The sequence below is a fragment of the Eschrichtius robustus genome, chromosome 2 (genome assembly GCF_028021215.1).
Source record: "Eschrichtius robustus isolate mEscRob2 chromosome 2, mEscRob2.pri, whole genome shotgun sequence".
Classification (NCBI taxonomy): Eukaryota; Metazoa; Chordata; class Mammalia; order Artiodactyla; family Eschrichtiidae; genus Eschrichtius; species Eschrichtius robustus.
Window position 1 is genome coordinate 159324767 of NC_090825.1, and position 576716 is coordinate 159901482.

Here is a 576716-nt window from a genome sequence, read left to right on the forward strand (position 1 = left end):
TGAATTAAATGAAAGAGTTTAAGTAATCAAAAGTAAAAATTTGATGCCAGTCGTCAACGTGGTGCCAGGCGACCTAAGATTGGGGAACACCGTGGTCCCACCGTTTCTCCCGCCACATCCCGGCGGAGCACCACTGGCAACAGTCACTCGACGAACTCCGCCCCCTCCTCGCTTCTCGCCTCCGGGGGAGGCGGCAGAAGGGGCGGGAGCGCGTGGCTTTGACGGCACCAAGGTCAAGGGGGAGGGCGGGATGCGTCCCAATTTCTCCGAGCCAAGCCGAGGGCCTTGGCGGGCACTACGCGCCCAATCTCGGAAGGCCGGGTTCTGCACTTCCAGTTGGGGCGACTTCGGTTTCCGAGGCTTCCTCGAGTCCAGTTTCCTCTTTTGGGAAACGGAGGGGCCAAGGCTGCCAATGCTGGATTAGGGCGCACCGGGGCGAGGGACTACGGCCTCAGAGGGCGAAGGGTCAGTATTGCGCCTCTCCGTCCCTGGGCTCGGGCCACCAGCCGCCAGGGACACTACCGTCGGACCACCGGACCCGGCGACCCTCCGCAAGGCCCCGGCTCGCGCGAATTCTAAGATAAGGACAAAGCCCGCCTGGATCTACCGTGCGCGCGCCGCCGCGGCCAATGGGAAGCCGGCGCGGGGTTGAGTGACGGGCCGGCGAAGCCAATGAGCATGCGCTTTGTTGCGAGGTGGCCTCGGCTCCGGCATTATAAAGAGCGCCACGAGTCGGCATTGTCAGGCGGCAGTACTGCGCGGGCCCAGTAGAGCTTCTGTGTTGGTGGCTTTCGTGCGGCGGCGGCAGCGGCAGCGGCAGCGGCAGCGCAGGCCGAGGGAGGAGGGCGCGAGGTCGCGGCGGCTCCGTCGATAGACGGGGGAGAGGCCCGGCAGCGCAAGCGTGAGCGCGGCTGAGCCCGCGGTGCCTTCCCGGCGGGTGGGGACGAGCGGGCCCCGCGGCGTCATCGGCGGCGAGGTGAGCGGCCGGGCCCGCGGGTGGCGGGCGGGAGCCCGGGCGGGAGCGGCGCCGGCCTGATGCGTCGCGGCCGCTCGTTGCAGGAGCCGCGCGCCACGGCCTAGCATGTCGGAAGCGGGTGAGGAGCAGCCCATGGAGACGACGGGCGCCACCGAGAACGGACACGAGGCCGCCCCCGAAGGCGAGTCGCCGGCCGGGACTGGTGCTGGCACCGGGGTCGCGTCTGGCACCGGAGGCGGGAGCGTGGCGCCCCAGGCCGGCAACCAGAACGGCGCCGAGGGTGACCAGATAAACGCCAGCAAGAACGAGGAGGACGCGGGGTAGGTGCGGCCGCGGGCCGACGGGGGGCGCCGCCTTTGTTCCGGGGCCGCCTTTTGTTGGCGCCACGCGGCGGGGGGAGGGGCGGGCGGCCGGGGCCTGCTCGCGGCCCGCAGACCAGCAACTCCGCGCCGCCGGCTTTCCGTGCGCGCCAGAGTTTGCAGGAGTTTGTTGGGTCGACTTTGGCGCCGCCCCGGGGCCGCTGGCTGGCGGCCCGGAAGGGGAGTGCGCTCGGACCCGGGGCCCGGCGGGTCGCGGACTGCCTGGGCTGCGTGGGCGGAGTTGGCGCGCGCCAGGGCCTTCCTCCTCCGCCTCCTTTCCAGGGCGGAGTCACGGTCTGAACTCCGACTCGGTCCCGGAAGCCTTGAGTTCCTTGAGAGCGAGTGCTCGGAGGTGGCAGGGACCGTAGCGTTTTGATACACGGTTGTTAGACAAATTAGATTCCTTCCAGTTGAGAGTGCTCAGGACCTAGCTGTCCGGCTAGGCTGTGCTTCGTTTCCCCCATCTCCTTGGGGGTACGGATCACCTGAGGCTTTGTTAGGGTCAAGACTGGGTTTGGAAGGTTAGCGGAGATTTGTTAACATCTTCCAGAGGTAGAACCCTTATGGGCCCTAAGGGTAAATCTTTGTTCCGAATGGTGGCTTTATTTACAGTCTTTTCAGTGAAAGCTTTGCTAGGGCCAGTCCTTCCGAAATGACAGCTTTCTAAGGCTTGTTTCCCTGTTCTCACCCCACCTTTTCAGAAAAATGTTCGTTGGTGGCCTGAGCTGGGATACCAGCAAAAAGGACCTAAAGGATTATTTTACCAAATTTGGAGAGGTCGTTGACTGTACAATTAAAATGGATCCCAACACTGGCCGGTCAAGAGGGTTTGGGTTTATCCTCTTCAAAGATGCAGCCAGCGTGGAGAAGGTAAGCTGGGTACTTTATAATCAGAAGTCTCTGTATTCTATGAGGATACTATTCTTTAGACCATGATTGGCTTATGTGTTTTGCACATGGTTGGGTGCTTTGGGAAGAGCAGAGAGGTTGGGAACTTATGCTCTCCTATTTGAAGGGATTAAAAGTAGAGATTAAATGGAGGAGTGAGTGGGCTGGAGTGGTCCAGGAAGATTATAGTTGACCGTTTATTATCTTGTGCGTGTTCTGGACCCTGCTGAAGCAGACATTTCATTGAGAGGACTAGAAGAGAGTCCATGGTTGCTGGGAGATAAGCATTATTTTACTCTCATTTTGTAGAAAACAAACCTAAGGCTCAGAAGGTTAAGTAGAAGAGATCACATAGCTAGTAAGGGGTGGAGTGTGAGGATTGCAGCCCTCACAGCCTAGCTCTAGCCTGTGCTTTTAATTATTCTTTACTTCTGGAGGAGATAGGCCTTAAATTGGGGCTGCCTGGGCAGGAAGAGGGGTGCACGGCATGGGCAAGGACTGGTGGGGGGTTGAGGATAGATTTATAGGTGTTTAGGTAAACCAAGTGAAGTTTGGAGATAGGGTTGGGAAGTCAGATTGGGGGTAGAGTTTGAAGGGGGTGAAGCACATTTTGTGTGCCTGTGTTGGAGTCTTGTGGCTCAAAGAGAAGGTCCTTGTTCAGGGTCATGCTGCTGAGTTAGAACCCAGCTCCCTTCTGTTGGAACAGGTTCTAGACCAGAAGGAGCACAGGCTGGATGGCCGTGTCATTGACCCCAAAAAAGCCATGGCCATGAAGAAAGACCCAGTAAAGAAAATTTTTGTGGGGGGTCTGAATCCTGAAGCCACTGAGGAGAAGATCAGGGAGTACTTCGGCGAGTTTGGGGAGGTGAGTGTGTGGCTCCCGGAGTGGTCTGCCAGCTGCACCGAGGTTGCCTTCTTCCTGGTCCTTGGCACCCTGGCTGGCTGGATCTCTTTTTCACTCTGGTGTTCGTGGACTTTTTCTCCTGTGAGTTCCTTATAGGCCCTGCGATAGGGTCCTGAGCTTTGCTTATGTTTGCAGATTGAAGCCATTGAGCTTCCAATGGATCCAAAGTCGAACAAAAGACGAGGCTTTGTTTTCATCACCTTTAAAGAAGAGGAACCTGTGAAGAAAGTTCTGGAGAAGAAGTTCCACACCATCAGTGGAAGTAAGGTAAGGTGTCCCCAGCTGTGTGTGCTTGGCATTCTGCTGCTGGAGAGCTGGCCTTTGCAGGCGTGGATTAGGCATTGGGTTACCTCCAAGAGTTCTCCAGGGTAGACCTTACTGTTTTCTGCACTGTCTGCTGTCCTGATAGGGGAGGGGCAGGTTATCCTGTCCTTCACGGAGCTCCTAGGCTGGTAGGACAGGATATGAGGGAGGCAGGAGAATGCTGGAGGCTTATACGGGGTAGGGAGTGTGCTGAGTAGCCTCTTCAGTTCCTGACTTAAAGGTAGAGGTCATGGTATTCGGGATCTAGAGTGCAAAGTGTGTAAGTCCTACAGTTACGGTCTCAGAAGATTCTAAAATTGCCATTTACTGATTTCTGTGGCGAAGTCTTACCTGCTTTGGACATTGCTGCAGAGCTTTTCTCTTATCTTTATCTCCTGCCACAACCAAATCTGTTTTAGCTCCATCCCCTTCGGTTAATGGTTAAATTAAGCCCCACCCCAAAGATCCTTTCCAAAGAGCTCCCAGGGTCCTGGCCAGCTTAAATCTAGAGCCAGTTTTGACTTCAAATAAGCAAGAGTCCTGTGCAGTGAGGGGCAACTCTTCCCTCTGAACTCTGGACAGGAGAGAGGGTAGGTAGTTCATGCTTCAAGTGTTCTCCAGTGGCCGAGGCAGTTGGGAGCTGAGGGTGTGGCCCACTGGCAAGGTGTGGCAGGCTCTGCCTGAGCAGGAGTGGCAGCCAGATAAGGTGGGACACAGGGTGGGGCTCCTGGAAGCCTCAATCGTGGCTGGGAATTTGGAAAGATTGGATGTGGGATTGGGCCCCTAAATTTTATGTAAAATGAGATGGGACCTTAGGGGCTGTTGGGTGAGACCTCATCCATTAATGGTTACCCCAGTGGACAGTGACATGGAAAGAGGCCTTTTTCTCTGCCATGATGTAAAATGGGCATGAAGAGCCTATTAGGGCACCATTAGTCAAACTGCTAGTGGTTGGTCTTGAAATAAGTGTATTTTAGCTGGTTGTATTCAGCATTTTTAACTTAGTAGGATAGAAAACATGAGATTGCATCACTTGGTAATTTGTCAATTTTTTGAGTATGCTTGTATGGGGACATCTTGTGTAAAATGGTTTCTTATTTGGTCTTAATGGAGAGGGTTATGTGTCAGTGGATTTTCTTTTAAAAATATACTTAAAGCAGGAGCAGTTGAAGGTCCATGACCCTACTCCCACCCACAGTAGGCAGAGTTTTGAGCAAAAAGGAAATTGACTCTTTGGGCCCTAAGAGGACACAGATATCTGGCCCATCCCAACAGCACACCAGTGGTTGGAGGAGAAAGGGGGAGCAGTATGGCCTTAGGGAAGGCTGCCCTGAGCCTCAGTGGCTTTCTTTATAAGATGGAGGTCAGGGTTGCCACCTCAATAGTGTATTTGAGTGGAATGCTTTATTTATTCTGGGGGGAAAAAAGAACCTTTTTTCTCTAAGATCCCTTACCTGGGAAGCCTTCTCTGACTCCCTTGCCCAAGGTGGCACGAGACTGACACCTGGTGTGGTGTCTTGCTACACTGGACTGGCATTGGTCCAGCTGTCCCTCTTCTCCCACTTGTTAGGGCACCCAAGGGTGACCCATCAGTAGACCTACGGATACATTCATTGTTTCAAGCACTCTGGGGAAAGCCTTGAGCCAAAAAGCCCATTGTGTGAGTTTTGGGCTGTCTAGGTTTTAGTTGTGGTTCTGAGAGCTAGTCCAAATGTGGTTTCCCACCCCAGCATGTGCTCTTGAGCAGATAGAGAAGATCTGCCTCCTGAACGTTTGTCAGCGAAGGCCTTTGTGCACACTCCCTGCCCAGGGCTTGTCCCACTGGCATGACCCACTGTTCTCTTGGCTTTCAGTGTGAAATCAAGGTGGCTCAGCCCAAAGAGGTTTATCAACAGCAGCAGTATGGCTCTGGGGGCCGTGGGAACCGCAACCGAGGGAACCGTGGCAGCGGTGGTGGTGGCGGAAGTGGAGGAGGTGAGTGGAACCCAGATGAGGATGGGTCTTGTTTCCCTGCCTGCATGGAGCTTCTCTGCCTGTTTTGGGGGCTCTCTTGGCCCCTGGTGCTTGGTGCAGCAGGGTGGGCAGGATCAGGAATGGTGTTCCTGGGTTGAGGCTATGCTGCTGCTGCTTGGCGTGGAAGAGCCCATCTTTCTCATGTGCTCTGGGGCCCCAGGGCAGAGGGGGCATCTGCATCAAGACGGGTGTGCTTGGCTCTGTGGCTGTCCTGAGTCTTGGTACACCCGTGGGTGGGCGGGCTGAAGGGTAGGGCAAGGCTGTGCCAGGCGCTTAACCTCCTTCCATCCCAGGCCCCTCTGACTCCAAAGCCTGAACTCCATCCTTTTTAAGGCCAAGCTGCCAGGGAGGGTGGGGGTGATCAGAGGGTGATTTGAATGAGAGTGAGCTGCCTCGGTTGCCCCAGTGAAGTTAGTTTTCCATCCTGGCCTGGCCTTCTTATCCCCAGCTTGGGTCTCAGGTACAGGGCTGGGCCCAGGGCCCTCCCTCTACACCAGGACAGCAGCCCCTTGGCTTTTCTGAGTTGCCATAGTAACCTTGCCACCCAAAGGGCAGGATTTCCTCCATCCTAGCTCCTGCGTGTGCTAAATGGTCCATGGGCCCCTGTGCCCTGCTCCCCCCCACAGGTCAGAGTCAGAGTTGGAATCAGGGCTACGGCAGCTACTGGAACCAGGGCTACGGCTACCAGCAGGGCTACGGGCCCGGCTATGGCGGCTACGACTACTCGCCTTATGGTTATTACGGCTACGGCCCCGGCTACGACTACAGTAAGTAGGAGAGAGGGAGGCCCCCATCCACTCACCCACCCTGGGAGGCAGGACAGACAGTGCAGGGGCCACTGGCAGCAGGGGCTTTGGAGTCGGACAGGCTGGGCTTTGTGGCCTGGCTTGCTCACTGGAGCTACCCGATTTTGAGCTTTTGGGGCTCAGGAAGGTGGGGAAGATGTCCTATCAGAGTTGTCGGCTCTGGTGAGGATGCATATCAAGCGCCTGGCACAGGGGTAAATGCTCAGTAAGTTGTAGCTGCTCTCATTGTTGTTCTTGTCCCTAGGTCAGGGTAGTACAAATTACGGGAAGAGCCAGCGACGTGGTGGCCATCAGAATAACTACAAGCCATACTGAGGCTTTGGCAGGAGCGTCCGACTGACCGCACACGCTTTGTTTGGAGATCGAGCGAACACAATTATGTACCAAATTTAACTTGGCAAACTTTCTATGGGCTGTCCCATGTGCGTCTTATTTAAAATTTCCCCCCTGGAAATCACTCTCCTGTTTAATATATCCAGAGCTCTAGTTGTTTTAGGCAGCGTGTGGTGTCTCAAGAGGCCAGAGCGGCATTATGGGCTCATTTTTATTACCAGGTTACCCAGAGCCAGATTGGAGGGTCTGCTTCCTGCGGCCGCTCTGCAGCCTGGACCTGTGGACCCTGGTTGTAAAGAGTAAATTGTATCTTAGGAAAACAGTGTCACCTTTTTTCACCTTTAATTTTATATTATTTGTGTCATACATTTCCTATAATGGAAGTGTTAATTTTACTGTACTTTTTGGTACCTTTCGGGAATCTAATGTATTGTAAGGTATTTTACACGTGTCCTGATTTTGCCACGACCTGGATATTGAAGCTATCCAAGCTTTTGAAATAAAAATTTAAAAACCCCCAAGCCTGGGTGAGTGTGGGATATACTGTGAAGGGGGGCAGGTGCTCAGAGCTCCAGTATCCTCCAAGACCACCTAACTGCATCCTGTCAGGCATAAGCACACACTCTCCACATCTTTGGTTAGTTTCTTTTAATGACTTGGCCCTGCCTAGGACTTGTGCCCCTTTAAAGAAAAGTGGAGTGGCTCAGATATTGGGCAGCTATTCAAGGGGGTGAAGTACAATGAGGGTTACCACCCTCAGTGGGGTCACTGCCCCAGGGCAGTTCGAATCTGGAGCACCTTGGAACACCTGTCTTGACTTGCCATTGGAAATGGGATTCTCTCTCCCAGCAAAGACAGTGTGAACCTAAAGACAAGAGCAGACACACAAAGGGCCAGCTGGATCTGGGCAAGATGGTGCCCCTTCTGGTTTTAACAGCCCCCTGTGGCAGGGCCTATTTGTTGGCCTGACTGGAGCACCCCAAGTCTAGTGGCTGAGGCCTAAGATAGCTAGTTGTAAGACACAGCACTTGGCTGGGGGCTGCAGGTCGATAAAGCCTGGCAGGAGCTCTCCCATAGAGGAACCGGCTGGAGAAGGGAAGAAATAGCTATACTCTTTTCTCAGCCATCAAATGCAGACTTAAGTACTTCGGAGATTTTTCAGGGGTGGGGGATGGGGAAAGCCCAAGGCAGCCAGAGCCTCCCAGTATTAAAACTAACCTGTGGGAAGGGGACATCACTTGGAGCAAGAATGTTGAAGGAGCTACTAATGGATGATAAGGAACCCAGTTCTGGTTCTCTAGGAGCAAGAAGTAAGGCCACTTACCTAGAGGACACCCCTCAGCAGAGCTGCCTCAGGGCTGGAGCCTCAGTGTCTCACAACTTCTCACTTTCTCTTCCATGTCTGAAAAAGATGGTCAACATTTCTCCTCTGCTAAAGACTTCTGCCTTCAGTGTCCAGGCTTCTTGGATGGCAGTGTGGAGATTGGGCCCACTGGCCTGTCCAAGCCCACATCCCACCCTTTACCCATGTGTACAGGCCACCGCAGGGTTTAGCAACAATCTCCCAAGAGGACAAAACCAGCCCTCAGATTTCCTGAGGCTTCCAGGCTCAACTGAAGTCCCCTCTATACAGTAACTCCAAGCCAGTTCTGTGCCCAGTCAGCTTTTCCTCCGCAGGCTTCCTGAAAATACGTTCCCTTCCCCCGGCAGGTTCCGTACCACCTCCAGTTGTGTCTAGTAGGGACTGGCCTCAGCTCTAGAGACCTGGGGACAGCAGTGAAATAGCCTGGGGGCGGGGTGGGGGTGGTTGTAGCTGGGCTGCTCTGATATCTACCAGGAAGATAGCATTTTGCCTATTTTGGGGTCCCCCACTGAGCTCTGTACATGCAACATGGCCTCAGTGCATAGATGTGTCCAATTTGGTAATTACAGATTTCCTTGTAAGTGGATTTAGGGGAGAGCTTGACTTTCCTAAATGATTAGGAATGTGCAGAGGGATTTCATGTTGTGTTGAATCAGTCCAGGGTGCAAATCTCATTTCAGCCACTTAGCAGCTGAAAAAAGCAAAGCTCCTGCTACCTACATCTCAGGGAGGCTTTAAGGACACAATGGAATCTCCCATTAGTTCTGATAGTTGGGCTTAAAAGCCCAGCCCTGCTTCCCTTGTCCTGCATGCCACACTGGTGCCTGCCCAGGCAGGATGGGTGGTGGCTCAGTTCCCACCTATCCAGGGCTCAGATTTTTTGGGGGAACAGGCAGAAATAGGGGAGGCCTCCACTTCTTCAGCTCCCTACTCCCTGCACTGTTCAGAGGACACCTGGCTCAGCTGTTGCACCCCTGTCCCTGGGCATGCTGGGAGGTCCTAGCTCTAGGCTGGGTTCTAGAGACACAGTTATCAGCTGCCCCTTGGGTCTCCAGGCTCACCTGTAAGGATGGCATCCAGCTTTGCTACCACGTGTTGTGCGTTGTCCAGGCTGAAACACATCGGGGGCTTGAACTTCAGGACATTCCTCCCGGGGCCATCGGTGCTCAACAAAATGTAGTTTTCTTTCAGCCTGCAAGGATAGGACAAGGACACAGCAGGGCCTGCTGCCCACCAGCCAAGGGCACTTCACATGGGCCTTTCAGACCTTCCTCAGCCTGGCTTTGGCCTTGTGGGCGGGACTCCAGCCACACTGCCCTCAGAACCTTCCATAGGCCAGTTCCCACTAGGATACAGCCCTGGCCACCCCCTGCCAAACTCCTGCCCAACATTATGGCCCAGCATCAGAGGCCCCTGTCTGGGGTGCCCTGCATCTGGCCCTGAAACTGCTGCCCCGCCCGCCCCCCCCCCCACCCCCCCCGCAGGGGTCTTGCTTCATCCATCCCTGGAGCCCCAGTTGAAGCCAAGCTGAGATTGGCCACGGGGCTACAATGTGGACAGCAAGAGTTCCTGCATTTTTCATTTTAACATATGGTTTATGTGACGTCATATGGTTTACTTTTTATATGGAAAGTGTCCAATATTCACAGAGTAGTACAGTGAACCCATGGAGCCCTCACCTAGCTTCTAACTTCCCCGCCAACCCTTTCTCTACTCTGCCCACAGGTTATGTTGTAACCCCAGACAGGACTATCCAGTTTTAATTTCCAGTTCTTTTTGGAAGTTATTTAACGTTATCCTTGGTATCTAATAATTGTTTTTAATATTCCACATTTACACTTTTAACCTAGGAAGGTATTTTGGCCTCTGAGAGAAGGGGTCTGATGTGGCTGTATTTACACTCTCTGACCCTGCCCCCCCAGTTCTTTTTTATTTATTCCTCTTATGTAAGTCTTGTCAGGAGCAGGGTGTCCTCAGCCTGCCCCTGGCTCCTTTCTCGCATCCTAGTCTTCCCGGCACTGACAACATCTGTGCTAGAAAGATCAGGTTCTGGACTTTAAATACAGCTCTGCCTTTAGCAGGGTGACTGCCACTGAAACACCGTTCCACCTGGTTCCTGTTTCTTCACTGAACTGGAGAAACCACAGGGGTGGTTGTAAGGTGGAGGAGGTCAGGCTTGGCTGAGGATCTGACTCCCTCCTTCCCACAGACCATCCTGAATTTCTGAGTCTTGAGGCTCCCTGGGGGAAGGGGTGGGTGAGCTGGTGGATGTGCCCAACCAGCAGAGAGAAGGCAGGGGCTGGGCAGCCACGTAGGAGGGGTCAGCTTCAAAAACTGTGTGGAGAGAACGATTTTTACATCAATACTGTTTATGTGAATTCGAAACAGAATGACGCACATTTCACAACTTGAATAAGGACACGCATCAAACACTAGATGGGTTTTCCAAGGTGGGGGAAGGGGGTAGGAGTGAGGAATGGAAATAAAAAGGAAGTAACTAAAGAAGGGAAAGGGTCCTGGGGCTTGGGTCATGCCTGGGGTTCAAGTGAACATGCGAACCAGAACTGGGAGCGAGGGCTTCTGAGTCCTGAGATGCTGAGTCATCCAGACACTCCCCACCCAGACAAGGAACAGGAGTCCTATTTGAAAACCCTCTAGGAATGGGGAGTCTGGTTCTGCCACAATCCCAGGTGTGGCTCTGGAGAAGCTGCTTCCCTCGGGCAGCCTGGGGCTGTGAAATGCAGCGTTGGGGCTGCCGGGGTCTGAGAGCTCCTGCAGCTTTGGCATTCTTGGCAGAAGTGTCTGCTCAGACTGGGAATGGCCCGCACCCACCTGAAGCCTTTGCTGCCAGGCACTGGGTACAGAGCTGATAGGGCTGCTTTCTCTGTCCGCAGAGCCCAGTCAAAGGGGTGCACAGATTGGCAGCCCTCTAACCCAGAGGCTAAAAGCCGCCTCCTTCAGTCAACCCTGTGTGGGCCCAGCGTGCCCGGGAGGGGCAAGAGGGGAGCTCTTTCCCAGTCAGGGCCGTAGAAACAAGTTGTTCCAAGAGAAAATACCTGGACACCACATAGTCAGCCTCTTCAGTTGCTGGCATCCTTGTGGCCTCATCTTTGATCAGATCCACACCAATGAAGAGCCCAACGCCCCTGGAGCAGAAGGTGACATCTCAGGAGGCCAGGCCTGAGGGACCATGGCCCCTTGCTCTCACCCTCTGCCTGGGCCTCAGCCAAGCCCCTGTCAGAAAGCCCACCAGGGCTTGCACCTCTGCCTCCTGGGGAGGCTGAGAGCTGTAGGAACCCTTGGAGGGTGGTAAAACAGTTCCAGGAAGTAACTGTGATGGTGAGGGGCCCTCAACGTGGATAGAGGAAAGTTTGATCCTGGCTTCACCCCGCTCCTCCCTCCTGAGATGCCATCTTGGGCAACAGCACCTGTAGGTGCTTCAGTTCCTCCTCTGTGGAGTGGAGATAAAAGTTCCCACCATCTCAGGTGGTGATGAGGTGAGTGAAGGAACCACACCAGGCCCCTGGCAGGTGGTGACTGCTACCCTGAGCCTCACCTGATGTCCCCAAGGATGGGATGTTTGGCTTTCTGCTGTCCAAGGAGCTCCATTAGGAAGCTGCCCACAGAGGCAGCATGAGCCTGCAGCTGCTCCTTCTCCAAGACATCCAGGACGGCCAGCCCTACAGCACAGGACACTGGGCTGCCCCCAAACTAAGCCAGGGGACAAAGAGCATGTCAGGTGCTCAGCAGAGTGGGCCATGCCCCAGGGACTGTGAAGGGCAGCAGAACTGCCACACACATTGCAAAGGCAGTGAAGAGCACAGGCCTGAACCCCTCAGGGCTCAGCATGCTGGGCAGTAAATGGGGTTCTCAGGCCCCCATGGGTTGTCCCACCTTTCCAGGTGCTAATGTGACTGTAATCCAGGCCAAGTACCCCCAGGGGTGCAATAGGATCCCCAAGAACATGCAAAAATCAGAGGAGAGGATGTACTGGGCATTCCCACCCACACTGCTGTTTTTTGTCAAAAGGCTTCAGGGCCCCATCTCATGGACTGGACTCAGACCCACTGCATTGCACTGCCCATCACCTCTTTCAAGGAGGGTCAAGAGCAGCATGCCAGAGCCACACCCAGGAAAAGCCACTCTGTGTGGTTCCAGCTCACAGCTGCTGGCTAAGCCCAAGGCAGATTTTAGGGCGCAGAGCACAAGCTGCCTGTGAGCCAAATGCGGCCTGAGGATTCATTTTGTTTGGCTTGTGTAGCATAATTAAAAGTTTTGGATTAGGTGCTAATGTCTTAAGAAGAGACAACACAAAAATATGTCTGACTTAAAAACAAACCTAACCTATCTGGCTACATTGGCACTAGCTGTCCCCTTCAGGCACCCTGAGTGCTTTGACTCACTTCCTCCACCTGGCCCTGTAGGCGTCTGAGGACCTGCATTGCAGAGTCAGAAGGAAGGAGGTCTCCTGCAGACCATCTTTTTTTTTTTTTTTTTTTTAAACTATCTTAAAAAAACCACAAAACTTTATTGAGGTATAGTTTACATACAATAAACTGCATATATTTAAAGTGTATATAGTTCAGTGTGACTTGACAAATGTATATACCTGTGGAACCTCCACTACCATGAAAATACAAAACATTTCCATCATTCCCCAAAGTTCCTTGTGCTCCCATCCACTACTGGCCCAGGCAACCACTGACTTGCTTTCTGTCACTATAGTTTTGCCTTTTCTGGAATGTCATATGAATGGAATCACAAAATATGTAACCTTTTGTGCCTGGCTTCTGCTCAACATGTTTTTAAAATTCATCCATAATGTTGTGTGTATTGGTAATTTGTTCATTTTATGGCTGCATAGTATTCCATTGTATGGACACACTACAATTTGTTTATCCAAATTCCTGTTGATAGACCCTTGGGGCTTATTTTGATTTTTGGCTATTTACGAATAAAACTGTTATAAACATTTATAACAAGTCTTTTTGTTAACATACATTCTCATTTCTCTTGGGTAAATACCTAGGAGTGGAACTGCTGGATGGCTTGATAAATGTGTATTTAACTATATAAAAAATGTGAAACTGTTTTCCAAAGTCGTACCATATTACATTCCCACCATTAGTCTATGAAATCCCAGTAGCGCCACATCCTCAAAAACATTTGGAATTGTTGCATTTTTTAATTGCAGCCATTCTAATGGGTATGCCGTGGTATCCTGTAGACCATCTTGAAAATTTGCTTGCAGAACCTCATACTTGTGATCATAAAAAGCTTCCTAGGTGATTTGCTGTGAGGCAGCTTTCTGATATGCCCAAAGCAAATTATGTGTTGAGATGGACACGGGATGGATTGAGGCTACTTATTGCATATCATCAACTGTGAACTCGTTAAAAGGTTGTGTGTTCTACCCACAGCATCTTTGGTTTAGAATTGTGGCCTGGCCAAGATGCTGAACTAGCATAATAACATAGTTATCTGTTCTGAACTAGTTCATAACAGAACTAGTTCAGAAAAGGCAATATACAAACAACAACAAAAAGCATCAACAACAAACCATGAGGAGGGAAAATGATTTCCAATGTTGCCACATTATATTATTTAAAAATGTCTAGTTCTAAACAGAAAATTATGAATCATGAAAAGAAAGAAGAAAGCATGGCCCATATATGGGGTGGTGGTGGTGGTGGGGTGTGGATACAATCAATAGAAACTGTTCTGGAGGAAGCCCAGATGATGGCCTTATTAGACGAAGACTTTTTCTTTTTTTTTTAGACAAAGACTTTAAATCCGATATTATAAATATGCTTAAACACTAAAGGAAACCATATCTAAAGAATTAAAAGCTATGCATGAAAATGGTGTCTTGCCAAATGTGGAATATCAATAAAGAAATAGAAATTATAAAAAAGAACTAAATAGAAAGTCTGGAGTTGAAAAGCCCAGTAGCTGAAATGAAAAATTCACTAAGAGGCTCAACAGCAGATTTAATCAGGCAGATGAAAGAATCAGCAAACTTGAAGATATGTTGATTGAGACTGTCCAGTCTGAAAATCAGAAAGAAAAAAGAACAAAAAAAATGAACAGAGCCTCAGAGACCTGTGGAAAAGAAGCATACCAACATGTGCAAATAAGAAAATAAGAATTCCAGAAGGAGAGGAGAGGAAGGGGCAGAAAGAATCTCTGAAGAAACAATGGTCAAAAATTTACTAAATTTGATTAAACACCAAGATTAAACACCAAGATTAGATTGTTAGTAAACAATCTAAACATCCAAGGAACTCAATGAACTCCAAGTAGAATAAACAAGTTTCATACCTAGACACAACATAACCAAGGTACTGAAAGACAAGAACAAAGAGGGTGGGTAAATGGGTGAAGGTCGTCAAAGGTAAAAAAATTCCAGTTATAAAATAAATAAGTCACAGGGATGTAAGGTACAGCATGGTGACTATAGTTAATAATACTGGGGACTCCCCTGGTGGTCCAGTGGTTAAACTCTGTGCTTCCACTGCAGGGGGCTTGGGTTTGATCCCTGGTCAGGGAACTAAGATCCCACGTGCTGCACAGCACTGCCAGAACAAACAAACAAGCAATACTGTATTGTATATTTGAAAGTTACTAAGAGAGTAGACCTTAAAAGTTCTCATCACAAGAAAAAAAACTGTAACTTTACAGTGATGGATGTCAAGTAAACTTATTGTGGTTATCATTTTGCAATACACACAAATATTGACTCATTATATTATACACCTGCAACTAATATGATATTGTCTGTCAATTATACCTAAAAAAAAAAAAAGGACAAAGAGAGAATATTGAAATTAGCAAGAGAGAAGCAACTCATCATGTACAAGAGATTCTCAACAAGATTAATAGCTGATTCCTCATCAGAAACCCTAAAGGCCAGAAGGCAGTGGGATGACCTATTCAAAGTGATGAAAGAAAAATACTGTCAGTCCAGAATTCTATATAAAGTAAAAGTATCCTTCAAAGATAAAGGAGACAGGAATTCCCTGGTGGTCCAGTGGTTAGGACTCTGTGCTCTCACTGCCAAGGGCCCGGGTTCCATCCCTAGTTGGGGAACTAAAATCCAACATCCCACAAGATGCGTGGTGCAGAATAAAAAAGAAAGGAAAGAAAAGAAAGAAAGAAAGAGAAAGAAAGAAAGAGAGAAAAAGAGGAGAAACTAAGGTAGTTCTAGATAATGAAAAAACTGAAAAAAATTTGTCAGCAGCAGATCTACTTTACATGAAATACTAACAGTATTTCTTCAGGCTGAAATGAAAGGACATCAGACAGTAAATCAAATCCATATGAAGAAATAAAGAGCACTGGTAAAGACACAAGTAGGTTGAAAGCAAGAGAGTGAAGGTATGCCATGCAAACAGTAACCAAGAGAGCTGGGGTGGCTGTAGTAATATCAGACATAAAAGACTTGCAAGATTAAAATTGTTATTAGCAACACAGGAAAACATAATGATAAAAGAGTCAATCTATCAAAATGATATAACCACTACAAATACATATGTACTTAACAACAGAGCCCCCAAATACGTAAAGCAGAAAATGAACTGAAAGGAGAACTACAGAATTCAATAAGAATAGTTGGAGAGTTCAGTCTCTCATTTTCAATAATAAACAACTAGACAGAAGATCAACCAAGAAGTAGAAGGCTTGAACAACACTATACACCAAGATCTATACAGAACACTCCACTTCAAAAAAGCAGTATAAATACTCTTCTTGAGTGCACATGGAACATTCTCCAGGATAGACTATATATTAGGCTATAAAACAAGTGTTAATATATTTTAAAAGTCTGAAATCACAGAAAGTATCTTTCTCACCACAGTGGAATGAAGCTAGAAATAAATAACAGAACACTGAAAAACTAAAACTATATGTGAAAATTAAATAACATGCTTAAACAAACAATGGGTCAAAGAAGTCACAGGGAGATTAAAAAATATTTAGAGATAAATTAAAAAGAAAGCACAACAAACCCAAACTCATGGGATGTGGTAAAAGTAATGCTTACAGAAAACTTCATGTCTGTAAATACTTCTGTTAAAAAAAAATCTCAAATGAATATTTCCACCTTAAGAAAGTATAAAAAAGAAGAGCAAACTAAATCCAAAGCAAAAATAAAGGAAATCATAAAGACTACAGTGGAAATAAATAGAAATATAGAAAAACAATAGAAAAAAATCAACAAAACCAAAAGTTGATTCTTTGAGACAATCAACAAAATTGACAAACATTAGCTAGACTGACCAAGATAAAAAGAAGAGTCAAATTACTAAGATCAGGAATGAAAGCGGACACATCACTGCCAATCTTATACAAGTAAAAAGAAGTATAAGAGAATAATGTGAACAACTGTCTGTCAACAAGCTAGATAACTTAGATGAAATGAACAAATTCCTAGAAAGATAAAAAATATTGACACTGATTCGAGAAGAAATAGAAAATCTGAATAGACCTGTGGCAAGTAAAAAGAATGAGTTAGTAATAAAAAAATCCTCACAAAGCAAAGCCTAGAACCAGATGGCTTGCTTCACTGGTGAATTCTACCAAAACGTTGAAAGAATTACTACCAATCTTTCAGAAAGTCTTCCAGAAAATAGAAGAGGCATGAACACTTCTTGGATCATTCTTTGAGGCCAGTATTACCCTGATACCAAAACCAGACAACGATATCCCAAGAAAACTATAGATCAATATCTCTTAAGAACATAGATGTAAAAATCCTCAAAAATTACAATAGCAAACTTAATCTAGCAACATATAAAAAGGATTATACACCATGATCACGTGGGATTTATCTCAGCAATGTAAAGTTGGTTTGACATGTGAAAATCAAATAATGTAATAAACCATATTAATAGGATTAAGGACAAAAAATCACATGATCATTACAATAAACGAAGAAAAAGCATTTGACAAAACCCAACAGCCTTCATTATAAAAGCTCTCAACAAATTAGGAAAAAAGGGGAACTTCTTCAACCTGATAAAAGGCTTCTAAGCAAAACTCACAGCTGATATTATACTTAACAGTGAAAGACTGAACGTTTTCCCCTAAGATTAGGAACAAGACAAGATGTCTACTCTTGCCATTTGTAGTCAATATTGTACTGGAGGTTCTAGGGCAATTAGACAAGAAAAAGAAATAAAAGGCATTCAGAATGGAAAGGAACAAGTAAACCATTTCTATTCACAGATGATATAATTTGGTGCACAGAAAATTCTACAGAATCTATAAAAAACTATTAGAGCTAATAAATGCATTCAGTAAGGTTGCATGATACAAGATCGATATCCAAAAATCAATTGTATTTCTATATACCAGCAATGAAGCATCTTAAAGTGAAATGAAAAAAACAATTCCATTTATAAAAGGCATGAAAAAGAATACAATACTTAGGAGTAAATTTAACAAAAGTAGTTCAAGACTTTTACAGGGACTTCCCTGGAGGTCCAGTGGTTAAGACTCTGTGCTTCCACTGCAGGGGGTGTGGGTTCAATCCCTGCTCAGGGAACTAAGATCCTGCATGTGGTGCGGCCAAAAAAAAAAAAAAAGACTTTTACAATGAAAATTATGAACATGATTGAAAACAATTAAAGACCTCCATAAATGGACAGATATCTCATGTTTATGGATTATAAGACTTAATACTGTTAAGATGGCAATACCCTCCAAATTAATCTACAGATTCAATGCAATCTCTTATCAAACTCCAAGCTGCTTTTTTGGTAGAAATTGACAAGCTGATTATGAAAATTCATATTGAAATGCAAGGGACCCAGAATAGCCAAAACGATCTTCAAAAAGAAGAACAAAGACTGGAGGATTAACAGTTCCTGATTTCAAAACATACTACAAAGTATAGTAGTCTAGACTGTGTGCAACTGGCAGGAGGATAGATTTTTGATCAGTGGAACAGAACTGGAAGTTTACAAATAAACCATTAAATCCATACATTTGGGACTTCCCTGGTGGTCCAGTGGTTAAGAATCCACCTTCCAATGCAGGGGACGCAGGTTCAATCACTGATCGGGGAACTAAGATCCCACATGCCATGGGGCAACTAAGCCCATGTGCTAGATCTAGACCACGCGCACCACAACTAGAGAGCCTGAGCACCGCAACTACTGAGCCTGTGTGCTGCAATGAAAGATCCTGCATGCCACAACAAAGATCCCGTGTGCTGCAACTAAGACCCAATGCAGCCAAATAAATAAATAAATAAATAAATAAAAAATCCATGCATTTACGGTTGATTGATTTTTTAAAAAATTCATTTATTTAATTTTTGGCTGCATTGGGTCTTTCCTGCTGCACACGGATTTTCTCTAGTTGCTGAGAGCGGGGGCTACTCTTTGTTGCGGTGCGTGGGCTTCTCATTGTAGTGGCTTCTCTTGTTGCAGAGCACAGGCTCTAAGTGCGTGGGCTTCAGTAGCTGTGGCACACGGGCTTCAGTACTTGTGGCTCGTGGGCTCTAGAGTGCAGGCTCAGTAGTTGTGGCGCATGGGCTTAGTTGCTCCGCGGCATGTGGGATCTTCCCGGACCAGGGCTCGAACCCACGTCCCCTGCATTGGCAGGTGGATTCTTAACCACTGCACCACCAGGGAAGCCCTGGTTGATTGATTCTTGACAAGGGTGCCAAGACCATTCAATGGGATAAGATATAATAAAGAATAGTCTTTTCAGCAAAAGGTGTTGGGACAACTGGATATCTATATGCAAAGTTAAGTAACCCCACCTCATACCATATTTAAAAACTAGCTCAAAATGGATCCAATACCTAAATATAAGAACTAAAACTATAAAATTCTAGGAAGAAAACAGAGGTGTAAATCTTCATGACCTTTGATTAGGCAATGGTTTGTTAGCTATGACTCCAAAGTACAAGCAACCAAAGAAAAAATAAACTGGACTTCATCAAAATTAAAAACTTATGTGCTTCAAAGGATACTACCGAGAAAGTGAAAAGACACCTCAAATAATGGGAGAAAATACTTACAAATTATATATTTGGTAAGAATCTAGTATTTAGGATACATAAAGAACGCTTACAACTCAGCAAAAAAAGACAGGTAACCCAATTAAAAAATGTGCAAAGGACATATTCTTTGGAATATATATGTCACATATATTGGGGTACATATATATATATACACATACATATGTGTGTGTGTGTGTATATATATATATATATATATATGTATATATATATGTATATATATATGTATATATATATATAAATGGTGAATAAGCACATGAGAAGATTCTCAACACCTCTAGCCATCAGGCAAATGCAAATCATAATGAGATACCACTTCACACTCACTATGATGGCTATAATAAAAGAGAAAAAATAAATGCTGGAGAGGATATGGAGAAATTGGAACCCTCATACGTTGCATGTAAAGTGGTATAGCTGCTTGGAAAAAGTTTGTCGTTCCTCAAAAAGTTAAACTTAAGAGTTGCCATATGACCCAGCAATTCCACTCATAGGTAAGGTATACGCTCAAAAGAACTGAAAACATTCCATACAAAAACATCTACACTGAATGGTCAACTGCAGCATTATTCATAATAACCAAGGAGAGGAAACAACCAAAACATTAACTGAAGAATGGATAAATGAAACATGGTATACTCATACAATGGAACATTAATCATTCATAAAAAGGAATGAAGGACTGATTCATGCTATAGCATGGATGAACCTTGAAAACATTATGCTACGTGATAGAAGCCAGACACAAAAGGTCACATATTGTGTGACTGCATTTATGTGAAATGTCAAGAACAGGCAAATCCATGGAGACAGAAAGAAGGTTAGCGATTGCCAGTACTTGTAGAGAAAAGGCAATGGGGAGTGATTGCTAATGGGTATGGAGTTGCTTTTTGGGGTGATGAAAATGTACTACAACAATGAAAATTAAGACAGTGATAAAGGCTGAACAACTTGGTGAGTATACTACAAAAGACTGAATTGTACTTGAATTAAAAACCACTGAATTTGTATTTGAAAGAGTAAATTTTATAGTATGTGAATTATATCTCAACTAAAAAAGAATCAGTGATTTCAGCGTTTTTAACAGCAACACTGCATGCAAGGTGACAATGGAATACACTTTTTAAAATGAATCCATCAGCACTGACTTTATTTATTTAGGCCATGCCGCGTGGCATGCAGAATCTTAGTTCCCCGACCAGGGATTGAACCTGTGCCCCCTGGAGTGGAAGCGTGGAGTCTTAACCACTGGACAGCCAGGGAAGTCCCTGGAATATACTTTTACAGTAACTAGGACCTAGATTTTATTTTTAGCTAAAATAGTTAAATATGAGGGCCTGACACAAATACCCTTAGGCACAGAAGACCTCAGAAGGTTTGCAACATAAAGGCTTGCACTGAAAGGAATTTGGGATGAAATACTTGTAATACAGATACTTAAATAAAATAGGAAGGATTAAAAGACACAGAAAAGTATGGTAAACTGAAATTATAAATTAAGATGCTAGCAATAGGCCTAAATATATCAATAGTTACGTTAAATTTAAAGTCATTACTTTGAAGTCAAATATTAACAGATTTGGGCAAAAACCCAAATTCTAGATATATGCTGGTTAAAAGAAATACACCTAAAGCATGAGCACACAAGGCTGAAAATAGAAGGGTGGAAAATAATACATTGGGTAATTGATAGTCAAAAGAAAGCTGACTTAGCTTTATAATATCAGATAAAATAAACTTTAAGACCAAAAACATCATTAGGAATGGAAAAGATTACTCCATATGATAAAAGACTCAATTCTTGAGAAACTGCACAGCCACATGCAAAAGAATGAAACTGGACCACTATTTTATACCATACACCAAAAATTAACTCAAAATGGACTGAAGATTTGAATGTAAGACATGAAATCATAAAACTCCTAAAGAAAACAGAGGCGGTAAGCTCCTTGACATTGGTCTTGGCAATGATTTTTTGGATTTGACACTGAAAGCAAAGGTAACAAAAGCAAAAATAAACAAGTGGGACTACATCAAACTAAAAAGCTCTGCACAGCAAATCATCAACAAAATGAAAAGCAATCAACTGACTGGGAGGAAATATTTGCAAATCATGTATCTGATAAGGAGCTAATATCCAAAATATATAAAGAATTCATGTAACTCGGTAGCAAAAAACAAAGCAATACAATTAAAAATTGGGTAGAGGGGCTTCCCTGGCGGCGCAGTGGTTAAGAATCCACCTGCCAATGCAGGGGACACGGGTTCAAGCTCTGGTCCAGGAAGATCCCACATGCCACGGAGCAACTAAGCCCGTGCGCCACAACTACTGAACCCACGTGCCACAGCTACTGAAGCCTGTGCGCCTAGAGCCTGTGCTCTGCAACAAGAGAAGCCACCACAATGAGAAGCCTGTGTACGTCAACAAAGAGTAGCCCCCACTCGCCGCAACTAGAGAAAGCCCGCACACAGCAACGAAGACCCAACACAGCCAAAAATAAATAAATTAAATAAATAAATTTTTTAAAAAATTGGGTAGGAGATCTGAATATACATTTTTCCAAAGAAGACATACAGATGGCTAACAGGTACACGAAAAGGTGCTCAACACCACTAATCGTCAGGGCAATGCAAATCAAAACCACAATGAGATGTCACCTCACACCTGTTAGAATGGCTATTATCAAAAAGACCAGAAATAACAAGTGTTGGCAAGGTTGTGGAGAAAAAGGAATCCTTGTGCATTGTTGGTGGGAATGTACATTGGTGCAGCCACTATGGAAAACAGTATGGAGGTTACTCAAAAAACTAAAAATAGAACTACCATGTGATCCACCAATTCCACTTTGGATATTTATCTGAAGGAACTGAAAATACTATCTTAAACAGCTATCTGCAACCCTACAGTCATGGCAGAATTATTTACAATAGTCAAGATATGTATCTGTTGATTGATGAATGGAATATATATATATATATATATATATATATATATATATATATATATATATATATATATATATATGTATATATATATATATAAATATATATAAATATATATAAAATTCAGCCCTAAAAAAGAAGGAAATCTTGCCATTTGCAACAAGATGCTTTCATTTCTTAAGGGCATTATGCTAAGTGAAATAAATCTGACAGAGAAGACAAATACCATATTATTCCACTTATATGTGGAATCAAAGAAAACCAAAAACCAAACACCCAAAAAACTCTGAACTTTTAGATACAGAGAACAGATTGGTGATTGCCAGAGGTGGGGGTGGGCAAAATGGGTGAAGGGGGTCAAAAGGTACAAACTTTCAGGTATAAAATAATTAAGTCCCAGGGACGTAATGTACAGCATAGTGACTGTAGTTAATAATACTGTATTGTAAGTTGAAAGCTGCTAAGAGAATAGATCTTAAAGGTTCTCATCATAAGAAAAAAAAAAACTGTAACCATGTATGGTGATGGATGTTAACTAGACTTATCGTGGTGATCACACTATATATACATATATACACATATATATATATACACACATATATACATACACACAAAGTATTGTATCATTACGTTGTACACCTGCAATCAATATAATGTTATATGTCAATTATACCTCAATCAAGAAAAAGATTCAATTCCCAATGAACATACAGAAATAAAAATATATATATACTGGGAATTCCCTGGCAGTCCAGCGGTTAGGACTCCATGCTTCCACTGCCGAGGGCACAGGTTCAATCCCTGGTCGGGGAAGTGAGATCCCACAAGCCAAGCAGCGCGGCCAAAAAAAACCAAAAGTATATATATATACTACTTAATATTATTAAGTAGTATATATATTACTTAATAGCCTCACAATATATGAAGCAAAAATTAACAGTATTACAAGAAAAAAACTGATTTTTCATCATAGTGTGAGATTTAAACACACAGTTCTAAATTATTAACAGGTTAAGTAGGAAAAAAAAAAATCCAGTAAGAATACAGAAGATTCAAACAACACAATTAACAAGTGTGACCTAAGAGACATTCAGAGAGTCTGGCAAACAACATTTAGAGAACCCACAATTTCCCAAGAACATGTAGAACAATCACGTACCAGATCACCTCAACACATTTTACAGAATAAGTATCAAAAGAGTAAGTGGCAGTAAGTCAGAAGTTAACAAAAAGATTTGAAAAAACTAGAATCGAATGATAATGCAGTGGTTCTCAAACTTTTGGTCTTAGAATTCCCTTACACTCTCAAAAACTTGTGAGGAAGCCAAAGAGCTTTTGTTTATATGGGTTATATCTATTTATATTTACTGTAATATTTATGATAAAACAACTATATTTACAAAAAAATTAGTGAGTAGTAGTGGCCTTGTTTGTACAGAAGCCACCATGGTGCTTCCTGGCCCTGGAGCCTTCACTCACCGTGTTGAAGTACTCGACGCCGGTGGCTTCAAATGCCCTCGCCACAGCTTGTGTTGTGGCCACACAGGCTACAGGGTGGCCATTGCCAATGGACTTGCCCATGGTGACAATGTCGGGGACAAAGTCCTCCCCCTGCAGCTGGAAGGCCCAGAAGTGCTTGCCTACTCGGCCAAAGCCCACTTGAATCTCGTCTGCAACAAAGACCCCTCCGGCCCTGCGGATGTGCCTGTGGCAGAGGACACACGGCTGATGGGGGATTCTGGTGAGAGGGAGCAGACCAGGAGCTGGGAGGTCTTGGGACTCTGAATCCTGGCTTTGCCATCAGTAAGGTGGGGACCTTATGCAGATAGCTGGCCTTCTTGGAGCCACTATTTCTTCAGGGGCTTTGTCTGACAATTCTGGCAAACAGGCCAGGCTGAGGTTCGAATTTGGAACAAAGGCTGGCAAACCCCACCCTGGGGCAGCCTCTCCCACCTACTCACCCTGCCACTTCTGGGAAGTAGCCAGCAGGGGGAATGATCTGCCCTCCCACACTGGGCAGAGACTCAGCAAAGAACGCTGCAATCTGTGGAGGAGAAGGGAACGGCACTGCGGAGGGGCTGAGCTGCAAGCTGAGCACGTCCGCTGATGCTGGCTCAGTGCTGGCTCCAAACATGATGAGTTACTGTCCGCACTGTGCCCCCACTTTAGGCTCCACATCACACCTGAGGGTCTGTGACATAGTTTTTTCAGGCCTTGAACCAATTCTTACCACCTGGATGCCTCCAGACCCCCTGTACTTAGCATGCTCCAGATGAAATCCACTGACTTCTCCCCCATAAGCCTGTTCCTTCCCTTCTCCCATATGGTGAGTCCCATCCCTCCCAACTAGGACAGAAATCTGGCCCCATCCTTGATCCAGCCTCCTTCTTCATCTGTCAGTCAGCACAGCCTCTGACTCTATCCCTGTAACGTCTTTGCACCCACTCCTTCCCCTCCCCGCTGGATACTCCTGCCTCCTGGCAGATCTGCCAGTTTCTGCCTTGGCCTCCTGCCTTCTAACTGGACACCTCTTCCAATCCACCCTCCACTGGCCACCAGGGTGATGCCTCAATGTAGACACTGAGCTCATCACTGTCCTGTTTAAAACCCTTCACTGACCCTTTTGCTTACAGCAATGACTTCCAAACTGTGTTCTGCCTTGGAGCTGCTTCAGAGGCTACTGCTGGGATGAAGGAAGGACTGACGGGGTGGGAAACCGGTCACCCACCCATGCTGCCACCACAGCAATCTCTTTTTTGGTTTTACATAAGTAGGTGCAGAGCATCTGAAATACATGGGCCAGGCTTCCTGGATCTGGCTCTGCCAACCTTTCTGGCCTGTCTTTGCTATATATCCTGTGTTCAGTTGTCACTCCTTCAGCAAAGCCTTCTAGAGAGCCCTCATACCAATCACCAGCTGCCTCCCCTCTACTGTTGCCATGGCTGCTGCTCTTCCAGGGTATGACACATCTCTCCTGTCTCTGCCCCAGAATCCATCTCTATTACGCTGCCCTGGGTGGGTCTCCCCATTGCTCACTCGGGCCAACAGGGCCTCCTCATGTCACCTGCCCTCAGACTGGCCCCATTCAAGTGCATCCCCTGGTCCTATTACCTTCTCTCTTAAAACTCTATAAAGGTCCCCCATGGCCTCTAGCCCCTCAGCTAAAGGGGCACTTGCAGTCCGCGGGCCTATGGTCCTGCCTGCTTCTCTAGGTTCATCTCCTGCCGGCTCAGCCTGGCCCCATACTCACATGGTTCCTGCACAGGCCGCCACTCTGTTGAGGATGCGTTTCCTTGTCTACCCCCGACCCCGCCTTGAGTGGCTAACTCCTACTCACCTTATATTACTAAAATCAGGCAGCACCCCCTCCACGGGCCCACCATCACACACACACCAGTCCAGCTTGGGCCCCTGGAGTCCAGTAACGCCCAGGACATATCTCTACCTAAACTCTCTGCTGAGCACTTAATCCCCCTACTAGACTCCCAAAGGGCAGGCCCTGGTTCCAATTTCTCTCAGGGTTCCCAAGATCCAGTCCAGGGCTGGCAACATTTGCTGTTTGCTGGACCAGACCTGCGTGGATGTGGTTACCTTCCTGCCCTTCTCCTGTGCACTGCCGACCACACGTTTCACCTCGCTGGCATAGGCCACAGCTGGATTGGGGTGGTCCTCCCGGTAGGGGCCCCGGTAGGTGTCTGGGAGAGGTGCCTGTGGGGAGTGACAGCGCCATGTCATCCAGGCTGAGGCGCAAGCACCGACCTGTTGCCAACTTGAGCAGTGCATACCACGTGGACCCACTCCTTCTGGCCGTCCAGGTCCCGGAACTTGTAGGGGCTGATGTCGATCAGGGAGCTCAGGTGACCATGATAAGCACTGGGGAGGAGAGGGGAGAGTGGGCTCAGGCCCAGGTGTCATGTACTCCCTGGCCTGGCCCTGACAACTGTCTATCCACCTAAGGAAACACTCAGGGAAGACCAACCTTTCAGACACAGCCTGAGTCCTAGGGCCAGGGACGAGCACAGGCCTTGGAGTCAGCGAGCCTTCCTCCAAGGCCACTTACTAGCTATGTAACGGTGGCTAATCGTTAAAATCTTTGGGCTCAGTTCCCTCCTCTGTAAAGTTGGGGGGGGGGTGGTGTTTCTCCTTCATGGTTGTAATGAACCTTAAATGTGATAATGCTCTAACCCTGGGCCTGGGTCTTGTGCACAGCAGATACTCAGTACAATGGGAGCTACTGTTGGAACATTTTTTATTTTTTTATCTTTTGGCCGTGCCACACGGCATGTGGGATCTTAGTTCCCCGACCAGGGATTGAACCCGCGCCCCCTGCATTGGCAGTGCAGAGTCCTAACCACTGGCCCACCAGGGAAGTCCCTGCACCAGTTTTAATACCTAATATGTGGGACCAACTCTCACCACCTTATAAAGCATTTTCTGCTCCCCAGAAGCTGCCACCACGGAAGAGACGCCAGGGGGAAAGAGACGCCTGGTGTGTGCGTGGGGGGTGTCTCTGTGGCCAGGTCCTCATGATCCTCTCCAGGCCCAGGCTCCTCATCTTTCCTGCCCAAGGCACCCAAAATCAGAGCCTCACTGATCCCCAATAAGCAGCAGGCCCACGCTTCTGGAAATGGCACTTACTGATCTAATACCACCACGTCCCAGTGTCCTGTGTATTGGCGCGCCAGCCTCAGGGCCAGGTCGTTGGCTTCTGACCTATGACAGAAAAAGTGGATACTGCTTGGACAGCTGTCCAAGGGCTTTCCCTCCAGGATAACTGCTTTCTACAGAGAAACCTGGAGGGAAGGAGGAGCCCTTCCAGCAGCAAGAAGATTCTTAGGACACCATTCATTAGTCATTCACTTATTCATTCAGTAAATATTTATCAAATGCCTTCAATGTGCTAGGAGCTGGGGGCGAAAACAGTAAGTAAAACAGGCAGGCTCTGGCCCTCCTGGAACTTACATTCTACTATGTGTCATGAAAGCCAAAAAACAAAGACAGAATGATCATTTGGTAAGTGCTACAATGGACACAGGGTGCCGAGAGAACCAGGTGGGGCCCTACCTTAGATAAGGGGTGTTATGGGCTGAATCGTGTTTCCCCAAATTTATGTGTTGAAGCCCTAACTCCCAGTATCTCAGAATGTGATTGTATTTAGAGACAGGGCCTTTAAAGAGGTGATTAAGTTAAAATGAGGCCATCTGGGTGGCCCTAATCCAATACAACTGGTCACTTTGTAAGAAGACATTTGGACACACAGGGAGACACCCGGGGGTGTGCATGCTCGGAAGAAAGGCCATGTGAAGACAGTGAGAAAGTGGCCACCTGCAACCAAGGAGAGAGGCCTCAACGAAACCAAATCTGCCAGCACCTTGATCTTGGATTCTGACTTCCAGAACTGTGGGACAATAAATTTGTGTTTAAGCCACCTTGTCTATAGTATTTTGTTATGGCGGCCAGAACAGACTAAGGCCACACCTGTAGAGTCCTGAGGGTGAAGTTTCTAGGCAGAGTGAGCAGCACACACAAACACCTTGCGAAGGAAAGTTGCTCAGGGAACCACAAGAAGACAAGGGAGGCCAGGGGCAGCATGAGAGAGGAAGTGGGGAGACAGGCAGGACTGCAGAAGGAGCCTGGATTTTCTTCTCAGTGTCATGTGAAGCTACTGAAAAGTTTTAATCAGAGAAGGGGCATGATTCAGCTCCCATATGAGAAGGAAGCCTCTCTGTGTATATAATGGAGTAGAAGGGAATTCAAGTGCAAGTGAGGAGACCTAGAAGGAGGACACGAAGGTGAGAGCAGGTAGTGACCACGCAGACAGAGAGGTGGATGGGGTTAGGAGACAACCTGGAGACAGACAAGGCAAGCCTGATGCAGGACTGGGAGGAGGCTGCGTTTCTACCTTGAGCAGAGGCGCAGACGGTGCTGCCATTTGCCAGGACAGATAGGGTGAGGGAGGGCCAGTCTTCTTGGGAAAGTCTGGGGTAGGTGCCTGAGAATGTCAGGGAGAGCCAGTGCCATGGTCCCACACCAGGTGTTAGCGAAGACAACTCTTTCTTTTCTTTTTTTAAAAAATAAATTTATTTATTTTATTTATTTATTTTTAGCTGCATTGGGTCTTTGTTGCTGCGCACGGGCTTTCTCTAGTTGCAGCAAGCGGGGGCTACTCTTTGTTGTGGTGCGCGGGCTTCTCATTGCGGTGGCTTCTCTTGCTGCGGAGCATGGGCTCTAGGCGTGCGGGCTTCAGCAGTTGCAGCACGTGGGCTCAGTATTTGTGGCTCGTGGGCTCTAGAGCACAGGCTCAGTAGTTGTGGCTCATGGGGTTAGTTGCTCCGCGGCATGTGGGATCTTCCCGGACCAGGGATAGAAGCCGTGTCCCCTGCACTGGCAGGCGGATTCTTAACCACTGCGCCACCAGGGAAGCCCGACGATCAACTCCTGATGTCTTTTGGACAGGTGACGTTAGACCTGTTCCAAAGTCAAGTGGGCAGTTAGAACCTTGAGGCTGGAACACATGGGAAACATCTGGGTTTAAGATACAAATTTGGGGGACTTCCCTGGTGGTCCAGTCGTTAAGACTCCACACTCCCAATGCAGGGGGCCCAGGTTTGATCCCTGGTCAGGGAACTAGATCTCACATGTCGCAACTAAAGATCCCGCACGCCGCAACGAAGATCCCGCGTGCTGCAACTAATACCTGGCACAGCCAAATAAATAAATAAATAATTAAAAAAAAAAAGATACAAAGTTGGGAGTCACCAGCACGGGGATGATATGTAATACACGGGAATGGATGAGGTCAGCAAGGCAGAGGGCTCAGAGAGGAGCAGCCCTGAGGAATAGAGTAGGAAGAATCGGCATAGGAGATGGGGGAGTGGCCAGGAGCTGGCAGAAAACCAGAAGCATGAAATGTTCTGGAAGCAAGATCAGAAAGCATTTCCAGAGAGAGTGGTAACTTAGTCAATATTACTGAGAGACAGGAAGACAAAGGCAGCAAAGAGACCAGGTCCCCGCACTGCTTCAATGCCTCATAATTCTCTGTACTTTTCTCTCCCAGGCACACTGGGCTGGTTCTGTGTACACGCCATCATCTGCCATTTCTGCCTCCACTGCTACTCCCAGTGTAGCATAACCTATCACCGGCCACTAAACTGGTGCCTAATGGTGTTCATTCTTGCTTTCCTCCAGTCCTGATGACATCACTTACCTGCTTAAAACCCTCTCATGGCTTCCCAATGCTCTTAGGATACACAGATTCCTCACTTGACCAATAAAGCCCTGGGTGACGGGCCCTGCCTCCCTCCTCAGTGTCCCCAGGCTCCCACCCTTTGCCCTCCATCACTGGCTGCCTTTCAGCTCATGTGTGCTGGGGTGCAAATATTCTTCCTGCCACAGGACCTCTGCACAGGCTGTTCCGTGTGGTGACTCTGACAAGAACACTTTCAATGGAGCGGGCAGCACCCTACCTTCCTCCTCATCTAGCTATCCCCTAGTCAGCTCTTAGCCTAACATCACTTCTTCAGGGGCACCTTCCCCGATCCTCTCAGAGCAGGCCAGGTCACCCCACTGCTTCTATGCCTCATTATTCTCTGTAGTTTTCCTCCAGACAATGACTCCTCTTTGTAATTCTGTATTTCTTTGAAGCATCTTTGACGTTTCTGTTCCTTACAGAGCAGGGATTTTGGCTGTAGCTCCCAGCACTGTGCCTGTGTATGCATAAAGCAGAAATAAAGGAACATATTACCTTGGTAAGCCCCAACAATGATCTTAGAAGAGAGGTAATGGCACCCCTTACAAAGAGAACAGGAAAGTGGATCTGACAGAGAAGCAGCGGGGCCTGCAGCTAGGAAGCGTGGGTGCCTGGCCCACTGAGGGCTGCCTCTCCCCACACCCCGTCGGCTACACGATGCTATGCCCATGTGAGCAAATCTCTCCATCGTTGTCTCATCCTTTTGCTGGGGGCTGGCCACAGTGCACTTACCCAGAATTCAGGAAATAAAACACACAGAGCTTCTCCGGTAGGGTCTCGGACAGCCTCTGTGCGTAATCCACGATGTTGTCGTGCAGGTACCGGCTGTTGGTGTTGAGCACCTGGTTCTGTTCGTGTGCTGCTTGGACCACGAGAGGGTGGCAGTGCCCAACTGCAAGAGGGCCACCTCCATCACACAGCCGGCCCCACTCAGCCAATCCCTCCGGGCCTCTCCCAGCCCCAATCTGTGAACCCAACTAGAGGAGATGCAGTTATAGAGGCAGAGGTACAGAGGAAAGACGGGAGTCTGAAGACAGAGGGGGCGAGACAGAGGTGCCAGTCTGGAAAGGGAGACCTAGAAAGGAGTCCCTGAGCTTCTGGCAGAAGGCAAAGTTCTCTGGCAGAAACCTGATCTCGAAAACCCTTGTTCTTTAGGAAGCTTCTTGAGGCCTTCTGCTCGACAAAGACAGGGGTGTGGGATTTGGGGGCTGGACAGTGGGTAGGGGTGTCGTCAGTGGCTTGACTTCACCAGTCAGGGGGCCTGGAAGTAATGATGGCCAATGGCCAAGGATTATGATAAGAGAATGAAGATGACTGGGTGCTCACCAAGTGCCAGGCACACTCAAAGCAAGTTACATGAATTAACTCACTTAGTCCCCCAAAACAACTGGAGGTGCATACCAAGTATTATCATGTTCATTTTGCAGATGAGCAAACTGAGGCACAGAGACTTAAACTTGCCACAAAGTTAGCAAGTGGAGGACAGGGATATGAACCCAGGCAGTCTGGAACTAGAGCCCCTGCTTTCAACTCTACTAACCTCCAATTTCCCTGCTGAGTCACTGGACTCCCTTTCCTTCCACCAGCTTTGGTGGCCTCATCTGGATAACTGAATTCCTACCTCAGTTTCCTTGTCCAGGACCTGAGATGATCACCTGGGCTGAAGCCTTGCCATGACTGCCAAGGCTCGGCCAGGGTCCTGTTGGGTTGCTGGCCATGGCTGGGCCGACTGCTGTTCTCTGAGCTCACCATCAGTCCCAAATGGAAGTGGACCCTTAGACTTAGGTCTCTGACTCCTGCTGATTTAGCAGAGCTACTGCTTGGAAACTTCTACAGCTACCCCAGAAAGACTGGGTCTCCTCTGCACATGGATGCTGGCTAAGCAGAACCTGAGTTCTCTGTACCTCTCTGAACCTCAGGATCACCCTTGGACCAGGTTCACAGTGTTGGCATCCTTTCCTGCCCCATCTTGAGGTATGATACTGACCGTGAGCCACATTGTTGATGCAATCGATGTATTCTGCCCCCTGTTCATCGTACATGTACTGCCCTTGGCCCCGGACAATCTTAATAGGATCTTCAGGAAAAAAGAGTCTGCAGGAATTGCTGTGGGGACAGACAACGAATGGACAGCCATGTCTGAAGACCGGAAGGGAGAAATCCACCCATCACAGGCCTCCCCCTACCCTTTCCCAGTTTCTGGAAAGGACAAAAGCTTGAAAGGCAAGTTGTTGTGTCCCTGCCTCCACTCCCCCCACTCCACAGGTGGCTGGAAAGGAGAAAAAGGATGGGGTAAGAAGTTGCTGAAACAAATTGTTTCTTAAGTCATTTGAAGGCTATGTGGCTTCATTCATTTCCACATGTGCCCACTGAGTCGCTTGGGTCCCGGGAAAAGGTGACTGCTCCAGACCCACACGGGCTCCCGAAGGCAGCGTCTCTTTGCTGGGATGAGTGAGGAGGGCACCACCATTTGGTGGCTGGCTCTCGGCCCTAAACGGGTCCTTGCCTGCCAAGCCTGCTGCCCTGCTGGGGGCCAGCCCCAGGCTCTAGTCCAAGGCTGCCTCATGCCCCACGTCCCACCGAGAGCCCCTCAGACACAGGTCAAGGGCAGACTTTCTCTAAGGTTGCCTGTGAGCCGACACCCCACCCCACCCTTCGTCTGGACTTTCAGTCCCTTCCTGGGTCACTCCCGAGCCGGGCCCAGGTCCGGAGGGCGGGCCACCACTGGGCGAGGCCTTCCCAGGAGCCCGGCTGCGGCTGCGGCTGCGGGGGTGGATAAGACGCTGCGGGGGAGGCGCGGGATGCGACCTCCGAGACAGGCTGAGCGCGGCTGGGTCTCAGGGGCCAGAGGCGCCGGAACCGGGATAGGCCGCGCGAGGCCGCGGGGGCTGGGGCCTGTAGGCTCGCGCCGGACGTGCCTGCCTTGTGCGCGCCCCCCCGCCCCGCGTCGCCGTCTCGGTACCTGAGTAGCCGCCTCCTCAGGGCCAGAGTCGCGGCCTTCCCGCGAGGATCAGTGGCCATGGCGCCCGCCAGCACTCACTCTGAGACACTGCTCGGAGGGCGGGGGGTGGGGGTGGGGTGGTCCCGGCTCCGCCCAAGCCCCGCCCCCGCCGCGGGCCCCGCCCATGGCAGAGCGCGACTCGGAGCTACTGTTTGCCCCGCGGCCCCGCCCCCAAGGTGGGCCTTTTCGAGTTTGTTCCTTAATTAAGTGGGCTAACGAGTCTGGCGGGCTCTCCACCTCTGCGAAGTTCCTTAGACAACGCCGCGCGGGAGCCGGGTTTGTGCTCGCCTCGCCTAGTGCTGCCCCGGCCCTGGTCTCGGGACGCACCACGGGCCTCGCCCTCCCGGCCGCTGCTGTTTCCCTCCCGGGGAAGTGCCCCCCCCGGTGACGCCGCCGCTGCTCCCGCACTCGAGGGGGGTCTCTGAGCCTCGGCAGGCCTCGCCGGGGGCCTCGAGCTCAGTCCCTAAGTCGCCTTCCCCGTGCATAAAATGGGATGAGCCGTAAGCGTTCAGTGGGAACGTGTGACAGGCACCCAGCCTGGTGCACAGCTGGGGCCTCAAGTAGGCAAAGCCCAGGGGCAGGATCTTGGACTTCCCAGCCCCGTGAAGGAGCAGCAGGAAGGGCAGAAGGAGGGCACAAGGCCACTGCTGGAGCTGAGGAGGCCCTGGGCATGACCTCCAGGACTCCTGCTGGGATCCAGGCAGGGTGAACACAAGCTATAGCAACACTAAGAGAATCTTACAGTGTTTAGGTGGGAGGAGAGTTAGGAGGCTTCCTGAGCCTCATACATGGCAAGGAAACGGAGGCTCAGAAAGGGAAAGGGCTTGTTCTTAGACACACAGCAAGTGTGCAGCAGAGGCTGGACTCCCAACTCCAGGGAGTGAGAGGAAAATGCTCCTAAGGGACTGGGAACCCGGGATAGCAGAGCGATATCCCCTCCTGGGACTTTCTGCCTCGGTGAACCCTAGAACAAGGGTGTAAGGCTGCAGCCTGAGCTGGGTGGCCTGGGCAGGCTGGGGAAAGGGAGGCTCCTGCTGTCGCTCCTGTCACTTCTTCATGAGTCTCAGCCCTCTGCTTCACCCCCTCATTGCTGATTTCTTCATCTCTTCCGCCATACAACTGTAAAATGCTTAAGGAATTTTTTTTTTTTGGTTCTGCTGCGAAGCTTTTGGGATCTTAGTTCCCCGACCAGGGATCGAACCTGGCGAAAGCACTGAGTCCTAACCACTGGACCGCCAGGGAATTCCCGCTTAAGGCATTTATTAAAGAACATTTGGAGTTTCTTTATTGTGGTAACATATATATAACATAAAATTTACCATTTTAACATTTTTAAGTGTACAAGTTCAGTGGCATTAAGTACACTCACGTGCACCCATCACCACCATCCACCTCCAGAACTTTTTCTTTATTGCACACTGAATGGAGTTTCTTTTAATTGTAAAGCTGAATTGAACCTTGATTCATGAAAAAAATTCCTCCCAAATTAACCGAGAGAGGTTGCTCGTGGCCTGCACATTTTTTCTGAGGGTCAAGCCCCCCTCCCTGCATGTGAAATGTGAGTGGGAGGTCACTGGTTTTCTCAGTGGATCTGCTCCTCCTCTTTGGTAGAGAGACTAATGGGTGTCTGTACATCCTGCAGTTCCAGCTTTTAATGTAATGTGCATGCTTTTGTGTGTGTGTGTGTGTGTGTGTGTGTGTGTGTGGCAGAGGGAGTCTGAGAGCTCTCTGTGGGGCCCATCTTTGTGTTGAGCCCAAACACAAGCCTGTCTTGTGGCCCAGGGCAGCTCAGAAAAGTCAGGTTGGCTCAAGGACTTTTCCTGCTTTGGGGTAGAGGGTAAGAAGGCCGCAGTCAGGCCCAGCTCATATCTCACCCACTCCCGGGATGTCCAGAGTCAGGAGGTTGGAGGTCAGACCAGACTGGGCCATTTACTGGGCCAAGAGTATCTACAGTAGGGGCAGGACAACACCAGGAAGCTTCCCCTTCTTCCTGCTCAGAGAAACCCAGTCTTTCCTTCCTCTGGCTCCATGCTAAGCACTCCTCTGTCCATTTTCTCATGCCCGACCTTTGAGGTACCATCGGAGGCCAAGAGGGCAGGGGAAGAGAGGAAGTGGCTGAGTCAAGATTTGAAGCCAGGACACGTCGTTTCTCAATGCAGGCAGCATTGGCGTTCTCAGTGAGATGGTTCGTCATTGGGCAGGACCGTCCCATGCATTTAAGATGTTTGATGTCCCTGACCCTGCTCACTAATGCCAGGAGTGTCCCCCAATCATTGTGGCAATCAAAAGCATTCCATGCGTTTCTAGTAGCATCCTAGGGATTGGGAGGAAGGAGACCTGGGTAAGCCCACTCCTCTCTGGCCTCAGCTTCATCTGCAAAAGGGGAACAGTCATCCTTGTGATTAGTTTAGATGCCATGGCACACAGTGGGGCTCCATAAATGTGCTTCCTTTGCTTTTTTTTTTTTTTTTTAAATTATGGTCAATTGATTTTTAAAAAATTTTTTATTTATTTGTTTATTTATTTATGGCTGTGTTGGGTCTTCGTTCCTGTGCGAGGGCTTTCTCTACTTGCAGCAAGTGGGGGCCACTCTTCATCGCGGTGCGTGGGGCTTCCTTTGCTTTTGAAAGGGGTAGTTTGAGGCATAGCTGCCCTTCTTGGCAGGGGGACGTGAGGCCCTCAGTCCTTAAGGCTCAGCTGTGAGGCAGGGTGCTCCCCTGTGTCTCAGCTGGGACCTTAGCAAGTCACTCATCTAAAGTCTCTTGCCCCGACCCCAAGCTCTTGGGGGACTCTGCAGACTAAATTTTGGTTTGCAGATCTGAGAATACACAGCATGAGGCCACAAGAGGGCAGCAATGGGCCACGAATGGCCCTGTCCTGCCCAAAGGAGCAGGAAAGGGACCCCCTTGGGTATCTGGGGAAGGGGGAACATGTGGCTTCTACCCTCATGAGGTTCTGCCCGCCAGTCACCCAGCATCATGGTGCTACTCACAGACTCCATGCTTTGCCAAGCAATTTGGGAAAGATAAATTGGAGGACATCCAAGAGCCTGGGTTCTGTCCCAAGCCTGCTACCATGCATTCTTGAGCAGGGGACCCCTTGGAGCCTCACTTTCCCCATATGTAAGATGGAAATAGTGACACCAACCGCATAGGCCCTTTACAGGGCTGGTGAGGGGATCCAGTGACTTACCTGGGTGGAGGAAGGAGCGAATTACAAATTTCAGAGTGCAGTAGATTTGTGCGGTGATGCTGGAACTCCAAAGGACACCTGGATGTCCAGTGGTCTCCATCAGTCATCACAGCCCCTCTGTGTTCCTCTTCCTTTTCATACTACTGACTTCTCTGGTGACCCACGTGACTGGCTGAGCAGCATGGCCTGCCATTTATTGCCAGCAACTGAGGGAAACAGAGGTGGAGACTTGACCTATTCTTTCTCCTTAGCTGGTGTGTGGCTGGGCCTGTTTTGTCAGTGAGGAGGCCACGTAGTGGTGTCGGGGGGGACTACCCATACTGTGGCCTCCTTAGGCCTCAGTTCTTGGCGGGAGAAGGCTGAGACACCATCACTGCAGGACCCTTCTTGTCTACACCCCTGTGGCCCTTGCTTGGGCTTGGAGTCGGGAGGAGAGAGGGAACTTACAACCATGGTCATTTCCGAGGGCTTGACCTGTCCTAGGTTCTTCGTGTGTTCTCACTAAACCACAGTCAGCATGGTAAGCACTGCTGTCCCATTGTACAGATGACGTGGCAGGTTGAATTTTCTAAGACGTCTGTCCATCTCCTATTCCATTTTCTCCTTAAAATATGATGTCGACAGTTTTCCCTTGAATTAGGGTGAACCTCTGACTCTGGCAGGAAGTAACACCATATGACTTCTGAGGCTTGGCTCTAAAAGGTGACACAGCTTCCACCTGGTCCACCTGGGACATTCACCCTGTGAATCCATCCAGTAGCTTCCCTGTGAGGAAGCCCAGACCACACAGAGAGGTGTTCTGGCCATCTGAGGTCCCAGAGGACAGCCAACATCAACTGCCAGGTGTGGGAAAGCTTGAGTGACAACCGCCCAACTGAGCCCATTACCCCCAGAACTGTAAGACAGAAACAGAAAGGATCATTCTTTTGTTTGCTTGGCCATGCCGCGTGGCTTACGGGATCTTAATTCCCCGACCAGGGATTGAACCTGGGCCCCGGCAGTGAAAGTGCCGAGTCCTAATGACTGGACCGCCAGGGAATTCCCAAGGATCATTGTATTTTTGTTTGTTTTTTTGTTTAAAAAATTTTTTAATTTATTTTTTTATAGAGCAGGTTCTTATTAGTTATCCATTTTATACATATTAGTGTATATATGTCAATCCCAATCTCCCAGTTCATCACCCCCCACCGCCCCCCGCCACTTTCCCCCCTTGGTGTCCATACGTTTGTTCTCTACAGCTGTGTCTCTATTTCTGCCCTGCACACTGGTTCATCTGTACCATTTTTCTAGGTTCCAAGGATCACTTTTTTAAGGCAACAAATTTTAGGGTGATTTGTTATGCAGCAGTCACGGGTCATGAGATCAGAGGAAACACAGGGGCTCATTGACATGGGTGACTGGACAGAAGGCTCAGCTGGTATGTAGCAGGGCTAGGCCTTGAGTCTGTGTCTTCCTAACTCCACACCCCATCTTTGCTGTGAGCCTGAACTACTTCCTCTGGTTTCTGGGGTGGCTCTGGCCCAGGGAGAGTTCCCTTATCCCTCCCCACCCAGCAATAGCCAGGCTGAAACCTCACCTAGGGATGGTGCTAGGGGCAGTCTTCAAGGACAGGCATACCCAAGACACACATTTGTTGTTTATTTCACGCAACAATTTCCATCTACACAGAGAGGGGAGGCAAGTGGTTGGGTTGGAGCTGGTGGCCGGGAACCCTTGTCGGAGGTGGGGAAGCCTCTTCTCAGAGCATCATTGGCTCAGGGCATAGGTGCCCTACTTAGGCAGGCCTGGAAGCAGCCCTGAGGCTCTCTTCATTTGCATAGCTCACCCGGAGGACTCATTTTTGGCAGGCTGACCAGAGTTCCCCTGGGTGGGAGCCTTGGGGTCGGTGAGACCCAAACTCTGAGCTTGAGGTCCATCTCCTCAGGCTGGCAAAGTCCCATCAGGTCCCTGCTGTGGGTGGTGGAGAGACAGGAACAACAGACATTCTAGCCTGGGACCTCCACATTTGGGGATCATAGGGCTCCCTGCTGCTGGGTCCATGTGGTAGTTATCACAGCGCTTGGCTTCCACTCCTGGCCAGAGGACACTTGTTCTCACGGAAGGCAGGCTGGTTCCTGAGGCCTACGGAACTTGGCGGGAGCTCAACCCCTTAGGGTGCTTCCCACAGCTCCCCGTGTCCAGCTACAAGTGGTGGGTGGGAGTCCTGTCAGCTGGCTGTGGCTGAGTGCAGAGGCCAGAGAGGCCAGGAGCAGCTGCATTTGCCATTCATGCCCTGAGCCTTTTTGGATGGCCTGGACCCTGGGCTCCAGAGCTTCAGAGGGCAGGCTCTTGCAGGGCAGTGGGACAGCCAGAGTCTCTGCTAATCAGGTGACTGAAGGCCCAAGCTGGCATCTTTGCAGCCTCTCCTGAGCCAGGCACTTTCACCTTCATCTCCTTCCCGGGAAAGCCAAGTCCTGAGGGTGCCCCTCAAGTACACATTGCCCCCAGTGGGCCTGTCCACTTTCCTGGCAGCTTCACATGCTGATCGTTCTGGGGCTGGGCTGGGCACACTCTCAGATGTCAAAAGGCCACAGGTATGGTGGTGCATCCCGTGAAAAAAGATCAATATATTACTGTTTTGTTTTTACAAAAATTAAAAATGTCCACACGGATCTGTACAGGCTGTGAGATGCGTGCTTGGGATCACTGGAAAAGGAGGGAAAGACTGAAGGTGAGGGGGGGACCGGGAAGCCCCAGAGGCCCTGTCCCTGGTCTGGGCATCCCCGTCCTGCTCACTTCCTCAGGAACAGCTGCGCCCCCAATCCTCTCATCCCAATCTCCTGGATTCCACCCCCTCTCAGCGGGGCGGTATGGACAAAGTCCCAGAGGGTGCTGATGGCTTTGCACTGGGAGGGCCAGGCGTTGAGTGAGCCCTGTATGACCAAGAGGGTGGTCTGTGCACAACCACCTAGGATCACAGCCCCGGGCCTGGGGCCACGTGATGGGAGGGTCAAATCTAGGGTCATCTCGGGGAGACCTGGCTGCTCAGTCACTGTGTGGGGAGCAGCAGGCACCCAGCCCTGAGGCCCCCTGGGCCCCCCACTCCTCCCAGCCTGCCCTGCAGACTCTTCCCTGCAAGGTACCTTATGCCAGCAGCCAGGCACGGGCAGCCCATCAGGGCCCTGGAAAGGAAGAAGGTTTCAGTGACAAGGATGGGGGGCTGGTCAGCTCTCTGTGCCCTACACACTCCTGCCCCTGGTGTAGGGAGCTGCAGCCCAGGCAGCTGCCACCGGAGGCCACCGGACCCCACTGAGGCAGGGCCCGAATGCCTGCCCTGTCCACCTGGGTAGTCAGGCCATGGGACATGAGAGCCCCTCTCTGTGCTTATTCCAAGTGTGCCCCCATGGGCTTTGCTGGGACATGTGTGCCGTGGGCAGAACCAGGACACCATGGAGTACAGGGCATCATGCCAGACATCCACAGGCCAGGAGTAGGGCCTGGCCCTGGTTCTTGTGAGGGGCTGCATGGCTTTCTGTCGGGCAGCTGTGACAGTGGCTCTGACAGCTCACACTGGGGGCCTGAGAGCTCTCAGGCATGTGTCCAAGAGTATTTGAAGGACAGTCTAGGAAACGGGATTCCCTTTTGGCCTGTCCTGGTCCCTGTGTCTGGATCTGAGTGGCAGACAAGGGAGGTTGAGGTCAGGGTGGACACTGGGCCGGGGTGGGGAGGTGTGTGTGTGGGGTTGGGGTGGGGATCGTCTGGAGGCCCCAGACACAAGCAGGGGGGCGGGTTTCCTCAGGTGGTCCAGAGGTGGGGAGCTGGAGACGGACAAACGCTGACCCGTCAGTCAGCCTAGCGTCCCTGGTGGACGCCCTAGTGGACAACACTTCACTCCGTTCCAAAGCACACAGGCAGACCTCAGACACGTGGGAGCACACCCCCGGCACTGCCATGCATCCACCAGGGGCGGAGGCTGGGACTCAAAGGGAAGTGGGGAGGAGGGGGGAGAATGGAAAGGCAGGCAGAATGGAGGAAGGCAGGGCGGAGCAGCGGGCACAGGCAGCTCAGAATGCCCAGCACAGCACGGCACACAGCACACAGCACACAGCAGGCCAGGCCGCGTACCGCAGGGGGGCAGGGTCTGCTGCCCCTCGCCAGGCCCCTGGAGCCTGGCGCCCCTCGCCTGCCTCCGCATTTAAGATTCTCCTGTTTCAAAGACAAAGGCTTGATGACTTGAAGGGAAGTCTCGGCCCAGGGCCCAGGGCTGGCCCTGGCCCTTTCAGTGTGTGCTTGCCTCCTGCTCTGCTCTTTCTGTTTTTTCCCATTGCCTCCTCAAAGCCATCTGGACCTAGGGATTAGCACCCCCACTGCATGGATGAGGAGACTGAGGGACAGAGGGCCAAATGACCCACTTGAGGTCAGAGGACTGGGCTTCAGGGGTCCCTGCTCCTGAACCCCCTTTGGAAGGGGTACACGACGTGGCTCCATGTCCCCGGCGGGGAAGGCCAGATGTGAGTATCCGGTGAGTTTTAGTATGAAAACTCAGCTGTTTTGTTTTTCCTGTCTTTTCTGAGCTCCATTGGAAGAGTTTGACAGGTAAACCCTCCCTGCCTTCTAGAAAAAGAGAACCAAACTTTGGTTATTTCAGGTACTGAGTCTGGTGGGCTGTGAGAGGCTGTTGTAAAGAAGCAGGAAAGGAGAAAGGCTGTGAAGGGAAGGGGCTTTGGGGCATGTGGAGGGGATGCAGGGGATGAGTGTGGGGCTACTCAGACCAGCAAAATCCTCCTCTGGGATGGGATAGACCCCCAGAGAGGTGAGGGTGGTCCCATCCCCCTTTAGGTCCAAGGAAGCTCTGTCCCTGACCAGGCCTCCCTCTCTATAGACAGGGTGGGTCCTCAGCCTCGCCCATGGAGGGGTCAGGACCAGAGCAAGAGGAGCCTCCATGACAGCAGAGACAGCAGGGGTGGCCCCGCAGTGTGGGCCCCCCAGGGCGGGACCCATGGGGCCCCTGGGACTTGCAGCTGAGCTCTGAGTACAGGGAAGACATGGCCCCACCCTGGCAGGAGTCAGCAAAGACCTTGGTTGGGACTCCCACGTCTTGCCAACACGTACCACTGGACATGGCTGGTCCAGGCCTGGGGGTCCCGGCTCGCCCTTCTGGCCTTTCATTCCTTTCCGACCGGGGACACCGCGCTCCCCCTGTGCAAGAAGGGAGATGGGGTGTGGCGGTGGCTGCCAGGCCCAGGGCGCCCCCAATGCCTCTCAGAGAGATGGGCCTGGGGCCCGCAGCCACCCTTACCCTCCTGCCCGAATCCCAGCCTCTCGGCCCTTCCTCCTCCCGCCCACCCCGCCTTCTCTCTGCTTGCTTCCTGTCTCCTGCGTCCTTTCTTTTCTGCCTGCTCCCTCCTTCTCTTCACTTGCCTCCCCCCTTCTTTCCTCCTGCCCCCACCTTCTCTCCAGCTGCCCCTCACTTTCTCTCCACCTCACTCACCTTCTCTCCACGCTCGCTCCGGTCGCCTTTCTCTCCTCGAGGTCCAGGGAAACCCTGACAAAAGGATTAAAGGTTAAACCTGACGATGAAATTTGAGGTCTGTTCGGCTTATCTGTTTATCTCTGCTCCTCTCCGACCCACCTCTGCCCCTTCCCTGCACGCATATTCGTGGTACAAGCTGGACCAGCCCCAGCTCCTAGGTGACACAGATGCTGGGTACCAGGATGACTTAGAGAAAAGCATGCATTCAGGACACCAGCACTGCTTCCTCCAAAGTAGAACACTGTTGCTGTTTCTGGATGGAAGCCCTCAGGCGGAACTGCTAGCAAGGGGCTTTCTCTTATGTCAAGTCAGATGCAGCATGCATTGGCCCAGGCTTGGCTGGGGACAGAGACACAGGAAACCCATGGAAGTTTATATCACCATCTTCAGCAGACCAAGTAACGGTGCCCTCTGTTCTCTGCTTTTGGCTCAAACTCTTATACGCCCACCCACACATCCATCCATTTGTCCATCTGTTCATCTACCCAACCAACATTTCTAAGCATCCACTAGGAACTGGGCTTTGGGCTGAATGCTGAAGGCAGAAAACCAGATTTGATATGTTCCCTCTTGTATCTATTATGTTGTTTTTAGAAATATGATACATTGATATCCTCAAAATCTTGCTGGCTAGGGAGGGGCTGCCTCTCCCAGGGGTAGCCAACTCTTACATATAGCAAAGGGCTAGGCTGGGAGCATGCCTTTCAGATGCAAACCAACCAATCCCCCAACTACCCACTCTATCTAACTCACACACCAAGTCAATATTTCCCCTGGCCCAAATCATGCCAGGACCAGGTAGCAGGCAACAAGAGACCACCCCTATAGCCCAAAGCCTGCCAGGATTATTTAAACTAGCCAGTCCTAAACTGTTTACTCTGCTCTGCCTTGCTTTTCCCATAGAAACACCAATAAAAGCCCTGGCCTAGGCTTTTTCCTCACTCCTTACTGCCTGCCAACCAAAACTGCTGCGTCTCCATGTGGCCCCATGTGGGACATGCCATTTCCTTGGGAAATGTAAGTTATAAGTTCTTCTGTCAAAGGCATTTGGCCTCTCTGTGTCATCACTAAGTCACCTCCATAAATTAAAACCCTGCAGGTACAAAGGTACACAGTCTAACATGGCAGGCAGTGGGGTGCAGAAGATGATGATCAATGGTCAGTGACAGCGGTCTGAACCAGGTACCATGGGGTCCCAGGGAGAGGGGCTCTTCTGTCCAGGTGTGAGGTCAGGTAAGGTTTCCGAGCAGACTCCCTATTTCAGCAGGGCCTGGTGGAGTGGGTGCCAGGAGTTTGCCAGGTAGAGCAGGTAGGTGTGGCTTTGAGATGCCACTCTGAGCTCCAGGCCACCCAGAGAGCAGCTGTGGCCACAGTGAGCAGCTGGTGGCATGGAGTCCCTTTTGCTCCACCCCCACTACCTCCCTGGGTCCACAGCCTGAGCTGGATTCATCAGTGTCTTCTTCTCCTGACCCTCCTCATTGACGTAATGTGACCCTCCCAGTCAGAAACTCAGTCTAGAGTTCTTCCTCTTCCTTGTCTGCAGGTGCTTTCCATGGTGACATTTTCTCCTTAAAGTCTAGGGTGGAGGCCAGAGCCCTTGCAGCCCTGCCTGCATCTGGTCACCATTTCCCTTGCAATAGCTACCTGATTTTCCTGGGAACCACCCTCCCTTCTCACAATTCACCAACTCCACCACCAGCTTCAGGATGGAGCATGTGAGCAGGCTGGGCAGTCAGGGCACTGCATTCTTATGGCAAGTGACATTTCAGCATTAACCCAGCTGGGGCCAAGGAGAGTTGATAAGACTTTTTCTCAAAGAGTAGAGAGTGAGGCAAATGCCTTTCTCCAGGATTTGGACCTAGGGGGTTGCAGGTCTGGAGCTCTTGGCTCCATCTCATCACCATGTGGAACCTGGAATGATGACTACACAGAGGAAGCAGAGACAAGACAGAGTGAGAGGTTGGGTCGTGTTGACACACTTGAGCCCTGGATCTATGTGTCATACGTCTGGATTTTTCAGTCATGAGTCAGTTTAAACCAGTTTAAATTGTGCTTTCTGTCTCTTGATCCAATCAACACTGGGCGAATACTTCTCCTTCTCTCCTTCCCACGGTACTGCCCTAGCCGAGCCTCGTCATCTTCCACCAGGATATGGCAGCAGGCTCCTCACTGCTCTTCCCACCTCCCTACTCCAGTGGATCATCCATCCATTCTCTATCCTCCATCCATCCTCCACCATCCTCCGTCCATCATCTATTCACCTATCATTCATACATCCATGATCCATGATCCATGATCCATCATTCATTTACGTCCATCATCCATCACTTATTTACATCCATCATCCATCATTTATTTATATCCATCACTCATTTACCCACCATCCATCCTTCATCCACCCATCCACCCTCCATACTCTATCATCCACCATCCACCCAACCACCCCTCCATCCATCCATCCATCCATCCATCCATCCATCCATCCTTCCATCCATCCATCCATCCATCCATCCTTCCATCAATAAAGCACCTACTCTGGGCTGTGTGTTGGACTTAGCAATGGGGACATGGGCGGAATGAGTCGGTTGTAGTCCCAGCCATGGGGAAGGGGGATACATCCAAGCCAACCAGATCAAGTTACTGTATGGGCAGCATGAGGGCAAAACTTCTACACGGGAGGGACCTGGTCACAGTGAACGGTGAGATACTTACATCTAGTCCTGGCTCCCCGGGTCTGCCCTGAGAAGAGACAAAGAGGAGATGTGAGGGGGCTGAGAAGGAGGTGCTGGGAACACAGCTGCTGGGAAGTTCAGCCCTGTGAATTGTCCACAGAACCTGAACTCTGGCCCCAGGGACCAGTGAAGTGCAGGGGTTGAGCCCCCAGGACTGAGTGACACCATAGTTGCGGGGCATTAAAGGGAGGTTGTTACCTTCTCTCCTTTGGTTCCTGGCAGCCCAATAAGGCCTGGCGGGCCAGCTGGCCCCTGGGTGGAAAAGGAATGGGTCAAGAGGCATGACAGTTATAGAAATTAGCACCTCTAAGGACAAACAAGGCTCATGACACTCACAGGCAGGCCACTGGGTCCTCTCTCACCCGACATGCCCTTCTCTCCCTTTGCTCCATCCAAGCCCTGGAAGCAAAGGGGAGACATCAGTTATGGGGGCCAGACAGATGGCAGGACAGGAAAGCTTGGGGCCTGAGCGGGAACCAAGGTGTACAGGGCAGAGGGACAGACTCCAAGCTCTGACAGGCCTGGCCCTGGCTCCCTTCTTGTGCAAATAATCAGAATGTGGGTGTGCACACTTTACCTTTTCTCACATGTGGGCTTTTTCAGTAGTCATGGAAGGTGGTTATGGTCACACCCATTTCACAGATGAGGAAACAGAGGGACAGAGAGGGGCAGGGACAGGCCCTGTTGTACAGCCAGGAAGTGGCAGGGCTGAGTGGCAACTGCGTTTCTGAGTCCCAGTCTTGGACCCCATCCCTGACAGCAGCTGCTTCTTCTAAACATGATCCGGGGAGGGCTCGGGACAAAACAGAACCAGAAGCAGCACATCTGGTCAGGCCACATGCTCGGCCCTACTCATCTCTGGGATTCCATGACTCTGAGGTCCCATTCGGCCTCTGAGCTCGGGAAGCAGAGATGTGCTCTCTCCCAGGGTAAACTAGGGAGATGCAGGGAGGCCAGCTGGCCTCTCTGGGGCAGGGCACACGGTCAGGCCACACTCACGGTTTTAATTTAAGAGCAGAGGACACGACTTTATGTAATATACACCAAACCCAAGACCTCATATCCAGGTGTGAGCAGTTGAGAGACAGATGTGCACTAGGGGAGGGGGCAAGGAATGGAGAGGCCAAGTGTTGGGTGGGGGGCATCAGCGGGGTTATTCTACAGGGGATTGGGAATGGCCAGGCCCTGGGAAGATGCAGGGCTGGCCCAGGGCTGAGCATGGGGCCCTCGCTTTGCCTACTAGCAAGACTTTTTGGAACTGTCCAGGCTGTGAGCCTGCAGCAAGTGGGAGGGGTTCCTACCCGTGCTTTAGGACTCACCTTGGGACCCTGGATTCCCTGAAGGCCCTGGAGGAGGAGGAGAAAGCAGGTCAGAAAGGCCATCAGGCTGGGTCTAGACCTCCAGGTCAGGCCCTGTTGCAGTGGCCACATAGGCTTGCAGGCCACTCACTGGCCCCTGTGACCCTGACCTCTGTGGCCTCCCAAGCCCAGACCTGGGCTCTGCCCTCCTTGTCTGATGTGCCCCCTCCCCTCTGGGGTATCCTCTCCTCCCCTGGGCCTGAGCCCGCCACCCTCTTCGTATCCCAGCTGCTTCAAGCCAAACATTCTTACCACGGGGCCTGGGGGACCAGGGGGCCCTGGGGGCCCTGGTTCCACTATGATCTGGGCCTAGGAAGGGTCAGAGGTGGATTAGTCACCCATCGCCCCGTCATCCCTCACTCACCAACACTTGAGTTCATCGGACATTGGAGGAGCACTCCCTGGGTGTGGGCGCCGAGCTCCCTGCTGCCCCCAGGAGGGCACTGCCTGGTGGGAGGCCCAGTGCTGGCCTTTGGGTTCAAAGACAGGCCTGAGGCTCCCCCTCCCCCTCCCTCACTGCCCTGGGCTTGGTCAGGCCAGGTGGCCCTTGTGTCCCAAGGCTCAGGGCCCCAGCCAGCCCTCCGCAGAGATCCTCAGCAGCCCCCTTACCAGGCTCTCCTGTAGGTTGTCAGATGCCGGCTCTCCCTTCTCCCCCTTGGGGCCGTCGGCACCCTGCAGGATAGGATGGCCTTGAGCCCTTTCTGTCCATCACCAAAATCACCATCCATGGGGCTCAGCACCTCCCCTTCCTTCCCCCATAAGGCTTCCGGGCAGCAGCAATAAGTTGGCCTTTGCAGCTTAAAATAGTTTTCCTTAAATCAGTGGGTTTGTTTCCTGTGGGACGGGGGCAGCCAGGGGCTCTGGAAGCAAAGACCCGGAGTTCAAATCCTGGCACCAGCTCTCTAGCTGAGTAAGCCTCATGGATGGACAATGGATATGAAGTGGTGGCAGCTCTTTGCATCCAGCCACGCATGACAAGAGCAGTGATAAAAATGACGGTGACAGTGGGTATTTATCACATGTTAGCCAATCATTCTCAGCCCTGCCCATGTGTTCCCTCATAGGAGTGGGAGATTATCACCCCCACTTAATTTAATTTAATTAATTAATTTATTTTTAACATCTTTATTGGAGTATAATTGCTTTACAGTGGTGTGTTAGTTTCTGTTTATAACAAAGTGAATCAGCTATACATATACATATATCCCTATATCTCCTCCCTCTTGCGTCTCCCTCCCACCCTCCCTATCCCACTCCTCTAGGTGGTCAAAAAGCACTGAGCTGATCTCCCTGTTCTATGCAGCTGCTTCCCACTAGCTATCTATTTTACATTTGGTAGTGTATATATGTCCATGCCACTCTCTCACTTCGTCCCACCTTCCCCTTCCCCTCCCCATGTCCTCAAGTCCATTCTCTACGTCTGCATCTTTATTTCTGTCCTGCCCCTACGTTCTTCATAACCACTTTTTTTTTTTTTTAGATTCCATATATATGTGTTAGTATACAGTGTTTGTTTTTCTCTTTCTGACTTACTTCACTCTGTATGACAGACTCTAGGTCCATCCACCTCACTACAAATAACTCAATTTCGTTTCTTTTTATTCACCCCCACTTTAGAGCTGAGGAAACTGAGGCCCAGGGAGGTTAGGTCACTTGTGCAGGGTTCCAGAGTCAGTAAGAGATGGAGCCGGATGCAAACTTGGGCTGTCAGAGCTCCCAGTCTAACCACTGGACACTAGGCGGGGCCTCCTTATTTCACCTGAAGGAGGCCTTGGGGGGTAAGTGGTAGGTCCTTCTACAGAGGAGGAAGTGGGGGCTCAGAGTCAGGGCAGCCCAGAGCTTCCTTTCAAAGGCCCGGTGGGCCAGGGCTGGGCTGAGACTAGGACCGTAGGGCCCCAGCCCCTGGCAGCCACCGTGGGGGGCACGCATTCACCTTGGGACCCCTACATGGGGCAAGTAGGGTGAGGCCCACCCAGCCACGTACCGGGAGGCCTGACAGGCCCATCTCTCCTGCTTCCCCTTTGGGTCCTATCAGCCCGGCTTCTCCTGGGTCTCCTTTCTGTCCTTTGGGACCCTGAAAACCACAGAACAAGGTACAGTAGGCACTTTCCCTCCCCCCCATGCTGGCAGGTCCCCAGAGCTTAGTCCAGGCCAAGCCAGACCCCCACCTCCTCCTTGTGGGTCCTCCCCTCCAAACCAGGTGATGAATGAGCAGAGGGGCCTGGTCGGAGACAGTGAAGGGGCAGCCCCTGGCCTGCCGCACTGCAAGCAGGGGTGCAGGGTGGGGCAGGGGGCAGAGGGGGTGGAGCAAGTGGGACTGGGACTGGGCAGCTACCAAGGGGCGCATATGGGGTTTGGGGACAACCTTGTGCTCACATCTCAGGAGCCAATGGTGGGAGCCCCACATACAACCAACCATCCCTCAGTCACCCTTCCAGCCACTGCGTTCCCTCACTCAACCAATTTTGTAACATCCACTGTGTGCCACACATGAGGGACCCAGTGCTAAAGCACACCCACGAATGTTAAGTGGTTCTCATGGACACTGTCGTGTCTATGTAGGATCACACACGCACATGTATACTTGGAATAATATTAATAACGACAGTGATACTTTTAGCTAACATTTGAAGACTCTTTGCTATTACATGCGGGCACTGCTCTCAAGTGTGTTCCGTACACAGTTATTTAACCCTCATGGCAGCCCTGTTATACCATCTTCACCTGTGGGTGAGGACCTAAGGCTGCCAGAAAGTGAGTAGCTTGCCTGAGGTCTACGGGCAGAACCAGGATTTGCACACAGGCTCCAGAGCCCACTCTGTTCTGTTGCCTCTCTCCAACTCTACACACACACACACACACACACACACACACACACACACACACACACACACACACACAGTCCGACGCCAGGCACCAGCATCACCAAGGAAATGAAAGGCCCAGAGACCTTCTCTCCGTCGATTCCTGGAGCACCAGGCAATCCGAGTTCGCCCTGGAAGGGAATAGACAGCAAGGGGGGTTATGGTGTTCCACAGGCCCTGGCAGGAGTTTGTGGCCAGGCTGCTTCCCCTGACCAGCACACCAGCCCTGGGTTGGGTCCCTGCAGTTGGAGCTTCAAGAAGATGCCCACTGGGTGTCCAGCACAGTGCCAGGCACCGACCACCCTCTCCTCCATTTCCTCAGCCCCTATGGGCAGGTGCAGCCCGTGGCTATAGTAAGTTGGTAGGTTACAGATTTGGAAGCTGAGGCTCCAGGCCACCCAGCCCAGGGATGATGGCAGAGACCAGACCCTGCCTGATTTCAAAGTCTTGGGCTCCTTCTCCTGAGCCAAGTGGGCAGGTGTAAATGATGCACACAGGCCATAGGAACGGCTATGTGATCTGCAGGACTTTGTGATGTCATGAGGGGTCCATTTATGGCTTACATGTGTGAATGATCCCAGGGAGAACCCAGGGCCAGGAAGAAGGCACCCAGCTTGGTTAGGAAGGAGCAGGGCCACTTTCTCTGAGCCCCAGAAGCCAGGCCAGGGTGCTGGGAGAGAAGCAGAGGCAGAGGGGAGAGGGGAGGTGGGCCCTGGAGACAGGGGCCTGGGGGGACCACATAGCTACATCTGCACTGACCTTGGCTCCGGGGATCCCTGCTGGCCCGGGGGGCCCCTGTGGCCCAGGAGGACCCTGTGTGTGAAAGTCAAGGGGTCAGTGTTTAGGTAGGGCCTCCCCATCACTCCCCACCCACCCCTACATCTGGAGGCAGCAGTGACCCTTATAGCCCCCTTCCCACCTAGTCAGGTCAGGCCTTGTGTCTTGGGGGAGGCCAGGCAGACGGCACCAGGTACCGGGTAGGACGTCACAGTGTCTACTTGCCACAAAGGTCCCAGAACCCCTCTGCCCTCAGTATAGGTTTTGTCACAACACACTCCTGCTCAAGATCCTGTGATGGCTCCCCATTGCCTCTAGAAGCAAGCGTAAAACCCTTGCTGGCATTCAAGGCCAGCCAAAGATCACATTCCCACCAGTGGCCTAGCACGGTGCTCTCTGCCTCTCCTGTGAACTCTGGTGCCGTCCGCTGGTCCTGGGCGTCCCTCGGTTTCACTGGGAGGAGATGGTGTCTTCACTCCCAAATTCCTGTCCCCACCTAGGACTCCCACAGGCCCGCTGCCCACCATCACCCCCCACACTCATGCCCCTTCACAAAGGCTACAGCTGCCCAGCCCCCAGCCCAGCAAGTTCCAGGTCTCTTCCCTCCACCTCCTCTTACCAACCTGCCCCCACTTTTTAACAACTGAGGTATAGTTAATGTACAATATTATATAAGTTACAGGTGTACAAAATAGTGATTCAAATTTTTAAAGGTTACACTCTAGTTATAGTTATCATAAAATATTGGTTCTGTTCCCTGTGTTGTACAATATATCCTTGTAGCTTATTTTAAACATAATAGTTTGTATGTCTTAATCCCTTACCCCTATATTACCCCTCCCCACTGGTAACCACTAGTTTGTTCTGTATATGTGTGAGTCTTATTTTTTGTTATATTCACTAGTTTGTTGTATTTTTTAGATTCTACATATAAGTGATATCATGTAGTATTTGTCTTTCTCTGTCTGACTTATTTCACTTAGCATAATACCCTCCAAGTCCATCCATGTTGCTGCAAATGGCAAAATTTCATTTTTTTTAATACCTGAGTAGAATTCCATGGTATGTGTGTATATACATATATACACACATCTTCTTTATCCATTCACCTGTTGATGGACACTAAGGTTGCTTCCAATATCTTGCAACCTGCCCCTTCTTGTTGGCTCCTCCGTTGAGATGCCCCTGGTCTTACAACCTTCCTCCATTCCACCCACCCTTCTCCAGGTTCAGGCCCAGCACATGCCTCCCCGGCGGCCTCCCTGCCTCTAGCTATCCCCACCTTCCACGCCGTTCCCTTCACCCCTCTATGTCTGCCCACTGCCCATCGAATCCAGTCATTGTCCCTGTCTGGCATCCAAAATCCACTTCCCGCCTCTCTGAGCTCATAGGGCTTCTCCATGCGGCTCTTGGACAACCAAGCACATGCACACCCTTGGGCCACGTCACACCACACCACGCCATGCAGGCCTGGGGTGGGCACCGTTACCATCAGCCTGTGCTTCCCTGAGGCCTGTAGGAGATAACTGAAATTGAAGCTCAGGTGGGATTAGGTGTTGACACCCAGTCTTGTCTCTGAGGACCACCTCTCCCCATCCCAGCTCCCCTCCCTGGTACCTGTGAACAGCTGACACCCAACCCCTCACTCCACTGGTGATGGGTCCCAAGTTTGCCCAGCACTGGGGCAGGGCTCAGAGGCCACACATCTCCTGAGCCTCCCGGTGCAGGCCTTGCCACACTCTTCTCCCCCAGAGGTCATTAAAAGACCCAGCCCCCTCCAGCCTGTGTTCCCTAGGAAGGCCCCAGGAGGCCCTGCCTCCTGCTTCTGAAGGGCGAGCTTCCCTTTTTGCCTTGGCCTCTGAGGAGCTCAGGGCCACATGGGCCCCTTTTACAGCAGCTCTCTCAGCATCGTGTGGGTCTCCACACAGTGCTGACTTCCATATCAGGCACCTGGTGAATGTGGAGGCTTTGTGTTAAGCTGCCACTGGTCCCTTGTGTAAAGAGGTGCAGGACTTATACACAAAGTAAATGGATATTCCCTCAGGAAATGAACAGCAAGGGTGTATCAGGGTTTACCAGGAACACTACCATAAGGGCATCCAAGATCCTGCCATCGTAGTCAATTACCACCGTGTCTCCTTGCTCACCCTTGAGGCCTGGGGGACCCTGAGGCAGAAAGAAGAGGAAGAATTTCAGGGAAAAGCATGGTGGTCATTTCTGTCTCACCCAGAGAACCTAGTAACCAGGGCTGCACACAGGCCCGTGAGCTGTGGGTCAGCTCTCAGCTGTACCCTGAGCGGCCCCAGAATGGTGTCGTCTTGCATTCTCTCAGGCGCTGGCACCCTGACTGAGCACTCCAGGGGCCAGGCAGGGGGTGACACAAGGGAAGGGGGATGCCTGGGGCCAACTGAGGAACATACCTCCGCCTAGCCTGGGGGTGGCTGTGATTTGCCTTCACGTGGGAACCGAAGCCCACTGAGGCCCATCCCTGCGTTCTTGAGAGAAAATGGAGAGTCTGATTTTGATGTGAAGTGCTTCAGATTTTTAAATGTTGGCAAACAAACAAAAACACCCACACCCTCCAAAACACTGCGCAGGCCAACTAAAGACGTGCCGGCTGGATGCTGCCCTTGTACCTCAGTTTCTTAACCTCAGGTGGAGACTGCACACACCAGGCACTGACACTCCCATTCGCTCCTGGTTCTGAGCACACACCCCCCTACACACATGTCCACATGTATGTGTCTGCACATGCATGTGTCCACACAGGCACGCGTCCTCACAGGCATGTGCACTGCTGCTGGAACCTCACCTTTCCTTCTGAACCTCATCTCCCCACTGCACTCTTCTCTGCTAGGAGAGCAGCGGGGGCTGTGAGCACTTTGGTCAGGCCTGAGGCCATCTGCGCAGGATGGAGAGACCCAGGCCAGGGCATCATTTGCCAGCTGCCTCCACGGTCATGGCCTTCACGGAACTGTAAGGTGTACACTGAATTCCCACACTCAATGCTTAATCCAATTCCCTGGCCACCTGCACGACCAGGCTGCGGGCTTAGACCTGTGTTTTGGAGGAGGAAGGCAGCCCCTGGGAGCATAAGGGGGATGTGATTGCTCGAAATCACAGGGCCAATAACAGGGGCTGGGATGTAGTTCTAAAAGTGTGTTGATAGGGGCTCATCACAAAAGATCTGGGACCAGCTGCGGCGGCTGTGTTCCAGAGACAGGGGTGAATGGTGATGTGGGGCTGGGGGAAAGGCAAGGCCCCACAGGGGGAGGGTAACGCCGTATGTCACAAATCGAGGTTTATGTTTGAATATGCCAAGAAAAGAGTCTGGGAGGGCAGACACTTTCCTGGGGAGGAGGAGAAGAGGGGAGAGGATGGGACTCTTATTTTCACATCCATAGTTGAACATTTTACCAAAAGCATGTATTATGAAACTAAAAGCAAAAAAAAAAAAAAAAAAAATCACTAATGAATTATTATTACTAAAAAAAGACTCCCAGTTCCTGCCAGCTCTTCTGGGGTCTCTGGGGGACAGGGGCTTCGGAAGGAATCAGGCCCCTGGATCCCACTGGTGTGGCTGGGGGAAGACTGCTTACCCGCGGCCCTGTGGCTCCATCGGCGCCTGGCTGGCCGGGCTCCCCCTGTGAAGACGCATGGTTGCAGCCAGGTGTGCAGGGCTGAAGCCAAAAGTTCCCCTGCCCCCTCCAGTGCCCTCTTCCCCAAAGGACACAGGGCCGAGTGGACGTGACTGGCATCCCAGGAATGGGGCTCCCTGAGGGAGGGCCTGAGAGACCTTCCTCTGACCCTCGTTGTGTAGAGATGGGCCACTGAGGCCCAGAAGCCCAAGGCTACACAGTGAGGCCTCATCACTCACCCAGACCCACTGCCACCCGCCCCCAGGTGGGCTTCTGATTGCCAATCAAACAAGACCCCTGGGCCTGGGACCTCCCGGACTCCCAACTTAAAAGGGCAAATTGGAGGTGAAACCATCTCCCCCCGTGATGGGCCTTTGGGAAGCAGAGCAGTGGACTGTGATGTCACCTTGGGCCCCGGGGCTCTGTCCACGCCATTCTCTCCCTGAGGCCCCGTGCTCCCCGGCTTGCCCTGCAACAGAGGCGTGTGCTGTGAGAGAGCACTGGGGCAGGCTGGGGGCCGCCTGGGTCTGAGGGCTTCCGGAGTAGTTCCTGAGAACGTGCCTGAGCCCACCCGGGGGTTGGGGGCCGTGGGCTCAGTGCAGCCCAGAGGACTCAGGACCAAGGCCCCTTCTGGTTTGGTCTTGGCGCACGGTTGGAGCAGCTCAGGGGCTCAGCCAGTTTGGAGGCAGGCTGGCCAGGATTTGGTGGTTGTCTTAAGGGTTTGGGGAAGCAAGGAAGACACCCAGTTCCTGGCTTGGGGACTGGGCAGAGTGGGGCCACCTAAGATGGGAACCAGAAGACTTGAGGGTGTGAGGGGAGGCAAATGGCTTGGGTGATTTGCCAGGCCCGTTGGTGAGTGGGACCCTGGCCTTACTGCTTGCCTCCCTCTGGCCTGTCCTGGTCATCAACCCATGTGCCATGATGTGAAAGGGCTGCGTAGGGCTTCACCAGGCAGGTGGGAACTGGGGAGGTGGGAGGCAGGGGGACCACTGAGGGAGGGACATGTACCTACCTTGGGCCCTGAGGGTCCTGGGAGCCCTGGCTGGCCTGGTGTCCCATCATCCCCCTGAGGAGAGAACAGTGGAGGCTGCAGCCCTCAACCTGCACACACTGGCTGGGTCCTCTGGCAGTCAGTTGGCCATCCCCCCTCTGCACTCCCCAGCACACCAGGCCACTCCTGGCAGCAGCACTTGGTCATACTGGGTCGGGGCAGCGCCCCTCTCCCCTCCTCGTCCCTCTAGGGCAGGGGTGGGGTCAGACCCACCTCTGTCCCTTGTCCCCACTAGCCCAGAGCACACCTTAGCAGGTGTGTGCAGAAGGAATGGATGGGTGGGTGAAGGAGAGGGAATTCATTCCCTCCGTCAGCAAACATCTCTGAGCACCCTCTGCAGGCCAGGCAGATGGGGTCCCTGCTCAATGAGTCAGAGGAGACCGAGGGCAAGGAAATATCCAGATAAATTCATAGCCCCATGCCAGGAAGTAGACAAGAGAATATAAGAGAATGGTGGGATAGAGAGGGACTCAGGGAGAGCGTGTGTTTCAGTAGGTGGCTGGGGACGGTCCCCTGGAGGAGGGGGCAGCTTTGCTGAGCCCAGTAGGAGGAAGAGGAGGAGGAGGCCCGACCACGGGAAGCAATGGGGGAAGATGAATCTGGGTCAGTGGTTCCCAAACTTGAGCGCATGTCAGCACCACTCAGGGGGCTGCCTGACCAGAGCACGCCCACCCCCAGTGTCTCTGACTCGGGGCCTCTGGGATGGGCCCCGAACACACATGTCTAATGCACCCCCAGTGACGCTGATACCGCTGATCCAGGGATCACACCTTGAGAACCAATTTGACGTGGGAACAAATCTGAAACGTTTGAGTAATTGTATGTGTTTGATGTATTTCTCTAAGAGTGAGTGAATGAGTGAATGAATGAATGAATGAGATCCTGGCTTCAGAGACAGAGGTCAGAGCCGCCACCCACAGTCAGGACTTAGGTTGGGTTCTGCCGTGCCCAGCCCCTGCCCTTCTCTCCAGCCACTTCCCATATCCCTGCCAAGAGGCCGTCCACAGCCACCCCCACCTTCTTTCCAGGAACACTGGGCTCACCTTGCGGGGGAGACAAGAGTGGGGATGCAAGAGAGAGGTCAGAGCCACCTGGACACCAGGCACCTGCTCCTCTGGTAGAAGTGGCCCTGATGATCCCCATCCAGTGCAGCCCAGAGACCCCGAGCCCCTCAGAGAGATGCATGTGTGTGCTGGGGCTGACGGTCTTGGACTCCACTCCGACCCTGACCTGGTCCCTCCCAAGCTGAGTGACCCTGGGCAAGTCACTGCTCCTGAAAGAGGGGCTCTGACTCCTCCAGCCTCAGAGAGTGGTTGTGAGATTAGAGGGAATGCATTGAAGGCCCTTGACTCCCAGCAGGCACTCACTAAAGGGGGCTCCTCTCCCACCTTTCCCTCCTGCTCAGTCCAGGGGCTCTGGTTCCTTCAGGGAGGACCATAGCCTGCCTTCCCACCCTGGCAGGTGCTGCTCAAGGAGGGAAGAAAAGAGAGCTGACAAGCTAATGGATTTTATTATTCGATCCTCACGACCTGCTGTGAAGGAAAGGCAGGAAAAGTTTATCATGACCCCATTTGGCAGATGAGTAAACTGAGGCACAGAGAGATGAAGTCACTTGCCTAAGGTTACAGAACTTGGTCTTCTAACCCTGCCACTTTGGCTTCAATGGGGGCGGGGGAGGGGAAGGTGGTGGGGTGAGGGAGCCCCACACCCCCAGGCCTGAGACAGGAGTGAGAGGAACTTACCTTGGGCCCTGGGGGTCCACCCGGGCCCTGGAATGAGAGAAGAAGGGGTGTTAAACATGATCCCAGACAGGGCTCCCGGGCTGTCTTCCTTAGCATCCTTCTTTTATAAAGGGTGACACCAAGTCCCAGAGGGCAGGCAGGGCTGTCTCTGGAACCCGGCTGTGCCACCCGTTCGTATCTTGGACAGAAATCCGCTTTAGATCTCAAGCAGTGACAAGTGGACTGCAGGCTCCCTCCCAGGGGTCTGGGTCTGTGAGAATTTTGCTGGGGCTGGAGTCCTGGCCCATCTGCTCCCCACTGGTGGTGGGGGGCAAGAGCGCAGGTGTGCACACACGTACAGCCGCACACCCAACCCTGGTGTGGGTGTGTGTGGGAGAGGGGCTTCTGGGTTTGGAACCACGGTCCTGCCAGCCCAGGCCTCTGAAATGCCCTGGATACTGACCGTCTCGCCATCTTGTCCAGCTTCTCCTTTGGCACCCTGAGGAGGCATAAGAGGAGAGCAATGAGGGGAGGCAGGGGCTCACAGTTGACTGAGCCCACATCTCCCGCCAGACCCTGGGCTGGGGCTGCAAGTACATTTTGTCCTCACCAAACCTCTGAGAAGTGGGCATCACTGTCCCCACCCCACAGACAAGAAAGTTGAGGCTCAGGGAATTATATGCCCAACATGACAAGGAATTGGTGAGCCAACTGAGCAGTGGCCCTGACAGGGGACCCTGGCGGCAGTTTGGTGGAGGTGCCAGCTCTGCACTGGAGGGAGAGTGCAGGTTGGAGCCCCTGGGTGAAGGAAAGGGGCAGTACAATGAGGTTTGGCCTCCGGTATTGGGGTTAGGACTATGTGAGGACAACCGAGGCTTAGTTAGTACTGGGGAGAAAGAGAGAGAGAAGTAAAGAAAAAATAGAGAGAGAAAAAGAAAGAGAGAGAGAGACTGAGAGGGAGAGAGAGAGAGAGAGGGAGAAGAGGTTGGCAGATATCTGCAGAGACAGCAGCCTCACATGGGTCTCAGCGTGTGCATTGGGAGTGAGACTATAACCAAGGTTAGGGTCTCTGAATCTATCTGGGGTTCGAGTGTGGGGATAAGAGTTGGGTCAGAGTCTGTAGGGGTGAGAGTTAGGGTCTGGATAACAATCTGAATTGGGGGTGTGGATCTGGATTTGGGAGTGAATTCGGGGTCAAGGTCTAAATTGGGGTTAAAGACCTGGTTAGTGTCAGATTTAAGGTGTGACTGGAGTAAGAGTCTGGGTCGGCGTTTGGGATAGGGCTAGGGTTGGCATTGATTCTGGGATCAGGGTTTGGAATTTTGGTAAGTACAGAACCACGTCCTGGGTGGTCCAGCTCCATGCTCTCTCTTACCACTGGGCCTGGTGCTCCCCTGGGGCCATCTTTCCCAGTGTCGCCAGGAGGGCCCCGGGCCCCAGGGGGTCCTGGGGGCCCTGGAGGCCCAGCAGCGCCATCTTGCCCTTGATCTCCCTGAAAGAGATGGGGCCCAGCATGACTCTGAGGCGTAGGGGAAGGGGTTCTGGCCTCCAGAGAGAGGCCTCCTCAGATGGGCGGCCAGATGCCTTCGCCCTCCCAGCCCTCGGCAGGCTCAGAGGAAAGGGGTTTGTTATTGGGCTTCTTGCCACTTCTTGGTGGCCACACAAAGGGACAGGTCCCTATACCTCTGCATAAGAGGCCAATAGGATCTTGTACACTCCATGGCATGCTCCATGTCTCCAGCTCTCAGTGCCTGAAGCCCAGCTACGGTGTTTAGGTGAGAGATGAGACACACTAGGTGTGGGACAAAGCACAAGTGCCCAACCAGCCCCCTTCCTTCTGGAATGGGGACTGCAAGCCTCCTGAAAGACCTTCCTGGTTGGTCGGCTCCTGCTTTATTAAGTGATAGAGGCACACTCTTGGGCATTTGTCCCAGATAAATAGAAACATGTTCACACAAAAGCCCATACATGAATGTTCACAACAGCTTTATTTGTAATAGCTCCAAACAGGAAACAATCCAAATGTCCTTCAATGGTGAATGATTAAACAACTGGGGTACATCCATGTCATGGAATACTGCTCAGCAATAAATAGAAAGGAACAAAGTACTGACACATGCAGCAACTTGGATGCATGTCAAGAGATTTATGCTGAGTGAAAAAAGCCAATCTCAAAAGGTGGCTACTAGATGACTGCGTCTACAGTCATACAGAGATTCTTGGTATGCAAATTTATAGAGATGGAGCACAGATTAGTGGTTGCCAGGGGTTAGGGATGGGGGCAGGGAGGGAGGTAACTGCAGCTATAAAAGGATAGCAGGAGGGATCTTTGGGTGGTGGTTGCACGAATCTCAAGGGTGATAAAATTGCATGGAAATAAGTAGATGCACAAATAAGTAAAATGGGTGAAACTGGAATAAGGTTGGCAGATTATATCAGTGTCAATTTCCTGGTTGTGAGATTGTACTACAGCGATGCAAGATGTCACCATTGAGGGAAACTGGATGATGGGTGCATGGGGTATTATTTATTACAACTGCATATGAATTTTTAATCATCTCAAAAAAAAAAAAAAAAAAAAGAGCGACAAAGGACCACACCGTCTCTCTCATGCAGCACCAAATCCCTCACTCTTGGCCGTGTTAGTAATGGGTCAGACCTCAGGCAGCCAGAGCCCTCACCTTGTGGCCCCACCTGCAAGGAGGAGAGGAGGAGAGACCACAGTGCCCCCAGCAATTCCTGCTGCCTCAGTGGTGCCCGCCCAGCACTGGCTCAGGGCACAGTAATGTGGCACATCTGGCTCACAGTGCCAGCAGTTCCCAACCTTCCTGTCACCAAGAAAGGAAGAAGCCTTTTGTGGATTGGGCCCCTGCTGTGTGCCAAGCGCTGAGGAGTGAGGCCTACCTGGAGGTTATCTCACCCAATGCTGCAACCACCTGGCCAGGGCACTGCTATTGTCCCATTTTACAGATGGAGTAGCCAGGGGTCAGAGAATGTAATCATTTACCCAGGGTTACAGAGCTAGGAAAGGCACTGTCTCCTCTGGCCACTGAGGCAAGAGTCTCTTTTAGACAGTATTTTTCATCTGTGACCCCACGATATGAGAGAACTTGGTTCTCTAGGCCACTGCACTTAAGACATAGCTCACTTATTTTCCTAATTAAAAAATTAACTGAAGCTCTCAATGTTCACCACACAGATCTTCTGGTCAGTCTGACTCAGCCAGGGTCCTGACCAAGAAGATAGAATTCCAGCCAAAAGACAACTGAGTATGGTAAGGTCACCCAACCAGAGTGGCAATAGTGGTGGGTCATTCCTGTCCCATTTTACACTGTGTTAGGAATCAGTTGAAGATACCCCGCCCCCTGCTGCTCCTTTAATGGCTCAGGGTGGGAACCACTGGCCTGGAAGCTCCTTATCAAGGCAGAAAATGGGTGTAGATACTTGAGCAGGTTCTAGAGGGGGTTTAGGGTCTTCTCCTGAGTTACTTGGAATGAGGCTGGTCAGCCTCCTCCTCCTCCTCCTCCCGCCAGGATCGGATGGCTGAGGTCTCCCCCTGGGAATGTGGGGTGAGTCGAGGGGAGTGCGCACACCAGCAGCCCAGACTCCGCCAGTCTACCTTGAGGATTCGGCGATTGTACACGTGATGGTCTCTACTTATAAATCCCGGACTGAGCCTCGGGAAAACCATCTAGTTGGCAAACAGGTGTGTGATGAGAAAGGCAGGAGGAGGGTGATTTAGAAACGACCAGGCTATTTCTGGAGGCAAAGCCACTTAACCCCGCCTGGAGAGAGGAAGCCTGGTCATTGGAAGTGGCGGACCACGTTCTCCAAACATGGGTGCTATCCTTGCTGCCATCCCACGGGCTCCTCTTCAATGGGACCTCGCACTCCCCCAAGAGCTGGAGTCCATTTCTCCACCCTCTTGACTTGGGCGGGCCCTGTGACTGCTGTGACCAATAGAATGCAGTGGACGTGCTACTGTGTCCGTTCTGGAGGTAGCTCTTAACTGGCCTCCTGCCGCTTAGAATGCTGCTCTTGGGAAGGCCCTTTAGAAATGCCCCCACCAGCCTGGGGGAAGCCTGAGCTGCACAGAGATCCACGAGTGGGCATCCCCAGCTAAGCTCCCCACCAAATTGCCAAGACCTGCTTTGTGGGGCCCAACCAGCAGAGGTCTCCACTCTGCTTCAGCCTCCGTTGAGGAGAACCCTGGTTTGGAACAAGGCACTTCTGGGTCCCTGGACCCAGGGGGCATGAAGGGCTAGAGGTGGGCTGGACAGAGACTCTGATCTACTGTTCCCACTTGGGGTGCTGGGTGCCCACTTTCCTGATTGCCATGAATCTTCACCTCAGTGGCTTGGGGTAAAGGATGTCATCCCCATTCACAGTTGGAGAAACTGAGTCTCAGAGGGGAAGGTGACTCACTCCAGGTCACTCATCTGGTAAGTGGCGGAGCTGAACTCTGGGCTCAGGGCTGCTGGCTCCATCCACAGCCTTCCCTCTTCCTGGGTGCCAGCTGCCCTCAGGAAGATCAGTCTCCAGTCTGGGCCCAGTGCCAGCTCCACTGTCTGCCCATCTATGGTGATAAGGGTGACCGGATGTCTGCCAGAGATTCCCTGTCTGTGCAGGGGATGGCAGCCTCGGCCAAATCAAGGTGCTTGGGGCTTCCACCCAGCGGATGTTGAAGTGAAAACAGGCAGCGAGATAGACCACGGGCGGGGAGGGGCTGCTTGCTCACTTTTTTCTGTATAAGCATAGGGATCCAGAAGAAACGCAAGGTATACCTTATTATGATACGAAACAAACCATGTGGGATCAGGGGAGGATCTTGCTCAGTTCTTACCCGGGGGCCAAAGTCTCCTGGTGCACCCTAGGAACAAAAAACAGGGTGATACATCACCACTACTTTTATTACTACTTCACATGTGTGGAGCATTTACTCTGTGCTCAGTGCTTCATATACACAGTCTCACTTCATTCTAACAAAAAAAAACATACAGGCTCTATGTTATCTCCATTTCCAATGAGGAAACTGAGGCACAGAGAGGCTAAGTAACTTGCCCAAGGTCACACAGCTAGTAGATCCAGGGCTTGGAACCAGGTGGTCTGTTATCTATTGGCAGCCCCCAGACACAGCAGAGTGGAACCCCGGAACCTGGGAATAATGAGGGATGATAATTGATTTACTGTTTTAAGTCACGAAGTTTTGGGGCAGTATGCTATGTAGCAGTAGATGCCAAGACTTCAATTTCTCTCTGTTTTCAAAGCCCCTACCTTAATCATTTCTATGACTCGGTGGCATCAGCCAGAATTGGCAGGAAGGCAATCACTGCACCTGCCAACTGCACGAGTGTCTCATCATCTACAAAGAACATTCAGACGGTTACCTTGCGCAGTCTTCCCCATGAGAGGTTGGTTTTAATTTACAGATGGAGAAACTGAGGCCCAGAGAGCTGGGTAACTTGCCAAAGGCCACACAGTTGGTGGTGGAGCTGTAATGCAAACCTGAGGCTCTGAACACCAGATCCTGTGCCTTGCTCAGCCCTGAGGGTGGACCGGAGCCCTGGCTGCCCTGACCTATGCTGGCCACATCGCAGTGGCGCAGCCCAGCCCAGCCCTGCCCTGCCCTGCCTTAGAAGTGCCCGTCGGTTCTACCACACCCAGGTCTGTTACGGCCCCTCCCTCCCCTGACTCCACTGTGGGACACACAGGTCTCCCCTCTCTCCTGCTCCCCTCCAAGTCACTTGGAGTTCCCAGCCCTCCAGGAGTCTGACTGTTGTGACATTTAGTGCCAAATGTCAGGGAAGACCTTCTCACAAAGGGCTGCAAATATCTCAGGGTTAGCTCTCTGCCATTTGTTTTCCTGGGGGGGGGGTGTCCTCCCCACAAAGAATGCCATCAACAGTCAGTGTTCAATTCCACAGGCTCTTCTAGCACCTTCCCCTTTTCAGGATTGATTATTTTGGAAACTCATCATTCTGGGTAGACTGTGCTTTCAGTTTTGTTACACTCTGGTGCCAGGAGAACTCGGATTCAGCCCTCCAGGTACTTTAAATCGTCAAATGTAAGCCTTGTAACCATTTTAGGAGGTAGGCACCACTAGCCCCACTACACAGATGAGGAAAGTAAGGCTCCAGGAGGGGATGTAACTTGCCCAAGGTCACACTCTGGAGCTGGGGTTTGAAGGCAGGTTTCTGGCCTCCTTTATCAGCCTACTGCATCTGGACAGCCTCCAGCATCACTTACCTTTTCTCCTTTGGGGCCTGGAAGTCCCTGGAGAAGGAAGATAGAGAAAGAAGAGGAGTGAGTGAGGAGCACTAGGCTAGCCCCCTTCTATCTTCCCTGAGGCTTTGAGGGCAGAAGGGCCTGTGAGGCTGAGCAGAGCTGTGGGCAGCTGAGTGAAAAAACATACGAGCCTATCAGCCTTTATGAGGGCTGCCTGTGCTGGCCCCAAGGAAGCTCTGAGCCTCAGTGCTCACCACGAGGAAGACAGGAGACTGGGGCGGTCGCTGGCATCCTCTCTGGACAGGGGCACATGTGCTAGTCATTCCCCCCAGAGGACAGAGCCCTCCCTGCTCAGCACCCGTTGTGCCCAGGTACCAGTGAGGAGGTCACTGTCTTCAGGGTCTGGGTGAACGTGTGGCTGTGGAGGTGGCTCCCTGCAGGCCATCACTCTCTGGCTGCAGGGAAATGTGTCTCTTTCAGTCTCGCCAAGTTACCAGGACTTCTAGGGAAGCGGGTCAGGCCACACACAAGGCACCGACTGTGGAGCTCAGAGACCCCGGGGTGGGGGCCAGGCTGCGGTGGGCCAGCTTGGGGTTCACACTCTCGGTCAGGGACCTCAATCACTGGCCTCCATCCCAAAACATCCATGTTCCCTTCAGGTAGTGATGGATTCGCTCATTCACTCATTCAACAACTCATCCATCTAGGTAGTGGGTTCTTTCTTCCCCTCCTTTAATAATGCACCCATCATCAGTCAGCTCTTCAATCATTTGTTAATTCATTCATTTTTTTTTCACTCATTTGTCTGCTCAACCATCATGCATTTATCCATCCACTAACTCATCTGCTCTTCCATGCATCCAACTGTGTGTACAATTATTGATTCATTACCTCATTTGACTCTTCTTCCATCCACCCATCCATCCATCCATTCATCCATCCATCTGTCCATCTGTTCATCAATCTATTCATCCATCTGTCCTTCCTTCCTTCCATCCATATCCAATTATTCATTTTATTATGCTGCCTCTGTGTGCATCTTATTCATTCTGCTAAGGATGCCAGTGGACCATATGCTTCTGGTCCAGGTGTTGAGAACTCTTCAGCCTGATGTCTACCATCTAAGTCTTGAGACTGTATGAGGGGATGCTTTGTGCCTGGGGTCCGCTGGGAGGGCCTTCTATGTTTTGAGGGCTGAATGGACACCAGGGACAGTGCTGTTCACAGCTCTTTGCATCCCCAGCATCCCTGTGGGGAGAGTTAATATGCCTATTTGACAAACAGAAGCCTCAGGCTGGGGAGGTGAAGAGGCCTCCTCAAGGTTGCACAGTCAGCAGGTGGTGGAGCTGGATTTAAACTCAAGTCTGACGGTCAAATAGCTTCTCTCCGTGCTAAACCAGGTTCTTAGTGGCCCTTCCCTCTGGCATCCACGGTAACTCCCAACCCCAGGGGCAGCCCCACCCCAGGACCACCTACAACTGCCCTGTTATCACTTACGGGCTTGCCATCCAGACCCAGTGGCCCCTGGAAAACGAGAGAGAGAGAGAGAGAAAGTGAGAGAGACAGTGAGAGAGCACAGAGGTTACACACAGGAAAGGCATTTCTTCTGTGTTTTACGACCCAGAGGCACGACTGAGTGACAAGAGACCAAAGCCTGCCCCGAGCCCATGGTCTTGGGTACATTTCACGTGGACTCAGGGTGGGGGCATCTCTGTGCTGTTTGTTGTCCAGAATCCCCTCCTCTGATAACAGAACCCGTTTCTTCTCCAAAGCCACCCCCATCCACCCCATAGGGTTTGGACATGTGACCATATTCCCTCGGCCAGGGTGAGTAGTTCAGGGATGAGTGTCATGCCTGGGACTTTGAATGGTGGAGTTTTAGAAGAAAGAGGATTCTGTTCTCCTGATGGGGCTAATCCTGGAGCTCCTGGGGGCACCGCATGGCTTGAGAAAGAGCCAACAGAGAGGAAGGCAGAGCTGAGAGACAGAGAGAAAGGCAGGCAAAGGGCCTGAAGCTGAAACTACCTCTGCATACTTCTTTCTGTTTGTCAGTGAATACATTTCTTTCCTTAAGCCAGTTTGAATTTGAGTTTCTGTCACTTGTAACTTGTTAGGGACTGAATGTGTCCCCCCAAATTCATATGTTGAAACCTAACCCCCAATGTGATGGAATGTGGAAGTGGGGTTTTTGGGAAGTGATTAGGTCATGAGGGTGGAGCCTTCATGAATGAGATTAGTGCCCTTATAAAAAGGACCCCAGAGAGCTCTCTAGCTCTCTCTCCACCATGTGAGAACACAGTGAGAAGTTGAAAGTCTGCAACCCAGAAGAGGGCCCTCACCAGAACCCGACTGTGCTGGCACCCTGATCTCAGACTTTCCAGCCTCCAGAACTGAAGAGACAGATTTCTGTGGTTTATAAGCCATGCAGTCCATGGTACTTTCTTAGAGTAGCCTGAACTAAGACATAACAGGAAGAGTCTTGAAAGCTCTTTCAGTTCCCTGCACTGCTGTGGTCTTTGCAGGCAAAGGTCAAATAATACAAGGGTGGGTCTAGAGAGCTGGGGCCTCTCAGCAGTCTGGGGGCTTTGTGGTGTCTGCAGACGGCTGGTGACCACTGCCCAACAGCTCCCACTGTCCACCCACCTGACAAAGCCTCACTGGATTCGTCTACACTCTTGTGGAGGTGTAGAGGAATCCAACGAGGGTGCCATGGACTGGGTCCACCTGCCTGCTTGGTCCAGTGGTAAACAGCCAGTTTCCCTGGTTGGGTCTCCAGACTGCCCTGGCAGACAGCCATCTGCAGATTCCCCAGATGCTGTGAGAGTGACTGCTCCTTGGTGCCCTCACTCAAGGGCCTCACTCCAGGCAAGAAACCAGGGCAATTCTGAAAATTGGTCTCCTAAGTGCTTCTGCCACTCGCTTCACATTCAATTGAGGGTCTGGATGTCAGGGTGATGGCCTGGGGTCAGCTGGGGTCCCAGGAGAGGGGGAGTGGGGCCATTCCAAGGCCTTGGGGGCCCAGGCTCTGGGGGCTCCTGGTCAGGTGCAGTTTCGGTCCCCGCCATCTGTAGCTCATCAGAAGCTGTCCTAGCTGGCCTGTCTCCTTGGGCCAGCTCCTGGCTGTCCTGACCTGGATCCATATGAAAAGCCTTTTCACTTTAGCAGTCCGCTAAAAGTAGGTCCTGCCCCTCATCTACCCTGCTAGGCCTCCTCAGGGCCATGTCCCTCTGGGCATCTCTACGCGGGACCCCTCACCCTGGCGTAGCCCTCTCAGCTGCCATAACACAGAGGGCCCAGTCCCATCCTGGGTCTCTTCTGGGGGCTATTGGTGGCCTCCACACTCTGCCTGAATCACAACAGAAGCCCTGTGTAAGGCAGGTGTTATCATACCCATCTTACAGAGGAGGAAACTGAGGCCCAGTGAGGGGAAGGCCTTGCCCCAGGCCATGCAGCCAGAAGAAGGGGGGGGGGGCTGGAGCCGATATGGCAGGCACTTCAGTTCTATGTCCACACTGCACTCAAGCCACGGCAGTGGTCTTGCCTGGCCTCTGGCCACTCTCCCTTCTGGTCTGCCCTTGCATTCCTCTGTTCAAACCTTCCCTGCTCTGTCCCATTGCCCACTGGATCTCGCCTGCCCACGGGCCCCCAGTCACCTTGTCCAGTGTGGTTGCCACTGCAGACTCTGTGCCCAGGCCCTGCATGCGTCTGTCCATCCTGCTGACCTGAGCCCAAACACAGTGAAAACTTTGCCCCTCTCTATTCTGCATGGATTAAAAGAAGCCATAATGCAGACAGAAATTAAAAATAGACCAAGATGCAGTTTAGAACTAAGTAAAGCTCCTTCCTTTTCAAGAAGTAACAAGTGTTGGTGAGGATGTGGAGAAAAAGGAAGCCCTGTGTGCTACTGATGGGAATGTAAATTGTGCAGCCACTATGGAAAACAGTATGGGGGTTCATCAAATAATAAAAAATAAAGCCACCTTATGATCCAGCACTTCCACTTCAGGGTATTTATTCAAAGAAAATGAAAACAATAATTCGAAAAGATATCTGTACCCCCACTGTAGCATTATTTACAATAGCCAAGACATAGAAACAACCTAAGTGCCCACCGATGGATGAATGGATAAAGATGATGTGGTACACACACACACACACACACACACACTGGAATACTATTCAGCCATAAAAAAAGAATGAAACCTTGCCTTTTGTAACATGGATGGAACTTGAGGTGCAGTATGCTAAGTAAAAAAGTCAGGCAGAGAAAGACAAATACCACATGATCTCACTAATATGTGGAATCTAAAACAAAACAACAGCAAAAAAACCCGCGCTCATAGATACAGAGAACAGATTGGAGGTTGCCAGAAGTAGGGGGGTGGGTGTGGGTGTGGGTGAAATGGATGAAGGGGTCAAAAGGTACAACATTCTAGTTACAAGATAAATAAGTTCTAGGGAAGTAATGTACAGCAGTGAGGACTCTAGTTAACACTACTGTATTGTATACTTGAAAGTTGCTAAGAGAGTAGATCTTAAAAGTCCTCATCGCAAGAAACAAAACAAAACAAACAAAAAAGGAGACTAAGGTGCAGCTTAGAACTAAATAAAGCTCTTTTCTTCATATGTCAGGAGGGAGAACACAGCGAGCCTCACTGCTAAGTCACCACCAGCAGCTGCGACATGAGCTGGCCTTGGAACTGGACAGTGTGATGAGTCCAAGGTGTCCCTGATAAAGGCCAGGACACAGAGCAGGGTTTGCTTTGGACTTGACTCCGTATCCTTCACAGGGTTTGCCCTTGCCACGGCCCTGGGAGACAGGTGCCATGCCCCCTCCTGCAGATGAAGAAGCTGAGTCAGTGGGACTGTCCAAGGGCTTGAAATAGGCCCCACTCTCTATGGAGTGCTCCCTCTCCTGCAGCACAGGGTAGTAGGGGTGACAGATGGCTGTCCAGGGAACCTAGGGAGAAGGTTCATAGGCTTTGCCTTCTTTCCAGGATTCCTGGTACATCTGTCTCCCTCACTGAGCAGACCTTCCCTGGGCAAGGGCTCCCTGGACCCTCTTTCACTTTGACCTTCTGCCAGGGCCAGTTCCAGTTGACGTGAAGCACGCAGCGCCATGGTGCCCTGCTTTTCTAGAAGTGTCCACTGAAGAAGGGAGCCCGGGGATGTTCCCTTGGCTTCGACCCCAGAGGGGAAAAAATCAGTGCCACCAGCTGTCTCTGAGAGCGTTCTGACGACCAGACCTCAGCTGCCCCTTCCTGAGAGTGAATCCTGCCTTCCAGGCAGGATGCTCCCCTCTGTCAACTCCAAGGTTGTCCTCGATGGCTCATTGATGGTGCAGCCTTGGTCCCCAGCTTTCTCGTTTGTGAGAAGCTCCGTAAGTGGCAGAAAACCAAGTTTCCCACCCAGGGCCCTGCCTGTATTTGGGATCACAGAGTCCTTGGCCCCCAGGTCTTGGAGTTTTAAAAACAAGAATAAAGTTTGCAGTTTCTGAATAATGGCAAGAGGGGGCATTAAGAGCAGCAATCTTGGAAACGCCCATCGCAGGGCTGAAGGAAAGTCATCTCAAATTCCCTGGGAACCCAAGATTGGAGCTGTATGTGGTTAGATATGATGCCAAGAAGATTCCCTTGGCAAACACAGAATGCCCACATGCAAATATTTAGAGACCAGAGGGTGCTGGCCCAGCCTTGTGGGTGGAGCTGACCCACAGCCATGGCCTTGGTCTGAGGAGGTGGCTCTGGGCTTACCTCTGGTGACACCTAGGTAAGAAGGCTGTGCCCAGGCCCTTGAATTCTCTCTCTGGGGAAATAGCTGACCCTTGGAGAGGCTGATAGGTGACCAGTGGTCACTAGGAGTCACTGAGGAGGGGACTCACAAAAGGGTGGGGTGGAGGAGGAAACAGCCTGGCGTTGGAGTCAGACGGACCTGCCTAGCTCTGGGGCATGATTCTGACCCCTCTTATCCTGGGGGAGGCTGGGCCCTGGGCTGTGAACCTTAGAGGATGGACCCTGCCTCTACATACTGCCTTTCCCAAACTGGTGTCCAAGGAACAGTGTCTTGCAGGGTGTTAACAGGCTTGCCTGGGGAAGGGAATACTATGGTCAAATAAGGGGTTACACCCTATGAAATAGGTTTCTTTCCTGCAAGATTTGCCTGAGCCATCATTCTGCTTGTGGGTCTCCTGGAGGACAATGTTCCCAGCCTCACTGAACTCTCTCATCTCAGGGCCTGGCTGAGTCTTAGCAAAGCAACCCTGATGGCAGGCTGTGTGGACCATCTATGAACCAGGTGTTTCCATGTGCTGGAGGGAGGCCCAAGCCTGGCTCTGCGTGCTCTGAGAGGAGGAGAAACATTCTGGGGAAGGGTCAGGGGCTGGTTAGATGGGAGCCAAGGACAAACACGGGGTGGGTCCAGCAGTCAGGCTGGATCAAGGCAGGGCAAGGTCCAGGCTGAGTGCCCCAGCAGCTGACAAGCTGGTTTTGAGCAGGATGGGGCTGCTGTGGGAAGCCAGGCCACCTGGAAGAGCAGAGCCCCAGACTGGGTGGAAGCATGGCCTTGGTGGCATGGGGTCTTATTGCATCAAGGCAGCCCTCCCCTTCCCCGACCATCAGCTGCTCCAGCTGCTTCTCCCCCTGGGTCTCCCACCAGAGGAGCGGAAGGAACGACACTGGGCAGCCCACGGAGTGAAGGCAGGGCTTAGGCCTTCCCTGGGTTCAGATCCCCTCTCTGAGCCTCAGCTTCCACAGAATGGGTGATCCTGAGAGTCAGATGCCACAGCGCTGTGCCTGGAGGCGCTCGGTTCCTGCCGGCTCCCTCCCCTGCCTGATCAAAGCTGTGGAATTCACCAGAGGTTTTCATCGCCTTCTGCCCTCCACGAAGCCCCACAGCTGTTTACAAGCCTGGGTTCTGCTTTAAATCACTCCTCCCTGGTGCAGATCAGCTGAGCTCCAGGATGCTTCCGGATGTGTGGAAGCAAACAAAACCCTGTGGTGCGCTGAATCGCATGCCAGGAGGACAGAGCCCCCGTGCTGGCCCGTGCCCCTTGCCTTGCTCAGGGGCCCGAGCAGCCCTGAGCCTCAGTTTCCTCAACCGTAAAATGGAGGTCTTGCCCTTCTCTCAAATGACAAGTTCAACATGGGTCCCAGGTTAGTCTCCTTTGTCTCCTCTTTCAGACCAACCCAAGTCATGAGACCCTACAGAGAAGTGGACACAGAGGTGGAGTCTGCACTGGCTCTCGGGTGGGCAGTGCCGGGAGGGACCTTTGTGGGGCCTTCCTAGTGGCTGGCAATGGGACGCCAGGCTGTGCCACTGCTCTCATCTCTTACCTTCATGGGTTTGCTCCCTCCCTCCCTCACCCTATTGGGTATTTCCTAAGCAGGGTTTCATGAAGCCATCTTCTGAGAAATATTAACGAGTATGGCAAAAGAGGGGAGGTTTCTTGGGGAAGTAAGTTTGGGCCATGGAGTATGCCGACTCCATCCATCACTGGAGCTTCTCAATGTTCATCAAGGAACAAAGCCTCGGAGGATCCCTGAGGCAAAGAAGTTGTGTCAACCATTTCCTCTGCACAGGGCTGGCTGCTTCTGTTCCTCCCTGTTAGCTGTGGCTCAGCCCTCCCAATTGGCAAGGGTATCTGTTGAACTGAACTAAATCAGTACACTGGTTGTGTTTAGACGGAGACAGGAGTAAATGCTCAGACTGGCCGGAGCTGGGTGACTATCTTGCTTTCTGGTTGTAATGAATGCTGACAGCTCCCCTTGGGGAATGGAGCCCTCCAAATGCACCAGAACAGGGCCCCTGGATGAGGGGGCTTACCAGGATTATCAGTCCAGGGCCCAGTAATTATGGCCCAGATGTTGACAATTCATCAAATTACAAGGCTGTTGGGGCCTGGGGTCCCAGCCTGGGACGTGCACATTCCTGTGCAAAGGCTCTCTCATCAGGGCTGTCCAGTGGGCAAGGGGGTGGGTGGGCAGCCCCCTTGGGCAGGTCAGCACCATGTGGTTCTGATTTCTCAGGCCAGGCTGTTTGCACACACATGGGCCACAGCAAGACTGTCTGGGCTTAGCAATTTCCCAGACTTGAATTCCACCGTAGGGTAAGGGAAGAAAGGACCCCCACTTCTTACGTCCAGCCTGGCTGCAGCTCATGCCTGGGTGGTGGCACATGGTTCCTCCTGGGGATCCCCTTCCTGGGATCTGGGGCCCTCTGTAGAGTGGGCTCTGCAGTCACCTACTGCACCTAATTCATAGCAAGCTGTGAGGGCTTTAGCTGGGTGGGGACCTAGGAGCCTGCCGAGGTCAGAGCCCTGCCCTTCACTTGCTCCTTGGCCTGCCCACGCTGCCCCCTCCCACTCCTCGTCCGGACAGGGGAGGGCAGGGCTGGCCTGGAGCCAGGTTTGGTTTGGTCCATGCAGTTAAAAAAAAAAAAAAAAAGGAAAACTAACCAAATGAGTTGCAACATTTAAAAATTGTGACGTTTCACATAAACATCTGGAGTATGGACTTTTCTTGAAAAGCTGAAGATCTTGCACCCTGGGTCCACATGCATGGCAATACCTGCTGGGTCAAGTGCTCCTTTAGCTGGGCACTGCCCCAGGGCCACAGGCTCCACCCAACCCTTGTGCCTCACACCTGGCCTGCTCTCCTGCTGAGGTGACCTGCCAGCTCTGTGGGGGCATCTGGGTTTGTAACCCTTGGCCTAGAAAATCTCTAGGTCCCTTTAGCTCTATGATTCTGTGAGGCCAGAAAGCCAGCTGGCTTCTATTTTGCAGAGAGGGCATGCTCAGTGAATATCTTGCATGCACTGGAAGCAATTACACGTATGTCCGTTATACATCGTGGCTAGAAGAGATGGTGCTATGCCTTTGAACTGATCCCTACCTGCTTAAATTACACATTTGCCTGTTACATGATTACCCTGTAGGTATCATGAAAAATTGTTCCAGGGTGGGGTGAAGGGTAGTGATGGACCTGACTCCAACTGGGTGTGGGAGGATGGAAGCTGGATCAGTGAATCGAGCTTGTCTGCTGAGAGCTGCCTCTAGCCTGGCATCTCCAGCTCAGGCACATGGGGCTGGTCTGATGGAAGGCACTGGAAATAGCAGACAGGCTGAGGAACCCATTTTGGTGGCAGCCTCTGCTAGGGTGAAGATCTAGCAGGATGGATCAGAAGGGTGACGGTCCCATTGTGGCTGGAACTACATGATGGAGGCAGTCTAAAGGGGAGTGGCCTGCCTGGGACAGCCCAGCTCAGACGGTGGGACTGAGACACAGCGTTACCAAGACACCAGGGGACAGAGTGACTGACAGAGCTCACAGCAGACAGAGGCGACAGCGGGTGCTCTGCAGGGACCCCTGATGCCCCAGGCCACACTCCTGATCTGCCCTCTTGCCCTGAGCCTTAGTCTGTGGGTCCACTTCCCTGCTTCCTCCCATCCTCACTCATGTTTGAATTTCCAGCCTCTCTGAAACCATGGGCTTTGGGGTAGGCCCTCTTTGGTTTCCATGGATGACACAGTTGTCACCCACTGTTAATGGATTGGTTGGAATCCTTAAGAATCCAAAGATTTCGTATAAAACTTGTATTTCTAGCTTCTCTCTCTTTTTAAAAATAAACTTATTTCTTCCTTCCTTCCTTCCTCCCTCCCTCTCTTCCTCCCTCCCTCCCTCCTTCCTTCCTTCCTTCCTTCCAGGCTGCGTTGGGTCTTCGTTGCTGTGCGCGAGCTTTCTATAGTTGCGGCGAGCAGGGGCTACTCTTCGTTGCAGTGCGCAGGCTTCTCATTGCAGTGGCTTCTCTTGTGGAGCACGGGCTCTAGGTGCACGGGTTTCAGTAGTTGTGGCACGTGGACTCAGTAGTTGTGGCTCGCGGGCTCTAGAGCGCAGGCTCAGTAGTTGTGGCGCATGGGCTTAGTAGCTCCGCGGCATGTGGGATCTTCCCAGACCAGGGATAGAACCTGTGTCCCCTGCCTTGGCAGGCGGATTCTTAACCACTGCACCACCGGGGAAGTCCCTCCAGCTTCTCTTGATATCTTAGGAGATGTGGTAATGATCAACCTGCTTGGGCTGAGCTGCAGCGCCCCCTTTAGATGGGGCATGTATCCCCCCAGTTCAGCCCAAGCCCAACTGTTCCTTACACTCTCCTGCACCCAGCCAGTTTCCCCGATTTCCTCACCTGGCTGGCCCCTGGAGTGTATCAATGAGCTCGTGAGCCTGCAGTTCTGGCTCTGAACCATCTCTCCAAACCACGTCCACATCCAGTCCCCCACTCACCCCTGCCTAGGACTTGGCCTGTCTTCTGGACCAGTCTCCACCAGCCTCCCTGCCTCCTACCCCCACATGCCCATCCTTCCTACACAGCGAAGGAGCGGGGGTCATACTGATTGTTTTGTTTTTACCCAGCAGACCTTGGAGTGAACTGCTTAACTTCCCTGGAGCCTGTTTCCTCCTCTGGAAAGTGGGTGTGGTGTGGATGGAATGGTTTCCTACAGATGACAGTGCCCAGCCTGGAGCTTGGCACCCAAAAGGGTTGGATGAGTGTGACTGTAATATGCTGGGCCAGTTTTGCGGTAAGAATCCAGGAAACGGGGTGGAACTAAAAGACATACACATTTGCCTTCTCATCTGGATGTCACTGACCCTGAGCACAGCCCTGTTAGGCAGGTGCCATTATTACCTCCATTCCACAGATGAAGAAACTGAAGCTTGGGGAGGCCAGGCATGGCCAGCTTGGACTTGGACATAAGCCTAAATCTCCTGCCTAAACCCCGCACGCTTCCCACCTCACCATCCCTCTCTGGCTTCGTCAGCACCTAATACAGCCTCACCCCCACCCTCAGGGCAGAGCCGCAGTGCCCCTTGGCCTGACATTCAAGGACCCCTCCTCTGCCCCCATGGTCCTCCTTCCAGACTCACGTGTCACCTCTGAGAAGTCTTCCTCAACTCCCCCTCATCCCACATAGTTCCTCAGTTACTGACCCTCTGCTCTGTCTTCCCAATGCCTCCTCTCTCCACTGTGACTGTCCCCAAGGCTCCAGTGCCCACTAGAGGCCTGGCTCTGAAGGATGTCTGTGAATCTTTGAAGTGCCCCCTTCCCCGGCTGGGCTCGTGCCATCCTGTCCCACTGAGTTTGGGTCTGAATAGCCCAAAAGGGAGGACCCATTAGTGGAAGGACCCGCCCTTGTATGGAAGATGACCCACTGGGGCCAATCTCTCCCTAGACGTCCCTCCTGAAAGGTGGGTACGCAGCCCTGGTTTGTATACTTCCAGTGACGGGGAACTCACTGCTTCCTGGGCAGCCTGATAGGTTTGCAAAGTTTTTGTTTAAGCCTGGACCTTCCCAGGTTGGATGCTACTGCAAGTTCCCTCCACCTTGTGGCCCCTTAGTGAGGCAACCACTTGCTCAATGAAGCTGGGTACCCCATGGCTGCTGGCCCCTGACCCCCCTCTCCTGTTCCCTCCCAGCCTGGCCTGTCTTGGGTGTACCCTCTCTCTGGACATTCCCCTGAAGCTCCCATTTGTCAGCCCCTACTTGGCCTTCCGACCTCGGCTCACACCTCCCTTCCTTTGGGGGGTGCCCCGACTCCCACCAGGCCAGGCCCAGGTCAAAGATACTCGCAGCAACCTGTTGTTCCTTCCCGGCCCTGAATTTTTATTCTCTCTCCCACTCAATCACAGCCTCCACGGGGGGAGGGACTCCACGGATGTATTTCTCACTAATTGTATCCCAAATGCCAAACAAAGTGCCTCATACATAGTGAGAACACAGTAAATATTTGTTGAGTGAACCAGCTGTCAAGGGAACTCTTCTATGAATGAATGTCCAGTTTCCTACTGATGCCAGTGCCTGGCCTGGGAGCACCAGAGGGCACTCTTGACCTGTTGGAGGCTGTCATGGGCACCCGCTGACTCCTGCCCCCTGGGCCACATCCTGGGAGCTGGGCACTGGGGACACTACCCTGGGAGGGGCTCCTTCAGCCTCAAGGGCTCCCCCTGCTGGGGTCAGTGATCATCACGGCGGCAAGAACTGTCACTGAGCCCAGCCTGTATGTCCAGTGTTAGGGCTCTCATGGGGTCAATTACCTGGCTCCCCCGGTGGCTGAAGAGGGGTTAGGGACATGCCTGAGATCACACGGTCTGCGGAGCCCCAAAGCGCACTTTCTCTCCACTGCATGGGCAGGACAGGGGGCCAATCCCTGATTTCAGGAGGAGCTGGGTGGACCAGTTTCATACCCCAAATAACTGCTTTCTCTCAAATCTATTTACTTGGAAGACCTGAGTTTGTCCCAGTGGCCTAGTGCAGGTCTGTGAACATGTTCTTCCTGGGGGGATGAGGGTGCTTTGCTGCCTGGGGGAAGTGGGAAGAGGGGCCAGCAAAGATGTTGTCACAGTCACACCTGCAAAGGGCAGGACCAACTTCTGCTGGCCCCCCATGGGCTGTCCCTGCTGATAGAAATCCCAGAGCTGGATGTGGGAAGACGGCACCTCCCTTGGAGGTTTGTGTCTGGGGCTGGGGGCTCCCGGGCCACTGCCAGGACGATGCAAAAGGCTGCTGAGGGTAAGCAGGGCATCTGGGAACCAGGGGCAGGAGCAGCTGCTCAGCCCTCTGGTCCTTTGGTTGCCCCACATGTGACACTTGAGGGACATGGGATATAGCATGGGCCTGGGTGAAGGAGCACCTGTCCTGGGCTTTCGAGGGACCCTGGGGAGGAGGGAGGAAAGGCTGGCACGGTGGCCCTTTCCCTGGGGCCCGGCTGTGGCCCCCCAAGTTTCCAATCTGGGGGCCATTAGTGGGGCTCGGAAAATCTGCTTTCATCCCGTCCCGGCTCCACCCTGAATCTGGGGAGCTGGGGAGCGGCACTGCGAGCGTCAGATGAAAATGCGATGTAGGATGTTGAAATCTAAAAACAGATGAATTTGGGATATTACAGATGAATCATTTAACTAATTACATTATTACAATCGAAGCTGTTTTTGAACAATGAGAGTGCAAAAAAGCATATGAATGTGTGGTGCCCTGTGGTCCTTTTTTGTTCACTTGATTAATTCCAAACAGTCTGAGTTATTCATTTCAAAATTGGTCCCAGGCAGAGGCCCTGTCTCATATCCCACATTTCTGCTCAGAGCTTATGCTGTCCCCCGGGGCCTAGGCTGTCGATGCCCCCATGACTGATTCTGGAGACGACGTGCAGCTCTGCCTGCCCCCCGTCCCCGCCCCAGATAGGTGGTGCTTGGGGAACTGGGTGCTGCGAAGCGTGAGTTCTGGCTCTGGTCCCTCACCTGTCAGAGCCAGCCTGCAACTCCCGCCAGCCCTCATTTCTCCAGTCTGCCCCTTTTACTCCATCCTTACTGGGACATTCTTATTTCAGTGCCTGATATTATTGTAGCCGCCTTCTACCCGGACCCCCTTCCTCCAGTCTCTGCCCTGTAGACAGGGAGGCCTTTCCAATATACACTTCTGCCCACACCCCTCTGGGTGGGTGGGGGCCCCTCACTCAGCATCATCTTCCCGCCTTTCCCTGCCCTCCCTCAGAATCACTGACCACCGGCACATGGGACCACATCTCGCCCCCTGCCGTTTTCATTGTGCCTGTGCTGGTGCTGCATGGAATGCCTCCTACCTTGTCTTCGTGCCAAACTCCTACTCATCCCTCAAGACATGCCCCAACTGTCCCTCTTCTATGAGGCCTCCCCTTGTCCCAGGCAGAGTTAGCTCCTCCTTCCTCTGTGGGGTCCGAGGCCCTGTCTGGATGCATTACAGCCTTACCCACTGTGCCATAAAGGTCTCTGTGTGGGAAGGTCTAGGGAGTCTTCAGGGGGAAGCCAGGCCCCATGTGCTTGCCACTGTGAGATCTGGAAAAGTGGCATGGCCACTCTAAGCTTCAGTTTTTCAGTCCACAAGATGGGCACAAATCATCATGTCCAGGGATAGGATGTACTTTGAAACTGAAGTGCTGCACAGATCCGATCCCTAATGTTTTCATCCAGGCCAAGCCTCACACTGCAAATGTGGACAGAAGGGCTAAGTGACTGCCTATCGGCAGGGGTGGAAAAGGACTTGATCATGGCTGTGGTCTCTCTGCTTCACTCAGCTGCTCCTGGACAGGGAAACGGAATTGGACATTTCACCACGAGGGGGACCGTAATTTCTAATAATCGCTATGATACAGACACATGGATGAGGAATAGGAAAGAAGGTGGAATGAAGAAATTTTCTTCTTCATTTAAGTCAGAACTGGTTTTCTGTTTTTGTTTGTTTTTTTAATGGACAGCAGGAAAGGGTCTTAACAATTTGATAATGGGGGTGGAATAGGGAGAGAGCTCCAGGGCCAGATAAAAACAGGGATGAGGAAGAGAAACAGAACATTCACCCCAAATAATCTGTTTCTCTGGGTGGTGAGAGGAGGAAGACCATTCTGTCAATGCAGAGACAGTCTGAGCCCTGGTCTGCTGCCACAGCCTGCTTACTGATAGGGTGGCTGGTGTGACGGAGAGTCTTCAGGCTGGGTGCTAATCCGGGCTTTGCCATGCGGGTGGGCCTTGTGTCTTGGCCAAGTCCTATCAGTGTCTGAGCCCAGCTTCCTCCTCTGTCCAGCAGGGCCGAGACCATCAATCTCCCAGGGTGGGAACGCGGGCAATCATGCCCCCAGCAAGCACTTGGTCTGTGCACTTGTTCCCAGGCACGTTGGAAAGGCTTCCGGGGGATGAGAGTGGACAGTCCTTTCTTCTAGTTCCCTGGGGAGCAGAGAGACTCCCCGCCCTTGTCAAGGCAGCTGTCTCTGTGGACAGGTAGTTTCTGTAAACATAGAGCCAAGTTCCCTTGGCCTCCTGCCTGGGTCAGCCTCTCAGCGTGGCCTATAAGATTCTATCCCACACAGCCTTGGAGACCTCTCTGACTTCCCCTTCTACCATTTCCTGGCACTTGCTCGCTCACTCCAGCCACATTGGCCTCACATGTACCCTGGACACATGACACTTGTTCCTACCTCATGACCTGTGCACTTGCTTCTTCCTCTGCCAGGAGCATTTCTCACCCACCCCCGCCAAAGATTGCTACATCTGTTCATCATTTAAGTCTCACCTCAAATGTCATCTTCCCCAAGAGCCTTCTGATGATTTAATCCAAATTATACCCACCCATCCACCCAGTCAGCCCTCTCATCACATCCCCTGCTTTATTCTCTAGCACATTTTACTGTTTGAAGCTATCTTGTTGGTTTATTACTTGTTTGTTTCTCTCTTCCTCACTTCACGGAGGGGCCTTGTCACAAAGACCCAGAAAAGCACCTGGCACAGAGACAATGACTGATGGTGTTTCTGAAGTGGGCATGCTCCCCCATTCCAGGGCCTCTGTACCACTGGCCCTCACTGGGTTTCATCATTTCTATGTACCTGACAACCTAACACTCTCCTCATACATTCAAATACACAAATCTTAAGCCCTGGAAGATTTACCAAATACATATTTTTCAAAAATGTTTGAATTGTATTCTGAAGGTGTAAAATAAACGCGAAAGTCACTAAAGCTCAATGCTGAGTCAAAAAAGTCCAAATACCAAAAAAGAGGAAATGTGAGGATTTTGATGTTGTAAATAGGAAATGATGAGACTTTTTCTGTGCCAAAGTCAAGATGTAGGCAATACTGAGCCTTGCATGAGAGACAGGTCTTTTCATCCCAGACAGAAGCCACAGTTTGGAGTGGAAAAAAAGTGTTTGTGTGAAGAAACCTCTAGGAAGGTCACAGTGACCCCTAGTTGTCCCTCCCTCTCTATCCCATGGCAAATTGGCTGTTGGTCCCCCTCCCCCATAGCTCCCCAAAGACTGCAACTGGGTCTGATTCTCTTTGTGCTACCCTAGTACAAAACACACCTTCTGGATTTGTTGAACAGAGCCAAGCCTGCTATTTATGAGATGGCAAAATCACTTTATCAACATAAATGCTGATTACTACCCCTTAATGTAGGAATGCTGGGCCCAGGGGTCCTCTGCAGGTCCCACCTTGGACTGACAATGTTCTGAGTTCAAAATTCTCCCGTGTGTGGCTGATTCCATGATATCTGCTGTCCCTGGATCAATTGGAATCTGAAAGCTCTCAAATGCTGGTGATCTCTTTAAATTCTATACCTGCAATTTCAAGTTCTACCACCAGATGGCAGTTAGAATTACACAAACTTTATCAACACTAGTTTAATCTCTGAGACCGTACTTCTAATGAAAATACACCCTAAATTAAAACAAGATACATACGTACATCCATAAATTTTTAACTTATATTGGCATAGATTTAAAAGTATAATACCCATGATTGGCCAGGGCTTGGGGCAACATGTAGCATTCATGTGCTGTTGGTGTGAATGTAAATTAACACAGCCTCCGGGAGGGCAATTTGGCAGTACACATCAAAAGCCTTAAACATGTGCAAACCCTTTGGGCCAGCAATTCAACTTCTAGACATTTATTCAAAGGAGATAATCATGGAAATAAGCCTAGATTAATTCCCACGACGTTGACTACAAGGGTGAAAGACGGTCAGTATAAATAATATAACTTGGAGACTGGTTAAATCAATTATATATGTGATAAAATGCTATGCAGCTATTACTTTCTATAAGAATTCTTAATGATGTGGAAAAATCTTATGCTATATTAAGTGAAAAAAATAGGCCACAAAAACGTATGTCCACTGTAATCCCATTTTTAGAATAATAACTATAAAAACAAACTTGTACACAAAAAGTATGGGAAGAACAAATGCCAAAATATTGAGAGGACTTATCTGTGGGTGGTAGGATTATGGACGATTGTTTTTTCCTTTTTTGTGCTTTTCTCTATTTTGGGAAGGTTTTATAAAAACCATGCTTCTTTTGTCATCAGCAGAGAGCTATTCATGAACGCTTGGCAGCAGAAAAGGACAGGCTGGCCTCTGTACAGGGAGGCTGTGGACAAGGTGACTGAGGCCCTTTTCAGTCTACAGCCTGCCCCACAGACACGCTTAGCTCCTATGGCCCTGTCCCCCTACAGCCCCTATCGGGTCCATATATGGACCTGGTTTCAGCTGGTCTCCTTACGGGGTGGGGGGCCACACTGGATTAATCCAGAACATTCAGCCGGCACAGTCTCTACCACAGGCATCCTGCTTGACTCTTTTCTTGCTCTTACTTCCCTTTAGGAAGTGGCATGATTTTAGCACAAAGGAAAAACAAAACAAAACAACACAAAAAACTCCCTGAAACTGGTCTTGAAGCTTAGTTCAAGAAAAAGAAAGGAGCACCCAAAAGTTTTTTTAAACTGACTGTTCAAAGCCATTTTCCTTTCCAAGTGCTGCCAATGTGTGTTGATGGATCAGAATGATTTCCTAAGCCTGTCTTTCCTTCCCTCGAGGTTTTGTGGGGTGAGGAAAGATAGAGATATTATCGAGGGGCTGCCACCTGCCGTGCTGCACTTGGGCCCTGCGTGTATTCCCCCCTTTAAGTCTCCAACTCTGTAGGTATGATCTCCCCAGGTTCCAAGAGGCCAAGTACCCAAGACCGCACAGCTGAGCCAGGACGGGACTGGGGTCAGAGAGACTCAAAGTCCGTGAATACTCAGTACACGAGGTGCCTCTCAGGTGGCCAGGCCCCTCGTGCTGCAGGGGTTGCCCTAACCCTGGGATGACCACATGGAGCCGTCTGTCAGCAGAGCTCGGGCTGGGAGCCAGGCCCTCCACAGGCTGAGAGATCTGAATTTCAGCTTAAAACACATGGGCCCCCCGAGCCTACAGAATTCCCTCCCAACCTCTGCCTGCCCACATGGGCCTGCTTCCCTCCTTTGGGGAAAGCCAGGCGGAGTGTCACCTCCACCCTGTATCCCTCCACTGAAGGGACAGCCTGTGCGGCCTGATGGAACAAGGGTGCTTGGAGGCACACAGCTGGGCGAGTTGGCTGGCTCCTGGCACTGGAGGCACAAACACCTTGAACCCAGCTGCAGGCAAGGCCAGCCCACTCAGGGAAGATGCCCAGATCTGTGTGGAAGTGGAGTTGCATGCAAACTGGGGTGGGCGACCTCAGGAAAAGGGGCAACCCAGCCCTGGGGTAATCATGGGTATGACACCAGCTTCTCCTCACCCCTCACCGGGCCCAGCCTTCTCAGGGCTGCCCAGTGATGAGAAGCTTAAGGGGCCAAGGGCATGGGCTGCCAGCACCGTCTGCAAACAGGCAGTGGGGAAGGCTTGCTGGGCCCTAACCTGCTCCCTTCCCAGAAAGCTCCCAACTTCATACCAGGTGGACACACTGCATGCACATCCCTCCCTTGGCCTCCCCACCCCAAATTCACAGAGCCCTGTCTCTGACCCAGGCTCAGTGCCGAAAACCTCACACACTAAACACCAAGCTTAATTCCCTGACAGCCCTGTAATGGACCTAGTCACCTGACCACCGTTTGCTGTGACCTCACTTCACCTAAATCCCAGCTCTCTTCTTCACATGGAAGGAAACAGATTCTTAGGGCTGCTGAGGGGCTTGCCCCCAGCTTCACAGCTTGTGAGGGAATTCAATTCCCAGCTGCCTAACTCTGAAGGAGGACTCCTACTCATCACCCACAGAGCCTGCTGGCCACCCCCCAGCCTGCTCCGTCCTGGGAAGAAGGGCAGGGATGGTGGCAGAGGGGAAGAGGCTCTGTGGGAGGTAGACTGGACCCCTGGCAGCTGGTCTGGAGTCCCCTGACCCTCGCCCGAGGAAAATGATTCCCACAATCAGCCAGCAGCCTCTCTGATGCTCACAGCCTGGGTCATGTGTGCTCAGAGGAGACAACAATGGGCAAGAGGGAAGAAATCCACTCACCCAGACACCACCCACTCCCCTTTGGACACGGGCACCTACAATCAAGAGTAACCCTGGAGTATAAAAGGTAACTAGGTAATCCCAGGAGTGGTTCTGCAGGAAGTTTCCAGTGCTCCTGAGCTAGTGAAGCGAGCAGGCCCAGGACACGAGGCTGAAATGTTCCAGCAAAAGCCTGTGGTTCCCCAAGACTCTAGCTGCCATGTCTAGGAATGTGGACCAATCAGGAAAAGCTGCTGGGAGGTGGCGGTGCCCTGATCCCCTGTGTGCTCCTGTGGGGTGAAGGTGGATCATGGCTGGCTTCGCATTTCGTTCTTACCCCACACAGAGCAGGATGTTTCTGGTCTGAGGGGTCGGACTGCTTGCTGCTGGGGGAGCTGCCCTGGCTGCCTGGGTGGGTGGAGCACGGACCACTCGAGACATGAGGTAAATGCCCCCCAAAGTTTCCACCAAGAATTGTAGGCTGGGTTTGTGACCCATTTTGTGTAGCCATCACCTCCTCAGTCTTAATTAATCCCAACTCCAGTGCTGTTAGGGAGGCCTTGCATGACCCCATTTCACAGAACAGGAAACTGAAGCTCAGAGAATGCCAGAGCCTTCCCCAAGGTCACCCAGCTAGGAGGCAGCAGGGTTGGAATCCATGCCCAGGTCTCCCTTATGCTCAGGGCCGGACGGCCCTCCACAGCCTTCTGGGAAGGTGGCTCCTGCAAGACTGGGGACACCCACTCCCTGACCCCGCCCTCCACTGCCAGCCAATCCTGACTCTGGACAGAGCTGGCCACTAGAGAGGCCTCTGAATCCATCAACATTTCCCTCCCTGAATCTTCCTGGCCTGAGGCACAGAACAAATCTCCCAACAGGATGGTCCTGCCATGCTCTCCTTCACCAGGCCTACCCCCTGCTCTTTCTTTATCAGGACTTCTGCATGCTGCTACCATGGGCCTTGACCTCCGTGCAGGACTAGACAGTGGCACAGCCATATTTCACCTTGCTTCTGACGTGGTGCTCTCTCAGCCCAGGCTGGGACATTCATTCCAAGTATAAGCTAACTTTTAGGTTTAATTGTAAAAGATCTGAGAAGTAACGACACTAAGAAGGCCAAACTGGAACCAACCAGTTGGTTGGTTCCAGTTCTCGAGTGGTGACAGGACATGGTGGGCTGGGACAGGGAGTCTTCTGTCCACTGGAAAGAGTCTGGCAGCCAAGCCCACGGGAGGGCACTCACTCCACAGCCAAGGGCTGGACCCTGGGCTCAGGGCTGACACACTGGCCAGGAAGAGCAGTGTTGGGTGGACTCAGCACGCCAATAAGACTCTTTCTTGAAGGCTATTTGATTTGTCTGCAAGGCAGCTAGAGCTGCAGACGGTTCCCTCCAGGCCAGGGCCCTGCAGATCTGCACATCCTGCATCTTTGCAGAGCTAACGCTACTCCCTCCACAGAGAGACCGCGGCCACTGAGGAGCAGAGGAGGAGGAGGAGGAGAGGAGTGCAGACAGTTAAATAAAGGCACAGAGGAAGAATACTGGCTTGAGAGTAAAGGGCAAAGAGAGCAAAAAAATATATGGCAAATTACCGGGTAGCCATCTCGTCCTGATTGCCCCTGTGGTAATTAATACGTCATTAATAATTAGACTTTCGGCAGAAAACCATATGGCAACACTTAGAACTCAGTCAGGGCCCCAGATCCCCCCAACGTCTGCAGGGTTTGCAGCAGAGGCTGCTGGCTGGTAACTGACTCCTTCAAGGTTGGGGGGGGGGATGCAGGGCTCCAATGGGTCTGGGGGATGGAGCACCCATTCCCCACCTCATAGGGCCAGGTTGGAGGGGCCACCGGGGCACACACCACACATGTCCTCCCCACATCAGCCAAGGCACACGGCAAGGACCTTGTGGGATTGTGGGCTTCTGGAGGGCGGCATCACAGTTACCACGGAAAATGCTCCTTAAATGGGGCCTGATCTGGGGCCTAGTGAGCAGGATATGGGTTTCCTGTCTGTTGCCACTGGGATGGGGTGACCTGAGGAAGACAGCCTTGAAAACCAGAGATATGGGGGCGCCTTTACTGCTACTGGATGCTTCTCTGACCCCATGTGCTCCGAGCAGTGGCTGCCCCGCCAGTGTCCCATACATTGGCATCCATCTCAGGTTGCAGCTTGAGAATTCTGCGTTTGTTTAATCCACTTAGTCGTTTAACAGCCAAGTTAAAAAAAAAAACACAAAAAACCAAATTTTCTCCATAGCCCTCTGCATTACGCACTTCGGCAAGTTCACGCAGGTTAGCCTCCACGTGACAGTCAGGAATGACTCAACTGTGAAAAACTGCTCGTAGCCCATAAATCTACACATTCTCACTTTCTGGCTCAATGTGGTGTGGCTACATGCATCAAGAAGTCCAGATTCTGAAGGGTGCTGATCGGGAAATGAATCATGGTGAGTGGAAGTAAAACAAAGCTGCTCATCTGAAAGGAATTCCTTTAGAAGGTTAATTTTGGCTCAAGAGGACTGTCAATGTGCTTCTTGAATTCATTCATCAGGATTTATCAGGCTCTGAAAAACTGCCAAGATGAATCAAAGGCAGACTTGTCATGTGTCTTGGAGAAGGAACGGGATTTCCGGGGCTGCTGTGGATTGGGCAGCCAGCCCCTCCCTCACACCCTTCTCAAACTCAGCACCCTCACTGGCCAGCTGGGCTCTCAAGGTCTCTGTTGCCCAACCCGGAGAGTCAAATATCTTGGCAAAGAAGGAAAACGGACCCCAGGATCTAGTGGTCAAGCCCAACATAATCCTGGCATAACTGCCTGACTCCAGAGCCCTTTCTGCCAAAGCATGTGAGACGAAAATGTTTACACAGATCAACTGCTGCTGAACATTTAGGAAATATGGGTATGGTGCTTGCATTTCTGTGCATCAAGCTGAGCCAGAGATTTGGTGAGGACCAACCAGGCTCATGTCAGCTCTCTTGGAGGGAAAACAGTCACAGGATGCTTCACTGGGCAAGTCAAGCCCATGGAATCCTGTGCTTGCATTCATCTACAAGTCACAAAAAAATATGGCCCCTGTCTGGGACTGAATTTAATTTTAAGGACACATCGCTCTAATCAAATATTATTTTCATGAAAGTGCTACACAGAGAGAAAACAAAATGTCTTATCTTTCAGGAGCAGAGAGCATAATCCAGGACACTTACGGGAGGACCTGCAAAACACAAGCAGAGAAGCCACAGTCAGCATCAAAGGGAGAGAGGGTCCCCTCGCCCAGGCCGGCCCCTCTCTCACACAGCTCCTGGCCACCCCTCCTCGCAAGGCTTTGATGCTGTCATTGGCCCCAAAGCCAAGTGGCAGGGCAGAGGGAGTGCCTCTGTCCTTGGAGGGGCTGGGTGGGCATTTGCCTGGTAAAGACAATCCAGCAAGTTTTGGTTCCTGCATGCATTACATGAGGCTGCTGCTGCTTCTTGCTTGGGGCCCACCCGTGTTGGGTTTTGGCAGGCAGGGTAGGAATCAGACCTGTTCCTGCCTGAAGAACACATTTTGGAACTCACTAGGGGTTGGTTCATTTCTATGGAAAGGGAGAGACTTGAGAAAGAAAACATTCTGGGCGGAGGTGAGAATACTCCTAGGTGCACTGGATGTGTGAGTGTGAGGCTAAGCTGACATGTAGGGGGGTGGGGGCCCCATAGCCCAGCTCCCACTATGTAGGGGTTAGCGGTGCCGAGCCTGGCTGCGCGTGGGGGCTTTGAAGGGGGCGAGTCTGGAAGCACAGGGGGCTGCTGCAGGGAAGGCTGGTGCAGCAAGCTGAGACTTGCCCCATGGAGAACAGTCAGGTGTTCCTCACCTTACAGTCTGCAAACCATATTGCACATCTATGACAGCATTTGACCTTCTCAACAATCTTTGAGGTATGATGAACATACCCATGTGACAGATGACCACACAGAGGCTCAGAGAGAAAGAAATGACTTGTCCAAGGCCACATAGTTGGTTAGGGGTGGAATTTATCCCCGAAGGAAGTCTCCCGACTCTCAAATCCTACACATTTTCCACTAGAGCCATGTTGCTGCCAGACAAGTGACTCCTCTGCTCTCTCCTGGCGGACCCCAGACCTCAGTCTGGAGAGTGAGGCCGGCACAGGGAGGCGGCCCTCGGCAGTCAGCCAGCCCACACATAGGCAGTCAGCCAGCCCACACATATTTACGGATGGGCCGCTGGGTGCAGGTTAATGGGACCAGTGGTGAAAGAGGCAAGATCTCTGACTCACAGAATTTTCCTTGGATGGATCAATACTTAAGAAAACAACGACACAAGGAGGAAGCACAGGAAGCTCCCAGCACGTAATGAGGGGCTGGAGCCAGACTGGGCTGATTCGGGTCGGGAGGCTAGGCTGAGTCCAGAGGGTGAGGAATAGTTATCGGGGAGAGGAACAGGGAGGGAAGAGCGTGGCTAGGAGGGAAAAGCTCCAAACATGCCAAGGTCACTGGGCATCTAGGGTCCAGGTGAAACTGAGCGGGCTGCAGCAGGGGAGGGCCTGGGGAGAAGGCAAGCCAACCAGACCCCAGCATCTTGTTTCCACGTCATTGTCCAGTGGAGCGTGATTTGAAGGACAGTGGCGGCCACTGAAGAGTTCTGCACAGAGGAGTGATTTGAGGGGGAAAGAGTGGGCATGAGGATGGGCTGCAGTTGTCCCCCTGTAGGTGACAGTGGCCTGGACTTGGGGGTTGGCTGTGGAGATGAAGAGAAGTGAGTCGGATGGTACTTATCAGTGAGGACAGACAGGACTTGCTCATGGATTTAATGGTGGAGGATGAGTGGAGAGGTGTATCGGGCATAGAGGAAGGAGAGAGATGAGACAATGATTTTTCGCTTGAGCAACTAATGCATGATGGTGCTAATGCCTGAGAACGTAACGTGGCAGGGGAGTGGACTGTGTGTTCCCTAAGCCTAGACTAGGGGCCGGGCAGGTTGTTGGCCACGTGGACATCCGTACAGCTGGCATCTCTCTTTCAGCCTGCTCTCTGTTTTACAAAAAAGAGAAAAGCCACCAGACGGACTTGCCATTGCCTTTCTGATGCCACACGCCCACACCTGCCTGTACCTGCACCTGTGCCTGGCCTCTGCTCCGTGCCCCTCAGGTTAACTCTGATAGAAGAAATGTTCACATATTGAGGTATGGGGAAGTCATTCTGGCTTATACATGAGTTAACTTGGGTTTTCTGCGAACTAAAACATCCTGTTTGTGGCCTATCAAACATACACTGTACACCTGCTTTAATTATTAAAGAAAAGGGCACATTGACCAGAAGTAAAGAATGTCCACGTTAAAAATAAAGATTAAATGCCTCCCTTCCTGGGACGCCAATGCTGGTACTCCTTTGATGATAAGATTCCCTTCCCAGGTGCCAAAGCCATACTGACTCACTGTGTACTTGCTGATCTGTTTTTTTGAAACCTTGAAGGAATGTATCCCTGACTTGTTTGTGGTTCTTTGTTCTGACAAGACATAAAGCTGTGCTGAAAACCATGCTTCTCTGGAGCAGTTGCTCAGAGTTATCTGTGAGGCTGGCTTCTGGGCTATAGTCCTCAGTTGGGCTCAAGTAAAACTCTTTTCTATTCCTTTTATAGATTGTTTATTGATTATTTTCATTGACAACTCAGAGGAGCTGACCCGCCTCCTCCTTTTTGGGACCCTGCGGCCCCCAAGCTCCCCTGGTCAAGCCTGCCTTTCAAGCAGATCCTTCCCCACAGCTCTGAACATGAGAAAAGCATCCTTTGTTCCACGCCCTCCTCTGTTCCTGCCCCAGCTCTTCTCTCTCTCACAGCTGCACTGCTGGAAAGAGGGGGTCTCCCCTCAGTTACCTTCCACTGACCTCATGACCCTCCGGTTTGGATTCCATTCCTATCCCTCCACCAAGATGGCACTCACCATGTCTCCAACGACCTCCTCCAATCAATAAGCCCAACAGGATTTCTTCTCCTCCTTGGACTCATCTTCTACCTCCTTCTAGAAGTGCTCTCCTCCTTCGGCTTCCAAGATGACGTGTCCTCCCACCTCCCTAGCTATTCAGCTGACTCAGTCTCCTCTCCCAGCCTCACATACCAAGGCTCCTCAGGGATCAAGTCTAAGCTTTCTTCTTTTCAGTTCCCTGCTCATCAGTCTCCTCTCTCCATCTTCTCCAAGGAGCTCTTCCATGCTCATGGCTACACTAGGTGGAAGTGTCCCAAATCTCCAGTCCTGACCATGCCTTGAGGCCCAGGCTCCCTTTTTGAGCTGCCTGCTTGATCTCCCCTTGAATAATCCCATGATTCCTCAAACAAGGATGCACAGTCACACTCACAATCCTCTGCCCACAAATGTGCTCCTCTCCAGCTCCTGGTCTCTGTGGATGGCATCCCCTCCTGACCAGCTAGTGAACGGGAAAATGAGGAGTCCCTCTCCACACGCTCTATTGGCACGTCCACTGTTTGTTGCTCTGGAGCCCATCCCCCCCTTGGGTCTCTCCCCCATACCACAACCTCATCTATGTTACCCCAGCATCTCCTGACTGTTGCAATAGCTTCTTCACTCATCACCCTCTTCACTCATCCCACAGACATTCACTGAGTGCCTACTGTTCTAAATGCTGTTCTGGGAAAGTGGGATACAGCAGTGAAAGTGACAAGCACCCCTGTCCCCTTCTAGTGAGAGGACAGCTGAGATACAATAAGCATAATAAACAGTACATCACCTGGAAGGCAATAGTGTCGTGGAAAGAGACAGGCAGCAGAGCAGGGTAAGGGGCACTATTAGTGCTGGGAGGCAGATTGTGGGGGGCCTTGTAGGTGATTTGTAGGACTTTATCTTCTTTCTGAGGTGGGAGCCCTTGCAGGGTTTTGAGCAGAGATAATATGACCTGGTTTATGTTTTAAAAGGGTCATACCATGCGGGGCAGCTTATTGCAGTGATGTAGGGGAGAGGTGATGGTGGCTCGCAGCCAATGGAAGCGGTGTAGGGGGTGGAAGTGGCTGAGTTCTGGATTGATTCTGCAGGTAGAGCCGAGAGGATTTCTCTAGACTGTGGAGTCTAAGAGACACGAGTCAAGGAAGATTTTGGCTTGAGCGACTGAAAGGATGTTGTTGCTATCAACAGAGGTGGGGAGACTGTAGGTTGGCAGGTTCGGCTGGAAGGATCAGGTGCTCAGCTGTGCACCCATGGTCCTCGGGGGCACTCCAACAGTTAGAAGGGGGTGGGAAAGAGAAGGAAGTCCTGGAAGCTGAGTGGAGGGCGTGCATCAAGGGGGATGGCATAATCCCCATGCCGATCAGTGCTGATGGTCACGTGAGGTGAGGACTGAGACCTGATGGCTGGACCTAGCAATGCAGAGGCCACAGACAGGAAGGGTGATAGGAGTGGACATCTGATGGGAAGGGGAGGGGAGGAATGTGGACAGTGAGAGCTTTCTAGGAGTTCTGCTGCAAAGGGGAGCAAAGATGGAGTAGTTGCTTTGGTGGCGTGAAGTCCAGAGAAGGGATTTCTTCAGGATGAGAGGCACAGCAGCATGTTTGCACAATGGGAGTCATCAGCAGGAAGCGGAAGACCCGATATGTTGGAGAAAGGGGGATTCCTGGAGCGATGTCCTTGAGGAGGCGAGAAGGACTGGCCCTGGCATAAGAGGTGGCATTGGCTGTGCTCAGGAGCCTGGATAGTCCGTCTGTGGCAATAAGCAGGGAGGCGGCGCATGCAGGTGTGTGGCCGTGCAGGTGGAGTTTGTGGAAGTTTTCTTCCAACTGCTCCAACTGTGCCAGTCAAGTAGGAACTGAGGCCGTCAGTCACGAGTGAGGTGTGAGAGGCCGAGGGTGTGAGGGGCTTCTATGCGGATATCAAGATCCCTAGGAGTTCACCCAGAAGTGGTGTTGGAGAGAGGGCTGGAGACCCAGGAGCTGAAACCCACTAGCAGTGAAAGGGATGTGCCTGGGATCAGAGATGGCTTCAAATATGCTGACCCAATGCTCTCCAGTCTCCATTCGGAGGCTAGATGCAAATCTGATCATGGCACTCCCGTCCCGCCACTCCTCACTTTCCCATTGTTCTTAAGACAGAGGCTCAAATCCAAAGCCCCGTGTATGCTGTGATCTGCCCTTGCCCTTATACCTGAGCCCCTCGAACTGCTGGGATGAGAGCTGTTATTAATAGAGGGTGGTGGGCAGGCCGGTGGTTATCAGGACAAAGTCAAGTTAGATTCATACCTCCTCATGAACCAGGATAAATTCCAAGAGGATCAAAGATTTACATGCTTCAAAAAAATCATAAAAATCCTAGAGGAAAATGTGGGAAAATTCCTTTCTAACCATGGAGAGGGGCACACTTTCCCAAGTACAGTTCATAATCTAGAAGCTATGACATAAAGTCTGATCCAACCATACAAAAACAAAAATGTCTGCAAGGCAGAAAGCACTGTCAACAAAGTCAAAAGCCAGAGTGGAAACATATTTCTAACTCATGTCACAAAGGCTAGATACCTTGATATAAAAGTGCTCCTACAAATCAACTCTAAAAACATCAACAATCAAATAGAAAAATGGTCAAAAGATATGAATAGAGAGTACACAGAAAATACAGCCCTTTAGGATGCAAAACAAAAGGAAATCTTCATTCACAATAAAAGAAATGAAAATTAAAACTATAATCATATCAGATTAGAAAGAGTGAATAAAATCTGATGATTTATGTCAAGGGAAATGAGGACAGTCACCTCACACATTGGTTGAAAGGAAAAATTGGTACATTCTCTACAGAGAGTGATTTGGCAATACTAATTAAGATTTAAAATTTTTGTGCCAATTACTACAATGATCCTCCTAGAAATGTATTCCATAGATATATTAACAAATATATAAGATGACAGGTGTATAAGAATACTCATTGCAGAACTAATTGAGATGATAAAGACATTAGAAACAGTACAAGTGGAATTGCTTAAAAGAAAGGATGGGAGGCTTATCTAAATGGGATACTATGCAGCTGTGAAAAAGATTAAAGTAGTTCTGTATTTCTGACATGGAATAATCTCCCAGGCATATTGTTACATTTTTAAAAAGGCATGTCTTTTAATTGGCAGCCATTTGTGCTAAAAAAAAATCGGTAGGCTTTTGTTTGTATAAACATGGAACATCTCTGGGTGTGGGGAGAAGAATGTGGTCATCAAGTTACTTCCGAGTAGGGGAACGGGATGGTGGGAGGACAGGAGTGGCAGGGGAGACTGACTTTTCACCATGGACTCTTTGATGCCATTGGATACACGTGTATAGCTACCAAGTCAGACAAGGCAATAAACTTTAACTTGAAAACAGCTGGAGTAAGCTCTGTGTTTTTGTCTGGTCCTTCAGCTTTTGCTGCCTTTCCTCACACTCACTTCCAAGCTCTCTCCAAGAAAGCTCAGACTGCGATTATCATTCTGAGGACCTGGGATCCTGAGAGTGGAGCCCGAGGCCTGGTGTGAGGTGCAGCTCAGGAGATGAAGGAGGAGCTGCAAGAGTAACCATCACTCACTTAGGGCTCATCATGCACTGGGAACTCCACCATCAGCTTTCCCTAACCATCTCATTTAACCCCTGCTGCAACCTCACCAGCGCATTTTACAGATGAGGAAACTGAGGCTCAGAAAGGTTACCATGCCCAGGGTCACGTCCTGCTGAACCCAGGCACGACCCAGGCAGCTTGACTTTAAGCCTAACAAAGTGCAAACTATTTTGGCAGAAAGAGCTCTGACATTCACCGAGTGTCCCCTGAGGTCCCCGGGAGGGTGCGTGGCATGTCTGAGGTCACCTAGCTAGTGGGGAGCAGTTCAGGATGGAAGCAGCGCTGTGGGACCCCAAACCTTCCACCTTCCTCTGGTCCCCAGAGGGGTGGCCAGAGTGGGAATGGCAGCATTCCAGAGATTGATCCCATCACTGGTGGGACAGGACACATCTAGCCCATCTAAGAGATTCTAAAACACACCATGCCACCACCTCTCTTGAGCCCTGCTGGCACCATATCACCAGTCACCATCACTTAGCATTGGCACCATCATTACAGCCTCCTTCTTCTTGGCACCTCAACCCCACCAACCAGAGGGGCCTTTTAAAGATGCCCACCCCTTCCCAGGGCTTCCCATTTAAATGGAATAACATCCAGACTCTCAGGAGGCACAGTGCTCCCATGTGGCCCTGCTCCTTGCTCCATCAGCCTTGGCTAAGCACTGGGTCCCACTTGTCTCTCTCAGTTCCCCAAGGGGCCAGCCCTCTTCTGCCCCAGGACATTCACACCCCCCTTTGTGACTGCCTTCGTGACCGTGAAACTGAAGACATCTCCTCACCCTTCTCCCGCACTTGTTTCCATCACAGCTGGCTGCTATTTCCTTCCAAGCACATATCAGTCTTTACTCCTGAAATCCACTTATTTGTGTTTTGTTTATTGTCTGTCAGCCCCACCAGCAAGGCAGTTCCCTGAGAGCTGGGGCCCTTTGTGCCTGGCTTCCTGCTGTTTCCCCGAGGCCTAGAACAGGGCCCGGAAGGCACAAGCACTTCTTAAATTCGCACTGAATGGACGAGAGGGGAGAAGGGCAGGAGTACTGAGCCCTTGGTTTCTGGGAAATCGGTTCCATGACTCCCCAGGATACCCAAATCCAAGGATGCTCAAATCCCTTGTATAAAATGGTTATATTTGCATATAACCTATACAATACCCTGTATATTTAAAATCATTTCTAGATTACTTATAATACCTCACACAATGTAAATACTATGTAAATAGTTGCTGGTGCGCAGCAAATTCAAGTTTTGCTTTTTGCAACCTTCTGGAAATTAAAACAAAATTCTTATACGTGGTTGTTTGAATCCATGGATGTGGGACCTGCAAGTACAGAGGGCCGACTGTACAGGGTTTGTGCTGTGGCTGCCGGAAGCCTCTGGAAGTGGACTCGTTGGCCAGCCAAGAGTGATACATGGGATGGAGGGCTTGGCTCAGGTTGTCCAGGGGTTCCCTGCTTAGAAAGTAAGGCTGGCTTCAGGGCCTCCAGGAGGCCACGTGGTGGTCTGGCCATGGCCCACCCCATCCTGCACATAGCTTTCAAGCATGTGTTCCAGGCACTGGCTGGATCTGCTGCCTCTGCTCTCAGGAATGTGCGAGCAATTAAATAAGAGCCAGATGACTTGGAAAATAAATAAAATGGGTCTGAGGGAGTAGGGGGTTCGATGATTCTGGATCCTCTTTAACTGAACTGATGTGGCCCGACAGGGACAGCGTTTCCCAAACTGGGAGCCAATCCTCTCACACCTCAAGGTTCGGAGGGTGCATGAGCTGCTAGTTGACAGGTAAGCAGAAGTGGGTGGAGGGTCTGGGGCCTACAATGCCTACCTAGAGCTCTTAGTCCTTCTGGGGATGATCATTTCCTGAGTGTTTCCCAAAGGCTATATTCCTGGCAAAGCAAACTGGGAAGAATTCCCACAGCCTGGCTAGTGTGCGGCCCGCACTCTTGGAGCTGGGGGCTGGCCTTAGTGCCTGAGGCTGCTGGGGTCATTATCCCTGCTCACAGCCCACACCTGCCCCTCTGGGCTCTGCCTGGACTCCTGACTCCACTCTGCCTGCTCCCTGCTCTTCCCAACAGGCCCTGGCTCAGATCCAGCCCTCTGCCTCTTCCCACTCAGCCAGCTTGGGTTACTGGCTCTTGACCCTTGGAAACCCACTCACCCATGAGGAAATGACCTTCAGCCATGCTTCTCTGGGGTCTCCCCAGTGGAGCAGAGTAGGCCAAGGCTTTTCAACTGAGTTTGCAGGTAGATGAAATGAGGCTTGGAGGTTGGCAAATCCAGAGCCAATACTGAGTCAGCGAGCCAGGCACTTAGGTCAGGCCTCAGGCCCTGGATTTAATCAGGCCGATACTGCCAGGGAGTGTTGAGGCCTTAGAACCTGGCTCTCCAGCTGATGAGCTCTAGACCTTGAGCAAGTGCCTGTTCTCTCTGACGCAAAGTCTGCTTCTGGGAAACGTGGGGAGTAACAATCCCTGCCTCTCTGGACTGCTACGAAGATTGAGTAAGATATTGTGTATACGTAAAGTGCCTGGGACAACGGTGGCACACAGGAGGCACCAAAACCCAATGCTGGCTGCAATTACAGCATAGCATTCTTTCTATTTCTCTGTTTCTAATGCACACACGCATTCTGTGCAGACACACACACACACATGCAGAAAGAAGAGAAACACAGATGGTGGCTTTCCATTGTTTGGTTTCATGTTGCCGAACAAACCCTGACTACACAACAGGTTTGAAGAGTCTCCTTTTGAAACGGCACCTCAGATGGGCCTCCAGCATTTTGGCTGTGATGACTCTCAGGTACAAGGCTGTATCCCTGGAATTCAGGGTCAAGTTGGCCAGCCTAGGCATGGAGGTTTGCTCTCGCAATCACCCGACTCAAGACACTGCAGGGTAGACAGTGGTGCTGATTAGAAGCCTAAGTGAAAAGTAAACTCATTGGATTAAAAAAAAACCCAAAAAACTAGTTCTATTGAGATGTAATTCACATACCATGAAATTCACTCTTTTAAAAGTATAAACTTCAATGATTTTTGGTATATCCACAGAATTGTGCAACCATCACCATTATGTAATTTTGTTTATCCTTCATTTTTGAAAGAGAGTTTTACTGGACATAAGATTCTAGGTTCTTTTAGTCCTTTGACTAGGTCAGGTCACCCCACTGCCTTCTGGCCTCCATTATTTCCAGTGGGAAGTCAGCTGTTACTCTTATTGGGGTTCCCTTGTATGGATGAGTGATTTCTCTCTTGCTGCTTTCAAGATTTCCTCTTTGTCTTTGACTTTCAGCATTTTACTGTAATGTGTCTGGGTCTGTATCTCTTCATTTATCTTACTTATAGATCACTGAGCTTCTTGGATATGTAGATTAATGTTTTCAGCAAATTTGGAAAGCTTTCATCCATTATTTCTTCAAAACTTTTTAATGCTCCCTTCTCTTTTCCTGTCCTTCTAGGACTCCCATTGTACGTATGTTAGTGTGCTTGAAGGTGTCCTACATTTCTCTGTGGCTCGGTTTGTTTTTCTTCATTCCATTTTTTCTGTGTTCTTTAGATTGCATACTCTCTATCCATCTATCTTCAAGTTCACTGCTTGTTCAACTCTACTGCTGAAACTCTCTAAGGAATTTTTATTTTGGTAAAGTCCAATTTATTTTTTTGTCACTGTGATTTAGGTGTCACATCTGAAAAACCATTGCTTAACCCAAGGTCATGAAGATGTGATGTTTTCTTATAAGGACTTACAATTTTACCTCTTATATTTAAGTCTATGATACATTTTGAGCTATTCTTTGTGTATCGTAGGAGGAAGGAGTCCAACTTCATTCTTTTGCACTTAGTAGCCCTACCACTATTGAATTGTCTTGGCATTCTTGTAAAAGAAATTTGATGGTAAAAGTAAGGATTTATTTCTGGAATCTCAATTTTATTCTGTTGATCTATTTGTCTATCTTCATTCCAGTACCATACTATCTTGATTACTGAAGCTTTGTATAAGTTTTAATATTGGGAAGCGTGAGGCCTTTACCTTTGTTCTACTTTTTCAAGGTGTTTAGGCTATTCTGGATTCTTTGCATTTCCATATAAATTTGAGAACCAATTTGCAATTTCTAAAAAAAAAGAAATCCAAGTGGGATTTTAATACAGATTGCATTGCAACTATAAATTAATTTGTGGAATATTGCCATATTAACATTGTATTGTCTTCCAATCCATAAATATGGATGTCTTACCATTCATTTAGGTCTTCTTTAATTTCTTTCAACAATATTTTATACTTTTCACTATACAAGTCTTACACTTATTTTGTTAAATTTATTCCTATTTTATTATTTTCCAAGCTTTTATAAGTGAAACTGCTTTCTTAATTTCATTAAAAATTCTTCATTGCTAGTGTATAGAAATATGATTGATTTTTGTATATTGATCTTGTATCATGCAATCTTGCTAAACATCTTCATGAGCTCCAATAAATTTTTTGTGGATTCTTTATGTAAGTAAATAAATAAATAGCATAATCCAAAAGACATTCAACATCATTAATTATTAGGGAAATGCAAATCAAAACCACAATGAGATATCACCTCACATCTATCAGAATGACTACTATTAAAAAACAGAAAAAAAAAAAAAAGACAAGTGTTACTAAGGAAGTAAAGAAATTGGAAACTTTGTGCACTGTTTGTGGGTTTATTTCTGGGCTCTTGATTCTGTTCCATTGGTCTATGTGTCTGTTTATTACTATAGCCTTATAGTACAGCTAGAAATTAGGAAGTATGATGCCTTCTGCTTTGTTCTTCTTTCTCAGGATTGCTTTGGCTATTTGGGGTTTTAAAAATCCATTTACATTTAATGTAATTGCTCAGAAGATAGGATTTATGTGTGCCAATTTGGAATTTAATTTCTATATGTCATATCTTTTTTATTCCTCTATTACTCCATTACTCCTTCTTTTCTGTTAACTAGATCTTTTCTAGTGTAACATTAAAAATTTTTTTTATTGGAGTATAGTTGATTTACACTGTTGTGTTAGTTTTAGGTGTACAGCAAAGTGAATCTGTTATACAAATACATATATCCACTCTTTTTTAGATTGTTTTCCTGTATAGGCCATTACAGGGTACTGAGTAGAGTTCCCAGTGCTATACAGTAGGTCTTTATTAGTTATCTATTTTATGTATAGTAGTGTGTATATGTCAATCCCAATCTTCCAATTTATCCCTCCCCCTGTAGTGTACCATTTTAATTCCTTATTTCTCTTATATATTTTGGAGTTATTTTCTTAGTGGTTGCCCTGGGGTTTATAATTAGCATCTTAATTTAAAATAACCTGGTTTTGATTAATAGCAATTTACTTTCAGTTGTATACAAATACTTTGTTCCAATATAGCTCTGTTGTTATCTCTTCTTAGTACTATTATTGTCATAAATTACTGTTTTATACATTATAAGCCCACCAACACAGTTTTATCAATATTGCTCTATGCAATTGACTTTTAACTCAGAAGAGAGAAGAGTTACAAATAAATATACATTTTGGCCCTGAACCAAGATGGTGGAGAAGGACGTGCTCTCACTCCCTCTTGCGAGAACACCAGAATAACAACTAGCTGCTGGACAATCATTGACAGGAAGACACTGGAACTCACCAAAAAAGATGCCCCACATCCAAAGACAAAGGAGAAGCCAAAATGAGATGGTAGGAGGGGCGCAATCACAGTAAAATCAAATCCCATAACTGCTGGGTGGGTGACTCACAGACTGGAGAACACTGATACCACAGAAGTCCACCCACTGGAGTGAAGGTTCTGAGCCCCATGTCAGGCTTCTGAACCTGGGGGTCCAGCAACGGGAGGAGAAATGCCTAGAGAATCAGACTTTGAAGGCTAGCGGGATTTGATTGCAGGACTTTGACAGGACTGGGGGAAACAGAGACTCCACTCGTGGAGGGCACACACAAAGTAGTGTGTGCATCGGTACCCAGGGGAAGGAGCAGTGACCCCAGGGGAGACTGAACCAGACCTACCTGCTATTGTTGGAGGGTCTCCTGCAGAGGCAGGGGGTGGCTGTGGCTCACCGTGAGGACAAGGACACTGGCAGCAGAGGTTCTGGGAAGTGCTCCTAGGCGTGAGCCCTCCCAGAGTCTGCCATTAGCCCCACCAAAGAGCCCAGGTAGGCTCCAGTGTTGGGTTGCCTCAGGCCAAACAACCAACAGGGAGGGAACACAGCCTCACCCATCAGCAGTCAAGTGGATTAAAGTTTTACTGAGCTCTGTCCACCAGAGCAACAGCCAGCTCTATCCACCACCAGTCCCTCCCATCAGGAAACTTGCACAAGCCTCTTAGATAGCCTGATCCACCAGAGGGCAGACAGCAGAAGCAAGAACTACAATCCTGCAGCCTGTGGAACAAAAACCACATTCACAGAAAGATAGACAAGATGAAAGGCAGAGGGCTATGTACCAGATGAAGGAACAAGATAAAACCCCAGAAAAAAAATTAATGAAGTGGAGATAGGGAACCTTCCAGAAAAAGAATTCAGCATAATGAAGTGAAGATGATCTAGGAGCTCAGAAAAAGAATGGAGGCAAAGATCGGAAAGATGCAAGAAATGTTTAACAAAGGCCTAGAAGAATTAAAGAACAAACAAACAGAGATGAACAATACAATAACTGAAATGAAAACTACACTAGGAGGAACCAATAGCAGAATAACTGAGGCAGAAGAACGGATAAGTGACCTGGAAGACAGAATGGTGTAATTCACTCCTGTGGAACAGAATAAAGAAAAAAGAATGAAAAGAAATGAAGATAGCCTAAGAGACCTCTGGGACAACATTAAACGCAACAACATTCTCATTATAGGGGTCCCAGATGGAGAAGAGAGAGAGAAAGGACCAGAGAAAATATTTGAAGAGATTATAGTTGAAACCTTCCCTAACATGGGAAGGGAAATAGCCACCCAAGTCCAGGAAGCGCAGAGAGTCCCATACAGGATAAACCCAAGGAGAAACACGCTGAGACACATAGTAATCAAATTGGCAAAAATTAAAGACAAAGAAAAATTATTGAAGGCAGCAAGGGAAAAATGACAAATAACATACAAGGGAACTCCCATAAGGTTAACAGGTGATTTTTCAGCAGAAACTCTAGAAGCCAGAAGGGAGTGGCATGATATACTTAAAGTGATGAAAGGGAAGAACCTACAAACAAGATTACTCTACCAGGCAAGGATCTCATTCAGATTCGACGGAGAAATCAAAAGCTTTACAGAGAAGCAAAAGCTAAGAGAATTCAGCACCACCAAACCAGCTCTACAACAAATGCTAAAGGAACTTCTCTAGGTGGGAAACAGAAGAGAAGAAAAGGACCTACAAAAACAAACCCAAAACAATTAAGAAAATGGTCATAGGAACATACATATCGATAATTACCTTAAACGTGAATGGATTAAATGCTCCAACCAAAAGACTCAGGCTTGCTGAATGGATACAAAAACAAGACCCACCTACAAGAGACCCACTTCAGACCTAGGGACACATACAGACTGAAAGTGAGGGGATGGAAAAAGGTATTCCACACAAATAGAAATCAAAAGAAAGCTCGAGTAGCAATACTCATATCAGATAAAATAGACTTTAAAATGAAGAATGTCACAAGAGACAAGAAAGGACACTACATAATGATCAAAGGATCAATCCAAGAAGAAGATATAACAATTATAAACATATATGCACCCAACATAGGAGCACCTCAATACATAAGGCAACTGCTAACAGCTATAAAAGAGGAAATCAACAGTAACACAGTAATAGTGGGGGATTTTAACACCTCACTTACACCAATGGACAGATCATCCAGAGTGAAAATAAATAAGGAAACAGAAGCTTTAAATGACACAATAGACCAGATAGATTTAATTGATATTTATAGGACATGCCATCCAAAAACAGCAGATTACACTTTCTTCTCTAGTGCGCATGGAGGACTCTCCAGGATAGATCACATCTTGGGTCACAAATCAAGCCTCAGTAAATTTAAGAAAATTGAAATCATATCAAACATCTTTTCTGACCACAAAGTTATGAGATTAGAAATCAATTACAGGGAAAAAACGTAAAAAACACAAACACGTGGAGGCTAAACAATACGTTACTAAATAACCAAGAGATCACTGAAGAAATCAAAGAGCAAATCAAAAAATACCTAGAGACAAATGACAATGAAAACACGACGATCCAAAAGCTATGGGATGCAGCAAAAACAGCTCTAAGAGGGAAGTTTATAGCTATACAAGCCTACCTCAAGAAACAAGAAAAATCTCAAATAAACAATCTAACCTTACACCTAAAGGAACTAGAGAAAGAAGAACAAACAAAACCCAAAGTTAGCAGAAGGAAAGAAATCATAAAGATCAGAGCAGAAATAAATGAAATAGAAACAAAGAAAATAGCAAAGATCAATAAAACTAAAATCTGATTCTTTGCGAAGATAAACAAAATTGATAAACCATTAGCCAGACTCATCAAGAAAAAGAAGGAGAGGACTCAAATCAATAAAATTAGAAATGAAAAAGGAGAAGTTACAACAGACACCACAGAAATACAAAGCATCCTAAGAGACTACTACAAGCAACTCTATGCCAATAAAATGGACAACCTGGAAGAAATGGACACATTCTAAGAAAGGTATATCCTTGCAAGACTGAACCAGGAAGAAATTGAAAATATGAACAGACCAATCACAAATAATGAAATTGAAACTGTGATTAGAAATCTTCCAACAAACAGAAGTCCAGGACCAGATGGCTTCACAGGTGAATTCTAGCAAACATTTAGAGAAGAGCTAACACCCATCCTTCTTAAACTCTTCCAAAAAATTGCAGAGGAAGAAACACTCTGAAACTCATTCTATGAGGCCACTATCACCCTGATACCAAAACCACACAAAGATACTACAAAAAACGAAAATTACAGACCAATATCACTGATGAACATAGATGCAAAAATCCTCAACAAAATACTAGCAAACAGAATCCAACAACACATTAAAAGGATCATACACCACGATCAAGTGGGATTTATCCCAGGGATGCAAGGATTCTTCAGTATACGCAAATCAATCAATGTGACACAACATATTAAGAAACTGAAGAAGAAAAACCATATGATCATCTCAATAGATGCAGAAAAAGCTTTTGACAAAATTCAACACCCATTTATGATAAAAACTCTCCAGAAAACGGGCATAGAGGGAACCTACCTCAACATAATAAAGGCCATATATGACAAACCCACAGTAAACATCATTCTCAATGGTGAAAAACTGAAAGCACTTCCTCTAAGGTCAGGAACGAGACAAGGATGTCCACTCTCACCACTATTATTCAACACAGGTTTGGAAGTCCTAGCCACAGCAATCAGAAAAGAAAAAGAAATAAAAGGAATCCAAATTGGAAAAGAAGAAGTAAAACTGTCACTGTTTGCAGATGACATGATACTATACATAGAGAATCCTAAAGATGCTACCAGAAAACTACTAGAGCTAATCAATAAATTTGGTAAAGTTGCAGGATACAAAATTAATGCATAGAAATCTCTTGCATTCCTATACACTAATGATGAAAATTCTGAAAGAGAAATTAAGGAAACACTCCCATTTACCATTGCAAGAAAAAGCATAAAATGCCTAGGAGTAAACCTACCTAGGGAGACAAAAGACCTGTATGCAGAAAACTATAAGACACTGATGAAAGAAATTAAAGATGATACCAACAGGTGGAGAGATATACCACGTTCTTGGATTGGAAGAATCAACATTGTGAAAATGAGTATACTACCCAAAGCAATCTACAGATTCAATGCAATCCCTATCAAATTACCAATGGCATTTTATACAGAACTAGAACAAAAAATCTTAAAATTTGTATGGAGACACAAAAGACCCCGAATAGCCAAAGCAGTCTTGAGGGAAAAAAACAGAGCTGGAGGAATCAGACTTCCTGACTTCAGACTATACTACAAAGCTACAGTAATCAAGACAGTATGGTACTGGCACAAAAACAGAAACGTAGATCAATGCAACAAGATAGAAAGCCCAGAGATAAACCCATGAACCTATGGTCAACTAATCTATGACAAAGGAGGCAAGGATATACAATGGAGAAAAGACAGTCTCTTCAATAAGTGGTGCTGGGAAAACTGGACAGCTACATGTAAAAGAATGAAATTAGAACACTCCCTAACACCATACACAAAAATAAACTCAAAATGGATTAGAGACCTAGATGTAAGACTGGACACTATAAAAGTCTTAGAGGAAAACATAGGAAGAACACTCTTTCACATAAATCACAGCAAGATCTTTTTTGATCCACCTCCTAGAGTAATGGAAATAAAAACAAAAATAAACAACTGGGACCTAATGAAACTTCAAAGCTTTTGCACAGCAAAGGAAACCATAAACAAGACGAAAAGACAACCCTCAGAATGGGAGAAAATATTTGCAAATGAATCAACAGACAAAGGATTAATCTCCAAAATATATAAACGGCTCATGCAGCTCAATATTAAAACAAACAACCCAATCATAAAATGGGCAGAAGACGTAAATAGTCATTTCTCCAAAGAAGACACATATATGGCCAAGAAGCAAATGGAAAGCTGCTCAACATCACTAATTATTAGAGAAATGCAAATCAAAACTACAATGAGGTATCACCTCACACCAGTTAGAATGGGCATCATCAGAAAATCTACAAACAACAAATGCTGGAGAGATTGTGGAGAAAAGGGAACCCTCTTGCACTGTTGGTGGGAATGTAAATTGATACAGCCACTATGGAGAACAGTATGGAGGTTCCTTAAAAAACTAAAAATAGAATTACCATATGATCCAGCAATCCCACTACTGGGCATATACCCAGAGAAAACCATAATTCAAAAAGACACATGCACCCCAATGTTCATTGCAGCACTATTTACAATAGCCAGGTCATGGAAGCAACCTAAATGCCCATCGACAGATGAATGGATAAAGAAGATGTGGTACCTAGATACAATGGAATATTACTCAGCCATAAAAAGGAACAAAATTGGGTCATTTGTTGAGACGTGGATGGATCTAGAGATTGTCATACAGAGTGAAGTAAGTCAGAAAGGGAAAAACAAATATCGTATATTAACGCATATATGTGGAACCTAGAAAAATGGTACAGGTGAACCAGTTTGCAGGGCAGAAATTGAGACACAGATCTGTCTCAGAGAACAAACGTATGGACACCAACGGGGGGAAGCCGCGGGGTGTTGGGGATGGTGGTGTGATGAATTGGGCGATTGAGATTGACATGTATACACTGATGTGTGTAAAATTGATGACTAATAAGAACCTGCTGTATAAAAAATAAATTAAATTAAATTAAAAAAAATATATATATACATTTTGGGACTTCCCTGGCTGTCCAGTGGTTAAGACTCCGTGCTTCCACTGCAGGGGGTGTGGGTTCGATCTCAGGTTGGGGACCTAAGCAAGGGTGCAGCCAAAAATTAAAAAAAGACATTTATACTGTCTTTCATATTTACCTGTGTAGTTACCTCACTGAAGCTCTTTATTTCTGTGTGTGGATTTAAATTACAGTGTAGTGTCCTTTAATTTCAGGCTGAAGGAGTCCCTTCAGTATTTCTTGTAGAGCAGGATGCCAGCGATGAATTCTCTTCATTTTTGTTTACTTGGGCATGTCTTAATTTCTTCTTCACTTTTCAAGTATAGTTCTTCTGGCTATAGATTTCTTTATTGACAGTTTTTCTTTTTTTCATCACTTTGAATATGTCATACCAACTGCCTTTTGGCTTTCATGGTTTCTGATGAGAAATCAGCTATTAATCTTATTGAGGATTCTTTTTCTGTGATGAGTCACTGTTCTTTTGCTGCTTTTAAGACTCTTTTTTCCGTGCGTGTCGAGAAGTGGGAGGATCCAGCTCTCGGCCATGGAAGGTGCCAAGGTCGGTGGTGAAGTGACCACCATGGTGTTTTTAAAAAAAAGATTCTTTCTTCATTTTTTTCCTTTTGGTAATGTGGCTATGATGTACTTAGATTTGGATCTCTTTGAGTTTGTTCTACTTGGAGTTTGTTGAGCTTCTTGGATGTGCAGATTAATGTTTTCTTCATATTTGGGAAGATTTTGGCCATTAATTCTTCATATATTCCTTCTGCCTCTTTCTCTCTCATCCCCTACTGAGGCCCCCATTATATAAATGTTGGCACACTTGAGAGTGTCCCACAGATCTCTGTGATTCTGTTCATTTTTCTTCATTCTTTTTTTCTTTCTCTTCCTTAGACAGGATCATCTCAATCGGCCTGTCTTCAAGTTTGCTGATTCTTTCTTCTGCCAGTCCAAATCTACTGTTGAGTCCCTTTAGTGAATTTTTCATTTCAGTTATTGTACTTTACAGCTCCAGAATTTCTATTTGGTTTCTTTAAAAAATACTTTCAATCGTTTTATTGATAATCTCCATTTGGTGGCACATAATTCTTATGGTTTCCTTTAATTCTTTTTTTTTTTTTTAAATATTTTGGCTTGTTAGATTTTTTTAAAATTTTATTTATTTACTTATTTATTTAGTTATGGCTGTGTTGGGTCTCCGTTTCTGTGCGAGGGCTTTCTCCAGTTGCGGCAAGCGGGGGCCACTCTTCATCGCGGTGCGTGGGCCTCTCACTATCGCGGCCTCTCTTGTTGTGGAGCACAGGCTCCAGCTGTGCAGGCTCAGTAGTTGTGGCTCACGGGCCCAGTTGCTCCGCGGCATGTGGGATCTTCCCAGACCAGGGCTCGAACCCATGTCCCCTGCATTGGCAGGTGGATTCTCAACCACTGCGCCACCAGGGAAGCCCCCCTTTAATTCTTTAGACATGGTTTCCTTTAGTTCTTTGAACATATGTATAATAGCCAATATAAAAATCTTTGTCTAGTAAGTTCATCTGGGCTTCCTCACTGACAGTTTTTATTGACTGCTTTTTTTCCTCTTTTTTTTTCACTGCCATACTTTCTTGTATCTTTGTTAAAAATTGGGCATCAAATAATCTAATATGGCTACTCTGGAAACTAGATATCCCTCCCCCTTTCCAGGGTTTGTTTTTGTTGTTGTTTGTTCAGGGGCTTTTTTGAGCTAATTCTCTGAAATGTGTACTCTCTGTCATGTGCAGCTACTGAATTCTCTGCTTGCTTTGCTTAATTGTCAGCTTAAGACAGAGGTTTTCTTTAATGCCTTGATCTGGTAAGTCCCCCATTCTGTTCTGAGGGGCTCTTTGTGTGTGTTGAGCATAACTTCAACACTCTATCAGGTTACAACTCTGCTTTTGCTTTACTTCTTGCTTGAGTGGAGACTCAAGGTCAGCCAGAGGTGAGAGATTGGGGCTCTCTTAGGTCTTTCCCTGCACAGGCACGTGTCTTCTAGATCCCCAGGTATGTGGGAGCATTTCAAAGCCCTTTTGGACAGCTCATCCCCTAGAGTTTCATTTAAGTTTTTGTGTCAGCTTCTTGTTTGCTCCAACTTGTGTTGCCACCTCAGGCAGCTGCAAAGTTAAACAACTACTGCTGAGTGTTTTGGCAAGCATTCTGGGGATAGGGCTTTTCCCAGTGAGTGAGCTCTGCATCAGGTCAAAAAAGATGAGTTTTGTGTATGGGCTTTTCCAGGGAGCTAACAGACAGTGACATGTTCAGAGAATGAGCATTTGGGGAGCTTCAAAGTTGTTCTGCCACCTCCAATGGCTGCTAGTTTTCACAGGTACTGTGATTGTGAGGCTGTGATGGTTTTTAAGGCTACCATGGGGCTGGGGAGATGGGCAAATTAAAATGCTACAAACCTCTCTGTTCTCAGCAAGTTTCAGACCTTTTTCTTAAATTAACATTTCTTAGGTTGTTACCAGACGTTAATTTCCAGGATTCTGAAAAGGTCAATTTCTCCTAGTGTTCTTGCTGCTTTTATGGAGGAGCAGATTTTCAGAAGTCCTATCTCTACCATCCCAGTAGTGCTTCTTCCACTGTATTTTTAGAAAGGGTTTCTTGGGGCCAGGGTGGATAAAAAACCCTGACACGAAAACTGTTGACCTAAGGCTGGTGGCTGCAGAGATTTGGTGAGTACCTCCTTTTGTCTCTGTAGGTTTAGCACAAGCATCAGCCAAGCAGGATTTGATTGTTTTCATCCTTGTCTCTTCCTGCCTCCTAAAAAGTCCCTCTTTCTCTCTCCCTCCTCCCTTCCCTCCCTCTTTCCCGTCAACAAGCATTTATTGACCATATCTTTAGTGCCTGGGGGTCAATCTCCTGCTCTGAGGAGCCTGTGCTTTGGTGGAGAAGGACATGTTTGCAGAGCAGACCACCAGCACTGCAGGGAGTGCTGCGACTGAGGGAGGGATCTCGGGGGCTAGGGGGAGCCAGGGTAGAGTGATGGATGCTCTTGGGGAAAGGGAAGTCTGGAAGGAGAAAAAATACTGTCTAAGTTCCCTAGAAAGAGAATACCAAGGGTAGTGCGCGGTTTCCCCAGCTGGGAAATAGGCCAGTGGGGAGATGAAAAATCCACTCCATTACAGTAGAGACACAAAAACAGTGTAGGATCTGTGAGGCATATTCCAGACAAAGGCTCCCGCTGGGAGCTGGAGAGAACCCATCCCACAGGCGGGCAGGGTCTGCTCTGTCTGCAGGTCTGCAGCAGCAGCAAGAAGCCATCTCAGCCAGATATTGTCCCACCAGGCAAAAAGAGCCTATCTCCCTGGGGCGAAGAAAAAGTCTGGTTTGTACAAGGGAAGGGCCCAAAGCCAAGAAGTGCATGTGTGTGAAACTATCTAGAAATAAACATGAGGCCCAGCCAAAGCTAATCAGAGAGGGACATCTGCTCTGTGCTACTCACACCATTCTGTGACAGGCAGAGAATCAGGACATTGCGTGGGAAAGGGCAGTGAAGGGGAGGAGGTGCTGCCCACCCCTTGCCCAGCAGCTGACCTTAGATGAGACACTTCTCCCCTTGGAGCCTCAGTTTCCTTATCTGCAAAATGGGGATAATAACATATTTTTATCTTTTGCAGAGCTCTGTGAGGATCACATGAGATGAAGGACTTGAAAGGACGCAGGGCAGTGTCAGGGGCCCAGTTAAGTCCTTGTCTTTCTTTGACTTTTAGATCAGTGGTAAATTGGAGTCATAATTCTAATGGGTTTTTGAGTAAGTTGAGTAATATTATACTTTGTCCTAAAAAAAGTCACTATGTATTCCTCATCTTCTTCCAAAAAGGACTTCAGGAGCTTACAATAAAAGGCAATAAAACCTTTTACGAGGGCAGAAATAAGAACTGAGTGATGAAGTGTGTATTTGGCCGATGGTGCAGGGAGGTGATTACACACAAAATCCATTGCAATCAAACACAAAACAGTCCTCAGCTTCTGGAAGTCAAAGCAAACAGCGTTCCAGGAAAGGTGTTTCCTTCCAGTGAACTCTGGGGAGTTTATCTGGAGGGCTTCTATGTAGGGCCCTAAATAGCGCAAGCATGCAGCAAAACGAGAGGACAAGAGGCCCGTGCCCAGTGTCAGGAAGAAGAGTCTGAGGTTCAGAGAGAACCTGCCCCGTTTCTCCCAGGCTCAATCTGCCTTTACCACCATGCTCTCCTTATGAATTTGCTTAGGGGCTGAGCACGTGTGCATTCATTCATTCATTCATTCATTCACTGTTCCGTGTATTTCCATTCCCTGGAGCCTCCTCTGCACCAGGCTCTTGGCTGGGTTGGTGACAGCCCCAGCCAGAGGGATTAGATAAGCCTTTTTGGAGGAGATGCTTGAGCTAGACGGAAAGGACAAAGAATAGTGAACTTGGGGTAAGAGTCCAGGTAGAGGAGGAGACATTCTGGGGGTGGGGAGGACATAAGAGTACAGGCTCAGAGTGGGAGGGCCCTGGACATGCACAATGAGGCTGGAGGTAGGGGACATGGGAGGAACAGTGGTGAGAACTGCAGGAGGCTGTGCTGATGAGGACAGTGCTGAGACTTACTGAGGAGGAGACTGATGGGGATTTGGTGTGGGAGTGGGGAGGGAGGGATCAAGGATGATGCCCTGGTGTCTGCATAGGGAAGCAGGTGGCTGGAGGTCCCCTCCCTGCAATGGGGAGCTGGAGGAGAGCAGCTGGGGAAGTGCTGGGTTCAGTGGGGCCAGGTCCAACCTCTGGGTCCAGAGGAGATGACTTGGCTGGAGGCAGGAAGGGGGGGGTGTCATCAGCATTATGGGGGCGCCAGAGCCACAGGGGTGAGAGAGAGAGAAGAGGGCCAAGGGCAGATCCATTTAAGAGGCAAGTGGGGCCCTACAGGAAAGGCATATGAGAAGGGGTCAGAGATGTGGGAGGAAACGCAGGCAAGAGTCAGAGGGGCACTCAGGGGAATGGCCAATGTGAGGCCCAGGAAGAGAGACAGCAACGCATCTGTGTCTGCTGGTATGGCCATCAGGTGGTCAGTGGTAACTCTGGCCAAAAGGATGTGAGTGGCTTGACAGTGAGAAGAGACTGGAGGGGCTGGGAGGAGTGGAAGGCAAGGCAGAGGAGATGGGAGTGGGGTAGGGGTGTGTAGCCTCTGAGAGAAGCTTCACTGTGAGTTGTGGGAAGGGTACACGCAGAGAGAGTGCATTTTGGGTGAAATGAAGGTGGCAGGAGGGAGGCTGGCGGCGAGTACAGGTGAGTCTGCAGGTTGCATGGAAGGTATGGAAAGGATCTTCTCCTAGTGCCTCTGCCAAGGGAAGGACAGGCCATGTCAGGGGAGGGATGGGGACACACAGGAGAACCATCTTGTGTTGAGGGACCCACAGTAGCGAGTCCGGCAAAGACAAGAGGCCGTTTCAGAGTGGGAGACCAGGGATTAAAGTTTCTGAGGCTGTTAATGAGATTTGGGGGGTGGCCAAGGGCATAGAGGGGACTGTCACTGGAATTGTAACACTGGAATGGTGTCAAGAAGCCAAGAAAGGCAGCACTGGGCACTGCAGCTCTGGGGACAGTGGCTGGAATTGGAGGGGAGACAAAGACCTGGCCTAGGACCAAAAGTCCTGAGTTATGGGGTGGTGCGGGGATTGGCACCTCCAGCCAGGTCCCAGGTCAAGGGCAGACTTCCAGGCCTAGGTTTAGTAACTAAGAAAACCTGGGACTCACCGGGATCGCCTCTTCTTCCAGGCTTGCCACGCCGTCCAGGGGGGCCTAGACAGGAAAACAAGGACGGACTCGTTAAGAAGGGAAGCCAGTGAGCTTGGGCACAGCCTGCCTGCTGCCAGCACCACTGCGTCACCACCCCCCAACCCACAACCATAACAGCAGCCTGGGAGCAGCGTGCTCATCACCTTGCTGGCTGGGGGAGGGGAGAGGAGTGGGGAGAAAGCTCCAGCTCCTGCCCCTCCCTCCCCCCTGCTCCTCTGGATCCTCCCCTGTTGGCTGCATTCTCATCCCTCACTCATTCATTTAGTTATTCAATTATCTGTTCATTATTTCATTCCCAAGTCCTTTCCCATTCAAAAAGGTTTACTACCTAGAAACTCTTGAGGCAGAAGAGCTTGCCACTGAGAGACTTCAGACTTTCAAGAAAAATAAGGCTGAGGGTAGGAGTTATCTTACAAAAGCCCAGACAAATGCTTTTTTTTTTTTTTTTTTTTTTAAGAGTGAAGAGAAGGAGAGAATCCCAGCAGGAAACACGTGGCTCCTCCAGCTGCGCGGTTTTAAGAGACATCTTCTTTTTTTAAAAATTTTTATTTATTTATTTATGGCTGTGTTGGGTCTTCGTTTCTGTGCGAGGGCTTTCTCTAGTTGTGGCAAGCGGGGGCCACTCTTCATCGCGGTGCGCGGGCCTCTCACTATCGCGGCCCCTCCCGCTGCAGAGCACAGGCTCCAGACGCGTAGGCTCAGTAATTGTGGCTCACGGGCCCAGCCGCTCCGCGGCATGTGGGATCCTCCCAGACCAGGGCTCGAACCCGTGTCCCCTGCATTAGCAGGCAGATTCTCAACCACTGCGCCACCAGGGAAGCCCCACATGCTTTTTAATATTCACTAAAATAAAACAACAGAGACAACGCACCAATAAGGACACTATCATGGCATCTCAAATGTTTAAACTCGGTGGTAACAGGCTCTATCCTATCCATCTACTTCCTTCCTTTGCTCACTAGACCCTTTGGCACCTCCCTCCCCTTCCCCACAGCTCCAGGGAGCCGCTTATAAATTTCTTGTGATTTATTGCACATAATGTGCACTCCAATGCACATTCTTTCTGGTATCCAGTCTCATCCATACGTTTTTGCACTTTCTGAATCTGATGCAGATCATCCTGCCTCTGCCTTCTGCCCCTCGGCCCATGTCAGCCCCTGAGACCTGAGTGACTGTGGTGCTGAAGAGGAAGAGGGCTCTGGGTCATGGAACCCAGAACCTGGCGGCAGCAGGGCCCAGAGCACAGCTCACCCGGCCTGGGAGTGGAGGTCTGCGGCCTCAGCCAGCGCGCCCTCATCCCAGCACCGCTCCTGGAGCCCTGCTGCAAACCTCCCTGACGCTCCCTTGCCTTCCCCTCTCTGCCTCCGTTTTCACTCCCCATTAGTCTAACTACCCCTGATTCTTCCTCCTGTTTTCCTTCTCTGTGCAGAAGTTTTAAAGTTTGATGTAGTCCAATTTGTCTATTTTTGCTTTTGTTACCTTTTTGACCTTTGAGTTAATTTTAACCTTTTGAGCTAATTTTTGTATATGGTATAAGGTAAGGGCCCAACTTCATTCTTTTGCATGTGGGTATCCAGTTTTCTCAACAGCATTTGTTGAAGAGACTATCTTTTCCCCATTGTGTAGCCTTGGAGCCTCTGTCTAAAATCATCTGACCATATAAGCGATGTACCCCTGAGTTCTGGGAGTAGAAATTCATGCCAGTTACATAGCCCTTGACTTTTCCCGAGACCAGACAGAGACCTTGAGTTTTATGCTGGAATGGCTCAGGGCTGTGTTGATTAGCGAGGCTAAGATTCTGGCACCCCCATAACAGACAATAGCTCCTCACACCAGTGTAACAGCTTATGAAGAGCCTCTAGGTCAGTGATCTCAGCCAAGGCCTGCAACACCTGCAGTGCATGGACAACTGCCTTCAACACCTCCATGTGCGTGTCTCACCAACATCTCAGACCCCTCACGGCTAAACATGCGTCCTGCTCTCCTCCCAGCTCCTTCATGGGGCTGACAGCGCCTGGAAACCTCGTGAGGCTGGCCGGTGTTTGGCCTGTTTTATCCAGGCACATCTGTTTTCAGGTTGAGCGAGGGTGTGGGAAGAGGGACCCCAATGGCACACCCAGCATCATGCTCCTTTGGTTGTAGGAGAGAAGAGGCCCAGCTTTCACTCACAAGGTCCAGCAAACTGGTCCCTGGATTCTGTGCTCTCACCAGGCTATAAAAGGCCTGTGCTTGGCTCAGCAAGGTTGCTCACTCACCCTGGGCCTCAGGCTGACGTATGGGACGTGGCAGGAAAGGGGCCCAAGAGTGGGAGAGTAAGCCAGGCTCTTCCTGGATCTGAAAGCTAAAGCAGCGCCATGGTTTTCTAATGGTCGTTACTGGGTACGACTGTAAAATTCTCCATCTGGGAAACTCAAGCCAGATGAAGACATTTACTGTCGCTGAGGTGGCTGAACTAATGGATCTTTCTGGGTGGATCTCCTGGGTGGCATGGTTAGGCAGAAGGCCCAATGAGGAAGGTGCTAGCAAGTGGGCAGCTGCCCAGGCAGGGTGGGGTGCCCCGCCTCCCAGGGCCTTTGGGGGAAGCTCCCAGCAGGCGTGGAGTGGGTGGGGGGGGGCCTGGGGGCTGCTGAGTGCACAGGGCCTGTGGGGCTGTAGTCCTGGCAGGCTGGACAGGACTCCCAACTGAAAGGGCCTAAGTAAAGAAGGAGACTGAGGCTTGTGAACTCTCTGCAGGCCAATTCAAACCAGATCCTAGAGGCCTCTGTGTGAACAGCTCACAAACTGACAACTGGTCAACCCACTCTTCTAGGATTCATACTCATTCAACTGTCTCCAAGATAATTCTATTGAGAGGCAACATGTCCAAACCCAAAATCATCTCCCAATTCTTCGTGTGCTCCCGACAGCGCTCTCTTCTCTCCTAGGTGTAGGTATGATCAGTGCCCACAGAGCCAAGCCAGAAACCACCTGGGAGCTGTTGGAGGCATCCTCCTGCCTCACATGTAACTGAGACCCCTTCCTCCTTGGCATCAGGCAAAGGCTGCCCCCACGCTCAGCCTCTTCCACCCACCCTTCCTGCTGTGACTCGTTTGTCCTCCTCCTAACAGAAGGTAGTCCACTGCAGTGTGCAGTCCGCATCTTGTGCAGCCTAAGGTCCCTCCTTACCATTTCTTGGCAATCTCTTTAAAAGACTGTCAAATCTAACAAGATCCATGGCTTCGAAGAGATGCAAGACTATCTAATTTGATGGGGAAAGCTGTTGAGATGAGGAATACTTTCTCTCCTTTCTCCCTACGGCAGGAGATGGAGGTGGTGAGGCCTGCCAGGCTTGATCAAATAGAGGTCCTGGGAGCGGGGGGTGCCAGAGCTGAGTCCCATGCTGACCACTAGGCTCCCTGTCTGCTACTTTTGCAAACAGAGAGGCCTTGCACACACGAGGCCTGGATTGTGGAACCTGTAGTGGGGAAGGCAGGAAGGACGGCCTTTCATGAGTTTCTAGATTGTCAGGTGCTGAGGGCCGGCCATGGGCAGCAGCCCTGGTTCAGCATCTACTAGGTGCCAGGCCAGCTACTCATCCAGCAAATATGAACTTGGAACCCTTTGTGCTCCAGGTCTCCTGTGGCTCATCCAAGGAGCTTATCTATTCCCTGCTCAGCCCTCTGAAGAAGATGCTGGTATGCCCTGTATAGAGGGGAACTCTGACGCTAAGTGAGGTGAAAAGATTTGCCTAAGGCCACGCAGCTGGCGCCTTGGGCAGCCCTTCGTCATCAGTCTGTGATTCTTAAGGTGCAAGGGCAGTTGTGCCAGATGTGTCGAACCCCCAGGCAGGCAGCCTTGACAATGGAAGGGGTGGCCACCCTGGGGCGAGCAGCAGGGCAGATGGGTTGTGGTTCTCTGGCATCTGGGCCAGGTTGTGGTTCTCTGGCATCTGGGCCAGGCCTGATCTGGGCTCCCAGGGATAGCCGGGCCAGCTGGCTGCAGCTCAGATGTTCTCCGAACAAGCAAAACCAGGCTCCTGGCCCAGCAGTTTGCCTCAGAGCTTTCTGTTTCTTGGTTTTCTTCTGTTCCTTCCTTTCTACAGTGGCAGAATGTTTCCCACTGCTGGCACAGACTCAGACACTCAGGCTGCCCTGGAAGGCACCTGGGAGTCTGTCTTGATCGACCTGCTGATGTATAGATGGAGAAACTAAGGTCTTGCCCAAGGATGCTGCTGGAAAAACAGTCCTGGCTGGAGAGTCTCCAGGTGACGAAGACCAGCTCAGGCTGTTCTCATCTCTGTGTGACCCACACGGCTCTGGGTCAGGGGCTGGCAGCCATGGGGACGCTGGTATTTCACAGTGGGTGCTGCCATGGTGGCACCTGCAAAGTTTCCTTCCAGAGGCTTTGAGCTACAGACACCAACAGGTGATGCTGGTGCAGAAGGGGAAAAGACATGACTGAAAGGAAGCTGTTTAACCTGGAGCAAGTTAGTCAACCTCTCTGAGCTTTGGGTTCCCAACCCATGAGGATAAAATTTTAGGGGTGATGGCAACTACACCTGCCTTGCAGAACTGTTAAACAGATGAGCTGGCAGCAGACACACCAGCTTGGGGGCACAAAAGAGGGGCCTATTTGGGACCCCAAGAAATAACTGGCTGCAGGGGCCTCTGGGCCATTAGAATCTGGGGACTTGATGTACATTGGTTGCGTGCTTCCCAAGGTGGGTGAAGCCTGAGACAGGGCAGCTATATTTCAGTATAGCTCAAGTACGGTATAGTGGACAGAGTTTGAGTCCAGAGGCTGGCTAAGCCCTCAATTACACCCTGGCCTTGAGCCCACAGGGGCAGGGACAGTCTGGAGCTTTTCCAGGTCCCTAATCATGGTCTGTCTGTGGACCTAGGGATCAGGATGCACGGGCTGAGTGGTCTGGGAATGAGATTTCTCAAAGAAATCCTGAGGTTTCAGGCATAGCGTGGGCTGGCGAGGGCTCCAGCTCGCTGCTAAATGACTCTGCTTGTGACAACCATCTGCACATCAGGTAACTCCAGGGAGGATGATGCTTTTCTCAAGCACTGTTCAAGGCCAGACAAACTGGAACCGTTTCTAACTGATAAAAATCTCATCTCTTGTTGGGCTGGAGCACTCATGTCACTGACCAACTCCAAAGGGGGCCTGAACGCCGACAGGCTCCAGGGAGGCCTGAGCAATGAGGACCTGGTTCTCGCAGTGGCGGTCTCCCTCAATCCTTCCCGGCACCTCCCTCCCCTGAGGATACCTCCTTCAGCAACGCTTGCTTTATTGCTGCCCTCTCACAACCCTGGGGCCAACCGGGGGACAGCCTGCCCAGGCCCCTCCCTCTCCCTCTTCCCCTGGCTCCAACAGTCACTCACAACACACCCCGCCAACCAAACCCCAGCCCCTGCTCCTCCCTCCTGCCAGCCCCTAAGGGCAGGCGCTTTTGTGCAATTTATCTAATTGAATCTATACTCAGTTCTGAAAAATGCTTTAAATCCTCTCCGCTCTTTTTTCTCTAAAGATTGGGGAAACTGAGGCTCAGAGAAGTCAAGAAAGGCTCCCAGATGCAACAGCAAAAGGTGGAAGCAACCCAAATGTCCATCAATGGTGAATGGATAAACAAAATGTGTTACAATATATATGTGCAATGGAATATTATTCAGTCTTAAAAAGGAAGGAAATTCTGACACATGCTACAACATGGATGAACTTTGATGACATTATGCTGAGTGAAATAAGCCGGTCACAAAAGGAAAAATACTGTATGATTCCACTTATATGAGGTACCTGGAGTAGTCAAATTCGTAGAGACAGAAAGAAGAATGGTGGTTGCCAGGGGCTGGGGGTGAGGAGAATGGGGAATTAGTGTTTAATGGGGACAGAATTTTAGTTTTGCAAGATGAAAAATGTTCTGTAGATGGATGCCGGTGATGGTTACATAATGATGTGAAGGTACTTTATACCACTGAATTATATACTTAAAAATGGTTAAAATGGTAAATTTTGTTATGTGTATTTTACCACAATTTAAAAAAAAAAAAAAGAAATGCTCCCAGTGTTCTCAGCTACCAAGGTCGGCCTGGTGGAGGCCATGGTGATGCCGTTGGCCGTGTGGCTATAACGACACCACTGAATATCCACTGAAAGCCTGGAACAGTGGTGTCCCCCAAGGTACACAGCAAGGAGATGGCAGAACAGGGATTTGCACTTAGGTCTGTGTGACTCCAGGGCTCGTCCTCTAAACTCCTCAGCTACTGTGATTAAGACCATCCCCGAATGTGTCCACAGCCTCTGAGTCTTTCAGACCTGGCCCTTCTGGAGGGTCCTTATCTGACCCTCTTCCCAGGACTCCAGGAAGGGAGTTTGGGGTCAGGTGGTTCCGAATCCCCCAGACCTTCAGCCTGGTGCTCCCTAAGGAGGCTGCGGCCCCAGCGCCATCGTAGGGGTGTGCCTTGAGCAGAGAAGGCAGAGGAAGTCCCTGAATTTGAGCTTCCATGACCAGATCGTTAAAACATCTCCCCAGATCATTTTGTTTTACAAGTTTCAGACGGACCTCGGAGTCGGAAACTCCCACCTGGGAGTTTCACCATGCTTATTTCCAGCCTGGCCTAACAAAGCCTTCTGTCCCTCGGAGGGGGGAGGCAGTGCAGCCTGTGGACGCCTCTGGGAGGGCCTGGGGGACATGGCACCCCTGGAGGCGACACTGACAGCGGAAGAGGCTGGCCAGCTGGCAGGCTGCTTGGGCTCCAGGGGGGGTCACGTTGTCGTCCAGGAATTAAAATCACAGCCTCTTGCACAGCAAATACAGCTCATTCTGAAGGCGTTTAGGTCCCGCAGGCTTGTCCTCCACCACCCGCCATGCTGATGGGAGCCCAGTGGCATGGAGCCCTGCCGCCAGTTGCAAGGTCCTGAAGCAGTCTGGAGAGGCAATGCTACAGGCTGCTGGGGTCGTAAGGCAAGTGTCTGTTGGGAGCTAGGATGGTTGTCCAGGCCCGTGCAGACTCCTACTGCCCAATGGCCAGACCTGGAGAGCCTGCTTGAACACTGTGCCATTCAGTGACCACATGAACAGAGCCCATCTCGGGGGCCAGGGCCGGTGGATTGCCCCACCCTCACATCCACAAAGGGCCTCAGATATGGACGCTGATGTTCCCTCCAAAGCAGCGGACGGTTCTGGATAGCCACAGGAGCCCCACAACAGTGTTCAAGAAAAACAAGAGGTAGGTAGTACCATTTATTGAATGTTTATACTTGGCACTGATCTCGATTCCACGGTATTAACTCATATATTCTTCACATCAAACCTTGGAGGAAGGCTACTATTATGATCTCCATCTCATAGATGGAGAAACTGAGGCACAAAGAGATTAATTGACACTCTGAGGTCATACAGCTGGTGTGGGTGGGACCATGCAGTGAGACCCTGAGCCCTGGCATCCCAGCCCTGCCATCGGCCTCCTGCACAAGAAGATGCTTGTGAAGATGGGCGGGTAGAATAGTCCACAATTTTTATAACCATTTCTTGGCATTTGTTATTATTATTTTTTAAAATATACTGCAAACCACACAAAATGGAAGGGGCCCAGAGGTGGCTTTTAGAACTCTGTGAATTAAATATTGAAATAAAAGGCCACATGCTGCCAGCACTGGAGCAGACTCTGGCCAGCTTTTGGCATGCCCTCCTTACACCACCTGAAATGCCTGTTGTTTGTGGGCTGGTTCGTCTCCTGAGTCAGGAACAGCTTTAAAAAGGCTTTTTAAATGGGATCACAGAGTCCAGACCCATTACTCATACTGGTGGCACACCAGACCCAAGAGCCACCTCCTAAGGGTCCCAAGGGTCCCGGTGGGAGGGGCTCAGAAGTGGGGGGGCGCAGCGGGCCCGGGGAGAGGTGGGGCGGCTGACACGTGCTGAGCCTGTTCAGGCCATGTGCTGGGTGTTTTTATTGTCTCTTTAATCCTGCTGGTAACTCTGAGGTGTGGATATAATTGGTCCACTCACAGAAAAGAAACTGAGGCCCAAGGTGAGGTGAACTCTTCAAGCCAGAGCTAGTCAGGAGCCAGGAGTTGGGCCTGGGTCTGCCAGAGCTCTTGCTGGCACCAGCACTACCCTCCTAAGTGTCTCCTTTTTGGGGAAACAGACCATGGTGTAGGCATCAGAGCTAAACAAAAAATGGAATGTCTCATCCAGAGGACCTGGAGAGAAGCAGAACACAGGTGGAGGGGACTAGGGTTGGTACATGGTTTCTGGGTCAGAGCGATAGGGCTCATGGAAGGGCTTTCAGTAAAGGGCTTCAGTGTCTTACAGTGGAGATTTCAAGAGACTACTTGAAGGGGCCCTTTTGAGTGACAGGTGGGTAAGTCATGCGGACCCATGCTGGGGCAGCCCAGTAACAGGCCCCTTTTTGGACTTGGCAGAGCTGCCTCCCACATCCCTCGGCTCAGGCTGCTGAAGGGAGGGCTGAGCAAACCTGCATGAAGAGTGAAAAGCCCCTCAGAGGGATGGAGAGAGATCATGGCCCTTCTCTTCCATGGGGCTCAAGGCCATGAGTACATCTCTGAGGGCTGAAGAGGCCGTGCCTGACTGGCCAGCTGGCCTGGATTGGAAGGGGCGAGTGGGAAGGTCCAGAAAGGGCAGAAGGACTTTCTTGGGCTCTCAAAGGGTGAAGGCAGAGTCATGTTAACCTGACTGTGGAAAGAGCTGGTGCCCTGGCTAAGACAGGTGTTGCACACAAAGAAACTGTCTCCTGACTGCTGGTTCCTGTGCAGGTGGCGACTGTATCCAGGGCACAGGCTGTGAGGAGTTGGTGTTGGGTGGTCAGTGGTGGGTGGGAGAGCTTGGGGCAGATCTGTGGGGCTTAGTCAGACCCAGATCTGTGCTAGTGCGAATTGACTTCTCACCAGAGCCTATCATCTCCTGGGATCCTGTTTCCTGTTGGAAAACAGGCTCCAGAGAAGTGCACAGAAACCAGCACACCCCAAAGACACCAAATTCCTCAGCTCTCCATTCACCCCAAAGCCTTAATCACTGACACATGGGCCAATGTATCCCCTTGAACTTAATGAAGGCCAGGATTTATTGCTTTCGGAGAATGAAAAGCTTTTATGGTTTGGCCAAAAAGTTCCTTCGGTTTTTAAGTAAAAATAAAAGACACATTTTTCATTTTCACCAAGAACTTTATTGAACAACGTATTCACCGTTTTGTTCCACTACCTTCTGCCATTTTTCAGGCAACTTCATAATTCCATCTTCCCAAAACTTTTTTATCTTTTTGAGCAAAGAACTATTCCAGGTGCCTTTTACACTCTTCCAGGGAATTGAAAATTTTTCCATTAGGAGAATGTTTTTTTTTTTTTGGCTGCATTGGGTCTTCGTTGCTGTGCATGGGCTTTTCTCTAGTTGCGGCGAGCAGGGGCTACTCTTTGTTGCGGTCCACAGGCTTCTCATTGCGGTGGCTTCTCTTGTTGCGGAGCATGGGTTCTAGGCACGCAGGCTTCAGTAGTTGTGGCTCGCGGGCTTAGTTGCTCCGCAGCACGTGGGATCTTCCTGGACCAGGGATTGAACCCACGTCCCCTGCATTGGCAGGCGGATTCTCAACCACTGCACCACCAGGGAAGTCCAAGAGAATTTTGTAAAGACCAAAATGAATGGAAATCCGAAGGTGCAACGTCTGGTGAATACGGCGATGAATCAGAACTGCCCAGCCAAGCTGTAACAGTTTTTGCCTGGTCATCAAAGAAACATGTGGTCTTACCTAGAGGGGTGGGATAGGGAGGGTGGGAAGGAGGCGCAAGAGGAAGGAGATATGGGGATATATGTATATGTATAGCTGATTCACTTTGTTATAAAGCAGAAACTAACACACCATTGTAAAGCAATTATACTCCAATAAAGATGTTAAAAAAAAAAAAAAAGAAACATGCGGTCTTGCGTTATCCTGATGGAGGATTATGCGTTTTCTATTGACACTTTTCATCGAGTGTTGCTTTCAGTTGGTCTAGTTGGGAGCAGTACCTGTTGGAATTAATCGTTTGGAAGGAGCTCATAATAGAGGACTCCCTTCCAATCCCACCATATACACAACACCACCTTCTTTGGATGGAGACCTTTATTTGGTGTGGTTGGTGGTGGTTCATTTCACTTGCCCCACGATCTCTTCCGTTCCACATTTATTGTACAGTATCCACTTTTCATCGCCCGTCACAATTTGTTTTAAAAATGGAATGTTTTCATTACGTTTAAGTAGAGAATCGCATGTGGAAACATGCTCAAGAAGGCTTTTTTCCGCTTATGTGGAACCCAAACATCAAAGCGATTGACATAACCAAGCTGGTGCAAATGATTTTCAGCACTTGATTTGGTTATTTTGAGTATGTTGGCTCTCTCCCACGTGGTGTAACGTTGATTGTTCTCAATTAACGTCTCGATTTGATCTCCATCAACTTCAACTTCAAACAGAGCTCTCCTGAGAGAAGGGCATGCCAGCCCCCAGCAGGGCCTAGGGTGCTTTCACTTCCGCATCCAGGAAATAAGGGAAGCAAGTGGGCACTAGGGTGACCAACTATCCCAGTGTGCTCAGGACCGAGGGGTTTCCTGGGCCTTTTGGTGCTAAAACTGGGACAGTCCCAGGCAAACCAGATGGTTGGTCACTTCAGTGGGCAGCCTGTGAGGAAGGAGGCTCTCCACACTGCCCCATCTCCCACTGCTCCCCCTCACTCCCCACCTACACCCCCTGCCACACGGCCTTCCTTCTGCTTCTCAAGCCAGCCAGGCCGGTCCTAGCTCAGGGCCTTTGCACCTGCTGTTCCCTCTGTCCTGGGGCTCTCCTCGCATGGCTGGGGCTATTCTGCATGGCGGACTCTTTGTTGAGCTTCCTGGACACCTTCACTGATCACCCTCTCTGGCATGTTTTCTTGTTTTATTTTCTTCCAGTCACTTATCTCTACCAAAATTACCTGGTTTATTTATTTTATTTGCTTTTCAGTGTTTATGGTTTCTCTCTCCTCACTAGAACGTCAGCTCCCTGAAGATAGGGCTCCTGTGTGCTGGTTCATGGTTATCGCCTGATAGGAGATAGTGACACATGGGTTGGTGCTAAACAAATGGTCAGAGCATGAATGAACTCTGTTCTGGTGGTGGGAGGGCACCAAGGTGTCACTGATGAGACACCTGCTGCCATCACCTGCTGGCACCTCACATAATTCTCACAGCAGACTCATGAGGCAGGGACACCAGCGTCCCTGTTACAGAGTGGGAGAGGGGCTGCCCAAGGTCAAGTGGCCCCACAGCTCAGGCCCCTCTGCTGCCCGCTGACAGGACTTTGAGTTCTGAGGGAGCTGCTCCAGCTTCACTGACCACACACCCCACAGCAGCCAAGAGGCTGAGTGGAAAAGTTCTGCGGAGGTCCCTGCTGGGCTGCTCCCAGCATCCTGGCCCGTGAGGCCCCACACAGTTCCCTGCACTATTGACTCACACTCCCAAGGGGCCTGAGTGAGTCACCATTTGTTTTTCTTGACCTCCAGGGCCAGGGCAAGGACCACGGCTCCCGCTGGAGAATGTCAGCAGTCAAGAGCTGGGTCTGAGTTTCCTGGCCCTTGTCCACTGAAGGCAGGCTGCTAGGGGGCGACTCTGCCGTCTTCCTGCTCCTCCTTCCTTAGTAAAGCAGTGGCTCCCTGTCCTTCAGCCACTGGCCCCTTATGGGGGCCTGGGGGTCCCGTGGCCCTCCCCGCACACTCAAACGCTGGGGTGTGGGCAGGCCCATGTGCTCCAACATCTGCAGTTCTTTACCCTGGCCCTGGAAGGGTCGGCACACTGTGTCCAGCTGTGTTATGAGCAGCATAATTTTTTTAAACAGCTTTACTGGGATATAATTCACATACCATATGAACCACCCAATAGTTTTTGGTATATTACATTATATTTTTAAAAATGTTAATATTTTTAGAAAATTGTGGTAAAATATACATAAAACTCAGCATCTTAACCATTTTGAAGAGTACAGTTCAGGGCACTTCCCTGGTGGCGCAGTGATTAAGAATGATCCGCCTACCAATGCAGGGACACAGTTTCAATCCCTGGTCTGGGAAGATCCCACTTGCTGTGGAGCAACTAAGCCCGTGCACCACAACTACTGAGCCCGCGTGCCACAACTACTGAAGCCCATGCGCCTAGAGCCCGTGCTCCGCAACAAGAGAAGCCACCACAATGAGAAGCCCTTGCACCGCAATGAAGAGGAGCCCCCACTCGCTACAACTAGAGAAAGCCCACGCACAAAAACGAAGACCCTACGGAGCCAAAAAAAAAAAAAAATCTTAAAAAAAAAAAAGAGTACAATTCAGTGGTATTAAGTACTTTCACACTGTTGTACAACCATCCCTACCATCCCTACCTCCATAGCTCTTTTCATCTTGTAAAACTGAAACTCCATACCCATGAAACAATAACCCTCTAGTCCCCCTCCCCCAGTCCCTGGAAACCACTAGTCTCCTTTCTGTCTCTATGAATTTGCCTACACTAGGTACCTCATATGAGTGGAATCATACAGTATTTGACCTTTTGTGTCTGGTTTATTTCACTTAGAATAATGCCTCCAAGTTTCACCCATGTTGCAGCTTGGTTACAGACTGAATGTTTGTGTCCTCCCAGAATTCATATATCAAAATCCTAAGTCCCAATGTGGCAATGGTATTAGGAGATGGGGCCTTTGGAAGGTGATTAGGTCATGAGGGTGGAGCCATCATGAATGGGATTAGTGCCCTTATAAAAGAGACCCTAGAGAGCTTCCTCATCCCTTCTGCCATGTGAAGATACAAGAAGATGGTCATCTGTGAACAGAAGTGGGCTCTCACCAGATACCACATTTGTCAGTGCCTTGATCTTGGACTTCCCAGCTTCCAGCACTGTGAGAAATAAATATTTGCTGTTTAAGGCACTCAGTCCATGGTATTTTTGTCATAGCAGCCTGAACAGACTAAAGCAAGCATGGAGCAGGACTTCATTCCTTTTTACGGCTGAATATTCTTCCATTGTTCACCCATTTTGTTTATCCATTCATCTGGTGATGGACACTTGGGCTGTTTCCACCTACCCTGATGCTTCAGTGAACACTGATGCACAAGTACCTCTTTGAGTCCCTCCTTGCAATTCTTTTGGGTATATATCTAGGAGTACAATTGCTGGGTCACATGGTAACTCTGTTTAGCTGGGCAGCATTTTTCATTTCTAGCAGAAAAGAGGCTTGTCCTGTGCTTGGTGTTCCTGTTCATTCCTGGTCCCCTTGGGAGAAGATAGCCCTCCTCTCCCTCTCTGTCTTTCTGGGATCATAGGCCATGCCCTACCAGGCTGTCTTCCCGAGCAGCTTTGGAAGGGTATAAAACTCGAAAGACTGATTTCATCCCCTGTACCTTTGTAAACAAGACAGACAGGGTTCCTACCATCACAACGCCTGTTTTCTAAAGAAGAAGGATCGTATTTGTGTCCTAGAAATTCTGCTTTCACTAGTATGGCCTGGAGCAAGCCAATTCCTGCCTCAGAGCGTCCGTCTCCTTACCTTTGGACTGGAGATAGTGACCCCAGCTCCTAAGGTCCTTTGAGATAACACATGACATTTAACCTCTCAGATCCTCAGTTTCCTAGGCCCCAAATGGGGATTTGAATACCCAATCCTCAGTCTGTCACTCAGGTAGTCATTCCCGAAACATCCACTGGAGGCCCTGCAGGCACTGGGAATCCCGTGATGGACCCGGCATGGGTCCTGTTTCTGGGTTCTGTGGCCCAGAGATACCGGCCCGCTGAGGCGCTAGCCATGACACAGTGTGACAGGGTGGGGACTGGCTATGTCGCCAGTGGGACGACCCCATGACACGCTGTCCCTGCAAGCTCAGGTGTGCTCATGCCCTCATTGTGCCACTCTCCATCTGTAAGGACCTTCCCTGTGCCTGGAAACTGACCTCTCCAGGACCTGTTTGACTGTCCCCTCCTCCCCACAGCTGTCTAGAGTGGAAGGAGCCTGGACAGGTCTGCTCCCTGGCTGGCTGGAGGACGTTGGGGTGGAGGACGTTGGGGGTGGAGGACGTTGGACTTATGTGGCACTACCTGAGTGGGAGGCACTGGTGGGCAGGGGCCTGTGGGCTGGGGCAGCTGAAAGCGGGGTGTGGGCAGGCCAGCTGTGCACAGCCATCAGGATTCCTAGGCTCACCTGGTCCCCAGGGCCCCTGACTGTGGGGACACTGGTGACTCCCTGGGACCATCTCCCATCTATTCAGATGCCACAGTCTGGCCAGAGAGGCCTGGTGTCCTCAGACACAAGTGGCCCCTTTCTTTCCCTCCCTAGGTTTTGTGCTGCTCTGGCTGGGGCTGGCCTTATCTGGAGGGTGGCCCCTGGGTAGGGCATGCAGGAGCCCTGCCTGGGAAGCTGGGAGTCCCCTGCTGAGAGCGGCAGCTCCCATACACAGGCCCCAGCTCCTGCCTACAGCTCCAGGTCAGGCTTCTGCCATGGGAAGATGTCACCACCACTTTGGCTGTTCCCAGAACTCTGGAGCAGGGTATTGGAAAGCCGTGGGAAGCAAGGAAAGTGGCTCCTGCTTGTGGACCTGCAACATGCCAGGCATTGTGCTCAGGGCTGTACAAGTGTTCACTCATCTGTTCTGCTCAGCACCCCTGCCAGGGAGGTGGCATCTACCCTACCCTACAAATGGAGTACAAGAGAAGGGACTTGTCCCAAGTCATACACCTGGTGTGTGGCAGAGCTGGGATTCAAACCCTGCTGTGTCCAATTCCAAAGCACTTGCCTTTTTTCTTTCTTTCTTTTTTTTTTAAAGGAAAAGAACTGGGGACTGCCTGGGGCTTCTCCCCTCTATCCAGATGCCATCGTCTGGCCAGAGACCCAGACACAAGCAGCTCCTTTCCCATCCTAGGTCCAGTACTGCTCTGTAGGTGCAGGAGGGCCGGGTCACCCTCCAAAGTGCTCAGGGGTCCTCGGCCCCACCTCTAGCTTCATATTCAGTGGTGCTAGAGTGACCGAGAATTTGCATTTTTAGTAAGTTCCCAGGGGATGCTCTTGCTGCTGGTCCAGGAAACACACTCAAAACCCAACTGATTTCTTTCTCTCTCTCTTTAAATATTATTTTCTTTCTTACAAAAGATTTCAAGCCTTGTACTTTTCACATTACCTTCTGTGTGCTCAGGGGATGGGGGCTTGGAGCCAAGCTGTGAGTTTACAAAACCCAAGGAACACCAGTTCTGGGTTCATAAACCACCAGCAATGATTTCCACTGCAACCACCACCGCCACTACTACTAGGACTACTGCAGTGCACACTCACTTAGAATTTACTGTGTACCAGGTGCTGTTCTGAGCTCTGTCATGTCAATCCTCCTGTAATTTTCACAGCCACCCTTCATCTCATTCTACTGAGGAGAAAACTGGACCCAGAGAGGGCAAGTCACTGGCTTGAGGTCACACAGTATCAGTGGCAAGGTCAGGACTTGACCAGGTGGTCTGGTGCCAGAGATCATACTCTGAGCCACAGGCTATTCTGCCTCAGGATTAGATGAGGTGGGACAGAAGCTCCTCACCAATCCTAGTAGAAATTGGCTGAATGGCCTAAACCAAAGTCCTTGTCCCCTGCCCCACCAATTCTCCATCTGAATTCCCAGTCTCCGTGAACAGCATCACCATCCACCCAGTAACCCCCAGGAAGGTGGGTGGATCCATCCCATTCACACTTCCTGAGCACCCCCTCCAAATACAAAAGACGACAAGCCTTCTGGCTGACCATGTCTCGGCCCTGTCCTTGCATTTTACGTGGATTACTGTGCACCACACAACAACTCCATGCGGTGGGTGATATTATGCCCATTTTACAGTACCAAGAGGTTAAGGAACACGCCCCAGATGACAGAGTCAGAAGAGAAAGAACCAGAGTCTACCCCTCTCTGTCCCCACCAGGTCTGGTACCAGCATATCTCCCTGGGTCAATGGTCACAGCCTCCTCCCTGGCTCCCTTGTTTGATTTCATTCTCTGCCCCACAGTCAGTGCAGTCCTTCTAAACCACAGATCTGATCATGCCACTTCCTTTAAAGCCTTTCACAGGCTCTCCACTGACCTTGGGCCACAGTCTGAGCTCTTTGGTCAAGGCCCTTCCAGGTTGAGCCAGACATCCCTCTTTGGCCTGCTCTGCCCATCCCCTACTTGTCCTCCATACATCACTCCTGGCCCGGAACACACCACGGCCCCAGAGTTGTGTTGCTCATGTCTCCAATGTCATTTCTCCCATTACTTGCCAGAATAACTCCTACTCATCCTTCAAGACCCAACTAAGACATGGACCCTCCCCTGGAAAGCCTTCCTGGCTGCCCACCCTTGGGCCAGGGACATTTACTTGCTTCAGCACTTAGTGCACTGGGACGGAGCTGTCTGCCCAGCTCTCTCTCTCTCTCTGCTAGACTGTGAGCCCACAAAGTGGAGACCATATTCAATTTGCCTTGGTCCTCCTGGCCCTGGCTCAGGCCAAATCCAGTTAAACTGGACTAAGGTGGATGGTCGCCAGCGGCCATGCAAAGAGGCTCTGGACTCTAAGGTGTCCATCAGCAGCTTGTCTCCGGGTCTGATCTTTGCTGGGCATTGGGAAAGGAAAAGATGTGATCTTGTCTCCTTTATTATTTAGCACATGTGCCTCACCCCCTCTGCCCACTGGGGTAGGAAAATACCCATTGATGAAACAAGGGCAAGCTGCCACAGTCTTTCTAGCTGGGGCTGTTGGAAACCACTTGGGGCAGATTTAGCCCTAGTAAACTGCTCTTAACCACTCTCTGAGGAGATCCATGAGCCCCCAGATAATGAGCCGCATGTGTGTGGGAGACGGGTCTATTTTTTCCCAAGGATTTATGAGAAGGGGGAGTATTCTCATTGACCTCCATTTCAGGAAAGGCCTCTTTCTGGAACTCTTGCCGAGTATTCCATCAACAGTACAGCACATATGCTTGCAGTAAGCCTGCTTGACATCATCATACCTGGCATATGTTTCTTGTCTCATACGCATTTTAGCACTTGCTTTGGGGACTGTATGTATTTCTGAGGGTCCCTAAACACAGCTCCGAATGAAGCACTTGTAATTCATCCTTCATGAACGCCACCACTGCTCTTTCTAAACATATTTGGAAGTGGATTCAAAGTTTATTTAGAGAAAGAATTTTTTTTTCGTAGACAGAGAGTGTTTGTGAATTCTTCTCCGGACCCGTCCCCCTTGGGACCTTGGGAACAACTCCTTCAGCTCACAGACACTGACATCCTCAGAGGAGACCGTGAACGTGTGAACATGGGCCGTCTGTCTGCCCAGGCGTTTCTCCAGTTCCTCCTCGGTTTATTCACCTGTTATGCTGTTTCTCCCTCCATCCCAATTTCTCTTTCTTTCCTTCTACTCATGCTCATCCGTATATCCCGCTGTAGAAAAACTACTCACTACATAGTTCTGAGTGAATGAAAGACTTTATTCATCCGGACAATCAAATATCCACCTAAATATTCGTTCATCTATTCACCCATCTGTTAAGTTATCCATCTCTGTTTCATTCATCCTTTTGATCACCCATCCTTCCATCCATCCATCCATCCATCTATCTGTCTATCCGTCCATCCAACATTAACCCACTCTGTGCCAGGCACTGGGGATACTCAAATAAATACATCTGGTTCTTGTTCTTGAGCAGCTCACAAGGAGCTGGGGGATAATATGCAAACAGCCACTTATAGCCCAGCATGGGAAATGATCTTAGAGAGATGTGCAGGAGCTGTGGGGGCCTGGGGAAGGAGCATGGATGTCTGGGAGAAGGGCTGGTACAGGAGCAGAGATAAAGCCATCCACAAATGGAAAACCTGCCCGCCCTGCCTATTGCCCATAACTAATGAGGTGGCAGCTTGGGGTGAGTGGAGTCAATAGCCCCTCTAAGGCCTGAAATTCCACCTCTGCCTTGCAGACATTTTCTGTCAGAAACAGACTTCTTGATGGGGCCCACTCAGACGTATCACTCTCCAGTGATCTTGCATCCCCATTCTGCAGAGGACAACCCGGGGCTCAGGAGAGGGGACAGGCAGAGAAGAAGCAGCAGAACCTTCATATCAGAGTCTGAGGACTGGCGGACAGTCCCTGTAGGTTGCTGCAGCCGTTGGCCATTGGGTAGCCCTCAGGACAGCACCAGCCACCGGCCTATCTGCTCCCACTTTGAAAGCTTCCATGGTGCTTGGGACCTGGGCCTGATCGTTTGGGATCAGGGCTCTCCCTGTACACCATGTGTCCCAGAGCTAAACAGAAACCCCTGGCAGGTAAGTTGTGATCCCCCTCTGGGAAGCAGAGAGCTCAAAGGACCCCTCAAACCCTGATATTTTAGCACCTCCCTTCTCCTTGTCCCATGCCAAGGGCTGAGAACAAGGACCTTGCTTGCAGAGCAGGGACCATGCTTATCAAATTCTAGGCTCTGGCCAGGCCTTAGGCTCTGGAACCTGCAGAGTGGCCATGGTTCAACAACCATCATTGGAGCTGGACTGATCGACACTGCCTCACCTGGGTGAGGATGGCAGGGCCCTCCACAGGGTAGGGCAGTCCCTCTGCCCTCTCTGGCTGAGGGTTTCCCCTTGATCACAGGTTCATCTTCCATGCCTCCCTCTTCCACACACACCCATTCAATTATAAGTCCTGACCATGGTCTCTGTAATCCCTGTCAAATGGGCCCTCTCAGCCTCACTGCCTTCAACCATCTGCAGCAGCCTCCTCATATGGCCTCCCTTCCCCCAGGCTGGCTTCTCCCATCTGACCTCTTCCCTGATCCCCTCATCCAAGGCACCTTTCTAAATCTGGCCATGCCACTCTTCCTTAAGAGAACAAAATCAAAGCCCATGGCAACTTCCTTAGCACAGAAGCAGGATGGTAAAAAGAGATCTGGGTTCAAATTTTGCTCTCTCACATACCATCCAGTGAGCTTGGGTAACTCTGGGCCTCAGTTTCCCCATCTGTAAAATGGACATATTGATACCTTTCTCACAAAGCAGTTTTTGTTAGCATTATGGCTGTAATATAAAGTAAAGCTTTTTCCCAAAACAATGCCTCAGAAAGGACGGAGTCATTTTATATTCAAGTCTTTACAGAAGTCTTTCATTTTATATGGTGTGGGTTCAATTAATTTGTTAAAAAAAATAACAACAAAGTACCATTTGATGAAAACACACAACCTAAACCAATCCTAATCAACATTAGTGCTAGATGCTTATAGAGGTAACCCAAGGGATCTTTAAAAAAAAGAATCCAGGTATTTAAGGATGGGAGATGGAATGTATACATTTATCTCTACTACTTCCAGAAACCTGAGCTCCAAGGGCAAACAGGTCAGGAGAGGAAATACTAGCAACAATATTTAGGAACCTGGGAAGTAGACAAATGAGGGATTACTGCCTGTGCAGAAATGGGAGAGCCAATATATATATATTTTAAACATCTTTATTGGAGTATAATTGCTTTACATTGTTGTGTTAGTTTCTGCTGTATAACAAAGTGAATCAGCTGTATGTATACATATATCCTCATATCCCCTCCCTCTTGCGTCTCCCTCCCACCCCTCTAGCTGGTCATAAAGCACCGAGCTGATCTCCCTGTGCTATGCGGCTGCTTCCCGCCAGCTATCTATTTTACATTTGGTAGTGTATATATGTCAATGCCACTCTCTCACTTCGTCAGCCGATATTTTAAGCCAGGACTGGGGACACCTCAAGAGCAACCCAATCTACAACACAGAACAAATACCCAAAGCCCAGGAACTGGCAGCACCAGGTACCTGATGAGCTGGAACCTAGACCAGGGGTCTCAAGCCATGGCCCACGGGCCAAATTTTGCCCACCCTCCATTTTTGTAAATAAAACTTTATTAAGACACCGCCATGTTCATTTGTTTATGAACCGTCTATGACTGCTTTTATGCCACAAAGGCAGAGTTGAGTAGTTGCGACGGAGATGGTATTGGCAACTACAGAGCCCATGTGTTCTGGAGCCCGCGTGCCACAACTAGAGAGAAGCCTGCGGGCCGCAATGAAAGATCCCGTGTGCCACAACTAAGACCAGATGCAGCCAAAAATAAATAAATAAATATTAAAAAACCCATGATAGCAAAGATTAAAATTCCATTAGAAAGAGTTGTGAGAGAAAGGTTGGGGGAAGTCTCCAAGAAAGGAGAACAAGACAAATAGATGCAGATGACTGGAAAGAAGAGATAAGAAAATCAGTCCAGGAAATCATGATTACACAAGGGACTGTCCCCCCTCTCCTTGCCCCTCAATAAAAAACAAGCAAACAAAACAAAACCAAAAACACCCACCCACCCAACCAACCAAACAAACAAAAAAACTTCAGAAAGAGGGAACAAAGAAATTTGCAGGAGAAATTGTTAAAAAAATAATTCAAGAAATTTGGTTTTCTGAGAGTCCAGCTCAGCGAAAGAAAACAGACCCTGGGAAGGCACTTCATCTTGAAATTTCAGAACTCTGGGGTTAAACAGATGATTCCAAAAACATCTAGAGAGAAAATGGCAGGTTTCACACAAAGGACTGAAAAAAAGGGAAGGCTTTGGACTTCTAATAGATAATGCCTAAAATTGAAATATCAAGTTGCAGGATATTCATGTTATTTAGAGGAAGGTGATAATTACCAACAGACCCCCTCTGTTTGTCAGGTGCTATGCCAGGAACTGGGGATAAAATGGGAGTAAGATAGCATAGCCTCCACCATCATTACAGACTAGTGGGGGAGACAGGCACTGGTCCAATAATGTACCAAATTACAAACTGGTAAGTGCTATGAAGGAAACGTATGGGGACCTCTTACAGTATGTGATAGGTGAACACAACCTGATCTGGAGGGTCTGGGCTTCCTTGAGAAACCTATGCTTAAGGTGAGGTCAGAGAGATGCCTGGAGCTGACTGGGCAGAGAGGAAGGGCATTGCAGGCAGGAGGAACAGCAGGTACAAAGGCTCTGCAGTGAGAGGAAGTAGCAGGGCTTCAACTTTGCACCCCCGTCGGAATCACCTGAAATGATCTTGTAACAGATGGCTGGGTCTCACCCCCCAGAGTCTCTGATTTAGTAAGTTTGGGAATTTGAAATTCCAAAAATTCCCAGATGATGTTGATGCTGTTAATCCAAAACCACAGTTTGAGAAGCACTGACCTAAATGTCTGCAGAGCCCAATCGTAAGGAATTTGTATTTTATCATTCAGGCTAGCGGTTCTCAAATGGGAGAATCATCTGGGCACTGGCTGAGCTTACAAATTTCCAGGTGCCCCCCCCCGCCCCTTAGGCTGGGCAGGGTTTGACAATGGGTATTGACTTGGATGCCCATGGTCCCAGAGGCCACTTGAGGGCTGGGAGCAGGGGCTGGGGGCGGTGGGACAGGCAGGCACCTCTTGCAGCAAAGCAGTGAGGAGAGGATGGGACCTCACTAAGCCCAGCAAGGGACTCAGGTGGAAAGGGCAGGATGGTTTCGTGAGACAGACAGGGCAGGCCTGAACATATAGCTTGAGGACAACAAAAGCTGAAGAGTATGTAGGAACCCAGCCAGCCTGGAGGCTCTGGCCTTGGGGGTCTCAGATCAGATTTCAGGCTCCCCAGCCAAGAAGCACTGTTAGCTTTTTTTGTCAGTCACAAAGCCCTCCTCTAGGTGGCCAATTTCAGGTTTCAAATGTCAGCTGGATTTCTGCTCCTAGTCCCCTCAAACCCCCCTGAAAGTTCACTGCCAAATTGATTTCCAGATTTTGTGAAACAAATTTATTCCCAGGTGAAAACTACTCTATCTGATTTCTTCTGTGGATGACTCAGCCAAGATGGAAATCTGCTGTGTCTGACTTCAGAATCCACCAGAGTCAGCTTCCATTTCTAAGACAACTGGACGAAGCCTCAATTCCAGCTGTGTCTTATCAGATGGAGTGGGCCAGCCTTGGCCTCTCCAAGACCCAAGCCCCAGGATCCTCCTGCCAGCAAGGAGGGAGTCAACTGCAGAGCCTGCAAAGCACTCAAGCCTCCTTAACTTCCCACTGGGAGAGGCTTGCTATTTCTTGGCCAGAATAAGAGCCAACAAAGGTCCAAAAAGGCCCCACACCCTTGAGGCCTTTATCGACCCTGAGTCATGCCTGCCACTTGGACCCTCCCTGAGCAGTCTCAGTCCACCCACATTTGGACACAGGATGAGGCTCGAATGAAAGGCTGCCCACATAGCTGCCCATGTGACATGGTGCCATCAGGAGAAAGTTCCAGGAATTGGGGGCCTGTGCAATTCCTCCTGGCTGGCTGGTCCCAGGAGGGCATGTGTTTGATGTGAGATGTGGTTCCTGCAGGCATCTCAGGGACTCTGGGACCCGCATACTGCTGTCCTCCCTCGGCAGGGTCTGCGGGAGAAGGGCCTAGGGACTCCTGCCATTTTCAAAGGCCCGCCCCCACTTTATGAAGCACCAACCTCCCTCCACCCCCAACATAGTGTACTTCTGTGAGCTTTGAACTCCTTCTGTTTCTTCAATCCTCAGAGCAACCCTGTGCAGCATTACTTATGCCTTCTGTGTCACTTAGGGTAGGTCCTTCTCCTGCTCAAGTGCTCCAAGTCTTCCTCTGCAACCAGGTCAAGACCCGCCACCTTGCCCTGGCCTAACCACACTGTTGAATCTGTCCCATGGCTACATCTTTGACCTCATTTCAAATCCCCCCACCCCAGTAAACCACACAGGCTTTCTTCCTGCTAGAATGTAAGCTCCTCAACAGGCCAGAGCTTGTCTATCTTATTTCCTAGTGCTTGGCATAGAGTAGAGCTCAGAAATATTTGTTGTGCAAATGAAATGAGAAAATGAAGGCCCACAGAGAAGTGACTTGCCCCACATCACAAGCTGACAGAGGCCTGTCAGGCCTGGGCATTGGCCCGGTACTGGTTTGGCCAGCTTAGGGTGGCTCTGTGTGGCCAAGAACTCTGATGAGTGTTTCCTGGTCAGAAGAACCTTGTGGAAGGCAGAAATGCTGCTTCTGGGCTTATCTCGCAGAGACAGCGGTTGCAGAGCCTGCAAACCAGGTAGCAGAGTGCAGTGGTCATGCGCAGAGACTCTGAAGCCAGACAGACCTGGGCTGACCCCTAGCTCTGCCACTCCCTGGCCGAGTGGCCCTGGGAAGGTCACCTAATCTCCCTGAGGCTCAGTTTCCCAGTCTGTAAACCCGGGATCACACGGCATCTACCTTCTCGACTTGTGAGGCTTATGTAAGACCTGGAGTATCAAGCACTGAGTACAGTCCTGGCCCTTAATAACACTGCAGTGAAAGTGAAAACGCTGCTCTGCCTGCCAGGGGCTGAGACGTGGAGCTCACAATCCAGGCCATGTGCCGCCAGGGCTCTATAAGTGGTCCGCAGAGAATCAGCAGCCCCCAGAGCAGGTGATGGTGGCACATTGGGAAGGGTCCTTAGGGGAGGGCTCCGAGGACAGAGACAGCCACCAGCAGGAGGGTGGGGCAGGCACAAATGCCACAGGAGTGTGGACACATACACTTGGTTTCTCCGTTTCGGGCACAGCTGGGACATCTGCATGGTTTTTCATCTTTTAATCCCATCTGTTATCGGCTGCTGGGAAATAGCCAAGCCCAGTCTCCAAACTGGCAGAACCTTCCTCTGAATTCCAAGAAGAGAACAAAGAGTTCTGAAAGAGTGACACAGCTGTCCAGACTGGCAGGGGCAGGGCCAGGCTGGAGGAAGGCACATGAAAGCCAAGCAAACGCACTTGGCCAGGAGGGTGGGCACAACTGCCAGGAGGCTGACCAGCTGGCCTGCCAGGGACCACCCTGGGCTCTGGGACTTCAGGAGGCTGGGAGGGGTCTTCTCTTTGAGGACTACCTTTTGCGTTTGGGAACTCAGGAGGCACCTGGTGGTGTGAAGTTCCTGGTCCAAGACCACCCCAGAATGCAAGGGGGGTGGCTTGGCTAGGTCCCTGCTGGGTGACCTCCCAGACACCAAAGCTACCCCCTTTCCCAGAGCTTGGAGTGGTCAATGGTCATTGGTGGCTGCTCTAAGCCTTCTGATCACCTCCTCACATTTGGATGCTTTCCCACAGCATAAACCCAACTTTCCAACACTGGTTACAAACTTCCCTCCTTTCTTGGGGTTAGGGGTAGGTGAGATTTACATTCCACGGCTCAGACCCATCTGACTCAGAGCTGAGTTAGGTGAGGGCAGAAGCAGGGCTCAGGGCTTCCAATCTGCGGGTAGAGGTAGTGTGATTCTAAGCCAGCAGCCTTGAGGAAGCTTCCTGATCTGGTGGGAGTGCTCCTGGCAGGCTGGTTCAGAGGTGTGGTGCAGGGACCCATTCCCAGAAGCTCCTCCTCCTAGGGCTTCGTATCCCTTAATAAATCCTTTTCCTTTCTTCTTAAATTAGCTAGAGTGGATTCATGTCTGCAACCATGAATCCTAACAAACTCTTCCGACGACTCCCTGTCAGAGTTTCAAACTCTCCTGCCTACAGGCATAAGCAGGTTACAGAGATAAACAGACTCATTTAGCAAAAATCACAAGGCTGCCATTTTGGTCTATATTTGATTTTTTGACAGAGATGTGGTTCAAAGAAGGCTTTCTTTACTAGGAGAAAAGAGAGTGCAAGCTGCAGAGTAAATGGTGACTGACAGTCAATTTCAGGGCCAGAGAGACAATAAGGAGTGGTGGGGACTGTGGCACACTGGAGATGGTATACTCTAAGGGGGCAGCTAATACGCAGTCACAATGGACTGTTTCCAGATCCTTCCGTTTTCTAAAAGAAGGAGGAAATCAGGATTTTTATGTAAGATGTCCCATATCTTTAATTATTTTGCAAATACAAGGAGGGTCAAAACCAAAAAAACCCCAGAAGCAACACATTTAAATCTGGGTTTGGCCTGTGGTTGCCCCTTTGTGACCATAGGATCAAGTTCCAGCTTTTTATTATGGCATTTAAAGTTCTTTACATAAAGCCAGCCTCATTTCCTCCCACCAGTTCCCTTCCTCCCCTCCCCCGCCTCTGCATGCACAGACCCCTTACCCTGTGCCCCATCCTTTCCTTATTCCCCTGCCTGGCAAAACATCTATGCATCCTCTAAGATTATCCGAGTAATCAATCCTTTGTGAAATGCATCCACATCTCTTGAATCCCAGATATCCAGTCTTGGGGCTCCCACAGTCCCCTATATGTCCTTTCATCCTGATGCTTCTCATCCTGTGAGAATCACCAGGGCCTCTGTGTCCCCAGCCCAGTGCCAGGAGCGTGTCCATCTTTAGAGAAAGCCCAGGTGGTGGGCTGGCCCTCTGAGGAGGTGGGCTGCTCCCCGTGTCTCAGAGCGTGTCCATCCTAGTGGAATGGGGTGTGTGGGGTTCAGTTTAGAGAACCCAGCATGGGGAAGGCAGACCTGCCCTGCTTCTTCCTGCCTCAATGACATGGGGATCCCCACACCTGGGTGGGGACCTTGAGGGTAGCCACAGGGCAGCTGGCCTCACCGTCTGATGAGTGAGCCCCTGGCCAGCCCTCCTTCCAGAGCTTGGAAAAATCTGTGCACCTTCAAGGAGAGAGTTTCCCTTTCTCCTCTGGGGAGAAGCTGGGCCAGCACATGGCCTTGTGCCTGTCCTCCACCGCCTGCCCTCAGGTTGCAGCCTCGGCAGCTGTGTCCCTTCTCTGTCTCCCTCTCTAACTGCAGATTCGCTCTCCTCCTGTTCTCCTGAGTGGGGTGGTGATGCATTTCAGTTTACCCAGCTCGAACCAGGCTCACCTCACATTCATTAAGCTCCGACTCTGTGCCTGGCAGAGTGCTGGGTGTGCTCGTATCTCAGGGAAGCCTCACAATGATGCCTGACGTTGGTTTCGTGCCCGTTTTACAGACAAGAAACCCAGGCTCAGAGCAGTGAAGTGACCTACCCAAGGAGTGCACCTGACCATGGTCCTGATGCCCATTCTGCCCTCTTTCCAAAAGAAATGATTCCCAGCTGTGGGGCAGGAAGGGAGCCACCAGGAGGACTGGCCCACCTCTCCGCGTCTCCTGCTCCCGCACTGAATGGAAACGAGCTCATGGGAACATGTCCAGGTCAGCATTTCATGGGGTGTGGCTCCATGATTGCCACCTGCACATGTGAGAGCCCACAGCTGGGGAGCACTACCTACGTGGCATCCCCGGAGTGCTTTTCCTAAGTTGAGCTTTCTCTTGAACGTGGGAAATCTGAAGGGAGGAACGCTACCCTAGAAAAGCACTACTGGCCCTTGACCTTAACCTTCCTCTGCATTCAGACAACAATGAACCTCACAGATGACAGGAACCAGGCGTCTAGTGTAGTGCCAGTATTTTCAAATGTTGTTTCCTCAAACTCTTAGGAGGTGCGGATATTATTACTAATTTTACAGAAAAGGTGATGGAGCCCAAAGAGGAGGCCTTCTTGAGGCCTTACACATGTCGTAAGAGATGGCGATGGGACTCCCAACCAGGGCAGTGGACCTCCAAGCCCATGCCTTCCCCACAGATCCCCAGATCCCCTGGATCAGCCTGGGCACGGTCCCAGTTTTCTTCAAGGCAAGAATTGCACCCCCTAAGAATTGCACCCCCTAAGAATTGCCCCTTCAGGGCAAGATGGCACCCCCTAAGGCAGGGAGGCTTGGCTGGTGGGAAGGACCTATGCCAGACCCAGAGCTGGTCACGGCTAAGGACAGATGGAGCAAGATGGGAAGGTGAGCTTTCCGATTCCTGAGGGCCAGCCACTGTGCACCAACCAAGAGGGGCTTTCAGAAGCAAAAAGTTTTCTAATTAAATGAAAGGTGGGATTTCACAGGAATGTCACATTTTAAACCTTCTACTCACTCAGACTTTTGAATAAAAATTATGTGCTCATAATTATTTTGGAGTAGATAACATAATTTCCAAATCAAAACTGTGCTTTTTGACTTAAAGTGTTAGAAGAACTTTCTGTTACCTCTTGGTGACTAGGAATTTCGTGGGGCATAACGAAGTTTTCATAAGGACCAAGGAAGACAAAAATTAAGGCGGAAAAAAAAAAAAAAAGGCAGCAGCTGCTGAGATCACATGACTCCTGCTTACTGAATGAACTGGATATACTTGGGCACACACTGGTTATTCCCTCCTGAACTTCTGAGCCAGGGCAAGTGGTCTGGTCTACATTTAATATATGGAGGTCCTCATGCTAGAATTTGCCAATGCTTCCAGACATATATGAGATGGCAGCTTCAGCATATCTCTAGAGAAGAGAAGAGAGCTCAAAAAGGAGTTTCTGCCCAGCTATTGTCAGTACAGACTGACAAATCAGGGGGGAGGGTGTGCAAGAAGACTGGAGGAGTCAGAATTACTGTTTGGACACTGTGATAATTTGCAAAGTTATTGCAAAATGCTAGTTTGCTCATCTTATGTGAGCTATAATTAATCTACCATGTCTTTGCAAAGAATTCCAAATGATCCAGAGTGTGCAACTAACTCTGATCTATCACCAGCTTTTTAGGTGGCCATGTCTGGTGTCTGGTTCTGAGCTTTGTGTTGCCCTATACGAGCTGGTAGGCTAATCAGGAAAAAAGCCCTCTGTGACATGAGCAGGATAAGCTGAGAGGGGCACAGAGTTTTGGTGCTCTGGGGAGGGGAAGGTGAAGTCAGGACTTGGTACAGGCTGTGTCTTAGCCTGTTTGAGCTGTTATAACAAAGATACCATAGACTAGGTGGCTCCTAAACAACAGAAATTTATTTCTCATGGTCTGGAGGCTGGGAAGTCCAAGATCATGAGCCAGCAGATTGAGTATTGGTGACAGCCTGCTTCCTTGTTCATAGAGAGCCATCTTCTGCTATGTCTTCACACGGCAGAGAGAAAGGGTGAGGGAGCTCTCTGGGGTCTCTTACAAGGGCACTAATCCCAGTTTTGAGGGCTCCACCCTCACCACCTAATTGCCTCCCAAAGGCCCCACGTTCTAATACCATTACATTGGGGGTTAGGATTTCAACATATGAATTTTGAGGCGACATAATACCTTCAGCCTATAGTAGGCTAGCACACACACTAGGTGTTAAGTAACATCTAAAAGAATCCAGCTGTTCCTAAAAACGTTAAACATAGGGTTACCGTAAAACCCAGCAATTTCCCTCCTAGGCATATAGCCCGAATAATTGAAAACTAGCATTCAAACAACTGCTTCTACACGAATGTTCATAGCAGTATTATTCACAATAGCCAAAAGGTGGAAACAACCCAAATGTCCGTCAATGGATGAATGGATAAAGTGTGGCATATCCATACAATGGGATATTCGGCTATAGGAATGAAGTACTGATACACAGTACAACGTGGATGAACCTTGAAGAGAGCTTGCTAAAATAAAGCCAGACACAAAAGGTGACATATTGTATGATTTCACTTACATGAAAAACCCAGAATAGGCAAATCTAGAGACAGAAAGTAGATTAGTGGTTGCCAGGGAGTGGGGATGGGGTGGGTAGGGAGTGACTGTTAACAGGTATGGGGTTCCCTTTTGGAGTGCTGAAAATGTTTTTGTACTAGATAGGAGTGATGGTTACACAACACTGAATTGTTGTGTAAATCCCACTGAATTGCTCACTTAAACTGGCTAATTCTGTGTTATGTGAATTTCACCTCAATAATTAAAAAGAGAGAATCCAGCTAATAGTTCATCTTGCTTCTGGCAGTGCAGCCTCTATTTCATCTCTGGCCTAATGATGCTTTTAAAAATAAACAAAAATTAAACTGGGAGGGGGGGAACTGGCTAGGATAAGAGGGTAGAAGGAAGAAAAGAGCAAAGCCAAAACAAGTGCAGCTTCGGTGCAGCTGGTTTTCCAATCCCTCTGTCTTCCTGAGGGATGGTTTTCACTTGTAAAGAATAAAAATACTTCTCTGGAAAGCCAACGGCTCAGATCAGCAGATACAGGAATCATGCAGATCTCTCCCCTCTGTCGCTGCCCACAGTGGAACTCGATTTTCCAGCGGGGGGGAGGCCCAGAGGACATCAGGAAATCAGCAGCCTGCAGGGTGCAGCCTCTGGGGGCTGTGCTTCTCAGAGGGGTCTGAGTGTGGAGACATGGGTGTGTGGGGAGAAGGGCTCCTTGGCTGCCTGTCTCGCTGCCAGCTCGCAGGAGGTATGCTTCGTACATAACGGGTTTCTCCCACTTTTTTGCACTGGAGGCAGGCTCTAATGGCAAAGTCCAGACATCATCTCTCCCCAGTTTTAAAATTAGTTCCATAAAATGGAGTGAATTCAAACACCTGAGACCCTTCCACAAGCTGGGCTGGCTGCCAGGCTCTCCAGAGCTCCAGAGTGGGAGGGAGTGGGGGTGCATCCTTCCAGATCCACGAGCCCCTGCTCTGGGGTATGTGGGTTCTGCAGGGTGGGGGTGGCACTGCGGGGTAGGGAGCACTGAGGGGGCTGGGGGCACTGCAGGGTTGCGGAGGTGCACCGCGGTGTGGGGGGCATTATGGGGTGGGGGGCACTGCAGGGGCTCTCCATGGCACCCGAGGATTGGAGGCGTCTTCCCTGACCAGAGACTGGGGCTGCTTCCCCGACTCTCTTCCTCTGGGCACAAAAGCATCATTCACTGTCGACCATTAGTTTTCGGTGATGAAAAGAGGTTCATGGGGTCATGGAGGAGTCGAAATAATAATAATGAGAATTAGGGTACCTGATATTTTTTAAGCAGTTACCATGCATGCGGTGGGCACCGTGCTAAGTGCTTTGTGTGGATCATTGCATGCAGGCTTCCAGAGAACTCCATGAAGTAGGAACCATTATCCCCCTGTTATCATTGAGGAAATTGAGGATTGGGGAGGTTAAGTGAGGTACTCGGGGTCCTGTATCTTGGGCTCAAACTCCCGAGGTGTGTGGCCCAGGTGTGTGTCTGGCTGATTCCAGGTGGAGGTGAGGGGGAGGGGGTGGGGTTCCACCCAGGCAGTCTCTCTCCAGGGGCCATGCTCTTAACTACGACTTTCTACACCCAGAACCCTTGGTGCTCCCAAAGCTTTGCACGCCACCCTGGAGGAACCCAAACAGTACAGAGAGCACAGGCGAGAAAGCCATACAGACCCGCCTTAGGGGGACAATGACACCTCAACTGGTCACTCTGAGCCGAATTTCTGTGACACTGGGAGGTGCAGGGAGATAAGAAAGGCCAGTCAAGCATCCAGACGTGCCCCAGGCACAGACATGTGTCCCCCCTCTTCAGCCTGTGCCACTCACACCAAGGGCAGGCTTCCCCAAACAGTGTGGTGCAGTGGTTTAGGTCCAAAGGCAGCAAGTCAGGCAAAACCAGCCATGGCTGAAATCCTCTTGGGAAAGCCTAAGGAAGATGTCCTGCTTGAAGCAGCATCCAACCCCTTAAGGAGACAGAACAGCAGGCTTTTCCTCCCTGAGCTGGTTGCTCCTGGGTGTGCACTGACACCAGATGAAACAGTCACTTCTGTCTGGTGGAAACCATGTATTTAAACCCTAGATGATCCCTTGGGACCATACAGAACAAACCCAACCATCCCTCACAATGGCTCCGAATTGACAGGCAAAGCCACAACCCTCGTTCTGCATCTCTATGAGATGTGTGTTCCTCAACCCTCTGCCACCCTGGAAGCCTTCTTCTAGCCCTGTCCCCTCTAATAGCGTCCTTCCCTCTTCACCGTGGTTCCCAGAATTGAGTCCTCAGGGCGAGCTTCAGAGAGGAGCAGGATAACCTCCCTTGTTGAAGATATTATGCTCCTGTTATTACAGCCTCAGATCCGGCCCTAACATGCAGGCAGTCAAAGCCATGATGAGTTTCTCACCCAAGCCTTTATGCTGCCCCTCTCCGGGCCTCAGCTCATCCATATGTAAAGTGTGCACAGGTCTGCCCTGTTTCTGTCCAGCTGATCTGGCATGGGGGTATGAGTGGGAAGGTGCAGGCTGTGGGAGTGAGCCCCTCGGCATCCCTGGCTGTGCAGTGGAGATGCATTCTCGCTAACTTACAGCCAACTAGACATGGTTGGGAGGGTAGACAAGAGATATATGACTTAAATACCAAAGATTCACTAATGTGCTGGAGTAAACATGAGCTGGGGCCGTGAGTCTGCCTGCTCCTTAGTGGGCCTCGATTCCCACGGGCCTGGTGTGGTATGAGAGCCTCCAGTTGGGCTCCTGAGTTTGGTGGCTAAGGACTTTCTAGTACTCAAGGGCTCCTGAATGCAAGCTCAGGCTGTTTTTTTAAAAAAAATTTTAATTTTTTCCCCCCAGCACTGGAGCGAACACTTGGCTCTGTGGAGTTTCAGAGAGATGGTGCATTCCGGCATCTTATGGGTATACCCTGAGGGACTTTCAGGAGAATTTGGACCATGCAAGATTTTTGCCTTATGTAATTACTTTAGAACAAAAATCCCACCTAAAACTGAGTGAACTGATGAGGATGATTATAATTTTTGTGACTTTCTGTTTGAATTTAAAAAAAAAAAAATCCCCCCCCTCCCCAAAAAAATCCCACCTAAAATGTGACTTTGTAACAATGACTTATTTTGTATTTGCCCCCTGGCAAGGCAGGGATCTGGGTATTTTGGTTACTCATATCTGTAGGGAACAGTTTAGTCACTGGGATGTCTCAGGAGAAGGGCTGGCTGGCTGGGTGCATGGATGCGTGATGGATGGATGGGTGGGGGATGATGGAATTGGAGCTTGAGGCAAGGATGGGCCTGGCTGAGAGCGAGGACACCTCTCTGACCAGCATCACCAAAAATGCACCCACATAAGAATAACAGACAGTCTTCCAAAAGGCGTGCGTCAGAACAGCTTTATTGGTGTCTCCGGAGCGGGAGTCATACAAAAGGTAATGAAAGCTGGTCGTCTGGGCAGTTAACTTTCACTCCCGCTTTTGCCTCGGGAGCAGGAAGAGCCCCACTCAATACACCCACTCCAGCAACAAGCCGGCTTTTGGCTGCAGTCAGGGTTGCTTCTCCTCCCCCTTCCCAACCTCTAGCTCAGGGCTTCTCAAACCCATCTGCGGATCTTGTTAAAATACAGGGTCTGGGGGCAGAGGTCTGAGGCAAGGCCCCAAATTCTCCCAAGAGGAGCTGACTGACGCATGGCTAAGGGCACAGGGGGACTATCTACCAAGGTTCCAGGAGTGGCAAACAGTACGGTGCAACTGTGAGTCTCACCCAGGTGAATTGAGTGAGTCTGGTCTCCGGGATAGAGGTGGACATGCCCAGCTTTTCCTAAAAGATGCTCCCAACTTCCATCTAAAAAGTCACACCATCATTGTTCTTTTTGTGAAAAAGGACCGTGAGATAAAGCACCCATAGCTGATGTGTACTGGTCAGGGGAGCTGAGATGAAAGTCTGGATTCAAGTCAGACTAGATGTCTCGCCAACCACGCCCACTAGCTCTGCTTCTCCATTCTGATGACAAGGAAGCTAAGTCCCTTGTGCTGAGACACTTGGGCTGACCTCCCCCAGGCCACACAGATGGTGAGCAGGGCCTGGCCCCATCTCCCTACTCCCTGTCCCATGCTCTCTCTGCTGGTCTTTACAGAGAGAATGGAAACCTTGACTGGGGAACAGAAGACAGTTCCTGCTTCTCCCTGAAAACAGCCCTTACCCACCCTGAGCCGAGACCCCCTGGCAGGCCCTGCAGTTGCCCAAGGACCACTGGCCCCTCTCCCAGACTCCAGCCCGAATCGGCGCCTCAGAGCATTTATAAGCCTCTGCCCCACTGTGCCACAGAGCCCACGTTTTGTTTTCAAAATCTACATGAAAACATAGACAGCTGACAAAGACAGGGAGGCAAATGTTTTTCCATGTAAGGCTGTGCTTTGGGCTTTGCTCCAGGTTCTGGGCGGGGGAGGCTGGGGGAGGTCAGGAGTGTGGACGCTGGGTCCCATGTGTGGCCTGCCTGTGTGACCACAGGCTGGTCCCTCTCCATCTGAGCCTGAGTGATCTGGGCCTCTGTTATCCCCTGACCCCAGTGGCCACCACTTGCCTCCCCTCTCCCTCACCTCCAGCACATTAGTCTCTGTGCTGTTCCTCTAATACAAGGCACCCTCTCCTACCTCAGGACTTTTGCACTCGCTGTTCCTGCTGCCTGAAACACTCTTCCTCCAGGTGGCCACCTGGTGAATTCTGTCACTTCCTTCACTTCTTTTCTCAAATGTCACCTTCTCGTTGAAAACTGTCACGTCCTCCCCCCCCCCCCCGAGCCCCCCACCCCAGCACTCTGGGCTGTCTTCACTTTATTTATTTATTTATTTTTTATAATGCACTAACCTTCCAGCATACTGAAACCTTCTTTACTGCCTATCTTTCCCAACCAGAATACAGCAGGGATTGCTGTCCGTTTTGTTACTATCTCTCCAGGGCCCAGACCTGTGCTGAGCACACAGTAGGCACGCAATCAGTATTTGTTAACAATACCTGCCTGTGATGCCCGCATGGTCACCTCTGGGAGCTGACGTTTGTGAACCAGATATAAGAGCCAGAAGGTGTGAGCATGTAAGGTGCCCCGCACGACACAGTGTAGTGTCAGGTATGTCCAGCACGAGTGAGTAGCTGATCTGGCACAGAAAAGGTCTCGGGAGGAGGTGGTAGTTCCCACGTTAAAAATGTTCAACGTGCAGTCTCATTGCATTGTGCCTGCACTTGGTGGAGTGAAGCTGCCAAGCCCAGCAGGTAGCCTCAGATGCTCCAGCCAGCGGGACATGGGAACTGCAGCATCACTCAACCTGGAGCAACGAGCTGTGCTTCTGCCTAGGGCACCCGCAGACATGGAGGGAGCCCTCGCACCCCTGCTCGGGCTGACCCTGCCTGGCTGGCTGGACCTGGGCAGGCATGAGCAGGAACACGGCAGAGACCCGCAGCATCCTGGGAGGCCACCTGCACACCAGTGGGGACCAGGATGGTGAGACCAGGAGAAACAAGCTCAGGGGGACAAATACAGGAGAGGTGGTATGGCCCAAGGAGAAGGATGCTTGCTGCTAGAGATTCCACAAAGTGGAATTTCTAGAGGCTGTAACCTGGCCAGAGGGTACCCCTCATACCAGACCTGCCACAGAGCTCCAGGTGACAGACACTGTTCTCAGTGCAAATGTCCCTTTGTCTCAGGTCATGGGGGAACCAGAGTGATACCCAGCAGCCCTCAGCAGAAGCAGCTCGGCAAAGGAGTCAGAGAACTTCCACTCTGACAGTCCCCTGCCAAGCAAAGAGCTCTCCTGATGGAGTCAGGAGGACAGAGGTGCATACCCACCGCTGCCCATGTCCAGTTGTGTGACCTTGGACAGGCCCTTCACCTCCCCGTGCTGTACTCTCTTCGTCTGTGAAGCAGGACCTAGTGTGAGAGGCTGATGTGAGTAGTAACAAGAAAACCCCCACGTAGAACCAGCAGAGGACGAGGGTGGAGCACGCTCTTGGGAACACTTATTTATTTAAAAAAAAGAAGATGGCTGTGATAGGCCTATAATTCTCAACCCTTTCTTTTTGCAAGTCCCCCCTTCTATTTATATGTACTCTTATTAAATAAGAAATCAGGCTTTCTTAACATATAATATGTAGAACGCCAATAGTACCTGTAGGAGGAAATGATTAAAACACAGGGGAAATAATAGAGACAGATTTCCAGAATTAAACAAGGTGAACGCTCTCAGATTGCAAAGGCCCAGAGAACACCAAATAGAGTTAAGAAAGAACTCATACTTCAACCTGTTATAGTGAAACTGAAGACTATCAGAGACAGAGAGAGGCCTAAAAGTCTCCAAAGAGGGCAGAGCATGTGATGATAAAGGAACAAAACACGCTTTCCAACAGCAGCATTGCCTGCAAGATGATAAGGGAGCAATGGTTTTGGGAATCAATGTGAGTATTGAAGCACTAAGTACTGAACTTTGAACCTTGAATTTTATATCCAGTCAAACTGGCATCCAAGCGTGAGGAGATGACCAGGACATTCTCAAACACAGAAGGCCCTAGATGGTCTGCCACACAAAGACCCATGTGCGAAACCATCCTGGAGGAAGATCTCAGACAAGAGAACAGACAAACCCAAGAGATGCCCCAAGAGTCGTGATCAAGGGGTGGTCAGATTCCCAAGAAAAGACTGTTGGCCGGCCACCCCTCCCCCACACCACCACCGAATTAGCTAAGACCAAGAAAGAAAATAGAGGAAGCATGTCCATAATAACATGATGGGAACTGGGTGGAGGGGACATCAGGGACGTGAGGGCACAGTACAGTTCTTGTCTTGACAGAGGCACATATGGATTACAATTTTATTTACAAGAAGAAAGGATTAACAAAGAAGCATAGAAAAAGCAGAGACAAGCTGAAACCATAAACTTCTCAGTAAAAAAGGCAGACAGTTGATTGGCTAAAACACAAAATCCAGCTAAGGCTTTTTACAAGACAGACGACTAAGCCATAAATCAAAGTAATGAAGAGGAGAAGGGGATATGGATGGGGTAGATTTGATAGTCGTTGGAGCTGGATGTGGGTCCACGGGAGTTCATTATGCTATTCCTGTCTATTTTGCAAATGTTTGAATTCTTCCATTACAAAATGTTTTTGTTTTTTTTTTAAAGCACGTTTTTGACCAAGATTTCTCTCTTCTCCAAAAGTTCAAGGCAGCTGTAAATTGCTTATTTTTGCACCGTGCCATCACTTGAGCTTTCAGAAATGGTTAAATAGAAATGAGCTCAGGGCTTCCCTGGTGGCGCAGTGGTTAAGAATCCACCTGCCAATGCAGGGGACACGGGTTCGAGCCCTGGTCTGGGAAGATCCCACATGCCGCGGAGCAACTAAGCCCGTGCACCACAACTACTGAGCCTGTGCTCTAGAGCCCATGAGCCACCACTACTGAGCTCATGTGTCACAACTACTGAAGCCCGCGTGCCTGGAGCCCGTGCTCCACAACAAAGAGAAGCCACTGCAACGAGAAGCCTGCGCACCGCAATGAAGAGTAGCTCCCGCTCGCCACAACTAGAGAAAGCCCGCGCGCAGCAACGAAGACCCAACGCAGTCAAAAAATAAAATAAATTAAAAAGAAAAGAAAAGAAAAGAAATGAGCTTAGAGGAACTGGTTTTATTGGGTTATGGTATAGTATACCCATTGCCTTTGGAAAAGCCCCAAATTTCTATTTAGAAAGATCATTGTAAATTGTCAGGGATGTTTTGTGTGTTTAAATTGTGTGTATAAATCGATCTTTTAAAATTAAACACAAATATATACATACTTTTAAATACCATACATTTATGCGTATTTCTATGTGTGTACCCTCACGCACTCCCCAAAATCTGAATCTTGAGGCGATCAACGAGAATGTTAATAATGGTTGCCTCTAGATGGTAAAATCACACAAGCGTCCTTTTTATTATTCTCCTTCCCCCTGAAAGGATCATGTGTCCCAAGCCGTGTTTATGTACTAACAGTTAACTTATTTTCCCATCATTATTAATCAGAGTTATTTGCAGCTGCCAGTCAGAGCCTCTGAGGGCTGCAGATAGGCAGACTCCCACATCGCTGAGAGAACTCTGGCTAAAAGCCAAGAAACCTAGCGTTGGGTTGGCCTGAGAGGCTGATTCCTTGCGAGGCATGATTTTCATCAGTTTTTGAAATAGCAAAAATCATCGGTGGATCCCATTATGACCTCCGGGGACCTGAGAAGGGGATCTGGTTCACGTCTCCTCTTGCTCCTCACCTATCCTCACTGTCCACTGAGCGCACTCTGGAGCAGAACTGCCCCAGAGAACTTTCTGTGATGATGGACATGTTTGCCAAGCTGTACCATGTGGAAGCTGAAAGCCACATGTTGGCTACTGAGCACTTGAAACGTGACCAGCTCAGCTGGAGAGCTGAATTTTTAATTTCATTGAACTTTAATTTAAATTTCAGTAGCCATGGATGACACTTGAAAACATTATGCTAAGTGAAGAAAGCCAGGCATAAAAGGCCACACACTGTATGATTCCATCTATATGAAATGTCCAGAATAGGACTCTGGATTCACAAAGACAAAAAGTAGATTAGTGGTTGCTGGGAGTCGGGAGAAGGGGGGATTGGAAGTGACTGCAAGGGTTTCTTTTTGTGGTGATGGAAATGATCAGGAATCAGGTAGTGGAGATGGTTGCGAGCACTGTGAATACGCTAAAAACCACTCAGTTGTACGCCTTAAAAAGGTGAATTTTATGTTGTGTGAATTACATCTCAATTTTAAAAATATGAAAAAAATCCAATAGCCACATGGGCTAGTAGCTACCGTATTGAACAGCACAGTTCTAGAAGCTGTTAAAAGAGGGGTCCAGGCCTTTGATCATCCTCTCCTGCCCCAAAGTCATGCCTCCTAGCCCTAGTGGGGCCATTTGGGGGTCTTCCCTGCCCTCCATGGGTTCCCCACTGCCTCTGTTCCCCTCACACCCCCTTGCTTCCACTCCAGCTCCAGTTGCATTTGACCCCTGATCATGCCCCTGGGCTCCTCACCTGCTGCCCTTGGCTTGGAAAGGCTCCTCCCACCAGTTCTGCCTCACCTTCAAGTCTCCTGCAAAGACTTCTGCTCCTGCCGCACTTGGTACAGATGACCTCAGGTACCATCACCTGCCACGCTCTTCTCATTATTTTGCTCAAAACACCCCCTCCCAGTGCTATTTTCCCCTTTGTGCTTACTGAGGAGAGGAGACTGAAGCCAGGAAGTCACCCTAAACTGGCCTTGGCTAGGTCAAGGCCCTCTCTGACTCCCTCACCCCATGCCCCCTCCTCATTGGAGCCCTGGTCACATTGCTTCCTGATCCAGATCCTCCACTGGTCAGGAGGGGCCTGCTGGGTGTGTGGCCTCAGCGCTCTGCACAGGCTGGGACAGGAGGGCGTTGGCTGAGATTTGCTATCGGACAATGGACAGCAGTGATGACATTGTCATGGCTGGTTAATGGTACACAAGGCGCCTTTACCTCCATTCATTACTTGACTTCTGGGCTGAGCTCTCTGCCCTGGGAGGGGAGGGCTCTCCTTCCAGGACCAGCCCTCACGGATGCCTGATGGCTCCTGCATTCCTAAGCTTAATTTGGGGAAGGGCTTCCTAGAGGTCCCAGGTCCTGCTTGCCACATGCTCCAAATCCAGCATTTCCTATCTCAGACCCCTAGGCGTGCACTGCACGGGGCTCAGCGGGGGGACCATGGGGCCGCTGACTATTGGCAGGAGGGAGGCCCAACTCCACGCTGCAGCTCTCCTCACTGCAGAGGGTCAGTCCCTCTGTTGGCACCAGCAGGACAGGCTGACTCCCAAATCCTACCTGAATCCAAGAGGGAGTGGGGGTGAGTGCGTGCAAAAAGGTGCTTCACTAAACACACAGAAGGCGGCATTGTTTCCCTGCGTCTCATCAGGCAAAGTCTGGAAGGGATTCTTGGTAGGAGCTCTGATGAGGGCTTACCAAATTCTCAGCACAGCAAGGATCCGGGTGATTGATGTGGAGAAAAACATTTTCACCAGCCCCCTCATCTGGTTTGTATTAAGAGGTTTCCATGCCTGGGTTTTTTTTTTCCCAAGGTAAAAACCCACGATGAGTTGGGAGCAGAGAAAGAGCAGAGGAGACAGGCAGCTGGGTGGTGGTGGGGCGGGGGGAGCTGCGGGGAGCCAGACTGAAAGATGTGACTGAGGTGGAGGGAAGCCCCTCACTCTTCAGGGCTAGTGGGAAACAGAGGCCCAGCGGGCGTGATGATGGAGACCCTGGGACTGGCTTCCTTTCTTACTTTATTAAGGTCCCAATGGAATTGGCAGCAAAAAAAGTGGTCCCTAGCAGCACTTACCCCATGGCAGTGCCACCCCCGTTCCTCACCCCACACCTGGCCTGCCATTTCCTCTCGCTTTCCTACCTTATCTTTCTCCCCAGCACCATGGGCATCAGATGTAACTAGAGGCTGTTTTTTGATTTCTGTCTCCCTGCTGTAGCAGGCAAGCCCCACAGGGATGCGGGATTGTTGACTGCATGAATGAATGAATGACCAAGTCCTGCTGTTGCCTTTCCAGCCCCCACCTGGGCACCAGGGTCCTCCTCCTCGGGTGGGGTGTCTCACTAGTGGGTGTGGCTTGAAGGAGGCAGCCCCCTGCAGTGGCCCTGATGGGGGTGAGCCTCCGGCTTCCTCCTGGGGTTTTCTCCCTCTTAGGGCTGGAGACGGTGGGTGAAGTTGGGAAAAGCCCCCACAACCCAGTGAAGCCAGGGCACGCCCACACAGGGACCCGGCTCTAATGGTGTCTCTCGGCCTTCTAGGTCCTCAGGCTCTCTGACTCTCCTCTCCAGGTACCCTAGGATCAGGTTACTAAGCAGAGTTGGCTGAACCCCCAGAGACTAGGTCTGGGACCCACTATTCCCCTGCCTAGAATGACCTTGGGAACTTTCCCACTTAGCTAGACTCAGTGCTTACGTCACCTCCTCCAGAAAGCCTTCCTGGTCCTGCCCCTCTGTTCCTCCTTGTGCCTGGACCCACCTTGCTCTGAAGCATGGCCTATTTCTTCATCACAGTCCTTGGTGCTTGGATATCATTGGCTCACCCAGTGACAGCTCCCTGGGATCCCAGCACCCATCACAGCATCTGGCACATAGCAAGTGCTCACAGAGGGTCTGCTGGGCTGATGCATGAAAAAGGAGAGTGGCCAGCACAGTGCCCCAGCACCCGGCATGGGGTCAGGGCAGAGCATGGGGCAGAAAACATGACTGGATGAACAGAGGGAGAACTGGGTGGGCTTCCGGCCACCCCTCCCTCCCCTGGCCTGTTAGGCCTGTGCATGGCCTGCCCTCTCTGCCTCCCTGGCCTCGACTGAGGATGGCTTACTTCTTGTCCAAGGGCACCTGCCCATGGCTCAGGCCTTTCCCTCCAGTGCTCAAGCGGCTCTCCCTGACCATGGGCTCAGCTGAGTCCAACCCCCATTTTTAAAAAAGCTGAGTGGCACAGCAGCTGCTTGCATGATCACACTGCAGGGCCAGAAGCCTCCTGTCCAGATAGGGACAAAGCCAGCTGTGGCCGTCTCCAGGGGTGCCAAGAGGACCAAAGCTGCTTCGAAGCTCCATGACCTGTCCAGACAGTTTGGTGCAGGAGTGACCTCTGGCCACACAGAGCCTCGGTAACCAGCTGCCTGCACAGTGTGGGATCGCTCAGTGATAAACCAAGAGAGAGACACACAGTCAGCTGCAAAGGTGGGGCAAGGAGGATTCTGACTCTAGGTAAAGAAGGAGGGGAGAAGAAACAAAGCATGATAAGGACTGAGGAAGGACAGCTCTCAGCTCTGGTGCCAGCAGTTAACCAGCAGTTTGAGACGAAGAGGGAAGAACTACATTCTCTGCCACCAGAGAAGCGAGCCTTCAAGTGAGCAATAGCGTGTGTGCACACCGTGAGTGGTCTGAGAGCAAGCACCGCCCGAACATCCACTTTGTGCCAGCCCCTGTGGGACGCTGGGGACACATCTCAGCGGGCTTCTGCCCAGGGAACTTAGCTCAGTGGAAAGACATCCCAGATGGTACAAGTGGTGCCCAGAAGGATGTGCATGGGGCTGTCAGGGTGGGTAACCTGGGCCTGACCTGGTCTCGGGGGTCAGGAAGACCATGTAGGGTTTGGATGAGGCGAGGGTATTCTGGGTGAGGGATACATGTGGGGGCCCGAAGCAGGAGAGGGTATGGTCTGAGGGTGGATCTGAGAGAAAGCGGTATGTCTGCAGTGTAGGGGAGGCACAAGGCTGGCAGCACAGTCAGGAGCCCAGTCTGGGATCACAACGGGGACCATGGATTTTATCCCACTGGGGGAAATGCCGATTTCATGATGCTCGGCCTGTGGGCTGCATTTTGTGTCCTAGGCTGTTAGGGACAAAATTGTGTCCCCCCCACCCCCCCAATTCATATGTTGAAGCCCTACCCCAGTGGGCCTTCAGGGAGGTACTTAAGGTTAAAGGAGGTCATAAGGGTGGGGCCCTAATCTGATAGAATTGGTGTCCATATAAAAAGAGACAGAGATACCAGAGATCTCTCTCCCTTTCTCTCCATTACGTGAGGACCCAGCAAGAAGGTGGCCGTCTACGAGCCAGGAGGAGAGCTCTCACCAGGACCCGACTCTGATGACACCTTGGTCTTGGATTTCCAGCCTTTAGAACGTAAGAAAATAAATTTCTGTGTTAAAGCCCTCAGTGTGTGGTATTTTGGGATGGCAGCCAGAGCAGACTGATAATACAGGCCCTAAGTTAGATACTTTCACCCATGCTTTTCCTCTCACTTTCCAGGCAGCCCATCATCTTCACTGTCCTTGCTCTGAGCAAAGAAGCCAGCACACTTTGAGGGGTCGACAACTTGATCAAGTTTGCAGAGCTGGTAGCGCAGTTGTAAAAACACCTTTGTGCTTTGGCTCTTTTCTCTCTTAAATGATGAGAGAGACGATGGCTACCTTTAAAATTAGCAAGATGGAAATGCTATTAAACAAATTTAACAAATAAAAATAGACATCAGCTAATGATGCGAGACGTTCTGCTAAAGAGAGTGAAGATGAAGGGGGAGGGGATGAGACAAAACCTCAATGGTCTCAAGTATTTAGAATGATTACTCTTAAAATGTGTAAAAAGAGCAATAATTCAGTATAAAGAAGGGTTTTAATTAAAGGTAAAATATGGAAGCACAGTTCTTTCAAACTTCTGTCTCCTTCCAATACAACATGAAGACAAACCTCTTTACTTTCTCCTCCAGAAAGAAAGGAAGGCAGCATCCAGCTAAGAGATAAGGGGCATGGAGTTTCTTGTGGCCCAATAGACAATTTATGCTAAAATCTTTTAAAGTCATGTTATATATTTGAGATTGTCTTTTTGAGGGCAGCCACAGGCTGCCCAGCAGGTGTCAGGATAAGGCAAACACACTCACTAGGCCAGCCTGCTGAGGAAGGTCTCTATCCCAAACATTCCAGCATGTCTGCTTGTCCATCGTCCACACACTGAATATTTTGAGAAGAAAATAAACAAAGATGTTTCTCATTAAAAAAAAAAAGAGCTGGCAAGGCCCTCTCATATACAACTGGAAGGAGGAATACAGGACAACCTCTTTGGAAAGTAATCTGGGAATATGTTTCAAAATCTAAAATGCACATACTCTTTGATCCAGCAACTCCACTTTTAGGAATGCCTCCTCAGATGTGCTTCCACATGTGCACCAAAGTACGATGTATGAGGGGATTCACAGCAGCATCACGTTTAATAGGAAAAGACCGGAAACAAGCCATGTGCCCAATAGCGGAAGAATGGTGAAGTAAATTATGCCATACTCATACAATGAAACTCTATGCAGCCTCTAAAAAGAATGAAGCAAATGAAGCCAAAAAAGTACTAAAAGGAGCCATAAATTTCTTTTATAATCTCTGATTTGAGGAGACCCTTCTATATATGACACAAACTTCAGAAGCCACTCAATAGAAGGCTGATAAATGTGACTTACATTAAAAATTTTTTTGCATGCGGGACTTCCTTGGTGGCTCAGTGGTTAAGAATCCGCCTGCCAATGCAGGGGACACGGGTTCGAGCCCTGTTCCGGGAAGATCCCATATGCTGCGGAGCAACTAAGCCCATGCGCCACAACTACTGAGCCTGCTCTCTAGAGCCCGTGAGCCACAACTACTGAGCCTGCGTGCCACAACTACTGAAGCCCGCGCACCTAGAGCCTGTGCTCCACAACAAGAGAAGCCACCGCAATGAGAAGCCCACTCACCGCAATGAAGAGTAGCCCCCGCTCGCTGCAACTAGAGAAAGCCCGCACGCAGCAACAAAGACCCAACACAGCTAAAAATAAATTAATTAAAAAACAATTTTTTTTGCATGACCCAAAAGAAAAATAAAAGAAAAACCAAAAGCAGTCAAAGAGATAGTATAAAACTGTGAAAAAATATTTCCAACTCATATGACAATTTCCTTAAAGCAAATCAATAAGAAAAAGAAGAACAACCCAACAGAAGAATGGACCCAGGATAGGATCAGGCCATTCACTGAGAAGGAAATAGAAGTTTCTCTGAAATATATGAAAAAAACGCTCAATCTTAGTCAAAGAGAATAGCAAAGTAAAACTCTTCTGGGATATTGTTTCTCATCTCTTAGAAGGACGTACAGTGGAATAGTACCATGCTGCTTGGGCAGGGCCTGGAGAAGCATTGAGAAAGGAGGGGGGTGGGTGTGGCAGGGGATCAGCACTCTCTCCACAAACGCTTTAACCCAGCAATCCCACTTTTAGGAATTCATTGCTCAAATGTAGTCACCAGCATGCATGCCATTGAATGCAGGCATTCAAAAGAATGAGGCAGCTCCGTCTGAGAGACAAAAACATCTCAGATATTCTATCAAGTAGAAACAAGGGAAAAAACAGTGTGTGTTTTGTTATTACCACTGAGTTAAAAAAGAGCTGGAAAACACTGTATTTATACATGTTGTTTGTTTGCATGGGCCAAAAACACCCTTCAAAGGATGCAGGAGAAATGACTAGGGAGGGGCTGCTACAGGACAGAGGTGCAAGGACTTTCCTCCCTGAATACCTTTTTATACCGTTGGAATCTTGAATTATAATATCTTGCCTACTAAAATTACTAGAGTAAAATAAAAAGAATGAGGCAATATATAGGTAGGTGGTTTATATGTTCTGATATGGGAAGATTTCCAACTTATCTTGAAGTACGAACAGCAAGGTGCCCGAACATGCTACTACGTGAATAAACTTTGAAAACATGCTGGGTGAAATAAGCAGGCACAAAACCCCACATATTGTGTGATTCCGTTTATATGAAGTGTCCAGAACAAGCAAACCTATAGAGACAGAAAGTGGATTAGTGGTTCCCTAAAGCTGGGGGTGGGTAGTGATTACTAATGGGTCCAGGCCTTCTTTTGGGGATGATAAAATGTTCTAAAATTGATTGTGGTGATGGTTGCATAATTCTGTGAAGAGCCTAAAAAACCACCACTTGTACACTTTAAATGAGTGATTTGTATGGTATGTTGGATGGTATGTGAATTATGTCTTAATAAAGCCATTACTTAAAAAAAAGGCCAGGTGCAGAACAGTGTGTAAAGCACACACAGCTTGTCTAAAAGAGGGGAATTTGTTTGTGTAGTTTGGTTTGGTCACAGGAAATATATAGGCAGGTGATCCCATAGCAGAGAAGGAGAAGGCAGTCACTTTCCACAGGCTGTGAGAGCCCCACTGAGCCCAGAGCCTGGCTGCAGTGATGGGAGCCGCAGAGGGAAATTGTGCCCGTTTAAGATTCAAAATGAAGATGACCTTTTCCAGCAGGATTAAAAAACGGGGCTCTGCTTGCTGTCCCAGGCATGGCACAGTGTGTAGTCTACAGCTGCAGGCCTTCCCCCGGGCCCCTGCCATAAGAGTGATAAGGACGGGGTACAGACAACGGAAGCTCAGGGAGGTTAGATGACTTGCCCAAGTCACACCAAAAAATCAGCGCTGACCCAGCACGCGACACAAGTCTACAGACTCAGAGCCCAAGTGTCCATTCCACTGAAGCCGCCCTCCAGTTTGCAGACATTAACAGGGTGCAGAGGAGCAATTCAACAACAGGTGTGCGCCCCGCTGCTTCAGGAGCAGGCCCTGACATGGAGGGCACCAGAAAGAGGACCGGGCTACCTGCCTCCCATCAGAGCGTGCGTGAGCCACTGTCCCCGCTGTCCTCCTCTTCCTCCCTCCCCACCTTCACCTTCATCTCCCCTTCCCTCCGCCTCCTGCAACACAAGCAGCAGCAGCAGCTAGCACTCCTCAGCATTCACTACATGCCTGACACTCGGTACCCACTGCCTTGCTCACCTCCAAGCCTTCATGACAGGCCTTGGGAACATCTCACACGGAGCCCAACATTTGCAGTCAGGGCCTCCACTTCAAGGTATTAGGGAGAAGCTGTGTGAGTCAGGACTTCTGGGAGAGTGGCAAGGAAGTCAGTGATCTCAGGCAGGGAGTACCTTCATGGCTGTCTAGGTCAGCCTCCCACCAAGCAGGAAGTGTGTCCATCCATCTATCCATCCACCCAACATTTATTTATTATCTATCATGTTGTTAAGCAGCAGACTTTGTGTCAGAGATAAAGCTCAGAATTGGTCCCACTCATGAGGCCAGTTTAATGGGGTCCAATTCAGCATCCTTTCTATAATGGCTGTTCAGCCTATTTTTGCTTACTTCTCATGCTGGGGGAACTCACCACCTGGCAAGGAATCACATTCCATCTAATGGAACATTTGGACTATTCACCCCCTTCATTTTCTAGTTGAGGAAACTGAGGCCTAGGAAGAGGAATGACATGGCTGAGCTCATACCGCATTCCAGCGCAGAGCTGGACACTTGACTCAAGGCTGCTTCATCCAGCTTAAAGCTCCCCGAGAGAGAGTGGCGTGTTGCCTGCAGGGACTGTTTGAGATGCTAAAGAAGTTTACATTGCTGACCCAAACTTCTATTTAGCATTTCACACAGTGCACTGATGGCTGACTGTTTTAAGTCCAAAGTCAGACAAAACCAATTTCTCTTTTTGTTAAAAAAAAATTTATTTTTAAAGATTGTTTCTTTTCGTCTTATGGAGAAGGAACCGTAATGGACCAGGAGCTCACCTCCTTCACCTTGTGATCTTGGCCTCCAGCACCGGGCCTGGCCCGTGGACTTGCTACAGAGCAGGAGAAAGAGTTTGGGCTTCCAGCCTCAGGTTCTGGTCCTGGCGAAGGCCCCAGCCATCTGTCCACCTAGCCTCTATTTCCAAACCAGGATACTTGTGCTCGATTCTCCAACTAATCTGAGATACTGTGTATGTAAAAAGCAATCTAGCATTGAACCTGACACTAGTAAATGCTCTATAAAACTGAGGTTGGGGTCTTTTTTTTTTTTTAAATGCTCTGAATCAAATTATTGTCTAAATGAAGGTAAAGATTTAATTTCCTTTACAGGGTGCTGCCCATTCTCTTCTGCTCTTCCTAATTGCATTAAGCTCGAGTTCCCTCCCTGGTGACCCTGGGCTGCCCAACAGGAAGTGACTCTGAGGCCTGCCTGCCTAGAAATCTGCTCTCTGAAGTCCCGGGTGATGTGTCCCCTCAGATGTGACCTTTCCTTCTCACAGGCTTCCTTGTCTGGCCCGGCCTGGCCCTTGGGGGAATGCCTTTTCTGTGCTTTTATAGAAGACTGACCACTTCTGAGCTTGGAGTGGGGAGAAGCAGGCCTGTGCCCCCAGGAGCTGATCAGTGTGGCTGCAGGACTAGGGTTGCAGCCTCATCTCTGACAGCATTTACAATGAAATGAAGGTAGGCAGGGTCAGGCCAGGGAGAGATGGGGGTCTTGCTGGGAACAACACACACTGAGGTGCCCATCTGAGGTTTTAACTGTCTGCTGGGGAAACTCTTTAGTGAGTTCTTTAAAGGAAAACATATTTTGGAATTTTCTCTGAATGATAGCACAAGGGCAGGCAGTCTTCAGAGGCCAGCCCTTGACTCCAGGCTAGAGTTATGCTAATGATGAATATTCCCCTCAATTTCAAAACGTTAGCCCCAAAAGTAAAAGAAATTGCCCATCAGCTGAAATTCTTAGTTTCTATTTTGCTAAATGTCATGTCAAATTTAAAATATGTGAATGTGTGTGTATGTTGAAACATGACACACCCATGTCAAATTTAGTATATGTGTAAAAACCCACACACATATAAAATATCTACATATATGACAGATTTTTAAAATGTCTGTTTCTTTATGGAAGTTAAAGTAAAAAAATATTTTAAATAAAGGGAGAAAATGATTTATGATTCCATTATCTTTACATGACTATGGTTAAAATTCAGTGTGTTTTGTTCCAGGACAGATGTCACATGTATCTAGTAAAGACTTCTCATTTGGTCTGGAAGAGTGAAGGGTGATCTATAGGGAGAGACAGCACAGACGGTGCAGCTGTGTGCAGGGTGGAAAAGCGTGGGTTTTCTAGGAGGTCGGACCTGGCTTTGATGCCAGCACTGCACTAATTATTAGTGTGACCTTGGGTAAGTCATTTAACCTCTGTAAGCCTCAGTTTCCACCAATGACCCAGATGATTTCTGGGGAGAAGATGGAGCAGGGCTGGAATGCTTCCCAGAAATGAACCTTCTTCCTCAAGGGGTGGAGGGAGGAGAGAGCAGAGGGGCTGGATGGGGGAAGAGGGGAGCTGTGGAGAGCGGTCTCGGGGAGCAAGGGTGGGGTTAAGGGTGAAGTTATGGAAGCAGAAAAGCTTTTCCTGAGGCTGGGGCCTCATGTGAGACATGCAGCCATGCCCTCAAACTCACAGGGCTACGGCGACAGCTCCAAATTCACAGTTCTCTTCCATGGTCCCCATAAACTGCCCAAATGTCCTGGGATGCCAGCCCTCTGACATGCAAACCATGTCTCCCAGAGAGCCCATCCTGCCCAGAAATGACCTCAGATTCTTTGTTAGACCAAGGGTAGGTATTTCTGCTTAGGAAAATGTAGTCACTGTGAAGGTGGAACAAGAATAGGAACTGCTAAATTATTTTCAAGGAAATGTACGTTTCTTTATCAGATTACAAAATCTTTCCCCAGTGGGAACAGGTCAATTTGAAGTGGCTGCAGTTATGAAGGGATGACGTACACACCCAGGTTCTCCCGCCTTTGTAAACCATGCAACTCCTGGGGAGCCTGGCTGGGCCTCATGTGGGAGGGCTGGGGTCCCGCATGGGAGCTGAGCCTCTGCTCAGGCAGAGGCCACGCACTGCCAGGCAAAGAGCATGAGAACGGGCGGCCTGCCACATCTGAATCCCTCACACAGTGTGCTAGCTGTGTGACTCCAGGCAAGCACCTCTCTGAGCTTCAGTTTTCCCACCCTAAAAATAGGCATAATGATAATATGTACCTAGCTGGGCTACAGAGAGGATCAAATGAGAAACATATTAGAAACTGGCACACGATGCCCGGTCCGTGGAAGTGTTCAGGAAGTGGTGTCCTTGTCATACTCAGGGCAGGTGTTTCCATTGACTGCTTCTGTTTCTGCAGTGAAATCCTTTGGAGAACCAGTAACCTCAAAGAGCTACAGATGTTCTAGGCCCCTGAGCTGGAAATTGGCCACCAGAGCAATGGTCTGTGGTCTTTACTAGGTCAACAGGCTAGTCAAGGACAATGGAAGGAGTTTTTGACACTCAGCTTCAGAGTCAGTAAACAGGACTGGACTGAACTTCTCCAGGACAAAATTTGTTCCCATTTTGCCATATCCAACCAAGCAAAGGCTGCCAGGAGCTGCTGTGAGAGTCTCTTTCTGGATATTTAATCATTCTTGTGCCACCTGCACCATCTTTCTAATCTTATTTTTTTCTTTAAACTAGCTTTTCTTACTTAAGTAAATATGTTTGGAAATGAAATTCTATCTCTACCACAAAAGGAAAACCAGCCTTCCATGCCATAAAATGGTTACTGCTAAAAAAAAAAAAAAAATACAATGAAAGCTACACAGTACAACAAAGTTCTAGCCAAAACCCTTGCCTGAAAGTGCTTAGCCTAAAGTCTGTTCTCTTTGCAAAAAGGGAGATTAACAAGTATTAAAGGGATGTTAAAGATACAGTAGGACCAAACTGAGATGATCTCTTAGGCCAACTGCAGGGATTGAAAGAGATTTGAAGAAGGGCTTTCTGATATGGAGTCAATGTCTTTGATACTGAATTAATGCTCTTGTGTCCCTGCTCAGAGAAGCTGCCCTGAAACTGTCCTGGTGTAAATGTGGGCACACACGGCCCGAGGGATGTATAAACAAATGCTCTTGGATTCTCATTCATCCTACATCCCCTCGCCACTCCTCCACCGGCTCTATCTCCCTCGTATTAGGCTCTTCTCCCCACCTCTACCCCTCAGCCCAAATCTTGGTCCCTCATCCTTGCCTCCCTCACACACCTGCCTGCAGAACACATTTCCTCCTGCAGCCTCCACTGGAACCTCAGCGCTGAGCATTCCTGTTTCTCCTACCTCTCCAACCTGCCCCTCTCTCCATTCCTGGGGTCACCCACTCTGCTGGATCCTTGTCCTCTTCAGGTACCACAGTCACCCCAAAGACAGATGCTTTCACATATGTGTGTTCACGCCTGTGCATGAGCTCTTACTGTTCCCTTCGACAGATGAGAAAAGTGAGGTCCAGTGAGACTAGCTGACTGGTGTGGGTCCCACAGTTGGTTGGCAGCCAGGTGGTGCCACATCCTGACTCCTGTCCTCCCTCTGGGGTCTTCCCACCATGTCACTCTGGACCTCTCTCTGCAAACCACAAGCTGAAATAATACAGGGAGCCACAGGCATTGTGTAGAAAATACTGAGTGGGCGATAAAGGAGTTTTGATATCTACACAAAGGTTTCCCTCTTCCTCCCAGAGGATATGAGCCCATTATTACTGGCATCGAGGAAGCTTCCTAGGTCCAGCTTCTTCTGGTTGACACACTGTAGGTTTGCAGGGACATGCAGTGGGAAGTATGCTTGGGTGCCCCTTCTGCAGTTGACAGCCAGCTGGCTCAGGACAAGCCTTCAGAGCCAATCCTCCTGTCCCTGACTGGGGTCAGTAGGTGGAGACACCTGTCCCATTTCTACCCAGAGCCCGAGGGAATGAGGGAACCTGAGTTTGGAGCCAGATGGATAAGGGCTTGAATCTCAGCTTCACTGTCGACCCAGGGCCAGGAAGAGAAGGATAGGAAGACTCTGTAATGGGATCCCAGCCTGGAGGTAAGCCCGAGCGGGGAGGGTGTGTCCCACTGAACCCTGTGCCCACAGAATCCAGGCTAAGCCATGGCTAACCTCACACTGGGGGTGTCTGGTCTGCCCAGCAGCCATTCTCTCTTCTTTCACCTTTAGCACCTCAATTTTCCTTGGAGAAATCCCTACTCTCATCCCTCCCTACTCTCAGTTCAATGGATTTGGTACGTCTTGACACCCCACATGCACCCTGGCTTCTGGTATGTAACTCTGGCCTGGCCTATCAGCACACTCTTGTTTTTCTGGCCACAGTGATTGGCTCAGAGATGGACATGCCATCAAGGAGACTCAGTCATGGGACTTCTGCTGGAACTGTTAGGAAAGAGAGGTTCTCTTTGGTTGAGCTACAAGAAAGGAGTGAGCTTTGAGGGCCCCACTTTCTGAAGATAAAGGCAGCATGGAGCCAAGCAGACCCAAGCACTGGGGACAGGGGATTCTAATGCCACCAGGGGAGCACCCAGACCCATCCTACTGAAGTCAAATCAATGATCCACCTTTTTTTTCTCTGTTGGCTTAAACCAGTTTGAGTTGGATTTCTTTGACAGGCAACAAAACATATCCTAATAGGTATAAGTGGAGTTTTGGGGGGGACCCACATGGCACAACTATCTCACATTAATCATCAGTCCATTACCTACAGTTACAGTTTATCAAGGTTTTAGTAAATTTTAATTCTGTCTTCTGCTATAGTTACTATCATTGTCTTGTCATCTGCAAATGTGATCATCGGATACATTTTACATCTCCAAGTTGTTAAAAACCATGAACAGGGTAGGCCTAAGTATGAACCTATAGTCGAAAAGAAGAAAATTACCTCCTGGCTGACAGTGGCCCATTCATTCATTCATTCACTGTTTACTGAGTCCTCCTATGGGCCAGTCATGCTGTGATTAGACTGCTGTGACTATTAACCAACTAGTTACACTCCCAGCTTGACTGTAGTCCAAATGACTCCTCCGACAAAAAGACTGGGCATTTTGTCAACCCATCTGAAGTACAAACGTGCTGAGATTAAACACTCCCTTGACCCGCGGTCATGCAGAAGACCAGCTTGGTGAATGGTTTGTACCTGGTGGGCCATGATGCTCACTGTCAGCTGGTCACAGGGCTCATGGACCCTTTGCTTCCTCATCTGCTTGAGACAGCAGCTCCAGGTCCCTGGTCTGTCTCAGCCACCTGGAGTTTCTAGAAACCATCCTTCTGAAAATGGGACAGTTCTGACGTTACACCCCATCCTCTATTCATCCTTAAAGACAAGGTCATATTTCTACGATCACACTAGCAAGTTCTTCCTGTGCTCCAGGCACAATTCACCTGGATCTAGAGACTCAAATTCATGCAATGGGATCCATCAAATGCTTTTGCACCTGCTTTGTGACAGAGCCTCTTACAGCCGTCCCTGCACGACGCCCTCACTGCCCTCCATCAGCTGCTCTCTACCTGGAGCAGAAACAGGAACACAGGACCCGAGCCATCATCTGTTCTCACTGCTGCCTGTTAATTCCGTGTCTTGGCTCCCTGGCCACATGTCTGGCTCTCCTTTCTTCTCCTGGTGCCAAATAGACTTTTAAAAGCTGAGTGTGCTCTTCTGCACATTTTTGCCATCACTGGGCCTGTTCTTTTCTGGGCCACTTCCCTGGCCCTGCTCCTGTTCCTCCTGTCTACACACACACCCTTTCTAAGTCTGAGAAGTGAGTTCTGCACATCCCCCACCCCTTGGGAGACGCTCTTCTTTTTCCTTCAAACATCTTGACATCTGCTTTCCCAGTTTCCAGGATATGAATCTTTTGGTTTGTGGGACGGCAGCTCCAGGTCCCCAGGATGGTGCGCTAAGGGTGGAGGGGGCCCACGAGGGGGCCCCGCTGTGTGGAGAGGTCACAGCCTTGCCCCTGAAATGCAGGGGCTCCTTCAGGAAAGTGCTGAGGGTGATGCTGGTTCCTCACAGGCTATGTCTCTTTGATCCTGCCCCTCCCATCTCCAACGCCGAGAGACACTGGATTATGGCTCTAGAAGTGGGGAGGAGGCCCTTGGAAATCACCTGGTCCAGAAGTTGCACCTTAATTAGCAGAATCACCTGGAGGGCTTTTCCTGTCTCAATCCCAGAGACTGAGCCATGGGGTTTGGGGTGGGTCTCAGGCACCTGGATCTATAAAAAGCACCCCCAGCTGCTATGATTCTGCTGATGAGCGTCACTGGGAGCCCCCTCACCTGCGGGGTGGTAGGCACCTGGCGCAGGGCACCAACCGCTAGGGTTCCAGGGTAAGTTCCCAGAGCCTGCCCAGGACCCAGGTTCCCATGAGTCCAGCCTAGTATTCCCATTACCTTGCGCTGACTGCAGTCTTGGAAACCGGGGCTGGGGGCTGCTTACTTCCACAACCCTCATAAATACAGCCTGGGTTTATTAAGCAACAGGCACCATACAGTCAGGCCAATAAACATATGTACAAACAGATAAATCCATGAAGCCATAAACAGTAGGGGCCACAATGTTCTTTTTACAATTTCTCTTTGGGGGTGGGCTTTGCCGTGTTACTTTGTTGTTGTTGCTTTAATAAGCAAAATTGTTTTCTTGGGACTCCGTCCAAGAACATTAGCTAAATAACTGTGACCCAGCCCCAGCTGCTCACAGGAAACCCTGTTCAGGCAGACAGTGTGGGAGAGGGAGGCTGGGCTTTGATGTGCAGTGTGGGGGCGTCCTGGGGGCACCAAGGCCTTTGTGAGAGGCTCAGGCTCCACCACCTCTGGCTTAGCTTCCCAGTGGTCTCCTTCTTCCCCTCACATGGGTTGGATCTGACTAAGTGCCTCCCCCTTCACCCAAACCCTCCTGTGTCCTCTTGATGCCTGAGGACCATGTACAAGCCTCTTGGCGGGTATAAAGGTCTGGCCTGCGCCTGCCTAACTGCTTCCCAGATTGTACTGCATGGTCCGAGTTCGGCACACTGATCACTCAGCATCCACTGGGGTGGTCGGTGCCCTTTTTCCTCCTCGACGGCTACAGACCCTTGTGTTTCCTGTTCTCCTCCTGGATAGCCAGGCCCCTCATTCTCCAAGCCCAGCTCTCATGTCACCTTCCTCCCACCCTGCCTGGTGATGGTTTCCCTGCCACACTGGGAGCTCGTTGAGGGCGGAGCCTGGGTCCTCTCAGGCTGAGTCAGGGACCGAGGCAGGAAGGGTAGTGGTCAGGGCAGCAAGGGCTTTGGAGGCAGACACACTGGGTTTAAACCCTACTCACACTCTCACCAGCTGAGTCACTCTTTATTTACTTATTTATTTAGTTATGGCTGTGTTGGGTCTCCGTTTCTGTGCGAGGGCTTTCTCCAGTTGCGGCAAGCGGGGGCCACTCTTCATCGCGGTGCGCGGGCCTCTCATTATCGCGGGCTCTCTTGTTGCGGAGCACAGGCTCCAGACGCGCAGGCTCAGTAATTGTGGCTCACGGGCCTAGTTGCTCCACGGCATGCGGGACCCTCCCAGACCGGGGCTCGAACCCGTGTCCCCTGCATTGGCAGGCAGACTCTCAACCACTGTGCCACCAGGGAAGCCCGCTGCGTCACTCTTTAAAGCCTGCAACATGATCCTCGCAGTGACAGGCATCATCTGGCGCCATGTTTCCTCCACGCCTGGTCCCTCCTTCCATCAGAGCGGGTATCCTATCTGCTAAAGACCCATCTTTCCGACCATCGTCCCTGTGAGTCCCCACAACAGGGCTGGGTCCGATTCATCTCTTCCCTCCCAGCTGGACCCAGTGGGCCACTCAGGAGCTCTGCTGGCTGCAGGGAGGGGCTACTCTCAGCCCAGCCCAGCTGCCTGGAGAGGAGGTAAGTCTGTGCCTGTGCCCAGAGCTCCCTCTGCACTTCATAATGGGCATCGTCTCCTCCGTCCTCTAAGGCACTATTCACCTTTACTCTGAGCCCCTGCTCATTCAGCCCCACCCAGCTTCCGTACCTCTGCTGCCCCTCCTCATCATCTCCTGAGCTGGCCCCCATTTGGTCCCATCTTCTGTCACATACACTTCCATCCACAGCCTCCTCTGTACCCGTACCCTATCTGACCCCTCCAGCCATTTTCCACCCTGCCCCCGGGAGAGTGCTTTCAGAGCACCCCTCCTCAAAAACCCATCACCACGACTAGAACAAGTCCCGACATCTCTCTATCTGACCCCCAACTACTTCAGCTTCACCTAGAACTGAACAGTGCCCTGCCCCCGCCCCATGGTGCAGCCACTCTGAGCTACTCCCGCCTTCCTGGAAGCACTTCCCTCCTCCTTGCCTGTCCCCGTGCTTGTCAACATCATATCTATTGTTTAGGCCCAGAGCAGATGTCACCCCTCGCATAAAGACTTTTCTGGCTCTCTCCTTCACCCAGGGAGCAGGTCTTGCCCTCCTCCATGGCCCAGGAGACCCATTTTGTGTCAATTCTTGGTGTGCCAGGCTTCCTGTCCATACAGCTGGGCCATGCTTTCTGCGCCACAAGGCGTCTCATCCAGGTCTGGAATGGGGTGGGCACTTTGCGAGTGTTTGTTGAAACTGAATTTTACACGGTGTGCGTTTAAGACCCTTCTCTGAATGGGTTTTGGTCTGACTATTGAGCAGGCCATTTGCTATCAGACAAAATTCAGTTTGTGGTCAGGTCAAATTTTTTCCTATGGCCAAATTGTTATGCAAGGGTACCGCTGGAATATAAATCAGCACTATCTTGATCTGCCTGGAAACAACCAATGGCACTGGCTCCAAGTTGTTTGATGATGTCCAGATGTGGGCTGCTGAAGTGCATTTTCTGTAACTGAGCTGACAGGAGCTCCGAGTCTGACAGGGGTGCTTGGCCTTGAGCAGGTCACCCCTCTGTGTGCCCCTGTTTCTCCTCTGTAGCAGGGAGGGAGCACAGCAGGCTTATCGGCAAGTTCACAGAAAACATGAAACGACCTCCATTTTCCTGAAACAATCTATACTTTGAAATCAAGTATTCTGTACATTCATATGGAGCTCCGAGCCCACTGCAGACTGGGTGTGCCCCTTTGTGGGCTTCAGCAACTGGTGTCACCACCATGTTGAACGGAGGGGACCCAGAGGTGGACATTAGATCCTGCTGTATAATACAAGCCAGGAGCCCCCAGACGTTAGGGAGGCTGGGGGGCCAAATCTGAGGCCAAGCAGTCTGCAGAGGACTCGTCCTCTTCCGGTTCAGAACAAATGCAGGCTGCCATCCCACAACCATGTCTTTTCTTTCTTTCCCACTATCCAAATGCACCCTCTTCCTGCTTTGGGGGACTTCTTGCTCCCCAATTCAGAAACCATACTGGGGCACCAGCAGGTAGATGCACATCTGTGTGCTAGTCCAGGCTTACCAGGGGTACACCCACAACTCTCAGGGAGAGTGGAGATGGATGAGACCCAGGAGCTCCAAGCCCTGAGGAGTTCAGGGCCAGGCCAGGTGGCAGGCTGTGCATGCAGGAGAACCACTCTAAGGGAAATGCCACAATGTGCTAAGGAAATTCATGGGGTCAGCGGGCTTCGTTTTCGCACAGAGGGGTTCAGGGAAGGCTTTAGCAAGAAGGCAGTATTGGAGCAGGGCCTTGAGGGTGAGAAGGTCTTAGATTTGCTGAGAGGGCAGGCAAGGAACAGCCGTGGGGACAGTATGAGACAAGGTATGGACGCAGGTAGGCCTGGATCAACTCGTTTTTGTCTAAAACTTGCGGTGTGAGAAAGGTGGATTGGGAAATCAAATCTACCTGGCCAGGACAGCAGGCTAAGGAGGGGGAACCTCACGGGCTGAGCAGAGAGGATCTAGTGTTTTGTGCTGGGAGCAGCAGGGCCGAGCTGGGCCGTCAGAAGCCATACTCCTCTAAAGTAGCTCAACCAGCAAGCTTCGCAGAGGTGAAGTTCCTCTTCAGGGAGACCTGGTGCATTTGGCATCACTCCAAGCCAAGTATGGCTGTTTATTTGGACACCAGGTACTTTTTATTGCTCCTGGGCTATAAGGTCATGAACATGCTTTTCCCCTGACGTGGCGTTGCCTGCTAACAGATTCCCGCTGGCAGACACATGCACACTTGGCACACAAGGGGCTGCTCCTCACTGCAGCGAACACTGACCAGTACAACCTGAGAGATGGAGTGGTAACACAGACGGGCTGGTGTGGGGAGAAGAAAGAGAAATGAAGAACTGCTCACATGTTGTGACCCTTCAAGGTTTACCCTTTTGAGACATGGGCCCCCAATTCACAGAGTGAAGTGGATATGGAAAGCCAGCCATTGAAACCTTTTACAACATATACAGCATGAAAACGAACCAGCAGCCCAGGAAAAGCACAGCTAGTCCTAGCACTGAGACCAGAACCCAACTGATGCCAAGCGTCCCCACAGTAGGATCCTACATCAACGTCCCTGTGATGAACACAACATCTCTTGGGCACAGCCCTCACCAGCCAGGCGGTGCTGAGCTAAAGGAATCATGAAGGCCACATGGGAACATCTGCTAAAAAGACACCCCCCCTGCAGCAGTGTGTGGAGCCAGGCTATAGACCTTGAGCATGATTTTTTTCTCCTTATGTTTAAAGTGTCAAAGGAAATGCTCTGTGCAGACTTGATGAGGAGTCAGAACCTGAAACTCACATCCAAGTATCTGTACTTCCTTATCCTAAGTGGCTTCAAGCAGCGTCACCAGGCAGCAGCCCCCAAACCAAGACAGGTGCCGGCATCTCCTGCTTACAGGCCGAGAGGGGCAAAATGACGTGCCCAACCAAGTTTACATAACTGGTCCATTTACTCTAAGACCTTTACATTAAGGGATGCTGAGCAGGGAGGACAGCTGAAAGAGGGATGAGCTGTGGGCCTTGTTTTTCTAACTGCAGGTGATGGGTCTGATGGGTGTCCAGGGATTCAGCTCCAGCTCCAAGTCCCCGATGCCCCTTGGCTGAGCTAGGTGATGTCAGGCTGGCCAGGGTGACACTGGGAGGCCAGGACCCGAGCAGCCCAAGCCTCCTTCTGAGGTACCCTGGCTTCCTGGGCTGACTGACCCCACCACCCACCTTGCCCTGACTCACAGCTCTCCCACCCACCTGCCTCTCAAGGGAGAGCCCCGATTCCATGGTCCCCTTTGGGTGGTTGGTCTCCTACCAAGGTGGAAACGTCTTCCTCTCCTTGGATCTCTGAGCCTACCATCTCCCGGCCCCCAGCTGAGCCTCTACTGTCCTCTCCACACAAAGCCAGCTCCCACTCCACCCCACCACACCAGGGGGTTCCATTAAGTCCAACTTTGAATCTGAGGCTGAAAATGTTTCTAAGCGTTAATTTTATAGCTATTACTAACCAGAGTTAACTCCTTCTGATTTAGCTTAAACTCTGGAACTGTAGTTCTGAAGATCTAATAAGTTAGTTAAGAAGGATTTTAGGAAAAAAAAAAAAGACTAACTTTAAACTAGGAAATCCAGTAAAATTTTTAGATTACACGTTGCACAATGATAGCCCACAGACATATTTTGTCTGGTCTGCAGAGAGTTTTAAAAACATGTGAATTAATTGCCCAGAGTTAAAAGACAATTTTGCATACAGCTCAGGATTTCTGGTTCCTCTTTAAGAAATAAGTTGGGCAGCAGAGGCTAAACCTCTGAGGATGGGGACTGACTCAGGAGGGTGAAGGTGGGTGCTGAGGGGTGGGGCAGCCCCACCAGGCTCAGAAAGCACTGAGGGAGAGTGTTGTTCATGAGAGAAGCGGCACTGAACATTCCAAGTTCCCAGCACAGACCTGGCTTGGCTGTGAGCCTTGGTGTAATTTACAGACTTGGCAGGAGAGCCATTTCCTCCAGTTCTCTGTTTCTAATTAAAGCTTTTAGGCAAAGGGCTTAGTTGCTGATTTTGGTGCCAGAGTTAGCCCTGGCCTTATTAAATAGAAATATACAGCCAAGAGGAAATGAAGGAGGAAGGACAAATGATGCCAAAGGGGAAAAAATGGGAATAAGAAACCAGAGCAGCATCTATAGGAATAAAATATCAGGGGGTGTGTTTGGGGCGGGGGGCTGATGGAAAGAATGGGATGGGAAGCAGGAGCTACAATGACTGCAAGGGGCAAGGAGTATCACAGCTTCAGATTTCTTAGAACTGAAGAGTACTGTAGCAGCAAGAAGTCAACCTCCTTGGAAAGAAACGAAGGCTTAAAAGACACCCAAAACTTCTGACCCAGTTCGAGCACCAGGGCTACCACTCACCAGCTGGCTTTGTACTCTCAGGGCCCGGGTGGGTTGGGCACCTCTCTTAGTCTTGGTCTTCTCAGCTATCAAATGAGCACAGCAACAACTAGACAGGGGTTGCTATGGGGATGAGATGAGTGCATGATGTGAAAGCCCGCCATCACCTGAGCGGTGGGATTCGGGCCACTTCTCAGGGGCGGGACCCTCGCTCTGCACCTGGGTGTGGCAGAACTGAGTCTGCTGTTCCCATCACAGCTGCCTCCAGCTGGAGGAAGCCCTCCAGGCACCAAGCTCCACAGTTTGGTCATATGAGATCAATCTGCACAAAACCCATTTGAAGGCACAATCCCACAAATACTTCTCACCTGTTCTGCTGGGGGCCCCCTCCCATGGGAGGGTGAGTACCAAAGTCACCACCTGGGGTAAAAGCAGAGCAGCCGGAGGTACCTTTAAACACAGCTGAGCAGGATGCTCACCGGGGGAGAGGCGTGGCCAGCTCAGGGGCTCATCTGCTGCTTAGGCAGGAGCAAATCCTCTCCTCCTCACCCTCACTCACTCTAGGGACTCCAGGGAGCACTTTGGGGGCAGGAGGGCGCGTGGAACGCCAGCGCTAGATAACGTCTGTCTTGATTTTCTGTTGGTCGCACATGGACGCGTTCCCTTAGGCTGGGTTCGCACATATGAGTCCTCCATATGCTAGGGGGTCTTCAGAGAACTCGTTCACTTATTTTATAATCAGGTGGACTCTGGAGGGTATAATTCTCAGAACACACTGGCTTCTACTGGAACTGAAATATCTGATCTAAAAATATTCTGCTGAAGTGGATAACAGAGTAGTAGGACTGTAATGAGGAGGGGGCAAGGGTCTGGCCACCTGATCCCCTGAACCAGACCTCTGCTCCTCCCAGCCTCCGCACACCCCTCTGCTCCTGCAGTGTCCTTCCAGTCACCTCTCTCCACTTGACACACTCCTACTTGCCCTTCCAGGCCCACTTTCACTATCATCCCCCCTCTTCCTTGATACCTCATCGTCCCCACAGGCTTTCCCGCGCCCCTACGCCCGAGCACCTATGGAGTTATCCTGTGGACAGAAGTTCACAGCGTGCCTCCCACTCCTCTGTAAGGTTTTTGAGCACAGTCAGGAACCACACTGCCTGGGTTTGCATCCCAGCTCTGCCCCCTGGGACCTCTCTGTGCCTCAGTTTCCTCACCTGGAAGGTGAGGCTGGGAGCAGCACCTCCTCGCAGGGCTGGATGAGTGAATGCACTGAAGGTGTTGACAGCATCCAGCTTTAGCAAGCAGTGAAAACCTGTTAGCTAAACCCACAGTGGGTACCACCTCCTGCCCCTAGGATGGCTAGAATCAAGAAGTCGGATTAATAACAAGCGTTGGTGGTTTGGGGAGAAACGGGCAATGTCATACCCCGCTGGTGGGAATGCACGTTACATGTCCCACTTGCTTTCCTCTCTCTGCTCTTTTCCGTAACACACGTCATCTTCTAAAATACTATTCGATGTACTCGTTCTAGTCCTTATTTATTGTCTGTCTCCTGCTAAATGGGAGCTCCACCGGGTCAGGGTAAATCCTGTCAGATCCAAGTGGTAAAAACAGTGCCAAAGAGAGGGTTAGAGCTGGAGGTAATTAATGCCAGTCCGAGAGGGAAAAGGCAGCTGTGGAGTTGGGAGAAGTCCCCGTGTGACGATGAGAGTCAGCAAATCTGTCAGGCTTGGGGGGGGGCGGGCGGAAGACAGCCTGCAGGATGTGTAGGGACAGGCTGCCCTCCCCAGTCCCCACACCACACTCCCCTCACTGCCAGCTCCCAAAGGCCGGGAGAACAGAGACAGTGAGACCAAGGACCTGGAGGTGAGGGGACACTGCCTCAGCTGCGTTTGCCCAACAGGGCTGGATGCGCGAGGACTCCATGCAGAGGCCTGCAGCCCTTGTCTTATTCCGAGTCCCAGAAGCTCTAAGCAGAGACGCTGTCTTCGATTGCTGCAGGTTCATCTGGAGACAAGTCGGACTTTATGTGAAGCTATTTAGAGACTCAAGTTATCCCACTTTGGGGGCGTACTTATGCATTTCATTGCAGAAATGTTAGCGTGTCTGATTACGGGGGATGCCTCGTATATGTCCGACCTTACCTTTCATTATAGAACAGTTTTGAATTCTGACACGTCAGGTCCCAATGGGTGAGATAACAGACTGTGAACGCCTACTAGGGAAGGTTTGATTAAATTACTGTACATCTGTCTGGAAGTCAAAAACAAAACACAGAAAGATCTCTAAGACATGGAGGTAAGTTAAAAAAAATAATTCAACCATGCAACAAAAATTTGCCAAGTACCTAATGAGTTAGGCACTTTTCTAGGCACTGATATTTGAAAAGTGAAAAAATGTAAAAATACTAAATAAAACTCTCTACAAGCACTGTGCACACGTGTCTATGTAAATGTGTAGAAAAAGGCCTGCATGCACCCACACGAATCTGGTAATAGTGGGACCTGAGGGGACAGAGATCATGCAGGGATGAAGGTGGACTTTGACATTTTATTTGATACACTTTGGTATTGTGTGTGTGTATATATAAATAAAATCTATTTGTATATATATATATATATATATATATATATATATATTGTATATTATTTGGTATTGTATATATTCGATATATATATTAAAGTGCTACAGACCGAATCTGTGTCCCTCCCAGATTTATATGCTGAACCTAATCCTAGTGTGATGGTATTTTAGAACATGTGGTCTTTGGGAAGTGATTAGGTCATTAGTGTGGAGCCCTCAGGAACAGGATTAGTGTCCTTATAAGAGACCTCAGAGAGCTCCCTCACCCCTTCGGACTGCCCTGTGAGGACACAGCAAGAAGACGGTCATCTATGCACCAGGAAGCAGGTCTTCGCCAGACACCAAATCTGCTGGCTCCTTGATCTTGGACTTCCAGTCTCTAGAACTGTGAGAAATAACTGTTTGTTGTTCACAAGCCACCCAGTCTATAGTATTCTTTACAGCAGCTCAAACAGACTAAGACAATAAGCAAGAGATCATGTATTACTCCTGTAATTAACAGAGGAAAAAAACCTAGTACTATAAAAACAAAAGTAAAACAAGGGGAAAAGAAACCATGCATTGAGTCCAACCTATTTGTTTTACAAATGGAGAAGCTGAAGCCCAGGGAGGCCCCATGGGCTCAGGTCCAAATTGGAACCAAGATCCACAGAGTCCCCAGGGTTAGCTCCTGAACCCATGCTGCCCCCAACACAATCCCCCAAATATTACAAGGGATGTAAAGGTGCTTTGTGAACTGGGATGAGCTCTACGAGCGTGCCACCTTTTGAGGGGATAGAAAATTCTTTTTTTTTTTTTTTTTCCCCAAAGTCCTTTTTACCACCAAGGAACCACTCTATTTGTCATCTGTAGTAGCCACAGGAAAGAGGCTTTGAGAGCAGGGGAAGGTCTATAGGTCAAATGCTGCCCAGAGTCGGAGCAAGATAAATTCTATAACTGGATGGTGGGACCATGACCCTGGGTCATAGGTGACCTTGGGGAGGGAGCCCAGTGTGGGCTAGTGTAGCTGTGTAAAAATTAACATTCTTGGACTTTCAGCGCATACACTATTTTTTGCGGGTTTCTTTTCTCTGTTTGCTTTTGTATTTCTCTCCTATTTTCTTTCTTTTTTCTGAAAGGGGAAAATATGTTGCCACCCACCACATCTAATTTTAAGCTCCAAGCTTTGACTTTGCAATTGCAGTTGGTTTCATTCATTATTCATTATTTTTAATGTAATGTATTAATTTTTTACATCGAAACATTTTTTTCCAACATTTTGAAAACCAGAAGGAGTGAATGAAAGGCAACATTTGAGCTGGGCCCCAAAGGAATGGCTGGCGGAGGAGGTCAGCCCTGGCGGAGGGGACAGCCTGGACAGCATGGAGGCCCAGGTCTGTGCCAAGTTTGGGGACCAGCCCCGGCAGGAGGGAGGACATAGGATGCAGAGGTGTGGGCTCCATCTGTCCCTGAACGACTTTCACATGGACGTAACATAAGTGCTCAAGACAGGGGAGACCCTCCTAGGGCAGTGGACGTGGAGACTGAGATCAGGGAGAGGATGGGACGGCCATCAGGGGAGAGGCAAGGCAGAGACTGCATCCTGGGGTCTGGCTAGGCCCACTGCAATCTGTGCCCAATGCCGTGAAATAGGGTGATTTCACGTTAAAGTCCTGATTTCCCGCTTGAAAAATCAGAAGCTCTGGCCTCCCTGGGCCTGCAGTCGGTGTGGCCACATTCCCTGAAGTGGACCCAGGCTCTGACTCCTTCTGGTCCCTCACTCACCAGCAACACCCATCTGAGCTGGTGATGTCTGCCTTTAAGAAATACTTAGGAAGTGGCTTTTATAGGCTCCTTTCAACTCCAGAGGGAGGACAGTAAGGTCGGCAGCCAGCTCTTGCCAGGACTTAGGGAAGTATGGAGGCTGCATGAGGTGGGAGCTGCCAGCTCACCCCATCCCCACCTCTACTGGGTAGGCAGGGAGGGCACACAGCAGGCTCCCCTGGCTACCCCCAGACAGACATGGTGAAAGCCCTGTTGCTGGGGGATTAGCACCTAAAGGGGCATGTGAGGGGGTGGCTGGGTTAATAATTACCTGGAAAGTTCCTTATACTGCCCAGAAAGTGCAGTGGCCATGGATATTACATCTCTCCAGCACTAACCAAACGAAGGGTGCCCTGGCCTGGGTTTCTTTGATCAAATTGGCACATTGTCTCCTATGGAGAAACCAGGGACTTCCCGGGAGCAGCACAGTCTTGACCCTGAGTTGCCACATGACATGGTCTGACCAACATAGAGATGCCTATTTTGGGGCTTCACACTACACTGGGGTCTTTCTGGAGGAGAATGTGTCCTGGCGCAGTCCCTGTGGGGCTGGGGTTTCTAAACTAAGAGGCTGAAGCCCAGAGAGATTGGGTTGTCTGCCCAAAGTCACACAGCTGGCAGGGACAGAGCCACGGCATCAGCTGTTTGGGGCCAGAGAGCACCTCGGCCCTTGATCAGAGGCACCTACGTTGCCTGGAGGGAAAGTCAGGTTATTAGGGTGGGAATGAAAAGCTCAGGAAAAAAAAAAGGTCAACTTCCACGTTTTTTGTTTGTTTCCAGATTGGTTCTTTTGGGAATCCAATGCAGGCCTTGAGTTTGTGTCATAACAGTGGAATGAAGGTAAAGTTGGGAACCCGTCTACTCCATCTTCCTCGTGTGATAGGGACTAATGGGGGCAGGGGGTGGGGGAGGATGTGGCCCTGACGAGGTGGAGGCCTCGGGGGGGGCATGGATCTCCACTGGTGGCCACAGTCAAGGCCTGTGGAGGCCCAGCCGAGCTCAAAAAGTTGGGGTGAGGGGCTTTGCCAGTGTGCCCTGGGCTTTACTGAGTCTCATGGAAACTATCCCCACCCAAGGTACCAGTATGTTCTTAAGCCACAGGGGTGTGGAATGGAAACCAGAGCCCAGACCCAAGGACTCAGGTGGGACTGCAGATGGAGAAGCCCAGCCTGGCTTCTACCACTGGGACCACACTCCTCCCACCCACCTCCTCCTAAGAGCTCCCCCGCCCCCCTGCACCCACTCCCCGGCTCCTGGGGGCCGGGGAAGTTGTAAAGCTGAACGTCAGTTGTGATTTAGGGCAGCCTTACTCCTCGGCTGGCTGGGAAGTAAGTGGATCCAGCTGGCAACCAGGGCCTGCCAGGGGGAGTGGGGAGGGAAGCGGGAGACCAGGAGATGGAGGTGCACCTGAGTGCAGACCTGGGAAGTGATGAGACCAGGCGGCTGGCCTCAGCCTCTGGCCTGGCCCCTAAAAAACTGGCAGGAGCAGGGAGGGTCTCTGTGATCAGGACTGTTGGCCTCCAGTGCAGGGTTCTCAGACTCAAGATGCGTCAGCAGGATCACCTGGCAGACTTGTTCACACACACAATGCTGCCCCCCTCAACCCGACCCCCCACCTCCTAGCTAGGTCTGGATGGAGCCTGATAATTTCCAATTCTAATTTTTGGAGACCTCCCAGGTGCTGCTGCTGCTGCCGCTGGTCTGGGGACCACACTTTGAGAACCACTGCTCTAGGCCTAATGCTCCGCTCAGGCTGGAACCAGCTCGTCCCACAGGGACTGGTCGTGCCTCACCCCTGTCCCACCTGATCAGAATTTTCCTACCAAGAGCCCAGCCCTAACCCCACCTGTGTCTGTGTCAGGAAACCCAGGACAAAGTCACTCAGAGGGCTTGAGCCTGGCTTGTTCCCCAGTTTCAGCTGCTCCCTTGCCCTGTCTCTGCAGGCCTAGGACTCTGCATGTGCTGGTGGCTACCTTGTCCTCCAGGGACTCTGTCAGCCCCAGAAGACTGTCCTGTTCTTTCTTGGTAGGTCGGCTGGGGATTTCAGAAGTCCCTGCTCAGCTGTGACCTTGGGCCCTAGGACTTTCTGTGGAAACCTGGGTCCTCAGCCTGGAGGCAGGTGAGGGTGGGGGGTGGGGGGAACACATGAACCCACCCCTGACTTCTCGAGGAAGGATCCTGTAGCATCTTCCACACTCCCCGGTTGCTCTTCTGGGTTAGGGCAGAGGTGAGTTTGGACCACTTTCAGGCTGAGGTGTGCTGTACGTGTGACTTGGGGGCAACCCTAAAGCTATTGGCATATTGGAGCCATGAATAAAAGGCCTTGACGGTAGGAGGCATCAGGACCAACCTCATTTCAGTATCGATGTTCCACCCATCAGCCATGTGATCTTGGACAACTTAATTTAATTTCTTTGTACTTCAGTTTTCTCATCTCACAGTGGAGATCATTACAGGACCTACCTGATAGGGTTCCCTGAGGTTAAATGAGGTCATCTGTGTAAATCCATTTACTGCTTTATAAAATGTTATTATTTAGAAAATAAATGAAGAACAAAAACTTGTAGATGAGCGGTCACTGTGGCATTACTCACAATAGCCAAGAGGTAGAAATAACCCAAATGTCTCTCAACTGATGAATGGATAGTGGTCTATCCATCCAGCAGAATATTATTCAGCCATAAAAAGGAATGAGGTGCTGATACAGGCTACACCATGGATGAACCTCCAAAATATTATGCTAAGTGAAAGAAGACAGACACAAAGGGTCACGTATTATATGGATCCACTTATATTAAATGTCCAGAATAGGTAAATCCACAGAGACAGAGGCAGATTAGTGGCTGCCAGGGGCTGGGGGGAGGGGGTGATGGGAAGTGAGAGCTGGATTTCCCTTTAGGGAGATGAAAAGTTCTGGAACTACATAGGGTGATGGTTGTACAACTCTGTGAATGTCCTAAATGCCACTCAATTATACACTCTAAGATGTCCCTGGGGAAGATCTCACCTCTCTGCAGATGCTCCTTGTTTCTAAAAGGGAGTGATTTGTAAAATGAGGCTGATCGGTGAGAAGACCCAGAGGCAGGGTCGGGGGGGAAGGTGTTTTTTTAGAAATAACAGTTGTTCTTAGCGATGAGAGGGGTGTCAACCTGGACACATCAAACACACTGAGCTCGTGATTGCAAACCTACAGCGTTAACCAACTCAGGTAGCTTCAAATCCAGCCCCCTCACCGCCTCCGCCTGGACTGGCTGTTTTCTCATAAAACAGTTTTCACGAGGTGTTGGCTCCTCTGTCTTGACGTGAGACGAAGTCTCAGGAAATCCCGGAGATGTTCGTCTGGGTCATAAACAAGGCCACAGCTTCTGAAAGACCGATTTCTCCTCCCTTGCTCCCCTGAGCCCTTGGTCTTATGGAGACCACATGGACGGCTCTGGACGCCAGACCAAGGGCCACAGAAACGACCCCTCATCCAGGCACCCTGGCGGGCCCGGCGCGCCTCCTCCCTCCTGAGCTGACTCCACACCTTCCCTCGAGGCCAGGGTTTGCAGAGGGGGACCCAAGTCTCTGATGGAGTGCCAGCCAGCTGGTGGGAGGCAGAGCCGTGTGCAGATTTCAGAGCTGGGAGCTTCCGGGGGCTGTGGCCACCAAGACACAGAGTAGGTGCCCATGGTGGGGAGTGTGGCCAGGCCACCTTGTGCCCATGTGAAAGCGGCCCAGACCCATGCACCACTGTGGGAATGTCCTAGCACAGTCTGGGGCTTGGAGTCCCCAAGGATGGAATTCTCTGTGCCTTGTCCCACAGCAGCAGAAAACCCCTAACAGAAAACCTGGTAAAATCTGTTAGGAGGAAGAGACTGGCTACAGAGACTTGCGTCCTGAGGTGTGTCCAACCTTCCCCGCCAGCCCCAACTGAAGCCAGGCTGACTGAGGCGTCCACCCCATCCCCTGCCGGGGGTTCCAGCCCTAGAGCCTGAGCAGGTTCTGACAGGGGTGGGACCTCTGGGACAGTCTGCTGGTGGCTGGACTTGTGCCCACAGCCTGGCAACAACTGGCTGAGGTGGGGGGCTGTCCCTGGAGACCTTCACAGCAGCAGCTCCTGTTTCACCCACGGCCTTATGGAGTGTGGGTCTCACTCTCCCGGGGGTCCCCCTACCCAGGAATTGAGCCACAGCCCCTCCTGCTCCTGCAGCCCCGTTTTCCAGAGTCTTCTCCTGTTCAGGCAGGGGTGGGAGGTGGTAGGGGACCCCATTGCCCTGCTGATGCTTCCCTCCCCTGGGGCATGGGCACCCCAGATCTTGGTGACCTGTGGGGGCAGGAAGTTCAGGGAGGGAAGCAGGCCCCCACTTTATCAAACATCATCCCTCCACCCATGCCCACACATCTTCGTGTCAATAGGCTGGAAGCAAATGTCCAAAAATGGAAATATTTGTACTATTTCTGCCACAGTTACTCCTCCCAGGAGTGTGAGCCTAACCTGCCCCAGACTCCTGGGGCTCCAGAAGCCTTGCCTGCCTCCGCCCTGAGGGTGGTCACGGAGCCTGGATGGCCACACTCTTCCTGCCCTTCTGAGAGCAGTGCGGGCCCACCCACAGGGTTCCTACTGGGAAGGCTCACCACACCCCCCTCAAAGGTATGGATGACAAAACCAGGAACGCGGGATCAGAGTGCCTGCATCGGTTGCCGGGATTTTTAAGAGACATACTCAATCCGTTTCAGCCTGGATTGCATATAATATCTTACCAATTTTCCCTACATTCATAATAAACCTGACATTTCTTGGGAAATGAAACTCCGTGTGCCCTGACCACCTAGTATCAAAGCAAGGCCCGCAGAATTTACAAGTTAGTAGCTACGTTAATGGCACCTGGAAAAATGAAAGCTCGTGTGGCTGGCTACATAATACTGCATTTGTATCTAAGGCAATATATTATTCCAGGAAATTTTAGGAATAAGACCCACCCACAATCCCACCAACCTGGCATAAATATTTCCATTTTTGGACATCTGTTTCCCGCCTGTTGACATGAAGACCTGTGGGCATGGGCGGAGGGATGATGTTTGATAAAGCGGGGGTCTGCTTCCTGCCCTGATATTCCTGCCCCTACAGGTCACTGAGGCCTGGGGCACCCGTGCCACAGGGGAAGGAAGCATCAGCGGCACAGAGGGGCCCCCCCTACCTCTCATTCCTGTGCCATCAGAAGACTCTGGGAGGAAACCATGGGCTCCGGGAGCAGCAGGGACTGTGGCTCACTTCCTGGGTAGGGAGAGCCCAGGAGACAGTGAGACCCACATTCCATATGGCTGTGAGTGAGATGGCCTTGTTCTTGTTTGTTTTTTTTTTAAATTTCTACTTCTGTATGCACTACGGTGTGCTCACCACCAAAAATTTATTTTTAATTGTTTTTGAGACAGCCTTCTTTTGCCATAACATTTAGTGGCTCCATACTCCACCCTGTAATTTACTTGGCCATTCCCCCTTAACAGACATTTAAGTGGCTTCCATGATTATACTATCAAAATGGGTGCAATAAATGTCCACATGTGACCTCGGTTTTGCCCTTAGACTTCAGCTCTGGTGCCCATCTCTGCTCAGGGCCTCCTGCTGCCGAGGCCTCCACATCATCCTGGTTCCTTCGCTTACTGTGGAGGCTTCCCCTCTCCCCCTCTGGAGCTGACGTTACCCTAGTCCCTCTTTTCTCTTTCGTTTTATCCAGCTTGGTGTTGACAGTCATAACCACCCCGTCCAAGAACCTTCAATGGCTCCCCACAGACAGCCTCCTGGACAAAAGCCACACTCCTTGGTCTGGTGATCAAGCCCCCAGCTCCCTGGGCCCAGACTCCCCAACTCTCATCATCTCCTTCCACATACCCTTCAAATTTCAAGCTCTGGTCAAACCAAACCACTCACAGCTCTATAGACACTGTGCTCATCCAAGCCTCCATGCATTTGCACACACAGATTCCTCTACCTCGAATACCCCGACAAGACCTGCCCATCCACCTTCCTACTTCTCTCCTCAAATCTCAGCTCCAGCGTCAGCCCTGCTCTGCCTCGTGCCCACGACCTCCCTGGGTGGGATCAGGAATCGTCCGCAGTGTCTCAGTGCCCTATGCACACAGTCCTTTCATGCAGCTCGTCATAGGGACTGTATTTTGGGGTTTACTCATCAGCCTCCCCTCCTGGACCAAGAACTCCCAGAAGCCCATCCCTGTTCTTTTATCCCCAACACAAATACAAAGATCAGACCAAATACCACACTCAGTAAACACATGGTGAATGGCTGAACGGAGGAGTGAGTCTGAGTTCTCCCCACTGACTATGTGGGACCGTCCCATCTCCGTGGCATTCCAGCCGAGTGTCCCGCGCCTCTCTCTCCCTGCTTTCACACCCAGAGAAGGAAGCAGGTCTGTGGAGGCCATCAGAGGCCTTGAAGAAACAGAAAAATAGAAAACAATGAGACGTAAGCAATCTGCCTTTGAGGCCTTCTCCCAGGATTTCAGAGCTAGAGCAGCATTGACAAAAATTGCCATGATTAAGAACAGAAAACATTAAATGGAAGCAGAATAATGCAGAAAGCCTCCCTGTGGCCTCACCTCACCCACACCCTTATTCTGCGCACCCCCACCAAACCCACTCTCTGTGTGGTACAACACTTCTGTGAGGCTGCTTGTGAGGATACAGCTGGATATTCAGTTCCCTGTCTTGGAGTGTCACACGCTCCCTGGCTTGAAACATACCTTACAGACAATTATTCAGAGATTCCTGAAATGTGAGCCTCCTGCCAACAAGTAGGTCCAATTAAAATGCAAGAAGTGTTTTTAGTGCTGTTCTGATAATCCCATGGGAGGTTCAGTTCTCCACCCCACTTAAGAATTTAGAGGCTGGGGTGGCAATGGGACGTATTGCTTTTAATCCTATGTTTTCCCTTTTCTCGAAAGGTGAAGAAAGGCAAGATGTGCCCTGTTGGAAGCAGGTGTCCCCTGGAGCCTTCAGGGGAACAGCTCATGATACATGACCTGCACTTACGGAACATAAACACACACATTGGCAGTAAGAAGCCTTCAACTGCTCTTTCCAAGTCCTCAGAAGATCCCAGGGGACTGTGGCCACTGACAGCTGCATGAGGAGGGAGGCTCTGGGATTTAGCATCAGCAGGGTCTGGAGACGGCTTCTGCCTTCTTGCTTGCCTTTCCCACCCTCCGTGGTTGACTCTGTCTGGGTCCTTCTCAGACACTGAGGTAGCTACTGAGATAGACCCTCTGGCTTAGCCAGTGACCAGCACCCAGTGGTGTCCCTGCCTCCAGCATGGACCAGCCATCCATCCCCATCACTGGCATCTGAGCTTGTCACTCCCTTGCACTGAAATCTGCACTGGCTCCCTACTGCCTGAGCTGTACTTCCTTTGAGGCACAAAGGCTACCAGATGGTTTAAGGGAAGCCCTGAGTAATCACCCAGAAAGGGTGTTTACTGCAAGACTTCTCAGGGCCTTTAGTATGCTAACATTCCTTGCAACTCTCCAAGGTGGGGATTTGGAGGCAGGGGAGGGGGGGCGTTGTATGTGAGATTTCCCAAACTTGTGTGACAGTGGAACTCTTTGTCCCAGCAGCATACCATGAGTCAGGTGTTCCAGAGACACTGATTTGGGAATCACTAACTAAAGGCTAAAATTCACATTCTTTACCAAGGCAATTGAAGCCTGCATAACCTGGCCTCACCTTGTTTTCCCCACAATCCCACTGCCTCAGTACCTGCTTTACGGTTCTGCTGCCTGGAAGCTCCACGAGGCTCCCTCCCTCCTCCCTCCTACTCCTCCTCCCAACATAGCTCCCTGGTCACCTCCTCCAGGAAGCCCTTCCCCACTCCCCTTCTGCACCAGGATTTTGCTGCATTCTCTCCAGTGTGACAGTTACACAGAGTCAGAGCTTGCTGCGACATTTCCTTTTAGGCACATCGACTCTTTGGTTTGCATTTAAAGAACAAGCTGTATGAAAACTTTAGCCCTCACTCAGGTGGTCAGAGGTCCACATGGGCTCCCAGGAGCTGATGCCCACTGTGGGGACTGCAGATTCTCATCCCTCCCCACGGAGGAGACCTGCTGGCAGTGCTTAAATTACTTGTCTCTATTTTTTGCTACCCCATCTGGACTTTTTTTGGGCCTAGTTATATCTAAGTTTGCATAAGTGTGTATATAACAATATTCTGCGGTGTGGGGAGTGGGCAAAATGGGTAAAAGGGCTCAAAAGGTACAAACTTCTAGTTATAAGATAAATAAATCCTAGGGATGTAATATACATGTAATATGCATGGTGACTATAGTTAACAATACTGTATTGGATATTTGAAAGTTGCTAACAGAATAGATCTTAAAAGTCCTCATCAATACACACAAAAGATTTTTTGTACCTATGTGTGGTGCTGAATATTAACTAAACTTATTGTAGTAATCATTTCACAATATATAACATATCAAATCATTATGCTGTACATCTAAAACTAATACAATGTTATATGTCATTTATATCTCAATCAGAAAATTCATTAAGAAAACTAAATAAAATAAAGTAAAATAAAAGAGCTGACCAAGTGAAAAAGCAAACAAACAAAATCCATATTCTTCCTGTGTGCAAGTGCCTTTCCCCTCTTATCTGAGGGGTCCTCCCAAGGTGTCTTATTCATCATTTAGGGGCAGGTGAGTAACATGGAGCTGCACAACATGTGGCTTCCACGTGAGGCCATGGGGAGCCCAAGGTGGGTGTGAATAAACAAGGCTGACCACACCCTCGAGGATGGGGACGGGCACACACAGGTAGCGTGGGAAGGGACAGCCACATCTGGCCCTCCTGACGCTTTCTGAAGCAGAGCTGGCAGCCTGGGCCAGGACACTGGTAAGCTCTCTATTGGGGTTAATCACAAAGGCTCCCAGACATTCTGACCCCAAGCCCTTGCTCTAACTAGGGTGACTGTATAGTTTATCATCCAAACCAAGATATTTTAAGAGAGAAAGAGGCTGATTAATAATTATTTGGGGGACTTCCCTGGTGGCGCAGTGGTTAAGAACCCGCCTGCCAATGCAGGGGATATGGGTTCGAGCCCTGGTCCGGGAAGATCCCACATGCCGCAGAGCAACTAAGCCCATGCGCCACAACTACTGAGCCTGTGCTCTAGAGCCCGTGAGCCACAACTACTGAGCCCGTGAGCCACAACTACTGAGGCCGCGTGCCACAACTACTGAAGCCCGTGTGCCTAGATCCCATGCTCCGCAACAAGAGAAGCCACCACAATGAGAAGCCCGTGCACCACAATGAAGAGTAGCCCCCACTCGCCACAACTAGAGAAAGCCCGCACACAGCAACGAAGATCCAACGCAGCCAAAAATAAAATAATAAATAACTTTTTAAAAAATTAAAAAAAGTAATTATTTGGGAAGAATAGGCATACATTGGGACTGTCCCAATATAGTGGGACACATGGTCATTTTAGCTATGACCAGCTTGAGGAGGGTGGCGAGGAGCAGTGAGGCACCTGCTCTGCAGCAGGCCACCTGTTTGTGCTCTCCAGGCATAGGGCAGCATCTCCCGGCCACAGGTGTGTCCTTCCTAGGCACAAAGGTGTAGCCATGTCAGGGAAGAGATGACAGCATCCATTCTAACCAACTCCCCTCCCAAGGGTCTTCCAGCCCAGACCCCACTCTGCCCCACACCCCAAAGTGCACAAAGCCCCACAAAGGTCTTTGTGGGGCAAAGACAGCTCAACAGAGGGTCCTATAAGGACTCCCAATGCTGTGTGCACCCCAGGCTACCCGTGGGCCATGTCATTGTGGCTGTTGTCCTATACTCAGTAAGGCTCTTAAAACCTGTTTTTTCCGACAAGAGTGCCAAGACAGTTGAATGGGGAAAAATCGTTTTTTCAACAAATGAGTCCGGGACAACCAGATATCCAAGTGCAAAAGAGACACCCATCTCACACCATAGGCAAAAGAGTAACTCAAAATGGATCAAAGACCTAAATGTAAGAGCTAAAACTATAAAAATCTTATTAGGAAACATAGGTGTAACTTTTTGTGACCTTGGATTAGGCAATGTCTCTTAGATACGACCCTAAAGCATAAGAAACCAAAAAAAAAAAAAAAGGATAAATTGGATTTCATCAAAACTGAAGAAAACTTTTGTGCCTTAAGTACCATCAATGGGAACATATGTATATGTATAACTGATCCACTTTGTTATAAAGCAGAAACTAACACACCACTGTAAAGCAATTATACTCCAATAAAGACGTTAAAAAAAAAAAAAGATACCATCAAGAGAGTGAAAAGGCAACCCACCAACTTATATCCAGAATATATAAAGAACTCTTACAACTCAATAAATACAAATAGCTTACAACACAAATAGCTCAATTAAAAAATCGGCAAAGGACTTGAATAGTCATTTCTCAAAGAAGATAAACAAATGGCTGATAAGCACAATACAAGATGTTCAACATCATCAGCCATCAGGGAAATGCAAATCAAAGGACACAATGAGGTACCACTTCAAAACCACGAGGAGGGCTAGAATCAAAGAGACAGATTACAAAAGTTGGCAAGATGTGGAGAAATTGGAGCCCTCAGATACTGCTTGTGGGAATGTAAAACGGTGCAGCAGCTTCTCAGAACAGTCTGGCAGTTCCTCAAATGGTTAAACATAGACTGCTACATGATCCAGCAATTCCACTCCTAGGTATTTACCCAAGAGAAATGAAACATATGTCCACACAAAAACTTGTACACAAAAAGCAACATTGCTCATATTAGCCAAAAAGTAGGAATAACCCAAATGTCCATCAACTGATGAATGGATAAATAAAAGGTGGTCTGTCCATGCCATGGAGTATTATTTGGAAGTAAAAAGGAATGAAGTACTGATACATGCTACAACATGGATGAACCTTGAAAATACACTAAGTGAAAGAAGCCAGTCACAAAGACCACAAATTATATGATTCCATTCACATGAAAGTCTAGAGCAGGGAGATCTATAGAGATCAGTGGTTGCCTAGGGCTAAGGGGTTTCTGGGAAAATGGGTGTGGGCTCTCTTTTCAGATTGACGAGCTGTTCTAAAATTTATTGTGGTGATGGATGCACAACTCTGTGACTATACTAAAGACAACTGAAGTGTACACTTTCAATGGGTGAATTGTATAGTAAGTAAATGAAATCTCTATAAGACTGTCACACAGGGGCTTCCCTGGTGGCGCAGTGGTTGAGAATCTGCCTGCCAATGCAGGGGACACGGGTTCGAGCCCTGGTCTGGGAAGATCCCACATGCCGCGGAGCAACTAGGCCCGTGAGCCACAACTACTGAGCCGGCGTGTCTGGAGCCTGTGCTCCACAACAAGAGAGGCCGCGATAGTGAGAGGCCTGCGCACCGCGATGAAGAGCGGCCCCCGCCCGCCTCAACTGGAGAAAGCCCTCGCACAGAAACGAAGACCCAACACAGCCAAAAATAAATAAATAAAATAAAGAATTATAAAAAAAAGAAAAAAAAAGTAAAGGCTGTCACACAACAAAACCTGTCTGAAAGGCTGGGCCAGCATGGAGGTGGCATCATGCTCTGCCCCTCAGGAGTCTCAACGCACATTCATCTCCTACCTTTCCAACAACACACCTATTGCATTTCCATCCTTCTTCTAAAACATTAAAGAAACTGTATCTATGGGACACATCTTACAACAAACAAACAAACCCCAAACAGGATTGCTCATGGGCACAGGCCACCAATGATTGTCAGAACATGAGCAATTTTTAACACAGGCAGAAGCACAAAGGAACGGAAACTACAAGTTCTCTGCCTTCTTACCGTGCTACATGAGCGTAGGATGACGGAGCATGGGTTAGACAGCATAGTTGATGCTTGTATAGTCAACAGCAGTCCCAGCTGGTCTTCCCGAAATAAGTAGGGAGAAGCCAAATCATCCCACTCAGGACTTCAGTCCCTGATCCCGGTGCATTTAACAAGCAGATCACCTGCCTCTCCCACCCATCCCGGAAACCAGATCACTCAGCCCATAAGAGGACAACTGCCAAGATGTGGCCCTGGTCAGAACTAAGGAACCACTCTCCCAATGAGAGGCGGGTGATCCATGGGGAGATCACCCTGTCTGCATTTGGATTTAGGACTGAGGCCCTCAGACTGATCATTTGGCTTTTCATTTATTTCAGGAAGGCTATCCTGGACTTGGATAATTTTTTAGAATGTTTCCTGCTGCAAATGAGCAAGGTTTGGAAAAAAAGTTGTATCTGGAGAGCTTCAGTCTCAAAGAACTAAAGTAATATCGATTTGGCAAACAGAAGGCTGGCCCAGTTCAAGGCAGTGTGGCTTTGGCACACTCCAGATCAGAAGTCAAGACAGCTCCTAACAGGGAAGAAACAAGGCTGACAAGCAGCTGCGTGGAGGAGCTGTCAATAAGCATGGCAGCCCAGGGTGAGCTGGCGCAAAGGGAACTGGACCACAGGGGGGCAAACGCTGTGCACACTCAGGACAGCAGCATGCTGGGGCCCTCTCACCTGCTGCCACCTCAGCCCAACAGCAGCTCTCAGGACAGGTCACCCACCCATGGCTTTTTACACCTGCACCTATGTTATCGAGCCGCCTCCCACACACAGCTGCATGGACGGTTCAGTAGAAGATGCCGCCTCAGAAAAAGAGGCCCCCGGGGGAGCAAGACTCAACCATGTGTCCATGCAAGAAAGGAAATGCAAATGTGGGTGAAGTGAGTGCCAGCAGTGTCTGGGCACAAGAAAAACACTTCCAGGGAGTCCGGGCACAACGTTGCAAGTATGACAGCCCCCCCGGAGGGCCATACAGAAGGTTTTCCAGTGCCTTGCCCTCCATCCTCTCACAGGATGGGATGCTCGAAATCACCTGCTGAGGCATGTGCGTTTTGCAGAGGAAACAAAGGCTCAGAGAGGACAGAAGCCCGAGGACCCACAGTGGGTACATGATGGAAAACAGCTCAAACTCATGGTCTTCTAACTCAAACTGTATTGCTAAATGACTCATTGAATATGCATAAAACATTTGGCTCAAAAGAAGCCCTGGCACCAATCAGATGACATAGGGTGACTACAATGTGTGGGGAGGTGAACTGATAACAACTATCAATCAAGACTCTCTTCCTTCTTTTCAACCACTGTCCCAGGGTGCTGAGGAGTGGGGAGGACCCACCGCCCTGCCCACCATGGTCGGTGAGGAAGGAGGGACAGCAGATAACCCCTTTGTTCCAAGGCAGCAGGCGCATGGTGTGGCCACAGATCATTTACACTTGGAGTGAAAGACCTTGGAGGGCAGGAGTGGGGGCTCCAAGGGAGGAACAGAGAGGGGACAGGACCTGTCTGAAGGACAAGGATATCCCCAGGGCTGGGACAGGCAGGGAGGTATCTTAAGGTTCTGACACCCGCAGAGCCCGTGACCATTACCTGCTCATGTCCATCTGACCTGCAAGGCTTGGAGATTCCTGGGGTCAGGCCCTGTGCAGGGTTCACCCCATGCCCTGTGCTTAGCCCAGAGCTGGCACAGAATGGGCTCCTGGCACATGCTTCTGAGTCAATTACTCATAGCAAATCTGCACTCTGCTGCATGTTGCTCCCCCGGGAAGGCCAAGGCAGGCCTCTACCCACCCTCTCCCAGCTCACTTTCCAAAGATCTCCAGCTAATATAACTGTATTTACAGGACTGTTTATTATTATGCTCCTAGAAATTAATCCATTTCCAAAGCCTTGGTGTCCTGTCCTAAATGTGGTGTCCCAGTTGTTCAAAGGACCATGTGGCCTGAAGTTTCACATCTTTGGAAAAACAGGAACTGAGCCTGAACTAGCAATTCTCGCTCACAGGTCAGCTCCCGCTTCCTGTGCCCATCTTGACAAGGAGAGGGGAGTGTCGGCAGCCTTACCCTCTCAGGCTACAACCTGGAGAGATGAAGTGACTCCCTGAATTACAAGCCGCCCAGCAGCAGGGCTGGAATTTCAAGCCCCTGGCTGTCAGGCAAGGGCTGAGGGAGTCAGCAGGGCTGAAGCCCGCTAGGCTGTGCTGGGCTCTCAGCTCCACCCACCCAGGCTGTGGTGCCCCCGTGAGGCTCTCTCCCCACAGGCACTCTGAGCTCCCACCCAGCGTGGTTTGGCATGGACTTCAAAGGAGCAGGACAGCTGAGCATCTGGGGCTTCCCTGGGGTCCACTGAGTGAATGTCAAAGATGCAGGCTGTGGGGCCACCTGTCGCATGGGTGGAGGCTTTCTGGGACCAGCCCACCCTGCCCTGCGGCAGCTGTGCCCATAGGCTCCATGAAGGGGTGAGCTTCTGCAGCACATGGCCAGGCTGGCAGGACCATCGAGGGGCCCAGGACCGAGTTCAAGACCCAGTCTGGCAATTCACAGAACATGACTCTGGGCAGGTCAATGATTATCTCTGAACCTCAGTTTCCATGTGAAGATGGAGGCAGAAACCAGAGGGATTTCATTACAAGCCAAGGAATGTCAAGGATTGCTAGCAACTACTAGAAGCTAGGAAGAGGCCAAGAAGGATTCTTCCCAGGAGCCTTCGGAGGTAGCATGGCCCTGCTGACAGCTTGATTTCAGACTTCCAATCTCAAGAACGGAGAAAACACATTTTTGTTATTTTAAGCCACTAAGTTTGTGGTACTTTGTTGTGGAAGTCCCGAGAAACTAATACCTACAGCAACAGAGACTTTGCAGATGCAATTAAATTAAATATCTTGACATGGGGATTATATGCTGGATTACCCAGGTGGACCCAATGTAATCACAAGGGTCCTTATGAGAGGGAAGTAGGAGGTCAGAGAGGGGAACGCGATGTGAGGACAGAACAGAGACTGGAGTGATGCAGGCACAGGCCAAGGAATGCAGGCAGCTTCTAGAATGAATTCTCCTCTAGAGCCTCCAGACCAGCCCTGCCGACACCTTGATTTTAACCCCTCAAGACCTATTTTGGACCTCTGACCCTCTAGAACTGTAAGAGAATAAATTTGTGTTGTTTTAAGCCACCAAGTTTATGGCAATTTATTTCAGCAGCCCCAGGAAACGAGCATAATTAAATTAAGTCACTTGACAGTGCTGGTGTACACTGGAGGCAACCAACTCCACCCTGATGGGTCTATACCAGGCTAGGTTGCTTCAACTCCTGGGGTGGTTTGTTAAGAAGTGCAGACTCCTAAACTGTATTATAAAGCTACAGTCATCAAAACAGCATGGTACTGGCACAAAAACAGACACATAGACCAACGGAACAGAATAGAGAGCCCAGGAATAAACCCACTCACTTATGGTTAATTAATCATGACAAAAGAGGCAAGAATATACAATCTTCAATACGTGGTGCTGGGTAAACTGGACAGCTATATGTAAAAGAGTGAAATTAGAACATTTTCTCATAACGTATACAAAAATAAACTCAAAATGGATTAAAGGCATAAATGTAAGAATAGAAACTATAAAACTCCTAGAAGAGAACACAGGCAGAACATTCTTTGACATAAACTGCAGCAATATTTTTTTTGGATCTGTCTCCAAAGGCAAAGGAAACAAAAGCAAAATAAACAAATGGGATCTAATTAAACTTAAAAGCTTTTGCAAGGCGAAGGAAACCATCGACCAAGTGAAAAGACAACCTGCTAAATGGGAGAAAATATTTGCAAATGATATGACCGATCAAGGGGTTAATATCCAAAATATATAAATAGCTCATACAACTCAATATAAAAAAACTGATTAAAAAATGGGTAGAAGACCTGAACAAACATTTTTCCAAAGAAGACATACAGATCACCAACAGGTACATGAAAAGATGCTGAACATTGCTAATCATCAAAGAAATGCAAATAAAAACCACAATGAGATATCACCTCACAGCTGTTGGAATGGCTATCATCCAAAAGATTGCAAATAATAAATGTTGGAGAGAATGTAGGGAAAAGGGAACCCTTGTGAACTGTTGGTGGGAATGTAAATTGGCACAGCCACTGTGGAAAAGCGTGGAGGTTCCTTAAAAACTAAAAGTAGAACTACCGTATGATCCAGCAATTACACTTCTGGGTATATGTCAGAAAAAAATAAAAACACTAACTAATTCAAAAAGACACATGCACCCCAACGTTCATAGCAGCATTATTTACAATAGTCAAGATATGGAAGCGACGTAAGTATACAACAGATGAATGGATAAAGAAGATGTGGTATATGAAATACTACTCAGCTATAAAAAAGAATGAAATTTTGCCATCTGCCATTTGCAACAACATGGATGAACCTGCTATTTATTATGCTAGTGAAATAAGTCAGACAGAGAAAGACAAATACTGTATGTTATCACTTATATGTAGAACCTAAAAAATAAAACAATTAGTGAATATAACAAAAAAGAAATGGATTCACAGATACAGAAAGTAAACCAGTGGTTACCAGTAGGGAGAGGGAAGGGGGGAGGTGCAAGATAGGGGTGGATGATTAAAAGGTACAAACTACTATGTACAAAATAAATAAGCTACAGCACAAGGCATATAGCCCATATTTTATAACAGCTATAAATGGAGTGTAATCTTTAAAAATTGTGAATCACTATGTTGTACACCTGAAATTTATTTAATATTGTAAATCAACTATACCTCAATTAAAAAAAGAGAAAAAGACAAGCAAGAAGAACTACAATCCTGCAGCCTGTGGAACAAAAACCACATTCACAGAAAGATAGACAAGATGAAAAGGCAGAGGGTTATGTACCAGATGAAAGAACAAGATAAAACCCCAGAAAAACAACTAAGTGAAGTGGAGATAGACAACCTTCCAGAAAAAGAATTCAGAATAATGATAGTGAAGATGATCCAGGACCTCGGAAAAAGAATGGAGGCAAAGATTGAGAAGATGCAAGAAATGTTTAACAAAGACTTAGAAGAATTAAAGAACAAACAAACAGAGATGAACAATAAAATAACTGAAATGAAAAATACACTAGAAGGAATCAATAGCAGAATAACTGAGGCAGGAGAATGGATAAGTGACCCGGAAGACAGAGTGGTGGAATTCACTGCTGTGGAACAGAATAAAGAAAAAAGAATGAAAAGAAATGAAGATAGCCTAAGAGACCTCTGGGACAACATTAAACCCAACAACGTTCTCATTATACGGGTCCCAGAAGGAGAAGAGAGAGAGAGGACCAGAGAAAATATTTGAAGAGATTATAGTCGAAACCTTCCCTAACATGGGAAAGGAAATAGCCACCCAAGTCCAGGAAGTGCATAGAGTCCCATACAGGATAAATCCAAGGAGAAACACACTGAGACACATAGTAATCAAATTGGCAAAAATTAAAGACAAAGAAAAATTATTGAAAGCAGCAAGGGAAAAATGACAAATAACATACAAGGGAACTCCCATAAGGTTAACAGGTGATTTTTCAGCAGAAACTCTACAAGCCACAAGGGAGTGGCAGGACATATTTAAAGTGATGAAAAGGAAGAACCTACAACCAAGATTACTCTACCTGGAAAGGATCTCATTCAGATTCGATGGAGAAATCAAAAGCTTTACAGACAAGCAAAAGCTAAGAGAATTCAGAACCACCAAACCAGCTCTACAACAAATGCTAAAGGAACTTCTCTAGGTGGGAAACACAAGAGAAGAAAAGGACCTACAAAAACACACCCAAAACAATTAAGGAAATGGTCATAGGAACATACATATCGATAATTACCTTAAACGTGAATGAATTAAAGGCTCCAACCAAAAGACACAGGCTTGCTGAATGGATACAAAAACAAGACCCATATATATGCTGTCTACAAGAGACCCACTTCAGACCTAGGGACACATACAGACTGAAAGTGAAGGGATGGAAAAAGGTATTCCATGCAAATGGAAATCGAAAGAAAGCTCAAGTAGCAATACTTATAGCAGATAAAATAGACTTTAAAATGAAGAATGTTACAATAGACAAGAAAGGACACTACACAATGATCAAAGGATCAATCCAAGAAGAAGATATAATAATTATAAGTATATATGCACCCAACATAGGAGCACCTCAATACATAAGGCAACTGCTAACAGCTATAAAAGAGGAAATCGACACTAACACAATAATAGTGGGGGACTTTAACACCTCACTTACACCAATGGACAGATCATCCAAACAGAAAATTAATAAGGAAACACAAGCTTAAATGACACAATAGACCAGATAGATTTAATTGATATTTATAGGACATTCCATCCAAAACCAGCAGATTACACTTTCTTCCCAAGTGCGCACGGAACATTCTCCAGAAAAGATCACATCCTGGGTCACAAGTCAAGCCTCAGTAAATATAAGAAAACTGAAATCATATCAAGCATCTTTTCTGACCACAATGCTATGAGATTAGAAATGAATTACAGGGAAAAAAAAAACACGTAAAAAACACAAACACATGGAGGCTAAACAATACGTTACTAAATAACCAAGAGATCACTGAAGAAATCAAAGAGGAAATCAAAAAATACCTAGAGACAAATGACAATGAAAACATGACAATCCAAAACCTATGGGATGCAGCAAAAGCAGTTCTAGAGGAAAGTTTATAGCAATACAATCCTACCTCAAGAAACAACAAACATCTCAAATAAACCATCTAACTTTACACCTAAAAGAACTAGAGAAAAAAGAACAAACAAAGCCCAAAGTTAGTAGAAGGAAAGAAATCATAAAGATCAAACCAGAAATAAATGAAATAGAAACAAAGAAAACAATAGCAAAGATCAATAAAACTAAAAGCTGGTTTTTTGAGAAGATGAACAAAATTGATAAACCATTAGCCAGACTCATCAAGAAAAAGAGGGAGAGGACTCAAATCATTAAAATTAGAAATGAAAAAGGAGAAGTTACAACAGACACCACAGAAAAACAAAGCATCCTAAGAGGCTACTAAAAGCAACACTATGCCAATAAAATGGACAACCTGGAAGAAATGAACAAATTTTTAGAAAGGTATAACCTTCCAAGAATGAACCAGGAAGAAATTGAAAATATGAACAGACCAATCACAAGTAATGAAATTGAAACGGTGATTAAAAATCTTCCAACAAATAAAAGTCCAGGACCAGATGGCTTCACAGGTGAATCGTATCAAACATTTAGAGAAGAGCTAACATCCATCCTTCTCAAACTCTTCCAAAAAATTGTAGAGGAAGGAACACTCCCAAACTCATTCTCTGAGGCCACCATCACCCTGATACCAAAATCAGGCAAAGATACTACAAAAAAAGAAAATTACAGACCAATATCACTGAGGAATATAGATGCAAAAATCGTCAACAAAATACTAGCAAACAGAATCCAACAACACATTAAAAGGATCATACACCACGATCAAGTGGGATTTATCCCAGGGATGCAAGGATTCTTCACTACACGCAAATCAATCAATGTGATACACCATATTAACAAATTGTAGAAGAAAAACCATATGATCATCTCAATCGATGCAGAAAAAGCTTTTGCCAAAATTCAACACCCGTTTATGATAAAAACTCTCCAGAAAGTGGGCATAGAGGGAACCTACCTCAACATAATAAAGGCCATATACAACAAACCTGCAGCAAACATCATTCTCAATGGTGAAAAACTGAAACCATTTCCTCTAAGATCAGGAACAAGACAAGGATGTCCACTCTCACCACTATTATTCAACATAGTTTTGTCCTAGCCACGGCAATCAGAGAAGAAAAAGAAATAAAAGGAATCCAAATTAGAAAAGAGGAAGTAAAACTGTCACTGTTTGCAGATGACATGATACTATACAAAGAGAATCCTAAAGATGCCACCAGAAAACTACTAGAGCTAATCAATGAATTTGGTAAAGTTGCTGGATACAAAATTAATGCACAGAAATCTCTTGCATTCCTATACATTAATGATGAAAAATCTGAAAGAGAAATTAAGGAAACACTCCCATTTACCACTGCAACAAAAAGAATAAAATACCTAGGAATAAACTTACCTAGGGAGACAAAAGACCTGTATGCAGAAAACTATAAGACACTGATGAAAGAAATTAAAGATGACACCAACAGATGGAGAGATATACCATGTTCTTGGATTGGAAGAATCAACATTGTGAAAATGACTATACTACCCAAAGCAATCTATAGATTCAATGCAATCCCTATCAAATTACCAATGGCCTTTTTTTACAGAACTAGAACAAAAAATCTTAAAATTTGTTTGGAGACACAAAAGACCCTGAATAGCCAAATCAGTCTTGAGAGAAAAAAACGGAGCCGGAGGAATCAGGCTCCCTGACTTCAGACTATACTACAAAGCTACAGTAATCAAGACAGTATGGTACTGGCACAAAAACAGAAATATAGATCAATGGAACAGGATAGAAAGCCCAGAGATAAACCCACACACCTATGGTCAACTAATCTATGACAAAGGAGGCAAGGATATACAATGGAGAAAAGACAGTCTCTTCAATAAGTGGTGCTGGGAAAACTGGGCAGCTACATGTAAAAGAATGAAATTAGAACACTCCCTAACACCATACACAAAAATAAACTCAGAATGGATTCGAGACCTAAATGTAAGACTGGACACTATAAAACTCTTAGAGGAAAACATAGGAAGAACACTCTTTGACATAAATCACAGCAAGATCTTTTTAGATCCACCTCCTAGAGAAATGGAAATAAAAACAAAAATAAACAAATGGGACCTAATGAAACTTAAAAGTTTTTGCACAGCAAAGGAAACTACAAACAATACGAAAAGACAACTCTCAGAATGGGAGAAAATATTTGAAAACAAATCAACGGACAAAGGATTAATCTCCAAAATAGATAAACAGCTCATGCAGCTCAATATTAAAAAAACAAACAACCCAATCCAAAAATGGGCAGAAGACGTAAATAGACATTTCTCCAAAGAAGACATACAGATGGCCAAGAAGCACATGAAATGCTGCTCAACATCACTAATTATTGGAGAAATGCAAATCAAAACTACAGTGAGGTATCACCTCACACCAGTTAGAATGGGCATCATCAGAAAATCTACAAACAACAAATGCTGCAGAGGGTGTGGAGAAAAGGGAACCCTCTTGCATTGTTTGTGGGAATGTCAACTGATACAGCCACTATGGAGAACAGTATGGAGGTTCCTTAAAAAACTAAAAAGAGAATTACCATATGTCCCCGCAATCCCACTACTGGGCACATACCCGGAGAAAACCATAATTCAAAAAGAAACATGCACCCGAATGTTCATTGCAGCACTATTTACAATAGCCAGGTCATGGAAGCAACCTAAATACCCATTGACAGAAGAATGGATAAAGAAGATGTGGTACATATATACAATGGAATATTACTCAGCCATAGAAAGGAATGATATTGGGTCATTTGTAGAGACGTGGATGGATCTAGAGACTGTCATACAGAGTGAAGTAAGTCAGAAAGAGAAAAACAAATATCGTATATTAACGCATATATGTGGAACCTAGAAAAATGGTACAGATGAACTGGTTTGCAGGGCAGAAATTGAGACACAGATGCAGAGAACAAACGCATGGACACCAAGGGGGGAAAGTGGCGGGGCGAGGTGGTGTGATGAATTGGGAGGTTGGGATTGACATATATATACTCTTATGTATAAAGTGGATAAATAAATAAATAAATGAAAAACAAAAAAGGAAATGCAGACCCCTGATCCTCACCCTAGTCCGGCTGGAGGACAATTTCCTGGAGTGGTGTCCAGGAACCTGTATTTTACCAGCTCCTGGTGACTCTGATGTTCACATAGGTGTGGGCACCCTGGGCTGGAGACCACAACACCCCATGGGGGCAGAGGGGACCCACTGACCCTCATTGCTCTGGCCGTTGGGAGCTTGGGAAAAAGTTTTAGGCTCAAGTGCTAAAGCTTTCCCTGGACTAAAATGTGAATATTTTTACTTCTCCCTGTTTTCATTTTAATTGAATAAATATTCCGCATTTGGCCTTGGGGATAAACGAGGAGTCCGGTGAAGGAGGAAGATATCCCTCAAGGGCAGTGGTGGCATGGTGGCAACCAGGCCTGTGGGGCCTCAGGAAGGAGGAATCAGCCCTGCCAGGGTGGACAGGGAGGACTTCATGGGGGAAGAGACCCTTGGTGAGGGGATCTGGAAGGAGGAGAAATCAAGGAGGAGGGCGTTCCAGGAGAGGGGTAGTTGTGAACTAAGCTACTGAGATGCGAACCAGCATAGGCCAAGTGGGGAAACAGTCAGAAATAGGACTGGCTAGGTTGGGCAGCTCGTGGAGGCGCTGTGGACTGTGCAAAGAGCTCAGACTCTGTCTTGGGGCCTTACTGAAGGGGTCCTGAAGGACTGAGATTGGACAGGGGTGTAAGGAGCTAAGGCTGCAATGGATCAGATTTATGTTTCAGGAGAAAGAAACATTCTCAGGCACTGTGCAGCGGGTCCTCACATGACAATCCAATATGTGAGGCTTCACGGAGAGAAACGAAAGTATCACAACACAGAAAGAGTGAGAACTATGCAGATCCTTTATAAACCCAGCCCCTGTCAGGCTCACCTGCCTGGTAGCACCAGCACCTCGGCCCACTTAACCTGTCCTGGTCTTTGTTAGGCTGTGTCTGCATGACACCTGTTTGTTGTAAATGCACCTGCTGTTTGAAGTAGTTATTTGTGACTATAAATAATATGATGCAAATCCACTGCAAGAGGAATTACAAACCTTGTCAAAAGATGCAGACTTTGTGAAGAGGAGAGGCATTTATCTTCCTTGAGTATTTACAAGAGCCATTTAGTAAGAGATGCTATAAAGCAACAGAAATTGAAATTAGTAAAGGCAAATATTTCATAGAAAAATCATACAATGTTTAAGAAGAAAAGAGAAGTACTATTTGTTTATCATTTACTGTGTACTGATTTCTAATAAATAAAATCTCATTTATTTCTATATGTTAGTTATCATCACCTCATTTTATAGAAGAGACTTGGAGAAATCCAAGCTATTATGCTAATAAATGTTGGACCTGAGATAAGAATCCAAAAAAAAAAAAAACGATGCAGACTTTCATGAAGTGATGACAGTGATGTTGGAGGACTGCTGGGATTATATGTCCGCAGATGGGGCTGGCTCTGGCCAAGTCAGCCCGGTAATGACTGAAGCAGAGAAACAAACCAAGGATAAGGACAAGATGGCCGCTTCAAAAGAGGGGGATTCGGGTAAAAAGAAGATCAAGAAAGACTTATGGGAAAACTGATTATGGCAGCCCTTGAAGACTGGTGCACGAATGATTCTCTTTATTAACATGCTGTGACATTCAAATGTGAAAAAAACTTACAGTGCTTTCACATAACTTTATGGGTAAAATCCAACCAAAAAAGAAAAAGAAAAAAGAAAAATTCTTTTTTCATTAAAAAATTCTCTCAGAGTTGAAATTATAACTTCAACATAGTTAAATATGAGATAATATTTTAAAAATGAGTTTATTTTTGGTTTCTGTTTTCAAGATTTAGTTCCAATGAAACCTTTTTTTCACTCTACTATGGAAATTAAAAGGCCTTTTTCTGGGCCCCAGTGTCCTTACATAATAGGACCTCCTGAGTGTGCCTTTTTCTGCAGATCTGTCTCTCTTTAGACCATGCTCTCTGAGCAGGTAGTAACTTTTTCATCTTTATTCCTGGGCCCCAGGCAGCCTGGCATACAGTGGACACTCCTGCAGGGTCTGTTAAGCAGATGAATGAAAAAGAAATGGAGAAACAACTGCATTTTTGTGTCACTCTCTCTGGGATGTTTGCTCAGTCATGATCTAAAGAAGTGGGCTTGGACGGTCCCCACGGGGTGGCATGGGGGCTCCGGGGCTTGCGGACTTTATTAAGCACCGTTGCTGGGTTGAGAGAGAGAACTTGAGGAGGGAGGGAGGCCTTTGCGCAAGTGAGGGGTACAGACAGGCAAGGGCAGGCAGAAGGGGCCTGTTCCCCTGTCGTGCATGTGGATGCCGGCATCCAAATAGGCCCTAACAAATTGCTTCTCATGAGGAAAATCATGAAAGGAAAAGGACCACAGGGAGTGTGGTCAGCTTCCCTAGTGCCTGGCTGACGAGCTGTGGCTGTGAGCGGTCAGCACAGAGGAGAGAGGCTGGGAGTCAAAGGAAGCACCAGGACCCCGGGAAAGAGAAGGAGGAAAAGACAGAGACGGAGAATCCTAAAGATGCTAATTAGATACTGGATCCAGCCATGCCTGAAGCTAGACCAGCCTGGGCCTTTAAGTTCCATGAGCCAGCACCTTCTCTATTCTGTTGAAGCCAGCCTCTCTCACTTGTAATTGAACTGTCTCTTTTATCTGATCTCTGTGAACCTGGGAGGGAGAAGCTGACAGCAGGCTGAACACAGTGGCCTGGAGGACAAGACCCCATACCTTGCCTTGGGGAAGGCCCAGGAGGCTTATGGAAAGCACTCAAAACATGGGCTGTTTTCCTAGTTTTAAAACAACAAATGCAAACAAAAACCAGAGACGGGTTTTTAAAACCAGAGCATCAAAAGGAGGCGGATGTGAAGGGCGGCTATATAAACACACTTATCTAAAAAATGATAGTAAAACATCCAGAGCCACGAGATTTCAGAGCTGGTCTCCAAGGGAAAACTTACTGGCATGATTTTTATCAAAATTATACTAAGACACATTGTTCTCATCTCCTCCTGGTCAGCTGTCTCAGGATCCACCCCATGTCCATTCCTGGGGTTCCGGGGACACAGGTTCTTAACGCTGTGCCAGTGCACAGGTGGAGTTAATAAATATGCGTTTGCTAAATGAAACAGCATGAAGAGTCCGAGCCCAGCTGGAAGGCCTCTATCTTTTTTTAAATTTAATTTTAAATTTACATGGAGTAAAATTCATTCTTTTGGTGTACAGTTCTCTTGACTAATGAATAGTCATGTGACCACAATGACAATCAAAGGCACAGAATAGCTCCATGATCCCCCAACTTTCCTTATCCTACCCTACCTCTCACCCTTAATCCCTGGCAATCACCAATGTGTTCTCAGTCCCTATAGTTTTTTAAAAACTGTGGTGAAATATTCATAACATAAAATTTACCATTTTAACTGTTTTTAGGTGTATAATTCAATAGCATTAAGTATATCCACAATGCTGTTTAACCATCACTACAGTCCAGAACTTTTTCATCATCCCAAACAGAAATTCTGTCCCCATTAAACAATAACTCTTCACCCCAGCCCCACTCCAGCCCATGGCACCCACCCTTCCACTGTCTGTCTCTATGAATTTGACTCCTCTAGGGACCTCATATAAGCAGAATCATATAGTATTTGTCTTTTCGTGTTTGGCTTGTTACACATAATGTCCTCAAGGTTCATCCATGTTGTGGCAAGTGTCAGAATTTCCTTCCTTTTAAAGGCTGAATAATATTCTATTGTAAGTATAGACCATATTTTGTTAATCAATTCATGTATTGGTGGACATCTGGATTGTTTCCACCTTTTCAGTATTATGAATCATGCTGCTATAAACATGGGTGTACAAGCATCTGTCTGAGTCCTTGCTTTCAATGACTGTCCCTACCCTTATGTCTTTTATAGAACGTCACATATATGGAAGCATGCAGGATGCAGTCCGATTTGTTTTTTTTTAAATTTTATTATTTTTAATTTAATTTTATTTTAACATCTTTATTGGAGTATAATTGCTTTCCAATGGTGTGTTAGTTTCTGCTTTATAACAAAGTGAATCAGTTATACATATACATATGTCCCCATATCTCTTCCCTCTTGCATCTCCCTCCCTCCCACGCTCCCTATCCCACCCCTCTAGGTGGTCACAAAGCACTGAGCTGATCTCCCTGTGCTATGTGGCTGCTTCCCACTAGCTATCTATTTTACGTTTAGTAGTGTATATATGTCCATGCCACTCTCTCACTTTGTCCCAGCTTACCCTTCCCCCTCCCCGTATCCTCAAGTCCATTCTCTAGTAGGTCTGCATCTTTATTCCCGTCTGATTTGAGTCCAGCTTCTTCATCTTAGCATAGTGTATTTGAGATTCACCCATATTGTTGCATGTAACAATAGTTTGTTCCTTTTTTATTGTTGGATGAGATTCCATTGTATGGATATACCACAGTTTGTTTTTCCATTTTTCATTTGAAGGGCAATTGGATCATTTCTAATTTTTGGTGATTATGAATAACTCTGCTACAAATGTTTGTATACAGGTTTTTGTGTAAACATAAGCTTTCATTCTTCTTGGGTAAATACTTAAGTGTGGGATTGTGGAGTCATATGAGAAGTGGATGTTTATCTTTGTAAGACACTGGTTTCCAAAACTGTTTTCCAAAGTAGCTGTACCATTTTGCATCCCCCACTGGCAGTGTATGAGAGTTCTAGGTGCTCCACATCCTTGCCAACACTTGGTATTGTCAGTCACCTCTGCCTTTTTTCAACCCATAAAGTATCCGTTAATTGCCAGATCTAAGTACTAGTAGTAAGAAGTAAGTGAATGAATGAAAACTGCAACTTACTGAGATATTCTATAAGTCAGACACACATCAAACTATTACTGTGTGCCAGACATGGTCCTCAGAGTTTTTTAAGTATTATCTCACTTAATCCTGATGTTACCCCCAATTTACTGAAGAGGAGACTTAGACCCAGAGAGGAGAAATAATCTGCTCAAGGTCCCTTGGCTAGGAATGCTGAGCCACACTTGAATCCAGGCTCCAACCCACCACGTCATGTACCTGCCTCACATATAGATGGGTGCTAAAAAATGCTACTTCTCCCTCCTCCCCTTGGAGAGTTTAAATGCATTGTCCCTATTGTTGCAACACCCCCTTGAGAGCAGGATTATTCTTCCCATTTATAGGTGATGTTCACTTGCCAGTGAGAGGCACAGGCCCTGGAGCCTGGGTCACCTGCCTCCCAAGGCCCAGTGCCTTTCCATGGTATGCCACGTTCACAGCGTGCAAACCACTGCTTTCAGACACAAGGCCTGAACATCAGGTCTGCCCACCAGCAGCAAAAGCCGAGACAGTGAAGCCTTAGAGCCCCGAGTGGTCCCTGTGATTTGTGGCCGGATGCCTCTCAAATGTACAGTCATTGTGTGAAGACGCTTCCTTGCACCAACTTTACCCAACATCTGCAACACTTTCCAAGAAAATGTGAGCCCAAGGGAAAGAAAAGAACAAACACTTCTGTGAAAAAATGCACAGATCTGAAGGCGCCTTCTAGCCTTCTGAAGCAACCCAGAAAGCGACAGATGTGGGAGGCTGCCACTGAGGCCTTGAAATCACAGTCTCATCCTACTTCTAAGTCTCAAAGAACAAGAGATTTTTCTAAAGGCAAGTTTAAAGGTCTTTTCTTGCCTTTGGTGGGATTCCTAGAGACAGAAAGGCAAAGAAGACAGAGGCTCAGATTGGGGTGTCGTGACTCCTGTGTCCCATGGCCCTCCACTCACCCTGCCTCCATTCACGTGGCAAGCAGTCAGAACCGGAAGCTGTGGCAGTCATTCACTGAGAGCCTACTGTGTGCCAGGCAGGGTCTGCCTCCAATTCTGGGGTTCTCTCCCAGATGCCCCCGGGGATACCGTGCCCATCAGAAGGAGTGTACTGCTGGGTGTTGGCCCCCTAGTAATGCGCTAGGTCATAATGATCATCATTCATTCATTCACTTACTTCATTTAACAACGAAGGGTCATGGTCCAGTAAGGGACGTGGAGGTGAGTGCAGTGTAGGCAGGGAGTAGAGGCGGGCACCTGATTTGTGGTGGCACCAGGAGCGAGGAATCAGCTTTTCGGGACATTGCACACTTCATGGAAGAAGAGACTCTTGAGCTGTGTCTGTGAGAAGGAGGAGTTTGCCAGGAGGAAAAGGGCATTCCAGGTAGAGAGAACAACATATACAAAGGCACTGAGGTATGGAACAGCAAGAAATGTGTGGGGAAATACAGGTCATTACTTACGGTGGGAGTATGGGATAAGGGAGGGGGCAAGAGGTGAGCCCAGACCAGCCCCTCCATTGGCTCCTGTGACCCCTGATCCCTACTGCACACAGTAGGCACTTAGTAAATTTATGCTACAAGGGGCACAAAGACCACTGAGAACAAGACCCCTTGCTTCCTCCATCCCCCAGAGCAGATGCTCACATGATATTGAGGGTGGGGAGGCTTTTGCGGTTCACAGGCAGACCTGGGCCCACACCCTCCGCATTCCCCTGGGGGCACCAGCTGTAACTCTCTCTCTCCTCCCTCTACTACTCAGGAAAACATACAAGGACACGGTGGGTGTGAGAATGAGGTCACTATGCTGCTAACTTTGATTTTGCTTTAATTTAGAAAAGAAAAAGGAAATCATTCACAAACCCTGGTCCTTTCGCTATTATTGATGCCACATTACCAACAGTGCCCCACTCTAGGTGCCTCTGTCTCGGTGGTCCCTCCCTGAGCGCGACACCCTGAGCATCCCTTACAGCCTGTCTTTACCTCCCTCACAGGCACCACAGGCCACAAGCACTGTCCACAAGCAGCCGTAGGGCCAGAAGCAGAGTGTCCGGTGTTCTGTGTTTGCTCTGGGAAATCATGATGGATGAATCATGGCCGTCCTCCGAGGCCACCTGCACCCTGATGTTTCTGCTGCTTGGTTTTGTGAGTCAATAAATCCCCCCTTTTACTCAAGCTAGTTTAAGTTGTTACATGTTCCAACTTAATACTTCTGATTAATACAGCTCTGTTCTTATTTAGATTATTCTCTAAACACACTGTGATTCAATTTTTATATTTTCTTTCTGACCCAACAGTTATGTAAGAGAGTGTTTTAAAATCTCCAGACGGCAAAGTTTGTATATGTTTAAACTCTTTTGTTTTTATATGTTTAAACACTTATGTTATTCTTATCACAATGAATAACACTGTGATAAGAATACAAATAGATGAGTCCTTTCCCCTGCGTTATTGAAAAAAGAAAGTATCACAAACCACAGTCCAACATGCTACCACACCTAATGCTGAAACACTGAAAGCACCCTCATTAAAGTCAGGAACCAGATGAGGATGTACCACTACCACTTTTATTGAACAGTTTTCTGGAAGGCCACAAGAAAGGAAGGAATGCTAATGCTGAAGTGGAGCATGAAAAATATAATTATTTATACACGGTATGATTTGATACCTCAGATGCATGAGAACAAACGAAAAACCACTAGAAATAATGAGAGAATATACTGAAGTGGGTGGATGTATGTTTAATATATAAAAATGAATGGCAGAGAAAGACAAATATCATATCACTTATATGTGGAATCTAAAAAGAAAAGATACAAATGAACTTATCTACAAAACAGAAATAGACTCACAGACGTAGAAAACAAGCTTATGTTTACCAAAGGGGAAGGCGGGGGTAGGGATAAATTAGGAGGCTGGGATTAACATATACACACTACTGTCTATAAAATAGATAACCAACGAGGACCTACTGTATAGCACAGAGAACTATACTCAATACCTTGTTATAACCTATATGGGAAAAGAATCTGAAAAAGAATATATCTATAAAACTGAATCACTGTGCTGTACACCAGAAACTAACATGACATTGTAAATCAACTATACTTCCATAAAAATAAATAAAATAAAATATATTGAAAAAAATGAATGGCATTACCATATACAAATCATAACCAGTTAGAAGGCATAATGGAAAAGTGTTCCATTTATAATAGATACAAGAAAAGGATAAAACACTGAAGAATAAACTCAACAAGAAATCAAAGGATCTATAGGAAGAAAACCTAAAATAACTCTACTGAGGGATATTGAGAATGCAAGCATGCTGGAAAGTATTCTAGTTCTTGGAGAGCTAAACAGATATTCAACATTGAAAAGATTCTTATGCTCCTTAAATTAATCTATAAAATTGATGAGATACCTGCAACCATATCTACACTCTTATTTTGGAACTTAAAATAATATTAGGGTTCACCTGGAGAAAACACATAAAATAGCTTTGATAATTCTGAAAAAGAAGAGTAATGAGTGAAGAGTAACCCAACGAGAAATTTAAAGCATGTTATAAATCTATAATAGTTAAAAGTTTGGCAGAAAGATGGAATACTCCTCCCGCTAAGGACAGCTGAAAACCCTGGGCGCACATATGTGTGTATTTATATATATATCTCATTTTATTGCACTTTGCTTTATTGCGCTTCACTGATGTTGAGTTTTTTACAAGTTGAAGGTTTGTGACAACCCTGTGTTGAGCAAGTCTCTTGACACCATTTTTCCAAAAGCATTTGCTCACTTCATGTCTCTGTGTCACATTTTGCTAATTCTCACAATACTTCAAACTTTTTCATTATTATTATATTTGTTATGGTGATCTGTGATTGATGCTCTTTGATGTTATTATTGCAAAAAAAATTACAACTCACTGAAGGCTCAGATGATGTCATATTTTAGAAATAAAGTATTTTATTTTTTAATTAAGTACATACATTGTGGGGTTTTTTGGCCATAATGCTATTGCACACTTAATAGACTATGGTATAGTGTAAACATAATTTTCATATGTTATGAAAGTTACATATGAAAAAAGTTCGTGTGACTTGCTTTATTGCAATATTCACTTTATTGCATTGGTCTGGAAGTGAACCCACACTACCTCTGAGGTCTGCCTATACACATGAGGAAGACTCTGGAAGGTGGAGAGAAGAAGCAGGATAGCTAGGGACCTTGGGGCCTGAGAAATGACAGACAGGTGAGCCCACCTGTGTGTGGGTTTTTGTTTTACTTTTTTTTGTTTTAGTTTCATACATCCTAAACTGGGTGCCTGGGTGCTGGAGAAACTCAGAAACCCCAATGGATGCAAACAAAAAAGTCCTCAAGAAAAGCCTGCCAGAAAAAGGAAGTAGAACAACTGCTCTACACCAGGCATATAGCACAGAACAAACTGAGGCCCCACTCCTACCTGCCTCTGCAAAGGCAGAGTGGGGAGCAGACTTCCCCCTTTGTCAGATCCCCACTAGGGTGGTATCAGAGGAGGCTGAGTGGGGAGCTGGGACTTTCATCCTCCTGCCATGTGATAATGAGGCCAGACCCAAAGGGGTCAGTAGAAGCCACATGGGGCACAGTAAAGAGGTACTCCTGCTCCTCCCAGCCAGGGTGGTATAGAGGATGCTGAGTGGGAAGCCAGAACTCCCACCCCCTCCCAGGGGTAACTCAGAGCCCCTCCCCACCTTGGGTGTCATGGAGGCTGAGTAGAAAATGTGGACTTCCACTCCCACCTGGAAGTAACAAGGTGGTAACCCCTGCCCTCTACCTGACAGCATGGGACATGAGGAGGTCAGCTAAAACACAAGATTTAAATAAGATCCCAAGTCTCATAACGCAATACCCAAAATGTCCAGGATCCAACTGACAATCACTCATCATATCAAGAACCAGGAAAACCTCAACTTGCGTGAGAAAAGGCAATCAACAAATGTGAACACTGGTATGATAGGGATGTTAGAATTATCTGACAAAGATTTTTAAACAGACGTTGTAAAAATGCTTTGATGAGTAATTATGAACACACTTGAAACAAATGAAAAAATAGGAAGTCTCAGCATGGAAACAGAAGATATAAAGAAGAACCAAATGGAAAGTTCACAACTGAGAAATACAGTAAAGGAAATAAATAACTAAGTGGATAGTTTCAACAGGAGAATGGAAAGAAAAGAGGCAAGAATCAGTGAATTTGAAGGGAGAACCAAGAGAAACTACTCAGTCTAAATAACAGAGAGAAAAGAGACCAGAAAAGAAAAATGACTAGAGCTTCAGGGACCTGTGGGATGGTAACAAAAGATCTAACATTTATGTCATCAGAGTCCCAGAAGGAGAGGAGAAATAGCATGAGGCTGAAAAAATATTCAAAGAAATAATGGCTGAAAAATTTCCAAATGTGGCAAAAGACCAAAACGTACCCATTCAACATGTTGGGTAAATCTCAAACAGGATAAATCCAAAGAAACTCACACCAAGAAATGTTATAGTCAAACTGTTGAAAACTAAAAACAAAAACAAAAATCTTGAAAGCTGCCAACGAGGAATGACACCTTACCTATAGGAGAAAAATAATTCAAATGACAGCAGATTGCTCAGCAGAAACCATGGAGGCCAGAAGGAAGTGGCACACACTTTTTCAAGTGTTGAAAGAAAACCCAGAATTCTATACCCAGTGAAATTATCCTTTAGGAATGAAGGGGAAACCAAGATATTTTCAGCTGAAGGAAAATTAAGAGGATTCGTTGCTGACAGACCTACCCTGAAAGAATGCCTAAAGCAAGTTCTCTAAATGGAAAGGAAATGACAAAAGAAGGAATCTTGGAACATGAGGGAGGAAGAAAACACGGTCAGCAGAAGTCTGGGTAAATACAAGAGGTCTTCCTTCGATTGGGTTTTCTAAATCGTGTTTCATGATTGAAGGAAAAACTAGCATCATTTGATGTGGTTCTCAATGTATGTAGAGGAAATAGTTAATGCAATTGTATTATAAATGGAGGAGGGTAAGGAATATAAAAGGAGGTAAGATTTCTACACTTCACTCACACTGGTACAGTTGCTCTGAAAATAGTTTGGCAGTTTCTTAAAAAAAAAAAAACAATCAAATTGAGAGTCAGATAAACCCATACATCCATGGCCTAATTCTTAATTCTTCACAAGGAGTCATGGGGAAAGAATAGACTCTTCAACAAATACTGTGGGAGAACTGGATATCCACATGCAAAAGAATGAAACTGGACCCCTACTCACAACGTATACAGAAATTAACTCAAAACAGATCCATGGCCTAAATATAAGAGCTAAGACTATAAAACTCTTAGAAGAAAACATAGGGATAAACCTTCATGATACTGGATTTGGCAGTGTACTCTTAGATCTGACACCAAAAGCACAAACAACAAAAGAATAAATGGATAAATTGGACTTCATCAAAATTAAAAACATTTGTGCATTAAAAACATTATCAAGAAAGTAAAATGACAACCTACAGAATAGGAGAAAATATTTTCAAATCATATATCTGACAAGGGTCTAGTGTCTAGACTACATATCCAATATAAAAAGAACTCCTGCAACTCAACAAGAAAATGACGAACAACCCAATACTAAATGAGAAAAGGACTTGAGTAGACATTTCTTGAAACAAGATATACGATGGCCAACAAGCACATGAAAAGACACTCAACATCATTAGTCATGAGGGACATGCAAATCAAAATCACAATGAGATACCACTTCATGACCACTAGGATGACTATAATAATAAACCAGAAAATAACAAGTGTTGACAAGGATGTAGACAAATTGGAACCTTTATACACTTGGTGGGAACGCAAAATGGTTCAGTCACTGTGGAAAACAGTTTGGCGGTTTCTCAAAAACCTAAACATAGAATTACCACATGACCCAGCAATTTTGCTCCTAGGTGTGTACCTAAAAAGAATTGAAAATAGGTACTCAAACTAATACCTATATATGCATGTACATAGCAGCACAAATAGCCAAAAGGTGGAAACAACCCAGATGTCCATCAGTGGATGAATGGATAAACAAATTGTGGTGTATACATACAATGGAATATTATTCAATCATAAAAAAGAGTGAAGTATTGATACATGCTACAATGTGGATGAACCTCAAAAAAAATTATGGTAAGTGGGGCTTCCCTGGTGGTGCAGTGGTTGAGAGTCTGCCTGCCGATGCAGGGGACACGGGTTCGAGCCCTGGGCTGGGAGGATCCCACATGCCACGGAGCAACCTAGGCCCGTGAGCCACAACTACTGAGCTTGCGTGTCTGGAGCCTGGGCTCCGCAACAAGAGAGGCCGCGATAGTGAGAGGCCCGCGCACCGCGATGAAGAGTAGCCCCCGCTCGCTGCAACTAGAGAAAGCCCTCGCACAGAAACGAAGACCCAACACAGCCAAAAATAAATATAAACAAATTAAAAAAAATTATGGTAAGTGAAAGAAGCCAGACACAAAAGGTTACATATTGTATGGGTCTATTTACATGAAATATACAAAATAAGTAAATCCATAGAAATAGAAAATGGGCTAGATTGATGGTTGCCAGAAGCTGAGAGTAGGGGGGAGTGGGGGAGTGCTGCTTTATGGGTATGGGGTTTCTTTCTGGGGTGATGAAAATGTTCTGATATTGGATAAGGTGGTGGATGTACAACATTTTGAGTGTATTAAATGCTACTAAATTGTGTATTTAAAAATGGTTAGTTTTATGTTAATGCAAATTTCACTTTAATAATAGAAAAAAAAGTTCAATCTCACATATAATAAAGTTATTAAAATCCAATGAAAATACTATTTTTGCCTATAACATTGGTAGAAAATTAAAAATTTAATAACACCCTGTGCTTATGAAGATATGTAGAAGCAGGAACTTGCACATAATGTTGTTTTAGGGTAATTTGGCAATAGCTATCAAAAATTTAAAGTGATGTATACCCTTTGACCTGGCAAGTCCACTGGTAGAATTTTTCCTTATAAAAACATTAACAAATGTACACATATTAAATTATAACATTGTTTATAGAGGTAAAAATGGAAACAACTTAACAATACATGATTTAGGGATTGGCTAGATAAGTTATGGTACATTCATTCAATGGAATACAATATAGCCATCAAAAGGAGAAAGCTCTGTATGTGACAACTGGATCTCTAAGACATATTATTCTGTGAAAATAATAAGGTATAAATGGTGTGATCTCATTTGTATAAATGGTGTGATCTCATTTGTGTAAATGTGTTTAAATGTAGCTAGACATTTTTTTCCTGGAAGAATACACAATAATCTGTCACCTGTGGTTACTTTTGGGAAAAAGGACTAGAGATAGAAGAAGGGAGAAGAAATCTGTATTTCATTTTATATTTTTCTGTACTGTTTTCTTTTTACCATTACATACAAATAAATCTATACTTCTCTAATTCTCAAAGTCAAGAACAAAATAATTTCCAATGTTCACTCCATACAATAATGATTTTAGGATTCTGCATACGTTTATTTTCCATGCCCCTTCCTTAATTTCTCAGTCTTTATTAATTTAATATGTATTACAGAAACCATATTATTATTATACAGTTCTTATTTATTTGTTTATTTTTAATAGACTTTATTTTTAGAGTGACTTTAAGTTCACAGCCACACTGAGCAGAAGGCTGAGTACAGAGATTTTCTATATACACTCTGTACCCCCTCACGCACAGCCCTCTTCATTATCAACATCCCCCAGCAGAGTGGGACATTTATTACAATGAGGAGCTTACACTGACACACCATAATCACCCAGTCCATCGTTAACTTTAGGGTTCACTCTTGGTGTTTTACATTCTATGGGTTTGGACAAATGTATAATGACATGTACCTATCATTGTCTTATCACACAGTATTTTCACCATCTTAAAAATCCTCTGTGTTCTGCCAATTCATCCCTCCCCCGCCCCCACACCCCCTGGTGTTGTAGTTCTTTTTTGATTTTTAGTAAAGTATAATATACATAAAAGTGTACGTATCACAAGTAGTATTATACAGCTTTTAGCATTCTACCCTTCTTTTGAAAAACTGTTTTGGGATTTTGTATTCAGTTTTGTGATTATAATTTTAAATTATTTTCAATGTCTCACATAGCTTTTAATTTACTTGATTTTAAATCAATCAGACAGCTTTTCCTGTCCAGATCCTGATTTTGATCCCTTTCTTCTTTCATTGGCATGTATGCTGGTGTAGCTTTCTTAGAAATAATAATACAGTACCTGAGACATTGCATATCTGGAAATGTTCCTTTTCAGTCTTCACCCAAGAATGACAACACAGCTATATATGGAATTCTTGAGTGTAAACTTTTCTACTCAAATTCTGTAGCCACAGTCCCACTGTCTTCTGATCCTTAGAACTGTGGAGAGGTTTGAGGCAATTCTGCTTTTTGATACTTTTCAGATATTGGTCATGTGATCCTGTTTATGGTAGCTTTTTCTTCCTCCTTTGGACGTGTGTGTGTGTGTATAACCCTTTTAATTAAAATACTTTGCCACATGAAGTTTTTCAATTTACCTTGAATTCAGTGAGTCCTTTGACACACAGATTCAGAACTTTAAGTACAGAAAACTTCTTACTTATTCAATTATTGCTTATGTTCCTACTGCTCATGGTTCTTTCCCATTTATTCATCATCAAACAATGTCAGAGGCTCTACTTAAGTGTCAGGCACTGAGAAAGCAGGAGTAAGTCAGACAGACATAGCCTCTGATCTCACTGGGCTTTACTTTGGTGGGAAAGGCAGATACGTAATCAAATAATTATAACAGAGTGATGTCAGGACAGGCGGGAAGTCCCAGAGGTGACGGATCACAGGCAGGGGGTTTCTCTCAGCCTGGGGTAAGGGGGAAGGTCTCATGAGCCTACCTGGGGATGGAGAAGGTGTTCATGTGTAGAGACAACCCTCCTGTGCCAGGCCGGCATCAGGCGACTTTGGTTACTCCCACAGCAGTAGCAATGCTATTAAGTGAGCATCTACCATGTGCTTTATCTACTGGAGTGTGAGCTCTCTGAGGGCAGGAACCGTACTCTGCATCATTGCCACCCGATGCATCGCCAGCATGGGGCCTGGGAGAGTGCTCACACTCTGGCATTAACTAACTAGTCTTAAAAAAAAGAAAAGAACTAAACAATTTCCCTCCCCACTTCCTGCTTCCTCGAACGGCAGGTAAATGTCTATGTGGAAACGGGGAATCAGGAAAGCAGAACTCCCTGCTTGGGGTCTACTTCTCAGAGACCCCCAACGCAGCTAAGACAGCCATGATCCGCAACCCATGACCCTGCCTGAAGACAAAGCAAGATCACTGAACCCACCCAGGTGGTACGGTGTGTGAGGGGAGGGCCAGGCTTCTGGAATCCAAAATTCAGCTGTTGCTAATCTGCTTCTCTGCTCCCAAGAAAAGGTGAGGGCTGGTTGTTGAAGAACCTGCCCAGTTTCGCTGCTCTCCCGCGGCAAGCAGAGCTACTTGGATTCAGCCTCTGACCCTCTCAGGAAGGAGTTAAAATCCAGTCAGTGATGCTGACATGTGCTTGGTACAGTTACACACTCTTTTGCCTGACTGGGGTGCTCATTTAGTTGGTTACGTGGGACGTGGTTATGACCCTGCCTTGCAGGGCGAGTGACATGGTTTGTGCCGGCAGCGGGAGGGCCGCAGACCCTGAGTCCACCGTGCTGAGCTAGCTCAGGGTTCCAAATGAGTCGCATGTCTAAAAGCAACCACGTGTCCCCGCACGCTCAGGGCTCAGGCTGCAGGCTTTGTCAGCTTCGTTCCCCCAGGGCGAACCCCTCCTGGAGCACCACCTGCCTCCTTCTTCCACAGCGCACCTGCTCTGCTTAGATCTCACCTGCACGAACATCTGAGCTGAACTCTCCATAGCCAGGAGGATGCACAGACATTCCTCAGAGACACACCGCAAACGGATTCACTGCTTGCATGAGATGTGTTTACTGCTGCTGGGAGGGTCTTGGGGATGAAAACTCGAGGATAGTTCTGTTCCAGACTCCTCTCTGTCCCCACAAAGAGTGAGGGTTCCTTGAGGGCAGTCAGTGAGGTGGCCAGTCAGCAGACGCTGCGATGCCACATTTGTGCGAGAACTCCTGTGGGTCAATTAGACTGTGAGCTCCTGGAGATCAGGGCCTCAAGAGGGGGCCCCGCTGCTGCAAGAGAGGAGGGTGCTGGGCGGGGCCAGAGTGAACTTCCCGGAGGGGGAGATGTCGCAGCCGACAGGTGGGTGGAGAGGGGGCAAGGGATCAGGGCACACCAGGGTCCCTCAGCGGTGGACTGGGGACAGAGGTTCAGAGGCAATTTGCCAGGTCATGAAATTCTCAATTCTAGGATATGGGGCAAGAAGGCAGATCCACTCCTCCGTGATGGACAGCTCTTCTGGACATGCACACACACACACGTGCACAAGACATGCATGCACACAAACACCCAAACACAGTCATACACATGCACCTGTACACCATAAGAGAACGCAGACAGACACATATATATGCATGCACACAACACACTCAAAGACACTCACACACACACATGCACATCTGACTTTGGGGGCTGGATCCTATTGACTGTTGCCTTCAGATTAATGCTGGGAAACTCTGCCTCCTTGCTGTGTGTACCTTTTAGTTACTGCCAATATTTTTACAGGTAAAGAATCTGACCTCTTTCCAATAGCAGACCTGTGCTTCCAATCACTGCCCAAGGAGGGAAATCAGGCATGCAACATTCTGGAGTCTCCATCTGGGAGAAAACCACAGCACTGCCCCCTCATTCCATCCCACATTCCCCCAGTGAGATATCATTATACAGCAGAAAACCATGGGGTCTGTATCAGAGGGAAATCCAACCCTTGATGATAAAGAGACATTTGAAAGAATGCCCAGGGACACCAGCATCTGATTAGACGGTTTTTATAGGTAGTTATGCCCCTGCCCCTTTGCTGCCCCTCTTCATCCAGGCCAAGGAGACTGGATTCATTAGCAGAACAGATGTGGCCTGTCTCTACGATGAGGATAAAGATCACAAACTACCTGCAGAAACAAGGACATTCTGAACCTGGGCTGCAGCAACAACATCTGACTTGGGCCCAAAGAAAATTGCAATTTTCCCTTCAAGTTCAATTAACAAACATTTATTCAGGGCCTGTTATTTATTCAGCTTCATGTTTCAGTCCTGGGCTTCTCTGTCAAGGCTGCTTCCTAATCCTCGAAATCAGCCCTGAGGAAGCAGCCTTAGGCTGCCAGCAGGTAGGACTGCAGGAAGTCAGTCCTGTGTGGAGGACCCAGTGTCTGGAGGGCCTGGCACCCATGTGCTCACTGGGTTAAAATCTTACCTCTACCATTTAGTAATCTGTGTGACCTTGGATGTTACTTAAACTCTCTGTGTCTTGATTTCATAATTTGTACACTGTTAACAATGATAGCACCTACCTCAGGGTTGTGACGATTGGATGAGATAGAACACATAAAGTACGAGACTTTTATGCCCTCAGTAAGGGTTCGCTATTATTATTACTAACGTCGTGATAACTATCATCAAGTTAGCTCAGCTCACTTGTCTGAGCTCCAGGCCTCAGCTTTCTTTCCCTGTTATACTTAGACTTAAACTTCCTCCATGGACTGGAGCCCTTACCTAAATTTCTGCGCTCCTGGTCAGACTCTGACCCTGTTGCCCCCTTTAATGAGAAACTGGAATCAGCCGCTGTGCCCATCTCAGCCATGCACCTCAGCCTTGTCTGCGTGCCTGACTCCAGCTTGAGTGCTGCTTGCCCCTGGCTGCCTGGTCTGGCCTGCTGCCCTAGGCAGAGCCTCCTACTTCAACCCTCACTTAAACCCACTGCAGCTTGGGTACCAGTCAGCTGGCTAACTCTTCAGCCAGTCCTGCAGCCCCACATGACCCAATCTAATGCTGAATCTAACCTCATGTCCCACCCAAGCCCTTTGGTGGTAGCAGGATGGAGATGAAAAAATCAGAAAGAGAATCTGAAAACAAGCCTCAGGCACATTTATCAGTCTTTGCTTGTCTGGGCCTGAAGGAAGCCAAGCCCTAAATCCTTGGTCAGAGATAGTAAACCACATGGCTTCAGTTTTAGCAGGACTGCAGAGATCTAGGTATTATGCAAAGACTAGATCATGAAATTGCAGATTTAAACCCTCCCTTCTTCTCTCTAGGATGTAAGCCCAGGAGAACAAGGACCCTGCCTGCCTTATTCACTGCTTAGTGCTCAGAATGATGTCTGACCTGTAGTAGATGCTCAAGAAAATGTAAAATGACAGAAAAGAATACAGTTGCCCTTATACTGCCTGCCCTTTGCCCCCTTCTATCCAGCCCTCAGCACTAGTTTTTAAGGTGAGTGGCAATGCCCACTGTGTCCAACTTGGCCATGACCACACCATGGGTCACTGCCCCAGGACAAGCGGAGACCAGCAAAGCTGAATGAGGCAAGCTTCCAATCCTTCAATGCCAGGGCATTGAAGGTATTTTGATACAGTGCCATTGATACTGACACTAAATAGGTACTGAAAATCTGTTCTGTGCCAGGCACTGTGCTAGGAACCGTTAACCTGAATTACCTCCTTCAATCTGTACAACCCTAAGAGGTAGGTATTATTATTACTATCATGCCATTTTGTAGACTAAGAAGAAAAGCACCAGGAGATAAGCAACAGCCCAAGCACAGGGCTGTAAGTGGCAGAGCCAGACTTGAACCCAGGCAGCGGGATCCAGACTGGGCACCATCTCTGATGCTCTGCTGCCTCTCCCAGTGCACCGGCCCAATCCCCAGGGTTGGGGGGTCTCGGCCTTTTCTCCCTGCCTTGCTTGCAGTCTCAGGGAAGGGCTCAACAAAGAGCCCTGCTGTCAGTGAGGCTGAGTGTATACCCCAGTCCATCCCTTACAGTCCTGCTACCAGAGGGAAATCATGTCACATTCCTCAGTTTCCTTCTCGGTGAAACAGGGATAATAAAGCACTTCTGTGCAGTTGTGGTGCAGATTAAACAAGCAGCACAGGGCCTCATACAAAATAGGTCCTAATTCCTTCTTCCCTTAGTAGTTGTGAGATGCTACTTCCCTTTTGGCTACAGCACAAGGGGAATGTGGACTTTGGGCCTCAAAAGGGCAAAGAATGTCCCAAACAACGGGAAACACTGGGCTCTTTGGGGGTCATCGTGCCCCCCGGGGGGAGGGCTGAACTCAGAGGGGCCTTCGTTGTTTTCATTTTATTTGTAGGACATGAAACAGAATTCCATTCTCAAGGAAAACCCCCATGGAAGCAGAAATAAAAACAGAACACCCCTCCCCCAGAGGGGGGTCACAGAAACCCAACCCCAGGGAGCCACAGAATCCCAACCCAGGAGAGGATAAGTGTGTTGTTTACTGGGAAACTTAAAACACTATCTGCTCCTTTGTTATCATTTTCTCTTGATAAATAGTTTAGGCTGGGAAAAGTGTTCTGCAAGTGTTAAAAATTTCCACAGTGTTAACGGAAACCATTTTCGAAGCAATTATCAATAACAACAGTCACGATCTTACAGATCCAGCTTGACTAATGAATACATTCCACAAGGAAAATGTTTTTCTGTAGAAGAACAAACATGTTAGAGAGTCAGCTGAACAGACACCGGACTCTCCTGGAAGGGCCTGGATTTCCAAGCCTTTACCAGCTGTGTGGTCTTGCTTAGGTCACTCAGGCTCTCTGAGCTTTGTTTTCCTCCTCTGTAAAATGGAGATAGTTACATCTGCTCTGGGAGCTGAAATTTGATGATGGGTTAAAGTCTCAGCACAAGGTGACCCTCCTCTGGCGTCACACAATTTTGCAGAGGCTCCACCAGCTGCCTTTTGTTAGCAGGATGCGAGACTCACTGCATTAGCGGGACAGACTGGGGGCAAGTCTGAGGCCGAGTGCTGTGGGGAGACAGCACACAAATGGGGCAGGGGCTGCCAGGGGCTCATCCTGCACTGACAGTTCCTTGTGGATAACCGTGGACTCACCCCTTCTCTCCAGGTCTCAGTGTCTCCTGTACAACGACGACCTGGGCTCGCTCTCAGGGCCTTCCATGCTCCCCAGTCCTAAGGCTGTATAAAAAGCTAGCAAATCCCATGCCCATGTCTCCATCACGATTTAGAAGCACACAGCATTTAAATAACATGGGAGCCCCTTGTGCTCCAAGGGGGGACAGCACCCAGCTCTGTGAAGGACTATGCTGTCTGAAGGGAGTTGCCGAACACTTACTAGGCACCTTCCAGGTACAAAGATGGAATCCTGACACTTCCCAGCTGCATTTGCTCCAAAGCCATATCAACTTTTGCTGAAAACAAGACAAAAAAACCAGGCTTGAGAGGAATAGAGTTCCCAAGCAACTAGAAGCAAAAACCAAGTGGGAGAAGACATTCAGCTCTGGGAACTGAGGGACAGAAGTGCCAGCAGGCAGTGGCCACGTGGATGACTCAGAGGCAGGCTATGCACGAGTGTGGCCCACTCGGGAGGTGCACCAAGTCACAGCTCCTGGGAAGTGGTTGCGCAGGGCCTGTTAACCCCCCAGCCCCCGCCAACTTGTCCCTGACAAGCTTGTCCATCCTATCATCACCCCAGTGGTTACCAAGGATACTGGGAACACGGACATTCTGCATTTCTGTGTCGTGCTTGCCACTTGTCCTTCAGCACTTACCTGAATATGTCATCATGACATGAAATAGCACTTGTAGTATTTATAATTGAATGGTGATTATATATAAAAATGCAACCACAAACACACTTGCAAAGCCCTAGCACAGTGGTCCTGTAGGGACATTTACCATCCTTGTTGTACCAGAAGGAGACTGAGGCAGTGAAGGCTGCCACAGGGCGGGCACCTGGCATTGTGTCTCACAATCGTGCTCATCGTTAAGGTCAGGATGTTCATTCCCTCCAAGCAGAGATGTCCGTGGACTGCAGAGACTGAGGTGTGGGGAGGTGTGTAGCTGGGGCTCCCACCCTCCTGATCTAGCAGATAATCCAGGAGCGCTGAGGACCAAGATGTGGGAAAAGCCCATTTTACATGAGGACACTGAGGCTTGGCAGAGTTAAGTGACTTCCTTAACGTCACACAATTAAATATCAGAACCCACAGCCTTCTCCTGTCTAGAACAGTGATGACATCGTAGTTGGAGGAATTTCCTGCTCACTCCCTGGCCCGAGGTGGTGGTATGGAACTAAATCATGCAGCCTCACTGGCAGGCAAACAAATGTTCACTCTAGCATCATGCATTCATTCACTCACTCACAGTGACTTCCCCTGTGTTAGGTGCGAAACAATCCTCTCCAGGACAATGGCTATGAAACTGCTTGTTAAAGCAGCTTCGCTGTACTGGGCATGAAATGTCGGGTGAATCTAAAATCTGGCCCGCTTGCCCAGGGTCCTAGGGTGAGCGCTCGTTCCACTGGATGCAGACAGAATAGCGAGGCTTCAGGGAAAACCCTTTGATCCAGGTCCCAGTCATGTCCTCTGCTTTGCTGCTGCCCTAGAAGAGGCAGTAAAATGCACACATCAATTGGAGAGAGAACATTTAATGTTCTTCTCTGGAGGCAATGCTAGGGCCAGGACAAGACATCCCAACAGCTCTCGGAACTGAACTATCTTGGCGGTTGTAGTCACTTGGTGTTCCACAGGTCAGGACTACGGGTCCTCCACTTTCTTCCTTAAAATAACAATTCCTCAGTTAAACCTGAATGGTCACAGTTATGGCTCTGGTTCTGATACTGCCAGCTAGGCCACCCTGGCAGGTTATGTATCCTCTTGAGTTTCAGACACAGCATCCATAAAATGCAGATTATAATCTCTTCCCCCGCCCACTCTCCCAGACCATCTTGAGGATTCAATGAGATCACGGGTGTAAAAATGGTGCACAGTGCAGCTTCAGCAAATGAAGCTAAGGTACCCCTCTCATTCCAGGAAACCAAAGAGGAGTCCTTGCCCTCACCTCCTTCTCACAATGTAGTGTCAGGGTAGCAAGAAGCAGAACTGGAATCCAGCTGGGAAGATTTGAGTCCATCTTCACTTACTACTTATTGGCCTTGGGGCCCCTTCTTCTTTCTGACCCTCAATTTCCTCCTTTGTAGAGATTCTAATGAATTCCTGGCAGGACCACTGAGAAAACCAGAAGAGAAAAATGCGAAGCTATCTGTAAGGTTTAAAGCACTGTGCAAAGGGGTACTGTTTCCCAGTCTCACTGCTTGCCTCAGTTTCCTCTCTGCAAAATGGGGATATTCATGTTGACACCTCAGGCTGTTTTGAGATGGGTGAAAATTAAATGAGATGACAGCTGTGGAAACAGCTAGCACATGTCTGGCATGCAATGGGAGCTCAATTAATGTAGAGTTTGGGTCTGTAGGCAGCCTGGGAGGAGCAGAGATGAAATACGCTGAATTATGGGGCGGGGGTGGGGTCCATCTGCAATTTTAAAGAACACAGGAGCCTACCATCAGTGCCTGCCTCCAATTACCGGTTTGTCATCCAGTCTCAGCTTTTACTAGGAAAGATGCTTTGATATCGGCCAATTGGGAAAGCATGACAGATTTGTGTCCTGAAAGCACAGTGGCACACTGGCCACAGGTGACAGAGGGCAAGAAGCCAGCCCCTCACGTACTTCCCGCTCCCCTGAATACACTCCCAGAGAGGCCCCAGAGCTCAGGAGCAGGAACTCCCTCCTCTGTTCTCTCCACAGCATGGGGTTGCAAGCAGGGGGTCTCCCATTACTGGCTCTTTCCTCAATGCCACTGTAGAACTCATGGTTTAGCATGGTCAGGAATGGCAGCAGAAGCTTTAGGAATCTGTTGTTTTAAGATAAATAGTGGTCATTATAAACAATGATCTATAAGACCATTATCCTTCCTTTGGAAAATGGAAAGGAGAAAAATCCACTTTCAAGTCCATCGACCCAGCAGAACTCTTGGTGCTTTCCTTTCTAGTCTGTGACCTCATGCACGTGAACTCCCAGAGTTTGCATTGGAGCTCGCGCCTTTCTGTGGCCTGCGTTCTCTACTTCATCATCTGGTGACTCACATTTTCCCACATTGCGTCCTCATCTTCATAAATACCATTTCTAACGGAATGGTAATTTCATGAGGAATGCCTGGGGCCACGGTGTTCTCACGTGCCTACCCCATGAACACCCTGAGTGCTGAACACAGGCCCTGCTTGCTTGCATCTGCTATCACACTCAGTGCTGAAATCAGGGCGTAGATCTTGGTCTTGCTTGGACGCATCCCTTAGGGACTGTCAAAATTGGTCGAAGCCACATACTACCCCCTGCAGCATGTGACCCTGACAGCTTCCCTACTGGGCAGGATCTAGAACTGCGATTTAGAAATGGGCTGTCAGACAAGCCACAGACTGGGAGAAAATATTTTCAAGACACATTGGATAGGTGGAGTCGGAGAAGATGGCGGAAGAGTAAGACGCGGAGATCACCTTCCTCCCCACAGATACATCAGAAATACATCTACACGTGGAACTGCTCCTATAGAACACCCACTGAATGCTGGCAGAAGACCTCAGACCTCCCAAAAGGCAAGAAACTCCCCACGTACTTGGGTAGGGCAAAAGAAAAAAGAAAAAACAGAGACAAAAGAATAGGGACGGGACCTGCACCAGTGGGAGGGAGCTGTGAAGGAGGAAAGGTTTCCACACACTAGGAAGCCCCTTCGCGGGCGAAGACTGCGGGTGGCGGAGGGGGGAAGCTTCGGAGCCGTGGAGGAGAGCGCAGAAACAGAGGCGCGGAGGGCAAAGTGGAGAGATTCCCGCACAGAGGATCGGTGCTGACCAGCACTCACCAGCTGGAGAGGCTTGTCTGCTCACCCGCCGGGGCGGGCGGGGCCTGGGAGCTGAGGCTCGGGCTTTGGGTCGGACCGCAGGGAGAGGACTGGGGTTGGCGGTGTGAACACAGCCTGAAGGGGCTAGTGCGCCACGGCTACCTGGGAGGGAGTCCGGGGAAAAGTCTGGACTTGCCGAAGAGGCAAGAGACTTTTTCTTGCCTCTTTGTTTCCTGGTGCGCGAGGAGAGGGGATTAAGAGCGCCGCTTAAAGGAGCTCCAGAGACGGGCGCGAGCTGCGGTTATCAGCGTGGACCCCAGAGACGGGCAGGAGATGCTAAGGCTGCTGCTGCCGCCACCAAGAAGCCTGTGTGCGAGCACAGGTCACTCTCCACACCTCCCCTCCCGGGAACCTGTGCAGCCCACCACTGCCAGGGTCCCGTGATCCAGGGACAACTTCTCCGGGAGAACGCACGGCGCGGCTCAGGCTGCTGCAACGTCATGCCGGCCTCTGCCGCCACAGGCTCATCCCGCATCTGTACCCCTCCCTCCCCCACGCCTGAGGGAGCCAGAGCCCCTGAATCAGCTGCTCCTTTAACCCCGTCCTGTCTGGGGGGGAACAGACGCCCTCAGGCGACCTACACGCAGAGGCGGGGCCGAATCCAAAGCTGAACCCCGGGAGCTGTGCAAACAAAAAAGAGAAAGGGAAATCCCTCCCAGCAGCCTCAGGAGCAGTGGATTAAATCTCCACAATCAACTTGATGTACCCTGCATCTGTGGAACACCTGAATAGACAACGAATCATCCCAAATTGAGGAGGTGGACTTTGGGAGCAAGATATATTATTTTTTCCCCTTTTCCTCTTTTTGTGAGTGTGTATGTGTATGCTTCTGTGTGTGATTTTGTCTGTATAGCTTTGCTTTCACCATTTCACCACTAGGGTTCTGTCTGTCCGTTTTTGTTTTTTTTTTTACTTCTTAAAAAGTTTTTTTCTTAATAATTATTTTTTATTTTAATAAATTTATTTTATTTTATCTTACTTTATTTTATCCTCTTTCTTTCTTTTTTTTTTCTCCCTTTTATTCTGAACCGTGTGGATGAAAGGCTCTTGGTGCTCCAGCCAGGAGTCAGTGCTGTGCCTCTGAGGTGGGAGAGCCAACTTCAGGACACTGGTCCACAAGAGACCTCCCAGCTCCATGTAATATCAAACAGTGAAAATCTCCCAGAGATTTCCATCTCAACACCAAAACCCAGCTTCACTCAACGACCAGTAAGCTACAGTGCTGGACACCCTATGCCAAACAACTAGCAAGACAGGAACACAACCCCACCCATTAGCAGAGAGGCTGCCTAAAATCATAATAAGGCCACAGACACCCCAAAACACACCACCAGACGTGGACCTCCCACCAGAAAGACAAGATCCAGCCTCATCCACCAGAACACAGGCACTAGTCCCCTCCACCAGGAAGCCTACACAACCCACTGAACCAACCTTAGCCACTGGGGACAGACACCAAAAACAATGGGAACTACGAACTTGCAGCCTGCAGAAAGGAGACCCCAAACACAGTAAGATAAGCAAAATGAGAAGACAGAAAAACACACAGCAGGTAAAGGAGCAAGGTAAAAACCCACCAGACCTAACAAATGAAGAGGAAATAGGCAGTCTACCTGAAAAAGAATTCAGAATAATGATAGTAAAGATGATCCAAAATCTTGGAAATAGAATAGAGAAAATGCAAGAAACATTTAACAAGGACCTAGAAGAACTAAAGAGGAAACAAGCAATGATGAACAACACAATAAACGAAATTAAAAATACTCTAGAAGGGATCAATAGCAGAATAACTGAGGCAGAAGAATGGATACGTGACCTGGAAGATAAAATAGTGGAAATAACTACTGCAGAGCAGAATAAAGAAAAAAGAATGAAAAGAACTGAGGACAGTCTCAGGGACCTCTGGGACAACATTAAACGCACCAACACTCGAATTATAGGGGTCTCAGAAGAAGAAGAGAAAAAGAAAGGGACGGAAAAAATATTTGAAGAGATTATAGTTGAAAACTTCCCTAATATGGGAAAGGAAATAGTTAATCAAGTCCAGGAAGCACAGAGAGTCCCATACAGGATAAATCCAAGGAGAAACACGCCAAGACACATATTAATCAAACTATCAAAAATTAAATACAAAGAAAACATACTAAAAGCAGCAAGGGAAAAACAACAAATAACACACAAGGGAATCCCCATAAGGTTAACAGCTGATCTTTCAGCAGAAACTCTGCAAGCCAGAAGGGAGTGGCAGGACATATTTAAAGTGACGAAGGAAAAAACCTACAACCAAGATTACTCTACCCAGCAAGGATGTCATTCAGATTTGATGGAGAAATTAAAACCTTTACAGACAAGCAAAAGCTGAGAGAGTTCAGCACCACCAAACCAGCTTTACAACAAATGCTAAAGGAACTTCTCTAGGCAAGAAACAGAAGAGAAGGAAAAGACCTACAATAAAAAACCCAAAACAATTAAGAAAATGGTCATAGGAACATACATATCAATAATTACCTTAAATGTAAATGGATTAAATGCTCCTACCAAAAGACACAGACTGGCTGAATGGATTCAAAAACAAGACCCATATATATGCTGTCTACAAGAGACCCACTTCAGACCTAGGGACATATACAGACTGAAAGTGAGGGGATGGAAAAAGATATTCCATGCAAATGGAAATCAAAAGAAAGCTGGAGTAGCAATTCTCATATCAGATAAAATAGACTTTAAAATAAAGACTATTACAAGAGACAAAGAAGGACACTACATAATAATCAAGGGATCAATCCAAGAAGAAGATATAACAATTGTAAATATTTATGCACCCAACATAGGAGCACCTCAATACATAAGGCAAATACTAACAGCCAGAAAAGGGGAAATCGACAGTAACACAATCATAGTAGGGGACTTTAACACCCCACTTTCACCAATGGACAGATCATCCAAAATGAAAATAAATAAGGAAACACAAGCTTTAAATGATACATTAAACAAGATGGACTTAGTTGATATTTATAGGACATTCCATCCAAAAACAACAGAATACACATTTTTCTCAAGTGCTCATGGAACATTCTCCAGGATAGATCATATCTTGGGTCTCAAATCAAGCCTTGGTAAATTTAAGAAAATTGAAATCGTATCAAGTATCTTTTCCGACCACAACGGTATGAGACTAGATATCAATTACAGGAAAAGATCTGTAAAAAATACAAACACATGGAGGCTACACAATACACTACTTAATAACGAAGTGATCACTGAAGAAATCAAAAAATGCCTAGAAACAAATGACAATGGAGACACGACAACCCAAAACCTATGAGATGCAGCAAAAGCAGTTCTAAGAGGGAAGTTTATAGCAATACAACCCTACCTCAAGAAACAGGAAACACCTCGAATAAACAACCTAATCTTGCACCTAAAGCAATTAGAGAAAGAAGAACTAAAAAACCCTAAAGCTAGCAGAGGAAAGAAATCATAAAGATCAGATCAGAAATAAATGAAAAAGAAATGAAGGAAACGATAGCAAAGATCAATAAAAGTAAAAGCTGGTTTTTTGAGAAGATAAACAAAATTGATAAACCATTAGCCAGACTCATCAAGAAAAAAAGGGAGAAGACTCAAATCAATAGAATTAGAAATGAAAAAGGAGAAGTAACCACTGACACTGCAGAAATACAAAAGATCATGAGAGATTACTACAGGCAACTCTATGCCAATAAAATGGACAACCTGGAAGAAATGGACAAATTCTTAGAAATGCACAACCTGCCGAGACTGAACCAGGAAGAAACAGAAAATATGAACAGACCAATCACAAGCACTGAAATTGAAACTGTGATTAAAAATCTTCCAACAAACAAAAGTCCAGGACCAGATGGCTTCACAGGCGAATTCTATCAAACATTTAGAGAAGAGCTAACACCTATCCTTCTCAAACTCTTCCAAAATATAGCAGAGGGAGGAACACTCCCAAACTCATTCTACGAGGCCACCATCACCCTGATACCAAAACCAGACAAAGATGTCACCAAGAAAGAAAACTACAGGCCAATATCACTGATGAACATAGATGCAAAAATCCTCAACAAAATACTAGCAAACAGAATCCAAAGGCACATTAAAAGGATCATACACCATGATCAAGTGGTGTTTATTCCAGGAATGCAAGGATTCTTCAATATACTCAAATCAATCAACGTGATACATCATATTAACAAATTGAAGGAGAAAAACCATATGATCATCTCAATAGATGCAGAGAAAGCTTTCGACAAAATTCAACACCCATTTATGATAAAAACCCTGCAGAAAGTAGGCATAGAGGGAACTTACCTCAACATAATAAGGCCTTATGTGACAAACCCACAGCCAACATTGTCTTCAATGGTGAAAAACTGAAACCATTTCCACTAAGATCAGGAACAAGACAAGGTTGCCCACTCTCACCACTATGATTCAACATAGTTTTGGAAGTTTTAGCCATAGCAATAAGAGAAGAAAAAGAAATAAAAGGAATCCAAATCGGAAAGAAGAAGTAAAGCTGTCACTGTTTGCAGATGACATGATACTCTACATAGATAATCCTAAAGATGCTACCAGAAAACTACTAGAGCTAATCAATGAATTTGGTAAAGTAGCAGGATACAAAATTAATGCACAGAAATCTCTGGCATTCCTATACACTAATGATGAAAAATCTGAAAGTGAAATTAAGAAAACACTCCCATTTACCATTGCGACAAAAAGAATAAAGTATCTAGGAATAAACCTACCTAAGGAGACAAAAGACCTGTATGCAGAAAATTATAAGACACTGATGAAAGAAATTAAAGATGATACAAATAGATGGAGAGATATACCATGTTCTTGGATTGGAAGAATCAACATTGTGAAAATGACTCTACTACCCAAAGCAATCTACAGATTCAATGCAATCCCTATCAAACTACCACTGGCATTTTTCACAGAACAAGAACAAAAAATTTCACAATTTTATGGAAACACAAAAGACCCCAAATAGCCAAAGCAATCTTGAGAATGAAAAATGGAGCTAGAGGAATCAGGCTCCCTGGCTTCAGACTATACTACAAAGCTACAGTAATCAAGACAGTATGGTACTGGCACAAAAACAGAAATATAGATCAATGGAACAGGACAGAAAGCCCAGAGATAAACCCACGCACATATGGTCACCTTATTTTTGATAAAGGAGGCAAGAATATACAGTGGAGAAAAGACAGCCTCTTCAACAAGTGGTGCTGGGCAGACACTATCAAACTCTTAGAGGAAAACATAGGCAGAACACTCTATGACATAAATCACAGCAAGATCCTTTTTGACCCACCTCCTAAAGAAATGGAAATAAAAAAAAAAAATAAACAAATGGGACCTAATGAAACTTAAAAGCTTTTGCACAGCAATGGAAACATAAACAAGACCAGAACACAACCCTCAGAATGGGAGAAAATATTTGCAAATGAAGCAACTGACAAAGGATTAATCTCCAACATTTACAAGCAGCTCATGCAGCTCAATAACAAAAAAACAAACAACCCAATCCAGAAATGGGCAGAAGACCTAAATAGACATTTCTCCAAAGAAAATATACAGATTGCCAACAAACACATGAAAGAATGCTCAACATCATTAACCATTAGAGAAATGCAAAACTACAATGAGATATTATCTCACACCGGTCAGAATGGCCATCATAAAAAAATCTAGAAACAATAAATGCTGGAGAGGGTGTGGAGAAAAGGGAACCCTCTTGCACTGTTGGTGGGAATGTAAATTGATACAACCACTATGGAGGACAGTAGGGAGGTTCCTTAAGAAACTATAAATAGAACTACCATACAACCCAGCAATCCCACTACTGGGCATATACCCTGAGAAAACCATAGGTCAAAAAGAGTCATGTACCAAAATGTTCATTGCAGCTCTATTTACAATAGCCAGGACATGGAAGCAACCTAAATGTCCATCGACAGATGAATGGATAGAGAAGATGTGGCACATATATACAATGGAATATTACTCAGCCATAAAAAGAAATGAAATGGAGGTATTTGTAATGAGGTGGATGGAGTTAGAGTCTGTCATACGGAGTGAAGTAAGTCAGAAAGAGAAAAACAAATACCGTATGCTAACACATATATATGGAATCTAAGAAAAAAAAAAAAAGGTCATGAAGAACCTAGGGGTAAGACGGGAATAAAGACATAGACCTACTAGAGAATGGACTTGAGGATATGGGGAGGGGGAAGAGTAAGCTGTGACAAAGTGAGAGAGTGGCATGGACATATATACACTACCAAACGTAAAATAGATAACTAGTGGGAAGCAGCCGCATAGCACAGGGAGATCAGCTCGGTGCTTTGTGACCACCTAGAGGGGTGGGATAGGGAGGGTGGGAGGGAGGGAGACGCAAGAGGGAAGAGATATGGGAACATATGTATATGTATAACTGATTCACTTTGTTATAAAGCAGAAACTAACACACCATTGTAAAGCAATCATACTCCAATAAAGATGTTAAAAAAAAAAAAGACACATCGGATAAAGCACTGTTACCTGAAATATACAAAGACTTCTTAAAACTCAACGGTAAGAAAACAAACAATCCAATTAAAAGGTGGCCTAATGACCTTAATAGATACTTTGAGGAAGATACACAAATGGCAAATAAGCGCATGAAAAGACGCTCCACATGATACGTCAGCAGGGAAATGCAAATTAAAACAACAATGAGATACCACTGCACACCTATTAGAATGGCTGAAATCCAGATCACTGACAACACCAAATGCTGGTGAGGATGTGGAGTAACAGGGACTCTCATTCATTGCTGGTAGGAATACAAAATGGTACAGCCACTCTGGAAGACTGATCGGCAGTTTCTTAGAGAAAAGTATTTTTACATACTTTTACCATACAATCCAGTAACCATGCTCCTTGGTATTTACACAAACGGGTTGTTTTGTTCACACAAAAACCTGGACACAGATCTTTATAGTGGCTTTATTCATAATTGCCAAAACCTGGAAGCAGCCAAGATGTCCTTCAGTTGGTGGCTAGATAAATAAACAGTATTATATCCAGACAATGGAGTATTATTCAGTGCTCAAAAGAAATGAGCTATCAAGTCGTGAAAAGACATGGAGGAAACTTAAATGAATACCAATAAGTGAAAGAAACCAACATGAAAAGGCTATGACATTCTGAAAAAGGAAAAACTATGGAGATGGTAAAAAGATCAATGCTTGCCAGGAGCCTGGTGGGGACGGAGGGATGAATAGGCAGAACACGGATTATCTTTATAACGCAGTGAAACTACTCTGTATGATACTATCACGGTGGGTACATGTCATACATACATTTGTCCAAACTCATAGAATGTACAATATCAAGAGTGACCCCTACGGTAAATTATAGACTCCGGGTGATAACTATGTGTCAATATATGTCATCCATTGTAACAAATGTACCACTCTGGTGGGGGATGTTGATAATGGAGGACGCTGTTCCCGTGTTGGGGTGGAGGGTCTATGGGAAATCTCTGTACCTTCCACTCAATTTTGTTATGAAACTGCTCTAAAAAAACAAAATCTATTAAAAAACAGAACAACAGCTCAAGGAGGATTCATTTTCCTTCCTGGGTCATAAACTGATTTGGTGGTGCCCGCACTGGTCACGGGGGTTTCCCACAGTAAAAGCCATCTCCGGGGTGGACAGCTGAGAGCAGTACCACAGCTACCAGCCAGCCCAATGCCTTAGGGCTAGAGGCCCCTGGACAAGCTCTGCTTCCACCCACAGCTCTGCAGCCAAGCCCTCTGGTGTCCACATGAGCTGTCTCACCCCAGTGCCAGGTCACTTCTGCATGGGGTGGGAAGTGAACCACAGCCCTGAGATGCTCAGAGGGAGGCCACCAACCTGTGCCAGCTGGTGATGACTGGGCTCCCATGTCATGGAGGGGCAGCACCAAGAACCCTGACTCCATCGCCTACCTCCCAGCTCTGTGACATAAGTCAGGAGACCCATTCCTCTGGTCTCCTGTCCTACTTTGGAACCAGGGAGGAAATTTTGCTCATCCCCAAATCTGGGGACCTGCACTAACATCCTCCCATGATGGATGGGTTCATCTTTGATGCCTCTGCAGGAGTTGGTGATGGGTGGGTCAAAGTGATCCCAATATGACTCCCATGAGGGAAGGGAGGCCAGACTCCACAGACAACACTGTGCTCACATTTACACAGTCACCCTTGCTGTACGCTGGGGGCTGAACATCCCAAAGCTCCACTGTACAGCAGCCACACAGGTGAGTCTGTCCCAAGACCTTCCTGCAGCCTCCTCATGCTCTGTTTCCTCTGGAGTTTGCCCTGGAACTGGGACCAAAGACAGGAAGTGGTACCCCCAGAGTGGAACCGAGTTCCATCGTGCCAGGTGGATGAGGTATCACCTGGCAGAGGGACCAGCACGGAGGGAGGTTCCCACCTGCATTTTCACTAAATCATTTGCATCCTCCAGCTGCCCCATGGAGTCACACCATTGAGCCCATTTTTCAGGTAAAGAGACTAAAGGCTGGGGTAGTTTACTGATTTGCATCATGTCAGACAACTGATTAATAAGAGAACTGAACTCAGACATTGTGAGTCCAATCCAGGGCCCTTTCCTCTTGACTCCAGCACGGGAGAGAGGGAGGCACTGCCCCTGTCAGAACCAGCCATCAGGGCATCCAAGGCTGAAGGCCCTGCAGCATCAGGGCCCAGGAGGAATGACATTGGTGAGGAGGGGAAGGGTCACTGCAAACCTTTTGGGAAGGCACAACAAGCTCCTCAGATGAGCAAGGCTGACCTAGCACAGTGACTGAGTCTTCCACTGCTGGCTCCTTGAGGCATTGCTGCGGGTGGGGGAGGCCTCTGGCTTCCAAGCCAACTTCTGTCCTGGCAAGAAGGTGCCCGGGCAGCTGCCAAGGCTGGCCACCTCTGCCAGAAGCTGAGGGAAACCGGGCCAGCTCTTTTGCTTTTTAAATTGAAGGGAGAAGAATGTTAAGGAGCCATCCTCAACCAAAAAACATTCAAGATACTTTTCTTGTTAAAAACCTCAACCAGCCGGACACTGTGGGACCAGGACGAGATGTGTCTCACAAGCCTGCAGGTTTCTCATTATTTTTCCAAAACATAAAGCAATTAAACCTAATTACATGGAGTCATAATGTAAAAGCTGAACACAATCTTCAGTAGTTTCTGGACAGAAACCGTGAATACAAAGTCCCTCTCTGGAGGGACAAGAGGCTTCGGGTTTACACGCTGAGGCCTCAGCACATTGGCCTGGAAGGCTGGCTGGGTGCACACAAGCCAAGCTCGGTGTGGGGTCTGTACCCTCCAGGGAACCGGGGCAGCCTCGGGGGCCCCTGCCTCATTCTGTTCCTCGCAACTCCTTGTGAAGTGGACTGAATGAATGTTCTGGACATACTACCCAGCCTGGCCTGGGCTCTGTACCCAGGAGCCGCTGTAGGGCGCTACAGCCTGGCCTACTGGATGGCTTCTCAAGGCTGGCAGCCCGGGCCTTTTCAGCCCTTGAACCAGGACAGCAGCCATTTCTCCTGACCTCCTTACGTCAGCACCAAGATGGTGAGTTAGGGCTGGGCTGGGGAGGGGATGTGTCCTGTTCCTCCAGGACACTGTCACTCTCGGTGCCTATGGCAATTTACTTCAGCGCCTCATTTTGTTCCTGCACCAGGGCCAGCATCCGGATTTTAACCTCTCAGCTGCCAAGACGCGGGCTGTGGAAGCAGAGGCCGTGCTCCGGTGAGGGTGAGGGGCTGCTGATGCACCTACATCGCTGCCCAGCCGACTCCTTTCCCACACCCAGGGGTCCCGAGGGCCAGCATGCACATGCAGCAGCCCCTTGGTGAGCTTCCTGAGACCCCGCTGCACCCCAGTCCCACACAGGCCTGCATCCTTCTCCCTGGTATTCGTCAGAGGTGCACAACCTTGCTCCCTGGCCCTGGTGCTGGAGTGAGAGGGGCAGGCAAATATGTAGGAACGTTGGCCTGTACTGGACACCTGGCGACTTCAGTGGCTGTAACCCTCACCCAGCCTTGGGAGGTGGGTGTCATCCCCATTCTACAGATGATGGGGTGGGGGTCTGAGTCCCCCAGGAGGTACAGTGATGCGCCCCAGAAAACAAAGGGCAGCCGGGGTGACCAGGCCTGCCTGCCTCAAGCCCATACTCCTGCCACCACACCACAGCTCCCCCCTTCAACACCCCAAGAGTACAGTGCCTTTCCTCTCCTTTCCTCTGCTCTCTTGATCTGAGCCTCATGGTAGTCCAGGCCCATGGGGCATCCATGCTGGCGGTGACCCAGAGTTCCTATCTAAGCCCACATCTTCTTGGTGAGGCCATATGGTCTCTTGTCTGGACACTGCAAAGACCCCCTGTTTCCAGACTGATGACAGAGGGACCTTCTGAGCTTGTGGCCCTGACCGTGTCCCTCCCTCCCTACTCTATCCTCCATGGCTCCTACTGGGTGCTGTCTGAGTGTCTCAGCCTCCCATGAGAGGCTCTCACTGGGCGGGGTGGTTCTACTTCCTTCTTCTGGCCTGGGGCCTGGCTCTAACCCCACCACCCTCTTTGCCTCTCCAAGGTACAGCTAGAGCTCATGTTCAGTCTGTCCCCACTGACTGTGCCCTTCCCTCTTCCGGTGTTGCCCTTCCACACTCCTTGTCCAGGTGGGCTCTGGAGTCAGCTTATACCTCGTGCCCTCCCATAGGTGTTGTTCAGTCAGGGAGGTCAGCCAGAGGTCAGGCCTCCCCGCAGAAAGGTCAGACCTCCACCCACAAAGACATGTGTGCAATGGTTTGCCACCATGCTGAATTTTAAGAGCATTAAACACTTGTGGGTGGAACTGTCACTTTGAGTCCTTAAGACTGAACGTAGGGTGCTTAATCCAGAATGCACTGCATTATCTCGACTGTACATTCATTTCCTATCTCCTGAGAGCTGGTGTCTTAATTCTCCTCCTGCTGGGAATAAGTGATCACACCCCATGAGGAATTTCTGCTATGCAAGCAATTAACAAAGACACATAGGTGACATCACCAGGGGCCCAAGTTCCAGGGCCTCCGCCCACTGGAATTCTGCCACCTGTGGCCAAGAATTCCAGAAGTGGGTTCTGATTTCCCAAGTATGTGAATGGCACTGGTTGTTCCCTGGAAAGGACAAAACGGGCCCTGGGAAGACAAGGGAAAGATGGCTAGTTCTGTTTTCTTAAAAGGTGAACTTGGGAGTTCCCTGGTGGTCCAGTGGTTAGGACTCCACGCTTCCAATGCCGGGCTTGGGTTCAATCCCTGATCCAGGAACTTAGATCCCGCAAGCCACGTGGTACGGTCAAAAAAAAAAAAAAAAAAAAAAGTGAACTTTATCTATTCCTGGGGGCTGTCAACCCCCTGGCTTGTCCACCTGTGGGAAAGGTCCACGTGTGTGCACATATAATAAACACACATGCATGTGAATGTGCAGGGAATACTGGGGCTCATTCCTGACCTCCAGGCAGGTTACTGAGAAAGGAAACTAACAGAATTGCATGGTTCCTTTAAATGGCAACTTGAGAACTAGCGTATTCTGATGAAATGAGAGCAAGATCATCTGTTTGGCTGAATCAACACAACTTGCGTTCCATGAGTGTCTGCTCTGCGCCAGGCCCCAAGATCCAGGATGTGGCCTACGCACACGTGAGCCTTGGGGCTGCCAGGTCTGGTGGGCGCAGAAGTGAGTGAGCATGTCCCTACCTGGAGAGTCAGGCAGCAGCAACTCTGCTGTGATGCCCCGGGTGCATCACTGCAGACAGGGACATGAGCAGTGTGCTGCAGGAGCACAGACCAGGGGGTGTCAGAGAAGGTGGTGCCCCGCGGGGATGGGCCTGGAAGGATGAGCAGAGCTCTCCGGGCAGAGGAGGGAGGCAGGAATCCCAGGCAGCAGGCGCAGCACCAGCAAAGACACAGAAGGTGAACGGTCAGTTTATGGAATGACAAGTAGTGATCCAAGGACGGTGAACGACAGCGGTGGAATTGTGAGAAGACCAGTGGGCCGTCACTGCTGGGGAGCTGCACTTGGGCCTGCAAAGCTCAGGAACCACCCTCCTGTTACATACACGGGGTCTCCTGGTTGGAGGTGATTTTGGGAAGCTTGTTCTGGGGGTAGAAATCTATTCATGCAGAGAAAGTTCTGGAATACAGCTGCCATGATGAAGTCCTGAAAGACACTGTGGTTGGCTGAATAGTGGCCCCCAGAGATATCTATGTCCTAATCCCCAGAACCTGTGAATGCTACCTAATATGGAAAACGAACTTTGCAGGTATGATTATGTTAAGGATGTTAAGATGGGGAGATTATCCTGGATTATCCCAGTGGGCCCTAAATGCCATCACAAGTGTCCTTATAAGAGGGGGGCAAAGAGAGATTAGACACGGAAGAGGAGAAGGCGATGTGACCACAGAGTAGAGACTGAAGTAATGCAGCCACAAGCCAGGGAATGCCGGTGGCTACCAGAACCTAGGAGAGACAAGGAACAGATTCTCCCCTTCAGGAGGAACCAGCCCTTCTGACCCTTGACTTTAGCCTCGTAAGACTCATTTTGGACTTCTGGCCTCCAGAACTTTAAGAGAGTAAATGCATGTTGTTTAAAGCCACCAAGTTGGTGATAATTCATTATAGCAGCCATGGGAAACTAATACAGACCCCTCTTGAATTGCCACAAGTTGCCAGCCACGAAAACATCTCACTTTGAGAAGGATTATATCGAAGTTGTCTGTGGTAACTTCAGCTAAGTAAAACATGGGATTGGGAGAAAAATCTTTTACCTAAACTTTCTATAGGTAGAGAATAGAAATCAATCAGAAATCCATGAAAAATGAGAAGTAATTTACAAATTCTGATTAGAAACATAAGTTAAAAGTCCTGCCGAAAAAGAAAGGGGTTTTTACAATGTGCTTTTAAGGTCTTGGAATAAAGAACGGGCATTTCCTTGAGTGTTTGAGGACTCTGGCTGCCATTAATCACTGTTGAGACTTTCAAAGCAACTCCTAGAACACTTTCTTTTTATTTTGAAGGCTTTAGAACAAAGTCTTGACACTTATTCATGTAGACAGGATGTAACTAAGAAAACAGAAACCACTACAAGTATTTACAACAGAGGGAATACAATGCAGGGAGCTAGTTACACAGGTGTTGGAGGAGTTGAGAAGCCAAAGAGATGACATTTAAAATAACCCAAAGTTTAGCAACAGCAGGAAGCTACCCCTAGGTGAAAGTGGCAAACGAGAGGGGGGCTGTGTTACCGGAGCCCAGGGACTGAGGTCACCAACAAAACTAGACCTGTGTCAGGCAGTGTAGCCCATGGCAGGGAGGGAGGCGGAGAAATACCCTGGTTTCTCTCTTCTCCCCACCCTCTAATCTTCCTCCTGCGCTCTCATTGGCCAAACCCAGCAGGAAGTCAGGAGAACCCAGAGCCAGGGGAACACAGTCTGTGGGGCTCAGTCATCCTGTGATCAGAGCAGAGAAAGAACAGGCTAATTGTAAACAGGCACAGTCATTTACTCACACTCTCAAATATCCAGAGCCGGGTCTATGGATTTGTACCCAGTGATATCGGTGTCACCCTCCCACTAAAGAGATTCATGCCAGGAAGGAGGGACAGAATGCTGGGCAGAAGTGGAAGGAAGAAGACTGCAGGCAAGTCCCGTGGGCGGGGGGCAGCAAGGGCCCCCACTCCACTGGCACAACCAAGGCCTGAGCAACTCTCTTGGCTGTGTGCTCCTGGCTTCTCTCCGGCTCTGCCAACTCTGTCCTAGGCACAGACTCCCATTTCCGCTATTCTGCCGCTCTGTTTAGGGCCCTTACCCTCCTCGCACTTGTTGCTAGTACCCCCCAGAGCTCCCCTCACCCACCAGCCAACTCAAATCTTAAGGACCATCACCCTCCAACCCCCACGGGGGCCCTGAACTGCTGAGACCATCAAAACTCAAGCTTACTGGTTTTCTTACTGAGAGGTTTTTGCCCTCCTGACACCAAAAACGTGGTGTCTTTTCCAATTCCGCTTCTCCTACTTTCCAACAACAACTGGCTGTACAACAATTCAATTCAATTCAGTTCAATTCAGACACTAACGGCAGGAGTTAGCACACAGACCCCACAGGTTTAAAGGCTCAGTTCCACAAGACTGTGCCCACTTCAGACACCAGTCACAAGTATTGGACCATCTGTACTTCCAACCGACTGGCTATAAACTGGGGGTCCCCATGACCCACCCACAAGGTTCGATGATTTGCTAGAATGGCTCACAGAACTTAGGAAGCCACTTTATTTATGCTCACTGGTTTACTGTAAAGGGTACAGATGAACAGCTGGATGAAGAGGCTATACATAGGGCGAGGTCTGGAAGGGTCCTGAGTGCAGGAGCTTCTGTCTCATGGAGTTGGGGTGCACCACCCTCCTGGCACATGGATATGTTCCCCAACCCAGAGGCTCTCTGAACCTGGAACCTCATGATTTAGGGTTTAGGAGGTTTCATTACAGAGGCAGGATTGATCAAGTCATGGGCCAGAATTGATTGCACTCAACCTCCGGCCCCTCTCCCTTCCCCAGAGGTGAAGGGAGGGGTAAGCTGAAAGTTCCAACCCTGTAACCCTGGCTGGGTCTTTCTAGCAACCAGCCTCCATCCCAAAGCTACGCAGGGGCCTCCCAGCCACCAGTCATCTCATTAGCATACAAAAGACTCTTACCACTCTGGATATTCCAAGGGTTTTAGGAGCTGTGTACCAGGAACCAGGGACAAAGACCAAATATTTATTTTTTATATACCATACTCTCCCTCTTTTAACCCTTTGTTATGGGCTGTACTATGTTGCCCAAAATTCATATAGTGAAGTCCCCACCCCCTAGTACTCCAGAATTTGACTGTATTTGGAGATAGGGCCGGTCAAGAGGTAATCAATTAAAATGAAGTTATTAAGGTATTCCCTCATCCAATGACTTCTGTCCTTACAAGAAGTGGAGACCAGGACACAGACAAGCACAGAGGGAACACCATGTGCTATCACAGGGGGAAGCTGGCCATCTGCAGGCAAAGAGAGAGGCCTCAGAAGAAACCAAACTTGCTGACACCTTGATCTTGGATGTCTAGCCTCTAGAACTATGAGGAAATAAATTTATGTTGTTTAAGCCACCCAGTCTGTGGTACTTTGTAATGGCAGCCCGAGTATATAAATAACACCCTCCCAACACCCCCAGCAGGCAGGTAATATTACTATCTCTGCTTTAAAGATGGGGAAATCAAGGTTTACAGAGGCTAAGTAGCGTGCCCAAGGCCAAGCACTCATGCCCAAGGCTATGCTGCAGGAAAGCAGTGGGGCATGACCTTGCCCACTCTGCAGCTTTGCCAGCACCTCGTCATCACACTCTCAGTGGCCCCAAGTGGCCCCTCTCTAGGCAGATGCTGTGGCCACATGTGGTTCCGCCAGGACAGCACCCCACAGCACAGTGGAGTCAGGAGAAATGCCTGCATCTCGACTAGGATGCTGGGTTCTGCCACGTGGCGGCTGCGTGACTAGTGGTAACTGAACTTCACGCCTCATCTATAAAATGGTGAGGCTGGGTGAGGGCAGCAGAGGCTGCTGAGCCCAGAGACCAGCCTGGGCTGAGCCTCAGCCCAGAGTAAGTGTTCCTTCTGGGTGCAACGCCCCGGGACCCCAGCCTGGTGACCTCACCTTGTCCCTCACGTGGGCAGTTCTGGGCAGGGGACTCTGGTGATGGCACTGTTGAAGAGGAGAACTGTGCTCCTGGAGAGGCCAGGCATCTCACCCACAAATCCATTTCACAGCCCAGGAAACTGAGGCCTGGGCTGATGGCGGGGAGAGGATATAATTTTCTCAGGACCACGGAGTCGGAACTTAACAGAGGTGGGATCAAACCCAGTCTGATTTCAAAGCTTCTGGCCCTTCCTGAAAGGCAACGATTCCCTTCTGAACTGCAGAGCGCTCTGCCTGGCCTGTCACGTCTGTCCCCGTGCCCACAGTGTGGCTCATACAGGGCACCCCACACTGACCCTGCAGCCGGCACCATGGACCCCAAGTTTCCCAGGAGCTCTGGCCGTTGAGGGAGGGGGTAGGCACAGATCCAGAGCAGCTCGCTCGGCTCTGAACGGCACCGGATACAGGCACTGCTTGCCCAGCAGGGTAAGCGATAATCTTTTCGTCTATTCCTGGCTCCTGGAGATTTGCCTCTCTCTGGGGAAATTACTCTGGGGTCACAGAGAAATTTCTTTGACAGCTAATAAACTTTCTGTTTCTGGAACCAGATCCCACAGCCCTCGACCCCTGGGGGAGATGTGTATTGTATTTTTTCTCCTCCCTTTTAATCACCAGATGAAGTGGAAAGGGGTAAGGGCAAGAGCTCGGAGCTGAATTACCTCCTCAGCCAAAGTTCACTCTGAATTCGTCATTTGCATACATGGAGCCCAGGGAACAGGCTGTCTCCACTGGGGCCTGCAGTGACCTTCAGCTCTATGTGAGGTGGTTCAGGAGTTCCAAGTTCAAACTTCAACTCAGCAAAGCTGAGCCTGGTGCCGAGTCCTGAGCTGGGCACACAGAAGGGCAGTTGAGGCCCCTGAATTCAGACCACAGGCTTATGGGGGCTGACACGTGGGATTCCAGTCCCGACTCTGCCTTGTGACCCGGGGGTGGGAATTTCAGCTCTCTAAGACTCAGTTTCCTCATCTCTAAGATTGGACAATAATAGGACCCATCTCCTAAGCCCTGGCGCTCCAGAATTTCTCATTAGGAAAAGCATAGGGGAGGGAGGCGATCTGGTTTCAGGGCGGTGAGGTGAGAGCTGCTTTTGAAGTCTTAGTTGCAAAGGAGGGCACTGTTTTTCCTTAGATGGTATGTTTGGGGGTGGCCCTGGAAAAGGCTCCCCTTACCCCCCGCAACTTCCTGGCCCTGCTGCAGAGGAATGAATCAGATCTTGTAAGAGAATTGCCTAGCACAATGCTTGCCACCTAGTTAGCACGGAATATACTGACTACCATTCTTTTATTGTTGTTTTTGTTAATAACAGGATATGACACTTGCCCCGGATGAGTTCACAGAACAGCAGGAGAGGCAGCCATACTACTGGCCATTATGACAGCATCACAGTGTGCCAGGCATTATGGGAGGGCAGAGAGAGCCTGTTTTATTCTTTCTGGGCATCCAGGGTCGACTTCACAGAGCCGGTGACATTTTTTTTTAACATATTTATTGGAGTATAATTGCTTTACATTGTTGTGTTAGTTTCTGCTGTATAACAAAGTGAATCAGCTATATGTATGCATATATCCCCATATCCCCTCCTTTTTGCGTCTCCCTCCCACCCTCCCTATCCCACCCCTCTAGCTGGTCACAAAGCACCAAGCTGATCTCCCTGTGCTATGTGGCTGCTTCCCACTAGCTATCTGTTTTACATTTGGTAGTGTATATATGTCCATGCCACTCTCTCACTTTGTCCCAGATTACCCTCTCCCCCCCAACCCCGTGTCCTCAAGTCCATTCCCTACATCTGAGTCTTTATTCCTGTCCTGCCCTTAGGTTCTTCAGAATCTTTTTTTTTTTTAATTTTTAGATTCCATATATATGTGTTAGCATACGGTATTTGTTTTTCTCTTTCTGACTTACTTCACTCCTATGACAGTCTCTAGGTCCATCCACCTCACTACAAATAACTCAATTTCATTTCTTTTTATGGCTGAGTAATATTCCATTGTATATATGTGCCACATCTTCTTTATCTATTCATCTGTCGATGAACACTTACGTTGCTTCCATGTCCTGGCTATTGTAAATAGAGCTGCAGTAAACACTGTGGTACATGACTCTTGGAATTATGGTTTTCTTAGGGTATACGCCCAGTAGTGGGATTGCTGGGTCATATGGTAGTTCTATTTTTAGTTTTTTAAGGAACCTCCATACTGTTCTCCATAGTGGCTGTATCAATTTACATTCCCACCAACAGTGCAAGAGGGTTCCCTTCTCTGCACACCCTCTCCAGCATTTATTGTTTGTAGATTTTTGGATGATGGCCATTCTGATTGGTGTGAGGTGATACCTCATTGTAGCTTTGATTTGCATTTCTCTAATGATTAGTGATGTTGAGCATCCATTCATGTGTTTGTTGGCAATTTGTATATCTTCTTTGGAGAAATGTCCATTTAGGTCTTCTGTCCATTTTTGGATTGGGTTTTTTGGTTTTTTGAGCTGCATGGAGCTGCTTGTATATTTTGGTGATTAATCCTTTGTCAGTTGCTTTGTTTGCAGATATTTTCTCCCATTCTGAGGGTTGTCTTTTCATTTTGTTTATGGTTTCTTTTGCTATGCAAAAGCTTTTAAGTTTCATTAGGTCCCATTTGTTTATTTTTGTTTTTATTTCCATTTCTCTAGGAGGTGGGTCAAAAAGGATCTTGCTGTGATTTATGACATAGAGTGTTCTGCCTATGTTTTCCTCTAAGAGTTTTATAGTGTCTGACCTTAAATTTAGGTATTTAATCCATTTTGAGTTTATTTTTCTGTATGGTATTAGGGAGTGTTCTAATTTCATTCTTTTACATGTAGCTGTCCAGTTTTCCCAGCACCACTTATTGAAGAGGCTGTCCTTTCTCCATTGTATATTCTTGCCTCCTTTATCAAAGATAAGGTGACCGTATGTGCATGGGTTTATCTCTGGAATTTCTATCTTGTTCCATTGATCTATATTTCTGTTTTTGTGCCAGTACCATACTGTCTTGATTACTGTTGCCTTGTAGTATAGTCTGAAGCCAGGGAGCCTGATTCCTCCAGCTGTTTTTCTTTCTCAAGATTGCTTTGGCTATTCAGGGTCTTTGTGTTTCCATACAAATTGGGAAATTTTTTGTTCTAGTTCTGTGAAAAATGCCATTGGTAGTTTGATAGCAATTGCATTGAATCTGTAGATTGCTTTGGGTAGTATAGTCATTTTCACAATGTTGATTCTTCCAATCCAAGAACATGGTATATCTCTCCATCTGTTTGTATCATCTTTAATTTCTTTCATCAGTGTCTTATAGTTTTCTGCATACAGGTCTTTTGTCTCCTTAGGTAGGTTTATTCCTAGGTATTTTATTCTTTTTGTTGCAATGGTAAATGGGAGTGTTTCCTTAATTTCTCTTTCAGATCTTTCATCGTTAGTGTATAGGAATGCAAGAGATTTCTGTGCATTAATTTTGTATCCTGTTACTTTACCAAATTCATTGATTAGCTCTAGTTGTTTTCTGGTAGCATCTTTAGGATTCTCTACATATAGTATCATATCATCTGCAAACAGTGACAGTTTTACTTCTTCTTTTCTGATTTGGATTCCTTTTATTTCTTTTTCATCTCTGATTGCTGTGGCTAAAACTTCCAAAACTATGTTGAATAAGAGTGGTGAGAGTGGGCAACCTTGTCTTGTTCCTGATCTTAGTGGAAATGGTTTCACCATTGAGAACGATGCTGGCTGTGGGTTTGTCATATATGGCCTTTATTATGTTGAGATAAGTCCCTCTGTGCCTACTTTCTGGAGAGTTTTTATCATAAAATGCTGTTGAATTTTGTCAAAAGCTTTTTCTGCATCTATTGAGATTATCATATGGTTTTTATCCTTCAATTTGTTAATATGGTGTATCACATCGATTGATTTGCATATATTGAAGAATCCTTGCATTCCTGGGATAAACCCCACTTGATCATGTTGTATGACCCTTTTAATGTGCTGCTGGATTCTGTTTGCTAGTATTTTGTTGAGGTTTTTGCATCTATGTTCATCAGTGAAATTGGCCTGTAGTTTTCTTTTTTTGTAACATCTTTGTCTGGTTTTGTAATCAGGGTGATGGTGGCCTCGTTGAATGAGTTTGGGAGTGTTCCTTCCTCTGCTATATTTTGGAAGACTTTGAGAAGGACCGTTGTTAGCTCTTCTCTAAATGTTTGATAGAATTTGCCTGTGAAACCATCTGATCCTGGGCTTTTGTTTATTGGAAGATTTTTAGTCACAGTTTCAATTTCAGTGCTTGTGACTGGTCTGTCCATATTTTCTATTTCTTCCTGGTTCAGTCTCGGAAGGTTGTGCTTTTCTAAGAATTTGTCCATTTCTTCGTGGTTGTCCATTTTATTGGCATAGTTGCTTGTAGTAATCTCTCATGATCCTTTGTATTTCTGCAATGTCAGTTGTTACTTCTCCTTTTTCATTTCTAATTCGGTTGATTTGAGTCTTCTCCCTTTTTTCCTTATGAGTCTGGCTAATGGTTTATCAATCTTGTTTATCTTCTCAACGAACCAGCTTTTATTTTTATTGATGTTTGCTATCGTTTCCATCATTTCTTTTTCATTTATTTCTGATCTGATCTTTATGATTTCTTTCCTTCTGCTAACTTTGGGGTTTTTTTGTTCTTTCTCTGATTGCTTTAGGTGTAAGGTTAGGTTGTTTATTTGAGATTTTTCTTGTTTCTTGAGGTAGGATTTTATTGCTATAAACTTCCCTCTTAGAACTGCTTTTGCTAGAGCCGGTGACATTTTAACTGGGCCTCAAAGGACGCACCTGGGCTCAGGGCAGGGCAGGGTGTTCAGATAGAGGTTGGCGTGAGTGGAAGGGAGGGGGCATGAGGAGCGTACAGCAAAGAAGCCACGTGAGGCAGCCAATGGCCCAGAATGCCATCCTAGGAGGGGGATTCTGAGTCCCAAACTCAGATGCCTGGTGTTCAGCTGTGTTGACAGTGTGGAGAGACAGAGATGGAGACAGGGAGACCAGTTAGGAGTCTGCCAGTGACATCTAGGGCCCAGGTTGAGGCAGGGAGGTTGAGAGGACGGAGGGCCTGGCAGATCAGTGTGGCTGCAAGGGCAGTAAGAGCAGGGGTAGAGGGGCAGACTGGGTGGTGACACTGTGTTTCAGAGAGAGAATGCACACAACACCATCTCTGCTGAAAACCACCTAGAAACGCCACGTTTGCTTTTCCCAAAATGTACCATAATCAAGGATTCACCAGGGATGCCTCAGAACAAAGGCACCAGAATGGTGGACAAGCTGCTGATTTTCTTATGGTATCATTGTATGGCCTCTGGTGACATAGCTAAGCCGTCCTTACTGAGCAAAGAGGGTGGGAACCCAGAGATGAGCCCTGCTCATCTGAGCACCTGTACAGGGCACAGAACTAACAGCTAACATTGACCAGCTACTTGCCTGTGTAGCAACTGTGCCAAACTCCTGGTGGGCTCAACTCATTCAATGCTTGAGAAGTAATACCCTCATTTTGCAAAGGAAGAGGCTGAGAGTCAGAGAGAAATACACCCATCCGTCAAAGTTGCACAGTGGATGGTGGTAGAACCAGGGTCGGTCTGGCCTGCGCACTTGACAAAGCACTCTCAGAGCCTCATCTTCTGGAGACTCCTTCTTTCCCAGCTGTCTCCCTCCTGAGGATCACCATGCTCTCAAGTGTCAGAAAGGGTACTTGAACCTGGGACGTCTGTCTCCAGGTACAATGTTTCTTGAGACAGTACAATGGCCTCCACCTCAGTGGACAACATTCTTGCTCTTTCATCTCATTGCTAGTGGGTGGTGGGCTGGTGGTGGTGCCTGATCATAATCCCTTCTGGCTTTTTATGCTCTACCTTGGATGAAACAGGTCCCGGCAGAGGGGACAGGTGAGGAAGCGAGCACGATGACCCGAAGCGGGAGGGCACCAGCAGCTGGCCCATGTCTATGGCATCCTGGACCTAGCATGAGCCTCACTCTCGAGAGTTCCTAGTGGAGGAGTGAATGTGTGGTGTGGTGGGAGTGGGGGCAGTCCCTGGTGGGGGAATCCAGCCTCTGAACCTATAGCCCTGGTGCTGCTCTGAGTTCCAAGGAACCAGGCCCTGAGGATACCACTGTCCCACCTGGGTCCCCCTAGCCGAGGCCCTGTGCTCTCCATCCCTCACCTGCCCCCTCTGGGGCCAGCCTCAGTATCATTTCCATCACTCAAGATGCAGAAGTCAAGAAGCTGACCTAGACCTGGGGGCACTGGGAGACTGGACCTGGGGGGAGGGAGGATGGTGGGGTAGGCCTCAGCCCAGTTCCTGGGCTGCTCATGCCTGGGGGGCCTGGTCTACATGCCCACTATGGGCTTAGTGGTCCCTGATGGCCATAGTGAATAAACCTGAAGTTGACCCAAGGCTGCTGGTCATGTTTCAAAAAATCTCAGCCAGTATGTCATAATCCCAGAGCCGAAAACAAGCAGAGGCAAGGCCCCTCTGTGGCACCTGCCTCCACCCTGAGACTCTGCTCTGGTTCACACCAAGGGATTAAGTTCAAAGAATGAAAACAGTACCTAGAGAAATTAATATGCCAGGGCACTTAGTAAAACAGTCCAACTTAAAAAAATAAAACCGTCTCTGGCCTCCTCCTTAAGTTACTGCTGTAAGAGTTAAAAGATACTTGAGTTTCATGGGCAGGAATACACAAGTGTCAAACACCTGGAGGAACTAAAAGGTATAAGCCATCATTCTTGTTTATTTAATTTATTGTCTGAAAATATTTAGGCAAGAAAAGTATGCATAAATGAGCTTTCCAGTATGATCTGGGATCCCGGCTAAATAAGCTGTTTTACCTATAGTTACTCAGTTCATCATATATGTCTGATGTGTATTTATATATACATGCACTGTGTATACCACAGAGTAGGCAACATACAGCTAATATGCTGGTTCCTTACCCACAAGTATCTTTAAATTCCTTCTGTATCTGTATTTATAAATATGTTATGTAAACCAGATGGATTTATAGAACATGTGCACTGGAATCTGGTTTTATTTTTTAACAACATGTACTATAAAATGCTTTGGAAAAATGATCTGTGCATTTGAAAGGGAAAAAAAAAGATATCTTGCTCTACTTCTGAAATGGCAAGAGAATCAAGAACACGCATAGGAAATGCTGGCATTGGAAGCATCTGCTCAGAATTGACTCTTGGGTCCAAACAAACTGCCTAGAGCAGCGGTTCTCAAACTTGGCCTCACAATATGATCACCTGGAGAGATTTTAAAAGTTCTGGCGGTCACCCTTTGCCAATTACACCAAAAGCTCTGGGTAAGACCCAGGCATCTGCAGTTTGTCAGTCTCCCCAGGGGTTTCCAGTGTGTGTACCAGAGTCTGTGAACTTGCCTTGGAGGGTGGTTCTTGCCCAGGTGCACACTGCACTCACCTGGGAGCTTTAAACCTTTCCATGTCCAGGTTGTGCCCACGATCAATTACACCAGGACCAGCCAGCAGATCTTAGAGTTTCCCAGGTGACTCAAATGGCAGCCAGGGCTGGAAACCACTTCCCTCAGAGGATTTGGGAACAGTCGTAAGGGATGTGACAGCTGAGCCCAACTTACTTAATGGAACTTGAGACGGGCCAGGGGCTTCAGTGCCATCGTCTTAGTCCGGATGCAAGTCTTGCTTTCAGGTCACCTCCGTCTCTCTCTCTTATTAATTGTGTGACCTGGAGCCAGTTCAAGAAGTGCTCTGTGGCTCCTGTCCCCTTGACTCCTGGCCTCGTCAGACGCATCTCTCCTCTCCGACCGTCCACAGCCTCAGCTTGAGTGCAAGTCCTTGATTTCTCCCTCTTGCCTCTGCCTTGCCCCCCTCCCTCTCTCTCCCAGTTAACCCCCACCCTGCAGCTGGAGCAGTCTGTTCAAATGCAAACCTCATCCCATCTCTCCTCTGCTCACATCCTCCAGCAGACGTGGAGACCCTGGAACCCTTGTAGGCTGCTGGTGGGAATGTGAAATGGTGCAGCCACTGCAGAAGTCAGTGTGGCAACAGTTCCACTCCTAGGATCGCCCTGGAGAAATGAAAATAGACATCCACACAAAGACCTGGATGCAAAGGCTCACAGTGCCCCAAACTGGAAGCAATCCAAATGCCCATCAACTGGCCAATGGATAAAATGTGGTATATCCAATCAATGGAATACTACTAATACATGCAACAACATGGATGAATCTCAGAAGCATGATGCCATGCGAAAGAAGCCAGACACAAAACACCATGTAGTGTATGATTTCATTTGTATGAAATTTCCAGAAAAGGCAGATCTACAGAGACAGAAAGCAGATCAGTGGGTGCCTGGGGTTGGGGATAGGATTGGGGATTGACTGGAAACGGGAACAAGGGAAATTTCTGGACTGATGGAAAGGTCTTAAAACCAGATCATGGTGGTGGTTGCACAACTGTATAAATTTACTAAAAATCATGGACCTGTACACTTAGAATGGGTGAATTTTATGGTGTGTAAATGGTACTTCAAATTAGACTGTTTAAAAAAAACTTCTGGTGGCTTACACAGGATAGTGAAGGAGCTCCTTGCCTGACATGCAGAGCCCTCCACCATACATTCATCTACCTTTCCAGGACAATTCCCCAGATGCCCAGGCCCCACGGAACGCTCACCTTTCCCCAATCACAGACATGGCACCTGTGTCTGGAATTCCTCATTTCCACGGCCAGCTTCTCACCCTGGCAGACTCCTCATCCTTCAGGACTCAGAGCAAATTAACACTCATCTGAGAAGTCCACACCACCCCTACCTATTAACAAAATATTATTTGCTTACACGTCAGTCTCTCCCATTATAGCAGTGCTTTTAACACTTAGGCTATTGGGTTGTGAAATCAACTTCATGTGGTACAACCAGCATTTTTTTAAAAAATGAAACAAAATAGAAAATAGAATGCACTGTGTGTAGTAAGCACATTGTCCTATTAAACTATTGTTTCACCTTTTCTGTATGGGTATTTGTATATGTACTAATTTGCTTTTTCCATACTCTGAAAAACACTTAATTAGACAGGGAGTTCCTTGAGGGCAGGGGTTGTGTGTGTTTCTCTGTATTCCTGTGGTCAGCACAGGCCTTGGAACCCAGAAGTCACCCAAGTTTGCTCAATGAAAGAGTGGTTTTATGTGAATGTGAAACTTCCCCCCAAAACTCGATTATACATCCACTTGTGTCTTATATTTCTTCCACTCCCACAACCCGTACATAGTTTTAAAAAGGTTGTATGCTGGCTCACAGTCCATGTTCTCCTACAGTTAGACTGGCAGCAAACCCCAGCAAGAAGTTCAAAGAATTGCTGTAAGTCTGAGTTACAAACCTGACTATAATTGTCAAGTACATTTTTGACAGTTAAGATACACAACATAAAAATAAAAATGTAACAGCAATAATTCAAATCTAAAACTCCAGACAACACTTGCTACATAATTTGCAGAGTCTGGTGCAGAATGAAAACTTGGGTCTCCTTGTTCAAAAACTACTAAGAATTTAATGACGGCAGAGCATTCAACCAAAGGGAGGCCCTCTAAGTGCAGGGCCACAGGGTCTCACCGATGAAGACTGGCCCTGAACCCAGATCACAAAGACCTAGACCTGGGGTAAGGGGGAGTTTAAAAGTGCTTCCTCCTGGTCTTAATTGGGGGGGGGGGCACAGAAGATCGCATTTAACTCCTGATGTTTAGAGAAACTGGGGTTCAAAAATGCTTTTGAAACAAGCCAAAAAGTAGCCCAGGAACCTCTAACTGAGGACACAGGGCTGGCAGATTCAGCATTCAGCTTTACCACAAACTCTGCTTCCTTGTCTTCACGGTTTGGTTTTTAAAAAAATATTTATTTATTTATTTAGGTTGCACTGGGTCTTAGTTGCGGCAGGCGGGCTCCTTAGTTGTGGCACATGGGCTCCTTAGTTGTGGCATGCAAACTCTTAGTTGTGGCATGCATGTGGGATCTAGTTCTCTGACCAGGGATTGAACCTGGGCCCCCTGCATTGGGAGAGCAGAGTCTTAACCACTGTGCCACCAGGGAAGTCCCTGTCTTCAGGTTTAACACTCAGCACCTTTTGCCCAGATTGCGGGAGCCAACCCACCCCAATGTGTGGCAATGACAAAGGAAACTCATCGAATGTCTGACAGGGGCCCCAAATCACCCATATAAGAAGGATCTGAGCTTCACAGAAGAAACCGTACTTTGTAGCCTGAGCACGACTGGGCAGAGGGACCATCAATAAGCCCATGCCTCAGTTTCTCTGCCCCGAATCCCCATCTGTTCGGCCAGGGCTTTGACTGTCAACCTGAACCCCCACTGGCCTGGCCTTCTGGGACATCCAACTGATGCCAAGTCCTGCAGCCTCATCCCTCCACCCAGCTTGGCCCTTGCTTTCTCCTCTTCTCCTTGGCCAGAATCTCCAAAATTATGGGAAAAGAGTCTGAACTTGGTCTGTCTTTGTCTTATGAGAGCCCAGGGTGGGGGCTGCGTGTGGTCAAGAAAGAGGAAGAAGCTTATCTCAAGCACAAAAGTACTATGTGCTGGTAATTCCACAAAGAAAATTGCCTTCGACTTGTATGTACAAACAGGTAGGCAAATTTAGACGGGAACATTTTTTAAAGATCACCCTCCCCTCCACACAACTCAAAATGTCATCACATTTAAATTATTTGGAGCTTCATTTGAGATACTTTCTACCCCCAGGCACGTCAAAAGCAATTTCCCAGAGTGAAGCCTTCGTGAATCCAGAATTAACAGGCCTGTATGTCTCCCTCACTGAGCGCTGGGGTCAGCGTCCACAGCTGGGGCAGCAATAGCTCGCTTCTTCCTGACTCAGGGAATCACAGGGCACCTAAGGAATCTTACAGATCGTCTGGTCTTGTAGTGATTAAACCTTGTTTAAAGCAGCAGAAGCCACTGTTTAAATAGAAGGCATCTTGCAGAGGCCCAGTCTATAAAAGAATCAGAGTAGAACAACTCTGGCTGTTGCTTGGCACAAGGAACCTAGGCCTCACTTCCTGCATCCCTTTCGCCACCCCTCCCTGTCCCCTCTCACCCCCAGAACTCGACAGAGCCCAGTTTGAGAACCCCTGGTCTTTTCTGCTCCCCCAGCCCCATTCCTATTTTACAAGCAAAGGAGACCTCCCACCGTCTCACCAAATCTTCCCTTGTCTCCAGGCCAGTGATGTTTCCAGCACCCCAGGCTGCTTCTCTGTTTCCTTTTAGTTGCTGGGAATTTCTGGGCCTTGAAAGATTCAAAGCAGCTTGTGCATTTGTGTGGTCCCAGCGGAGTCTCGTCTGAGCCACTGCATTCACTCAGGCCTGCAGTCCTCAGCTGGAGGAAGCTCGTCCGCATGTCCACACCCTAACCCACCTACGGCATTTCCCTGAAACCCATTAGAGGCACAGATGTGGTGCCCATGTGAAAACACTTACCATGTGCCATTTTGGTTTGAGGCAGCAAACGAACCCCACATTTAAAGGGAGCTGAAATTTGAGAGGCTTGAGCATGCTACCAAACCAGGGCTGAACCCCCTGCTTTGGAAGGTGTTTCAACACCAGACACGGAGGAGCCAATGCCCTGTGGCCACTTGCCTTCTCTTTGCTCAGATTCTGGCCAGAGTTTTAAAAATTTAAATACGATAAAAAAAAGTTTTCTGAATGTACAGTTCCATGAGTTTTAAGACATGCATAGATTCTTATAATTGCCACCCCTAACAGGATAAAGGACAATCCTCCCTGTCGAAACCCCAAAATTCCCTCATGCAATCCCTTTGCAGTCAGACCATCCCTTGCCCCTAACTCCCGGTGACAACTGATCTGTTCCCTATCACTATAGTTTTGCCTTTTCCAGAATGTGACATATTAATAAACGAAATCATACAGTACATAGCCTTTTGAAACTGGTTTCCTTCACTTAGTATGTAGTATATTTAAGATTCATCCAAGTTATTGTATGCATTAATAGCTTGTTCCTTTTTCATTGCTGAGTAATATCCCATTATATGGATGTACAACAGTTTGTTTGTTTGTTTTTTAAATTTATTTATTTATTTTTGGCTGTGTCGGGTCTCCGTTTCTGCGCGAGGGCCTTCTCCAGCTGCGGCGAGCGGGGGCCACTCTTCATCGCGATGCGCGGGCCTCTCACTATCGCGGCCTCTCCTGTCGCGGGGCGCAGGCTCCACAGTAATTGTGGCGCACGGGCTTAGTCGCTCCGCGGCACGTGGGATCCTCCCAGACCAGGGCTCGAACCCGTGCCCCCTGCATGGGCAGGCGGATTCTCAACCGCTGCGCCACCAGGGAAGCCCAGTTTGTTTGTTTTTTATCCATTCACCCGTTGAGGGACATCTGGGTTTCTTCCAGGTTTTGGTGATTCTAAGTAACGTTATTATGGATATTCACGTGCAAGGTTTTTGTGTGAGCGTACGTTTTCATTCCTTTGGGATAAATGTCCAGGAATAGGATCACTAAGTCATTTGCCAAGAACGTTTACCTTCCTAAGAAACTGCCAAACTGCTTCCAGAGTGGCTCAACCATTTTGCATTCTGACCAGCAAACCAGATGCTCCACATCCTCATCCACTTGGCATACTGGTATTTTTCTAGCTACTCTAATAGGTGTAGAGTGGTATCTAATGTGGTTTTAACTTGCATTTTCCTAATGACTTATGATGTTAAGCATCTTTTCATGTGTTTGTTTGTCTTCCATATAACTTCTTTGATGAAGTGACTTTTGCCTATTTATTTATGTATTTATTGGCCACGAGGTATGGCTCTTGGGATTTTAGTTCCCCGACCAGGGATCGAACCCAGGCCCTCGACAGTGAGAGCGCAGAGTCCTAACCACTGGACCGCCAGGGAATTCCCGCCTTTTGCCTGTTTTTAATTGGGCTCTTTGTTCTCTTATTGTTGAATTCTGAGAGTTCTTTGTATAGCCTGGATATAAGTCCTTTGTTCGGTATGTGATTTGCAGGTATTTTCTCCCAGGGTGCAGGCCATCTTCTCATTCCATTTAGGAAGTCCCTTGCAGAACAGAAGTTTTACATTTTGGCTTATGTCCAACTTATCAGTTTTTTAAAAATGGATCGTGCTTTTGTTTGTCATCTCTAAGAGCTCTTTGCCCAATCCAAGATCATGAAGATTTTCTCCTATGGTTTTTTCTAAGAGTTTTAAAGTTTTATGCTTTGCATTTATACCTCTGATCTATTTTGATTTAATATTTGGATATGGTTTGAGGTTTAGGATGAGGTGCACTTTTTTTTGCATGTGGATGTCCAACTGTTCCAGCACCATTGTTGAAACCACTGTCCTTTCTTCAGTGAATTGCCTTTGCCCTTTTATCAAAAATTAGTTGACTCTGTTTGCCTGGGTCTATCTCTGGGGTCTCTATGCTGTTCCACTGACCAATGTGACTATTCTTTTGCCAATATTACCTTGTCTTGATTAGTTTCCTCCAACTTTGTTCTTCTTTTTCAAAATTATTTTCACTATTCTAGTTCCTTTGCCTTTCCATATAAATTTTAGAATAAACTTGTTGATATCTATAAAGAACCTTGCTTAGATTTTGATTGGGGTTACATTAGATCTATAGATCAATTTGGGGAGAACTGACATCTTAACTATATTGAATCTTCCAGTTCATGAATCAGGTGTGTCTCCCCATTTATTTAGTCTTTCTTTGACTTATTTAATCAACATTTTATAGTTCTCAGCACATATTTTGTTATATTTATGCCTAAATATTGCATTTAGGAGGGAGTACTGTAAATGAGGCTGCTTGTTAAGTTTCAGTTTCCAATTGTTTGTTGTTGGTTTGTTTTTTTTTTTAATGTTGACCTTATATCCCATAATACAGCTCATTTATTAGTTCCAAGAGCTTTTTTCTTTTTTTCTGATAGTTCCTTTGGATTTTCTATGTAGGCAATCATGTCATCTATGAGTATGAATAGTTTTATTTCTTCCTTTCCAACTTGAATGCCTTTAATTTCTCTTTCTTACTTTATTGCACTTGCTAGGACTTTCAGTACAGTACTGAATAGGGATGCTCTCTCTGATTATTGGAGAAAGCATTCAACCTTTCACCATGAGGTATGGTGTTAGCTGCAGGTTTTGGTAGATGCTCTTTATCAGTCATTCTAACCCCTGACCCCTAACCCTGGAGACCACTGATCCATCATCACAGTCTTGCCTTTTCCAGAATGTCATGCAAATGGAATAATACCTTTTTTGAGATTTACCTCTGGTTTCAGGTTAAAGGCATTCCTTTCTATTTCTGAGAGTACCTTTCTACTTCCCTTCTAGTTTGCTAAGAGTTTTTATTGTGAATTAATGTTGAATTTTATCAAATGCTGTTTCTGCATCTATTGATATAATTGTGTGTTTTTTCTTATTTAGTTGTTAACGTGCTGGATTTCACTGATTGATTTTAGCACGCTCAATCAGTCTTACATGGCCAGAAAGTTTTAAGCATGACATGTATTACTTTCTACCATGTAATAAAGTTGTTTAAATGTGTGCTAGCTCCCCATGAGGGTATAAGGCTTCATTTTAATCAATCAACTCAGGTGTTCTGAATGCCCACTAAGTTTCAGGTAACTCTCAAGGTAAGCTCAGATACATCATCTTATTTAATTGTCACAGCAGCAGTAGGAAGTAGATATCATTATCCTCATTTTACTGTCAAGAAAACTGGAGGCTGGAGAAATTAAGAGGCTTATATTACTGCCACCTAGGTCTCCTAACTCCACATCCAGTATTCCTCCTGCTGTAGTAGCAGCCTCTAATTTATTTTTTAACCCACACCAAGTTCAGCATGGTGATGGCACACAGCAAAAGGCCAGTAAACACTGAATCAGTCGACCAAATGATCATGCCTCCTTGCATGTGCACCAATTGTAAAAAGCCCCTCTTGCCAGGTTTCAGTGTAGCATGGGCTTTCTTATACCTTATCCAGGAAACATACTACTAAAACTAACGTGCAATGACCTAGCCCCAGGACCTTTAGCAAATTTTTACCTACTCTAACCTTTAAATGTGTGCTAGCTTTTTCACATCTTAAGAAATATGGGAAGCTTCCCAGTTCTATTTACTAAGCTACTGTCATCCTTCATACTTTGGGTAAACATTGATCAAGTGTCTACCATGTGAAAGACACATGGCCAGGCACTGAGTTTTTAGTGGTGAACGAAATACAGACATGGCACCTACCATCATGGTACCAAAAGTCCATGGGGGAAACAGGAATAAACCAAAAATCATATCAATAATTAGCTATATCACCTCACCCCTCCCCAAGACCCCAGCACAGTCAGCTGGGCTCCTCATCAATAATTAGTTACAATAGAGGTCACTGCTATAAAGAAACTTCAAAGAACTATGAAAGAGAATAACCAGAGGAAACCTAACTACTATATGTAGGTTGGTGATTTAGGTAAGAGATGAGTCACACTTAACTGGGTGATGTGGAACAAGAAGAGATACAGAAGGTAGTGGGAAGAGCATGTGCGAAGGTCCTGGGGAAGTAAAGAGCTTGATGGGTCTGAGGAGACCTCAAATTGAAACAGGAGTGAGGGGGCAGGGCACAACCTTTAAAAGAATGATAGAGCCATTGTGGATACAACAAAAACTGGTTAAAACCGATTATGCCCAAGATGGTGGAAGATTTGACTTCCAGTAGACCTTGAGCCTCATTATATGCTCATTTAAATACATTAGCAAGCTAAATGACACACTCACAGGCACCATGACAGTTCTGAGGCTAACCATAAAAGGCCAAAAAGTGGGTGGTGGCCCAAATCCTGCAAATCCTTGCCCCTTCTCCAAAATAGTTGGAATAATCCTCTCACTTATTAGCCTATGAGCCCCTAAAAACTAACCACCCCATATTTCAGGGCAGCTCTGCCTTTTTTTTTTTTTTTTAATTTTATTTATTTATTTATTTATTTTTGGCTGTGTTGGGTCTTCGTTTCTGTGCGAGGGCTTTCTCTAGTTGCGGCAAGTGGGGGCCACTCTTCATGGCGGTGCGCGGGCCCCTCACTATCGCGGCCTCTCTTGTTGCGGAGCACAGGCTCCAGACGCGCAGGCTCAGTAGTTGTGGCTCACGGGCCTAGTTGCTACACGGCATGTGGGATCTTCTCAGACCAGGGCTCGAACCCGTGTCCCCTGCATTGGCAGGCAGATTCTCAACCACTGTGCCACCATGGAAGCCCTATATTACTTTTATTCTTTTAAAAAATTGTATATGGAAGAGAAGAAGAAGAAGAGGTAAGTTAGGTGGCAAGACAGAGAATGTGATGGAGGCAGGAGAATGTGAAGGGTCTGAAGTAAGGCAGGGAGGATGCTGATTGGCCTGGTGGGGACCCTTGGAATGTGGGGTTAAAGGGACTGACACAGTCCCTTTCTAGCTGGGGCAATGAGCCGATGGTGACACCTTAAACCTCAAATGAGGACACAGTTTGCATGGCATGTCAGTAAGAATCTATATGAGGAAATGTCAGGCTCCCAAGAGGCTGATCCTCTCTCCCCTGCATCCAGCACTGTTTTCCCACATGTCTGCCATTGGGAGATGGTCATGGGAAGAGGAGAACCCGGGCCAGCCTGAATGCTGTGATTCCTTGATAGCAACCAACTGTTACCTTCTGGCCAAGGCTCTGATATGAGGTTTCTGGCTCAGAGTCACTACAGACCCAACAGTGATGACTATGTCTTTCAAGCTTAGGGAATAAGCTGTTTTATACACTTGGATGCAAAAATCACTTTTTTCCCCTTTGAAATGAAAGCATTAAAAATAATGCTCATTAAAGTCAACTCAGACAGGATAACTACAGGCACAACTATCCCAGCCTAAATACAGCTTTCAAACTGGAAAGATGCTGTACCTCCCCCACTCCACCCTATCTTTTTACTTACTACTTTTCCTAATTAGAGAAGTGGCCTGAGAGACAGGGAAGGTTTTGTTGTCTGGTCTTAATAAGAAGATTTATACATAAGGCATCCTCTTCCACAACTTCTGAGATAAAAGCATTGGCACATGATCACATCCAGTGCTGTTAAGCAAGTGATGTGAACTGAGCTTCGTTGTTTGTGTACAAATGCTCCTTTCACTAGAATCAGTCTAGTAGTCATCAATCAACATGTACGGGCACTTACTGTATGTCTGGCACTGTCCAGGCACTGAGATGGTAGCAAAAACGATCTAGGTTTGACCTCTACCAACAGTGTCTACCACACCTTAGCAAATATCAAGACAGCTGAATCTAGGTTATGCCTCATCACCATAAGATCCACTTACCATGAAAGGGCAGCCTCCCAAAGCAAGTCCCAGAGAATGAGCAAGGCTGATCTGGATATGGTAATTGCATACCCTCATGACCCTACAGTTAAATAAGACATAATACCAGATCCTGAGCCCCTCCTGCACCTGTAACCCCCCCCCCACACCAAGGTAGGTCACAAACGGGCTCACATACAGGGACATCTGGTGGTATGTGGGAAGTGTCATTTTCATATACCAGTTATGGCTCCAATTGCTAGTTGCCCCCAATGTTCATTTTAGAAGGGCATAAACCCTACATTACCCAGTTTCCCTTGCAGTTAGGAGTGGCCATGTGACTAGTTTATGGCCAATGGCACATGAGTAGAAGTGATGTGAGCAGCTTCCTGGGCGTGATCTTAAAGAGAAGGTGTGTGTACCCTGCCTTCTCTTTCTTACTTCCTGCAGACTGAGGGATCAGGCAATGGTGAGCACTGCAGCAGCCTTCTGGGACCACGGGATGACACTATGTGTTGAGAATAGTAGAGCCATAGAACACTGGGAACCTGTGTGTCCAATACCTCGGAGCAACTATACCAGTGCTTGTACTGTTACACAAGGGGAAAACACATTTCTATCTGCTTAACTATAGTATTTAGGAGTCTGTGTTATAGTAGCCTGATCTGTATCTTAACACACCAAGGGTGGCTTAAATTAACAGATATATTAATAATAATAGCCACCATTTGTTGTATATAAGCCATGTGCCATGCAATGTGCTAGGTGCTCTCAATATTCATGATCTCATTTGATCCCTCACAACAACCCTGTTAGGTAGTTATCATCAGTCCTATTTTATAGATCAGGAAACTGAGGCCCAAGGAGGTGGACAACATTGCAATGAACTGGTGACAGAGCCAGGGCTTGAACTCAAGTCTTTGAACTTTCGATTTCAGGCTCCTCCCATTACCCTGTGCTGGGTACTTGCTCTAAGTTAGGTATTTTTTCTCTCGACCAGATTATTTTTAAGGACATACTACTTCTGAAGTCAAACTTTCTGAGCACAGATAACATAAGGAATTATAGGTCTGTATTTTATTAAAACTAAATCCTGTCAACACTAAAATTTCAACTTTTATTACATTGACTTTGTTTTCAAAGCAAGGTTTTCTATTAATAAGAAAAAAAGGAAAACATTAAATCTATTGAACAACTATCTATGTTTTAAGAATTGATATTTTCAAGATACAATCTCCCAAAGGAGAAACACCAGTTCACTTAATTCCCAATTTTCTTGTTAAATCAGTACAATTGTTATCTATTTTCCTTCACTATCTGAGCTTTCTAGAGATCCCAAGAGAATCAGAAACAATGAAAGAATTCAGTAATATGGTGACACAGAAAGTTAATATAAAATAAATAGCTTTCCTATATTAAAATGATAACCAAGTTATAAGATATAATGAAAGAAAAGATCTTAATTCTTTTCTATCCTATTCTAAAATACAAGATACTTAGAAATAGATTTAATAGGAAATTTACAATATGTACATGAAAAATCTTAAATCTTCTAAGAGATGCAAGAGAAGACTTGAACCACTAGAGAAGCACCACATTCTTGGACAGAAAAACTCAACATCATAAAGACGTCAATTCTTCCTGTGTTGATCTGTAAATTTAACACAATTCACACACACACACAAGAATACCAACAGGATGTTTCTTTGAACTAGGCAAACTTATTCTAAAGTTCCTATGGAAAGCTAAACATGCAAGACTGACCAGGACAAACTTTAAAAGAAGAGTAATAAGGCAGGATTAGCCCCACCGTATATTAAAATGTATAATAAAGTCTTGATAATTAAGTGTGGCATTGACACACGAATAGAAAGATCAATAGAATATAACAAAAAGTCCAAAAAATAGAATTGATAAAATGGACTATGATAGTCCCTCCCTCATATCGGTGGGGGATACATTTCAAGGCCCACAGTGGATGCCTGAAACCTAGGATAATACCAAATCATATATCCATATTTTTTTCCTATACATACATGCATACATGATAAAGTTTAATTTATGAATTAGGTATAATAAGAAATTAACAATAACTCATAATAAAATAGAACAATTACATACAATTACTGTAATGAAAGTTATGTGAATGTGGTCTCTTTCTCTCTCAAAATATCTTAATGTACAAATTTAATGCCTTTTCCATCTTAAACTAAGCATTTATCACACACTGTGGCCATAACTTTTGCAGTTTGAGGTGCAACAGCAAAACTAGCACAATTTCTTTTTCCTTCTTCACAATCTCACAGATAGAAGATTCGTTCTTACTGTAGACCTCAGCAACCTCAGCGTACAATCATACAATTTTTTGCTTTCCTTATTAAGTTGAGAACTTTTCACCTTTTCACTTAAAGGAAGTACTTTACGACTATTCTTTCGTGTATCTAAATTATCGGCACCACTACTCTTGCACTTCGTGGCCATTATTCAGTAAAATAAGGGTTACTTAAACACAAGCACTGTGATACTGAGATCTGATCTGATAAGTGGCTGCTGAGTGACTAACGGGCGGGATACACTGGACAGAGGGCTGATTCATGTCCTCGGCGGGATGGAGCGGGACAGCGTAAGATTTCATCATGCTATTCACGGTGGCACACAACGAAAACTGATGAATTGTTTATCTCTGGAATTTTCCATTTAATATTTTTGTACTGCAGTTGTCCTCAGGTAACTGAAACCATGTAAAGAAAACCTGGGGATAAAGGAGGACAACTGTATATAAAAATAAGAATGTCACTGTATATAAAAATAAGAATGCCTGCAGACCGAAACACTACCGTAAGCAAAATCAAAAGACCAATGACACACAGGGAAGAAATATATTCAACTCATTTAACAAAGATCTTATTTCCCGCATCCATAAAGAGCTCCTACGAATTGTTAGAAAAAAGCCCAATAACCTAATAGAAACAAAAGCTACAATGACACAATTTACAAAAAGGAAATGATACCCAACCTCTCTCATAAGAGTGCTGGAAATTAACATTTCCCTGAGATACTATTTGTTTACCCATGAGAATGGCCCAGAACCACAGCACGCTGATAACACACTGAAGCGAGGGTAAAACCAGGCAGGAGTGTAAAATGGTGCAACCTTGATAATAGGTAATTTGTTAACATCCAGCAAAATTAGCAATGTGTGTGTCCTTGACCCATGATTTCCACTAGAATTGGTCAGATGGATGTATTATCTGTATGGGAAATGACGGATACATGAATTTATTCCATGGTATTTTTTGCAAAGGCAAGAAAGTAGACACACCTAAATGTCTATGAGCAGGAGACTGGCTAAAGAAACTAGGGCACATTCATGCAAAGGAATACCATACAGCTAGAAAAATGAATGAGGAAACTCTTTATATACTAATAGAGAAATATCTCCAATATGTATTCTATTTTTAAAAAAATTAATTAATTAATTAATTTATTTTTGGCTGCATTGGGTCTTCGTTTCTGTGCGAGGGCTTTCTCTAGTTGCGGCGAGCGGGGGCCACTCTTCATCGCGGTGCGTGGGCCTCTCACTATCGCGGCCTCTCTTGTTGCGGAGCACAGGCTCCAGACGCGCAGGCTCAGTAGTTGTGGCTCACGGGCCCAGCTGCTCCGCAGCATGTGGGATCTTCCCAGACCAGGGCTCGAACCCGTGTCCCCTGCATTGGCAGGCAGATTCTCAACCGCTGCGCCACCAGGGAAGCCCCTCCGGGAAGCCCCTCCAATATGTATTCTTAAGTGAAGGAAACAGGTGCAGAGCTGCATGTGCTACGTGTTCGCATGTTGTACAAAAGTGGGAAAAAGAGATACACACACAAATATATGCTTTTATATGTATAAAATATCTTTGGAGGGATATAAAATAAACTAAAGCACCAGTGTTCTGTGGGGAAGATAACCGCACATCTGGGCAACACTATACACAGTACACCCTACATACCTCAGCATTTTTTTGACCATGTGAGTGGATTACCTACTAAATTTTTTCAGCCATTAAAAAACAAACATGTTGTAGTACTTTTCTTCTTATCTCACTGAACCACTCACTTTCTGGGTACTTCCTATGTACCTGGTGCTGTTATAAGTGCTGTGGGGAGACTGTAATGTGGATTTGGAATTTTCCTCAATTGTAGCTGTTAATTGCAATATTCATCCTTAAGCACCCAAGCTCCAGCTGGACATGAAATATGCCCCTTAATTAAAAATTTTCAACTTTGATAGAATCCCAGAGCACAGCTAGTAGGATTCTTTTTTTTTAAATATTTATTATTTATTTATTTATCTTTGGCTGCATTGGGTCTTCGTTGCTGCGCACGGGCTTTCTCTAGTTGTGGCGAGCCGGGGCTACTCTTTGTTGCGGTGCGAGGGCTTCTCATTGCGGTAGTTTCTCTTGTTGTGGAGCATGGGCTCTAGGCATGCGGGCTTCAGTAGTTGTGGCACACAGGCTCAGTAGTTGTGGCTCGTGGGCTCTAGAGCGCAGGCTCAGTAGTTGAGGCGTACGGGCTTTGTTGCTCCGTGGCATGTGGGATGCTCCCGGACCAGGGCTCGAACCCGTGTTCCCCGCATTGGCAGGCAGATTCTTAACCACTATGCCACCAGGGAAGTCCTGAGCTAGTAGGATTCTTAAGACTGGTCCACAGTATACTTATTGGGGGCCAGTTCATTTGTTCAATCGACTAATTTGCCATGATGAAGACAAAAGCAAAGATGGATTTTATTCCCATTTCACAGATAATGAAACTGAGACACAGTGAAGGGAAATGATTTGCCCACAGCCACCTACTTTTTCTCTAGTAGTGACAGACTAGGGATTTAAACCGAGGGAGTCTGTCTTGCTTCTCACCATGATTCCATACTGACTCTCCAAGCCCCCTCTATGTCATGCCTGTGCTGAATTAGAGATATTAAAATAAAAGAAAAAAATCATCCCCAATATTCCAGGAGCTTCCATTTAGGAACAGGGGTATAGGTATTATTTGTGGCCAGGTAACTATAGAATAAAGTCATTTCACAGAGTTCAAATATCACACTCTCAGAATAAAGAGATATTTATCTTTGTCTTTGCAAGCCTTCTTTCTCTCTTCACAAAATGGAACACAGTAATTATCACATTCAAACTCAACATTTGGGTAGTTAAGTAACAGCCCTGAAAAGTGATCACAGATGAAGTTGAAAGGACTTTTTTTTTTTAACACGCAGCCCTGCCTCCCCGCTTCTCCCCCACCTCCATCTCACCTCAAATACTGGGTTAACAAACCCAGGCAATGTTTGAGAATTACTGACATGAAGTAAAAAAGCTCATGATAGTACTTCATTCAAACCAGTTTCTAAATTTAAAAGCCTATAAAAAGCAGCTCAAATCAAAAAGTGAACAAATGGCCACCTTCTTTATGGTTATCTAATGTACTAAATGCACTAATAACCTAGCCCACAGGCCTGCATGCTGTCCGCCGAAAAACATGTGTCCAAGAGCAGGATCCCCATACCCACAAGCAATGACAAGTGGGCAGGGGTACTCAGCTGGGTATAGCCAGGAAGGAGAAGAAGGCTGAAGCAGGGGCTCAGCATCAGGAATTCCCATTCTTCTTCCCAACTCACGTGATAACTGTAGACAACACATCCTCCCTCCTATGAAGGCGGGAATCACTCCAGCCTCTGCCTCTGTCATCACAGGGCGTTCTCCCTGCGTCTGTCTTCACATCGTTGTCTCTCTTCTTAGAAGGACATCAGTCGTAGTGGACTAAGGGTCCACCCTACTCCAATATGATCTCATCTTATCTAATTACATTGGCAATGAACCTGTTTCTAAATAAGGTCACATTCTGAAGTAGTGAGGGTTAGGACTTCAAGAAATCTTTTGGGGGAACACAATTCAGCACTGAGCAGTCCTTTACTGAGTCCACCAATGTAAGGGTGACAAAGAAGACCAAGGGCTTTCCCTAGACATTTTCTGCTCAGGGTCTCTTTGGGGAAAAGAGAGTCCGGCACAGAGTGATGGTGAGAGGGGCCAGGCAATGGTCACCGTGTGTGTGAGGTTCAGCCCCAGCTTTGGCAGATACAATAGGTTGTGAATCTCAGGGCCACCATGTGCACCCTGTGTGACCAGGGTAAGTCATTCCCCGATGTGAGCCTCAGTTCCTCCTTTGTGAAAAGAATAATAACACTTCAACATCTGGATAAACACTAGCACATACACATGCCCAGAGCATGGAGATCATTTTTTCTCAAGTCACAAAAGCACAGAACCTTAGAGCCATTAATCCTATCTTGGTGAAAAGCACCATGATCTACCCCAGTTGACCAAATGGGAGACTAAGGGGTCATCCTAGATTCCCTTCTGCTCCAGTCTTCATACCCAAGCACAATGTCATCCCTCTTCTTACTATCTCTTTAAGGTACTTCCTCTGTGCCATTCCAGCCAGAGACTCTAGCATCTTTCTCCTATCTTCAACCCATGCGCCACATGGTGTCAGATTGGAGGAGCCATGGCAAACACAGACCCCAACACATCACTCCCTTGTCTGAAACTTGCCTCAGTTCAGCACACCCATCAGGAGAAAGTCCAAACTCCATTTAAAGCCATTCCAATCAATATGTTATTGGTATAATTTGACAAAACAATTCTCATGTATATTTAGAAGAATAAACAGACAAGAACTGGCTAAGGCATTTTTGAAAAAGAAATATAACAAGAAAGTGACTTGAGTTGTTAAGGAATATTACATAACCACATGAATTAAAACAAACTGGAACTGGTATAGATTTTGGAAAAAAGATGCTTATGTACGAAATAATTTCTTGTACAGTTCAAGAGAAAAACAGATTGCTAAGCAAATGGTTTTGGGATAACTAATTATTGGGAAGATCCTCAAGTCAGATATTCTCCACACTGTGTACCATAACAAATTACAGATTAAAAAAATAGTTAAGTATAAAAATAAATGAAGACTTCCATATCTCCCATAAGCTTTTATAATTCTATAGCAAACATGTATTCCTTTTGTAATAAGGGGAAAGAAGCAATAAAGGTGGAAAAATACATGAAACAGTGTATAAACTTGAAGGAAAGAGGGAAGCATTTAACTGATATCAGGTGGGACTCTAAGCGTAAAAGCAATGAAACAGTCAACAAATTTGATTACTTGAAAGTTTTCTACTTTTATACATCAACCCTCCCCATAAAATTGAAAGTCAAATGCCAAGTGAGAAAAACATTTGCAACAAACATAACAAAGGATTGTTGTCCTTAACATATTAAAAATATCTTGCAAATCAGTAGGAAAAAACCACTAAAACTGGACTTCTCACCCCAAACAATTCAAAATAGAACTACAACTATGCAATAAACATATGACTGATAATAATTTAAAAAAACATTAACCACGAGGCACCCTGTTTTGAATCTGTTTGGTAACATAATAATAACATTAGTTATTATTAATAGTAATGAAAAATGTTGATCAGGGTGCAGGGATGCAGGTCCTTCCAAGCACACCTGGTTCTGAAAAAGGCACTGGGTACTATGTGTGGGGGGATTAGACACGTCCACCACCTCTGACTGTCTCATTTCACTCCTAGAAGTCTGGCCTAAAGAACTGATTAGAAATAAAAGACAAAGGCAAGGATGTTTATCACAGAATTCTTTATAATAGCAAAAATTTGAAGGCAAGCTTAATGCCCACAAGTAGAGAAACTTCTACATCATATATGGACTGTCATGCCCCCATCAAAAAGGCTTTCCTGAAGGACCAAAAGAAATGCTAAAAAAATTGTGTTTGGTAATCCTATTGTTGAAGTCAGTGTGACACTGTTATTCTGAGACTGTTGTATGTGTATATACTGCATGTGTACTTGCATGTGTATCATAGGATAATCAAGTGAATTTGGCGTGTGTTGTTGAGAGGCAGGATTTTCAGCATAAGAAGAAGATCATATTAAATTAATAAACAAACAAAACCAAAATAAATGAACAAACAAAAACAAACATGTAGATACAGAGAACAGAGTAGTGGTTACCACAGGCGAAGGTAAGTGGGAGGGCAAAATGGGTAAAGAGATGAATTGTATGGTGACACGGTGACTAAATTGTTGGTGGTGAGCACACTGTAGTGTATACTGAAGTAGAAATATAATGCACACATAAAACTCATACAATGTTATAAATCAATGTTACCTCAATAAAAAATAAATTTAAATAAATACAAACTTGTAGCTTTGAATTTAAATTGGAATTAGCAGCATGTGTTCAGGATACATTTTATCTTAGAAACAGATAAACATTTTCTAGTTCTGTCCACTGACAAGGCCTAAAAAGAAACGACTAACCAACAGGTACCCGCAATGCCCAGATTATGGTCTCTATATATTTCCTAATTAAAGTAATATATAAGATGAGTCTGGACATAGTCATAGTAAGAGCAAAGAACTGTCAGAAACTACAAGGGTCATATCAAAAGGACTCATGACTCAACTTGAAGAGGTTCCCACTGACTAAAGATGGGCCCCTTCAAGCATCAATAAAAATAACTGCAATGGATTAAAATACACCAAATATGTTTGAATGCATGTGGTCATAATGGTACTGAAAATAAAATTCAGTGGTCACCTTTGGAGTATGCTAAGGAACCAAGTCACTATTTTGAAAACTGGTAAATAATTGGAAAAAAAAAAATCCTGCTGTTCTTAAGTGAACTCTACCACAGAGTAATCGAACAGTGTCTTCATAGAAGTATTCTGGATAATAAACAAAGAAGAATAGCAGAACTAGAATATCACCATTTTACAAATCCCTAATAAAATAATGGATCTGGGCAATAATCACCAATGGCTGTTCACATCATAAAAGAAACACATTCACCCTGTGCTTCCTGGTGGGAGCACACACCACCGCTTAGGAAGTATTCTTACCCAAATCCAAACCCGAACCCTATCAAGCCTCTAGATCTACCCGTTAATTTACAGGAAATACAGAGGCAAAAGAACATATTAAATGACACTGCAGGAATGCAATCATCAAAATCCAGACTATGGGAAACTCTGCAGGACAAATGACCAGTTTCTTCAATAAATAAATTACAAGGAATAAATGGATGAGGAGACACATCCTATAGCCTAAAAGAGACTTAGACTCAACAACCAATCACAATAGATGAACCTTATTTGGATCCTGATTCAGACTGTTAAAAAGTTATGAAATAATTGTGGAAACTTGAACACCAACTGGATATTTAATTGGTATTAAGCATTTTTTAACTTTGAAATTTTTTAGGTGTAATGAATAGTATTTTGGTTATGTGTTTTAAAAATGCCTTTGAATTTTAAATATTTATACCAAGATACCCAAAAAATGATGTGATGTCTGCAATTTGCTTCCAAATACTCCAAGTGGTTCATAGGTCTAGATGAAACAAAACTGGTTATGATTTGATAATTGCCGAAACCAACTGATTGGTACCTGGGGGTTCATACTATTCTCTCTACATCTGTAAAATGTTTGAAATTTTCTCAAAACAATTTAATGACATGGAGAAATGTTCATGATATGGCAATGATGGAAAAAGCTACAAAACTAATACAGAGAATTATCACACATAAAGAATTCGGAGGCAAAAAGAAAAAAGTTCAGCGTAATGTTAATAACAAGTGTTCTCTCTTTATAGTGGTGTAATGGGTGGTTTTTACTGCCTTCTTTATATTTTCAGTTTTCTGCAGTTAGTAGGCCTTACTTTATAATTACAGAAATATATTTTAAAAAGCATTTAACTTGTAGTTTATCTGGGAAAGCCAAGTTATTATGTTCATAGGGTGTTTATTTCTGCTTTGGCCTAATCATTTCCAACAGCCACTGGAACTGCCATGAACCCAGAGACTTTCCCTGTGCAGAGAATCCCCAGGCTTAATAAAATAAACATTGTACAGTAGACCTAATACAGAAGCACCTTTCTCAGGCCGAGAAGGCTTTACAGAGCCCACAAGTTTTTACCTCAAGGGAAAAATAACCAAGCAGAAAAAAATCCATTGCAAAGACGAGCACAGCAATGCCCCTCCCTGTAGGGGAGAGCTGGCCCTGGCCTAGGGCCCAACAGCAAGCAGTCCGCAGCCCACAGGGACAGAGCAGTACCAGGCAGTAGGCCCATGACCATTAGCCATGATGGTCATGTGGTCTATGCCAACACACGCAAAACCTGTAAGGAAAGTTCTGTCAAGTGAAAAAAACAATCCCAATAACCTGCTAATTCCAACTAGGAGACGTAATTTGGGCTGTCAGAAGAGGCTCTGTGAGAGGGTGACACAGTAAAGGATGTTCATTGTGTGTGGCAAATCTCCCCACTTTAAGATTCAAAGTGTTGAGAAAGTCCAGTTTCCAAAATGCTCTGTCATCTAGTCTAACAAATATTTACCCCCTACCGAGCTGCCTTGTGTTCCAATGGAAATGGACATACCCATAAAACCCATTTTCTTTCTTTTTCTTGCCTTATACCTGCTCCCATGGGAAAAACAAATGTATATATTTTTTGTCCTTCACATTTTAAAAAAGGTCTTATCAACTTTATCAACCATATGTTTTTAGGACATATGGGGGAAAAAAAAGTAAGTCCCAGAACTTGCTGATATGTTTGCAGTCCACTGGGGGAGGAAAGACGGATACCCAAGATCTCCTGGGCCCCCTCCCCCTATTTTGTGATATTTGAGTTTTGGGGGCCTGTGGGTGGGGCAAATCATTTCATACCAGCACTTTTTTTTTTTTTTTTTTTTAACTTAAGGAAATAAACAGGAGAAATTCCCATGGGAAAGTCTGGATGGTGGCACCACCTTTAAGAGAGCCCTTCTCTAACGAAGGCTGGGGAGCAGAAACAAGCCACTTCGCGGTTTTGGCAGCAGGGCCAGGTGCCTTCTGTGTGATTGTGCAGAGATGGGAACTGGCTGCAGCCCAGGAACTGAATTCCTGGTGCTGCCTTTCCCCTAGGGAGCAGGTCACTTTCCCTGACAATACAGCCAAAAGGACACTCCAGAGAGCTGCAGCATGTTTCCAGGCTGGTCACTGTTGAGAATTGGGCAGGCCATCTCCTGGTCACCTCTCCTGACTATAATGGCTTTACACCACAAGGGGCAGCAGTGGCAAAGCTGGCCCACCTCCCAGTGCAGAGAAGAGGGTCTGGGTGGAGGGGGCCAAGGGACCTGCCACTCCCCTGGACCTCCTGCTTTCCCCAACTGGGCTTGAGCAGGTGCTGGGCCTGGGTAACCACAAGGCGATTCTGCCCAGGCAAGGGCTACTCGGTGGCAAGGTGAATGAATATTGCTCTCTGGAAATACAGAAGCAATTTTTGGTAGCTTGGACATTGTGGGAATGTTTTCGGATATTTTAAAGAATTTCTCTACTTTGGAGAGACCGGGGTAGCCAACCTGCAACAGTTTATACAAAGGTGCCCCATCCAGAAGTTCCTTCAAGCTCTGTGACCTTGGGCAATTTGCCTCACCTCTCTGGGCCTCGGTTTCCTCTTCTGTAACTCGAGGAAGACAACAGTATTTTCCTCATAGGGAGTTTGTGAGAGGAAGAAATGAGGGAATGAGTGTGAATCAGTCTCAGCAACCACACCATGTGATCTCAATAAGTACTAGGGACACCTGTTGTACTTTTTTTCCTATTCAATATAACAGGAGTGCAACACACAGAGCAAACATTAGAAAACGCACAGAGAGAATTCTACACCAGTTCAAGACAGGACTTCAGGTAAAACGTCAGGGGGAGACATGGACAAGCTGTATTTGAAAAAGCTGCTCCAAAAGTTTCTGCCCAAGCAATCACAGTCCTGCAAATTTGGTTTTGAATGGGCGTTTGCTCAGCACTGCATTCTTGGCCCCTAGCATAGCTCCTGGCAAATAGTAGGAGCTTATTCAACATTTTGGAAGAAATTATGATAAAAGCAGCCATATATTCAACACTTGCTCTGTGCCATGCATGGTAAACATTTCCACATAATTTAACTCTTGTTTTATTACTACCATTTCAGAGATGGCATTGTGTCTCCAAGAGGTTAAGTCAGAGGTTTTTTCCCCAGCAATCAGGCCCAATTCCCAGCACAGCTTTTAAACAAAAGCAGCTGAGGCATTTACCCAGGTCAGTAATGAAAATTCAACATTCTTCTGTCATTGATATAACTTACAGGGAGCTTTTCATACTGATTCCTTTTATCTTTGCATTTGAGGCTAAGATAAACCTGTATGCATTTAACTTATTTCAGTCATTTAAAGAAATAAAGAACAAAAGAGAAGAATCTGTATTAAATCAGGCAAAATAAGAGGAAACATTTTTAACAAAATATTATGTTAAGAGCTTCAGGTTTCTATTAATCAGCCCCATCCAGCTCTGAAATCCCTAAATTACTATTGTTGGGCTATTCAATATTCCCCATCCATAACAGCTGATGAAAATACAAAACCAGGCCAAACACAAAGTTGGAAATATTTTTAACTTAATTTTGACTCTGCATTACTGGAACAACAACAACAACAACAAAATCGAAACCTTCCAGGATTTAACAAATTTAACTACAAATTACATGTCAGATCCTTTCAACAGTTAAATGCTTGTATAAAAAGAATGGTTCCCAAATCAAATTTTCCAGATTTTTCATTAACAAATGTCCCCATGGATCCCTCTTCAGAACTAGAGCCAAAATGGAAATTGGTATGAAAATTAGTGAACATTTATGAACAGCAGACAACTACGGAAAAAGGAGAGAAAAAGGAAGGAGCATTTGCTATTTATTTGGAATAATTAGCAAAGCAGAACCAGCTGAAGGCTGGTACCGTGTACCTTGCCCAAATGCTGGGGAGGATGAAATGTTCAAAGGGCCTAGTAAGTGGATGGTTAGGTGCAATTTCACGCCTCACTGCACAACTAAATAAAGGGAAATATTTTTTTAAGTGTAATTGAACTTTAGCAGCCCTAATGGGCTGTTTTGCTTTGGGATTCCAGTGATTTTGAGAGCTACACACCTTTTAGCCACTACCAGGGTTTTTTTACAGCAGGCTAGGTAAAATGTGAGTGAAAGACAGATTTCTTTATGTACCACCAGAGAATAACAAACATTCTGAATTTTAAGTGTTTTCAAAAAATCTGCTTTTCATTAAACGCGTGGAGATGAGTTTATTTTCTCAGAGAGCCCAAGATGTCCGTGGATTTGGCCTTCTTTTCTCAAGCTGTTGCTGGAGGCTGGGTAAAACTGTTACTGTGTTTGGAAAAAGGCAGCAGAAACAAGAAGGGAAAAAAGTCAGGAAAAGTGGGAGGAGAATAACGCTAATAACCACACACTGAGAGCTTGCTGCTGCCTGCACTGTTCTGAGTGCTTTGCAAACATTCCCTGAGAGGGGGCCCTCCGAGGTGGGCATTGTTAGTTTCTCTGTTTTACAGATGAGGAAACAGGTAAGAGAAGGTAATGAACTCCCATAAGGCTCCACGGCTAAGAGGGGAGCGGTGAGCGCCTGAGAGCACTTGCCCAGGGATGCTTCCCAAATGTGCACGGCCACCCCCAGCCCTTTCTGTTGTGTAAACAAAGAGGGTCTGGATCAGAACAGACATTTCGTTTATAAACAAGGAAGAGCTCAAACATCTGGTCCTTCCCTTGCAGCCTCGGACACTGTGCAGGTACGGGCCCTTTGGCCTGCCTGGGCCATGTGGCGTAAATACCAGGAGGCCTCCCCTCTCCAGGAAACCAGCCTGGTTAGGGAGAGGTCAGGGAGAGAAGCATGTCTCTAGTTGCACGGGGTTTCCAATGACTGGCATGGGCAAGGGTGCAGGCTGAGGGGCTGAAATTGATGCCCCAGTCTGTGGGCATCACTTAGCAAATCATGCTCAAGTATTCCTCTGCCTTCTATTTTGGTAACATACACGTAACATAAAATTGACCATCTTAACCATTTTAAGTGCACAGCTCAGTGGCATTAGGTACATTTACACTGTTTTGCAACCATCACCACCATCCATCTCCAGAACTTTTTCATCATCCCAAAGTGAAACTCCTTACCCGTTAAGCAATAACTCCCCTTTGCTCTTCCCCAGCCACTGGGAACCACCATTCTACTTTCTGTCTCTATGAATTTGACAACTCCAGGTACCTCATATAAGTGGAATCATATGATATTAGTCTTTTTATGTCTGGCTTATTTCACTTAACATACTGTCCTGAAGGTTCATCTGTGTTGTAGCATGTGTCAGAATTTCCTTCTTTTTAAGGCTGAATAATATTCCACTGTATGTACAGACCGTATTTTGTTTATCCATTCATCCACTGATGGACACTTGGGTTGCTTCCACGATGATGTACCCCTTTTAGAAACAGTAAGTATCTTCTCCTCAGTGTAACATGTGATTATAGCACATTACTGTAAGGCACTGTCCCTCCTGGGTTACATGTGAAGGCTTTGGCTGTCACTCAGCCTTAACTGTGAAAATGCAGGAGTGCCAGCTGTGCTGCTAGAGCTTCCCACTTATTAAAGAACATGGAAAGTGTGATTTTTTAAGGGACATCTCCTATATTTTTAAACTTATACTGAAAATGCTTTAAAAACAACATGTCTGGGGCTTCCCTGGTGGCGCAGTGGTTGAGAATCTGCCTGCCAATGCAGGGGACACGGGTTCGCGCCCTGGCCTGGGAAGATCCCACATGCCGCGGAGCGGCTGGGCCCATGAGCCACAGCTACTGAGCCTGCGCGTCTGGAGCTGTGCTCCGCCACAGGGGAGGCCGCGGTAATGAGAGGCCCGCGCATCGCGATGAAGAGTGGCCCCCGCTTGCCACAACTAGAGAAAGCCCTTGCACAGAAATGAAGACCCAACACAGCCAAAAATAAATAAATTAATAAATAAAAATTGTATAACTTTAAAAAAAACAAAAACAAAAACAAAAACAACATGTCCTGTAGATCCCCCATGTGACCAAGGCTTTATAGCAACTCCGTGCAGCAAGTTTTGTAGACAAGGAAGCATAGCTCAGAGAGGTTAAGAGAGTTGACCAAGGTCACACAGCAGCGCCTGTACTTGAAGAGAAGTCTTCAGCTCTAAGCTCAATCTCCTTCCAAAACACCATGTGTTGCATTTTCCCTGTGAGAATGCTTCATAAATGACAACATGGGCCACATATTTAATGCATTATTGTTAACATGAGTGAAGAAGTGACTTTGAATAGAGCCCTAAAAGTTAATTAGATTTGGAAAGCATATCCAAAGCCCAGATACAGGTCTTATGGAGTGCTCCTGATCTCCCGGTGGCAAAAGAAAACATGACTTTCTTACAATAGCCAGGACATGGAAGCAACCTAAATGTCCATCAACAGCAGAATGGATAAAGAAGATGTGGTACATATATACAATGGAATATTACTCAGCCATAAAAAGAACAAAATAATGCCATTTGCAGCAACATGGATGGACCTAGAGATTGTCATACTGAGTGAAATAAGTCAGACACAGAAAGACAAATATCATATGATATTGCTTATATGTGGAATCTAAAAAAAGGGTACCAATGAACTTATTTACAAAACAGAAGTAAGAGTCACAGATGTAGAAAACAAACTTATGGTTACCAGGGGCTAAGGAAGGGGGGGGAGGGATAAATTGGGAGATTGGGACTGACATATACACACTACTATATATAAAATAGATAACTAACAAGAACCTATTGTATAGCACAGGGAACTCTACTCGATACTCTGTAATGGTCTGTATGGAAAAGAATCTAAAAAAAGTGGATATATGTATATGTATAACTGATTCACTTTGCTGTACATCTGAAACTAACACAACATTGTAAATCAACTATACCCCAATAAAAACTAAAAAAAAAAAGAAAACATCACTTCTACCTTCACGACCTCACACAATGTGTACCTGGAACCCCTCGAGAAATAAGCATTGCCTTCTGTTAAGCAGGACCCTGACAGGCAGTGAGCTTCTGAGGAGGCTGGGCTTCAGAGATCCTGCTGAGAGCTCTGGGACTTACAAGATTCAGGTCCTGGGAACACCAGGCTCTCGTTAACCCTTGGGGCCCAAGGGCCAGAAATTCTCTAGCTTGACCCCACTTCCTAAAACTCCAGATGATGGGGCTCCTCTCATGCAAGAAGGGGTTAAACAATGCATCTGTTTTCTCTCTCAGAAGGGCAGGAACCCAGGAATGGGTTTAAAAGCATTCTTCACACAGCCGCAGATAACCCCCCTGACACCGGGCTCCCAGCAGGCCTGCTGTGCAGCAGGGCTGAGCCTGGCCCACAGGGACAGCTCCCACATGGTCCACCTGGGGCAGGAGAAGAGGCCTGGTCTGGCCTGGGTGTGCTTTCTGGACCCTACAGCATATTCTAGCAGGTTCTGAGCCCCTTAATGCTGGGAACACAGCAGTGAACAGAACTGCAGGGAGACTTGCCCTCGTGGAGTCCACATTCTAGCAGGAAATGGGGGGAGGAGGGCAAGGTGATAACACTGAATACATATCTAGTGAGTACTATGAGGGATTTGGAGTGCTGAAGGTAGGGAGATTTGTGGTATTAAATATATTTTTAAAACCACTTTTTTGAGATATAAATGACATACAAAAAGCTGTGCATATTTAACACATAAACTTGATTTTGGAGGTGAGTATACATCTATGAAACCATCACCACAATCTATGCCATAAACAGATGTATCATTTCCAAAAGTCTCCTCTTGCTCTCTTTATTATTATTATTTGTGTATGTGTGTGATAAGAACACTAAACATAAGATCTGCACTCTTAGCACAATTAATGTATACCATACAGTACTGTGAGCACAGGCACTGTGTGGCATGGTAGATCTCCAGAACATATCTTTCTTTTTTTAATTTACTTATTTATTTATTTTATTTATTTTTGGCTGCGTTGGGTCTTCGTTGCTGCACACGGGCTTTCTCTAGTTGCGGTGAGCGGGGGCCACTCTTCGTTGCAGTGTGCGGGCCTCTCATTGCGGTGGCTTCTCTTGTTGCGGAGCACGGGCTCTAGGCATGCAGGCTTCAGTAGTTGTGGTGCATGGGCTCAGTAGTTGTGGCTAACGGGCTCTAGGGCACAGGCTCAGCAGTTGTGGTGCACGGGCTTAGTTGCTCTGCAGCATGTGGGATCTTCCCGGACCAGGGCTCAAACCCGTGTCCCCTGCATTGGCAGGCAGATTTTTAGCCACTGGGCCACCAGGGAAGCCCGAACTTACTTATCTTGCATAACTGTAACTCTGCACCCTTTGGCCATCACCTCCCCATTTCCCCCTCCCTCTAGCCCCTGGCAGCCACCATGCCACTCTCTGCTTCGACAAGTTTGACTATTTTAGATTCCTAATATAAATGGGATCATGTAGGATTTGTCCCTCTGTGTGATACTAAATATTAACCAGTGACTAACACGGGGACCCTGGTGACCTTGGAAACAGTCCAGCTTCCTGATCAACTCCAGACCTTCATGTGCAGTGCATACATCAGAAAACAAGACACCAGAAAACCTAGGAGAAAGTCTCTCACACGTCCACACCAACCCACTCCTCAGGCCTCCCTGCTGCTCCATTGTGGATCCCATCTCAGTGAAGGATAACACTCATCTGTCTTCCAAGCGATGAACCTCAGAGGCACTCGAACTCGACACATGAAGTCACCACTGTCATCAACCGTCCCCAGGGGCTGCCTGGCCACCCTTCTAAACTCCTCTCCATCTCTTCCCTTGCCTTGCCTGTTTCCACATATTTAAAATAGAACATGAACAGGACTCGTGGGCTGCTATGAGGACCAGATGAGCAGACACACCTGCGTGCTGGCCGTTAGCAGGAGGAGCCGTTGCAGTAGCTTGTTTTTTAAAGCTGAGTTTTGTCTTTTCTTTTTCTATAGCTGCCACAAAAGAAAGAGCTGACCTTTCTTCGTGTGATCACTCTGAGGGTCCCAGTGCTTTCAAACACAGGTGCAGAAAACTGAGACTGGCCTGGGTACCCCCGGCTTTGTGCTTACCAGGGGCTGGAGTGCAAGTGACGAGGCCACACCCTTGTCCCCAGCCCAGGTGTCAGGGTCCCCTGCTTCTGGGTCTCGCCAGTCCATGGGGCAAACAGTTTGCTGTTTCCTGGGTCCTTGTAGCTGGGGGTGGTGACCCTGCACCTGCTGCCCCTTGGCCACACTGGAAAACGTCAGAGCCACCGTCATAGTCCATTTGGAACTGAGTGTGTGTCTGTATGGGATCCATAATATTTCCTGCTACCCAAGAGGGGCTGTCAGAGCAACTCTAACCTCGCCAGCCCAGGCCAGGTAGCGTGCAGCCTTGTCTGAAGGTTAGCTGATGACACAGCAGGCCGAGTGGGGCAGCAGAACAGGTGTGGGAATCAGGAGAAGGCAGTGTGTGTCCCTTTTCTAGCTGCACAATAGTGGGGCAAGCTAGAGCCTCAGATTTCCCAGCTATAAAATGGGGATAACAGTCCCTCCTCCATCAGGGGCTTATTCTGAAGAATAAATTTTAAAACACATGCAAAAAAAAAAAAAAATATATATATATATATATATATATATATATATAAAACAGAAAATGCCATGGGAATAATACTACTGGCATTATTATAAGATTAAGTTGAAGAAGCGCATAATAAGGTGAGTTGAGACGTGGACTAAATTAATCCTGATTTAGAGGCTGAGTTGCAGTCCTTTAGTTGAGTTTCAGTTACCTCACTTTCACAGGAAACTCATTGTTCCCTTCCTGAACTGACATCTTTAGAGTCACAAACAGGAGTTTCTGCTGCCCGGACCAAGGGGGTCTTTGGGAAAGAGAGAGGTCTGGGAACGCTGACCCCGTCTTGCAGAAACGCCGGGGGCTTACAGGTCCCTGCTCCTGAAAGGAGAACCTTCCACCCCTGTCAGCCGGCAGCCTTGAAGCGACAAACACTCCCCGATGTCTGCTCTGGGCCGGCTCTGAGCTGGAGGCTGGGGGCTCAGCAATGGCCCCGCCTTGTTCCCTGTCTTAGGAAGTGTATTCTTTAGACCTACAAAGACGCAAGTTCCATACAGTGTGACACGTGCCATGGACATCAGCTGCTATTTGTGCTGTCTTGTTTGTGGGGTGGGACGTCAGGGAAAACTTAAGCAAGCACTTGGAGGAGGTGTAGAAACTCCTAGGGTGCACCCCGCTGCAGGCCCCCCTCACGATTCCTGCCAGAGCCACATGCTTCTTCTCGTATTACTGATTTAATATTTCTCTTTAAACTGATTCAGGTTTTTTTCACTAAAAGCTACTTTAAAGGTAAATGTTATATACTACAGTAAATAGAAAACCAGTTCCATTTGCCAAAATTAGAAAGAAACCCTAAAAATAAATGCAAGGAAAGGAAGTTATTAAATTATAACCAGACACCGCAGCTTGCTGGAGTCTCAGAGTCAGCGAGAGTTAGAGAGGTGTTAAGGACACACCAGCACCAACGTGAGACTTTCTCCTCGACATCCTCCAGAAAGAACCAGAGCAGGGCAACATTCTCCAAAGTGAGATGATGTTATCTAATGCCCCAGGTGTGCATCCCACAACATCCTCTCCTGGGAGTGTGCACCCCTCACTTTGGGAGTAGTTGCTGAGCTGGAAAAGGTGGGGGACTGATGGAGCAGCTGTGTGTTTGGGGAAGAAATGGACAGAGCTCAGAGGGTGAGGGGAAACTGGTGCAGGTGACCGTGAGCGCAAGGATACCAAGGACAAGTGTAACTCACCTTTACGGACGGCTTCCTGGGGGTCAGGCACTGCCCTCAGGGCTTGAGAGCATCATTTCACTTTAATCCTTTCCGGGCCTCGGCCTCAACGGGGAGAGACAAGGCGGTAGAGGAATGGTACTATCTGACTGTGAGAGACCTTGTAGTTCTTGGCCTCGAGCTTCAAAGATCATTTCCAACACTGCCACCCCCTCTCCGTGAAAGCCTCCAAAACTGTGCCTGCACTTCATTCACCCCATGCATCACACCCCCCACCCCAGTTGCCCCCCATGAGTTGGGCAACTGGGGTGGCCAGCAGTGCCGGGTGAGGGGGAGATGTGACTGTGGGACTGGGCGTGGAGCTGAGAGCTCACCAGCACCAATGTTCACCCTCCCTCAGATCTCAAGGTGCCTCTGCAGACGGACCTGTCCCCTCCCTGTCCCATCGGCCAGGGAGGCAGCTCAGAGGTAAGGGCCGTGCAGGGGTCATGGAGCCTGTGGCACCCCTCCAAGGTGTGCTTGGGGACAGGACCTGATGTTTAATTTATAAATTCCCAACTTAAAAAACATTTTTATTGTGGTAAAATATACAGAACATAAATTTTACCATTCTAACCACTTTTAAGTGCACAGTTTGGTGATGTTAAGTATATTTACATTGCTGTGCAACCATCAACATCATCCAGAATTTTTCATCTTGTAAAACAAACTCTGTCCCCATTAAACAATAACTCTCATTCTTCCCTCCACCCCCGCCCCTGGCAACCTCCATTCTACTTTTTGTCTCTATGAATTTGACTACTCCAGGTACCTCGTATAAATGCAGTCATACAATGTTTGTCCTTTTGTGACTGGCTTATTTCACTTAGTGTAACGTCTTCAAGGCTCACCCATGTTGTGGCATATGCTGAAATTTCTTTCCTTTTTAAGGCTGAATAATATTCCATTGTATGGATAGACCACCTTTTACTTACCCATTCATCCCTCAGTGGACCCTTGGGTTGTTTCCACCTTTTGGCGGTTGTGAATAATGCCGTTATGAACAATGGGTGTACAAACATATGTTCGAGTCCCTGCTTTCAAGTCCTTTGAGTATATGCCCAGAAGTGGATAAATTCTCAGCTTAAACATGATCAGAAAGGCCCTCATTATCTCTAGGACACTGCCCAGAAGTTGGCTCCCTCCGTTCCTCTCCTGTCCATCCCTCCCTGGTCCTAGCCTAGTCTACCTGGGCAGTATTCACATCCTTCCTCTGAAATCTTGTTTTATAAGCCCCACCACATTCTACACATTCAACACATTCTATACACACGTGCTGAAGACTAAAAGCCAAATTCTGAAGGTGCACCAGTTCCAGGAATAGGAGATGGGGCACTCCATAACGCAGGACCCTGGAGAAAGGCCCCAGCCACGCACCCCTGGGGGAGCCAAGTGCAAGGCAGGTAGCCAGGACAGACAATTGTGTCTGCCAGCATCTCTGATAGACCTGGAGAGTCCTGTCATCTGCTGCCCTCTTCAGAGAGCCCCTGCTTGTCGACAGAGCAGTCAAGCTGCCCATCTCCTGGCCACATTGGTGGAAACTGGTGATAAGCATGCTGGGTCGTGGGGGGAGAGGGCATGTTCCTCCCTGACAGTCCTAGGATGGATAGGACTTTCGAGTCCTAGAAGCAGGGACGGGCCACAAGCATCTCGTCCTGCCAGCCCACTGTGCAGAAGCCCAAAGTGGGCTTTCCTCACACTAACATGGTTTTATTTTATTTTTATTAGGCATCTCCTCTCACTGGCCTTTCTTATAGGAATCACCATAATATGGGCCATTCATTTAAAAATATTCCCCCTTCCCCAGTTTGTCTAACAGGGCAAGTGGTCACTCCAGGCAGCTGAATCACTTTAAAATTTACTCTTCACTTCATCCCCTCCACTTCCAGAGACTGGAGGTTCAGCGTGCAGACATCTGCCTGACACACACACAGCAGCTGTCAGGCCACACTCATAAATTAACAGAAAGTCCTGGTTGATCAACCTCTGGCTCAGCCCTTCCTCAGGCCCCTCCTCGGGACTATAGTTTGCTCTGAGCTGACAGTCCAGGCTTTGTGCCCTCCTCCTCTGGGTCAGCTGCTACGGAGTTCTTGGCTCCCAGCTGGCCTCACTCTCTCTGCCCCTGAATCCTTCTTTAGCCAGGAGCCAGTGTCCACGGGCCAGCTGAGAGGGCTTGGGCTCCTGTGATTATGGGTCCCTGCAAACCCAGCCCACCGATTAGTACTGTCTTCCTCGCTCTAGAGCCTGCCTAGAAGAATCAACCAAAACCAAAGAGCTGGGCAGCACCCCCAGGCCATGAAGGCTCCAGCTTCTCACCCAGATCCAGAATCCAGAATCCACGGCAAGCCCTGAGTGCGGAGCAGCAGGAGATGCCGGGAGGAAGATGGGGAAGGTCTAAATCTAAGCTCACTAATAGACCAGAGGGTGGAAAGGAACGCGAAAAAGCAAGACAAGAAAGGGGATGGACACCGTAATGTGGATCAAAGATGAGGCCTGGCTCATGCTACGGAACCACCCCACTCGGCAGGAAATCGAGACATGTCCCCAGTGTTCCTGGGCACCTGCTCCCTGGAATCATCTAGATTCTCACAGAATTCTCACTGAAAGTAGTTCTTCCCTCAGAACACTGGACCTAGACACCCCCTGTCCCAAGGCCCTGCTTGGGACCTCACAGAGCAGCTGCCCAATCCAAAAACCCTGCTAGGAGAAGCTGGTCTGGGGTCTGCAGTGGATACCCGGGAAGCCTCAGGAGCCCCTCCTCATACCCCCAAAGCCTGTGCTCCCGTCCATTCCTGGCTGCCGCACGCTGCAGCCATCCCCGTGTCTTCCTTCCACATCGACATACTGTGAAGACCTAACCCGACCAACTGAGCAGGCTCTGCACACTACCAGCTTCATGAGTGCCTGAGGTGGTTCTGAAAAACCATCTGTGCCAGCAACCAGCACATCAGGATCATCTGTGTGCCACGAAAAATACCCAATTCTTTATGTGTCAGTCAGGTCCCTGGCAGGAAACAGAGCACTCTTCAGGGGTAGTTGGAGGAGACTTTAATAAAAAAACTTACAAAGCTGTGGGCAAGGGATGGGACAGTTCCCAGGGGCTGTAGTTACCTATATCTCCCTGTCTTTTATGTTTTTTACATTTTATGACGCTTTGACATCTGATGCTTTGCTGGCCAGGGAGAGACTACCCCTCTCAGGGTATGCTAATTCCCAGAGATAGCAAACAACTTGCCTTCAAGCATAATTTTCATATGCAAACCAACCAATCCAAAGCCCATACCCCCTACCACCTCTTTTTTATTTTTGAATTTTATTTTATTTTTTTTATACAGCAGGTTCTTATTAGTTATCCATTTTATACATATTAGTGTATATATGTCAATCCCAATCTCCCAATTCATCCCACCACCACCACCACCACCACCACCACCCACTTTCCCCCCTTGGTGTCCATCCGTTTGTTCTCTACATCTGTGTCTCTATTTCTGCCTTGCAAACCAGTTTATCTGTACCATTTTTCTACATTCCACATATATGTGTTAATATACAATATTTGTTTTCCTCTTTCTGACTTACTTCACTCTGTATGACAGACTCTAGGTCCATCCACATCTCTACAAATGACCCAATTTAGTTCCTTTTTATGGCTGAGTAATAATTCCATTGTATATATTTACCACATCTTTATCCATTCATCTCTTGTTGGACATTTACATTGTTTCCATGTCCTGGCTATTGTAAATAGTGCTGCAGTGAACTTTGGGGGTACATGTATCATTTTGAATTATGGTTTTCTCAGGGCATATGCCCAGTAGTGGGATTGCTGGGTCATATGGTAGTTCTATTTGTAGTTTTTTAAGGAACCTCCATACTGTTCTCCATAGTGGCTGTATCAATTTACATTCCCACCAACAGTGCAAGAGGGTTCCCTTCTCTGCACACCCTCTCCAGCATTTATTGTTTCTAGATTTTTTGATGATGGCCATTCTGATTGGTGTGAGGTGATACCTCATTGTGGTTTTGATTTGCATTTCTCTAATGGTTAGTGATGTTGAGCATCCTTTCATGTGTTTGTTGGCAATCTGTATATCTTCTTTGGAGAAATGTCTATTTAGGTCTCCTGCTCACTTTTGGATTGGGTTGCTTGTTTGTTTGATATTGATATGCTTGAGCTGCTTGTATATTTTGGAGATTAATCCTTTGTGCATAGATTCGTTTGCAAATATTTTCTCCCATTCTGAGGGTTGTCTTTTCATCTTGTTTATGGTTTCCTTTGCTGTGCTAAAGCTTTTAAGTTTCATTAGGTCCCACTTGTTTATTTTTGTTTTTATTTCCATTTCTCTAGGAAGTGGGTCAAAAAGGATCTTGCTGTGATTTATGTCATAGAGTGTTCTGCCTATGTTTTCTTCTAAGAGTTTTATGGTGCCTGGCCTTACATTTAGGTCTTTAATCCATTCTGAGTTTATTTGGGGGTATGGTGTTAGGGAGTGTTCTAATTTCATTCTTTTACATGTAGCTGTCCAGTTTTCCCAGCACCACTTATTGAAGAGGCTGTCTATTCTCCATTGTATATTCTTGCCTCCTTTGTCAAATATAAGGTGACCATATGTGTGTGGGTTTATCTCTGGGCTTTCTATCCTGTTCCATTGATCTATATTTCTGTTTTTGTGCCAATACCATACTGTCTTGATTACTGTAGCTTTGTAGTATAGTCTGAAGTCAGGGAGTCTGATTCCTCCAGCTCCATTTTTATCCCTCAAAATTGCTTTGGCTATTCAGGGTCTTTTGTGTCTCCATACAAATTTTAAGATTTTTTGTTCTTGTTCTATAAAAAAATGCCATTGTAATTTGACAGGGATTGCATTGAATTGGTAGATTGCTTTGGGTAGTATAGTCATTTTCACAGTATTGATTCTTCCAATCCAAGAACATGGTATATCTCTCCATCTGTGTCACCTTTGATTTCTTTCATCAGTGTCTTTAGTTTTCTGAGTGCAGGTCTTTTACCTCCTTAGGTATTTTAAAATACCTTCGTAGGTATTTTATTCTTTTTGTTGCAATGGTGAATGGGATTGTTTCCTTAATTTCTCTTTCTGATCTTTCGTTGTTAGTGTATAGGAACCCAAGAGATTTCTGTGCATTAATTTTTTTTTTTAACATCTTTATTGGAGTATAATTGCTTTACAATGGTGTGTTAGTTTCTGCTTTATAACAAAGTGAATCAGTTATACATATACATATGTTCCCATATCTCTTCCCTCTTGCATCTCCCTCCCTCCTACCCTCCCTATCCCACCCCTCTAGGTGGTCACAAAGCACCGAGCTGATCTCCCTGTGCTATGCGGCTGCTTCCCACTAGCTATCTATTTTACATTTGGTAGTGTATATATGTCCATGCCACTCTCTCACCCTGTCACATCTTACCCCTCCCCCTCCCCATATCCTCAAGTCCATTCTCTAGTAGGTCTGTGTCTTTATTCCCGTCTTACCACTAGGTTCTTCATGACCTTTTTTTTTTTTTTTCCCTTAGATTCCATATATATGTGTTAGCATACTGTATTTGTTTTTCTCTTTCTGACTTACTTCACTCTGTATGACAGACTCTAACTCCATCCACCTCACTACAAATACCTCCATTTCATTTCTTTTTATGGCTGAGTAATATTCCATTGTATATATGTGCCACATCTTCTTTATCCATTCACCTGATGATGGACACTTAGGTTGCTTCCATGTCCTGGCTATTGTAAATAGAGCTGCAATGAACATTTTGGTACATGACTGTTTTTGAATTATGGTTTTCTCAGGGTATATGCCCAGTAGTGGGATTGCTGGGTCGTATGGTATTTCTATTTTTAGTTTTTTAAGGAACCTCCATACTGTTCTCCATAGAGTGGCTGTATCAATTTACATTCCCAGCAACAGTGCAAGAGTGTTCCCTTTTCTCCACACCCTCTCCAACATTTATTGTTTCTAGATTTTTTGATGATGGCCATTCTGACTGGTGTGAGATGGTATCTCATTGTAGTTTTGATTTGCATTTCTCTAATGATTAATGATGTTGAGCATTCTTTCATGTGTCTGTTGGCAATCTGTATATCTTCTTTGGAGAAATGTCTATTTAGGTCTTCTGCCCATTTTGGGATTGTGTTGTTTGTCTTTTTGTTATTGAGCTGCATGAGCTGCTTGTAAATCTTGTAAATTAATCCTTTGTCAGTTGCTTCATTTGCAAATATTTTCTCCCATTCTAAGCGTTGTCTTTTGGTCTTGTTTATGGTTTCCTTTGCTGTGCAAAAGCTTTGAAGTTTCATTAGGTCCCATTTGTTTATTTTTGTTTTTATTTCCATTTCTCTAGGAGATGTGTCAAAAAGGATCTTACTGTGATTTATGTCATACAGTGTTCTGCCTATGTTTTCCTCTAAGAGTTTGATAGTGTCTGGCCTTACATTTAGGTCTCTAATCCATTTTGAGTTTATTTTTGTGTATGATGTTAGGGAGTTCTAATTTCATACTTTTACATGTACCTGTCCAGTTTTCCCAGCACCACTTATTGAAGAGGCTGTCTTTTCTCCACTGTATATGCTTGCCTCCTTTATCAAAGATAAGGTGACCATATGTGCGTGGGTTTATCTCTGGGCTTTCTATCCTGTTCCATTGATCTATGTTTCTGTTTTTGTGCCAGTACCAAACTGTCTTGATTACTGTAGCTTTGTAATATAGTCTGAAGTCAGGGAGCCTGATTCCTCCAGCTCCATTTTTTGTTCTCAAGATTGCTTTGGCTATTCGGGGTCTTTTGTGTTTCCATACAAATTGTGAAATTTTTTGTTCTAGTTCTGTGAAAAATGCCAGTGGTAGTTTGATAGGGATTGCATTGAATCTGTAGATTGCTTTGGGTAGTAGAGTCATTTTCACAATGTTGATTCTTCCAATCCAAGAACATGGTATATCTCTCCATCTATTTGTATCATCTTTAATTTCTTTCATCAGTGTCCTATAATTTTCTGCATACAGGTCTTTTGTCTCCGTAGGTAGGTTTATTCCTAGATATTTTATTCTTTTTGTTGCAATGGTAAATGGGAGTGTTTTCTTAATTTCACTTTCAGATTTTTCATCATTAGTGTATAGGAATGCCAGAGATTTCTGTGCATTTATTTTGTATCCTGCTACTTTACCAAATTCATTGATTAGCTCTAGTAGTTTTCTGGTAGCATCTTTAGGATTCTCTATGTAGAGTATCATGTCATCTGCAAACAGTGACAGCTTTACTTCTTCTTTTCCGATTTGGATTCCTTTTATTTCTTTTTCTTCTCTGATTGCTGTGGCTAACACTTCCAAAACTATGTTGAATAATATTGGCGAGAGTGGACATCCTTGTCTTGTTCCTAATCTTAGAGGAAATGCTTTCAGTTTTTCACCATTGAGAATGATGTTTGCTGTGGGTTTGTCATATGTGGCCTTTATTATGTTGAGGTAGGTTTCCTCTATGCCCACTTTCTGGAGAGTTTTTATCAAAAATGGGTGTTCAATTTTGTCGAAAGTTTTTCTGCACGATTTAGATGATCATATGGTTTTTATTCTTCAGTTTGTTAGAATGGCATATCACATTGATTGATTTGTGTATATTGAAGAATCCTTGGATCCCTTGAGTAAATCCCACTTGATCATGGTGTATGATCCTTTTAATGTGTTGTTGGATTCTGTTTGCTACTATTTTGTTGATGATTTTTGCATCTATTTTCATGAGTGATACTGGTCTGTAATTTTCTTTTTTTGTAGTATCTTTGTCTGGTTTCGGTATCAGGGTGATGGTGGCTTCATAGAATGAGTTTGAGAGTGTTCCTTCCTCTGCGATTTTTTGGAAGAGTTTGAGAAGGATGGGTGTTAGCTCTTCTCTAAATGTTTGATAGTATTCACCTGTGAAGCCATCTGGTCCTGGACTTTTGTTTGTTGGAAGATTTTTAATCACAGTTTCAATTTCATTACTTGTGATTGGTCTGTTCATATTTTCTATTTCTTCCTGGTTCAGTCTTGGAAGGTTATACCTTTCTAAGAATTGGTCCATTTCTTCCCGGTTTTCCATTTTATTGGCATAGAGTTTCTTGTAGTAGTCTCTTAGGATGCTTTGTATTTCTGCGGTGTCTGTTGTAACTTCTCCTTTTTCATTTCTAATTATATTGATTTGAGTCCTCTCCCTCTTTTTCTTGATGAGTCTGGCTAATGGTTTATCAATTTTGTTTATCTTCTCAAAGAACCAGCTTTTAGTTTTATTGATCTTTGCTATTGTTTTCTTTGTTTCTATTTCATTTATTTCTGCTCTGATCTTTATGATTTCTTTCCTTCTACTAAATTTAAGTTTTGTTTTTTCTTCTTTCTCTAGTTCCTTTAGGTGTAAGGTTAGATTGTTTATTTGAGATGTATGTTGTTTCTTAAGGTAGGATTGTATTGCTATAAACTTCCCTCTTAGAACTGCTTTTGCTGCATCCCATAGGTTTTGGATCGTCGTGTTTTCATTGTCATTTGTCTCTAGGTATTTTTTGATTTACTCTTTGATTTCTTCAGTGATCTCCTGGTTATTTAGTAATGTATTGTTTACCGTCCATGTGTTTGTGTGTTTTTTTGTTGTTTTCCTTGTAATTGATTTCTAATCTCATAGCGTTGTGGTCAGAAAAGATGCTTGATATGATTTCAATTTTCTTAAATTTCCTGAGGCTTGATTTGTGACCCAAGATGTGATCTATCCTGGAGAATGTTTCGTGCACACTTGAGAAGAAAGTGTAATCTGCTGTTTTTGGATGGAATGTCCTATAAATATCAATTAAATCTATCTGGTCTATTGTGTCATTTAAAGCTTCTGTTTCCTTATTAATTTTCTGTCTGGATGATCTGTCCATTGGTGTAAGTGAGGCATTAAATTCCCCCACTATTATTGTGTTACTGTCGATTTCCTCTCTTATAGCTGTTAGCATTTGCCTTATGTATTGAGGTGCTCCTATGTTGGGTGCACATGTATTCATAATTGTTATATCTTCTTCTTGGATTGATGCCTTGATCATGTAGTGACCTTCCTTGTCTGTTGTAACATTCTTTATTTTAAAGTCTATTTTATCTGATATGAGTATTGCTACTCCAGCTTTCTTTTTTTTAAAATTAATTTATTATTTATTTTTGGCTGTGTCGGGTCTTCGTTTCTGTGCAAGGGCTTTCTCTAGTTGCGGCAAGCGGGGGCCACTCTTCATCGCGATGCGTGGGCCTCTCACTATTGCGGCCTCTCTTGTTGTGGAGCACAGGCTCCAGACGCGCAGGCTCAGGAGTTGTGGCTCACGAGCCTAGTTGCTCCGCGGCATGTGGGATCTTCCCAGACCAGGGCTCGAACCCATGTCCCCTGCGTTGGCAGGCAGATTCTCAACCACTGCGTCACCAGGGAAGCCCTCCAGCTTTCTTTTGATTTCCATTTGCATGGAATATCTTTTTCCATCCCCTCACTTTCAGTCTGTATGTGAACCTACGCCTGAAGTGGGTCTCTGATAGACAGCATATATATGGGTTTGTTTTTGTATCCATTCAGCGAGCCTGTGTCTTTTGGTTGGAGCATTTAATCCATTCACGTCTAAGGTAATTATCGATATGTATGTTCCTATTACCGTTTTCTTAATTGTTTGGGGTTTGATTTTGTAGGTCCTTTTCTTCTCTTGTGTTTCCCACTTAGAGAAGTTCCTTTAGCATTTGTTGTAGAGCTGGTTTGGTGGTGCTGAATTCTCTTAACTTTTGCTTGTCTGTAAAGCTTTTGATTTCTCTGTCGAATCTGAATGAGATCCTTACCGGGTAGAGGAATCTTGGTTGTAGGTTCTTCCCTTTCATCACTTTAAATATACAGTTCCACTGCCTTCTGGCTTGTAGAGTTTCTGCTGAGAAATCAGCTGTTAACCTTATGGGAGTTGCCTTGTATGTTATTTGTCATTTTTCCCTTGTTGCTTTAATAAGTTTTCTTTGTCTTTGATTTTTGTCAATTTGATTACTATGTGTCTTGGCATGTGTCTCCTTGGGTTTATCCTGCCTGGGACTCTCTGTGTTTCCTTGACTTGGGTGGCTATTTCTTTTCCCAAGTTAGGGAAGTTTTCGACTCTAATCTCTTCAAATATTTTCTTGGGTCCTTTCTCTCTTTCTTCTCCTCCTGCGACCCCTATAATGAGAATGTTGGTGCGTTTAATGTTGTCCCAGAGGTCTCTTAGGCTGTGGTCATTTCTTTTCATTCTTTTTTTCTTTATTCTGTTTCATGGCAGTGAATTCCATCATTCTGTCTTCCAGGTCATTTATCCATTCTTCTGCCTCAGTGATTCTGCTATTGATTCCTTCTAGTGTATTTTTCATTTCAGTTATTGTATTGTTCATCTCTGTTTGTTTGTTCTTTAATTCTAGGTGTTTGTTCTTTAATTCTTCTAGGGCTTTGTTAAACATTTCTTGTATCTTCTCGATCTTTGCCTCCATTCTTTTGCTGAGGTCCTGGATCATCTTCACTATCATTATTCTGAAATCTTTTTCTGGAAGGTTGCCTCTCTCCACTTCATTTAATTGTTTTTCTGGGGTTTTATCTTGTTTCTTCATCTGGTACATAGTCCTCTGCCTTTTCATTTTGTCTATCATCCTGTGACTGTGGTTTTTGTTCCACAGGCTGCAGGATTGTAGTTCTTCTTGCTTCTGCTGTCTGCCCTCTGGTGGATGAGGCTGTCTAAGAGGCTTGTGCAAGCTTCCTGATGGGAGGGACTGGTGGTGGGTTGAGCCTACCACCTATTTTATGGACTCACACACCAAGCCAATATTCCCCCTGCCCTAAATAACCCCAGGGCCAGGTACCAGAAAGCTAGGACCATCCCTTTAGTCTAAAGCCTGCTGAAAGTATTCAAACCAGGGAATCTTAAATTTACTTGGCTTGCCTACCCTGCCTCACCACTTCCTTCCCACGATAACCACAGTACAGGCTCTGGCCATGTACCCCCTGGCTCCTTCTGCCTCCTGACCAGCCCTGGTGCTTCTCCATGTGGCCCTCCATGGCGGGTGGTGCCCCCTCCTCTTGGGAACTGTGAGTATTAAACTTTTCTTTCAAGTCCGCTGTCTCTGTGTCTGTCATTTTACCATCCCTAATTAAAATAAAATCCTGGGTACATTTTAAAACAACCCCAAAGACTAAAAAGGCTGGGAGAGGGAGGAGCTATCTGAACCTGAAGAGGAAGCCATGTGGAGATGTTGTGTGATAGAAGCTCAAGGGATATCCCTGTTCTTAAGGGACACACTGGTCCACAGTGACCCTTGGAAGGCCAACTGAGACCCAACTGGAAGCCACAGGCCACACTGGTCAGCCACCTGGGGCCCAGAGCATGGTGGACAAGGGTGTGGGAATGGCTGAAGAAGCAAACGACAGATGCCTGGCAATCCTGGGCACTACTCAAAGAAAGTCTGATTCAGTAGTTCTTGGGTGGGGCCTGGGAATTTTTCCTAAATTCTTCACATATATTTCTGATACACACCCAGATATGGCATTACATTACAAAATGTAAGGTATTGTCAATATTAATAATATTAACAACAGCAGCAGCAGTAATAGCTGCCTTTCACAGAGCAGGTGCTTGTAATGCATAACTCCTATTTTCCACAACAACACTTAAAAGTATTATTATTCTCACCTTATATAGATGGAAAAAACTAGGCTCAGGGTGGTTAAGTAACTCGCCCAAGGGCACATAGCTTGTCAGTGGGAGAGTTGGGATTTTGAGTCTGACCCCAAAGCTGGTACTGTTTCTCCTGTTTTTTTCTGACATTCACCTCTGAACAGTCAAGGTCACAGCTGATTAACAATACCCCTGCACCTCCCAAAACCTCACTAAGTGGCCCTCTCATGACTCTTACCCTGTTATTCAGCATCCCTTATGGGCTTTTGTGTTATAATTGTTTAAAAAAATAAGTGCCTTGAGAGCTTTGAAAGAAAGATGCTGAACAACCACACAAGGTTATTCATTTTGCATTTAAACAACTTGACTTCCCTTAATAAGATCTAACCATTTTTATTTCACTAGAACTTAAAGAAACGATGTTCAGCTTTGATGTGTAGGTGCCGCCCCCATCTCACCCTGGCCAAAGGAAAGTGGACCTCAGCAAAAGGACTGGGGTCAGTTCCAGTCAAGAACATGGACTTGTTTTGACAAATTCTTCAGAACAAGAGTTCTTAACCTTGGCTTCAGCCAATCCTCAAACCCTGAAGTTACATGTGAGATTTTACATGAATGGGCACTTCTGTCTAAGTCCTTAGCTTTCATCAGATTTTCAAAGGAGTCCCCTCAAAAGTCACAATTTTGTTTCAATTTCTTTCCTAATTAACTTTAAGGGTTACCCTTCTTAGTTCCCTTTTTCTTGTTTTCAATGAAACTATGACCTGCTCCAAAAGCAGGCAGTAAGTGAAATTTAGTTCACAAAAATTTTATGGTAATATTACAGTAGGCTACATAAAAAATAAATTTCAAATGGTTCTATTCCTTTATCTTATTCATAACTAAATGACTATTTTCTTGGATTTCATGTCTGAGGTTTTTATTGAAAATATTTTTTTTCTTAAAGATTCAATATCTTCTCTTCCCCTGTGAGAAGTAAAAAAATATTCATACTGAAATAGATCAGTGGAACTTGCCATATTTCTTTCTTAACCTTTCTAACTGTAGAGGAATGTGGCATAGGAAGGATTTATATCATGGACACTTTTTTTTTTTACTAAAAAATATTCATCAATTCACTCAGCACATTTTTATTAAGTCCTGATTTAGGTACAGGGGGTTCCACTGGGAACAAAAGAAAGTCAACTGCTCTCAAGAAACTCACATGCCAGTGGAGAACATAGACCATAAACTAGATAGATAGATATATAGATAGATAGATAGATGAAGAGCACTGTACTGGTATCCTGTGGCTGCTGTAATGGATACTCACAAACTTGATGGCTAAAATAACAGAAATTTATTGTTTCACAGTTCTGGAGGCCAGAAGTCTGAAATCAAGGTGTCGGCAGGGCCACAGTCCCTCTGAAAGACCTAGAGGAGGGTTCTTCCCTGCCTCTCTCCTAGCTTCTGGTAACTGCCAGCAATCCTTGGCATTCCTTGGCTTGTAAAAGCATCACTTCAATTTCTGCCTCAATTGTCACATGGTGTTTTCCCCATGTGTTTGTGTGTTTAAATTTCCCTCCTTTTGTATGGATACCAGTCATTAGGTTAGGGCCCATCCTAATCCAGTATGATCTCACAACTTGCTTACATCCACAAAGATCTTATTTCCAAATAAGGACAAATTCTCAGCTAGGACATCAACATATCTTTTGGGGGACACAATTTATCCCACAACAAGTGTCATGAAAAAAATTAAGTAACTATATGGGAGACAGAAAGTGATGGCGCTGGCATGTTGGGGAAGGTCTCTTGAAGGAGGTGCCATTGGAGCAGAGACTTCAATGAAGTGAAGGAATGAGCCATGAAGACATCTGGGACCCTAAGGCAGAGGCACCCAATTAACCTGCATTCCTGACTCTCAGAAATTATGAGATAATAAATGTTTGTGGTTTAAGCCATTAGGTTTTGTGGTAATTTGTTTGCAGCAACAGATAACTAATACGGTCACCCTGCAGCGGCCTTGCCTGTTGTATCAGGTTTCTATTGCTGAAAGCAAATTACCACACACCTGACAACTTAAAACTCAACTCATAGTTTCTGCAGGTCAGAAATCTGGACACTCTGTTCAGGGTCTGCAAGCTCTGGGAGGGTTGGTAGGGCTATGTTCCTTTTTGGAGCTCAGGGCCCCCTTTCAAGTTCATGAAAGAAATGTTGCTGTTGGCAGAATTCAGTTCCTTGCAGTTGTAGGACTGAGGCCCTCATTTCTCATCTGCTGTTGGCCAGGGTCCACTTTTAGCTGCTAGAGGCCACTCACAGTCCCTGGCCACATGGCCCCCTCCAAAGGCCTCTCATGCTTCAAATCCTCTGACTTTTGTCTCTGACTTCTAGATCCAGATTGAAGGGGTCTGTGTGATTAGGTCAGACCCACCCAGATAATCTCCCTTTTGATTATTTCAAACTCAACTGATTAGTAACCTTAATCACATCTGCAATAGCCCTTTCCCATCTTAATGTGGCATAATCCCAGAAGTAATATCCCATCATATTCACAGGTTCTGCCCACACTCAAGGGAAAAGAATACAGAGTTGTACACCAGGGGCAGGAATCTTGGGGCTATCTTAGGATCCTGTCTGCCACACCCATCTTCCACTCAATGCTGTAACTACCAGCATGAGTGCTCTGTATGTGCCTGGTGCGCACCTGTCAACAACATGAGCAGAGCTGCTTGAGCACCTGCCTCTTTGCTGCTGACTTAACAAGAATAAAGGCAGAGGGGCAGAGCCCATGTGCTTGTGCCAGCCACCATTCTAGGGACTTCATATGTACAACTTCATCTAATCTTCCTTTCAGTGCAGGCATTATTAATTTCTCTGTAAAACAGATTAGGAAACTAGAGTTCGAATGACTTAAATTATTTCTCTAAGCTCCTAAATACCAAGGTAGGGCCAGGATTTGAACCCAAGGTGGCAAAGTCAGGATTCCAGTTCTAGCTTTATTACTTTCTACACAGAATATCTGTGCCTCCTTCCTATCAGGACTAGTGTTTGGATTCTCTAAGCAATAAGGGCTGAACTGCATCTTCTAAACAGCGAAGGCCATAAAAGGCTGAGAGACTGTGGCTGTTGACATTACTTTTAAGCACTTTTACTTCCATTTACTGGAAGAAATTGTTTTCCAGGCAACCCAAAGGTTGAGAAAACAGCCAAACCATTAAGTCATCTTGATTACAAAGCTCTGAGCAGGAGAAACAAGAGACTGGGGTTTGGGGGAAGGCATCAATTCTTCGGCAGAGGCAGAGTGGCTGGGCAGGCTCAAAGCAGACACAAGTGAGCAGAATCTTCCAGTGTTACCAGTACTCATGCAGGGCACTGAATCACCCATGTACCCAGCAATCCATCTTGCCTGCAAACAAATGGTTTGTTTAAATGAAAAGCAGATCGTATAAGCAGAGCTGTCCCCAAAGGAGTGTCTCTTATGCTCCTCATTAGGCGCCACTAGGTCTTTTAGACAATCTGGCCCCAAAGGGAGGGGTGGTTAATCACTGTGCATGTTGCCTAATTGGCAAGCAAAGACCCTGAAGGACACATCTGAAGGCTCCTCTAAGAAATGCAAAACAGCTTGAACCCTCTTCAAGTGAAAACATGTATGTTTACAACTGTCAACATATCCCCCCTTCCTTCCCTCTCTTCCCAAGAGAACATAAAATACGGTGGAGAAAAATGTTCTGAAGTACAGCAGACAAGTAATTTGTTTTACACAGTAGGACGTTTTGGATGTTGATTCTAATGGGTGAAGCTTGCCACTCTGATGCAGTCCTCTGAGATAGGAATGATCATCCCCATTTCAGGTGAGGAAACTGAGGCCCAGAGAAAACTAAACATGAGAAGGTAGGTGACAATTACCAGAGGAGCAACGTCTCAGGGGCCTCATTTTGGCTGGGAGGTCTCAGGGTGAGGACATAGCTGGGCACACCGGGCATGGGGCTGAGGAGAAGAGACTCCAGCCATGGGGGGAGTAGGTGGGAAAGCAACCAGGGCTGGGGGTCTGGCAGGGTTCAACCCAGTACGGCCAGATGGTGCCTGTGGGCACCCTGGCAAGCCCCACTGAACCCCACTGGGGCATTAGAGATGAAAACTCTTTCTGAGCCCTGTTCAGGCAGTTTACATGTGAGATGGGAAGATACCAGGGTTTGGCCAGAAGAACCAATGGATGCCAAGAGGCCTGGGGGGTCAGGAGAATTCAGTGAGGTTTTGGGACACAATGGAAACAAACCAGGATTATTCTGGGCTAACTGGAACAAATGTTCCCCTGGGCTACATGTCTGACTACTGCAGGAGGAACGGGACTCCAGACTCAGAACAATAGCTGTTGTTTCTTATATAATCTACATGTTATTTATTTATTACCCGTGTTTTCCTAGCTCTGGTCCCTTTTACTTGGAAGCTGCTCTTTCCTTCCAGCACCCTCCATACCAGCATCAAGGCCCACAGCATGGGGTATATCTGGGTGGGATCCCCTAGAATGGGTCCCATCTGGGTGGTGGCAAATATTTCCTGTGCCAACCCCCTCCCTTCCTGTGTCCATGGAGAGACTGTCTGGAAGAATCAAATTAATGTTTTAAATTAATATTTTGGAAAGATACCCAAGGCCAGTTGTTTTATCTTTGAAGCTAGATATACTTGGGTTGAAAGAGAAGTAGCTACAAAAGATGATGTGGCCCTTTGAAGGTATCAGTGTCTTCCATTTGTCCCCTTGATTTGGAGAAGACATTGTCCAAAGGCCTCCCCCAGAGAACAAGAGCAAAAGAGATCCCAGAGTGCTGAAATGCAAGCTGGCACAGAGACTCTGCCAGAATTTCTGGACTTGGGCACCATTCTGGGCATCAAAATGCCACTGGTGTTCCAGGAGGGACCACTCTTCAAAACACCGGGTTTCCTTGTAACCCTGGTTTTCCTGGGCCATGGTAGGGCCAGGGCACCAGCCTCAGTGGCCTGTGATCTTCAACAGGATAACAATGATCACCCCAGTAAGCATGGTGATGACACTGTCAATGACAACAGTCAGCCTTCACTGAACACTTTAAAAGCACTGTCAGGTCCTTTATGTGCATTATTTAATATGAAGCAGGTATGCTTATCATCCCTATTTTATAGCTGAAGAAATGGAGGTTCATAGAGGTAAAGCCACCTGCCCAAGGTCACACAGGTATTGGGGATGGGTGCCAGGACCCGAACACAGGTTGTTTTACCCGAAACCCCCACTCTTAAACACACACATGCACATCTCGAGCTGCTGGCTCCCCTTCCTTCTTGGCTCCCCTACAGGCAGCCTCACTTGTCCTGCCACTGGGGACACCAGTTTGCCCCATGGCCACCTCCCCCAACACACACAGGTGTTTTCAACTCTTTATTACACTCCAGAAAGAATTCTGGCTCCTTCAGGCCAGAGGATGTGGAACTAGTTCCCAGGAAGTGTCTGGAGGGAGTCAATATCATTTGGGAAAAGTAGAGAAATCTGAATTTGGACTGAAATTATATGATATTCAGGATTCATATTAATCTTAGGTGTGATAATGGTATTGTGGTTATGAGGGGGAAAAGTCCTAATCCTTGAGAAACGCACTATGAAGTACTTGCAAGTGAAATACAAGGTGTCTGGGATTTGCTTAAAATACTCCAGAAAAAAAAAAGGTAGGAGGAGATAGATGAAACCAGATCAAATTGATGATAACTGTTGAAGCTGGGGGGATGGGTTGATGGGGGGATTGTAGGATTATTCTCCAAACCAAAATTAAACTATACCTCCCTCAGACGGGGCAAGTTCCAGAACTAATTCTGCCGTCCTGGGTCCACTGGCCACCCCAGACCCCTCACTGCCGTTTCCCCAGGAGGCTGAGGGAGTGCTCAACCAGCTGGACCCTGGCCCATACCCCAGTTCCCAGACCTCCTGAATTGGATGCACTCCACCCCCATCCTAAAACCCCTGCCACACCACTGCAACCCATTTAAAAGCACCAGGCCTGTGAGCACTCTTCTACTAAAAACAACTAAAAATGACCACATAGGTATTTTCAGTCTCCTGCTTTGAATGATATGTCTTTGCGTTGCAGTGCAATCAGCAGCAGGGTCCCAGTTATTTTGCATTTGACAGTCCAAATGCAAAAGGAAACTTCACAGTGGAAATTCCCACAGTAAGTCAAAGTTTCTATTTATCACAGATAATATCCTGGTATCTAGTCAACAAAGATGTGAATGTGTGACTCCATCTTTGTATAAGATGTCAGGGATATTCATAAACATTCTTAATATCAAAAATGAATGTGGGGCTTCCCTGGTGGCGCAGTGGTTGAGAATCTGCCTGCCAATGCAGGGGACACGGGTTCGAGCCCTGGTCTGAGAAGATCCCACATGCCACGGAGCAACTGGGCCCGTGAGCCACAACTACTGAGCCTGCGCATCTGGAGCCTGTGCTCCGCAACAAGAGAGGCCGCGATAGTGAGAGGCCCGCGCACCGCGATGAAGAGTGGCCCCCACTTGCTGCAACTAGAGAAAGCCCTCACACAGAAACGAAGACCCAACACAGCCATAAATAAATAAAAAACAAAAAACAAAAAACAAAACGAATGTGACCGTATACAAAAATTAACTCGATATGGATCAAAGACCTAAACTTAAGAGCTAAAACTATAAAACTCTTAGAAGAAAACAGGTGACATTTTTCATGGCATTGGGTTTGGCAATGATTTCCACCAAAAGCATAGGCAACAAAGGAAAAAATAAACCAGATTTCATCAAAACGAAAAACTTTTTTGTGCATCAAAGGACACAATCAATAGAGTGAAAAGACAATCTTCATAATATGAAAAAATATTTGCAAATAATGTATTTGATAAATGATTAATATCTAGGATGTATAAAGAACTCCTACAACTCAACAACAACAAGAAACACAATTAAAAATGCACAAGACTTGAATAGACATTTCTCCCAAGAAGACATACAAATGCTCTGTAAGCACATGAAAACATGCTCAATATCATTAGTCATTAGTGAAATGCAAATCAAAACCACAATGAGATACCACATCACATGTGTTAGTATGACTGTGATTAAAAAAAAAAAAGGAAAATAACAAGTGTTGGTGAGTATATGGGGAAATCGGAACTCTCATGCATTACTGGTGGGAATGTAAAAGGTAATGCAGCCATTGTGGAAAATAGTTAGGCAGTTCTGCAAAAAGTTAAATGTAGAATTACCATGTGACCCAGAAATTCCACTCTTAGGTATATACCCAAAAGAAATGAAAACAGGGACTCAAAACAGATGCATTTACACCAATGTTCACAGCAGCATTATTCATAATAGCCAAAAGGTGGAAACAATCTAAGTGCTCATCAACAGATGAATGGACGAACAAAATGTTGTTTATACATGTTGTTTTAGTCCATTCAGGATGCTATATCAAAATTGCTTAGTTCATTCTGAGTGGCTTCTAATTAGCAGAAATTTACTGCTCACAGTTCTAGATCAAGGTGCCTGCATGGTCAGGTTCTGGTGAGAGCCCTTCTTTGTGTTGCAGACTGCTGATTTCTTATATCCCCACATGGTAGAAGGGGCGAGAGAGAGCTCTCTCAATCCTCTTTTACGAGGGCACTAATCCCATTCATTAGGGCTCTGCCCTCATGACCTAATCACGTCCCAAAGACTGCACCTCCTAACACCATCACTTTGGGGATTAGGATTTCAACATATGAATTTTGGGAGGACACAACCGTTCAATTTATAGTACATAGAATGGGATATTATTCAACCATAAAAAGGAATGAAATTCTGATACATCTACAATACGGATGAACCTTGAAGACATTATGCTAATGTGCTTACAAAATAAGCCAGACACAAAAGAACAAATATTGTATGATTCCACTTATATGAAGTATCTAGAGTTGTCAAATTCAGAGACACAGAAAGGAGAATGGTGGTGGTCAGGGCCTGGAAGAGAATGAGGAAGCTATTATTTAGTGGGTTCAGAGTTTCAGTTGGGGAAGATGAAAAAGTTCTAGACATGGGTGGTGGTGACAGTTGCACAATGTAAATGTACTTAATGCCACCAAAATGTACACTTAAAAATGGTTAAAAAGGTAAATTTTATGTTACATATATTCTACTACAATAAAAAAGAGCAAATAGGGCCAATAAACTGGTCACTGATAACCATTCTGGTACAATGGTAAGGCTTGTAAGTTATCAATTTTGAGCTCTTGAGACACCTAGAGTTAAGCATTTGCATGTAATTTATCATAATTCGCCTTCAAAATGTATTATTAGGGAGACAATTTTATAGGAATTTATTAGAGAAGGCATTAGATGCCCCATGAAACAGAAATTATTTAAAAAAAAGACTCTCCAAAGGGTGGGACCTTGGTGCTGGATAACATCCCCAGTGAGATGCTATCGAAATTCAGCCCCAAGGAACAAAGGGCTGCACAGGAATAAACTACCTCAAGACACAGAACTTGTAGAATCTCTCTGTTCATATCCCCCCATCTCCTGGCTTTCCAGCACCTTGACTGACTACAACTTAAAAGTGGGAAGACACATGTGAAAAAATAAGAAGTATGAGGTCCGGTTTTCAAAAATCATTTAGCTTTTCATATTTTTAAATATTTACATGTTTGCAAAGTCAAATCTAAAAACCACAAGGCATATTCAGAAAAGTTTAGCTTTTATCCCTATGCATACAGATCCCTCCCTTGCTTGTTTTGTTTTGTTTTCCTCTGATTTTGTTTTGGTTTGGGTCTCTCCTTCCAATATTAGGTTCAGTTTGATTTGTTTGTGGGTTCCAATTCTAACTTGACCATCTTTACCCCACAAAGTGGTAAGCAGCACTGAGCAACAGGGCTTGCCTTTAAAAGGAAACTTTTATACTGTAGTTAGTACGTGCACAAAAGGAAAAGGAGTACAGACTCAGCAATGCCCACTTGCTTCCCTATATTACAGAACACATTGTACTGGGCACCAACTCTGTGCTAGGCAAGAGATTTTCAAAGGGAGTTTGTTTTCATTCTTTTTGTTTGAGGGATAATTCTAATGACAAATATATTAAAATGAAACAAAGCAAAAACACCAAACAAAAGGAAGAGCACTTTATCAAAAGAACTAGGACGGGGTCTCACACAAGGGCAGCTCCGGGGTCTCCTCTCTGACGTCCTTCCTGACTTGGGCAGAGCTTCTTGTCCCCCATCCCATGGACCTTGTGCAGGAGACTACTACCAACAACCATGTGACATTATGGCTGCTTATATTTCTAGCTCCCCGAAGTCTAAGCATCATGGAGCCAGAAACGATGCTTTGTTTCTTTTCAGTGGATAATAGAATGTATTTGTAAAGAGTCCAGCATAAAGGGGGTGCCCTTAAGATGTCAGACTCTGGCCCCATGGATCCCCATGGGGCCCCATGGATCAAAGTGAGCACAGTGAACATCCAATAAACGTGGGTGAATAAATGAAATGGATGAAGAAGACTTTGGCAGGTGATACGGAATTACGATATGGCTCTGGCAATCCGACCTTCAAAAAATGTTCTGAATTTAGGAATTTCATTCCTAAAATTCCAACAATATGATATTCGTCAATTTATGCATTAACCTTCTCACCCCATTCCAATAATATGAATTGGTGTAGTTTTATTTGTAAAGAAATATCAGGACCAGTAAGCTAAGAGAAGATATAAAAATTGATATTAAAAAGGAAATCTGCCAGCAACCTGAGCTGGTCAATAGAACTTCAACCCCCAAGTGTTTATTGCATTGGGCAGTGGTGATGATGGTTGTGATGTGATGGTGGTGGGGGAGGAACTTCTCATAAAAAAGAATCCCAACAGCAAGAAATATAAATTGTATATTCTTAAACCTTTGAAAGATGGTGAAAACTTCTGCCCTCACGCTGCCTTAGGTAGCTAAAACTGTTTGAAATGACCTGATCACTTTATGTACACCTAAAGAACAACAGTTAACAGTTAGCTATATTGCATAGGTGCAATATAAATGTAAATCTAGGTCAAATTTGACTATTAAAAACTTCAACCACATAATTCCAAAGCCACTCTTGATGTAAATAATCTTGAACATTCTGAAGATCTGGGAATGTTCAACAAGATTCAGAAAGCTGCAAAATTATACTCAGGTGACATATACAGGTTGCCAAGACCCCTCACCCAGAAGAGCAGAAGGGTTAGGGTTTCAGATGGGTCCCTTGGTTGGTAACACAAACAAGATCCAGCACAGAAAATACCTAAGGGTGAACCACGATGAGAAGTCCAGGAAGTCCACCGTGCAACTGCCAAGATTTGACAGCAAAATTTTGACAAACATGATCATTAGTAGGGGAAGGTAGAAGGAATGGTTAAGAGGCTAAGGAGGAGAAGGAAACTTCGGGGCTAAAAAACAAAAGGAATAATTGGCAAATTCAAAGAGGCTATTTTCAGGGAGAGACAGATGGTTTTGTTAAAGTGGAGATAACTCCACGTCACAGGGATGAAGCCCACAGAAAGAAAGGATGAAAGGAAACAAGAAGCTAGACAGCCAAGGGAAAGCCAACAAACACACCAACGCAAAGAGGTCTTTGTGTGGAAAAGAACCAAGGTGAATAGGACCAGTTGTACACCAAGGTACACTTGAGAATGTAAAGAAGACGCACAGAAATCTACCTTGCCTTGGACTTTAAGAAGGGTGCCATCAGGACAGTGTTTCACACCCTGAGCAGAGAACTGTGGGATCAGAGGGGATGTGGTAAAATAAAAAATCCCATTTCTGGACCTCCTGGCTCTAATCTCTACTATCAGCCGCATCCGTGGTACAGAATTTAAATTAGATGGTCCACACCAGATGTTTCCATTTGAATCCAATTTACACCTGTGAGCCTGGGGCTTACAAATTCTACAACCGACCTACACATAATGTGTCGCTCCCCCAGTGCCTTTGCAGGCTCAGGTGACCCTGCAGGTGATGCTCTTGGAATCCAGATGCTCCAGGGCAGGGCCGTGTCTGATTCCCAATTTATACACCATCTACAGTGCAAAGTAGGGCTTGTCCATTCAATCAATCTCTGAAGGTAGCCATGATGCCTGGCTTAGTCTTGTTTTCTGGAAGCATTTAGAGGAACTTGGGGTGCAGTGTCTATCTTCTCCAGGGTGGCCAGGCAGTCATGGGCGCTGGAAGGTTCCCAATGTGATGCTTGCACTGGGAATGACTCTGGAGAGTCTTGGCACTCGACTGCCTGGGAGTCTCACATCCCTCCTGGGGGGACTGGTAGGATTGATAAATGACGGCAAAGGAAAAGAAGCTTCAATTCAGCTAGTCAGCATTTCCTCTAGCTCTTTCATGGTAACTACATACCCCAATTCCAACCAAACTTGGAACTGAGCGCCAAGACCCACTGAAAACCCTGCCTCACTGGGCCAGGAACATGTGAGCCACATTTAAAATCACCTCTGCTCTAGGTCATACATTGTTTTTCTAATTGAGATAAAATTGACCTATAACATTGTCTAAGTTTAAGGAGTACAATGTGTTGATTTGATACATTTATAGATCAATATGATTACCACCATAGCGATAGCTAACACTCCATCACGTCACATAATTGTCATTTCTTTTTTTGTGGTGAGAACATTTAGGATCTAGTCTCTTAGAAACTTCGAAGTTTATAATTCAGTACTGTTGTCTAAAATCACTATGCTATGCATAGATCTCCAGGACTTGTTTATTTACTAGTTCCCAGTTCGTACTCTTACACAACATCTCCCCAATTCCCTCACCCCCAGCCCCTTGTAACCACCATTCCACTCCCCATTTTTATGGGTTCAGATTTTTCAGATTCCACGTACAAGTGATCTCACACAGTATTTGTCTTTTCTCTATCTGACTTATCTCATGTAGCATATGCCCTCATGGTGCATCCAATGTTGTCAAACATGGCAGGATTTCCTTCTTTCTAATGGCTCAGTAATATTCCATTGTATACTGGGTCATACTCTATGAGAGATAATTTAATGTTCCTCCCCCATCAGCTCTGTGCAGAAGGGCTCATTGTGGGTAGGGGTTAAGAACAGACACTCCTTGCTGTGAAACCCTGGGTAGATTATAGAACCTCCCTGAAATTGTAAAATAAGGACATTAAAGCATTACTTCGTTGGGCTCTTGTGAGAATTACATGAAATAATGCAGGGTGCCTTGTGCACATTGAACACTGTGTCAGCAACTGTTCTCACTCCCCATCGAGAGAGGACAAACATGAGAATAAGCTGTCATCTGGCAGGGCTTGGGGGATCTACTTCACTCAGCCTCTCAACTTATATGAAATCAGAATTGGATTAAGGGAGGATGGCTGTGCCCCGAGAAAAGTCTGCCGTGGATTTGCTGGGGAAGAGCCCACTTGTTAGTCACCTTCGCAACATGGAAACACTGCACTGGAACTGATGCGCCTTCAGAATTTGGATTTTAGCCTTCAGCATGTGTGTATAGAATGTGTTGAATGCGTAGAATGTGGTGGGGCTTATAAAACAAGATCGCAGAGGAAGGATGTGAATACTGCCCAGGTAGACTAGGCTGGGACCAGGGAGAGATGGACAGGAAAGGAACAGAGGGAGCCAACTTCTGGGCAGTGTCTTAGAGATAATGAGGGCCTTTCTGATCATGTTTAAGCTGAGAATTTGTCCACTTCTGGGCATATACTCAAAGGACTTGAAAGCAGGGACTCGAACATATGTTTGTACACCCATTGTTCATAACAGCATTATTCACAACAGCCAAAAGGTGGAAACAACCCAAGCGTCCATTGAGGGACGAATGGGTAAGTAAAAGGTGGTCTATCCATACAATGGAATATTATTCAGCTGTAAAAAAGGAAGGAAATTCTGACACATGCCACTGCATGGACGAAACCTTAAAAACATCATGCTAAGCCAAATAAGCCAGTCACAAAAAAAGATAAATATTGCATGACTCCAATATCTAGAATAGGCAAATTCATAGAGACAGGAAGTAGAATAGAAGTTACCACGAGCTGGGGCAAGGGGAAAATGGAGTTATTGTTTAACAGGGACAGAGTCTCAGTTGCGGAAGATGAAAAAGTTATGGAGATGGACAGTGATGAGGACCGTGCCAAATTGTGAATGTACTTAATGCCACGGAACTACACTTAAAAATGGTTAGAACGGTAAATTTTACCTTATCTATATTTTACCACAATAAAAAAATGTATACCAAAAACTCACAGAATTGTGGACAGTAAAACTTATGCAATAGTAATCAGAAAATTTAATTATTGTTTACTTAGAATGACATCAACAAAAACACGACAAGTTGAGAGACTGGTAAAGGAAGAAAGTGAAAAGCTTTATATTTAGCTATCTTTAATAACACCTTTCTCCTGATTTAGAATAAGGGTCTATATCTTTATTTTGTACTGGGCCTCATAAATGAGTAGCTGACCTTGCTGAAAAGTTAGAATTTTCAGGCCACATGGAATTTTTACTGTAATTGCATTAAATTTCACTTTTATTCTAAGATCAATAATAAACATTAGAGTTTTGAGAGAAAAAAACTCACAGAATTGAACAACTAAAAGGGTGAATTTTACTGTATGTAAATTATACCTCAATGTGCTTGACTTTTATTAAAAAAATCACCACTTTCAATCCTTTTTGGACAAGTTAATAATTTATAATAATTTGTTCCTTCCCTCTCCTTCACCACCCCACTGAGCTTTAAACAGAGAAAGAGAGATAAAGAAAGAGACAGAGGGAGGGAGAGATTTCTAAAAGACAAAGTGACATTTCCCAGAACTCAGGGACCTATCCCCCATCCTCATGGCCCCCTTCTCCCTTCTTCGCCAGCCTCTCCCAATCACACAGTTCAAGCGGGTCCAGGCCCCAGGAGGAAGACTTTTCTTCTCCTCGTCCCAATTACAAACTGCCTGAGAAGGACGGCCCCGCCCGCATGAGCTCCCCACCAGCGACAATCAGCTTTGGCCTGTGGCAGGGTCACCCAGCACAGACATGGCTTCCCATGGAGGAGGGGGATTTGTGCACCAGGTAGCCACCCGCTGTCTGCAGACAAAGGCTAAACCCTCACAACCACATTCAAGGATCTGCAAGATCTGGCCCTAACACTTCTGTCTAAACCAAAGATGGAAACTGAAACGTAGGCAGGTAGCATCAGTGGGTCGGGAGCAAGACCACAAAGGGTGGGAGTGACTGGGGCAAAGAGGGGAGTCCAAAAGGCATTCTGATTAAAAACAAATATTTTGATTATTCGGCCATAAAAAGGAATTTAAGTACTGACACATGCTACAACATGATGAACCTTGACAACATTATACAAGGTGAAAGAAGCCAGACACAAAAGGCCACGGACTGTATGATTCTGCTTACACGGAGCAGGTTAATTTATACCCAGAACAGGCAAATTTATAGAGAAAAAAGCAGGGGCTTGGAGGAGAAGGAAATGGGGAACAGCTGCTTAATGGGTACAGGGTTTCCTTTTGGGATGAAGAAAATGTACTATGACTAAACAGAGGTGATATTTGCACAATGTTGTAGGTGTACTTAATGCCACTGAACCATATACTTTAAAATGGTTAAAATGGTAAGTTTTATGTATTTTACCACAGTATAAAAAAATAATTTTGTGACACTGTGCAAGCCAAAAAGGGCCACGCTCGGCTGCCCGTTTTCCCCCCTATTTCCACTCACTGGCGGCCAGGTCGTTGCACACATGCTCCATCCCAGACACACAGCTCAGTCCCCGCTCCCGACACGGGCAGAGCTTCAAGGCCTCCCCACCTCAGCAAACGCGTGCCTTGACTATGTCTTCCTGCCTTCTCCCCATCAGACGAGCTCTTTTATTCCAGCTCAAGAGTCACCCCCAACCCCGGTCCCTGGCCAGTGTCAGCTACCCCTCCCCATCAGAGGCCCCAACTCACTACAGGAGACCCTGAGGGGTGTTTGGCTTGGGGGTAAAGAGCACAGCCCCCAGAGCCTGGCTATGTGCAATAGAACACCAGCTCCAACATTTACTATCTTTTGACCTTGGTGAAGTTACTGAACTTCTCTGTGCCTCAGTTTCCTCACCTGTAAAATGGCGATAATAGTAATGCTTATCTCACAGGGTTACCGTAAGGATAGATGACTTAATTCATGTAAAATGTTTAGAACAGTGCCTGGCATTTAGTAAGCACCACATGTTATCTATCAGATAAACTGTTAACTGGTGCTATATGTGTAGGTCTCCCACCCTTCAAGTATAAATTCCTGCGGGCAGGGACTCTGATCTGGGATCCCCGTTTTCCCGCATTTCACAGGGACAGGCACTGAATGAATGAATGCTCTGCTCCTCGCTGGGAGGGAAAGGAGATGATCTCCAGGGGCCCTTAGCTCATGTTCTGTGGATCTTGGAGCCCAAGAGATTTAGAAATACCTTCCACACCAGAAACCCTCCCTTATCAATCTATAGATGCAGACCAAATGGAACCACTCCTCCCAGCTCCACAGGCAGGGGGGTTTACCAGGTCTCCAGCTTTTCTTTGATAAGAACACACACTTTGTAGTAAATTCGGGGATATTCCAATATTGCAAACTCAGTTCTTACCAAAGGAGCCATGGGCAAGCAGGAATTCCTGCCCCAGGGGAGTGCTCTGTCCACAGGGTCACCCAGCCTCTCCCATGGCCAGCAGCACTGCCCATCTTGTGCACAACCTTCACGTCAGTACTAAAGTGACTCTGCGGGAGTAGCTTCTAGAGACCTTGGCCCCACAGCCCTGCCAACCCCTCTGGCAGTGCCCACATGTCAAGGGTTCCAGAGAGGCAGGTTCAAGGAAAGAACTTTCTCTGTTGGCCCATCTGGACCTGGGTGGGCCAGAGGTGACCAGCGGATCTGACATCTGGAGCCACGGGGGCTTCAGGCAAAGGATCCCTGGTCCTCCCAAAGCAGAGCTGCCAACCCCAAGGAGCCATCTTCCCTGGGCTGGTGGACTGAGCACCACCAGCATTTGGCAGGGTCTTCTTCAGGGGGAACCAAACTCTACCAAGTTAAGGCCAAAGCCTGCAATCAGGCCAAGCCACAAGTCACTGCCAATCTAAAACCCATTTCTTTCACAAATCCCAGAACAGACTTTTTTTAGGTATAAGTCGCCAATGTGAACATAATTGCCACTACTTAAGAAAGTACAACTTAAGCCCTCCCTTTCCTTCAGGTGGAAACAGGAGGGTTTGTTTTGGCAGTCTGGTCTGTTTCAATCCAACTATTAGAGAAACCACAGCGAGGCAGGGGTGAAAGGTATATAGGAGTGGGGATTAGGTCTGGTTTTGTAATACCCCAACGGGTCTCAACCGTATCAAGAGGGGACTGTGAAAATCTTAAATCATTCTTCAGCTAAAATTAGCTTTCATTTGCACACAAGGACACATTCGGTTTTGATTCAGTAGACATTTATGAAGGGCTGACCAAGCCAGACATCATTGAGCCCTTCATACGAGAGGTGAGGGGACAGGCAGCGGGCTGGCTCAACAAAGCAGGTCACATGCCATGGAAGTGATGTGTTGGGAGGGTAGTTGGTGTTATGGACTGAATTGTGTTCCCTCAGAGTTCATATCTTGAAGCCCTAGTCCCCAGTGTGACTGTATTTGGAGATGGGACCTTTAAGGAGGTAGATGAGGTTAAATGAGGTCATAAGGTTGGGGCCCTGATCCAATAGCACTGGTGTCCTTATAAGAAGAGGAGGAGATGCCAGAGGACACTCTCTCTCCCTCTCTCTCTCTCTCTCTCTCTGGTGTGCACAGAGGAAAGGTCATGTGAGGACACAGCAAGAAGGTGAAGAAGGTGGTTGTCTACAACAAAAGGAGAGGGCTCTCACCAGACACCAAACCTGCTGGCACCTTGATCTTGGACTTCCAGTCTCCAGAGCTTTGAGAAAATACATTTCAGTTGTTTAACCACCCAGCCTGTGGTGTTCTGTTATGGCAGCCCCAGCAGATTAATTCAGTGGGTTACCACTCCAAAGGGGGCAAGCAGTCAGACTTCGGTGGCCATGCTGAGGCCACCTCTGCCTCAAAGGCACTGGGCAAGGGCCACAGGCATCAAACACAGTGACCTGCTTCCCACTGGCACTCCAAATAAGAGAGCTCTGCTCCCTGGTACATTCCTAACACCTCCCAATAGTCCCACTTTCCACCTTATCCACCAATATTCAGTATCCTCCTGTTAGCCACTGTGGTTCCTATCTAACCCCTGCCCCCACCATCAAGATGGATTCACAAGGATAACAACGAAGAAAGAATTTTTTTTTCTATCACCCGCATACACAGGTCCCAGTAAATCTGGAAACACATGTGGGTGGCATCAGAAGGCAGGTGGCGATACTGAGCCTTTGACATCAATAATGGTGTGCCCATAGTCAAGGCCGGTTCTTGAAAAACTGGGGTCACCAGAGACGCTCCCAGTGTCCTGGCCTGCCCTCCTCCTGGCCTGCCCTCCTCCTGACCCTGCCAATTTGATCGGAGATTTTCCCAGGACTCAGCACATGGGAAGTGATCAGCCATCAACCTCTCCCTAGGCATAAGGCTGTGTACCTTGTACCACAGGCTCTCTGGGCCCATCCATCACCAGCAGGGTCCCCACTGTTGCTGAGATGTCAAAGGTACACCCTGGTACAACCTGGGATAGGACCGGCAAGTAATTCAGAGAAGTTGGATTTTGGATTAAGTGGGCTAAATACTCTACTCATGGGGAGAACCAAAAATGGCCTGAATCAAGGGTGAAGAGAATGGTCTAATACAGCCACAGACTTGGGGGGCCAATCATGAACCTCAGAGGGGGAAGAAGCCTGAGGCATTACTGACTTGAATGACTGAATGAGTGAATAAAATGTTTTAACTGAGCAACCTAAATCCTCTGGAAGGAGTCTAGATGCCACTCTGAGATGGGGAAGAAAGACGGAGAGGTTGACAATGAGTGGGATATAGGGTACTGCTGCCCAGAGGAATGGCTGGGAAGGAATTTGCAACCACCAGATTATGGGAGAGCCTGAAACCATGAGGGTGGATGAAGTTGGCCAAGTAGAGTCGGAAGGGAAGGGAAGGAAGGGAGAGAGGGCACACAGGCCAAGACGGCAGCAAGTTGCAATAAGAAAGTAGTGGGTCTGAGCTAGAGATGCCCAGAGGATAAGTTCAGTACACTACCAAACGTAAAATAGATAGCTAGTGGGAAGCAACCACATAGCACAGGGAGATCAGCTCTGTGCTTTGTGACCACCTAGAGGGGTGGGATGGGGAGGGTGGGAGGGAGGGAGATGCAAGAGGGAAGAGATATGGGAACATATGTATATGTATAACTGATTCACTTTGTTATAAAGCAGAAACTAACACACCATTGTAAAGCAATTATACTCCAATAAAGATGTTAAAAAAAAAAAAAAAAGATCGGGAATGGTCCCCAGAATGTGACAGCTGGCGGGGGTGGGGGTGGTGTTCCAACGGTCACTTCTGTGTCCAATGTAGTCTCTACAGCAATAATACTTTTGAAAAGTAGTAATGATAATGGTTAACATTTGTGAGTGTTTTATATATGTTCTAAGCACTTTTTCCGTATTTAATCTTTTAGTCCTCATAACAACTCTGGGGCACAGATATCATTACTCTTCCTATTTTACATATGAGGAAACTGAGACACAGAGAGGTTAAGTAACTTTGCTAAAGGTCACACAGTAAGTATATGGTGAGTGGTGAAGGGATATGAACCAGGCAGTTTAGCTCCAAAGCCCATGTTCTTAAGTACTTCATTTCACGTCTTTGCTCAGAGGGAGCTGTCAATAACTGTGACTCAGATGATGGGACGGGGCAGGAGTCAGAACTCAGAATGAGCTTGTCAAGGGTATCTCAGGTCTGCCATCTATAATATGGGGATGAAAATACCTACCCTTTTCACCTGCTGTGAACAGAATGTATGTTAGTCCACTCAACTCTTCTGGGAAAATGTCTTAGAATACCCAAGGTCTAGTTCTTACTCTTAAGCAGGGTGAAGCCCCAGAACAACACTCGACCCTTGGTCCACAATGAAGGTAAGTGGAGAATCCCAGTTCAGAACAATCTGGGCACTGCTGCCCAGAAGAGAGGGGAGCAAAGGGAGGAATGCCTTTCTGTTCTATGGGAAGTTACGTTCACTTACTCATGCCTTGGGCATGAAGCTTCAGAAGTTGTAGCCAGATCAATTTACATAAATATTTCAGATTACGTCTTCTCTTTAGATATTTTAAGAACACAAGGGAAGGAAATGTAAATGTAAAATGTTTATAAACTTTAACTTAATTTACTTATAACTTGCCTCTTTCCATAAAAGAGATACAGAGGTAGATAAGCTATACATACATACAAACCAGAAATCATGACTTTGAGAAAGAAGAGGAAGCCAGTCCTAATGAAACAGGAGGGAAGGGGGCAGAGCACAACCTTTAAAAGGATGACATAGCCCAAGGACATGACATAAGCTGATTAGAACCAAATAGGTCCAAGATGGCAAACGGACTAGTTGACTTCCACTAGACCTTAAGCCTCAGGATACGCTCACTGTAACACATCAGCAAGCTAAATGACACACCCCCAGGCACCGTGACAGTTCCAAGGCCAACCATAAAGGTCAAAAAGTAGGTGGTGGCCCAATTTCTGGAAATCCCCACCCCTTCCCCAAAATAGCTGGAATACTCCTCCCACTCATTAGCCTATGAAATTACCCACCCCTATAAAAACTGACAATCCCATGCCCTGGTGCTGCTCTTGCCTTCTGAGAAGGCCCACACTCTGTGTGTGGAGTGTGTTTCTCTCTAAATAAATCCACTTCTTACCTATCACTTTGTCTCTCACTGAATTTTTTCTGCGATGAGACATCAAGAACCTGAACTTCATTAAGTCCTGAGACCAGGTGTGTGATCTCAATTAAAAGACCGTGGGTTCAAGTCCCAATCTGGATTTTGGCCCAGCTCAAGTCCCAGCACGTGGGTTCAAGTCCCAATCTGAGTTGCACGGTTTCAGAATCTCAGAGACAGAGTTTTGGGTGAAGTAGGAAAGGATAGCTTTATTACTTTGCCAGGCAAAGGCAGACACAGTGAAACCAAGCAGGGCCCCATGAGGCTCCCTGGCACGGAGGCCTCTTTTTTTGTCCCCCATTTTCTTGTAGGCAAGACTCCAGCCTCTATGACCTTCCCTGGTTCCAAAGAGCAGATCTGAACGGTTGTTAATCAAGGGAGGAGCAGCCAAGAAACCACCTGAGGCAAGATTACAGGGACCAGAGAAGCTCATTAAGATGAGGAGACCCAACTGAGACCCTGCACACACCCTAATCTTGTCAGCAACTCCACCCTTGGGAAGCATTGTTATAAAACTCCTTATCAAATCTTCCTGGGTTGCGGACACATAGTTTTTGGAGGCAGGAGACTGCTGCATCCCCCTTTGCCTGGCAAAGTAATAAAACTATCCTTTTCTACTTCACCCAAAACTCTGTCTCTGAGTTTCAGCACCACTGTACAGAGAAGCTGAGCTTTTGGCATCAAGACTATGAGGAATTAACAGAAGTTGCAGGGGGGAATGTAGCTTCTATACACGAAAAATATAATGGCTGAAATAAAAAACTCAATAGATATGTTAAACAGCAGATTAGATAAAGCTGAATAGAGAATTAATAAAATGGACTATATACACAAATATATCACCAAGAATACAATCGCATAAGACAGGGTATGAGTACAAATGTGAAATTAAGAGATATGGAGAACAGAATGAATCCTCAAAAGAAAGAACAGAAAAAATGGAGGAGAGGAAATATTTTTAAAAGATAATGTCTATGAATTTCCTAGGGTCAGTAGGAAAAAAAAATTAATCCACAACTCTAGGGTGCAAAACATATTCCAAGTAAGATAAATAAAAAGAAATCCACACCTAAGTAAATTGAAACCACACAACACCAAAGGCAAAGAGAAGATTTCAAAAGTATCCATATTAAAAAGGCAGTTCACCTTTAAAGGAATGACTATTAGAATGACAGTAGACTTTTCAACACAAACAGTGGAAGCCAGCCATATCTTCAAAGTGTTAAAAAAAGAAACAAAAAAACTGATGGTCTAAAATTGTGTGTTTAGTAAAAATATCAAGCCATACACTTAAAGTTTGTGCATCTTACTACTTACTAAGTTTACTTCAATTAAAAAAAAATGAGAAGAATAATAGTACAGTGTGTATATTATAGACTGGTAGGAAACAAATGAAAAAAGAGAATATAAACAACAAAATAAATAATTAAACAAAAGGTGTGAAATAGAAAAGTCTAGAAAAAGGGAGACAATTAGAAATCTTTTAAAGAGATCAAAGAAACAAGTCCAAATATATCAGTAATTACTACATATATAAGTAGAACCAAACTCATTAGTTAAAAGAAACAGATGGACAATTGGATCATTAAAAAATCCAACTGTGTTCTGTTTATAGAAGACGTGCCTAAAGCATAAGGACATGGAAATATGAAAAGCAAAAAACTGGGAAAAGATATACTTGACAAATACTAACAAAACAGTAACAACAAAACACACTCTGAAACAAATATCAACACTCTCAGAAAGATAAGAAAAATGTATCCACGAAACAGGGACAAGATGCTATTTTAAAAATTGGAGAATAAAGAGAGCTCTTTTTATGGAAATGGGAAAAAAGAGTAACTTTACAGTGGGTAAACCAGACACATTACCTCAACCAGGTGATCAAGATTAACAACCAGAAGTAATGTCAATAGCATGTACCCTTGATATAATGTGATGAGAATGGTACTTTACCTTGGTGGTCTCCCTTCTAAAAATCCATAACCCAAGTCCAGTCACTAGAAAAACATCAAATGAATCCAAGTTGAGGGACATTCTATAAAATACATGACCATTACTCCTCAAAACTTTCAAAGTCATCAAAAATGAGGAAAGTCTAAGAAGCTGTCACAGGCAAGAGGAGCCTAAGGTGACATGACAGCTAAATGTAATACGGTATCCTGCATGGGATCCTGGAACAGAAAACGGACATTAGGTAAAAACCAAGGAAATCTGAATAAAGTTTAGAATTTAATTGATAACAATGTATCAATATTGGTTCATTAAATGAACAAATGTACCATCCTAATGTAAGACATTAAAATAGGGGAAACTAGGTGTGGGGTATATGGGAACTCTCTATACTATCTTTGCAATTCTTCTGTAAACCAAAATCTATCCTAAAATTAAAATATTTATTACAAAAAGAGCTTTTTGAAATTAAAAGCACAATAGCAGGATCAAAAACTCATTACAAGTGTTGAAAGATAGAGTAAAGATAACATCCTAGGAAACAGAGCAAAAATAAAAAGCTATTGAAAGTAAAATAGTAAAGATAAGCAACTTAGAAGGCAGTCCAACATCCAAATGATAAAAGTTTCAAGAAGAAAAAAACAGAGAAAAAAGGACAAGAGGAATTCATCCTCTAGAATGAAATGAAATGAAATGAAATAAAATAAAATAAAATTTCCCAGAACCGAAGAACACAAATTTCCAGTCCACTGAGTACTCAGCATAATAGGTCCTTTTAGAACACTGGGGACAGAGAGAAGACCACAAAAGTTTAAACTTCTCAACAACACTGAAAGCAAGAAGATATGGAGTGATTCATTCAAAAAGTAGTGGGCGTGGTGGTGGTGGTGGGATGAATTGGGAGATTGGGATTGACATGTATACACTAATATGTATAAAATGGATAACTAATAAGAACCTGCTGTATAAAAAAATAAATAAAATTCTAAAATTTAAAAAAATAAATAAATTAAATTAAATTAAATAAATAAGCATGTGACCACCTAGAGGGGTGGGATGGGGAGGGTGGGAGGGAGGGAGATGCAAGAGGGAAGAGATATGGGAACATACTGTATGTGTATAACTGATTCACTTTGTTATAAAGCAGAAGCTAACACACCATTGTAAGGCAATTATACTTCAATAAAGATGTTTAAAAATAAATAAATAAATAAATAAGCAAAAAAACAAACAAAAAACCCCCCCAAATGCTGAAGGCATATGCTTTTAATCTAGAATTCTAGACCCAGTCAAATTACCCATGAAATGTCAAAGTAAAATAATGATCTTTTCAGACATAAGAGATGTCAAAATGTTTTATTTTTTTAAAAAATGAAGGTTATTCTCCACCAAAATGAGAGGGTAAACTAAGAAAGATATAGGCATGAGATCCAGAAAATAGGAAATGTAATACAGGAAAAAAATAAGGAACTCTCCAAATTACAGACAAAACACTCTGGGATAATGACAGTTACCAAGTATAAAGGGCAACCAGTCCAGATTGGAACAGAGTTACTGGCCAGGTGAATGAGATGTGTCCATCATTATGCTTTTCACCACCGTACCGCTATTTAACCTGATGAAACTCCTGGAGGATATGTCCCACCAGAGCAATGAAATAAATGAAGAAAGAGAAAGACACGAGACCCAAAGAATAAGACAAAAAGGGAATGCCATCGGATAACAATGTGGGAAGAATTAGCGATAGATACACACACAGCCAAATGAACGAAATACAAATCCCAAGCAAATACTAATTTCAAGCAAAACAAAAAGAAACCAGAACACATTCTGAACTATAAATAATACTGGCACAGACTTAAAAACACTAAATATTGATTTAAGTGAAAATTACATAAAAGCACATAGAAAGATGCTCAATATCATTAGTCATTAGGGAAATGTAAGCTAAAATCACAATGGGATATCACTACACTACTGTTAGAACGGCTAAAATGTGAAAGGCTGACCACACCAAGTGTTGGTGAGGATGCGGAGGAATGGAACTTTCATACACTCCTGGTAGAAATGTATGATTGCATTTATATAAAAATCTCATAAATTCATTCTAATTTAGAGTAAAAGAAAGCCAAACAGTGGCTGCTTGGGGCTAGAGGGAAGATGGGGAGCTGCAGGGAGGAAGGATTATAAAGGGGCAGGAAGAAACTTTTGGGGTGATGGATATGTTCATTTTCTTTACCGTGGAGATGGTTTCACAGTGTTCACATATATATGTCAAAACTTATTCAAATGTACACTTTAAATATGTTTTCTTTATTGTACATCAATTTACATTCCAATGAGGCTGTTTAAAAACATGAAATTTGGCCCCTACCCTATAACATACACCAAAATCAATTCCAGGTGGATTAAGAATTTAAATGAGAAATAAAAATATTGAAAAGTTTAGATGGAACTATGAAACATTATCTTTTTAAACTTGGGATAAGTAGCTATTTCTTAAACAAGAAACAAAAAGTACTAACCCTAAAAACAAAAAAGGAAGAAACGACTGATAAGTGAAATTACATTGAAATCAAGAACATCTGACATAACAGATGTCAAAAGCACCATAAAGAAATTTTTTAAAAAGCCCACAAACTAAGAAATAATATTTTCAATATTATTATACAAGGAGTGTTGAACTCCTTGACTAAGGATTAGTATTCAGAATACATAAAGAACTCTTACAAGTCAATAAGGATTCCACTTCTAGGAAGATGGAGTGGACATGCTTTTTACTATTTCTTCCACTAAGAACAATGAAAAGCCCTGGGCATTATATATAAAACAATTCTATAGAGAACATAAGAAGCCTCTTACAGTGGAGAGAAGAAGGAAGACTAGCAAGGTACCTCGGGACCCAGGGACCAACACAGTGGTGAGTTCCTGGGTTTTCTTTTTGCCTCATAGATCCCAGACTTGGAGCTGGAGAAGCCAGCAACCTAGAAACACCAAGGGGCACAGGCCAAAAGAGCCTCCAGCAGAAGCCTGCTCTCTGTAGCCAAAGGACCAGGAAAGGGGCAGCCTGGCATGACAGAGGACTTTCAGACAACCCCTCTCTACTCCAGCCAAACACTACAGGAAAAACAGTGACTCCACTCTCACCACTGCCCTCGAGAGCTGAGTGGGGAGCCTAGATTCCACCCTCACAAGGCCATGTATAAGGAGGCACCAATACCCCTGCTGGGGTGGTAGCAGAGAAGGCCAAGTAGGGAGCCAGGACATTCACCCAAGCCGACCAGTAATGAGCCCCCACCTGGGGTACTGCTGGAGCCCACATTGGGTACCGGAACTCCCAATGAGCTCAGCAGTCACACGGAGCCCCAGCTCGGGCGTCAAGAGAGGCAGAGGAGGGAGGGCCTGACTTCCACCTCCACTCCCCTTCCCCTGCCGGGGAAGTATCAGAGAAAGTGAGCTAAAACAGAAGTGTAAAGGAATCAAGAATTAAAAAACAAACAACCTGATGGGAAAATGGGCAAAATACATGAATAGAAGAGAGAATAATAGTACTACCTCATTAGACTGTTTTTATGATTAAACGACGTGTGTGCTTAAAATAGTTTCTCACACAGTGAAAGCTGTAAACAAGAGGTGGTATTGTTATCATTGCTATTGCTGTTTCACAGGAAATGGCACACATATGCTTGAAAAACATGAAAAGATGCTCAACATGATTAGTAATCAGAAAAATGCTAATTAAAACCATCATGAGACAATAATTCGCACACTTTGCATACACTAGGTGACCAAAAATTAAAAGTCTACAGGAACACTTACTCATTGCTAGTAGAGGATCAGTGACCACATCCACTTTGGAAAACAATTTGGAATTATCTTGAAAAGTTGAACATTCCCATAGTTGATGATCCAGCAACACCACTTCTAGATAAACTCTAAAATTCTCACACACGTGCCAACAGATGTTCAGGAATGTTCCCAGCAACACTGTCCACAGTAACAAAAGACTGGAAAACCCCAACTGTCCATCAACATGCAAATATAATGGTAGTATATACACACAGTGGAACAACAGCCAGCACCAACGACAAGTGAATTACGGCTACATGCAACAACACAGGAAGCCTTACAAACAATGTTAAATCACAGAAGAGCACATTCAGAAACAGGAAGACCATAACCACTCAAACTAGAAACAACCAGTGTTCTATTTTTTTAAAAAGGTGGGGAAAGGAGGGAGAGATTAATTCATACAACGTCAACATTATGAAAGATACAGAAAGTCTGTGGAAATGTTCCTGTTTAAACAATGCTAAGGAGACACAGCTATGGTACATTTAGCACTGAAGGGAAAAAATGTTATAAAGTGCATTATTAGGTCAATTTACTGAAGTTAAAAAACTGCAATGTGTTTAAGTGATAGAATACTCCTATTGTTAGAAAATAAATACATATTGAAGTATTTAGGGGTGACATAATGTGACAGCCTCAAATGGCTCCCCAGAAAAACTCTGTGTGTGTGTGTGTGTGTGTGTGTGTGTGTGTGTGTGTGTGTGTGTAGGGAGGGGGGAGAAGCAGGGAGAGAGAGAACAAGATCAAATGATAAAGAAAACAGGGTAAAATGATAACAATAGGTGAATCAGGGTAGAGGCTAATGGATGTTCTTCGTACTCTTTTTACTTTCTCAGATTTTCTGTAAGTTTGAAATTATTTCCAAAATAAACAGTTCAGAAGAAGAGGCGAAAGGGCAATGATAAAATTCAGGATAACAATTACCTGAGGTGGGCCGGGCAGAGGAATGGGCTCAGTTAGGAGGGATGGATGCAGACTTCCATTTGTGCTCTGAATCTTTATTTGGTAAACAGGTCCTCAGGTGTTCATTATATTATTATACTTTATAACTCAGGCATTGTCATTTGTATGTGATCAAGCATTACAGTTGAAAAGATAAAAAAGAAAAACGTCTCATCTCAGGATAGACATTTCAGGCTGATACTGACCGGAGCACTGAATATATACTTGATACCTAGAATCTTTTCATTGCAAGGATAAAATCTTCATATTTTTCTGTTTTGCATATTCTACAACTTCCCATCTTATTCTCCCTTTCAGATATTTTTATGTTGGGGCAGGAGGAGTAAAAGTGTAAGAGAAACTGGGAAGTGGGACAGACAGGTCAGTTTACTGCTCTTGAGTTTTAAAATGATAATTTTAAAAAATCTACCTTCCTTTGGTGAAAGGGCCAACTGTTGGGTCTGGGACACAGTGGGCAGTGGTGTAGGTCAGGAGGCCTGGCCTGGATGCTCATATACTGTTCACCGTGGGGCAGGCCCCAGGAGCAGCAGGAACACAGGAGCTGGGGTTGATGGGGACGGCAGTGGGTGGGGTCCATGCAGGGAGAAGGGTTGCCTCCCAGATGGAGAGCAAAGCACAGGGTTAGGGGGACTGGGCACAGGCAACAGGCTGTAATCTCAGTGGGTGGTGGTGACAGCTGCTGCTGGAGAAGTGGACAGGGGGTGGGTGTGGGGAAAGGTGGAGGTGCAGTCCCCGCCCTGGAGGTACTGGAGCAAAGATCAGAAACTCAAATGTCTCACGGGGCCAGGCCAGTCCCCTGCTGAGTGAAGCAAATGCATCCGAGGAGTTGGGGGGAGAAGCTCCTTGTCTGTATTACATATGTGCCTCAACATGCACTGAGTTGGCTGTAGGATCTGTGGCCAACAAAGTGGACTCTGCTCCAGCCACCTGTGGCCAAGCAGGAATGGCCCGGAGTTGACAGATTTTTCTGATGTTTGGAATCAGAATGGCCAGAGTTGTTCTGATTTTTCAAGAGAAACTGGAAATTTGAATTTTATGTGAGATCTACGGATTTATAAGTGTTGTCTCAAAGCTTTTTAAAACAAGAGGGAGGCCTGATAAGTATGTGATGGCCACCATTTAGTGCCTCCTTACAAAGTTTATTCATTTTCTGGGACTGTCATAACAAAGTACCACTGACTGGGTGGCTTAAACAACAGAAATGTCTTCTCTCAGAATCCTGGAGGCTGGAAGTCCAAGATCATGGTGTTAGCAGGGGTGGTTTCTTCCAAGTGCTGTGAGGTGAATCTGTCCTGTGCTTCCTGCCCAGCTTCCGGTGGTTTGCTGCAGTCTTTGGTGCTTCTTGGCTTGTAGATGTGTCACCCTGATCTCTGCCTTCATCTTCACATGGTGTTCTCCCTGTGTGTGTGTGTCTCTGTGTCCAAATTTCCCCCCCCCCTTTTTAAGGATGTAGGCATATTGGATTAGGGCCCACCCTAATGACCTCATACTGATCATCTACAAAGACCCTATTTTTAAATAAAGTCCCATTCATGGGTCTCGGGATTAAGATTTCAACATCTTTTGGGAGGACACAGTTCAACCCATAACACTAGAGGAAATCAGCAGATGATCAAAGCAGTGACTGAGGCCCAGGAGGGTCATGATAGGACCAGAGGGTGGTTCAGAGTGGGGCCTGGACTCAGGGATGGGGTGTCCAATCATTGGAATGAGATACATAGAAGGACCTGTGCTAGACTGAGTCTGTCCACAAGGGCTTGGACACCTCCTGAGGCAGCAGCCCCACAGAGAGAAGCATGTAAGAGGCCAGGAAGCCTGGCAGACTGTGAGCCTATGCTAAGTCTCAAAGATGCTGAGGGTCCACAGGAAAGCCAAAGGTAATCCAAATCCACGCCTCCAGGGCCTTTGGACCCTGAATGAGGCTTCTGATGGGACATACCCACCCAGCACTGCACCCAGAGCCTGCGAAGCACATGTGTGGCCAGATCTGCTGAAGGATTTGAGAAGTTGGATGGAACAAGTAAACAAAGAAAGATAAAAAAAAAAAAAACAGCAAAGGCCTGTTTCTTGACCAGGACTGAATTACCCTGCCACTCCCCAGGGCTGAAGCCTGTCCTGGCAGTCAGGGCTCAGCCTGGGGGTGTTTCCAGTCCTTGGCGACGGTGGTTCCCAGCCTGCCCAAATGACTGACAGTTCTTTGAGGCCACAGGTTCCTGGGTGCCCCACACCACTGCGGCCTGCACACATGAGCAGCAGCTGGTGCCTGCACTCAGGGGACTTGATCAGGAAAACCAAGGGACCCCAGGACACATCCTCCAAACAGACTTTGGAGCTACAGAAGCCATGGAAATATTCATCCCCATCCATCCAGGGAATATCGGCCCAGCCCATCGTGTGTGACCATAAATGCCTAGGCCAGCGGGGGAAATGGAGGCTCAGTGGGAGGTTGGAAGGAGGGTCTGACTCAAGCAGGAGACCTGGTGTGGGGCTGCAGTTGTTCCTGAAGACATTAACACAATTACTTATGGAATACAGCAAGTACTTCATATTGCTGTTTCCAATTCTTATTAATGATGACAAGACTTTACTTAATTTCCAAGATTTTATATTTGCACCCCTTCTCTTACAACAAAAACCTTGGTTCCCCAAGATATTAATATAATTACTTAAGGTTAATATATATATGTTAGCCTCACAAAACAATACCATTTTTATCACCAACAGCAAGACTATGGAATGCGGTTCAGGTTTTGTGTGTGTGTGGTTCTTTCTGTCTCTGTCCCACTTGGAATGCACAAATTACTGTGTTTCGAAGTCACTTGAAACAATTCTCTGTGAGGTTATGCCATCAATTTTGCATACAGGACCATTTGTCTCAGTTTGTTTTTGATGTTAAGAGATGGCTTTCGCTCTTTTTTGGTTTCATTTTGATTTTTAGTTATGTAAAATGTTTACATGGTTCCAAAGCCAACTTATGAAACAAGGCACATTGCTTGGTTTGTAAACCTGTCATTTGTTCTTCTGTTGTTTCTATTTCAAAATATAAGCAAATATATATATATATATATATATATATATATATATACACACACACACACATACACATACACACCTATATACCTATCGGTGTATATATATGTATATATACGTGTGTGTGTGTGTGTGTATATTCCTATTTCCCTCCCTTTTGCTTATATAAAAGGCAGCATACTATATAAACGGTTCTGTACCTGATCTTTTCCTGGTCAGTTAGCAATATATCCTGACAGTAACTTCACATTGATACAGACCCTCCTCGTTCCCTCTCACAGCTCCACACTACATCACTGTGCAAATGTGCCATAGTTTGTCCAGTCAGGTCCCTTTGGATGAAGTCTTGGGAGATTCCCCATCTTTGGCTTTGCAAATAGTGCTGCAAACTATAGGCTTGTTCATATGTAACTTTATTCTTTTGAAAAGACTCCATTTTGAATCCTCACTCTCTCATCAATGAACCCTTTGGATAGTCACTTAATATTCCAAACCTCAGGCTCCTCATCTGTAAAATGGGGATAATAATAGTATCTAGCTCACAGTTCAAAATGAGTTAACATGATTTAAAATACCCAGCACAGGGCCTGGCACATAGTGAACAGTCAATAAATGTTTGCTATTGTTGCTGTTGTTGTTCCATTTTTTAAAAAAATAAATTTATTTATTTTATTTATTTATTTTTGGCTGCATTGGGTCTCCATTGCTGTGCGCGGGCTTTCTCTAGTTGCAGCGAGCGGGGGCTACTCTTCGTTGCGGTGCACGGGCTTCTCGTTGTGGTGGCTTCTCTTGTTGTGGAGCACGGGCTCTAGGGGCGCGGGCTTCAGTAGTTGTAGCATGCGGTGGGCTCAGTAGTTGTGGCACACGGGCTCAGTAGTTGTGGCTCTCAGGCTCTAGAGCGCAGGCTCAGTAGTTGTGGCACACGGGCTTAGTTGCTCTGCGGCATGTGGGATCTTCCTGGACCAGGGCTCGAACCTGTGTCCCCTGCATTGGCAGGTGGATTCTTAACCACAGAACCACCAGGGAAGTCACTCCATTTTGTTTTAATTATTCATAGCCTAGGACTTTAAAAGTTCACTGTCTGGAAGGAGAGAGAGAGATGTAAATTTTTAGTTACCTAATGGGGTATTGAGTGCTATCAGAGGTATAAGAACAAGTCCTGTTGGAGCACAGTGGAGAGGCTCAACAACTATGCCTGGGGATCAGAAAGGCTGTCCATGACAGTTGATTTGTCCATCCCACCAACCCTTTTCCTTATGGAAACCACACCCCAGGTTTCCTTTCTCAACACATGGAGCTGCAGAAACCCCCGCTCCCCAGGTTAGCATATGACCCAGGCCTGACCTCCCAGGGTCTCAATGATTGGCTGAGGAATAGGCACAGGACCCAGTGCAACCAATGAGGGTCAGCCCTGGAGCTCACCAGGGACTATTAGAAAAGAGGCTCTCTCATTTTCCACCAGAATGTTAATCTCATTGAATGTAAGCCTGGAACTGCCAGGGGCCAACACACGGCAAGGGAGAATGTGAAGAAATCAGAGCTAAGAGGTGGAGAAGGACAGATTCTCAACATCGTCTCTTGGACACTGGGGATTTCAGTTAAGTGGGCTGAAAGAAAGCCCTTTTCTGACTAAGCCAGTTTGAATTGGGTTCTCATTTACATTAAGAATGCCAGATAGAGGAGGCCTGATGCCTGAGGCTTAGTTACTAGGGGGATACGGAAAGGAAAGACCTTCCGGCAGAGAGAAAATCATGTGGAAAGTCCTGAGGAAATGTAGCAGTCAGCCTTTTTTGTAGCTTTAACTAAAGCAAGATCTGTGGGCTGATGCCCATCATCTGAACAAACCCAACTTCTCAGCTGGAAGGCTAAGCTCCAGATCCTGAGGAAGGGCAGGGAATTCTCACCTGGACAATCGTCAGCCAGGTGATGTCAGAATCAGATAAGAGCATGCAAATGAGTTGTTGGTGGTGTTGGAGCCTCCCCAGATGCAGGTTGGGGACATTGTCCATGTCCATCATAGTCTGCAAGATGTTCTCACAGGCATTCTCTCCACTGCTGAGTGTAGCCTTAACCAGCATCTGCATTTTACCCTGGGCCCTCCACTTCCCTCCATGGTCCTGCCTGTTACATTGTGGCTTTGGTTTCTGAAGCCTCCTATGCTCTAGAAGTCTCTCTTCTCATGTTCCCATGTTTTTGCTTGATGCCACTTTTCCATACTGAATCAGCTAATGAAGCTTCACAGAGTGCCTTAACTGAAACACACCATATAACAGCTTGTGCTGAGCAGGGCAATAGGGCCAGGCTGTGCACCTCTGGCTTGGTGCTGGGGGCAGGGGGTGGTGAGACTGAGAAACGGGAATTTGCTACTTGGAGGCTTTTTTAAAAAAAACTTTTTATTTTGAAATAATTACAGATTCACAGGAAGTTACAGATAGTACAGAGAAGTCTGTAGTGCTCTTCACCCAGTTTCCCCCACAGTTACTTCGTGCTTAATTACAGTGCAATATCAAAACCAAGAAGTTGACATTGATGCACTGTGTGTGTACACTTCTATGTCATTTTATCACAGATGTAGATTAGTGTTATCATCACCACAATCAAAATACAGAAATGTTCCGTCATTATAAAGATCTTCCTTACATTACCCCTTAACAATAGTAAATGTGGATTTGTCTATTTCTCCTTTTCAGCTTTTTTAGTTTTTGCTTCACATATTTTTTAGCTCTAGCCTTTGGAGAATACATTCAGGATTTTTATCTTTTGTTGGTGGATAAACCCTTTTATCATTATATAATGTCTCTCTCTGTCCCTGATAATTTTCTTTGCAACTTTATCTAATATTAATATAGTTAGTGCTTTTATTTATTTATTTGGCTGCACCGGGTCTTAGTTGCGGCACACGGGATCTTTAGTTGTGGCATGCGGAATCTTTAGCTGCGGCATGCGAATTCTTAGTTGTGGCATGTGGGATCTAGTTCCCTGACCAGGGATGGAACCTGGGCTCCCTGCATTGGGAGTGCAGAGTCTTAGCCACAGGGTAGTCCCTAGTGCTCTCTTTTGATCAATGTTTACATGATACATCTTTCTCCATCCTTTTGCTCATCTAACTATATTCATATATTTTAAGGGAGTTTTTGCAGGCAGCTTATAGTTGTGTTTTTTTTGTTTGTTTTGATGTGGACCATTTTTAAAGTCTTTATTGAATTTATTACATATTGCTTCTCTTTTTATGTTTTGGTTTTTTGGCTGCAAGTCATGTGGGATCTTAGCTCCCCAACCAGGGATCGAACCCGCACCCACTGCATTGGACGGCAAAGTCTTAACCACTGGACTGCCAGGGAAGTCCTCGCAGCTTATAGTTGGATCATAGTTTTTTTTTAATCCACTCTGACAATCTCTGTCATTTAGTTGGTGTATTTAGACCATTTACATTTATATTTAATGTAATTACTTATGTTAGGGCTTAAGTGTGTACTTTTAATTTTAATTCTGTTTGTCCTATTTTTTATTTCTCTGTTTTACTTTTCCTGCCTTCCTGCGGGTTACTTGAACATCTTTTTGGAATTCCATTTTGATATATCTCTAGTGCTTTTGAGTATATCACTTTGTATAGCTTTTTTAGTGGTTGTTCTGGGTATTACATCATACATACATAATTTACCACAGTTTACTGATGTTGTCATTTCACCACTTTGATGACATATAGAAACCTTACCTCCTGCTAAGTCCCTTTACCCTCCTCCACTTATAATTGTCTTAACTATTTCCTCTACATACATTTAAAACCACATCAGACAGTGTTATATTTTTGCTTCAACTGTCACACTTAGAAAATTCAAGAGGAGAAGAAAAATGCTTTTACTCATTCTGTTGGTCTTCTTTCCTGACGTTCCAAGATTCCTTCTTTTAATATTTTTTTTCTCTAAGAGAATTTCCTTTAGCTATACTTTTAGGGTAGGTCTGCTGGCAACAAATTCTCTTAGTTTTCATTTCATCTGAGAACATCTTGATTTCTCCTTCATTTCTGATGAATATTTTTAGTATAGGATTCTGGGTTAATAGTTCTTTTATTTCAGCACTTGAAAATGATTATGCCACTTCCTTCTGGCCTCCATGGTTTTTGATGAGAAATATACAGTTATTCAAATTGTATTCTTCCTTTAGGTATGCTGTTGCTTCTCCCTGATTGCTTTCAAGATTGTTTCTTTGTCATGAGATTTCAGAAATTTGACTTGTGTCTTGGTGTGGATTTCTATGGGTTTATCCTGTTTGGGATTTGCTTAGTTTCTTGAAACTGTAGGTTTATGTCTTTTGCCAAATTTGGAAAGTTTTCAGTCATTATTTCTTTGAGTACTTTTCAACTTGCCCTCTTTCTCCTCTCCTTCTAGGACTCCAAAAACATGAATGTTAGATCTTTTGTGGTAATCTCACAGGTTCCCTAAGGCTCTGTTCATTTTTGTTTGTTTTGTTTTTCTCTATTTTCTCTGATGTTTAGATTGTGTAATTTCTATTATTCTATCTTTCTGTTCACTGACTCTTTCTTCTTTTATCCCCATCCTGCTGTTGATACCATCTACTAAGTTTTTAATTTTGGTTTCTGTATTCTTCAGTTCTAAAATCTCCATTTTGTTTTTCTTTATCTCTTCTATTTCTTTGTTGAGACTGTATTTTTTTTTCATTTGTTTCAAGCATGTTCGTAATTGCTCATTGAAGCATTCTTATGATGGCCGCTTTAATAGTCATTGGAGATAATTCTAACATCTCTGCCATCTTGGTACTGGTATGCATTGATTGTCTTTTTCTATTCAGGTTATAATTTTCCTGGTTCTTGTTATGATGAGTGGTTGCCAATTGAAACCCATACATTTTGAGTATTATATCATGAGATTCGAGATATTTAAATCTTCTGTTTTAGCTGGCTCCCCTTACAGCACTCTGGCAGGAGAAGAGATACCTTTTCATTACTGCCAGGTGGGAGTAGACTCCAGGTTCCCCACTTGGCCTCTGTTGACACCCAAAGTGGGGAGGGTCTCCTTGGTACTTCTGGGTGGGAGTGGGAGTTCCATCTTCCCACTCAGCCTCTACTAATCCCATCCTGGCTGGGTGGGGCTTCTCCTCAGGCAGACTCTACTGACACTATTTGGCTGGAATTGAGCAGTTATTATCTAAACTTTTCTCTCTTGCAAGGCTTTCCCTTTCCTGTTCCTCTGGCTAGAGGGAGTAGGCTTTTATTGGGAGCTCACCAATGTCATTTCTTGGATCCTGAGGTCCCTTCTCTCCACCATAACTGTCTTCTTATGTTGGTTTCATATATAATATCCATGGATTTTAGTTGTTCTTAGCAGGAGGAATAGGAAAAAAATATTTCTCCTTCATCTTTCCACAAGTGAAAGTTACTTGGATCATTTTAAAGTATGTTTCATAGAAACAGTCTCACAGGCATAGAGAACAGATTTGTGGTTGCCAAGGGGCAGGGGGGTGGGGGAGGGATGGACTGGGAGTTTGGGACTGGCAGATGCAAACTATTATATACAGAATGGATAAAGGACAAGGTCCTACTGTATAGCACAGGGAACTATATTCAATATCTTATAATAAACTATAATGAAAAATGAATATATATATTCAACTGAATCACTTTGCTTGCATCAGGGACTAACACAACATTGTAAATCAACTATACTTCAATAAAAAATAAATTTAAAACATAAATAAAGTATGTTTCAAATGCCAAAGTGGATCAAAAGTAAAACAGTCACAGTGCCAGAGGCAAACACTTTAACACCTTTGATGGCACTGAAGGTGGTGGTGAAAGGTCATGGGTGTGGGGCTGGAATGACCTGAAGCAACACTAACTTGACCTTGGGCAAACTGCTTTGGCTGTCAGAGGCTCAGTTCTCCTTCTGGAAAATAAAAACCAAACTATTTATTATGTAGGGGTGTCATGAGGAGAAAGTGAGATAAACTATGTCAAGTACATGGCATTGAGAATATATGTCATTAGTAACTTCTTTACTTTTCTCCATCAGTTCCAACGTTACATCCTAATATTTCCTAAACAAATCCTGAGGTGTAGCTCAAATTGTTCATAATCCTGCTGCAGTTGGGACTCAGTTTCCCCATCTTTAAAAGGAAAGGATTGGTCTAGATCACTGCTACTCAATGGATGGGCTGTAGCAGTCCCTGGGAGCTTGTTAGTAATGCAGAATCTCAGGCACCACACCCAGCCTACTGAATCAGAACCTGCATTTTAAGAAGAACTCCAGCTTAGTCTGGCATAGGGAAGTTTGAGAAGTGGTGCTCTGGGTGACTTTTAAGGCCACTGTCAGCTCTGACCTTACCTATCTTGGGCTTTCCCACCTCTGAACCACTGTTAAAATGCTCTGACCTATCTACTCTGGCCACACAGTGCTAACCATCATTTAAGGTGCAGCACAATCCCACCCTGCCCCACCCCATCCCAAGCATAAAGCTTTCTCTGACCACTTCAACCCGAACTGATCCTCTAGATGCCTTAAATGACCATTCTCTAGACCATTAGCAAGATGATTTATCTGTTTAGTGACAGCTTGCCTGTTTTCTTCTTGAACCACTATTTAAACCATATATCATGTATTCTTATTGAACTTTCTATAGCTTTTCAGAAACTGAGGATGTAGACAGCTCCCGGAAAGCTCTTAGAGAGCAGAGACCATGACTTCCACATGCTTTACTGTTCACCGTCTGGTTCCCCACACGTAGGAGATACTCAAATACATAATCATTTTCACTGAGAATGTGTTCTAAGCACAGCTTTCAAGTCCCTACAATTAGTAATGAGAAAATGCTATAGTTATCAATCTTTAAAATGAGCATAAATAAACCTACATTTTTTGTTCCCTGAGATATTAAAAAGGAAACTTTAAAAAAAAAAATGACAATATCCAGTGCTGGAGAGATTGTGCTGAAACTGGTACTCACACACTACAGTGTAAATTGACACAACCCTTTTAGAAAACAAATTGGCAATATATATTATGGACCAAAAAGATGTTTCCAGAAAATCCACTCCTTTATCTTAATTAAGCAAAAGCAAGAGTTTATTTGTATGAAGAGTCATGAGAGCAAAAACTTGGACATAATCTAAATGCCAAACATTAGAGAACTGGTGTATCTCCATTTGATGGACTACCATGGAACCATTTAAAATAATTAGGAAGGCTGTATTCAAACAAGAAAATGTTTATTCAATATTAGGTAAGAAAACCAGAATAGAAAATAACATATGCTATTGATTATAACTAATATATGCAAACAGGAACTCAAAAGGAAAGAACAAAAAATTAGAAATTATATTTTAAGGTGGTGGGATTGGGTTTAATTTCCTGTACTCATTTTTTTCCAAAATTTTTCATCTTGCCAACTTTTCATTAAAGTAAAAAACAACAACAACAACAACTTTTTTTTAGTGACACCAAAAGTAGATTAGGAGAGCACCGTGGGAGGATTCACTTAGGAACAGATCAAAGCCCATTTTCCTTGTAGGTTCACCCATAATGCCATTATGTGGGATCTGACAGTGATGTGACATCTGAATTAATAACCAAGGCCTCAGCATCAAGAAGTTCTCAGTAGTTACAGAGCAAAGGAGATCTCAAGGCTGGAAATTACCATCTCAAAAGAGAAGATGTTAGTTCACAACCTATAGCTTCGAGTTGTCATTCATTCTTCCCCCAGTGCCCACTAAAACATAGACTCTATTTGCAGACTGCCAGTGAGATGTGTGCTCATTAAAGAATGAAAAGCTATTTTTTTAACATCTTTATTGGAGTATAATTGCTTTACAATGGTGTGTTAGTTTCTGCTTAAGAATGAAAAGCGTTAAAAAAGTTTTTAGCCCACGTACCAACCCTTTCCTTGGCACTTCACTCACAGGGAGCCCCAGTTCACTTCCCTCCTGTGCTGATAGGAGTGGTAAGTAAGTCCTGGGGCCCAGTCACCCGCTCTGGTGACCCATGGGTCCCGTGATCTATAGTGACCCCAATCTACATGCTCCCTGACAAGTTCCTGAACCTTTTCCTAAGCCTATAAAATGGGGATATTGATGCTTTCCTCACAGGGAAAAATTAAATGGGGGGAGAATTTTGACTATTCCTGGGATAGGGCAATGATTAATATATGTTATCATCTCAGATATCAATTATATCCTATCAGTTTTTAAAATGAAAAATGAAAACAAATTTAAATTGATACCACTCATTGCTAGATGAGGATGGACACTCTTGTACATCCTAGTGGGAGTCTATATTGATATGACCCTTTGAGAGGGCAGTTTGGAAATACTATGTCTAACAGAAGCTTTGAAAATCTGCATATCATTTGACCCAGCAATTCCACTTTTGGGAATCTTTCGAAAGGAAATTAGATAGAGGGGCAAATGTGAATGTACAGGGATGTTCAGGGCAGTATTATTTATAAGCAGAAAACTGGAAATAGCCTGAGTGTTCAACGGTAGAAGTCTGGTACACAAATTTTCGTACATGCTTGCAATGGAATCCTACTCAGCACTAATGAAGTTGTAGAAGTATACTTAATCACTTAAAGAAGTGGTTGCGGAATACTGAGCTATTTTAAGCAATAATATTTACTGTGTGATTCTATTTTGTGGGGAAAGACTACCTACATATCTAGATAAAGATGTGCATGTACCATGTATAGGATATCCAGTCTGAGAAAGAGAATATTATTTATGGACTTTTCTTAAATTTCTTAGCATTTCCTGGGTGTCTTGGGTGTGAATGGTGAATTAACATGTCTCCTATCCCTTGGGGGAGAGACCTATGCACAGAGAGTGGCAGGGGAAAGGGATCAGTAGAAAGGCCCATGGGACACGCCACTATGTGCCAGGGACTCAGCAGCCCTGCCCAGGCTCTAAAATGAACTGTGGGAGTGGGGAGGGCAATCCCTCACACTGTGTCTTGGCTCAGAGAGGATGAAGAGCCTTGTGGCTGGAGAGGAGCAGCTCTGCTGCAGCTGCAAACCCCCAAGGAGATGCCTCCCTCTCCCCTTCACCCAGCTCCAGCAGGCTGTGGGGCTCCTGTTGGGACAGCTGAGCACTCACTGAGTACCAGTGTCCAGATTGATGGGACTAACATTGACCCGTGCCTGCTCTGTTCTTGTTGCAATTACATGAATTTTTTCATCCACTCCTCCCACCTTGATGCACGTTTCCAGAGTCATACAGCCGGTAGGAGGCAGATCTGAGTTAGTACTTGGAGATCAGCGCTCACTGCCCTGCACCACATCCAGTGCAAAGGGGATGGAGAAAGAGTAGACTGTGTGTTCCAGGAGCTCAAGCTGGAGAGGAGGGGCACACCCAAGAGGGAGAGATGGAAAGAAAGAAGACAGATGCCACTGAGTAGTAAACTCCCTCATTTCAGAGGGCGAGATGGGCATAAGGTGAACCCTGGAGGATGGCAGCATGTGACAGGACCCAGGGGAGAGTGATAATAGTGGTGGTGACAATAACAATAGCAACATGTGTTGGTTTACTGAGATGCCAGGCACTGCACTAAACACTGTACCATATTAACTCACTTAAACCTCACTACAACCTACGAGGTGTGTACTCTCAGGAACCCAATTTACCAATAAAGAAACTGAAGCACAGAGCTTAAGAAACTTGACCAAGACCACACAGCTGGAAAGTGATAGAGCCAGGATTCCCAAGACCACACAGCTGGAAAGTGACAGAGCCAGGATTCCAACCCAAACAGCCTCCCCCAGCCTCTCCCTGGCTTAAAACAACACAAACTAATTATCCTAAGAGTTCCGTAGGTCATAAGTCCAGTATGATCTCATCAGACTAAAATCAAGGTGTCAGCAGGCTATGTTCCCTTCTGGAGGCTCTAGGGGAGAATCTCCCTCCTGCTCATTCAGGTTGTTGGCAGAATTCAGTTCCTGCGGTTGTAGGACTGAGGTCCCCATTTCTTTCTGGCTGTGAAATAAGGGTGGATCCCAGCTTCTAGAGGTTGCTGCATTCCTTGGCTCATGGTCTCCTTCCTCCATCTTCAAAGTCAGCACTGGCAGGTGGAGTCCTTCTCACAGTGTATGTCTCTGACTTACCTTTTTCAATCGTCTTCCACTTTTTTGCAAAAATTATTCTTGTAAATTGCAATAACATATACATAACATGAAATTTACCATTTTAACTATTTTTAAGTGTACAGTTCAGTAGCATTCACATTGGTGTGAAACCATCACCACTATCCATCTCCAGAATTTTTTTCATATTGCAAAACTGAAACTCTATACTCAAATTATAACTCCCTATTTTCTCCTCCCCCAATTCCTGGCAACCAGCATTCTACTTTCTCTCTCAATGAATCTGACTACTCTAGAAACCTCATATAAAAGGAATCATACAGTATTTGTCCTTCTGTGACCAGCTTATTTCACTTAACATAGTGTCCTCAAGGTTCATCATATTGTAGCTTGTGTCAGAATTTCCTTTCTTTTTAAGGCTGAATAACATTCCATTGTATACCATGTTTTGTTTGTCCATTCATCCACCCATGGACACTTGGGTTGCTTCCATCTTTAGGCTATTGTGAAAAATGCTGCTATGAACACGAGTGTACAAATATCTCTTCACATCCCTGCTTTTAATCCTGTGGGGTATGTGGAACTGCCAGAAGTGGAATTGTTGGATCATACGGTAATTGTGTTTTTGATTTTTTGAAGAACCTCCATACTGTTTTCCAGAGCAGCTGCACCACTTTACATTCTGAATGCAGACCCCTTAATCCACAGCCTATGCCCTTAATTCTATGCTGTCTGAGGAAGGGTGCTCTGGTACAAGGACCCAGGGATAAAGATGCAGAGGCAGGGTGAGCAGGTGTGTTTGGAGGGCAGCGAGGAGCCCATCCTGGCTGGCATGGAGGCCCCAGAGGTGTGCCAGGCTGAGACATTTAGACTTGATGCTGAAGAAACTGGGAGCCACTGAAGGTTCTGAGAAAAGGAAGGCACTCCGAAGACAGGGTTTCACTGGGAAGACTGTTCACATGGCTGAGACTGAGGGGGTGAATGCTGGCATGAAACAAACCCTGTAGCCTATGGTTCTCTTTGAGGAGCCCAGAGATTCCTTTTTTATACATTCATTAGTTCATCCAACAATCCATTGATTCCAAATCCATCACCACACTCAGTGCCACATCCTGGGGCCACAAAGGCTGAGGCCACGGACATGAATCAACCTGGGACTCATAGCCCAGTGGGGAGGCTGACACAGCAGCCTACTACCCCCAGCAACATACAAAGGGGACGCTTTGGGAACTCAGGGATGTGGGCCAACAAAGAAAATTCACATTTGTTACTGACACGCATGGGAGGAAAAACACATTACAGAGACTGGTCACATTTTCCCAGCCTCAGAATCCCAGTTCCTCATAGGGTACAGGCTACTCTCACCCACAAATGCATAACACTGGCTATAAATTCAGTTACAGGACAACTACATGTAAAACAATGAAATTAGAACACTCCCTAACACCATACACAAAAATAAACTCAAAATGGATTAAAGACCTAAATGTAAGGCCAGACACTATCAAACTCTTAGAGGAAAACATAGGCAGAACACTCTATGACACAAATCACAGCAAGATCCTTTTTGACCCACCTCCTAGAGAAATGGAAATAAAAACAAAAATAAACAAATGGAACCTAATGAAACTTAAAAGCTTTTGTACAGCAAAGGAAACCATAAACAAAACGAAAAGACAACCCTCAGAATGGGAGAAAATATTTGTGAACGAAGCAACTGATAAAGGATTAATCTCCAAAATATACAAACAGCTCATGCAGCTCAATATCAAAAAAAAAGACAACAACAACCCAACCAAAAATGTGCAGAAGATCTAAATAGACATTTCTCCAAAGAAGACATACAGTTGAACAAAAAGCATGTGAAACGATGTTCAACATCTCCAATTATTAGAGAAATGCAAATCAAAACTACAATGACATATCACCTCACACCAGTCAGAATGGACATCATCAAAAAATCTACAAACAATAAATGCTGGAGAGGGTGTGGAGAAAAGGGAACCCTCCTACACTGTTGATGGGAATGTCAATTGGTACAGCCACTATGAAGAACGGTATGGAGGTTCCTTGAAAAACTAAAAATAGAACTACCATATGATCCAGCTATCCCACTCCTGGGCATATATCCAGAGATAACCATAATTCGAAAAGATACATGCACCCCAATGTTCATTGCAGCACTATTTACAATAGCAAAGACATGGAAACAACCTAAGCGTCCATCGACAGAGGAATGGATAAAGAAGATGTGGTACATATATACAATGGACTATTACTCAGTCATAAAAAAAAGAATGAAATAATGCCATCTGCCACAACATGGATGGACCTAGAGATTGTCATACTGAGTGAAGTAAGTCAGACAGTGTAAGACAAATATCATATGATATCGCTTATATGTGTAATCTAAAAAAAATGATACAAATGAACTTCTTTACAAAACAGAAACAGACTCACAAACTTAGTAAACAAACGTGGTTACCAAAGGGGAAAGGTGGGGGAGAGGGATAAATTAGGAGGTTGGGATAAACATATACACACTGCTATATATAAAATAGATAAATGATAAGGACCTACTGTATAGCACAGGGAACTCTGCTCAATATTCTGTAATAACCTTAATCTGAAAAGAATTTGATAAAGAATAAATCTGTATATGTATAACTGAATCACTTTGCTGTACATGTGATATTAATACAACATTGTAAATCAACTGTAGTCCAATATAAAATAAAAATTTTTTTAATAAAAAAGATATGTTAATAAATTTAATTTTTTTCTTATTAAGAAAACCTCAATGAGATACCACCTCACACCTGACAGAATGGCTATCATCAAAAAGAACACAAATAACCAATGTTTGCAAGGATGTGGAGAAAAGGGAACTCTCGAGCACTGTGTGAATGTAAATTGGTGTTGCCAATGCAGAAATAGTGTGGAGGTTTCTCAGAAAACTAAAAATAGAACTACCATATGATCCAGCAATTCCACTACTGTGTATATATCTGAAAAAAATGAAAGGACTTATTGGAGAAGATACATGCACCCCAATGTTCATAGCAGCATTATTTACATTGCCAAGATATGGAAGCAACCTAAGTGTCCATCAACAGATAAATGGATAAAAAACAGGTGGTGTAGATATACACAATGGAATACTACTGAGCCATAAAAAATGAAAATTTGCCATTTGCAACAACATGGATGGAACTTGAGGGCATTATGCTAAGTTAAAAAGTCAGTCAGTGAGAGGAGCTTCAAGATGGCGGAAGAGTAAGACGCGGAGATCACCTTCCTCCCCACAGATACATCAGAAATACATCTACATGTGGAACTGCTCCTATAGAACACCTACTGAACGTTGGCAGAAGACCTCAGACCTCCCAAAAGGCAAGAAACTCCCCACGTACCTGGGTAGGGCAAAAGAATAAAGAAAAAACAGAGACAAAGCATAGGGACGGGACCTGCACCAGTGGGAGGGAGCTGTGAAGGAGGAAAGGTTTCCACACACTAGGAAGCCCCTTCGCGGGCGGAGACTGCGGGTGGCGGAGTGGGGAAGCTTCGGAGCCACGGAGGAGAGCGCAACAACAGGGGTGCGGAGGGCAAAGTGGAGAGATTCCCGCACAGAGGCTCGGCGCCGAGCAGCACTCACCAGCCCGAGAGGCTTGTCTGCTCACCCGCCGGGGCGGGCGGGGCCTGGGAGCTGAGGCTCGGGCTTCGGTCGGATTGCAGGGAGAGGACTGGGGTTGGCGGCGTGAACACAGCCTGAAGGGGCCTAGTGTGCCACGGCTAGCCGGGAGGGAGTCCGGGAAAAGGTCTGGAGCTGCCGAAGAGACAAGAGACTTTTTCTTCCCTCTTTGTTTCCCGGTGCGCGAGGAGAGGGGATTAAGAGCGCCGCTTAAAGGAGCTCCAGAGACGGGCGCGAGCCGTGGCTATCAGCGCAGACCCCAGAGACGGGCATGAGACGCTAAGGCTGCTGCCGCAGCCACCAAGAAGCCTGTGAGCAAACACAGGTCACTATCCACACCGCCCCTCCCAGAAGCCTGTGCAGCCCGCCACTGCCAGGGTCCCATGATCCAGGGACAACTTCCTTGGGAGAACGCACGGCGCGGCTCAGGCTGGTGCAACGTCACACTGGCCTCGGCCGCCGCAGGCTCGCCCCGCATCCGTATCCCTCCCTTCCCCCGGCCTGAGTGAGCCAGAGCCCCCAAATCAGCTGCTCCTTTAACCCCGTCCTGTCTGGGGGGGAACAGATGCCCTCAGGCGACCTACACGCAGAGGCGGGGCCGAATCCAAAGCTGAACGCCGGGAGCTGTGCAAACAAAGAAGAGAAAGGGAAATTTCTCCCAGCAGCCTCAGGAGCAGCGGATTAAAGCTCCACAATCAACTTGATGTACCCTGCATCTGTGGAATACCTGAATAGACAACGAATCATCCCAAATTGAGGAGGTGGACTTTGGGAGCAAGATATATTATTTTTTCCCCTTTTCCTCTTTTTGTGAGTGTGTATGTGTATGCTTCTGTGTGTGACTGTGTCTGTATAGCTTTGCTTTCACCATTTGTCCTAGGGTTCTGTCCGTCCGGTTTTTTTTTTTACTTAAAAATTTTTTTTTCTTAATAATTATTTTTTATTTTAATTACTTTATGTTATTTTATTTTACTATATTTTATTTTATCCTCTTTCTTTCTTTCTATTTTTTCTCCCTTTTATTCTGAGCCGTGTGGATGAAAGGCTCTTGGTGCTCCAGCCAGGAGTCAGTGCTGTGCCTCTGAGGTGGGAGAGCCAACTTCAGGACACTGGTCCACAAGAGACCTCCCAGCTCCACGTAATACCAAACAGCGAAAATCTCCCAGAGATCTCCATCTCAACACCAAGACCCAGCTTCACTCAACGACCAGCAAGCTACAGTGCTGGACACCCTATGCCAAGCAACTAGCAAGACAGGAACACAGCCCCATCCATTAGCAGAGAGGCTGCCTAAAATCATAATAAGGCCACAGACACCCCAAAACACACCACCAGACGTGGGCCTGCCCACCAGAAAGACAAGATCCAGGCTCATCCACCAGAACACAGGCACCAGTCCCCTCCACCAGGAAGCCTACACAACCCACTGAACCAACCTTAGCCACTGGGGACAGACACCAAAAACAACGGGAACTATGAACATGCAGCCTGCGAAAAGGAGACCCCAAACACAGTAAGTTAAGCAAAATGAGAAGACAGAAAAACACAGCAGATGAAGGAGCAAGGTAAAAACCCACCAGACCTAATAAATGAAGAGGAAATAGGCAGTCTACCTGAAAAAGAATTCAGAATAATCATAGTAAAGATGATCCAAAATCTTGGAAATAGAATAGAGAAAATGCAAGAAATGTTTAACAAGGACCTAGAAGAACTAAAGAGCAAACAAACAATGATGAACAACACAATAAATAAAATTAAAAATTCTCTAGAAGGGATAAATAGCAGAATAACTGAGGCAGAAGAATGGATAAGTGACCTGGAAGATAAAATAGTGGAAATAACTACTGCAGAGCAGAATAAAGAAAAAAGAATGAAAAGAACTGAGGACAGTCTCAGAGACCTCTGGGACAACATTAAACGCACCAACATTCGAATTATAGGGGTCCCAGAAGAAGAAGAGAAAAAGAAAGGGACTGAGAAAATATTTGAAGAGATTATAGTTGAAAACTTCCATAATATGGGAAAGGAAATAGTTAATCAAGTCCAGGAAGCACAGAGAGTCCCATACAGGATAATCCAAGGAGAAACACGCCAAGACACATATTAATCAAACTATCAAAAATTAAATACAAAGAAAACATATTAAAAGCAGCAAGGGAAAAACAACAAATAACACACAAGGGAATCCCCATAAGGTTAACAGCTGACCTTTCAGCAGAAACTCAGCAAGCCAGAAGGGAGTGGCAGGACATATTTAAAGTGATAAAGGAGAAAAACCTACAACCAAGATTACTCTACCCAGCAAGGGTCTCATTCAGATTTGATGGAGAAATTAAAACCTTTACAGACAAGCAAAAGCTGAGAGAGTTCAGCACCACCAAACCAGCTTTACAATAAATGCTAAAGGAACTTCTCAGGCAGGAGACACAAGAGAAGGAAAAGACCTACAATAACAAACCCAAAACAATTAAGAAAATGGGAATAGGAACATACATATTGATAATTACCTTAAATGTAAATGGATTAAATGCTCCCACCAAAAGACACAGACTCGCTGAATGGATACAAAAACAAGACCCGTATATATGCTGTCTACAAGAGACCCACTTCAGACCTAGGGACACATACAGAATGAAAGTGAGGGGATGGAAAAAGATATTCCATGCAAATGGAAATCAAAAGAAAGCTGGAGTAGCAATTCTCATATCAGACAAAATAGACTTTAAAATAAAGACTATTACAAGAGACAAAGGACACTACATAATGATCAACAGATTGATCCAAGAAGAAGATATAACAATTGAAAATATGTATGCACCCAACGTAGGAGCACCTCAATACATAAGGCAAATACTAACAGCCAGAAAAGGGGAAATCGACAGTAACAAAATCATAGTAGGGGACTTTAACACCCCACTTTCACCAATGGACAGATCATCCAAAATGAAAATAAATAAGGAAACAGAAGCTTTAAATGATACATTAAACAAGATAGACTTAATTGATATTTACAGGACATTCCATCCAAAAAGAAGAGAATACACATTCTTCTCACGTGCTCATGGAACATTCTCCAGGATAGATCATATCTTGGGTCACAAATCAAGCCTTGGTAAATTTAAGAAAATTGAAATCGTATCAAGTATCTTTTTTGACCACAATGCTATGAGACTAGATATCAATTACAGGAAAAGATCTGTAAAAAATACAAACACATGGAGGCTAAACAATACACTACTTAATAACCAAGTGATCACTGAAGAAATCAAAGGGGAAATCAAAAAATACCTAGAAACAAATGACAATGGAGACACGACAACCCAAAACCTATGGGATGCAGCAAAAGCAGTTCTAAGAGGGAAGTTTATAGCAATACAATCCTACCTTAAGAAACAACAAACATCTCAAATAAACAACCTATCCTTGCACCTAAAGCAATTAGAGAAAGAAGAACAAAAAAACCCCAAAGTTAGCAGAAGGAAAGAAATCATAAAGATCAGATCAGAAATAAATGAAAAAGAAATGAAGGAAACGATAGCAAAGATCAATAAAACTAAAAGCTGGTTCTTTGAGAAGATAAACAAAATTGATAAACCATTAGCCAGACTCATCAAGAAAAACAGGAAGAAGACTCAAATCAATAGAATTAGAAATGAAAAAGGAGAAGTAACAACTGACACTGCAGAAATACAAAGGATCATGAGAGATTACTACAAGCAACTCTATGCCAATAAAATGGACAACCTGGAAGAAATGGACAAATTCTTAGATACGCACAACCTGCCGAGACTCAACCAGGAAGAAATAGAAAATATGAACAGACCAATCACAAGCACTGAAATTGAAACTGTGATTGAAAATCTTCCAACAAACAAAAGCCCAGGACCAGATGGCTTCACAGGCGAATTCTATCAAACATTTAGAGAAGAGCTAACACCTATCCTTCTCAAACTCTTCCAAAATATAGCAGAGGGAGGAACACTCCCCAACTCATTCTACGAGGCCACCATCACCCTGATACCAAAACCAGACAAAGATGTCACCAAGAAAGAAAACTACAGGCCAATATCACTGATGAACATAGATGCAAAAATCCTCAACAAAATACTAGCAAACAGAATCCAACAGCACATTAAAAGGATCATACACCATGATTAAGTGGGGTTTATTCCAGGAATGCAAGGATTCTTCAATATATGCAAATCAATCAACGTGATACATCATATTCACAAATTGAAGGAGAAAAACCATATGATCATCTCAATAGATGCAGAGAAAGCTTTCGACAAAATTCAACACCCATTTATGATAAAAGCCCTGCAGAAAGTAGGCATAGAGGGAACTTTCTTCAACATAATAAAGGCCATATATGACAAACCCACAGCCAACATTGTCCTCAATGGTGAAAAACTGAAACCATCTCCACTAAGATCAGGAACAAGACAAGGTTGCCCACTCCCACCGCTATTATTCAACATAGTTTTGGAAGTGTTAGCCACAGCAATCAGAGAAGACAAAGAAATAAAAGGAATCCAAATCGGAAAAGAAGAAGTAAAGCTGTCACTGTTTGCAGATGACATGATACTATACATAGAGAATCCTAAAGATGCTACCAGAAAACTACTAGAGCTAATCAATGAATTTGGTAAAGTAGCAGGATACAAAATTAATGCACAGAAATCTCTTGCATTCTTATATACTAATGATGAAAAATCTGAAAGTGAAATTAAGAAAACACTCCCATTTACCATTGCAACAAAAAGAATAAAATATCTAGGAATAAACCTACCTAAGGAGACAAAAGACCTGTATGCAGAAAATTATAAGACACTGATGAAAGAAATTAAAGATGATACAAATAGATGGAGAGATATACCATGTTCTTGGATTGGAAGAATCAATATTGTGAAAATGACTCTACTACCCAAAGCAATCTACAGATTCAATGCAATCCCTATCAAACTACCACTGGCATTTTTCACAGAACAAGAACAAAAAATTTCCCAATTTGTATGGAAACACAAAAGACCCCAAATAGCCAAAGCAATCTTGAGAATGAAAAATGGAGCTAGAGGAATCAGGCTCCCTGGCTTCAGACTATACTACAAAGCTACAGTAATCAAGACAGTATGGTACTGGCACAAAAACAGAAATATAGATCAATGGAACAGGACAGAAAGCCCAGAGATAAACCCACGCACATATGGTCACCTTATTTTTGATAAAGGAGGCAAGAATATACATTGGAGAAAAGACAGCCTCTTCAACAAGTGGTGCTGGGAAAACTGGACAGCTATATGTAAAAGTATGAAATTAGAACACTCCTTAACACCAAGCACAAAAATAAACTCAAAATGGATTAAAGACCTAAATGTAAGGCCAGACACTATCAAACTCTTAGAGGAAAACATAGGCAGAACACTCTATGACATAAATCACAGCAAGATCCTTTTTGACCCACCTCCTAGAGAAATGGAAATAAAAACAAAAATAAACAAATGGGACCTAATGAAACTTAAAAGCTTTTGCACAGCAAAGGAAACCATAAACAACACCAAAAGACAACCCTCAGAATGGGAGAAAATATTTGCAAATGAAGCAACTGACAAAGGATTAATCTCCAAAATTTACAAGCAGCTCATGCAGCTCAATATCAAAAAAACAAACAACCCAATCCAAAAATGGGCAGAAGACCTAAATAGACATTTCTCCAAAGAAGATATACAGATGGCCAACAGACACATGAAAGAACGCTCAACATCCTTAATCATTAGAGAAATGCAAATCAAAACTACAATGAGATATCATCTCACACCGGTCAGAATGGCCATCATCAAAAAATCTAGAAACAATAAATGCTGGAGAGGGTGTGGAGAAAAGGGAACACTCTTGCACTGTTGGTGGGAATGTAAGTTGATACAGCCACTATGGAGAACAGTATGGAGGTTCCTTAAAAAACTAAAAATAGAAATACCATACGACCCAGCAATCCCACTACTGGGCATATACCCTGAGAAAACCATAATTCAAAAAGAGTCATGTACCAAAATATTCATTGCAGCTCTGTTTACAATAGCCAGGAAATGGAAGCAACCTAAGTGTCCATCAACAGATGAATGGATAAAGAAGATGTGGCACATATATACAATGGAATATTACTCAGCCATATAAATAAATGACATTGAGTTATTTGTAGTGAGGTGGATGGACCTAGAGTGTGTCATACAGAGTGAAGTAAGTCAGAAAGAGAAAAACAAATACTGTATGCTAACACATATATATGGAATCTAAGAAAAGAAAAAAAAAAAAGGTCATGAAGAACCTAGGGGCAAGACGGGAATAAAGACGCAGACCTACTCGAGAATGGCCTTGAGGATATGGGGAGGGGGAAGGGTAAGTTGGGACAAAGTGAGAGAGTGGCATGGACATATATACACTACCAAACGTAAAATAGATAGCTAGTGGGAAGCAGCCGCATAGCACAGGGAGATCAGCTCGGTGCTTTGTGACCACCTAGAGGGGTGGAATAGGGAGGGTGGGAGGGAGGGAGACGCAAGAGGGAAGAGGTATGGGAACATATGTATATGTATAACTGATTCACTTTGTTATAAAGCAGAAACTAACACACCATTGTAAAGCAATTATACTCCAATAAAGATGTTAAAAAAAAGTCAGTCAGTGAAAGAAAAATACTGTATTATGTCACATACATGTGGAATCTTTTTGAAAAGCCAAAAGTATACAAATAGAGAGTAGAATAGTGGTTCCCAGGAGCTGGGGGATTTGGGGAGATGTTGGTCAAAAGGTACAACCTTCCAGTTATAAAATGAATACGTTTTGAGAATCTAAGAGAGCGTGGTGACAATAGTTAACAATTCTCTAGTATATCCTTGAAAGTTGCCAAGAGAGTAATTCTTAAATGTTCTACCACAAAAAAAAAGGTAATTTTTGAGATGATGTTAACTAATCTTATTGTGGTAATTATTTTGGAATATATAAATATATCAGATCATTACATGGTACACCTTAAATGTATACAATGTTACATGTCAATTATATCTCAATGGAATTGGAAAAATACAATAAAATAAAATGTACAATATGTAGAAATGAAGGAACCATATAAAAATTGAGTACATACTGTTTATTCATAATTCAAGAAAGTGCAAAATAATCTTTCTTTGTTTTGTATATAATTGTGAAGACCTTAATCTCCCTGAGCCTCAGTTTTCTTATTTCTGAATGTAATGTAGGATACTAAACAGAACTTCACATGTATGTCTGGAGGAATAAAAAAAATGTGTGCAAAAAACAAACAAACAAACAAAAAAATTCAATTACAGCTCAGTATTTTCAGAGTGTGGCTTAATAATTAGGGTCAAAGCTGAGTAAAGGGACCAATTCCTGTTTGTGTTTTCTGCCGAGGTTCTCATTTTTAGAGCTATTTCCCCCCAGAGTCCAATGAAAATAAAGTCATTCTCTTTGAAGCAAAACTTTTCCACGCAGAAGAAAGTTGCTGCCTGTTCTAATGGACACCCAAGAGCCATGTGCTGCCCAAGTTTCTTGGAGCAGCTGAGCTGCAGATGTGGAGGAGGGCTGGTTAGGCTTAGCTCCCAGCCAGCCCTCCTGGGCATGTCTGCTACGGGGGACTTTCCTCAGGAAGCCACATTGCTCTTGGCCTCTTCTGCTCCTCTACATGCCCCGCAGCAGCCCCCAGCCTCCAGCCTCCAGGCCCACACAGGCTCCTTCTGCAGTTTGCCCACCTGGGTGGGGATGGGACCAGGCCTGGGTGAGTATCTGCTGTGACCCTGCTAGGCAGGGTCGGCCCAGGAGCAGCACTGGTCCAGAATCGGTGCATTGCTTTCCAGGGGATGGGGGCCCTAAGCAGCCAGAGTGGGGGGCAGTGGTGAGGAAAGGCATGCCAGGTCCACAAATCATCCACAGCCCTTGAATGCCTAGAATCCATTCTCCTCTTGTCCAGTCTCCTCAACCTCTGACCCTTGCAGATTCTGAGGAGCTCAGCATGCCTCCCCCTCCATGGAGGAAACAGAAGCCCCAGGGGCAACTTGCTCAGCCTCCCGACTCCCACCTGTCCTTCCTCGTGGCCTTGCTGCCCACCTCCTCCTACCTCTTCAGGGCCCTCGACACTGTACTTGCTTCAGCCCTCTGGTCTCCCCTGCTCTCCTGGCTGCTCCGCTGTTGCCCACACTAATGTTCCTTCCCTCCTGAGACCCTCCCAGCACCCCGTGCCCCCTCCCAGGTGCTGCCCACTCAGTCTCAACTCTTCCTCTCTTCTACACCTCCACCCATTGCTCAACCCACTGCCCCCAAATAACACCCACCAAGTTCTAAAATGACCTCCTTGTTGCCGAACCCAGTGGACACATTTTGGTGCTTGGTGTCGCCTGACCCTGGTGACCTGCTCACCTGGCTCCTCCATCCTACTTACAGACCTGGCTTTCCTCCCCACCCTGCTTCTGTCTGCTGCCTCTGCAGCCCTCTCTTCCCGTGCCTTTTACTTAAATGGGGTTTCCCTTCATCTTGGTGGGTTCCTCAGGCTGCTGACAAGCGCTCTCCTCTTCTCTCTCTCTGTAGAGCCCTCTTGAGAGATCTCACCTCCTCCCTGATTTTTTACCGTCAATCCCGAGTTTCAGAAACAGATCCTGGGAGCCCCCACCATGATGTTCCACCTGGACAATCCTCTCTTCCACCCAACCTGTTCCTCCCTCCTGCTCCTCACGGCTACCCAGACCAGCAACCCAAGGGCCCTCCCACGCCCCTCCCTCCCTCCCCTTTCACAGCTAATGAAGCCCAAGCCCCAAGCAATTCTACTCCTAAACACCAGGAGAAGAATCAGCTACCACCTACTCCTCTTACCCCAGACTCCTGAGCAGACTCCCAGCTCACCCACCAGCTGCTGCCCGAGATCTGGCCCCTCAAATCCGTCCTCACCCAACTAGAATACCAAAGTGCTCAATGCATCCCCAGCTGAAAACTCCCCATGGGTCTCCTTGGCTTTTAGGATAAGTTCAAACCCCCAACCGTGGCACAAGGACTAAATGATCCAAATGCCGATTAACTCTCTTTCCAGTCTCATTCTTTTCAAGCATCACTGCCCTGCCTGCCTTCCGACCCCCACCTCCCCCAACCCCCATATGTACAAACTCCACTTTCTAACCATTTTGACTGAGCTCTTATATTCTTGAATGCTGCAGGTTAGAGAAGACTTTTGTGGTTCCCTTTCCCAATTCCTACTTACCCTTCTTAATTTAGGTGTCACTTCCCTTCAAAAGTGCCCTGAGCCTCAGGCCTGGATTGAGAGTCTGTTAAGTCAACACCCAACCTATCAACAAGGGCCCTTTCTCTCTCTCTGTCTCCCAGCGGCTCAGGCTCTCAGTGACAGCAGCCCCTTCTTTTGAACAGCATGTTACAGTCTACAGATCTTTTTTAGCTCCTTTATCGTCTTCACCTGCCCATATCAACCCTTATTTTGCAGATGAGGTAACTGCAAGTTCAGGGGCAGAATGTGTTGGAACAAAGCCCAGGTCTTGGGCTGGGGTAGACTGTGAAACCAGGCAGTGGCTACTGCAAACACTTCTCTAGTGAGGGGCACAGACCCAAAGGCCTCTCGGGGCCAGGCATGCAGTGTGGTCCAGGTACAAGACAACAGGCAGTGGCCAGGGCTGTCGTGAACTAGAGGTCAATGATCTGCACAGGGCTACACAGCTCTGGCCGGCACTGCCATGTGGCAAACTGGGTCCTGGTGCTGCCTGGTCTTCCAGTTTTTCCAAGAGTAGTCAGGAATCAGGATTTTAAAATAAAGTTTCCTGACTTTTAACACATTATACTGGTTGGATCCATCCTCTATTGAAGTATGTTTACCTCATTGGTTACTGGTGTTGTCCACTACTATATCCAAGAACCTAGAACAGGAGCTAGCATCCATATTGTTGCAGGCCTGCAACAAATATAATCTAGATGGATGGATGGATAAGTGGACAGATGGATGGATGAGTTAACAGATGAATGGATAGATGAGTGGATGGGTGGATGGATGGATGGATGGATGGATGGATGGATGGATGGGTAGATGGATAAATGCATGGATTCATGGATGGTTTCATGGTTGGATGGATAGGTAGTCAGAAGGGAGGGAGAGAGGGAAAGGGAGAGAATGAATGTGTGACCAACAAGACTGGATAGTCCCCGACTTTGCTACCAGAGCAGAGAGCTCAGTGAGGTAGCTGGTCATTGGTTCCCCAATTGTAGTGCAAATAGATCTATCAGTTATTCAAAGGCCTCTTCCAAACCCTCCCAACACCTCCCTAAGAGCAGGTACTCACGTGACTCCTATATACTTTCCCTCATCACTGAAGAGTTGATAAGAGATACACTAAGGCCAAAGGACAAAATCTGGGTCATTTTGGACCAGGGCTTGAGGTTCTGTTGATGCATTTGGGAAGAAGGCATCTTTGCCACATCTCTAAGTGTGACAAAGTGCCATGAACAGTTTGTCTCCATGATTAATGAGAGAGAACAGACAGGATGGGAACATGTGGATTTGGGAGTAAGGGGAACCAGCATTCAAAGCTCAGCTCAGCCACACACTAGCTATGTGACCTTGAGCAAGTCCCTTATCCTCTCTGGGCTTCAGTGTTTTCATCTTCAAAATGGGATGATAACATCTACTTCATATCATGTTTGTGAGGATTAAATGAGATGACACTATGTGCATGGCCCTGCACAGAGCCTGGTTTATAGAAAACAATCAATAAATGCTACTTCCATTTTATTCTATACAAGAGTCCAAGTGGTATTATGAATGAAGACTTTATAGTAATAAAATTTTAATATTAAAATTACTCCCCATAACTGTTCAAGACGAAAACGTAAGAATGAGGAGGCTCAAATGTCCATCAATTGATGAATGCATATACAAAATGTGGTATACACATACAATGGAATATTATTCAGTCATAAAAAGGAATGAAGTACTGATTCATTCTCAAACATGGCTGAACCTTGGAAACACTGTGCTAAGTGAAAGAAGCCAGACACAAAAGGCCATTTATATGATATACAGAGAGTAGGCAAATTCATAGAGACAGAAAGTAGATTAGAGGTTATACCAGGGGCTGGGGTGGGGAGAAATGGAGAGTTATTGCTAAATGGTTACAAAGATTCTGTTTGGGGTGCTGTTTTGGGAATAGAGAGTGGTGATGGTTGCACACCATTATAAATATAATTAATGCTGCTGAATTGTAGACTTAAAAATGGTTAAAGTGAAAAATGCATTTTACTACAATAAAAGAATTTTTTTAAAAAAGAATAGGAAGTCTTGGCAAAGTAACAATTCTCCTAGTTTGCTTAAAAAAAGGAAAGAGCTACATGACTTTGTGTTGTATAAACATTAAAAACTCTCAGAGTTAACTAGATGAAGGTGTCTTTTGCCCTTTGAGACCTGAAATGTGTTTTCAGTTTATGAAATGAAATTTGGAAACATGACCTGGATGTTTTCTTTCTGTAATTTGGGGTCAGGAGAGTGGAGAAAGAGAAAAACTAACCAGGCAAGTTACTGCCTTTGGAAGACAATCAAACATGGAATAGGTTTTTTTCCCCGTCTCAAATTAAGATGTATATATCTAGCCCACATGAATTCCAGTCAGAACATATTTTAACTGGGACAACAGTTTGGTCTCAGTAGTCTACCCCGGGACTGGGAGAGGCCTTGCCACCTTCTCCAGGTGTCTGGGAGATGGTTTGAAGGCTGCACAAACCCTAACCTCAGTCATCCAGCAAGGAACACTGGGGCACTCTTAGCCATCTTTAGCCCATGAGCTGTATCCAGGAGTCTTTTGAGAAAGAATGTACCCAAGGGGAGGTGATGAGCTAATAATATTTGAGGACAACAGGGCAGTATTGGAGGGCAGGATGGGGGCTCTGATGACATAGCCAACACCACAAGGCATAACCCAGGCAGGCACCAAGCACCCAGACGTGGGCACTGTCCCGGGACCAGAGTCAGCTTACAGGGACTGCTGATTACTTCTGCCAAACAGCATCCTTCCTCTTATCTTGCAGTCTCCACAACCTCCTACCCCGGCCTGAGAATAAGAAGGTCCATCTTGAACCCTTGGACACTAGTACATTTCACAGTACAATTCTGGCACAGTTTCAGTAGTGAGCCGTGAACCCCTGCCCTATATTATACATCTCTAGGAAAGCCTCCTATCTAGGTCCAGACATGAATTTGAGAAAACTGCATGATGTGGATTCTCAGCAATCCATGTGACCCAGAGTTGAAGATGCATCACTGGAACTGGCCCAGGAAGAGCAGCTCCAAAGCTCTGTTCCTGTTTAACCACGGATGGAAATTCTCATCTTCTGTGTCCATGGAAGCACTAGGGTGGGTGCTTTTATATCATTTCCTTTCATTTACTGCCTTGCTTTATCAGTGCATGTAATTATTTCCACTATTGAACCAACAGCACGTGTGAAATACGAACCAGCATACCCAGAAAAAACTAAATGAGACCTTGAATGATGAACAATGGGAAGGAAACTTTTCTCAATGTGGTGAACACTGCGCTGTTACTGAGAACGAGACAAGTTCCGGTACATGGGCTGTGAACACAGCTTTCACTCACTGTGTTATCGATTTCCTGAGAAACTCTCCTGCCCTCCTGTCTATAACCGTTCATTTGCATGACCTCTGACCTCAAAAATGCAAATACCCATGGGAGTGAGCATCAATATGGAAACCAATTGTGTGTCATATGGCTGGGATCTCTGGGGAACAACTGCTTTCAGTAGGGCAGTGTGTCAGTCAGGACTTTTATCTTTAAAGGTCAGAAGAGGGTCAAATTAACTTTAAAAACAAAGAACGCATTGCCTCTCTTAACTGAAAAATCCACGAAGGTTCAGGTCCGGCTGGATCCAGGTGTTCCTCAGGACTCTCCTTCCCCACCTCTCAGCTCTAGTTTCTCTGTGTTGGCTTTATTTATGGCAGGGATGTGGGGGTGCTATCCATACTGTGGCCCCCAGTGGCTCCAGGCCCACATTCCACCACCTGTGCAACCCCAGTGGAAAAAGACCCTCTCTATGCCAAAGTTTGCAGGAAAAGTCTGAAATCTGCCACTTCTGGGGACGACTGGGTCATGTGCTAATTACTAGATGGTGGGGTCAGCCTACCCCAAGCCATAGCCTGGGACTAGAAAAGGGGGTTTGCCCAAGGAGAACCAGGGTGCTCTCACCAAAAGAAGCAGGGACAGATGCAATGCTGCCCAGCACAGGCAAGCATCCTCATGATGCTTGGCCTTGACCTGACCAGCTCCTGGACCTTACCAGCCTTCTCCTCCCCATAAGATGGGGCCACCTGACCACACCTGCTGATCCTTCTGCAGACCTGCCCAGCTTCTAGACCATCCTAGCCTAGGGCAGGCAGCCATGGGCTGGCTCTGGCCCTGCTGTCTGTGCTGAGGCTTCCTCCACACCATGAAATAGGGTTTTCTTTTCTCAGAGAGTTCCCTGTCTAGAGTCCTACAAGCTGTGAGGCTCAACAACTAACTGACCACTTCATTCATTTACTCACTCATGCACTCACTTAGCTGCTGTTTATGAGTCCAGCGCTCTGCTAGGCACCATCTTCATACACGCTGCCCACTCGATCTGTGTAACTGTAAGGTGAATGTTCTCCACATTGTAAAGATGAAGAAAGTAAGGCAACAAGTGGTTAAGTAACTTGACTAAGCTCACAGGGCAAGGAAAGACAGGCTACAACAGTGGTGCAAACCCTAGGACCCTAAAGCTTTGCCTAATAAAACTGGTGCAAGATGGGAAAAGATAGTGTGTCCAAGGCTCACAGGAAAAGCTTCATCAACATAGAAAAATAAAGATCAGGCTAAATGTGTCTGTGAGCATGGCACAGTCTAGCGGCAGAAGCACTCGAGAAAAGTCCAAAGCATTTTACCATACCAGCTGCCTTAAGGACGTAGATGTCTTAGGTCCTGCCCTCAAAGACCTCACAATGCATGTGGGGCAAAAATCCAAAAATCCACATAAAAAGCTGAACATGGTAACTGCCTGAGGTAATAAACAAACACTGCATAGGCAGGCTGGACAAAGGTGGGTGTCTGAGGGGTTCTGGGAAGAAGAAAGCACAAAGGGTTGGTATAATCAGACATGGCTGCCTGGAGGAGGTGAGCTTGGGAGAACCTAGAGGAGAGAGGCTGGAGGGCAGATTCAGGGCTGGGGTATGAGAAGGAAAGGTACCCAGGTGGGTGTGGGCATTGGAGTCAGCATCTACGGGTTTTGCCTTCCCAGTGTCCCTCCCATTCTTTTACTAGCATCCCAAGTTCCTCTGGAGAGTCACCCCTTTGCCATGCTCAGCCCACGTGGGTGTGGATGGGGTTGATCCTATCCCCTGACTAGAGGGTGGGCATATGACCCAGACCTGACCAAGCAAAGCTCCACATTTTCTCAGCTACAGTGACAGGTTTGGGGGACACACGGCTGTGGCTAGACCAGTAGAAGTCCTTTGCAGGGTCGGGGCAGTACAGCTGATGTGATGTGGACCTGGACCTGGCAGGGGCTGTAACCATCCTCACAGGAGAAGAGGCCACCTGAGAATGAAGCCAACAAAGGAACACAGAGCCGAGAGACAGGCAAACCCACCAGGAGGATGTCGACTGCTCCTGAAACCAGAATTTCCCAGAGCCCAAAAAAGTTCCTTTGATGCTTAAGCCAGTTTGAGCTATGCTCCCATCAATTGCAATAAAAGGAGTCCTGATGCAAGTGTGGAGCTTTGGGGGGCAGTGAGGGGCCAGCCGGTGAGTCTGCAATGGGGTGCTTCCATTGCTGAGTTTGGGGGCCAGTGATACAGGGGGGTCAGGCTGACCACAAAGGGCTTGAACCCCAAAATGTGGGTTCAGACTCAGAGCTGCTGTCCGGTGCTCCCGCAGCCATGTGCCTCTGCTGCCCAGATGCCCATGGATAAACGGCTGCTGCGAGGGTTAAAGAAAGATTCAGTCCTGCAGCTCCTTGGACTCCTGTTTATTATATTAAACAACGTGTAAAACTGCTCCTATCCTCACTCATCCTCAAATTGCTGTCATCAAGAAAGTTGGCCTTGTTTGTCCCAGTTCCCCAGGACGCAGAGACTGCCCGGGCCACTTAGGGCCAGGCAGGGAGGGTCAAAGCCAAATCGGAAAAGGTGGAGGTGCTGGTCACCAGAGGTGCAGCCAGAGGGGTGTGGACAGCAGGGTCGAGGGGGCGGGGTGGGGAGAACAATGATGGGAGAAGAGATGAGCAACAGTGGCCAGGAGGATGCCCCAGCGCTGGTCTGAGCCGAGTGTCACTCACCCTGAGACCTGTCCTTCTGCGCCAATCCCCCCCAGCCTCCTGACTCCCCATACGAGGAGCAGCCGTGGCCCTCTCCACGTGCCCACCTGTCTGTCCTGAGATAAGCGGCCGACCCCTCCTCTCCTGTTCCTGGGTGTCTGCCAGCTCCAACAGGCCCCCGGGGCACACCTCCACCTTCTACAAGCACAGCTCCTACTCACTTCTCTTTCCAGGAGGCACTGGACCCAGTGGTTGTTATGGCACAAGCTTGAACTGGGCACATCACTGGGTACAAACTGTCCTCATTCTTTGGTGACCGACTGGGCTGAGGTGGGGGGGGTGGGGATACGCGGTCTCTGAAGAGCTGAGATAACTGTGTGTCCTCGGTAGGCTGCAACCCACTTTGGGGCAGCCTCCGAGATCTCCCCTGGGGCCGGCTGCCTGCAGGCTGCAAGCTGCCCCTCAGAGCCCCTGCTCGGCCCCCTGAGCAGCCTGGACACTGAGGCCTCAAGAGGGCGCCTGCCACACCTCTCTGCTGCAAGCCTGGGACAGCTGAAGGAGGCTTGGCCCCAGCCAAATGCGGCCTCTCACTCCTCAGGTAAAGAGTCTGAAATGGCAAGCGCCGAAATGAAACGTTTGCAGGATTTCTTGGACATTAAATAGCTCCCCACATTCTCTCTCTCTCTCCCTCTCACACACACACAGATGATTTAAGTGTAAATAAATCAGAAACACCTGGACACTTTTCTTAAGATACAAGTGAATTTTTAATTCAGGAGGAAAAGCCTACAACACATTTGGAGTCTCGGCAAACAAAACAGCTTTCAGCTAAGACATCTGGCCATCTCAGAGTGCAATGCCTGATCTGTCCAGCATCCTCATCCAGCTCCCATTTACCCAGAGCTTTAATTCCCACCTCTGGGCCTTCTTCTATCTCCTGTTCTACCCCTCAGCTTGCCTGCCACTTAGAAACCTTTGTCTCTTACTCGTGATAAGTCCTGACTTAAATATTAGCCCTTTTAAAAATTCTTCCTCAACTAAGCCACACTCATGATTATTCATTCACCCTCCTCACCAATTTAATGCACTCCCCGTGGAGGTTATCTGTTGATGCTGACTATTAAGTCTCCGCTCTCCCACTTTCTGGTAACAATAGCCTCATTTTTCTCCCTTCCCTATCCTATCCCAGTTCATGGATTGGGTGGGACTGACCCAACCCTCCACTAGCTACAAGGATGGGCCCGAATCTCTGGCCTGGTCTTCACCTCCTGGCCACAGTGACTGGTTCCAAGATGAGCAAGCTACTTGCATTAGTTAAATGAGAGTCAATCCCATGGAAAAGACGTACTCTAGGTCCACTGGGACTTCTGAGCCTGGAGTTGTTGGCAGCTGCTTTGCCAACACTTAGAAAAGGTGTAGTAGTTTTATCTATGGCCACATAACAACATGACCCAAAACCTAGTATCCTAAAACAGCCATTTATTATTTCTGATGATTCTCTGGATTAACTGGGCTGAGCTGAGCAGTTTTGTTACTACAGTGATGGCTGAGGCCACTCATGTGGCTGCATTTAGTTGAGAGCTTGTCTGAGATGGCTAGAATGTCTATGATGGCCTCATCCTCAAGGTCTCTCTTCATGTGGCCTTTTATCCTTCAATAGTCTAGCCTTGAGCTTCTTCACAGCTGGGTGGCTGGGTTCAAAGAAGACCAGCCCCAGTGTGCAAGCAGCTTATCAAGCCTCTACTTGTATCACACCTGCTAATGTCCAATTGGCCAAAGCAAACTGGACATCCAAGCTCAGACTCAGTGTTGGAAGGGGCTACACACAGAGTGAATATTAGGGAGCTTGGTCCACTAACGGCCACCCAGTGGACCAAGTAACTAACACACAGGTGTAGGGGAAAGGTTTTTTATGTCATCACTGTAGTCCTGGGACCCACGTATGCCTGAAGTCAGAGATCTACCCCTGGTCTCTTCAGTTATACAAACCCCAACATACAAAAAAAAATTTTTTGTTTAGCCAAGTCATTCTGAGTCAGGTTTCTGTCACCGACGAACACTGTAATCAATGCCACCTCCGTGCCAAGCCCAGGGTGGACACTGGTGACACAGACTGAAATCGGACACAGCTGACTTAACTAGGTGGGGGTGTCCCCAGTTGTCTTTCTCCCCAACAAAACTACAAATTCCCAAGGGACGGGGCCAGCTCTCAGGCCTGATTTATAACTCATGCCTAGCGCAGTGTTGGGTACTTAAGGAATGGTCAGTGAAAGTGTGTTGATGAACTGTCATCATACTATACACTTTCAAATGCTGCTGGACAAGTATCCTCAAGTCTCATGTTGCCATGGAGTAACTCTCAAAATGAACCAGGTATCATTCACTTTTAAGACTGAGGGAGGTCCCAGTCCTGGTCCCAGTGGGGTTGGGCCGGGGCTTTCCAAAGCAGCCCAAGACTAGCAGAACCTTTTCCTTGACAGTTTATCTGCCATCCTTGCACTGAGAGGCGGCCTCTCTTGTCTTCTAGAATAGCGAGAGTAAAGCACAAAAAAGACGGAACACTGAATTTGAAACCTACAGGTGCATGATGGTTTTAAACAGGTCCACAAATTCTTTGATACTCCTCCTTCAAAAGGCAGATCTGACTTCTGCCTACTTCTCTTGATTAGGGGTTGTCCTTAGTGACTTACCTCTAATGAAGAGAATGTGGCTGAAGTGATTGTGCATGACTTCCTAGGCCAGTGAGAAAAAGCCACTCAGCCTCTCCTGGCTCTCTCTTGGGACATTCACCCTTAGAACCCAGTGACCACGTTGTGATGAAGCCAAGTAGCCACTTGGAAGTCCAGGAGCAGACGTCCTGGCCAAGCTCCAGCTGAGGTCCCAGACAACACCTAGTACCCCTGACAGACATGAAGTGAGCCTTCAGACAATCCCAGCCTCCCAGCCAGCAATGAGTGGAGCAGAGACCAGCTGTTCTCGCTGAGCCCTACCGAAATTGCAGATTCGTGAGCAAAATAGACATTTTAAGCTATAAGGTTTTGAGGTAGTTTATAAAAAAGCCACAGATAGATAACTGGAACAAGATGGAAGAGACTTTAGAGATAATATAGTTCAACTTGCCCATCTGACAGGTGGGAAAAAGTCCAGAAGATGGAAGTGACCCTGAGTCAGACATGGGCCCAGATCTCTGGATATCAACTAGAGTGCTCTTTGCACTATCTGCCTGGGGCTGACCCAGCGCTCATTCCGACTCCCTTCTCCCTGACCTCTCTGTGAAGATGAAGGCCTGCCACTAAGGATGTAGGGATGGAAAGATAAAAAGACCCTGGGTTCCGGAAACATCCCTGAGCAGCTGCACCAGCCCTGGACTGCCTACCTCCGGAATTATCATGCAAGGAAAATAAATCCTCATGCATTGAAGTGAGGGTTTCTGTTATCTGCAGCCAAATGCATGCCTAACTGATAACACTGGCTTTCTAACTGCACTGGATTCAAAGTTCCTACTGTGTTGTTTCCAACTTATTTTGCTGCTGTTGCCAAAAACCCTGTAACTGAGCTGTAACTCCAGGGGCCAAGTTGAGAGAGCTCCCTACTGCCCCACTTGCTGCCAGAATTGCTCATCTATTCACAGCAAGCTGGCCCTCGCTCACCCTCAGCCTTCTAAGCTGACCCAGGCCTGTGCTGGCATCCTGCACACTCCCTCTGGCCAGTGAAGGATAAAAAAAAGGTGCCTAGTGCTTCTCTCAGCCCTGCAGTCACTGAGCTACAACACCAGACTGACCATGGGCTGCCAAAGCCCTCAGAGATGTGACTAGACAGATTACACAGCCCCGACTAACAACCAGAATGGGGAGATCCCCAATAAAAAAGTGTGGCCACACCCCACACACCTGTGACCATGCATGCAGGCTGGCTGCTGACATGATGGGTAGGCTCACTCAGAGACCCCCATTGCGGGTCCTGCTCCAGTCAAGGCCTGAGGTCACCCCATGCAGAATCGAAAACCTGAGGGCTCCGACCTGGGCCTTTACAGCAGGCACATTTTTGGCTGAATCTGTTTACCTGGCCGTGATTCAGTATTATCCCTTTAAAAATAATCAGTCATTAAGAGGAACTTCCAATGCCCCTGGGAGACAGCTCACTTTGTGGCTGCCTTAATCTAAGAAACATCGGAATGGAAAGGGCCCTTTTAAGGAGAAGCCGGAGCATCCCTCCACCTAGTGCCACATGCATTCAGCTAAAAGGGACTCCAAGGTGCCCTGAGAGGAAAGCTCTGGAAACACAAACTCAAGCTGATCTCAGACAAGTCTAAGCTCCCAGAGCTGCAGCTTACATAGGTGTCCGCACTTGTCACTTAACTTGAGTCATATGGGGGCCCCATAAGAGTGGGCTGGCTATTACTGTCCCCTTTTACAGATGGGGAAACTGAGTCTCAAGGCATTGCAGGGACTTGCCAAGGCCATGTACAAGTGAGTAGGTGTTATGGACTGAATGTCTGTGTCTTCCCCAAATTCATACGTTGAAGCGCTAACCCTCAATGTGATGGTATATGGAGGTGGAGCCTCTGGGAGGTGATTAGGTTTAGATGAGGTCAAAGGGTGGGGCCCTCATGATGGGATTTGTGTCCTTATACTAATAAGAGACTGAACTCTCTCTCTACCATGTGAGTACAAAGCAAGGCAGCTGTCTGCAAGCCAGGATGAGGGTCTTCACCAAAACCTGACCATACTGGTACTCTGAGACTTTTAGACTCCAGAACTGTGAGAAATAGATTTCTGTTTTGTAAGGCACCCAGTCTATGGTACTTTGTCATTGCAGCCTTAGCAGACCAAGACAATGAGGTAGCCAGCTAGAAGCCCCACTGGCGCTCTCTCACTTAACCCCTGTATCACTGGAGCAAATCACTTACCCCCTCTGAGACTAACTTTCCCTGTCTGTAAAATGGGGAAATGCCCATCTTACAGGGTAGTTGTAAGGATAAATGAGATTGTGACTACCATGGTGAGTGGAGAACTAAGGCTCAGAGCCCATATAAATGAAACATTTTTTGTTGTGGTATTAAAACATATGTAATGTAAAACTTACCAATTTTAAGTGTACAGTTCAGTGGTATTACATACATTCACACTGTTGTGCAACCATCACCACCATCCATCTCCAGAACACTTTCATCATCCCAAACTGAAATTCTTTATCCATTAAACGAGTTCCCATTTTCCCCTCCCCACAACCCCTGGCACCCACTATTCTACTTTCTGCCTCTTATAAGTTTGCCTACAGTAGGGACCTCATATAGGTGGAATCATAGTATTTGTCCTGTTGTGGTTGGCTTATTTCATTAGCGTAATGCCCTCCAGGTTCATCCATGCTGCAGCATATGTCAGAATTTCCTTCCTTTTTAATGCTGAATAGTATTCCAACACATGTAAATACTATATTTTGTTTATCCGTTCATCTGTATTACAAATTATCATCCTCATTCTTGCAGAGGAACTGAGGTGAGGAGCTCCCCCTTCCTCCTCACAAACTAGTCCCAGACAGCTTGATCTTGTTCTTCTGAGTGTGGCTTCAGGCTGCCATTCCCACAGAAACACACACGGACAAGCAGGTGTACCACCAACCTGTAGTGGAGGGTCAGTTGTGTTTTTTGTTCTAACTTCCAGTTCGTCAGGGACCAATACTTTTGTGAAATACAATAAAATGATGTAGAAAATAAAAACTTAAAAAACAAAGCCATTGGGGCTTCCCTGCTGGCGCAGTGGTTGAGAGTCCGCCTGCCGGTGCCGGGGACATGGGTTCGGGCCCTGGTCTGGGAGGATCCCACATGCCGTGGAGCAGCTGGGCCCGTGTGCCACAACTACTGAGCCTGCGCGTCTGGAGCCTGTGCTCCGCGGCAAGAGAGGCCGCGATAGTGAGAGGCCCGCGCACCGCGATGAAGAGTGGCCCCCACTTGCTGTAACTAGAGAAAGCCCTCGCACAGAAACGAAGACCCAACACAGCCATAAATAAATAATTTTAAAAAAAAACAAAAAAACAAAAAAACAAAGCCATAAAATTATTGGCCATTTTTTTTTATTTTTAGATTCGACAGACATAAAACTACTGGTTAAAAGGCTAGAAAAGTTTCAAAACATTCTCAGTTTCTATCTAAATCTTGTTACAGATCTGTAACAAACATTTCAAGGGCCGGCACCCATCTGCAAACCACATTTTGAGCAGCACTGCCTGGAGCACTGATTAACAGCAAAAATGAAAACATCTAAATAACCATCAATAATGTAGTTGTTAAATACACTTTGGCATCTCCATATTATGGTTTAGCAATAAAATATAATGAAGCATATGAGTCAGCATTTCCACTCCTAAGTACATAACCAAGAGAAATGAAAACATATGTTCCCGCAAAAACTTGTACACAAATGTTCATAGCAGCTTTATTTACAATAGCCAAACAGTGGAAATCCAAATGTCCATCAATGGATGAATGGATAAACAAAATGCGGTATATCCATACAGTGGAATATTACTCAGCCATAAAAATGAATGAAGTACTGACACATGCCACTGGATGAATGTGGAAAACATTATGCTAAGAGAAAGAAGCCAGACATAAAAGCCCACATATTTATGATTCCGTTTATATGAAATGCCCAGAATAGGCAAATAGAGAGAGAGAAAAAGTAGGAGAGTGGTTGCCAGGGGTTGGGAGTGATAGAGGGATTGGAACATGATGGCTAAGGGGTACAGGGTTTCTGAGTGGAGTGATACTTTAAAAATGATTCTAAAAATGACTGTGGTGATGTCTGCCCAATTCTGTGCATATACTCAAAATCATTGAATTGTACACTTTAAATATATGAATCATATGGTATATAAATTATATCTTCATAAAGTTGTTATTAAAAATGAAGCAGAAAAAAAAATAAAAAATAAAAAAATAAAAATGAAGCAGAGTCTGAATTTAAAACATACAGCAGGTAGGACATGCTCTCACTCCCTCTTGCAAGAGCACCGGAATCAAAACTAACTGCTGAACAATCATCGACAGGAAGACACTGGAACTCACCAAAAAAGATACCCCACATCCAAAGACAAATGAGACACCACAATGAGACGGTAGGAGGGGCGCGATAACAATGAAATCAAATCCCATAACTGCTGGGTGGGTGACTCAGAAACTAGAGAACACTTATACCACAGAAGTCCACCCACTGGAGTGAAGGTTCTGAGCCCCACATCAGGTTTCCCAACCTGGAGGTCCGGCAACGGGAGGAGGAATTCCGAGAGAATCAGACTTGAAGGCTAGCGGGATTTTATTGCAGGACTTCGACAGGACTGGGGGAAACAGAGACTCCACTCTTGGAGGGCACACACAAAGTAGTGTGTGCATCAGGACCCAGGGGAAGGAGCAGTGACCCCAGGGGAGACTGAACCAGACCTAGCTGCTAGTGTTGGTGGGTCTCCTGCAGAGGCAGGGGGTGGCTGTGTCTCACCGTGAGGACAAGGACACTGGCAGCAGAGGTTCTGGGAAGTGCTCCTTGGCATGAGCCCTCCCAGAGTCCGTCATTAGACACACCAAAGAGCCCAGGTAGGCTCCAGTGTTGGGTTGCCTCAGGCCAAACAACCAACAGGGAGGGAACACAGCCCCACCCATCAGCAGTCAAGCAGATTAAAGTTTTTCTGAGCTCTGTCCACCAGAGCAACAGCCAGCTCTACCCACCACCAGTCCCTCCCATCAAGAAACTTGCACAAGCCTCTTAGATAGCCTCATCCACCAGAGGGCAGACAGCAGAAGCAAGAAGAACTACAATCCTGCAGCTTGTGGAACAAAAACCACATTCACAGAAAGATAGACAAGATGAAAAGGCAGAGGGCTATGTACCAGATGAAGGAATGACATAAAACCCCAGAAAAACAACTAAATGAAGTGGAGATAGGAAACCTTCCAGAAAAAGAATTCAGAATAATGATAGTGAAGATGATCCAGGAGCTCAGAAAAAGAATGGAGGCAAAGATCGAGAAGATGCAAGAAATGTTTAACAAAGCTCTAGAAGAATTAAAGAACAAACACCTAGAATTAAAGAACAAACAAACAGAGATGAAGAGTACAATAACTGAAATGAAAAATGTACTAGAAGGAATCAATAGCAGAATAACTGAGGCAGAATAACGGATAAGTGACCTGGAACACAGAATGGTGGAATTCACTGCTGTGGAACAGAATAAAGAAAAAAGAATGAAAAGAAATGAAGACAGCCTAAGAGACCTCTGGGACAACATTAAATGCAACAACATTTGCAATATAGGGGTCCCAGAAGGAGAAGAGAGAGAGAAAGGACCCGAGAAAATATGCGAAGAGATTATAGTCAAAAACTTCCCTAACATGAGAAAGGAAATAGCCACCCAAGCCCAGGAAGTTCAGAGAGTCCCATGCAGGATAAACCCAAGGAGAAACATGCTGAGACACACAGTAATCAAACTGGCAAAAATTAAAGACAAAGAAAAATTATTGAAAGCAGCAAGGGAAAAACGACAAATAACATACAAGGCAACTCCCATAAGGTTAACAGCTGACTTCTCAGCAGAAACTCTACAAGCCAGAAGGGAGTGGTATGATATACTTAAAGTGATGAAAGGGAAGAACCTACAACCAAGATTACTCGATCCGGCAAGGATCTCATTCAGATTCGACGGAGGAATCAAAAGCTTTACAGACAAGCAAAAGCTAAGAGAATTCAGCACCACCAAACCAACTCTACAACAAATGCTAAAGGAACTTCTCTAAGTGGGAAACACAAGAGAGGAAAAGGACCTACAAAAACAAACCCAAAACAATTAAGAAAATCGTAATAGGAACATACATATCGATAATTACCTTAAACGTGAATGGATTAAATGCTCCAACCAAAAGACACAGGCTCGCTGAATGGATACAAAAACAAGACCCATATATATGCTGCCTACGAGAGACTCACTTCAGACCTAGGGACACATACAGACTGAAAGTGAGGGGATGGAAAAAGATATTCCATGCAAATGGAAATCAAAAGAAAGCTGGAGGAGCAATACTCATATCAGATAAAATAGACTTTAAAACAAAGAATGTTACAAGAGACAAGGAAGGACACTACATAATGATCAAGGGATCAATCCAAGAAGAAGATATAACAATTATAAATATATATGCACCCAACATAGGGGCACCTCAATACATAAAGCAACTGCTAACAGCTATAAAAGAGGAAATCGACACTAACACAATAATAGTGGGGGACTTTAAAACCTCACTTACACCAATGGACAGACCATCCAGACAGAAAATTAAACAGGAAACACAAGCTTTAAATGACACAACAGACCAGGTAGATTTAATTGATATTTATAAGACATTCCATCCAAAAACAGCAGATCACACGTTCTTCTCAAGTGCACATGGAACATTCTCCAAGACAGATCACATCATGGGTCACAAATCAAGCCTCAGTAAATTTAAGAATACTGAAATCATATCAGGCACCTTTTCTGACCGTAACGCTATGAGATTAGAAATCAATTACGGTAATAAAATGTAAAAAACACAAACACGTGAAGGCTAAACAATACATTACTAAAGAGCGAAGAGATCACTGAAGAAATCAAAGAGCAAATCAAAAAATACCTAGAGACAAATGACAATGAAAACACGACGATCCAAAAGCTATGGGATGCAGCAAAAACAGTTCTAAGAGGGAAGTTTATAGCAATACAATCCTACCTTAAGAAACAACACCTCAAGTAAACAATCTAACCTTACACCTAAAGGAACTAGAGAAAGAAGAACAAACAAAACCCAAAGTTAGTAGAAGGAAAGAAATCATAAAGATCAGAGCAGAAATAAATGAAATAGAAACAAAGAAAACAATAACAAAGATCAATAAAACTAAAAGCTGGTTCTTTGAGAAGATAAACAAAATTGATAAACCATTAGCCAGACTCATCAAGAAAAAGAGGGAGAGGACTCAAATCAATAAAATTAGGAATGAAAAAGGAGAAGTTACAACAGACACTGCAGAAATACAAAGCATCTTAAGAGACTACTACAAGCAACTCTATGCCAATAAAATGGACATCCTGGAAGAAATGGACAAATTCTTAGAAAGGTATAACCTTCCAAGATTGAACCGGGAAGAAATAGAAAATATGAACAAACCAATCACAAGTAATGAAATTGAAACTATGATTAAAAATCTTCCAACAAACAAAAGTCCAGGACCAGATGGCTTCACAGGTGAATCCTATCAAACATTTAGAGAAGAGCTAACACCCATCCTTCTCAAACTCTTCCAAAAAATAGCGGAGGAAGGAACACTCCCAAACTCATTCTTTGAGGCCACCATCACCCTGATACTAAAACCAGACAAAGATACTACAAAAAAAGAAAATTACAGACCAATATCACTCATGAATATAGATGCAAAAATCCTCAACAAAATACTAGCAAACAGAATCCAAAAGCACATTAAAAGGATCATACACCACGATCAAGTGGGATTTATCCCAGGGATGCAAGGATTCTTCACTATACGCAAGTCAATCAATGTGATACACCATATTAACAAATTGAAGAAGAAAAACCACATGATCATCTCTATAGAGAAGTTGCAGGATACAAAGTTAATGCACAGAAATCTCTTGCATTCCTATACACTAATGATGAAAAATCTGAAAGAGAAATTAAGGAAACACTCCCATTTACCACTGCAACAAAAAGAATAAAATACCTAGGAATAAACCTACCTAGGGAGACAAAAGACCTGTATGCAGAAAACTATAAGACACTGATGAAAGAAATTAAAGATGATACCAAGAGCTGGAGAGATATACCTTGTTCTTGGATTGGAAGAATCAATGTTGTGAAAATGACTCTACTACTCAAAGCAATCTACAGATTCGATGCAATCCTTACCAAATTACCAATGGCATTTTTTACAGAACTAGAACAAAAATTCTTAACATTTGTATGGAGACACAAAAGACCCCAAATAGCCAAAGCAGTCTTGAGGGAAAAAAACAGAGCTGGAGGAATCAGCCTCCCTGACTTCACACTATACTACAAAGCTACAGTAATCAAGACAATATGGTACTGGCACAAAGACAGAAATATAGATCAATGGAACAGGATAGAAAGTCCACAGATAAAGCCACACACCTATGGTCAAGTAATCTATGACAAAGGAGGCAAGGACATACAATGGAGAAAAGACAGTCTCTTCAATAAGTGGTGCTGGGAAAACTGGACAGCTACATGTAAAAGAATGAAATTAGAACACTACTTACCACCATACACAAAAATAAACTCAAAATGGGTTAGAGACCTAAATGTAAGACTGGACACTGTAAAACTCATAGAGGAAAACATAGGAAGAACATTCTTTGACATAAATCACAGCAAGATCGTTTTTGATCCACCTCCTAGAGTAATGGAAATAAAAACAAAAATAAAGAAATGGGACCTAATGAAACTTAAAAGCTTTTGCAAAGCAAAGGAAACTACAAAAAAGACGAAAAGACAACCCTCAGAATGGGAGAAAATATTTGCAAATGAATCAACGGACAAAGGATTAATCTCCAAAATATATAAACAGCTCATGCAGCTCAATATTAAAAAAACAAACAAGCCAATCCAAAAATGGGCAGAAGACCTAAATAGACATTACTCCAAAGAAGACATACAGACGGCCAAGAAGCACATGAGAAACTGCTCAACATCACTATTAGAGAAATGCAAATCAAAACTACAATGAGGTATCACCTCACACCAGTTAGAATGGGCATCATCAGAAAATCTACAAACAACAAATGCTGGAGAGGGTGTGGAGAAAAGGGAACCCTCTTGCAATGTTGGTGGGAATGTAAATTGATACAGCAACTATGGAGAACAGTATGGAGGTTCCTTAAAAAACTAAGAAGAGAATTACCATATGACACAGCAATCCCACTACTGGGCATATACCCAGAGAAAACCGTAATTCAAAAAGACACATGCACCCCAGTGTTCATTTCAGCAGTATTTACAACAGCCAGGACCTGGAAGCAACCTAAATGCCCATCAATACATGAATGGATAAAGAAGATGTGGTACATATATACAATGCAATATTACTCAGCCATAAAAAGGAACGAAATTGGGTTATTTGTAGAAACGTGGATGGATCTAGAGACTGTCATACAGGTGAAGTAAGTCAGAAAGAGAAAAACAAATATCGTATATTAACGCACGTATGTGGAACCTAGAAAAATGGTACAGATGAACTGGTTTGCAGGGCAGAAATTGAGATACAGATGTAGAGAACAAACGTATGGACACCAAGGGGGGAAAGTTGGGGGGGTGGGATGAATTGGGAGATTGGGATTGACATATATACACTAATGTATAAAATGGATAACTAATAAGAACCTGCTGTATAAAAAAATAAATAAAATAAAGTTCAAAAAAAAAATGAAGCAGAGTCGTATAACTATTAAAACAATTTAATTAAGTTGTTTAAAACCTAAAGAAAATCCTAGGTCTGGATGTTTTCACTAGTGATTTCTTCTAAACATTTAAGAGCGAAGCAACACTAAATCTTACACTAATTCTTCTAGGTAACAGAAACCAGGGTAACATTTTCTAACTCATTTTACAAGACCAGCATAACCTTAATAACCAAAACCTGACAACAGAAGAAAGCAAAATTACAGAGCATCTCTCTATGAAGACAGATACAAAATCCCTAAACAAAATGTTGAATCCAGCAACATATTAAAATAATAGAGCCCCTCCAAGTGGGGTTTATTCTGGGGTAGTTAACATTTTAAAATCAATCATCATAATTCAGTGTTTTGACAGAAAAAAAGGGAGAAATATCATATGATCATCTCCTAAATGTACAAACATCACTTGACAAGTCTTAACACCCAATCATAACTTTTCTTAAAAAAAAAACCTCTCAGCAAACTAAGAAGAGAACTTATTTAATTTGATTGATATCTACAAAAACCTAAAGCAATGGTCATACTTAATGTTTCTTCTGACTTCACTTATGAAACCAGGATGCCTGCAATAGAATTGGTAATAATTCTCTTCAGCACACTGAAGGTCCTAGCCAAAGCAATGAGTAAAGTAAAAGAAATAAAAGGAATAAGAATAGGAAACAAATACAATTCTACTTATAGATGACATGATTGAAAATACACAAAAAATCTAAAAGACTATTAAACTATTAGAATTTAAAAGTGAAGTAGGGGGACTTACCTGGTGGTCCAGTCGGTAAGACTCTGAGTTCCCAATGCAGGGGGCCCGGGTTCAATCCCTTGTCGGGGAACTAGATTGTACATGCATGCCACAACTAAGAAGCCTGCATGCTGCAACTAAGAGTCTGCATGCCGCAACTAAGAAGCCCACATGCCACAACTAAACATGCCACAACGAAACATGCCGCAACGAAGATCCCACATGCTGCAACTAAGACCTGGTGCAGCCAAAATAAAAAAATAAATAAACAAACAAATAAATATTAAAAAAAGTGAAGTGGCAAAAACACTGAAAACAAGGGGAACATGAAAAATCATCAGCAACAAACAGAAAGCAAAGTTTTAAAATATTATCATTTAAAATAGCATCCAGGGCTTCCCTGGTGGCACAGTGGTTGAGAATCTGCCTGCCAATGCAGGGGACACGGGTTCGAGCCCTGGTCTGGGAAGATCCCACATGCCGCGGAGCAACTAGGCCCGTAAGCCACAATTACTGAGCCTGCGCGTCTGGAACCTGTGCTCCGCAACAGGAGAGGCCGCGATAGTGAGAGGCCCGCGCACCGCGATGAAGAGTGGCCCCCGCTTGCCACAACTAGAGAAAGCCCTCGCACAGAAACGAAGACCCAACACAGCCATAAATAAATAAATAAATAAATTAATTAATTAAAAAAATAAAAATTAAAAAATAAATAAATAAATAAAATAGCATCCAAAAAAACATTAAATTCCTAGGAATAAATGTAACATGTATAAGACCTCTACGCTCAAAACTATAAAATACTGTCAAATAAAATTACCCTGATAGAGCGATACAACATGTTGGTAAATTGAAGGCCTTGGTATTGTCAAGATGTCATTTCTTCCTAAATTATTATCAATATTCAGTGAATCTCATTCAAAGTCTCAGCAGGGTTGGGGTTTGTTGTTGTTTTGCTGTTGTTGTTATTTTAATAGAAATTTGCAAACAGGTTGTAAAAGTTGTATGAAAATGCAAAGGCCCAAGAATAGCAAAGGCAATTCTGCACAAAACACCACCTGATATCAACACTGAAGCTTTGGTAATTAAAATAATGTGGTAATCACACATGGATAGACAAATAGGATAATGGAGCAGAAAAGGCAGTCCAGACACAGACATGCACAGCCACCAGGATGGCTAAAACAAAACAGACAGAAAATGCCAAGTGTTGGTGAGGACATGGAGCACCTGGAATTCTGGAATTCTCATACTCGCTTGGTGGAACTATCACCTTCTTTGGAAAACGACATGGTACTAGTTACCAAAATTTAACATCTGTATACCTTATGCCCAGCGATGCCACTGTAAAGTATAAACACAACAGAAATGCATACATATGTTCCCCAAAACACATACACGATTGCTCATGACAGCACTGCCCATAATAGCCCCAAACTGGAAACAACCCAAATGCCCAACAATAATAAAATGAATAAATAAACGAACAATCCATCACTACATGCAGCAACATAGATAAATCCCATAACGCTCAACTAAAGACACAAAAGAATCTACAGTGTGTGATTCCATCCACATAAAGTTCAAAAACAGGCAAAGCAAGTCTATTATGTGAGAAACAGGGACAGTGGTTACCCTCAGGTAGCTGGGGGTCTCTAGACAGCAGTTCATGTGCTGTTTCTAGACCTGGACACAGGTGTGTTTTGGTTGTGGAAATTCATCAAGCTCTAAACTTAGGATATGTGCTCATGCCTGTAGTAAGTTCTATTTTGACAAAAAGTTAAAACAAATAATGAGGCAGACATCAGAGGTACATATATGTTGATGTTATAGTGACAAAAGCTCTTAATGGTTGCAGGGACACAATATTAAATGTGAGCAGATTCACTGCCTTTCTAGCACCTCCTGCAGAAGCCCCTGCACTTGCCCACTTGTGACCATGGCTTCAGATGGGCTGACCAGGAGACAGGACAGAAAGGCCAGGAGCAGAAGGAGCAGGAAACATACCGAGAGACTTTTATGCTGGAAAGAGTGAAAATGATTGGTGTGGAGGGAAATGTGGAAAAAGTCCAGAAAGGCAGGGGAGCAAAAAAAGACCAGAGTTCAGGGGATAGAGGAGGAAGAGAGGAAGGAGTGGGCTGAGAGCCACAGCAACCACCTTGAGTCACATCCTGGTGTTTATTTGAACAGGTTTCCAGATAAGAATGGTCCATGGGCCCCTGGAGCCCATTCAGGTTGGACTGACAGGGAACGGTACCCTCATACTGTGAAGTTAAAAAGAACTACAGGAGGAGGAGTCAGTATGGCGGTGTGGCAAGACGCGGAGATAGCATCTCCCCACAACTAGGGCGCCTGCAGGCCGCTGGTGGGGGACTCTGACGGCCAAGGAGACGGGAGGAACCCCAGAGTGAACCAGTAGGACGTAGGGGGACCGAGGGGGGAGGAGAAGTGGAGGCCAGACAAGATCGGAGCCCCTGAGGCCAGGGAGATCAGGAGAGGCAGGTGGGAGGGACTCTCCAGGAAGAGTGGGAGAGGAGCAGAGGGTCACTGCCTGGCCCACTTGGGCCGGGGAGCCTGCTGAACTCCCAAGCCGCTTTCCCTCCCTCCAAAGCCCCATCCAGGCTCCATGGGTCCTGCGGGCATAGGAGGGAGGCCAGGGAGATCAGAAGAGGCAAGTGGGAGAGGCCTTCCCAGACCCCAGACCGAAGGAGCAAGAGAGGAGAGGAGGGCTGTTTGCCCCACCCACTCGAGCCCAGGAAACCTTCTGGGCTGCCCTCTGAGACCAGGGTGGGGGGCATGCCTGAGCCCCTTCTGTTCCTTGAGCCTAAGCCCCACCCCTCACAGCCCCCAGGGCCTTTTCTAGCCCTGTGGGTCCTGAGCACTGGCCCCACCCACTGCCCAAACCTCGCCCTTGTTTAGGCGCTGCTCTCCACAGCCAAGGCCTCCCCCTCCAGTTTTTTTTTTTCTTCTCCCTCCTCCCCTTTTTTTACTATTGTGGTACTGATGTACCTTCTGGTTGTTGATTCATCTATATTTTTACTTTTACATTCTTTCTAACATATCTGTTAGTTTCCTAGTTTAATTTTATTTTTTACTTTGTTATTGTTCTCTCTTTTTTTTTTTTTTTGCCACCCCACATGGGAGCTCTGAGTCTGAACCACTGGACTAACAGAGAACCTCAGACCCCAGGGAATATTCATCAGAGTGAGGTTTCACAGAGTTCCTCATCTCAGCACCAAGACCCAGCTCTACCCAATAGCCTACAAACTCCAGTGTTGGGAGCCTCAGGCCAAACAACCAGTAAAACAGGAACACAATCCCACTCATTAAAAAAAAAATTGAGATGGCAAAAAAATATGTCACAGATGAAGGAGCAAGGTAAAAACCTACAAGACCAAATAAGTGAAGAGGAAATAGGCAATCTACCTGAAAAAGAATTCAGAGTAATGATAGTAAAGATGATCCAGAATCTCGGAAATACAGTGGAAGCACAGGTTGAGAATATACAAGAAATGTTTAACAAAGATCTGGAAGAACTAAAGAAAAAACAAACAGAGATGAACAACACAATGACTGAAATGAAAAAGACACCAGAAGGAATCAATAACAGAATAACGGAGGCAGAAGAATGAATAAGTGAGCTGGAAGACAAAATGGTGGAAATAACTGCCAAGGAGCAGAATAAAGAAAAAAGAATGAAAAGAATTGAAGACAATCTCAGAGACCTCTGGGACAACACTAAACGCACCAACATTTGAATTATAGGGGTCCCAGAAGAAGAAGAGAAAAAGAAAGGGTCTGAGAAAATATTTGAAGAGATTATAGTGGAAAACTTCCCTAACATGGGAAAGGAAATAGTCACCCAAGTCCAGGAAGCACAGAGAGTCCCATACAGGATAAACCCTAGAAAAACACACCAAGACACATATTAATCAAACTAACAAAAATTAAATTCAAAGAAAAAATATTAAAAGCAGCAAGGGAAAAACAAAAAATAACATACAAAGGAATCCCCGTAAGGTTATCAGCTGATTTTTCAGTGGAAACTCTGTAGGCCAGAAGGCAGTGTCAGGATATGTGATGGATAAGTGTCAGGGTAAGTGATGAAAGAGAAAAACCTATAACCAAGATTACTCTACCCAGCAAGGATCTCGTTCACATTCGATGGAGAAGTCAAAAGCTTTTCAGACAAACAAAAGCTAAGAGAATTCAGCACCACCAAACCACCTTTACAACAAATGCTAAAGAAACTTCTCTAAGCGGGAGACACAAGACAAGAAAAAGATCCACAAAAGCAAACCCAAAACAATTAAGAAAGTGGTAATAGGAACATACATGTTGATAATAACCTTGAATGTAAATGGATTAAGTGCCCCAACCAAAAGACACAGACTGGCTGAATGGATACAAAAACAAGACCCATATATACGCTGTCTACAAGAGACCCACTGCAAACCTAGGGACACCTACAGACTGAGAGTGAAGGGATGGAAAAAGATATTCCATGCAAATGGAAATCAAAAGACAGCTGGAGTAGCAATACTCATATCAGTAAAATAGACTTTAAAATAAAGAATGTTACAACAGACAAGGAAGGACGCTATATAATGATCAAAGGATCAATCCAAGAAGAAGATATAACAATTATAAATGTTTAAGCACCCAACATAGGAGCACCTCAATACATAAGGCAAATGCTAACAACCATGAAAGGAGAAATCAACAGTAACACAATAGTACTAGTAGTAATAGTAATAGTAGGGGACTTTAACGCCCCACTTACACCAAAGGACAGATCATCCAAACAGAAAATAAATAAGGAAACACAAGATTTAAATGACACAATAGACCAGATAGATCTAATTGATCTTTATAGAACATTCCACCCAGAAGTGGCAGAATACGCTTTCTTCTCAAGTGCACATGGAACATTCTCCAGGATAGATCACATCTTGGGTCACAAATCAAGCCTCGGAAAATTTAAGAAAATTGAAATCGTATCAAGCATCTTTTCTGACCACAGCGTTATGAGAATGGAAATCAATTACAGGAAAAAAAAACTGTAAAAAACACAAATACGTGGAGGCTAAACAGTGCGCTACTAAATAACCAAGAGATCACTGAGGAAATCAAAGAAGAAATAAAAAAATACCTAGAAACAAGTGACAACAAAAACACGATAACCCAAAACCTATGGGATGCAGCAAAAGCAGTTCTAAGAGGGAAGTTTATAGCAAATCAATCTCATCTCAAGAAAAAAGAAAAATCTCAAATAAACAACCTAACCCTACACTTAAAACAACCAGAGGAAGAAGAACAAAGAAACAAAGTCAGTAGAAGGAAAGAAATCAAAGATCAGAGCAGAAATAAATGAAACAGAAATGAAGAAAACAGGAGCAAAGATCAATAAAACTAAAAGCTGGTTCTTTGAGAAGATAAACAAAATTGATAAACCGTTAGCCAGACTCATCAAGAAAAAAAGGGAGAGGATGCAAATCAATAAAATTAGAAATGAAAAAGGAGAAATCACAACTGACACTGCAGAAATACAAAGGATTATAAGAGACTACTATAAACAACTATATACCAATAAAATGGACAACCACGAAGAAATGGCCAAATTCTTGGAAAGGTACAATTTTCCAAGACTGAACTGGAAGAATTAGAAAATATAAACACACCTATCACAAGTAATGAAATTGAAACCTTAGTTAAAAATCTTCCAACAAACAAAAGTCCAGGACCAGATGGCTTCACAGGCGAATTCTATCAAACATTTAGAGAAGAGCTAACACCGATCCTTCTCAAACTCCTCCAAAAAATTGCAGAGGGAGAAACACTCCCAAATTCATGCTACAAAGCCACCATCACCCTGACACCAAAACCAGAAAAAAATATCACAAAAAAAGAAAACTACAGACCAATATCACTGATGAACATAGATGCAAAAATCCTGAACAAAATGCTAGCAAACAGAATCCAACAGCACATTAAAAGGATCATGATCAAGTGGGCTTTATCCAAGGGATGCAAGGATTCTTCAATATACACAAATCAATGTGATACACCATATTAACAAATTGAAGAAGAAAAATCATATGATCATCTCAATAGATGCAGAAAAAGTTTTTGACAAAATTCAACACCCATTTATGATAAAAACTCTCCAGAAAGTGGACATACAGGGAACCTACCTCAACATAATAAAGGGCATATATGACAAACCCACAGCAAACATCATTCTCAATGGTGAAAAACCGACAGCATTTCCTCTAAGATCAGGAAAAAGAAAAGGTTGCCCACTCTCACTGCTATTATTCAACATAGTTTTGGAAGTTTTAGCCACAGCAATCAGAGAAGAAAAAGAAATAAAAGGAATCCAAATCAGAAAAGAAGTAAAACTGTCACTGTTTGCAGATGACATGATACTATACATAGAGAATCCTAAAGATGCCACCAGAAAACTACTAGAACTAATCAATGAATTTGGTAAGGTTGCAGGATACAAAATTAATGCACAGAAATCTCTGGTATTCCTATACACCAACAATGAAAAATCTGAAAGTGAAATTAAGAAAACACTCCCATTTACCATTGCAACAAAAAGAATAAAATGCCTAGGAATCAACCTGCCTAAGGAGGTGAAAGACTTGTACTCAGAAAACTATAAAACACTGATGAAAGAAATCAAAGATGACATAAACAGATGGAGAAATATACCATGTTCTTGGATTGGAAGAATCAACATTGTGAAAATGACTATACTACCCAAAGCAATCTACAGATTCAATGCAATCCCTATCAAACTACCAATGGCATTCTTCACAGAATTAGAACAAAAAACTTACAATTCGTATGGAAACACAAAAGACCCTGAATAGCCAAAGCAATCTTGAGAAAGAAAAATGGAGTTGGAGGAATCATGCTCCCAGACTTCAAACTATACCACAAAGCTACAGTAATCAAGACGGTATGGTACTGGCACAAAAACAGAAATATAGATCAATGGTACAAGATAGAATGCCCAGAGATCAACCCACACACATATGGGCACCTAATTTACAACAAAGGAGGCAAGAATATACAATGGAGAAAAGACAGCCTCTTCAATAAGTGGTGCTGGGAAAACTGGACAGCTATATGTAAAAGAATGAAATTAGAACACTACCTAACACCATACACAAAAATAAACTCCTAATGGATTAAAGACTTAAAGGTAAGACCAGACACTATAAAACTTTTAGAGGAAAACATAGGAAAAACACTCTTTATGTCAAATAAACCACAGCAAGATCTTTTTTGACCCACCTCCTAGAGTAACAGAAATAAAACCAAAAATAAACAAAAGGGACTTAATTAAACTTAAAAGCTTTGCACAGCAAAGGAAACCATAAACAAGACAAAAAGACATCCCTCAGAATGGGAGAAAATATTTGCAAATGAAACAACAGATAAAGGATTAATCTCCAAAATATACAAACAGCTCATGGAGCTCAATTTAAAAAAAACAAACAATCCAGTTAAAAAATGGTTGGAAGACCTAAATAGACATTTCACCAAGGAAGACATACAGATGGCCAAGAGGCACATGAAAAGATGCTCAACATCACTAATTATTAGAGAAATGCAAATCAAAACTACAATAAGGTATCACCTCATGCCGGTCAGAATGGCCATTATCAAAAAAGCTAGAAACAATAAACGCTGGAAAGGGTGTGGTGAAAAGGGAACCCTCTTACACTGTTGTTGGGAATGTAAATTGATACAACCACTATGGAGAACAGTATCGAGGTTCCTTAAAAAACTAAAAATAGAACTACCATATGACCCAGCAATCCCACTACTGGGCATATACCCTGAGAAAACCATAATTCAAAAAGAGACATGCACCACAATGTTCATTGCAGCGCTATTTACAATAGCCAGGACATGAAAGCAACCTAAATGTCCATCGACAGATGAATGAATAAAGAAGATGTGGCACATATATACAATGGAATATTACTCAGTCATAAAAAGAAATGAAATTGAGTTATTTGTACTGAGGTGGATGGACCTAGAGTCTGCCATACAGAGTGAAGTAAGTCAGAAAGAGAAAAACAAATACCGTATGCTAATGCATATATATGGAATCTAAAAAAAAAAGGTACTGATCAACCTAGTTCCAGGGCAGGAATAAAGAGGTAGACATAGAGAATGGACTTGATGACATGGGGTGGGAGGGTGAAGCTGGGGCGAAGTGAGAGTAGCATCAACATATATACACTACCGAATGTAAAATAGTTGGCTGGTGGGAAGCAGCAGCATAGCACAGGGAGATCGGCTCGGTGCTGTGCGATGACCTATAGGGGTGGGATAGGGAGGATGGGAGGGAGGCTCAAGAGGGAGGGGATATGGGGACATGTGTATGCATATGGCTGATTCGGTTTGTTGTGGAACAGAAACTAGCACAGTATTGTGAAGCAATTATACTCCAATAGAGATGTATTAAAAACAGAACAAAACAAAACAAAAAACTACAGAATACCTCACATTATTTTATTTCTATAAGAATTTAAATGTATGTATTTGTTGAAGCACAGAAAAAGGTCTGCAGAATGCAAACTAAACTGGTCAAATATTTACATCTAGAGCTCGGGATTGGACAGGGTAGTGAGGTGGGGGGTACAAGAGAGACTTTTTTTTGAGGAGAGGGATGGTAGGATAATTTTAAGAAGCATAGTTTGCTTGTATAATAATAATTTTTAAAAAATAAAAGGAGGACTGCTTGCTAAGAAGCCTGGAAGGGGGTGCCCTGTGGGAAGGTGGGGACCTTCAGGAAGAAGAAAATGGTGTGTTCTAGGTAGGAAACGAGCTTTTCTCAATAATCCTAAGAGAGGCCCTGGAGACCAACTGAGTCGGCCCTCAGAGGATTCTGGCTAGAGGATCTGGAACCTTCCCACAGCCAGCCCTGAGGGCTCAGAGTCCCTGCCCCCATGGGGACAGGACAGGTACACCGGGGTTCACGCATTGCTCCCCCACTTCTCCTCCCCTCCCTCACCCACCCCAATCTACCCTGCGTTCCCTACCCTCTCCCCCCTGAGTTCATCACCCTCCCCGCCCCGTGCCCCCACCCCTTCCTCCTCTTTTCTACACCCCCTTCCAGGAGTGAAGGGCCAGTGTCCAGGGTAACAGAACTCGACGCTCACAGACCCTCCACAACCCAGCCCCCGATGGAGCTCCTGGATCCCGAGGGGGAGGGGCAAGAGGAGAGGGAGCACCCTTCAGGGAGCAAACAGGCATGGGGCGGCCTGAAGGCACTACCCTGACCTCCTAGGAAGTTAGCCCAAGTCCTGTCTTGGGGGGTGGGGTGGTCACTCCTGGGCAGCTGCTCCTGGCCTTCCTCAGAGGCAGACCCCTGTCCTCTCAGAGCTCCCCTCCCCGCCACGCACACAGAAAGCGCTAAGACCACGCCCCCTCCCTGCAGGGTACTGTGAGGCCCACGGTCACAGCTAATAAATATGCTGCTCCTGGGCACAGCTGACCCTTCAGCAAGCACTTGGGCCAACACGGTCTGCCTCTATCCCCACCTGTGTGACAGTCAGTGCCAAGGACGGGGGTGACACCCAGGGGTAAAGTCACTGTCCAGTCCTTCTGTGGGTGGCACAGCCCATTCTCTGCTCTGCCTCCAGGTCACCCACTGCCGCCACCCATCCAGGGCCACATATGGTCTCATCTCTGCATTTTACTTTTTTTTTTTTTTTAATGTATTTATTTAATTTATTTTTGCCTGTGCTGGGACTTCATTGCTGCATGCGGGCCCCCTCCAGCTGCGGCGGGCGGGGGCCACTCCTCGCCACGGTGCGAGGTGGCAGCGGCGGTGGTGGCGGCAGTCCCCACCCCACCCCCGCAGAGCATGGGCTCCAGGCGCAGGGGCCTCAGCAGTTGCAGCACGCGGGCCCAGCAGCTGTGGCTAATGGGCTCCAGAGCGCAGGCTCAGTAGCCCTGACGCAGGGGCCCAGCCTCCGCGGATCGCGGGATCCTCCCCTACCAGGGCCCGAACCTGCATCCCCTGCACCGGCTGGCGGACTCCCAACCACTGCGCCACCAGGGAAGCCCCACCGGACCCATTGTGACATCAACTTGGGTCAAAACTCCATTTTCCGCTGACTCCATGAGCTCACATTCTGAGCACAGTCATACTTAGCGTCCCCAGGGATTAGGGTTAGCACAGAGCCAGTGTCCAATAATACTCTAAATGGCTGCCCTTTCCCCACTGCACAGCTACTCTTGTAAATGTTTGCATGTTCTCTTGGGAATCATCTCTGCATTTTAAAAGTACATTCTTCACAATGCACCACGAAGGCGTGTGCGCTTCTAATGGGGGAGCCGGCCCATCCTCCACACCATCCTTTGCTTTCTGGACTTTTCCTTAGAGCCCCCATTCCCCTCGGAGCCTTAGCCTCCAGTGCTTTGAATTTCTTCCTGTGCTAGCTTGTGAGTGGGCCACACAGGCTACTTCTAAAGAAATGACCAGACAACAGGCCACTTCAAGCCTAATTGTGTCATGAAAATCATGACCTCATAGGGAAGGCAGCTTGGCCGCATTCATCCTATTTCTAAAGGCAGGACTAAACAAAAATGTAAAATAACAGTGGATCAGGGCAGAAGAAGTCTTTGGTGGATCAGGAAGGAAACCCCAGGGCCACGCAAGAGAAAAGGGCTTCACCATGCTGCCTGCTCACAATCTACAAGGCAGCAGAGGGAATCCCAAGTTCAAGAGCTCCCGGAGGAGCCAGGAGTTGCTCTTTCTCCATCTTTGAGCAGAAGGTTCACTGGGGGATCCTGGCACTAAATGAACCAAGAGACTAAGCAGAAATGACATTCTTTTCTGCAGAGGAGGCAACAAAAGGAAAGGGCTGGGCTTGCTTACTAAGTACCCTCCCCCCCGCCCCCATAATAATGATCTGTGTCTGACTGTCACCTCCTGAGGACCACAGACCACTTTCCTTAGGGATAAATGAACAGACATTACGAGATGCCTAGGGTGTGCCAAGCACTTCCACATACACTTGTCTCAGGATATCCTCAAAACAAACCACCGAGGTACATAATGTTTTCCCATTTTACACACAAGGAGATGGAGAGTTTAAAGAATCAGGTCACTTGGGCGGCCACAGTTGGCATTCACTGCCAAGTCCACCTGTATCAAACCCAGACTCCCCTCCCCTACACTGTGCAGGATCCTGGCACCTGTGGGGGAGGTGCTCTTCCCTCTCAGCCCTGCCCTGGAAGCCACTGGCAGAGGAATGGGCACAGGGGTCAGACCTGCCCAGTAGGGCTCTCTCTTCTGAGACCCTGAACCTCAGGCAGAATGACACACCAAAAAACAGTTGGTGCAGACACATCCAAGAGACCTCTTACTCCCCAGGCGACTGCCCCTCCGTTCCTGCTGCCTAGATTCCTGGAACTGCCCCGCATCCTGTCCTTTCCCAGCCTCCTTCCTCAGCATGCATTTCGTTTCTGTGAACTCCCTATTCATCTCCTTTGCCCATTCTTCCACTAAAATATTTGACTTTTCCTTATTCTTTTGCAAAAGCACTTTATATCTCATGAATATTAACCATGTGCTTGTTATATACGCTAAATTTTTTTTCAGTTTGCCATTTATCTTTAAACGTTAAGGTGGAATTTTCTTTCTAGACAGAAAATTTAAGCTTTTAAGCTTAAAACATTTAAGAAAACATTTATTCTATAGCAGAGTTTTTCAACATTGGCACCATTGACAGTTGGGTGGGATAATTCTTTATGTTGGGGGCTCTCCAGTACATTGTAGAATGTTTAGTAGCATCCCTGGCCTCTACCCACTAGATGCCAGTGGCACCCCACCCCTCAAGATGAGACAAATCAAAAATGTCTCCAAACATTGCCAAAGTCCCCACAAGGCAAAATCATCCCTGGCTGAGAACTGCTGCTTTATGGTTTCTGACTTCAGTACCGAGCTTATAAAGTCTATTTCTACCTATAATTTAAAAAAGTGACCTGTTGTATTTTTGTCTTGCCTTCCATGGTTTTATTTTTCACATTTAAATCTTCAATCCATGTGGAATATACTTTGGCATAAGAAGAGAGCTAAGAAACAAAATATTATGACTGCATTGAACTTACCCCTGGGAAGAGGTGGTCCCACCATGTGAGTAGCTCTTGATATGCGAGACATTTAATAATCCCAATGTACAAAGTTATACGACACCTCACGGAGTGAAGAGTTGCACCTGTCATCCAACGGCTGGCATAGAGTTGGCCAAGATGGGATCTTCCCACAGCTTTGGGGAGTCTCTACTGGGTCTAAACCAGACGTGCTCAATAAATTTTGGGTGAGTGGGAATGTGTTTGCTAGTTGCTATTTTACCCTTTGCATAATCAACAACACCTTCTGAAACCAACAACACACCACTCTATTCTGGAGCCATCTGGAAAATTCTCAGTGATCTTCTGTTTTAGTAGAAAAAACAACAGCGTGAAAGGCTAACTTTGTATTTCATTGCCCTTGGTTTGAACTTTTGTGTACTTTCTAATAAATTTTTTAAAATATTAATTATCATTTTAAAAAATCCCATTAGATTTCTACAGAATTTAATGAATTCAATGAATATAGTGGGCTCCCTCTAGTGGTCACAAGAAAATCTCCAATTCCCAAAGGTCAATACATAACGTCTTGTAAAAGTCTATAATTTATATTCAGACTTCAATGCAAATTTTTGTGAACTTCCCCTTGCCAAAAAGTTACATGTAAGATTGGGAAAAAAGTTTATATATCAGTGCTAATAACTTCCTAATATGCAAATGGACATATGATAGCTATAAAACACAAAAACTTATCTGAAAGCAACAAATTTTGTTCTTCATGTTTTTTTTCCTTACAGTTCACTGAGAATGGCATGTGTGTAAGTGGTTTACTTTGTGTATCTAAGCATGTTAATATGTCTTCTTAATAAATATTCTGTATTGAAACAAAAACAAAAACAAAAAACAAACATCTTGAGCGCCCTCAAGACGTTTATTTACAGGACACAGTACATTTTACAATTAACAGGTTCAGAGTGGCTAGACGATGCCTTAAGAGAAGACTTCTAATTATTTTCTTCCATTCATCAGTGGGTCTACAAATTGGTTCATAAGGCCACTGTCCAAAACTATGCTTATCATCTTCCCTTCTAAATCCCTCTTTGGGGATTTCCTGTTTCTGTTCAGGATATCACCCTCCCCCGGGCTTCCAGCTTCGGGCACCTCTGTCCCCTCCTGTGCCCATCCATCCTGTTTGTGAGTTTTGTCCACCACATGGCCCAGTGCCTCTCACAGCTGTTCCCTGCCATCAATTCTCATGGCCCTCATTCAAGTTCTCATGACCTCTCCTCCAGGGCAGTCATTCAGCAAATATTTATCATCCCTTCTCCACATGCCCAGCACTGTTCTAGGCTCAGGGAACGCATTGGGGAACAAGAAAAGATTGTCCACATCCGGAGCGCCCTCTCAGTGGGCTTCTCTGCTGAAGCAAACCTGTGATCCAGTCCATCCTCCACGCTGTTTCTAGAGTCCTCCTCTTAAAGCTGAACTCTACTCACATACCTTCAACGGTGTCCCATGGAATGAAGCTCACATCCCTCCATAATCAAGGCCCACCCTCACCTCTCATTATCACCTTCCAACCAAACAGAGCTCCCTGACACTCCCAGAGCTCCCCTCTGCCTCTGCTCAGTATGCCAGGTCTTGTGGAATGTGTCCCCCATCCCAGCTGGTTAAGATGCCAACCAGTCTTCAAAACCCTGCCCAACTGTCATCTTCCCCCACCCAGGTCTCCTTGATCTGAGGTGATCTCTCCCTCCTTTCAATTTCTGTGGGACTTTTTTCTTAGGATTCTTCCCATTCTCAATATAGTATGGTTCCTGTATGTGTGCCATCATCCTCTAACAACTGGGTCCGCAATTCCTCTAACAATCTTAGTCAATATCACCCACAGGACAAGCGCAAAATAGGGTAGAAATGAATGTATGAACGAATGAATGAATTCTCCAGAGAATTCTGGCCAAAAAAAAAAAAAAATCAGACACACAAATTATCTTCTTCAACTTTGTACAGTCTGACATAATGGGATAAACTGCCATTAAGCTACTTAGTTTTACCATAAACGCAAGTCAACTAGAATTTAACACATTAAAAAAAGTATCATTAAAAAAAATCTACAAATAAGAAATAACTCAAAGTAGGATAACCATTTTTTGCTTCAACGTAGTAAGAAAGCACCCCCCAACCCCCACCCCGCCACCCTAAGCAAATTCCTAAACCAACAAATACAGTAAACAGGCTGAATAGAGTAACTGACCATTTCTGTTCCACTCTGCAACATTCGCCATAAACTGTCAATGAAATGTATCAGGTTCTGTATCATTTCCACATTGTATTTCATGTTCTCCTAGGCAGAGTTTCACTCCTCTGCTCAAACTTCCAAACATTTTCACAGAGCAGCGAATTTCTAACTCTGATAAATCTGTTTATTAATTTCTGGAAAGTCACCCTACACTGCAAGCACAGTCCCTATCATTTGGAAACCACACGCCATGTCTCTGGGATATTATGCAAGAACACAAAAAGGCACAAAAAGGAAATGAAAAGTTCCTAATACTCTCCAGCGCAGGTTGAGCCCAGTTAGAAACCAGTGCAAACTGTGCAAAGGGGCAGAGCCCCCGGTTTTGCATGATGAGGCCTTCCGGATGCCATTAGTGGCTGACGAGAGTTCACAGGCCACACGTTTTCTTTTCCTTTCCGGTTCCCTCACTTCTGGGCTCTGTCACCAGCATTTTCTCACCCACATCCCAGAAGAACGTGCCAAGGAAGTCTGCCAGGCCTTTGTTCTTTCCCTCCAGGATATTCCCAGCCAACCGCCAACTCTGAATCGCCTCCTCCCTACCTCTCTGGCAGCCCTGGCAACAATCAGGAAGGTAACAGGCTGCACACAGTGAGTCTGGACTGGCCTGGGGGCAAGGGATCTGGGTTCCTGGTAACCACTAACTCACTTTCAGGAAGCAGTGCCAGGCCCTGTTACAAACTCTCTACAAGCTCATTCAATCCTCGCACGATTCTATGAGGTAGGTACACCGGGAGGATAAGTTCGAGGTCATGGAGTTGGTAAGGGACAAAGAATTTGTTCTTTGTTTTTTAATTTATTTATTTTTGGCTGCACTGGGTCTTCATTGCTGCATGTGGGCTTTCTCTAGTTGCAGCGAGCGGGGGCTACTCTTCGCTGCGGTGCATGGGCTTCTCATTGCAGTGGCTTCTCTTGTTGCGGAGCATGGGCTCTAGGCGCGCAGGCTTCAGTAGTTGTGGCTCGCGGGCTCTAGAGCGCAGGCTCAGTAGTTGTGGCGCACGGGCTTAGTTGCTCCGCGGCATGTGGGATCTTCCTGGGCCAGGGATCGAACCTGTGTCCCCTGCATTGGCAGGCGGATTCCCAACCACTGCGCCACCAAGGAAGTCTGGGACAAAGAATTTGAATCAGGCAGTCTGGGTCCAAAATTCAAGTGCTTAATCACTGAGCTGCACTGTCTGTCAGACCAGCTCAACAGAGGGAAAAGACTTATGTGCTTGAAGTGGAGGCAAGCCTCTGGTCAAACTCAGGGTCTGTCCATAGTCCCTGCTTAGGACCACCTGGACATGTCTGGCCAGCTGCCCCCAGAGCCGGACTGAAGTGGTCATCTATTATTTATGTCTGCCCAGCTGCATCCCTTTTCTCTTTTTCTGGGAATAGCACCCTACTTTTTCTTGAGGTAACCACCCTTCCCCACTCTCAGCCTACATGATTCTGGTAGTGTCAACCCTCCCCCACAACAGCCTCCCCCCAGGTCCAAGACCTGTCACATGACCCAGACCTGGCCAATCAATGTGTCCCATCCTCCAGGCACAGCAATTAGTACAGGGAGAGGCATCTGCCCCAAGCCAGGCAAATCAGGGTCAATGCTGGGATTTCTTCTTTAATCGCGGTAAAATACAGACAAAATTTAAATACCATTTTAACCATTTAAAAGTGCACAATTTCATGGCATTTAGTACCTTCACAATGTTGTATAACCATCGCCACTATCCATTTTCCAGAACTTTTCCATCTTTCCAAACAGAAACTCTGTACCCAGCAACAATAACTCTCTGTATTAGTCTGCTTGGCCTGCCAAAACTAAGTACCATAGTTTGGGTGGCTTAAACAACAGAAATCTATTTTCTCACAATTCTGGAGGTTATAAGTCAGAGATCAAGATGTCAGCAGGGTTGGTTTCTTCTGAGGCCTCTCTCCCTGGCTTGTAGATGGCCGTCTTCTCCCTGACTTCATGTCATCTTCCCTCTGTGTGTGTCTGTGTCCTAATCTCCTCTTCTTATAAGGACACCAGTCATAGTGGATGAGGGCCCACCCTAATGGCCTCACTTTACCTTATTTACCTCTTTAAAGACCCTATCTCAAATACAGTCACATTCTGAGGTACTGGGTGGGGGTTAAGACGTCAACATATGAATTGGGGGGGGGATACAATTCAGCCCATAACACTCCCCATTCCCCAATGCTGACACCTTTGAGAAAGGGGAGTGCTCTATCTGCTGGGGTTCCTGAGAAGGTCTGATATACTGCTGGGGCTGTTGGTGGCCACTTTCCCACCCCAAGGAGACAGTGTCTGAAAATGACTCAGGGAAGAGCTGAGAGGCGGAGAGAGACCCCTGAGCCCAGACATACCTGAATCTGGCTCTACCTCTGACCTCTCTATTCCAGTAGTGTAAGCTAGTAAGTTTCCTTTTTGTTTATTTTATTAATGTAATTAAAAGAGTTAGTTAACATAAGGAGCTTTTACACCAGAATGGCCCATATCTCCAGGATGTGCAGGATGTGTCCACTCTGCAGCTGTTTAAGCAGCAGAGTCAAATCCAAACCTCTCAGGCTCCAGGGTGCTGGCCCCGACCCGTCCCTTGGGATGCTCACATGTTCACAGCACAGTGGGGACTGGGTCATGCCCGAGTCTCCCACAGAGCAGACTTCGGGGCCACCCCCTGCAACATTCCAGAATTGCTGCTCTGGTGGTGGCTCCCCAAACAGACTGAGGGCTCCTATCCTTTCAGCCCAGTGACCCAAAGCCCTGCAGCAGTGCCTGGCTCATGATGGGCTTCAGTACAGAGCATGAGGAAGGCAGGGAACGGGGCAAGACAACAGTCCTCCTTCCCTCCAACAGATCCCTGAAGGACAGTCTGTAAGAACACAGGATGGGAAACAATTCAAACGTCCTTGAGGTGGGGACTGGCCAGGTACCTCACAGGACAGCCCAACAGGATTTTGTCTTTTAACCCAAAACAAGGTAAGACCTGCTCTCTGATACATGGAATGATTCAGACCATCTCAGAGGGAAACTGCAAACTGAGAAAGCAACACAGGGACAACAACATATGACACCATTTGTGTAAAACCAGGAGGGGAGCTTCTCAATGAAATGTATCTAAATGACCTCAAAAACCTCAAAAAACTGTCCAACACCATAGCCACCAGACACATGTGGCAATTTAAATTAAGATTAAATAAAATTTTTTTTTATTGAAGTAGAGTTGATTTACTAAGTTGTGCCAATCTCTGCTGTAGAGCAAAGTGACTCAGTTATACACATGCATACATTCTTTTTTAATATTCTTTTCCATTATGGTTTATCACATGATACTGAATATAGTTCCCTGTGCTTCACATTAGGACCTTGCTGTTTATCCATTCTAAATTAAACAAAAATTTAAAATTCAGTTTGTCAGTCGCACTAGCCATGTTTCAGGGGCTTGGTAGCCCCACATGGCTAGTAGTGGCTGCTGGATTAGCGGAGAGATAGAATATTTCCATCATCACAGAAAGTTCTATTGGAAAGGACTGCTCAGAAGGACATCAGCAAATGGGTAAAGGGCCCCTGGAAAGAGGAGCAGGAGAACCGGGGGAGAGGAGGGGAGGGGAATTATTTTTCACATGTAATCTTTTGTAGTACTTGAATCTTTCATCATTTATTATTTCCTATTTAAAAATAAACATTTTAAAACTTTAAACACATTTTAAAACATTTAAGTACATAAGTAACATAAGAAGAGAAGACGTTGGAATCCCCAGGGACATGGGTAAGCCACATGAATCTACAGCCCGGAGTTCTCCGCTGAAGGAAGAGAAGTCTCTTCTGAGGCAGGTGTATGAGGAAGAGCAGCATGAGGGGGGCTCCCAGGTGGCAGCCCCACACACCTGATTCAGACCTGGTGGTGTAGGAAGTTCCTATGTCCCCCACATTTTGATTATCTCAGCAACCTTATAATTAGGGTGATTAATGGTCCCATTTATTTTAGTTTCCTAAGGCTGCCACAACAAATGATCACACACTAGGTGACTTAACATGACAGAAACCTATTGTCTCACAATTCTGGAGACCAGAAGTCCAAAGCCAAGGTGTTGGCAGGGCTGGTTCCTTCTGAAAGCTCTTAAGGAGAATCCCTTCCACGCCCCTCTCCAGCTTCTGTGGCTGCCGGCAATCCGGGGTGTTCTTAGGTTTGTAGATGCATCACTCTGGCCTCTGCCTCTGCCTTCCCATGGTCTTCTCCTCTGGGTGTCTCTGTGTCTCAAATCTCTTACCTCTGACTCTTACAAGGACACTCATCATTGGATTTAGGGCCTACCCTAAACCCTGGATGATCTCATCTCAAGATCCTTAAATTAATTATGTCTGCAAAGACCCTATTTCCACATAAGGCCACATTTACAAATACCAGGGGTTAGGACTGGGACATATCTTTCGGGGGGGACACAATTCAACTCACTATACCGTTTTATAGACAAGGAGTTCAACGTTCAAGGTCCTCTCACTTGCTTGAGGTCACAGGGCTAGTTCAGAGCACAGCTCTGCCAGTCCTCCCACCACTGACTCCAGCAAGAGAAGAATCTTGACCTTCCAGCCTGAAGCCTGCCCCTCCCTTCAGCCTCAGAGCTCCCCGATCACCCACTTCACAATGGGTAACACACACAGAAGAGCCGCCCCCTTCTCTGGCCTCGCTTATCTGTCTTGCTGCATCCTAGGATCCGACAAAAGGTTACACTGTCCTCTGGGCCGTGGGAAGGAACTGGGCTAGGGGGATCTGCGGGTATCTCAGATGAGATGGGGTATCTCAAATGAGGGTGGTCTGCGTGTCCAGACTCCAAAAGTCTGCAGGGCAGATCAGAGCCAGGGAGAAAGGGAATGAGTTAAGGCTTCTGGTGTTGGAGAAAAAGCCCTCTGTGCTTTTTATGGCAGAGGAGAATGTGCCAGCCTATAGGGTTTTGCACTGATAAAGGGCTCTAGTCTAAAGTGCTCAAGTGAGTTCTCCAGCTCAAGGTGACAGGAGAGAAAGAGCAGATGTGGATATGGGTGTGCACTGGGGCCTGGCAGAGGCTGCGGTGCTACACCCCCTGGGCCACGCTGACCATACCTGCCACGACAGCCTGATCACAGCCACAAGCCCCTCAGACAACGACAGCACAGCACTGACCGCTGGGCACCCCCAGAGAGGAGGGCAGGTGACCTGCCCTCCTCTCAGTGGAACTGAGGGTTCTGATCAGGCTTCTGGCCTCCATGGTCATCCCCGAGGCCTTCTTGACACCTCTCCTAGTGGGTCAAGAGATCTCGAGGGAAGACAGACACAAGACTATCTCCAGGTCCTGGGCTTTGTATTTCCTCCATGACATCAAAAAGCCTACAGAGCCCACTCCAGTATTGGTATCATTTATTAACACAAACAGTAAGTGGCTGACCAGGATTTGGACCTGGTCTGGGTTTATTCAGGAGCTCCGTGTAACCTCACTGCCACCTCCTCCCTCTCCATCTATCATCTGTATTGGTGGTTTTCAAACTTTCAGTCAGCAACCCATAGCAAGGAACCCGTTTCACACTGCCATTTACAAATATAAATAGCTGACACAAAATCTTCACTCCAATATTTTTTATTCCAGTCTCTGCTAGTTCAAAATTTCAGAATGCTGGCTGCAACCCACATAACTGATTTCATGTTTCATAAATGTGTTGTGACTCCCAGGTTTGTTTGTTTGTTTGGCCACGCCGCTCGGCGTGTGGGATCTTAGTTCCCCAACCAGGGATTGAACCCGGGGCCTTGGCAGTGAGAGTGTAGAGTCCTAACCACTGGACTGCCAGGGAATTCCCAGTGACTCCCAGTTTTAAAAACCCTCATCTACATAACTCACATGAATTTACAACCATTCAATTACTCAGAAAGAAAGAGCAGGGGAGGAGCAAGAAGAATTGTTTTATACATTTTGCAGATCAGCCAAAAATTCATTGGTGGAACTGAATTTTTTCCCCCATTGAATTGCAATTTCTGACTTCCTGATCTGCTCATGATGTCATTACTTATCATGTCCTTTTCCCTCCTATTAAAACCTCAGAGTTCCTATGAAAGGCTAGCTCAAGCTCGACTGTAAAATCCTCTCTCGCTGAGTCCCCAGAGACTGAATTTTCACTGATCACAGCCACAAGCCCCTCGGACAACTACAGCATAGCACTGACTGCTGGGCACCCCCAGAGAGGACGGCAGGTCACCTGCCCTCCTCTCAGTGGAACTGAGGGTTCTGACCAGGCTTTTGGCCTCCATGGTCATTCCAGAGGCCTTCTTGACACCTCTCCGAGTGGGTCAAGAGACCTCGAGGGAAGACAGACACAAGACTATCTCCAGGTCCTGGGCTTTGTATTTCCTCCATGACATCAAAAAGCCTACAGAGCCCAAAGATGGGTCCACCTTTGCACAAATCTCAGGGCATCTCCCAATGTGGAGATGTTAACCGTCAGTAAGCTTGGTTTCTGGACCAGGTGAAGTGGTTTCGGAAATGCCAGACAACTTGGCTAATGGAAGGCATGACAGCAAGGAACAGGGCCCCTGGGTTCAGCTCCCATGTTCTCTCACCTCGTCCGGCATGGTGGGTCATCTGGGAATTGTTACAATTTTCCACTCATTCACTGGTATTACATACTGTTCTATGAGAGGATAATTCTAACCCTGAAAACACTGGGGCTGAGACTACACCCCTAAATTCTCAGTCATAATACGTGCAAAGCTCCAATGAGGACAACTGGAAGACCGATATGAATCAGGATTTGAGCCACATGGATTAGGAACCAACAAATCCTCAATTCTAGTCACAGCCGTCCTGGTCTACACCATCAAAACCCAAGACACATGATTATTTGAACAAATCAGACCATGTTTCCTGCTCCTTTCCTCTACCTCCACCAAAGAAATGAAAACCAAAAAAAACTATATTTGCCAGATTATTCCTCTACCCACCACCCCTCATGTTCAAAACAGAGCTAGGGTCACAATGTTAACACTGTTTGGATGGTTCATGTCTGTTTCTCCATCTTTAAGAGGGGATGGCTGCCACTTTCCTAGCATCTAAGCCTTTATTGTTAAGTCATCTCGAAGAGTTGCTTAGCTCCTCCACCAATACCCATCCCCATCAAACCAAGTCAGTTAATTTTGCCGGAATCTTTAATGACACACATACCAGGCAAGATGATGTAGGAAGAAAGGCCCCAGGACAGTCCACAAGGTACCACAGACAGCCTGAAACCCACGGTGATTCTCTTGACCATGGCCTTGGCAGTTTCGGGTAGACAGGAGAGAGAAGACCAGGCCCATGGAAGTCAGGAGCCAGCAACGATTGAACATCCACTTACCTGGGGGACAGACACAGTCCGTCGGTGCTTCTCGAACTGTCCGGAGCTTGACTGGTCCCTCCATCTTCTGAACCAGGAAGAAAAGGGGGGAAAAAATAAGGATGAGTTTTGGAGCGGAGAGGGGTAGAAGTGGAAAAACAGCAAAAACCAACATATTTGAAAGATCTACAGTGGTGGTGTTGGTGCTTTCAAGAACAGTTTTTAAAAGGTCATTAAATTCTACAGGCAGTTTTAGAATGGGAGGAGAAACAGAAATAAACATTAAGCAATTACTTGGGAGTCCCTGAATAGAAGATGAAAGGCTTCTGCTTTGTTAACAACACTTTCAAATACAAATCCAGGAATGACAAACGGACCCAGTAGTCCCTGGCATGAAGATAGGAGGGCAGAGCAGAGGGAGGCCAGGTAGGGCCAAACAAAACTTGCTCTTGAACATCTTTCCCTGCTCCGGAGACCACCCCTATCCAACCCCAAGGAGCCCCAGAGGCCCCTTGGCTGCAGCCCCTCCCAGCCCACTGGCTTCAGACCCAATGGCCCAGGGCTAATCCACCCTGATGACATTTTCCTTTCTTCTTACCAGTGGGGATCCTTGGCCTAGAAAATTTAGTTCAGTACAATTTAACAAGAATCTCTACACATGCCCAGCCCTGTGCTAGATTTGGGTGAAGGGAAAAGAACTACCACAGAAATGTAGTCAAAAGTCACAGCTCTGCTATTATGACAACTCACAGTACAGCCCTGGCATAATGACCTCCTGATGTGACACTCGGGTAACCTCTGAGGCCTGAATTATTGTCCCTGCCTCACAGACAGGGGATAAAAACTTGGAAAAAATAAGAAATTAATCCCCAATTCCAAATCTAGGTTTAGGGGAGTGAAGCAATTGGCCCACAATCCCCAAACTAGCCAAGACTTGAGTCCTGACAAGAATATACAAAGCATTAACCTTTCTCTAGGAAAAAACAAAACAAAAACGAAAAACAAAAAAACTTCCTAAAAGCAAAACAAAGCAAATCCCAAATGTGTTAACTTGAGTTAAAAATGCATACTACCACTAAAAGGGTTACTTAAGGTTTAAACCTAAAAATGTAATTTTTCTCAATAAAAAACATAGTAAAAATGCAAATACAAATACCTGGAAAATAGCACGGCAAACAAACAAAAATGTAATTTTTAAGTCACTGTTTTAGAGGAGGTGAGAAGGGCACTCTCAGTCTTGAGCCCTTGATCACCAAGCCTGGAATTTTCACATAAGAAGGGGCTGAACAGGGAATTCCCTGGAGATCCAGTGGTTATAACGGACTCCACGCTGAGGGCCTGGGTTCAGTCGCTGAGCAGGGAACTAGGATTCCCATAAGCCGTGCGGCACGGCCATGAATAAATAAATAAGGAAGGAAGGAAGTAAGTAAGAAAATAAATAAATAAATAAGAATGGGCTGAACAGCCCAGGACCAGGAGCCTGAAATAAAAAACGTAACCAGGGGAGGCTCTGGCCCCTGCAAAGTACTTCCAAGTTCCACCTCCACTCCAATCTGCCAGCCTTGCCCTCACTTTCCAGATGGGCCACAGAGGCTGATACTGACAAGAGATGGAGTTAAGGCCAAGGTTTTAGAGAACTGGAGGATGTACGATTTTGAACCCTGTGGTGGAGGTATTTGTGAAAGCAGTACCACAACAGAACTTTTCTATCCTCCCCACACCTCTTAAACCCCCGCAAGGCCTCGGCTTGTCCCAGAAATCAGAACCTGCCTAGGCCTCTTGGCCCGGGCTCTCAGCTCCTGTCCAGACCCACACCTGCCACTCACTGCTGCTTAAGCCTGGGGCACTCTTCCCTAGAACTGCCCACCGGGCCCAGAGCCACCCTGCGAGCAGTCTGGGCTGGCCCAGAGCCTCCAGAGATCCCCCCGCAGCTGCCACAGGCTCCTACCAGGTGGGTGAGAGCACAGCAGCAGCAGATACCACCCCCACCCCCACCCGACCCCAGGCCATGTGCACTGGAGTCTGGAGCCACCCAGCCATGCCCGTCCTTACTGAACTGGAACGCTGCAGTAGGTGCCCGCGATGCAGGTGTGAGCAGGACCTCAGAACTCACTTTTCCCCCATTGTACTTGCAGGTACTATTACAGATTTCAAAATTCACTTGGAAAAAGAATCCAGCCTTCTAGTTTAAGCCAGTCAATTTGTATGAGAAGCTCTCATCTGTTTTTATCATTTCTAGAAAGACTAGAAGCTACGCTAATTTCCTTTTTTAAAAAAAATAACAAAAGCATTTAATGGTAAAAAACAATTCACTTTCAACAAGTGCTATCACATCTGGGCGGGTCCCCTAAGGGGAAGGGGGCTTTATCAAATACTGATAGGAAACACAATTACTTTTAAGCTACTCTTATCTTCAAACAAAAACTAAACAGAAAACTATTCAAGAAAGGGAAAAACGTATTGTTAATGCTAGTGGATGGGATCATAAATAACTGATTGAGTTTTTGTTTCGTTATTTATTCTAACTCCTTTTATGCATTTGTTTTTCTGGATTATATAGTGAATCTGCAAAGTTTTATCTTAGTCCTCTATCTTCCCCACCCCCCACCCCCCCCAACTCTGGAGTTGAAACGTCCCTACTAGGAACACAAAGTGAAATGTCTGTATTAGAAACCTAGTCCCGCGATCTTTATTTCCATGCCTTTATTATTTTTTTTAATTCTAAGAAAATATTCTTTTGTGTCCTGGTTTGTAAAAATGATTCAAAAGCCTCAACTTTTTACATTCAATTATCTGGCAGCACCCCTAGCATCTGCAAACAATATGGTCCTGGTTTTACATATGCAAACAAGTCCTGACTCCTAAAGTAAATAAAGAATGAGTTTCTGAGAAATGACCGGAGACTTTGGGAGCGTTCCCTCCAGAAGTACTGAGAAGGAGAACTTGGAGTTGGGGGTGGCAAGAGCTGAGAGAAAACTAATCAGAGAAAATCATGGTTTCCAAAAAAGCATTACATGGTCAGATGATAAATTTATCAATGATCTGTTGAAGCATTAGTCTCAAACTCTTCACCAAATATTTGACCACATCCCTAAACAGCTGTATTTTGATGAAATATAGATTAATATACAAAAAAGGATGTAATGCTTTATTTCTGCAAAATGCTACAGATAAAGCCACAAAGACGTTCTTATCCTTTGACAGAAAATTCCTACTCTAGGGAGTATATCCCAAGGAAATAAATCATCAGGAGCAAAAAAATGGTACTCATGAAGTTGTGCCGCAAAACAGTGGGAGTACTTTAGTGAAGGATGGTGAATCCCCTTCATGAAACTGTCATATCTTCATCAAAAATCATTATGAAGACTATGTAGCAACAAGGAAAAATGTTTATGATACAATCAATAATGTTTACATATGTGTAAAAATGCAGGCGTGGGATGGCAGCAACTACCAAAACATAAACCCACTTGGGTGTAGGGATTACAGTGATTTACTTCTTTAAAGTTCTTTCCGTGTTGTAATATCATCTCAGCGGAAAAAAATAAAAATCCTGGGGAGGAGAAAAGCCAAAATGAAGCCCTAAAATCTCCCTGCCTAGGGCAATTTTTGAATGACAGACAGATAATTCTGTCTCCTCAGGAAGCCCTAACTAACTCCAGGATCAACCCTGATAATACACACAGGCACCACAAACACCAGAGGAAGACTTTTGGAGGATCAATCCTGCCCTGCTACAGTCACATCCTCTCTGCCTTCTTTAGGGAAGGGCCCATGTGTACATTCTTATGGCCACCAACAACTCAAGACGGCAGCATTTCCTGGCCTCTTTAATATTCTTTTTTCATATCCCACCATGGTGACGATGATCATGGTGATGATGAGGATAGCAAATATAAAGTATTTCAAGTATTTCAATCAAGTTTATTGATTACTTACTATGTGCCAGGCACTGCGCCAACAAATGTTATCTTATTGAGTCCTCCCAAGAACCCCCATGAGGCCAGGACTATTTTTTTTATACTCATTTACAAATGAGAAAATTGAGACTCAGGGCAATGTAAGTGTCAGGACTGGACTTGAATCCTGGTATCAACTAACTTCAACCACAAAGTAAGAGAACCTCTGCTTACCAGCAATTTTCATGTCTAATAAAAAGAGTTGCTATAAAAAAAATCCAGGCCATACAAAACTATAGGGACTGAAATTAGGTCAGTGGTTGCCACAGGTTGAGGGAGTAGAAGGAATGAAACACAAGGAGACTCATGGAGGAGCTGTGAGGTGATGGAACTGTTCTGCATGGTACTGGGGTGATGGATATACTCCAAGCATTTGTCAAAAACTATTGGACCATACGTCACAAAGAGGAAACTTTAATGGATACAAATTTTAAAAAATAACCAGGATGCTGGAAAATCCCAGGGTGGAATGCAGGCTGAAACAAATTAATATAACTATATTAAAATTATGTGACATAACCTCACTGAAGGTGGTGGGGAAAAACATGTAACTGACTTAAGTCACTTTGCAAAACAGTGTTTCAGTTGAGAACTGTAAGGCTGAAGACCAAAGGAACTGTCCATAAATGCTATACTCTGGTAGGTATAGTTGTTTCACACAGGGGTACAGGGTAGCAATTTTGAAATTACTATACATATATATTGGGGTTGAACAAGTGAGTAAATAAACTATGGGTAATGAGAGCCTGGTTTCTCACTGTCCAAGAAAGAATTTATAAATAAGCAAAGGGGAAAGCTGGATTAGTCAGAGACATTACTATGAGCTCATGTTTATGTTATGTACACAGACAGATGCATACAGAAATAATTACAGTTATGTGAATATAGAGTGAATAATAACCTTAGCTGCCTGCAGACAAGACCTACAGCCAATGACACCCTAGTAGCAACAAGCACATTCAGCACCTAGATCTTGGTTTCTAAATACCATTTTCCAATAAAAAGAACCATGACTCCTTGGAGAAATGACTGATTCTAGAGCCAGGGCAGGAAAAATACAAGATAAGCCTAGAGTATCTTGCAGTGCCAGAAAGTAAGGAAGTGCTTTAAAAAAGGGGGGGCGGTACATCAAAGAAACAAAACCAAAGCAAAAGAATTCAGAATGGCCAAAGCTGGAGCAACTTAAGCAACAAAATAAATGATGTAGTATTGAATTATAATCCGAAGAATAAATTAAATATCCATACTGATATAAATGATCAGATAAATAAATACATACATAAATAAATAAATAGGGAAAAGAGACAAATCTTCCTTACAGAAGAATTCCAAGTAATATATGTAGATACTTCCCTCTCCAGAAGGTGGAGCTAAATTCCCCTCTCCTTGAGTATGGCCTGGACTTAGTGAACTACTTCCAAAATGTAGAGTAGGGAAAGGAAAACAGTAACTTTATAATGGAGAAATCTAGCAGATACCACTTTAATCAAGTGATCAAGGTTAATGTCACCAGTGATAGGTCATGTTGACACCATAGACCACTGACAAGATGTCACGATAGTGTCAATCCACCTGAGTGGTATTCTTCCCAAACACTAGTAACCCAGCCTAATCATGAGAAACATCAGACTAGCCCAAATTGAGCAACATTCTACACAATACCTGACCAATATGTCTTAAAATTGTCAGTCATAAAACACAAGGAAAGACTGAGGAGGAGACATGACCACTAAATACAATGTGGTCTCCTGGGTGGGATCCTGGAATAGGAAAAGGACATTAGAAGAAAAACTGGTGAGAAGATCTGAATAAAGTCTGTAGTTCACATTAAGAAATGGATAGCAGAATTACAAAGTCACTTACCACTGATTAAGATATAACTTTGTTATTTTCTATAACAGATTATTCTTTTTTAAAAAATTAAGGTCAAACTCACATAGCATAAAATTAACCATTTCAAAGTGATCAATTCAGTGGCCTTTAGGGGATTCATAATGTTGGGCAGCCACCCCTTTTATGTAGTTCCCTCTGTCTAGTTCCAACACATTACCATTACTCCAAAAGGAAATCCTGTACCCATCAAGCAATAGCTTCCCTTTCCTCCCTCTTCCCAGCCACGAATCTGCTTTCTGTCTCTATGGATTAACCTATTTTGGATATCTCATATAAATAGAATCACACAGTATGTGACCTTTTGTGTCTGGTTTCTTTCACTTAGCAAAATGCTTTTGAGATTCATTCACTTTGTATCATGTGTCAGTATTTCATTCTTTTTTATGGCTTAATAGTACTACATTGTATGTACATACCACAATTTGTTTATCCGTATATTCCTTGATGAACATGTGGGCTGTTTCCACCTTCTGGCTATTGTGAATAGTGCTGCTATGAACATAAGTGGACGTGCATGCATTGTTTGAATACCTGTTTTCAATTCTTTTGGGTATATACCTAGGAGTGGAAATGTTGGGTCATATGATAATTCCATATTTAACATTTTGAAGACCCACCAAAATTTTCCACAGTGGCTGAACCATTTGACATCCCCACCAGCAGTGTATGAGGGTTCCAATTTCTCTCCATCCTCACCAACAGATCCTGATGGATGTGAAGCTGTATCTCATTATGGGTTTGACTTGCATTTCCCTAATGACTAATGATGTTGAGCACCTTTTCATGTACTTGCTGACCAGCTCTATATCTTGTTTGAAGAAATGTCTGTTCAAGCCCCTTGTCTATTTTTTAATTGGGTTGTTTGTCTATTTGTTGATGAGCTGTAAGAGTTCTTTACATATTTGGATACTACATCCTCATCAGATATATGATTTGCAAATATTTTCTCATATAATAGATCCATTCTTGATCAGAATTCTAACCACCTCCAACTGAGACACAATATGAGAGTGTGAAAATCATCTTGAAAACTGGAGGTGACGGGAGTGGTCCATGGCTTCATGCTTGTCTTCACATTAGTCTTTTTTTTTTTTTTTCACATTAATCTTTATTGAAATCTTGCTAGATGAATAGTGGGTTATTGTTACTCATGAATTTGACCTGGTTCTTTTTAGTTCATAGTAATTATATTCATTTTCCATTGTTGCATAACAGATTTCCACCAAATCAGCAGTTTAAAACAACACAAATTTACTATCTTACAGTTTTTGTGATCAGAAGTCTAGACACGATGAACTTGGTTCTCTGCTCAGGGTCTCATGATGCTAAAGTCAATGTGTCCTCTGAGGGTTTCTAGAGCTCTGGGTCCTCTTTCAAGTCCATGTGGTTCCTGTGGTCTGAGGCCCCCATTCTCTTTCTAACTGCTGTCCAGAGGCCACTCACAGTTCCTTGCCATGTGGTCCCCTCCACACACCCTCTCATGCTTCAAGGAAGGGTCTAGTCTTTTTTAAGGACTCACGTAATTAAGTCAGGCCCACCAAGGATAAGCTTTTTAATGTAACTCAATCATAGGTTGAGTAATTCAATCATATCATCATAATCACAGGTTCTGCCTACACTCATGGGGAGGGAGTTATACAAAGTGTGTACAGCAAGGGGTGGTAATCTTGGGAGCGATCTTAGAATTCCACCTGCTGGAGTATTGTATCACGGTTAATTTTTTACTTTTGACAAATGTACTATGGTCATGTACATATGTACATAATATGTTTCTATACAACTAAAATTATTCCAAAAAATTTAAAAGGCTACATCATGGATTTCAACTTCCAGGCAAGATGAGGTAGCAATGACTAGATTTACATAGGTACATAGGTACAATATGGTTCTATAAATCTAAAATTATTACCCCAAATTTAAAAGGTCACATTATGGTTTTCTACTTCCAGGCAAGAGGGAGTAGTAATGACTAGATTTACTCTCCTGCCCAAAACAATATCAAAAACCCAAACAAAAATAGAAATCCCACAAATAAGATATATGAAGCAATGGTTTTGAAGATATAGGGATCAAGCAAGGAAAGAGACTTATCCTCAGAGACACAGAAAACGACTACTCTGGCTTCCTGCCTGGGGAGAGTTTCCAGGATGTGGCACAGGGAGAGGAAATACGGGTGGAACCTGGCAGCTGTGAGTGCAGGGATGCCAAGGTAGTTAGAGTTTGCAGAGCAGAGGACCTGGTAGGTGAGAGCTGCACACAGAGAACCACGGAGACCTTCAAGGGTCCTCGCAGGGTATTCCACAGAGGGTTGATCAGCACGTGTGTGAAGAAACAACCTGAAGCCAGGGAAAGGATTAGAGGGAACAGTGCCCAGCTCTCACACAGGGCTGGGAAGAGCATCTGTTCAGACGCTGAGTAGGGTACCAAGAAGGGTCCTGCCTCAGTGGTAGGCAATAATCAACCCTACACTAAATATAGCTCTGATTCCACCTAATGGATCTTAAAAACAAGATCCAAAAGGATCAAACTATTACAAGTAACATCTATGACATAACAAAGCTCATGAATATTGATAGAAATATAAAAATATCCAGCACCCAAAGAGGTAAAACTCATAAATGCCTGGCATATAATCAGAAATTACCAGCAGGAAAATAGGCCCCATAATGAGCAGAAAAATCAGTTAATTGAAAATGACCCACAACTGCCATAGGTGTTAGCATTAGCGCACGAGGACCTTAAAACAAGAAATATAACTGCATAGTGTATGTTCAAAAGCCTAAGTAGAGAGATCAAAGATATTAAATGACCTGAACTGAAATTCCAGAGATGAAAGCTATCATGTCTGAGATGGAAAATAGGGTAGAAAGGATTAATGCAAGATTAAACATTGCAGAGGAAAAGATTAGTAAACAGCAATAGAAACTATCCAAAATGAACACAGAGGGAAATTATTATTTTAAAAAGAAAGCATGTCAATGAACTTTGGGATTCAAGTGGCCTAATACGTGTGTAATTGCAGTCCCAAGGGAGAGGAGAAAAAGAGCAGAACAGGAAAAAAATATTTGAAGAAGAAATGGCCAAGAACTTTTTCAAATTTTGATGAAAACTATAAACTCACAGATTCAAGACTCTTAATGAAACTTAAGCAAAATAAACGTGAAGAAAACTACACCAAGTCATATCATAATTGAATTGCTTAAAACCAGGGATAAAGAGAAAATCTTAAAAGCGGCCAAAGAAAAAAGACATTATATGAACAAATGAAACTCACATATACTGCTGATGGGAATGTAAAATGATACAATGTTTTTGAACAATGGTTTGGCAGTTTCTTAAAAAGTTAATCACACATCTATCAGATATAACCATTCCACTCCAAAGTATTATACCCAAGAGAAATGAAAGTATATTCCATACAAAGACTTGTACATGAATGTTCATGGATGTTTATTTGTAACAGCCTCAAACTGGAAATAACCCAAATGTCCATTAACAGGTGAATGGATAAACAAATTGTGGTATAGCCATATAATACTACTCAGTAATGAAGAAGAATGAACTAACAATGTATGCAAAAGAATCAAAGAAATTCTCAATAATTATACTGAGTGAAGGAAACCAGGCTCCCCTCCCCCCACAAAGAATACATACTGTGTGATTCCATTCCTACAAAAATCTTAAAAAAAGGAAAGCTAATTAATTGTGTAGAAATCAGCAATACTTGCATGGCAGGTGGGAAAGAATGGAAGGGAGAGAATTCAAGGGGGAAAGAGGAAAGTTTTGAGGGTCATGGACATGTTCATCTGTGGGGATTTCACAGGTGTACACATATCTCAAAATGTAGCAAATTACACATTTCAAATACGTGGAGTTCAGTGCACTTCAAGTATAACCTAACAAAAGCCAAAGGACAAGGGCACCCAGGTCCTGGCTCCCACAGGCTTGGCCGGCTGGTGGGTCAGGCATCCTGGGCTCGGAAAGCATCAGTTCACCACCCTGAGCCTCAGCTTCCACCTCAGGGTCAGGTAAACATCATGGCAGAGCCAGGTGAAGACAACCAGTGAGAGCAGCTAGCCCAAACCAGGCATTTGGCAGGAGCTCAGAAACTTTTCTTTTAGCAATGTGGGTTTAATCAGTGACTCCCATTGGCATGCTGAGTGACTCTCTCCTAAACCACAATGACAAACATTTCCTTAAAGGTCCCTGTTCAGTCCCAAAATACAGAAGTGTGTTTTGAAAGGTTTGGTCTGCAAACAAAATGCAAGTCTTCAGTAATCGTTAATTCATGTTCCCATTCATTATTTTTCAAGGACACACACATGACTTCCCATCAGAACCCGCTTTCTAAGGTTCATCACACTGGCCTGACAGAAAGAAATCCCATCAACAGCCATGGGAGGGGAATGAACAGTTTCCATCATGGCTTTTTTTTTTTTTTAAGCCATACAGAGCGGCTTGTGGGATCTTAGTTCCCCAACCAGGGATGGAACCTGGGCCCTCAGCAGTGAGAGTGTAGAGTCCTAACCACTGGACTACCAGGGAATTCCCTCCATCATGGCTTCTGACATGTTGAGGAGAGCCTTCAGGCTGCTCCCATGTGTGGCCTCCCAGCCTCCTCCATACCACAGCCCAGCTGCCATGTCAGGCCTGCTTGAATCCCCACACTGGGCTCCAACTGTTCCTGCCGACCCCTGCCCTCTTGATACTGCCCACACTGAACGCCTGGAGTTTCCCTGATGTGTCAAGTCTGATTAGATGGTGGTATGGGCTGAATCGTGTCCCCCACCAAAATTCATGTCTTGTAGTCCTAACCCCTGATCCTTCAGAATGTGGCTGTATTTGGGATAGGGTTTTTAAAGAGGTAATTAAGTTAAAGTGAGGTCATTAGGGCCCTAATCCAATATGACTGGTGTCCTCTTAAAAAGAGGAGATTCAGACGCAGATACACACAGAAGGAAGACCATGTGAGGACACCGGGAGAAGATGGCCATCTGCAAGCCACGGAGAGAGGCCTCAGGAGGAACCAACCTGCTGACACCTAGATTTTGGACTTCTAGCCTTTAGAATTACGAGAAAAGAAACATCTGTTGTTTAAGCCACCCTGACTGTGGTACTTTGTTAGGGCAGCACCAGCACACTGACACAGATGGGGTCCCTCAGACACCCCGACCCCAACCCCATGTCTCCTTCAGATTCCCCACCATCCCCAAGTGAACTGAAGTGAGAGAAGGCTGAATGGACCTGGGGCCTTGATGCCAGGCAGACTGAGAAGTTTTCACCTTACCGGCCCACAGGCGATGAGAGGCACTGAGGGTTGATGGGGTGAGGAGAGGGAGACACTGCTGAGAATATTTAGGAAGATGAGTGAGAAGAATGCACAGTGGCCAGACCTGCCTACGGCATGGACTCAGAAAGGCAGCGCTAACTGCACAAAAGCCCAGGAAGAGATCATCAGCAGAACCAGGACCGGCTGGGCTGAGTTATACTATGGTGCTTCTTCCAGCTCAACTCATTCAAGGCCACGCCTAAGGTGTCAGCTTCATCATAGGAGCCGGAAGGAGGAGGAGGAACTGTCCCCAGGAAGGACCTGGCGTTGATGTTAGCAGTCCCGGCAGCCCCGAAGCTAGGATTAGCCAAGCGGGGAGTGGTTAAGGAGGGAACTCCCGGCCCCTCACTGTCCGGGGCAGTCCTGGGAAGGGGCCTTACTCCATCCTCACAGGAAAGCAGTGAAGCAAACACCATCACCCTTTTTCCAGAGGAGGAAGTTGAGGCTTGGAAAAGCCAACTAATTTGTCCCAGGACACGGTGGCCAGTTTAGAGGCAGCTCCAGGCTCAAACCCAGGTCTCCCAGCTCTGGAGCAAGAGCATGAACTGTGCCAGGCCCAGTCAGGGGGTCTCCCAGGTGGGACAACTTCTGTGGGGAGGCAAGAGGTCAGGCTGGTCTCACCCCTCCCGCTTCCTTCCCAGCTCCTGTGTGCACATAAGTGTGCATATGTGCATGCACACGCTCATACACACCCCCACACATGCACACACTTATATTCATATACACACTTAGACGCATACGTGCACTCACGTGTATATACACACTCACACACAGGCAGCATGCTCACATGTGTGCACACTTGCTCTCACACGCATGCACACCCACACGCATGCACACTCTTGCACTCTCCCAGCCCTAGCACTGGCTCACCCTCACACCCACATACTCTAATCCCATCGCCATGTGAACTTGTCCTTCGTTCGTCTGAACCACAAGATGGGTCTGAAAACAAGATGCTGCAGATGATAACAGACCATACATCACACAAAAAGGCACAGTTCCATAAATGGACAGACCCTGGTTTTTGTGTGATGATCCTCCTTGGAGGCCCAAGTTAAGTAGATTTTATTTAAATTGTCTTCTGAAAACACCAGAATTCTTTCTAACTACTTTATGATTTGTTTCACAACATAAAGTTGGAAGCAAATTCTGTTTTACAAGCTCATATTACCCATTGGAAGGCACTTCCTCCCGCCTCAAGGTTTTGTGGCTACATCAGAAAAATAAAGGTTTTCTCATTTACCAATATGAATCGAAGCAGATGTGTGTGAGGCCTCCAATTCATTAGTTTAATCATGAGCATTTGGGAGTATTTGTGCCATATTGCACAACCACAAAAACAGATTAACATTAGTTAAAGCAAATTTATTGGCTGTTTGAAAAAAATCCATATAATTTTCGTGAATAATTAGATTTTTATTTTGGGCAAAACTGAAATTTTTTATTTAAGTGGAAAATCTCATTCTGCTCAAATGAGAGACTGAAAAAACGTGGCTATGAAGCTAATGCAGTCCTTGCCTTTCTTCAACAACCAAGTCACATTTCTCCATCATTGACTCAGAGACTGGACATGTGTTAATACCTTTTTTGCTTCTGTATGGCCTTAACAGGATGGCAGAACCCCAGTGGTAAAAAGATCTTAAGATCATCCTTGTAACCACAGGACCTCCTGTCCAATTAGCAAACAGAGACATTCCTTCTGGATTCAGTCAAAGAAGAATTCCAACAAGAAGAACGATTTTCAGGATGTGTACGATGCACTAAGCTCTTTGGACATATCAACTTGTTTAATCCCCACAGAAACCTTATGAGGCAAGTACTATAATCCCCATTTAACGGATGAGCAAACTGAGGTTTGGAAAAACAGCCATTTACCTGAAGCTACACAGCTGAGAAATGACAGAGCTGGGATGTGAACCCAGTTCTGCTTAAAGCTGAAGTCTTCCCCACCACCCTCCACATCGGACACCTGTGGAGGATGTCCACACTGGCAGAAAAAGCTGCCACTGCTCCAAGCTAAAGTATTGTTTCCATGGGGGGCTGCTGTGAGGCTGCAGAAAGGGCTCAGAGCTAGGAGTCAGGTCACCCAGGCTCGGGTGCACGCTGCCACCTGGGGCTGGTCACTGTCACTTCTGGGAGGGTGAAGCCTATCTCTCAGGGGTTGGGATGGGGCTGTTAAGAAACACCACAAGGAAGAATACGTGACCCTTCTGTCCAGGGCGGGCACTTGGGAGGCCCTCAACTGTTTCCCCTGTAGTCTCCAGGAGTACAGTGACATGCCTTTCTTTAAAACTATATCTGCAGGGAATTCCCTGGTGGTCCGGTGGTCAGGACTCCGCACTTTCACTGCTGAGCACCTGGATTCAATTCCTGGTCAGGGAACTAAGATCCCACATGCCATGCGGTGCAAAAAATAATAATAATAAATAAAATAAAATCTGGTAGGGGAGAGATAATATTTTTTTTTAAAAAACTGTATCTGCAAACTTATTTTTTCTCCCAGTGGTTGGTGCTTAGTACTGAAATATGTTTCCAGACATGATGAAGGGATGTTTTCTAAGTGTCTGTGTCAACAATTAAAGATTAATCCTGATCCTACACATGGAGAAAATCGATTGGGGAAGAGCTGGAGGTCGTGTGTGGGCTACAGAGAAGTTTACCGAACAGAGTTACATTTGCTCACAGAATTAGAAATCGCAGCGCAGACCAAGTGCAGTGCCTGGCACTGCAAAACACTACTCAAGGAGGGTTCTGCACCAAACCAACAAATGAGCCTAATTCTGAGATGAGATCTTCAGAGTTCTTCCAAATCTTATTTTAAGACTTCTTTATCATTCGCTTTTTGCTTTTGCTTTCAACAACAACAAATCCAATTGAAATAAAAATTCAACCAAAAGACAGATTCAATCCACTTTTCCCATCATAAAACTTGAAGCATGATTTCACAGTGGTGCAACAGTTTTGGAATTCCACAGGAGAATGAACATGTATGTCATGGACAAACTTGGATGTTCCAAAATCAAGACAAAAAACAAAGCCCTAAAAATGATCCTCTTTAGGCAGGTACTCTACATCATAAAAAATAACAGAAGTAAGAAACTTTCCCCATAAAACCATCAGCTGTACTGTGCCAACGAAGATGTGGAGAGGCCTAGATGCTGTGTTGATAAAGGGATGCAGATTCCACTGATGGAATCCTATGTGGTCATGAAACATGACCATAAAGACTGTGCAGCACCTGGAAAAATGTTTTTGATAAAAGGTTGGAATATACAGAAGCAAGGTGTAAATGGTGTGTGCACTTAGGTACACATAAATCTGTCCATCCATATAAGAATTGGAAGGAATCGTGCAAGAGGTTAAATGTCCTTGTTTTAGGGTGGTGGGATTATCAATAACATTAATCATGTTAAATCGACATACATCTTGGTTATTTAAATTTTAAAAAGGGAGGAAGGGGAAGGGTTGCCAAGCAGGTGTGCTACTTCCCAACATTGGGTCTAACATCCTAAAGGAGGTGGCCACAGCCCAGGAGCAGTGGGAGCTGAGCAAAGAGAAAAGGGTTTGAAAGAACTCTATCTCCCACCAACGCCTAACAATGCCGAGTGGGGGGCAGGGGTCAGAATTATTAAGGGAAAAGGGGGAAATGTGTAGAAATCTGTGGTGAAGGAGAGGGCTCCCTGAAGGTGTAGGATTACACCAAAGGCCTTTGGGATCCTGACACTGAAGAACAGCAGGATCTAGTGCTCAGAGCTCACCCTGGGCTGTACAAGCTACTCTGTCCAGCCCTCCCTTCTCTTCCTGAATCACCACGGCCCCTCCCCACAGGCTGAGCAGTGCTCTCAGCCCTGCCTCATGCGTAGAGAACTGAGGCTCTGGACCAGCCTAGGCCACAAAGCCAGCAGGTAGTGGTGGCTGCTATAGACTGAATCATTGAGCCCCCCGCCCCCCTGTAATGGGATTAGGAGATGGGGGTTTTGAGAGGTGATTAGGACATGAGAGTAGAGCCCTCATAAATGGGATTAGTGTTCTTATAAAAGAGACCCCAGAGAGCTCCCTCAACCCTTCTGTCTGCCATGAGAGGACACAGGGAGAAGACCGCCTATGAACCAGGAAGCGGGTCTACACCAGACACCAAATCTGCTGGCGCCTTGATCTTGGACTTCCTAGCCTCCACAACTGTGAGAAATAAATATCTGTTGTTTAAGCCACCCGGTCTGTGGTATTTTGTAACAGCAGCTTGAACAGACTAAAGACAGTGGCCTTCTGATTCCTTGTCCAGAGCGCTTCCTCTTCAAACTCGGGCCCCTCAAGGCCACCATGACACATGGCACCAGGCAAAGCTGGGCAACCTCCTGGCCTCACTGCTCCAGGTCACTGGGACTCAGGGCACCCCAACAGACTCCTCAACCAGTCCGGAGAGGAGCCTCCTTTCTCATGAGTACACTCCTATGGGGAGAACACTCCCCGGGAAGCAGATGAAAATGGGCTGAAGGGGGACTTCCCTGGCGGTCCAGTGGTTAAGACTTCGCCTTCCAATGCAGGGGGTGTGGGTTCTATCCCTGGTCGGGGAGCTAAGATCCCACATGCCCCACAGCCAAAAACCCAAAACATAAAGCAGAAGCAATATTGTAACAAATTCAATAAAGATTTAAAAAAAAAGAAAAGAAAGTGGGCCGAGGAAGGTGGGCCCCAGGAGCAGGCGGCCCTGACTGCCCTCGGCTGGACACGAAACTCATACAAAGGGTGGAGAGAACACACCCGTCCTTATCACTCCTCCTTCCAAGGCCTCCTGCTGACCTGAGGGAGCCCAGGCCTGGCCTGTGTGCCTGGAACAGGTCATGGCCTCCCTCTTAGTGACATTTCTCCCTTGTAAAACAAGGACAATAACCTCTGTCTTCCACAATTCATGATGCTGTTGTGGGAAAGTTTTAAGATTTTAAGTTATCCTGTAACTTGTTAAGCTCACATTTTGTGAGTGCATTATATTCAAAGAGAAATACAGATTTTGATCCTACCACAGGTAAACCCAAATTTATCAATATACATAAACACCTGCAGAACAAACACCTACCAATCTACTGCCTAGCCCATTAGATCAAAAATCCTTTAGCTGGATTTCAAGCCGTTGAGGAAGAATTTCTCCAGAATGTGGCTCCAGCTTGTTGCCCAAGCCTCTCTCTTGTTATTCCTTGGATGGTCATCTACTTGGTTTTACCAGCCCCCTGTCTTTTTCCCCTTCTAATAACAACACTCCAAATTGTCCTTTGGGGACCATCCTCTACTCCTGGTTCTTTCAGCTCCAGTGGGGTACACGCAGACGTGCACAGGTGCACACAACCCCCACCCCCACCCCCGCAGAGATCAGAGATGCTGCCTGGCTCATCTCAGTGACTGGTGCAGGTAATCCATATTGACCATTGGAGTGAATCAGGGGCACTATTGGGAAAAAGAAACTCTAATGCTGAGGATAGGGACCTGGAGCTGCTGACAGTTGCCCTGCCACTTCATGGGAAAGAGTGAGGGCATCCTTGACAAATATGGAGCCAACACAAAGAAACACAAAATCAAGGCACCTCTAGCTGTGCCTGAGCAGGCATTTCCCTGGACATTTCAGTTAAATTCCCTTTTTAATTAAGCCAGTCTGAGTTGGGGTCCTTTCACGTTGCTATTTGAAAGTATAAGGATCCAAAGGCAACTAGAAAGGTGGACTCTAATGAGATGATGCTCAATGAAGGTAAAAGAGACACCCTGCTCTGGGGACCATGATTCTTCCATGATCCTCTGGAAGGGGATTTGGAGGCCACAGTGAGATATGGCCGTTGAAAAAGCCAAGGGGGCCTGTGGCCAGGATTGGGGTGAGGAGGGGGAGCACAGCTGCCTAGGCACACCTGATGGGTACAGGGCACCACACATGTTTTCAGGTGCACTGATCTCCTTGGTCCTCGGAGTGGCTGGGCCAGTTCCCTCCAGTCCGAGCAGCCTCTTCCACTTACTGCAGGGTGATGTGCAGGTGTCATCATTTTTTGTGTATGCCATGATGTGGAAAGAGTTGGAAAGCAGGACCCTAGAGTGCCATCCCCAGTGAGGAGGCCACTCCAGTCAGTCACTTTGGGATCAGAACAGCATGCACTTAAGGGTTAAAGACCACAAACTACAAAGCATGGGACTGAGCCAGAGAGAACACCAAATGCATCAACCTTGCCTTTGACTACTATGGTTAGATGCAGGGCTGGAGAGCAGGACCCTGAGGGAAACAGAAATTTCGCAGCTGGGGAGTGTTCCCAAAGTGTGGAGCAGTGAAGGGGGTATGGTTATGAAAACTGTGGCAGTTCCACGGTTTTAAACAATAAACAATGGATGACTTCCCCCTCCCTCCACCCCCACCCTGTCCTCCTCTAGGACAACATTCTAGGGTACCCATCTGACACTGTTGGTTGTTCCCCAATAGCCATTCCTAGGCTCCCTTCCTCACAAAGCTACAATTTTGTTCCACTGGCAACATGCCCAGACTCAGAGGATTCGTCAAGCTTGGCCAAAGCCTCCTGTGGCAGCCCCATCACCCTTGACAGGATGATGATGATCACTGGCCCTGGTTCTGGCTGGTGGCTATAAGGAAAGTTCCCTGACTCAAATGAAAAAAAAAGCCTCTTGAGAAGATAGCTTTTTCCTGCCCTCTTCCCTTCTACCTTGGCTATTCTTGTGTGAAGACATGTGCTTGGAGCTGCAGCAGCCATATTGTGACCATGAGGAAAGACCAAGAGAATGGCAGACAATGACCTGGCACCCCAGTCATGGCCAAGTCATTGAACTAACCCAGGATCTGCAGGCTGACTTCCAGGATTCTCAGGTTATGCAAGAGAATTCAATGACTGTACTGTTTAAGGAATCACACTGCGGGATTTTGGTACTCGCCATCAAAAGACTTACTGACCAACACTTTCCTCTGCATTATCTTATTTGCTCATCAGTACACAGGTAGTTGTGACCATCGTATTAGGGAAGAGGAAGCTGGAGCTCAGGAAGTTAAAGAGGTTAGATGCCAGGACTAGTAAATAGTGGGCCTGAAACCCCATTTATCATCTACCCCTCTCTGCCTGCTGGTATAAATTCATTCAGCTTACAGATCCCTGAACTTCAGAAGCGATGTTGCAAATCTTCAAAGCTAATGTGCAAAAGTCCAATTCAACAATTCCAAAATATATCTGTGAAAGGAATGCCCCAACAGTTGGCTCATTCTAAACATGCTGCTATTATTATAAAGCTCTCCTAAACTTCTGCAAAAAAAACAAGAAAAAAAAAAAAAAAAAAAGAGTGGAGAGATAAAGTGAGCATGCCAGGAAGTAACAGGAAACTTTTTTGGTTTGGGAGCCAGGAAATGTTAAGGAAACAAATGTAGCTATGATTTATACTCCATCTCCAGTTGTGCCATGGGATTCAAAAATTGGCATTTTTATTAAAGCATACACCTTAGAGCAGTCCTGATAAGTGACAAGCTGCCACAGAGGCCAAATAAAGCTACATTTGATTCTGGGTTTTATGGTAACTTAACCAATATATATAGTTGATGGTAGGGAAGCAAAGGGCTTGAATTTTAACCTGAGTCTCTGGGTTTTTCTTGTTTTCAAACTGATTGGTCTGGAGAATGGAAGACCAACAGCCAACAATAAATCCATTGTAAGCTGAAAATAGTTTCCTCTGAATACAACTAAATATTTCTTTAATCTTTGCATTAAAATTTTTACTGTAGTATAGCAGCTATTTTATTTACTCTAAAATTTAAGCTTTTGTAATACTGTAACTATAGGTATAACTAATGGGGGGGGTTGATTACCGAGGCAAGCTCTTTAAAGCACTTTAAAAGCATAATATCAGATGCTTGTTTTGCATTTATATTTTTGGGTCATACTGAAGATACTATTGTTAATGACTCTTGCTCAAAAATCTTGCTTTTATTTTCTGAAAACCATTTCTTTATTTTGTACCATGGGAAGGGTCTTTAATAATCATGAGTTATCATGAATATTTCTTTTTTGTAGCTTCTATATCTACATTATCAGGCACATCAGCCAGTCCCAAAGAAGTTATTTCACAGTTCTGTTCCCAAGGGAACAAAGACAGTGGGTCCCATATTAACAGTGGCTTCTGTTGGCTTATTTTTTATTTATTTTTTCTGACATTAAAGTTGTGTATGGTTGGCAAGGATTTCTATTCTCTGAAAACAAGATTGTTGGTAAAAGGACAAGCTGCAGGCATCCTCACATACACAACTACTTCAGCACAGGCTGAAAGGATGCTTCACTGAGAACAAATTAGAACTGAAAAACATGTTCAAGTACAAAGGTTCTTTCTTTAAGAGATTTTCAGTTCATTATTTATTTGTCCTTCATATCGAATAGTTTTTCTAAATTATCTTCACATCTATTTAAACCCAATTACCAACTCCCACTATGCACCTCCCATGAGTCCCCTCATCTCAGCCAGGGACTCTCAGGGTCACTGGCCAGGCCATGTACATTTCCCATCCAGTGACATTTGTGAGAAGAATGGCTAGGAGCAGGAACAGACTGATGCCCTGGGAAAAAGATGCCTTTTCACAGCGATACTCAAAGAGCCAGAAGCTGAACCCCAACTGCATTCATAGTGTGGCATCTCAGATGCTCCAAGTAGAGACTCCTCAACACCAAACTTGGTTAGCTAGTCGCACGAAGTGCTAAGATGTGTCCTATGCTAATGGTATAGCCTGCAGAATGGTATAGCGAATTTCAAGTGGAAATCCCAGGATTTGAAATTTTCCCTTCCCCTTACTAATGAAGAGGAAAGAAGTGGGGGGTGGGGTGGGGGGGGGTGGTATGGAGAGAGAGAGAGAGAGAAACAGAGAGGGAGAGAGAGGGGGAATACTCTGCCCAATAACTCCTTGGAAGCAGGACGAAGCCTCCTGTGATCTGCATAGTTCAGGACTTGAAAATCTCAGCCGTGGCTGCTTTCCCAGGACTCTCCTCCCTATTAGAATGGACACAATTTGCAAGTTCCTTCTAAAAGGTTTTACTGGGATTTCTGATTTACTCAATCAAAGCTTGCAGTTTATTTTTTATTAAGTAAAAAGGGCCCCCTATTCGAAAGAACAGCCACAGTTATAGCACTAACAGGTAGAAATTTTACTGGCCCTCCATAAATCAATTCAACACCCTTGTCTCTAAGGATTTGCCAAAAGGCAATGGGCTGCAATTATGAAACCATCACCAGGAGCTGCCAGCAGGGCTCCAGAGAGATTTCTAAAATCTGCAGGCACTTTCAAGAGGAACATAGGAAATCATTTCATGAAGCAGCAATTTTGCCCAAAACCAAGTTAGAAGAGATGTAATACTGGCTTAAAGTGACTAAGAAATAGGTATGGTGAACACAAAAGGCATGGTACAGTCTTCCCCCATTCACCTTAAAGAATCCAAATTAACTCAAAAATGGATACACAGCTACTTTAATAAAGATCACAGCTGGTCACAGTTCAGGGGAAATGGTAGTAACAGCCTTGCCCATCCTCTCCTCTACCTTGAAACACTGTGGTGCTATTCATACTACAGTTGAGGATGCCCCTTTGGGGAGTATGCTTGCGATCTTGGGGTAGCTGCCTTTCCTAGGAAGAAGAGGATGGCTCAGGCAAGGGAGGCCAGCACAACCAGAGGCGCTCTGGCCAGTCTACCACCACTGTTCTATGGGGAGGTGCCCTGCTGCACAAAAGCTGGAGGTTTTGATCAGCATGATGGGTGAGAGAATTGAAGTTCCAAATGTGGCTCCTGATTTGAAGACACATAGCAGCAACCTTAACAGAAGTGTCAGAGAGTCTCATATGATGCTTCCAGCAAGGAAACTCAGCATCTGCTGTGTCCACAATGCCCAGGTGGCATCGCCTAGGTGGCGTCGACCGAATCCAGAATCTGTATTTTTTGGCCCGGACTGTTTTTTATTCCCCTCACCCTGCCAAGCTGATGTTGGCACCCCCTCAGGTCTGGGTTGCCCTGGGTGAGCGCTGAGCCCAAGCAGCCCCAGGCACAGCACAGCATCTCCAAGATGGAGCTGTTCTGAAACACTTTCCTGAGGGGCCGGAGGGTGGACAGAGCAGGCTGGATTGACCATGTCCCTCCAAGGGCCCCGGCCAGGGTCTGACTGAGGTTTCCCGCCACCAGGAAACCTCCGGTCTGCTGGGGGTCCCACACCTCTGCAGGTGTATCAGCGTTGGGAACAGTAGCTGCAACCAGTGACATAAGTCACCACACACTTCCCGCAAGAGCTTCTTCATTATCCCGGCACAGGTAGGAAGGCAGGCGCATAACGCAGGCGGGAAGCCACCGGTCCGAGCGCACACACCAGTGGAGACTCGCCCCCAGATCTGTTATTTCAAAGTCCGCAGTCTTTCCTCTTCCTCCCCCTGCTCGTCCCCGAAACAGCCCTTCTAGGTTGTTTTTCACGCAGGCCGACCCTGAGGCTGGAGCGGGAACAGCAGGACCCCTCGGCCGCCAGCACCCCAGCCTCCCTCCCCACCCAACCCCACCCCCGACCCCGCGCAGGCTGCTCGGGCGCTCACGGCTGGCGGGCGACCGCGCCTCACCGCGACGGCTCCCGGCGCACGGACACTCCCAGCCCCGCTCTCGGCGACTTACCTCGCGCAGCAGGCGCTCCAGTTGCGGCTCGGCCCAGGCGACCAGGGTATCCGGCGACCCCGCGCGCCACAGCAGCTCCCGCTCTTCCTCGAGCGCCGCCACCCGGCCCTGCAGCGCGGCCGCCTGGACGCCCAGCAGCAGGCAGGCGACCGCCGAGCCGGCGGAGAGCAGCAGGCACAGCGCACTCACCGCCCAGGCCCCAGCTGCCGTCGCGGGGCGCCCCGCGCCGCCGCCGCCGCCCGCCCGGCAGCCCTTCCGCGCGTCGCCGCCGGCGCCCTGGCCTGGACTCATGGTGTGCTCGTCGCGGGTGGACTCTCAGAGGGGACGGTGCACAGAGCCGGGGTCACTGGCTGAGCGTGCTGGAGCGTGCTGGAGCGTGCTGCAGAGCCCGAGGCACGAGGTCGGCCCGGCGCGGGGCTTGGCCTCCGGGCAGCAGCGGACCGCGGCGCACGCCCCCTTCCCTGCCGCCAGCTCCTCCACAGCGGCCACTTTGGGCAGTTTCCTCTATGCAAATAGACCCTGCCAGAAAAGGAGCCGGGACCCACCCAGGGGAGGAGCGGCCAGGCCGGCCCCGCGCGGCGAGGGGGCGGAGGCGGGGGCGGAAAGGGAGCTGGCTCCTCGGAGCCCCCCAGCGCGTACCTGGCTGACCCCGCGCGCAGCACTCATCTCCGCCCTCACCTGCCCTGGACGCCGGGCTGCACCCACTCCCGCGCATGCACCTCTGCGACTCCTCAGCCCGAGTTCCAACTGCGATCCCGAGAGGTCTGTGGTGCACCCAGAGACTCAGAGCGCCTTCTGCAGCCTACCCTTGGCTGCGGCATCATTCATTTGTTGGGAAAATTCCCCTCGACTTGTGAATTAACCTGACACTTTGAAGTGTCAGAAGTTTTGAAGTACGAAACTTCAAACCCTGTGGAAAACTTAGTGAATCCTTTCTAGATGGTGCCCTAGCGCCGCTTGGTGGTGGAAAGCGACCTCTTGTGCATTCATACAGACGCAGTCAGGGTCGGGATTGAGCCTAGTGGAAGGATGCCTCTTAGAATATTTAATACTCTCACCATTTATTATGTGCCAGACATGCGGTGCTGGAAACAAATTGTAAGACCTTGTTCCTGACCTAGAGAAGTCTTTCATTTGAGAAAATTGAGACTTTAACAAATGCAAAAGATAGGGAAAAAGAACTCCAACTTTTGATGAGCTGATGGCTTAATTCTGTAGTGGAAACACAACCTGGCCAAAAATAATCATCTAGTATGTACCACATTTAACCTATACTGCGATTCGGTTGCAAATGTACACCACAGGGTTAAAGTAGGAAAGCCTGAATGAGAATCAAATGGCCGGAACAGTCTTTTTCAAGAAAGGGGGGCAAGGCTGGAAGTCAAGCACATTCTCTGCTGGCTCAGATTCCTACCAGGATTTTGTATCCTAAAATGGGTCCCACATAACTCTCCCACTAACTCCAGTAATAATCAAATAAAAACAACAGACTTGCTTGGATCTTTGTAATTTGGGCAAATCCACAGCCGTTTTTGAAAAAAAGACCGGTTATATCTTCCCACTCTCTGGGTATCTTTGGATTTATTAGCGTCTTTGGACAGATTACTTATCTCTTAACAAACACTGCTGAGGACCTTCAGCTTACATATTCCTCCTCAATCCCTTAATTTAGAGGGGAAAATTACCTCCGAGATTGGAATAAAACAGGAATGGTTGGCATCTCACCTCTGCAACTTTGTAGCTGTGACCTTAGGTAACTTGGGGTCACAGTTAAGTGGTTATACAGAGATAGGTCTTGCTAAGATCTAGCATATGCCCAATAAATAGTCTGAAAAGTACTTGCTCAGCAAACTGGATTGTCTTCTTTGAAAAGAGGCCAACACCATATTACAAGTTGGCACATCGTTCTTGCTACACATAGGCAAATTGCCCATCACCTGCATGTATTGTTCACCATATTCCAGAAGCTTCTGTGTATCAAACAAGCCAAGCTCATTGGTCTCTTTGGCCTTTGCCCTTGCCTACCGCCTCACTATCTGGAATATCCTGCTCTCAGATCTTTGAGCAAGCTCCTCCTTCAGGTCAAGGTCCTCAGGTCCTTAAAACTCACTATCTCCAAAAGACCTACCCAGACTGTCCAATCTAAGGAGGCTTCATTTGCAGTCCTCAGAAGGATTACTCAGGGAGATCATTTATCACTGTTTGAAGTTACCTTTTTATTAACAAGACAAAGTTACCCATTTGTCTTGTTCACCACTGTTTTCTCTAAGAGCAGTACAGGATCTGGCAAATATTTGTCAAGTGAATTAAGGAAAGGCGAAAATATGTTTACTGTCTACAGCTTAATTTAAAAGGCAAGGAAGAAAATACTCTATTTTGTAAGTTGGGGTCCTGGAAGGAACAGATGGCATCCTCAGACTGCAGACAGTCTGATTGTAGAGACTGTCTACATGGTGGGGCAGATTAAGGGAAGCCAACAGGGGATGTTGAAGAAGCACTCTGGAGTATAAACAGTGGAAGGCCGTTACCACCTCTAGCTACAGGGGGGAGAAGAAAGAACTGTGTGGGAACCCTGTGAATGCTCGCAGCTAAACAAAGGTCAGCTCAACAGGAGCTGTGGCCTTTGGTTAAGGGATACCACCTCTGCAAAACCATGGCTTGGAAGGTAAGGAGCTGGGGGATAATCTCTCTCTCCTCTTACTCTCTGATCTGCTGGGCCTCCCACTGACCAAACCTACAGGACAAGGGAGCCCAGATGATGCAATGCAAAGAGGTCAGCCTCCTAAGGGCAGAGAGCTGAGTCAGAGTGGTGGAGAGCAGATCTGGGGGGTGGGCAGGAATCCACTGCATTCCCTAACATGCATATAGATTACCAAGGTCAATCTAGCTACTGCTGCCTCTGAAATGGCTAACCTGTCAGCGATAGGCACTAGTCCTCAGGGAGACCAACTGGCTACTTGGTGGCAAACCAACTACTTTGAACTCCCTTCATCCCAGAAGGGCCAGCAATTTGTCCCTCACAGGGATGGATAGCTATACTAGGTACGGGCTTGTCTTCCCTGTTTGCAGAGCCTCAGCCAGCACCACTATCCATACAGATTCCCCATTCCACAGGTATGGAGTCTTATTTATATAACAGAGCATCCAACCAGGGAACCCACTTTACAGCAGAGTAAGAGGAGAAGTGAGCCCATGACCATGGAATCCACTGGTTGTATTACATCCTGCACCAGCCAGAAGCAGCCAGCCTCACAGAACACTGGAACTGCCTTTTGAAGGCACAGGTGAAGCACCAACTCAGAGTATTCAGAGACAATATGCTAAAAGACTGCAGTGCCATCTTTCAGGATGTGGAATATGCATTAAATGAGGGACCTCTACATGACACTTTTTTTCCAATAATGCATGGGTCCAGGAACCAAGGGGTAGAAGCAAGAGTAGCTCCACTCACCATCACGCCCCGTGACTCACTGGGGGATTTTGTGCTTGCTGTCCTCACAAAGCTGGGTCCTGCAGGATTAGAGGTCCTACTTCTCAAGAGTATTACACTTGCCAGGGCACACAGCAAGGGTCCATTCAACTATAAGCTATGGCTGCCCCCCAGGGCACTTTGAACTCTGTGTCCATGGACCTGAAGTCTAAGAGTCACCATTTTGGCAGGAGTAACTGACCCTCAAAAGTAGGGAGAGGAGGCTGCATTTATACAGTGGGGACAGGGAGGAATATGCCAGGCACCTGCTGGCACTCCTTTGCCCATCCTAACTGTAAATAGCAAGTGCAGCAACCCAGCCTGATGATTGTCAAGGGCTCAGACTCTTCAGGATAAAAGGGCATTATAAAATATTTTATTAAAAAGGGATTACTTGGGTCAGATAGGGTTGATAACCACTGCATAAGATTATAAGTAATGTTGATAATGAAGAGGTTCAGATATATTCAAAATGCTCTGTTTAAGAAGGCAGGGGGTACTTAAACATTTTTTAAAAATTTCCAACAAAAATGGCTCAAATTAAGCTTTAAGGCATAAAAGGATAAGTTTCAATTACATGAGGAAATTGTTACTTAGAAAAGGCAGTATGATATTGTGGAAAAAGCATCAGGCATTGATGTATAATGCCAGTTCTGGCTCCACTAATAGCTCACAGCTACTTACTATTTCAGACCCCCAGTTTTCTAGTTTGCAAAATGGATATACCAACAGGGACTAGGCTCAGTCTATCTGAAACTAGAAAACTAGACAAACTATATGAAATGGCAGTTTTCAAGATACTGGACATCAGGCAATGAAGGACAGTGACCCTTGGGAGATGGGGGAAAAAATGAAGTGAGCCCAAGGATTGTCCCAGCTTACTCTCTGGAGAGATGTTTTCAGGCCACAGTGCAGGGAGGGGGACCCAGGCAGAGCCACCCTAAGGTGAAGGAGCTGCAAGTCCAAAGAAGCTGAGGCAGTTAGAATTTGCAGGGTAGAGGACTGGAGAGCAGAGCTGCACACAGAGAGAGAACTCTCCACCTGAGATCATCACATTTGTGAGGAAACTACTGGGGCCAGGACAGAACCACTCAAAAGGATGAGACTCTAATTAGAGAGGAAGCAATCCCCACAGCTCACACAGGCCAGGGATAGCTCTTCTTCCCACCAGCCAGCATGGAAAACCTTATAATTCAGAGGGCATTGGGTAGAGTACTCAAAAGATTTTGCATCAGTAGTGGGGATAAACTAGCTTTAGACTAAATGCTGCTCTGGTCCTGCCTAACAAAGCTTAAACCCCAAACCTGAAAAGATCAAAATGATTCAAGTAATTTAATCATGTTCCATAATAAAGCTCAAGTGAATATAAAAATACCCAATAACCAACAAGGTAAAACAAAAAGCCAAAATTACCAGGCACACAAAACAGCAAGAAAATATGACCCATGATAGGAGAAAAAGCAATCAATCAAAACCACCTCAGAAATGAAAGAGATGATAGCATTAGCAGATAAGGATATTAAAGGTTATACCTGTATTCTATATGTTCAAGGAACTAAGAGGAGAGACTGAACATGTTAAGTAGAGACAAAGATTTTTGTTAAAAGATCTAATCTAGAGACTAAAATGACAATGTTTGAGATGAAAATTAAACTGTATGGGATTAAAGGCAGGTTAGACACAGCAGAAGATTAATGAAGTTGAAAATATAGCAGTAGATGGGACTTCCCTGGTGGCGCAGTGGTTAAGAATCCTCCTGCCATTGCAGGGGACACGGGTTCAAGCCCTGGTCTGGGAAGATCCCACATGCCACAGAACAACTAAGCCCGTGCATCACAACTACTGAGCCTGCACTCTAGAGCCCATGAGCCACAACTACTGAGCCCATGTGCCACAACTACTGAGCCTGTGCTCTAGAGCCCAGAAGCCACAACTACTGAGCCTGTGTGCCACAACTACTGAAGCCCGTGCGCCTGGAGCCCATGCTCTGCAACGAGAAGCCACCGCAGTGAGAAGCCCGCGCACCACAACGAAGAGTAGCCCCCGCTCACTGCAAATAGAGAAAGCCCACGCGCAGCAATGGAGATCCAACACAGCCAAATAAATAAATAATAAATTTTTTTTAAAAAAGGAAAATATAGCAGTAGAAACTATCTAAAATGAAACAGAAGGAAAAAGCTTGAAAAACAAACAAACAAAAAGAACATCTATTATCTCTTTAAAAGATAATAGATGGCTTAAGGCAAAAATAACAATGTATTGCAGGGTTTTAACATATGGCTAAGTAAAATGTATGGCAAAATGGTATAAAGCCCAGGAGGGGGAAATGGTAGTTTACTGTTACAAGATTCTTTTACTCTATGTGACATAGTATAATGTCAATTACAAGCATACTGTGATAAGGATGTATACTACAAACTCTAAAGCAAATGCTAAACACACACACACACGCACACACACACACACACACACACACACACGCTTTAGCTAATAAACCAGCTAATAAAGTAGAATTATGAAAAATACTCAGTTCAAAATACAGCAGAAAAAGGAAAATGGGAAGAAATGGGAAAAATAAAAAATAGGAAGATGGTAATCTAAACCCAAAAATATCAAAAATCCCATTAAATATAAATGTTCTAAACACAACTAACAGGCAAAGACTGTGGCACATATATACAATGGAATATTACTCAGCCATAAAAAGAAACGAAATTGAGTTATTTGTACTGAGGTGGATGGACTTGGAATCTGTCATACAGAGTGAAGTAAGTCAGAAGGAGAAAACAAATATCACATGCTAACACATATATATGGAATCTAAAAAAAAAAAAAAAGGTCATGAAGAACCTAGGGGCAAGATGGGAATAAAGATGCAGACCTACTAGAGAATGGACTTGAGGATATGGGGAGGGGGAAGGGTAAGCTGGGACAAAGTGAGAGAGTGGCATGGACATATATACACTACCAAACGTAAAATAGATAGCTAGTGGGAAGCAGCCGCATAGCACAGGGAGATCAGTTCAGTGCTTTGTGACCACCTAGAGGGGTGGGAGAGGGAGGGTGGGAGGGAGGGAGACACAAGAGGGAAGAGATATGGGGATATATATATATGTATAACTGATTCACCTTGTTATAAAGCAGAAACTAACACACCATTGTAAAGCAATTATACTCCAATGAGGATGTTTAAAAAAAAAAAAAGATTGTCAGATTAGATAAAAATGCAAGACCCAGATATATACTTCCTACATAAAACACTTCATAGATAAATAAATAAATAAATAAATGGATGGAAAAAAGATGTACCATGGTAACATAAAAATGGAAATAGTATCTATTTGTGCTCATTTCATATGGTTCCTATAGGACTAAAACCAAAAGTATAGGAAAATCATTTATAGACTATAGAATACTGTATAAATCAAGAATATAGGGTAGGGCTTCCCTGGTGGCGCAGTGGTTGAGAATCTGCCTGCCAATGCAGGGGACACGGGTTCAAGCCCTGGTCTGGGAAGATCCCACATGCCGTGGAGCAACTGGGCCCGTGAGCCACAACTACTGAGCCTGTGCATCTGGAGCCTGTGCTCCTCAACAAGAGAGGCCGTGACAGTGAGAGGCCCGCGCGCCGCGATGAAGAGTGGCCCCCGCTCGCCGCAACTAGAGAAGGCCCTCGCGCAGAAATGAAGACCCAACACAGCCAAAAAAATAAATAAATGAATTAATTAAAAAAAAATGCTTCTGTGGTGTCTGTCCTGTGGAAAGCACAGACAAATACAACTCACATAGTGCCTAGCCAAAAAGATATAGATTAAAAAAAAAGAAAGAAAAAAAAAAGAATATAGGGTATAAATCAAGAAATGGTGAAAATAACAGCTACTTTATATAAATTACCTCATTTAATCCTCACAACCACTCTTGGGAAGTTAGGTATTAGTATTTCAACTCATAGATGAGACTACAGAGAATACCTAATTTGTCTACCTATACAGGGAATCCCAGGGTGTAAATTCAATTTGACTCTGCAGGCAAGCATTGTCACACAAGTCATATTGTTCTCATGTGTGCAATTATTGTGAGGACACACAAAATAACTCAAATATTCCTAAAAATAATTTGAAAAAATATTAAAAAATAATACCAAGATCTTTTAAAATTAAACTCCTCTATTAATGACATACTCTAATCATTTAGGCCTTATCAATCATTCTCAAAACTGTACCTACCCATGTTGCCTTTAGTTAAGAGTAAATCCAGCGGCATTTAAAAGCACTGGGTTTTTTAAAAAAGGTATCCAAATTGGAAGGGAAGAGGGAAAATTGTCATTATATGCAGATCACAATGATACTCTATATAGAAAACCATAAAGACTCCACACAAAAGCTATTAGAACTGATAAATGAATTCAGCAAGGTAGCAGGATATAAGATTAACATACAGAAATCTGTTGCACTTCTTTGCACTAATAATGACATATCAGAAAGAGTAAGTAAAAAACTAATCCATTTTATAATCACATCAAAAACAAAAAACAACAAAAAACCTAGGAATAAACCTGACCAAGGAGGTGAAAAACTTATTCACTGAGAACTGTGAAACATTGATAAAAGAAACTGAAGATGATTCAAAGAAATGGAAAGATATCCCATGTTCTCGAAGTGGAAGAATTAATATTGTTAAAATGTCCATACTACCCAAACCAATCTACAGATTTAATGCGACCCCTATCAAATTATCCATGACATTTTTCACAGAATTAGAATAAATAATCCTAAAATTTATACAGAATCACAAAAGACCCAGATTTGCCAAAGCAATCCTGAGGAAAAAGAACAAAGCTGGAGGCATAACCCTCCCAGAATTCAGACAATACTACAAAAGCTACAGTAATCAAAACAGTGTGGTATGGGCACAAAAAAAGACATGGATCAATGGAACAGAATACAGAGCCCAGAAATAAACCTACCCACTTATGGTCAATTAATCTTCGACAAAGGAGGCAAGAATATACAATGGAGAAAAGGCAGTCTCTTCAGCAAGTGGTGTTGGGAAAGCTGGACAGTCAGCTGCATGTAAATCAATGAAGTTAGAACACTCCCTCACACTATACAAAAAAATAAACTCAAAATAGCTTAAAGACTTAAATATAAGACATGACACCATAAAACTCCTAGAAGAGAACATAGGCAAAACATTCTCTGACATAAATCATAGCAATGTTTTCTTCGGACAGCCTCCCAAGGCAAAAGAAATAAAAGCAAAAATAAACAAATGGGACCTAATCAAACTTATAAGCTTTTGCACAGCAAAGGAAACCATAAACAAAACAAAAATACAACCTATGGACTAGGAGAAAATATTTGCAAATGATGTGACCAATAAGGGCTTAATTTTCAAAATATACAAACAGCTCATACAACTCAATAACAAAAAACCCAACTACCCAATCAAAAAATGGACCTAAATAGACATTTCTCCAAAGAAGACATCCAGATGGCCAACAGGCACACAAAAAGATGCTCAACATTGCTAATTATTAGAGAAACGCAAATCAAAACTACTGAGGTATCACCTCCACCAGTCAGAATTGCCATCATCAAAAAGTTTACAAAAAATAAATGCTGGAGAGGGTGTGGAGAAAAGGGAACCCTCCTACACTGTTGGTGGGAACATAATTTGGTGCAGCCACTATGGAAAACAGTATGGAGGTTTCTCAAAAAACTAAAAATAGAACTACCATATGATCCAGCAATCCCACTCCTGGGCATATACCCAAAGATGAAAATGAATTCTAATTTGAAAGGACACATGCACCCCAATGTTCATAGCAGCACTATTTACAATAGCCAAGACATGGAAGCAGCCTAAGTATCCTTCAACAGATGAGTGGATACACAGACACAAACAGACACACACAGACACACAGACACACAGACACACACACACACACACACACACCCACACACAGGAATATTACTCAGCCATGAAAAAGGAATGAAAAAATGGCATTTGCAGCAACATGGATGGACCTAGAGGTTATCATACTAAGTGAATAAGTCAAAGAAAATATATGATATAACTTATATGTGGAATCTAAAAAGATGATACAAATGAACTTATGTACAAAACAGAAATAGACTCACAGACATAGAAAACAAACTTATGGTTCTTATGGTTACCTAAGGGGAAGGGGGGTAGGGATAAATTAGGAGTTTGGGATTAACAGATACACACTACTATATATAAAATAAATGACAAGGACCTACTGTATAGCACTGTGAAGTATATTCAGTATCTTGTAATAACCTATAATGGAAAAGAATCTGAAAAGGAATATATATATATACACACATATATATGTATATATATATTACTGAATCACTTTGCTGTATACTTGAAACTAACACTTCAATAAAAATAAAATTCAAAGCTCATGATAAAAAAAAAGCAGCACTGTTTTTTTTTTAAGTTAAAAAACCCTTAATTTTCATTTATATTTGTAATGGGAAACATTTTAAGTCACTGGGAGGAGGGGGTGCATGGGAACTCCTCCAAATCTACAATTAATCTTTAATCTCTTTACATGTAACTGCTGTTGATAGTATCTAAAGAACTAGACCTATGAGGTGTCTGCTCCTTTGGGATATTTAGGATGGTTTCAAGTCTTTACAATTAAATCTATGCTAAAGTCTTTTAATTATATATAACTTCTCCCCAGAATTGCAACATTTAAAAATAAACTAAAACCAGGAAAGGAGTGAATGTAAGAAAATGTATCTGAATAGTTGACCATTCTTGATTGGTTAAAAAAAAAAAAAATTCTTTGAAAATTCTATTCCCCCTTCCAGTTTCAGTGAAATGTCACAATAAAAACTGCTATGATAGGGAGCCAAAAGTAGAATTCTTGATAGTTTTGTAATTCCTGGTGCTCTAAAGAGGAACAACCAACATTATTGGGAAAATTAAAAAAACATGAAGTCACCTGGGTTAAAGCATCTATAGAAAACAAAGTAACTGCTATTTACTAGGGGTTAAAGCATTTATAGAAAACAAAGTACATAACTGCTATTTACTAGTGGGACTACTAAAAGCCAGGTAATCTGCTAGATTAAAAAATTTTTAAAAAAAATTTTTGGCTGTGTTGGGTCTTTGTTGCTGCGTGCGGGCTTTCTCTAGTTGTGGTGAGTGGGGGCTACTCTTCATTGTGGTGTGCGGGCTTCTCACTGTTGTGGCTTCTCTTGTTGCAGAGCACGGGCTCTAGGTGCATGGGCTTCAGTAGTTGCAGTGCGTGGGCTCAGTAGTTGTGGTGCACAGGCTTAGTTGCTCCGTGGCATGTGGGATTTTCCCGGACCAGGGATTGAACCTGTGTCCCCTGCATTGGCTATTGGATAACAGATATTATCCCTAAGTAATTCCAAGTAAGGAAGTACAGTTACTTTAAAGTAACTAACTCCTCCAAACACAGAGAAGACCTGGGACTAAAGTTGAAGCCATGCTGGTAAGAAGTCTGAGCTCTTTTAATTCATTGAACTGCTATCCCAAAGAATTAACAGACAGGTAAGAAATGAACAAAAAGGGCCAGGATGCTTCTTTATATTTCAATTTCAATCTACAGGCTTGACTAGATCCAAGTTCAATTTTTTTGTTTTAAAGGCAGTGATACCCCACAGGTGCTGTGTATTTCCTATTGCATCACCTCAGAAGCATATCAACACATCCATCTGGTTGTCAACCCGAGGTTCAGCCTGATCCCTTCATTATAAAGTTCTCCATCAGTTTTCCCCTCATGGTTTTAGCATCCACTGATGATTGGTGCCCAAATATATTATTTCATAAAGAGTAGCAACACAGTGTATTTCTAACGTCCCTTCTGTATTTATCAGAAGGAATACTACAAAAAAACTTCCTTTCATTAACTATCAGTTTACAGGATAAGTGGGGACTAGAGGAAAGGACACCACTCCAATGAAATATTGAATATGGGAAATCCTCTAAAGACAAATGACCAAGTTTCAATTAGCAAAGAAATAAAAAGGGGAGAAAAAAAGGCACATAGTGATTAAGAAATCTGAGACAAATTAGCTGTGTGGACCCTGACGGGGTACTGATTCAAACTAACTTAAAAGAACTCTTTAGACAATCATGGAACTTTACTCTACCAGATAAGGAATTATTTTGTTAGGTGTGATACTGGCATTAAAAACTCACGTTAAAAGATATACAGTACAGAAATATGGATGAAATGGTATCTGATATTTGTACTTAAATGCAACAGGAAAATAAGTTGGGGAACTGATGAAACAAAATTTGCAAAATGTTTTTAATTTTTTAAGCTGGGCTATATATATTTAGAGGTTCATTATTCAACTTTTGCATTATATTTTTAAAAATCACTAACATAAAACTGGCCGCAAAGGCTGGACTGGCCAAGGAGTTGTAAAACCAACCTGACTTAAAACTTTACCTTCCCTCTATAAAAAAATGGAAAAAATAAAACCAATTAACCAAACAAAACTTTAGATTAAGGATTTTGCTGGATATAGCAACCTCTCAAAAATCGTGATCAAATGATCAACTCAAAATTTTAAGAATTAAAATTGTTTCTACCTATTTATTTGCAAACGTGCAATCTACTAAGCCAACAATTACTGATGCTATTAATACCGTTACTGACTCATGAATTCTTCTGTTCTATTTGAAAAGGTCGCCTTTTTTTTGTTGTTGGCTGCTTGGCATGTGGGATCTTAGTCCCCTGACCAGGGATTGAACCAGTGCCCCCTGCAGTGGAAGCAGAGTCCTAACCAGTGGACCACCAGGGAATTCCCTGAAAATGCAGCTTGTTAAACAAAGTACTACATGTTCAAATTTACAAATTTTTTTAAACTTATTTTTGGCTGTGTTGGGTCTTCATTGCTGCATGCGGGCTTTCTCTAGTTGCGGTGAGTGGGGGCTGCTCTTCGTTGCGGTGCGCAGGCTTCTCATTGTGGTGGCTTCTCTTGTGGAGCACGGGCTCTAGGCATGCGGTCTTCAGCACTTGCAGCACATGGGCTCAGTAGTTGTGGCTCTCGGGCTCTAGAGCTCAGGCTCAGCAGTTGTGGCACACCAACTTAGTTGCTTCACGCCATGTGGGATCTTCCCGGACCGGGACTCGAACCTGCATCATCTGCATTGGCAGGCGGATTCTTAACCACTGCACCACCAGGGAAGTCCCTGGATGTTTAAACTTAAAATACCTTACTTGCACCAAATTTTGCGGGAATCAGAAATTTCAAACTGGAAATGAGTTAAAAAGCCAGGCCACTAACTGACGAAGTGTTTCTTCATTCCAGGATGTCAAGATAAGTTTAAATATAGGTTATCTGCCTATCTACTTAAAACAGAGTATATTTTCAAATTATCATACCATTTTAACCATTTTGATGGTTGAAGCTATGTATCAACTACTAAAGAAAAACGTGAGAAAAATGGAATCCAAGTAATTAAACTATTAGCCATTACATTCATTTCACCCCATTTCACAGAATCGTGAACAAGAATCAAACTGAAGTTTTTAACTCAGTAAGGTGTATTATCACAAGAAGGCACAATGCTAGAACCTAGGATACCTGAGTTTAAGTCACAATTCAGCCACAATTATTGGGAGTCGTGGCTGAGTCATTTCTAATTTCTCTAGCATCTAGCCCTTCAAGATTATTCAGAGGAATAGTTTTCAGTTGTACGAACTATAAAACTTCACTGGGTATTTTGCTACTGTCAACTGGATAAGAGAAGTCAATTTTATTTGTCTACTCCAAAAATTTTGATGAATGCATGGATGAGAACACCTGAGAAAATAAGCAGTAGCAGAAAACACTGGAAATAACCTATTTAGCTGCACTTTTAAAACCAAGTTTGACGGCAATGGAATTTCTAGAAATTGTTAACTATGAGACATCAACTCACGAGGGAACATACCCAGTTACAAACGATCCATACTTATACACCGGCCATTCTAAACCTTTCCTGTTAGTGCTGAAGCTCCCAACACTGTCAAATAAAAACCTGGCGCTTTCAGAAATTGAGTACAGAAGTACAAGGAAAAAGGCAATTAAGAGTAGGAACCTGAGAGTTCACAGAAGATGGGAAGGAAGGTTAGCGGTAGACACTCATATGATACCAGAGGTACCATCCTCACCACTAAACTTTTCTTCTATCCTACCTAATTCACTGAAGTTTCACTTTAATTCCTAAACTTCCATGAATTAGGCCTAGGAACTAGCAAATACCCTTAGTGAAGAATGTAAATACTTTTCAGCAGGGAAAGGGGTTAGCAGTCATTAACTTCTTAGTAAGAAATAGTGTGGATATTTTCTTTCCTCCTATATCCTGAGATCAGCTACTCCAAAGGAATGAGTTTCTGATGGGGGAGAAAGTAAACATTAATTTGGGAACTTGGAGCACTTGTAGGGAAAGGTCAGGAGGCTTAGGTAGTACAGTGGCACTAGCAGTATGGAAATGGAGAGGAAAATAAAGGATGGCTGACTTCTTAATCTCTACAACGAGACTGCTGTGTTAAGGAAAAACCTTTTCTTTACATCAAATGCTCCTTTAAAAAAAACCTTATAACATATAACATAGTTCAACTATATGTGGACTGCATCAGAGGCCTAAGCATAATTTATGCAGTGATTCTACGGCAAAATTTATTTCAGCTTTCTTAAATTCCTAGTCAACTTCAGGAACATAGCTTTACTATATGTGCAAATGCTACCAGCAGATCATGTAGAGAAACCCACCTTGGTATCGCTATTTGTCATACCAAAAAATTACAAGCATTTTATGTTCAAAATACAGATAAAACTCAAATCTCTGGTAATGCACTTCAGAAATGGGAATACTTTTAACAAAAAACCTTTATCTGGATAATCAATCATGAATTCTACAACAATAAGTATTTTTACCCGGCAGACTGATCAATAGTTTTTGTTTTTTTTACTAAATTAACATTTACCATGTAGTCTTTAATGTGAAAACAGGTAAACAGAAAAAAATACCTACAGACAAACAAAAAGTTCATTATGTTAACCAATCAGGGTCTGGAAATTTCTGCAGTTTTCTTCCCAAGTGTTCTCCAGTCAAATCATCTTTTTTTTTTCCAATAAAGAGTAACATAAATACAAATTGTTTAATAATAACCTTAAAGTCTCATAGGCTGAGGTTTAAGTATTTATACTTCATATGGTAAGGAAACAGATATTGGACAATTTCTAGACTCCTGAAGATTGGGCATTAAAAACAAAAACCTCAGTCATCAGAATTCCTATTTCTACGTTTGTGACTAACTACATAAATAGCCATTGGAAAACAGACTTCCCAAGCTAACTTTCCAGTTAGACTTTAATCTTAAACGAAGTGTGATGCGGTTTTATTAACCTATTACGATGCACAAGTTGGATGTCTTTCCATGAATGCTACTTACCACCACTGACATCACCCAATGAAACAGAACACAATACTTACAATTTAATGAAATTCCAACAGCAAACAGTTCCTATGGGTTTTGGTTTCTAATACCTGCCTACCTAGAGTTAATAATACTTATTACCTGTTCAACAATTACAGAAAAAACTTTTCAAGTTAAGAAAAGTTTGAGGTATATAAAGAATATTCATTTAAGAATGAAGTAGTCAAGATTTCCTTTTACTCAAAAAAAAAAACCAAAAACCAAAAGACAAAAATCACTTCCAAGAGTCAACCTCCATGTACAAAAGGCAAGATCAATCACATTTATCGCTGGACACAAAGGATATTCCAAAGGTCTTTAAAAATGGTAATTAATCTCAAAAAAGGAAAATTAATTTTAGCTTTTATATTTCATTCATTATCAAGACCATATTTGCTTAACAAGATAATTATGCAATTGATACAAAACATACAGCATTTACACTTAACTGTACAAAATAATTTAAGGTTTACAAAAATATTAGAATGTTTAGAGTTGACTGACACAGTCTTAAATAATCTCTTCTAGAGAAGTATAGTAAGACCACTGATTTCCATTTCATTTCTTTTTTAATAAGTCAAAGAAAGGATGCTGCAATGCTTCATCCAAGGTAATTCTTTTCACTGGATCATATTCTAACATTCTTCGAACCAGGTCAAACAGTTTCTCATGTTCTTCATCATGACAAAGCATAAATTCCTGAGGGGAAAAATGACTTTGTTTAAGAAAGACATTAAAAAATAGTTAAAACAGGTTTTTTTTTTTGGTTTTTTTTTTTGTTTTACCTTTAATGGTTTGCAGCGTCTCCTAACATATCTACCAGCAGAACTATGTTCATCCCAATCTAGCTGATTATGATGAAAATACTTGTGTTTCCTATAGGAAAGAGAAGTCTGGATTAGTTTAAATTAAAAACAAAACAAAAAAAACCCCCCAAAAACCCACATGCTTACCCTGCCCCCGCCAGAGGATTGGGGGAAAAGATGGAACCATAGACATCTCTCTATATATACATAAACATACAATTTCTAAAAATCTCAGCAATAATTATATCAGATACCTTGTATGGTATTTTTCCTAATCTTGTACCCTCTGAAGTTTTAGTATCCCACCTAAGTTGTTCCCAAATACCATACATGACACAATGCCAGCTTCAAAAACAGAGGTTCCTAGATCCATTCCTGTAAATTCTGATTTCACTAGATCTGGAATGGGGCTGGAAATCTTTAACAATTCCCTGGGTGACTTCTGCGGTGAAGCTATGTTTTGAAACCACTTATAGTATTCTTGTCCAAAGACATACATGTGGTTTGCAACAGTCTGGAATTCAAACTTAGATATGACTCCAAAATCAAGCTCTTTTTACTACTCTATGTATTATTTTTACATCAACCTAGGAAAACATTTATGCAAAGGTTAACTTGAGTATAAAAACACCACTTTATTTACTGGATCACAAAGTAAATACTGCATTACTTTTCAAAAACTTGACTTCATGAAAAAAAATTCAAAATTTACAGTCTTTGGAATAAGCAATAACAACAAAGATGGGTTTTCTATAGTTTGAATATAGGCCACTGCATGTACCCAATAAGGGCTTTAATCTTAAAAAGCATACCTGGTGGCGCAGTGGTTGAGAATCTGCCTGCCAATGCAGGGGACACGGGTTCGAGCCCTGGTCTGGGAAGATCCCACATGCCGCGGAGCAACTAGGCCCGTGAGCCACAACTACTGAACCTGCGCGTCTGGAGCCTGTGCTCCGCAACAAGAGAGGTCCCGATAGTGAGAGGCCCACGCACCGCGATGAAGAGTGGCCCCCGCTTGCCGCAACTAGAGAAAGCCCTCGCACAGAAACGAAGACCCAACACAGCCAAAAATAAATAAATAAATAAATTAATTTAAAAAATAAAAATAAAAAACGCAAATAAATAAAAAGCATACCTTGTTTTCTGAATCATGTGTGTTGGTATGGGTCCTAATATACGTTCCATCATTGCCAGGTGCTCTTTACTATCATGAGTCTAAAAAAGTAGGAAAAAGAAACTTAGCACTTTCCATTTCCCTACATGCACATAAAAGGAAAACACAAGAAGATAGTGTTTCCGGGACTTCCCTGGTGGTCCAGTGGTAGAGAATCCACCTTCCAATGCGGGGGACGTGGGTTCGCTCCCTGGTCGGGGAACTAAGATCCCACATGCTGTGGGGCCACTAAGCTTGCCCACCACAACGAGAGAGCCCGCGTGCCACGAACTACAGAGCCCACACACTCTGGAACCTGCACACCACAACTGGAGAGAGAAAACCCGTGTGCCGCAACTAGAGAGAAGCCCACGTGCTGGAATGAAGACCCAATGCAACCAGAAAAAAAAAAAAAAAAAGAAAAAATTAAGTAAATAAATAAATGTTAAAAAAAGAAAATAGTGTTTCCATAAAAGGACTAGATTAGACAGCTATACAATTTATATTACACTCTACTTCAAAGATGGAATAAAACTGAATGAGCTATACTGATTGTCTGATTTCTGAAATGGATCGGTAAGGTCTGTATAGCTGATTGACAAACAACTTTTTAAGTATATTTTACTGAAGTACAGTTGATTTACAATGTTCGAATAATTCGTTTACTGTAAAACAGAACAGTTTTTCCTTATTTGTATTACTTGTACTGCTTAACTGAGGGATGACTGGGGAAGATTACCAAAAACCTGGCTACTCATTTTATCAGTTGTTTAACTAACCTCCATTACCCAATGGATAGCAACTTTGTAACACTAATCCTAGACAATAAAAATACAGTCCCAATAATTCTTACAACAACCTTGAGCTAGGAATGTGTGAACATAACTTCCAAGGAGGTTAAGATACTAGCTCAAGCTCATATAGCTCATCAATGAGGAAACCTGAGCTGTGAACCCAAGTCAAAACTCATATTCTTAAATTACACAGTAACAGAGCTTTGGCTAAAGTAGAATAAATTGTTAAAACTAAATGGTACACTCCTAAGCAGAGGCTGGCAAACTTTTTCTGTAAAGGACCAGATAGTAAATATTTTAGGCTTGGATGGTCACAAATGGTCTCTACCACATATTCTTTTTCGTTTTTTAAAGCAGGCATCAGACAGGATATAGTTTGCCAACCCTTGTTCTGAAGAGCAGAGTCCATGTGCAATGCTTTTTAAATCCATTAACTACTGTGCCTAGCACACTTTCAAAATGTTCTTAATTCATGACAGGAATAAATAATACAAGCTCCATTATCTTCAAAAAGTTCCTTAGTTGAAGACTATTTTGGAGGGTAGAATTAAAATATAAACCACATATCAAACCAAAGTTATTAATAACTGACGCTTAAGATCTCAGAATGATTTACAATCATAAAACCATCTGAAGGATTTTATATGTGTCAGAATGAAGAAAGCATGCACTGTGCTCAACTTTTTCCTTGACCCTATAGCTTACTACCACAAAACCAGACACCACCCCCTAGAAATGACTGACAGCTATGTTCTAGATATCATACTTGTCTACAAACTCAGAGTACTTTTAACAGATCTCTACAGAGTAGACAGAAGTTTGGTGAGGTGCCCCACAGCAGTGAACACATATATTCTGCAACAGCCACCTAAGTGACTTATAATTCATCACAGCTTCCTCCCTCCTCATCCTGCATTGCTATAACCTCAAATCAACCTTAGTATTAGCCAGGAACTCCCTAACCACCCTCACCCCATCCAACAACACACCTTGATCAAATCACAACCCTCTTAAAGTTCTTCAACGGTTACACCACTTGAAGCTTTCAAGACTTTTAGTTTTCTGACATAAGCAAAATTATGAGGAAAAAAAGTAGAGACCTAAATAACATTTTCCCCTTTTTGTTTTGCCAAGTAAGCCAATAACTGTTATCATTTCATAGAAAGAACATCTTAATACCAAAAAAAACAGGAGAGATAATTTCTAAATGAAAGCCAGAATGGCAACCCTACAAAATCATTTTCATTTTAGACCAGTCTACATTTGGAAACCACTGACTCCTAGGATAAAACAAATACCTTTCTATGGCAAACAAGTCCACTATGAATCAGTACTTGCCTACTGACACCATTTTCCTATTTATCCAAGACACTCCGACAGCACTATTCATCCTTCCTCAACTAGAGGCGCTTCCTTTATGCCTCTTGCATTTATGAATACCATTTCTTCCTGATATGGCCATCACACACTCTAGTTTTCTGACAAACTCTTACTCTTCCTTACAGCATGGATTAAACTCCCTACTCCTCATTGATGCCTTCTCTAAGGGAACTTAACCGTTCACCTTTTCTGGGTTCCCTTCTACATTGTTCCATTATAGCATGTATCACATTGTACTGTACGTTTTCCCATGTCTATCCCGTGTATGACTTCCTTGAGGACAGAGATGCTGTCTTTTCATTTTTATACACATAGTGCCTAGAAATGTGCCTAGGGTGTCATAGATGCTTAATACAACTTACTGTTTCTGAATTCTTTTAATAAAAGTGCAACATAACCAGAGCTGAATTAAAGCTGACCATAGTAACACTAATGTAAATTTATGAAGGAGCACCACAATAAAAAAGTGGATCATATGAAGTCAATATGAACCATGTGTTTAAAAGCTCCACATGCAGAATGAATTATGACCATTCACTGAGAGTATTTCATTCAACTATGGTTTTAGAGAAGGATGACTATTTTGCACGCGTAAGTTTTAATCTTAAGAATAATGACACTATGGCAACTTTCCAATATGGAAACCAAAACTTTAACATGCCTTTAACGTTAAAGCTCATTATGAATCAGTAAGTAACATTTACTAAATACATACCTGAAAGACTGTGAAACCAAGGTAATATTCAATAAGAATGCAACCTATGCTCCAAACATCACAAGGCTGAGACCAACCTAAAGCTATTTAAAAACAAGACCAAACATTTTATTATGCAACAATTTTTAACTGCCAATACACAATATCTTCTCCTATGTGGGTGCTCTCTTTATATAGCCCATTTAGGAGAATATGATAGTAAATTCAGGGTTTACATTTTTAGTTTTATATCAAACATTATTCAGTATGCTTTCAGAGTCCTCCATATCCTTGTATCAAATTACAGTATTTTAACCTGGGGGAGGAGGCATTTTATGTAAAATAAGAGGGCTTCGCAAATATTCCATAGTCTCTGAATTGCTTGTGCAATGAGGAGCACTGTTATACCCAGTTAACGGTTGTTCTATGAAATTTTACATTTTATTAGTGCAAATATAGATCAATAATTATCCTCAGAATGTAATCACTAACCCCTTATCAATTACCATCAGCTTGATATCTGAGTTTATTTCTTCCATTAAAAGAAACAGTAGTGTCACATAAATTATGTAAGAATTATAATGGATGTTATAAGCAGTGTCACCCATAAGCAGAATTATATAGCTATTTAAAGTTCACATAGAGAGGCATCTATATATGTACTTTCAGGCTGTCTATACATGATCATATATACTTTCTCCTTCAGAATCTCAACAGTAACATTATTCAGAAAAGAAAAAAACACCTAGCCTTAGGTCTATATCTAATTAGAAAGGAAAAGAGTAAACCATACAGATGTTTTAACCTTTTAAAGATTAGGTTTTTAATAAAACAATAATGTACAAATAAAACCTACTTTAAAAGACATTTCAATTACTTTCAGTAACATTACTGAATTTAAAGACAAAGGAAGAAACAATATATTCAAGGAACTTGACTATGATCCGGCCATTTTTGTTAACCCTCATAGTACTTATCACCTGAACAAAAGGATAATGGAGCATGGTTTCTACTTACAGTAACACATACACAATCTGCAAATGATAGAGCTTGGATCTAAGATGAAAGGTTTCTTTTCCAGCCACTCCTGTCTCCCAGTCCAGCTTCTCCCAGGTGACTGTAAATCACCTCATTCTCTTATGGGCCAGCTCTCATACATACTCTTTGGAATTTCACATCATTCACTTTTACCAACTTCTGTTTACTACCAACACCCAAGACATGACACCAACTGCCCTCCTCAATGGTAGCACCTGACAACATCTTCCTCTTCAACCTAATTCTGTCTTAATCCTCAGGAGTAACACTTCACAAACACACAAAGAACCCTTCTAATCTTCCCATCTGTTCATTTCTTTTCCTAAAGACCAATAACCCCAATTTCAGATTTATATCAACCAGCCCCAGCCTGGCCACACATGGGACTGTAGTATTACTAAGAATCACTGTATCTTACGCAATCTAGGAGGAGGCCATTAACTAACTGTAAGATACACCACTGTTTTACGAACCAATGACAAAGAAAAAAATGCCAATTGTTTTGTGTTGTGTTCCCTCACATGTTAAAATGTGGAGAAAAATCTTCTTAAAATGGATAAAACACGGCAAGTTATCTCTTTTTAAGCTCTGAAAATACCTCTCTGTCCACAATCTCTTCCCACACTCTTTTCTTTTACCTTCATTGCAGCCTTCAGTCCTCAACCACGAATACACTTTCTAAACTACTGCAACATAGCAGCTTCTTTCAGACCATACTAAGCAGAAATCCTAGTGACATCAATCTCAAAGATGAGCTCCAAACCTGTGCTATCCTATGTGGTAGCCACTAGCCACATGTGGCTATTTAAATCTAAAATTTAAATTAATTTAAAGTTCAGTTCCGCAGTCACACTGGCTATACTGAAAGTACACAGTAGTCTACGTGTGGCTACTACTGGCTACCATATTGGATAGTGCAGATACAGAACATTTCTATCATCACGGAAAGTTCTACTAGCCAGCACTACATAATATTCTTAATTTCCTGTCCCTTTTACTAATTCTCTACTCTAGGTAAACATCATTAGTTTGCTTTCACACTCATATTCTGAACTACCAAGTCCTCTTAGACAAAAGGTAAAAAGTGGAAAAGACTGATTCCACAAAGATGTTTTACTATCCAACCTCGGTTGAAACTTACTTTTGGCGAATATGCTTATACCATTTAACTATCTCCCAATATCACCTGATCTGAATTTTTCCCACCGTCTCCAAGCCCCCAAAGCCATCTCTGACTTCCTTGCTCTATCAACATGACTTGGTCTCAAACTTTTAAATTTTGAGGCATAAGATGCGCTCTCCCTCACTGAGTTCCCTTTTATTGATATTTAAAAACCCTGCACCTTAACTAATTTTCCTTTCCATGCTGTCTCATGTCAAAGATGATTAAAGAAGCTCTCCTCTTAGACTAGCCCCCCTTTCTTCTCCTCTTAACCTCCATCCACCCTACATCTAGACGTCTGCCAACCAAATCTTTAGCATTTTCACCAGCACTATGCTTTTGTGATGAGACGAAAAGAGGTGCCCACATAGCTTCAAAATCACACTGCTGTCAGGTACTTAGCCAATACAGCTTGTTCTCTTATGATCTTGTAAGACTGACTTGTTCAAAAATAACCACCACCTGGAATATCTTTACAGATGATATCACATTTTTCCCACTCAGGAAAAATATTTATAGCAATGTCCAGACAGCTTTTATGAAAACAGAAAACATTTTCTGTGCACTGCTGAGAAAATCACAGCTATCCCCCGACTACCTGCCCCCCAATAAAAGCTGTAGAGAACAAAAAACCTCTTTTTCAATTAGAGTATCAGGAAGTCTGTTATCTACTGACCCAAAATGACCTCTGGAGCTCTGTAATGCCGCGTAGATACCAAAGTACTATGATGTTCATCATCGTATGTTGCACTTCCAAAGTCAACAACTTTGATATCTGTGTTTTTCAGTGTGCGTTCATCACGTTTCTAGAGATACAGTTAAGTAAACACAAAGATCAATAAAGATATGAAATATTTTATAGCACTATCCAAAAGGCTTGCACATGAATTATCTTTTTGATTTTCAAAATAACCCCATAAGGAAGGCAAAGGATTACCCTTTTTGGGTTAAACATCAGGATATAATAAGCCTCAAAGGTAAAATTCCTCATCCAAGGATCACCAAGCTAAATTAATTTTAAAGACAACTACCAAAATTAAAACAAGTGTAACTTACCATTTTCGAATTATACTTGACTACATAGTCAGACTTCACAAATAAAATATTTTCAGGCTTCAGATCTGTATGGGTTAATTTATTATGATGCAAAACTACAAAAGAAAAAAAAGACTTTATTAGTTTCACTTACAAATTTAATCTGTACCGGGGCAAAGGAGAATTAGTAGTAGATGTAGGGATCAAAAGTGGTTTCATCTTTACTTGCAACATGCATATTTAGTGACAATGTTTTGATATGTTGCTTGTATAATAAAACCTTTAATTTATTGGTATTTAAAAATTTAACAAGTATACTTACAATTTATTGACTGACAGATCTGATATGCCATTTGCCTGATATGGTCAATTTGAAATGGCAGAAAGCTATTTTCTTTAATGAAATCATAGGTACTAAGTCCCAGGAGTTCAAACACAATACAAACATGACCATGATGATCAAACCATTCTAGCATCTGGACACATCGGCTAAAACAGATCAAAATAAAAATAATTCAGTTCATAGAATTCTGATTATTTCATGTAACATAATGGATCACAGTTCCAAGTTTATTACTTACAAGATGCTATTGGGATCAGTACTATTTAAATGCTCTAATACTTGGATTTCTGAACGAGCTGCTTCACGATATCGTCCCACGTTTTTTATGATTTTCACTGCTACATGTATGCCATCCCTTAAAAACAAAATGAAAATGGTAAATGTACAGAAGGGCGTTGAAGACATGTATCCTCTAAAGCAGCTGTCCCCAACCTTTTTGGAACCAGGGACCGGTTTCATGGAAGACAATTTTTCCATGGTTGGGGGGACGGTGTGATGGTTCAGGCGGTAATGCAAGCTATGGGGAGCAGCATATGAAGTTTCACTCGCTCGCCCACTGCTCACCTCCTGCTGTGAGGCCCAGTTCCTAACAGGCCGCGGACCGCTACCAGTCCACGGCCCAGGGGTTGGGGACCCCTGCTCTAAAGCATAATCTTATTAAGTACCAATCATTCTATGCTATTTTCCTAAAATAATCTTTCACGGTATATTATAGCAGATCTATAAACATTTTTTCAAAACATTTTGACAAAATATACTTTACATGAAGTGATGATTTCTCTTAATACTTATGAACATTAATGCTTGTTTCCAAAAGTTTAAATTTACCTAGATTTTATACGTAGTTTTTTTAAAAAAAGGATAAAAATATAAACCTTGAATAGAACATACTACTGCTGAAAGCATTCGCTCATTCACCAGGCTAGACCGACTGTGCCAGATGTTGCATTGGAAATCAGTGATAAAAAGGGCTTGTCTCATGTACCTCATAGTCTAATGGAAAAGACAGACACTTGAACAACTTATCATAAGGTTAGAAGTGCCTGGTATAAGGAGTAGAGAGAAGAAAGAGCCTAACCATCAGGGTTAGGGGAGCTTAGACTTCTTCAGAGAAGAAAGACAACTATCAGTTTGTTAGATAATTCCAGCAAAGGAGACACCATCAATAAGTCATGAAGCCAAAAAAACGTTTAGTGCATTCATGGATGCGAATAGGTATAAATAGTAACAACGTAGGGCAGCGTGTTTTAGACCGGGGCATCTGTAATACTTCCTAAAAAGTACAGAGGGAATTCCCTGGTGGTCCAGTGGTTTAAGACACGAGCTTTCACTGCCGTGGGCCCAGGTTCAATCCCTTGTCGGGGAACTGAGATCCCGCAAGCCACGTGGCTCGGCCAAAAAAAAAAAGCCATAAATGATTTTGAGGAAAGGGATTTCCAATCTTCAGCTTCCTTCTGTCCTCTTTTCTAAACCTGATATTCTTGAATACAAGCCAGCAGTCAACCCTGCGTTTTTCACTATGGCCTTCCCACATTACAAAAGAGAACCCCATGCACATGAAATTAATATGGCAAGGTTTGTGCCCTAGGCTGTTTTAAAAAAAAAAAAAAAAAAATCTTTGAGGCAAACAAATTTTTCTAGTGGCTGGATAGCAAACCTATTCCAAACTCATTTCTTTTGACAAGGCCCCAATGAAGTTGTGGGTTGATATATAATCATCAAAATAAATTTTTAATGATTTATCTCCCTATGATGTATAGCATATATCTCAAGACTTAAAAAGAATTACTATAAAACTGCTGTGACAAAACTTCTTCTAGTCTCATCTATTTAATCATACGGCCAAGTTTTCTAACTGCTAATAAGCTATAAAAATGAACAGTGCTAATAGGTATAAAAATGAAAAATGGATAATGGTGTTAGCTAGTGCTACTATAGTAATCACATTGCAGTATATAAATGTTTCAAACCAACGTTATACACCTTAAACTTACAAGCTTTCATATTACTTGTCAATTAAAAAAAAAAAAAGAAAAATGGAAACTTAATGCTAAAACAGTAAGATTTATCTATGGACACATGAACTCGTTTTTTAAAGGCCCCAACCATCTCAACAAAAGATATATTTTCAATTAAATTGTATGTTTTAGGTCTAATAAGTATCAAAATTTGTAACAGATTTGTACTTGATCAACTGAATACTATTCATTGGAATATCTCAAATACTCAAGTCTTGGAACCTCAAGAAATTTTTAAAAGACCTTAATGGGACAACTAGTGAAATGTGAATCAGGTCTGTAGATTAGCTGGCAAAACTTGAAAATACATATAACATGTAAATATAGAGAATGATTAAATACTGTAAAATGTTAACATTTGTGGAATCTGGGTGAAGAATATATGCGAATTCTTTGGAATATTTTAGCAACTTTCCTAAGTCAAAGTATTTCAAAATATCTTAAAATTTTACTTTATGTTCACATTTTTGTCATAGAGAGGAAAGGGTGATAATAAAAGACATTTAGGATAATATTCTTTATGAAAAGTGAAGTAAAAGTAAGTTCAAGGATAAAGCATTTCTAAGTATTCAAGAAAAGTTTGTTCATGGATGACAGGAGGTATCAAGCTGTTGTATTTAGATTCCCCCAAACATATTTAGAAAGAGAGATATGTTTTTTTTTAAAAATCAGCATTTACAATAAGCTGGAAATTACATCCTCAACTATTTTATGATGAAAAATTTAGATGTCAATTTAGAAATGTGCAGTTTCCACTAAACTGTTTTAAGACGTTCACTTACAAAAAAACTTGCAACCACAGAAGAGAGATCCTAGAGGAAAACATGAAAATGAAGCAGAGAGGGTCAAATAACAAAAAGTTTAGTATAACTCATTAAAGAATCTGAACTTTATTCTGTAGGCTGCAAGTAATGTAATTTCTTTATAGTTTAAGAAGCTAACCCTAACGTGCAAATATTATCCTTTGGAAATAAAAGTTTTTGAACCAAGAAGATTAGACATGCTAATTTATTGTCTCTGCAATTCAAAAGTAGGGTAAAGCACTCCAAATCTCTTATAGAAAGCTAAGGACCTAAGTTCTGGGAAACTCTTCACTTGAACACTCACATTAATTTCAATGAACTCCATCTGATAAAAATTTTCAGCATTCTTGATCAAAATCCATACTTACGGTAAATAAATCATACACAGTTCAAGAACTTTTGAATACTTATACCTCCCAGGAAAACACATAGCTACCACTTAAATTCCATTTCATCTAAATTATGGATCCTTCCCCACCAAAAATATCAGAATGTTCAAAAAAGAAAAACAACAAACTTACATGCCATGATCAACGCACTCTACAACTTTGCCAAAGGCCCCTTCTCCCAAAGTGTCCACGATTTCATCTAAAGTGAGGGGGGAGAAAGAAGTGTAAGTACATGAGTACAAATTATCAGTTATTCAAATAATGAATGCTTAAGTGTGGAATATTTTCAAATGATCTCTATTAAAGCATAATTAAGGTTCCAGCACTCAAATTATTTTATTTTCAGCTGCTACAAAAACAATTTAGATAGAGCTATCTTTCTTGCTCTAATCTCAAATTCCACTGATTATTTTGGAACTTTAGAGTAAAAATATTTAAACTCTATAGAAAAGAAGAAATACAAAAGAACAACAAACAAACCCACGAAAAACAAAACAAAAAAGCAATGAAGAGTTCTTTAGCCCCCCGCTGACAAACTATTCTTAAAAAGATTATTCTGTCTGCAAAGTTTAAAAAGTGTTGAAAAATATTCTATACATCTTGCTCTTAGAACGTCTCCACTTTGACAGATCAGGTGACCCTCCTCATCATCCTCTATACTCCTGGATCTTTTCCTTCGGTGGCTCTTCTGGAACGGCAAGTGGGCAGCACCAAGATCGTCCAGCCAATCAATATATCAGAGTGAATTCAGGGCAGAATACGCAATTCATTCAGCGGGGAGATATTCAGGCATTCAGATAAGCACCAGGCCACGAACAGTTGGCAGGAGCAATTTCAAATTCAGTCCCCAGAAATTCACAGGGCACAGTTTATGTTACAGAAGAAAAACATGGCAAGGAACAGATTTTCAGATAAGATACTTAAAGTGGCAATAGAAAAAAACAACACAATTGTCTCTTTAAAATACTGATTTAATTGAAGTCTGAAATTTAAAGAATGCAATGTCATGATCTATTAATCTCTTGTTGTAAAATAGCCTATGCTGTGAGTTGAGATGTCTAGTTTGTAAAGAAAATGTTTTAAAATGTCAAGATTAGTTCAAATTGATACTTAGCAATATTTTTAAACATACTTGATTAAAATAAAAGGGGAAAATAAAGGCTAGTTAATGTCAGTGTTCGATCTAATCAATAATAGTTCTACTGAAGAAAACTTGGGGAGGAAAATAATAATTCATAGTTTACTGACCAAACAAGTGAAGATTCATGAGTGTAAAAAAAGAAAAAGGGCAGGCTTTCTGGACAATAATTTCCCCTTCAGCACCCACTTTCAGAACTCCAGTGGAACTAACTGCAGACTGTGCTATACACAGGGTAAGTATCCGCCAGTGCAACTTTCTACATTTGTCTGCAAGTACTGGGAAAGGGGTTTCTTTTAAAGTAAAAAACGTTTAAGATGAAAGAAAAGATGGGTGCTTCATCTTTTCGTATGACTATGTTATAAAACATAAAAATATTTTTAATATTAAAATCAAGAAACTCATGATCTGGTCTGCAGAAAATGAGTAAATGTGGGCAAATGAGGGCTAACTAATAAATACAGATTAGTTGTAAGAATTTGGAAGTTTCCTTTAAGGATTCAAGTAATATAAACACAATTATATTCATATAGTATTATAAACTTTTTCAAACTTATTGGCTCAGTAAGAGCTTTTACACACGAATAAGTATCCACCCAAAATAAAAACAAAATCAATCATACCGAACATGACTGATTACTTGAACAGTGTCTATTACGCTTCCTTTTAGGACTGCTTCTCCTGCTTCGGACTGAAGAGTTACTGCAGTGGATTCGATAACCGCTTTCAACGTCTCTGTGATAACGTCTAGGAACATATCTTTCGCAGTAGTCATTTCTGTATTCATCAATGTATCTCCGGTCCCGATAATCTCTCTCATTCAAGGACCTGGCTTCTAAATAATGACTGCAAACACATCAAAGGATTTAAAATTACTCTCATTCTAGAATAACGTGGTTAAAATAAAACATTCTCTCAAGAATTCCTGGTTTAAACACCTAACTCAATAAAAGAAAAAAATACAAATTGATGAATTAGAATTTATATTTAACTCACAAAACTTAAGAAATAATTTTACTTTAACCAACAAGCAAATGGGTACATATATCTCTATTAATATATACTGCTATCAAGGAACAAAGCTTGGGTCAAATCATTCAACATATTCAGTGTTTACTTGATTAAGTGTCCCTTTACCTTCTGGTGAAAGTTAAGACCAAAACTTCACAAAACTGCTCTTCTGAAATTCATCAGTCTTATGATATATGCATCTGTAACTAACCTCTCTTCCTTTTTTCAGAGCCACACACAATATGAGGCAGGCAAAACAGGATTCCTTTCCTTCTTCATGTAAGTTAGGTATCTCTGGCACACAGAGCTCTTTCATGAAAGGTGTATTAGAGCTAAAAGGAATCTTAAATATATTTCAGGCCTTTCATTTTACAGATGACTAAACTGAGATCCCTAGAAGGAAAACGATTTGCCATGGTTGTAGAGCACATTCTAAATCCTATTGTATGTGCCAGTATTATTATACACACCACCTATTCCATCTCCTCTCCTCTTTTTATTTCGAGCTTCCTGTATCTCTTTGAGAAATAGACAACACAGCTTTTGAAGGCTGCTTCATGTGCCAAAAATATCTAAAATATAGCCCCCTCAAATGAGAAAAGGTTCTTGTAATTGCTTGCTTAGGATTTCCCAACCCCCTACTTCCCTTTGCATTTTGAATTTCCTGTCATTCCTGCTTGTGAAATAAACAAGAATTCAGGGAAAACAGCATCATCTGGTGCCACAGTGCTTAACTTCTGAATCTACAGATCCCTTTGAAAATCTGATTGAGAGATATGGACCCTCTCCCCTAAGAAACGCACAAATGCGTAAACAAAACTTGGCAAGGAATTTCAGAGGTCATGGACCTCAGGAAGTCAATGGATTCCAGTTAAGCAGCCTTGATCTGATGGAAAGAAAAAGACAGATTCAACTGACCCAGTTTCCCGTCCCCCTCTCTACCTGGGATGAGTGTCCTCTTCAACAGAGTGCGAAGCTTCAAGAGGGATGCACATGGAGCACTGAGGGAGAGAGGGGACACCTGCCCAGTCAGACACATCAGCTAAAATAATCCTGACAAGCAATGGAGTGACAGATGTTGACTAGACTGCCCTCACTGACCTCTTCCTTTTTCCCAGAATATGTTGTCATTCTTTTTCTCAGGAGGCTGGTTTATGCAGAAATAAAGGAGAAGCATCTCTAAAACTGCTACTCAACAGGGCTGGGATCAAATCCAGGCTGGGGAGATGCAGAAACCCCCTTTCCCCAGTGTCAGCCTTAAGTTCTAGCCATTGGAGAAACAACTCAGGATATTAGGGTCTAAATCTGGGTCTAAGTCAGGGATCTGATCAGTTGCTTGGAACCGTTAAGGGAGAGACCTACAATACGTCAAACTAGAAATTACCATACTCTAAAGGGCATCTGTTTAATTCTGTAAGGCATCCTTCCCATGAAAGTCTAAAATTTATCAGAAAACTCTAACACTAATAATCCTTAGCTGGACTAGTGCATGAAATTAGAGCTGCTGATAATCCATAAATAATCTATAGAATAACAAACATGGGGTGAAGTAATACCATGAGGATAAACTAAAAAGATGAGGACCTCTTCAACCTACAACAACCAAGGCTTAGAGATTATATAAACAAAGTCTACAGAATTATAAAGGCTATATGGACAGAGTGAACAGGATGAACAGATTGATTTAATTTCTAAAAATATTCACTGAATGTCCAGTGAATATTTCACTGTAGTTCTTCAAAACAGCCAAGACTAATGAGGCTATGGGCATTCGTTTTTATTTCCACACAGGTCCTGTGGAAGATAAAAAATACATATGAGGCAAAATCCCTGCCAACAAATAATTGTTCAATTTGAGATTACTCACACAAAAATAAAACAAAACTCAACAATGCAGGAAATGCCGAAAGCCTGGATATGAGTGCTTAGGGTCAGAGAGGAGAAAAAACTCAAAATGCTTAAAATGGTCAGGGAAGATTTCATGAAAAAGAAGGGAAGAGTTGTATCTTAAAGGGAAATCAGGATTTGGACAAAGTGGGAAGTAGAAGAAATGCCAAGAGAGAAAAATGGCATACTACCATCTTACATTTATAGAGTACTTTTAGCCAGAATGGCTTAGAGATGAGTTTGTCTACATGTTACTTAGGAAATAGTAAGTAGACAATTTCAGCAAGAGCAATTTTCACATAGGGGAACATATGCAAATAAATAATCTGGGAACAGATCATCCAAAAATCTTGCATGCCAGGCTAAAGGGCTTAAAACAGTGTTTCTCAAAGGGTGGTCTCTTTATTAACAATATCGAAATATTGAATTTTTAAAAATGAAGATCCCTGGACCCCAGGTCAGACTCACTGAATAATCTGATAATATGCATTTTAAACATACCTCCAAAGTGATTCTATTCACACTAAAGTTTGAGAATCACTGGTTTAAGGCTTGATACTCTATGTTACAACAAGACATTTCAGGATATAAAATGTGTTCACAGTGTTCACAGCCACATCAGTCTTCCTGTGTAGAATTAATTGATTAAGCCTGTAGGAAGGGAGCAATTCACAGGCTACTTACAAATCAGAAAGAAAAGACAATCTGAAATATATATGAAAAAAGGTAAGATAATTGATACACAATAAAAACGCTTATAAATCATAAATACACTTTAATAGAAAAAATAGCCTAAGAATACAAAAATAATGTTCAAAATCAACTATACTTCAATTTAAAAAAATGTTCAAGTGTTCAATAAGCACATGACAGAGGACAAATTCAGCAGAAATTTAAAAATTCAAATGAAAACAAAACACTATTCTTGGCATTTCAAAATAGGCAAGACTGGTGACAGAATGAAGGAGCATGTCGTAGGGAGTGTAACTTGGTACAAACTTTCTAGAAAAATATGTGAATATGTAGCAAGAGCCTTATAAGAGTTCACACCCTTTAACTTGAAACTGTCCCTTCTTAGAACCTATTTTCAGGAAATATTCAGAGGCAAAGATTTGTATACAAAGATATTTTTCAGAAGAAATAATCAGAAATAATTTTACATCCAAATAATGGGGGACTAGCATCCTACCAAGAGTACCTTCTTTATACGTTTCTGTATTTTTCATTTTTTTCCAATAATTTTACAAAAAACACTCTTGTAAAGTTTTGAATCTTGAAAAAGACTATTAGACTACTCCAGATTACGGAGAGCAATTACCACCAGACATCTCTGGTGCCAATATCAAAGAAGAAACTATTGGCCTAGTGGTTATTGGACTGACTCAGTATCATGTTTATGTGGTTAATTATGAACATGAATAACTGTTCATCATTCATATCACTTCCTTTCTACACATACAATGCATAATAAATCCATGAATGGTTAGTACTATGATGTTAAGCCTTACAGAGTATTTTGTACTTATCTTAATATAGGGTACAGATATTCTTCTATAATACATTAATTAGCTCAGGTCATTGAAATCCTGGCATAGATTCTCCCTCTTCCCTCCATATGATAGTGTGTGAAGAATGATTAGTCTGCACTGATTACCAACAAGCTCACTGTTCTAGAGAACAAGTCTGTTTTAGCATGGAGAAGGAAAAAAATTACATACTGTTTTTTAAAGTAACCCCAGTTGGCTAATTTAGAAAGCAATCTGGCAAACAGTCCCAGTGGAACATCTGCACAAAACAAGGAGGAAACATAGAACCAACAAAAACAAATGAGAAAGGGAAATTAATGGAGGACAGAATGAAAGAAACTCTATTCACCTAGGCTTTGTTTAATCATTTAGGAACTTGAAAAACTCCTTCAATTCTATATAAATGTATTACCTCCAAATTTTACACTGGTAAGAATACAATAAAACAGGACACATGCCATTGGAAATTTTTATTGAGGCCCTTCTTACAACAGCCAAGCTTCTAAAAATCTCAAACATATCTACTGGCCTTATCTACAAATATAACCTGTAGAATACAGCTTAAGCAACTAATTCCCAACACACTTTAACATTCTCACACACCACATGCTATTTTTCTCATCTGGATGAACTCTTCCCCGCCCTTCATTATCTCTCATTTGTGGAACCCTAAGTAAGTGCCCCAAGGTACAGCTCTCCCTACTACATACAAGTTAAAGGCACTCACTGGTCCTTTAATCACTTACTTAACTTTTGTGTGTCTCACTTCCCCCAACTATATTACTGGCAGCTGGGACTCAATCAACTGTCTCCTACAGCTCCCAAATGGACACAGATATATGAGGGTAGGAACTCTGTTCTAGTCACAGCAGTGTCTAGCATATGATAGGCACTCAGTAAATATTTTCTGAATGAGTATTTGTTGACTGATTTATAAAACAATCTGACAGATGAAAGGTATATAAGCTAATGACAAGTCATTAAAACTATTAGTGTTAAAATGGTACTAGTTCAAGCGTAATTTACCAATCAGATTCTTTAAACTGGTGATGCGGTTTACAATGTCTGTTCTCTTGTGTACTACTGTGGGATCTCCTCTTCCGCTTGTGACTTCCACTGTAGCTTTCATGTCCCCAGCTTTCTCTGCTATCCCAGTCAGGGCAATGAGTTCTTTTGGAATGCCGCATCTGTTAATGGAAATGAAAAGTGAGTTGTGGAATTTATAGACGGTTATATTTAGTAAATAAAATATTTCACATTAATATTAATTAAATAGAAAAACCCCAGCACATGGGGTCGTACAGGTTCTAAAATCTTCGTAGGTAATGGTTCCCAAGACATGGAGGCACTATCCCACTGGTATGTCAGATGATTCTAAGTGGCATACACACCTAGTACTAAATGATAACACTGTGAGACCTTAATACATTTTCTTTCAATTCTTCTGGATAAATTCTCAGCTTGGTGCATATCTTCAACTAACACTTGCTAACTGCCATTTTAAAAAAAGAGTCAGGATTCAGGCTTAGAGCCTTCAGTAGACAACAATATCTAGCTAGAAATTAAAAACTTTTTTGGTTTTATTTTTATCATTACCTTCTTTCTATGGTAAATTATTACTAATCTCTTAAGTTATTGATATAATCAAATTATTAAGTTATTGATGTTAGCTTTAAATGTGAACTAATTTAAAACAAATATCACAAGTGTCATGCAGCTTTGTCAAAATACTGTGATACAAATAACTGAAGTCAGAGAAACACTTAGGGATACTGAATATAGGAGATGACTGTTTATTTTCAGATCATCCTACAGCCATTCTTAAAATTAAACATATTTGTTGTAGATCTGGGGTGACTAAAGAAATGAACCTATAAGGATGAATGTGGTCACACTGAAATCAGATAATTGTGACAATTCCCTGACTCCATCTACATCCTCACAGGTTCCATTCAGGATCAGGATCTGTGTTCTAACAATGTCATCCCTATCTGCCTCTTCCCATCTTAATTCTTTCACAAAGCAGTTAAGTTTTTAACAGTGATGTCCAAACTGTTGAAGAGGGTGAGGTTCACAACTCAGCAAGGAGCTGAAAACAGGTAAAATGGAGCAAAACCAACTTAGTTAACCTCCTTCAGTTAGCCCAAATGACTCAGTAACAAGCAAACAAATTCAAGTAAAAAATTTAAAAGATTTCAAATGAATTAAAAAAGACTTAAAAATGAGGCATCTCCTGGGAGGTATTCCCTAAGAAAATGTAGGTATCATGCCATCAGAGCCCGAAGCCACCAAATATTCAGATCTTTTAACTCACTTCTCTTGTTGATTCTTAGGTCCAACAAAAATCCTAAAACTCTAGTCAGGGTTCTCACTGGAAATTGATAAGTGAGCATTCTGATTTACATAGTCATTTGAATATGGGAAACTGAAATAAATGACACTACAAATTAACCTGAGCCAAAAGACCATCAGGAAAGCCATCAAAAAAAAAATTATATTTCTAGTGGAATTCTTCTGACCCTTCAATTACCCAAATTGTATTTTAACCACATAGGAACTCTTCAAAATTGTTTAGTTAAGCATTCTTAAATCATAGCAAGCAAAATTACAACATCTGATGACTGAGGTTTATTACTATGACTATTATAATGCAGTTTTTGCAAAACATGTGTGTCTGCTTCAGTTTTGTTTTTTTCCTTCTACTGTCAGTAGGCCATAACTAGCTCACCAAGGTAGAATTCTTAAATAACCATAGTTATCAATATGCAAATATTAAAATAAGTATCTTGGGAGAGCCAAAGGTTTTTATTTCTCTAGCCAAGTTCATTACTTTAAATTTAATTCAGCTGTTAGGAAGCCATCCCCACCCCGCCCCACTACTGTTCAGAAATATTTTCTCAGGAGGCCAAGAGAAGAATCCCAGATCCAGGTTACAGATTAGGTTCCTTCGCATACAAAAAAAAAAAGAAAAACTATCTAGAATTATCACACTATTTCTAATTAACAGAGAATCCTACATGTTAGAATCATCGGACATCCTTCAATAAAAACATCAGATACAATAAACATCAGATGTTTACATCCATCTTAGAAACCTGATGCTCTACTGCCCTTTAACACCCTATATTACCCGACAATTTTACGTTATCTATATTAAAATATCTATATAGGTTAAAGTTATGATTAGATGTCTCCAAGAGGACTGCATGTAATGGATAACAAGAAGCCTGTGGGTGTATGTATGAGCACAATCATACAAAGATAGCTATAAAATAAGACCAGGTGGTTGACGTGGTCAGTTTGGAGCGCCGTTTCCTAAGAATAGTATAAGCATTTCACGGTTACTTAAGTAATCAAGGACAGTGTGATGCAAAAGTATCAGAAATGCAGATCTGATGCAACAATACTATGCTCCACTTTAGGAAAAAACCAGTTCGCACAAAGGATGAGCCTCTCCGTATTTACCTCTCACAAGCACGAGCTAAATTCCACCACCTGGACTCGCAAACTAGCAGTTCCTCGGACGCCCAGTCCCCACCCCCCGCCTCTCCGCCAGGGCACCTGGCCAGGGCCTTTGGCGCACTCCGAGGCAGAAGTCTGACCACGGAAAGTCCCAGAATGCTACAAAAGGCCGCGGCCAGGGACCCAGCGTAAGGCTTGATCTAGGACAACACTTGCCCCAGGAGGCTCTCGCAGGGTCTCACTCTGATCGGCGGGACGAGTCACGGGCCTCAGGAGCCGTGATATGAGTGGCCTGGCCTCTCTGAGAAGAGTCAGCGGCAGAGCCGAGGCCTTTCCGCCCTAGGATTTTAAATCTACCATGACACCTGGGCAACTTTAGGTTTCAAATGCCACGAGCAGAGCTGTGCCCCGAAGAAACCCCGGTCGCCGAGGCCCCGAATCCCGTCGTTTTTCCGACACCTGGCTTCGAGACCTAAAAGACTGGGAAACCGCCCAGCCCAGAACATCCTATCCGAAACCTTACCTCCGCAAAAGCAAAAGGCCCTTTGGCCGATAACTGTCACCAAACCTCCGTCTTCTCTCCCAGTCGCTGCGACAAACACCCTACAAAATGGCGACAACAGCATCCTCAACTACAACCCCACCGTCGGCCTCTAGCGCCACCTACACAGGACGAACGCGCCTGCGTGACAGAGCTCCCGCGCTCCCTCCTCTCCCCCTAAGGGGCGGGGCCCTGTGTGACGTCAGGGGCGGGCCCGGCCCTCCACCACGCGGCTGCGTGGGCGGAGTAGTCGCCGCTCCGAGACGTGTGGTGGCTGAGGCGACTGCCTAGATTGTTTTCGTTGCGTGAGACCCTGGGTGAAGCCGGGAGGAAACGCCCTAAGCCTGTGGCACGTGTCCGCTGCTACTCGAGGAGTTATTCTGAATGCAGCACCTCTCAGCAGAGCCAACCGTGGCTCCGTTTCCTGCTCTCCCTCCCCAGTGGGCCGCACCATGGCTGAACTGCAGGCAGAGCCACCGCGCAAGAGACAAGCCCCAAACCGGCTCGGTGCTAGGCCCAGGCTGGTGCTGGGGTTAGCTCAGTGAACGCGATTGTGTAGTCCAGCCCGCTTGGAACGTCCTGTCTAAAAATGGATTCCGATAAATAAAGAGGATGTCTTAGGAAATAAGCTCAGAGGTGCTTGTCTTTTTAAGGCCTGTGTTCCTAATCAAAACAAACAAAAAATAAGTTTCAGTTGAGACTCCTTCCAAAATTTTTCCTGTTGTGGTCCCTGCCTCCTGGGCAGATTCGGTAGCTGGAAGTTTCCCTAACAAACTTTTCCCCATTATTTATTCCTGTGAGTCAGTTTTATTTAACCAAGGCAGAGTAATGTCTGAGAGCTAGTGAGCCCCGTTGAGGGACTTGCTTACCTCAAATAAGGTATTTCGCAGTTATAAGGATCCCCAGAGTTTCCCGTTGTGAGCGTGTAGAGTGAGAAGAGAGAAGAGGGCCAAAATCTGAGCCCTGGGGAGCACTTAAGGGACAGAGGAAAAGAGCCTGAGAAGGAATGATCAGAAGGAGAGGAGAACCGAGAGTTTGGTGTCAGAGTAAGGGAGAGGAGGGCTTAAATGAGTGAAAGGCTGACAGTGACAAATGCTGGGAAGGAGTCAGGTAGGGTTGGTCCTGAAAAGTGTCAAGAGGATTTTGTGTTCTGACAAACATTCGACGGATAAAAGAGAAAGTCAGAAATCAAATTTGGGAGGGCACAGTTGGACTGTTGTGGGCATAAATCCAATAGCATGTGGGTTTGTACCTTCTACCTTGTTAGGTGAAAGGAGGGCACTGTCATTTCATGATCTAATATTGTAGAAAACTTGTGCCACCTACTTTGGATAAATTGAATTGTTACGGAGATTGTACCCCATATTAAGAAGTGAAGAAGTGAAGTTGAAAAGATAATTGGAAAATTGGAAGTGAAAATTCTTTATGCTGTAGAATGAAACAGACGTTATTCTCCTCACCTGGAATAGCCACCATTTATGCATCTACAATTTTAAATCTTACCCATCCTTTGAGGTCTGTCTCTAAGATGCTATCTCTGACTACATCAGTTCCCACCCATCTCCCTGCTCTTGACTACTCTGGTTAGAGATGAGGTCCTTAATCAGTTGGTCAAGGCACACTGGTGTGCCTGGAACCACCAAAATATGATGACCAATTTTGCCCATAGTGTGAAATGTATTGGTTCTACAATTGATTACGCCTACTATTTCAGGGACATCTATCTATCAGTTGGAATGTTTGGCTGAGTAGACTGGGCCATCTTGCGAGGTAAAGTGGGACTCAGCTTGAGGCATATACAGGCATAAATTAAGCTGGCAGCAGAGAAAAGTTCCCCTTTTTTGCTGGCGCATGAAAGATCTTTGTCTTGTGAGGCTAAAAGAGAATGTGGTCAGGACAGTGCACAATTTTGCTCAAACAGCAATATAAAGTTAAAAGACAGCCAAGTGGAAAGGTCCCCTACAGAGGGATTTATAGACATCACAAAACAATGTTACCCAGTAGTGGAGTCTGCTTTGTAGTTGCTGCTATCTTATTTTAGTGTCATTTGGAATATTTAAATTTGTCTGCCACTTAAATATTAAGGTCTAATATTTGAAAGTGTGTCATGATCAGGAGGAGGTCGAGAATGTCTTATGACTAGCATTTCTCTATTACATGTATGGTGTTCCTATTTACTCTCTGTGGCTTATGTGCTTTGACTGGAGACAAGGACCTGATTTATATTATCTTTGGTATCTCAGTGGGTACAACCCAGTACATATTTGTAGGTTGTTTATGGAAGCTGCTTTTGGCTGTTTTGCTCAGTTGGGTTAAGTTGGATTAAATCAAAGTTTGAAATTTACTCCCAGAATCCCTGGGCCAGTTGGCTTAATAATCTTACCTGGCACCTTAACCCTTTCTATTAAGTCAGTTACCTGGAAAATGAACACCTTGTGTCGGAGGACTTAATAAAAAGTCTGTCTAAATTTCTCAGAATCTACTACTAACACCAGAAAAACTGTCTAATCTGGTAGCTTCATCTTAACACAAGAACAAGTATGTCTAAGAAAACCTTAAGTTAAACCATATGTAAAGAAAATCTTAGCTTTGAAGAGCAACCAGAGGAATATTCTTATCATATATTGTAGCACAGATATTCTACAAGTTTAACTTCAGACATAGGAAACAGTCATCTCTGAAAGCAGAGTTCCAGAGTAAAAGCCTAAATTGTTGTGTAAATTACGTTTAACAAAAGATTGTCAGCTATATGGAGAAACCTTTACAAAGGTATAAACCTTTATGGGTTTATAACTTCTAAGTTGCTATTACTGATAATTGCCAATCTGTATTTAATTAGATTTTTTTTGTGTTTTTAGCTATCAATTAAATACTCATTATGTGCTAACCACTTTGTATACATGATCTCATTTAATAATCTAAACAACCCTGTAAAGTGATCATTGGTTACTTGCTTGCAGTCACAGTTATCAAGTACCAGAACCAAGATTCAATCTCAGGATTTACTTGCTCCAAAGCTCTTGTGTTTAACCTATTCTACTGGCTGCTTCAACTCATACAGCAAAGTACAAAGCAACTTACTTTACTTAGTCATTAGGGAAACCAGGCTGAGTTCATCTTTCAGCAAGATCAAAGGAGTTTGTCTTAAAAAAAGCACTTTTCAAGGTGATATATCATCAAGGGCTCCTCATGATGAAACAATGACTCAGTTTATCTCCAGCACATCAAGGTCATCAAAGGTCCCAGGGTGCCTTATTCACTGTTCAACAGCAAGTCACAAAGGGTCTCCCGTGCATCCCATGCTGCCTAAGATGGATAACATCCCAGGTTTCTCCAATATTTCCTGCGACTGGTTGTGAGGAGATTCACACAGCACACCATGAAGCAGGATCCAGTCATCAAACAACGCCAGAAACATTCCCTGATACACAGTGCACTTTGCAGTGTATCAAAGGTGGGGAGTGGAGGGGTGCCAGGAGTGATTTAATTCAGAGGTTCTGTTGGGAATAGGATAGGCTGATCTTTCCAATCTCCTTGTCAATTTTCACTACCTCTAATGAAAGGGCTTTGGAACTAGGTTAATAAATTAGTTTCTCAATACCTGCTACCAATAGTCTCAACTATCAACCATCCAGTGAAACCACTGAAGGGAAAATATATTTACCTAAGTAAATACCTAAGTTCTAAATTTCCTATGAATATTGTAGAATCCTACATAAGCATATGAAAACATGTAATATATATTTGTCTCCAAATCTTCTGGGGTTACCTTTTATTTTAATGTATAAATATCAAGTTCCTATTTCATGTAATTGTAGGAAGTACAGTATCCTTCAGAGTATTCTGATGATTTCTATAGTGGTATTAACTTCTCTGGTGGCTTCCTGTCACCTCTCACTCTAAATTCCCATTCCTGGCTCTATCCCTCAGTTCCCTTATACCATCACATCTGCAGTTGCTGTCCTTGCTTCATAACATTTTGTACCAAGTATTGACACAGACTTCTTCTCCTTGATTCTCCAAAGACTATGTAGCTTTTATGAGGAATAGGCTTAAAATTTTGAGAATACCAGAGGGTGGGTACAGCACAGAAACAAAAAGAACTTAAATTTTGTATCAGAATTCACAATTCTGAAGGTCCCAATCATTTCTTATCACAGATAATTTCTTACTGGCTTTCATCTCCTTAGGACTCAACTAGGGGAATGGAAATAAGTAAAATGGATATATACTACACATTAGTTAAAAGCAATGAACTAAATTTACATACAGCAATATAAATAGACCTAAAAACTTAATGCTGAGTGAAGAAGAAAATGTGATTTATAAGACAATATCATTTAGGCAGATATTTAAAAACTGCAACTACACCACATGTTTTCGAGGATACATATATATTTAAATAAAGGTTTGAGTAGATTGGAAGGACAATACATTAAATACACTAGAGATGTGCTTCTCAGAGTTCTGAACTTTAGCATAGGAGACCATTTAGGCTATGCACTCAGTTTACTTTGTAGCTTTGTTGCCCTTAAAATTAGATCCTGGGTCTAATTTTCAACACAGTCTTCCCTGTGGCTACAGGAGACTCAGTAGTGTGCCTTAAGTTGACAGCTGGCTGACCTGATCTTCTCAGTTTCCTTTTTCAGAGCTTTTAAAACAACTGCCCAAAGGCAAACAACTCAATAACTCTTACAACTGCTGTTGTCCCCATACTATTCAAGTGCCTCCAGCTATTGCATAAGCCGATGTTTCACCTCCATCTGAACCTCATCCCTGTTCACCACCAGTGAGAGTTTTTTCCTGGACCCAAAGGGCTATGTTCTTTATTCTGTTTCACCACCTTCTCTCTCTTAGAAGCAACGATAAGGGACATCCTTGCTTTATTCCTGTTTGTAAAGGGAATGCTTCCAAAGTTTTAGTTAGGTTTCATGTTGTAACTTTTCTTCTCAATGTATTGTGGAAATAGGTCCATACCAATAAATACTTATATATAACCAATCCTCATTATTGGTGGATTCAGCTACTCATTAAAATTTATTTGTAACCCCCCAAATCAATACTCATAGTGCCTTCATGCTCATTCATGGGCATGAGCAGAGCAGCAAAAAATTTCTCAATGTGTACATTCCCAGCTGAAGTCAAGCAAGGCAATGCTCTGCCTTCTTTTCCAGTTCGCATACTGTAAAGAAGTGCCTTTTTCACAGTCCATCTAATAGTACATTTTTGTGCTTTTTCTTGGTGACTTCACTGTTTAAAATGGCCCCTAAGTGTAGTGCTGAAGTGCTATGTAGTGTTTCTAAAAGCAAGAAAGTTATCATGCACCTTATGGAGAAAATATGAATGTTAGATAAGCTTCATTCAGACATGAGTAATAGTGCTTTTGGTCATGAGGTGAATGTTAATGAATCAACAAGGTATATTAGATAATGTATTTTTAAACAAAAACCCACATTTCAAAAATTATGGGCTGATTGCCTGATGAAGGTATTGTGAACCAGAGGCTCACAGAAACCCAAACTTATTTCTCCTAGGAGTGATGAGTAACTATTCACCAATTCATTGTTTTCAGCAACTTTATAAAACCTAATTCCTGCAAATAACGAGAATCAACTACATATATTAAAATAAAAGAAACATTGCATGGGACATACTTCTACTACAAAATAATTTATTATTTATCTGAAACAAACTCTACATATCTAAATTACATCTCTTTAATTATGTTCCCCTGATGATTTGGATCTCAGCAGTTCCTTGTTTTGTAGAATTTGCTTATACATTTATTGCAGTTATAATCTGTGTTCCATTTAAATTGTTACATAACATTTCATTTTTTTAAAGATTTTTTTAATGTGGACCAGGTTTAAAGTCTTTATTGAATTTGTTACAATATTGCTTCTGTTTCTGGTTTTTTTGGCTGCAAGGCATGTGGGATCACAGCTCCCCGACCAAGGATTGAACCTGCACCCCCTGAATTGCAAGGGGAAGTCTTAACCACTGGTCTGCCAGGGAAGTCCCTTATTTCATTCTTTTGTCCACTAATATTCTTTAGTGAAAAAAGACTCTCATCATTAGCATTATGACCCACTGTACTGAACATGTGTTGGCATAAAATTGATAACTGAGAATTGACCTTCCAATCTGATTTGTTGAAGCGCATAATACCATCTTTCCATTCTTCAGTATTACTTAGCATCTCTTCATCAAACTCTAGGTAAAAAAAATCAAGTTTTTCAAGTAATAAAATCCATTTCAAAAGATAGTCATGGCAAGTTTCACAGAAATTATCTACGTCAAATGAGAAATTCTTTTTCATTTTTATGAGGTCCCTTTTAAAAAGTGTCTTGACACTTAAAGGGATAAACTTTTCATCAATTCCTAACACATTCGACAAATTTCTTTATATAGTAAGAGCACTTCAGTGACAGTGTTTACTCTTCAATTTGCATAGTCCTATTGATAAACAGATGTTAAAAATTATAAACAAGAAATAAATAAGCTTCACTCACTGGATTGTTGAAAAAGTCAACAAACATTTTGAGACTTTTTCTTCAGAATTAAATAATGATTTCAGTGCTTCAAATAAACTGAGGATTCTCCCAACTGCATTTGTTAAAGAAAGCCAATGGGTTTTTCAATTCAAGAGAATGAATAATACTGAATGTCAACAAAGTCACAAAAATCTTTTAATCACTCAGTTCAAACAGAGTAAATGTTGACTTAAGAGAAGGATTTAATGACAATTGCTTTAATGTCAATAGAAAGACATAGATGCTGTTTGAGCAGAATTATGCAGAATATGGGCAAGACAACCAGAAGATTCCAGAGAATTGTTTATGCTGCTTCACCTCTGAATAAATATTGTTTGCATCTTTATGTAAAAACCCACTAAAATTTGGATTTGTATTATCTCCACCAGAAGTTTTTTTTATTAACTCCTAACCCAATAAGATAATCTCTGCAAAAATTTGCTGTTTCTGAAGTTTCACCTAGAGTGGATCACACTCAGCCTTATAAGCAACTTTTTTCATGAGAAAAAAACTGTTCATCTGAAAATGTGCTTGCAATTTTAAAATTAGAAAATTCTCTGAAAGCAGTATTTTTTTTAACATCTTTATTGGAGTATAATTGCTTTACAATGGTGTGTTAGTTTCTGCTGTATAACAAAATGAATCAGCTATACATATACATATATCCCCATATCCCCTCCCTCTTGTATCTCCCTCCCACCCTCCCTATCCCACCCCCTAGGTGGTCACAAAGCACCGAGCTGATCTCCCTGTGCTATGCGGCTGCTTCCCACTAGCTATCTATTTTACATTTGGTAATGTATATATGTCCATGCCACTCTCTCACTTTGTCCCATGAAAGCAGTATTTTTAAACAGTTCATTTTAGCTGAAAGTCTGATGATGATATACAGTGTGGAAAGCCATCCATTACAATTTTTTCTGTGATTATTTTATCTTCATCTGAATTTCTCTTAATCAGACAGTGTGTTATTTTATCATTTTCTTTGGTATCAGTTGAGGAAATCATAAATCTCTTGCACTTAGTGCTTAGAATATGATGGTTTATATGTGACTTTCCACTATTTTTTATATTAAATGAACAATTGCATACAGCACTAAGAGCTTCAAAGGAATTTTTCCTTGTTTAATAAATGTCAATTGTTCAGAAAATTCATCATAAAATTTATACTTGTATTTTGGCATTTTGGAGTTCAAATATATATGAATAAAAAACAGATAATAGCAATCACCACAAAAATTGGAAAGACTGAATTTGATTATCTCAAAACTGCATTAGTGCATCTGTCACTCACAGTCTGAAATAATAACCAATTGTAAACTGGAGTTGAACCAGCAAAAGAGTTGTGAACTAACAACAAATTGAGCTTGAAATTTGATGCAAAAAAAGTGAACTTCTGGTTTGCTTGCAAGGGAGAGCTGTACTTGTGAGGGATATCATCCCCAAATAAAGCCAGAGTTGATCTTTTATAAGGTTTTGGGAACCTGGCATTTAGGCATTGGTGGATTTCAGAAGCAGAGGTATTTAGGAATTGATGGACTTTCAGCTGTGCTTGTGTGGTTACTGGAGTGAAGCTGGAATAGTTTTCTGGTGATAACTGTCTGGCTTTGCTGTTAGGGTAATTCTGGCCTCCTAGAATGAGTCGGGAAGCATTTCCTTCCTACTCTATTTCATGCAAGAGTTTGTGAAGTATCGATAAACTATACCAGTGGAGTCATCTGGGCCTTGGCTTTTCTTTATGAAAAGATTTTTAATTATTAATTTCATTTCCTTACTTGTTGTAGGTCTATTTTGATTATCTAGTTCTTCCTGAGTCAGTTTTGATAATTTGTGTTTTTTTTGTTTTGTTTTGTTTTGTTTTTTTAAAGTATTTATTTATGGCTGTGTTGGGTCTTCGTTTCTGTGCGAGGGCTTTCTCTCGTTGTGGCAAGCGGGGGCCACTCTTCATCGCGGTGTGCGGGCCTCTCACTATCGTGGCCTCTTTTGTTGCAGAGCACAGGCTCCCGACGCGCAGGCTCAGTAGTCGTGGCTCACGGGCCCAGCTGCTCCGCAGCATGTGGGATCTTCCCAGACCAGGGCTCGAACCCTTGTCCCCTGCATTGGCAGGCAGATTCTCAACCACTGCGCCACCAGGGAAGCCCAATAACTTGTGTTTTTCTAGCAAGTTGCCCATATCATAGAAGTTGTTTAATTTGTTGGCATACAATTGTTCACTATATTTCCTTATAATTCTTTTAGTTTTTCTAGGGCTAATGATGATGTCCCTCTTTCATTAATGATTTGGGTGATCCCCCCTTCTCTCTGTTGGTCTAGTTAAAGGTTTTTCAATTCTGTTGCTCTTTTTAGAGAACCAACTTTCATTTTATTTTCTCTATTGTTTTTCGATTTTCCATTTCATTGATTCACACTCTAGTCTATGATGTCCTATTTTCTACTTGACTTGGGCTTAGTTTTTTCTTCTTTATCTAGATTTTTAAGATAAAAGCTTAGATTATTGATTTGAGATTTTTCTTCTTTGCTACTATATGTGTTTGAAGCTATAAATTTCCCTCTAAGCACTGCTGCATCCCATAAATTTTGATATATTGTGATTTCATTTTATTCAGTTCTAAACACTTTCTAATTTAACTTATGATTTCTTCTTTGATCCATGGATTATCCAGAAATGTATTTTTAATTTACAAATGCTTATGGATTTTCTAAATTTTCTTTTATTGTTGATTTCTAACTTATTTCCCTTAGAGTCAGAGAATATACTTTGTATTATTTCAGTCCTTTTAAATTTATTGAGTTTTATGGCCTAGCATAAATAAGACATATGATTACTTAGATGATAGATAGATTATGGTCTATCATAGATAATGTTCTATGTGTACTTGAAGAAAATGTATATTCTGTAGTTGGGTAGAATTTTCTATAAATACCAGTTAAGTCAAGTAGATTGACAGTGTTGTTCAACTCTTCTGTATCTTTGCTGATTTTATGCCTGATTGTTTTACCAATTATTGAGAGTGGAATGTTGTCTCCCTTCAACTCATTCAGTTTTTGTTTCATATATTTTAGGGTTCTGTCATTAGGTGTATTCTGTTTATAATTGTTTTATCTTGTTAATGAATTATCTCTTGTAATATTATAAAGTGTTCCTCTTTTTCTGCAGTAAACTTTTTCCCCTTAATGTCTATTTTCTCTGTTAGTAGCATAGCCATTATAGCTCTCTTTCAGTTACTGTTTACACTGTGTATCTTTTTTCCATCCTTTTAATTTCAACTGTTTGCATCTTTGAATTTAGTGTGTCTCTTATCTGCAGCATACTAAGATTCTGTTTTACTTTGAAATCCAGTCTGACAATCTCTGCCTTTTTATTGGAGTGTTTATTAATCCATTTACATTTTGATATGGTTGGATTTACATCTGCCATTTTGTTATTTGTTTTTTGTTTTGTTTTTATTGGAGTACAGTTGCTTTACAATGTTGTGTTAGTTTCTGCTGTAAAGCAAAGTGAATCAGCTATACGTATACATATATCCCCTCCTTTTTGGATTTCCTTCCCATTTAGGTCACCACAGAGCATTAAGTAGAGTTCCCTGTGCTATACAGTAGGTTCTCATTAGTTATCTATTTTATACATGGTAGTGTACATATGTCATTCCCAATCTCCCAATTCATCCCACCCCTCCTTTCCCCCTTTGGTGTCCATACAATTTTTCTCTAGGTCTGTGTCTCTATTTCTGCTTTGCAAATAGGTTCATCTGTACCACGTTTCTAGATTCCACATATATACATTAATATACGACATTTGTTTTTCTCTTTCTGACTTACTTCACTCTGTATGACAGTCTCTAGGTCCATCCATGTCTCAGCAAATGGCACAATTTCGTTCCTTCTTATGGCTGAGTAATATTCCATTGTATATATGTACCACATCTTTATCCATTCCTCTGTTGATGGACATTTAGGTTGCTTCCATGTCTTGGCTATTGTAAATAGTGATGCAGTGAACATTGGGGTGCATGCATCTTTTGGAATTGTGCTCTTCTCTGGGTATATGCCCAGGAGTGGTATTGCTGGGTCATATGGTAGCTCTGTTTTCAGTTTTTAAAGGAACTTCCATACTGTTCTCCATAGTGGCTGTATCAATTTACATTCCCACCAACAGTGTAAGAGGGTTCCCTTTTCTCCACACCCTCTCCAGCATTTATCCTTTGCAGATTTTTTGATGATGGCCATTCTGACCGGTGTGGGGTGATACCTAATTGTAGTTTTGATTTGCATTTCTCTAATAATTAGTGATGTTGAACCTCTTTTCATGTGCCTCTTGGCCATCTGTATGTCTTTGGAGAAATGTCTATTTAGGTTTTCTGCCCGTTTTTTGATTGGGTTGTTTGTTTTTTTGATATTGAGCTGTCTGAGCTCCTTGTATGTTTTGGAGATTAATCCCTTGTCATTTTCTTCATTCGCAAATATTTTCTCCCACTCTGAGGGTTGTCTTTTCATCTTGTTTATGGTTCCCTTTGCTGTGCAAAAACTTTTAAGTTTAATTAGGTCTCATTTGTTTATTTTTGTTTTTATTTTCTTTATTCTAGGTGATGGGTCAAAAAAGATCTTGCTGAGATTTATGTCAAAGAGTGTTCTGCCTATGTTTTCCTATAAGAGTTTGATAGTGTCCAGCCTTACATTTAGGGCTTTAATCCATTTTTGAGTTTATTTTTGTGTATGGTGTTAGGGAGTGTTCTAATTTCATTGTTTTACATGTAGCTGTTTAGTTTTCTCAGCACCACTTATTGAAGAGACTGTCTTTTCTCCATTGTATATTCTTGCCTCCTTTGTCATAGATTAGGTGATGATAGGTGCATGGGTTTATCTTGGGGATTTCTATTCTGTTCAATTGATCTATATTTCTGTTTTTGTGCCAGTGCCATACTGTCTTGATTACTATAGCTTTGTAGTATAGTCTGAAGTCAGGGAGCCTGATTCTCCAGCTCCGTTTTTTTCCCTCAAGATTTCTTTGGCTATTCGAGGTCTTTTATGTTTCCATGCAAACTGTAAAATTTTTTGCTCTAGTTCTGTGAAAACTGCCATTGGTAATTTGATAGGTATTGCACTGAATCTGTAGATTGCTTTGGGTAGTATAGTCATTTTGACAATATTGGTTCTTCCAATCCAAGAACACTGTACATCTAGCCATCTGTTGGTGATGTCTTCAGTTTTTTTCATCAGTGCCATATAGTTTTCTGAGTACAGGTCTTTTGCCTCCCTAGGTAGGTTTATTCCTAGGTATTTTGTTCTTTTTATTGCAATGGTGAATGACATTGTTTCCTTAATTTCTCTTTCTGATCTTTCATTGTTAGTGTATAGGGAAGCAAGAGATTTCTGTGCATTAATTTTGTATCCTGCAACTTTACCAAATTCATTGATTAGCTCTAGTAGTTTTCTGCTGCCTTCTTTAGGATTTTCTATGTATAGTATCATGTCATCTGCAAACAGTGACAGTTTTACTTCTTCCTTTCCAATTTGTATTCCTTTCATTTCTTTTTCTTCTCTGATTGCCGTGGCTAGGACTTCCAAAACTACGTTGAATAACAGTGGCGAGAGTGGACATCCTTGTCTTGTTCCTGATCTTAGAGGAAATGCTTTCAGTTTTTCACCATTGAGAATGATGTTTGCTGTGGGTTTTTCTTATACGACCTTTATTATGTTGAGGTAGGTTCCCTCTGTGCCCACTTTCTGGAGAGTTTTTATCATAAATGGGTGTTGAATTTTGTCAAAAGCTTTTTCTGCATCTATTGAGATGATCATATGGTTTTTCTTCTTCAGTTTGTTAATATGGTGTATCACGTTGGTTGATTTTGCATATATTGAAGATTCCTTGCATCCTTGGGATAAATCCCACTTGATCATGGTGTATGATCCTTTTAATGTGTTGCTGGATTCTGTTTGCTAGTATTTTGTTGAGGATTTTTGTGCCTATGTTCATCAGTGATATTGGTCTGTAATTTTCTTTTTTTGTGATATCTTTGTCTGGTTTTGGTATCAGGGTGATGGTGGCCTTGTAGAATGAGCTTGGGAGTGTTCCTCCCTCTGAAATTTTTTGGAAGAGTTTAAAAAGGAAGGGTGTTAGCTCTTCTCGAAATGTTTGATAGAATTCACCTGTGAAGCCATCTGGTCCTGGACTTTTGTTTTTTGGAAGATTTTTAATCACAGTTTCAATTTCATTACTTGTGATTGGTCTGTTCACATTTTCTGTTCTTTCCTGATTCAGTCTGGGAAGGTTGTACCTTACTAAGGATTTGTCCATTTTATTGGTGTATAGTTGCTTGTAGTAGTCTCTTATGATCCTTTGTATTTCTGTGGTGTCAGTTGTAACTTCTCCTTTTTCATTTCTATTTTATTGAATTGGGTCTTCTCCCTTTTTTTCTTGATGAGTCCGGATAAAGTTTAATCAATTTTGTTTATCTTCCCAAAGAACCAGCTTTTAGTTTCATTGATCTTTGCTATTGTTTTCTTTGTTTCTATTTCATTTATTTCTGCTCTGATTTTTATGATTTCTTTCCTTCTACTAGCTTTGGGTTTTGTTTGTTCTTCTTTCTCTAGTTGCTTTAGGTGTACGGTTAGGTTGTTTACTTGAGAACTTTCTTGTTTCTTGAGGTAGGATTTTATTGCTATAAACTTCCCTCTTAGAACTGCTTTTGCTGCATCCCGTAGGTTTTGGGTTGTTGTGTTTTCATTGTCATTTGTTTCTAGGTATTTTTTGATTTCCTCTTTGATTTCTTCAGTGATCTCTTGGTTATTTAGTAGCCTATTGTTTAGCCTCCATGTGTTTGTGTTTTTTACAGTATTTTTTTCCTGTAATTGATTTCTAATCTCATAGCGTTGTGGTCAGAAAAGATGCTCCATACTATTTCAGTTTTCTTAAATTTCCTGAGGCTTGATGTGTGACTCAAGATGTGATCTATCCTGGAGAATGTTCTGTCTGCACTTGACAAGAAAGTGTTTTCTGCTGCTTTTGGATGGAATGTTCTAGAAATATTAAGTCTATCTGGAATAATGTGTCATTTAAAGCTTGTGTTTCCTTATTAATTTTCCATCTGGATGATCTGTCCTTTGGCGTGAGTGTAGTATTAAAGTCCCTCACTATTTTTGTGTTTCTGTTGATTTCCCCTTTTATGGCTGTTAGCATTTGCCTTATGTACTGAGATGCTCCTATGCTGGGTGCATAAATATTTACAATTGTTATAACTTCTTCTTGGATTGATCCCTTGATCATTATGTAGTGTCTTTCCTTGTCTTTTTTTAACAGTCTTTATTTTAAAGTCTATTTTGTCTGATATGAGTATTGTTACTCCAGTTTTCTTTTGATTTCTGTTTGCATGGAATATCATTTTCCATCCTCTCATTTTCAATCTGTATGTGTCCCTAGGTCTGAAGTGGGTTTCTTGTAGACAGCATATATACGGGTCTTGTTTTTGTATCCATTCAGCGAGTCTGTGTCTTTTGGTTGGAGCATTTAATCCATTACATTTAAGGTAATTATAGATATGTATGTTCCTATTACAATTTTCTTAATTGTTTTGGGTTTGTTTTTGTAAGTCTTTTTCCTCTCTTGTGTTTCCTGCCTAGAGAAGTTCCTTTAGCATTTGTTGTAAAGCTGGTTTGGTGGTGCTGAATTCTTTTAGCGTTTGCTTGTCTGTAAAGCGTTTGATTTCTCTGTCAGATCTGAATGAGATCTTTGCCGGGTAGAGTCCTTGCCAGGTAGAGTAATCTTGGTTGTAGGTTTTTGTCCTTTCATCACTTTAAATCTATCCTGCCACTCCCTCTGGACTGCAGAGTTTTGCTGAAAAATTAGCTGATAACCTATGGAGATTCCCTTGTATGTTATTTGTTGCTTTTCCCTTGCTGCTTTTAATATTTTTTCTTTGAATTTAATTTTTGTTAGTTTGATTAATATGTGTCTTTGCATGTTTCTCCTTGGGTTTATCCTGTATGGGACTCTCTGTGCTTCCTGGACTTTTGTGGTTATTTCCTTTCCCATGTTAGGGAAGTTTTCGACTATAATCTCTTCAAATATTTTCTCAGACCCTTTCTTTTTCTCTTCTTCTTCTGGGATCCCTATAATTCAAATGTTGGTGCATTTAATGTTGTCCCAGAAGTCTCTGAGACTTTCCTCATTTCTTTTCATTCTTTTTTCTTTATTCTGCTCCTTGGCAGTTATTTCCGCCATTCTACCTTCCAGCTCACTTATCCATTCTTCTGCCTCCGTTATTCTGCTATTGATTCCTTCTAGTGTATTTTTCATTTCAGTTATTGTGTTGTTCATCACCGTTTGTCTGTTCTTTAGTTCTCCTACATCCTTTTAAAACATTTCTTGTATTTTCTTGATCCATGCCTCCATTCTATTTCTGAGATCTTGGATCATCTTTACTATCATTATTCTGAATTCCTTTCCAGGTAGATTGCCTATTTCCTCATCATTTATTTGGTCTTGTAGGTTTTTACCTTGCTCCTTCATCTGTAACATATTTCTCTGTTGTCTCATTTTTGTTGATGGTTGGGGCCATGTTCCTGTCTTGCTGGTTTTTTGGCCAGAGGCAACCAGCACTGGAGTTTGCAGGCAGTTGGGTGGATATTATTGCTGAGATGAGGACCTCCAGGAGAGCTCACACTGAATAATATTCCCTGGGACCTGAAGTTCTCTGGTAGTCCAGTGGCTCGGATTTGGTGCTCCCATGACAGGGGCTCAGGCCCCACCCCCAGCCTGGAAACCAAGACCCTGCAAACCATGCGGCATGGCAAAAAACAAAAAGAAAAACAAAAACCAAATCCCCCTCCAAAAAAAAAAAACCCTGACAAACAAAGCCTAAGGCAAATAATAAAAGCAAAACTGAACAAACAAAAACAAAAACATAGAAATACACATACAAAAAAAAGAAAAGAGAACTAACAGGCAAATAAAACGCAAGACAAATAATAAAAAGAAATCCAAGCAAACAAAAAACAAACCAACAAGCAAGCAAGCAAACAAACAAAAAAACCCAAGGAAGAAAAAACAAGAAGACATCCAGACAAACAAGAGAGCCCCAAAACTAAAACAGATAATAAAAATAAAACTAACCTAAACAGAAAACAAAAAACAAAACAAAACAAAAAAACAAACTAAAAGAAAAGCTAAGTGAACAAAAGACAAACACACAAAAATGACAAAAAAAATAAAATAAAATAAAAAAGAAGATAAACACAAAACCAACCAAAATAAAAAACAAAATGAAACAAAACAAAAATATCAAAAGAACAAACCAACAGCAATAACAACAAAAAAGACAACAAATGAAGAGCAGAACAATTACAAGGAATAAAAAATAAAATAAAATTAGAAAATAAAAAATATATTAAAAAAATAAAATGAAATAACAAACAGAATAACAGCAAAAAATGAAAAGAATATAAAAATAAAAATTAAAAAATTAGAAATAAATATATTTAAAAAATAAAAGTAAAAAATAAAATTAAAAGATAAAAAAATTTAAAAAGTAAAAATTTCCCTTGTGCCTCTGCTATTATTGTCCTTGCCCCCACAGAGAGCTACAGTCAACCCCTGACTCCCCAGGAGGCCCTCCAAGACCTCTAGGTAGGTCTCTGGACCTGCTTTGTCGGCCCCACCTTTGCATCTGTTCCTCTCACCAGCTTCTGCTCCTGAAGCTGGCCTGGAGCATGTGTGCTGGTGTAAGCTAGCTGGGGCGCAGGCTTCCATGGGCATCGCCACAGGGGATGGCACAGCCCACTGGGACCAGCATGGCCAAAGGAGGCTTTGGAGGGGGACGGTGCTCAGCCCACTGGGACCTGCATGGCCAAAGGAGGCTTTGTCAGGGGCAGCAGTCAGGCCACCAGGACCTGTGCTGCCTGGAGGAGGCTTTGACTGGGGTGGGGGTGCGGTGTTCCTGGTATTTGTTTTGTATATATCTCGTATCTTTTTTTGTGCCTCTGTCCTCTTTTACTGCCTTCTTTTGTGTTAAACAGATGTTTTCAAGTGAGGAATAAAATATGCATTTTAACTTAAAAAAACAATTTCAGATTAATATTAACTTAATTCCAATATTACACAGAAACTGTTCAAATATGTTTCTCTTCCTACCCCCTCCTTTGTGCTATTGTAATGTAAAGTATATTTTTAACATTATGAGCCTAACAATAAGTTTTATAATTGTTTCAGTATATGTGCTGCTGAAGTGAGCACTATAATTATTGTTTTATGCAATTGTTTTTAAAATTATTTGAGGAGAAAAGGGTATGCATCATATCAATAGAATAAAGGACAAAAACCACTTAATCATTTCAGTAGACACAGGCATTTGACAAAATTCAATGTGATAAAAGCACTCAAGAAACTATGAATACGGCTTCCATTGTGGTGCAGTGGTTAAGAATCTGCCTGCCAATGCAGGAGACATGGGTTCCAGCCCTGGTCTGGGAAAATCCCACATGCTGTGGAGCAACTAAGCCCATGCACCATAACTACTGAGCCTGTGCTCTAGAGCCCGTGAGCCACAACTACTGAAGCTCATGTGCCTAGAGCCCATGCTCCACAACAAGAGAAGCCACCACAATGAGAAGCCTGCGCACCACAATGAGGAGTAGCCCCCACTCGCCACAACTAGAGAAAGCCCACGAGCAGCAATGAAGACCAAATGCAGCCCAAAATAAATAAATAAATAAATAAATAAATAGATAGATAGATAGATAGATAGATAGATAGAAAGAAACTATGAATACAGGGAAGCATCCTCAGCCTGATAAAGAGCAGCTATGAAAATTCATGGTTAACATGATACTGAATGGTAAATGACTGGATGATTTCTACCTAATGTCAGTAACAAGACAAGGATGTCTGTGCACATCATTTTCCTTCAACATTGTAGTGAATGTTCTAGTCAGGGCAATTTAGACAGGGAAAAGATATAAAAGGCATCCGTATTGAATAAGAAGAAGTAAAACTATATCCATTCACAGATGACATGAAATTATGTATAGAAAATCTCAAAGAATCCAATAAAGCATTATTAAAACTAACAAATGAGTCCAGCAAGGTCATAGCATACCCGATCAATAAATAAAAATCAATTATATTTCTATGCACTTTAAATGAATAATCTAACAATGAAAATAAGAAAACAATTCAATTTATGATAACATCGAAAGGAATAAAATTCTTAGGTGCAAATTTCACAAAAACAGTGGAAGACTTGTATACTGAAAATAACAAAACATCATTGAAAGAAATTAAAGAGGGTCTAAATAAATGGAAAAATATCCCATGTTCATCAGAAGATGAACAGTATTGTTAAGATGACAGTACTCCCCAAATTAATCTAATGATACAATGGAATCCGCATCAAAATCCCAGCTGGCTTCTTTGTAGAAACTGACAGGCTGATCCTATAATTCATATAGAATTGCAAGGGACCTTGAATAGCCAAAACAAGCCTGAAAAAAAAGTTGGAGGATCCATATTTCTCCATTTAAAAACTTACTACAAAGCAATGGTAATGAAGATGGGGGAGGGGTAAAGGCATACAGGTAGATATCTAAAACAGCAGAATAGAATTGAGCATTCAGAAACTCATAGGTCCATACTCAACTAATTTTTGACAAGGGCATCAAGGCCATTCAATAGAGAAAGAGTAATTTTTTCAATAAGTGATGTTGGAACAACTAGATTACCACATGTAAAAGAATAAAATTGGACCTTTACCTCATAACTTACACAAAAATTAACACAAAATGTATCAAAGACCTAAATGCTAAGAGCTAAATCTATAACACTCTTAAAAGAAAACATGGGGGTATATCTTCATGATCTCAGATTTGGCAATATATTCTTAGACATGACATCAAAAGAACAAGCAATAAAAGAAAATAAATTGGGCTTCATCAAAACTAAAAGCATTTGTGCTTTAAAGGACACTATCAAGAAAGTGAAAAGGCAATCTCAGAATGGAAGAAAATATTGGTAGATCATATATCTGATAAGGGGATTGTATATAGAATATATAAAGAACTCTTACAACTCAATAATAAAAAGACAAATAACCCAATTAAAAAATGGGTAAAGGATCTGAATAGACATTTTTTCCAAGGAAGATATACAAATGACTGATAAGCACATCAAAAGATACTCCACATACTTTCAAGATTCTCTCTTTGTCTTTTGGCAGTCTGACTGTGATGTGTCAAAGTGTTGTAACATTGATTATATCCTATTTGAATTTCATTGACTTATTGGGTGTGTAGATTAATGTTTTTCATCAGATTGAGAAATTTCAACCATTATTTTTTCAAATATTTTTTCTGCCCTTTTTTCTCTTGCTTCTCCTCTGGGACTCTCATTACATGTTGGTTGATATGCTGAATGGTATCCTACAAGTCTCTGAGACTCCATTCATTTTTTTTTTTTCATTCCTTAACTTTCTCTTCTTTAGACTGAATAACCTACATTGATCTACACCAAATTCAGCTGATCCTTTCTTCTGCAGCCTCAATTGTGCTGTTGAGCCCCTCTAGTAAAATTTTCATTTCAGTTATTTTACTTCTCAACTCCAGAATTTCTATTTGGTTGTGTGTATGTGTGTGAATTTTTGTCATGCTTTCATTTAATTCTTTAAATATGGTTTCACTTAGTTCTTTAAACATATTTTTAATAGCTATTTGATGTCTCTATGAATTGCACCCAATATCTGGGCTTCCTTAGGGACAGTTTCTATTGACTGCCTTTTTATCCTGTGTATAGACACGCTTTCCAGTTTATTTGCATGTCTTATTTTTGTTGTTGTTGAAAACTGGACATTTTAGATAATATATTGTTCTGATACCACCTCCTGGGGTTGTTGTCATTTCTGGCTTCCTAGGGATTACCCTGGGTCTGCCTAGCTTAGTAGTCACTCAGGTTGAATGCTGCTGAAACCGCACTCCTTCTTGAATGTGTCTCGAACCCAGCCAAAACTCAGATTGGGACTTGAACCCATGATCCCTGATTTAGGAGAGGACTCAAACCCACTGTCTTTTAATTGAAACTGCTCACCTGGTGTGAGGACTTACTGAAGCTCAGGTTCTTTTTTCTCAATGCAGAAAGAATTCAGTGTGAGGCAAAGTGATAGGCAAAGAGTGAGATTATTAGCATAGGATGCTTGTGAGAGATACAAATGGGCAGGCAAGGGAGCACAGCAGTCCCAAGAACAAAGCAGGCTATGTTTTTATAATCAAAGAAAAAGTTGGGAGGAGAGAAGACCACCTTCTTCCTCATTTTTTGGCAGACATCAAGGCTTACGTCATTATTTCCTCCTTTGGCCCTATATGGTCTAAATGGGACAGTCATGGCACTATTTAAACATATGTATATTAGCAGAGGGGTGGTAACATATACTAAAATATGGTACTTCATATCAGGTTTCAGTATAATGCCCCCTTTCACCTAGTTTTTTTCCCCTTTCACCTATATTCCTGCCTTGGCCACATGCAGAAATGCTACTCTTCAAGGACCATTAACTCCCTGAATTCATGTAACAAGATTCAGAACCCATATCTATTGTCTTGCATTTTAACTATCAGGACTTGTGGCTTGAGTGTGCCTGGTGCTTGAATGTGCCTGGTCTTCCTTCAAGTAGTGTAGATTGTTGCTAGGTTACTGGATTCTTTTCTTGCATGGTCATTAGCTTACAACAGTCTTGCAAATTCCCTTAAAATTCTCTCTCTGTCTTCAATCCTCCAGTAGGATATTCAAATTAACCATTTAATTATCTTACTCTATCACTTTGAGTTGGTTAGGCTTCCATTCAGTGCAAAGGTGATCTATGTATGGGTTAGGGAATGCATTCAAAATTCAGGGAGTTAACAAGTCTGCCTAGGCTTTCACTTCTTGCTTGCACAGGGTCTAAATGTCAGTCAGATATGAACAGTAGACTGGGGTCCTCTCTGGTGTCTCCTGTGTGTGAATGTAGCCCTACCCATGTGCACAGCCTTCCAAATCAGCAGGAAAAAGTCAGAGTTTTCAAATCCTTATTTGAACTGTCTTATTCCCTTCATTTTAAACTTTTGGCTGGTCTCTTGCTTGCCCCAATTGTTATTACAGCCTTAGGCAGCTTCCGTGTTGGCCTTTGACTACTTGCTACCAAGCACTATTGTTTTTAACAGAGCTGTGGACATGGGGCTTTTCCTTGGAACTCCAAATCATATCAATCCCTTCTGGCACCTGCAAGGCCTATAATACTTTACCATGTTGCTGAGTTGGGGAAAGTGAGGATGGAACAAGTTCTATCAAGTTAAAATGTTACAGACCCTATTGTTCTTACCAAGGCTCAGTAGTTTTTCTTGAATAAATGTTTCTCAACTTGTCGTGTACCTTTAGTTAATTTCCAGAGTTCTGAAATGGTTGCTTCTGGTAATTCATCAGTTTTTTAGTTGCTTCTTTTGGAGAAAGGATTTGTCAAGGTCTTCTATCTGCTCTTCTGGAAACTCTTCATGAGTATAATTAAAATTTTTCTAATATTTACGTTTAAAACATAAAAAGAACAGGTGAAATTAATATTAAATTGTTTTATTTAATCCAATATATCAAATTATTATTTAAACATGTAACTTATATAAATAGTTTTTCCAGCTTTACTGAGATATAATTGACATATAACATCATGTAAGTTTAAGTTGTACAATGTGATGATTGCTACAAGTATATATTGTGAAATGATTGCCACAATAATGTTAGTTAACACATTCATCACCTCATATAGTTACCATTATTTCTTGTGAGGTGAGAACATCTAAGATCTACTCTCTTAGCAACTTTCAGGTATACAATATGGTATTGTTAACTACAGTCACCATGCTGTACATTAGGTCCATAGAACTTATGTACCTTATAACTAGAAGCTTGTACACTTTGACCAACATCTCCCCATTTCCCCTACTTCCCAGCCCCTGGCAACCACCAACCTACCATTTATTTTTCTGTGAATTTGGCTTTTTTACAGTCCATATAAGTGAGATCACATAGTGTTTGTCTTTCTCTGTCTGACTTATTTTACTTAGTTAATGCCCTCAAGATTCATCCATGTTGCAAGTGGCAGGATTTTCTCCTTTATTATGGCCGAATAATGTTCCACTGTATATATATCAAATTTTCCTTATTCATTTAAATTTTGAAGGACACTTAGGTTGTTTCTATGTCTTGGCTATTTTGAATAATGCTGCAATGAACATGTAGGTACAGATATCTCTTTGAGACAGTGAATTCATTTTCTCCAGATATATACACAGATGTTGGATTGCTGGATTATATGGTAATTCTGTTTTTAATTTTTTGAGGAACATCCATAGTGTTTTCCATAGTGGCTGCACCAACTTACATTCCCACCAACAGGGCACAAGGATTCCCTTTTCTCTACATCCTTGCCAACACTTATCTCTCTCGCTCTCTCTTTTTTTTGATAACAATCATTCTAACAAGTGTAAGGTGATATCTCATTGTAGTTTTGATTTGCACTTCCATGATTAGTGACGTCGAGTACCTTTTCATGTACCTGTTGACCATGTATATCTTCTTTGGAAAAAAATGTCTATTCAGGCCCTTTTCCAATTTTTAAAGTGGATTATTTGTTTTTGTTTTTTTGCTATTGCATTGTATGTGTTCTTATGCATTTTGGACATTAACCCCTCATCAGATATATGGCTTCAAACATTTTCTACCATTCAGTAGGTTGCCTTTTTATTATTTTGTTAATTTTTGTGTGTGTGGTGCAGAAGCTTTTTAGCTTGATATAGTCTTATTGGTTTATTTTTGCTTCTGTTGCTTGGTGCCTTGGTGTCAAATCTAAAAACTCATTGCCAAGCCATGTCAGGAAGATTTTTCCTATAATTTCGTCTAGAAGTCCTATGATTTCAGATCTTACACTTAAGTCTTTAATTCATTCTGTGTTAACTTTTGTGAGTAGTGTAAGAGGGGGGTTCGATTTTATTCTATTGCATGTGAATATCCAGTTTTCACAACACCATTTATTGACAAGACTATCCTTTCCCCATGAGTGTTCTTGGCTCTCTTGTCAAATATTAGTTGATTATATACACGTGGGTTTATTTCTGGGCTCTTGATTCTGTTCACATGAGTCTCTGTGTCTGTTTCTATGCCAGTACCATACTGTCGTAATTACTATAGCTTTATTAGTATAGTTTGAAATCAGGAAGTGTGATGTCTCCAGCTTTGTTCTTCTTTCTCAGGATTGCTTTTGCTATTTGGGGTCTTTTGTGGTTCCTTATGAATTTTAGGATTGTTTTTATCTATTTCTGTGAAAAATGCTATTGAAATTTTGATAGAAATTGCATCAAATCTATATGGCTTTAGGTAGTATGGACATTTTAACAATATTAATTCTTCTGATCCATGAACATGGGATATCCTTACATTTATTTGTGTTCTCTTCAATTTCTTTCATCCGTGTCTTATAGTTTTCAGTGTAGAGATCTTTCACCTCCTTGGTTAAATTTATTTCTAAGTATTTTACTCATTTATTTATTTACTTTGGCTGTGCCTCGTGGCTTGTGGGATCTTAGCTCCCCAACCAGGGATTGAACTCTCACCCTCGGCAGTGAAAGCACAGAATCCTAACCATTGGACTGCCAGGGAATTCCCAATATTTTATTGTTTTTGATGCTATTGTAAATGGGAGTGTTTTCTTTTATTATTTTTAGCTAGTTTATTGCTAGTGTATAGAAATGCAACTGATTTTTGTATGTTGACTTGGTTATATAAATATTATTAATAAAGTATATTACATTTTAAAAAATACTATCTTTGCAATCTGATATATATTTTACACTTACAGCTCATCTTAATTTGGATTATTCACAATTTAAGTGTCTAATAGCCATATTGCCTAGTGGCTATTATACTGAGCATGCAGCTCTAACATTTGTTAGAGTAGAGAAAAGCAGTTGATTTTTAATATCAATCTTATGTCTGGTCACTTTGTTAAACTCTCTTGTTATGTCTAATTTTCTGTCTTTGGATTCTTTTAGATTTTCTATATATAAGATCATATCATCTGCAAATAATAATGGACTTGTTTCACCTGTTCCAACTGTTACACCACTTATTTTTCTTCTGTTACTGTGATGTCTAAGACAGTTATAAATAGAAGCAGTAATAGTGGGCAACATTGTCCTGTCTGATTTTACAAGAAATATTTCTAACATTTTGCCATTAAGCTATATATCTCTAACAGGTTTTTGGTAGCAAATTTTCACTAGATTAAGGTGGTTGCCTTCTATTTCTAATTTGCTTAATTTACATACACAGACACACATTCTTGGTGGGCATTTAATTTGCTCTTTATGCTTCTTTTGACATGGTCATATGCTTTTTATAGTAATATAAAAATTATATTTAGATATTCTCTAACTTAAGCTACCTTTGCATTTCTGATAAAACTTTCATATCTATACATTTTGGTCACTGTTGTTGTTTGCAAACTTTTTTAAAAAAGGATTTTTGTATCTGTGTCCATGAAATAAATTGGGTCTCTCTCTACTCTCCTTTAATTCATTATCCACACAGAAGTTCTAGTAATCTTTGAAAAATATTAAACTGATTACTTTACTCTATATAAGGCTATCAATAATTTTAAATTTCAATTAAAAACAAATCCAAATTCATTACTATGACCTATAAGGCTTTACAAAATATGGCTGCATCTTATGCTGTTCTCCATTGCCTTAAGCTTTTTTCAATACTACTCAATATTTTTCTGGAGATCCTAGCACATCAAAGCAAGAAAAAGAAATAAATGAATTTCAAAGGAAGAAAAAAATCTATCATAATTGTGGATGTTAGTGTATATATGTAGAAAATGCAATGTAACCTATAAATTATGCACAAGTCTGATGGACGTAAAATCATGTAAAAAAATCAAATGTTTCTATATGCAATTAACAAATTGTTGGAAAGTTAAATTTAAAGGATGCCATTTTCATTAACATAAAAAATCAGGTAGCTGAGGGACTTCCCTGGTGGTCCAGTGGGTAAGACCCCATGCTCCCAATGCAGGGGGCCCAGGTTTGATCCCTGGTTGGGGAACTAGATCCCACATGCCTGCTGCAACTGAGTCTGCATGTTGCAACTACAAGTCGCATGCTGCCGCAACTAAGAAGTCTGAATGCCGCAACTAAAGATCCTGCGTGCCGCAACTAAGACCCGGCGCAGCCTAAATAAATAAGTAAATATTTTTAAAAAATCAGGTAGCTGAGAGTAAACTTAACACAATATGTATAAAACCTCTATGGCAAAAATGATAAAAATTTTACTAAGATACATTTTGAAAGACCTAAATAAAGATATACCAAATTCACTGGGTGAAGGACTCAATATTTTTTTTAAAAACTGCCAGTTCTTTACAAATTGACCCATTAGGTTCAAAGCAGTCACAAGCAAAATCAGAATGAGACTTTTTGTGTACACTGACAAGCTGATTCTAAAAGATATATGAAATTACAAAGGGCCAAAATAGCCAAGTGACTTGAAGAAGAATAAGGTAGGGGACATGTTCTAATATTATAGTAAGTCTACAGTCATTAACACAGTATGATATTGGCACAAAGGTAGATAAACCAATGGAACAGAATAGAGAGCCCAGAAACAGAAATCTATACGTTGGGTTCCCCGGGAAACAGACCCTGAGACTCTGAGATTTGTGGCAAGAAGTTTATTAAGGAATGTTTTGGGGCATAACACCTCTAAAAATGTAATAGAAGCAGGGTTGGGCGGAGGTGATCTTCAGCTGATCCTCTTAGGAAATCTAGTTCTGAAGTCACCTTTCACAGTTGTCCCAGTTGAGTCCAGATCTTTATGTTCACACGTTGACTAGCCATTAGAAGTAGGCTGACACCAGGGAAAGCATGTAACTTCAGGTAAGAAGCTTCTTTGGGCTGAGGGCATTTCTGGAGAATGAATGAGTTATAAGCCAGCAAAGCCCAGACTTTCTGGCAGCTGGAGGAATGAGTGCCTTGGTCCTGAAGTGGGATCTGGGTAGCACTCTATCCTCTTCTACTACTCAGATCCACCTCCTTCATATAAATCCACTCCATCCAGAACCACTCTTCCAGGATTCTGGTTGTTCTCTTCTCCTGAGGAATAGAGGTAGGCTAGTGGGATGAAGTATATATAGCACCTTCCACTACAGCTGGTTCCCAGGTCACAGCTGGTACCCATGTTCTCCTTCTTCCACAACTGGCTGAAGTGTTTCAGTGCAGCTGACTTTTCTGACTCATGTTCACACTGTTCACATACCAGGTGGGAAAATAGAGATGTCACAAAGGGAAAAAGAAAGATTCTCTTCGTCTTTGGCTAGCTCCTTTACTGGTCTTGGTGACTCACCTGGTGAAGTAAGTCAGACCCTCAACCCTGTGTGGTCTGAGCCCCGAGTCACTGTGTCCTTCTCAGGTCATTGCTGCTATACTTGTCCATTTACTGTCAAGACTGGAAAATAGAGTCCCAGGAGCACCAAGTGGATCATCTCAGTGTCTAACATGTTCTTCCTGTCTCCATCGTGTAACCGCAATCCTGCCTCCTCCTAATGGTCGGGGTCGGTATTCTGACTCACTCCTTTCCCTCTTGGCACAAGCAGCACAAAGGGAATGGGCAGCAGTTGTAGCTTAAAGTTTTATGGGACTCTTTCTGTGTCCAGGTGGAAGCACTCTCCCTCTGAGAACGAAGACCTCTGGACCCACGGAGCATAGAGTTGTGGGGAAATAGAGCACAAATTCCCCTCATAGCATATTTTTCCCCACCACAGATACCTCTAATACCAATAGGTCAGCCAGCTTGTATAGCCCAAGTGGCAGAGCTGTGTACACCAAAGCCTAGACCTACTACATAGCCATTTCCTGCTCTGAGCTGTATTTCTGAATAACTTCTTCTATAGCAGTGCTGTCATTGGAGGATATTCACCACTGAGCTTCTTGGTGATGCTGGTGACCCTCTCAATAGCACTTTCCTTATCACTTTGGTAAATGCAGCATCCTCCAGGCCCCCCTACAACACATAGTCAGCTGATGAGTTTTCTGGTCTTATAGAATATGTCCCCTCTAGCATGCCCACTTCTTGGTCTTTTGATTCCTTCTTCTACCATTTTCCACAGCATTTCCAGCATTTGTACTTTACATAGTGTGAATGGCACTTTTTCTAAGATTCTAAGAGCAATTCTAGAAGCATACTAGCTTTGTTTCTCAGGGTCCTTGCCAGGATATTAAAATCCTGTGTCACAGGTGAGTGCTCCCATATTGATAAACTCTCCCTCCTCCAAGCTTCTGTTTCACCCACCCACTCACCCTGGCCTCTTTATCTAGTACCTTGAGGATCCAGGTCCATATATACTCTTTCAGCTCTTGCCAGTATTTGTTGGCAAGGTCCTGGAGCTTGTTTTTCCCATAGTCCCTTTCTTCACTTAACAGGCCTAGGACTTCCCTGGCCAGGTTAGTTGTTGGTCACCTGAGGGGAGGTGTGGGAGGACCCTGAGTAAGGCTCATGCTGACTTGTGAAGCAGAAGTCTCAGTATCTTCAAGCATGGGGGGCAACACTGGCCTTTTACAGGGAAGAGTAGGCTACTTCTGCATGCCCAGAAGGTTCAGAGCATTCTAAGAATTCAAGGTACTTGAGTGCATCAACTCAGATAGCCTTATTCCAAGTGTCAGGTCCTACCCCTTCCCACATAGGGCCCTTACCATGGCATAGAAGACTTACTGGGGTTGAGAAGTCAACCTTTGAATTTCTACTACTCTTATAATTAAGTCCTGTGAATGTTGGCTATGCACTCTTTCTGGACTTAGTGATCGCTTATGTATTTGCCTTATGAGTTTTCTTTACCCTGGGTATGGGCAAACTATGGCCAGGGAGGCCAAATCCAGCCTGTTGACTGTTTTTTGTAAATAAAGTATTATTGGAACAGTGCCATGCTTGTTCACTTACATATTTTCTATAGTGGCTTTTGCACTATAACTACAGAGTTGAAAAGCTGTGACAGGCTGAATGATCCACAAAGACGAAAATAGTTACTATCTAGCCCTATACTGAAAAAGTTTGTCAACCCTGCTTATACATTTCTTTTTTTTTTTCTTCCCAGATCTTACATTTGCTTTTATACTCATTTCATTGATTCTGTGATACATTTTTTTTTCCAATTTGGGAATATGATTTTTTAAAAACATAGCAATAATCCCTGTAACTAAATAATTATACATTGGTCAGATTATTTCCTTGGGATAACTTCCTAGAAGTGGAATTCCAGTAGAAGTGTGTACACATTTTTAAGACTTTCTGATACATACCCCAAAAACTTTATATCACAAGATGATATTTTTTAATGTTTTCCAATTCAATAGGCAAAAAATATACCTCGCTTTTAAATGAACATATCTGTTACAACTTAAAAACCCCAAATATTTCAAAAACCTTGCTTATACTTTTCAATATGTTCTTTTCTGTGCATGCATTATATCTCACAATTTAAAAAGAAAATGTTCTGATGGTAGGGGTTCATTTTCCCTTTTACCTGATATTCATTTTTTAAATTATTGAGGTATAATTGACATATAACATTATATTAGTTTCAGGTGCACAATGTAATGATTTGATATTTGTATATATTGCAAAATGATCACAAGAAGGCTAGTTAACATCCATCACCATATGTTTTTACACATTTGTGTGTGTGTCATAAAACTTTTAAGATCTATTTTCTTAGCAACTTTCAAATATGCAATACAGTATTATTAACTATAGTCACCATGCTGTATGTTACATCTCCATGAGCTATCTATTTTATAATTGGAAGTTTGTAACTTTTGACTCCTTCACCTATTTTGGCCTTCCCCCCACACTGTGTTTCCCCCTCCCTACCTCTCACCCCACCTTCACCTCTGGCAACCTCTAATCTGTTCTCTGTATCGATGAACTCTGTTTGTTTGTTTTTTTTTTAAAAACATTCTACATGTGAGATCATATGGTACGTGTCTTTCTCTCATAAAAATAGCTTACTGATACAGGGAATGCTAATTGTCCCTAAATCTACTCTTTCTTACTTCCTCAGTAATAGTTCTCCTCCCCAATATTTAGCAGCTGATAGTCAGACTAAAGACTCTATTTTCCCAACTCTGTTGCAGATTGGTAAGGCCTTGTAAACAAATTTCAGGCAATGATAAGTAAGTAGAAATGTTCCTAAATGTTGAAGGTATACATTTCTATTCTCCTTCCTCCTCCTGCTGGCTGTGATGCAGATGTCATCACATCCGCTAGAGCAGGAATCCACAAAGTATGACCTGCGGGCTGGCTGGCTGTTCTAGAAACAAGGTTTTATTGGAAATCAGCCTTGCTTATTTATTTACATATTGTATATAACTGCTTTTGTATTACAAAGATGGAGTGATAAGTTATGACAGACCATATGGCCAGCAAAGCCTAAAATATCAAATATCTGGCTCTTTAAGCAAAAGTTTACTGACTCCTGGGCTAGAGCATGAATTGCCTTCTTGGACCACAAAGACACTAAGAAAACAATACGTTACAACTTAATGTTCTTTTATCTGGGGATTTCTTTTAATATTTAATGTTATCTATGTACCTATTTTTAACTGATAGCTTGATGAAGGGATCATATCACTAATTATAGTTTATAATATTTTCTGTGCATCTTAGCCATGAACGTTTTATTAATATTTGATTGAACTTTTACTTGGGTTTCCTATTAAAGCTAATTTAAAAGTAACTTTGGCATTAAGACCTGGAAAGTATATACATTCCAAAGTTCCATCTGGGTGATGGTTGGAGGCACAGTCATGGACAGGGTCAGTGGATGGACAATGGAGGGACATGGGCAGGGGTGAGGATGGAGTCCTGGGGGGCAGCAGAGTTTATGGGGTGGGTGTAAGAGACAGTGAAGGAGACTGAGAAAAAGAGGCCAGAGGTTCAGGAAAAGAACCTGGGGTGAGCAGCAAATCTCAGGCACCATATAAGGGGAGAGAACTGAGTTGTGTAAAAAATTGTGTTAAAAGCTGAAGAAAGGACACACTGGATAAAGAATGAGGAAAAAATGAATTACCAAGTTAGGAAGCCTTTCATTTTCAAGGAAATGCAAATTAAAACCATAATAAGGTATGATATCACAGCCCCTAGGATGGCTAAAATCAAAAAGTTAGAGAATAACAAGTCTAGTGAGACATGTAGAAACTGGAACCCTTGTCCACTGCTGAGGGAATTAAAATGGTAGTCTGATAGCATCTAAATGTTAAGTATGGAGTTACCACATGACCATATGACCTAGTAATTCTACTTCTAGGTATATATCCAAGAGAAATGAACACATGTTCACACAAGAACTTGTTCATGAATGTTCTCACCAGTGTTATTCATAATACCCAGAAGGGGGAAATAATCCAGATGTCCATCAACTGATGAATGATGAACAAAATGTGGCATATCCATACAATGGAATATTATTTGGCAATAAAAAGCACTGTAGTACTGATACACACTGCGACATGGGTGAACCTTGAAAACATTATGCTAAGGAAAGTAGCCAGTCACAAAAGGCCATATATTTTAAGATTCCATTCATATGAAAGAAAATAGAGTGACAGAAAGTATATTAATGATTGCTTAGGGCTGGTAGGGGGTGGTGGGAAGATGTGGGGTGATTGCTAAAGGGTATGGGGTTTCTTTTTGAGGTGATGAAAATGTTCTAAAATTGAGTGGTGATGATTGCACATATCTGTGAATATGCTAAAAATGACTGAATTGTGAGCTTTAAGTTGGTGAATTGTATGGTATATGAACTATATCTCAATAAATATGCTTTAAAAATTAGGATGTCACCAATAGCTTTTGAGGAAGCATTTTAAATAGAGTATAAATCGGTGAGGATAGAAGACCGTGGCACGTTAATGGGAGGTGTGGAGCCATGTAGGGGAAGCAGTTTTGTGAGAAGGTTATTTTAGGTTTGGGACGATGTGAAGCCACTTGGAGAGCAGCAGGAGAATCCTGTAAGTGTAGAGGAAGAGTAGTGACCAAGGGAGAGAAGTGATGATTGATGTAGTTAGGGCCAAAGGAAGTTCTTAGGAGATATAGAGATGGCAAGGTGAACTTTCTGAAACCTGTTTTTTTCCCAAAATGTGAGAGAAGAATCCTGGAAGCTCATTGAAAAGAAGAACGGCATCAGATTTATTTTTGCCATCTCAGTATCTAGTTAAATTAATGGTAAAGGCACATTTATTCATTCTCTAAACATTTAACAAGGGCATACTCTGTGCCAGGTACAGAGCTCATGGCTGGGGATCCAGCAGGGAGGCCTAACAGACAAATCTCTCATAGAAGTCACATTCAAGTTTTTGGGGTAAAACAGTGCATGGGTTGTGGAGGAGACAGTGTTCACTGAATATTCATGTGCTCCTCTCTTTTTCCCAGCATTCCTTGCAGTGAGGTTGGAACCATGTGACTAAATCTGGCCAATGGACTGTGGGCATGCATCGCTTTCTGGTTTGGGCTGTATAGAGCCAGTATGCAGCCTCCATATCTCCTCCTCTGCTATGGCGACCTTGGAAACCACACGCTCATGAAATAATACTTATCCATATTAACTGCAATATGCTCTCATATCTCCTATTTGTTTTGATTCGCCTTCTCTCCATTTCTCTTTCCGTCACCTGCCATCTCTTCTTCCATCCCCCTGTCCTGTCTTGATTTTTCTTTCAAGGGCTGGTTCCAACAGCCTAAACTGATTTCATGAGTGATTATTAGGCTCTTTGAAAAAAGTGTTGTAGATCAGCATTTTCAACATTTAATCTATACATGAATCATAAGGGATCTTGTTAATGCAGATTCTGATTCAGTAGGTCTGAGTTAGGGCCTGAGAGTTTCTAAAAAGCTCCCAGGTGATGATGGTGCTTGTTCAAGGACCACACTTTAAATAGGAAGGTTCTAGAGGGTATTCCTGAACTCTGGTAATGAAATTTCTGACAAAAATTTATTTCTCTGGAATAATGCACACATGCACATGCAATAGATTTGTATGTATGCATACAAATGTATGCATATGTATGTATATGTGTCTTCACAGTTGCTTGACAATATATCCCCTCCCAGGCACCCTCAATGGCACCTTTCTTCTTAAAGACAGGATATGTTCAAACTTTTGTTTATTAACTGGTGTTTTAGTAGTGTGCCATTTCCTTATATCTGTTGAGTGGGTGAACACACATAGTCATTCTTGAGAACAGTTATGAATGTCTGTGTGTGGAGGAGAGATGCTAGGGGGAGATCAAAACCCTATGAGAGATGAAGGAAGCTCTTGTGCCTGGTGGAATTCCCACTCCCTTGCTTGGCTTCATCCAATCTCTGTTACTCATGAGAGCATGTAATTCCTGCTGTCTGTAAATATCTCCTTTGGTTTTCATCTCCTAAATGAAGTTCATCTTCTCTGTGTCTGTTGACATGTGCCATAAGTCTCATCACCTTCCAGTCTCCTAAATCCTCTGCCCTTATTTGCAGGACCCTACACTTATGTATGTATTATTATCGTTGGCACGGTTGTTTTCATGACAATACATCAACATGTTTGCTAACAGTGATGAATCTGGGGGAAAAACTGATACAAAAATATGAGCTTTACACAGAGAAGAATTAGCTGAAAGTACATAAATCGTCAACATTAATACTATTAAAGTAAGAGCTGACTGTAAGGGCCTCTGTACTGCCATAGCAGCATTTAGTGTTTTGATGGTAACCTTTACATATACGCTAATTTTATGTCATTATAGGAGTAATGTTTATGAGAAAAACAAAACAATCTTTCTTCAAAGACGCACCATTAAGAAATACAATAAATCCTTGAACATCTTCTAATTTAGAGTCAAAAATGCCTTACATTTCCAATCTACTCTTTTTCTTTTCTTTTTTAAAAATTTAATTGAAAAAATTGAAGTATAGTTGCTTTATAATGTTGTGTTAGTTTCTGGTGTACAGCAAAGTGATTCAGTTATATGTGTGTGTGTGTGTGTGTGTGTGTGTGTGTGTGTATATATTCTTTTCCATTATGGTTTATTACAAGATATTGAATATAGTTCCCTGTGCAATACAGTAGGACCTTATTGTTTACCTATTTTATGTACAGTAGTTTGTATCTGCTAAACTCAGACTCCTAATTTATCCCCCACCTCCCCTTTCCCCTTTGGTAACCACAAGTTTGCTTTCTATGTCTGTGATTCTGTTTCTGTTTTGTAAACAAGTTCATTTTGTATCATATTTTGGATTCTACATATAAGTGATATCATATGATATTTGTCTTTGTCTGACTTACTTCACTTAGTATGATAATCTCTAGGTCCGTCCATGTTGTTGCAAATGGCAATATTTCATTCTTTTTAATGGCTGAGTAATAGTCCACATTATTTATATATATATATATATATATATATATATATATATATATATATATACACACCACATCTTCTTTATCTATTCATCTGTTGGTGGACATTTAGGTTGCTTCTGTGTCTTGGCTATTGTAAATAGTGCTGCTATGAACATTGGGGTGCATGTATCTTTTTGAATTACAGTTTCCTCCAGATATATGCCCAGGAGTGGGATTGCTGGATCATATGGTAACTCTATTTTTAGTTTTTAAAGGAACATCCATACTGTTTTCCATAGTGGCTGTACCAATTTACATTCCCACCAACAGTGTAGGAGGGTTCCCTTTTCTCTACACCTTCTCTAGTATTTATTTATTTGTTTATTTAAAGAATTAATTTTTTTAAGTTTATTTTATTTTATTTTTTTTTAAATAAATTTATTTATTTATTTATTTTTAGCTGTGTTGGGTCTTCGTTTCTGTGTGAGGGCTTTCTCTAGTTGTGGCGAGTGGGGGCTACTCTTCGTTTTGGTGCACAGGCTTCTCATTGCAGTGGCTTCTCTTGTTGCAGAGCATGGGTTCTAGGTGCGTGGGCTTCAGTAGTTGTGGCACATGGGCTCAGTAGTTGTGGCTCGCGGGCTCTAGAGCGCAGGCTCAGAAGTTGTGGCACGTGGGCTTAGTTGCTCCGCGGCATGTGGGATCTTCCCAGACCAGGGCTTGAACCCGTGTCCCCTGCATTGGCAGGCAGATTCTTAACCACTGCACCACCAGGGAAGTCCTCTCCAGTATTTATTATTTGTAGACTTTTTAATAATGGTCATTCTGACTGGTGTGAGGTTATATCTCACTGAAGTTTTGATTTGCATTTCTCTAATAATTAGCAATGTTGAGCATCTTTTTGTGTGCCTGTTGACCACCTGGATGTCTTCTTTGGAGAAATGTCTATTTAGGTCTATTTAGGCCCATTTTTTGTTTGGGTTGTTTGGTTTTTTGTTATTGAGTTGTATGAGCTGTTTGTATATTTTGAAAATTAAGCCCTTGTTGGTCACATCATTGGCAAATATTTTCTCCCAGTCCATAGGTTGTATTTTTGTTTTGTTTATGGTTTCCTTTGCTGTGCAAAAGCTTTTAAGTTTAATCAGGTCCCATTTGTTTATTTTTGCTTTTATTTTTATTGTCTTGGGAGACTGATCTAAGAAAACATTGCTATGATTTATGTCAGAGAATGTTTTGCCTATGCTGTCTTCTATATTTTTCTGTTTTTCCTAATCTCTTATGTGTCTGCTGGCAAAAATGTGAGGAGAACAGCACATGAGCATTTTACATGCACCCTTGGTTCTGAGCAAAGTTGGCTTCCCCATGCACTAATCTCTGTGCCTTAGCCCACAGAGACCAGCATTAGGCATGGCTTTGAATTCTGATAATGACATATTTCAGCTGATTCGTCGACCAGAACTGTTTGTCAGTGGCCAGCCTCTTTAAGTGGCATAAGGAATCCAGTAAAATAGAACCTTAAATCAGAATTCTAATGATTCATAAAACATAAAACAAACCTTAAATCTAAAGGGTACTTGAGTACCATCTTTTGGCCATGAGGCCACATATTACAAACTAAGGCAAAAACTGAAAACCTGGAGTGGCCTGATGTATGAGAATAGGAAAGTTGTCCACAGTCCCAAATAAATGGCAGACCACACAATTCTGCCTCCGGAATGGTGAATAATGGCGTGTGGAGGCTCTTCTCCAAAGATGGCCTTCCAATGAGGCATGCTTCCCTTGACAGACTTTCTGGCAGGTGGGTGTGACAACAGATGGGTGTTCAGACACACAGATGTTCAGATGTTACTGGCAAACTTGGATCTACACGCCCTACATGGAGCAAAGCCAATCTACTGACACTGGTTGTAGTGAAGGAAAGTTAAGTGCTTATTGCAGGGCACCAAGCGAAGACAACGGACAGTTCTTGCTCAAAAGACCAGAACTCCCTGATGGCATTCAGGGAAGTGTTTTTAAAGGCAACACTAGGGGTGTGGGTTTCAGGGTGTCTGATCAGCTCATGGACACTCTTCTGACTGGTTGGTGGTGAGGTAACAGGGTGAGGTTTCAAGAATCTGAATCATCAACCTCTGGTCCCAATGAGTTCAGAGTCTATGTACTTGTGGTCAGCAGTTTCCATCTGGTGGGAATCTGGTTTCTGTAAAAACAACTTAGGAATGTGCATCAGACATTGTTATCTATGTTCTTCAGAGAGAAATGGAAGGTCCGGTGACTCTGCTATATGGCTGATCTATTGTTTAAATTTTTACCAGTTTCCCTGCCTGACCGCTATTCTTTGTTTCTACATGTTCACATTTTCCTAATCATTAACTCTTGAGCCAGCTTTTGAGACTCAGGGGAGCCTGAAGCAAAGCATTTTACTTAAGAGAGGCGGAGCACGGGGTGGTGGGCTTGTATACCGGAGAGGGTCATAAAGAGTCCTGCTTGGTATAACAGACAGACAGATGTTCAGACTGATTTCAACAGATTGACAGATGTTCCGAAAGACAAGTGTTTGGACACATGGACATTCAGACACATGATTATCAGACACATGGACAGGGGTTCAGACAGACGTTTGAACAGACTGACATTCAGAAAAATGAACAGATGTTCAGACAGATGGTTGGTTGGACAGATGGATAGATATTCAGACAGAGAGCCATTTTTGCAGATAAGCACGCAGACAGATGGATGTTCGCACAGACAAACTCATGTCCAGACAGTGGGTGTTCAGACAGATGGACATAAGTTAAGAAAGACAGACATTCCAACAGATGGACATTGGAACAGATTGATACACATTCAGACAGATGGGCATTCTGACAGATGGGTCTTCTGACACACAGATGTTCTGAGATGGACTTTCTGAAAAATGGATATTCTGATAGATTCACATTCAGACAGATTAATATTCAGAAAGACATTCTTATAGATGGACATTCAAACACATGGACAGACATTTGGACAGAGAAACTTTCTGGCAGACAGACTTTCTGGCAGATGGGCATGTGGACAGATGGGTGTTCAGATGGATGGATGTCCCCACTAACTGACAGTTAGGCAGATGAACAGATATTCACAGAGAGGGAAGTTCAGACAAACAATTCTTCTGACAGACATTTCAGCAGACAGGTGTGCTGACAGATGTTTGGTGGCAACCTTGCATGAAGTGAGTCTATCTGTGCCATTTTTTCCAATACCATTTGCTCACTCAGTGTCTCTGTATCACATTTTCATAATTCTTGCAATATTTCAAACTTTTTCATTATCATTTTATTTGTTATGGTGATCTGTGATCAGTGATCTTTGATATTACTATTGTAATTGTTTTGGGGTGCCAAGAATGGCACCCATACAAGATGGTGAACTTAATTAATAAATGTGTGTGTTCTGACTGCTTCACTGACAGGCTGCTTTCCCTCTCCTTGGGCCTTTCTCTACCTTGAGACACAACAATATTTAAATTAGGTCAATCTAGAGGCCTACAATGACCTCTAAATATTCGAGTGAAAGGAAGAATCACACGTGTCTCACTTTAAATCAAAAGCTAGAAATGATTAAACTTAGGGAGGAAGGCATATCAAAAGCCCAGATAGGCCAAAATCTAGGCCTCTTATGCCAAATAATTAGCCAAGTAGTGAATGCAAAGGAAAAGTTCTTGAAGGAAAGTAAAAGTGCTACTTCTTTGAACACATGAATGATAAGAAAGTGAAACAACCTTATTGCTGATGTGAAAAAAGTGTTAGTGGTCTGGATAGAAGATCAAACCAGCCACAACACTGCCTTAAGCCAAAGCCTAGTCCAGAGCAAGGTCCTAACTCTCTTCAATTCTATGAAGGCTTTGAGTAGTGAGGAAGTTACAGAAGAAAAGTTTGAAGTTAGCAGAGGTTGGTTCATGAGTTTAAGGAAAGAAGCTGTCTCTACAACATCAAAGTGCAGGGGCTGATGTAGAAGATACAGCAAGTAATCTAGGACATCTAGCTAAGATAATTAATGAAGGTGGTTATATCAAACAACAGATTTTTAATATAGCCTCATATTGGAAGACGATGTCATCTAGGACTTTCATAGCTAGAAAGGAGAAGTCAATGCCTGGCTTTAAATCTTCAAAGGACAGGCTGACTCTCTTGTTAGGGGTTAATGCAGCTGGTGATTTGAAGTTGAAGCCAACGCTCATTTACCATTCTGAAAATCCTAGGGACCTTAGGAATTATGCTAAATCTACTCTGCCTGTGTTCTATAAATGAAACAACAAAGCCTGGATGACAGCGCATCTGTTTTCAAATGGTTTACTGAATATTCTAAGCCCACTGTTCAGATCTTCCACTCAGAAAAAAAGATTCCTTTCAAAATATTACTGCTCACTGACAATGCACCTGATTACCCAAGAACTCTGATGGAGATGTACAACAAGATTAATGTTTTCATGCCTGCATCCATTCTGGGTCAAGGAGTAATTTTGACTTTCAAGTCTTCTTATTTAAGAAATATATTTTGGGAATTCCCTGGTGGTCAGTGGTTAGGACTCCATGCTCTCATTGCCAAGGGCCCGGGTTCAATCCCTTGTTGGGGAACTAAAATCTCACAAGCCACGCAGTGCAGCAAAAAAAAAGGCTATAGATACCATCGGTAGTGATTCCTCTGATGGATCTTGGCAAAGTAAATTTAAGAACATTCGTGATTCATGGGAAGAGGTCAAAATATAAACATTAACAGGAATTTGGAAGAAGCTGATTCCAACCCTCGTGGATGACTTTTTGAGAGGTTCAAGACTTCAGTGGAAGAACTAACTGTGGATGTGGTGGAAATAGCAAGAAAACTAGCACTAGAAGTGGAGCCTGAAGATGTGATTGAATCGCTGCAATCTCATGACAAAACTTTAATGGAGGAGGAGTTGTTTCATATGGATGAGCAAGAAAAGTGGTTTCTTGAGATAGAATCTACTCCTAGTAAATATGCTATGAAGATCGTTGAAATGAAAACAAAGGATTAAGAATATTTCATAAACTTAGCTGATAAAGCAGTGGCAGGGTTTAGAGGATTGACTACAATTTTGAAAGAAGTTGTACTCTTGGTAAAATGCTACCAAAGAGCATTGACTGTTACAGAGAAATCGTTCGTGAAAGGAAGTCAATCGATGTCACAAACTTCATTGTTGTCTTATTTTAAGAAATTGCCACAGCCACCCCAGTCACCTTCAGCAACCACCATGCTGATCAGTCAGCAGCCATCAACAGTGAGGCAAGACCCTCCACCAGCACAAAGATTACAACTAACTTGCTGAAGGCTCAGATGATGCTTAGCAATTTTTAGCAATAAAGTACATTTAAATTAAGGTATATACATTATTTTTTAGACATAATTTTATTACACATTTAATATACTTCAGTACAATGTGAATGTAATTTTATATGCACAGGAAAACCAAAAACTTCATGTGACTCTCCTGCGTTGTCTGCTTTATTGTGGTGGCCTGGAACTGAACCTACAATATCTCCACAGTATGCTTGTATTCAGACGCAAAGGCCTATGTTGAGGCAGATGAATGTTCCAAAGGATGGACAGACATACTAATAGATGGCTGTTCTGACACATGGATGATCAGACAGAAGGACAAACCTCAGATGACTGGATGTTTGGACAGATGGACAGAAGATGTTCTGCCAGAAAAGCAAAATTACAACTATTTACAGAGAATCTATTGATGAGAATGACCTAAAGACTAGCCAAAAAGATATTCCGTAACAAAATATATAAAGAAGGAACCACGATGAGATGGGCAGGAGGGGTGGAGACAAGGTATGGTCAAGATCCACAACCAACAAACTGGAGGATAATCATAATTGCAGAGGGTCTCTCAAAGGAGTGAGGGGTCCAAGCCCCACATTGGGCTCTTTAGCCTAGGGGCCCTACACCAGGATGATGAGCCCCAGAATGCCTGACGTGGAAGGCCAGTGGGGCTTGTGTATGGAAGAGTTGGAGGGCTGTAGGAAACAGAGACTCTGTTGTTATACAGCGCATGGAAAATCTCACATGCTTCAAGACCCAGTGTGGGGGCAGTAATTTGAAAGGAGATTGGGTTAAATCTACTTGTTGATCTTTGAGAGCCTCCTGGACAGGCAAGAGGCAACTGGGACTCCCTTGGGGGACATAGACACAGGCAAGAGCTATTTATGGAAGCTCGTTCTACCATGAGGACACTGGTGCAGGCAAGCCCCATTTGGAGTCCTCCCTCAGGCCTATTAGTGCTGGGAGCTTACCTGTCCACCAACTGGTTGGCACCAGACCCAGGACTCCCCAGGCTCAGAATTCAGCCATGAGGGACACAGCCCTGCTCACCAGTGGACCAGCACCAGTCCTGGGCCTTGTCCCCCAAGGCTCACAGCCAGCTGCTGGGACCCAGCCCCATCCACCAGTGGGTCACCACAGCTCCAAGTCCCCCAGGCCATGCAGCCAGCCACACTGTGAACTGACGCCACCCATCAGCAAGCCAGCAGCCTCCACACAAAGCAGGGCCTAACAGCCGAGTAAGCCCAGGGGCTAGCCCTGCCTACCAGCATGCCCACAGTAGTCAGCCCCATTACAATAGAAGGGCCCATGCAGCCCACATAGGGAGCACCCTTAGAGCATATAGCTCTGATGTCCAGAGGGGAGGGTGCTGCTGGACCCCATAGGACATCTCCTACATAAGGCCACTTCTTCAAGATTGGGAAACATAACTGAACTGCCTAATACATAGAAATAAACACAGAGAATTAGGCAAAATGAGGAGCTAGAGGAATGTGTTCTAAACAAAGGAACAAGATTAAACTCCAGAAGAAGAACTAAGAGAGGTGGAGATAAGCCGTCTACCTAATAAAGAGTTCAAGGAAATAATCATAAAGATGCTCAACGAACTTGGGAGAAGAATGGAAGAACACAGTGAGAATTTAACAAAGAGTTAGAAAATATAAAGAAGAACCAAATGGAGCTGAATAATACAATAATCAATAAAAAATACACTAGAAGGAATCAACAATAGATTAGATGATACAGAAGAATGGAGCAGTGAACTGGAAGTCAGAATAGTGGCAATCACCCAAGCTGAACAGAAAAAAAGAATTAAAAGAAATGAGGGTAGCTTAAGAGACCTCTGAAACAATGTCACATGTACTAACATTCACATCATAGGAGTCTTAGAAGGAGAAGAGAGAGAGGAAGGGACTGATAACATATTTGAAGACAAAATAGCTGAAAACTTCCTTAACCTTGGAAAGACAACAGACATCCAGGTGCAGGAAGCACAGAGTTGCAAACAAGATGAACCTAAAGAGAGCCACACCAAGACACACTGTAATTAAAATGGCAAAAATTAAAGATGAAGAGAGAATCAAGAAAAGCAACTAGTTATCTACAAGGGAACTCCTGTAAGACCACAAGCTGACTTTTCAGCAGAAATTTTGTAGGGCAGAAAGGAGTGGCATGATATATTTAAGGTGATGAAAGGAAAAAACCTGTAACCAAGAATACTCTACTTGGCAAGGCTATCATTTAGATTTGAAGGAAAGATAAAGAGTATTACAGATAAGCAAAAGCTAAAAGAATTCAGCACCACTAAACTGATTGATAAGAATTGTTAAAGGGATTTCTCTAAGTGGAAAAGTAAAGACCACAACTAGAAATATGAAAATTATAAAAGGAAAAACCTCATTGGTAAAGGCAATATACAGTAAAGGTGTAGATCAACCACTTATAAAGCTAGTAGAAAGGTTAAAAGACAAAAGTAGTAATATCATCTATACCCATAATAAGTAGTTAAGGGATACACAAAACAAAATTATGTAAAATATGATGCAGAAAACAGTACATATGGACGAGGGGAGTAAAAATTCAGCATTGTTTAATGTGTTCGAATTTAAGAGATTTTAAGCTTAAAATAATATATATAGGTTGTTACATATAAACCTCATGGTAACCACAAACCATCACAAGGGAAGTGAGGAAAAGAAGAAATAAATGAAAAAGAACTACAAAACAACCCCCAAACAATTAAAATGGCAATAAGTGTATACCTATCAATAATTACTTTAAATGTAAATGAACTTTTTGCTCCAATCCAAAGACATAGAGTGGCTTGAATGGATAAAAAACAAGACCCATAAATATGCTTCCTACAAGACATTCACTTCAGATCTAAAGTCACACATAGACTAAAAGTGAGAGGATGGAAAAGAGTATTCCTTGTAAATGGAAATGAAAAGAAAGCTTCTGTAGCAATACTTATATAATAAAAATAGACTTTAGAACAAAGACTGTATTCAGAGACAAAGAAATTATAAAGATCAGAGCAGAAATAAATGAAATAGAGACTAAAAAACCAGAACAAAACAAAAGATCAATGAAATGAGAGCTGGTTCTTCAAAAAGATAAGCAAAATTGATAAACCTTTAGCCAGACTCATCAAGAAAAAAAGAGAGAAGACTCAAATTAATAAAATCAGAAATAGAAAAGAAGTTAAAACTGAAACCACAGAAATACGAAGGATCATAATTAACTGCTATGAAAAACTATATGCCAATAAAACAGAAAACCTAGAAGAAATGGATAAATTACCAAAATGTACAATCTGAAACAGAAAGAAATAGAAAATTTGAACAGACAAATTACCAGTAATGAAATTGAATAAATAAAGAAAAATTTTAAAAACTCCCAACAGGGGCTTCCCTGGTGGTGCAGTGGTTAAGAATCCACCTGCCATTGCAGGGAACACAGGTTTGAGCCCTGGTCTGGGATGATCCCACATGCTGCAGGGCAACTAAACCCATGTGCCACAACTACTGAGCCTATGCTCTAGAGCCCGGGAACCACAACTGCTGAGCCCACGTACCACAACTACTGAAGCCCATGTGCCTAGAGCCCATGCTCTGCAGCAAGAGAAGCCACTGCAATGAGAAGCCCACACACTGCAATGAAGAGTAGCTCCTGCTCGTCACAACTAGAGAAAGCCCGTGCGAACCAATGAAGACCCAACACAACCAAAAATAAATAAATAAATTTATTTAAAAAAAAAACTCCCGGGGCTTCCCTGGTGGCGCAGTGGTTGAGAGTCTGCCTGCCAATGCAGGGGACACGGGTTCGAGCCCTGGTCTGGGAAGATCCCACATGCCGCGGAGCAGCTGGGCCCGTGAGCCACAATTACTGAGCCTGTGCGTCTGGAGCCTGTGCTCCGCAAGGAGAGGCTGCGATAGTGAGAGGCCTGCGCACCGCGATGAAGAGTGGTCCCCGCTTGCCACAACTAGAGAGGGCCCTCACACAGAAACGAAGACCCAACACAGCCATAAATAAATTAAAAAAAAACACAACAACAAATACTTAAAAAAAAAAAAAAGTAAAAAGTCTATTAAAAAAAAAAAAAAAAAAAAACTCCCAACAAACAAAATTCTAGGACCAGACGGCATCACAGGTGAAGTCTATGAAATATTTAGAGAAGAGTTAACACCTATCCTTCTCAAACTATTCCAGAAAACTGCAGAGAAAGGAATTCTTCCAAACCTATTCTATTAGGCCAGCATCACTCTGATACCAAAACAGAAAAAGGTATCACACACAAAAAAAGAAAATTAGAGGCCAGTATCACTGATAAATATAGATGCAAAAATACTCAAAAAATATTAGCAAACTGAATCCAACAATACATCAGATGGATCATACACCATAATCAAGTGGGATTTATCCCAGGGATACAAGGATTTTTCAACATCCACAAATCAATGTGATGTACCACATTAACAAATTGAAGAATAAAGAACTCATGATCATCTCAATAGATGCAGGTATAGCTTTTGACAAAATTCAAAATCTGTGTATTATAAAAACTCCCCAGAAAGTGGGTATAGAGGGAATATAATTCAACATAATAAGGGCCATCCTTAAAAATTATGTATTATATAACATAATACTCAATGGTGAAAAATTGAAAGCATTTCCTCTAAGATCAGGAAAAAGACAAGGACGTCCACTCTCACCACTTTTATTCAACATAGTTTTGGAAGTCCTAGCCACAGCAATCAGAGAAGAAAAAGAAATAAAAGGAATACAAACTGGAAAGGAAGAAGTAAAACTGTCCCTGCTTGCAGATGACATGATACTAAACATAGAAAATCCTAAAGAAGGCAGCAGAAAACTACTAGAGCTCATCAATGAATTCGGTAAAGTTGCAGGATACAAAATTAACATACAGAAATCTCTTGCATTCCTATGCACTAACAATGAAAGATCAGAAAGAGAAATTAAAGAAACAATCCTATTTACCATTGCATCAAAAAGAATAAAATACCTAGGAATAAACCTACCTCAGGAGGCAAAAGACCTGCACTCAGAAAACTATAAGATGAAAGGAATCAAAGATGACACAAACAGATGGAGAAATATACCATGTTTTTGGATCGGAAGAATCAACATTGTGAAAATGACTATACTACCCAATGCAATCTACAGATTCAATGCAATACCTATCAAATTACCAATGGCATTTTTTACAGAATTAGAACAAAAAATTTTACAATTTTTAATGGAAACACAAAAGACCCTGAATAGCCAAAGCAATCTTGAGAAAGAAAAATGGAGCTGGAGGAATCAGGCTCCCTGACTTCAGACTATACTACAAAGCTACAGTAATCAAGACAGTATGGTACTGGCACAAAAACAGAAATATAGATCAATGGAACAGGATAGAAAGCCCAGAGATAAACCCACACACACATGGTCACCTTATCTTTGATAAAGGAGTCAAGAATATACAATGGAGAAAAGACTGCCTCTTCAATAAGTGGTGCTGGGAAAACTGGACAGCTACATGTAAAAGAATGGAATTAGAACATTTTCTCACACCATACACAAAAATAAACTCAAAATGGATTAGAGACCTAAATGTAAGGCTATAAAACTCTTAGAGGAAAACATTGGCAGAACATTCTCTGACATAAATTGCAGCAATATCTTTCTTGATCCACCTCCTAGAGTAATGAAAATAAAAACAAAAATAAACAAATGGGACCTAATTAAACTTAAAAGCTTTAGCACAGCAAAGGAAACCATAAACAAAATGAAAAGATAACCCACAGAATGGGAGAAAATATTTGCTAATGAAGTGACTGACAAGGGATTAATCTCCAAAATATACAAACAGCTCATGCAGCTCCATGTCAAAAAAACAAACAACCCAATCAAAAAATGGGCAGAAGATCTAAATAGACATTTCTCCAAAGAATACATACAGATGGCCAAAAACCACATGAAAAGATGCTCAACGTCACTAATTATAAGAGAAATGCAAGTCAAAACTACAATGAGGAACTAATGAGAACCTGCAGTAAAGCACAGGGAACTCTACACTTCTACTGTGTACAGTAGAAACTAACACAACATTGTAAAACAACTATACCCCAATAAAAAAAAAAAGCTACAATGAGGTGTCATCTCACACCAGTCAGAATGGCCATCATCAAAAAAGTCTACAAACAACAAATGCTGGAGAGTGGAGAAAAGGGAACCCTCCTACACTGTTGGTGGGAATGTAAAGTGGTACAACCATTATGGAGAACAGTATGGAGGTTCCTTAAAAAACTAAATATAGAACTACCATATGATCCAGCAATCCCACTCCTGGGTATATCTGGAGAAAACCATAATTTGAAATGTTACATGCACCCCAATATTCATTGTAGCACTATTTACAATAGCCAAGACATGGAAGCAATCTAAATGTCCATCGACAGGGGAGTGCATAAGAAGATAGGGTATATATATATATATATACAATGGAATATTACTCAGCCATAAAAAAGAATGAAATAATGTCTTTCGCAGCAACATGGATGGACTTAGAGATTGTCATACTGAGTGAAGTAAGTCAGAGAGAGAAAGACAAATATCATATGATAGTGCTTATATGTGGAATCTAAAAAGTGGTACAACGGAACTTATTTACAAAACAGAAATAGAGTCACAGGTGTAGAAAACAAACTTACGGTTACCAGGGGGAAATGGAGGAGGGGACAAATTGGGAAATTGGGATTGACATATACATACTACTATATATAAAATAGATAACTAATAAGGACCTACTATATAGTACAGAGAACTCTACTCAATACTCTGTTATGACCTATATGGGAAAAGAATCTAAAAAAGAGCAGATATATGTATAACTGATTCACTTTGCTGTACAGCAGAAACTAACACAACATTTTACATCAACTATACTCCAATAAAAATTTTTAAAAAAAGAAACAAATTGACAAAAAAAAAGTTTCTTGTTGGAGAACATTCCAAGGACAGGTGATATTATATGCATAGGTCCTGAAGTGGTATGAAGATGATCTCTTCAATGTATAGAAAGAAACCTAGAGGCAAAGGGCAATGAGGATTAAAAAAAATTATAGTTATGTCTTATTTTTTCCCTGAATTCTGTTAAAAAAATGGACAAATAAATTCTTTCCCCAAGTTCAATGGTTGTTTTGGGGGTTCACCATATATAAAGGTTCATGATGACAACCTTCTTCCTCTGAGCTATTATACGTGAATTTTTTAAAAATAATTAAAATTGACAGCATTTGTCTCAGTTCAAAAGTAAAATACTTCAGTTCCAACAATAACAAGAATAAATTAATCACTAGAAGCATATCCAGAGAAGACACTGATGACCAAATTAGACAAGAGCCTTATATATCAGTTATAAATACACTATTTCCTTTGTACAAGATAGAGGAAATTATGAGCATAAGTCAGGTGCTCCTGAGACACATCCTAAAATCTAGGGCATCTTGACTCGCCTGACTGGTTTCTGGGGGAATGTGGGGTAAGAGGTGCCCTTGACTTCTGGGTCATCATGCCAACAGGGCATCATGGTATTCCACTGAGACTCCTGGAGACTTCCATGCCCTCAAACAGTGTGAAGTTGTTGCTAGCATCCGGTGGCAGATGGGGAACAGGGAGAGGGGGGTTGAGGGTTAGGGTCATTCCATCCCAGGAAGCTCCCTGCCCATAGATGAAAACCCCAGTGGCAGCCCCCAGAGCCCTTGGTGAGCCTGGGTCGGCTTCTTCTGTCTGCTCTCTGGAGGAGAGCCACTGAAGGTCTTTGCATCCTTGGGGGATCTGGAGCTCTTGGGCATCTTCCTCAGGGCACAATGGCTCCCTTCAGCACCAAGAGTTAGTCCCATGGGGAAGGGCCACTGAGCCCAGGTTGGAGTGCTACAACCACATCCTGGTATGCCAGTGACTACACCTTCCTAAGTGGTCTATCAACGTGTCCTTGGCACACACCCAAGGGACCTGGCAGAGCCCCACCAATCACCTGGGATTTCCCAAACAAGCCCAAAGGTCTCGACCTCCTCGAAGGATTTTTCACCTTCAGGACTAGTGAATGGAGCCCTATAGTTGGCCACACATTCAAGTGAAGTTCTCACAAAGCTCATAATCTCCCCCTGGAAAGCAATATTGGACAAGTGATGCAATTCTCATATATTTTTTGCCTTATATTCTTTATTGTTAGAAAAGTGAAAATAAAGTGACATATTTGTGTGTGTGTGTGTGTGTATGACAGTAAAAGTTGTTTAAGAGGAAGACTTGTGAAAGTGGGATCGACACAGAGAAGTGCTTTCTTTTTGACAAATATCTCCTAGGACATGTGCAGAAAGCAACGAAAGAGACACAGAGATAATAACATGTATCTATGTTATGATGGTCAAAGAAACTGTGAAGGAAGAAGCACCTGCTGCAACTTTGCCAGGAGGGACAGGAGGCCAAGTAATGCTCAATCAAAGGATGATGATGCTTGTAAAAATTAATAAACAGGGGAATTCCCTGATGGTCCAGTGGTAAAGAATCCACCTTGCAATGCAGGGGATGCGGGTTTGATCCCTGGTTGAGGAACTGGGATCCCAGACGCTGCGTGGCAACTAAGCCCGCATGCCACAACTACTGAGCTCGTGCACCTCAACTAGAGCCAGGGTGCCACAAACTACGGAGCCCACATTCCCTGGAGCCCGTGCGCCACAACTAGAGAGAGAAAACCCACACGCCACAACTAGAGAGAAACCCGCGCACCACAACGAAGAGCCTGCACGCCGCAACGAAATATCCCGCGTGCCCCAAGCAAAGATCCCACGTGCCGCAACTAAGACCCGATGTAGCCAAAAATAAATAAATCTTTTAAAAAAATTAATAAACAGAAACCTCAACTAAAAGGAGGCCAGAAGGGGGAGCTCTCACACTCTACAACCATAGTGGAACCCCAAAGGGAGAAGACTTCCTCCTCTTGTCTGGCAAGAGCTCAGCCAACGAACGATTGTCACAATTCAATGAGAAGCCACTATACTCTGAATTCTCAATTCCTCCAAGGAACTCTTTGTTTACTAAAACCCTCCCAACTTCCTTTTCCCCTCTCTCCTTATGTGAAAGACTTGCATGTGGCTTGCCATGGTTGCAGACGCCAAATTGCAGTTCTTTGATGATCATGAGTAAACCCATTTTTGCTGGAGAAATAACTTGCAGTCTATTTAAGGTCAACATTTTTGGCCCACACAGGGACCCAGAGAAGACCCCCAACAACTGGAAGGTGGGCAAGCAAACAGGTGTGATACCAACACTAACCTCATTGATGCTTGCTGGGACCCTGGGGTTTGAGGGTAAGTCTTTCTCCTGGATCTGAGCTTCTGCCCTCTTTGCTTTGAGGATCTCCAGGTTTTATTCAGGATCTATATTAAGGCTTTGTCCTTTCTGATTAAAGCCTTGTTTATTTGGCACATTGACCCTACTCTTTTGAAATCAGGCTGCTCCAACTGGAATTCCCTTGCCTTCAGCCTGATTCCCATTGGAACAGGGGCTCTTCTGTTGGATCTGTGCTGTTAAGCATTTGGCCTGAGTCTTTCAGAACTAGGCCGTGCCCTTGGAACTGGCTGGTGTTAGGCCTGCAGGCTGTTTGAGCTGTTAGGGCTTTTTGTAAATTATCCTTCTATTCTAGAGAAAGACCTCTGGGAAATAGGATCCCAGTTATCTAAACATTTTGAAGGAGCATTCCCCCCCACCCCTCAACCACAGGGACCCTGGCTGATTTTATGTTTAAAATCTGTGGTCCTTCCTCATATGCATTTCTATGTGGACCTGAGGCAGGAGATAGATGGGCCCCAGGCCAGACATTTACAACTAGCCTCCTGTACATATTTCTTGAGACAGGGTATAGATGGGCTCCAGATTAGACATTTGTAGCCAGCCTCCTGTTTATACTTCAAGACAGAAATAACAACAGGAATAGGCTAAGCACTGCCTGGGTAAAAGATCAAGAGGTCACATATTTCTCGTCCTTGGGGGTCAGGGAGATCTTGACTGCACATGCACAGATAGGATCCTCGGGGGTCAAAAAGGGAGGGGACACCAGACTATACTAAGTTTTACTAACTTCCCAAAGGTCCTTGTGCTAAAATCCATCTTGGCTAAAGTATGCGTGTGCACGTAGGGGCGGGCCCTGAGTCAAAGGACAAAGCAGGATGATTGGCCAGAGAAAAACAAAGACCTGGAAGACTGCCCCCTTACAAATGATTTAAACTTCCCAGAGGCGTGACTTTTCTCTGAACTCACCCGTGCCTCTGTTGGCATGTACTCTGCTTTTCTAACATACACCTACTTTCCTCTCTACCTTCTGTCTCCTTGTCAAAATTTTTTTCAAGGCAGACAAGAAGTGGGGCTCAGAATTTATCTGCTGGCCCTCATAGTCTAGTGGTTAAGATTTGGCACTCTCACAGCCGCAATCAGGGTTCAATCATGGTCTTGCTTCCAGCTGCTGCTCACTGCACTCCGAAATTAGACCAACCTAACCAAAGGCAATTATGGGAAACCTTTGAAATCCCCAAACTTACCTTTCTTAAAACCCAATTGGACAACCTTAGCTATAAAATTTCTAAAACTGAACAAAACACTTATTTTAATTGGTATTTTGAGGTTTCCAAATGTTATCAGGAGCCTAAAATTGCCTCTCTGCAAAATAAGATTTTAAGATTAATTGAGGCAAACAAATGATTAAAGAAAGATAAAATAGCTTCTGAAGCCTCACGTTCTTCTTCCGTAGCCTCTTTGTCTCAGGCTCTGCCTTTAGCACCATCTTGTTCCCCTCCTCTGGGACCTTGTGCTCAGGCCCTGCCTTCAGGGCCATCTTTTTCCTTCCCCTTTATACTGCCTATTCCTCCTCTGTACCCTCAGTTCCTCCACACTAATTCTCTCGCTGAACTTCCCTTTCCCCCTGAAAATCTCCTCACCCCATTTTCCTCTGAATCTATCAGAACCTGTCCCTTTAGAATTTAGCTTTCTGAGGATCCAGAGGTTAAACCCGTAATTTTAAATATTCCTTGGGCTAAAACTGAACTGCGAACCATAGTTAAAGAGTTTCCCAAAGTAACCAAAGATCCTCAGAGATTTGCTGAGGAATTTAATATAACAATCTTACCAATCTTGTTTCTCTGACTTACATCAGCTAGGTCATATGCTTGTTGGTGAAGGCCAGGCCCAGCATTGGATGAAAATTGCTGACTGGTAAAGTCCTGAAAGGTCTCTAGAATTACAACCAGGATAGCAACCTGCTAACTTATATGGTCAGGCCAAGGCAATTGCTAGGTGGCTTCATCGGGCAATTCCTAGGGCTTTTCCAAAGCCTATTGATTGGAATAAAATTCAGGCTTAACACACAAAAATCTGATGACTCTGTTCATAGCTATTACAATCAACTTCAGATTATTTTAAAGAAAATTCTGGTCTTCCTTCAGATGTTGATCCCACCCAGGTAGATTTAACTCTGTTTATTAATTGTCTGAACCAGGGTCTTTCATTTCCAGTAAAAAAGAACAGGATGGAATGGGAAATGATGTCCACTCCAGATTTAGTTAATCTTACAAACCAGCTCTCTCACACTGTAGATGAGTCACCTAAAAGGAAAACTGCCAATATTCTTAATCTTAAACTTCAGCAAATAAAGTTCCCTAAATGAAACAAAAACCATCCTAGTTTCTGCTATTAGAGCAAAGAGCCAGGGCATTGGAAAAGAGATTGTTACAGATTCAAGCCCTTCAGTCACCATCAGCCCTCTAACCAGGCTTTCCAGCTTCCTCCCAATTCCCAGTTGTGGGGCTCCAAGGAACTACAGGGGCTCTTCCCAATTCTCCCTCTTAATCAGCTTGGAGAAACATTCCTTCAGATTTGGGACGGATCTCTTCTCATCCTAATTGACACTGCAGCCACACTCTCGGTGCTCAACTCCACTACTATAAAGCAGCCCCTGCCTCGGAGTACTAATACAGTTCAAATAGTGGGGATCTCTAATGAACCTCAAGAGGTTCCTGCCTGTGAACTGATTCCCTTTTGTTTAGGCCCTTTGAGAAACACACACTCTTTTCTCCTTAGTTCCTCTGCTGCTATCTATTTATATTAGGCTGAGACTTCTTACAGAAGCATCATGCTAAAATTCCTTTCCCCTGAAAGGGGAAAATAATTTTGGAATTTGACAGTAGTTATCAAAGCAGCCAACCAGATGAATTAAATGACTCTTTGACATCTTTTATCAGCTCTGTCTCTGAGCTGATTCTGGAAACACTGATCATTTGTCCCTATTGAACCAACAACCACCCCCCCTTATAGGCAAAATCTCCAACTGATATTGGCAAAATTCATCAATTCAAATAGATCCCTCAAAACCTCTCCCAGAATTAAGTAAAGAAGCCTTTCATGGCATAAAGCCCATAATAGGACATTACAAGTCTCAAAGACTCATTATTTCTTGTAATAGTTCCTGCAATACCCTTATTTTACTAATGAAGAAACCCAAGGGCTGAGGGTGGAGGTTTGTTCAGGACCTCAGAGCAATAAACAACATTGTCATCCCTCCACACCCTGTTGTTCCTAATCCTCATACTTTACTAACATCCATTCTCACTGGATGTAAATTTTTTACTGTAATTTGATTTATGCAGTACATTCTTTAGTATTCCAGTTGATGAAGATGGACTATTGTCTATCGTTTTTGCCTTCACTTGGAAGAAAAACAATTCACCGCGACAGTAATGCCTCAGGGTTTTACTGAGTTCTTACTTCTCAAAAATTCTCAAGGCTGATCTGGATAATGTAAAGTTCCCAGAAGTTCTATTTTGTTGCAACATGTGGATGATTTGCTTCTTTGCTCTCCTCAGGAAGAGGAGACAGGAAGACAGCACCCACTTCCTAAAGCTTTTAGCCTTAAAAGCTTCCTAAAGCTTTTAGCCTTAAAGGGACACAAGGTTGCCAAGGAAAAATTGCCATTTGCCCAAACCCAGGTTTGATATTTAGGGCATCTGATATCAGAACAAGAGTTGATATCTGATATCAGAACAAGAGCTATACCTAGTTCCAGATAGGCTTCATGGTGTCCTGAGTTTCCCAAAAGCCAATCTAAGCATTGACTGCAAGGTTTTCTCAGGCTAGTCAGTTATTGCTGAAAGTGTATTCCAAATTTCTCTCTCTATTTTTAAATTTTTATTTATTTATTTATTTTATACAGCAGGTTCTTATTAGTCAAATTTCTCTCTTATAGCCAAACCTCTGTATGTTTTACTCAACAACAACAACTCTGACCCAGTTTTATGGGAAGAGCCAAACAGCATAAAATTTCAGGCCTTAAATGAGAGCTTGATAAACCCACCTGCCCTTGGGAATCCCAGTTATCATATCCTCTTTTTCTTTTTTGTATATGAAAAGGAAGGGAATGCCCTTGGGATACTCACCCCAAAACACAGGGACTACCATTGACCCACAGGGTATTATAGCCAGCAGGTGGACCCTATGGCACACCTTAGAGCCATTACAGCCACTGCCCTTTTGGTTGAGGCCACCAAGAAAATCATTGTGGGATTCCCTTTAATCATCCTTGTACCTCATGCAGTAGAAGCTCTCCTGAATTCTCATCACACTCAACATTTCTCAGTTAGCCGCCTCACCTCCTATGAAGTCCTATTGTTAACTGCTCCTCATATAACTCTTTTATGTTGTAATAACCTTAGCACTACTACTCTTTTCCCCTCCATCACCCATGAAGTCCCTCACAACTGCTTAACGCTGAAGGATCTCCTCTTTCTCTTTTTTAAGAAATTTATTTATTTTATTTACTTATTTTTGGCTGCATTGGGTCTTCGTTGCTGTGAAAGGGCTTTCTCTAGTTGTGGTGAGCGGGGGCTACTCTTTGATGCGGTGCGTGGGCTTATCATTGTGGTGGCTTCTCTTGTGAAGCACGGGCTCTAGGAGCGCGGGCTTCAGTAGTTGTGGCACATGGGCTCAGAAGTTGTGGCTCGCTGGCTCTAAAGCACAGGCTCAGTAGTTGTGGCACACAGGCTTAGCTGCTCTGTGGCATGTGGGATCTTCCTGGACCAGGGCTTGAACCCATGTTGCCTGCATTGACAGGTGGACTCTTAACCACTGCACCACCAGGGAAGCCCTGAAGAACCTCCTCTTGACTCCACTTGATGATTTGCAGGAAATTCCTTTGGGTAACACTGGTTTCTCATGGTTCACGGATGGTTCTTATTTAAAAGGTGACAGTGGCAAATATCGTGCTGGGTATTCTACTGCAACTTCCTTTGAGGTTGTTGAGGCAGCATCTTTACTTATGGGTAATTCAGCCTAATAGGCTTACACAGGCTTGAGCTCTTACACAGGCCTGTACTTTAGCCAAGGGCAAAACTGCCAATACTTATACTGATAGTAGATATGCTTTTGGTGTAGCTCATGCTTTTGGAATGTTGTAGAAGCAACATGGTTTCCTTACTTCCAGCTGAAATAAAACTTAAAATGGCCCCTATGTTTAGGTGTTATTGGATGCAACACTTTTACCTGCCACTTTAGCCATTAAGATTTCAGAACATTCTAAACTTGACTCTCTAGAAGCTAAGGGAAATTTATCTTACTGACATTTCCACAAGGAATGCTGCTATTAAAGGGACCAAAACCAGCCAAACCTCTGTCATGGTCCAAAGGGATATTTCCCCAAATGATAACTGAGGAAAACTGGCCCAGAGAATTCCAACAATTGGCCTCAGAAAAGGAAAAACAAGATTGGAAATTCAACAAGTTTTTTGATAACAAGAGAATGCTCTGGTTTGGACCAAATAACAACCCAGTCTTACTGAAGACTCTAAAATTCCCACCCTGACTGGACCTGCACATCATCTGGTGATCTGAAAGTAAAGATGTCCCAGAATTGAAGCAGATGATGTCTGAGTTCTACTTCCCTCACTATTTGGGGGACTTGCATGTGACTTGCCATGGTTGCAGACACTGAACTGTAATTCTCTGCTGAATAAACCTATTTTTTCTGGAGAAATATCTGGCAGTCTATTTGTTTTCAGTCAACACAATTCGGTGACATTTAGTACAACTACTTTTGCACAACCCTCACCACTATGTAGCCCCAGAACATATTCATCATCCCCCAAAGAAAACCCTGTACCAATTAAGCAGTCACTCCCCATTCATCTGTTCCCCAGCACTGGAAACCACTAATCTACTGTCTCTTGGATTTACCTATTCTGGATATTTCACATAAATGGAATCATACGTGGTCTTTGTGTCCGGCTTCCTTCACTTAGCATAATGTTTACAAGATTCATCCATGTTGTGGCGTGTATCAGCATTTTATTTCTTTTTCTTGCTGAATAATATTTCATTGTATGAATATACTACATTTTGTCTATCCATTCATTGAGTGATGGATACTTGGGTTATTTCCATCTTTTGGCTATTGTGAATAGTGCTTCTATGAACAGTTGTGAACAGGTTTTTGTGTGAACAAATGTTTTCAATTCTCTTGGGTATATACCTAGGAGTTGAATTTCTTGGTCTACGGTAATTCTGTATTTAACACCACCAAACTGTTTTCCATAGCAGCTGCACCATTTAACATTCCCACCATTAATGCCCAAGGGTTCAATTTCTCCACATCGTTACCAACATTTGTTATTAAAAAAAATAGCCATCCTAATGGGTGTGATATGATATCTCATTGTGGTTTTGACTTGCATTTCTTGCATTATGACTAATGATGTCAGACATCTTTTCATTTGGTTATTAGCTATTTGTATAGCTTCCTTAGGAAAATGTCTATTCAATTACTTTGCCCCTTTATAATTGGATTGTCTTTTTTACTTGGATTGTGTCACCTTATGAGTTTTTAAAAAAAATATTTCAGACATGAGGCTTTTAGAAAATATTTGCAAATATCTTGTTCCTTTCTGTGAGTTGTCTTTTAATTCTCTTGATAGTGTCTTTTGATACACAAAGGTTTTAATTTTGATGATGTTCAATTTATTGAATTTTTCTTTGTTTGCTTGTGTTTTGTGTCATATCTATGAAAATGTTGCCTAATTCAAGGTCATGAAGAGTTTCACCTATGTTTCCTTCTAAGAATTTTATAGTTTTTAAAATAGTTTTAGCACTTACATTTAGGTTTTGATTCATTTGGAGTTAATTTTTGTATGTGTTGTGAGGTATGGGTCAGATTCATTCTTTTGCATGTGGATATCCAGTAGTCTCAGCACGAGTCATTGAAGAGACTATATTTTCCCCCATTGAATGGTCTTTTTAGTGTTGTCAAAAATCAATTGACCATAGATATGTAGGCTCTCCATTTGATTCCACTGAGCTATATGTTTTTCTATATGCCAATACCACATTGTTTTGATTACTGTAGCTTTGTAGTAAGTTTTGAACCTGGGAAGTGTTCTTCTTCCAAATGTGTTCTTCCTCTAAATTATTTCCACTATGTGGGATCCCTTGCAATTGCATATGAATTTTAGGATCTGCTTTTCCACTTCTGCAAAAATGCTATTGGAATTTTGATAGTGATTTGTATTGAATTTGTAAATCATTTTGGTAGTATTGTCATTTTAACAATACTATGTCTTCCAATGCATGAATGTCAAATATCTTTCCATTTATTTAGGTCTAGGTCTAGGTCTTCTTTAATATATTTCAACAGTGTTTTGTAGTTTTCAGTGTACAAGTCTTGGACCTACTTGGTTAAATTTCTCCTTAAGTATGTTATCCTTTTTGATGCTATTATACATGAAATTCCTTTAATTTCCTTTTAAAATTTCTATTACTAGCATATAGAAATAAAACTGATTTTTACATGTTGATCTTATATCCTGAAGCACTGCTAAATTCATTTACGAGTTCTAATTGAATTTTGGTAGTTGTTCAGCTTTTCTATATATAAAGTCATGTCATTTGCAAATTGAGAAAATTCTTCCTTTCTAATTGGAATGCCTTTTATTTCTTTTCCTTGCCTAACTGCTCTGACTACAACTTCCAGTACAGTGTTGAATAGAAGTGGCAAAATCGGCACCCTTTTCTTGCTCCTAATCTTAGGCGGAAAGCTGTCTGTGTTTCACTATTCAATATGATGTTAGCTGTGGATTTTTCATTACTGTACTTTATCATGTTAAGGAAATTCCCTTCTATTCCTGGCTTGTTCAGTAATTTTACATGATTGGATTTTGCATTTTGTGAAATGCTTTTCCTGCATCAAGATGGTTGTGTGTGTGTGTGTGTGTGTGTGTGTGTGTGTGTGTGTGTTGCCCTCATTCTACTAATGCAGTGTATTATATTGATTGCTTTTCTTATGCTGTACACATCTTCAATTTCTGGGATAAATCCCACATGGTCATGGTGCTTTATCCCGCTAGATTTATGTTAACTTGGCTAGGAGTTGGGCAACCACAGGTGCCAGAGGCTTCAAATTCCTCTAGTATCCTTGTTTTTGTCTCCACTATTGATAAAACACTAAACACTCCCTAAACACTCCTCCTCGAGGAGAGTCTGTATCTCTCTTTCTGCTGTAATCCAGTGTTGTTGGTGTGTTGGCAAGCTGTGGGGTGGGGGTGGGAGTAGGGATGGGGGAGGAGGATTCTATAATCTTCCAATTAAATCCCAGTCTTAGTAGGCCTATGTCTAGGGCAAATGTTTATCCGGTGGTATAGCTTTTTCCCAAGCTCCTTGCCCTATACTCCCTCCTCTAGTTGCACCATTCCCAATCTTTTTCCTTGAATCCCCCCCAACCCCATCTCTTTGACTGTTTTCTCCTCCTTAGTGAGACAGGAAGGTTAGAGGGGGCTAAAGTGGGAGGAATGTCCTTACCTTGGCTAGCATAAGACTCTGAGAAACTCTTTTCCCCAGGAGAGTAGGCATTTTTGGTGGAGAAGACTCTGGGTGTATTTCACAATGGTTACCCTTCCTCCACTAGAGCCCTGAGGGAATATTTCTCAGGTCGCCACCACGCAAATCCAACCGGGTTTCTGGATCTAATGACAATGGAAATGTGGGGGGCTCTTAAGACTGTGGCCCCCCAGGAGTTTCTCACTCTCAAGACAGTCCACACAACCTTCAGCAATTTATCAAAATGAGCATTTAAATATTTCTACCAGTTTATGGCTTCAGTAATTTCTGTTCCAGGTAAGCAGATCTCGGCTGTATCTCTCTGGATATGCCTGTCTCTCCAGATTTCAGTGTTGCAATTTGCCCACCAACCTCAGTTCTCAGGAAGATATAAGAAAAGTCGCTGATTTTCAGCCTGCCCAAATTTTTCTTGTTGTAAGGATACAAGCGATCACTTGCAAGCTGTTTACATGTCATAGCCGAAACAGGAAGTCCAAACAAGTTTTTGAATGCTAGAAAGTTGAAGATTATGAAATGCAAACAAAATCACAAAAATTCTTTAAATGCTCAAATGTTTAAATGCTGAAGTAATGCAACAGTTTCACAATAAGTACTCCAGTGTCAACAGAAAGAATATCAGGTGTTGTCTGTGCAGAATTATGCAGAAATGCAGAATATGGGCAGGATAGCCAACACCCTGCATAGAATCCATTACACTTTGATTCAACTTTGAATAAATTGCTTGCACTTTTGCACATCCACCATAATTTGCATTTGTATTATCTCTATGAAAAGCAGTACACTTCTCTTTAACTCAATAAGTGAGCAGCAGCCTTCTAAGCAAGACTTTTTCACGAGAAAAACATACAAGCAAAGGGAATTTTTTTTCAGTATTGTGATTACTTGCATCTTGGGCTGTGTTGTAAAAAGACAAGGCATTTTAGATCTTTAATAATCTCTGTAGTAGTAAATAGAGCTATTACATTTTTAAAATTATTGCAGCATTTTATCCTGGCACTTAAAATTTGTTTGCAATTTTAGAATCAGAAAATACTCCTGGTATGTTTGATCAGTCATTTGTGCTGAAAAGATTGATAATGATGATACACAATGTGGACAGTCATTACAACTTCTGCTCTGATTATTTTATTTTCATCCGAATTTGTTTTAATTAGAAAATGTATTTTATCTGTTTATAGCTGAGATAATCATATATCTCTTAGGTTTAGCTGTTAATAGATACTGGTTTATAAATGACTTTCTATCACTTTTTTATATTGAATGAACAGTTTCATGCTGTGGAAAAGGTTTCAAAAGGATTTTTTCCCTCATTTAATAGATAACCAATGTTCTGAAAATTAATCATGAATTTACATTTGCATTTGGGATTCAAATACTAGATGATAGCAAACACCACAGGAATTGAAAATATTGAATTTGATAGTCTCATGGCATCATTAATATGTTTGTCACTCACGAGGCTAAAGTTGTAACAGTAAATTGGGGTTGAACTGTAGAAGTTGTTACAAACTAACAATAAATTGAACTTTGATATGTGATGCGGAAAAGGTGAACTTCATGTATGGCTGCAAGGGAGAGCTGTATTTGCAAGGAAGAACCTCCCCAAAGAAAGCCACAGCTGATCTCATACAAGGTTTTGGGAAGCTTGGTTCAAGGATTGGTGGATTTTCAGAAGCAGAAGTGTTTATGGATTGACAGACTTTCAATTATGTTAGTGTGATCACTGAAATAAGGCTGTTATTGACTGGCATACTTTCACAAGTATGGTCACTGGAGTGAGGTATTTGCTGACTGACCTGTCCACAGGCATGGGATGGTAACAAATCGGCTGACTTTCAGAAGCTGAAGTCTCTTTAACTTGCTGTCAGAAGCATGGCCACTGTTGATTTTCAGAGCATGTGTACTGATCCGAAGTAATCTCTAATTAATGGTGATTACTTGCTTACAACTTGAGACTTTGACAAAAAGAAGTCTTTTCCTTTCTTTAATATGGAAAAGAAGACTTTCAATTCTCATTTACCTTCTCCTACCCCCACCCTGCCCCCCAACTTTGGTCTTTCCTCAGCCAAAAATGAGAGACTATAAGGGATTGTTTTGGTCTTTGTGGAGATATAATTTTCAGCTAGCATTGCCATCTAAGTAATTTAAGTGCCAATTATTGAAGCAGAAAAATAGCTTCAACTGCTCGATTTTCATTATTGGGAAAAAGCACAACTGATTACAATAAGGGTGACCTGACAAAATCAATACAGGATGCAGTTCAAAATCATTCAGGGGCTTCCCTGGTGGCACAGTGGTTGGGAATCTGCCTGCCAATGCGGGGGACACAGGTTCAAGCCCTGGTCCGGGAAGATCCCACATGCCGTGGAGCAACTGGGCCCATGAGCCACAACTACTGAGCCTGCGCGTCTGGAGCCTCTGCTCCGCAACAAGAGAGGCCGCGATAGTGAGAGGCCCGCGCACCCCGATGAAGAGTGGCCCCCGCTGGCCGCAACGAGAGAAAGCCCTCGCACAGAAACGAAGACCCAACACAGACAAAAATAAATATAAAAATAAATAAAGATTACTATAAAAAAAAATCATTCAATACGAGACATATCCAGTATACACAGGATACCTGGCAACCCTACCTTCGAGTCAGCTTAGCTTTCTCATTCACCAACCTCATCTGTTTGCTTGTGAACACCATGTCTTATTTCTTCTAATACACTATCTTGTCTCCTGTTCTCCATATATGCTGTCCCTGCTTGAGTTTGGACTCTCATTCACCTATCACTTGAATTACCATAGCCCAGATTTCTAGGCATCAGTCTATACAGCTTTAATACATACTACACACACCCTCTACACATCGTTGACAGAACAATGTTCCTTGCTTAACATTTTTAACTGACTCCATCAATTTCAGGATAAAATCCAAACTTATCATGGCAAATAGGCCCTTTGTTATCTGGCCTCTGTCTTCTACTCAGACTTTAACATCTGCCATTCTCCTGCTCATTAGTTCTATACTTGAGTTTCCATAAAGGTGTCATGGTATTACCCACCTCTACCTCTCCTATTTGGAATGCTTATCTCATCCTCTGGAGAGTTCTTATTATTCTTTCAAAACCTGGCTCAGGCATCATTGCCTCTGGAAAGCTTTCTCTGATGTCACCAGGTTTCCTTACATTCAATCTCTCCTTCATCATGTCCAAATCTCTACAACATTCTTGCACTGTAACATATTGTCACAACCTATCTATTTGCCTGTTAAAACAACCACACTTACATAGTGACATAATAATTTGCTTTACTCATCTGATAGTCTCTTAACTCCATCCCCTTTCCTCCATTCATGGCTTATTGAAGGCCTGTGACTTTTTTCTTAAAATTCCCAGTGTGCAGTATAGTACCTGCCCCAAAGCTGGGACTCAAACAACCAACCAAACTACTGAGTTGTTTATAAATTACTCCTTTTGTTTTCTTAAAATTGTTTGACACTAGAGAACACCAAGTAGGAAAAACATATTCTTTATTTCATGAAATGATTGATGTACCTTTCAATATTTTGGCACATATGCTAGATTCATTAAACTACTTTTGACAGCCCCTTCTGTTGTGAATTTAGAATATATGTTATTAAATATATATGTATAATATATATTAAATATATATTTAATAGCTTTAAACTTGAAAATCGCTTCTTTTTCCATTTAATATACTTAAGATGACAGCTCACAGTATATAGCATGTATAATTTTATAATAAATGACTTCAGAGCAAAAAAAATAATTCTGAGAACAGAATTAAGAATTGGGTAGAAAATTTCCACACAGCAATTACTAGAACAAAGGAAGAGAACAGGCTTTTATTTCTATTTTTAAATGAAATCCATACACAAAGTTTGACATCAAGTCAGGAAAAGGACAAACCCCAGAAAGTGAGAGGTAGTTTACAATTCAGTTTTTATCTTTTATTTGGTCCTTTTCTCTAAAAATGTATAATTTCTTTGACCACATCTTTTATATACTATTACAATGTCAGTTACTTAAAAAAAAGTATTAACAGTTTACAGTTTAACAGGAAATCCAGTGCACACTTCCCCTCATCACCCAGATGTTTATAACAATTACATATGATATGCAGCATACGACGCTGTAGAGAAAACAATTATTTTACAAATGCCCAAAGTCAATGTCTCCAGTCAGGAATTCTTCATTTTAGGTTATTATAAAGTGTCTGATAGGATTGAACAATTTCCACTTTCCTCATTATCTATTACATAGGTTTATCCTTGGAATTTATTATTTGATGACTAAATCATAGAACAGCTTTTCATATCCATTACATTTATTACATCACTTTCATGTATTCTGATGAGCTTTGGTTTCAGAATTTCACACATGCAAACCTACTTTCTAGGGGTTCTCTTCAATATGAATTTTATAATGATTAGTAAGAGATGACCTGTGATTGAAAAGTTTCCCACATGTATTACATTCATAGGGTTTCTCTCCAGTATGAATTCTCTGATGGGCAATACGTGATGAGCTTTGTCTAAAAGTTTTCCCACATGTATTACATTTGAAGGGTTTCTCTCCTGTATGAATCCTTCGATGTTGAATAAGAGCTGAACTTTGGCCAAAAGATATCCCACATTCTTCACATCGATATGGTTTCTCTCCTGTGTGAATTCTCTGATGATTACTAAGGGAAGAGTTACACCTGAATGTTTTCCCACACTCATTACATTTATAGGGTCTTTCTCCAGTATGCATTCTCTGATGTTGAATGAGAGCTGAACTTTGTCTGAAGGCTTTCCCACACACTTTACATTTACATGGTTTCTCTCCAGTATGAATTCTTTCATGAATAATAAGTGTTGAGTGGGAACTTAAGGCTTTACCACATTCATTACAATTATAAAACTTCTCACCAGTATGAATTATTCGGTGTCTGTTAAGTCGTGAAATAGAAGTGAAACCTTTTCCACATTCATTACATCTATAAGGTTTTTCTCCAGTGTGAATTCTTTCATGTTGAATAAGAGATGCACTCTGACTGAAGGCTCTCCCACATTCACTACATTTAAAAGGTTTCTCTCCTGTGTGAATTCTCTGATGATAACGAAGGGATGAACTAGACTTAAAGGTATTGCCACATTCATTACATAAATAGGACTTCTTTCTGGAATTCATTCTCTGACATCCAGGAAGGGATGTGTTGCAACTAGATGCCTTCCTACCTGGATTATATTTATAGGGGTTTTCTCCAGCATGGATTTTTTGATGTATAAAAAGGCCTGACCTTCTGCTGAAGGATTTACCACATTCTTTACATCTATAGGATTTCTCCACCGTGTGTGTTCTTAGGTGTTTATAAAGGGATGTACTGAGAGTGAAGGCTTTCCCACATTCTTTACATATATAGGGTTTCTCTCCAGTATGAGTTATTTGATGTTGAATAAGAGCTGAACTTTGGTTAAAGGCTTTCGAACAGTCTTTACATTTAAATAACTTCTCTCCACTATGGTTTTTCTCATGTTTACGAAGGGATGAAGTGTTAATGAAGGTTTTCTCACACATACTACATTTATAACGTTTCCCGGCTGTGTTGATTTTTTGTTGATTAAGTAAATTGGAATTCTGTTTGAAGCTGTTTCCTTGTATTTCACATTTTGGTGGGGATTTTTCTCTGGGAACCACCTGTTGCCTAACAAGGACTGACTTTGAGCTGAAGTTTTGGCCAAATTCAGTATTTTTATGTTTTCTTTCTACAGTGAGGATTTTTTTGTGAGTGACTGAAACTATCTGAACACTTTCTTTCTTCTTCTGCTTTTTCTCTAATCTGTCTTCATATTTGCAGGGTTTTTCTGATTTGAAGTCCCAGGGTCCATTCCTTTTGGATCTTTTCATTATCAGCTCCTGAAATGAAGAACCTTGTGTTTGAGTTGACTTTGTGGTTTTATAACTGTTCTTCCATCCTGGAAGGGAAAGAAAAAACTGGAGATGTTTCATGTGATACAGCATTTGGCTACTGAGGCTAAATGTATAGACTGAATATTGATGGTATTTAAATAAGGTTTTGGTATCTGGCCAAAAATAGTAAGAAGAAAAACTTAGGAGATTTAAGTGGTACAGAGAAACAATCAACAGGAGTTGAGAACAACAGGGTGGAGAAAAGATTAAACAAACCCATTTAAAGAGGGTGAGTGTAAGAGTGATGAGAAGAATTGGCTAATGGAAAATGGAGAAGAGGGATTCAAAGGGGAGCCATGAATTGGAAAAGGCAGCCTGGGATCAGAGTCCAAAGCCCATGATAGAATCCTAAATTATCTTCCTGACATTTTTCTTCTTTGTGTTATCATTCCTAATCTGGAAAGTCTTCATCCCTTTTCCCTCATGCCAAATTCCTTTGTATCCTTCAGAATCAGTTCAAAAGTTAACTCTGAGTCCTTTCTTAACTGTGAGTTTCCATAGTGCATTCCTCTTATTATAGGCACTCACCACAGTGTTTAAAAAAAAAAAAATATATATATATATATATATATATTCTATATATGTAATTATACTCATCTATATCTAAATATTTTTCACTTTCTTTTTCTACCCTAATGTTCTCTGCAAGCAGATTAGCAGGCCCTATTAACCTACAGATCTTCCTAATGGCATCTGAATTATACACAAAATGTTTGTTTTGTTAATCTTCCTTAATAACTTATATATACCTAATTTGAACAATGTCAAATAATCTCAATTATTTATATATTAATTTCACACACACACACACACACACACACATACACACACACAGGATTCAAGCACTTGTATGAGAAGTTGCCTTCCAGGACAGTACATTATACAAGCAATGGGAGGGTTTCAGAGCCAGTTCAAACAGGAAGTAATTACTGAATTAATCTACAGAGGTGTCAACAGGTAGGCATGAAGCCAAAAGTTGCAAGATAAGAAAGCAGCCTTGCTCATGCATCAAGCAGGAGATGCTATGCAAGCAGCATAGAAAAGAGTCAAGGATCAGTAAGACAAGAATAAACATAAAAAGCTAAAAAGGGCTAACATGATAAGGTGGTAAAAAACAGAATTAAATTCAATAAATTTTAAAATTGGGTAAGGACACAATTCATTGAATATTAAATTCTGTCAGGGGAATAGGTATACATATAGTTTGGCATTTTCTCCTGGGCTAGAGTAACCATTTAAAGGGCTCCTTTGCAACTCACTGTATTTTGAGATTCCTATCTGACATTCACTTTCTCACCTGTATACAGATTCTCTCTGCTTGGTGAACATAATATATTCTGCTTTTCTCTTTTCTTCTACCAGTGTTAACTTCTCAGTTTCCTTCATGGGTAACTTTTTCTATTTCCACTTTAAAAATTGCTTTCCCTAGGGTTCGGGATTTTTTCCCCCACTCTACACACACTCTCTGACTAATTTTATATGCACCCATCTTTACTATTTTTTTTTAAGGCACTGATATTTGCCAAGCAGAGCAAGTGAGAATAACACTCATTTTAAAATACATATATGGATAAGTATCAATAAATCACTCATTAAATTAGGGACCACATCTTCTGGAAGAGCCCATAATGTGCATTTGTGTAATAGCTCTTTTCCACTTAGCCAATCACAAAACCTATCTGCTCTCTAATTTTTACTCTTTGTTGTTAACAGAAAGAGGAGTTTTTAATTTTTTGTTCAACACCTTTTAATTTCCTTGTCCATCTAAGCCTTGCTTAAGTGATCCAAATTTCAGTAACATTATTTGGGCACAAGTGTGGGAGGCAGTGGTAAAAATGGAGTACTTTCCCTGTGAACATCAGTCATTGGTTCTAGGTTACTACACGAGCTGGGAAGAAGATAGCAAGATTCCAAAATTTTGGATTGTAGTTTATAAGGCAAAGTTAGAGACCCTGCCTTAGGTCTGTATGTAAAGACTGCAGTTTTACAACCAACAACTTTACTAGAGCCCTGAGCACTGGGCTCGGGTACCTAAATGGTACTCTTTCTCATGCTTTACTGTTCCACCATAGTCTCCTAACTAGTCTTCCCACCTCAAATCTTGCTCTCTGTCAATTCAGTCTCCACGCTGTAGCCACAGTAATCTTTCTAAAATCCACATCTTACCATGTTGCAAACTTCTGTAAGATCCTCCAACTTATCTTCAATGATTTATATATAAGTAAGGTCCAGAGTACTTAACATGGTCAACAAGGTGTTTCATGATCTGACCTTCATTCACCTCGGTACTCATTTCCCTCCTCTGGCTTCTTGCCAGGTATGCTGAACTGCATGCAGTTTCTGGAGCACTACATGTTTTTTTCTTATTTCGTTATCTCTGCATATGCTGGAGACATCCTTTCCATTCGCAAATATTTATTAAGTGCCTACTATGGACCAGGTAATGTTCTAGGGAATGCAAAGAATGTGATGAGTAAGACAGAGTTCCAGTCTTTGAGGAGCTTATACCTTGGTTTTTTGTATGTGTATGTGTGTGTGTGTATGTGTGTGTGTGTATGTGTGTATGAGGGAGGGATGGACTGACAAATAATAAGTAAACAAATAACAACCATATGGATGTGTGAAGCAAGAGCTTCCTGGGCAAAGGAAACAGCAAACACGAAAGTGTGGTGACTTCTGAGGAACAGCAAAGAGGCTGTGTGGCTAGAGTGCAGCGAGCAAAAGAGAAAATGGTAAATAACATTGGAGGAATAGGTAGAGGCAAGTCATATAAGGCCTCACAGGTCATGTAAGGACTCTGGAATTTTATTCTAAGTATGATGGGAAGTCACAAGGCAATTACATGCTCACTCAAGTTGGCTACTGTGTAGAGAACAGACTGTTGGGGCACAAGTGGAAGCAGGGAGCAGGGAAGATTAGGAGGCTCCTGTAGTCAAGTAGGTGAGAAACGGTGTAGAGGTAATATGGTGACTACATCCTTATCACATACTAACAGAACTGGAATTGCTGGTGGACTGTATGTGGGGTGCTGAGAGGGAATAAAAGAGTTAGGGAGCACTCCTAGGTTTCCAGCCTGAAAACAATGAATGCTGGCACAAGCTACCGAGAAGGAGAAGACTAGGAAAAGGCCAAGTCTCAGGGGTTATTCTGTTTCAGATATGTTGGTTATGGCTGAGATGCCTTAAGAGACACTGAAGAAGATACTGAAACATTCAGTTTTATGTATTATTTTGGAGATATTTTTAGATTATTTTGGAAAAGGTTAGAGCTACAGTCAGGTGTTTAGGAGTCATCAGTAGGTAAGTTTTATTTAAAGCTGAAGAACTGGGCTTCCCTGGTGATGCAGTGGTTAAGAATCCGCCTGCCAATGCAGGGGACATGGGTTTGAGTCCTGGTCCAGGAAGATCCCACATGCCACGGTGCAACTAAGCCCGTGTGCCACAACTACTGAGCCTGCGCTCTGGAGCCCGTGATCCACAACTGCTGAGCCTGCGCACCTGGAGCCCGTGCTCCACGACAAGGGAAGCCACCACAATGAGAAGCTCGCACACCACAACGAAGAACAATCCCCGCTTGCCGCAACTAAGAGAAAGCCCGCGCGCAGCAACGAAGACCCAATGCAGCCAAAAAAAAAAAAAAAAAAAAAAGCTGAAGAACTGAAAAAATCACTTAGGCACTGTAATACTAGAGGGCAAGAAAAGAAAAGCAGAAGAGTATGGTGGTCCAGAAGCCAAAGGAAGAAAGTACTCCAGGGAGGAGGCAATGATCAACTTTGTTAAACAATTTAAGAATTAAAAACTTAACCCTGATTGTGCCAAGATGGAGACTGCCTGGGATTTAATAACTGCTTTTCATGGAATAGTAAGGAAGAAAGCCCCACTGGAGTGCACAGAAGAAACAATGGGAGGTGAGAACATGGAGACATCAAGTATAGAAATGCTTTTGGATCAAGCCTCTTAGATAGCCTCAACCACCAGAGGGCAGACAACAGAAGCAAGAAAAACTACAATCCTGCAGCCTGTGGACCAAAAACCACAGTTACAGAAAGATAGAGAAGATGAAAAGGCAGAGGGCTATGTACCAGATGAAGGAACAAGAAAAAACCCCAGAAAAACAACTAAATGAAGTGGAGATAGGCAACCTTCCAGAAAAAGAATTCAGAATAATGATAGTGAAGATGATCCAGGACCTCGGAATAAGAATGGAGGCAAAGATTGAGAAGATGCAAGAAATGATTAACAAAGACCTAGAAGAATTAAAGAACAAACAAACAGAGATGACCAATACAATAACTGAAATGAAAGCTACACTAGAAGGAATCAATAGCAGAATAACTGAGGCAGAAGAACGGATAAGTGACCTGGAAGACAGAATGGTGGAATTCACTGCTGCGGAACAGACTAAAGAAAAAAGAATGAAAAGAAATGAAGACAGCCTAAGAGACCTCTGGGACAACATTAAACGCAACAACATTCGCATTATAGGGGTCCCAGAAGGAGAAGAGAGAGAGAAAGGACCAGAGAAAATATTTGAAGAGATTATAGTCGAAAACTTCCCTAACATGGGAAAGGAAATAGCCACCCAAGTCCAGGAAGTGCAGAGAGTCCCATACAGAATAAACCCAAGGAGAAACACGCCGAGACACATAGTAATCAAAGTGGCAAAAATTAAAGACAAAGAAAAATTATTGAAAGCAGCAAGGGAAAAACGACAAATAACATACAAGGGAACTCCCATAAGGTTAACAGCTGATTTCTCAGCAGAAACTCTGCAAGCCAGAAGGGAGTGGCATGATATACTTAAAGTGATGAAAGGGAAGAACCTACAACCAAGATTACTCTACCCGGCAAGGATCTCATTTAGATTTGATGGAGAAATCAAAAGCTTTACAGACAAGCAAAAGCTAAGAGAATTCAGCACCACCAAACCAGCTCTACAACAAATGCTAAAGGAACTTCTCTAAGTGGGAAACACAAGAGAAGAAAAGGACCTACAAAAACAAACCCAAAACAATTAAGAAAATGGTCATAGGAACATACATATCGATAATTACCTTAAACGAGAATGGATTAAATGCCCCAACCAAAAGACATAGACTGGCTGAATGGATACAAAAACAAGACCCATATATATGCTGTCTACAAGAGACCCACTTTAGACCTAGAGACACATACAGACTGAAAGTGAGGGGATGGAAAAAGATATTCCATGCAAATGGAAATCAAAAGAAAGCTGGAGTAGCTATACTCATATCAGATAAAATAGACTTTAAAATAAAGAATGTTACAAGAGACAAGGAAGGACACTACATAATGATCAAGGGATCAATCCAAGAAGAAGATATAACAATTATAAATATATATGCACCCAACATAGGAGCACCTCAATACATAAGGCAACTGCTAACAGCTATAAAAGAGGAAATTGACAGTAACACAATAATAGTTGGGGACTTTAACACCTCACTTACACCAATGGACAGATCATCCAAAATGAAAATAAATAAGGAAACAGAAGCTTTAAATGACACAATAGACCAGATAGATTTAATTGATACATATAGGACATTCCATCCAAAAACAGCAGATTACACGTTCTTCTCAAGTGCGCACGGAACATTCTCCAGGATAGATCACATCTTGGGTCACAAATCAAGCCTCAGTAAATTTAAGAAAATTGAAATCATATCAAGCATCTTTTCTGACCACAACGCTATGAGATTAGAAATGAATTACAGGGAAAAAAACGTAAAAAAGACAAACACATGGAGGCTAAACAATACGTTACTAAATAACCAAGAGATCCCTGAAGAAATCAAAGAGGAAATAAAAAAATACTTAGAGACAAATGACAATGAAAACACGACGACCCAAAACCTATGGGATGCAGCAAAAGCGTTTCTAAGAGGGAAGTTTATAGCTATACAAGCCTACCTAAAGAAACAAGAAAAATCTCAAGTAAACAATCTAACCTTACACCTAAAGAAACTAGAGAAAGAAGAACAAACAAAACCCAAAGTTAGCAGAAGGAAAGAAATCATAAAGATCAGAGCAGAAATAAATGAAATAGAAACAAAGAAAACAATAGCAAAGATCAATAAAACTAAAAGTTGGTTCTTTGAGAAGATAAACAAAATTGATAAGCCATTAACCAGACTCATCAAGAAAAAGAGGGAGAGGACTCAAATCAATAAAATCAGAAATGAAAAAGGAGAAGTTACAACAGACACCGCAGAATTACAAAGCATCCTAAGAGACTACTACAAGCAACTCTATGCCAATAAAATGGACAACCTGGAAGAAATGGACAAATTTTTAGAAAGGTATAACCTTCCAAGACTGAATCAGGAAGAAACAGAAAATATGAACAGACCAATCACAAGTAATGAAATTGAAACTGTGATTAAAAATCTTCCAACAAACAAAAGTCCAGGACCAGATGGCTTCACAGGTGAATTCTATCAAACATTTAGAGAAGAGCTAACACCCATCCTTCTCAAACTCTTCCAAAAAATTGCAGAGGAAGGAACACTCCCAAACTCATTCTATGAGGCCACCATCACCCTGATACCAAAACCAGACAAAGACACTACAAAAAAAGAACATTACAGACCAATATCACTGATGAATATAGATGCAAAAATCCTCAACAAAATACTAGCAAACAGAATCCAACAACACATTAAAAGGATCATACACCACGATCAAGTGGGATTTATCCCAGGGATGCAAGGATTCTTCAATATACGCAAATCAATCAATGTGATACACCATATTAACAAATTGAAGAATAAAAACCATATGATCATCTCAATAGATGCAGAAAAAGCTTTTGACAAAATTCAACACCCATTTCTGATAAAAACTCTCCAGAAAGTGGGCATAGAGGGAACCTACCTCAACATAATAAAGGCCATATATGACAAACCCACAGCAAACATCATTCTCAATGGTGAAAAACTGAAAGCATTTCCTCTAAGATCAGGAATGAGACAAGGATGTCCACTCTCACCACTATTATTCAACATAGTTCTGGAAGTCCTAGCCACGGCAATCAGAGAAGAAAAAGAAATAAAAGGAATACAAATTGGAAAAGAAGAAGTAAAACTGTCACTGTTTGCAGATGACATGATACTATACATAGAGAATCCTAAAACTGCCACCAGAAAACTGCTAGAGCTAATTAATGAATATGGTAAAGTTGCAGGATACAAAATTAATGCACAGAAATCTCTTGCATTCCTATACACTAATGATGAAAAATCTGAAAGAGAAATTATGGAAACACTCCCATTTACCATTGCAACAAAAAGAATAAAATACTTAGGAATAAACCTACCTAGGGAGACAAAAGACCTGTATGCAGAAAACTATAAGACACTGATGAAAGAAATTAAAGATGATACCAACAGATGGAGAGATATACCATGTTCTTGGATTGGAAGAATCAACATTGTGAAAATGACTATACTACCCAAAGCAATCTACAGATTCAATGCAATCCCTATCAAATTACCAATGGCATTTTTTACGGAGCTAGAACAAATCATCTTAAAATTTGTATGGAGACACAAAAGACCCCGAATAGCCAAAGCAGTCTTGAGGCAAAAAAATGGAGCTGGAGGAATCAGACTCCCTGACTTCAGACTATACTACAAAGCTACAGTAATCAAGACAATATGGTACTGGCACAAAAACAGAAACATAGATCAATGGAACAAGATAGAAAGCCCAGAGATTAACCCACGCACCTATGGTCAACTAATCTATGACAAAGGAGGCAAAGATATACAATGGAGAAAAGACAGTCTCTTCAATAAGTGGTGCTGGGAAAACTGGACAGCTACATGTAAAAGAATGAAATTAGAATACTCCCTAACACCATACACAAAAATAAACTCAAAATGGATTAGAGACCTAAATATAAGACTGGACACTATAAAACTCTTAGAGGAAAACATAGGAAGAACACTCTTTGACATAAATCACAGCAAGATCTTTTTTGATCCACCTCCTAGAGTAATGGAAATAAAAACAAAAATAAACAAGTGGGACCTAATGAAACTTCAAAGCTTTTGCACAGCAAAGGAAACCATAAACAAGACGAAAAGACAACCCTCAGAATGGGAGAAAATATTTGCAAATGAATCAACGGACAAAGGATTAATCTCCAAAATATATAAACAGCTCATTCAGCTCAATATCAAAGAAACAAACACCCCAATCCAAAAATGGGCAGAAGACCTAAATAGACATTTCTCCAAAGAAGACATACAGACGGCCACGAAGCACATGAAAAGATGCTCAACATCACTAATTATTAGAGAAATGCAAATCAAAACTACAATGAGGTATCACCTCACTCCTGTTAGAATGGGCATCATCAGAAAATCTACAAACAACAAATGCTGGAGAGGGTGTGGAGAAAAGGGAAACCTCTTGCACTGTTGGTGGGAATGTAAATTGATACAGCCACTATGGAGAACAATATGGAGGTTCCTTAAAAAACTAAAAATAGAATTACCATATGACCCAGCAATCCCACTACTGGGCATATACCCAGAGAAAACCGTAATTCAAAAAGACACATGCACCCGAATGTTCATTGCAGCACTATTTACAATAGCCAGGTCATGGAAGCAACCTAAATGCCCATCAACAGACGAATGGATAAAGAAGTTGTGGTACATATATACAATGGAATATTACTCAGCCATAAAAAGGAATGAAACTGAGTCATTTGTTGAGACGTGGATGGATGTAGAGACAGTCATACAGAGTGAAGTAAGTCAGAAAGAGAAAAACAAATATCGTATATTAATGCATGTATGTGGAACCTAGAAAAATGGTACAGATGAGCCAGTTTGCAGGGCAGAAGTTGAGACACAGATGTAGAGAATGGACATATGGACACCAAGGGGGGAAAACTGCGGTGAGGTGGGGATGGTGGTGTGCTGAATTGGGCGATTGGGATTGACATGTATACACTGATGTGTATAAAATTGATGCCTAATAAGAACCTGCAGTATAAAAAAACAAACAAAACAACTAATACTAAACTTTTATTGGGTTATTTGTATGGAAATATGTTAATATAAATGTTTCAGACATTTAAAAAAAAAAAAAAAGAAAAAGAAATGCTTTTGAAAAGTTTTGTTTAAAGGAGAATAGAGAAATAGGACATGGGGAGTTTTTATTTTTTAATGGAAGTAATTACAGCTACAAGGGTCCATACCAATACTGGGAAACTCACCTCAACTCTACTTCAAGTGCCAATGCCTTAGTCCAGAATGGGACTAATAAAACAGTCATGTTTCCCAATGAAGGGGACATGAGTCCTGGATTATGGACATCCTAACTGTTCTTTATGGTCTGCTTAAAGTTTTCTGTAGGTCTAAGATATGTCTCCTGAAGTGCAGTTCAACTTTTGCTCTCTCCCAGAATCAAGCCTGGGCCTGAGCTAACTCATGAACAAGGTTATGACTTCGGTCAGAAGTTTAGAGACCAGGTGATCTTGCCAATGACCACCACCCTGACTAGTTCCTGTCATTAGGTCTAGATTCTCCTCCCTTGGTGCTTATGAAACTCTGTGAGTCTCTCTTCAACCTTCTCTCCCTAGATGATTTCATCCATTCCCACACCTCCTATCTGAATGACTATCCTGACCCTCAAAACACTTTACAGAGGTATTTCCAGCTGCTTGCTAGACTCTTCATTTGAGTCTTTTTCTTCAAATTCAGCTTGTCCAAATCCAAATCCAGTGCATTCCTTTCAAACTCTTTTTTGTGTTTCTGAGTTCTGAATTATATCATAACTTCTTCAGCTCCTTTGCCATGAATTCTTAGTTTCATCTCAGAATCTTCTCTCCCCTGCATTCCAAGTCTAGTCAGTCATCAAATTCCCTTGAATCTCTTCACTAAGATGTCTCTAACAACCATCATTAATACATCCAAGTTCAGGATCTCCTTACTCAATAGTGACTATTGCTATTGACCTTCAATTTGATCCTTTGACCCGTTTCTCACCTTTCTAGTATTACTTCCCACCGAATTTAACCTTCTTACTATATAGAACTCCTCTTATTATTTCAAAAAGCATTGATTGCTCCTTATTGAATTCATTCATCAAATACTTTAAAAGCACCTACAATATGTCAGGCTCTATCCCAGGCATGTGATCCACAAGACATTCCAGATCTGGTAATGAAAAGAAACAGTTAACTTCTTTAAGGAGTTCCCAGTTTGGCATTAGAGACAAAAAAGGAGAAGTGTGATAATTTATACAACAAAAACACAAGACAGAAATGGATGAAAATGTGAGGTTACAAAAAATTCCAAAGCTGGGAAGGCATACAAGTGGTGGCCAGAATTTGGGGGAAGAAATGTCTAAAATGAGATTTTAAAGGATTAGCCATAGATTAGATGGAGGGATAGTGTGAGGGCTGAAGGCAGCATCAAAATCTTTGAACCCAAGGCAACTTTCCAGACCTATATCTTTCCCACCTTATCCTACAGGTGGTCAGATTCAAAATTATTCCTATAAAAATGTCACATGCATTTGCAGTCTCATAAGGTTTTCTAGAGTCAGAGAATTGAGGGAGCTATATGCTGAGAATTACACACAACACCACGATGGGGGCAGAACTACACATCTGTAAATGTATTCCAGAATGCCTGTGTTGGTGAAAAAGAGAAATGCTGTTTTAGAAATTCTGTTGTTGGTAATTCTGATTTTTAAAGCTTTTTATTATGGAAAATGTTCAGCATGTACAAAAGTAGTGAATTGTACAATGAATTGCCAAGCCAGCATCAACAATCACTAATGCTGTTTCATCTATTACCTTATTATGGGTTGAATTGCATCACCCAAAAAAGATATGTTGAAGTCCTAATTTCCAATAACTCAGAAAATGACCTTATTTGGTAATAGTAACTTCGCAGATTCAATCAAGTTGAGATGAGGTGATTAGGGTAGGTCCTAATATGACTGGTGTCTTTATAAAAGGGAAATTTGGACACAGGCAAGCACAGAAAGACCATGTCAAGATACCCCAGGGGAACACCAAGTGACAAGAGAAGCAGAAACTGGAGTGATGCAGCTGCAAGCCAAGGAACAAGGACCACTGGCCACCTCCAGAAGGTAGGGAGAGGCAAGGAAGGATCCTACCTGGAGTTTCAGAGGGAGCATGGTCCCGCAAAACTGTGAGACAATAAATTTCTGTTGTTTAAAGCCACACAGTTTGTGGCACTTTGTCGGAGCAGGCTGAGAAAATTAATACAACTCCCTTACGTCTCTTTCATTAGCATATGCTAAAGTATGCTAATTCATATTATATCATTTCATCAATAATATTTCAGAACACATTTCTCAAAGATAAGAACTCTACTTGTAAACATAACCACATATTATACCCACCAAAATCAACATTATTGTTTGAAGTTATTTTTGCCTGTCAGGAATTAATTACATGTTCTTCACCCAATTCCAATGTGGTGGGGGGGGGGGGGGCGGTTTCCACATCAATAATAAGCAATTCTTGGATACCCCAACTGGGTGTCCTACAATTCAACTCTGACATTATCTACCTGGAGATAGCATCATATCCCACAGGTCACGGGTTCAGTCCTACAAGACTGCCCCCTGCCTCCCTCAGACACCAGTCACAAGCACAGGTTATCATCTGTACTTCTGACCAACTGGCTATAAATCAGAGGTTCCCAAGACCCCCTTCTTAGGTTTGGTTAATTTGCTACAGTGGCTCATGGAACTCAGAGAAACATTTTGCTTACTAGATCACCAGTTAATTATACGAGGATATAACTTGGGAACAGCCAGATGGAAGAGATGCACAGGGCAATGTATGGGGAAAGGGCATGGAACTTCTAAGCCCTCTCTAAGGACACCACTCTCCCCAGATCTCCACATATTCACCAACCCAGAAGCTTTCTGAATCTGTCCTTTTGGGTTTTTATGGAGGCTTCATTACACAGGCATGATTGATTAAATCATTGGCCACTGGCAACTAATTCAACCTCCAGTCCCCCTCCCCTCCTTGGAGGTCAAGGGGTGGTACTAAGTTTCAACCCTCTAATCACATGATTGGTCCTGGCAACCAGGCCCCATCCTAAGGTAGGGTCCAAAAGAAACCTCATTAACATAACAAAGACACCTTTGTGGCTCTCATCATCTAGGAATTCCCAGGGTTTTAGGAGCTCTGTACCAAATATATATTTCTTGTTATAAATCATAATATTTATATAAATCACTAAGGATCTTTATTCAAGCTGCTGTGATTTAAAAGCATTTGAGATAATTTTTCTCTATGTGACTAAGCCAACAATCTGAAACACAATTAGGGTCATTTGTTTCATTTTGCTTTCAATACTTATGGAACACTTTTTCATTTTTATTTAATCTTGTTTTATAATTTATAAAACATTTTTATGGTTCCAAAGTCAACATTATAAAAACAAGGTACCTTAAAAAAATTCTACATTCTATCCTTGTTCTCTCAATCCTTTTCCTTTTTCTTCCTTCACCTTATAGGTAACCATTTTTATAGATCTGTTTTATCCTTTTTTTTTTTTTTTTGGCTTCTCTATTTTTTTTTTTTAATATAAGCAACTATACACTTTTTCTTTTTTGGTATCTCCTCCTTTCTTTGATAAAAGTCCTACTCTCACTGTTCTGTTCTGCACTTTCCCCTACTTAGTAATATCACCCCACAGTGGAATTTACAGAGTTCTTCCTCATTCCTTTTTACAGTGAGAATTCCACTGTGAGAATGTCCCTCACCTTATTCAACCAGATTCCTTTGATGGACAGTTGGATTAACTCTAACTGTAATACACCAGGACATCATATGGGTACATGATAAAGGTACAGCTTTAAACCAATATCCATATTGCTAATTAGAAATCATAGCATTTATAAAATTCTAGCCCAAACTGGACCCACTGGGCTAAAGTTATCCAAAGCCACATACAACCGAAATCACCTCTTCTGCCAGCCAAGAGAGCCAGCCTCCTTAGAATGAGGAAGCTCTTTATGTACTGACATGGAAAGAGTTTCAATATATATCAAGTGAAAGGGGCAGAATAATGTGTGCTGTATAATATAATTTGAGTGGACAAAGGAAAAAAAAGAAATATTTGTTTTTATTTGCATAGAAGAGCTCTCCAGCTACTGCCTCCTTGTCACATCTCACCTTGTCGTATCCCACACGTATTCATCTCCTCCTGCTCACTCACCCCTCATGGGCTCCATTCTGGCTTCTGTCCTTACCACTACTCTCTCTAAGGCAACCATGGCCTTCATGTGACAAAGGCAAGATGCTCTCTTCAGTCCCCACCTAACTTACCTCTCAGCAGCATCTGATAGTGATGCCTCATTTTCCTTCAGATGCTCACTACCCAAGCTACAGTGACCCTGAACTTGCCTCCAAATTCTTCTCATGTTCCACCAGCTTCAATCTCCTTTGCGGCTTTTCAATCTCCTTTGTGCGCTCATTTTCCTCTACCTGATCTTTAATCCTTGGAGTTCCATAGCGTTGAGTCCTAGGCTCCTGATTCTTTTCACTCTGTACCCTTTCCACAGGCCAGCTTCATCTATAAACATACTCTAGGCAAGACTTCTCTACTCTCCATACCTAATTATACAACACCGCACTCAAAACAGCAACTTACATGTCTCAAAGACAGCTCAACTGAATTTATGATTATTTCCTCCCCCCAACCTGTATAACCTTTTTGTCTCTGTAATTGGCACCAGTTCTGAATCAAAACTTTACAAGGCATCCTTCACACCTCTCCTTCCGCTAATCAATTACCAAGACTTGTTTATTCTGCCATCTAAATATGTCTCAAGTTCATCTACTTTTCCCTAGCTCTACTGATACCATCCTTTATGAGACTTGACTTCAATGACACTAGACTCCTGAGTTTCCTTCTATAGTACACCTTACCCTTGTCTTCCCTACGGGTTCATTTCTCTCTGCCTAGCCATGCAATGCCAGAGTTCCTCAAGATTGAGTCCTAGGCTCTTTCTTGCTCTTGCTGTACTCTGAATCCACTCCACAGGCTAACTCAAACTCAACCACTGTTTCAATTATCTTTAGTGACAGGGTCTCCCAAATTTACATTTAATGCCCAGGGTATATTATGAGGGGTGGAACTCCAAATCAAACAGGCTATTTGACATCTCCACGTGAATAACTGGGTCAACCAAAGACAACTTAATTTAATTCATCCAAAACCATATTTATACCATCCCCCAATCTGATCTCCTAGCACCACTATCTCAGTGAATGATATCACTGTCCATCCCAGAACAAGCCACAAACCAAGCACGCATCCTTGACAACTCCATCTCCTCTATCTTCCATATCTAAACCATCTCCAAGTCCTGTTGCTTTTATCTGCCAAATATCTCTGAAGCTGAAACTGGTTCCCTTTTTTCTGTTTCCATCACCACTACCTAACCAAGTCATTCATACATTCACTAACTGGAAGCTGACTCTGACCAGGCACTATTTTAGGTACTGGGGACATGGGAACAAATGAAACAGACAACCCAGCATGAGGGAATTTACAATCCAGAGGAAGAGCTGATAATAAATAAATATGTACTATTTTGCAGTAATAAGTACTCTGAGAGAAAATGAAGCATGATGAGGGGATAAAGAATGTGGAGGACAAAGGACAAAGGATGAGCCGTGTCTAATTGACAAAGTGCCATCTGAGCAGAAACCTGTATAGTGTGAGGAAGTGAGTCAAGTGGGCTCCTGGCCGTCAGGAAGAAGAATGGTCCAGGAGAGGAAAAAGCAAGTGCAGAGGCCCTGAGGTGGGAGCCTGCTTGGCCTTCCTGATGAACTACAAGGAGGCCAGGGTGATTAGAGTTCTCCAATGAAAGGCAGAGAGGAAGGAGGTGAAAGCGAAGAGGTAGCTGGGGCCAGACCACAAAGGCCTCTGAGGGCCACGTTGGGGGCTTTGGATTGTGTTCTATGTGATAGAAGCCACTAGAGGTTTTGAGCATGGGAGTGAGATGACCTGATCTATCTTTTAAATAGACCATTCTGGCAGCTACAAGGACAGCAGATGTTGGTGGCAGGAGAGGAGCACAGGGGATGAGAACAAGACTGAATCAAACATAGTAAACAGGGCTACAGAGCATTTGGGCTCAACTTTCATCTTGTAAGAAATTCACTCTTTAAAATCACTGCATGTTATTTCATTAGGCTGCCGCTATAACCCCAACAGCACATTTCTGCAAATTAGAAAAAGACCCCTACTCTCTGTGCAGATGCAGCCCCAGCAAATCTCAGTGAGTGGAAGGCAGCCCACAAGCAACCCCTCAGCTGACCACCCTTCCAGGTTCAGTCTGCCCTGAATTCTTGCATAAATATAACAAAGGAAGAGAAAAAGACAAAGAAAGAAAAACACATTTTCATTGGAGGTAACTGTTTACCTAGATAATCCCTGGATTTTTAAATTTTTGAATAAAAGGATATTTTCATGTTAGGTGTAAACCAAACTCATGAGACATTCAAGTTGATTTAATCACATTATTCTTATTTTATATATATATATATATATCTTATATACATAATATTCCAGAATAGTGATTAGACTTTGGACTCGTTTCTTAAGTAAGAGACTCAGATGAGACGTGTACCCTTTGAGCCATTTCCTCCCATCTCTCAACATGAAACATACAGATCCAGGGATGACAGTTTGTTTTCCCTTTTTGTCTTGTTTTTCCTACTTGTGAGTAGTTTTGACATGAAAATAATATGTTTAAAGCACATTTGGAGGCAATTAGAGGTTCTAGGAGTCCTACCCTGGAAGCATAAGCTCTTCCGTCACTGGCTGTTCAAAGGGTCGGTTTTTGGTTCTGGTCTAGAGTTAATGATCAAGGTGCTTCCAAGAACATCCAGGTCCTTCACCTGAGCTCACAGGGAAGTGAGCTCCCCTTGGAAGGGAAACTGTTCTGAGGGCACTTTAGTCCAGGCAGATGGGAGACTCGCTAGGGGTGCAGGAGAGACACAACCACAGGCCAGCACACCCAGGACGCTCCATCTGACTGTCACCTTTGACCAAAGAGAGCAGGTTCATCCCATCAAGAGAAACGCGCACACCAGTTGGCTCTGATGTCCTTACTTCCTCCAGACACCCACTCAGAGTTTTCCTTCAGGGACAGCTTCCCAAACCTGAGGACTTGACATCACCACTAGGTGTCTTCAGGGTCTCTCTGGACAGCTTTCGACTCCAGTCATACTTTCTATTCAGTTTAATCCAACTAACACTGCACTCAGGAAGGGGGACTCCTCATGGATCAGAGGCTCCCGAGGCGAATGGAAAGGGAACAATTCTTCCGTCTCTTCCTTTGATCTTCCACGCCAGACTCAGTCCACACCTGACGCCCCTCCTAAACTCTCCACTGGTTCCCTGCTGCCTGCGTTCTCTGTTTACTTTGTGGTGGTATCTAGCAGTTCCCACAAAATTAGAATATTTCTCCCAAGTGACAAAAGATATAAGGAGAGATAAGTGTGGTTCCCACCTCAAAAGATCTCACCTTATACAGGGAAGAATGAGCTCTACTAAAGGTGTGGGGGCTTTAGGGATTGAGACAGCCTGTCCCACAGCCCTTCTGCTGGGCCTGCATTGTGAGGGGTCATCACTGACTCGTCTGGACCCGACAGCAACCTCAGACAAGTCCTACCAAGTCTATGCCAGGTGGCTCCACATTGGTTGCAGGCTGATCCTTGCAGAATATAAACCTGGGCCCGTGGCCAGGGTACTTCAACTCCTCAGAGGCTGTGCCTGGCTCTCAGGTCCCTGCCCCCCCTCTCCCTGCTCCCGTCTCCACACACCGGCTTCCTCTGTCTGGACTCTCGAACATGCTCCTCCTGCGCCTGAACGCTTCTCACAACGTGGGATCCGGCCCTTCCTCGGGAAGCCTTGCCCACAGCATCCCTCCTGTTCCACGTTCTCACAGAACCTGCAGCTCTTCCCCAGAGGTCCTCACCAGAGTCTGTCATTCCACAGCCCTGTGTGCGCTTAGCCTTCCCCTCCACTGAGCTCCGCCAGGGCAGGACCTGTGTCCTTCTGTCCAAGGTTGCACTGCTGTTTATCACGGGACAGGAAAGCAGTGGGCGAGGGTTAGAACCTGGCTCCCCCAGAGCCCTGGCCTCCCCAATTCAACAGCTCTCAGTCCTCAACTTCCATGACAGCCGAATCTGCCATTTTTCTCCTCTGGTGACTTCTTCTCAGGCTCAGCCACAGATTCTTCCTTCTTCACCCACCTCATAAACACTGAGGTTTCCTGGGACTCTGTCCTCTCCTCCGTTCCCTCATCTTCTCAGCTCAAGGCTTCAAATGCCACCTTTGCACTGATGGCTCCGACCTCCCTGTTGAGTTCTGACCCTGTTTACCTTCTACAGCCGTCCACTGGCGACCTCTACCCATATTTCACTCACATCTCAAATGAAACCCATCCCACACTGAACCTGTCCTATACCCTTAATGAAGGGACCTCTCCTCTTTCCTGAACTCACTGCACATGCCTTCCTCCAGGTAACGTCTTGCCTACATTATGCAATAATGTCCAGAAGGTTCCCACCTCTAGTTTTTCCTCACTTCAAATCTAAGACCAACAGTGTTTCCAAAGCGACCATTCTTATTTAATTGAAATTGCGTAATAAGGACTTCATGAATATATTCTCTGTGAAAATTTTAATAACATTGCATGTAACTAAAGTCCCCTTTCATCAATACTCATTCTCGATCCCAATCCAAATGTAACTAGTTACCAGCTTAGGTGTCCCCCGACCTTTCTCTCGGCACTTACACGCATATTATGCATATAGACAAACACCCACATAATTTTCTTTACACATAAATGGCGACATGTCATAATCATGCACCGTAACTTGCTTTAGCCCTTCACATAGCTTGGAGCTCCGCCCACACCAGTTGCTGCTGCTTTCTGACTGTGGTGCTGTGTGCCAGTGTAGGGACCCACCTCAGCTTCTTTAGCCTTTACTGAAGGACATTTAAAGTATCTCAGACTCAGACTATTTTTTCTAAAATATCAACAACCATACAACTCTTCTGCTTGAAACTCTTGAATTATTTCCAGTCATCCATGGACAGTTCCCATCCCTAAGAACTGTACCAAAGCACTTCATAGTGTGGCTCCCATCTGGCTTTCTAATCTCATTTCCTTCCTCATCTCTTTCTTTTCCCATATACCCTGAGCTTCAGTCTGAATGAATTATCTGCAGTTCCTTAAATGCACTAAGTTTGCTGAATGAATGCATTACAATGTAGCCCTCCTCTGAAACAACAGGAACAAAGAAACAACAAGAAAAAAGATCCTGAGAGATTCACCTGTGCAGTAATTATCAGAGAAGAGGAGGAAGCTTGTGACTCGGGGCCTTAGCGTCCCTTCTCCACAACTTCTTGAGGACTGAGAACCTGCAGAAATTTCCCTGACCAACATCTCCGAGTTGCACGTGCACTCATTTACCAGACTGCTGCCTGCAGAGATTCCCCACCCACTCACCTAGAGAGGAGCCTCCAGGGCTTTCTTTCTCTACCTTCCAGGGATCTTCTCCTTGCTGCAACAGGGAGATCACCTTTGGTTTGGAAAATGGGAGTCCTGCTCATAGACCAAAAAGAAGAAAAAAAAAGAAAAAAAAGACTTGATTTTGCCTTGACACAAAGAGGTATCTGAGATCTGAGTGGAAAACTCAAAGGATGATACAGAGAACTTCTGTGGGATGCTCAAGTTGTGCCCCCATAATGTGAGGGGTGTGTTAGGGTAAAGGCAAGGGGCAATGTAACATTTAGTTGTATGTTAGTGAAGTATGATAAACATGCAGCCTTGATTAACAGGGTGCTAATAGTTTTCTATACAAGAGGGAATATGTATACACTGTTAAATGTATGTTAAATGTACAGACTAAATTAATATTTGTAACAGGCATCTGTGGAAAGGATTATGTACCAAGTGGCTTGTTTAAAATGAGAAAACACTATCTGACTCCCTTTGAAAGATGGCAGCAGTCAGCAAACTATGGGTCATAGGCCAAACTAGGCCACTGTCTGTTTATGCATGGCCCTTGAGCAAAGAATGGTTGAAAAAAAAAGAAAAGGAATATGTTACAGAGACTATATGTGGCCCACAAAGCTGAAAATATTTACTCCCTGGCCCTTTACAGAAAAAGTTAGCTGACCCCTGTAAAAGAGAATTGAAAAAAGCCAGTGTTGGGTCAAAGAAGAAGGTTGAGGGATGCTATCTGTTAGGAGATGAGCAAACACATCATAGTTCAATCATAGTGGGAAAATGTTGCCTGCAGTGAGGGAATTTCTAATGTGCAGCCCTGTAGATTGTCCCATCCATGGGGCAATTCCATACCTACGAGGGAGAAAAAGGTTTTCAGGTTTATTTAGGGAGATCCAGTTTGTATAGTGCTAAGGCAAAACTCAGCTAAAGTTTTTAATGACCCAGGGCTTTTATCCAGGAAATCAGATGCTGAGGTATCCCAATTTCTGAATTCTGTATCTACAGGGGAAATTTCCTTACCCAATGAGACAAGGTTACTATAGTTCTCCAGCATCACATCTTGGTACAAGTTTCTCTGAGAAGGAGCCAGCTTTCTCCACTCATCCCGCGTAAAGAGCACAGCCACATCTTCGAACGTCACTGACACCTGTAGAGACAAGCATCCCAGCTCACCCAGGACCACCCATCACACAGGGTGAAGAAGGTGGCAGTGGGGAGTAGACGGGCTACCATGAAATGCTTCTATATTATTCTAGGTTCTGAAGGTTCCAGGTCATTTGTTTAATGAACAACTGACCAATGACAAATATATATTGAGTAGCATGAAGTATGAACCAGGCCCCGAGTTAACTGCTACAAGAGATGTGTGGAGGTATTAAGGCCATTAGTGGAAGTGTTAATTAGAATAATCTTCCTGTTGGCAATTTGATAACATACATTACAAGCTTTAAAATGTGCATACTCTTTAACTCTCCAATTACTATATTTGTTTGATAATGAACAGTGAAAATGCACATGCAAGGACATTTATCATGGTGTTAGTAACAGCAAAGAAATGGAAACAACCTAAATAATCACCAAGGGAGACTAGTTTAAATAACTTAAGGCACTCTGTGCTCCCTAAAGCTTGAGGACAGTAATAATGGAAATTAAAATAGCTATAATTTATTGAATGCTTTTTTCAGGCTAAGTACTATTCTTAAAGCTTTATATTAACCTTTAGTGTATATCTTTATTTTATCTTCACAACAACCCTATGAAGAAGGTACGATTATTGTGTCCATTTTACACAAGAGAAAACAAAGAGAAATTTATCCAAGTCACACAGCTGGTATGAAGGAAAAACTCACTCCTCCTGCATGTCTCCTCTACTCTTTTTTTTTTTTTTTAATTAATTAATTTATTTATTTTTGGCTGTGTTGGGTCTTCGTTTCTGTGTGAGGGCTTTCTCTAGTTGTGGCAAGTGGGGTCCACTCTTCATCGCGGTGCGCGGTCCTCTCATTATCGTGGCCTCTCTTGTTGCGGAGCACAGGCTCCAGACGCGCAGGCTCAGTAATTGTGGCTCACGGGCCTAGTTGCTCCGCGGCATGTGGGATCTTCCCAGACCAGGGCTCGAACCCGTGTCCCCTGCACTGGCAGGCAGACTCTCAACCACTGCGCCACCAGGGAAGCCCCTCCTCTACTCTTAATACAACACTACTTCACTTCTGACACCAGATGTGGGGGGTTTTCCACACACCAAGCAATTGTGGGACACGAGCTGGGTGTCCTATAATTAAACTCAATTCTGACACCTGAAGATAGTGTTAGATTCCCACAAGACTGGCCCCGTTTCAATGTCAATCACAAGTCCAGGTTGTTACCTGTACTGCTGACTGACTGGCTATAAATTGGAGGTTTCTACAACCCTCTCCTCAGGTTTGATTAATTTGCCAGAGTGGCTCACAGAACTCAGGAAAACATTTACTTACTAGATTACTGGTTTATTATAAAAGAAGATATAGGAACTGGCAGATGAAAGAGAGGCACAGGGAAGGGGTGCACAGCTTCCATGCTCTCTCGGGATTCACCATTCTCCCCGACTCTCTACATGTTCACCAACCTGGAAGAACTCTGAACCCTTTTGGGTTTTTATGGAGGTTCATTACACAGGCATGATTGATTAAATCACTGACCATTGGCGACTGACTGAACTTTCATCTCCTAGGGTGGCGGCAGATGGATAAGAGGGGGCATCGGGGGGCAGGACTGAAAATTCCAACACTTTAATCAAGGTTGGTTCCCCTGGCAATTAGCCCGCATCCTTAGGTGGGGTACAAAAGTCACCTCATCAACATAAACTCTGGTGTGGATACAAAACACACCCATTTTGCCTTCATTGCTCTGAAGTAATTTCAGGGATAAAAATCATATATTACTAACCACTTAGGAAATCACAAGGGTTTTGGAAGTTATGTGCCAGGAACAGGGACAAAGACCAAATATATATTTCATATTATAAATCACAATATCACAGCTGGTCAGTGGTAGAGGTAGAATTCCAATCCAAGGAACTGCCTCTCAACGCCTATCTCATAGGGTTAAGAAATAAATGATAATCCATACAATGGAGATAAAGAGTAGTGATGGTAGCACAACGCTGTGAACGTACTTAATGCCAATATACTCAAAAATGGTTAAAGTGGTAAATTTAATCTTATGTATATTTTATCAAGATAAAAAGTTAAAATGATAAAGTAAAAAAATACATATATACATATGTACACATGTACATAAATAAATAATAAATAAGTAAAGGTGCATAGAAAATTATTCTGAGGGCTGCATACCAAAGGTATGACCATGATTATCTCAAGATGTTGGGGTAAGAGTGATTTTACTTTCTTTTTTATTCTCTGAAATTTTTAACATTAACATGCAGTGCATGTATAATAAGATAATTTATTGGCACACGGCGGGGAATACAAGAAATGATCTTTGCCCTCAAAAGAATTTACAATCCAACTGGCAGACAAGAAAAACACATGAAACAATTTGAACAAGAAAAGTGTCGCTGGACAGGACCATATACCATTTCCTAGTCAATCCTCATTTTAGAGATGAGAAACACAAGGTCCAGGGCAGTTAAGACACCAGGTCACATACTTTATCAATGGTAGAGACAAGACAATAATTGAAGTTTTCTTTTAACCCAGCACTTGGTGGGTATATTCTCTCTCTGGTCTTAAACGTCCTGTCACTGAGTTTTACACACAAGTCCACATAGTACTGATGTATCGGCAGCAGGTGAGGTTATGGAGAAATGTCACATAGGATTCACAAGCAGGGATGGAGAAGATTCTGGGTAAGAGAGAAGCCTGGCTCTGTTGGAATGGAATGGGAAAGGCTTAGAAAAAAGTAGCCCAAATATGCAGAGGCAGGTCCTAGCCACAGTCTCAGAAGATCAACCACTACCACATTTCATGGGTCCAAAAGATACACAACATCACATTGCAGAGAACTCTGGTAATTTGGGGGCCAGGCCTGCCCTGTGTTCTGAAAGATGTACCAGAGGAAAGGCTGGATGATAACTAACATGAACTTAGAGGTCAGACATACCTGGGTTTGATTTCAGGTTACCTGACTTCATTGAGCCTCAGTTTCAAGTGTAAAATGGGGGTAATAACTTCTGCTTCGCTATGAGAGTGAGAACAAAGGTAAAGCCCTCAGGATATTCCCCAGCAACATTAACTATTATTGTTAGATGAGGATGAGTAAAGGAAGGACACTGTACAGTCATTTCTATCTACCAACAGTAGATAGATAGACATCATGAACTAGAATAATATCATTTAGCTACCACAACCACCATATATTGAACATCTACTATGTGCCCGGCCCTGATCCGAACGCTTTCCATGCACTAACTCCCAGGATCCTCTCATTTACCCTATGAGGTAGGCCCGGTTGTTGTATTCATTTTACAGGTGAAGAAACTGAGGCACAGAGAGGTGGAGTTATTTGCTCAAGACCCATTAACAGCAACAGAGGAGATGGGCACAAACTCGGCCATCTGGCTCAAAAGCCCCACTGAGTAATTACCGTATACACTGCCTCTCCACTACCAATACCCCATGAAACTCTCACTGCTGCTTCCTGAGGAGTCTTCTCTCTGCTCTTGGAGTCAAGAGATCTCTCCATCTATGTCCCCATCAACATGGCTATCCTTTGTTCACACAGTGGCTCACCTGGATGGGGTCCCACCCTCATTCTCACAACATAAAGATGAAAATGGCAGGTCAAGATCAGTTTTCAAGAGAGTGACAGAAGCAAGGCACATGATCCAGAAAGTTAAGAGGGAGAAAAAACTAAAAACTATGGACTGAGAAAAGCCTGGCGAAGGTATCATGAGGATTTCTCAGGGGTGGAAAGAAAAAGAAAAGCATTCCGGCCAAGGGTAGGGAGGGGGACATGAGTGAGCAAAGGAGGCAGGCCAGAAAGGAACTCTGCCAAGTGCGCATGTTTGTTTGTTCTGACCCCAAGTGGTATAAGACATGTGGCATCTTACCTATCAATTCAGTAATCATACAGTGAATTGAGATTAATGAATAAAAGAGTGTCAATTAGAAAAAAAAAAGAGAAACACAGGACATGGATTGGGGGGTTGGAGGCAAGCATTCCCTATGCAATCCACCATCCACCAGGGTGGACCAACTCTTCAAAGGGAGAAGGACATGGGCTCCAAATCCTGGCGAAGACTGTATTGGGGAGAAAACTTCAGTTTAAGGGTAAAAAACCCAAAAAACCAATCTGTCTCTAAGACCTGAGATGGCAATGAACTCACCTGAGACCTTGCTTCCCTCTGTTCAGTAGCCATGTCCTCTTTCTGGGCAGTTTCCCCTTAGGATGGGAGAAGTCTCCAGAAGCCAGATCTGAGAGAAGAAAAAGGGAGCCAGGAGGAAGCCCCTTCTGCTTTCCACCCCTCAGAATCAGCAGCTCTGAAACCTTTATACCACTTGAGAATGATGCCAAGTGCCTTCAGAGAAGGAAGTCAGAAGGAACGAGGGGTAGACAGGACCAGAGAGAAGGGCTGGGTCATCCTGGTCCAGGCCCAGCTCTTTCCCTGGCTCAGAGGAAAAGGTCCTAGGACTCCATCAGCAGTAGCAGCAACTCCCTGAGCCTCACCGCGTGCCAGGCACTACCTACCAATACATCATCGAGTCCCACAGCACAGTTGGCACTGTCAGCACCCCATTTTATAGATCAGGAAACTGAGGGCAGAGTGGGAGCAACTTGCCCCAGTCCACACAGCCAGGGAGGGTGGCACCAGGATTCCAAGCACCGCGGGCTCCAGAGCACCTGCTCTAACCTCCCTGCGTGCATGTGCCAACTTTTCTCCACCTCAAGCCTTCCCACCCAATTCCTCCCCCTCCTGTCAAGGAAACAATTTCCAGATTTCTAGAGAAAGCTGCTTCGGAAAGGGAAAACATCAGCTCTCCTATAGCGGGGAGGGGGCTGCTGTCTTGAGGAAAGGGCACAGAAAACCAAAGACCTGGGTTCCAGTCCTGGCTCTGCTACTGGGGGAAGCCGGCGACTCACTTCTCGCGCAAAACAAGCCTGTCACTCGGGAGTGCAGGGGTGATGGTAAAGGGAGGAAATAATTTTCTCACGTTCACTGCCGGCCCGAAACAAATTCAAATGCCGGCAGGCGCTGGGCAGGTAGCGCGCTGGGAACTGGTCGGGAAGAAGCAGGTGGGTGGCTGGGTCCAGCCAATGGGGACGAAGTGCCCGAGCTGTCTCGTTCAGGGGCACGTCTGTGGCACGGCTGGAGGCGGCGGGAGGACAGAGCCAGGGGTGCCCGGCTCTCGGCCCGCCGGCGCCCACAAAGGCCCGGCTCGCGTCTCTTGGGCCTGTGCCCCATGCCCCGGCGACGCATCCTCCCGAAGCCTGGTCCTCCCTCCCGCATCCTGCCTACCCCCCGCCGCTCACCTCGCCCAGGCCTCGGGGGTTCCGCGGGCCGCAGGCTGGAGGCTCCGGAACTGCCACGGCCGGACAGCAGCTTCCGCTGGGGACTCCCCGCGGTGCCGCCTGGACGGCCCTCTGGCTGGTAATCAGCTCACGCCAGCGGCAAACGCCCGACACCCCACGTAGGTCCGGGAGGGGCGGGGCAGGGACAGTCGCGAGCCCCTCTGGGAAATGTAGTCCACGCGAGAACAAAAGATTTTGGGAAATGTAGTTCTTCGAGCTTGTGTGCGAGGAGAGCCCTGGCTGAGCCTATCACTTGTCCAGACCCCATTCTGGGTTCGTGGTCGCGCTCCCTGGGCTGCTGGCTCCTGGGTTCGCGGTTCTTCCAGGAGGAAACAGAGGTTCCTACAGGGCAGTGACTTGTAGCTCTGCATCTGCGTAAATGATAGCAAGGCAAGTAGACAACCGCCAAGAACAAACCTATTTGCCCTTAAGTCATTCAACAAGAGTGTATGGAGGAGTTCCCTGGTGCCGCAGTGGTTGAGAATCCGCCTGCCAATTCAGGGCACACGGGTTCGAGTCCTGGTCCCTGAAGATCCCACATGCCTTGGAGCAACTAAGCCTGTGTGCCAGAACCGCTGAGCCTGCGCTTTAGAGCCGGCGAGCCACAGCTACTGAGCCCACGTGCCACAACTACTGAAGCCTGCGCGCCTAGAGCCCATGCTCGGCAAGAAAGAGAAGCCACCGCAATGAGAAGCCCACGCACCTCAACGGAGAGTAGCCCCCCCTCACACAGCAACTAGAGAAAGCCTGTGCGTAGCAACGAAGACCCAACGCAGCCAAAAATAAAGAAAGAAATTTATATTAGAAAAAAAATATATGGAGCACCTGCTATGTGCCAAGCCCCATTGTAAAGGATTTGAAATACCTCAGTGGGCAAAAGAGAGATCATTGCTCTGGAGAACTGTTTTGGGAGGTGGGGGTGGGGGAAGGAGGTAGAGAGCAGACAATAAGCCATGAATATAATTATATAACATTTTAGGAGATAAGTGTTATGGGGAAAAGTGAAAGGAGAGCAGTGTGGTGGGGATTTGGGGCTCATTTGGGAGAGTGAGTAGGGTGGCTCCTCGCAGGCCTCACTGAGAGAGTGAGAATGGAGGGAAGACTCAGAGGCAGTGCAGGAGAGGAGGGCCATTTCAGGCACTGAGAAGCCAACACATTTTTTTTTTATTGGTAAAGAAACACATGTCCCATTTAGAAGGTTTGATAAATAAAATAAAGAAAGATGCAGTTGATGCCACCACACAAAAATAAATGGTTAACATTTTGGTGAACATCTCTTAGCAGCCCTTTGAACTCCATATTAATCTCTCTGATAGTCACACCAATCTGTTTTTAACAAAATGGAATATTGCAGATAGCAATTGTAACCTATGTTGTTTACAATTACGTGTGGGTTTTTTCCCCCACTTAAGAATATGCCTTGAATGTTTGAACTTGCCAATAAATATTACCCATCAGTAGTGTTTTCAGTGACTTCAGTACATTCCATTGCATTTAAATAAATTTTTTTGTTAAACTTATTTATTTAAATGTATTTACATAATATTTTACCCCTACTGTTAGTTATATTTTTTCTAGTTTTTGCTCCATTAATATCCTTGTAGCTATATCTTTGAAAATTATTTTCTTAGTTTAAATTCCCTGAAGTTGAATTGCTGGATCAAGGACTGGTAGAATTCTAAGTACATTGCCTAGTTGCCTTCCAGGAAGATTTTAAAATTTATATTTCCATAAGCAGTTTCTGACAGCCATGCCCACTCTGGGTGCTTTTCTTTTTAACGATTAAAAAAATGCTCTTTTTTATTTAATAGAGCAAAATTTTTATATTTAATTTGAAATTAAATATAATATCGTATTTATTGAACCATTCAGATATATTAATTTCCTGTATGGGTACTTTGGCCATTTCCTATTGAAATGTTAAAAATTTTGGTATCATTTTGAAATACTGTATATGCACAATTTTTTAAAGAGAAAAGTGCTTTGTTGTTTATCCTGTCTATGAAAATAATGCATTCATTGTTAAAAAAATTTACACACAGTATATGGAATGAAGAAACATGTAATAAAGAAATAAATCCAACAGAAACATTGATTACATGTTTATATGCTATTCATATATGCTGTTGTATGTGCATACACACATTTGTGTGTATGAAACAAAAATAGAATCATATTTCTCATACTTTTAAAAATGTGAAATATACATACAGAAAGCCAATTAGAACATATAATCCAGTGTAGCACATGATTATAAAGAGATCACCCCTGTAAACTTCTACCCAACTTGAGAGGTAGCCCCCTACTAACACTCAGTACCTTCTTCCTAATCACTAATCAGCTACTATCATGACTTTTGAGATAGACCTTTTGTTGCTTTTCTTTATGGTTTTACTACCTGCTCATACATCCTTATGTAATAGTTTTACTTGTTTTTAACTTTATAAAATAGAGTCATATAATCGTATTTTTTGTGTGCTTTGTTCTCCAAACATTTTGTCAGGTTTATCCCCATTGTTGCAGGTAGCTTTACCTATTATACTGTCAATGGACATTTGTGTTGTTTCCAAGTTTTATCTTTTAGGAACCGTGATAAAACAAATTTAGTAATATGTTATTGGTAGAATCTAGGTGATGGTATATGGGCGTTCACTGTAAAATTCTTTCAACTTTACTTTGTATTTGAAAATTTTCATAATAAAATGTTGAGGAAAACTCCGTACCTGGGGTTTGACCCAAAACGGAGTAGCCCCATTCCTCCCATGTCATCCCTTTTACAATTAAAAATCCATGGACATAACACAGCAAACAAGCACAGGAAGACTCTGAAATGTGGAAGGAAGAAGGCAAACAGAACTTTAGAGCCAGGGAAGGACATGTGGTAAATTCCCTTGTTATCCTTATCACCTCCCGTATCTCTCAGCTAGGGTGTTGCAGAAGCTTCCAAGCCAGAACCAACAACAGACCCAGACAAGAAAAAAAAAAAAACCAACTCTAAGAAAAGCCTATTTCCCTTAGTTGAAACTGGGAAAAAGGTGGCCTAACACAGAGAACTTTTTTGGTAATACCCACCTTACTGTAACCAAACACCAGTGGGAAACTGCCCCCTAACCATCTGAACTGTAGAAGCCAAAGGGAGCAGCATGTTTTTCTCAAGTGGAAAGTAAAGCAACTGTCAACCATGAATTCTATATCTGGTGAAAATACAATTCAGGAGTAAAAGGGAAATAAAGACATTCTCAGACAAAGGATAACCAAGAATATTCATTGCTAGCAGAACTACCCTTAAAGAATAACTAAAGGGAGTATTCTAAACAAAGTAAATGATAACAGAAGAAGGCTTGGAACTGCAGAGAGAAAAAAAAAGAACATCAGAATGGGTAAAAATAAGGATAACTAAAATAGACTCTCCTACCTATGAGTTTCTTAAAACATAAGTGATGGTTGAAGCAAAAATGATAGCACGATTGGTGCCCAATGTATACAGAGGAAAGACCTAAGACAATTATATTTTAAAAAGTGGGGAGACAGAGGGACCTCAGTGGAATTAAGGTTTCTGTACTTTGCCGACTAAGTTATGTATGTATACCTAGAGCAACCACTAAAAAATTATACAAAATGATATACTGAGGAAGACTACATAAATCAAGGTGGAAGTCTAAAAAATATTGAAGTAACACACGAGAAGGCCAGAGAAGAGAAGCAGAACAAGAAACGTGAAACAGAAAACAAACTTAAACAAAACCCTTTCTCTCTCATTAATCAAATTGCTCACGATAGACTATCTCAAGCTTTGTTTGTTTGTTTTTCATTTTCACGTAAGAGTAATAGTAGCTTTAAAAAACATGCTGCCATAATAAACCAGTCACAGAAAGACAAATACTCTATTATTCTACTTATATGAGGTACTTTGAATAGTCAGAATCATGGAAACAGAAAGCAGAATGGTGGTTGCCTGGGGCTGGGGGGAGGTGCTGTGGGGAGTTATTGTTTAATTGGTACAGAGTTTTAGATTTACAAGATGAAGAGTTCTGGAGATGGATGGTGGTGATGGTTGCACAACACTGTGGATATATTTAATACCACTGAACTGTACACTTGAAAATGGTTAAGATGGTAAATTTTATGTGTATTTTACCACAATAAAATTTCTTGGAAAAAAATGCTGCTGTAAATATTCTGTACATGCTGATGTACCTCTTTATGAGTTTTTCTAGAGTTTGCAGATACCTGTGGATAATTAAGACTGTCCCAGGAGTGCATAGTTACTGATAGTTGTAAGGGAATGAATGTCTAGGCCACAATTTCCATTTGTGTTCTCCTGAGCAAGGAAGGTTCTCTTCTCTTTTCATTCCCTTCAAATAACCCTCTTCCCACTCACCAGAGGACTCTTAAAATGGTGCAGTGCCCAATGGTGTCAAACTCTCTGGAATACCACAGTCTAGGACTACTGAAATGAATCTTTTCTAGGAAGACTTCTTTTCTGATCAATGAAAGACCCCACACATGGGGCTTCCCTGTCTTTAGTCACATTTCTGTTAGAAATGGGGTATATAGGCCCTTAGCAGGCTCTGAGACCAGATACTTCAACAATTTGAGAGTCGTGGTAGTTTAACTGTCCCTTCTCATCTAGTCAACAAACTGTCAAATAATGTACTGCTTTTGAGAAAGAGTGTATGGTGAGAACAATGCAATTAGGGCTCTGGTAAAGAAAATATTGAATGATTAAAATGGCACACACACACACACTTTTTTTTTTTAAAGCAAGCACCGTTCTGCAAGAGATGATGTGAAAAATATTTCAAAATAGATGGCAACCAGAGAAACTTAATGGGCTTACTCACTGATGTCAACTTTGTCTTCAGCTCTGCTCCAGATTCATCCACAGGAGGGTGCATTAAATGTCCAACCTGTATTTTTTCTAACACCACCAAGCTGTTAACTCAATTGTGACACAGTTTACCTGGAGATGATATCAGATGCCACAAGTTAAGGTTTCAGTCCCACAAGACTGTCCACCACCCCAAATCCCACCCCCACTTCAGATACCAATCTCAAGTTCAGGTTGTTACCTGTGACTCTGACCTACTGGCTATAAATCAGAGGTTTATGCACCCCCCTCCTCAAGTTTGATTAACTTTCTAGAGCAGCTCACAGAATTCAGGAAAACATTTTGCTTACAAAATCACCAGTTTACTATAAAAGGATATAATACAGAAACAGCTCAATGGAAGAGATGCATAGGACAAGGTATGGGGAAAGGATGCAGAGTTTTCTTGCTCTCTCTGAGCACCTCTCTCCCAACACCTCCACAAATTCACCAACCTGGACGCTCTGAACCCCAGTCATTTTGAGATTTTATAGAGGCTTCATTACATAGGCATGATTGATTAAATCTTTGGTCATTGATGATTGAACTCAATCTCCAGCTCTCCAGCCCCTCTTCCCTCCTCTGATATTGGGGAGCGGGGATGGGGCTACTTCAACCCTCTAATAACATGGTTTGTTCCCTGGCAACCTGCCCCCATCCTTATGTGTTTTCCAAAAGTTATTTCATTAACATAAGGTCTGGTGTGGTTGAAAAGAGCTTGTTATGAATATCAAAAGACACCTTTATCACTCTTACCACTTAGGAAATTCCAAGGGTTTTGAGAGCTCTGTGCCAGAAACTGGTTGAAGATCATATATATATTTCTTATTATAAATCACAATATCACAAACTGGCCAAAACAGCAACTTGAAACAGTCATGTTAATGATGCTTCTTGTCTTTCTATTTATTCTCTTTTTTAAATGCAGATTTTTAAGTGTACATTTTCGTCAATTTTGATAAATTTGTTTGACCCCAAATAAAACATGGAACATTCTCATTATCCCAGAAAGTTCCCTCAAACTACTTCCCACTCAAAACCACCCACCCAGAAGCAACCACTGTTCTGATATCTTTTGCTTTAAATTAGTTTTGCCAGTTCTAAAACTTCATATAAATGGAATCTTATAGTATGTACTTTTTTGTGTCTCACTTCTCTCCCTCAACATGTTATTTATGAGATTAATTTATTATGGTCTGTGTATCGATACCTCTTTTCATTACTGTGTAGTATTTCTTTCTTTTTTAAAAAATACCCAATATCAATAGAATTTACATTCTTTTAAAAATATTTATTTATTTTATTTTTTGCTGTGTCAGGTCTTAGTTGTGGCACGTGGGTTCTTCATTGCGGTATGTGGGCTTCTCTCTAGTTGCTGTGCGCAGGCTCTCTTAGTTGTGGCGTGCAGGCTCAGTAGTTGCACTGCACAGGCTTAGTTGCCCTGCTGAATGTGGAATCTTAGTTCTCCAACCAGGGATCAAGCCCACGTCTCCTGCATTGGAAGGTGGATTCTTAACCACTAGACCACCAGGGAAGTCCCACTGTGTAGTATTTCATTGCACAAACGTACAACAGTGTTTATGCATTCACCTGTTGATGGACCTTAGGATTGTTTCTAAGTTATTATGAATAAAGCTGCCATGAACATTGGTGCACAAATCTTTTGGTGGGCATCGATTTATTTCTCTTGGATAAATACCTAAGACTAGAACAACTGGTTGTGGGGTAGGTGTATTACTCTGCTTGGGCTGCCATAACAAAATACACAGACTGGGGGTTTATACAACAGAAATTTATTTCTCACTGTTCTTGAGGCTAAAATGTCCTGGGAAGTTCTGATCTGAGAAGTCTAAGATTAAGGCACCGGCAAGGTAGGGTTTATTCTGAGGCCTCTTCTCTTGGCTTGCAGGCAGCTGCCATCTTGCTGTGTGCTCACATGATCTCTTTGTGAGTGCAGGAAAGAGAGAGAGAGAGAGCAAACTCCCTAGTGTCTCTTCTTATAAGGGCCCTAATCCCATCATGAGGCCCCCATCCTCATGACCTCATCTAGCCCTGATTACTTCCCAAAGGCCTCATTTTCAAATACCATCCACTGGGGGGTTAGGACTTCAACATATGCATTTTGGCAGGAACACAAACATTCAGTCCATAACAGTAGGTGATGTTTAACTTTATAACAAACTATTAAATAGCTTTCCAAAGTGGTTATATCATTTTACACTCCCAGGAGCAATGTAGGAGAGTTCCCACATGTTCACTAACACTTGGTACTGTCATCTCTTTCATTTTAGCCTTTTATTAAGTGTATAATGGCATCTCATTGTACTTTCAATTCGTATTTCCCTGAAGAAAAATGATTTTGCGCCCCTTTTCAGGTGCTCATGGGCCATTTGTATATGTTCTTTTGTGAAGTATCAGCTCAAGTCTCTTTCAAGTCACTATCACAGTTTTCAAGGTCTCTGTGAAATATGATTTACTTGGTACCAAAGGATACAAGCAGATCTGAAGGGAGTCAGGAATTGCAGTGATGTGGGATGTCCTCCATCAGAGCTATTTTTCTTTTTCTCCCAACCATAAATTAAATTTTACTAAACCTCTAAATGCTGTAAAGTGTCCCTTAGCCTTTTGGTCACAGTAACTTAATTTAGCTGCTCTTTAACATTCCTTGGTGAATTTAGTTGTGTCAAACAATGGTTCTGTAGGTAGGGAATGCCTCTGAAAGGCCTGGCTGAATTTTATTAAACTCAGATTGATAAAATTCATATCAAAACTGATATCAAACTCAATTCAGTTATTTCATGCTGTTAAGAACTTTTATCCTGGGCTTCCCTGGTGGCACAGTGGTTAAGAATCCGCCTGCCAATGCAAGGGACACGGATTCCAGCCCTGGTCCGGGAAGATCCCACAGGCCACGGAGCAACGAAGCCCGTGTGCCACAACTACTGAGCCTGCACTCTAGAGCCCACAAGCCACAACTACTGAAGTCCGTGTGCCTAGAGCCCGTGCTCCACAACAAGAGAAACCACCGCAATGAGAAGCAAGCACACTGCCACGAAGAGTAGCCCCCACTCTCCACAACTAGAGAAAGCCCACACACAGCAACGAAGACCTAGCACAGCCAAAAATAAATAAAATAAAATAAATAAATTTTTTAAAAAAGAATTTTTATCCTGAGCACAGACTCTACATTCTCGCTATATGCTATGTTCATCATTGCTCAGCTGTGTACCAGAGCTATGGCACAGCTTTGTGTCTTCAGATGACCCCAGTTAGAAGCACACTGCTTGCTCTACCACCAGTAGACTTCAGGGGTCACAGTGCACGTCATCCCCATGGTTCCAATCCTTACATCATCTTTAAAATTTTTCCTAAAAGAGGTTTAATTAATGAATTGTCTAGTACATAACAACCTGTATGTGTAATCAGTACTGCATATCATTGTACCTATACCAATTAATAACATTGAAACCCAAATCTAATCTTGTCCTATAGGACTAAAATCATTGGCTAGGTTTAAGGAGCACATATTTTGAAACATTTACAATTGATCCAGTTCTAACAAGTAATCCACGCTTATTCTATTCTCATTCACATTATTGATGACATTACATTAATACTTTCTTTCATTTCTTGGCTCAGCAATACATCAGCCCAAGAAATGTGACTTAGTGGTGCAAATATCAGCAAACAATTCTAGTCTTAAATCACCTCTAATAATCTTATGGGTGGCAGAACAATATTTTAAAGAAGAAATATTCACAAGAATCTTAAGAGTCCCCTTCATTAACAAAAATCAAGTAGCAATAACTTGTTTAGCAAACATCAAGTAGCAGCAAATTGTGGCATATTAATCTCTTGCTACCATAGAATATATTTTGTAAAGATTTCAAGATACCCCTTACAGATTTCCTCCTGTGTCTAAAGCACTATGCTCATAAGGCATGTGATTCTGTGTGTTCTCAAGGCCTCCACACACCAGGTAACAATGGCCCACGCAGAAGGACAAATCTGAGAATAGTCTTTAAGTTGAAGTGAGCATTTTCTGTCCCAAGAGGGAAAGGTAAAAAATTATGATTAATAAACGTACCCATGCATCTTAACATACAGAAAAATTTAGATCTTATACCTTCTATCCAAGAATATATAGCTAAGGTTAGATAGGTGTAACTTTTGGGCCATTATCCTCCACATCCTCCAAGTGTCCAGAAGTATCTTCTGGCCCAGCAGCCATAATTTCAGCTGGCTTCACACCATTTTATTGTTTCATTTATGTTTTGAATAGATACAAGGAATGCAGTGTGCCAGCTGGTCTTTGTCAGATATTTCCCTTCAGTGGGAGTGGTCTTTTCAGAGGTGCATACAACTATTCAGCAGCTGTCTCCTCGGATGTTTCAGATGATAGCTCAGGTACAAGGAAGCAAGACTCATGATGGCTTTGAAGCCCTAAGCCCTATCAGACCTAATGTATCTTGTAACAGCCTATGAGAATAACTTAGTTTCCAAGGTTCCTGCAAGGGACTTGCCCAGTGTAAATACACTTTACCAATCAGGAGTCATTTTTATCTTAAGCAATGTTGCCTCATTATGCAGCTGATGAATCTTTTGAGCATGTTACCAAGGCAATCAGAACCATAAATAAGATTGTTCAGAAACACAGTTGACATACTTTCTTGGGTGGTTACCGGGGAACAGAGCTAAAATGCTATTCCAAGGTCAAATTCTTTCACAGAGAAAGAGAAAGGATTTCCTTATCTTATTACCTATCACCCATCCCCTTGTTCTTTGGTTAATTGTTTGGCTTTTTTTTCATTAAACTGTATTTTGAGATCATTACTGATGATTCACATGCTGTTGTCAGAAATAACACACAGGGGTCCTGTGTATACTTTACCATTTCCCCAGTGGCAACATCTTGCAAAACTATAGTACAATAATGTGCTTGTTAGCTTTTTTAATACAGAAAAGAAGACAAGTTAGTATATACCTGGTCACCAGGACTTATACTGTAAAATGCGCCATTAACAACCAATTTATTTATTAAATAATTAGGTGATTTTTTTTGACCAAAATAACTTTTTAGTATCCATAATATTTTTATAGGAAATTTTCTACCAAATAATAGTATGACAATATTTAACACACCAAACATAGTGTTATTTGACAGAGTTAACAGTATCTCTTTCATCCTCTCAGCAAGTGTCCCTTTTAGGTATCTCAAACTTAGTATGTTTTAAATTGGATGTTTTATCTTCTCTCCCAAACCAGTTTTACCAACACTTTTAGTAGGCTTTATTTGTTTAGATCAGTGTTAGGTTCACAGCAAAACTGAGCGGAAGGTACAGAGAACTCCCAAATACCTCCTACCTTACCCACATACACAGCTTCCCCCACTATTTTTTTTTTTTATACTGCAGGTTCTTATTAGTCATCCATTTTATACACATCAGTGTATACATGTTAATCCCAATCTCCCAATTCGTCACACCACCCCTGCCCCCTGCCACTTTCCCCCCTTGGTGTCCATACGTCTGTTCTCTACATCTGTGTCTCAATTTCAGCCCTGCAAACTGGTTCATCTGTACCATTTTTCTAGGTTCCACATATATGTGTTAATATGCGATATTTGTTTTTCTCTTTCTGACTTACTTCACTCTGCATGACAGTCCCTAGATTCATCCACGTCTCAACAAATGACCCAATTACGTTCCTTTTTATGGCTGAGTAATATTCCATTGTGTATATGTACCACATCTTCTTTATCCATTCATCTGTCGATGGGCATTTAGGTTGCTTCCATGACCTGGCTATTGTAAATAGTGCTGCAGTGAACATTGGGGTGCATGTGACTTTTTGATTATGGTTTTCTCAGGGTATGTGCCCAGTAGTGGGATTGCTGGGTCATATGGTAATTCTATGTTTAGTTTTTTAAGGAATCTCCATACTGTTCTCCATAGTGGCTTTATCAATTTACATTCCCACCAAGAGTGCAAGAGGGTCCTCTTTTCTCCACACCCTCTCCAGCATTTGTTGTTTGTGGATTTTCTGATGATGCCCATTCTAACTGCTGTGAGGTGATACCTCATTGTAGTTTTGATTTGCATTTCTCTAATAATTAGTGATGTTGAGCAGCTTCTCATGTGCTTCTCGGCCATCTGTATGTCCTCTTTGGAGAAATGTCTATTTAGGTCATCTGCCCATTTTTTGATTGGGTTGTTTGTTTTTTTAATATTGAGCTGCATGAGCTGTTTATATATTTTGAAGATTAATCCTTTGTCCATTGATCCATGTGCAAATATTTTTTCCTATTCTGAGGGTTGTCTTTTCATCTTGTTTGTAGTTTCCTTTGCTGTGCAAAAGCTTTTAAGTTTCATTAGGTCCCATTTGTTTATTTTTGCTTTTACTTCCATTACTCTAGGAGGTGGATCAAAAAAGATCTTGTGATGATTTATGTCAAAGAGTGTTCTTCCTATGTTTTCCTCTAAGAGTTTTACAGTGTCTGTAAAACAGACATTTACATTTGGTCTCTTACACTTAGGTCTTACATTTAGGTCTCTAATCTATTTTGAGTTTATTTTTGTGTATGGTGTTAGGGAGTGTTCTAATTTCATTCTTATAGATGTAGCTGTCCAGTTTTCCCAGCACCACTTATTGAAGAGGCTGTCTTTTCTCCACTGTATATTCTTGCCTCCTTTATCAAAGATAAGGTGACCATATGTGCGTGGGTTTATCTCTGGGCTTTCTATCCTGTTCCATTGATCTATATTTCTGTTTTTGTGCCAGTACCATATGGTCTTGATTACTGTAGCTTTGTAGTATAGTCTGAAGTCAGGGAATCTGATTCCTCCAGCTCCATTTTTTGCCGTCAAGACTGTTTTGGCTATTCAGGGTCTTTTGTGTCTCCATACAAATTTTAAGATTTTTTGCTCTAGTTCCGTAAAAAATGCCATTGGTAATTTGATAAGGATTGCATTGAATCTGTAGATTGCTTTGGGTAGTATAGTCATTTTCACAATATTGATTCTTCCAATCCAAGAATATGGTATATCTCTCCATCTATTGGTATCATCTTTAATTTCTTTCAACAGTGTCTTGTAGTTTTCTGCATACAGGTCTTTTGTCTCCCTAGGTAAGTTTATTCCTAGGTATTTTATTCTTTTTGTTGCAATGGTAAAAGGGAGTGTTTCCTTAATTTCTCTTTCAGATTTTTCATCATTAGTGTATAGGAATGCAAGAGATTTCTGTGCATTAATTTTGTATCCTGCAATTTTACCAAATTCATTGATTAGCTCTAGTAGTTTTCTGGTGGCATCTTTAGGATTCTCTATGTATAGTATCATGTCATCTGCAAACAGTGACAGTTTTACTTCTTCTTTTCCAATTTCTATTCCTTTTATTTCTTTTTCTTCTCCGATTGCCGTGGCTAGGACTTCCAAAATTATGTTGAACAATAATGGCAAGAGTGGACATCCTTGTCTTGTCCCTGATCTTAGAGGAAATGCTTTCAGTTTTTCACCATTGAGAATGATGTTTGCTGTGGGTTTGTCTTATATGACCTTTATTATGTTGAGGTAGGTTCCCTCTGTGCCCACTTTCTGGAGAGTTTTTATCATAAATGGGTGTTGAATTTTGTCAAAAGCTTTTTCTGCATCTATTGAGATGATCATATGGTTTTTCTTCTTCAGTTTCTTAATATGGTGTATCACATTGATTGATTTGTGTATATTGAAGAATCCTTGCATCCCTTGGATAAATCCCACTTGATCATGGTGTATGATCCTTTTATTGTGTTGCTGGATTCTGTTTGCTAGTATTTTGTTGAGGATTTTTGCATCATATTCATCAGTGATATTGGTCTGTAACTTTCTTTTTTTGTAGTATCTTTGTCTGCTTTTGGTATCAGGGTGATGGTGGCCTCAGAGAATGAGTTTGGGAGTGTTCCTTCCTCTGCAATTTTTGGGAAGAGTTTGAGAAGGATGGGTGTTATCTCTTCTCTAAATGTTTGATAGAATTCACCTGTGAAACCATCTGGTCCTGGACTTTTGTTTGTTGGAAGATTTTTAATCACAGTTTCAATTTCGTTACTTGTGATTTGTCTGTTCATATTTTCTATTTCTTCCTAGTTCAGTCTTGGAAGGTTATACCTTTCTCAGAATTTGTCCATTTCTTCCAGGTTGTCCATTTTATTGGCATAGAGTTGCTTGTAGTAGTCTCTTAGGATGCTTTGTATTTCTGTGGTGTCTGCTGTAACTTTTCCTTTTTCATTTCTAATTTTATTGATTTGAGTCCTCTCCCTCTTTTTCTTGATGAATCTGGCTAATGGTTTATCAATTTTGTTTATCTTCTCAAAGAACAAGCTTTTAGTTTTATTGATCTTTGCTATTGTTTTCTTTGTTTCTATTTCATTTATTTCTGCTCTGATCTTTATGATTTCTTTCCTTCTGCAAACTTTGGGTTTTGTTTGTTCTTCCTTCTCTAGTTCCTTTAGGTGTAGCGTTAGATTGTTTATTTGAGATTTTTCTTGTTTTCTGAGGTAGGCTTGTATAGCTATAAACTTCCCTCTTAGAACTGCTTTTGCTGCATCCCATAGGTTTTGGATCATTGTGTTTTCATTATCATTTGTCTCTAGGTTTTTGTTGACTTCCTCTTTGATTTCTTCAGTGATCTCTTGGTTATTTAGTAACGTATTGTTTGGCCTCCATGTGTTTGTGTTTTTTACGTTTTTTTCCCTGTAATTGATTTCTAATCTCATAGCGGTGTGGTCAGAAAAGATGCTTGATATGATTTCAATTTTCTAAAATTTACTGAGGCTTGATTTGTGACCCAAGATGTGATCTATCCTGGAGAATGTTCTGTGCGCACTTGAGAAGAACGTGTAATCTGCTGTTTTTGGATGGAATGTCCTATAAATATCAATTAAATCTACCTGGTCTATTGTGTAATTTAAAACTTGTGTTTCCTTAGTAATTTTCTGTTTGGATGATCTGTCCATTGGTGTAAGTGAGGTGTTAAAGTCCCCCACTATTATTTTGTTACTGTTGATTTCCTCTTTTGTAGCTGTTAGCAGTTGCCTTATGTATTGAGGTGCTCCTATGTTGGGTGCATATATATTTATAATTGTTATATCTTCTTCTTGGATTGATCCCTTGGTCATTATATAGTATCCTTCCTTGTCTCTTGTAACATTCTTTATTTTAAAGTTTTATTTTGATTTCTGTTTGCATGGAATATCTTTTTCCATCCCCTCACTTTCAGTCTGAATGTGTACTTAAGTCTGAAGTGGGTCTCTTGTAGACAGCATATATATGAGTCTTGTTTTTGTATCCATTCAGCAAGCCTGTGTCTTTTGGTTGGAGCATTTAATCCATTCACGTTTAAAGTAATTATCAATATGTATGTTCCTATTACCATTTTCTTAATTGTTTTGGGTATGTTTTTGTAGGTCCTTTTCTTCTCTTGTGATTCCCACTTAGAGAAGTTCCTTTAGCATTTGTTGTAGAGCTGGTTTGGTGGTGCTGAATTCTCTTAACTTTTGCTTGTCTGTAAAGCTTTTGATTTCTCCATCAAATCTGAATGAGATCCTCGCCAGGTAGAGTAATCTTGGTTGTAGTTTCTTCCTTTTCAGCAGTTTAAGTATATCATGCCACTCCCTTCTGGTTTGTAGAGTTTCTGCTGAGAAATCAGCTGTTAACCTTATGGGAGTTCCCTTGAATGTTATTTGTCATTTTTCCCTTGCTGCTTTCAATAATTTTTCTTTGTTTTTACATTTTGCCAATTTGATTACTATGTGTCTTGACGTGTTTCTCCTTGGTTTTCTCTTATATGGGACTCTCTGCACTTCCTGGACTTGGATGGCTATTTCCTTTCCCATGTTAGGGAAATTTTCGACTGTAATCTCTTCAAATATTTTCTCTGGTCCTTTCTCTCTCTCTTCTCCTTCTGGGACCCCTATAATGCGAATGTTGTTGCGCTTAATGTTGTCCCAGAGGTCTCTTAGGCTGTCTTCATTTCTTTTCATTCTTTTTTCTTTATTCTGTTCTGCAGCAATGAATTCCACCATTCTCTCTTCCAGGTCACTTATCCGTTCTTCTGCCTCAGTTATTCTGCTATTGATTCCTTGTAGTGTATTTTTCATTTCAGTTTTTGTGTTGTTCATCTCTGTTTGTTTGTTCTTTAATTCTTCTAGGTCTTTGTTAAACATTTCTTGCATCTTCTTGATCTTTGCCTCCATTCTTTTTCCGAGCTCCTGGAGCATCTTCACTATCATTCTGAATTCTTTCTCTGGAAGGTTTCCTATCTCCACTTCATTTAGTTGTTTTTCTGTGGTGTTATCTTGTTCCTTCATCTGGTATATAGCCCTCTGCATTTTCATCTTGTCTATCTTTCTGTGAATGTGGTTTTTGTTCCACAGGCTGCAGGATTGTAGTTCTTCTTGCTTCTGCTCTCTGCCCTCTGGTGGATGAGGCTATCTAAGAGGCTTGTGCAAGTTTCCTGATGGGTGGGACTGGTCTCCCCCACTATTAACATCTGGAATCAGAGTGGTACATTTGTTACAGTTGATGAAGCTACATTGACACATCAATATCATCCAAAGTCCAGTTTACAATAGCATCCATTCTTGGTGTTGTCCCATGTTAAACAAACAAACAAACAAACAAACAAACTCAGTTAAAGCAACCCTATCCTTTTAGCTGCTCAGGGCAAAAAATTCAGATTCTCCTTAATTTCTCTCTTCTTTCTCATATCCTTCATTGATCCACTAATAAATTTAAGACTTTTCTAAATCTCACGGCACATCCCTACGTCAGTCACAAAACAAAATTATTGCTTTCTGATTTGAATTGTTATAATACCCAGTCCATATTTTTATAGCTTCTCAAATAGCCTGCTTAATTATCACTTTAGGAAGGCTTTATTTTTTCTTAATCTGTATCCCCACCAATTTTCCTTGATCAGTTTTTAGTACAGGTTTAAGTTAGCAAAGAGCTCATGCAACCTTGAGCCAACTTTGTTAGAGTTCTTAGTGGGCTGCTCAGGTTTCCCCTATATACAGACTCAGGCACCTTGCAAAGGTTTCTGCCTGTGATGTCAGGGTCACATTGAGCTGCTGTCAATATTTCATTGCTGCCCTGTGTCAGGCCATTTTTCAGTCCCATCCAGCACTGTGTGCAGCCAGCAGACCATCTGTTTTTTCCCTCTCACATGCCTGCAGTGGAGTGCTCTTAGGTGATTTACTGAGTGGTTTGGAGTTCAGAGGGAACAAGCAGTTTCATATATAGTGTCACTTATGGTGTCCACAGGGCCACTTTCCCTACTTCTTCCTTTGTACTTATGCCTGATCCCCTGGGCTAGCATATTTCAGGTGTAGTCCCAAAGATCAAAAAAAAAAAAAAAAAAAAAAAGGTGTAGTTCCCAGGTGCAGCTCTCAGGTGCTTTCAACTGGGGACAAGTGTGACTTGTTCCCACATGGGGTCCTATCCCTTTCATTAGAGTAAAAAATGTGGGGACATCAGGACTCAGTGCCTACCCCAGACTCTTGCAGCCTTAACTGTGTTATCATCTTTGTCAGTCTCTTTGTGCTGGGATGGGACAGGTCTGCTTCAATAACAGTCTTTCTCTTGGCATAAATTTGACCTCATTTCATATCTCACTAATTTTTTTCATTGGACTTAGCTCTGGCTTTTGTCCCAGAAATTGCTTAAGACAATGAATAATAACCAAGTCATCATTTTGCTTTTTTGGATGTGTAGCTGAAATTATTGCCATTTCATGGTGTGTTTAAAAAAAATTTTTTTAACATTTTTATTGGAGTATAATTGCTTTACAATGGTGTGTTAGTTTCTGCTTTATAACAAAGTGAATCAGCTATACATATATCCCCATATCTCCTCCTTCTTGCATCTCCCTCCCACCCTCCCTATCCCAGCCCTCCAGGTGGTCACAAAGCACAGAGCTGATCTCCCTGTGCTTTGTGGCTGCTTCCCACTAGCTATCTATTTTACATTTGGTAGTGTATATATGTCCATGCCACTCTCTCACTTCGTCCCAACTTACCCTTCCCCCTCCCAGTGTCCTCAAGTCCATTCTCTACGTCTGCATCTTTATTCCTGGCCTGCCCCTAGGTTCTTCATAACTCTTTTTTTTTTTTTAAGATTCCATATATATGTGTTAACATATGGTATTTGTTTTTCTCTTTCTGACTTACTTCACTCTGTATGACAGACTCTAAGTCCATCCAGCGCACTACAAATAACTCAATTTCATTTCTTTTTATGGTTGAGTAATATTCCATTGTATATATGGGCCACATCTTCATTATCTATTCATTTGTTGATGGACACTTAGGTTGCTTCCATGTCCTGGCTATTGTAAATAGAGCTACAATGAATATTGTGGTACATGACTCTTTTCAAATTATGGTTTTCTCAGGGTATATGCCCAGTAGTGGGATTGTTGGGTCATACAGTAGTTCTATCTTTAGTTTTTTAAGGAACCTCCATACTGTTGTCCATAGTGGCTGTATCAATTTACATTCCCACCAGCAGTGCAAGACGGTCCCATTTTCTCCACACCCTCTCCAGCATTTATTGTTTGTAGATTTTTTCATGATGACCATTCTGACTGGGTGAGGTGATACCTCACTGTAGTTTTGATTTCCATTTCTCTAATGATTAGTGATGTTGAGCATCCTTTCATGTGTTTGATGGCCATCTGTATATCTTCTTTGGAGAAATGTCTATTTAGGTCTTCTGCCCATTTTTGGATTGGGTTGTTTGGTTTTTTGATATTGAGCTGCATGAACTGCTTGTAAATTTTGGAGATTAATCCTTTGTCAGTTGCTTCATTTGCAAATATTTTCTCCCATTCTGAAGGTTGTCTTTTCATCTTGTTTATGGTTTCCTTTGCTGTGCAAAAGCTTTTAAGTTTCATTAGGTCCCATTCATTTATTTTTGCTTTTATTTCCATTTTTCTAGGAGGTGGGTCAAAAAAGATCTTGCTGTGATTTATGTCATAGAGTGTTCTGCCTATGTTTTCCTCTCAGAGTTTTATAGTGTCTGGCATTTCATTTAGGTATTTAATCCATTTTGAGTTTATTTTTCTGTATGGTATTAGGGAGTGTTCTAATTTCATTCTTTTACATGTAGCTGTCCAGTTTTCCCAGCACCACTTATTGAGAGGCTGTCTTTTCTCCATTGTATATTCTTGCCTCCTTTATCAAAAATAAGGTGACCATATGCACGTGGGTTTATCTCTGGGCTTTCTATCCTGTTCCATTGACCTATATTTCTGTTTTTGTGTCAGTACCATACTGTCTTGATTACTGTAGCTTTGTTGTGTAGTCTGATGTCTGCAAGCCTGATTCCTCCAGCTCCGTGTTTCTTTCTCAAGATTGCTTTGGCTCTCGGGGTCTTTTGTGTTTCCTTACACATTGTGAACTTTTTTGTTCTAGTTCTGTGAAAAATGCCAGTGGTAGTTTGATAGGGATTGCATTGAATCTGTAGCTTGCTTTGGGTAGTATAGTCATTTTCACAATGTTGATTCTTCCAATCCAAGAACATGGTATATCTCTCCAGCTGTTTGTATCATCTTTAATTTCTTTCATCAGTGTCTTATAGTTTTCTGCATACAGGTCTTTTGTCTCCTTAGGTAGGTTTATCCCTAGGTATTTTAGTCTTTTTGTTGCAATGGCAAATGGGAGTGTTTCCTTGATTTCCCTTTCAGATTTTTCATTGTCAGTGTATAGGAATGCAAAAGATTTCTGTGCATTAATTTTGTATCCTACTACTTTACCAAATTCATTGATTAGCTCTAGTAATTTTCTGGTAGCATCTCTAAGATTTTCTATGTATAGTATCATGTCATCTGCAAACAGTGACAGCTTTACTTCTTCTTTTCCGATTTGGATTCCTTTTATTTCTTTTTCTTCTCTGATTGCTGTGGTAAAACTTTGAAAACTATGTTGAATAATAGTGGTAAGAGTGGACAACCTTGTCGTGTTCCTGATTTTAGAGGAAATGGTTTCAGTTTTCCACCATTGAGAATGATGTTGGCTGTGGGTTTGTCATATATGGCCTTTATTATGTTGAGGTAAGTTACCTCCATGCCTACTTTCTGGAGGGTTTTTATCTCAAATGGGTGTTGAATTTTGTCAAAAGCTTTTTCTGCATCTATTGAGATGATCATATGGTTTTTCTCCTTCAATTTGTTAATATGGTTTATCACATTGATTAATTTGCACATTTTGAAAAATCCTTGCATTCCTGGGATAAACTCCACTTGATCATGGTGTATAACCCTTTTAATGTGCTGTTGGATTCTGTTTGCTAGTATTTTGTTGAGGATTTTTGCATCTATGTTCATCAGTGATATTGGCCTATAGTTTTCTTTCCTCGTGACATCTTTGTCTGGTTTTGGTATCAGGGTGATGGTGGCCTCATAGAATGATTTTGGGAGTGTTGCTCCCTCTGCAATATTTTGGAAGAGTTTGAGAAGGATAGGTGTTAGCTCTTCTCTAAATGATAGAATTCGCCAGTGAAGCCATCTGGTCCTGGGCTTTTGTTTGTTGGAAGATTTTTAATCACAATCTCAATTTCAGTGCTTCTGATTGGTCTATTTATATTTTCTATTTATTCTTGGTTCAGTCTGCGAAGGTTGTGCTTTTCTAAGAATTTGTCTATTTCTTCCAGGTTGTCCATTTTATTGGCATATAGTTGCTTGTAGTAGTCTCTCATGATCCTTTGTATTTCTGCAGTGCCAGTTGTTACTTCTCCTTTTTCATTTCTAATTTGGTTGATTTGAGTCTTCTCCCTTTTTTTTCCTGATGAGTCTGGCTAATGGTTTATCATTTTTGTTTATCTTCTCAAAGAACCAGCTTTTAGTTTTATTGATCTTTGCTATTGTTTGCTTCATTTCTTTTTCATTTATTTCTGATCTGAGCTTTATGATTTCTTTCATTCTGCTAACTTTGGGGTTTTTTTGTTCTTCTTTCTCTAATTGTTTTAGGTGTAAGGTTAGGTTGTTTATATGAGGTGTTTCTTTTTTCTTGAGGTAGGAATGTATTGCTATAAACTTCCCTCTTAGAACTGCTTTTGCCACATCCCATAGGTTTTGGGTCGTCGTGTTTTCATTGTCATTTGTTTCTAGGTATGCTTTGATTTCCTCTTTGATTTATTCAGTGATCTCTTGGTTATTTAGTAGCACATTGTTTAGCTTCCATGTGTTTGTAATTTTTACAGTTTTTTTTAAAAAGGATATATAAATAATATCAATAGAGAAAATAAAATGAAATAACCAGAAAATACTTAATCCAAGATACGGCAGAAAAAGAGGAAAAGAAGTAAAGGACAAATCGAATGAAATACAGCAAGTGATAGATTTTAATCTAATTATATCAGCACTAGATATGAAAGATCTAAACAAACTAGATAAAAGATAGAGATTTTTAGATTAGTTTAAAAAAAGTGAGACCCAAGTGTATGCTGTCTACAACAAACCCACTTTAAATAAAAACACAGGTTAGTTAAAAGTATGAAGAAAGAGGTACCATGCAAGCACTAATCAAAAGAAAGCTGGAGTAGCAATAGTAATTTCAGACAAAGTAGATGTCTGAAGGAGGAATGTTATCAGGTGTAAAGAGGAACATTACATAAAGATAAAGTGATCAGATCTCCAAGAGGACAAAACAATCCTACATATGTATGCACAAATAATAGAATTTGAAAATATATGAGGCAATATCTTATAGATCTGTTAGGAGAAATATAGAAATTTGGAAAGGGGTTGAACTAGGAACCAATAACAAAGATATCAGCAAAATCCTCTAAATATTTGGAAACTACACATGACATTACCAAATAACCCATGAGTCAATGAAGAAGCTTCAAGGGAAATTTAAAACTATTTTGAACTAAAGGAAAGTGAAAACACAGCATATCAAAATTTGTGAGATTCAGCTTAAGCAGTGCTTAGAGAGAAATTTCTAGCATTGAATACTTTTAGTAAAAAAGAAAGGTCTAAAAGCAATAAGCTAAGCTTCCATCTGAAAAAGCTAGGAAAAGAAGTGCAAGCAGAAAAGAGGCACAATACAGACAAGAGCAGAAATCGGTGAAGGTGAAAATAATTGAAATTTCTTAAACGTTCTCACCAAAAAAAGAAAGAATGAAAGAAAGAGAGAGGAGAAGTGAAGTTATGGATGTGTTAATTAACTGTATGGGAGGTAACTAACGTAAAATGAGCACATATGGGTGGGCCCTAACACAATATGACTAGTGTCCTTACAATAAAAGGAGATTAGGACACAGATTTGTGCACGTGCAGAGGAAAGACCATGTAAAGATAAAATGGGCAGTTGGCCTTCTACAAACCAGGAGAGAAGACTCAGAATGAAATTAACCCTGCTGACACATTGACCTCAAACTTCTAGCTTCCAGGCCTGTTAGAAAATACATTTCTGTTGTTTAAACCAACAGTCTGTAGTATTTGTTATGGCAGCCCTAGCAAACTAATAGGTTGATAGATAGAATACTTGAGCTTTAACATATTTAAACATTGTAGAGATTTAACACTGTAAGTAGAGTTATAATTAGAAGTGTGGTTCTAGTTCAAAAAAATTGATGTTATGTCATGAAATAACATTTAATAAAACAGAGAATTTACTATATGATGAAGATGGCAAATATAGTCAGTAGAGGAAATAGCCAATTAATTAACAAAGGTCCTAATGAAGATTGGGTAAACATTTAGAAAAAAATGAAATAAATTTTTACCTCACTCCTATATGAAGAATTTCAAGATAGATCAAAGACTTATGAGTAAAAATAAAACCAGAGAAGTACTAGAATAAAATATAATTGCATCATTTTATCATCAAGAATACAGAAGATCTTTTTAAGCATGATGTAAGTCTGAATACATGAGAAAACTAGTTTTACTGACATAAAATTTAAAATCTCTAGGAAAACAATTTATATCATTTGAGCACTTTTTATGTGATTTTGTTGCCAGAGCTTCTCCAGGTCTCTGCTTAAAACCATCAACCCTCACATTTAGCAGGAGTGTCCTTGCTCACAACCCTTCAACCCCCACCTTTAGCAGGAGTGTCCTTGCTCACAACTTGCCAACACTCACTTTTAGCAGGAGTAAACATAAATCTTTAAGTTAAAGGGTCCAGAGATAAGAAAGGAAACTACAAACAAGAAAACCCAGATGGAACCAGCTGGGACCAAGATGGCAATGAATCTGACCTCCAAAAGACCCTAAGTCTCATTATATGTTGATTTTACTATATAAGCATATTAAATGACACAACTACCAGCGGCCATGACTGGACACTAAGGACCAAAAAATGATAAAAAGGGGGTGGCACCCGACTCCTTCAGAAAAGCCCTGCCTCTTCCCCAGTAGACTAATGCACATGCCTCCCTATCATTAGCCGCACTCCTCTTCCCTTTGTCTTTACTATTTAAAACTAAATATCTTTCACCAGGTGGGTGAGAAGTTGATCTGTGAACTTAGTTCCCACTTCTCCATTCTTTGGCCACTGAATAAAGCTTGTGCTATGCTGATCTCAGCGTTGGTTTCATTATTCGGCTGCTTGAACCTGAACGGAAAAAGAACCCTCCCCTGTCAAGGCAGAGAGCCTCAGCTGGGCTAGGGCCTGAGTAGAGTCCCTACGTCTTAATTCAGTAACATTTTTAGTGATTTATAAGAAGTAGCTCATTGAGTCCTCATAGTTCCGTGCTATTATTTTTTAACAGCTTTTTAAAAGAATGATTGACATATAATAGAAAGCATGTGATTGACATTACAATTTGATAACTTTTGACATAGCTATACACACATGAATTGATCACAATCAAGATAATGAATGTATCGTCCCCCAGGTATTCCTTGTACCCCATTGTAATCTCTCCCTTTCATCCATATTTCCCACACCACCATCCTCAGGCAACTAATGATCTGATTTCAGTCTCTATAGGTTGGTTTACATTTTCTAGAATTTTATATAAATAGAACTATACATTAGGAACCACTTAATCAGCCTTTTTATACTTGACACAATTCTTTTGAGATTAATTCATGTTATAGCATGAATCGGTAGTATTCTTACTGTCTGAGTAGTAGTCCACTGTATACATATACCACAGTTTGTTTATCCATTACCCTCTTGATGGATATTTGGGTCCTTTCCAGCTCCTGGCTATTACAAATAAAGCTACTATTGATGTTTATATATAAGTCTTTATGTGGATATATGTCTGGATCAATATCAAGGAGTGGAATGGCTGGATCATGATGTATGGCTGGGTATGTTTAACTTTATAGGAAACTGCCAAATAATTTTCCAGAGTGGCTGTACCATTTTGTATCTCCACAAGCAACATGTGAGAGCTCCATTTGCTCTACATCCTAGCCAGCACTTGGTATTGTTGGTTTTTTGTTTCTTGTTTTTAGACATTTTAGTAGTAGCTCATCCTGGATTTAATTTATATTTCCCTGTTAACTAATAATGTGCATGTTTTAATGTGCTTATTTGCCATCCAAGTATCTTCTTCAGGAAAGTGTATTTTCAAATCTTTTGCCTGGTTTTATTGAGCTGTTTGTTTTCTTACTACTGAGATTTGAGATTTTCTCATACATTCCGGATACAAGTCCTTTGTCAGGTGGGTGATTTGCAAACAAACTTCTCCTTGTTTTTGACTTTTATTTTGGATTATGATTTTGGTGTCACGTCTAACCCAGTGGTTGGAATATATTTTTGTAAAGGGCCACATATACAGTGTTGTGTCTGTTACATGTTGCGTTTTTTCATTTTTTGTTTTGTTTTTATTTGCTTTTACAACCCTTTAATAATGTAAGAACAATTCTTTGCTCACAGACCGTACAAAAACAGGCCATAGTTATATTTGGTCAGTAGCCCATACCTCCTCAAACCTGGTCTAAATTAAGGCAACAAAGATTTACTCCTATGTTTCTTCTAGAAGTTTTGTAATTTTAGGTTTTACATTTAGGTCTATGGTCCATTTTAAGTTAATTTTCATATGTGGTGTGAAGTATAGATGGAAATTCTTTAAAAAAATTTTCTTTGCTTTATGGATATTCAATTGTTCCTGTACCATTTGTGGCAAAGGTTATCCTTTCTACACTGAATTGCCTTTACAGCTTTGTTAAAAATTGCTCTTATATGCATGAGCTTTTTTTCTGGACTCTGTTCTGTTTCATTTATGCATCTGTCTCTCTTCATGGCTAAGAAATTCTCATTGATACAGTATTATTAATTAAACCAAAGACCAGTTTTCCCGCAAATGTCCTTTTCATTCTGTTTTGTTTTGACAGTTTTAAGTCAAGTATTTTGTGCTTAACTCAAGTATTTAGTCAAGAATTTTGTAGAATGTCCCACAATTTCAGTTTGTCTTATGTTTTCTCATGATCAGATGGTGGTTATAAATTTTTGAGGAAGAGCACCATGGAAGTAAGATCCCCTTTTCATCACAGCATATAAACGGTATAGGATATCAACCTGACTTATCACTCATGATGTTAACATTGATCACTTGGTTAAGGTAGTGTCTGCTAGGTTTCTCCACTGTAAAGTTACTATTTTTTTCTGTGCATACTTTATTCTTTGCAAGTGGAATCCATTTGACTAAATCCATTTGACACTCAAGGGGAGAAGAGTTAAACTTCACCTCCCTGAGGGGGATAGTATCTAAACATATTATTGGGAATTCTTCATAAGGAAGATTGGTTCCTTCTTCCCAATTCATTTTTTATTTAATGATTTATTAATACCAGTATATAATCATGAATATTTATTTTAGGCTTATAATCTAATTCTGTCATTAATCATCTGTGGCTCAAATTGTTCCAGCTTTGGCGATTGTGAACTATTTCAGCTGGCTCTTATATCCTTTTGACATGATCCACACATTTTTTTTTTTTTTTTGCATTTCTATACTTTGTGGCACTACAAGGTGCTTCAGGCTGATCATCTATTTTTCTATTTTTCTTGCCCTACCCCTAGAATCAGCCATTTTTCAAAGGAGAACAGGATTTAGAAACCAATATCTGAGCACTGGATATGCTTATTGATACTGGAATGTCACTGCTTCTAGACCCTATTAGTAGACTGAACAAGGAAATAAATGCATGTATACTAACCAGTGTTATCTATCCATGTATCTAAATTTAAATTAATGTGAGTTCATGCTGACATCTCTGATTTTAATCCAGCACTATAGTGTTTATTCTAGCCTTCTCTCAATGTCTGTTTATTTATAACTTCTTTGACAGTGAGAAACCTTATTTCCATTATCTATAATTACTTATTGTTCAAGCCAAATATATGTGTAAAGTAGTTTCAGAATTGCTAAACTGTCACCCTGTAAGAAACAAATTTACTATTTGCAATTCAGTGTTAATGTACAAATCCTTTGTCTTTAGTGTTACAATATCCAGTTAAAATACTTTTTTCCAAATTTACTTATGACAGCTCTTTTTTCTCATCTCTCTTCAGTGAGGTTATATCATATATATGTAAAACACTTAGATTCACATGCCAGAGTCTGCATTCCATCCTGGAATCCTCTGTCTTTCTGGTTATTTTTTTAAAAACATACTTACATATAGTAAGTGTATTTTTTTTTGCTAGGGCTGCCATAACAAATACTACAGACTAGGTGGCTTAAGTTCTGGAAGTTAGAAGTTCCATTCTCAGGTCTCTCTCCTTGGCTTGTAAATGGCCATCTTCTCCCTTTCTTTTCTTGTGATCTTTCCTCTGTGAATGTACACACCTGTGTCCTAATCTTTCCTTATAAGGACACCAGGCATATTGTATTAGGGCCCACCTATATGTCCTCATTTTACCTTAATTACTTCTCTAAAGGCCTTATGTCCAAATACACTCACATTCTGAGGTACTGGGGGTTAAAACTTTAACATATGAATTTGGAGGATGGGCACAATTCAGCCCATAGCAGTAAGCTTCACTGTTTGTGTTGTATATTCTATAGGTTTTTGATGAATGCATAGTTATGTCTTTGATTGTTTTTCAGTTGATTTGGTAGAAGGTAAGGGTCCAATTTATTTCTTTGACATATGAATATATAGCCATCATTTGTTGAAAAAGTCTGTTCTTTCCTCATTCAGTGATCTTGGAACCCTTGTAAAAAAAAAAAAAAATCAATTGACTATAGGCAGGTTCTAGAGAAGGGCAAAAAGGGCCAGCCTTATTTTGGATGCTATGCCATGGCAGCCAGTGTGGGTCTGATAGGGGTAAGTAGTCTGATGGGAGATGTACAAGTTGCTGAGGAGGCAGTGGCCCAGGAGGGTGATTGGGTGCAGAAGGCAAAAAATTTAAAAAATAAAAATCAATTGACTACTTGTATAAGGGTTTTTTTCTGGGCACTCTATTCTGTTCCATTTGTCTGTATATCTATCCTCTTGCTGGTACCACACTGTGTTTATTACTGTAGGTTTGTAGTGACTTTAAAATCAGGATGTATAAGTCCTCCAACTTTGTTCTTTTTCAAGATTGTTTTGGCTCTCCAGGGTCCCTTAGAATTCCATGTGAATTTTAGGGCGAATTCATATGAATTAACTTTTATATTTATGCAAGGAAAAAAACCCTGCTATTGGAATTTTGATAAGTAATGCTTTGTAGATCACTTTGATAGTATTTTCTTCTTAACAATCTTGTTACCAAGTCCAAGCTCTTACTGCTTGTTGCATGACAGGCCAATGAATCAAGAGACAGGTGTTGGGGCAAGGAATAGTGACTTTATTTGGGAAGCCAGCAGACTGAGAAGATGGTGAACTAGTGTCCAAAGAACCATCTCACCTGAGTTAGAATCCAGGCTTTTTTTTATACTAAAAGGGGAGGGGTTGTGGCTGGTTGTTGCAGACTTCTTGGTGCCACACAGAAGGGGATGTGGTCTGCTCATGATGTCCCTGTAAACCTCCAACAAGACAAATGTTATTTTCTGTTCTGTAACTTTTTATCTCTATATGAATAAGAAAGTGTTATGGCTTTAAAGGTCAAGCCTGGGAGGCAAAGCCTTGAGAAAGGGCCATTATATATATTTCAGGCTATAGGCAACATTCTTTTACAAAGGTGCAGAGCCAGCGTGACTAAGCACAGACAACAGCACAAAGGTTAAAGCTGAAGGAATAGATCCAATATGGAATCAGGTTTGTTCTTCTCTGTTACAATATTAAGTAAGTCTCTCAATTCATGAACACAGGATATCTTTCCATTTATTTAACTCTTCTTTAATCTTTCAGATATGTCTTATAGTTTTCAGTGTACAAGTCTTTCACCTCCTTGGTTAAATTTACTCCTAAGCATTTTATTCTTTTTGATGCTATTGGATATAGTTTTCTTAATTTTCTTTTCAGACTGTTCATTGCTAAAGTATAGAAATAAAACTGATTTTTAGTGTTAATTTTGTATCCTGCAACTTTGCTGAATTCATTTATTATCTCTAGCAGTGTTTTGTGGATTCTTTCGAGATATCTACATATAAGATCATGTTATTTGTCATCAAAGATAATTTTACCTCTTTTTTTACAATTTGGATGCCATTTATTTCTTTTTCTTGCCTAATTGCTCTTGGTAGAACTTCTAATATAGAGTGGTGAAAGTGGTATCCTTGTCTTATTCCTGATCTTAGGAGAAAACATTTTAGTCTTTAACTATTGAGAATGATGTTATCTGTAGGTTTTTCATATATGGCTTTTTCATGTTGAAGAACTTCTCTTTTATTCTAGTTTATTTAGTATTTTTGCCAGGAAAATGTATTGGATTTTGTCAGTTTTTTTCTGAAACAATTGAAATGATCATGTGTTTCTTTTTTCCCCTTCATTATATTAATGTGCTCTTTTACATTGATTGGTTTTTATGTGTTGAACCACCTTAGCATTGAGAGGATAAATCTCAATTGATCATGTTGTATAATCATTTTTATATGTTGTGGTATAAGTTTGCTAGTATTTTATTGAGAATTTTTACATCTATACTCATAAAAACATTTGTCTGTAGTTTTCTTATTGAGTCTTTGTCTTCAGTATCAGGGCCACATAGAATGAATTAGAACACTTTTTTTTTCTTAAGTATTTTGGAAGAGTCTGAGAAGGATTGGTGTTAATTCTTCTTTAAATAATTGGTACAATTCACCAGTGAAGCTATATGATTCTGGACTTTTCTTTTTTGGAGGTTTCTGAATTCTGATTAATCTCCATGCTTGTTATAGATCTATTCAGATTTTCTATTTCTTTTTGAGTCAGTTTTAGTAGTTTGTGTGTTTCTAGGAATTTGTTCACTTCATCTACGTCCACTTTGTTGGCATACAATATTTCATACTATTCTATGATAATCTCTTTTATATCTGTAAAATTGGTCATAGTGTCCCCATTTTCACTTCTGATTTTAGTAATTTGTGTCCTTTTAATGATTTATCTTTGTCAATCTAACTAAAGATTTGTTGAAACCATGCCCTGTACCTTACACACTGAAGGACCATAAGGTAGGAAAAAAATAGAAACAAAATGTACATCAAGAACACCAAACTTGTTTTGCAGAGTACCAAGGAAACTGCAGATATGGAAACAGCTTGCTGATAGCTCTTTCCACCGAGCATCATGCAGGCTCATTCAGAGACTAGGATGACTGATAGTGAACTTCAGACATCACAGGCCAAAAATCCACCACATGCAACATATACAACCCCCAGAAATTGTACATGTGACCCATGAAGAGGCATGAAGGACAGTCAAGCCTATACAGAGAATTCTTGAAACTTACAAATTGCTCTCCCTCAGTCATTTCTGAGCCCCCTTCCCCTCTTGCTCTCTACTTTCACTATAAATATCTTACTCAATAGCTGATCAGGAAGACAGGTCACAGCATTGCCTCCTGTCTCCTTGCTTGGCTGCCCCGCAATAAAGTCTCTTCTCTTGAGACCATTGCCTGAGTACTTGGTCTTTCCATAGCATAGTGGGCAACAAGCTCACTTGTTTGTTTACATTGCCAATTTTGTTGATCTTTTCAAAGAACCAACTGTTGCTTTTGTTGATTTCCTTTATCATTTTAAAATTTCTTTATTTTCTTATAATCTTTGTTATTTTCTCCCTTCTGCTAGCTTTGGATTTAATTTGCTCTACTTTTTCTAGTTCCTTAAGGTATATCATTAGATTATTGATTTGAGATCTTTCTTTTTTAATATAGATTTTACAGCTATCAATTTCCCTCTTATTACTGCCTCTTCACTGCATCTGGTAAGTTCTGGTATGTTCTGTTTTCATTTTTATTCATCTCAAAGATGTTTTCTAATATCCCTTGTGATTTCTTCTTTGACCATTTGGTTGTTTAAGAGTGTGTTGTTTAATTTCCACATATTTGTGACTTTTCCAGTTTTCCTTCTGTAATTGATTTCTATCTTTTCCCCATTTTGATCAGAAAAGATCAAAATGATTTTTCCCCAACTTATTAGAGCTTGTTTTGTGGTCTAACATATGGTCAGTACTGAAGAATGTTCAATATGCACTTGAGAATAATGTCTATTCTGCTGCTATTTGGTGAAGTGTTCTATATATGTCTGTTAAATCTGATGGTTTATAGTTTTATTTGAGACTTCTATTTCCTTATTAATCTTCTTTTTGGTTGTTCTATCCATTATTTAATAGGAGGTATTGAAATCTCCAACTAAAGGCAATTCAGAGATATTGTGGGTTTGGATTCAGACCACTGCAATAAGGCAAATATCATAAATTTTTTGTTTCCCAGTGCATATAAAAAAGTTATGTTTATACTATACTGTAGTCTATTAAGTGTGTGATAGCATTATGTCTAAAAAACAATGTACATACATTAATTAAAAATACTTTATTGCTAAAAAATTCTAACCATCCTCTGAGTCTTTAGTGAGTCATTATCTTTTTTCAACAGTAACATCAAAGATCACCAGTTACCAAAACAAATATAATCATAATGAAATAGCTTGAAATATTGCAAGAATTGCCAAAATGTGACACAGACATGAAGTGAGCAAATGGTGTTGGAAAAATGACACTGATAGACATTCTCAATGCAGGCTTGCCGCAAACTTCAATTTGTAAAAAATGCAATATCCATGAAGCACAATAAACAAAACACAATAAATTCAGTTATGCCTGTACTATTGTAGAATTATCTATTTCTCCTTTCAGTTCTGTCAGTTTTTGCTTCATATACTTTGCAGTTCTGTTGTTAGATGTGTATACCTTTATAAGTCTTACATTTTCTGGTTAGATTGAACCTTTTATCAATATTTAATGTCCTCTTTGTCCCTTGTATCTTTTTTGACTTAAAGCCTATTTTTCTGACAGTAATATAGCCATTCCAGCTCTCTTATGATTACTATTTGCATGAACTATCTTTTTCCATTCTTTTACTTTCAGCCTCTTCATGTCTTTGTATCTAAAGTGAATTTGTTATAGGAAGAATACAGATGAATTGTATTTTTAAATCTAATCTGACAATTTCTGCCTTTCTGTAGGAGTAAAATAAGTTTACCTTTATTTAAAATTTTTTTCAATTTATTTTTGAGTTATAATTGACCTGTAGAATTTTGTAAGTTTAATGTGTACATGTTGATTTGATACGTTTATATATTGTAATATGATTACCACCATAGTGTTAGTTAACACCTCTATTATGTCACATAATTATCATTTTTTTTGAGGTGGGAATAATTATGATCTAGTCTCTTAGCAACTTTGACGTTTATAACATAGTATTGTTGTCTATAATTACTATGCTGTGCATTAGATCTACAGGACTTATTTATCTACTAGTTGCAAGTTTGTACCCTTAATCAACATATACTGAATACGCCCTCCCCAGTCCCTGGTAACCTCCACTCTATTCTCTGTTTTTATGAGTTTGGCTTTTTTAGATTCCACATATAAGTGATATAATACAGTATTTGTCTTTTTCCATCTGACATATCTCACTTAGAATAATGCTTTCATGGTCCATCCATGTTGTCTCAAATGGCAGGATTTTACTCTTTCTCATAGCTGAATAATATTCCATTATATATCATAATTTCTTTGTCCATTCATCCACTGATGAACACTTAGGCTGTTTCCATATCTTCATTATTGTGAATAATGTTGCAGTGAACATGGCAGTGCGTATCTCTTTGACATTCTGTTTTCATTTACTTTGAATATGTACCCAGATGAAGAATTGCTAGATCATATGTAGCTCTATTTTTAATTTTTTGAGGAAGCTTCCTACTGTTTTCCATAGTGGCTGAGCCAATTTGCATTCTTCCCAAACAGTGAACAAGGGTTCCCTTATCTCTGCATCCTCTTCAACACTTGATATCACTTATCTTCTTGACAATAGCCATTCCAACAGGTGTGAGGTGATATCTCACTGTGATTTTTATTTGCATTTCCCTGATGATTAGTGATATTGGCCATCTTTTCATGTTCCTGTTTGCCATTTGGATTTCTTCCTTGGAAAAGTATCTATTTTGTTCCTTTGCTTGTTTAAAAAATTGGATTGTTTATTTGGTATTGAGTTGTATGAATTCTTTATATATTTTATATATTAACCCATTAACTGATATATGGCTTGCAATTGTGTTAGTCACCTGTACAGCAAAGTGATTCAGTTATACATATATACATATTTTCTGATTCCTTTCCATTATAGGTTATTACAAGATATTGAATATAATTCACTGTGCTATACAGCAGGATCTTATTGTTTATCTATTTATATCTAGTGGTGTGTTTCTTTTAATCCCGTACTCTTAATCTATCCCTCTCCCCCTTCCCCTTTGCCAACCATAAATTTGTTTTCCATGTCTGTGAATCTATTTCTGTTTTGTAAATAAGTTCATTTGTATTATTTTTTAAGATTCCACATATAAGTGGTATCATGATATTTGTTTTTCTCTGTCTCACTTACTTCATTTAGTATGCTAATCTCTAGGTCCATCCATAGTACTGCAAATGGCCTTATTTCATTCTTTTTTATGGCTGAGTAATATTTCATTGTATATATACTCATCTTCCTTACCCATCCATCTGTCGATGGACATAAAGTCCAGCTTTCTAATTTCAACTGACCAAGCCCTTCCTGACCTGGTTCTTATTTACTCCTCTGACTGCATTTCCTGCCAGCCACATGGGACTTCATACCCTTCCTGCCTCAGGGCCTTTGCACTGGCTGTTCTTGGCCTGGCATTTTCTCTGCCTGAACCTTCAAATGGCTGATTTATTGTCTTTGTAGCTCTGTGGGAGGTGATCTTGTTTGTCAGGTTACTTGTTTGTAGTGTGGTTTCTCTATGAGGCTGTGTCCTCCTGAGAACAGGGCATGTCCATCCCATTCACTGCTAGGTGCCCAGTGCCTGGAATAATACCTAGCACATGGTCAGTGCTCAACAAAGTAGTCAAATAAAAGAATGAACTTTCACAAAGGTATTGCACACCAAAGTCACCAGTACAAAATCCAGACCCTGTGTTGAGTGGGAAATATTTTGTTGTAGTTAATGAATGCAATTAAGAAACAAAATTGTGACTTAAAGCATAAAATGCAGGCTTTTCTAAGTGAGCGGAGTGGAAAGGAGGCAGTGTCATCATTGTCAATGTAGGTAAGTCCAAGGTTCCATGTCAGTGGGAATTTCCTCAAATGTGTGAATAAGGAGAAGGAATTGTGTGCCTGGCTGATGTGACCCAGGACCTGTGACCACTATAGACCAGAGGGATGCAAACTGGCTCCTGTGAGCCAGATGCAGCCTGTGAGAAGACCTGGTTTGAAGCTTTAATGTTTTATGAAACATTTCACATTTGCTGACATTTTTAGAAATCAATGATTTTATATAAAATCTGGAATTCTACCTCTTCTAGAAAAACTGGCAGACCTGGTGTCCTTGGACTCCTGTTCCTGGAGAGCAGAAATCAGTTAGAGAAGGAGAGGTGCTAATACTCACTGAGTACTCCTTGTGCTTAGCTCTGAACACAGATGCCCAGGCATCACTCAAAGCCTTCCTGTGCAGTCAGTATGCATGTCCCCATTCTACATGAGGCAGGGGATGCACAGCAGAGCTAAATGACTTTCCCAGAGGAGCAGAGTAGTGGTCCTACTCTCCAGGCTGCCCCACGTCAACATGATTTTTATAGCTGTGGTCACTTCCTGTTATGGCCTCTGGAATCACTTGGGAAAAGTCTACTCACTTTCCATGCCCCATCCTCTCTAGTATCTGCTGGAAGCTATCATTTCTGGAAATTTTCTTATCCCAGGCAGTTTAAATTGTGAAGGACTTCTGAAATCTGGGATGAAGAATTTGGACAAAGTTCAGTAGGTTATGGAAATCTTACTTTGATTTTAGATGCAGAGTTGTTCAGGTCTATAATTTTAAGCAGAAAATCGAATAAAATATTTAACATAATGTTGTTTGGCTGCACCCAGCAGGCCTACAAGGCCTACATTTGCCCAGCCTTAAGACTGAAGAAAGAGCCTGGAGTCAGCAACAGAGACATCAGTGGTTTAATGAATGGGGGGATCCTACATGTCTGAAACCAGGTTCCGGAGTGACACCCTACCATGTGCGGCACACAGTGGACAGGACATGGTGGCAGTCTTCATTCCCGGGTGAGAGGGGAAAGGAGATTGCCAGTTATAGGGGAAATTAGGTCAGGTTGGCTCATTAGTTACCAGGGAAACTAGCAGAGGGTCATGCCCCACACCACCCCTTTGATAAGGGCAATCACTAGCTGGGGTCTGGGGTAAGCATGTAGGAAGGTCAGTCATGTGAGTAGGGTATAGGTGAAGAAGGCACTGGTCGAGCAGGGGATGTACAGAGAGTAAGAGAGCCCCCATCTTGAGTGGCCTGACAATACACTCCACCCCTACATACCCTGCATGACACTTAAAATCTTGGTCTGCCTCTTTTCCACATTATCCCTGTGGTCAGGTATGTAGGGGGCGCTGCCACCAGATACCACAGATACAATACAGACAGCAGCAGCCAGAGAGCATCAAGAGTAAGAGACCTAGTATGCTCAGGACAATCATTTGCCAGGATGTGTGCAAATTTTGGAGACAAGCACTTACCAGGTCAATGGAGAGGGAGTCAATAGCAGCAGTGCCCTGTGCAGTTATAAGGAAGGTAAGGCCACCCCTGGTTTTCACAAACCCAGAGCCACTCCCATGGGGAGGGGAAGGCCCCAGCTTTAAAAGAAACATTCTGTTGGCCTAGCCAGGAGTCAGCACAGCTACAGGTCTGCCACCCAATATTATGTTGGGTGCCATTAGGAGTGGATCCATTAAGTCTTTCTAAACAAAAAAACAGTTAATCCCACTAGTTGGACTTGTGTGTTCTGAGGCCAGCCTATTCCACTTCACACAGCATAGCCCAGGGGGCTTATGGGCAGTCAGTTGTACAGTAAGTTTACCGACGGGGGTCCTTCTGATGTGGTGGCATGTGAGACAGGAAGGTGGTGAGAGCCTTTCTCCCCCATTTTCAGTCATCCCCACATAGTCACATTAGCCGGTTTGATTTTTCGTGGAAGTCCAGAGGAGGACGACAATGGCATCTCACTGTAGACGCAGGAATTAGACTCATTTTGCAGTGAGGCCCGTGTTGCTGCTCAGTACTCACGTAGATTTCCTCCCTCAGACTAAGGACAAAATGTAAGACCTCTAACAGGCACAACACAGGGGAGATCGTGACAATAAAGCAAAATACCAGCAGTACCCACATTCTGAGATAATACCACACCCACCCGTGGTTTTTGTCTTGGTCTGCAATACAATTCAGAAAACTCAAGTTTTCAGTGATACAAGAACGTGTCTAAAATGACGTACACAGTGGCCACCTAGTTTTACCTTGGATGTCTGAACCACAGTTACTCCAGTTTGACTTTCAAATGCATTTCCTTCCTCAATGGCCAAAGCAGATGCACAACACATGTCTGAAAGTCTGCAAAACAGGCTTCTCTGGTCAGTAAAATTTAAGTTAAAACACGCATAAGCCTGTTGACTTCCCCATACCTGAATATGTGCATATTTTCCATCATTTCCCCTTTTGATTGCAAATCTTTTGATAGAAAGCAATGATGCTCAAAATATCCATCCCTCAATGCTGGGGTGCTGGCTCCTACCCCAGGTTCAGATCATGTCCCTCGCTGTTAGGTCTCCTTTATATTCACCTAGTCATTCATGTTGGGGGAAAACTAATCTGATCTCATGAACAGGCTCAGAGATATGTTAATGGGGAAACACTTTATGGGCTATACATTTTATCACTTACACTCAATTGTCACACAAGCATTGCACATGTGCTATTAGCAGCAGACTTAAAGCAAGCAGTGTCACATTTCATGAGTAGTTATAATCTGTGAAAATTTTGCTAGATAATTTTCTTTCCATCCAGAACATCAGGGCAAAAGCATGGTTAACACAATAACTGTCGTAAATACAGACCTTAACTAACAGAACTAGAATTTAACATCCACTAAAACATAGTCTTTTTTCTCTCTGAAATTAGCCTCATCTCCACCAAACACAGCCAAATCAAAACTAGTTTGTTTGCAATTGACCATATCAGCTCCTTCAAACTGGCTGAGGTAGAAGTCCTCAGGAATCTCAGACTGAATTCCCCAAAGGCCTCTCAAGGCCAGGAAAGCCATGACAAAAGCCTGCCATAAGCCTCCACCTCAGTGGATTTCTCTCTTCTAGAGGTCCCCCAAATATCAAGATTCGTGCACATGCCAGGAGACAGTCTTTCCCATTCACCTGATAAGGCTGCTCAGAAACCAAGAGTCCCAGTTTTTGGAGGAACTGGGCAGAGAGAAAAGAAAAATGTTTCAATTCTACCCTCAGGAGTAGTTTACCCAATTGCTGTAAGTCACAACTAACGTGAGGGGAGGGCATCCCTCTATCTGGAAAACACAGATCAAAACATTCCAGACAAAACCCATAAATATTATAACCATATTCACCAGTTCACTCAGTAACCAATCCTTTCATTAACTTTTTACGTAGCCATCAGGTTTTCCTTTAGGATTATTTAAGTTCTTACCCAGTTCAGCAGTGTAATCTGAAATTTATCAGAGACCTGTTATTGTCGAAAGGTCGTTCCTATGAATCTTGAAGATGAAGCACTTTTGCAAAAGCATCAGAGTACGACAATAACTGTCTATAAAAGACAAAAGACTTAAAAAGTCACAGTTAAACATCTTATCACAATGTAAGCGATAAAGAAACTTGGTTATAATAACTAGAATTATGACTGATTATAATCTTAACCTTAAAAACCTTAATCTCTGGCAAAAACCAAGAAACAATTGTGCATTTCCTGATGGGAAAGCTTAATGCTTTAGTCTTAGTCTCCTAAGCAGGCAAAAGTAGATAAACTTAGACCTGCCCAGTAATTAATGTTCCAATATTTTATCTTTTTTGAAATGACCTAGATAGTCAATGAATTCTCTTCATTTAACTTAGTTTAGTTTCAAGTTACCAAAATCTTGAGAGACTATTTTAGATAGACATTCCCAAAACATAATTATTCCCATAAAGATTTTTAAAAACCTTGCTCCTTTTTCTTCATTTACTCTTAGAGATCACATATGATTAGATTAAAGTTCCTGAGAACCCAGGTAGATGATATACATCTCAAAGGTACAGGAAGAGAAATACCAATTCCTTCTAGAGAGCTAGCTTAACCAATTACAGAAGGCTCACTTTGATACAATAGCAGAGTCATGAGGGGCCATTGTTCTCCAGATCTCTTGGCAGCCCCCATTCATCATGGACAGCCACTACAGTGTCCCACGTATTAGTAGATATCCACTGCAGTACTACCCCTGCAACTTTCAGGATTACCCCCTCAACTTTTGGACCCCACGTGTGAATGGACAGCCACCCCGGGATAAAACCCGCAACTTTCGGGCCCCACAAGCTAGTGGACAGCCCCTGCAACTTTCCATTCCCCATCCTGTATTTCCCAACATCTCAGTGCTCACAGGAGTTTCCTTGTTCTCCTGGATGGCTCCGCCAACTGTTGGGCTGCACCCAGCAGGCCTGTAAGGCCTACATTTGCCCAGTTTAAGACCAAAGAAGAAGCCTGGAGTCAGCAACAGAGACATCAGTGGCTTAATGGATGGTAGGGGGTGTAGATTGCCAGTTATAGGGGGAATTATGTCAGTTTGGTGTATTAGTTACCAGGACACATACTACCCCTTCGATAAGGACAGTCACTAGCCTGGGCCTGGGGCAAGCATGTAGGAAGGTCAGTTGTGTGAGTAGGGTATAGGTGAAGCAGGCAGTGGTTGAGCAGGGGATGTACAGAGGGTAAGAGAGCCCCTACCTTGAGTGGCCTGACCATATAAATGTCATCAGTATTATACCATGTCCCTGTTCCCTCTTCCTGATCCTCTACTCCACACTTCACGTAGTAAAGTCAGAGTAATTTATTTACCTATTTGGCTTTGAATGATTTCTTTACCAAAATATTATATTAGATATGATTTCTCGAGACTACTTTTGGCTTCATTATGACAATTTTTAAGGATATAAGCTGAATTTGTTTACGATAGAAATTTCTTGAAACAACTGGATCACTAGGCAGTTCTTTGGTCTTTTAAGGTTCTATAGGGAGTTTGTGTTGTAATCATGGCTTTGTATTGTGGGATTTGATCTGCATCATCAAGTCTGAATTCTTAAGGGACATCTGCAGCTACTTTCATGCAACAAAAATAACCTCACGTCCTTCTTGGCAAATATATCCATCCACAATACAGGGGCAAGTTTGTGCCTAAATATCAGTTGTATCTCACATTTAGAAATCATGATGAACCCGAACCAGTAGTTTTTGATGAGCAACAGGATATACCTGAAGTTTAGAATGAATAAAAGGTGGCCTGTTTTGACGGTGGGCTTGGCAATACACTGTGTACCTCTGTGTGGCTCACAAATGAAAAGTTAATCTAGAAAACCAGATTCATTTGGAATCAGAGTTCATAAGTTAGACATAGCCAGCTCTCAATATTCAAGTGACCAAAGGTCAATGCCGAGAATAAAGTCATCTGCTTGAAGGCCAATTGACAATGTGATAGATAAAATTCATATAAAGCCTAGCTTTCTGCCCTCAAGCACAAGGAGACAAGATATTACAGGCAGAACAGTAAGAATCTCTACTAGGCTACAATATCCAGGGAATAGCAGGAAGGGCTTCTTCAGCTCATAAGAGATGGTGCTGGACTCTGATGGAAACAGTGGCCTTGGAACAGACACTTGAAGGACAAGTTAGAGGAAAATGATTCCATGAAACTTGAAAATACCTCCAATGGCCATGACATGGAGCAATCCTTGTTCCCTCCAGGGAGAACAGTATCTGGGGAAATGTGCCAGGAAGAAGGATGAGCCTTTATTTCAACATTCACTGAGGTGAAGCCAAACTTTTCCCTCCAAATGGTTTTAAGTGGCTCACAAAGAGCTGTTCCCTGTTGGCTAATTAGTGCTAGATGGAAGTTGCCTGTGGTGAAGTGGGGGTGGTGCCTTTAGGGAGTCCCAGCTGCAGAGAAGAGGCTCCTGGCACAGGCCCAGCCTCTGCTAATTCAGGCCCTGGAGGGTGAATTCCCAGACACAATCCTGATTTCCTGGCTGCTCCCAGGGGGGACTCTGCCAGCCTGGCACTGCTTTGCTTCTATGGGGAGAGGGCACTAGAAGCCCTGCATGATGCTGAGCTTTAATTTACGACCACTTCATGTCATGTGTGACTCTCACATGCAGGAAACCACAACAGAGGCTGATTCTACCTGGACCCTAGAGTAAACCCCTTTTCTTATTTCCCCTTCATTCCCCTTAAGTGGTTGAAGTAATGCAGGAAGCCAGTGAAGATGGAGTTGAAGGTGGTCCCCAGAAGTAGGAGGATTAAAGACTTGAGGCTCTGGTAGAATTAAACAGCATATAACCTCTCACACCACAGCAAGTCTGAGCAAGACAGAGACCTTTCTTCTTTCTGCTCACACCACACTGCTGAGATTTCTTTTCCCCTTGAGACAGGATCTTCTGTCTGGTGAATGACGATTTCTCCCCTGAGGTGAACGAATGGGGACCATGTAGATAGAGAGTGATTTTCCCTTTGACTTTGTACCCTATTGTAAGTTCACTGATTTCTCTCTATCCTCATGCTCCTTCTCACAGCCAACTTTTGACTGAGAGTTGAGGGGGAGAGGGATGAGCAATAAAACTATATCCCAAACATGGCTCTTTTCATTCAACCCTGCTGCTTCATTGGGTCCCAGAATGCAGTGAAATCTTTCTGTGTTCTGGAGTAACCTTCTCAGTACTTTAGGTCCCTAGATTTAAATTTTTACCCTTCTGATTTTTTTGTGTCTAGGAATGTTTACTTCCCAGTTTCCCATTAGACTTGCCTACCACATCATCAGTGATTTTTCAATACATGATTACTTGGGATGACCAAAAACTCTACTGAGCATTGTATGGGATGTGCCCATGCATAATCTATGGTATTTTATCAAAGTGAATATGTAATGTAATAACCAGAGGAGACATGTATGCAGATATGGGTAATGCAAGGAAGAATATGATGAGACCAAAATGAGTCATGTAACCTTAAACACCAACATCAGTCCATGTTATTATATCTCGAACATTTGCACTAAACTACTTCTAAAATAAAACTTAACAGTTCAGAACACTACATTGATTTTATCACATGTAGTCAGGTTCCCACTGGCACCAACATACATTTGGGAGTTCATGTACTACATCCAAGAAGAACTATGTTGTGTGCTCAGTACATGTCTGTGAGATGTAATTAGTAAAGGAGTTAAGGGGAATGCACAATTATTAGAGTCTTAAAAAATCAAGGGAGTCTTTCAGCAGATGAATGAAAGAAAGAGGAAGAGAATTAGGAGAAAGTCATGGAACATATAGTTATGTGAGTTGATGACAAATAAAGTTGTAAGTATGGCTCAGGGCCAAGACATCTTGGGCATTGTATTTGAAGGTAATACTTGGATTTATCCTGGCCTCTTCAATATTTCTATAGGGATTGGCTGACAGGATGCCATCAATGTTTTAGGAGGATTAAACTGATCCTGTGTGCAGGACAGATATGTGTAGGGGGAGGCAGGATGCAGTCAGAACCACTATAAGCCTGTTGCTGTGCTCATGGTAAGAGCTGGTCAGTGTTGGGACCAAGTGGGAAAGGAGGTGATAGTGAGGACAATGAGTACTGATTTTGCACAAGAGTAGAGAAGATTGAGAAAGGAGAGAAGCCAATGAGGAATTGAAGGCTATTGAAGAATGACCACTGGAGATTTAGGTGAGTGCTCTCTGGACACCAGGGAAGACAAGGTGGGAACCCTCAGATGTAGAGTAGGAAAAGAGGCAAGGCCTCCTGGAAACTTGCCCCAAGGATTGGAACAAACTCTGGACTTAGAGTCAGAAGTTCTGGGTTCTAATCCAAATCCTGTAATTAATTCATGTTTTCATGTTCCTAAGGTGCTATAGTAACTCTGGACACTTTAGCATTAAGGGAACCTCTGCTTCTCTTAGCCCATCTAAACTTGAAGGGATACCGAGATTTATATGAGGAAGTCTAGCTATTGTCTGAGGCTCATCCCCTGATACCCATCCCTGACACCCATGCCAGGCAATAAAGCACCAAAAAGTTAGACTGGTGGTGGGGGAAGAAGAATAGTGCAAGGGTAGGTTCTGAGCTGTGAGAGGTGAGGGTAGGAATTGAGCCTAGGACAGAGGAAAAATTAACTAATTCAGTAATGACCAAAGACCCTGAAAGTAACAGGACCATTTGTAACCAATAATTGCTAGTTGTACAGCCCTGGAAAAAGTAACTTTTCTGTGACTCAGTTAATTGGGGATAATTTAACATCTCCTAATGTGAGGCCACAGAGGACAGGTGACACTGAGGAGAGCCAGCTCTAAAGTTTTCTGAAATTCTCAGACCATATGGTAGCCACTGTCTTATAGGGTTGCTGGACCCAATCCTGTCTTTTCCTGAATTTTTGTTGTCTGTAAAATGAGTGCTTTAGAATCACACCTTTTTATAGATAACTAATGGTTTTATGACTTATGAGCACCTATCAGCCTCGTATTTAAAAGCACGACCATGATCACATATCATTAATTAGAGGAATAGTCATGGGTAAATTTACACCTATAGGGACTCAGTTTCTTGGTTTGTAAAATGAAGAAATGTATGCTATCCAAGAGTCCTCTCAGTTCTAAAATTTTTAAATTATAGAATATGAAATTAGTTTCCTTAAAGCTCCCTTAGTGTCATGATTCCTCAGGCTGTAGATGAAGGGATTGACGAGGGGAGTCACCACTGTGAAGATGACAGTGGTCACCACATCTTATACTGAGTAGGAGGATGAAGGGTGCATATAGACCCCCAGGATTGCCCCATAGAAGAGGGAGGCCACAGTGAGGTGGGATCTACACGTGGACAGGGCTTTCCTTATTCCATGGGCAGATGGCAACTTCAGTACATTAGAGAAGATGTAATCATATGAAAAGATGATACATGTAAATGGTGTCATAAACACCAATCCACCCACAGTGAATACCATCAGGTCATGGATAAAGGTATTCGAACAAGAGAGTTTTAGAATAGGATAAGGGCCACAGAAAAAGTGATACACAGCATTGTTGGAACAAAATGTGAGTTGGACCATGAGAAGAGTGTGTAGGAGAGCATGCAGATTTGTACTGACCCGAGATGCAGCCACCAGAAGGACACAGAGTTTGGGCCTCACGATCATGGTGTAGTGGAGTGGGCAACAGATGGCAGTATAATCATCATAGGCCATCACACTCAGGAGGAACCCATCCATGTTGATGAAAATGATGAAGAAGTAGATCTGGGTCATACATTCCATGTAAGAGATAGACTGGCTTCCCAGTATGTGATTCACCAGCATCTTGGGGATTGTGACTGATGAAAAGCAGATGTCGACACAGGAGAGGGTGGCCAAGAAGAAGTACATGGGTGTTTGGCGATGACTGTCACAGTTGGTAGCTAAGACAATGAGAAAGTTCCCAATGAGGGTGACCAGGTACATCCACAAGAACAGCCCAAAGAGAACCTTCTCCTGCTCTGACCGCCCAGAGAGTCCCAGGAGAATGAATTCTGTGACTCCAGTCTGGTTGTCTCTGCCCATGTCCGCAGGGGAGAAAATGTGGTCAAAAGTAAAAGGAAATATTTATTTAATTAGGCTCCATATATTGTTTAGAGATTACAATTTTTTAATGATACCAGATCCAAAATTTATTTCTTAATTAATAACACTTCAAATATAAAAGTAGATGAGATTGATAATGTCATCATTTGAGCAAATTTTTTATGATACTGTTTTGTCATTGAGAATTAATTCACATTAGATAATTCTATGAAGCGAGTTTTAATGAAATAAATAGCTGGTTAATTTCTATAATTCTAATTTGTGTTTAATTATCTTTGATTTCATGCAGCTTAATTCATACGTCACTAACAGTTAATGAATATCTGGTATATACAAGTTATTTTCACATACACAATTTCTTTTAATCCATATCATTCATATATATATATTTTTGGCCGCCTCACATGGCTTGTGGGATCTCAGTTCCCCGACCAGGTATTGAACCTGGGCCACAGCAGTAAAAGCCCAGAATTCTAACCATTAGGCCACCAGGGAACGTCTGTAATCCATCATTCATAAATGAGGATCCTGAGAAAAAGAATCAGAGATGAAGAATCTGGTATTCAGAGAAATTAGGTGATGACAGATTAGATTGAAAGAACGCATAACATTTATAGTCTTGAAACAGCTGAAATGCCCTTTTCTTTAAATTCCTCCCTAGTTTTACTTCCAAGTTTCAATTATCAACCATTTATTGACACTATAACCAAGTGCCAGGCAGTGTCCTCCTGCTTTACATACATTTCTTACAGATTTAATATATGTAAATTTTAAAAATAACAAGCTTCATTAAGCAGAAGGGAAAAATGAAGCAATGAGATTTAGCTATTTGTTTAAAGTCATAAGTTCTTTTACCCAAATAACTTTATACAACTCACTCAAATTCATTCTGGATCTCTCTTATTTTCTCAGGATTATACTACTTCTAGGCATTGAAGGATCTGCTGGCAGTTTTCCCTCAACCTTGTAACTGGATAGCATCAAAATGTCATTGCAGTAGCTCACAAATGTTGGCTTGGATGAGCTAAGCATGCTAGTGAGCTTGCTATGTACTGGATTCTGTGAAGAAATTTCTTTTCTCCCTGTGCTGGCCAAAACAGGATCACTGGTATCTGGTATTATTTTTGAAGGGGAAAAAAAGATTCATAGAGAAAGTAAAGTTATGGGGCATATCCAAGTGATCATCCCAGCCTTAAGGAATTAATGCAGGCAGGAAGAGTCAGATAGAGCATTTTGAATCTGTAAGAAGTCACAGTATTCGAATAGTAAAGAGGAGAGGAGATGGCATTTCAGCAGAGGAGATTTACAGGTTAAATGTCTTGACTGACTGGGATAAAGGATGTCACAGGCAATACTTTTAGGAGAGTGGTTGCAGGATGTATATAATATGGTGACTACAAAGTATCCTAGCATTTTGAGAGTTAAATTAGTAAAACCAAGGTAAAATTCTGAGATCTGAAGCCATTTTTCTCATAAATTATATCACAGAATTAAAAGGTAGAAAGGCAGTAGTTGGCAGTACCCAGAGCTATTGAAAGAAGGTACTTCAGGGAAAGGATGTAGAATGTAGAAGTGGGGGGTACAGGGGTTGCATCAAGGAAAAACCAAAACAATATTTGTGCAGACTTTTTCATTGTGCTCCAAACAGTAAATGTTGATATTAGGGTCTTAATTGTAAGCTATTTCCCATAATGGAAATGGCAGTAGAAGGTGAAAGACGTATAGCAGGATGGCGATAGGGTTTTTCCTATTGTCTGGGAACTGGCAAAGGCAAAAACAGGTCTACAGGCTCTAAATAACCCAGACTCTATGTCGAGAGATCTGCCAGCATTAAGGTTAGCCACTTCTTGTCAATGTTTGCTGGGATAGTCCTACCAGGAGTACAATCAACAGTGCCCCCAACCCCCAAGTCAATATGGTAAGAGGGCCTGGTTTCACACATTAGTCCCTTGTGAGTATCTTTAGTTTGTGACTGTCTCTGAGACATCTGATGTATTTGCAGCATTGAGTGTTTTTGTTCCTGGACCTTAGAACTGAGGATGCTTAGTGCCTGGACCCCAGCTCAAGCTGACGCCCTCTGTGGGGTTCCATGTGGCATCCAAGCAACCTCCCTCTGACACGCTTCTGTAATGTGGTCATAGACCACAGTGAAGGTACACAGGGAAGCAACTAATAAAACGGTGGAGATTAAGGGCAGAATAGGAGGGTCTTGAATGTCTGACAGAAGAGTCTCTTTTGTGAGGAAGGAGGGTGGCTCTTGGCTCTGAGCTTTTGGCCAGAATTTCTAAGAGCCTGCCGTCACTGATCTTAGCACTGCTGCCCTTAGTTATCTCTTTCCTTTCCCACTGCTTAATTTTCCATTTCCACCTTGGAAACATGCTTGCTCTATTCTGCAGTGGGCAGTACATCCTGAAAGAGGAAAGGCTTGTACATGTTAAACCAGGTGGTGTTTCCCGTTTGAACTTGGTGAGATGCTGAAGAATTTAGTGTGTGTTTCTCCAAATGTAAATGTATGTGTTTTTGTCCGTGTGAATCTGTCTTTGTTGGAGATAACTGTGTCCTCACCTGTTTTCCCAGATTTTCTTACCTGGCTGCTCTGCTGCTGTGAGATGCTATCATGGGACCCCTGTCTCCACTGGCTCCTTGCTTGACCCTGAATCATGAGAAAGTCACAGCTAGTGGGGGAGTAAGAAAGCTTTCCTCACTGGAGGAGAACACTTAGATTCAGACAGGTGCTTCTAAGGTGGATTCCCCACAGCTCCTCATTAAAGGCACACATACTAACTGTTCTTTGTTTTTACCCTCTCTGGACACAGATATCTCAGCCTGAGGGGAAATCAGTTTAGTGCTCAGACTTGCTTCCCATTGCATCAAGTACATCTCATGCCCATGTCACAGACAAAATATACTTGGTCCCTTGCTCTGTGCTCAGAATTGACCTGAAGAAAAATTGTGAAGCCAGTGAAATTGGCCCACAGATATTCATGGTAGCTCCATTCTGAACACTTTGCTCTACACAGACTCCCTTTTGTATAATCCTTAAGTCTTTAGGACTCTGCACTCTTTCTTCTTTCAAATAAAAGGTTTGTCAATTTATAGTAAGAAAGTAATGTCTAAGAACAGACCCTCAATTCTGTCTCAATTAATCTCTGTAATAGTTGCTGTGTCCCTGACATAGGAAACCAGAGGTACCACTTAGAAATTCTGGCCTGTGGACGGGGGTAGGGAATACTGGGTGTGGGTTATATATGTGGTCATCTAAATAATATCTGTGGGCTATTGGAACTTGGGTGTGTATTTTTAAGTTTCTATTTGTGTGCATATACATAGCAAAATTTTTACAAGGTGAGTTTTAAAACCAATTTTTAAAAAAAGAAAGAACACAAATATGAAATTGGGCAAAGATGTGTTAGGCAAGTGCAAAAATTAGAGAACATGGGTAGCATTATTAATTAAAGACAAAGCAATAATTAAGTCAACTGCAAGCATAAATCACAAAAGAGGAATATTTTATGATAACAAGGGACAAATTCATAAAACTTAATCACAATTATGAAATCAAACAAAACAATGTAGAAACTGTTTGCAATAGCAATGTAAGCAATGTATAATAGCAATAGGTTAGGCAAAGGTTTATAAAAATTTTTTAAAGAAGTTGATTAATGTCTTAATGATGGACTTTAATATACAATTCCCAGAATTTGATAGATCAAGTAGTTAATTAAAAAACATGGCAGAGATTTTGTTTAAACAACAAAGAAATTTGATTTAAAAATATATATATGTACACAGGGAACTATATTCAATATCCTGTGATAAACCATAATGGAAAAGAATATAAAAAAAGAATGCATATATAACTGAATCACTTTGTTGTACAGCAGAAATTAACACATTGTAAATCAACTATACATCAGTTAAAAAATATATATACATATAAAATACATATATTTCCACCTTGAAAATAGAGAATATATATTCTTATTTTAAGCCCAAGGAATAATTACAAATGTTGGACATTTTCTTGACTACAACAAAAACTTTATAATAGAGTCCCCAGATATTGATTTCATCGGATATATTCTCTTATGGCCTTCACCACAAAGCCAAAAATTAGAAACCAGAAATCAAAATGTAAAAAGAAATGTTCAGTTGATAAAATTTAAAACAGTGTTCTTCATAATCCCCATATCAAAAAGAAAGTGAAAACCAAATGATTCATAAATTAGAGAAAAAATATAAAAAGCTATGGGAAAATAGACTTAAATGCTCTTATTAATAATAAAAGAATATAAAAACTGAATAAATCAAGTATTTAATCAAGAATTTTTATTTTAAAATTATTTTAGTCAAATAAATATATTAGCATAGCTTTAAAAGTTAAAGTCTTTAAATGAGAAAGGTAGTTCCCTACTTATCTTTCCACTCCATGATCCAACTTCCCAATATAAATACTTTTATATATTTCTAAATAATATGCTTATAATGCTATTTTTGATCATTGATTTACAATATACTGTCTTCCCATTTTGACAGGTGATGAGTAATACCACTTCACCATCCCTTTTCCTCTTCCTCAAATGCTCCTATTATATATAGGCACATCACAATTTGGAGGTATGTCAATATTTATTATTAATTAATTAATTAATATATTAATTAATATTATAATATAATATTATATTATAATATATTAATATTATAATATAATATTAATATATTATTAATTAATAATATATTAATTATTAATATAATTAATAATATAATATTAATAAATAATTAATATAAATTAATATAAATTATAATATTAATTTAATTAATATTTATTATTGACTTTCTGACTCTGTTATACACTGTTGGTAACAAAAATCTTTTTTGCTTTTCCTGGCACAACTTTTGAATGTTCCTGAAGTTAATAATTGCCTATTTTTTTCATTTGCTTAATTTTTATGCCTCTTTTCTTCCCATATTTTGAAATTAATTTTGGGGGGGTTTTGAGTTATAATTGATAGATAATAAACATTACCCATTTAAGTTACACTTCAATGAATTTTAAAATCATGTTGTCATGTAACCACCACCACAATCAAGAAACACAACAGTTATATCACCCTAAAAAGTTTTCTTGTTTCCCTTTGTGGTTAGCACCCTCCCATGACCAGGTAATCACTGATCTGCTTTCTTCCACTACAGTTTTGTGTTTCCTAGAATTTAATATAAATGGAATCATACAGTATGTGGTCTTTTGTGTTTGAATTCTTTCACTTAGCATAATGCTTTTGAGATTAATCCATGTTGTCAGTGTATCATAAATTTGTTGCATTTATTAACATTGTGTTCCTTTTCATTCCTGTGTAGTATTCCATAGTAAGGAGATCCACAATTTTTATAACCATTCAACAGTTGAGGAAATTGGTTTGTTTCCAGTTTAGAACTATTATGTATAATACGTATGCATATCTCTATATATGTATACAATGTGTATATAATATCACCATGTACATTTCTGTAGAAGTTTGTGTGTGGTCATATGTTTTCATTTTTCTTGGAATGTGATTACTGGGTTTTATGGTAAATGTTTTAGCTTTATAAGATACTGCAATACTATTTTTGCAAAAAATAGCTGTACAGTTTGCATTCCTATCAGCAATATTTGAGAGTTCTAATTGTTACACATCCTTATCAACACTGGGTATTGTCAGTCTTTTTAACATTAACTATTCTACTGGATGTATAATAATATCTCATTGTGGTTTTAATTTACATTTTCCTGATAACTAGTGATGTTGAGCATCTTATACTTATCGCCTATTCATATATCTTCTTTTGTGAATTTATGTTCAAATATTTTCCCCATTTTTATTGGGTTGTTTGCCTATTTTTATTGAGTTGCTTTTCTTCTCATTTTTGAGTTGTAAGATTTTTTTTTTTTATTCTGGACTCAATTGTAAATTTTGCAAATATTTTCTCCCAGTTTGTGGCTTGCTTTTAATTTTCTTATGCCTTATGAAGAGAAAAAAATTAATTTTAATGTTCATCTTATCACTCTTTCCCCTTAAAGTTATGCTTTTTATGTCCTATTCATGAAATCTTTGCCTAAGTCAGTGTAACAAATATTTTGTACCATGTTTTCTTCCAGTAGTTTAATAGAATTTTGTCTTTGTGTTTAACTCTATGATTCATTTCCTTGAGTGAATATGGTGTGAGGTAAAAATTAGAGTTAGTTTTTATCTATACTGATAACCAGTTGTTCCAGCATCACCTGCTAAAAAGATTTCTGTTTCCATATTGAATTATACTTGCACATTTGTTGAAATTCAATTCTATTTCTGGAGTTTCTGTGTGTTCCATTCATTTCTATGTTTATCTAACGCCAATACCACACTGTCATGATTATTGAATCTTTATGTTAAATGTTGAAATCAATAGTGTAAGTGATCTGAACTTGTTCATAATTTTCAAGGTTTTCGGCTATTTTAGGTCCTTTGCTTTTCAATATAAATCTTTAAATCAGCTTGTCGATTTCTTTAAAATTGTCTGTTAGGATTTTGATTGGGTTGTATTGAATCTGTTGATTAATTTGGGGAGGATTAGATTCTAATCTTTTATTGCTAACAGATAGACACACAGTTGATTTTGCGTATTCACCTTGTACTCTGAAATGAGCTTATTAATTCTAGGAATGTTTCTGTAGATTCCATTGTATTTTCTGTGTACTTAAACATGTACACTAAAGCAAGAGTCAGCAAGTTTTTACTGTAAAAGGCCAGTTACTGAGTACTCTAGATGTTGCAATGTCACCTCTCCCATTGTAGAAGGAGAGCAGCCATAGATAATATGAAAAAAAATGATGATGGCTATGTTCCAAAGAACTTGTTAAAAAAAGAAAAAAAAAAAGGCAGAGGGCTGGATTTTGCTTATAGGCTGTGCTTTGCCAACTCTTGTTCTTGGGTTTTGCAGAAATGAAATCATATAACATGTACACTTTGTCTGGCTTCTTTAACTTAGCATAATTGTTTTGAGATTCATCCATGCTGTAGCTGTAGTTTATTCCTTTTTATTGCTGGTAATATTCCATTTCATGGCTATACCACAACTGTTCATACAGGCGCCTGTCCATGAAGACTTGTGTTGTCTCTTAGAAATAAAGCTGCTAGCAACATTCAACTACAAGACTTGGTATGGATCTATGCTTTTTCTTCTCTTGGATTAATTAACTAGAAGAGGAAAGGCTGGATCATTTTAAGAAATTAACATTTTTAAGAAACTGCCAAACTCTTTTCCAAGGTGGTTGTATTGCCTATATTTCTTGGTGAATTGTCTGTTCAAATTTTTTGCATTTTAAAAAATTGCATTGTTTGTCTTTATATTCTTGAATTTGTATGTTGGGCATAGTTATCCTTTATCAGATATATGAATTAACAGATAAATGTTCTTATTAGATATATGATTTGCAAATGTTTTCTTGTAGTATGTAACTTGTCTTTTAATTCATTTATCAGTGTATTTTGAAGAGCAGAAGTTCTTAACTTTGATGTTCAGTTTACCAAAGTGTTCATTTATGGTGTCATATCTAAGACATATTTATGTAATCCAAGTTCCCAAAGATTTTTTACCTATCTTTTGGAAGTTTTATAATTTTAGATTTTACATTCAGATCTGTGGTCCATTTTGAGTTAATTTTAAAATATGGTATGAGGTATGGATCTAAGTTCCGTCCCCCCTCACCCCATATGATTTAGATAGCCAACTGATCCAGCACCACTTGTTTTAAAAAGCTAGACTTTCTCCACTAAATTGGCTTTGTATTTGGGTCTATTTCTGAATTCTTTCCTTTCCATTCATATATTTGTCTATACTGATGGCAGTACCATTTGTCTTGATTACAATCTTTTTATAATAATTCTTGAATTTGGACAATGTAAGTCTTCCAACTTAGATCTTTTTCAAAGCTGTTTTTGCTATGCTAGGTTTTTTGCATTGTTATATAAATTTTAGAATCAGTTTGCCAATTTCTATGAAAAAGTCTGATGAAATTTTGAGACCACATGAAATGTTATCAATTTCAGAATTAACAACAATAATTAGTCTCCTGACCCAAAAGCATAGCATATTTCTTCACTTTAAAAGGTTTTTTTAATTCCACTCATGAATATTATTTTTAGTTTTCAGTGTACGGATTGCTCATATTTTTGATAACTTTAACACTAAATGTATCATATTTTATGCTACTATAAATGGTACTGTTTTTAATCCAAATTATTTATTATTTGTTGCTATATGATTATTTTTTTAAATATTGGTGTTGAATCCTGAAACTTTGCTAAACTCACTAATTAGCTATAATAGATTCCTTATAATTCCATCAAAAATTCTACATGGCAGATTATTGTGTCCACATACAAAGACAATTTTACTTTTTCCTTTCCAATCCAATTGGGTGTCCTATAATTTAATTTAATTCGGATACTAACTATCCTGACCTAGGACAGATCCCAGAGTTTAAGGGCTCAGTCCCACAAAGCTACCCCCATTCAGATGCCAATCACAAGTACTGGGCCCCCAGGTTACTCATACTCTGTTAAACTTGGCTACACATCGGGGTTTCCATGACCCCGTCCTCAAATTGGATAATTTTCTATAATGTCTCACAGAACTCAAGGAAACAGTTTATTCACTATTATTGGTTCATTGTAAAGGATATTATAAAAGACACAAATGAACAGCCAGAGGAGGAGGCACACAGGGACAGGGCAAGGTCAGGAAGGGTCCTGAATGCAGGAACTTCTGTCCCACAGAGCTTGGGGTGCACCACCCTCCCAGCACGTGGATGCTCGCTCTTCTACTTTTCCTTCTTTCTCTGGCCTGTGGTGTGGAAATGACGACTGTACCTCCAGCTGCCACCTTGGACCATAAGATGAGGATGGAAAACTTACACTAAGATAGTGGAGTAGAAATTTCTGAGCTTGGGAGTCTGATGACATCTTAGATCCACTGTACCAGCCTTTGAATACCTACTTCTGAACTTATTTTGTGTGTGATAGAAATAAACTTCTATCTTGTCTAAGCCAACATTTTATACATTTTTGTCTTTTAAAGGTAATAGTACTGTTCAAAATGGCCCCCAAGCATAGTACTGCAATGCTGTCTAGTGTTCCTAAGTGCAGGAGGGCCATGAGGTGTTTAATGGAGAAAATAATCTTTGTTCAGGCATGAGTTATAGTGCTGTTGGCCATGAGTTCAATGTTAATGAGTTTACAATATATAGTAAGTAAGGTATGTTTAAACTGAAACACACATACAACAATGTTATGTATTGATTGGTTGACCAAAAATAGTGTGGCCAGAGGCTCACAGGAACCTATTTCCCTTAGTAGCAGTGGTTCAGTATTCACTAATTCAGTGTTTATCGTGACTTTATGGAACAAAACTACCTACATAAAGAGAATTGACTGTATTATTATCCCTAGATGATAAAGCTGAGGTGCAGAGATACAAAGTAATGAGCCCGGGATCACATAGCTAGTAAGTGGTATAGCTGATATTTTAACCCAGGGCAGCCTGGCTCCAGAACCTATATTCTACCCCACTACACCATCCTGCCTCTTGTAGGGTGAGAGAACCCTGGGTATCAGGCTTCCTTGAAGGTCAGGGTCGGGAGTGGGAATCAGGATGCCCTGGAAAACAAACTCCTCCCCAGCCTCCTAAGAAATAATGGTATTCTGGGATGTCACGTCAAACCTGTAGTGTCTCAATGTCTTGGGGAGCAGGGTAGTAGGTCAGAGTTTCTTTGTAATATCAGAGTGTCCTGGGATCATCAGGCTGTTTTGGATGGCTGGTCAGAGTTCCCTTATAGGGGTAGGCTATTTTGAGGCAGCAAGAGTATTGGAATTCAGTGTGTGCTTGTGGATCCAAGTTGACTACATGAATCTTGGGAGGCAGGGCTGTCATGCAGCTCAGGTTTCTCTAGGAGGTCACAGTATACCCTGGGGTAGGGGGAGAGGGGTTGGTATCTTGGATCAGTGCTTCTCGACTTTTATGTTGTTATGACCTGAATATTTGTGTCTCCCCACCAATTCATATGTTGAAGTCCTAACCCCAACGTGATGCAATGATATTTGGAGGTGGGGCCTTTGGGAGGTGATTAGGGTTAAGTGAGATCATGAGGGTGAGGCCCCAAGATGAGAGTAGTGTCTTTATAAGAAGAGAAAAGAGACCAGGACTGAGTTCTCTCTCTGTCTTGTGAAGACACAGAAGGTGGCTGTCTGTAACCCAGGAAAAGGCTGTCAGGAACTGAATCAGCTGGCACCTTAATCATGGACTTCTCAGCCTCCAGAACTGTGAGAAATGGATATCTGTTGTTTTAGTCACCTTGCCTTTGGTATTTTGTTATGGCAGCCAGAGCTATGAAGACAAGTGTACAGTCAGTTCTCTTGGGGATCTTGTTACAGTGAAGATTCTGATTCAGTGGAACTGAAGTGGGGCCTCAAATTTTGCATTTCTAACAAGCTCTCATGTGCTGCTTATACTTCTGATCCATAGATCATATTGTAAGCCTCAGGATCCTGGAAGATTACCATGTTTTTCTGTCTTGAATTGTTCTTTTAAAGGATGTGTGTAAAGGATTAGCATAACCTTGGGGATCAGACAGTCCTATGAGTACAGTGTGTTCCAAGGGGATTAGGGTGCCCTCATTGATTCAGTCTATTCTGACATTTCAGAACTTCATGGTGGGGGACAGGGATAATCTCCTAGTTGAGGTTGAATGCTCTAGGTTTCAGTGTGTCCTAGAGGACCCTAGAGTCCTAGGGTATTGGGTTGTCTTTAAAGGGTCAGGATGTCCTAGGGATGTCAGAATGTACTTCCTAGATCTAAGTAATCTCAAGAAGCAGAGTACTGCGGGTATCAGGGTGTCCTGACTGCTCAGGGATGCTGGCTATGTCAGGGTTTCCTTGAAGAATCAGAATGTCAGGATGTCATGGGAATCTCAGTCTTCTGCAGAGTCCTGAGGTACAGGGAGATCAGGATGCACCTGGAATTCAGATGCTCTTGAGGGTAAGCGTTCTCTGAAGGTCTGGGTGACCTTGGAAGGTCATGGAGTCCTGGGGGGTTCTGGGTGAATGAGGAGGTGACATTTGGGAGAAGAAAGCAGAAAGTACTTGAGAACTATGGTGTCCCGGAGACTCATCCTATGGTTCGGGTTGTCCTGTGTATTCTGAGAATCAGGATATCTTGGAGGGGCCAGAATGTACTTGTGTTTTTTAGTTTTTTAGTGTCCTGGAAAGAAGTCTTTGGGAATCACCCACATACTGAGACACAAGGCAGGCCCTACTCCTGGTCTCCATTTGCACACCCTCTCCCTCTCCTCTCATGATGAGGTTCTGAGGAGGGGGTCTCAGGAGGAATGCATTTTCTCTTCCTTCCCCTGCCTGCTCCCAGGAGGGGATTTAACAGGACAAAAGAATTTGGTCCTCTGGGAATATGAGCTCTTGGCCCCAGTCCCTGGACCCTCCAACAGAGCACCTTCCCTCATCCGGCTTGTGATCCTCCCCTGATGATGGGGGCTCTGGTGACCAGGCAATGATTGGATGGGCCCACAGGGGTGAGGAACAGGTCACTCCTCCAAGGCTCAGGGAGAAAGAGTTAGTGTGGGATTGCAAGCTGGGAAAGTAGGCAGCTGAGAGCAAAAGGAGAGGACAGCATCCCAGAGAGAGAAGGGGCAGGGGGAGAAAAGTGGAGACTAAAACAGAGAAACAGGGTGAGGACAAGGCAGAATGAGATGATACTCAAGCAAAGGAATGGGGAATTAGAAATAGAAATAAAAGTTAGAAAAAAGGAGAGAGGAAAAAAGATCTATCTATCTATATCTACACAGGGAGAGAGATTCAGAGAGAAGTATAAACAGGGGGAAAGCAGTGAAATACAAGGCATAGAGGGGAACAGAAACAGAGAAAGACTGATCCAGAATCAGAGACTCAGGGACACGAGACTGGGCTGTCTTTGGTCTTTGTTGTGAGCCATGGATGCAGAAGGGAAGAGTGAGCAGGGTAAACAAAAGAAGGGGCGAGTTTGCAGCAGTCTCTGGCCCGAGGGCTACGCAGCCGCTGGGACTTTGACCTCCACGGTGGGTGAGTGAATCTCTGGGGTGGTCCTGAGGAGGCAGCAGGTGTGCACGCTCCATGCCCAGGCTCCGTCGGGCGATGGTTCGCCACGAGGAAAGTGAAGAGAAATAAAAGCCCAGAATCCTAGAATGTTAAAAACAAGGGAATCTTAGAAAACATGGGGCGGTACAACGCCTCTGCTTTACAGAGTGGCGCACTGAGGCCCTGACTGATGAGGAGGGGGCAGAGGCAGAGCTGAAATCTGTCTCCTCCCTCCTGACCTCAGAGTTCGCCCACTGCACTGCTTTCTCCAAGGAAGAGAGTTGGAGGGGCCAGGGCTTTGGATCCGAGGGGAGCAGGGGGCTAAGGTGGACAGTGAGCACTGGGTAGGGACTACCCCCTGGGTCCCCATGGGGATGGGACCCTCACTCCAGATATCTTTTCTCAGTGTGTGCCTCCCAGGTGTTTCCTTTTGCTCCTGTTCTCTGTTCCCCGGCTGGCTCTCAGACTAATTAGTGTGGGGGCTTAGTGAGCCTGTAGGGAGAAGAGGCAAGCCTTTCCCACGAGCTCAGGTTCCTGCAGCCTGGTGGCCAGGCCAGGACTGGGATAGGGGAGAAGATGAAATGTATGTGTGGGGAGGGTGTGTCTGAGCAGAAGAGTGAGGAATGTTTCATCTTCCCAGGTGGGGGGAATGGGACAATGGGAACAATATAAAGGCTTAAGTTGCATGTGAACCATGAGAGCAGGGAGCAAGTCATAGGGGTCTTAGACAGAGACCTGGGCAGTTTGTTAGGGTGTCAGAGCGAATAGGAGATCCACAGGGTGAGACCCAGGAAAGTGGTATGTGTGCTCAGAGAGGTGAAAGGCTATGGAGGGGCATGCCTTACATGGGGATGCATCTGGGGGGGTGTAATAGGGAGTGGGCACACGGTGCAGAAGTGAGGCAGAGGGAGCGTGAGTGCCCAGGACAAGTGAGTCTGAGGGGCGGACTTCATGTGGAGAGGGCAGCATGGGTTAGGGGACTCAGAAGTGAAGCAGGGCCAAGGCTGAGCTGGATTCAGCTAATTCTGAACGCTGAAGAATTTCTGGTCAGGGCAGAGTGTATGAGCAACACACTGGGTCCTAGTAGAATCTGAGGGTACCAGCATATGTGGCCCGGGATGCATGGGTGGGTCAATGCGGCAGCAAACTCTCCCTCCCCCCTCCTTCTCAGACATGAGCACTCAGCCCTACAGGAACCTCTCTGGTGTAGGAGTGGGGAGACCAAGTCTTTGCTTGCAAGGAGAACAGAGGGGTCGCCCACACTCCCGGCGCCGCCACCGCACCACCTTCAGTCCAGCACAGTTGGAACAGCTGGAGTCAGCTTTTGCGAGGAACCAGTACCCTGACATTTGGGCCCGAGAAGGCCTCGCCCAGGACACAGGCCTCAGCGAAGCCAGAATCCAGGTGATGGCCCAGGATCCTTCCCCCACCATCCCCTGAAGAAATGCAGATTCGGTGATTGGGAACTACTGGGACATAAATTCTCAGGGCACTATAACCCTAACCAAAATGTTCACCAGAACAGAGTCTTACCTAACAGTCAGCATAACCTCATCTACGTCAGGAATGTCACTTGAGTTTAACCTTGGAGCGAACCTAATCTAACTTGAATTTCAATATCAAACCCCAACCTTAACAGTGATGTGAACTCCAACAGAAATTCAATCCTAACTATTCACACACGTATGTAACCTTGTCCCTAACCATGGCCTTGAAACTCAATCAACCTGATGCTCCCTCAATTCTAACCATAGAATTAATTTATCTTAAGAATAAACTGTACCCTAAATCCAACCTGGTCTGTAACAATTAAACTCATCCATAGTCTTAGTCTCTAATAACCCTAGAGGAAATTTCCCATTCTCTGTGGAGGTGAAATGCCACTGTGTCATGTTTATCTCTTTCTTTTTAGAAGTTGACATTTCTTACTCACCCAAAGTTGTAGCAGGGCAAATTTAGACATGGATTGGGGGAATGGTGTGGGCCTTGCTTTGTCACTAGGCCTGGCTCAGCTATGCCTTCTGCAAGAGCTTTACTTCCTCTGGGGATGTGGGGGAGTCTTATGCTCTGTACCAGTCTGTAGCCGCATATGAGAATGCCACCTATTTGAGAGAGGGGCTCTGATGTGGCTATTCTCCCTCCTCCTCAGGTCTGGTTCCAGAACCGCAGAGCTAAGCAGAGGAAGCAAGAGCGGTCACTGCTCCAGCCACTGGCCCATCTGTCTCCTGCCACCTTCTCTGGTTTCTTGCCTGAGCGCCCTGCTTGTCCCTACTCCTACCCAACACCACCTCCCCCAATGACCTGCTTCCCTCACCCCTACAACCATGCCCTTCCCTCTCAGCCCTCCACTGGTGGTTCCTTTGCTCGACCCCACCAGTCTGAAGACTGGTACCCCACCCTGCACCCAACCCCTGCTGGTCATCTGCCCTGCCCTCCACCCCCACCCATGCTTCCCCTCAGCCTTGAGCCACCAAAGTCCTGGAACTAAAGTTAAACAAGTACTGATAAGGTAATTTCCCAGCCTGTGACCCTCACAATACAGAAAACTGGGTGGTTTCCTTTCCTTCTAAGGGCGAAGTAGAAATATGGTGAGGGACAGCTCAGAGACTGGGAATGTTAAAATGGGAGATCATGATGAAGGCTCACTGAGCTGACTGAGTGAATTTAAGGGGGTGAAACTACTGGAAGATATAGGTAAAGAGCCCCAGTGGAGGTGACTGGTGGGAAAGTGACATTGAGGGAAGCAGTGGTTGCTGCTGGTGGATGGAAATGGTTGAAGGGGATAGAACTTTTGGGACTTCACTCATTGAGATCACAGTTGAGGACCTTCATCCCCATTGTTTCTAGCTGATTTCAATAAGGCTTTTGATTTAAAGTCTACCTATACATCCCTTCCCCATCACCACCATTCGAATCCATCATTAAGTTTTGTTCATTCTATCCTGGAAATAGCTCTTGAATTTATTCCTCTCCTTTCTGTTCCAGCAGACACTTTGCTTTTTCTGGCCCCACGTTTTCTAATTAATCCTCTTCCTTGGTTCCCTTAGCTCCAGTCTTTCCTACTTCCAACAGGCTGTGTAAATCTGATCATCAAATATTAGCTTTCCAGTGTTTTATAAACAATAAATAAATAACACCTGATTTGCTAAGCCTGTAAGAGTCTTCAACATTACCTTCAACGTAACTTTTAAGTCACCTGCATGTGGTTTTGTTATTGAGCAAGGGCTCCTGTGACTGCAGCACAGAAAGCCAAACTCTGACAGCTGATGTTTGCAGTCAAGTAAGGGTTTATTGCAGGGCGCCAAGCAAGGGAGCGGGAGACAAGCCTCAGATCTGCTCCAACTTGGCCTTTGAGTTGGGAGTGTTTTTAAAGAAGAAGAAAACAGAAGTTGGGATTAATCATCGTCTTGTGACATCTCTTAATCATAATTGTGGAAGTCAGGATGTGTCCAGTTTACAATTCTCTAGCCACCTGGGGGATCTGTGAGCTCATCCTGCTCTGGAGAAACAACCTGAGTTTGTGTGTTAATGATGATATCTACAACAGCAATTTTAGTACATTAATGATGTTATAGACAATAGCAAGTTTAGTCGTCTGATTCTGTTTGATTAGTGTTCAGTTAGCACAGGATTGAGGTCAGAAGAGACAAACAAGGGAATAAAGTTTTGAGTAGAGAGATTAATCATAAACTCACAAAGGGAACTCAATTTTAGAGGGGCTCAGTTTCAGTTTGTGATAAAGAAACAATTTGATTAAGGGCAAACTTTTCCAAGAGCAAACCATGAGTCTTGAGGCTCATAAGAGGTCATTCCCAGGAAAGAACCTACTGTGAAGTGCCTTAGTCTGAGCTCTCCTAACAGAAACATGGTGTGGCCTAGTTGGTTTGCCATTTATATACCATATTGCTTATAATGTACTTATTTTACTCATAATTTACTCATTTATATGTAGGTCTACCTCACTTATGGGCAGATCCATAGAAGAATTCTGAGTAAACAAGCCACTAGGGATTTTATTTGCAGTTTTTTATATGTATTATATTTTAAAAGTCTGGAATTGAAACCTCTGTGATGCACAATTCCATTTCCATGTAATTATCCCCTTGCGCCAGACTGCCTTCCTGAAAGATAATACTGGTTTGCATGCCTCCCAAAATGTCAGTGTCAGTTTCAGCACATCCTTATCGACATTGATCATTTTGGACACTTTTTTAACTGAGAGTGATGTCTCCTAGTTGGTTATTTTTTCAGTTTTCATTTAATCGATTGCTAGTGAAAGT

The 576716-nt window shown here is 44.0% G+C and overlaps 7 protein-coding genes and 1 non-coding gene across 21 annotated transcripts; 2 read left to right on the top strand and 6 right to left on the bottom strand.

The window, feature by feature from the left end:
• The first annotated feature begins 292 nt into the window (after positions 1 to 292).
• On the top strand, positions 293 to 7103 carry HNRNPAB (heterogeneous nuclear ribonucleoprotein A/B). 2 transcript variants are annotated; one of them, XM_068536476.1, is made up of 8 exons: positions 293 to 976; positions 1060 to 1296; positions 2037 to 2205; positions 2930 to 3088; positions 3263 to 3394; positions 5284 to 5404; positions 6070 to 6210; positions 6494 to 7103. In XM_068536476.1, the coding sequence occupies exons 2-8, from the start codon at positions 1082 to 1084 to the stop codon at positions 6562 to 6564; spliced, it is 1008 nt and encodes a 335-aa protein (XP_068392577.1). In that variant the 5' UTR covers positions 293 to 976; positions 1060 to 1081; the 3' UTR covers positions 6565 to 7103. The 2 variants fall into 2 exon arrangements, with proteins under 2 accessions (XP_068392577.1, XP_068392578.1); XM_068536477.1 differs by lacking the exon at positions 6070 to 6210 and having other exon boundaries at positions 643 to 976.
• A 121-nt stretch (positions 7104 to 7224) lies between these two features.
• On the bottom strand, positions 7225 to 32228 carry PHYKPL (5-phosphohydroxy-L-lysine phospho-lyase). 2 transcript variants are annotated; one of them, XM_068536474.1, is made up of 13 exons: positions 32132 to 32228; positions 31157 to 31275; positions 29902 to 30061; positions 26559 to 26633; positions 25706 to 25793; positions 25512 to 25628; positions 23882 to 23964; positions 23400 to 23625; positions 11502 to 11656; positions 11002 to 11091; positions 9007 to 9137; positions 7907 to 7984; positions 7225 to 7447 (listed from the first exon to the last, which is right to left on the bottom strand). In XM_068536474.1, the coding sequence occupies exons 1-12, from the start codon at positions 32188 to 32190 to the stop codon at positions 7935 to 7937; spliced, it is 1353 nt and encodes a 450-aa protein (XP_068392575.1). In that variant the 5' UTR covers positions 32191 to 32228; the 3' UTR covers positions 7225 to 7447; positions 7907 to 7934. The 2 variants fall into 2 exon arrangements, with proteins under 2 accessions (XP_068392575.1, XP_068392576.1); XM_068536475.1 differs by lacking the exons at positions 23882 to 23964; positions 25512 to 25628 and having other exon boundaries at positions 25680 to 25793.
• On the bottom strand, positions 26217 to 26289 carry TRNAG-GCC (transfer RNA glycine (anticodon GCC)). The gene has a single exon. It is a non-coding gene; the product is annotated as a tRNA-Gly (tRNA).
• Positions 32229 to 36980: 4752 nt separating the features above from the next.
• COL23A1 (collagen type XXIII alpha 1 chain) lies at positions 36981 to 395292 on the bottom strand. Of its 2 annotated transcripts, XM_068534663.1 has the most exons (28): positions 394806 to 395292; positions 372988 to 373054; positions 106764 to 106808; positions 83244 to 83251; positions 81630 to 81656; positions 62738 to 62764; positions 61262 to 61288; positions 59859 to 59885; positions 56391 to 56507; positions 55479 to 55514; positions 55037 to 55063; positions 53256 to 53309; positions 52650 to 52712; positions 52205 to 52249; positions 50694 to 50771; positions 48588 to 48641; positions 47915 to 47959; positions 46949 to 47038; positions 45574 to 45636; positions 45217 to 45273; positions 44926 to 44952; positions 43943 to 44005; positions 43805 to 43858; positions 43587 to 43613; positions 40833 to 40886; positions 40454 to 40540; positions 38485 to 38523; positions 36981 to 38047 (listed from the first exon to the last, which is right to left on the bottom strand). In XM_068534663.1, exons 1-28 carry the CDS (start codon positions 395094 to 395096, stop codon positions 38045 to 38047), a joined length of 1602 nt encoding a protein of 533 aa, XP_068390764.1. In that variant the 5' UTR covers positions 395097 to 395292; the 3' UTR covers positions 36981 to 38044. The 2 variants fall into 2 exon arrangements, with proteins under 2 accessions (XP_068390764.1, XP_068390763.1); XM_068534662.1 differs by lacking the exons at positions 52650 to 52712; positions 81630 to 81656; positions 83244 to 83251; ... (1 more) ...; positions 372988 to 373054; positions 394806 to 395292 and having other exon boundaries at positions 62738 to 63052.
• Positions 395293 to 409937: 14645 nt separating this feature from the next.
• Positions 409938 to 431067, bottom strand: CLK4 (CDC like kinase 4). 5 transcript variants are annotated; one of them, XM_068536482.1, is made up of 14 exons: positions 427960 to 428063; positions 427126 to 427192; positions 424463 to 424521; positions 423133 to 423355; positions 421969 to 422059; positions 421504 to 421570; positions 418400 to 418516; positions 418141 to 418307; positions 417840 to 417934; positions 417460 to 417589; positions 414605 to 414687; positions 411698 to 411777; positions 410542 to 410632; positions 409938 to 410455 (listed from the first exon to the last, which is right to left on the bottom strand). In XM_068536482.1, the coding sequence occupies exons 3-14, from the start codon at positions 424513 to 424515 to the stop codon at positions 410315 to 410317; spliced, it is 1338 nt and encodes a 445-aa protein (XP_068392583.1). In that variant the 5' UTR covers positions 424516 to 424521; positions 427126 to 427192; positions 427960 to 428063; the 3' UTR covers positions 409938 to 410314. The 5 variants fall into 5 exon arrangements, with proteins under 5 accessions (XP_068392583.1, XP_068392581.1, XP_068392580.1 ...); XM_068536480.1 differs by having other exon boundaries at positions 424622 to 427192; XM_068536479.1 differs by lacking the exons at positions 424463 to 424521; positions 427126 to 427192 and adding an exon at positions 430919 to 431067 and having other exon boundaries at positions 427960 to 428120.
• Positions 431068 to 491014: 59947 nt separating this feature from the next.
• Positions 491015 to 518299, bottom strand: ZNF354A (zinc finger protein 354A). 7 transcript variants are annotated; one of them, XM_068536485.1, is made up of 5 exons: positions 518158 to 518299; positions 517013 to 517100; positions 512710 to 512836; positions 511687 to 511782; positions 491015 to 493128 (listed from the first exon to the last, which is right to left on the bottom strand). In XM_068536485.1, the coding sequence occupies exons 2-5, from the start codon at positions 517043 to 517045 to the stop codon at positions 491564 to 491566; spliced, it is 1821 nt and encodes a 606-aa protein (XP_068392586.1). In that variant the 5' UTR covers positions 517046 to 517100; positions 518158 to 518299; the 3' UTR covers positions 491015 to 491563. The 7 variants fall into 7 exon arrangements, with proteins under 7 accessions (XP_068392586.1, XP_068392587.1, XP_068392589.1 ...); XM_068536486.1 differs by having other exon boundaries at positions 517013 to 517204; XM_068536488.1 differs by lacking the exon at positions 517013 to 517100.
• Positions 518300 to 559465: 41166 nt separating this feature from the next.
• LOC137758665 (olfactory receptor 1f45-like) lies at positions 559466 to 560272 on the bottom strand. The gene has a single exon (XM_068534665.1). It carries the CDS (start codon positions 560270 to 560272, stop codon positions 559466 to 559468), a length of 807 nt encoding a protein of 268 aa, XP_068390766.1.
• A 12040-nt stretch (positions 560273 to 572312) lies between these two features.
• Positions 572313 to 574924, top strand: PROP1 (PROP paired-like homeobox 1). Its single transcript, XM_068534666.1, has 3 exons — positions 572313 to 572421; positions 573608 to 573840; positions 574586 to 574924. The coding sequence occupies exons 1-3, from the start codon at positions 572313 to 572315 to the stop codon at positions 574922 to 574924; spliced, it is 681 nt and encodes a 226-aa protein (XP_068390767.1).
• Positions 574925 to 576716: the final 1792 nt, after the last annotated feature.

Bases quoted from the DNA above. Each gene is read 5' to 3' on its own strand.
- HNRNPAB (XM_068536476.1), top strand. From the start codon at position 1,082: ATGTCGGAAGCGGGTGAGGAGCAGCCCATGGAGACGACGGGCGCCACC. The intron at 2,206-2,929 runs GTAAGCTGGGTA...CTGTTGGAACAG, and splicing joins ATGCAGCCAGCGTGGAGAAG to GTTCTAGACCAGAAGGAGCA. The intron at 3,089-3,262 runs GTGAGTGTGTGG...TTATGTTTGCAG, and splicing joins ACTTCGGCGAGTTTGGGGAG to ATTGAAGCCATTGAGCTTCC.
- PHYKPL (XM_068536474.1), bottom strand. From the start codon at position 32,190: ATGGCCACTGATCCTCGCGGGAAGGCCGCGACTCTGGCCCTGAGGAGG. The intron at 25,794-26,558 runs GTAAGTGCCATT...TCTCCTCCCCAG, and splicing joins GACGTGGTGGTATTAGATCA to TGCTTATCATGGTCACCTGA. The intron at 23,626-23,881 runs GTGAGTAGGTGG...CCTCTGCCACAG, and splicing joins TACTTCCCAGAAGTGGCAGG to GCACATCCGCAGGGCCGGAG.
- COL23A1 (XM_068534663.1), bottom strand. From the start codon at position 395,096: ATGAGTCCAGGCCAGGGCGCCGGCGGCGACGCGCGGAAGGGCTGCCGG. The intron at 44,953-45,216 runs GTAAGAATGTTT...CTCCTCCTCCAG, and splicing joins CTGGTCCCCCAGGCCCCGTG to GGCCTTCAGGGAATCCAGGG. The intron at 43,859-43,942 runs GTGAGTGTCATG...TTTTCCACCCAG, and splicing joins GAGGACCCAGTGGCCTGCCT to GGGCCAGCTGGCCCGCCAGG.
- CLK4 (XM_068536479.1), bottom strand. From the start codon at position 428,120: ATGCGGCATTCCAAAAGAACTCATTGCCCTGACTGGGATAGCAGAGAA. The intron at 421,571-421,968 runs GTATAGAATATT...CCCTCACTTTAG, and splicing joins AGACGTTCTAAGAGCAAGAT to ATGAAATCGTGGACACTTTG. The intron at 410,456-410,541 runs GTAAAACAAAAA...TTTTCCCCTCAG, and splicing joins GACGCTGCAAACCATTAAAG to GAATTTATGCTTTGTCATGA.
- ZNF354A (XM_068536485.1), bottom strand. From the start codon at position 517,045: ATGGCTACTGAACAGAGGGAAGCAAGGTCTCAG. The intron at 512,837-517,012 runs GTGAGTTCATTG...TTGTCTCTACAG, and splicing joins AGAGGGAAGCAAGGTCTCAG to GTGTCAGTGACGTTCGAAGA. The intron at 511,783-512,709 runs GTAAGGAAATTT...GTCTATGAGCAG, and splicing joins TAGTAACCTTGTCTCATTGG to GACTCCCATTTTCCAAACCA.
- LOC137758665 (XM_068534665.1), bottom strand. From the start codon at position 560,272: ATGGGCAGAGACAACCAGACTGGAGTCACAGAATTCATTCTCCTGGGA.
- PROP1 (XM_068534666.1), top strand. From the start codon at position 572,313: ATGGATGCAGAAGGGAAGAGTGAGCAGGGTAAACAAAAGAAGGGGCGA. The intron at 572,422-573,607 runs GTGAGTGAATCT...CCTCCTTCTCAG, and splicing joins GACTTTGACCTCCACGGTGG to ACATGAGCACTCAGCCCTAC. The intron at 573,841-574,585 runs GTGATGGCCCAG...CCTCCTCCTCAG, and splicing joins TCAGCGAAGCCAGAATCCAG to GTCTGGTTCCAGAACCGCAG.